We start from the raw sequence: 576,716 nt of genomic DNA on the forward strand, positions 1-576,716 counted from the left end.
CCCCCTACGTCCGGCCCGGAGGGGGGCGCCATGGATTCCCAGTCGAGGCCGAAGCGTACTCGACGCCGGCCCGGACATTTGCTGGACTACATTGTGGACAGTTAAGGTTGTGGGGACACTAAACCTTTTTGGGAGGGGGCTGTGTAATGACCTGGCTGGGGTTGTTAGCCAGGTGCATTCTGGGTATTGTGTTGTCTCTGTGTTTTCTATCGTTCTACTAGTTCATATGTGTTGATTTGCATGTTGTGTTAGTGTTATGTTAATGTAAGCCACATTGAAGTTGATGTGTGTTCTGTGGAGGGGGGTGAATAGGCATAGTTGGCTGACACCGCGACTCTATGTGGTGGGAGCGTGATAGGGGTTCGGTGTCAGCAGTGTTACGTGTGCGAAAGAATACGGCGAATAAATGACTGGTGTGAACCACTACTGCCTCCTGCTGGATCATTTGGGGATTATCAGTCTGCTGCTGAGACGCTCGGGGTCGTGCGGTGTATGAGGCACGAGCGCTCTCCACTCGCTGTGAAGTGTAGCGATAGCCGCTAGCGCCCCGCTAGCCGTTTTAGCTAGTGAGCAGTTTAGCCAGTTTAGCTCCACTAACCCACGGTCGTTACAATATCAAAGGTGAAGGCTGTCTAATGTTAACATGTTGTATTAACAGTAGAGTGTTAAGAGATGAGTATCACAATAAGCTATTATGGCATATTGTGAAATGACCTAGATGTTGTTTATGCTCGTGTTTGACAATTTCTCCCACTTCCCCACATGACACTTCTACAGTCCTCAAACACCCTCGCACTCAGTGCTTAACGGCTCGTTAACGCTGCTCATGCTTTTGCTCCGTCAGCTCCGAGTCTCTGCTCTTTCTCGTCTCCTGCCCTGGCAGCTACTAAAATAGGGAAGGCATGATTAGATGATGTTCGCCAGCTGTGACAAGAAGCCTCCCCCTGACACCACACTGTAAACCCGCTACTCCACCCCTCCTCTCCAGCCGAGTCACAAACCATACCACCACACCTATAAAGAAGTCAGTCCATCACTATATTTCTCAGTTTTCTAATTGTGTGGATGCCCTTTGAGTTCCTGTTTCTCTTTATTAAGTGTGCCTATGCCAAAAGGCACACTTATTACTATTTCTCGGATTTATTCTTCTTCTTATTATTATTATTTTCCTTTTTCCGCCTGAAATTTTACAGCGTAACTCGCCTCTCACCGCGATCTAATTCTGACTGCTCATCACCCTTTTTTCCAGGCGCCTGGCCCCTTTCCAGGTGGCGTGATTGGTAATGAAACGGATCTTCAGACCAAAGGTCGTGGGTTCAATCCCACCTTGTTCAACATTTTTTTTTCACTACAAATTTATACACTATCACAGACCTGTAATTTATATTGCTAATTTATTACAATTCTGCAAAGTTTTATTATTTTAGCAGCTTTTCTAATATGGACCTCAGATTCTTGTCAACAGTCCATGGCAGAAATACATACAAGTACACAGCCTGATGAAGCAGACAGAAGCCCTACCTCTGATTGGTTCAGCATTTACACCTCTTATCACTACAAATCTCAGCCTCTTCTGCTGTTTTCATTAGAATTTTAAGCTTTTCCAGAAATTCTGCTGATTGAACTCTTTTCAGCAAAATATTCAGGATTTTAACCTCTTTTCTGCCCAAATTTTGCTTATTCACCTCTTCTGCAAAATCTTCAGCCTTTTCACCTCTTATTAGCACAAATCTCAGCTGTTTTCAGAAAAAAACTCTTTTCATCAGAAATTCTGCTGATTGAACTCTTTTCAGCAGAATTCTGCTCATTCACCTCTTTTCTGCAAAGTTTTCAGCCTTTTCACCTCTTATCAGCACAATTCTCAGCCGCTTCTGCTCATCTCATCACAATTGTCAGTCTCTCCACCTCATCTTTGTGGGAATCAGTTTGGCTCAGTGAAATGAGTAACTGCCTTTAGAACAGAAGGGCCAGGTTTGAATCCTGCTCAAGGCAATTTTTTTTTCAAACTTTTTCAGCTTTTTTCAGCTGACATCTTCAGCGTTAAGGCATCCACACAGCATTTTCGCAGGAAATGCAAATTTTTCTAGTTGAAGTTATTAGATTGTGATATACATTAAATGCACTCTTTATAAACGCACATGAAAAATAAACTCTTGCCTATTTGTCCTCTTTGCCTCCTAAAAGTACATCTGTGTTTGTTCATTCCTTGATTTTGTTTTACAGAGAAAGAAATGTGAAAATCATTTTTGTTCCTTCTATTTTCAACTTGTCTTCCAGTTTCATTCATGTGGGTTTTTTTAATGTTTGTTCTCTTTGGGAAAGCAACAACAAGACTTACGACGATCAGTCAACACTAACACATAAAACTATTCATGAAATGAAGGCAAATGATTGAAGTGAAACGATTCATACATTTTATTTTCCAATGAACACAAGTTTTTCTCAAACTTCTGTCTGTTATCCAACTCAAACCTGACTCTAAATTCAGGGAGTCATGTTAAAGCAAGCTCAGTTAAAGTTATTCAGCTTTCTTAAGTACTGCTAAATGGTGATTTCCATCAGTAATGATTCTTAACAGCATGAATTTGAATAAGACGTTGAAGCAAAGTTAATTTATTAGAATATTTTATTGTTTATTTGCCCCTGAATGAAGAAGATGAGGCTACTCTTGTCCAGGCTTAACTTAAGAAGCAGCTGAGTAGTTCTTCCACAAAAACCCAATCTGCATTTTCTTCTGTTATAGGCACAGCTCCTGCAGGTCTTTGCTCTGTGCTGTGAGGTTGGTCACGTCACTAAACAGATCTTCATGCTGCACCTCCAGTTTCTTAAACCTTTTCTCCAGTTCTTCTAATGTTTCTCATCATTCTTGTCTTGCAGCTCTTTGCTTTCTTCATGCATGTCCTTGTTCCTTTGTTGTTCATTTTCATGGATGGCTTGTCATCATCAGCAATTCTTCAAGTAAAGACTGCTCGTTTTTCTGAGATCGCTCCTGTCGTTGCTTCTCCTGCATTTCAGTATTTGCGCACTGGACTTTGTTGTACAGTTCTTGTAAATGGGTGTTTTTGGTCACCATTTCTTGGACTTTCCACTGCATATCTCTGCAATTTTTCTCCAGTTGCTGTTCCTCTTCCTCCAGTTCAGTGTTTCATTGTAAAATAGTCATAATTCTGTATTTTTCTTTTCAAAGTCTGGGAGGATTTGTCTTGGATCTTGCATAGCAGCTCTTGGGGTAAAACCTCCAGCTTGCTTCTTGTTTAAAAGTTGTGTATTTCTTCCCAGAGCTTCATTAAACATCACTTGCAAGCCTTCATTTTTTTTTCTCATCACTGTAATTTCTTGCATTTTTATCATTTCTGCACTTTTCTCCTCTTGCATTTGTTTCATCCTGTTCTCCAGGTCTTGTTTTTCCTTGCAACAATTTTTAAATGCTCTTCTGAGGGCTTTAAATTCACTTAAGTGAGCAGTGCTGGGGTGATCCCTTTGGCTTGAGTGATGTTGTCTCTGAGACATCTTGGTACCTCGATACAGTGACACTGTACAAGATCCAGATGTTTCCAAAGTCTTTTGTGGTCGATGCCGAATGTTTGACAGCTACGAACAAAGCTGTGAACAAACCGACGTGTTGCCTTTAAGTTTCTCTTGCTCGCTTATGAGTTATGAAGCTGTGTGATGCGCACAACTTCATAACAAAGCTCCTTAAGTACTATTTGTTAAGGACTTTTATTTATTTATTTATCTATTTATTTTATTTTTATTTATGTAATCCTTAGTTTATTTCATCATTTTATAATCTGCTTTCATTCAAATCTCTATAAAATCCTAGCGCTTCATTAATGTATCAGTCACTTGAAGTATTATTTTTTTACTCTTTATTAATTAAGAGCAGTATCCGGATTACAACCAGTAATACTGGACTCTTCACCATTTAGTGTTAGAACTGAAGAAGCATCTCACATGAGAGGTGAAACATTTTCAAGAAACTTAGTCGCTTTTTCTTTCCAAGTTCCTTAGGTTACTGTGTCCCGCATGACTGAGAACCTACACAGACAGGTCCTGGTAAGGAATGCAGTGAAATAGCTGCAGGTGGGCTACCATGGACAGTCTGGGTCATATTCTACAGATTTAAAGGTATCTTATCTTATCTTATCTTGACAACATTTGTGTTCTGTCTAAAAAGCACACTGATAACATGTGCTGACACAAAGACCGTTAACTTTGCCAAGTAACCTCAGTGTTCTGCCTCGTTGCACAATATTAATTGCACGTCTGTTTAAATGAAAGCAAGGATGAATGAATAAAAGTGCCCCTTTGCCTTTATAAACAGATCGTTGCATTCCTTTCACATCATTGTGCCCCACAAAAGAGGATAACTTCACATAAAAGCCTGACTGAGGGGAAATCTTTGCATGAATCACAGATTTCTGGATTGCAATGTCAGCCACCTACCATCATGTTTTTCCTGAGATCATGTGATAAATAAGGGAGGACAAGGTTGGGGGGGGGGGTAAGCACTGAGAAAAGCACTTGGACCACACAAGGCTAGCTGGACACAAGTGTGTGAGTGAGTAAACGCTGCTGCCAGTGGCCTGAAATTAAGGTAAGAAGGTGTTGTTTTTATTCACCTGTCATTTATTTGAAAAGGGAAAGACTGGCACCGATTCCAGTGTTTTAGTGTTGGACTGTGTTGTGTTGTGTATAAGACTTGTAAAAGTTTACTCTGCTTGGAACTGGAGTTTGTTTCGAATGAGAGCAACGTACACTGCTAAAAATCTTGAATTTTGCAGAACCTTCAATAAATAAAAAGGGATAAAGAGGCTTTCTTATCGTGTTATGCACATTCTGGCAACTCCAGTTAAAAAATTTAAGGAGTGCACTAAAAACACAATGCAAACAAATAAAAACAGGATCTAGAGTAAAGCTACCACTGCAACATGTGCTTTCTTTTTTCACAGAACTGAAAACTTCTAGTTTAACACCACACACTGTCCACATTTTTAAAAAAAAAAATGGCTTGTTTTTCTCCCTGCAGAGAGCATGCCATGAATATTAAGTATCAGTTACTACTAGATACTAGACAACATAAGATACTTCACATGGCAGATGACAACAAAGAGGTTTAATTTCCCCCAAAAGATCCTCTTTGTGCATGTCATGGGGTGGAAAGGGACAAGTTATTTAAGTTTTGCATGTTTTGTTGTTTTACCTTTTTAATATTTTAATATGAAGTGTATTTACTTAGTTTTTATATTGCATGTATTGGTCATGTTTTGTGCAGTGGTTATGTTGTTGCATGTTTTCGTTATACTGTCAAATTGTCCTGGAAAGACTCCGCCCCTACCTGATAATAAACTGTTCACACCTGCGAGAGATCCCAGAGAGGCCAATAAGAGGGCCTGGCAGACCAAAGGAAGCGGTTCGACCGAGAGGCAAGAGAGGACTGAAGCATGAAGGCACCCATGAGTGTCACGGGAACCGACGAGAGCCTGGAGTGACACGGAGGCTTAAGAGATGGGGCCTGAGAGGCCTGACGTGAGGCTTTAAGATAATTTACAGAGTGACACATAAGAGGGTTGGAGCTTGGCGTTCGAGACAGGATGGACAGCACCAGCGCACAGAGGACCAGCGCACAGGGCACCAGCGGGGAGAGCGGAGACAGCACCAGCGGAAGGCACGGGACGGCTGTGTGGCTTTGCAGTTTTAAAGAAGCGGCGGGCGGAGTTGAGAGCTCTGCCCACCCGGGGTAAGTCTTCGACTTATCCCCTTTTATTGAATAAAAACTGCCGGAAGAATAGTGACTGCCGCTCCTCCCTTTCTCTAGCATATCAAGACGCTAATGCGGAAAGGAAGGAGAGGACTCCGCTGGGTTCCCCTTTTACTTCGCTGGATTTCTTAACTCCCTGGGACTTTTATGCTGTGGTGGATCCCACTGGACTTTTAATGTTGTGTTTTATTGATTTTTATTGTGTTATCCCTTGGCCAAGGTTGTTTTAATTTATCTTACATTTTTAACTATTTAAATATAATAAATTATATTTTTAATCTTACAGTTTAAATTGTGTGCTTTCCCTTGGCGGCTCCACTGCTCTGTCCGTTTGGAGGAAGGTTTCCTTCCTTTAAAAAACGACACTGTGGAAATAAAATCAGCCTTTCCGCTCCGTTACATGCACACCAAGCAAACCTTTGGAGAGAAGCTCTAGTCTCAAGGATTTATCTTTGACAGTGCTTTAACCACTAAAGTTGTTAATGTTCGTAATCTAGCTGGAACTTGGAACTTGCAACCATGCACTTCAAACGGATTAGCACATTTCGACAGATTGGTGCAGAGAGCAGGCTTTTGTTATTTGCCCTAATAAAACCAATTTTTGATATACATCACCTAATTCTGAGTATAATACTTTTTCAAAATCTATGTGGGTGTAGATATACACGGATAGCATTGTTTACTACAATTCATCAAATGGTTACTAATCAGTATCAAGTGATAAAAGTTAGTTTTCCAAAAAATAAAAAAGAAGAAACAAAGTTTCAAACAGTTTTATGTAGCACTTTGACCTTCAGATCAATCTATTGACCTTGAAGGAGAGGTCAGAGATCAAATGTGACATGATACTTTAAATCTTTATATGGTACTTTCCATATGCTGACGATACACAGTTCACTTGTAAGAATCAAAATTTTTAAGTTATAAGACCTGCTGTCAATTTTTAACCAGTAAATCGTTCAGTTGACCTTGAAGACCTTGGTGGATGTAAGCCAAATTTTAATGCGTCCCTAACATGACCCCACTCTGCACCCCTACAAAGTTTTATCAGAATTCATTTAAAACTTCTTGAGCTATTGTGCTTACAGACATATTGTTGACCTTTAATTCTGAAATGTTAATGTCTTTAACTTGTTTGCATTTCCTCTTCTTTCATGTGACAGGTGAAAGCCAAATCTCAGTAAAATCGCAACACTGGTGCAAGTGCTATGATGAACCTGACAGAAGTTCATGGCGGGAGCCTTTTTAATGAAGCAAATGCATCTGACAATGTCACCCTGGCCACCCTGAACATACAGGGACCAATAAACAAGACCGTCAATATACTGACTGTCCTCAACCTTTTTATCACCATGATATCCCTGGGCTGCACTATGGAGATTTTCAAAATTAAGGCCTATCTCTTCAAGCCAAAAGGAGTAGCTATTGCCCTGCTGTCCCAGTTCTGCATCATGCCCATTACCGCTTTCAGTCTTGCCAAAATCCTGCAGATGGAGCCCATAAAGGCAGTGACCGTGCTTATCTGTGGGTGCTGTCCCGGGGGAACCTTATCAAACATTTTTTCTCTTGTTGTGAAAGGCGACATGAACCTCAGGTAAGCTGATGCTCCTGTTTGCAGTAATTGCACTGCTTTTAAAGTAAATAATGCAGTGAGATACTTACAGTGCGATGATTTTCCTTCTTCACTTTATTGCCCTCCCAGCATTGTGATGACCACTTGCTCCAACATTGCAGCCCTGGGTCTGATGCCTTTGCTGCTGTATATCTTCTCTCAAGGCTTCACTGGATTGGAAAATGCCGTGCCGTACGCCGGCATCCTCACCGCTCTTGCTTTCACCCTGGTGCCTTGTGCTTTTGGCATCGCTATTAATCACTTCAAACCAAACACCGCAGTGACGGTCAAAAAAGTGAGACTCCCACACTCAGACACATGCCATCGCATGACTAGATTTAAGCAGGTTTCACAGCAGATGTTCAGATTTATAAGAGCAGCTGTTCTTATAAATTGCTAAAAAATCGTTTCTGGTTTCAGGACTTTGAAAATGACCCAGCCAAAAAAAAAAAAAAAAGTCAGTTTATTATTTTCACCTGTGGTTTTTACACTGTGGCATGAAATATCTTCAAGTTGTGTTTACCAGAACTGATTTATTGCACGCAGTTTGGGTAATTTGCGGCTTACGTTACCGGCAGAGTTTGTAAAACAAGAAGGCTTTAGTGTTTCACTCCTAATCAAAACCAGTTCTTGACTACTGTAATCTGTTTTCTCTTTTTCAACAGGTTGGTCTCAGTATTTTGATCATCTCCAGCATCATTATTTGCATCCTGTCCTTCTATATTGTCAGAAATGTAATATGGATGATCCTCATGCCCGATGCTCTTATTGCAGCTTCACTGATGCCCCTGATTGGCTTTACACTGGGATATGTCATGTCTGTCTTATGCAGACTCAGTCCACAGTAAGTGAATACACACTAAGTGTTCTCCTTGACTCTGAAACAAGCAGGTTGTGCCTAAACTTTATGCTTCATGTTAAATCTAAACAGAGGCTCTCTGCAGTATATTCTGTTTCTCATACTGCACTGCTCTTGAACAATAGTCAGTGTTCTTGCACTGTTTATGCAAGAGGAAATAAGGCAGTTGATGTGTAAACTCTTACTGGAACTACTGCTGCGATGCAGTTTCAAAGAGAAAGCAGAACGTTTTTTTTAAATATTGTCTTTCATGAATTGCTACTGTAAGCAGGTTTTATTTTTGCAATTTAAAATAATATTTTTGGTGGGGAAATGGCACCACAAGTGTACGCCTGCTACTAAACTGAAAGGTTCTCATGATGTTTCGTCCTGCTTGATAGCAGCCAGCAAAAGATGGATACACAGTGGCCATAAATGGATGGACATGGCCAGCACCAATGCTTAGGAAGGCTGTGGCATTTAAATGATGCTCAGTTGACACCATGAGGCCCAAAGAGTGCCAAGAAAATGTCACTCACACCATTACACCATCACGAGCAGTCTGAAACATTGATACAAGGCAGGATGGAATTGTGATACTGCCATCCCACTGCCACAGCAGAAGTCAAGACTTATCAGACCAGGTGTCGCTTTACCAATCTTATATTGTTCAGTTCATGCACCTGTGCAAAATGTAGTCTCAGTGTCCTGTTCGTAGCAGGCTGGAGAAGCATCCGTTGTAGTTTTTTGTTGCTGTAGCCCATCTGCTTCAAGCTTCAATGTGTTGTGGGGCCGGAGGGTCACTGTTGTCTTCCTATCGGCTTGGAGCATCAACGAAGGCATTTTACTGCCTGGATATTTTCTCTGTTAGACCATTCTCTGTAAACCCTGCAGATGGGTGTATTGAAACCAGTAGATCAGCAGTTTTAGAAATACTCAGACCAGCCTAACTGGCACCAGCAACCACACCACATTTAATGCTCAGCTTGATCTTCAGCAGGTTCTTATGACCATGTCGACATTCAATGTCATTTGCATTGAACATGCGTACCTAATAATATGGCCTCCATGTATTAATAAAAGTATGTTATGTTTCTATTCTACACACGCGCGCACACACACATTACAATACATTTCCCAGATACACTACCTAATTTAACCATCCCCTTCTGTGAAAATAGTGCTGCTATGTGTCTTGAGTTTGTTTTAGAACTTAGATTTTATGCTATTTATTTATCCATAACTATTGTTGCAATTCATTGCTGCCTTTTTACTGCTCTATTTAAACAGATTCTTTTTAAACCATGTTGCTTATTGCACTGTAGAGGCTGGTGAGAAACAGTATTTCGTTTCAGGCTGGGTAACACCATACGAAATGACAATAAACTTGTTGAGTCTTCTTGAGTCTATTCAAAAGAAAAATGTGTATAGATGCAAAAAATGACTGTTTAGGGAATATTTAATTATATTTTTAGAAATCTTTAACTAACCAACAGCACATAGATAAATTAACATTAGCTTCACCTCATCTAAACATATCAATAAAAAACTACTTCACACAACTGCAAAAAACAATCATAACCACATTTTTTACACTTTGCCAAAACTACTTGTGTTCTAATTACTAACCAATTTCTGCCCAGATTTGTGTTCACTCACATAAATAATTAACATATAAACAATTTACATATGAGATGTTCAGTAGAACATATATTTTACAGCAGAGGAGGATTCAGCTCTCAAATTTAAAATATGTAGTCTCAAAAGTTAATAAAGAAAACTGCTTCACCTATTTTTAGATGCAGCAGGACCATCTCCATGGAGACTGGATGTCAAAACATCCAGCTGTGCGTTACAATCCTAAAGGTGGCCTTTCCTTGGGGCCATGTTTCTCTTCCCTCTGTTATACATCACATTCCAGTGCGCTGAGGTCTTTCTCTTCGCTCTGGGCTTCAGATGTTATCAAAGAGTCAAGCCACCAGCTGACGGTAAGTGTGACAGCTGCCTGCATGTTTTTCTGCAGCAAAGCTCCAAGGGGTCAGAGCAGATGCACTCACTCCACACTGTGATGTTCTGATCTGTTGAAAATGAGGTCAAACTAAATATTGTGTTACCCCTTTAATACACAGATACAGAAAAAGAGGAAGACCAGGTTGTTGATCCTCAAGACAAAGAGGCGAAGCGACCATGAGAGCATCACTGATGATATTCCAGCGCTGGCGAAGGGTACAAGGAACAGATTCGTACATCAGAGAATAAAGCCACCCAATGCCCTTACTTTATAAATGTCATCTGCCCGTTCAAAGATCAGGGCTGCGACACTGAAGGACTCTGTGTGTGTGTGTGTGTGTGTGTGTGTGTGTGTGTGTGTGTGTGTGTGTGTGGTGGTGGTGGTGGGGGGTCTCTTCATTATTATATCTATCTATCTATCTCTATCTCTCAGATGCGACAATGAAAAAACTGTCCAACAGCCAACTGTAACACCTTAAATTATATTTAATTAAAATGACTGTGGGATATATACAGAGGAAACTTAAATCTTTTGGTTTTTACATATATTAAAATACCATTTTCACAAAAAAAATAAAATCCATTCATCAATCCCAAGGTAAACTCAATGGACCATCAAACAAAGTGAACACTTAACATTACACAATCTGTACACTTATTTTTTTGTGTTGATCTTCCCAACCACATTTACAGTGTCACATATAACGTGCCTGCAGTAGATTTCAAAGTGAAGCTGCAAAGTGAAAATACCTACTTTTTAAGGTTTCCATGAGCCACAGAGGAAAAAAAACAACAAAAAAGCAAAAGAAGCCATGGCTGATCAACAGCATTTTGGGCACAAATAAATTAAATACACCTTTTAACTTCCCATTTAGAACGAAAACAGGAATTCCCAAGCAGCCTGAATAAATTAATAACAAAATATTTACCTGTGTACAAGTAATGTGTCTGGCAAAGCCACATATAATGTCACTAAGCAGTGGAGGCATTTTACTGACATTCATTTTTAAAATTTCACAAATTATAGATACCTGTGCATAGAAGTGGAAAGCTAAGGCATTGGGGGGAGGGGTATGAGTATTAAGAGGAGAATATATTTGGAGGAATGAAGTACGTTGAATGTACACCCTGAATTCAGCAGTGTGAACTCTTGGGGAAGGAGGGGGGACAAAGAATTTTATAATATACAGTGAGACTCGAAAAATGTAAGTTATGATTAATCAGAAAATCTTTCAAGATGATGCTGTGAGCTTACATAACATGGACAGCAATTTATTTGACTAGCCTTTGTGTATCATTGCGACCATGTTTCATGACTGGTGTGACGAGTGGTTAAAGAAAAGAAAAGCAAATAAGACAAATTACTTTATAGCTCCTAAGATGAGTTTGCGGCTTTGCCCAGTCAACTGAAACACAATAGACAATTTACCCCAACAGAACTGAATATAAACTCCCTCAGAAGTGCCTGCTCCTTTCTGCTTTGTTCAACATTTTCAAACTGAGTTTTAGATATTAGACATACATACATAGTGTGTGAAATGTCATGAAACTGTAAGCATGTATGTACATGTGAATCCTTTCTGTCTTCTCCTTTGCAATGGCCAGATGAACTCTTCTGACTGACCCACAGCTTCCCTCGGGGCCTCTGTAGTTGAGTTTATCTATGTTGACAGCTGTGGTGAGAAACTCCTGCTCATCATTACAGGTTAGTCGCAAAGCTGGTTGTTTTGGGTAAGTCCAAAGGCTGCAGCATGTTTCAAGCCTCCTTCAGCAATGGAATATCTGTGAAGGAAAGACAAAAGTTTGATTATTACAAAATTTAAGAAGTGTTTTAAATAAATACAAAGACATCTAAATAAATTTAGCTTCACCATCAGAGTAATCCATCTCAGAGTCCAGAGACAGGCTATGGTGGTCGCTTCCTCTAGACGGCCTTCTTTGTGATGAAGAGGTGCCTGCTGCAGCACCTGCGTGCTCCAAAGCCCAGGTAGAGGAAGAAGGAGATGAAGAGGATGAAGACGGTGGGACGGGATGGACCACAGCCATCTCAGACTGCTGCTGCTGCTGCTTGAGGGAAGAAGGCCTAGAGGGGCCAGCCTCTGGCGCTGTAGCATGCTGACCCTCCGACAGCACTATCTGAACTCGAGATTCTGAACTGAGAGCAGAAGCTCCACTGCTGCTCACGGCTTCCTCATATGAAGGTAGAGTCACCTGTACTCCCTCCACCATGATTGACACAGGCTGTCCTGACACACCCTGATCGCGTCTAGGTGTAGAGGACAAGAACACAGTCACATTTTTATCTAGTTTCCATACTCTGCACCCTTTGTTCGTGGTCAAATTCAGGGGAATCTTTGGGCAGACTTACCGATGGAGAGACTTAAGTTTTGGCTGAAGAAGCACAAACAGCACAACCAGAAGCAGGATAAAAGCCACCGAACAAGCTGTGGATGCCACTATGGATAAAGTTGGCATCCCCAGTGGCAAAGTCGGACTGTGGTCTGTGGGACAGACAAGCAGTTATATGGTTATCTGTGCAGATTTTTTTAATTATTAGCTGAAATCCATTTTCTTATCGTCACCTTGCTTCATAATGCAGCTTAGCTTCATTTGGCTGTCCCACTCCCCATACTGACAGGTAAGATATTTATAGTCTCCCTTGAGAATGTATCCTTCATTGCAGAAATACTCAATCACAGTGCCATGAGAAAGTCTTTGGCATGGGAAGGGGTGGCAGGTGAAGCCTCCGTTCTCTGGCTGATATGGACGCTGGCATACTGTTAAGGGTAGAAATAATAAATGAGTGATAGGATGACAGAACAGCAAAATCAAACGGAATTCTGAAATAACTGTTATACTGAGATAAAATGGGCAAACCATCACTATAAACACTGAAAAGAGTTAAGACCTAGCAGGACAGAGAAACTTTATTCCCATTATTCATAAATGCCTTGTTGTTGAAGGTGGTGAACAAATGATCTTGACAACAATTCTTACCTTACACCTAGCATTAACATGTCACTGGTGTTGTATGTAACAAGAAAATTACCATCACTGTGTATGCAGCGAGGAGACTCAGAGGACCAGTGTCCCAGTGTGGTGCAGGTGACAGTTCTGGGTCCATCCAGGAGGTAACCGGGATTGCAGGTATACTGTAGTGCTGTGCCAACTGGGAAGAAGCTCCTACTGGTGTCTGTCAGATTGGCTGAGCCATGCTGCACCATCGAGGGTCTTCTACAACCTTAAAAAGGAGATAAGGAAAATATAGTTGATAGCTGTAAACAGCTCAACTCCAGCAATAACTACAGGCTTTGTTCATAAAACATTTTCTAAGCTATAAAAATAGATGAAAGAATAAAATAGTTATAACAGATAAGAAAAGCCTTTTGATACAGTATGAACTGATGTATCAGCGAATCCCATTTTACCTTGCTCAATGACGCAGCTGACTGGCATTACAGTGTCCCATTTCCCATACTGACAAGTGATGAATTTATAGTCTCCCTTCAGAATATAGCCATCATCACAGAAATACTGAATCACAGTGCCATGAGAAAATCTTTTGCATGGAGAGGGGTGGCACGTGTAGCTACCATTTTTTGGCTGATATGGAGGCTGGCATACTGTCCATGAAAAAGAAAGAAATACGATAAATGTATAGAAACAGTAAGATGTGTTATGTCTTATCTTATTTTATCTGGAATAATAAAAATAAAAAAAATCATTTTCTTTTAAGGATACAATGCACCTAAGAATTAGGCAAATTAAGAATTGCTAGGAGGTTTGTCTTTACCATCACTGCGTATGCAGCGAGGAGGTTCAGAGGACCAGTCTCCCAGTTTGGTGCAGGTGAGGCTGGTGGGTCCAGCTGGCAGGTAACCAGGATCACAGCCATAATGTAGTACTGTGCCCACAGGGAACAAGCTCCTGTTGCTGTCTGTCAGATTAGCTGAGCCATGCTGCACCATGGAAGGTCTTATACACCCTAAAGAAGGTGGTGGCGGCAGGGGTAATTTATGTTATTCATTACATTTTTATTATTAAATACAAACACAAAATGCTTTACAAGAAATTGTAACAGATAAAGAGAAAATAAATATATTTGAATAAACACAATTAATTTGAAATTATGTCTTTCGAAGACTTTTTTTAATTGCAGGGCAAAATGTGCATATGATAACCAGAACATCTCCACAAATCCAAATCTCCCTGGCATTAATTTGCTGCACGCTCATGTTTAGCCGATGTGTTAAACTTTGAAGAGATGGGATCAATCTAAGGACTGACCAACCTTGGCTTACACAGCTGATTTCCATGGGGCCGTCCCATTCTCCATCTTGACATGTCAGGTAGTTATAGTCTCCGCTGAGCATGAAGCCCTCATTACAGAAGAACTCAATCACAGTGCCATGGGCGAACAGTCGACAAGGGGATGGGTGGCAGGTGTAGCCCCCGTTATCCGGTTTAGAGAGGGGGAGGCATGCTAAAGAGAGGAGAAAAAAAAGAAGAACAAAACAACTTATCTTTAAAAGTACTTATGCAGAAAAGTACTTGTATAAAAAAATCTGGCTGAAAAAAATATTAGACAGCAAAGTGCAACATACATAAAACTTGAAAAGAACTGATGGTTTTTAAAAAAAGGGTTTAAATCATGAGATAAAGATGTTAGGTAAACTGCTCAAAACACATTAGCCACTCACTATTTTACAGATCATAAAGAAAGACAACAGTGGAGAGAATATCTTACCACCACTGCGTATACAGCGTGGAGGTTCAGAGGACCATCGTCCCACTGCGGTGCAGGTGAGGATGTTGGGTCCATCTGGGAGGTACCCGGGGTCACAGCTGTACTGCAATACTGTGCCCACAGGGAATGAGCCCCTGTTGGTTTCTGTGAGATTTACCCAGCTGTTCTGAACCATGTACGGCCTCACACATCCTGGGAAGAGAGGAAGAACTCAGAAGAATTTCTTTAAAACTGCTTTTTCAAGGCAACAAAGAGTTCAGATTGTTATTTCAGCTAATCTGAGGCGATCGTGACTCAAGTGTTGGCAGTTTGTCTTGTAATCGGAAGGTTGCCGGTTTGAGCCCCGGCTCGGACTGTCTCGGTCGTTGTGTCCTTGGGCAAGATACTTCACCTACCACCTACTGGTGGTGGTCAGAGGGGCTGATGGCGCGATATGGCAGCCTCGCTTCTGTCAGTCTGCCCCAGGGCAGCTGTGGCTACAACTGTAGCTACCTCCACCAGTGTGTGGATGTGAGAGTGAATGAATAGTGGCATTGTAAAGCGCTTTGAGGGTGTCGAAAAGTGCTATATAAATGCAATCCATTATTATTATTATTATTATTATAATCTCAAATCTAAAAGTAAACTACTGTATGAGGTAAGGCCGCTTCCAGACACACTTTTTCACACCTTTTTGCAATCTTACAAATCTAATTCAAGATGATCACATGAAAACTATTTTCTCTGGATTAACAAAAGAAACAGCTGGACATATTACAAAAGAGGGAGCCAAATGTTACAAAACAAACTGAATTATTCCTGCATGACTCACTGGTAATCCTGAACACTATTAAAAAGTACCTCATAATGATAAAGACTTTTTAACAAATATAAAGGACCTTATAAATGTAGAGCAGAAAGGCTTTTGTTCCAAGAGACTGACTAATCTTAGCTTTCCAGAAAATCAACATGTCATTACAATCACTCTACTATGGAAGATACCACAACAACAGAGGCAAATTAGGAAAGGTCAGTGGATCACCAAAATCTGTTTAAGCTTTTCAAGACATTCACAATTTAATTAACATATTTATTAATTAACAAGTATCAATATATGATATATGATAACATCAGTCTATACGATCCATTTTTATTTATAAACCTCACCATGAAACTGAAAGGTATAGAGACGTCATGGCTGCCTTTTAATTAGCCATGTACGGGCAGACGTTAGAGGTAATTAATTGATTGCATCCCTGGTGTTATCCAGGTGAAACTTGTGGTGATCCTCTTCAGTGTTGATACATATGAAACCAAATTATTATTTTATTTATTGCCATCATGGCTTGATAACACTTTCATCTGAGGTATAATTGATTTTCTCCTCTTTTTTTAAAAAGACAACAAAAAAAAACAACAACAAAAACACAGCTTTGTATCTTTTCCCTCCCGGTCTCAGACATGGCTGAACGGTAGCCATAGCCTCTTTGATTTAAGAAGCGTATACAGAGCCTTTTTAATGTTTCCAATGCAAATTCTTCAAATTGCCTAACAACTCAAGAGTTGAACTAGAAATTTAAGTATAATAATTATGTAGTTGAGCTATAAAGTTAATAGGTATGCTACACAGAGCTGCTTTATTAGGGCTACAACATAATACATCTGATGACATCTACTGTGTAGTAGATGGAGTAGGGCTACTGACTTCTAATATTCACCCATTCAATCTGTGTCTTGATAAACCTAATTTAATAAGTCTATTGTGAGAAAAAGATGTCAACATAGCAAATTCTGTCCCATACCTGACCCCTGCCCAGTGGACACTACAATCAGAAACAGCAGCAACAGGAAGGACCGTTTAGTGGCTGAGGTGTGGGCCCAAAAGGCTTTTGATATTGACTCTATCATTCCATTGCACATCTTCCCCTTCAGAGTCAATTCAACCTGGCAGAATCAGAAAATAACATTATTACAAAACTGTCGATACACAATGCTTTAAAGGTTATCCTCCACAGCCTCTATATACTGACACCTGCTTGGTGCAGGTACACTGCAGAGCTTGGGCAGCTGCCAGCGAAATGGGTGTGATTATGGGGAAGTGCTACAATGACAGCACTGTAAAGATATTGGTATTAGCATCTGGCAGAAGAGCATTAAACAGAGAGCAAAACCAAACACTCGCTTTCATGCGTTAAATATACACTATTTAAGAAGCAATTGCTTTATCTAAATACATACGACAGATAAAATATAACTACGGTGGTTCCGTCTCAGCGATTACACACCCATTTTCACTGTTTCGTTTTTAGCATTCGCAGCTCCCTTTAATAACGTTACAGGACACAAGGCCCGGACAAAAGATGTCATTTTTACACAAATAGTATAAAATGTTGATAAGTGGGTACCGCTTGTGCTATAGCCAATGAAAAAGTATTATCCGACAAAGTATATCATCTGATTTCATTGTTACTGTAGTTCAACATTTACCGTTTTAGCTTGCTAATGCTAAATAGACAGAAACTGCTCACTTTTAAACGTTACTCACCACTAAAACACGGCCTCGAAACCTCCAACGTCGCACCCTCACAGAGCAGACATGAATAAGCAATATTCCAGCTACGCCGAAAGAATTTAATTCTACAACAGAAACAACAAAATATATGATTTAACGCGCCGAGCGTTACCGCCCCAGCTAAGCGCCAGCTAGCTCCAAGCTTGACCCGCTACGCTAGCTAGCCGCATTGATTGAAGCGTCAGCTGAGCCGCCTAGATTTCGTTCAGTAGCCATAGTAACAAATGTCCATAGCTACCCCATCAGAGGTGATTGCGTCCTTAGTTACCAAACATTTAGCGGAAAAGTCTTTGACTGTAGTTAGTTATTTAATGGTTACAAATACATCCTTGTAACTTTAGCATTGAAGCGCTGCTAAAAACACACATTATGGAAATCACCAGAGGCACTTTAGATGACATTTCCCGACCTGCGTCGAGCGAGCAAAAAGCTAGCCGCGTGTCCAGCGTATCATTACCTCAAAGTGACAGAATTTGTCCTACAGCTCCATTTTCCCTTGTTGTTTTGCCCAGCGATGCTCCTGATGCTCAGGTAATTAACTAAACACGACATATTAGCATTGTATATGTCATTGGTGTGCATCTCGTAACTTTAGACTACAATTTCCTGTAGATTCCGAACAGCTCTGAAGAGTCTACAGGCCACTCATCAGTCACATGTCCTGGCAAAGGTAATAATTCCACACAGTGTGCTGTGTCGTTGACTTTTATTGACGGTCACTCACTTACAAAAATATTGGACTGCAGATCAGTCTCACGCTGATGCTTCCGAGGGACAGAATGAACATTTTAAACTGCAGAGAGCTATTGAAGAAATTAAAAGACTCGATGAGATACTGTCTGCAAAAATCTTCAAACTAAAAGAAGTCCGGCGACAAAGAAAGGAGTTTCAAGCAAAACTCTGGCAAGAGTTCAAGGTAGACACACCTTTGTATCCAATCTCCTTCCTTGATCAGTTTATTAGACTGTTTTAAAACTAAAATATTTTCATTCTTATCACCTCAAAGTCAGAAGTCGAAGTCAGCTTGATTTTTAAAAACCATATGTACAGCTCATACGCAGGAATTTGAAATTGCAATACTCCCACGGCCCTGAGTGTTAAATTAAAACAATCTAAAAGATAAAAAAAATCACCTATATGTGATGTTATACTGTGTGTTGATCTGCAGCAGAATAAACCTGGAGGTCACTCTGGATGTGCTCAGGAAGCTTTGAACACAAGGTTGTTTTTGGCTTTGGAAGTACCCGAAGGTAATATTCAGAACAGCAACAAGTGTGTGGGGAACATGCAGTTCATATCATCACTGAGTCACTGATGAAGACTTTCTTATCGCCCTCTAGGAACAGATGAGGACAACAACGTTATACCTGTGTTTGACACTCAGATTCCTGAACATGAGCAGAATGGAAACAACCAGCACTCGGAGCCAAGTGAGCTTGTGGAAAGACTGCAACAGAAAATACGTTCTTGTTTGTGCTTCCAAAATTGTGCACACGATGGCGCCACAGGGTCAGGGAACTTTAGCATTTGATTCTTGCATCACTTCAGCCTGCTGCAGGCATTAATGTGCTAAAGGAAATATTTCCAAGAAATGAATGTATAGCAACTGGCCCTGTGTGACTCATAAACGTTTTTCTCTTCAGGATCATGTGCCTTTTTTATGATATTGATTCCCTAAGAAATAAATCTCTTCCTAAAACAGCAGTCAATTCAATGCTAATTGCTCCATTCAAAGATTCTTAGGCAGATTAGCTGCTTGTTATCATAGAGGCCTAAGATGTAGTTAGTAGATTGTCCTCCTGCCTGCTATGCCACCTTGTAAGAATATTTTTAGTCTACTTCTTTACAAACTACTTATATTTGTATATTTTACTCTGATCACTCTGATTTGAGCAGCTGCAAACTCATCATGCCAATAGGATCACAGAACCACATTTGTAAAATAACATTATCAGATTTAACTGGTTATTAGAGTCTTGACTTACTATTTCAATATTTATCTTCATAAATGCATTGCATACTTTCCTTGACAGGTAACCAGAGGCCAGACAGCTTGATCAGATCATTTGAAGAAGATTATGAAGACACTAGGGAAGACCAATTTGAACGCAGCCACTCTGGAGATTCCAAAGGCATGAATAAACAGAAGGACTTTGTCAAGAAAAACATTGAGGTATGTCAAAGTTCAGACTGGGCCAAATGGAGTACTTGGATATATCGCATGACTTAAAGTGAGTCTCTCCACTGTTGGTTTTTCCACTGAGGAAAATATTTGGTCTCTTGTTAAAAAAAACAACAACCCCCCCCCCCCCCCCCCCCCCACCCCCAATAATTTATACATAATAGGACACCACTAAAAAGAAAAGAAATGCCGGGCAAATAATGATTTTTAGTTTCTATCACAAATGTTGTGTTATGCAATAGCTTGTAAATGGCGGAGGAGGTGAAGTGCTTTTGACCCAGGCAGAGAAAAGGCGTCTGGCTGAGCTCCTCCGAGAAATAGATGAAGAGGAAGACGACCCTGCCAGAGGCGCAGACAGCAAGGTAGGCTGACAAGAAGCCCTAACAGGCAACATATGCTGTAGAATGAGTCTCTCTTTTTCAAGTTTCTTTGTACTTACCCTTTGTGTCTCAGAGGCCTTGTGCAATAGCACAGTCGGAGGAGATGATCTCATCAGCTGCCTCCTCTACCAACACGTTGATCCTTTCTGCTTTCTACATATAATAAAACTTATAATTCTTATAATGACCTTTTAATACAATCCCTTCATTTTTTCAATAAATAGTTTCTTTTGTGATATTATACAGTCCTGTAAAAAGGAGCTTTCACAGGACTGTATGCAGCCCTGTACATACAGTACTATAATCCATGAGTTTGGAGAATCGTCTTTACCCATATGGAAAAGAAATAGTAAAAACTTATGATTTACTCATGAAAGTGGCCACTTTCTCATTACTTTTATATATTGTTTTAGTAAGTATCCAAAACATACAAGTTTCATTATATAATTTTCCAAGGGATCTTATATCTGTTTTCACTCTTGTATGCTTTTCATACAAGTTTCACACAAGACAGATACAAACTTTTATAAGATTTATATATATCTTTTCCATACGGGTAGCAGCAAGAATTTGAAGTATTTTTTTCTGTGTGACACTATCAGTCTGTCACATCATTGTGGAGGAATTTTGTTCCACTTTTCTTTAAACTGTTGCTTCAGTTCATTAAAGTTTCCATGCAGTTGTTTATTCTCAGCTCTTTTACAGCATTTTAGTTGGCTTGAGGTTCTGACTTTGACCGGGCCTTTGCAACACCTTGAATCTTTTTCTTTTTCAGCCATGCTGTTGTAGATTTGCTGCTGTGTTTGGGGTCATTGTCCTGTTGCATGATCCAGTTTGGGCCTAGTTTAATCTGTCGGACAGATGGCCTCATATTTGACTCTGTGGTTGACTCAATAACACCAAGGTGCCCATGTCCACAAAACAAGCCGAAATCAGCACTCCTCCACCACCATGCTTGACAGTGGGTATGAGGAGGTTTGCGCTGTTATGCTGTTTTTGGTTTGTGGCACCGTGCATTGAGGACAGACATTGCTCCAGAACTACTGGGGACTGTTCAGATGCAGTTTTGCAAACCTAAGCCGTGCTGTCGTGTTTTTTTTTTTAGCGAACAGAGGCTTTCCTCGCAACCCTGGCAAACAACTCATGCTTTTTCTCAGAGTACTGGCGCAACCTTTAATGTTTCACATGCTAACTGAGTCCTGTAGAGTCTGAGATGTAGCTTTGGGGGTGGGGTGGGTTTGCTGTAATGTCCACTATAAAGATTGTGGCACTATGATAACACACACATGAATACTACCGACCAGCAAACAGTAAAAACCTCATTTTTTATAGAGGTACTCAGATTTGGTGATGATCAGTTAAGTGAATTTGATTAGCAGCACCTGGCTGTTACTTAGCCCTTAATTCCTATGAAAGCAGTAGTGGTGTACTGAGTTTGAAACATTCTTTTTCACATAACTGTAGGTGGAAATATATTATCGTTGTTAAAATTGTTAAATAACTCAGCCACACTTTGCCTCTCAGAAGAGCATATGGGTCAGATATCCATGTTTTAAAGACTGCTTGGCAGCCGACGGGCAGAAGATTCTGACTTCTGAAAGCGCTTCACATTATGAGCCAGATGTCAAGTGCCACATGTGGTTCACACGGAATGCTCCATGTTATCCATTAGTTTTATAATTATGTTTTCAAAACTATTCCCTCTGCCGTGTTTCAGCACAATTCAGAAGCCAGGATCCCTACAGCTGCACACACTGTGCTGATAGAGCTTAAAGCTAAGAGAATGGACCTTTTGTTTTCCTTTGAGGATTTATCTGAGACCCTGCCACCTGGATTTCTCTGTGAACCCACCCACTCCATTCTAACTTCAAATGATTTTGTTTTCACTTTTAATTTGCCTTAATAACTCTTTTGGCAGCTGTGCGACCAGTTTGAAGTCCGATGAGATGAAACCCTCTGGAATGCAAGAAAAAACACCCTGCTTACCTTTAACATGCGGTTCCATTTAGTTCAACACTGACAGCTCTGCATCCATGGCACAGCTTGCCAAGGTTTTGTAATGTCTCGGTGCTCTATTCGTGATGCTTCTCTTGACTTTTAAAACAGTACTGAAATCATTTTGGTGGCAGATACCAAACTGGGGGAAGCACAGATGCTCTGAGTCTTTTCATTGGCCGCAAGAAGACTTCCTGTTATTGCAAGACATGCTATTATGAATAGCAATAACGTAGCAAGCATATTATTTATGTCACCATGACTCTGGCAGCGAAGTGTTCTTAGTTCTGAGGACTTCACCAAGTTCTTGGTAGAGTCCTTTGGGACACATCAACCAAAATCTGCTGCTTACTGTTTGCCTCACACATTGATTTGGATGTTACTGACTCCTGTTCTCACAAGCTCTACAGTTTTGTGTAACCCGATAAATCAGGAGCAGTCAGTAATCGCAGAACGCGTTTATCCCTTAGGAAAGGCCTTGTGCGAGATCCTTTCACTATATAAGATAAGATAGAACTTTATTAATCCCTCGGGTGGGTTCCTCTGGGAAATTCTATATCTGGCTATAGGAAGCACCAAAGCTCTGTCAACACGCAGATTAACTCGGTCTTTATTTATCCATTTTCAGGTCTCTGTTCACATTCCTACACAGAAACTGGTCCAAACTGGAAGCTTCAGAGAGTTCAGTTTGCCCACCTTTACTTGGCAGAGGAAAAAGACGAAAAGCTCTCCATTGTGCCTCTTTTAGGCTCCTTCCATCTTGTATCGCAAATTTGACAGAACACATTAAAATATCTGTCATGATGTGAGTTTTACTCTGGTATTTTTTATTTTGTTGGAAACATCAGTGCTGTTTGTACGAATTTTTCCTTGACTTTGATAAATACCTACAGTATCACAATACAGCTGAAATGGTAACTACTTTCACATGCGCATTTATGCACGTGGCGGGTCAATGAGGAAATCATTAACGAAGAATACATGGGGTAATAATGTCCCGTATTCTTGCACACATCCAACACAGGAAATTTTTGAGTTTTTGAGTGCTTTAATTGTTGAAACTGGTGAGCTTTGAGTTGCTTGGATGGATTTGGGCTTTTCCATACTGCTCCCTTTAAAGGCTTTGTAGATTCCCTCCTCCAGCATTATCTCTTTTTTTTGTGACCACAGATGAAGATTTATTTAATATCAATTAGAGGCTTCATGATCAGACAGAGCTGTGCCCACTGGTCTGGGTTCAGACCTTTAAATCTGACCTCTCTATCAAGTTATTAAGGTGAGTTATATATCTGTCAGTGTTATATCTGTATATCAGTGCTGCTCAGTTTAGGGTAAAAGTAAAATTCTGGTCCAAGAGCTTGTTTTTCTTCTTTATCTGTGAATTCCTCTCTTCCATGGTGAGCAGCAGCAGGATTAAATCACTCTATGCTTGATGTTTTTATGCGATGTCTGTCAAAACCTTGCATTCTGTCATGCAATGGAACAAAATGCATGCATGTGAACCAAAAGGACATACGGACCCTGTCTGAAGTCTGGCAGCGAGATATTCTGCCATATCCAAGGAAATAATTGCAGCGACTGAAACAATAGAATGGATCGACATATGAAGCACTAATTTGTGTCATAAAAAAATTACGGGTCTCAGCTTTTACATTTTTGCGTTGTGATGTGTTCCACCTACTTAATAGACCCCAATGTTTGCTGTTTTCTTTTGCCAGTTTTCCTCCGAACCTAGTGTTCAGAGGTTACAGCTGCGTTCTTTGGAGAGTTACGATCCTCTTTGGCATGATAGTCTTATTGCGAGATCTTATCTCACCGCCGCACTGTGATGAGCTCATCATCCACACATTGTTTCCCACGTGAGCCCCACTGGGATAGACAGTGAGGAAGATGCATTTGTCAGAGTTTGGCAATCGAGCCATCCAGACAAAAATACCAGGACCTAAAGTTGTATCGCTCTCATGTTTTTCCTTTTTTTTTGTACTTTAATATTACAAAGTTGCTAAATAACTAAGTTGGCAGATAATGTTCATCAGTCTTTCATTTAGGTTGCCACATAATAAAGCAGGCTAACACGCATTGGACCTTGTGTTTCTTTCAGGAGACCATGTGGGCCGTGTCTGTCCCCACAGTCCAGGGTTACACCCCGGAGCCCTCTGACCTGGAGCAGCTGATTGACATTGACTCCAAAATTGGCCTTCTCCTTCCTGTGGAAGAATTTCACTCTGTGCACAGCTCATACACCAACGTAACCATGTCACAGGTAAGCCAGTGTAGTAGAGTTGTAAGGGCAATTGGGTTTATACTCTATACTAGACCTCGGAGATCTCACCCCCGTTCACCAGTGGTGGGAAATATTATTGTGCAAGTGCAGAGGCTTTGTCTCATGTTTCCATCCAATTTTCCACATTTCCATGTAAGGAGCATATTACAATGCTTTTCATGCAGTATTAGCTGCTGGCAGATTTTAATGCAAAAAGTTTTCTTACAAACACTACCAGTCAAAAGTTTGGACACAGCTTCTCATTTAAAGGTTTTTCTTTATTTTTATGACTATTTACATTGTAGATTCTCAATGAAGGGATCAAAACTATGAATGCAAAAACTATGAACTATGAACTAACTCAAAGCATGTTTTATATTTTAGATTCTTCTTAATAGCCACCCTTTGCTTTGATTACTGCTTTGCACACTCTTGCTTCATATATTTGATGTCTTCAGTGAGTATCTACAATGTAGAGAGTAGTAAAAATAAAGAAAAACAATTAAATGAGAAGGTGTGTCCAGACTTTTGACTGGTAGTGTATGTTCTTCCCATGTGAGTAAGGGGGACTTGTATGTGCTAAATATGGTATTTATACAGTTAGAATCAAATGCTACCTGCTAACCTTTACCTCTTAAATGCTGTACATTTTCTAAGTTTTGACTCTGACCTGTACATCACTACAACATCAAATATTCCATTTTTACGGATATTTATAACTGTAAAAAGAATTTTCCAGGCCTCAGTCCTCTATCCTGGCCCAATCCTAGACGTGAGCTCAGTGAGTTATCTCAGGACTTTATATTACTGTGTTTTCAAAGCCAGATGGCATGTGTGTAACCTGTCGGTGGAAAATGATGTTTTTTTGAAGTCAATGTTGAGAACCCAGGGTGCCATTTTCTACTATCACTACTGGATCTAGTCTAGGAAAAACTGCAAACCTTGAATCTCGGTGCTGGAACAACATGCGAAGTACGTATGATATGATGTCCAGAATGTTTATGGCGTCGATCTAATTATTTCACTCTCACACTGTAAGTGTAGTCAATCATATGTGGAAATGGCAGTTTAACCAAGTGTAGCATTTAAAGTTGAGTTGGATGCAGTAATTATTCCACGTCGGTTCATCTATGCACAGCATCTGTCCGGATGATAAACGGATCTATAACCTGGCTGAGTAGAGTGCCAGATGCATACCATCAAAAAAGGTGAAGTCTTTGGCAAAGGTGACACACTGCCTCTTCAAACACCACTGTTTTAAATGGCTAAACTGATACTTAGGTTGAACCATATTATCATTACTCATTACTGTCACTACTCAGTAATCTGGTACTATAAGTAATACCATTCAAAATAAGACGATCCTCTCTTGAGCAAGATTCTCCCCACATGATGTGAACTGGACTTCTGGCCAGTAGTATGAAATCGTGATAATAGTAGACAGCTGGATGTGTCACTTTGTGCAGCCTACTTTCCCTCCCTTCCCACCCCTTTAATCATCTCGCCTGCTCAAAAGAGATCCTGGAAAAGTAACCCCCCCCCATCATCCATCCATCATCTGCTCTCCATTAGTGTTGAAATGGCTAATTCAGGCATTCCTTTTCAATTGATGTAAAATGTGAATTGAACAATGACACTCAGATTATGAAAAGCAAATAACCAGTTGAGCAAATGATAAACTTCAAAATGCAGCCCACAGGTGTGAAAAATCAAGTGTTTTCTAACCTCAGCTCGCTCCCGTCTTGCTGTTGTGGCGCAGATTAAAAAACAGCCATCCGCAACAATAAATCGCACCAGTGGCTGTAAATCCTTAAGGTGCTCATAAAAGGAAATACGCCTTTGTTTTCAACTTACCTTTCTTCTTAGGCAGCAGCTCCTGAGCTTCTAACCGAAACCATTCGTGTAGCGTGGACCTGCTTGTTTGCCGACTCATTCCAGAGCCGACTGTAATGCACACGACGTTGATATATTAGTTTCAACAACACCGAAAGTGTTTTTTCCCTATTCGTATTAAGTCATGACCTAGATTTCCATGTTTTCCACTGTCTCTTCTTTTCTGGCTGTGTCAGATTGTCACGTTTTACATAGAAGAGGGAGTCATTCTCTCTCGAGCGTGCACTCCCTAATAAAGAATCCGAAGTCTTAAATCTGCGTGTTCCGAACTCTGCGGTGTTCTTTCCCAGTGAGTTGCGATTGATAATCCCTCTTTCATTCCTAGCCACCTTAATAGTAAATTCTCCCTGGCGACACAGCCTCTCTGTTGAGGCTATGAGGGCTGATGGAGTCTGGGAGGCCCGACACCAGCTGGGATGCTGCCACAGAGGAGAGTTGCTCCCCATTAGAATGTAATTTCAGACCTGGTGGAGGTAGAGGAGTGCCAACGTTGCTTTCCTCTTTCATTAGGCATTTCCTTTTCATATTAACACATCCAGCAATCTTTACTGCATACCGTATAAAGCCTACTGCGAGAGTAAACTACCTCATATATCGCAAATTATCTACTTGTACAATATTTGCACACGAGATTTTAATATCAATGCTTTGAGATTTGATATCACCGAACCTTTTCTGTGTCAGTCATTAGACTGTAATGACTGAATGGTACGCTATTAAGATATCCAAGCACATCGGTCCATAAAGCATAGGAAGATTGTTTTTTCAATGCACTGCATTCATCATTGCATTGCTACATGGTGAGTCATGGTGAGGCTTTAGTGGAAAAAGCAGTGTTTTCTTTGCCTCTGGTCATTTATGATGATAGGAAAAAGTTCAGGTAGCTACAAACCACTGAAGACCTGGAGTGAAAGGAAATAAAACACAACTTTAATCACTGTTTCCCTTGGACACTGTCAGTTTTGGGCTTATGACAGCACCGATCCCTTTGCATTCTTCACTCTGCTCCCCTTTTCTCAGGCTTCAGATGAAATAGCCTCGCTGTCATTAAAAACATCTGTTGGGTTGCAGAATTAATGTACAATACACCCTCCTACTGTATCACTGTGTGGTAATGCCTGCACCACCCACAGCTCGAAGCCAGCAGAGACGATTCTGTCATGAGAAGTAGCTGCTATTGGGTGTTCGGTGACATGGGTGTGTATGAGTTCTTTACATCAGAATTACATATGTCATCCTTTCAAATCTGGCTTTTTTTTGAATGTCTGGTTGCAATAAAAATTAACATTTTATGCTGTCATGGTTTTCAGTCTTGGTTTTCAATCAGTGTCACAGTTTATGTGCTCTGAAAGCCCCAAAAGCTTCTTCTGTATTTGAAGTGCAAGTCCAGCTGTGTTTTTGTTGTGCACCGGTCAGCTATATTTTGATGTAAGAGCATGAGGTCACTTAGTCACACTGTGTGGTTGCTGATGAGTGCCCATAATTCTAACTGCAACAAATGTTAAGTGGGAGACCAGAGTGCTGGGCAGAAAACGCCCTTTTGACTAACAGTTTGCAAACGTATCTTATTCAGTTCATTCATATAATTAAAGCTGTGGTAAAGATTCGTTTATATATATATATAAATATATATACTGCTCAAAAATAGAGAAACACTTTTCAGAGTATAGACTCACGTTTGTTCAACTTCTGAGATATTGATGTGGTCAGTTAATAAACAAGGCATTGTTGTTAATTAGTTTAAGCTGCTTTTGTGTTAATGAAACGCCCCAAAACAGGGATTGTTTTACAGACCACTGAATTTTTTTACTTCCTCATCTTTTCTGATTGTTTTTTCACTAGTTGTGTTTTGGGCTAGGGTCAGTGTCACTACTGGTAGCATGAGGTGATGTCTGGATCCTACAGAGGTTACACAGGTAGCTTAGCTCCTGCAGAATGTCACATCAGTATGTGCCATTGGCAGAAGGTTTGCTGTGTCTTCCAGCACCGTCTCAAGAGCATGGACGAGATTAAAGACAGTCACTTTAGGAGAGCTGGACAGGGCTGTAGAAGGTCTTTAATCCATCAGGAGGACCGGTATCTGATCCTTTGTGCAAGGAGGAAAAGGATGAGTACTGCCAGTACTGAGTACTGCTTCTAATGGGGCCCGTGCTCGCTGATCAGTACTGTAAAGCCTGATTGGAATATGAAGTAGAATACCACGTTTGGGATTTTTATAGATGAGAGCAGGTTCACCCTGACCACATGTGACAGATGTGAAAGAGTCTGGAAAAGTCATGGAGAACATTACGCTGCCTGTAACATCGTTTAGTACGGCCGATTTGGTGGTGAGTTAGTGATCGTCTGGGATATCCATGCAGGGATGCACAGATCTCTACAGGCTAGGCAACGGCACCCGGAATTATTCTTTTTAATGTTTTTTTTTCAGCTCTTTGCTCACCCCACAGGGTGCTGAGGATGTGTGTGGATTTTTCCCCCTGTTTTAATGCCAGACTGCCATTAAAACAGGATGAAATCCTTTAACTGCCATCTCCAGCACTCCCACCTGTCTTTTTGTTAGTGTCTATAAATTATATACCATAGCAGGTCTCAGTGCCATGTTGGAAACCTTTCCTTTTGCTCCTGCTGCTATTCTTCTGTCACAAATGGCCTGGTAAATGGCCTGTATTTATATAGCGCTTTACTAGTCCCTAAGGACCCCAAAGCGCTTTACATATCCAGTCATCCACCCATTCACACACTGGTGATGGCAGCTACATTGTAGCCACAGCCACCCTGGGGCGCACTGACAGAGGCGAGGCTGCCGGACACTGGCGCCACCGGGCCCTCTGACCACCACCAGTAGGCAACGGGTGAAGTGTCTTGCCCAAGGACACAACGACCGAGACTGTCCAAGCAGGGTCTCAAACCGGCAACCTTCCGATTACAAGGCGAACTCCCAACTCTTGAGCCACAATCACCCCTGAGACTCCACCTGCACGCACTCTCTTCTTCACCTCTCTTTTGCACCCTCTGTTGCTTTGAATGGTTGATCCCAGATATTTAATCTCATCCACCTTCACTACCTTTACTGCTTGAATCTTCGCTGGTGCACCCCTCATTCACACGCATATCATTCCTCTTCTCTCCAGAGCATACCTTCACCTCCCCAGGCTCTCTTCCTACCTGCTCCCTACCCTAGCAATTTCATATGTAAATAATGAAAATGGGGAGCGTCTTTTCATAGCTAAATAGAGTGGAAATCAATAATAAAAATAAACATACTTTCACACTGCTTTTTAAATCCAAAAAAAGAAGACATATGCACATTTCCGCCTATCTGTCGACTCATAGTTTGAATCTTCACAGAGATTTAAGCATCATGTAGTACACTTTTAAAACAAAAACATAACTATTAGGTGAAAAATATTGTGTAAAATAATAATAAAAAATATGTTTCTTGTTAATAGTGATGACAGTTGGAAAACAAAAAGGACGATGTATCCTCAGAAGTCAGGAAGAAACGGTCCTCCCTGGAATACGATGTCATGTCCCCGCTGAAATATGGAAGATATGCTAACTCGCAACAGAAAACAATGTGACAGTGTTTCCTTTTTAATCATTAACAGCAGTTGAACTTTGGTATTCATCACACTGGTAACCTTTCTTTCCTTTTTTTTGAATAGGTTTATGAAACATCTAATACGAGTTTTGGCTGGACAGCTGGTCAGAGCTGAGGTGTCAGTGTTGTCGTGTGGCACGCCGGGTGTTTTTCACAAGGTTAACTTGGCTAAAAAGCACAGACTCCACACCCTTCCCCACCCTATAATTCCCGCGAGACCCAGTTTATTGTCTTCTTATAAACGCCTCTCCCGCTGGTGTTCTCCACACCAGCAGTTGTGTTAAGTGGTGTAGAGAGGTTTTTCCTTGTCATGGTTCAGATCTGACTGTTCCACTCATTATGGCCCTCGATGGTGGGTAACTTAGTCGCACAGACATCTGTTAACAATTAGCAAAGCTTTAAATATCTGCTGATCTCCTGTCTTTATGATCCAAATCACAACCTGCTATCCTTTGCATTTTAATACGCGGGGTAGAGCTAACCGTATTTTACGGAATAATTCCACATTTTGGAAAAAATATACTTAAATTGATATCATAAACTTCACAGGGTTGTATTGCCTTGTCAATTCTCACAGTCTTTCATTTTTATTATTGATATAAAAAAAGTCCACTCAATGTGTAATGTTAGCAGCTGAACTATAGGCCAGATATTGCCTGACAGTGCACAGCATTGATGGACAAGAAGTGCAAAAAGATGCTTGGATGCGTTTCTTCTCCAGATGCTTCTGATAAATATTGAAAGTGGCCCGCTTCTTAAGCTCTGTGTTCACATCGATCTCAACTGTGTCATTATTTGGAAGAGAGTTAAACTACCTTTTGTTAGCAAAGTGGGGCTGAGTGGAGACACTTTTATGAGCAGTGTCTCTTAATAGTAGAATCAGACTGTGAAGCATTTTCAATGGTTTAAAGGGATTGTGAATGCAAATGTTTCTTTAGTGACCTGAGGCAGTGAAATTTTCACACAGGTTATTGTTCTCTGATTATTCTCTGGATAATGCTGAGTTGTTGTGAACACACAGGTGGCGTGTGTGTGTGTTTTCTTTAAACCCGTTTCACATTTAACATCCTTTTTGGACTGCCAGGAGGTTATGATCTTTGCAGCAGTGATTGCTACGGACCATCCTCAATACTAAAAGAGAAAGCAACTATAAAATCCAGATGACCCACAAGTGAATCTTCTAATACTTTAGGAATGCTCACCAATCACCGAGTTATCTACAGGGATCCAAAGTACTGATGGGAAAACATGACCTCAGGAGGGGAAAAATGACAGCTTGGATACAAACAAATTTTGTATCTGGGACATTTTTAAGATTGTGATATACAAACCCTGACACTGTTTCTTAGGGTGCAGATTTGTGGCATAACTTTACAGAGGAGGGAGGAGTGGTTTCAAGAGGTAAAAATACGCCTCTGTGCGTGGCGAGTGGTGCAAAAACATGCACATTTGTTTGCATTACCTTGCTTCCCTGAGTGTCAGCTCCTAATGGGTATTATATACAGGCTGTGTATACCATACAGCTGTGTTGCAGAATCTCTGATTGAGAAATTGACACATGACTGCAGGTCATAGCTGGGTAAGAACGAGAAAGAAACAGGGAAAAGTGAAAACGCTCTTCTATAGCTACTGAACAGCTTGCTCCTGAGCTCTCACAGGGAGTGCTCGTGGCAAGGCATGCGGACAGGCCTTGGCAGGTAGCCTGGGTCCACGTGGCACAGCTTGAGCTCCTTCTATGCTTCAGATTTAAAAAAAAAAAAGATTCAGTGTGAGTGAAAACAGAGAAACGCAGAGGAAAGAGAAGTGTGCTGTCCTGAACAACACCAGACATCTTTGCGTGAGTCAGCACGGCTGGCCTTCTTTTATCATCACAGCACGGCCCCTGTGCAGTGCATAGCCACAGGGCATTAACAAGTCAAACACAAGGGGGAGAATATTTTCCAATCAACAGGAATCAGTTTCTACAGCGTTACCAGGAGTCAAACTGAGCGGTCAGTAATCAACCTTCCAACAGAATCCCAAGTCATAGTGGAAAATATATTGGAGTTTTGTATGGGGCTTCTGTCAAACTGTGTTTTATTATAATGAAAAGTGTTTCTTGGATTTGGATGCGAATAACATTCTTTCAGAGTACTGAAGTCAACCACTAAGCACAGTCTGAAAAAAGCCCCGCAGCATATTGTAGATTTGAAACAAATAACTCAAGTTTTAAGGCTGGAAAGGACACCGATTATTGCAGGGCTATTGCAATTAACTGCAATCGATTGTTTAATAAACCGGTAGTATAACAAAAGCAGGCTGTTTCCATTATATATGCAGCCTGTTTTCTTTAATGACCGAGTGACTTAATGTGACCAACAGGCACTTTTAATATAACAAAGACCCAGAGAATCAAGCCCAGTGAACCACTGCATGCTTGAACAAACTGCTGTTAGAAACGCTGGCCTGTGTTCACATCACATAATTGTTTTCCAAAGAAAAAACGTATTTTTCTTCTGTTTGCGTAACTCTTTGCAGTATATGTAGAAAAATATCCAGAAGTCGTCATTTTCCTGTGAACTTTGCTCGAGAGACCACACATCGTACCAATTAGTTTATTTGGCATGTGTGGTAGCTTTTATGATTTTACTTTTGACACTTCCTTGGATTTCCTGCCTCGGAGCATGTGTCACTGTTTAGCTTGTCTTGAAAGTGTGAACAAGGTCATCAAGCTGTCGCATTGGTTTTGGTCAGGCTCAAGACTCTCCTCCTTAATATCTATAACGTACTACGAAGGAAGCTGAAGTAACCGCTGGGCTGGTATGTGCTATTACTACGTAATAACATATGCTCGTCACTGTAGGCTGCAGCAGAGCACTGATGCGTGATGACGACCGAAATATTTGTTTTGTTTTCATGAGATGCATCTGAGAATGAGACCGGTCTGCCAATCTTACTGGCTCCCTTTGCTATTAAAGCTAATATGATTGACGTTATTTAATAAAATGCTGCTTTAATGGGAACATCAGTATGTAGCACATTCAGTATTTCTGAGTGTTGGGCATCCAAGATTTTTTTTGAATTAATTTGAAGCGAAGCTTTTGGCACAAAAAGCCCCCCGCTATTTTTCTTGTTTTGTCACTTTGGACAACAGCGGATCATCCATCAAACGCTGCAGCTGGTTCACACTCAAACACCGTGACAACGTCTGGATGGAATGTAATGCTTCTAATAGAGATCATAAAGCTGATCACGGGATATTAAAAATCAATTAGTGAACGTGACAAGCACGCCTGGTTTGAGTTATCTGAAAGTCATACAAGCAGCATAACCGTAATAACCGTGGTTACGCTTCTTATTTTATACTCTGGCAAGAAAAAAAGTATGTGAACTGTTAGGTAAAACAAGGGCAGCTTCTCAGTCGACACGATATCATGCATGAATGACTGTTTTTCTTTTCTTTTTAATAACATTTATTTTGAATTCAAGATGTTTCAGTTTGTGACACCAGAGCAAAGTTCGAAGCAGTCAATTCACATTTCAGCGATTGGCAGACCTACTTTTCTGTATAAAGCTAATTATGTTTGACATGTTTTTCATGCTCAAACGAGACATATCCAGGTTTTTGAGGCCTCCCAGCAATTCTGTGACCCAGATAGGTGATGTGATTATTGGAGATCTAGTACATCCTGTCAAGTAGTTACTCCAAAAAGGACAATTACCACATTTCTTTGTGTTGTTCAGATAAACACTACCTCACTCGCTCTTCCCTGTTCTTTTTGGAAGTCACTCTCAGTCACATACTGAGTTAAAGCTATCAAGCATTTAAGAAGAAGACGCACAAATGCGGCACAAAACAGTAGAGCAATAGCTGGAGTATGCTAAGGTCAATGCACAAATCCTTCATTCTCTTCCAAGAGGTGATTACTACCGTTTAACTGGCACAAGAGCAAATGGTAATTTACTGTTAATGCTTGCCAATGTCCTGCAAAATGAACTAAACTTGTTGTGCTCATTTATCATAAGTGCCTAATCTATTATATTTTTAGAAACATTGCTGGAAAAGTAAGGCAATTAATAGACTGTAATCCACTGACTCTTTGATGGAACACACATGAACCACATGTCAGCTTATTGCACACATTTTTCACATGTTCCTCATCAAAGCAACAATATACAGAGGTCAGTAAAGGTACTGTAAGGAATTTTTTGAGGTTGTTTAATAGAAAAAAGGTATCAAATACTCAGAAATATCCATTCATTAGTGTGTGATTACATTTTCCAACTAAGAGCGGACGAGATGGTCATTGCCTCTGCGCCTAATCGTGTTTTATGTATGTGGTTACATATATTGTACGCTTTGTAATCAAAATCACAAATGGCTCTTTTAAAATATATCTGTCCATTTAACATTTGTACACGTAAGATATTGTCATCTCTTTCTCATTATGTCTTTCTCCTCCACCAGTGCTCTACTCCCTCGTTTCCATCTCATCCTCGTCCTCTTCACATTCAGCGTCATCTTCTGAACTGAAATCAGGGCTGTGACACACAGAGTCGGGGATAAACATGCTTATTTATTCCTGATATTGTTGCAGTTAATTATTGTCAGCTGTTCGCCTCCAGACAGCTAAACAACAGCAGCTGGTTATAAGCTAATATCGTGCCAACTAATGTTAGGCTCAAGTATCCTAAAAATCCCACTTCGCACATCATATGAAAGTTTAAAGAAGTTACCTAACGCCAACTAACAGCAGGTAACAGTTGCAAAAAAGTTTAGGATATCTTCAACAACTCATCTCATTATTGCTGCCATTGGACAGAAGTGAGCTTGAATATTTACAGTCTCTTCCAGAGGAAATACAGGTGGACACCCAGCATATTGACAGCTGAGGTACACGGCTCAGTGATGGGTTGTACTCACTACAAATAAATGGTGGACAGAGTTGTTTGTCCTATAGTGGTCACTATAGTTAGGTTCATGCACTTAGGGGGAAACAGGATGGGAAAGAAAACAGAATTCAGTTGACTGCAATCTGCAACCTACTGACATCTAGTGGTGAGATTTTACACACTGGAACTTTAAAGTTTCCAGCAATATAAAAACTATTTTACTTGGCACTTCATTTTTTAGAATTACAACTGATGCTGTATGTCCAGATGGACCATGCGCGACCAACTCACGCTCATATTAATCAATATAATGAACCCTTACTGTAATTTCAGCATATGTATTATGAACAGAACATACAGTTAACACGAGGGGGAAATAAGCTACAGGTCCTAGAGCTGTTTTGATATCAAGGAACTGGAGTTTTTATTAACACTTAGTATTATTAATACTCACAGTGTGAAACAAACTACGTAAACATCCTAAATGATCTTCTATCATCTGTTTTCTGTTAGCTGTTACCATGAGAGAAGATCCTTGACCAATGGACAGATTAGAAGAGTTTAAAAGATAATCTTTTGTGTGGAGATGCCCATCCTATCTGTCAGAAGGTGAGAGGTAAAGTACACCCTAGACAGGTAACCAGCTCATCACAGGGACAACACAAGACAATGAGACACTCGTCATTCACGTCACATTCACACCTATAGCCATTTTAGATTACCAGCTGCCTTAAACATGTCTTTGGACTGCGGGAGAACAAGCAAGCTTCTCTCATAAAGGACACAGCAGATCAGGAGGTTCCACAAAACAGAACCTTCGTGCTGTGCCTTGAATACAAAGTAAGTATTTTATAGGGTGTTAATTTAGTCAGAGGGTGTTGGTTAAGTTTGAAAATCTGTAGCAAGTCACTTGAACTGGCCAGTAATGGCTTATTTTATTGTTAAACTTTCGCAGACAGTTTTGAAGTTTGCAGCCTGTATGGCAGCTGTGCCCTGCATGTTTGCAGTCCTATAGTAAAAAGTAGGACAGCTGTCGTTTCCAAATTAAATAAACTGTTTCTCCCAAAGATTTGGGCTTTTTTAGCAACATGCATTTAGTGGTGTGATGATGAGGGTAAAGCTAGACTTTAATTTTTATTTTTCCTGGTTGGAATGCTGTATCTCTCACTCTGGTGCGTGACAAGAGTCTGATCCCATCGTGGTCCTCGCTTTTGTAGTCTAGGATGACTGAGTCTGAACCGAAGGGCTCTAGTGACAACCACTTAAAAGAGACTTCAGATAGAAGCTGTCATTATTTCCTTATAAGGACACAGAGGGCACGGCTAGGTGAGGCCACACACACTTTGGAACATTCAGGAGATATTCGCTTTTGCCAAGTCTTGAGTATTAAAGTGCAGTCATATCACTAATTTCCAAAAAATCTGTGTAAATGCAATGCACAATATTAGCTGAATAGGCATGTCTGTTTGGCTTATTGACAAGGGAAGAGGCATTAATTCAGCTTTAGCGAGCACCCCCTCCTACCCCGGCTTAAACTAAGATTACATCCCACCATAAATGTGTCATAACAGATTTAGTAGCTCAGTGTTTAAGTTCATAATTTCTTCTGGGCCTCCCTGTCTTCACCAACCTACTATTTCGGTGTATGCGAGTCCCTATTGAGATGTCAACAATTTTATGAAATGTCCATCAATTTCAACGTTATTAGATCATACACACGCCCGCCTGCCATCCGGACTAACCGAGAGATTTTAACCACACGGCGCTGGACGAACACTGCAAAACAGTCGTGCGGTTGGCAACGTCCACACAGACCCAACAATTTTTGTTTTAAACCTAGCTGCATGCTTTTATGGAGAAGCTGTTTATTTTTAGAGGTTAAAACGCGACTCTAGCGGAGGTCACGTACCGGACAGTGTCTACAGCATTTTTCATGTTTGCATTATTACTTATGAAGGCGTAAGATAAGATAAGATAAGATAGAACTTTATTAATCCCTCGGGTGGGTTCCTCTGGGAAATTCGACTTCCAAAAAGCACAGCACCGACAGAAGTTACAGTTACAGAATTGTTATATATACACACACACACACACACACACACACACACACACACACACACACACACACACACACACACACACACACACACACACACATATATAAATACAGAGACAAATATAAATAAAATATACAAGTGAATGAATTGCACATTTCAAGTATTGAGTCTATTGCACTGTTGACTATTTACAAAAAGTATTGCACAAGGTATTGTACAGTGAGGTGAAGAGGCACTACAGCTTAGTTGTTCCCCCCTCCTTTGTCCTCCTGTTTCCCCTCCCTCTCCCCTCCAGAGAGAAGTTAAACAGTCTGATGGCGTGTGGGACAAAGGAGTTTTTAAGTCTGTTAGTTCTTGTCTTTGGGAGAAGCAACCTGTCACTGAACAGACTCTTCTGGTTGTTTATGGCCGTGTGCAGAGGATGCCCAACATTGTTCATAATGTCCATCAGTTTCTTTAATGTCCTTTTCTCTGCCACTGTCACCAGAGTGTCCAGCTTCATGCCGACCACAGAGCTAGCCCTCCTGATCAGTTTCTCCAGCGGGCAGGGTCTCTTTTCTTTTTCTTTTTTTAAGTGCCAACTGTTTTTCAAATACTGATGCTGATGTAGGATGACAGACTTATGATTTACAAAGAATCTGACATATATTCAGTGGCTTTAAAGAGGCTCTCTTTCGGTCTCTGTGCACGATACAAAGAGAATGGCGCACGCTTTGGTCGGGAAAGACAGACCTCCCACTTATCAGCTATCTGTTGATAATCCTCCAAGCGTGACTCCTATTTCCTCCTGACCCATTTTCAGGGTTTGTTTTGGATGAGCGTGGGGTTCATGTGTCAGTGCACGTGGATGCCACAAACGGGTGATTTATGTTTGACCCCTGTTTGGACTTTTTCAGGTCTTTGTAATGAGTTCCGGGTTTTACTCCTCGTCTGTAGGAGTATGGAAAGCTTTCACAGGAATTAATTGTGGTGAACTGCTATGTGCTTTTATCACCATTTAAATGCTTCCAAGTGACAGCCAGAAGCCACGAGCACAACTCTAGGAGAGCACCCACGGGAGATGAGGTGTTTCTTCCCCCCGTGAGAACCTCTCGTGTCTGTTGTGTATCAGGGCCTTGGCTCGGAGGTTAGTTGGAAGTGCGATGGGGTCCCGCAGCCAGGAGAGAAGGTCCTGCAGGATATAAAGGAGAGGAGAGGGCAGGAGAGGCGGCTCCAAGAGATCCAACGGCAGCTGGAGCTCCTGGGTCAAAGCCAAGAGATGACTGTGAGTTCAAAGCAGCTACACACTCACGAGAAAACACATGCTCATGCGCACCCAAATACTTGCATACACACAATATGACTGTGTTGTGTGCATTATAATGCTCCACAGCGTTCATCTGTAGACACGTGTGTAACAAATTATTACAAGCATACAGCTCATTCTCCGTCATTCTTAGAGTGAGAAGATGAAATCACATGCAACATTCGTGTCTCTGCAGACCCATAATTTTTCCTCTTTTTCCCTCATTTCACTTCTCTCTCTTTTCAGTTTACAGTCTCATGTCTGGTTTATACCGATGAGCTAAAGTTCGCCCTCTGCTTCTCTTGATGCATGGTTTTGATCAGAAGGCCAGGATGGTCATTTTCTCCACTGATAGCCTTTTTGTCCTCCTCCACGTTTAATTGCTTTCTCGCGATCTTTGCCAAGATTCAGTGTCTTCGCTCCACAGTGTTCCCTAGAAACCATTGAGCACCGTCTGATCTTAGGAGTCTGCAGAGTTACAACCAGAGGACTGTCACTAAAGGCACAATGCAAGAATGTTCCAAGAACAAAGGTGGACGGGCCTGATTTCTGCTCTCTCTGGCTCTTATGACTTTAAATTTTCTGTTAGATAAAAGGAAAACATCAGGGTTAATACATTTATTTGTTAGACTTTGTTGGTGTTAAAAGGGAAGCTCCTGCTGCTGTTTATGGAATTCTTTTCATCAGTTCTCACACTGATGAATCACAGCGTGATGTATATTCAGTATGCCTAATTCAAACATAAAAGATGGGCATTTCTCTGACAAATAGTGAGGTAATAAAACCACCGAGCGGCAGCCACACCCTTACATCACACGGCATCACGCCATGCAACTGAGGCCTATTCCTGGCCTAATTAAGGAGAGACAAGTGGAATTTTGTTGCTAATTAAGCCGAGCTCCATTCGAGGAAAACCGTTCTTTCATCGTGATTCCAAAACATCAAACCCACCAGTCCCTTAACTACTGGTGCTGCAACACACTCTTTGCGTTTGACCATGTGTCACTGCATTTTTATATAGTGTGACTAAATGAGTGAACCCAGCGAGTGACTTCAATGTAAATAGCAGCCTCACGGTGTATATATTTTTAGTGCCACGGGCCTTGTTTTGTGGCTAGAAAAAGATTTATTTGTACAGATTTTGTCTGGGAGGGCATACTTAACCAGTCTCACACAGCTGCAGTATACTCATAAAGTTGATTTGTATAACATACATAACTCAGAGACTCTCACAAGACTTTTGGGCCTCCACGTTGGGTGACAGCCGTCCCCAGAGGGATAATGTTATGCATATATCCCAAGATCCCATTCTTGTGAAGACAGAATGCCGTGAATGCCTTCGGGACAAATATTCACTTGAGCACTGTAATGATTTCAATAGATCTGTGTGTAAGCCATAGAACCAAAGGCTGTATTTCCAGTTACACCGACTGTCTGCTAGCTATGCAGTGTTTCTGTGTAGTTTTCTATTGGATTAAAAGTGTGATAAGAAGAAATTTATCCATCCATACATCCATCTGTTTTCTTCTGCTTATCCAATTCAGGGTTGTGGGTGAGACTGGAGTCTAAACCAGCAGCCATACATCCTGGACAGGTGGCCAATTTCTCACAGGGCCAGCACAGAAACAGACAACCATTTACATTTATAGCAAAGGAATCACCAGTTAACCTAAACCCTCTAACCTCAACTAACCTCTTCCTCTAACCTGGGGAGAGCCCACACAGACACGGGGAGAGCATGCAATCCAAACAGAAAGGCTTTGACCTTCTTGCTGTGAGGCAACCACTACGCTTCTTACCTTGTTGGTGCAAAAATATTATTTTATGCCTGTCGAACTGTGTTATCTTTGGCATTTTTCATAGACTCGACTAAGGAAAGGAGAACAAATAATATGCTTTTGCAACAGGTTGCTAGTAACAAAGTGCCTAAAGATACAAATGGGTTTCTCTGTTATGTGTAAACACAACAGTGGTTCATCCCTTGGGTCGAGTGCCTTTTTTATGCTTGAGTGATTCATATGTCAGTGTTAAGTGGCTTAAAAAACATGTATGTAAAAAAAGTAAAATGGTACAAGGACTGGACTGAAAATGAGAGAAGAAAAGAAAAACTTCAGAGAGTCTGGTGAACCACTGCTTAAGAGCACTTTTAAAAAAAATTCCTTGTCATGGTCCTGGGCCATGTGGGCCCAGTATTCTTAGTTTCTTGTATTTTTGTATTTCGTTCCTTATTTAGGTCATGTTTCCTGAGTTGTCCTGTTATGTTGTTCCTTATTTGACTTCCCCTTGTGACTTTTATCCCCTGTGTGCCCCTCTATGTATCTGTGAGCCCTCATCTCCCCTCCTTGTGTTTCATTCCATGTTTCCCCAGCCCACTATGCCCGTGCTCTCTCTCTCCTCCTGTTTGCACCTCTGTGTACTTCCTGTTTTACTTTGACAGTCTCCCGTCAGTGTTGTTTACTCCTGCCTTGTCTTGTTATGTTTATATGTGTCAGCTGTGTTCCCATGTGTGGCCACTTCCCCTGATCATCCCTCTTGTGTATTTAGTCTCTGTGTTTCATGTAGTCTGTGTCGCGTCGTCTGTGTTTCCGTATCTCCAGCCATAGCTTTTCCTTAGTTTATGTCCAGTTTAGGTTTCTGTTTGAACTATTACTCTTATGCTGCCCTCACTCTGTTTTGTTCCTTTCATCAGCCAGAATAAAAGGCTCGCTTTTGTTTAACTCCACTCCTGCATCCTCGCTTGTGTTCGCTCCTGGGTCCACCACACACATTTCCGCACGTTCTGCCTCCGCAGACCGTGACATTCCTGTTATTGAGTTTGACCAAATTCAAGTGTGTGATTAAAGGAGAAGTTAGGAAGGTGAAGTATTAGGTTTTTCGTAGCTATTTATTTAAACATGCTTGAAATACGGTAAAACAAAGATATCTTAAAATAGCAGATTTGACGAGGTTAACAAGCCTATTTTTCTGAAGAAACTGTGTGATGCTCGACAGTTGATCTGGTGCTCGTTTTCCTGCAGCCTGTTTTGGCTGCCTTCCTAAATCTACAGCAAAAGGAAGGACAATCTCAGCATTTACTGTAAAACAGGATAGTTCCAGCCCAACGGTCTTGTTTTAATCAGGCCAACACTATCAGTCATACTTCCTCACTTACAGCAGTTTGTTATTACCTCATTATTTCTAGCATTTATCGGAACAGCAGTCTAGGTTAAAAAAAAATGTATAAATTGACTTATCTGGATCTGAATCTCAAAATCAATTATCTGTCTCTATGCATGCTTCACCACTTTCCTCGCTTCACTGCATCCACAGCTGATGGCTGTTAGCTGCTAGCTTATCTCCCTCATCGGCTCTGCTTTGTCACCGTATGATCTTTGGAAAGGGCTCAATTTGAGAAAAGTCTCTTCCCCACTGGTCTCAGGTTTTTCAGTGTCACTATGATCTCTCCTATCTCCTGTACATGCTCTATAACTCAACTTCAAATATACAAATTCAAATTTAGGAGGTGACACCGCTTTTGGATATATTTGCGGAAACAGCTCCTAAGCTTCAAGCCTCGGGACAGACCATGGCAGACGCTGTTTGAAATATGGATGCAATATAGGTTTAATGACACGGGGCACGTCTGAGCCTGCCTAGCCTCCTAAATATTGAAGTTATGATTGGTGATTAAGTAATTTTGAACTTTTACAACATGTGTCATTTGGGAGGATATGTAATATGTTAGCAAGCTCAGAAACTGAAAGATACTTTTAGCAGCAGCTCTCATGTGCACAGAGATGTTTGTCCCACATTAAACATAGGAACATTGTCTAGCTAGCGTTAGCCGTCTCAGGCAGTCAGCACTCCTGACCGCTGCACTTTAACCTGTGATTCAAACTATGGAAGTATACAGTAAAGAAAAGCCAGAGTCTTTTTTTCCCAATTACACAGTGTCATTGTTAAGTATGCAATCCAAAGCTCTCAACTTTAAATCTGTCAGATTTGAACCTTTTGCTGCTGCAACCTCTTCTGCTTCTGTTCAGGCTCTGCAAAGGAGACTAGGATGAACAAAACAATTGACACATGGCTCTTAGAGTTAAAACCAAAGACTATTTTATGTTGATATAGCTGTTAGAGTTGAAGCAGAGGCTCTTTGGGTATTTAGGAGAGTTACTATGCATTTAAAAAAAATGTTAAAATATATATTATCTGCTATTTGACATGACATATAATGTTGGTGCTATGCTACTGTATAGCAGAATGGGAGTGCAATAATTAAGTTATTGCACTCCCATTCATTCTAAGTTCTTCTTTCTCCCGGAGGAGTAACGTCTGGGTCTGTGGACTATAGAGCTCAGGTATGCAACTGAAGTCGGTGACCCTGAAAGCTGAGTGCTCAAACCTGGTCTTGCATCCTGTGTGTACGAAGCGCAGGATGAGCTGTGGTAGAGGTGGTAGTCCTCTGCAGAATGTAGCTGGAGGGCTCCACATCTCTGTCTTTGCCAGATTTATCTCCCTGTGGAAAGCTGATCATGCTCTGAGAGTGGCGGAGAGTTCTGATCTTTCAGGTCAAGAAGTTCACTCGCCTTGCCATTGTTTGCTGGTGGAAGAACTGGATTCACTTTAAAATAAAAACTATTTAATGACCCCGGTGACAATAAAACAGAAACTGTCAAAGGCCTGTAACTTGACAAACTCAAGATTTTCCACTTCCACCTTGGATTTCACATGTTTATTACAGAGAATCATGGTTGGGATTGCCAGCTTAAGGCTTTGCAGCATACACAGCTCTTCTCTTCACTGTAGATTGCGTATGTGAGATGCTTGTATGTACGCGACCCAAAGCCACCCAGAAACAAAGTTTTTATCTATTCCTGCTTACTCATTCACTTCCCTTCAGAATCGCTCTGATAGTGAATTCTGCGTTCATGAGCTGTCATGTAAGCCCAGCATTGTTGTTCCTGTCTCACTGATAACCCAGTGGAACAAGGAGATGCTCCCTGGAAGCACCTTAATCAATTTTATCAAACATTTTCTTTGGAAAGCTTTCCTGTAATCCCAGCAGTTTTCTGTGCTGTTTACCAAAATTCATGTGTTCCCTGCTGCTAGGAAACCGAAACCTTCCACCAAGAAGAAATGAAGGACCTTTTTTTTTTTTTGCCTGTCCCATTTGGTTCATTAGCCGTCAGAATTGTTGTCTGAAGACCAACAAGGATACCCAATGGATTTATTTTGCCAAATGGATCATTGTGGCATTGCCGTATTGGTCCATTTGATCGACCTTTGTTTTTATTATTTATTTTATTTTATTTTCAGATGTTACAGACGGGACAGACATGAGTGAGGGATAGGAAAGGGAGAGAGAAAGATGAAGGAAAAGAAAAACAGAAGGGGAGAGGGACAGTGAGAAGGGGGGGAGAATCTCCTGGATCAGCTGTTGAGAGAAAAAGAAGAGAAACAAGCAAAAAAAACCAAAGCAACATATTAAACACAACACCATCACATTAATCGAGCTAAGTGTAAACAGCAGTAAATACTAAATATTCAATGTTGTTGTGCAGCACGCAGGACCGACAGCGCACAATGTGCTTTGAATTAGCAGCCAAGAAAGGTGTAATTTAAGTCTACGAACAGTGAACACCCGTGTGAAGGACCTTAAATGGCTGTGTAGCAGCACGAAAGCACATATCAGTCACCCACAGACACCCCTGGCCTCCTCAAGTACCGAGGTCATCGGAGGTCAACCACTTTTAAAGAGTTGTAGCATTTTGTCAAAGCAGTAGAAAGAACATTCTTTCTTCCTTCTTTCCTTTCCTCTCCTCTCTGTTGGAAAGTCTAACCTGTTCCCATCTCCAAGACGGCTGGTATCAGTTAGAGGCATTTCAGACCATTAAGACTCCAGCCAGTGGGGCACTTTTTATTGCCCCATTCATGTACACAGAAAAGAATGACAAGCCTCTAATTGACTTGTAATTTTTTTCTTCTGCCATTTGTCTCAAGTTGCAGGAATTACTCACTTACGTTCAGAGAAATGTACGTCTCCTTTCCTTAACAAACTTTTTCTGTGGCCGAGGTGTCAGTTGTTACATAAGAATATATATAAAGAATAGCTAAGCGGCTGTAGAATGGATAGACATTTATTTAAACTCTATATTTTTGTGCATACTCTATATTTATTTACGTTTTTTGTTTGTTTGTTTTTTTCGAACTTGCTCTTTTATTGTTTCATTTGCGCCATGTAGAAGCAGAGGTCAAGTCCACAGCTACATGAATGTTGAAGGGTCAAGATAATGAACCGCTCCAGGGGGGCACTGTGGGGCGTTTGTGTCTGTGGTGCATGTGTGCTCCTGTCTATTGGTAAATGATGACATGTCTGGATAATTGTGAGGGTAAAGATGAATAACACCACCCAACCTGCAATGACCTAAAGGGTATGATTACATTCTGGAGGACTTTGAACATGGACGGGATTGTGTGGTAATGTCTTGTCAGCCCACTGACAATGGGGTGGAGCGTTTCAGTGGGTGGTCAGGTCAGCATATGACCGGTGAATGGTACTAGCTAAAGGGGGTAGATGAGACACGGGAATTACTCTGTGCGGTGTGAGGAAGAGGTGAAAAGAATTGCATTGCTTAATATCTTCTTAGGTCACTGTTGTTGCTTTTGGTTTCTAAAATCTATTGTTTTGGACGTCAGTCAGGCATTATGACCACCTGTATAATGTTGTGCTTGTCCCCCTTTTGCTGCCAAAACAGCCCTGACCTGTCGAGGCATGGACTGCACTAGACCCCTGAAGGTGTGCTGTGGTATCTGGCACCAAGATGTTAGCACTTTAAGTCCTGTAAGTTGCAAGGTGGGGTCTCCATTGATTGCGCTTCTTATACCAGCCCATCACACGGATGCTCAATTGGATTGAGATTTGGGGAATTTGGAGGCCAAATCAACACCATAGACTCATTGTTGTGCACCCTGTGGCAGGGTGTATGATCCTGCTGAAAGAGGCCACAGCTATCAGGGTTTCCATGAAAGTGTGTACATGGTCTGCTTAGGTAGGTAGTCCGTGTTAAAGTAACATCTAGATGGACTTTGTCCAAAGCATTGGGGGTTTTGGCAGTCGTAATGTGTCTGGGACTCTTTCTATCAGAGCCTGTATTACATTTTTGGCAATGTGAGCACCTTATGCCTTCATCAGTGAGCCTTGGCCACCCATGACACTACGGTTCCTTCCTCGGACCACCCTACAAAGAGCTGCAGTTTTAGAGATGCCGTCTAACCATCACAATTTAGTCCATGTTAAAGTCATTCAAATCCTCACACTTGCCCATTTTTCTGCTTCTAGCACACTAACTTTGAGGACAACATGTTCACTTACTCCCTAAAATGTCAGTGTTGTATTGTTTTGCTGATCAAAAGTAGGAGGGGGAAAGATCAGTTAATACTAACTAAAGACTGTGATTGAGATTAGGGACAGAATATCTGGATCGCATCCTTACTTCAAGGCCAGGGACATTCATTTCACTTAGGGCTGACAGCTAAAAACACGAGCGCAGAGAGAATGATGACAGCGATTTCTGTTCAACTCAGAGATTTAACGTTGTCTCTTCTTGACACTTTCTTGGCACGGTGCTCGTGTCACGGAAGGTAATGAGTCGATAATATTGGAACAAATTGACTGTTGAGTTGCAGCTGTTTAAACAAAGTGCAGAGTCCTTACACCGTGAACTTGCGCTTGTCTATGAGCACACGTGCGTAGGTAAATTAGTTACGGTCGCCAGGAATTCAGACTTTGCATATAGCGCCAAATGACGCGTCATTCCCAGGAATAGATTTTGATGTTTATTTAACTTTCAAGCCCTTTTCCTCATAACCTAGTTTTCTTTCATCCTTGAACTCACTCGCTGTCCCAGGCTGCCTGTGAGGAGTCTGGCTTATGCGTAGAAAAACAAAACTAGCATCCAAGTGGAAGTGTTTTTCCCACACACCTTCCAACAAAGCAGAGCGGTGCAGTACATTATTATGAAGTGCCACTGTTGTGTGAGGTCATGTATTAATACAGCACTTTGTCTGGACTTGTCAGAAACTAAGCTTTAGACCCAGTAAAATTTGTTTGGAAGAAATGCAGGAATGATGTCAGCAGTTGGTCACTTTTTATAATATTCGGCAGACGTGACCTTGAAACAGTTACATATCTACACATCCGCACCGTAGGCCTGCATGTGGAACGAATCTGCAAATACACACATATTGTTGTGTCTGTTTAATTGATTTTGAAACTCTAAATTCACACAAGCATCACTGAAATCTTACATCAGTTGGTGGGTTTTGTTTTTTTTTTGCAGAATGAGTCTCCGGACCTGACGGACGAACAGTTACTTTGCCTGATGGATGGATGTGAGCTGGCAAAAAGTTGGAGCCAGGACCTTGAAATGAATGACTCAACATAAAGACCTGAAAAAATGATTTGACTGCTACCAGACGGGATCATTTCTGGGACTTATTAATGATTTTATGTGGTTAGACTTTGGCATTAGATCTCTGATGATAGAACAGTCTCTTCATTTATAGACTTACAAAATTAAAGCTACCTAGGGGAAGTCGTGTGCGCTTGTTTGTGATATTAAGACATCCCTGGCCTGTGAGGATGAGGACGCTGGGCTTCTGGGGTGTCTTGAAATGACACTTCTAAGGTTTGGGCTTGTTGCAGCAGAACACATGGATGCTTGATGGGATTAAGTGCAGGGAGTTTGAAGATCGGGTCAATGCCTTGGGCTCTTGGTCATATTCCTTGATGTGTTCTCGAGCATTGTTTTGCATTGTTGCAGGGTGCACTGTCCTGCTGGCGCAAGGTGGTGCCGACCATCAGTGCAAGTTTCCACGAAAAGTGGGATACCTTTCATGGAAAATCCAGAGATTTTAAATGTTGTCTTGTAATGAAGTCTTCAATGATATCCACATCTCCTGTCCATTGTTTTAATATTGCAGCTGATCAGTGTATAGCAGCATAAACTGATGGATATTTTATATTCAATGTGTTAAAAGTGGAAAAATTATAGTCATCAAATTTGGTTACTTTAGGATGGGAACTGTTTTGTTTTTTTTGTTTGGGTTTTTTTAATCCTAATTGGTCTGCATGTTTTGAACATGTAGCTCGATTATAACACTGCTTCTATTTGTGTTTATATGTCTGCATGAGGAAACAGAGCAGCAGGGCCATGCTTTCTATTAACCAAAGTATCATAGATCAGAACAGAAAATTGCTGTCATTAAATCTAATAACCGGGTGCTGTAGCCGCAGAATGTTCTAATGCACACATAAACATCAGCTTATAGCAGCGTGTCTGTGGGGGTGAACTCTGAGCGCTGCCGTGCATTAAAGCTTTTTCCGACAAAATATAGAACGTCTGTGTTAGTAATGTGTGGTCAGACATCCAGCGTTGCTGCTAATGAGAAGGGAGGATGTGTGCTCTACGGTGGTGATAGTCGGCTGTAGCTCAGCTCCAAGCATTCCGCTCATTCCTGGCTCTGTAGGTGATCTCCTCCAGAGCGGATGGGTTAGCGAGATCCTCTGAAATGGGACCCTGTGTGACCTCTTTCGAGCTCAGTTGTCATTTACATAAGTGGTTCACCCTGACAAAAGATTGGCAGCTTTAAGAATGACGAGTTTTGGTTTGTTTGAGAGACCTCTGGAAGCCCTTGACGTTGTTCCTTTTTTGCTCCGTGCATGCAAAATCTTAGGAGCTAATCCACACCCGGTTCAACCTCAGCCCAGAGGCCCTGCCTTTTTACTCCCCTTGCACTGGACACCTATAGGCCTGTTCATCTCACTCTTCACCTTACCCCCGCATTCTGACCTCGTCTAAACGGCAGGAATTATCTCACATTCCTCTACACTGGAATCAGCCAGGTGAACCTCCAAGGACACTTTCCAAACACGGTGAACTCTGCGTCACTGTTTTCTTTTCTAACTGATGGGACTAGATTAAAACTGTCTATTTTAAACTTTTATTTGTCATACATGTGCAACTCATGTCATTAATCACAGCATATGTAGCGTATTTGTCTCCTGTACACAAATAATGTGTGCGTAACTGAGACAGTATATTTTCAGAAGAGTAAGATAAACTGCTCATTTAGGGTAATGGAAAAACACTGAGCTCATTATGGCAAGAATGAGGTCAGTGCTAATGTAAAGAGACCTGCGGCACACTGAGAAAGTCTGGGTTTTCTGGCGGGACCCTCACTGGCGCACATTCCAGCTCTTTCTGACCCCAAGAAAGATTTAAATTAGCAGTCATATTTCAGTTTGCAGTTATATACTGCTGCGGTGTCTTACAGCACAGCAGCTAGCAAGCTATAGAGCTGGTCTGTGGATAGGAAGTCATCTTGACTTTTGACAGGTTATATTTAGATGTTTTTTATGAAAAGTATGGAATTTCATTGCAAGTTCTTAATGGCAAAAGTGGCACACAGCCATAACTTAGCTCCATATTCCTTAAAGTTAGCACCTTTATTACTCTGCAGGGCTAAATTCCTTATGTCTACCTGTCCAGTGGTAGTGAAGCAATGCGATGTGTGGCCATATCTGTGTCGATGTGCTGCTTAACAAGGTTATATTTCATGTTGAGTTTTGCTGCTGTTGACTCCCAAGGATACTCCCTTTCTCAGAGGATTCACAAGACCCAACTAATGGATTCCAGTTGTTTGACACAGCGTGACTTGGCTCTCTTTGCTTTTCTAAGAAGACCTTAGTTGAATTAGATATGAATGTCAAAAATCACAGCGACAGACGCTTGGGTTATCAAGTATTTAACTGTTTGTTTTCCCAAAAAGACACCAAGAACCTTTGGAACTTTTTTCTAGAGAGTTTAATGTTCACTTTACATAGTAAAATAACAAGTAGGAGTAAAAAACAGCACTTTGGGTAAAAACTATGGGACAAATGTTTATAGAAAAGCTTCACTAATATTAAAAAAAAGACATACAAAAACCAAAATGACAAAGACATCCTCGTGTCAGTGTGCAAATAAGTTTATACAGACAGAAACGCTTCCATATGAGGCTACGCTTCTAGATAAATTATTTAAATAGCATACATCTACACAAAATGAAATACCCTCAACATAAAACAAACAGAATAATTTATCAAGACGCCACAAATACATATCGCAAAACACAGTCAAGGCAACATTTCTTTAATCCTTTACGTTCCCGTTTGGGCTTCTTTTGCTACAAAAATATCTTATATACAGCATATAAATGATAGTAAAAGTCTTGCTTTAAAGAAAAAAAGAGAAAAAATAGAAGCCAACCAATTTATACTCTGTTGATAAGACAAGGGATTCTCGTGTATTGCTGGTCTCAGCACAAAAAGAACTAATGAGGTAATATTTGTACATAAAGGGTTTCCTTTTTGTTTTCCATTGTCAGAAATTGTACACACAAGCTCAGGCACACCAGCCACGCACACTGCAGAAGTGGAATATTTAGAGATGGTGTTGTTGATGTTTTTTGTTTTGTGGTTTTGGTCCGAGGTTAATAACTCTTAATCTTTAGAGGATCCCGATTTCACGGGTTGCTGCTGACATTTAAAGGTGGAAAAATGAGCAACAATTAAAGCTATAAACAGTTACACTTACAATAATCTTAGGAAACAGACTGGCCCCTCACATATTAGTTATCCACGTTATATTTGCTCATAATTACTGTTCCAAAGCAGCGTGCCTGCCTTGGGGCCCTGTGCTGTCCTTAATATTGTGCTCTCCTTGTTTCTTCTAGTGCTCTTTTCCTGAGAAAACGAATATTTCGGGCCAGCCCTGCGCCTCGGATACACGCACGTGCCTTTAAAAAGGGGGCTGTCACAGGGAATTAAAATCAAATTTCGACTCGGTTATCTCAATAATTGCGCTCATCAGGTGGAACAAATGCACAAACACACATAGCATTCACTCTCTTTGATAGTAACAGTCAGTCCATACTGTCCATTGTCCCTCAAGAGTTCCTTCAAAGGGTAATCTCACCCTCCAAACTTAACAAAGTTCTCCTACTGTTTTCTTCATACTGAAACAAGTATATCTGAGTCCACAGCAGATGCATATTAATACACAAAAATATCTTTTCTTAAAAAAACAAAAACGAACAGAAACACTCTTCCCTTTGGTCCCTCATCCACAGAGGAATACCGACAACAGTTCAGGTGTGCAAAGCAAGAAAATGTGGCCCTCTTTCAACGCAGATCAGAGCAAACAGAGTGAGAGAGCCAATCGTCTTCTGAGCAGAGCCGTGCTCAAAATTTGAGTTTGGTGCTGTGGTGCAGAATTTACTTTCATTTGGCTTAGACTCCTGAGGTCACCTCACGTTAGCTCGCTTGCTCTTCATACTTCCAACGCGTATTTCTCAAAGGAAGGGAGTTAAATAAGTCGATCCAGGTCTCGTTTCACACTGATACATTCTTCTAAAAGCCTCTGTGCTCCGATTATGTATCTGAAAGGAGTCGCAGATAGAAAGATGTTAGGAATAAAGTTTCAGGTAAGTGGTTTCAAATGCATCTAACCTTCAAATGTGTACTTACCTCTGCATTCGTATTTGAGGTCTGAGAAGTAAACCATCTCCTGAGAGAAGACATACAAGCCTAGCCGCCCACCGGCGTAGGTTTTGTCGTAGATGTTTCCGGAGTCAGCCATGATTCTCTTGCCTTCATACATGACCACTCTACAAAATAAAATACAGTCAGTGGAGCAGTGGAGAAGTTTTAAACTATGCAACTGAATGAAAGAGCTTTTTTTCTTCTTCTTCTGGGGTTTTGGTCTCACCTGATAAGTCCAGTCTTGGGTCTGTGGGTCAGATGCCATCTGTAGGCAGTGAAGTCTTTCCAGCCAATATTCTTGCGGTCGTGCCACAAAGTGCGCACCTAAAAGTTACAATTAGCAAAAGTTACAATGAGAAAAGTCTCAAACGTTTTCCTCAATTACGCCTCAAACTCTGAGTCAGTTCAGCTGTGCTCACCTGTCCTGGGGTGTCTCCGGTGTGCCACAGGGCGTTCCTCAGGTGCTCACCGGGCCCTGTGGTGGAGTTGACCACTTTGATTGACAAGCCGGAGTAGCCCTGAGCTCTTGTGGGTGTGTTGGACCAGTACGTCTGGGTGATCTGTTTCCACATCACTGTGTAGAAGCGCGAGCTGGATTGGTAGCCAAACACGAAACCAGCGTAGTCATCGTCTCTGTCCGTGTTGATGAAGAATGTTCCACTGAAGTCCACCGCGCTGAACTCATCATAACCTGAATTTTAAAAAAAGATGGATTAGTATCAATTTGCTACCAGTTTGTGTTCATTGCAGAAAAAACGTCTGTCCGTATATTACATACCGACAGCAATGCCAGGGTCGCAGTTGACAGTCTGGACCAGCTCCTTGCCCTGATGCCGGACAACCCAGTTGGGGTCGATCTGGGAGGTACCTTTGGGGTCCAGAGGAACCATCTGGAATCTGCGGAAGTCGGTTTCACTGATGGCAAAGTTTTCCGGGCATACATCATAGATGTCCAAAACATTATCTTGATCAAAATCATCTTTGCACACATCACCACGTCCATCACCTGAGAGGAAAGTAAATACATTGGAAATCAAAAAAAATGCTCTACAACAAAGATTTAGAAAATCAAGGCACCAGCGTTTTACAGGACTGTTAACCGAGAGATGGACTTACCATCAGAGTCCAGCTGATCAGGGTTAAAGGCCAGTCTGCAGTTGTCTTTGTCATCTGGAATGCCGTCATTGTCATCATCGTGGTCGCAGGCGTCACCCTTGCCATCCTTGTCGTGGTCTGCCTGGTTCGCATTCGGAATGTAGGGGCAGTTATCCAAGTTGTTCTGGTGACCGTCCTCGTCAATGTCCTGGTTGCTGTCGCACTTGTCTCCCACGCGATCCGAGTCAGAGTCGATCTGCAAAAGAGCAAAATTCCTTTTAATGAGACCCTCGCACTCGCTTCACATAATTCCCTCCTCTGTTTTTCATCGGCCTCAGTATGAGAGGTGCTGCCCTGGTTGCAATTTTAAAAAGGAGACCCTTGTTTTCAGGTATGCAAGCAATGTCCCTCCAGACAAAGGAAGAGAAAAGAGAAGAGGGGGCACTGTGCTCGTTCTCTTTAGAGCTGTCACATTCCTCTCTTGATTAAAGCAGATGTGATTTAACCTTGTAAGTCCCCACAGCAGTGAAGTAGAAGTGAAAGATGATGTTACCTGATCAGGATTGTGCTCCAGAGGGCAGTTATCGCAGTGATCTCCAACGCCGTCCCTGTCGGTATCTCTCTGGTCCACGTTGTAGACATATGGGCAGTTGTCATTCTCATTCAGGATGCCTGTTGAGCAATTTTGATTTAATTTTTAGCCTTCAGAAACTGAATGCTTTTTTTGTTTCAAGATTAAAGCAAGAATATGGAGAAATAACTTACCATCACCATCAATGTCAACAGCGCAGGCATCACCCTCTCCGTTGTTGTCAGTGTCTGTTTGGTCAGTGTTGGCTACATATACACAGTTGTCACAGTTATCACCAACTTCATCCCTGTCTGCATCATCCTGGGAGGGGTTGTACACTCTTGGGCAGTTGTCCTAAATTAATGGAGAGATCACAGCTTAATTACTAAAATGGGTCACGACTCAGAGAAGTCATATTTATAGGAATAAAACTTTGCTCTTCCAGACTTTTTTCTTGCTTAAGCTGGAATGTGATATTCCACTGGTGATTTTTTTTTTTACCACTGCATATTTCTTGCCCAACTTTCCGAATCCACACTAAGAATTACGGGCAACAAGCCACGTTGTCCTCAATTCTGTTTTTTTTTTGCAGAAATTATATTACGCTACTCCTCTGCTTACTTACTTTCTACTTTGATTCTATGGTGAAAGCACATAAACACTTTGCATTTCTACCGCCCAGAGGAAGGATGGCTACAGCTGATTACTATGTCTGGTCTCCGAGGAAAGCGTGGCTAAAAAAGAAACTGCCGTGATTACTCACCCTATCATCGGGGATCCCATCATTGTCATCATCGTGGTCACATTCATCACCCAGGCCGTCTTTGTCATGATCTTCTTGGCCGGAGTTGGGAAGGTTGGGGCAGTTATCCTGTAAAGAGATAAAAGGAGAGGTTCAGGAGGCAATCATCACAATAATAGAGCGCACATGGATAATAACGGCCTTTGTGTATTTTTGTCCATGTGGGGTCTGGCGTACCTTCTTGCAGTGATAAGTGGCATTTTCCACACACGGCAGGTCAGTGTTGGGCCATCCATCCAGGTCGCTGTCCTCTCCGCAAATGCGTCCATTCCCGGCATATCCTGGCTTGCACTCACAGCGGAACATAGACTCGGAGAAGACACCCAAGTAGATGCAGTTTGCATTTTTATGGCAGTTGTGGCTTCCGTCCTTGCAAGGGTTGCGAGGAACGCAAACCTAAGGAAAATTACAGATGATTAAAAAACATGCAAGCTGCTAGTGAACCAGGCAACAACAACAACAGAAACAAAACAGATTTAAGTAATAATCCAAACCTGTTTTTTAGCAGTTGCCTCTGCCACACCTCTTCCAAACGGCTGAGGACCAGAGAAACGCGGGGGACAGGGAAGACAGTTGTAACCCGGCTCCGTGTTTTCGCAACGGTGGACTCCGTTATGAATATGGCAAGCATCGGGGACCTCTTTGCATTCGTCGATGTCTTTGCAGGTGATGCCGTTCCCTGTGTAGCCGGATGGACACCTGCCACACTTGAATGAGCCGTCTCGGAAGCTGGTGCACTTTGTGCCTGGGAAGCAGGGGCTGGAGAGACAGCCATCTGCAAAGACAAAGATTTCCTAACTTAAGAATGAGGCTATAAATTGTGCTGCAAGTTTACGTTAGGCTAATAGGCTCAGATGCTCACCAATAGGACACTCCTGTTTGTTGCAAATTTGAGATTCAGAAGCATCGCCGATACAGTCCTTTCCGCCATATTTGGGGGCAGGGTCGGAACAGAGACGTTTACGGGTCTGAACGCCTCCTCCGCAGGTAACAGAGCAGATGTCCCAAGGTGACCAAGGTCCCCAGCCTCCATTGACTAAGGCGTACAAAAGAAATTAGTTTTTTTGTGCCCTGTATAATTATGCACTTTAGAATTCAATGGTGGCATTTGACTTACTAGGACAGGGCGACTTCCTGCAGACTTTGGTGTGACGTCCCTCTCCCTCGCAGTCCTTGCCGCCCATCTGGGGCGTGGGGGAGTTACAAAGGCGAATTTGAGTCATGACCCCCTCACCGCAGGTCACAGAGCAGGAAGACCAGGGTGACCAGTGGCTCCAGGCTCCATCCTGCTTGACTGTGAATGGACGTGTACGCCATTAATTCATCATGTTCTGGGAAAACGTACTGTAACAACGTCAGCGTTAAGAATGTTTGGCGACTTACAGCGTTTGTCACATTCTTGTGGGTAGCAGTCACGGGTCTGCACAGAGGTGCCCTCACACTTGCTGTTGATGCGGTCGCAGGAGCGGCCGCGCTGCTGGATGCCACGGCCGCAAGTCACAGAACACTGGGTCCACTCAGACCAGGCGGACCAGCCGTCTTCTGCGTAGTCGCTTGCTGTAAAGGGAGAGGAGGCATAAATGATTGGGCATGGGGGCTTGTTTCTTTGCTGGAAAGTCATCGAGGAAGAAAATCTGATTAAAGTCAGAAAAAATTAAAAACCTACGTGTTCCACAGCGAGGGCAGCACTCTCCGTCGGGCACGGTGGCATTAGCGCATGGGATCAGAGGGCAGGTGATTTTGCGACACACGGTCACAGATTTCTGGACAAAGGAAAACATTAATTAGTACAAGTATAATGAGTTAGCAGGAAGGGGAGAAAAAAACGAGGCTTTGCTGGTGCTATTCCAAGCCTAATTGATATATTTCACGACGGAGTGAACTTATCAGCGACATGACACTACTACTGTGTTGCTACAAGACATAATCCTCACTGAACACCCAACTCATTACACAACACGAGCACAAAAAGCCCCATGCTGCTCTCTTGATGCTTTCAGACAAAGTGTTGATAGCCTTCAGGCAGGAGCACGGTGATTATAAAGGCAGGTGATAATGTAAACCGGATTATGACTTTACTGCAGCGGGGACAGAGGAAGCTCGGCTATGGCTTTCCCCCGACCAATCCTGCATTCCAGCAGGTGTGATGATGCCTACCTGGCATGTGCACTCGGTGCAGCTATCGACGGTCCATTCATCTCTGTCCTGGTACTTGATGCCGTTGTGGATGCAAACTCCTTTGTGCAAATCCATATAAATTCTTCTGGATTCGCTTTCCTGGAGGGAAGGAGGTACAGAAAGGGGGTTAATTACTAAGGATGGAAAACTTTCACTTTGCCAAGGTTCCAGTACAAATGAATCACTGACCGATGCCGTGATTAAGACATCGCTTGAATTTAGCGAAGCAGTGCAAATGCCGCTGACAGCCAAACATATTTGTGTATTCACATGGGTCTCATTAAGGACTTGGCTGGGGACAAGCCATTACAGCGACAAGTGGTTACGCACTGGGAATGCATTAAGTGGAAGCAGAGGAGGAGAGGGAGCGGAGAGGGAAAAGAGGGAGTGAATTATGACAAAGAGAAGATCCTAATTGCCTTTTGCACTTACCAGTCTTTGGAGGTTATTTGACAGCTGTCTAACAACCTTATTGAGTCCATTGAGCTCGCTAAACATGTTGGCAATGTCTTCACAGGAGAAGCCGCAGACGGACTGCAGATCTGGATGTCGGAAGGAGGAGTTCATTGAATTATCTCCACTTTTAAATGTACAAGATTTGATTTATTACAGAAGACAGGTGTTACCTTTGGCTTTGTGACCAGTGTAATCGGTCCTAATGGCAGGGCTTGAGCCATTGACTGGGATATCCAAGGTCATGACATCAGTTATAGCAGCTTCAGGAGAGAAGAGGGGAGAAGTCTAAGTCTAATCGTATGCACACTATACTGATGTTTTATTTATGCAGTTTTAAGACTTACCTCCAGTTTGGCATCCTTTATTTCTCAGTATAGCATCCAGAGTTGTACCAAAGACAAAGCGCACATTCTGGAGTACTCCCTGAAATAAGAAATCATAAATATTTAAAGACACAATATAGTGCATTAAATGGTATTTTGGTTTATCATTACTGTTACTGGGTTCTTCCAAAATAAAGCACATCTTACGTAAAATTTGTCCTTTAGAGCTCCCTTCCCGATCCTGAGTCTGGCTGTGTCTGCCACCTCCTGGGAGAGCACTTTCTGGATTGGCACTTCCAACTCTGAGTGTTTGAACCCTTCACAGCCGACGAAAAGTTGCGCCTGGTCATCCTGAACGAACAGGGTGATGTTCTTCCATTGCCCGGTGGCCAAATCGACCTCATCGATAGATACGACCTGCTGCTGGTCAACGGTGGAGTACACCAAATCCAGCGTGTTCGCCTTCCCGTTGGAAATAATCTCGAAGATGGGCCCGGATCCGTCGGTTTTTTCAACAGTTAAAAGGCTGCCTCTGGTTTTTTTGAACTGCTTCAGGTTGACCAGGAGAAGGAAGCCTCGCTCTGTTTGGATGGAGTCGAGGAGGTCCCTGAAGGAGCTGTCGGGGACGGGGGGGATCAGGCTCGCGTTCAGGACCTTGTACGCTAGGCTGTTTGAGTCTTGGCCTTTGACCGTACTCACGCCATGGTGTCTCTTATTTACCCGGGCCAAATCAAATAAGTCATACACACTGTTATCATCCCGACTCTCTGCGGTCAAAGAAAAGAAAAGCAGCATTTACTTTTTTTTTCTCCTCGTTGTGTCTCATAACAGCTCACAGAAAACAAAGAAAACCACAAAAGAAACAGGCTATAACACGATAACGTTACGTGTAAAAACAACAACCAAAAAACACGTAAATGCATCAATTTTATCTTTAATGAATTAGCTGAAAACCACTTTCAATTTCCCTGCAGTTTTAATATGAAACAAAAGGTTTAAAAACTTAACAACAGGCAGTTTTTCCATTCTCACCTGCCAGCCGTGCGCCCTCACAACTCCAAAGCATCAAGAGCAAAGAGATGCCACACAGCATCATCTCGAAACCTCAAGTGAACCCTATCGCAACCAAAGAATAACAAACAGTTACTGAACACATCCGGACAAGATCCTGTGCATTAATAAAATATCAAATAATCGTCTAAAAATGATTTACAAACCTTAAAAAAGAAAAAATACCGCTGGAAGCTGGATAAAGAGGAAGAAAAAAAGTCCTTGCAATTCCTATTATTTATCCTGTTCTCCTCGTTCAGCTCTAACAGAAGCTCAGCAGAAAGTAAAATCTATTTGAGCTCCCGTTTATTTTGATGCTTCCACTTATTCTACTGACCTATCCAGTGGATATAAGCGCTATTTAACCAGTTTAAGCACATTCCTGAATCCACTCTGGACCAATCGGAAGAGAGAGGGACGGACTTATTTTGTTACCTCACAGCCAGTCAGAGGAATATCCGACACACACACACACACACACACGGAGGAGGGAAAAATGCATTCCTGAGCAGAATTTCCATCATCGGACAAGTATTTCATCCACGCGCTCAAGCCAAGACTTGGCCGCTTCCGGTCGAATAAAAGTAATTATCAAATAGTCTTAATTTCATTTAAATACCATTTCGGGCGGGAAAAGTATATATTAATTTGACTGAATATGATTCAAAGGGCAATAATCTTTCTAGACTGGTAATACAAAACCAGCTATGAATGGATTTAAAAGCCATATAAAACATTAAATTATATTTCATACCCTGCACTCACCTATTAATGCGAGCCTATACTTATTCCTCACGCGCAGGGCATCATTACTGGTAAAAAAAAAAAAAGTCTCCCTGCTTATTCTTTTGTTATTACTCTGGTGGCCACCAGGGGACTCATTGAGTAACGAACACGGTGTACTGGTCTGGGGGAGTGAGAGATACGTTGGAAGAATCTTGTCTAAATTTCTTTGTACCAGTGATGTGTGGAAAACAAAATATTTAAAGGGGTGTCCAGGAAAAAGCTTGGTTTTACTTTTGGAAAGAGTTTATTACTAAATATACAATAAATTTGTGATCTACGCACAAAAAGTGGAAAATGTAAATGCTGAGGATACCGAGGACAGAATATTTTCTCTAGGAGAAAATAGAAGCAAATATTTACTGTGGTTTAAAGGGATGTGCAACTATCTGTTAACGTTACATGAAGAAAATCCCTAAAACACATTTTATTTTGTTTTAAATGCTGTATTTTATGACATGTGTCATTAGTATTATGTTTGTTTGGACAGATTTTAATCTATAGAAGTGGCTGAACGCCTTTGTCCATTATTTAGGTGCATTTACCAGTGCATTCATATAAAATATGATGTATGCGTTTGTACACCATTTTGCATTTAATCTCTGGCTCTCTTCCACATCGTGTCTTCTGTCCTGCCTCCCTCTCCTCACCTCCAGCCGGTCACCATAGATGTCTGCCAGTCCCTGAGTCTGGTTCTGCAGCAGGTTTCTTCCTGTTTAAAGGGAGTTTTTCCTTCCTACTGTCACCAAGTGCTTGCTCATAGAGCGTGTGTGATTGTTAGGGTTTCTTTCTAATATTGTAGGGTCAACAATGTGATTAATACTAATAGAAAAAAATAAAGTGAAATCATGAAAATAGTGTTTGTTAAGACAACATCTCTGTCCACCATGTTAAAGGTTAAAGCTCTGTGCCTGTGGCCTCATGTTCTGTGTCTCCCTTGTCTTTCCCACGCCACCACCAAGTAAAGACAGTCCTCTTCACAGAGACTTGTTCAAAGTTTGCTGCATTTGGCGTTTTTCACTAAAAATGACTGTCTGCTAACTCTTGCAGACTCTTGCCGACAGGAAAGTTGAGGAGAGAGAGCGAGAGTATGGCAGAGATTAAAGGCTTCTGGAAAAACGAGGGAGCTGAGGCGTCTTGCATGCTGCGAAGACTTTGATTCTAAAATAGAGCAGATGACTAGAAATAGGTTATGGAGTTCTAATTGAGATGAGACGCATCTGGATACCTGTTCTGTGGCCAGTGTGTACATACTGTCATGGTCCCTGTGCCTCACCAGCTGATTCTGTATTAGGCAACATGTTTTCTCTCTCTCTCTCTCTCTCTCTCTCCTGCCGGGGCGATGCTCATTATGGGCTCCCGCCCCTGGCCCACGCACCTGCTGCCGATCGGGATAATCACAAGGCCGATTTAAGACAGCAGCACTGTGTCACTCGTCGCTGGATCGTTGAGTTATCAGCGTCAGTCGCTCAGTAGATTGCAAATAAGGATCTGTGAGTTCGTTCCGTCTGTTCGCCTCTAACTATAATCTCTGTGTACAGATCTATCCCGGACCTTTCCCTGCCTGCCTGTCATCCCGTGGACGAGTGAGTGGATGGTGTTTCCCCAGTGTGGGGAGTGAAGAGAGAGAGCCTTTGGAGGACGTCAGATTCCCGTCTTTTCCCTCACATACCCCGGAACCCTGGACCCCCCTCCCCTCCCTCCAGCACTTTGTAAATAGCATCACCTGGTGTCGTTGTGTAAATAAAATCTGTAAATCCTGTAAGGAGTCCCGGTCTGCGCCTGAGTCCGTTAACTGAAACCTGACACATACCGCAGGAATGCAACAGTTTTATAACCCCCTGGCATTTCTGTGACATACAGGATTTACAGCGTGTACTACTCACCTTAGTGAAACATAAGTCTGCAGGAGGTGATGAGGCAGCAGTGGATTTTAAAAGGTCAAACTGTTATTGAAGTGGAAAAAGGCTTCGGGGATGTGAAATGGGATTAAGGTGGGACAAGAGACTCTGGTTTCATGGAAAAGAATTTGGGAGATATTGTATGTAGGTGTGACTGGACACATTTCACTGTGAGCTCATAGCGCGGGGCAAGTACCGATGAATACCCAGTAAGCTGAGCCAAAACGGAAACGGTCCATAGATAGCAAGTGTTTACTCCGAGTGTATTCCCAAGCCAGTTTCTATAAACTGGGGGTGCTAAGAAGCAGTGTCCGTGGGTGGGTGTTCGTTTGTGTTTAATCTGCTCTTTTTCCACATGGATAAAACTACCTCATTTTGTTGAGTTTATCTCTGCCTTACTGGATAAATATATCTGTTTTTGTGCACCAAATCAAGCTGAGTTCCAAATAACTTCTGCATTTATTGTTTAAAACACTAGGAAGTTTTTATTTTATTTTACAGATATGAGTTTATATTTAACACTGAGAAAACCACCTAACACACTCCAGGTTTGTTTATAATAAAGTTAGCATGAGCAGCAGCAGTTACCCTGTCATGTGTGAATTTCATAGATATACCACGGAAGGACAAATCATTTCCCTTAGCACTAGTGCTCTGATCATGTCATGCTCAGATTGCCACAAATATAAGTGTCAAATGTTGATCATGGAGGCCGATGATCAGTTCAGATCAGATCAATTCATCATGATCAATGATCAAGCACTGTTTCCATAACGTGCATGAATCAAAGTTTCAAAAAGACATGAGGCAGAGAGACCCATGTAACAGAAAATTCTTACTCTGTAGTTACTGTAGGCCTTGCACTGGCAACAGTCAGTCCAACAGTCAAACAAATCAAAACTAATGACGCAGAAAAGCAGAATACAAAGGTAGGAAGAGCACTATGGCAACGCAGTCAATCTTGTGAAACTACAGCGAGAGCTGCGCTTTATATATACAAAGGAGAAGTGATGGTAAATGGCCTGTATTTATATAGCGCTTTACTAGTCCCTAAGGACCCTAAAGCGCTTTACATATCCAGTCATCCACCCATTCACACACACATTCATACACTGGTGATGGCAGCTACATTGTAGCCACAGTCACCCTGGGGCGCACTGACAGAGGCGAGGCTGCCGGACACTGGCGCCACCGGGCCCTCTGACCACCACCAGTAGGCAACGGGTGAAGTGTCTTGCCCAAGGACACAACGACCGAGACTGTCCAAGCCGGGGCTCGAACCGGCAACCTTCCGATTACAAGGCGACCTCCCAACTCTTGAGCCACGACCGCCCCAAGTGATGACACACGCGCTGCACAGTAACACACCTTGTGAAGAGTAACAAAATTAAAGAAAAAGTAACAGAAATTATAAAACAAAGATAAGATATGCTTTATTGCAAAAGGTGGTTTTAGTTGGAAAGCACAAGCAGAAAGTTAAATAACAGTATTCACATCCAAAATGATATAAAGGATCCAATAGTAGCTCAACTCAAAATGAGGTCAACTAAAAGATTAGCAAAAAACACTATAGTTACATGAACATAACTGGCCTTCCCTGGCAATTAACACAAAAGGGCATATCTAGACATAGGGCAGCCTGCCAGATACAAGATAGTAGTGTTACACAAACAATAATACATAAACCCTGATTCCCTACCAGGACTACAGTCAACAAATTCCAGATAGTCCCCATATCCCAGTGTGACGTCCCCTGCTTCCAGTCCATTGTCTTGTATAAAAGGCCTTCTCAGCTAGCTTACCTGGCTGAGCTTTGGAGCTTGGGGGAAAACTGCAAGTATTATTATAAAAATACAAAAACCACAGCACTGTTCTGGTTTACACATCCAAAAGGTATGCATGTTAAGTTAACGAGTGATTCTAAAACTAGATTGTGGCGGTGCAGTTGTGTCTGTCACCCAGCTGCAATAGGTTTGATTCATGGTTTAGAAAGTGAATGAATACTTGTTATTAACCTCTGTCTCTCTTCCACAGCATGTCTTTGTCCTGTCTTCCTTCTCTCACCCCAACCGGTCGCAGCAGATGGCCCCGCCCCTCCCTGAGCCTGGTTCTGCTGGAGGTTTCTTCCTGTTAAAAGGGAGTTTTTCCTTCCCACTGTCGCCAAAGTGCTTGTTCATAGGGGGTCATATGATTGTTGGGTTTTTCTCTATATGTATTATTGTAGGGTCTTACATTATAAAGCACCTTGAAGCAACTGTTGTTGTGATTTGGCGCTGTATAAATAAAACTGAATTGAATTGAATGGAATTGCTAAATGAACCTTTGGGTGTGTGATGGCTGCATGCAACCCCATAATTGAAATACTTGGGTAATATTCATTTTATCGTTTTCTCTCATTGTGCTCTAAGGCTTCTGTGATCACAAGTTAGCCAATTTAATATTTTGAGTTTACCTGTAATGCATGACTAAGCTATAGTCCAAATGCTGGCATAGACTCTTTTTTGCCTTGTTTGTTATTTTATAAGGGTATATGTTATGTTAATTAGATTTCTGTTCTTTTTGAGTTACCTGGCTGCCGCTCCAGTCCTTCCTAGTTTGGGTGAAAGAGCAGGCTGAGGGTGAAGCTGGTTTGAATGCAGAAGCCAATAAAATGGACTGAACCATCTGTTGTGATAATGTCGGGGCGAATGGGGTTCTTCTTGAATGATGGTTATTGGTTATCTCTGTACTTTTCACCTTTGGCATATAGTCAGTTTGTTGAGTTGAGTTTTGTTAAGTTAACCTCTTTTATGGGCTCACTTGGTTCTTAAAAAAGTTTGTTTTTGAATTTTTGTAATCATTTTGTGACTTTGGGGTATAATAAAAGATTAAATTTGTGCCTGTGTGTTCTTGGCTGCTAGGTCCATGATAGTGTGTTACAGAGGTGCCACTACAATAGAGACAGGCGCAAATCCCATTTTAGTTACTACAAAAAAATAACAAATAAGCGCTGAGACGTTCACTTCTAATTTGAATGCTTGTAAGCCTTGAATGTTAAATCTGAACTATTTTGTAGTTGGATACAAACTCTCCTCCATTGTTTATTAACTCCAAGCCGCTCTGGGGTTTTTCCATCCACTGTGTGTTTACAACCGCATTGGCAACAGCGTGCTTAACATCTGACAACGGGCAGCTTACGGGACCGATATTAAGCAATGTATGACGTAGCACATCGCTGGTATTGTATTGACAGGTTGAGGCTTTCACTAGAAACTCTGTATGACTAATTCATCAAGTGTCAAATACCAGCTTTAGCCTGGGCATAGTCTGTGTTCCCTGCAGCTATTTTTTTAAACACAGAATAAAATCTATTATTTAAATGAGAAAAAAAAGATGTTTATGAAAGACTCATTTATTAGCAGGATGATGTATCAGTCATCATCTTATCTGTCACAAGACATGCCCAGGGTGGTGCAAGCTTACGAAAATCGCTCAACACCCCCCGTCCAATCTGGATAAATAAAATATAAAGTGTTAGTAAGAAGGAAATGTGCCAACTAGTCAGAAAATGTAGTTCGTGATAAAAAGTGTAATTAATCTTCACAGTACTAACACTCATCCTGAACTCTTGCCTCGTCAGGTGTATATTGAATTTTGCGTGACACATGCTTTAACAAGGAATCTTATCTAACAGTGGTTAAAGGCTCTTCCAAGGAAATCTGGGAATCAATAGTATCTTTATGAAAAGAACAGAATGCATGTTGCCAAACTAAACTATTTGTTTTAATTCTTTCAGCTGTTTTGTCTTTGGAACAAGACAGGAGACGAAAATGACTTGGATGCGCTGGCTGTTGTAAATCATTGATCATAATCCATGCTTGGCCTTGGAGGGATGAAAGAAGGAAATGTGGATATTACCGGTGGCTTTCGAGCTTGGCAAAAATGATATTCTGTGAAACAGAAATTTATAAGAACCTGTTCTGTCTGTTGTGTAGAAAATATTACATGTTTAAGCATTTCTGCATCAATTGCAACACACCACTGATCACTAGTTTTGTTAATATGCTTAACACCAAAACTGCAAAGAACCTTTGGCAGATTTAGATGCCACTTTTTTGTGGCATTGAGCTACATTGTCCTTGGATGTATGCACGGAAGAAAGTAATTAATTGGTTTCAGTGACTCTGCATGATTCCGGCAAGTGATGTCAGAGTCTGATTATGTTGGACAGGCGCTCTGACAACCTCTTAATGTTTACAGATGGACATTGACTCAGTCACGCTGCTCATGGCACGCTAGTTGTCCAAGCGGCCCTTTCAGTGAGTGATGATGGTGAATGTTTGCTGCTGTGCCATGACTGTTCTGCTGCGGTGCTGAATGCAAACCTTTGACTGATGAGCTGACAGATCATCAGCCCCTTAGCTGCAAGAACTGTACCCAGGAATGTTAAAGATGTTTTGGAAGAAGAACAAGAGAGTGTTTGGTTTGTGAGAGACCCCGAGGCCCGTCAGTCTGGAGTTCCTGATGGCCACACAAATGGATAATGACTTTTTGGAAAGTGTATCGAAATGGTTTGACCAGAAGTTATACTTCCTAATAACAAGTCCAGCTTAAAGCAAAACAAAGAGAATGCTCTTTGCATGATTTTATCCAGCTAATTTTAGACCTTTAAGACATTTGGTTGTAAATAAGAGTGGAAAAATACAGCAACTGCATTCCCAAATATCATGTATAAAGGTGTTGGGAAAGTTGTGGAAGTGTTCTACAAAATGGGTTACAACACATCCTACAGTATCATACACAACACTTTGGTCACCATTGCCTCACTCCTTCCTGCTACCTTGCACCCCAGACGGTCCTGTTACACCAGTCAGTTGCAACATCTGGAAAAAAGTCAACTCGGAAGACCCAAACAGCAAGTCAGTCCAAATAGGCTTCCAAATTCTCAACTAAACAGCATTAAACTCCAAAATAGAGATTGAATGAATAGTTTCTCATGGCATTAAGTCAATACAATCTTGACAGACTAATTAAATCATGCTGTACAGATAAAGTAAATTATCACCCACCATATATTTTCACCAAGTTTAGCCAAAATACTCGCTGGCCTTTACACTGCACTTGCATGTGCAGCCAGATTGGCGGTGGTTAGTTTTTTGACTTTGAATGTTTTAAGTCTTAAAAAGGGAAAAAGGGTGTTTTTAAATGCAGTTCATTCCTTTTAACATTTATATCGTGGGATGTTGTGTCTGCTTATATCTGCCTTGTTGTTACTGTCCCAGACTGCGATGACCCTGAAAATTAAACGAACCATGGGCGGATGGGTTAACTGATAAGCACTCAACTTTGCTTTGACAATGAAGAATTTCCTTTCTGTCCACTTGATAAGCAGTAGCATTATTGACCCACCCAGACTGAAAATACATGCAGTATAATTGCTTGTCCTTTTGTATACTTGGATTGTGTCAGTGCAAGAAAGATTTAGAATTTTGCATTTTTAAATTTTTTTCCAGCACTTAACTCAAAAATTGTGGGCTGTAAAACCAAAATAATATGACGCCAATAAAGTAAATATGTTTGTAAAAGTAATGCATTATTGGGTAAAAAAGACCAGTTCTCATTTATAAGGGTTAAAATATCACTTCCAAATTCAATATACTAGCAGAAAGTTCAAGAAAACAAAGTTACACATGCATGCATCCCTGGATCACGTGTCTGTTTGTGGAATTGCTTTACACAGACCTGTTGCAGACCCATGTGGAGACTTAATCACGTGTGTGCTTTGAGATAAGAGGGTGTGGAAACCAAGTTGTATGCACACTTGGAAAGCATGGGTCATGTGTGGGATAAACATTCTTTATTATGTAGGTGAGACTATCAGAGAGGATTGAGCCAAGAGGGAGAAGCTAGGCATCAATCCCTTTACCCACCAGTGCACAGGGACATTCATTATCCTTTAGCAAGTCATGGCACCTGGCCGACCTACTTTGAAGACAACAACAAATCCACTACAGCACGGTGTTCTAGATGCTGTAACCTTCTTGATACTGATCAAAATAAATAAACTGAAAGTGTAATGCTGCTCCTCCCAAATTTCCAGGGTGCATTGTCCATGTATGTTAGCATGTTGCTAGCATGCTATGCTAGCAAGTACGCTGATTTAAATTAAATTTTTTTGTTGCTGTTTTTTAATGATGTAAAAGCCTGGGGTGTCAGGCAAAAGTCATCCTATTCCTTACATTCTTACACATGTTTTCGCTGAGAAGAACCAGGTGCAGTTTTCATATTTTCAAAACGCTTCATTGCACAGATTCTCCTTAAGCTATAGATCATCAGTTCGTGCTCCATTTGTTCAGGAATCTCTGGCTCAGACTCAACATGATAAGTTTATCTCTCACATGACTTAACATCTATATGCAAATCTTTGACACCTCATGTATGTTTGGGGGTTTTTGGGGATACGTTGGAAAAATATTACCCTTCCATATTTGCATGCTGTCCTTATGCAGAGATTTGCATGTGAAGACTGATGGCACGCACTCTTACAATTCTGCCCAGTTTACTTTGAGAGTTTTCTTTTTCTCCATTTGGTGCCACTTTTAGGGTCTGTAAATGTACCATGGAGTATTTACTGCTGATTCAAAACGGTTGGCTAAGTAAGGTAAGTGTCCACCGTGTTCTGGGGCGTATGCCATCTGAGGCCATTCCACCGCTCTTCTCCTGGAAACGGATGAACGGTTTCTGTCAGGTCCACAGTGAAGAAACTAATTAATAACAGCAGCTTCTGTTTATTATGTTCTTTGTGCTTGATAGAGACAAGGGCCCTTTTAAATTTATGACTGCTTGTGATGATTCTTCCAGTCAGCAGAAACTGCGTCTGCCAAACAGGCAAAGTACCACTGAGACACCTTTACACCCAAAAAAAACCATTTGCAAAAGTATTCAATATACTGTATACAGATCCGTGCTATCTTTTTTTTCCCCTTGATTTGGTTACCGTGCTTACCATCTCATTCCATTTACTTTCCAATCTTTCCATCATTCACCAACGTGGACAATCTGTCAGTTGTTCCTGTATTTTAGCTAAACTTGGCAAACTCACCAGTGTCTCTGACTTCACTGAAGCCACTGTCGGTGTCTGGGAATGCTGCCGAAGAATGTACCCAAATACAGCTATCGTCTTGGATTTTTTTATTTTTTTGTTTTCAACACTAACTGAATCTGTTACCACGAGGCCTGCGAGCGCCTCTTTACAGCTTGGAGAGCACTTAAAGGAAGAATAGCGGACTACTGTTTGGAGTCCCTGCATCTTGAAAAGCCATCAATGCAATTCCTCACTGGTGTTATTCCTTCAGCCACTTTTGCAAAGGGTCTCTGAGAACTGGAAGTTCCCACCAGTAGGCATCAAGTATGTGCAACAGTGACTTACAACAAGGGGTTCTGGTATTGTAAGCCCAATGTGATTTAACTTGTTTTACTGAACAACAGTGATGAAAAAGGAATCCTTTGCAAGCAAACGATTAAATATATGATTCAAACGGAGGCCCTCATACACCTCCATTACAATGAAACATATAGCATTATTATGAAGTCAATAACAGGTGATTTATTGTAATGCCAGGTTTAAGAGGTCACATACAATAACTTGTCTAAACTTGAGCTGTATTCAGCAGCAGCAGCCTGGGGTCTGAGCTTACTTTTGTGTTGCCCTGGTTGCTCTGGAGGGCGCTAAAACAAACCGTGACTGATTGTTTTCCCCACGGTTCAACATCAGTGAACCGCCACAACAGCGTCTGAAATACGGCCGTGCGATAAGTACAGAGCTGAACATGGCTGCTGGGTAATCAGTCCTGTTAAGATGAAAATAACACATAGAATGATGAGCCTCTTCATGTTTTCTGCCCTGGCTTCACTTTCAGACATGTGGAGAATATAATACATGTATTTTCCTTCTTTGAAGTCATTTCCATTCCCGACTCGCACTAGCAAAAAATTATTTCTAATGTTTGTTATTTTCCATTTTTTGGGATTAATGGAAGTTAGTGGGGATTTCACACCACTAACAGGAATAGCAGGTGCTACCTTTGACCAGGACTTTGTGTTACATATCCCAATTAAACTTCATGGTACATTGCTATTGTCTGACTAACACTGAGCCAATGTCCTTAAAAGCGCATTACTACTATGTTATTGTGCTTTATCGAGCCAAACCGATGACTTGTGTACTGGCTAAATTCTGGGTAACACGCATGTTGTGAAAAAAGATTAATTCCAAAAAGTTTTAGCAGGTCTCAGAGGGAGCGTGCATCACTTCCAGTCACTCGCAATGTGGGACACGCCAGAACACGCAGATGTTCACTCGAAGACCCGGGGCTTAAATTTATATGTCTCATGTACGTCACATCAGGCCGACTGGAACGCTGTCAGCACAGATTCATTGTTGCCAAAACTTTCTCCCATAATCACAACTACATTTATTTATTAAGAGTATTGGCTGATTAAAAAAACACAACAACAACATCAAGAGTAATTTTATGTGTGTACAGGTTTAAAGGTGAGCAATTCTTGCTCAATGTGTGTGCCACATGTGAGGTTTATTTCACAAAATATCGGTCAGTAAATATTTGTTTTTTAGATTCGATTTTATTTGCGTGGTGAGGGTTTTTATTTCATTTTTTTCAAACATCTATAAAAGAGAAGAAATTATTAGAACATGCTGATCGCCAAACAAAGATTCCAACATTTTCCACACGTTTTTAGGACTTCCCCACCTCCCCAACTCACAAAAAGAGGTGATTTCTCTGAAAAGGGCATAAAATATCGGGACGTCACCCTTGGAGAGTAACGGGAACCCCATCCCGCCCCCTTCCTTTTGTGCATTTTCTTTCCATGCCCCACATCGGTGGTTCCCTCCACTGGTGGAGTTGTAACTCTTGCTGTCATGTCTGAGCATTCACGGTAAAAGCTGAACTATGCTCAAGTTATGTCTCAGGGGACCAAATGGAGAGGCTGCATTTTTTGGCCGGCACTTCTGAAGAGAGGTGAGGGTGGATGTCAGGTTGGACAAAACGGTTTCCCCCAATGAAAAAAAGAGGAGGGTTATTCACCGAGTTAGGAGGAATGTAGTGTTGTTTCAGCTGCAAATAATTACTTTGCATACCACACCACGAGTAAAATACAGATCATTGAATGTTAGAGCTTCTTTACGGTGTGCAACCAAGTATTTCAAGCGTGAAATGGAAATACGCACATGTTCCTTATGACACTATCAGCAACAATATCATGTTGCACTTCTGCAGTTCATATAGGCAATCAGATAATGTCTGATCAGCTGCCAGAAACAAATGTCAGGGACTTTATTTCGCCTTGTGATTTGTTCTGCACACGAGGAACACTCGCAACCATGTCGCCACACAGCTGCAGGCAACATTTTCCACTTTGGGAGCGTTGGCAAGTTGGACAGTATAAACGGGAATCTGCTTGAAAGTCGGTGAACAGATCTAAAGAGTTGCATTTACGCTATTAGATCTTGAAGCAAGATGACAGTGGACATAGATGTGTAACACATTAGGAATCGGTGTGATCCTCTCTGGGGAGAGGTAACAGATAAAGCTACTAAACAAAAACACATGTTCAGATGCATTCCTGCATCTGCTCCATTGCTTCCAGCTGGTTCTAAAAAGAGGTTTCTTTCATTTATTTGTGTTTCTTAAGCTGCAGTATACACCAGCTTACATAAGGTATAAGGTTTTAATTTGCTAGATAAAAAAATCATGAATAATGTGTTTTTGTGTCAGCAAGTTTTACTCTGTTGCACAGGTTATTAGTGCAGCTTCACTGACCAAATCCAATTCTGAAAGCTAACTCGGGATTTCTTTCACTAACTATTCCAGATATATGAGAGGAAGAAAAACTTCCATCTAGAGCTTTAAGACATGCCGAGGGATGAGTAATGTTCCAAAGCAACAGAAAGGTCAAAATCTCTTTCAACAAACTTGAAATGCTCATGAAGACGAACTGGCAGTTCAATTAGAGAGAGTGCACCAAGAAGCACCCCTGCACTGAAGTCCTTTTGTTTTCCCTGACAACTTTCCTCAGACACTGCTGATTGGATGACAAGCGCGCCAGGAAATATCTAACCCCCTCCATTCCACCTCCTGTCATTTATTGAGGATGTTTCCTCTAACATTTTGGTTTAATTTTGATATTTACACTAAGATCTTTCCAATGTGCACACCAGCATCAAAATTGCGACTCCAGGATAAGAGATATGCAGTACCAAGCTCCGTGTGTCACAACAAGTCGATTAAACTGACAATCCAATCATGCAATGTGTGGTTGGAGATGGTGGGGCCTATGAGCGTTGGCCCTTTTAGGATATTTTGTCATCTGCTGAAAAGAGATTTAGCACAAGCCAACCGAGGCCGCTGATGGATGAGACTTTAAATATGAAACGACGTACAGCAGAGCAGTTTCTCCAAAGGAGCCAGACGCAAGCTTGCCGGTATTCATGTCTAGCTCCCCCCCCCCCATCTCTTCCCTACAGCATTTTGTGTGACACTCCATTGGAGGTCTTGCGAAGTTGTGCAAGAGCCTTTGGTAATGTGCTGTGTCAGGAAAAGTGGAGAAACAGAAGCTTAGAGTTTTGCTTCCCTCGGGTTGCACGTGCCAAATACTTGTGACTGACACTTTCCGGTGGTGCTCCCATTGGGAGACATAATACAGTGGTGTGCTGCCTGCTGGGCCAAACCAGTGTGCAGCAGCATCTACTGGAGCCTCCTGCAGTGATATATGTTTTCCAGACTTCACTAGGAGGCAGAAACAGGGCCAAGAAAAGCTGCTAGCACGCCTAAGATTCACTGTAGGAAAAAAAGCTGTTATTTGTGTTCAATGATTTTTTTTGAAATAACTATCTGTGTCATGGTCCGCGGCCCGGCGTCCGGGGTGCTGCTGGGATGTCCACGCCCACGAGCGTGGCTGCTAACCCCACACCTGCATCCCATCCCAGGCGATCACCAGGTGGACTATTTAATCCTGCCCTACCTGCTGCTCCACGCCAGTCCGTAGTCGCCTCTCAGCGGTAACGTACGCCTGCGGAAAAGAACTCGTATGACAAACTCTCCATCGGACCTAACACTGTTTTTCTTTCCCTGTGTACCCAGATCACAACTCGGCGTGTTTTTCGAGCCACCTGCCTGTCCACCTGTCCACCTGTCCGCCTGAGATTCGGTTCACATTCAGCTTCGCCGTCTCGACCCCTTTTGGAGCTCCACCCCCCTCTGGTTCTCTCGGCCCGGCTATCACCGTGAGACGCACACTCCACCTTCCCTCGTATGCTGCCTTTTTTCCGCACCCCAGTAATCTGTCTCTCTTTTTGTTTTACAGCCTCTCACAGCCCCGCTCTCGGCGTTCCCTGTGCGGTCCCTCGGTTTCATCTGGTTTCACCCGTTGTTTTTCTGGCTACCCTCACGGGACACCTTTAGTTTCAATAAAAAATTACTTTCTTTATTCGCTCATTCCCTAGTGTGTGTGTTCTGCTACTGGGTCCTGCCTGCGCTCGGAACTTCGGTTCATGACAGTACGGACTGGCCAGTATGGACCCAGCAGATCCACTCCGCTCCGCTATTAATAAACAGGGCGCTATCCTCGGTCGCCACGATCAGCAGCTCCAGTCTCTCCAAGACCGTTGTCAAGAGCTCAGTGACACTCAGAATAAATTACAAACTAGGCCGTCCGACCCCGTGCACCGCGGCGTGTCGCCTCCGCCGCTGGAACCCTTCCACGGGGAGCTAGACCTGTGTGGGGGGTTCCTTTTCCAGTGCTCCTTGTTTTTCAGTCGCACGCCTGATGCGTTCCCCACGGATACTGCTAAGATCTCCCACTTCGTGGGATTGTTACGGGGGCGTGCTCTAGCATGGGCTGAAGCCTACTTAAGTTCTCACCCCATTCGTGATTGCGAGTACGATGACTTCCTGGAGGAGTTCCAGGCTACGTTTTCCCCTCCGGTATCGGAGGACGATGCCGCGCAGAAGTTGCTGGGGCTCCGTCAAGGGCGGCGCAGTATTGCGGAGTACCTAGTTGAATTCCGTACTCGAGCGGTCGCCGTGGGTTGGCCCGATTCGGCTCTTCGTGGGGTTTTTTTACGGTCGTTAAATGACCAGATGAAGGACCAACTGGCTTTTCACGAGGAGACCAGATCCTTTGATGAATTGGCCTCCCTCTCCCGTAGGATTGACAGACGCTTGCGGGAGAGGGATGCCGAGCGGCGGTCTAAGCCTATGGGCTCCGTATTGCGCCCCGGGTTTCGCGTTTCTCCGCCCCCGCCCCCAGCTGCGTGTGCGCGCTCTCCGTCGCCGCCCCCGCCTGAACCCATGCAGATCGGACGCTCTCGGCTTTCTCCGGAGGAGAGGGAACGCCGATTTCGGGCTGGAGAATGTCTGTACTGTGGGAGGCCCGGTCACCGCATCGCTGTTTGCCCGGTCCGCCCAAACGACCCGGCCCACCGGTGAGTCCGGGGATACGGGTGGGCAGCACTCTAAGCACTACTAGACCCCGATTGTTACTGTCCGTTACTATCGTGACTTCTAATCAGACTTTTACATGCCCCGCGTTAGTGGACTCCGGGGCGGAACAGAACCTTATGGATGAGAAGCTGGCTAAGAGGCTAGCTGTGTCTCTTACTCCACTCGAACCGCCCATCCCTGCGTCTACATTAAACAACCAAGTGTTTGCATACATAACTCACCAAACCGCGCCTGTACGGTTAATCACATCAGGTAACCACCAAGAGCAGCTGTCCTTTTTCACTTTTCCTGCTCCTGACACCCCGCTTATCCTAGGCTACCCCTGGTTACAGAGACATAACCCACACATAGATTGGGCCGGAAAAAGTATCGCGAGCTGGAGTGTGTTTTGTCTGGCGAACTGCCTGAGGTCAGCCGTTCCCTCCGCCTCAACGGAACGGAGGCCCGCCCCGCCACCCGCGCCGGACCTCTCTTCCGTGCCCCCCGATTATCACGATCTCCAGCAGGTGTTCAGTAAAGATGAGGCGCTCTCACTCCCGCCTCACCGTCCATATGACTGTGCTATCGATCTGCTCCCGGGAGCTTCGCTGCCCTCTAGCAGATTATACAACCTGTCTCGCCCCGAAAGAGAAACCATGGAGAATTACATCCAGGAGTCGCTAACTGCAGGACGTATTAGGCCGTCATCCTCTCCCGTGGCTGCGGGTTTTTTCTTCGTGGGAAAGAAAGACGGGACGCTCCGCCCGTGCATCGATTACAGGGGGCTGAATGACGTCACCGTCAAAAACAAATATCCCCTCCCACTCATTAGTTCTATTTTTAGCTCACTCCAGGGAGCTACGGTCTTCACCAAACTAGATCTGCGGAACGCCTACCACCTGGTACGGATACGTGAAGGCGACGAGTGGAAGACCGCCTTCAATACCCCACTAGGGCATTTTGAATATCTAGTGATGCCGTTCGGGTTAACGAACGCCCCGGCGGTTTTTCAAGCCCTAGTCAACGACGTGTTACGGGATTTCCTGAACGTGTTTGTTTTTGTTTACCTGGATGATATTTTGATTTTCTCCAAGACGCTCGAGGACCATCGCATCCATGTGAGGAGCGTGCTACAACGGCTGCTCGAAAATAGACTGTACGTAAAAGCGGAAAAGTGTGAGTTCCACGCCTCATCCATCTCCTTCTTGGGCTACATCCTCGCTGGTGGGCAGGTGAAGACCGACCCGGTGAAGATCAAAGCCATATTGGAATGGCCGGTTCCGGAGACACGAAAGAAGCTTCAGAGCTTCTTGGGGTTTGCGAATTTTTATCGCCGTTTCGTTCGAAACTACAGCCAGGTGGCCGCGCCTCTCACCCAACTCACCTCACCCAAGGCGTCTTTCACATGGTCCCCTGAGGCCCACGCAGCCTTCGCTAAATTGAAGCGATTATTCACATCCACACCCATTCTAACCCATCCTGACTCTTCTAAACAGTTTGTTGTTGAGGTCGACGCATCTGACGCGGGAGTCGGGGCGGTTCTTTCCCAGCGGTCTGGGCCCCTGAACAAACTCCGGCCGTGCGCCTTTTTCTCACGCCGACTCACCCCCGCAGAAAGGAATTACGACATCGGCGACAGGGAACTCCTAGCGGTAAAACTCGCATTGGAGGAATGGCGTCACTGGCTGGAGGGGACCGAACAGCCCTTCGTTATATGGACGGATCATAAAAATCTACTGTACCTTAGAACCGCCAAGAGGTTAAATCCCCGTCAAGCTCGCTGGTCCCTATTCTTCGCCCGTTTCAACTTCTCACTCTCCTATCGTCCCGGGTCACGAAACATCAAACCCGATGCGCTCTCCCGTCTGTATTCCCCCGACAGCGAGGCGCCCCCCCCCGCCACCATCCTGCCTGCCTCCTGCGTGGTGGGTGCTCTCACCTGGGAGATTGAGGAGACCATTCGTCAAGCGCTCCCAGGGGACCCTGACCCAGGGACCGGACCGCCGGGACGGCGCTTCGTTCCCGCCGCCGCCCGGGGAGCGGTCATCCACTGGATCCACACAGCACGATTCGCGTGCCACCCGGGCGTGAGCAGAACGGCGCGCCTCCTCAGCAGACACTTCTGGTGGAAATCGCTACTACGGGACGTGAAGGACTACGTGTCTGCCTGTGCCGTCTGCGCTCGTAATAAACCATCCACGAAACATCCCATGGGCCAGCTCCACCCACTCACTACTCCCCACCGGCCCTGGTCTCACATCTCGCTCGACTTTGTTACCGGTCTCCCCACCTCTTCTGGAAAATGTGTCATCCTCACCGTTGTGGATCGGTTTTCTAAGGCCGCCCACTTCGTCCCGCTAGCCAAGCTGCCCTCGGCTGCTGAGACTGCCCAAGCGTTAGTCACGGAAGTCTTCAGGCTCCACGGAATTCCCCTGGACATTGTCTCCGATCGCGGTCCCCAGTTCACCTCACAAGTGTGGAGGACCTTCTGCTCCATTCTCGGCGCCAAGGTCAGTTTGAGTTCCGGTTTCCACCCGCAATCCAATGGGCAAACTGAACGCCTTAATCAGGAGCTGGAGACTATGCTGAGATGCGTAGCCAGTCAAAACCCCTCCTCCTGGGTTACTTACCTGCCCTGGGTGGAGTACGCCCACAATACTCACACCTCGTCCTCCACCGGCTTCTCTCCTTTCGAAGCGTCCCTCGGGTATCAGCCTCCGCTCTTCCCGGAAGAGGACCTGTCCCTCTCCGTCCCGTCGGCCCCTCATCACCTCCGGCGCTGCCAACGTGTGTGGCGCTGCGCTCGCCGCGCCCTCCTGCGCGCAAAGGAACGACAGGCGCACTACGCCGATCGTCGCCGCACCCCAGCCCCTGACTACCAGCCGGGACAGAAGGTTTGGTTGGCTGCTGGGAACATCCCGCTCCGGGGCACGTCCCGCAAACTGGCTCCCCGTTTCATCGGGCCGTACGAAGTGGACCGAGTCATCAACCCGGTGGCAGTCAGGCTCCGGCTTCCGGCCTCTCGGCGTGTGCATCCCACGTTCCATGTATCTCAACTTAAGCCGGTCCGCCTCAGCCCCCTGTGCCCTCCTTCCGAGCCCCCTCCTCCCGCCCGGCTCGTCGGCGGCCATCCGGCCTATGCGGTCCGGCGGATCCTGGATGCGCGCCGGCGCGGGCGCGGCTGGCAGTATCTTGTGGATTGGGAGGGATACGGCCCCGAGGACCGCCTCTGGGTCCCGCGCTCCTTCGTTCTGGACCCTCGTCTCATCTCTGCTTTCCGTGCTTCTCTCCGCAGGCGGGGTCCCGGCCGGCCGCCTGGGGGCGACCCTTGAGGGGGGGGTACTGTCATGGTCCGCGGCCCGGCGTCCGGGGTGCTGCTGGGATGTCCACGCCCACGAGCGTGGCTGCTAACCCCACACCTGCATCCCATCCCAGGCGATCACCAGGTGGACTATTTAATCCTGCCCTACCTGCTGCTCCACGCCAGTCCGTAGTCGCCTCTCAGCGGTAACGTACGCCTGCGGAAAAGAACTCGTATGACAAACTCTCCATCGGACCTAACACTGTTTTTCTTTCCCTGTGTACCCAGATCACAACTCGGCGTGTTTTTCGAGCCACCTGCCTGTCCACCTGTCCACCTGTCCGCCTGAGATTCGGTTCACATTCAGCTTCGCCGTCTCGACCCCTTTTGGAGCTCCACCCCCCTCTGGTTCTCTCGGCCCGGCTATCACCGTGAGACGCACACTCCACCTTCCCTCGTATGCTGCCTTTTTTCCGCACCCCAGTAATCTGTCTCTCTTTTTGTTTTACAGCCTCTCACAGCCCCGCTCTCGGCGTTCCCTGTGCGGTCCCTCGGTTTCATCTGGTTTCACCCGTTGTTTTTCTGGCTACCCTCACGGGACACCTTTAGTTTCAATAAAAAATTACTTTCTTTATTCGCTCATTCCCTAGTGTGTGTGTTCTGCTACTGGGTCCTGCCTGCGCTCGGAACTTCGGTTCATGACAATCTGTCGTATCCAGGTGTAAAAAGCATGAAAAATCTTGTCTTTTAAAGACTGTAATTATGTTTTAAAATGTTAAATCCCTCAGTGAGTGTCACACACACAACTGACACAAAACAGGACTGAGATTCTGTCCTGATGAAAATGATGTAAATGTAATAAGTGGAAACAGGCAAAATGATGCCGTGCAACTGCTGAAAATATTGACATGAAAGCATCACATAGTTGCACATACACATCCCATATTTGTCTGCTGCACATACTGTAAGGTAAAGACAATACACAACTGAGCAAGCAGCTGGCAACAGTGGGAAGGAAAAACTTACTTTTAACAGGAAGAGCCTTCTTCCAGATCCCCAGCAGAAGAAAGCTTACTGCTGAATAATCAAGGGGTCGTCTGGGTCACTTAATGCCCCCCCACCATATTTGACTACAGTGCTCAGGAAGGACCCTCTTTCTACTAATGGCTAGGGACCAGCCACATACGTAGTACACCAAAGGCGAGGAGAAGATAATAGTTATAGGCGTTCGCTTGTCATGGAGGGACATTTAAATTTGCACCTCAGAAACTCGTGGCTATGTTTTATCATCAGAAAAGGGGTTCCCTTTACCAAAGAAGCGAAAACATAAAGGAAAAAACTACATTTTAATAAATTTTCATCCTTTTCCTCCTTGCATAAAGCTTTAACTGAAGTCGGGGCTCTAATACAGTGGTACTGGTCTGTGAGTCGTTTGGTATAAGAGTTGAGGTTTGGGTGTGAAATTGATGGTTTTCAGGGGTTTTATCGTTATTTTTTAAATTGTTTTTATCATTAACTCGGTTTCCCTGGGTGTATTTATCCGCGACACCTTAAAGGCCGGGCTGTGAAAATATTGTCGGATATAAACCGGTCTGTGGCTCAAAAAAGGTTGGGGACCGCTGCTCTAATACACAAAAACATGCATAAACATCCTTGTTTATCCTGGATATTGTCTCAGTTACTAACTGTCAGCAATTATCTTTAATGTCTTTATTTTATCTATCCTAATTTTTGTGTTTTCTTCTCATATTATTTATTTATTTATGATATTTGTTTATTTCATTTAATTTATTGATATTCTTTTTCTGATTACTGATTTCTGGGCTGGACAGAGCATTTGTGCTTTTGTACGTTCCATAACGAGTTGTTGCTGTGTGACTTCTTGCATGATTAGACTTTGCTCGTCTGTTTGAGAATGGTTATTTTCTACTGGGCTTCTATGCAAATATTAATGCTTATATAACTTCTTTGTGGCTGCAAATTCCAACATGTAAAAAAGGTTTTACTATATATGAGAAGAATGTAAACCCAATTTCCAAAACTCTATCACACAGAATTATATAACAGCCCTCTATGCCAAAGCAAAGTGCCCAAACAAACAGACATTTAAAATCCCCTCATTCGTTTCTGCTCTCAGAATGGCACCAACAGTATAGAGGCTGAGAGTGCAATCAGTCATAGTGCCGAGCACAAAGACAAGCCGTGACAGCTGAGTGTTTTAAATGGAGGGCAGTTTTTATAGAGCTCCCTCAGCTGAAGGATTTATTTGAATCCCCTTTTCCTCCTGAGGGGCTCTCATGTTTCCCAGCCAGCGCCACAGCCTCAGTACAGGAGTCCTGCTACTGTACACCTTAGAAAAACAAAGCTCAGCGAGTGTAAGGTGTGACGTGGCATTTTGAGTGAAAAGACTATCAAATACACAGTATTGATAATCAGAAAGTCAGTGCATGTAGCTTTTCATTTTGATAAGTGGTTTTATTAACAGCAACATATCATAAGCATCAGTTATACAATTTCATATTGTGATAGTTATCAGAAATAAGCGTAGTATTTTTATTACATACTTGTCCACTGATTAATCACCACAGTTAGTGTCTGAGTAACACAGTACATATCCTCCCAGACTTGGATACCTTCTTGAGAAAATCCTCACTGAGTCAGTTCTGAGTAAAGTTTCAATTGTAAGAGAGAGTATGTGCACAGGAACACTCATCTTTCTCACTTCCTTGTTAATTGCTCATGCAATATGCATTTAGTCTCAGGTAGTGTCCGTCAAAGCAGTTGTTTGACAGATGTGTTGGGTTGTTGTGGTCTACCACAGAGGCTGGAAATGTTACTTTTCTAAAGAAGAGCATGGAGCTAGTGCACATCCTCTATTAATCAGAAGGTTGATGGTTTGATCCCTGGCTGCTCCAGCCTGCATGCTAAAGTCTCCTTGGTTGCTAATGAAGTCTAAATATGTATAATAGAGTAGAGCTCTATAAGAACCAGTCCATTTACTGAGAATCAAAAGATACGTCTTAAAAAATAGAATAACCCATAAGTTCTGTTTTACACAACACTGTGCGAGGCCTGCTCTCGACCCCAGTCCTTGACTCACTTTTGTCTTTGTTTTCCAGGATCATTAAGCCACGCGGGCTAATTTGGCTGCCTATTTTCCACTTTACAATACCAATGTGCGTATTCATTTCTCGATCTAATCTGTAGTTATATAAAAGTTCGAGCAAAGAGGATGAGTCAGTCACTCCTGACTGCTTGAGTTTAAATCTTATAGCACTTGAGAAATTTTGTCTTACTGTTAAGCAAGAGTTTGAGGCCAATGCCCGACAATAAAAGTAAAGGCTTTGCCATAATCTATGCCAGACTTGTCTTGGAGGAGATCCATGTCCACGTAATAAAGGATCATCTGCATAAATGGAAATGCAGAGCTTGGAAAGATTCTTTACTGCACAGCAATCAGCTGCTAAGACTACATTTCACAGAGGTTTGAATTTAAAGAAAACTGCTGGTTTGAAGAGTTTTGTCGGACAAACAGAGAGATGTGTGGAAGCTGGCAGGTAGAAAGGTTACCTGGAATCTGCAAGTGCTTACGCATTGTTCAACTTAGTAACAACTGAGCGTCGCGCAAAATTGTATAGCAACGGAAATGTCACTCGACTGTGGTCTGCTTTTGGTTCTTTTCTCCATTTTGGTCTTTCTGCAAAACACAGCTGTATGTATGTTCCCTGTTCTTGGAGAGCCAAAAGGAACGTTGCCTATTTTTCAGGACAGATGCCTGATACAGCTATCACACTGCAGATGCATAAATGACTTTCGCATCCCTTATCAGTACCTGGATCACTTTAACATCTCTTATTATGACTTTACAGACAATCACTGCTCTTTTTTCATCCACCCTGCAACACATCTAACAGATATGTGATGTTTGAATGAGCTCAAGTGAAAGGTATATAGGAGTTTGACATCACCTACTTTGGCAGGAAAACTTAGATAAAACAGGATCAATACAAGCACTTTGAGAATACTCTTTGAAACGGATGGCTTTGTAGGTTTGTGAAGGAAACGACTCGGAGCCAGTAGAAATGGAAAATATCACCTTAAAACTCATCGGGTCGACGTCTCACGATTAGACAGCTGCGTTGTTCACTTTCCATCATAATATTGTTTCAGAGATTGTGGTCCGGACTGAGTGATATTTTTATGCAACTGTAGAAATACAGGGATGGGATTTTATGTGGCTGTAGTTGTTTAGTTTTCCAAAGTGGAAATTACTGGAGTTTTGGACATTCCTGTTTAGATGATGGTTTGACAAGCTCCGGCTTCAGCGCCACTAGGATAGCAATCACAAAAAGTACAAACAGTCCAGGAAATTTTATAATGTGATGAGAGTGTTGTTTTCTGTTGCTGCCGGGAACACACAGAGCTGCCAAGGCCACAGCCAGGCTCCACCATCAGCCAGCAGGCCACATCCAGCAGACCCAGCCAGGCTCCACCATCAGCCAGCAGGCCACAGCCAGGCTCCACCATCAGCCAGCAGGCCACAGCCAGCAGACCCAGCCAGGCTCCACCATCAGCCAGCAGGCCACATCCAGCAGACCCAGCCAGGCTCCACCATCAGCCAGCAGGCCACATCCAGCAGACCCAGCTAGGCTCCACCATCAGCCAGCAGGCCACAGCCAGGCTCCACCATCAGCCAGTAGGCCACAGCCAGGCTCCACCATCAGCCAGCAGGCCACAGCCAGGCTCCACCATCAGCCAGCAGGCCACATCCAGCAGACCCAGCCAGGCTCCACCATCAGCCAGCAGGCCACAGCCAGGCTCCACCATCAGCCAGCAGGCCACAGCCAGGCTCCACCATCAGCCAGCAGGCCACAGCCAGGCTCCACCATCAGCCAGTAGGCCACAGCCAGGCTCCACCATCAGCCAGCAGGCCACATCCAGCAGACCCAGCCAGGCTCCACCATCAGCCAGCAGGCCACAGCCAGGCTCCACCATCAGCCAGCAGGCCACAGCCAGGCTCAGCAGGCCACAGCCAGGCTCCACCATCAGCCAGCAGGCCTAGCCAGGCGCCATCATCAGAAATTCCGCTTCTGGGTCCCTCGTGGTGGCCGCCTCGTGCTCTCGCTTCAGTATGCCACCCAAGAAAGGCCCAACACCAGAGGAGGTTGAGGACATTAAAACCTCCCTCGGAGCGCTGTGCGGAGACGTGGCCGCAGTCAGGGCACAGCAGGAGCTGCTTCTGGGGCTTCTGGAGGAGGTAAAACAGCTACGCCTCCAAAATGCCGAGAAGGACAGACGGATCATGGATCTCGAGCGGCGGGTGGATGAGCTGGAGCAGTACACCCGTACGAACGACGTGGTCATCAGCGGTATTAAAATCAAGCCGCGCTCGTACGCGCGCGCGGTGGCCGGGAACGTCGGGGAGCCCAGCGACGAGGAGACCCGCTCGGTAGAGCAACAGGTGGCGTCCTTCCTCCAAAGCAAGGGGATAGAGATGGATCTGGAGCACATAGAAGCATGTCACTCACTGCCCAGGAGGAGTGACAGACTGCCGGCCATCAGTATGAGATTTGTCAATCGGAAGAACAAGGTCGCACTGCTGAAACAAGGACGCAAACTGAAAGGCACGGACGTTTTCATTAATGAGCATCTGACACGAAAAAACGCAGACATCGCGAGGAAGGCAAGGCAACTGAAGAAGAACGGTAAAATACAACATACATGGGTAACAAACTGTAAGATTTTCATTAAGCTAAACGGGACACCAGAAGAGGCAAAAGTACTGATAGTGAGGAACATGGTGGATCTGGACAAGTATAACTGACACCAATGTATCAATTACACCAGGAAATGACATGGACACGTTGAAATTAGTTCTTCAACAGAAAGTAATTGATCTAGATTGTGAATATAAGGAGCATAATATAATAGATCCAGAAATAGATTCTGAAAGTAACTTTCTCTCTACTTTTGTTAAAAATTGTAATTATTTCACTCAGGAACAATATGAAAAAGAAATTAACCTAGACGGGAAGCTCTCATTAATTCACTTTAACAGCAGAAGTATGTACTCTAATTTTGATTTCATTAAGGACTATTTGCAACAATTTTCTCGCCCCTTTAGTGTTATAGCCATCACTGAAACTTGGTTCAATGTCGATAAAGGAATAGATTTTTGTTTGAATGGATATGATTTAAAATACATGAATAGATTAAATAAGGCGGGCGGCGGGGTTGCTATATATGTTCATAACTCTATAAAATATAATGTTGTAACAACTATGTCTATGGCTATTGATGGAATTTTGGAATGTTTGACTATTGAGATTATGAATGAAAAAAAGAGAAATGTTATAATAAGTTGCATATATCGGACACCCAGTTCAAGTATTGACACTTTTAATGAATGGATAGAAAAAACGTTGCTTCGGTGAACCAAAAATTACTATTTATCTGTGGTGATTTTAACATTGATTTGCTAAATCCAACAAGGTTAAAAGCCATTGATGACTTTACTGACACAATGTACAGCTTATCACTATATCCAACAATAACAAAGCCAAGCAGAATAACTTCACATAGCGCCACTATTATTGACAACATTTTTACTAATGTCATGGATTTCCAAATTAATAGTGGCCTGCTTGTCTGTGATATAACTGACCACTTACCAGTTTTTACTTTGTGTGACTGTGATTTAAAAAAAATAGATACCAAGATCATGATAGCAAAGCGAACAATAAATGAAGAAGCAATTCATGCCTTCAATTTCGATTTAGCACAACAAGATTGGAGTTCGGTGTATGAAGAGTCAGATGTGGACAAGGCTTATGATAATTTTCTAGATATTTTTACTATGTGGTACAATAAACATTGTCCTGTAAACGAACACATGACAAAGAAAAAAAAGATAAAAAGTCCTTGGCTCACAAAAGGAATTATTAATGCTTGCAAAAAGAAAAACAATCTGTATAAACAGTTTATCAAAGTAAAAACAAAAGAAGTGGAACAAAGATATAAAGCATATAGAAATAAATTGACTGATATTATAAGAACGAGCAAACAACTTTATTATAGAAGAAGATTATATGAAAATAAAAACAATATAAAAGGAACTTGGGATGTGTTAAACAACTTAATTAAACAAGGATCTTCTGGAACATCATATCCTGAATATTTTACTGATGCAAATGGTGAAAATCACAACATGAGTAATATTGTCGATGGGTTCAATAAATTCTTCATAAATGTTGGCCCTGAACTAGCAGCGGACATCCCGTGTCATAAAAATGAAAATATCAGTAATATAAAATCAAATCCCTTTTCACTGTTCCTCTCAGCTACAAATGAGCAAGAAGTAATAAATATCACATTAAAATGTAAAAGTAAGTCTTCAATGGATTATCAGGACATAAATATGTCTGTAGTTAAACAGGTTATTCTGAATATTGCTAGTCCCTTAACATATATCTGTAATTTATCATTTCAGTCCGGTTGTTTTCCAAAAAAAATGAAAATTGCGAAAGTAATACCACTATATAAAAGTAATGACAATCACAGTTTTACCAATTATAGGCCTATTTCTCTACTGCCTCAATTCTCAAAAATTCTAGAAAAACTTTTTAATTCAAGATTAGAAAAATTCCTTGAAAAACATCAAATAATAAATGTTGGTCAGTATGGTTTCAGAACGCAAAGAACCACTTCAATGGCGATAATTGAGGCAGTAGAAGAAATTACTGATACACTGGATAAAAATAAATATGCAGTTGGTATTTTTGTTGACCTCAAAAAGGCCTTCGACACAATCAATCACTCAATTTTACTGGATAAATTGGAAAGATATGGTATTCGAGGGAAAGCTGGTAACTGGTTAAAAAGTTACCTAACGGGTCGGGAACAATATGTTAGCATAGGGCATTACCATTCAGAGAAACTTGGTATTACATGTGGTGTTCCCCAAGGGTCAGTGTTGGGACCAAAACTTTTCAATGTATACATAAATGATATTTTTGATGTTTCTCAAGTACTTAAACTCATACTGTTCGCAGATGACACCAACATATTTTTCAGTAGCGATGATTATACTGATCTTGTAATGACTGTAAACAGGGAGCTAAAATTAATAAAAAAATGGATGGACATAAATAAATTATCATTAAATATAAATAAAACTAAAGCAATGTTTTTTGGTAATTTAAAATATAATATAGAATTACCAATTATCATTGAAGGTGTACCAATTGATAATGTGAGTGAAAACAAATTTTTGGGAGTCGTAATTGATAATAAAATTTCATGGAAACCCCACGTCAGACACATAAAAACCAAAATTTCCAGAAGCCTCGCAGTTTTGAACAAAGTGAAACAATTCCTTGATAAAGATGCACTTCGTACTCTGTACTGTACCCTGGTTCTTCCATATCTTACATATTGTGTGGAAGTGTGGGGAAACACATATAAAAATACAACTAATCCATTAGTCACAGTACAGAAACGAGCACTGCGTATTATTCACAAGGCTGGTTATCTAGATCATACTCACAAATTCTTTCTTCAGGCAAAGTTACTTAAATTCCAGGATCTGGTTAATTACAATACATCCATAATTTTGTATAAAGCTTTTACTAAACTTTTACCGGCAAATTTACAAACTAGATTTGAAATTCGAGAAAAGGTTTATAATGTGAGAGGCTTTGGAGAATTCAAATTACCCAGAACTCGAACAACCCGTAAAGGCTTTTGTGTGTCTGTATGTGGTGTGAGAATCTGGAACAGTCTGAGTTTACAATTGAAACAATGCAAAAATATTCATAGATTTAAATTTCTCTACAAACAGTTGGTCTGGTCACAGTATACTCAATGATGCTTTTAGTGTGCTCTGTAATGTCTGTCCTCTTACCATTGCTGGTATGGATTCCAAAATAAAAAATAAAAAATAAAGTGTGCGTATGTATGTACATATATGTACTTGTGTGTGTAGATATATATGTATGTATATGTATGTGTGTCTGTTACTTGTAGTTATTACTGCCTGTTACCTGTGGTAATGCAATTTATAATTTATATATTCTGTATTCAGTTATGAAGGCTCTAATTGTTGGTTGCGAGCTGCCGCTTAGATGCTTGTATCTGCCCGGGGCTGTTGATGGGTCTGTATGCAATGATGGGCGTAGCTGCGGGAAGTTTATTGTTTTTTTTTTGTTGATGAGTGAGTATAGGGGTGGGATTTAATAAGTTTTCTTCGTCCCACTCCTTTTTCAGGCAAGTTTTGTTTTTTGTTTTGTGTATTTTATGTTCAATATAGGTATTTGTTGTGCCTGAAAATGAATAAATAAATGAATGAATGAATGAATGAATGAATGTGCTGACAGAAAAAATGGGCAGACTGTAACATCAACATGAAAGTGCGTCTTTGCTGGAAGGATGTGATTGGGAATGTTTGGCAACCTTTTCTGCTTATTGTCAAAAACCTCCTTTAAGCAAGGAGATGTTCTCAAACCCAAAATCTTATTGTGGAACAAAAATAGTGCAAATAATAATGTTCTTCAACTTCCTGAAATCATCGTCTCTCAATCAGAGATGGGCAGTAACTGTAATCTGATTACTTTTTTCAAGTAATGAGTAAAGTAAGGGATTACGATTGCAAAAAAAGTAATTCGATTACTGTTACTTTCCCGTAAGCACGCTGGGTTACTGCACTACTAAACCGTGATTTTGTTTGTGAGTGTGTCTCATGACAATGACGTACAAGCGTGCAACGTCGCCAGTAGCAACAGACATGTGTAGCTCAACACTGGATAATATAGAGAGCGGGAGACAGAACGACCATGCAGTGTTAAAGCATGGAAGTACTGACATTACTTTGAGTTTGATTCTTTAAAAAGTGACAAAAAAAATTAGCGCTGTCCACTCTCTGTGGGAAGAAAACGTCTTTCTACAGCAAAAATGTATACCTCAAATCTGAGCAAGCACCTCGCACGCTGCCACGGGAATATAAAATTCACAGAGAAACCCCCGGATCCCCATGACCGCTGCGGCAAACCTCGACCCGCCCAACTCCTGCTATACAGGTTTTTGCTGTGTTTTACTTGAATTTATTTGAAAGAGTGAGTGTAAACACAAAAATTATGTTATTTTATATGTAGAAAATAGGTTTAAATGTTAAACAAATGTCTTCCAGTCAGAAACTGTTGCATACAATTTAATTTTTGCTTGATGCAATGTGTATAAAGTTAAAAGATTTAAAACTAATAAAACAAGTTTTTAAAAGAGACTTTTTCATTTGATTACATTGATTGATTCTATTGATTCTATATGATGAATTACACAGAAAAATTAGAATTGGGCTTAAAGGTCTGTTGCTTTATTACGTATTCAGATTGTGTATCATGTTTTTAAAAAGTAACAAAGTAATAAAGTAACTAATTACTTTTGAAAATAAGTAAACAGTAAAGTAATGGGATTGCTTTCTTGGAGAAGTAATCAGTAATCACTAATTACTATTTTCAAGTGACTGCTGTCAACTCAGTTCACCGTGCCAACCACAAAGTTAAAGCCACAAGTGGACGTGATCAAAAATGTTGCCACCTTCTCGAAGCCTGCGTCTCTAACTTCACCCTCTGCCCCAATTTTTTTGAGACATGTTGGCGCCAAAAAAATTAAAATTCACCACATGAAACATTTATTTTTTTTAAATGGTACATACTTATCAGTTACACACAGTAACTGATAAGTATCCTAGCATTTTTAGATCTGGTTTCTAGGTTTCTAATGATCACTAAACTCTGTCTTTGCTTCCATTTGACACTGTCATTTTTTAGCAGGTTTATAAATGATATTGCTTGGCAATAACAATAGGAAGTGACTAAGTTTGATCCACTCTTCCATTACCCACAACCAAAACATTTACTTTCATATACGGTTTCAGTTCATGTCCCCAATCTGCTATCCAGGCTCTTGATGTGTGTCATAAGTTGCCATAAGTCGTTGATTTTTTGAAAAACGTAACTCGCTTCTCTTCTTTTGCTTGTCTTTTTCCATTGTTCCATTGACGTGCAGTTCCTCGCAGTCCATGACAGCAAAAAAGAGTGCTATTTCAGTCATAACAAACAATTTTCAGTGACAAGAAGAACATAGAGTCCTGCAAGAGACTGGTTTGGCTGCGGTCTTAATATAACCGAATCATTCTTTGATTACATGAATGGACAAAAATCCACTGAAGAACTTTGGAAAGCTTTCTGTGATGTTTGAAATAAGAGAATGCAAAATATCTTGAAAAACTATGCAACGGAGCCTGTGTTGGTTTAAAGGCCATGGTGGTTGGTAAACTTTGATGAGAGAAATTTTTATTTGGGTGCTGCAGATAGACCCTATAAGGAGCGAGGAAACTGTTGCTGTGCATCTTTCTACATTTACAAGCCCTTTAATGGGCCAAAAACAAGCAGTTTCCAAGCTGGAAATTCCCTCCCTTATGGGAGGACTCTAGCTGGAATTCAAATTGCAAACTGCTGACACAGCAGCTGCTTTATAGTTCTTCTATTTGTCTCTCAGAATCCGTTTACATCTATTGCCTATCCTCATTTTTTAAAGTTCAGAACGAAAGTTTAAAATGCATTTAGAGCTGTGTGGTACCCAAGTTTAAATGATTTGATTAACTGGTTAATACTAAACTATATGTGCGACAGGTTAAGCTACTTGAGTGATAGTAACACTGGGTGATTCCTGACCATCTCCAGCAACCAGTGGAAGCTGGTTGTTTTTGGCCTTAAGGCTCAGTGAGGACAATGTCTTGTCCGTGAGAACTTGACCTGTGAACTGTCATTTTAAAATTACCTGTGCTGCTCCTGCAGGCACACGTATTTGCAGAGAAACAAGCATTGTGCTCTTCATCTGTGAAACAGTTTAACATTTTGGCAGCCTGGGAGCAGATAAAGACTTGCTGTAAATCAGGGCTCTGGATTCACTTCTGTTATTTAGTTTGACCACAAGATATGTGGTCACAATATGCACAACCATGCAACAATTAATCTTATCTTTAACAATCAAAAGCAACAAACTTGTAAAAAAAAATCAAGAAAAGCATCAACAAATGCTTCATGAAAGACAAATAAACAGCAAAAGTACAACTGGCTGAAGTCCCTCTGCAGCAGTCCAGGAAAAGGGTCTTTCCAGCCCGGCCCGCTGCCTGCAGGGCAGCTTGACACGGTTCTGAAGTTCAGATGAGAACCAGGGTCTCATCAGCAAGGCCACTCTATCAACTTGAGTTGATGGCAAAAGGCTATTTTGGGTTCATGAAGGGAGGAAATATTTGTTTGACAGCAAGTCGAGATCAGATAAGACAGACTCAAACATGCAATTCATGAATGCAGACAGCCAGCTAGGGAGGGAAGATGCAAAAATGTCACTTAGTTTTATCTTTTGGCGCGCACTGTGCACAGTAAATGGGCGACAAACCACAATTAATTGACAAAGGTGCAAAAAATTGCATGGTTTTTACCTTTATCCAAAGCACTGTGTAACAAATTCTTAGAGGACCTCTTTTAGCGTCCTGCCAGAAGCAAATGCAGACAGATCTGACACACTGTTACAACCACTGGGTGCAAGAGAGGATAGAAGTCACCATGCACTAAAATCATTTTAGGAACAGTGGATTTTCAGTGTTAGGATGACGTGCAGCTAATGTGGCTAATGTGGCCTTTCACTTTAACTGCATGTCCACAAATTCAGTAAACAGGGTCGGAGTATGGGTTACTGTTATTCGTGTCTTGACTCAACTTTGGCTTTTTTGTTAGCATTCTTTGATGTCAGACACGACAAAATAAGGATGGGACACTTCACCTCTTCCACCGTTTTAAATTAAGTGATTCGAATCTATACCACAATGTATTGTATTCTACTTTTGCCACATCTCCCACACCTCCACCAAGTTTCGTGGAATTTGGGTTTGTGTATTCTTTCCAACAGACTTACAAACGGAACTGTAAAAATAGCTGAAATAGCTGAAGCTTAAACCTTTGGTTAAGGAACAAATGATCACGATGCAAGTATTTCCTGAAATAGCAACGTGATGGCAGCCATTATTTCTTGTGTAATTTAACAACTTCTGCAGTCTGTTTTTTCTGGGCCTGGTTCTGGTTCAAATGTGTAAGATTTCATTAGAAGACAACAAGTAAATTCTCTGACTCACAGCGTGCAACCAGCTGACTAATCGAAACAGACTGGGCCTTTCTGTAGAAAGAGATCAAGCTGATCAAGTAGAAACTTGATTAGATGCAGGTTTTCTGATAAATCAAGGCAAAGAATATGCTCACCCCACACTTAAATAGCAAACGTGGACAGGGGACACAAAAATAAAATCTAAAATCATCTTCAGTACAACAACAGTTACCTCAAGGCACTTTATGTTTTATGGTAAGGACACTACAATATCAGAAAGAACCCACAACAATCATAAGACTCCCTCTGCGTAAGCACTTGGCGACAGTGGGAAAGAAAAACTCCCTTTTAACAGGAAGATCCTCCAGCAGACCCAGGATCTGCTATGACATACCCCAGGCAGTTTATACAGTAATTTCACCCAGATTGAAAAATGCATCTAAGAGGAGTTTTTATTATTCAGGTTCTTGGTTTTGATGAACAGTTGTTTTTGCCATCTGACTATATGCACTGATACCATGAACACAAAAAGTAACATGATAAATGAACATACATCGAATATAGTATAGTAATCCACTGTACGAAATAGTTATAGTGATAAGTAAGATGTTTACAGCAAATGAAATGCGTGATGTCATTTAAACAGATATCTGATTGCATATGTTCCCAATATAGTATTGTATGCAGTAATTACTGCTTATTCTACTTTCTTACATTAAAACAATGACGCAGCAGTGCATGCATTTAATGCCATTCACATTTATAGCAGCGGTGGACTGACTGGGAAATGACTGTTAGACTATAGGCTTTAAACAGCTGGATGTGTGTATATATAGAAAGCAGATGTGGCCTGGAATGTCCACCACATGGAAAAGCTGAATGTGTCTATACCTCTATAGTAATAGGGGGCCTAACAGCCAAAGGTTCAACAAACTGAGCTGAAAAAAGGCTTCTGGAAAGTTGTGGTATTAGTGCTTTGAACCTCCTGCATCCAGCTCTTTTCTGCTGTTCCGACCTTGTGTTTGAGCAAAAAAATAAATTGTGGGAGGCTATTTTTTTTCTGATCTTCGTGTTGCACACAAAAATCCCAACAGCAGAAATTGCTGTCACGTTTTTCTGCGTTGTTGTGTTGGGATTATTGCCCAAAAACACATTTCCATGTGGTGTCTGTCTGCACAGCAAATTATCTACAGCTAAAAGAATGTCAGGAGCCCTTTAAGCTATTTTCAGACCCCGTTTCCTTCTTAATTTTGATGATTTCTTTTACCGAAAGGCTTGGTTTATGACACAGTTTTCGCATGAGGAGGAAAATTCTTCTGTTGTTCAGTAGGAGAACATGGAGACGGCAAGGTTAATAAAAAGAACCATAACTAGAGGGATTCATCTATTCCCTTAAAATTATCGGAAACATGGCTGCACATTTTGTGAACTTTCCTGCAGACTTGATATAACATAAATACACGTGGAGGGTAACTCTTGGCTCTTGTTCTTCCAAGGATAAATGTTGAGCAGATTGTGCTCCAGTGAATTCAGCTTCAGTGTGATTCAGGCTTTTCAGCAGTGCAGCCAGGCTCCAGGTTCCCCCATCTAGCGGTGTGAGCAGTAAGCACCACTGCAGGTATTTTACACTATAAGCACTTTGCCAGGCTCTTTAAACGGCAATCTCGTGCAGCAGAGCAACAGAACATTTTACCTTGTGCTCAGTGGCTCAACAGAGAGATATTTATTGTGATTTGAACATGCAATCATGGAAAACTTGGGAGCATATCTCTGCTCAAACCTCTCTGTAGACATTAGACAGCCAATTTCCTTCTGCTAGATCACTTAGTGCTCTGATAGGGTCACTGCCTTTGTGTTGCTCTTGAGAAATGGCGAAAGATATATCCATACCACAAAGACTGGGTATCAGACCGTTAATGATTTTGACTTGCATTTGGACTCACAATAATGTTAATATTTCCAACACAACTTCCTCGGCAAGCTGGGAGATCTCAGTGAACGTGACCAGTACCTCACTCTCAAATAGCCCCGATGTACTATGATGATTAACATCTGAGACAATACCATCTTAGATGACATTACAAAGTGATCTTCAGGCTGCGCAGGGAAGAGTAAAGCTGTAATCGGACAGCCTGAGAGGGTTATGGAGTTAGATCATGTCTTTTTAAGCATCCAGCAACATAACTGTGGTGAGTCTGAAGGGCTCATTAATAAACATTTGGAGCTTTCTCAATGGATAAGTTGTTTCCAACACGTCATGTCTGAGGTTCACAGATTACTGCACAGTGGCTGCTTGTGAGTTTGCTTGAAGTCACCATTCAGCCTAATTCAAACCAATACTGGCTGGCTGATAGGCAGTGTTTCGCTTTGTGGTTCCTGTAAAAGCCCTTGATAAAAGACATAATAGGGTTCAAATAAAGGAAGACTTTATTTAGCACAACCCATATTTTATTCACAGAGGAAAGCAGAAAAATTCAAATATTTAAACTGAGAAAAATTTAATAAGAAGAAAAAAAACGTACTTAACAATAACACATATCCAAAAAAAAAAAAAACTGAGACAGGGCCATTGTATAGCTTCCCCTTAACAAAACCTTGTAAACATCTGGGAACTAAGGAGAACAGTTGTTGTCTGACATACCACTCTTGTTGCTTAGCAGTCCTGGTTCTTCTTTGTCATATTTTTCATTTCATGATGTATCAGATGGTGAAATTTTAGGTGATGAGGTATTCAAATTCATCACAGTTTCAGTTAAATTCATTCAAATTCTGAGGAGTATGTGCATTCCCAACAAATGGGATTCCATGGTACCAAACCAAAATTAGAAACTCCTGGGTTGACAAATCTAAATCACACCAATTTGTTAAAATAAATATGAGATTTGCAAATTATTGCATTTTGACAAACATGCAGTCAAGCTGTTTGTGACCTCACCAGTCTAGTTCAGTCATCTTCTCCTTCGCCTTCGTCAGCATTCCCGCTGCATGCTCTATCTTGCTGTGGATCTGTCATTCTCCTTTGCAGACGCCTTTGTGCAGCTGAAGTCCTCCCCATCACCGCCTCTGATCACTCCATCTTCATCTCCACCACCACCATCTCCGGTCCTGGCCTAATCCCTATCGAAACGGGCCATCAGAGTCTAACCGCCGAATACCTCTAAATTCTGTACATCAGTAAATCAGTTCATTCTTTCTATGGATCTCTCCCAAATGAAATAACAGATGGACTAAATGTAATGTGGAAGAGGTCTATCAGAATCATCCACAAATTCTCAGAAGGTGGCAAAAAAACAAAAGAAGGGTTCAAGAAATTAACTGACATTCTTATTGGTCAGAGTGACAGAGAAATAGCCTTTAAATCTGCTAATATCTAAATAGGCTTTTATGGAAGCCCGTTTCTGACACTAAAAAAAAAGTATCTATATTTTTCTCAAAATTTTGAGTTAGTTTCTCGAAATTTTGACTCATTAACTTGAAATTTTCACTTATTAGCTTGAAATATTGAGAAAAGTAACTCGAAATTTCAAGTTAGCTCTGCCAATCAGTAATCTACGTGAATGATGTCATTTTCTTGTTACCCGGAAGGATAAACCAGATCACAACAAATTGGTGACTTTGAGAGTACGTTTCCTGATAGTAACGCCATGTGATTCAGCTAATAAAACGAGGATTTCATCATTAGTGAAGCCACGCTGAAAATACTCAGCAAATATGCATTCATGACTGGCTGTAATACTGGTAGCTTAGCTGTAGCATCTGTAGCTGAGGGCTTCAGCTTCCGGGTAACAAGGAAATGACATCATTCGTGTAGATTACTGATTGGCAGCGCTAATCGAAATTACGAGTTACTTTTCTCGAAATTTTCAAGTTACTTTTCTAAACGTGTCAAAATTTCGAGAAAGATAATTCGAAATTTTGAGTCGTGGATACTTTTTTTTTTTTTTAATGGCGGAAATGGGCTTCCATAGGCTTTTATTAACTTCCTTAATCGGCTTATATTAACATGTGTCATAAGTTATGCACCAATGTGGCCAGAAAGAATTTGTAACATGCTTTGAAATAAATTAAATGATCTCAAGCATTTAAAAACAAAACGTATTTTGTCCTCACCTGATGTATTACTATCGGTCAATAAATTAAAAAAATCCCATTATTTAAGACAGTGCAGCCCCGAGGGTTATACTGAGGTTTGTGCTTGTGCATGAACAGGCCTGCGGTTTGGCTTTTTCCTCTCAGAGAATGACGGCATTCATTATATTACTAAGTGGAAGAGAGCACAGCCATAAACACATCAGAATTTGATAAAATGTTCCACTCATCAACATCCAGATTATTCGCTCTCTATTAAAGCCCCATTGTAAACAGATACAACAGGAGAAACACTGAAAAAGACACCCACAGAAACTAATCTATCCTCCTTAACAAGGAGATTTTCCATGGCTTCTCTCCATGAAATTGTATTCTGTTTTACCATGTACATTTTCTTGGAGTATGTCTGTGCTTCTCGTGAGAAGGCATACCGAATGGATTTTAGAATGCATGTAATTAAATGTCTGGAGCACCATGTTACATATGCAAAACAGGATTGTTTTATTGTAGATGTAACAATGGTTTATATAGGTGCATGCCAGGAAATATTCAATGGCATCCATCCCTTCCATCCCATCATTTCTTAACAGTTTATCCAACATCGGTTAACGGGGAGCTCAAAACTCTCCCATGCTAGGCTAAATGCAAGAGAGACGGACAACCACACACTAGCACTATACCAGAAAATACAAATATTTATTTTTAAATCTGAAAAGGTCATAAAATGATGGATATAATACTCAGTTGGGCTGTGGTGTTTATAATATTCAGTTGGTACTAACAAGCCCAAATTGTGCCAAGAAAATATCCCTCACAAAATTACACAACAGCCGCTGTCTGATAAAAGGAGGATGGTTTCATGCTGTCATGCTGTTTACACCAAATTCTGACCCTGTGATCTAAATGTTTCTGCAGAAATCAAGATTAATCAGACCAGGCGGTGTTTTTCCAGTCTTCTTTTGAACCATATGGTTCAAAACAGGACACCGGTTTGTCTCGCACCAACAACCGTCCCACATTCAAAGTCACTTAAAATGCCTTTCTTAACCATTCTGCAGCTCAGTTTGAACTTCAGCAGGTCATCTTGACCATGTTTACACGCCTGAATGCAAAGTTGCTTCCATGAGGTTCGCCAATGAAGTATTTGTCTTAGCAAGTGGCCAGCGAGTGTTTGTTACATTATTTAAGAAAATTTGAATGTTTTTATTCTTCTCTTGAGGCTCACATCAATCAAACACACGTCAAGCATCTTAAATACCATTTGAATTCATCATTAAACTGCAGCTGCAATCTAATATTTCAGTGTTTTGCCACAGAAGATGTTTTTCTGACCCTCAAAATGTCACAGTTTGAAATGACTTTGCAGACATGAGGTCAGTATGATGAAAAGCAGACCTGTAAGGTTACTAATATCCTTCTATTGCCTCGCGACACAAGCACAGCAGAGTCCGTCTGTGAAAAAGGAGAATATTTTATTCAAATATTCACATCAATCACAGGCGGAGCTAATAAAATGAACAGATCCGGTCTCCGTGCTGAAGGTAGTGTTGCAATAACGAACCCCATCCCCAGAGTTTGCTCTCATGTGACACTTCACATCAGTAAGGAAATAAACAAAAACCTTCTGTTCAATTCAGAATTTGTTGCCTGCCATGGTGCTTTTTTCTCTTTTTTTTAAAAAAAAAATACATGAATAAAAGTGTTGTATTACAGAAATAAAAACGTCTTGAGGCACATGTTACTCAATACTCCACATGAATTATTGTAGTTTTAAAGCCAAAACAAAGTCGGTAATACTTCTTGAAATAACAGTCCTTTCAGTAGCAGAAGACGTGATCCACCAAGGACCTAAAACTGAATTTTGATACTAATCACCTACATAATTTCTCTTCAATAGGCTTTCCAGATTGTTTAAAACCCCTCAATTTTATTAGGTCATTACCTCATTTACATAAAAAATAGTCTGAGGAATAAAAAACATCTTCAGTTGTAAAGGTGAATACTGCCACACAACATTCAAGTATATCATAAATAGTACATTAACAAGTAAAAGTAAGTAAGTAAAATTTATTTATATAGCACATTTCACAGATAAAAATCACAAAGTGCTTTACAGTAAGATCAGACATACAAGTTAAAATTAATTAAATTAGTTAAAAGCCCGTTTGTATAAAAATGTCTTCAGCTGCTTTTTAAAGGAGTCAGTAGAGTCTAGACAGCGTAAAGACAACGGCAGAGAGTTCCACAGCCTAGGTGCCAGTGCCTGAAAAGCCCGATCCCCACGTGTTTTAAATCTAGTACGTGGGACCACCAGTAGCCTCTGACCTGAAGACCTAAGTGCTCGGGATGAAGCATGAGGTTTCAACAGGTCAGAGATATACTGGGGAGCTTCACCATGCAGAGCTCTAAAAGTTACAACTAAAATTTTAAAATGAACCCTAAAATTTACAGGCAACCAATGAAGAGAAGCCAAAACTGGAGTAATGTGTGACCTCTTGTTTGTACCAGTTAAAAGTCTTGCCGCTGCATTCTGAACAGACTGAAGGCGATCCAGAGCTGATTTGTTAAGACACGTAAAAAGACCGTTACAATAATCCAAACGAGAAGAGATAAAAGCATGAATAATCATCTCAAGTTCTGCCTTTGACACCAGTAGCCTGAGTTTAGAAATGTTTCTTAGATGATAAAAACAGTTCCGGACAAGTTGTTTAGAGTGTTTCTCAAGAGACATCGAACTGTCAAATATAACACCTAAGTTTCTGAGACTCGACTGAAATGAAGGGTCTAAAAAACTGATATGCTGCCTAATTTCTGAGAGCATGTGATCAGGTGCAATAATCAAAGTTTCTGTTTTATCTGCATTTAACAAATGCTATGGACAGCAGGGATCGTCTTTTTATTTGAATGGTCCTGACTGAAATATATCAACAACTACTGAATGGACTGCAGTGAAATTTTATTCAAAATATCCATGAACATAATGCTGCAGCTTATGTACAATCATGTGAAAAAGATGGTTTTCACAGGACTCTATAAACTCTCATGACAAACTAACTACACCCTCATGACTTCTATAGTAATTAATTTGATAAAGCAAGAGTGAGCACCTCTATAAAAGAAGAATTTTTGTCAGTTACCAGATCTGGAGCATTCGGGTGTTTGTTAGCACGATGCCTAGGAGAAAAGCCATCTGCAGTGATCTCAGAGAAGTAATTAGTGTTGCCCATCAGTCTGAGGAAGGATTAAGAATGGTGTAGTCGTCAAAATCCCACCTCTGCCTGCAAGGATTCTCACTGAAGCTGAAGAATCCGCTCCCCTGACTAGAGTTGCGTCTTCACATGCAGTAAATCTACAACATAATGGCTAAAAATAATAAGGTGCTCTAGTGACCCCAAGTCCAGAAGGTCTAGAGTTAATCAAGGACCTTAAAAGAGCTGAGTATAAACAAATGCTTACAAAGCTCAATAAACTGAAGTGACATCGTAAAGAAGAGCAGGACAAAATTCTTCCAGAATAATGTGAGACACTGATAAAGTTGTACAGAAAATTGTTACTTCAACTTATTCCCACCAAAGGTGCGTCTACAAGCTGTTGAATCATCGGGTATACTGACGTGTGAAAATGTTCGTTTCACGTGATGGTAAACTTTCACAAATTCCAAATTGGGACAAAAAAGTATTGTTCCTGGTTTTCTGGTTAATTCTAGATTGGATCAACAGGACAGAAACTCTGCTGTTACATTTCTAGTGGACTGTTGATGCTCAAGCTTTCCCGTCAGAAGACTTTTTTGCTAGTGACTCTGAGTCATGTGAATGATGACCAAGAGGTAACAGCCAACTGCTCCTCTGTCTTAACTAGTTTACAAGCCCTAACAATGACCCAATTATGTAATAGGTATCAGAAAAATGACACCATTGTCAAACATCAATAATGTGTCCATTACATAGTGAAGAAAGGCAGGAAGTCATTTTGCTCCTCATCTTACATGGTTTAGTTTGATTTACCTTTATTTATATAATGCCAAAGTGCAACAACCACTGCCTCAATCTGCTTTATATTGTAAGGTAAAGATGCTCCAGTAATACAGAGAAAATCCCAGCAATCAAACGACCCACTATAAGAAAACTCCCATTTTTCTTCCCCACTGTCCATAGTGGCCTGGCCAACTGCAGGATTTTCAAGGGTGTGAAGATGGGTCTCCAATTCACCTAGCTATTTCACATTCATTCAGGTATCATTATTACTAAAGGAGGATGAGGAGTAGCTAAACATCTGACACACTGAGCAGGAAAGTACAGGAGAACAGGTGAAGAAGCCATGCTGCTAGTGACTTGCCTAAGAGCTGAGCTAAGCTAATAGCTACATTAAGCTAGTTAAGCTAGCTAGATGCAGGGAGGGAGTATTTTGAACGTAGTTAACAGGTGATTTAACAGAGGGTGTGCTTTTGGATAAAACATGAACATAAAACAATGAAATAAATTGTTTTCTACGTGTAGCCGGTTTGCAAACAGGCTACACATATTAAGCTAGACGAAACACCACTGTGCATTGTAACGTGAACAAAGAGTGACAGAATACCACAGAGCCAATGCCAAGTGAGTTTAAAGTTTATTACAACGAATGTTCACTTATTTGCTACTGCAGCTTTCTTTGTTTTATATAAATTTATGGGAGAAAATGAATACTTTGATATAAATTGTGTAAAATGGTCTGGAAGTTGGTTTTATTTGACCACAAATAATAGCATATTGGCGTTCCAATAGCACATCCTTTCTGACATTTATTAGCATGCCACACACCAGGAATTAAAAACCACACCATCTTTAAAGTCAAGGCGTATCACACCAGCAGGATTTACTTTCCCCCAAACTGCTCCCTTTATGGAGCTATAATTACACAATTCTCATTTCTATTAATCCACTGTAAAAAAAAAAAAAGAAAAAAAAAGCTTTGTAGTTTGAGCTTAAGTGTGACGACTGCATTGGAATTATTACTAATACTTCACCAGCTTTTGTAATCAAACCTTGTGACTTTCCTGTACTCGAGTATAAGCAATGCTTCACCCTTTTTTTTTTTTTTTTTACCATTTCAGAGGTGGCTGAATGGTATAATCATCTGGACAAATGGAATAATTATTTGGGTGACTGTCTGCTCCTGCAGCTTGTGCATATAAGCAGGTATGACTAAAATGGTATCTGTGGTAGGAATGCTGTGGCTAACCACAACTATGAGTGGAGAGAAACTTCACATAAACACTGTAGCCGTGGTTTAATCCAGTTTTATATTATTCAAACAAGACAGTTACAACAGTGCATGTATCATGTCAGGCCTATCACTGGATCTGAGTAAACTGTCTGTGCAAAGTTCACAGGCAGATGCACTGACTCACAAACAGTAATTTATCACTTCTTTCAGTCTATATAAATGTAATAGATCACTACATTTTTTTCAAAGTTATTCATCTTTAGCTAAACTCTATGCTGAGTACAATTTGTGACAACATCACAGCTACTGGGCAAATTATCTGCGTAGAACTGTGGGCTACCACCAGCCTTTAAGGACCCACCGGAGAATAATGCTGAATTACAGCATTTCTCGCTCATTTATCACAGCCCCGTTTTTCAAATTTGAGCTGCGGAGACCGTTCAGCTTGCAGCCAGGATTCTTCTCAAGAAGAACTGTGCTGCCAGCAAGAACAGCCACAGCTGGAGAGGAAAATAGAGCCTCTTTCTTCAACAGAAAGTGTGCAGCGCTGACTCGGTGTAACATATTTCTGCATTCGTTCCCAAACTTGGCACCTTGTTTCCTCTTCGGAATAAATGCCAAATGCCACGTCTCACCTTAAAAAAAAAAACCAAGAAAAAACTTTTGGTTTAGCTAAACAGGCGATTTGCTACAATTTGTCTAGTACAGAAAAATATAATTAGTCAAATTAAACACTCAAAACATACCTGTAAAAGTAGTTGCATTAAGCAGAGCTTTTATAATGCAAATTAAGCCTCTGCTCAGTCAGTACTGCAGTTTTGCTGGTGTTTCAGAGATATGCACGGATGTACACACTGCATTTTTCAAACATCTCGTGTTGATGTTGGTCACGGGCACATTTTAATCCTAGCCCAGATTTTTCCATAAACCAAACCAAGCAGGTTAGATCAGCTAATGTTTGTAGTTTGCAGTCAAATAAATCTGTTTATCTCGCAAAACCTTCTTCTTATCTATCCACACAGCTCCCAAACCTGCACAACCCCAGCAAAGAAACCGCACAATTTATATTTTTCAACATCTGTTTTTCTTCAAAAAACTACGTGGTGCAGTTTGGGTTTCCGAGCTCGACGTCAGCACCAGGTATTTTCTTTTCTTTTAAGCCCCACTTCCCAAAACTCAATTAAAACTTACTACTCATGTGCCCTGAGGCCTGCTACATTTTCATTTGTAGTTGGTTAAGAAGCTCTTTCCATAGCTAATCGCTAAATGATGCAATATGTTCATTAGTGTGTGTTTTCTGTTTTGACGTAGGGCAGCTTTTTTAGAGCTACAAACAGCTTCCAGGTGCACGTGGAAAGTGAGTGTGAGCGTGGCCTAAAATAGAAAAGTTGTGCACTGGTAAGAAGACCAGACACTCTGAGTTCATAAGGTCATGAAAAACCTGTTAGTTGTGGTTCGGCTAAAATCAAATTAACATTAGTTAATCTAGGCAATTCGGGTATATCACTCCCTTTACTCTCCACATGGAATAAAAGTCAAAGATCATGAGCTGCAGTCTTCATTTGTTATGTCTTGAGGAAGAGAAGACTTCAGTGCATATAAAATGTGGGCTGTGTAGCAACACATCGCAGTTTCAAACATTAGAGGCAGTGGTAGCAGCAACTTTTTTTTTTCTTACATAACTTGCTATCAATTTAACTCCTACTTTGTCAATTTTCACATGGATTTTTATTCTTTTCTGACCTATAGACAGATGTTTCAGAGAGTGTAAGGTCAAATATGTGCCTCACAGTGAAAACAAATGAAAATTTATTGGCCACAGTGTCTGCAAACCCTGCACTAAATTAGTCCAGACAAAGAGGTGAAAATTCTTGGTGAGTTCATCAGAGTATGCTTTTCCTTACATCAACTTTTCCTTACTTTTAAGACTTTACAGCCATGCAACATTAATAATCCTTAAAATGTTGATGCTGCGGAACACTGTGAACTTGTGGTGATCCCTCACACGGAGGTTTTAGTAAGTGGCTGGACTTGAGGAGACCCAGTTCCAGTAATCAATGAAACAATGACTGAAGGCCAGCTGCACTCTTCTTTTCATCAAACATTCGCGTTTCCTTTTTGGAAAACTGCACCGGAGTGACTTGTCCAATAAAAATATGAAACGTGTTGTTTTTCTTTGTTTTTTTCTTAATTGTTGTAGCTGAAACACACTGGCGAAACAATGCATCTTAACTGGAAACAAAAGCTTTTTAATATCCCAGTGATTCATATCATATTGACCGGCCAGCACTGGACAGAATCCCACACAAAAGGGAACCCAGCAGTGGGAACTTTTAAAGCTCTTTGAGTCAAATAAATGACCAGTTTAAGTGCACTTTGGGGTTCCTGTTGTGGTTTCTGGATTTGGCCTGTGATACCCCAAATCAAATAGCCCATTAAGAGAAACCATTTTCTTTCAATACTGACCCTAATAAAATGCAATAATTCCTAAAAAAAATCCCATAAAAACCCATAGTGTGCCTCGATACAGTTGTAGAACAAGAAGTGCTATGTTTGGTTTCTCCTGCGTAGCATCCGTGTTGTCTGTCAACGCAAACTCCCAAAGGCCACACAATTGCAAGGAATCTGTATTACTCTTTTTGGCTGTGTACTTTTATGGCCAACTTGGAGCAGATGTGTGATAAGAAATGTAGCAGTGTGAAAAAAATAGCACATTCTTGACTAAATAATAAAACTTGCAATAAAGGATCAGAAATGCAGTTTTGTAATTTGCTTTTTCAGAACAAGCGTCCGCTGGATTTTTTTACCATTAATCATCGAATGACAAATCAGTCAATGCAGACATGTTGTTCCCTATTAGTTTGTATCAGTCGGAGCAAAGAACAGTTAAGCACACGCACACAGAAAAAATTCCCATAATTCGAAGCGTGTGTTTTTTAAATTACATTATTCCTTTGAAAAACTCTAACTCATGCCCATTCCGCATCGTAAGATAATCACATACCAAATAACCCCTTAGTTCGTTACTGGCAGAGGGGAAAAGCTTGATTTGACTCGTTTTGACTCTCAATTATAGACGTTATGTCTTTGCGGGCTGATTATTGGTTTCCTCGTAGTCTGGCGTGTTGTTTTGCATGTTATTTTTGTTTGTCTGCTTTGTTTGGTCACGCAGCCTTTATAAAGCACTGTGGACAATAATAAAAGCCTGGTTTTTATTTGCTGGATTAGCAATAAGCAGATTGCTTGGGTTTGTATATCGATGGTACCAGACACGCTAGACATTCCAGCAACTGTTGACAAATCCTGCGTGACTCAACGTTTGAGCCTCTCGCATACATGCTTAACACCCCTGCCAACTCTGTTATGTAATTCAAGTTTGCTGTTCCTAAGACTTTTACAGTGGTTGCCCCTCACAGGACACACTTCATGGACAGCAGCAGCCTTATAAGGGCAGGGGTACTGTGTCACCGAAAAACGTCCCATAGCTTCCCAGGCACAACTGGTATGTACTATGAAAAATAATGACTCCCACTCTCCAGCTGTCTTCTGCCTGTGCCGTCTTGAGTGCTTTTTCTTTCTTTTGCATCTATTTTTTGCTCTCATCCGTGAGGATTAAGTAGTTTCCCTTCGTGAGACAGGAAAGTTGTGAGCCTGAAATTTGTTTATCTAAAGAGCTTCTTTCCAGTGCGGTCACAGATGACATCACGAGACTTTTTTTCTTTTTTTGCTTACGAAACGATTGATTGGTAGAGTCATATTAACCGTAGCTACTGGCAATGTGTTACTGGGAATTTCAAAGACATTTTAATGTATTGTCTAAGGATGATTAAGATAGTGCTTCAACAGATCTCGCCCTTGTAGTGGGAAGAGATCTGAAAAATGATGTGTCCGTAACACAGGAGGAGACACTCTTTTCCCGGATTCAAAGGGGGAAAGGCTCTGTATCAAATTTGTGGCGGGCCAGAGTTCATCCTTTTGATTGGGTTCAGCTGCTGTCAGCGGTGTTTACCCACCAGCAGACTTGATTCAAACTTTCCAAACAGAAACAGAGTTACACATGAGAAACCAGGGGAAAGATTGGCGTCAACTTTTTAAAATATATATCATCGTATCTTTGGCATCAATTCAATAGTGACAGGAAACAGGGGGCGAGACTAGAGCAATGACACACGACTCAGCTAATTTTAGCTATTCTTGTTCATGTGATTGTGCGTAAATGTGCAAACATTCATAGTGATCCAAAAACTGAACTTGTGCAATTTTAATGAGCTTGAAAGTTAATATTTGGTATTTGCACCTTTATTCTTCTCACATCCTGAACTCTCTTAGGAAGGCTTTCTTGTCATTTCTTAAAATTAGTCTTCAGGCTTCTTGAACATGTTTTTCTATCCAGGCATGCTTTTACTGCCTTGTCAGTCTGCTTCTGATCATTGCCATGCTAAAAAAACAAAAAATGAAACTACTATCAATCAGGCACCTTACAGATGGTGTTGGATGCATGGTGGATCAAAGTCTGATGTCTGTGTCATCTGTGTTCATAATTCCATCAATTTTGACAAGATCCCCAACACCACTGGCTCTCTGCACTGATAATATGACTCAACATTGTCAAATTTGGATTCATCGCTCTATTAGACTTGTTGCCACTGATTGTCAGTCCATTTCTTGTGCAAGTTCGGATAGAGTGGCTTGCAAAAGTATTGGGCCCCCTTGAACTTTTCCACATGATGGCTGAATGATGGCTTGAACAGTGCTCTGAGGGATGTTCAAGGCTTGGGAAATCTTTGCGTAGCCTAAGCCTGCTTTGAATTTCTCAGTAACTTTATCCCTGACCTGTCTGCTGTGTTCTTTGGACTTCATGGTGTTGTTGCTCCCAATATTCTCTTAGACAACCTCTGAGGCCGTCACAGAGCAGCTGTATTTGTACTGACATTACACACAGTAATCACTCTATTTAGTCATTAGCTCATCAGGCAACGTCTATGGGCAACTGACTGCACTCAGACCAAAGGGGGCTGAATAATTACGCACACCCCACTTTGCAGTTATTTATTTGTAACAAATTTTTAGAATCATGTATGATTTTCGTTCCACTTTTCACATGTGCACCACTTTGTATTGGTCTTGTGGCTGTAATGTGACAAAATGTGGAAAAGTTCAAGGGGGCCCAATACTTTTGCAAGCCACTGTACTAATGCCAACTTATACCTTTCCCTTCCTTGAGTTACGTGCCCTTTTCATGCTTGAATGATTCATAGGTCAGTGTTAAATGGCTTAGCAAACAAAAATAATATTCCCCTGAAAAAGGTCAGCTACAAGGCCTGGGCTGAAAATGAGTGAAAAAGCAGCCAGTGCCCAAAGAAAAACTTTGAGTAGCTGAAGACAACTTTTAGAAATTACAAGAAACTTGGAAGGAAAAGAAACGAGGAGTGGCTCAAAAACTTTTGCACAGGATAGTAAGTTTCTTAGTTGGTTAATAATAATATTAATAGTCCTGAAAACTATGAGAGCTTTTGTTTGAGCTGTTTGTATCATCATCATCATCATCATCTGTCAGAACACAGAATTCTTGCTATTGCCAGTCGTCAGACGCAACACAGGCTTGTCCTCATAATCTGTAGAGCGAAACGAGGACAGAGTGAGGGAGGAAAAAGAAACAGTCATTTGGGTCGCCAACATTTAGCCGCAAAGATAAACACATATACACAACAATCGTTTCTCTGTAGTTTCTGCTTTCAGTGATCTCATACTAATTGCTGAAATAACCAAGAGATGAACGCTTTTATTTGGACTTTTTCATCATATTTTGTTTTCAAACCAGATGATTACATTCCAACATGATTCAAGGGCAACGGTACAGGAACCTCGAATGACACAAACTGATATGGCGGACTTTAAATTGTTCAGTGAAGTGTTGCTTTGGCTGCCGCCCTGCTGAAGCTGGGTTTGTCTGTTCTTTGTCTGGGCGGGAGCTGCTGCTCTCTTCCATTTCCTTCTCTCTCCCTCGCTGAGGTAAAAATGAGTCACTGAGTCAGCAGCTGGTTTCTGTCATCCCTAATATCACTAGCATTCCACAGGAGACCAGCTGCCATCGTTACACTCTGACGACATCACTTCCCTTTGTCCTTTTATGGAAAAACTTGACTGTTGACAAAAGACCTACCAGGTTGATGATCAGATTTTTGTTCCTTGGTAAATCTGCGATTTATACGCTTGTTTAGGCAGAGCCTGTGTGTCTGATTGTAAAGAGTTTCTTTCCCTGTTAGAAGTCAGGTGAAAGTGTAGACCTCAAAGATCGTGCTAATTTTCTATGTGCGACCCCTAACATTTACAGGAGCCAATCAGGTGCAGGTGGATGATATAAGACTCGTGTTAAACAGCCTTAATAACTCTTTAAGGGCCTTCCATAAATTATGGCATCTATGCAGCGGCTCCACCTTCTGTTACAAGTCTCATATTATCCTTCAACTCTTGAGTATATGTGATCTATGACAGAAAAATGCCTGTAAGTATAGGAAACCAGTATTAATCTCATCTGAGGAACCATAGAAACGTGACATGACAATGCTAACATGCTAATTTTAACCGACATCCAGTGCTCACCATCGAAGTTAACATTTGTAAAATAGCATTAAGCACCCAGCAAACTTCACAGCAGTGATTTGAGTCTTGACTAAATGTCAGCAGCTGTGCAAATAGGTGCATGCTACATGTGCTGTACAAGAGTAGTTTTAATCCACTACTATGATAGTGAAGTGAGGGACTGATGCATGACTAAAGCGCTTTTCATTCGCAAAGCAGCTGTGCTGTGTCTTCAAGTGGAGGACGTGAACAACAAGAACCGCTTGTCAGCTTTGTTTTGGCGTATCATTCTAAGAGCTGGAACACGTGTACTTTTTATTATTCTACCACCCTGGACAAAGGTGAATCACAAAAACAAAAAGGAGGTGCCTGTTTTTGCCAGGGCTGTCAACTACGGATGAGTGGATTCCATTATCGAATGTTTAAACCAAGATGTTTAGTTTTCCCATTCCAGTGGCTGAAGGGACAGGCAGGTCTGTGTCTCGCTCCATCTCATCTTCCTTCCCATTTTCCTGTGAAGGGAGGTGCCGTGCTGAGTGCTGCTTATTTGAGGAGTCACTGTGGAATCTGCTGTCCCTTTTATTTTAACCGTGCAGGCATGGCAGCAAAGATGAGACAGACCACTCTGCTTGATGTTTATCCACAAGGCTTTGAGAAAAATATGGCCTGAATTCTTGGAGACAGGCACATATCCCCTTCATCCTCTCACCTGTTTTGTTTTCCAGGTGTGAGACTCACCCAAAGGCCTTTTCTGTACTTGTTGAGCAGTTCATCGCTCCACCCCGTCTGTTCCCAGTTTTTAAGTAAAGGCAGCCCCAGTGCGAAAAAGCAAATGTGTTTTGTCATGTGGCGAAAACAAGATTAAAATCTCTACATTGCTATGAATTGCTGCTTAAAAAAACTAGCTTTATTGATTTTGGCAAGAGGTTGTAGCTTTAGTGCACAATCCACCAACACTGTCCAGCTTAATATTCAGTTGTGTTGTCTGAAGGGAAGAAACTCACTGAACACTAAATTTCAGGATGACTGGACACTGTTTAGCTCAACAAATCATTCCTGTCCTCACTAAAAGTAGTGCCCAACAACAGCGTTTCTGGGTGAACCCATACTGAGTCTAATATTGTGAAACCAATAAAATTCCTTTTCTTATCACTCATGACCAGCTGTGGCAGATAGCTGCCCCTCCCTGAGCCTGGTTCTGCTGTCAGGGTCTTCCTGTTAAAAGGGAGGTTTTCCTTCCCACTGTCACCAGGTGCTCACAGGAGGGCCATCTAGTTGTTGGGGTCTCTGCTTTATCATTGTAGAGTCTTTACCTTACAACATAAAGCGCCTTGAGACAACTGTTTTTGTGATTTGGCACTATATTAAAAAACTGAATTCAAGTGAACTCGCTTTCACAAGCAGCCACAGGTAGGTTTTTGATGGCATTCGTGGACTGTGTTTTGCAATAAATGGCTATTTTATCGACATCCTGTCTTGACTTCTGCAGTATTAGTTGCAGAATTTCCATACCAAGCTGTTGCTCATTGAACGCTCTCCTGCTGCTAATGCGTCACGTTAAAACCATTCAATTGTGTGAAACACGTATTGTTAATCAGAAAGAATCAGGAAACTGTGTATTTGTCATTGAGACCTACCACAATTGTTCTTCTGAAATCTATCTGCAAAACAAAGACAGTTATCATTTTATGCATTTTTTTAGCTGACAGCTAACATCTGTATGAGTGGGTCTTTGACTCTGTAGGAATAAACACGTTACATAAACAGCCCAGCAGTTACTATTTTCTGTGTTCTTTGCCTGAACAGACAGTGAAGCAAATGATTATTGAGTGTCTTGTTCGGTAAAATATGGCGTGTTTGTTTGGCTTCACTGTAAACAGATACTTCAGTTGCTCTTTGCGCTGCACTTTACACAAACTAGCTGTTGCTGCGGTAACAACAAGCATCATCAAATCAACAAGAATTGAAATCTAAACAAAGTGTGACTACCATTTTACGAACTATGTTCATGCACTTTCTCAATAAAGTCATCTCCATCCATTAAGAACTTAGTAACAACCAGGAGCTCTCACCCATCTTTGTGCCAAAAGATAAGTGAGAGCAACAAGCCTGATTTATCCACTGTTAAACAAAACCAATTAGGACCTCTAAAGTTAGCACATTTGAGTTCAACTTTCCCTCTAGCCCCTTAAAAGCCATCGCCGCGTACCCCTCTGAAACAAGATTACTTTAGTTGACTAAAACTAAACTAAGAAATAAAACTGGATGTGAATAAATAAATTATTTAACTAAAATAAAAATAAAAACTTGGTCTTGGTAGCTGGGGATCGGTCCGCCAGGACCTACGCTCCTGGCTGCCGCCCGGCTCACAATTCACCGGTCGGGGTGGACTCAGAGTAGAGCCGCTGCTCCTCCACATCGAAAGGAGCCAGTTGAGGTGGTTCGGGTATCTGTCAAGGATGCCTCCTGGGCGAGGTGTTCCGGGCGTGTCCCACCGGGAGGAGACCCAGGACACGCTGGAGAGATTATATCTCTCGGCTGGCCTGGGAACACCTTGGCGTTCCCCCGGATAAGCTGGAGGAGGTGGCCGTGGAGAGGGAGGTCTGGGCTTCTCTGCTTGGGCTGCTGCCCCCGCGACCCGGCCTCGGATAAAGCGGAAGAAAATGGATGGATGGAAAAATAAAAACTTGGTTTAGTAGACTGGACTGGTGAAAATTTTAGTAGAACTACCCCGATGAGGCATTGATGGACATACTGATAAGACTGTGAGTCAACTGCTTCCTGTTTTTATTGTAACATCTACGCTGATTTTCCTAAATCCTGACTCTGAAATATGCAATCCACACAAAAAGAATTAAAAACAAATTACAAACAAAAAGTCAAAATGAACTAAAAATAAAAAAAACAATTAGAAAATACAAAACTTTATTAACTCCTTTCTGAAGACTTCCATGTGAGCATTTGTGATTTTAACATGAACTTGAAACTTGCACAGAGAGCTGATTCACGTCTGACGAGTCCGATTTTTCTTTCCTTTTAGAGGCACAAGATTCATAAAAAGACAGAGACTCTTATCTTTGTTTAATCCATTCAAAAAGTACACTTTCAGTTACCTGGCAACTGGTACTCAAAGTATAAATAATCACTTTCCCAAAATGTTTGATTTCCCTTAATTACACACAAAAAGAAATGTTGATTAGTTTCCATATGAAAACACAGGGAACACGTCATTCCTTGATTAGAACGTTTTCCGACTAATGCCAGAAATCCTTCACTGCTGTAAACTGATTTACGGTTTGGATCAGATAACGTCTCTGAAGAAACTATGATGAGGGTTACCAACAATTGCCATTTACTCCAGCCTGGGGTTAATGACGGTGTCTAGGCTGAGCCTTGCCATTCTCCGAGTGAATCCCGATTGTTCAGATGTAATTTTTCAGCCATGAACACAAGACCATTGCTTGACTGTGATTTTTGACTGGTCGATTGGGGTTGAGATCCTCATTAAGAACAGGTACTGATAAAGCAACACAGCAAAGCTTACGTGGTCCTTTGCAAATGTTTAAGGGGACTTTTCTGGTTCTTGTGGGCTATGCAGAGAGCGGACGCCCTTCCCTGTGTGTGAGCTGCTCTGTGGTGTTTGGCTCCCGAGCTTACATGACACCATGCGTCTGTACACTGGCCAGCCTAACTTTCCTTCTCGTTTGAATTTAGTGACTGCTTTTATTACAGTCTTACATTCTACTTTGCAAAGAAAGTGAGAAAGTGGAGAAATGATTTCAAAGCTCACGCGGAGAGGAACAGGAAAGCTGTTTTACAGACCCTCGGGGCAGAATGTGTCTCATTGGAAAACTCTCAGGGCAAACTCCTTTAGTTCTTAGAATCTGAGGTCATTTTGTTGCAACCTCATTTCCCTCTCGGTCTGGGCCGTCCAGGGGATCGCTTCGCACCCCATTATAAATATGATGCAGTGGCAGGTCCGGAGAGATCGGTAAATACAGGAACCGACAAAGGCTCGACAAGCCGTGGAGCCCATCTTGTCTGATCGCAATCAGCCAGTGCTCAATGTGAATTGAGACAAGCAGAAATATGACTTCATGTCAGCTCAAGAAGCATCAACATCTGCAGCTCTGCTTCTCTTTTCCCATCTTCCCACAAAATATCAGAAAGCCCTCGGCCGAAAGTGTATCACCCCGTCATCTGGTCCTCTTTAACGCCTGGCAGAAGAACCACCCACTTGGGCTCAGTCATTGTGTGATACTTTAGCTGGACATGGCAATTTCTGTTTTTCTTTTTCATTTCTGGACCAATTTGAAGGAATTTCACAGTCTTTTTTTTTTTCAAAGCTACTTTATGAAAGAGTCGATTCTTTACCTTCCAAAAACAACAACCTGCACGTGTTAATTCTCGCTAGAGCTGACAGTTTTGTGCCTGTATCAAAGTGATTTAAAACTTAAACTATCGATTAAGAGTATGTGGAATAACTGTGAGGAAAAAGTGCAACGTGTCATTTTAATGGAAAATTACAAATCGGTCCACGTCCATTGCCACCTGTTTGTCATTTCTGCATTCCTCAGAGTGTAAGTCAACAGACTGTTGCTATGTAGAAATGCTGTATACAATCCCACAGCTGACCCTTGGGGGAGAAGATCCAAATTGGCAGCAGGTCAAATGGCAAGCTCAAGACCGCTCAGGACAGTGGGAGGAAGAGGGGGACGTGAGGGGGCAGGGAAGAGAGGGCTTTGAGTCATGCAGCCCAAAGGAGTGAATCACACCTCTCTGCAGGACTGGCTGACAGACTGATTGACTGATCCGTGTTTGGATCCATCACAGGCGTGGAAATGGCTGCAATCTACGCCGCGACTGGGAAGACGCTCCACATGTGTATACTTGACAGGAGTGTGTGCATGATGGGCCACATGCACTTGCATCAAAAGTCACTTTTGAACATAGACGTGAAATTTAAAAGGGGCATTATGCAAATGAAATCTTTCCTATTCATAGAATCCTAATCGTAGTGTTTATCAACGTTTTTCACTGTCAAGATAATTATAAGATCTGTAGCTCTGGGTAAGACGGGACTTTTTGTAATCGCTACATTGGGATCTGAAGAATGTGTGTTTGTGGAGAGAAAACTTCCAAAAAACAAGCTCTGTCTAAGATGGTTTACATACCACAGATGAGACAGATTATGTGGACACACAGAGCAGAGACAGGAACTACGACATCCAAACACAAGAGGAATATTTCACCCTAATGCTAAAGCTGTACTTGACCTAATGCCAGTTTCAGACTGGGACTGACGAAGCTAAAATTAGACACGGAGGGGATATAAGACGACTGTGTTAGATGAAAAAAGATGAGCTTCTGCCCCTTATTTTTCCCATCACTTCCTGTGGGCTTGGGAAAGTCGCTCGGTCAGACGTACTGTTTGCTGTCTGATGTTGCTCTCAGATTACTGCTTGTCTGAACCATCATGTGCATCCCACGTGAGATTTCTGTTGCTTAAAGGCCAACTGAAGAGACAGCCTGTTTCTTTCTCCACAATAATCAGATGCCCAAAAGTGAATAGAGGCATAATATTAAATGTGTCATATGAAGTCATTCTTGTAAAAGCAGGGTTGTGCTTTTTGACCCTTGAGATAAAACAAAACAGATTTCCACAAGTTTCATCACAGTAACCTTTGTGACCTTCTTCAGAAAGCAAATGCTCTATAACCACAGTAGGAAGGACGGCCAGTATTCCCTCCAAAATATTTTATCTTATTCTCTCATGTGCTGAAATGTGGAGGATAGCCATAGTTATCCTGACTGGGAAGTCTTAAATCAATGGCAGAGGTTTGCTTTTTCATTCTGCACAATCATCCTTCTCTTTCTTCCCTTTATGCAATCATATCGTGGCCTTATAAGCCTCTTAGATGTCATTTTAAAAGTGTTGGTCTTAGTGAACAACAAACAAGACTCAAACTGAAAGGAGATTTATTATTTGAGTATAAGGTACAAGCTGTAAAGCTTTTTAGTGACTATAAGAACATTGTTTATGCAGTGTTTGGTTTGGTGTTTGGTTCAGCAAGTTTCACACAAGAATTCCAGTCAGTGTTGGAAAAAACCAGGTCAGGACATTGTTCAAAGCTCAGACTTTCTCACATAAAATTCTCAGTTTGATTCAGGAAAAGGTGCTACTGGAGAGCATACAGGTGAGGCAGAATATGTGATGTTCATTTGTTACCATAAATTCACCTGGACAATTACAGTAAAAGAAAATACACCCTCTGTCTGTTCTATTTTTTTTCCTTCAGTCTCACATGCATTAGAGAGTTATCAGGTCCAACTGAGATGGGCATTTGTCTTCTCATGCAAGAAGCAAATGTTGCATCATTTGTAACTTTTTCAGGAAAAAATCCGCAGTAAGATTTTGTGCATTGCATTTGGTAGCCAGGGAATCTCAGAGGTTAGTATCCTGTCTTTTTTCTAATATTTTCTGACTTTGACACATCATTTTCTAGAAACCTGATCATCATCATTTAAATGTAGAAGAATATTCCATTTCAAACATAGGCAAGGCAAGTTTATTTGTATAGCACAATTCAACAACAAGGTGATTCAAAGTGCTTTACAGAGACATTAGAAACAAAAACAAATAAAAAGCATGATTTAAAATTGATTAAAGCCAGCAAACAAACTAACTAACTAATTAACAAACAAACAAACAAAACAGTATATAAAATCAAAACAGATAAAATCAGTAGTTAAAATGTAAGTTTTGAAATTTAATCTTAAAAGTGTGGATTTGGTGCTTTATTCAAATGCAGCTGAGAACAGGTGAGTCTTCAACCTGGATTTAAATAAACTGAGTGTTTCAGCTGATCTGAGGCTTTCTGGGAGTTTGTTCCAGATATAAGGAGCATAAAAGCTGAATGCAGCTTCTCCGTGTCTGGTTCTGACTCTGGGAACTGATAAAAGACCGGATCCAGATGACCTGAGGGATCTGGAAGCTTCATACTGGGTCAGGAGGTCACTGATGTATTTTGGTCCTAAACCATTCAGAGCTTTATAGGCCAGCATCAGAACTTTAAAGTCTATCCTCTGACGGACAGGCAGCCAGTGTAAAGACCTCAGAGCTGGACTGATGTGGTCCACTGTTTTGGTCTTAGTGAGGACTCGAGCAGCAGAGTTCTGAATGAGCTGTACTTCAACATAGAGGATGAAGTATTCCGTAACATGTTGTGCTAGTTTTATACGGAATAGAAAAAGAAAACATCTACGGTGATGGACATGCTTGGTTGCATAACCGACCGAAGTGAACCCTTCCTAAGAACACAGAGTACAGAGACTCTTCAGAGCTTTTGATATCTGGATTGTCGTCTTTGCTTTGGCCTGGTCTAAGTTAGAGGGATCAAAATGTAGCAGCAGACCAAGTCTCTATCAGATAAAGAGGCCCAAAGACTTGAGAACATTTTACACACTATGCGGTCTCAGCACAGTTAAAGCCCAGGGAATGCTGGGTATGAACATAAGAAACACCCAGAGGGCAGGTCAAAGCCTATGAAGTACATTAAGTTTTTTAAGTTTTTCCAGTGATCCTTTCAAAATTATCCAGCAAGAATAGCAAGGAAGTGGCTTCTTACCAAAGATCAATTCAGCTGGAATAGTGTGAATTCTTTTTATTTTAGAATACAGACAGAACTGTAAGTCTTTTCCCTATGCTGCTTTCTTTGCATATCCACATCAAGCGCTGGTCAGCACGTGTTAGGCATGTGCAGAGAGAGCCTGGAGTTTTAGGGAAACATCAAATCAGCAAAAAGTGCTTTAAAAAAGGTGTGATTACATTAAGAATCCAATCTAAACTCACCACTACCTTACAAAACGACTAACTGGCCTTTAAGTGTGAGCTGTTCTGTGTCCGGATGCCGACGTCTAATTGGGATGACGTTAGTGCTAATGGTAGAACACGACTGAGGTGGCAGGAATAACACAGCAGGCTGCCACGGGGACTGCATATCCTATATTCTGTTGGTTTAGGTTTGGTGGGAGAACAAATATTGAATTCAGCTTTAAAAATGAACCCTGCACGCCTCTTTTCTCTGGAACTTGCATAAAGAGACGGCGACCGCAACATGCCTTCCTTTCTCTCAGCAGCTGCACAATTCTCATCTGCGGCACACCAGCTTCAATAGACATCTCGTTTGACTGCTGTCAGCATGATCATTAAGTCTCTCGATTTGGGTCTGTTTAAACAAGCTCCTCTGACGTTCAGTGGCCGCACGAAATCATTTCCCAGCCACGGGATGATTTCCTTCTCTCTACCCGTGGTCACGCATTGGTCCATTTAACGGGTGGTCAAACATACTTACTGTAAGGCAGAATAAACACTTCAAGTCATGTTTGTGTTATCTCCCTTGGCTTGAAAGAGTGCAAAAACTGTATCCACCTGTTTCTGTTATCACCCACGGGGAATGTAATGTGTTGTTAGTGTGTGGCTTAAATTTGGTTTTACGCAGTCACTCTGAAACCGACTCCTCACATATTTACTGGTTTAACAAGCCTAGAATAACAGAGTTGTGGTGCCGCACAGAAAACAAAAGAAAGAATGACATTTTTACCTGATCTTAGTGCTTAACTGAAACATTTTGAGGTCATCAAACCTTTTACTATTCATCATAAATAGGACATAAACCCCTTGTGTGATGTGACGACATTTCACTCAAGCACTCCAAGCAAGACTTGAAGAACTACTAGGCTTTAACTTCTTTCCAATACTTATAGAGATATTTTGAGGAGTAAAGGGAAACTTTGACCTAGATAGAAGGTTAGTTCAGTTTCACCAAAGTCAACAGGATTACGTTTCATCCATCGCAAAAAGTGCAAAGAATGATTCAGATGGCGTACATTGAGTTCCAAGGTATCCTCACAGGTCTAGACGGAGGACATACCTTTCTGTCTGAGTCCAGTTGTAGCATGTCATCAGACCAAGAGCATCAATGTCCTCTCATGGAAAAACCATCTGCTATGCTGGTCAAATTCTCTGAATGCTTTGTGTTCTGTGATTTGAGACATGTGTGTTTTAGTAGCGGTGTAGTAGCGGCTGGTAAGGAGGAGGGGTTTCTTTTTTTTCTCCAAAATACACCGGAGATCTACATTATGGATTTATTTGATTCTCTGATTCCTTAATAAATGCTAAAACCACCTTGCCTTCGGTGGAGAGGTCTAATATGCTTTAAAAAGCAATGCTGGACATTATTTCCTCATGATGATTACCTTTACAGTCTGAAATGTGGCTTGGAGGATATAGATGCCACATCTTATTCTCTTTTATCGTTTGCCCAATGGCAGGCATCACACCGTGCGTGCATGCACCCTTTTTGGCCAACGCATCGGCGAAAGCCAGAGGCCACACAGGGCACAACTTTGTGGCCATCTGAATCTTCTCCAAGTCAGGGGAGGTCTGCCTTGTTGACACATGAAGTCAATCTGAGAAAAGAGCCTGTTATGCCAGACTCACCGAAGGTGGGTAAGGAAAAATGCAAGCTTTGGCTGGTTTGTGAGACGCTGCTGTCTCTGCTGAGTGCTGAAAGATCCATCAGTGTTTGCTTCCCTACCAACGTTCTCAGTACCAACAAAGTTTACTGAGTAATAACCTGTACGAACTCCCAATGGGAAATAAGGTGTTGAAATATTGTCTTACGTCTAGAGTCAGGTTATGCCCTTGTCATAACACTCCTACAAAGCTAAATAATTTCCTTTGGGTACTGCTGGGATTGCTTACCACTGGGTGATTGTTGTGTCCAATAGCAGCAGCAGGCATGTGCTTAAAAAGCCCCAGAGGTCTTGCGGTTTCTACTCTTCTATTTGTTTCCTAATGTGAGGAATATGAAGTATGTCCTGTACATGTGCCTGGCAGCCTGTAAACACTCAAAAAGACCTAAGGCACTGTATGTGACATTTTTAGGGGGATAAGAGTTTAAAAGTGCAAACCCCATTACAACCATTAATCATGTCAGACATTCTCGATTCAAATAATACTTCAGTAAAAACTGAAGTATTCTTTCAACTTCTTTACTCAAGTGAAAGTGAAGAAGTACAGGCTCTAAAATGTACTCCAAGTATAAGTAAAAATTAGATTTGTGAAAAGCTAACTGAACTTCATGACCTATTAATATGATAATAAAATAATACAAGTGAATACAAACTCTGTTTCAACCTGAATTCTAATTCTAGTTAATTCACACAGTTTGAACACTGTTATGTAGAAGACAACCAGAAAGGAACAAAGGGAATTTAAAAAAATATAGTGTAGGTAAGTGACTTCTTCCACAGCTAAACAGAAAAATAAGTACAGTCAGGGGTTAAAGTTGGTTTTTATGGGTGAGGAAAGGTGTAGATTTCTATAGTGCGCTCCAATAGATTTGTGTACAGTTGACCTGTGCTGCTGCTGCTCTGAGATTTACTGCTCTGTGCAGATTTACATCAAGATATTAATTTCCTCTTATGTTGTTTTTATTGTTTTACATTACTGTTTTATTTACTGTTACATTGTTTTATATTTCCATCTCCTGTGTTGTAAAGCACTTTGTGATTTTTATCTGTGAAAAGCACTATATAAATAAATTTTACTTACTTACTATATAAGCAGAGCCATGAACTGATTTCCAAGCCTTAGACAGTATAAGGTTGGCTGTACTATACGGTACTATTACTAACTATGTCTATGGTTGAAGTTTACTATATCTCTGGACTGGATTACTTCATGGTGGCACGCTGGGTCGAAACCATGGTGCAATTTTGTTTTGATGTAGCTGTTGAGAACATGAGAAGAGTCCATATTTTAAATGTATTTGCTACCCAGCTGGTTTGCTTATTTAGGTATGGGTACATTGCAAAGACAAAGATCCTCTGTAAATTATTGCAGTACACAAATAATTTTAAAAATGTATTAGACTTTTTAGAATGTCTATTAGCATATTTACCCACATTTCTCATATAACTGCCTTAATAATTATCTGTTGGGAACAAAGCTTTTTTTTTTCTTTGTTGGGCGGTTAAATAGTTTGAAGGTGGTTGCTATTGGCCATTCCTGCTCTAGTTTTTGGCACATGCATTCTGGATATATTTTCAGTTGCCACGTTGCTTAGCTAATCACAATAAAGAAAACACAAGCACTTGTTAGCTGGTTGGTATCACTGCTTTAAAATGTTCCTTTAGCTAAAGCTAAAGGGGAAGCTAACTGTAGGCTACTGAAACTTACACATTTCCTGTATATAAGAACTCTGGTGCCCACCAAGGAAGTTTTAGCTTTCCCACAATATAAGCTGCATAAATAATATGAAAATACACAATCAGGTAATAAAGGTAACACTGACTATTTTTATCAGTGGTTAGCGCTGTTGCCTCATAGCAAGTAGGTTTGAACTTCCTGCTCAGCTGGGGCTTTAGGTTAATAGGTGATTCTATATTAGTCAAAGGTATGCATGTGGTTTCTGTTTGTCTGTGCTGGACCTTTGCTAGGTGTTCCCCATCTTTTGCCCTGTGATAGGCTCCAGCCTCCCCTGTGGCCCTGAGTTACATAAGCAGTTAAAAAAAAAAACTAATGTGTGCCTGACCTTGTTATATTAATGTCATTCAGACATCTTGTGGTGACAGAGTGCACGCAGTTGGGCTCCAAAAGAGGTTTATCAGTTTGGGGCTTTAAACTTTGCTTTCAGTGTTATTTCAACCCAGCCAACCTGCTCCTCGTGGCTTTAGGAATATTACTTTCATCAAACGCCCAGTCTGATCTATTTTGGTTTACATTTTTCTTTTGGAGAAAATGTGCTTTGTATTTTCCCTCTTTCACTTTGTGCAAGTAGAAAAACAGAACTGTTTAAGCATGGGTGCTATCTTGTTTAGTCCAGATTTACTGTGGCAATAGACATGGTTCACATCTCCTGTTTCGGTTGATGCTGTGTTGCCAAGCCCTGTAGGTTATTGTGGTGTTTATATTGAGAGTGGAATTATGGTAAGAATGTGCCACGATACCACCAAAGCAACAGCAGGCTGTTCTGGCTGTTGCTTTGGTGGTGGTCTGAGGCTGCTTAATACTGGCACTTTGGTTCTGGAAGAGCATTGAGCCTCTGGATTGATGAAATACCGCCAAGATCCAGCATCTGAAGCTTGAATTCATTACACATGTTCCCAGTCTCCCTGTGATCATTTGCCGGGCCTTGATCACCCGTGGGGAGAAATACCACACAGAAGCCCTCCTGTCTCCTGAGGAAGCTTGTTGTTGAGAGTGAGAGCTACTAGAGACTCTGAAAATAGATAAATATTATTGGTAAGCCACAGAATTTAGCTGAAGAAAATTTAGAGAGTCTTCTCAAGAGGCTTCACAGCTTTTTTGCTTTATAGAAAGAGACATTGGCTTCCCAATCTCACATGTGGTCCAAGGAGAGTTCATTACTTTCTGGGTTTACTCACCAATAAGCTTGGGGTTGGATAAATAGCTGTTGTGTATCATTAGAATTAGCCTGCTGTGATGGAGTTAAGCATGAAGACAGAGTGGCCCTGCCAGTGTCAGGTTAGTTATCTAACGAGACAGAAGATCCGGTTTTACTCCAGTCATCAACTTGCCATGAACTTCAGCTGAGTTAAAGGGCAAATTCCAGTCAAATGTAACACATACTGTAGCCCTTTGACCTCTTGCACTGGTGTTTACAACACACGTATCTATACGATCAGTGAGCAGCAAGGTATTTTAAACGGTTGTTATCAGTCTCCTTAAGTCTTGTTAAACTAAGCAAATGAATCTGATTTCCATCGTTCTGACAATTTCGCCTCTAAAAAAATATTTTGCAATGTGTAAGGCAAGAATGATATCTGTTAACAAACGTCTTTGACCACAACACTAGAAACCTGCTGTGCCTCTTGCTGTAATAAGCCATATTTCAAGCAAAAAACGTGCCGTCTGAAGTCACATATTATTTTCTTCTTGGTCTTTTTTTCCTGGATTGTGATCAAAGAAAAGGAAATCACATGAACTAATTGATGAGGAATGTGTTCGCCACAGGACTTGCTCATTATTTAGGGCAAGAATTTTCCATTCGTCCAGTTTTGCATCATATGTTGCACATAAACAACTGTCTGGAAAACAACAAAGTCTTGCTGGATCATATATATTTGGTTATTTCCATGTGATCTCGAGCTCCAAGCTGGTCTAGACAGCCTGTACTCACTCAGGGCCTCCTCCTCTTCCTGGTTTGGGGTGAGTATGGAATGAGAAGGTCAAAGGTTAGGAACTCCGTAGTGGAGGGCCTACTCCACAGATAAACTTTTACAGCCGTGAAGCTGTGTGTTAGTGGCAGTTAGCAGTGGGTAGACATGCCAAAAAGCATGTGAGCGTGAGGTGTGATCGTTGTTCCCCGTGTGTCTTTTTCCTATGCCAGACACACTGCACTGTGCAGTGTCGACATCAGTGACAAATTCTCGGTTGGCTAGACGCCTGACTTTTGTGTTTCCACAACAACTATCAGCTTCTCACTAATTTGCTTTGACAGATCTTGCGGCCCTGCTCACATTTTGTCTTTTCTTTGATAAGTTCTTCATTTGTCTAAAATAAAATCAGTGCATCCACACGTTGCATTGCATGTGCTTTGGATGAAAGCGTCTTACGAATACAATGACGTATCTTACGTCGTTTGTAGCGTTCATGGATCGCTGCGTTTCTGCATGTAGAGCACGTTGTGTCAACAGAATTGTACAGAGAAATAATAATTGCCTTCTGGCGCTAACAGACAGCTAGACGGCTCAACACACAGATCTATGCAGATGTGCAATGGCTGTCTGCCAGTAGTAATCAGAAGCAGCATGGTGTTATTAGGGACTAATACTGCCACAGTGGTAAGCGTCACGGCATGAGAAACATTCTGGAGAGTCTTGTCTCACTCTGTATTAGCCAAAGCCACAAGCATCCCTGAGTTGCATAATAGTGCTTTTGTGCAGGCGTGAGGTTCCATGTGTCTTTCTGTCTGACGGCCACACAGATGTGCTATCAAATAAGGTTCCAATAACCTGATAGGATTAGCCAAGGGAGAATCTGTCCTCTTGATAGCCTGATAGAGAAGAGACCTGATATGTCTAAGTGCATTTGCAGGTTTTTGAAATGAAAAATATTCTCTAAGGGGAATGCAGATTTTTGTCTGCCAGATTCATCCTGTCCGATTCAGGCAGAAATAAAGGGACCTACATCTACTTTCTAAAGGAAAGTTCAACTAACAACTGAAGCTTACTGCAGTGGATGAATTACAGTGAGAAAATCCAAATATAATCAAACATAAGACATTTTTTTATTCCAATGTTCATAGAAAATCAGAACACCTTTCAGTAAATTACAGTCACATTATATACAGCAAATTTACAGTAGAGTATCAGACTATCGTATTTTTCAGACCATAAGGCACACCGGATTTTGCGCATTAAGCAAAACAAACCAGTCAGATAAGTCAAACTTTACTGAACTCATTCTTCTTGCTTCCTCCACTTCTGTACCATTGATTCATTAATGTTGAATTCTCTTGCAGCGGCTCTATTCCCATGTTGTTGCAGTATATTAATGACTAACCTCATATTGTGGATGGATTATCTCAGTTGTTCTCCTGACTGAAGTTTGGTCCGTTTACAGCATCCTGCCATGCGATTGCATTTGTCTCTAACCATTAGGAACCCTCACATTAACTTTCGAGTGGAAAAAGGTTGGCGTTCATCCTCCAGCTTCACTGTGTTTGTTATGCTAACATAGCTGTGTCGCTAGCAATCACGTAGCACATCAATATATACCAGCTAGCCCAGCTTCAGTAACCCTACAAAAGTCACTGCTGTTTAGTTTCCTGTCTTCATTTATGCTGGAAGTGATAGCAGAGCTGTACCTTTTAATTTTCTCAGAAATCTCTCAGTCAGAACATGCAATATCATGTTTAGGTGGAAGCTAGCGAGCTAACTTCCTGCTAACTTCTAACTGTTAAATTTAATAGATTCTGTTTTCATGGATGCCTGGATGTTAAACTTAATTGATACACCTGGTAAAGCAGCAACGCTGATCATTTTATTAAAGATGAAAGAATTTAGACAGTTTTCAACTCTCAGTAATGCCATAGTGATCGTTTGACTTTGGGACCTGAAGAAGACGGAGTTTTGGACCCAGATTACTCCACAATGCTCCTGACTATGGTAGCCGTAATGCTCCGACAATCCATCAAGCGTTGCGGCTTCGTAGCTTACCAAAATCGTACTAAAACGTTTTTTGACAGATTTTTGAGCACCGTGTACCATATAAAATCGGTTCAAAGTCAGTAAGCACAACCAGAATTCATACATAAGGCGCACCGGATTATGAGGTGCACTGTCAATTTTTGAGAAATTTAAAGGATTTTAAGTGTGCCTTATAGTCCAAAAAATACGGTAGGTGTTTTTAAAATTGCACAAGGCTCAGTGAAATCAAATGAGCAGGAATAAGTTTTATGATCACTGCATAATTGGTTTGGAGGCAAAAAGTACTTGTTTTGGGCTCAAAGTGCATTTGCTTTAAGAAAGACAGTCTTCATACCCGGGCAGAGAAGCCATGTTTTTCTTTCACCACCCATATGCTGTCAATCACCTTCCCATTCTGGAACACACAGAAAAGTCTTTGTCATCATCCGAGCAATATTCCTTGGTCGTAAAATGAATCGCACTCACACATTCTTCCTCGTGTGCTCACCTGGTCATCAGACACCTGCTCCAAGTACAGGTGGGTTCCATTGACCACCTGCATACGGCTGTAGCCGTAGTCTCTGCTGCGGAAAGCACTCCACTCTTTGGGGTTTGGATTGAACTTGTCAGTCTTCTCTCTGCAGCCCTGCAGAAGATTAACCAGGAATTACACAGAGCCTTTAAGATAGGAGCCACATGCCTTCCTCAGACTCTGACATTTACAACTGCGGCTGTGCCTCGGTGTGAGTCTGTCTGCATTTTAATATCCCAATGACTAATCCCTCTGTGGTTGGATGACAAAGTGTACTCTGCACTGTTCACCACCACATCAGAAAAGAGTTAACCAGACCAACAGATGGTACTAAACTCATGTAGCAGACCAGCTGCTGCACAGACAGAGCTGTTTACCATACATAACGGCATTTCTGTTGATTTCACTGTCACTTTGCGCACTGACCTGCACACAAAAATGTTAACAGTGACACAGTGACGTGAAACTACTCACAGCAGAGCCTGTGATAATGTGGACTGGAGCTTTGGGGTTCACGTAAGGCTGTTCTCTGCTGCCATTGAATACCTTCAAGGAGCAAAGCACAATAAGTTTGGAACACTAGTTTACAACAGGGGAATGCAAGGATGAAGGATGGGGTGAAGTAAGAATGCACCAGCTGACCTTATCACCATACACAGGCCACAGCCTCTCATACGTGTGCTCATGTGCCCACAACTCCACATCCACTCCTGTGGGGGGAAAAAAAAAACCCTTTCATAGATGAGAAGCATACACAAACAGCTCAGTGGTGCAACTGAAAGTTCCTCAGAACCTGTGCCTATTTAATTTGCAGATTTCTCAACAAACAACAAAACCTTACGATCAGAGAAACAAAACCTGACAGCGATTTGAAAACAGGCTGTTAGCATTTCAGCCAGACAGAAGGCCTGGTGTTTGGTTTGCTCTGCTGTTAGGACATTAGTCTAAGTGTGCAAATTTGCAATATTAAACACCCATTAGCAGCACACAGACTAGGTAGCATACCATAACGGTAAAATAGATCCTCAAGACCTGGAGCCGGTGGTTTTGTGTCATTCCTTCCCAGACGGACCTGAGACATAGGTGAGAGAGGTATAATGACAATATGAATTGACATTAACATCCAAACCACTACCTGCTGGGTGAAACACTATCTGGCAGGCATCCATTACCTGTGCCTGCCTCACTCTCAACAATGCCAAGTGTTGAGAGAAGCAAGCCCCGGTGGAAACTATTTGCTCCAAATTACAGTGATTATGCCAGCACGCCGTGCTGCTTATGGGTTCTGTGGACTGGCCAGTCTGCAACATGCTTGTCATGTCTCCTAGCAGGGGCAATTTAAGTGTAAAGCAAGGCTGTGAAAATAAATCCTGCAAATAACATTATGTGATAAAATTAAAATGTTTAACAACACAAACATGCTGCTGTTTACATAACCGGGAACACAGCTCCCAATTAACAGCAGCTTCTTTAAAGCCAAGGCTCACGGTATTTTAAGGTAATGACAACATGACGTTTGCAGTAGTAAAATTACATCACACCTATAGAGTGAATTACCGATATGGTAATACAGAATAGTACTAGTAAAGAGTCTGGAATTTAGCTAAACAACACCACACTCATACCCCACAAGGCACTGGTATGGGTGGCACTATCACCCTTTACTAAGCTAGACATTCAGCCTGTCTGTACATGTTTTCGATCGTTTTTCTATAAAATTTTAGACATAGTCAAAGGTTTAAATAATGAGCCCAGCTTATGTGAACCAAAGCTCAGCCTTCAGATTAATCTGAATGTTTAATATTGTCATATGAGGAACACAAGTCGGGCTTGCCCAACTTCTGTTTTGTTCAATCTTGTATTTGCAAAGGACAACCAATCAGAAAAAATCTTCAAAGGGGGAGCGAAGGAGTTAAAACATCTTCTTTCACACACTGTATTATCTGTGGGGATTGTAAATCATCCAAAGCTACTCTAGTCCAACAATAAAAACATCAGCCTGGGAGTTACATTAACCCTCCTGCCATCCTTTAAAAAACTCACACCCATCACCCTAGGGACCATTCTCAGCCACGCCATAAAAAGACCATATATCCATATTTTATTCCACTTTAAATTAGCCAACCTTGTAAAACTACTTCTCCCTGAAATATTCATGTAAAGTTTTAATTATATTTTCGTTGTTTTAACCCTTCAAATCCCAGTGTTATTACATGAGCGCCCTGTGTTATAAGCCCCAAAAAACGAAACTAAATATTTCCACAAAAAACCAGTTGAAGTAATATGTGATTGTCATTATAAGTAGGCCTTTAGATGGACCAAAGATTGGCACCAACATACATTTTGACCTGCCATTATTTTTTTTGCATTTTTTTTGCAATTTAAAAATTAAAACTTCAAGACCCTGAGTCTTCATTGACATCCAAGAAAAGAAGAAAAAATAAAATCATATGATGATAATTTGGGGTTGAAAAATAGCGTTTATAATGGAAGTCAATGGGCAGAAAATGGTCCCCAGGGTGATGGGTGTGGGGATTTCTGCTGCTCAGCCATTTTAGGCTGATTTAAGGAATTCACACTGGAATATTAACATTGACAGGTAAAAACTATCCTGTGGCAAGTTTGGTTATATTCCACTGAACACAGTGGAAATGGCAGCCATTTAACACATAGCAGTGGCACAAAAAGGTCCCAAGAAGGCAGGAAGGTTAATAAGTGCCCTACACAATTAATTGTGAAAAATTATTATATAATATAAACCATTTCTCACTGTAGCAATGTAAGTAAATTAACAGACAACACTCTTACATACATAGGATTCAAACTTAGTACAGTCATCCTGGTCATCATCAGAGCAGTACATGGGCCGGTGCCCCATGGTTATGATCCAAGGACGCACTGCTCTGTTCTCGGGCTTGTTGGCCTCCTAGATGAAACAAAAGTGGAGCCACACATGTGCCACGTTAAAACAGGGAAACAAATTCAGCAACATGCTCTTACTTTCACTGAAATGAGAATTCTGAATATTATAATGATATAAAATGACCTTGGTCTTAAAATGAGAAAAAAAGAGGTCAAAGCAAGTGTGGGAACAAAAGAAAGGACTTAGCCACAGTGGACAGATGGAATTGTTGTGGTCATTAACCTCCAGGTCTTTCTCCAGCCAGTCGTACTGCTTGAAGAGGAGGTCCTGGCCAAAGTCAAGATAGAAGTAAACCTCGGTGGAAATGGAGATTATGTGCGCTGAGCCCAGGTTCCAGCTGCGGAGACATTGTTAAAATAATACACGGCACTGACCCAGGAGAGGAAGCGTGTTAAAAGTCATCTGATAAGCAAGAGCAGGTCTCACTTTAAACCGCAAAGTGTGAAAAATACTCCGAGATCCAGACGACGTTGCGTCACTCACATGTTGTTATAAAATAGACTAAACTGCTCTTTAAAAGGCCGCACTGTACTGTGAGTGCTTACATGTCCGTGCTGTAGGGTTAATGGAAGAGTGCCACTGTACATGTGTGCTTAATGTTATGAACAGTTTCCAGTTGCAGTCAGTTGCCTGGATGGAGTTTCTCTTTGCCTCCTAACTGTGCACATGAGTGGAAGGCTCTCAGCCAGCAGCCCTGCCCAGAGAGTGGGCAGCTGGCCTGTGGTGTAGCAATGTACTGTATTATCTTACTGTCTGACAGAAGGAGGCCTGTGGTGGGCGATGAGTCACACCTGTCAGATGTATAGCTCCTTTGTGTAGTCTCAGTGTGTGAGATAGGAGAAGTAAGCTATACTAAGAGAGCTCTATACTCCTCTGCTGACTCATTAATGCTTACTGAAATACAGCAGGACGTTTGACACACTTAACATGACACTTCACATGGGCCCGCTGTTAGAAAACAATGAATTACTCATCACGAGTGGTGTGTGCAGGGCTTGCAATGACATGCTTTCGTATTCGTTCACCTGCTTCGGTGCATTAATTGATTGCTGTTAAAGCAGCTCCCTTACCTGTACCACAGGCTCTCGGTCTGGCCTGGCATGCTGAAGCGATTCCTGTAGTTGGAGAAGTTGCTGTGAACAAACAATATAGCGAGAAACGCAATGAGATGGACTGATCGTGCACTCTACATTCCTTGAATAAATGAGAAGCAGCACTTAGCACCTCAAACTGCTGCTTTCTCACAGTTTGAGATGATTATACCAGCGCCTGGAAAAACTGCAATCCATTCAGAATAGATTTAAGATAATTCCAAGCTTTCTCTGAAATACAATAAACCAGCTGTTCGTGGAAAAAAAGCCCCTGCATTTGGTGCAGTTCTTTTGATTTATGTGCTTTTTCATTTGTCATCTAAACCTGGCAGAAGACTTGGCGTTATACCTCATCGGTTGAAAACAACCATCAACCTCTAAGACCTCCTGGAAGGTCATAGATATTTAAAGGAACTATAAACACTGCTACATGCAAGCTATCAGAGGATCCCTCTCTAAATTAAAGGCTGGGCAGAAACGCAAAGTAGCCTCTGTGACATCAACCTATAGCTTAGTGATGGAATAGTCTGAGGCTTAAAATCATGGTCAGCAAGTGGAGCCAGATAATCAAACTCTGGTCAACATGAGGGAGCTTGGGTGGAGCCGGACATGGGATAAGCGAGTAGGAGCCACCATGACCGAGAGTGCCACAGCTGTCAATCAAGAACATGTCTCTAAATATACCTCTCTTAAAACCATGACATCGTTTTAAAAGAAGACTGTAATTTTACATCCAGCAGTCATCAGAGGAATCCAGTTTTGAGGTAGTCCTGCAGTGGTTTCACCACCGAGTCATGGCGGTTTTTATTGATCTAGATATAGCCGGACACTTAAAGTGATCAGTCCATCGCTGCTCATTGCACTACATGAAACAGACACATACTAATTGGAAACTCGAGAGATGCTAAAACACTATCAAACCAGCATCTCCAAATTTTACAACGCAAAAGAGTAAAAATTAAAAAAAATATTTCATGGGAAGCTCTCCCAGACTCCAATCTGTCAGACTCTTTTCACAGTTTTTAATTTAGAAGGCAGGAGCCAGTCTTCTCAACAGGCCATTAACTAAGCAAGGTGATGGGAACAATTATTTTCTTATCTTACGTAGGGGAGGTGGGAAAAAGAGGCAATTTCCTCGGCAGCAGCCAGAGTAGGGTAGCAGATCCCTGAATTGACAAGTTTAATGTAGGGCTAGGGGTAATGTTGAGTTAGGGGTAACTTGAGAGCAGCAGGGTCAGAGGTTAAAGGCCAGGATTCAGGACCCAAAAGGAGGATCACAGAGCTCTTAACTAATGCTGAATAAGTCTTAAAGTAATGTCACCTGTAGTTTGGGTGGGCACCGAGGTCAGGTTTAAATGGTCAGCATGATAACCCAGCAAAGGTCAGTTTGTGAGCCGCTTGTTTCAACATCATTTCATGTGCACAATGGCAGGCTGATCCTACAGATGGCACCTTTAAAATGTTAAAAATAGCTATAGGTACGAACTTTATTTCAAAGTTATTATATGAAGGACATTTTTTCATCTTTTAGTATAGATAATACAAAAAAATCTTTACTTAAGTCATTCACCCTAACGTAAAAGCATAAGGATGAGCTCTTTATCCCAAACAAATCTGTTGTGATTGAAATTTCACAGCCAAATGTGATCACTGTGGTGAATAAGGAAGAGTCCTAATATAATATATATAATATATGGTGTGGTGCTATCTTTTATGGCGTGGTCTGCTGGGGCGGCAGCATCTCTGCTGGGGACAGGAAGAGACTGAACAGGGTGATCCGAAGGGCCAGCTCTGTTCTAGGATGCCCTCTGGACCCAGTGGAGGTGGTGAGTGACAGGAGAACGGCGGCTAAGCTGTCATCCCTGATGGACAACATCTCCCACCCCATGCAGCAGACTGTGACAGCACTGAGCAGCTCCTTCAGTGGGAGACTGCGGCACCCACGGTGTGGGACGGAGAGATTTCGCAGGTCTTTCCTCCCCACTGCTGTCAGACTCCATAATAAAGACTTTAACTGAACAAGCACACACATCCACACATGTGCAATAATACTAAGTGCAATAATCTTTTCTGTCATCGTTGTATTTTTACTCAGTTGTATATAGCATTCGTATTCTATTTTTATCTTATTGTATATTTTTATTCTATTTTATTCTACTGTATATAGTATTTTATTTTATTCTATTCTGTACAGCTGTGTACTGTATTTATTCTTATTGTATTCTAATTTTTGCCTCATAACTTTTGCACTGTCCACTTCCTGCTGTGACAAAACAAATTTCCCACGTGTGGGACTAATAAAGGTTATCTTATCTTATCTTATAAGTTCATACTCCCATCTTGTGGCTAAAAATGGTATCAGCAGGCATTTTAAGGATCTGGGAACACAGAAAAAGGTTTTTTGTTCCGTTTTGTTTAGTTTTGAATCACTGGATTTTTAGACATACAGGAAATGTATTCACTGGCTGAAACTAAATCAAAAACAAGCTATCAAGTCTGTAGTTCAGCAGTGGAAATGTAATTTAGCACAGACATGACAAGCGTTCATTTGTGTCATTGATCTGTATAGGAGTTCAGCAAAAAATGTGAGTCATTCTAAGTCAGATTGTCATCTTTCCAGCTAAATGTGTGGGTTTTTTAAATTAACACTGAGATAGAAATCTGGATGTCAAATTCAGAACAACCCGTCTGCTTCAACTGGCCCAGTAAGATTTTCCCTGCTCGTCAACTCTTTCCTTTCATCATCTGATGGGCTAAATCCAGGCAGTATGACAACTTAAAGGATCCAGTTGTAATATTCATGGAGCATATCATTGTTTCAGATGATGACCGTTGGTCTGCTGAACCACGTGCTCATCTTGGTGAACAAAGACAGCCTTGACTGGGGCCTTAGCATCTTCCGTGGACCGGCTGTTCTCATGCAGCTGGAATGCTGACTGAAAACCTTTGTGGTCGGCTCCGTTTTAATCGCCTTTAACTCATTAGGTTTTGAGGTTGGAAAGCGAGAGTAACAGAGAAGTACAGTGAGACGGAGCACAACAGAAAGTGAGGAAGAAAAGCAGGGCCCAGCTGCTGGGTATACTTGGATTCTGAACGACACCACAGAACGAAACACATATTTAGGTATAGAAGAAGAGGGGGCGGGGGGGAGAGCTGCATTTCTGGTTATGTAATGCACCGAGCTGGTTTTTGATATCAGGTTCTTATGTCGGGATGCAGCGCCAAGAAAAAGAGACTACTGTTAGCAGCTCCTTAATAAAGAGGCAGACAGTAGTCCTATTACACATGGCAAAGCCAAGAGAGTGAGAACGGTCCCCGTATAGAAGCGGCAAGTAAATATTATGGTGCAGGATCAGACACCACTGAAAGTTTCTAACTCCAGCAGATGTTGTTGGAATTCAGGGATCCATTCGCTGCTGATCCTCATGATAAAAACCATATGAATGTCTATAGAAGTCTGACTTTAACTATAACTAATAAATGTGTAATTTAATGTACTGAAACAGGTAAGTGACATATTGTAATAATGTGTTTTTTTATTTTATAAGGGAGAATTGTCGAGTTGTAATTATGAAGCTAATGGGGGGCAACCCACTGAATAATATCTATGCATACATGATTGCATGTAGAGTCGCACTGTAAGCTGGGGTTTTTTTTATCATCAATTAATCTGCAGATTATTTTATTACATATGGCTCTTTTGCTCTAAAACATTCACTGACTATTTACTGCACAGTTTCTTTAACCCAAGCTGACTCCTTCAGACTGCTTGGTATCTCCAAAACAGCACAAAAGCCTTTATTATATGTGATTTACTAAAGTGTTATAGATAAAATCAGGGAAAGCTGTAAAACCTGACATCTAAGAAGCTAGAAGAAGCAATGTTTCAGGGTTTTGTTTGAAAAATTATGAAATAGTTTACTTTAAGATTTTACCATTTAACTAAGGCTTTGTCTTGTGTTTTCATCCAGATAAGTTCCCACACTCAGATGCAAAGAGCACATTTGGTAACCGTGAGTGAAAATACTGACAGTTCCCACCACCGCAGGCCATCTCTGGAAACTCAAAAACAGATATTAAGCTGATGATTCCCAGTCAGACTAATGTTAGTTTTGGACAGTGTTGACTTGTTTAGAACTTGGTGGCTCCTAATGCTGCTCCAGACTTCGGAGACAAAAATAGCTCCCATCTGTTCAAACGGTACAGTAAAGACTTTTCAGGACTAACCGAGTGTGCTCTCTATTTTGCAGAAGAAAAAGTGCAGCTGATGGGGCTAGCCTTGAGATATAGCATGCACTGCTGTTTTTCTGTCCAAAACCCATTAATTACACTCCTGGCTCTGTGAGCAGAATGTGGTGCAAATATAAAGAAAAAGAAAAACAGAGCTGAAGGCAGACAGCAGACAAACAGATGCTGTGTGAGAAAGAACGTGTTTTTGTAATGAACGTGTGCCTGACTTCCACCTATGGATGCATCGTATGAATGAGAGAGACAGCAGAGAGATTCAGTTGAATTTCACCTACTATGTAGCTTCATGGTTGCCGGGACAGGTCATGTAGGGCACGTAGGCAGCTATGGACTCGATCTGCCTCATGAACTCGTCTCCAATCCTGGCATTATCCTGGAATCACACAGTGTCATTGAGCCATTAAACATGATGTCAAAGAACTTCCTGTTAAGACAGTGTTCATTTTTGCACATTCAGTCCATTTTCCAGAATGCTTCAGGAACGTAGCACAGGCTACCAAATAAACCTCAATGGAACTTGAAGAGTTCGTCTTAAATATCCCAATACTGTCTGCGGTGCTTTAAAAGCACACCGCGGTTCATTTCTCCTCTGATGGCTTTTACCTGCCACAGCCATTAACGACCTTTCAGGCTAAATTCTCTCTCTGTTTTTCTATTTATAATATCAGCGAAGCCGCAGGTGGTGCCTGCACATTCCAGCTGAGAACACAGCTCAGATGAATTATGGTTATTAATTTTTGCAGCAGCCTGATGATTGCATTTTACATTCTCTCCCTATTAAAAAACAGCATTAATAACGCGCAAAGTTATTTAAGGGAAAATGATATTAGCATCCGAGACAAGGTTATGTCCTCTAATATGAAAGGTGACAGCTGTGAGGATTTCATATGAGCCAATATGTTATTGGGACTTAAGATCTGTGGTTTTGAGTAGCACCACTTTTATTCATGAAATACTTGGGCGACACAATCCGTACTCTCATCTTTCACTGCGGGCTTAAGGCGTTTCACAGCAATGCTAATGTCCCAACCACAGCTGAAAGCTCTCACATGCCCTGAGGACAAACAGTGGTGTGCAGTAGAGAAAGGTAAAGTGGCTTATCTCTTCTGTCTTATTGGAATCAGGGATATATCAGAGTGATTTTAAGAGTATAAGAACTTTGCTGTCAGTGACCTTAATTGAAACTAGGTGCAGGTTTGATCACATTTCACAAGACTGGAAAGATAGAAGGGTAAATTACCTCATGCATGTCATAGGCAAAGTCTCCTGTAAAACAAGCACATAAAATCTATAGATTAGAATCTTTTACATGATTTCACTCTTTGCCAGCATAATGTAAAAACAAGATGTGCAGATTAAGTTTCCCCAAGCAGTACCATCTAATCAGCTTCACTAGATTTATATTGTCAGAATTTATTTCAAGAGAGCTGAACTCTTACGTAGTTTTGGCATTTTGCTGTTTCGTTTCTAGTGTTAGATATAAAGAAGCTAAACATAATGAAGCTAAAACCACAACGCAGCTAGAAACTGGGAGACAACTAGTCTGACTGTGCCTATCATCAAAACCCCAAAATGTATAAATGACAGTTTATAGTTTCACGGGGGATTACATCATCTTGCTTTTCCTTGCTTTCTGTTATTATGGGAAACTAAATTAAACAGTTTCTCTCTATTTTCTTATTCCCGGCACAGACACGATCGCTGCACCAGTCTTTACAAGAACTGCTTCGACAGTTTGGTGATTTAGATGTTGAACAACAGCAAACATGTCCAGCGATGACAGAATTATTGTAAAAGTATAAATAAACCATTTTAAGCCATCAGTCATCACACTTGAAAAATGTAAACTGGTATTTGAAGCAGAGATGTACATAAATCTGCTGATCTCTAACTTTGTGTAACTGCTTGTGATAAAGCGCCATTTGTCAACAGCTGCTCTCTTTCACTTTAAACTTCAGATGATCCTTAGAAATCCTGACTCTTTTTAACTCAAGAACAAGAAATGTCAACTTAAAGGCCAATATGTTTAAAACAGTAAAGTTTACACTTTACTGTTTTTTATTGGAGGAACTAGATTTCAAGGATTGGTTGATTATTATTTGATGATTTTCATGCATTTTCCTTTTTTCTTTCGTGATTTTTTTTCACAAAAATTGATACTTGTGTTTTTGTTTCTGAGCCATTAGCTTGCTCTGAATTAGGAGGATGGTTTTTTGATTGAACCAGTTTAATGTAACATTTTCTCAGGTTGGTGGTGCATGACATGAGCGTTCTTGTTCGTGAATTATTTAACAAAATATTGATATTTGATGTCACTGTACCAAATAGAATATCTAGCGAAATATTGCAAAATGTGAGGTAAAGGTTTTTTTCCCCACTTTTAATATTACCAATATTACACAAACACAAAATCTATGAATGACATTTGACTGGTACAAAATAACTAAATGCAGTGCTTCACCCATTATTCATACATTATGACTTCACAGCATTAAGATCACTCAGATGTCTATATTTAAGAACTAATATATTATTAACCCCCTCAGCAAGTTGTGTTGCAAATTGTACTGCTGTGCCTTCTTGAACCAGCGGGAGAGGTAGTTCACTTAGTGTTTACATTGAGGAGAAATAAAAAGGTAAGAAACATTATTTCCTATTATTAAAAATGGAGAGATTATAAAAGCTGGCGATCCAGTGAATCAAAACTAGGTTCACAACAAAAACCTACACTCTGCAGTTTAATCAGTGAAGTGATGAATAGCAGGCTAGTGACCAGAATCCATCCCATAATGCTCAAAGCAAATAAGTGCAAATGATGACTCTGTGTTATTATGGTAATTACAGTAATTACCACAATGATATATTGCCTCCTCATTAGATATCTCTGTCGGATGTCAGCTGGCTTAATTGATTTGATTTATGTTAATACAAGCTGTGGATGACTAATGCCTTAAGCTGCGGTTTATATAACTTAATGCCTCTTTTACAATGATGAATGATAAAATATCTAGAAGGGTAGAAGTTACCTATGTGTAAGATGACATCGTACGTTCCGAGCTGAGTTTCCTTTTGCAGTCGAGCCAGAGACTGGGGGTTCTCATTGCCGAGGTCACCATAAAAAGCAAACCTGGGACTGGACGTAGTGCTGTCATTAAGAGCAGTGAAGAAGAACACGTCGCTCCAGCCTTCTTCACTGCCACAGTGGTAGACTGGAAAAAAATGTAGGAAAAAAGTTTCACAGTTAAGTGATCCATGAGATGGTGTGAGAGCCAAAAGCTAAATGGAGAATAGATTCGTTTGTATAGAGTGCTCTTCTACTCTACATGAGTACTTAAAGTAAAGCTTTATATAACATCCCTCATTCAAGCATTTTTTCTACCTAAGTGCTTTCTATCTAACCTTCACACACCAAGGTGGGTTTCAGTATTTTAGGCATACTCACTGGAGCAGCTAGGGATCAAACCACCAACCATCTAATTAATAAAGGACCTACAGATACAGCCACCCTAATGTCAGCTATATAAAAACTCCACCCACCATACGAAGCTGCCGGTTTGAGGCCTCTGAGTGTGACCCTGTGAATGAACATCTTCCTCTTTTCCGTTCCCGAGTCAACAAACAGAGTCGCGTGTCCTATGGCGCTCATCTCAAAGAGCCGAGCCCCCAGAAGGCTATACTCCACCTTGCTCTCTGTCTCATTGAAGGTTGTCCAGGTCACTACCATAGTGCCTGGCATTCCTGAAGAAGAAAAGTCCATTTATTTGAAATGTGATGCAGATTTGTCTGACAGGAACATTGGATACACTTACTGGTGCATTTATTAAAGCCAAAAGATGCTGATGTGAAAAAGCTGACTTTACAAGAGTGGAACTTTTGATCTTGCTGCTGGCAAGATGAAGCATTATAAAGGCAGACTTGAGTTGGCCAGGTACTTGCATAAAGACATCAGTTCAATAATGAGTACCACATGTTTCACCTTCATAAGAAAAGAACAAAAGGGTCTTTATGCTGCATTAGATACAGGTTTGGAAGTTTAGGTAATTAAACGGTGTCCTCAACCTACATGACAAAAAATACAGTCAGGGAATATTTCTGTGAACCTGCCTGAAAAAAAGTCAGATGTAGTCAGTTAACAGAATATTGAGCAATTTGTACAAAACATCTGTAAATCTGCAAGTGACCTGGATACTTGTGTGTATTTCAAAGGGGAAAAATATGTCTGTGAAGGTTCTCAGTCATCCAGGTCATCGTAGTCAAAGGAGCTTGCAAAGAAAAGCGTCTGGACTTCTTTAAGTTGCTTGAAGACGTTTCATCCGAGAAGCTTCTTCTAAGGTCAAATGGTGGAGAGTCCCAGATTTAAACCTAGTGGGAGTTTCCCCCCAAAGAGGGACAAAAGGACCCCCTGATGATCCTCTAATCGCCTGAGCCAAGGTGTGAAACTGGGTGTGGGTCCCCACCATTTGACCTTAGAACTGAAGAAGCTTCTCGGATGAGAGGTGAAACGTCTTCAAGCAACTTAAAGAAGTCCAGACGCTTTTCTTTGCAAGCTCCTTTGACCAAGGGGAAAAACTGTATCCCACATGTGTCAGGTGGAAAAGGTCAAACACTTACCTCCATAGGAGAGGTGCACCTGTTCTGGCTGGGTCCAAATAGGAGGAACACTGAGCACCAGCAGGGGTGCAGCAAATAGCAAAGCACAGGCAGCGTGAACAGGCGACATTTTAATGCTGGACCTCAGGGAACAAACGTCTGATTAAAGAAGCCACACACACACACACACACACACACACACACACACACTTGAATCACATGATCTCCGACTTCTCATAACAAAAATCACATGACTCTAAAGGCACTAGTATAAAAACATTTGGAAATATTGACGATATTTAAAGCCTTCCAGTAAATGACATGACCTCAGGGGAGGTTTACACATGCTGAGTAGTTAGGATAAACAAAGTCACATACTGTGTTTTGGTCTCTGTTGAGTATGTCCAAATCAGTTAACCTCCATTCAGCCCATGAAACTGCAGAACCAAAACAGCAGAGTCAGCAACAAGTTTAGAAATAGATGATGTGACAATAAAAGCATGTGATGTTGCTTTTCATTGTGCAGTACTGCAGTGAAAGACAGAAGAGGTAAGCTCACATGCTATGGCTTGCCTCAGATCAATTAAATGCAAAGGCAAGCAGCTGCTATGCTGGACTTACCAGAACAAAGACACTATCAGTGTCACAGCCCATGAAGACAAAATCGTGCTTTTTAATTGAGTCAAAATCTACTATACCAGCTGATCTGATCTATCAGTTACATTAATTGTCAGTTAGGCTGATCATTGACGATTCTCTTAGCTGTGTGTTTTGGTTGTGAAACGTGCACCAACACTGTGTCAATAGCCGATAGAGGGTGCACAGTCCAACAGCTGAATGATGAATAGGCTGCTTTATTCTCCAATGATGGGCGGTACCGCCGGCTAGTTGCGTAAAAAGAATCAAAGTGTTTAACTGTCATATCTCTGTTTGGAGAAGCAAAGTGAGTACATCATATTTACTGTGAACGCTTACAGGTTTGTTTATTTATTTCACTTTAAATGCTGTGACGCATTTATTTTCACATGTATTTCCTCGACCGCTGGTTGGAACACAATTAAAAAGCTTCTTTCTTTTTGTCTGGTTAGCTGTTAGCTACCTGACTGTTAGCTACCTGGCTTAATTACTTGTTAGCGATAATTCAAAGCTAATACTTTGCATTAAGTGCAATAGGAAACAAAGAAATTCATGCCTCTGTACAACACTTACAGTTAAGCTAAAGGCAGTGAATGATCGTCTCCAAAAGCGCAAACGACTTCTGTTCTGAATAAATTACATATATTCAGAAAAATAAAAAGTTACAGCTAAGCTAAACTCAACCAGCTGTTTTGGCTGGAGAGCGCTTCCTGACCACGTCATGTGCAGAACGATAACAATGGCCGAGTGGATTGTGGGAGATGTTGTTTTTCAGCGTGTCGCGTTATAAACAGAATATTAGATGAAGAATTAATGATTGATTTACTGGGAAAAATGTATTATTACTATCTTACTTTGTTTGCAGTGGTAAACGGTGTATTTGGACATGTGTAGCCCGTATGTTGTGGGGACAAGATAATGTTTACACTGTCCACAATGTGTAGCCATTTATGGCCAGAAACACAAGATTCATACACTGTTAACCTCTAAAATCCTGTGATATGCATTTTTTAATCGCCTTAAAAGTTTTTATCTTGTCTTACAAAAATGGTAAAAGTTAGGAAATGAGCAAAAATTATATAAATAATACATTAAGTTGATCTTAGATGATTTTCAGGCAAAGGCTCTAAGGTTCAGTGAGGTATGTATGTATTTTGTCGTGTTTATAAATTTGTTAACTCATTCATATATCCTTTCTTTTTAGATATAATGGACCCCAACACTGAAGATGCAGAGAGCCAAAATGTTGAGGATCGCTTGCATCATGATGCAGCACAGTACAAAGTGAGCTATCCTAAAGGGAGAAACACAAAACAGGTGAGCTGGGTTGGTCATTATGTTGCACAAATCTATTTCTGGTTCCTGGTGCTTTTTATGCCTCTAGCTGTGTTTGTGCATCGCCATGTTTTGTCTTTTTAAATTCAGGCGGATGATGCTGCAAATGAAGAGTGCAACAAAAAGAGGTATTTCCTGCCTGTTTTGCATTTTTTTACAGCCATTTGTTTTTGATTAAAAGCTATATTTGGAATTTTACCCCATCCAGATACCCGGTTAGCCGCTCTGGGAACAACCCAGGCAGAGTGAAGCGGGTAGTGTCATGTAAAAGGAAGACTCATCATCTGACTGTGGCTCGAAGAAAGCAGCTTGGGTCTGGGAGAACTTGTGATGCTCCAAACAAGGAAAATGAAACAAAAGTCTTGCAGGGCACACAGCAGGATATTTTCAGTATGGACCCCTGGGATTTCCCATTTCATGTCAATAATATCAATAACAACCAAGGAACTGATAGAACTGGTTGTGAAGAGGCTGACTACTGTGTACTGACTGAGGTCAGTAAGACGTTTGCATTGTTTTATGAATTACTTTTCTTGCAAACACGCAGCTGAAACTACTTAAAGCTGACTATGTTTTCCAGCTCACGAGGGATCACAACACGCTGACTGACGTGCTTTTTGGAAGAAATCTAAGACTCAAAGTGGCTTTAACGTTGTGGCAGAGAAATGTTGGAGAGCTGCTGACATACTTTCTGAGGTGTGCGCCGTGCGGCTGCTTTCAAACATGCGCCAATGCTTGTTTGCTAGTATTTCCAAAGTTTGATTACATCATATTTTTTGTACAGTATCCAAGATACTGGTGTGTTTGTTGACTTTCTCCCGCTCATAAGCAAATGGTGAGCACTGAGTTTTGCAAATATCCTAGTAACACTGAGATTATAGTGTTACTACAATAATTTTTATATTTTCCCTGCAGCATTGATGAGGATTCTTCAAAGATAACCATCGGCTGTTGTGTCGACCTCTTTCCTTTAGTTGGCAAAGTCCTCAGCAGTCCATATGAAGCGTGAGTAATCCTGCTGAATAAAACACTTTACACATGTACAATAACATTGTGTTTAGCAGCAGGATAATTATTTTTTGTATTTTCTTTTATAGGCATCTTACTGTTGGCCTAAAGTGGGTAAATTCAGTTTTAAAAAACTGGTGGGAGGATCTAAAAGATAGTGGCTTCAGTGGCTCAACAAACTCTCTGCTGGATGAGTAAGTTTAATATATTTATTTTTAATTAAAAAAAAAAAGCACAATCTTTTGACATTAATTTGCCAGAGTTGTATGATTTATTCCTTTGTTGCAGAAACTTTCAAGTTTTTAATCAGCAGTTATGGGAATTGTGGCAGCAGGAACCCTTTTTGAAGTCTGTTCCAGGACCTGCAGGAGACATGGCAAAGGTAAACATGCAGAATTTAACACTGTTAGTTATATGTGTATATATGTGTGTGTTTATGTTTTTGCATTTTATGTACATCTTTTTGCCCCTTAGGTCATCGATTCCTTCCTGTCTAAACTCACATGTCAGCAGTGAAGATCCTGAACGCATCGTTCTCCGTTAACAGTTCAATTCAATTTTATTCGCCTCAGGGCGCATGAACAGTCTCCTTAGTTTTGAAAGTGTTATTCATAGTAGCTGCTGACGTTTGCACTGACTGGCTCTTAGTGTGGGCTGGATGTATTTGCAGAGCAGCTTAAGCAACTAAAGAATTGAGCAATGTCTACAACAGCAATGGTGTGACAAGGCCGATAATTTCTCTCTTAAGTAGCAAAGTAGTATTTTGTAAATAATTATCCACTTATTTTCACAACGCAGATATTGTGATGACTGTAAGATTTTTGTCCTTTTAACTGCTTCATTAATGATTAACACTTTTTTGTCATTTGTGATTGATATTATAATGATATGTTACAAAAACACTAAAAAGGGATGCCACTAATATTTCTGTTTTATGGCTGCAAAAACAACAATTGCATCTTCCGTAAAACTGTATATGACTGTCTTTACCTTAAGTTGAACTAGGGGAGACCGGGGATAGTTGTAACATTTTTGACATTTCTGTCTGTAAATTGGAGCTCTTTTAAGGTAGTGGATTCAAAATGTAATGCAAAGTATTTACATGTCTCGGCTATTAAATAGTGCAGCTATTTTCTCTGCAGCACAATTACCCATTGCATGGTATGGTCTCAAACACAAAGAGTGAAATGTTACAATTAACCCCATAGTCTGGGTTAGTTGTAACATATCCTGGGGTGAAATGTAACACAATGAAATAAGGGTACTAACAAAACATTAACATGTAATCTTTGTTTATTCAACACATGAATGCACTTAGAGCCATTTATGTAGTTATGTGTGTGTGTGACAGAATGCAGAAATCTAACTTTTGAACATATTCCAACCCCCCAAAAAAGACAAATTATGGAATTTTCTGCAACTGAATATTTCATTAATTTTGGTTGGTCTTCCTTGAGTTTGGCCTCATTGGTCCAGTGGGCATTATAACCCACAACTCTTGCACCAATTTTGAACATAACAATGAAGCTGAAAAAATGTAGTTGTTCACCAGCATCGCAATTCCATTACTTTTTATCCTGGCTTACCTTGGTGTGGTTTGCAGAGTGCTTCAGAAAGATGAGGAAATCTGTTTCTTGCACCCATCCTGATTTATTTCCACTACCAGTACTTCCTACTGGTCCATCTCTGACACAGTGTGAGAATGTGTATGTGTGGGAACACAAACAATGGAGGAATTGTGTTGCCAATGGCATTAACCGCATATACAAATGCGACCAGTGAACCTCTCTCTGCTGATGTCGTTGCCCCAACTTGTTTAATATAAGTTAAAGTAATAGTGTGGTAACATCTGCATTATTGTTACAACTAACCCAGACTGTTGCTGTTACAACTGACCCAGACTCCTATAGCCATGAACTAGCTAACATTACAGCCAACGGCTAAAACATTAGCACTAAAGACTTACACAGAATATATCCCCATAGACATACAAATAACATAATTTAAGTTTGATGAGTTTAACTGCAAAGCAGATAATGCTATTAGAAATTGAAATAAAGTAGAAAAACTTGCTTTTTGGCATACAAATTACTTTTTTTCGTGTTAAATTGTTTGTGTTTGACAAAATGTGCTGATTTTTCACATGTGATAGCACAACTGAGTTGGGCATGCACAGGATTAATCACATCATTTGAAACTTAGCCCTGATTGGAGAAATTGGAAGTGTTACAACTGACCCACGTTACAACTATCCCCGGTCTCCCCTACTCTTGAACTAAACTGTCAGATTACAAGCAACACTCTTTGAAAAAGGTCAACTAACACTAAAGAACCAGATGTTTCTGGCTCTTTAGTGTTTATGCTTCTGAAATGGGTAAAATTTGAAGGCAAAAACAATCAGCAGAATTCACATGGGGAGGAAAGACTGATGGATGTTACATGACATAAAGAAATAAAAGAGATCAGAATTTAAAAAGAGGTCATTTAATCAATTCTATGTGTAAAATGCAATGAACATGCTTCAGTTCTGTGCAGCGTGCTAACTCAAAAATGAAACCGTACTCTGTGTACTACTCTAATACTTCTGGATATATACAAGTCCTATGGGGCAGTTTTTTTTTCTCATACATATCCCAGTGTCCAACAAATAACAAGGGTCTAAACTACTAATGATACAGGAGGTTACAGAATCACCAATGTTAAGTACTGTAGCAGAACACAACGCTTGTTAGATATAAATCAAGATAATAGGCTTGTGTTGAAGCAGAGGGCAAACACCAGTTGAGATCAGGGGCTTTCACACTCCAATTAACTCACAAAAACACTCAATAGGAGGAGGAGTGAAATGAGCAAAGGCTGAACCTTTAGAGTTCAGTCTCAGCTGGACTTTAAACCTCATTCACAGTTGAAGTGATTTAAGTAAGGCAGAGATATGTGTTTAAATGTGGGTTTTATCTCACTTTGCACAGATAAGTCGAGGACTGGTGTCTATCATTTTAAGGTGAACCTGAGGATAAAGTCCAACTCTAGCTAGGCACGGGCACTGCAATTCAGTCTCTCAATCCGAACTCAGCTGTCGGCCATTGTGTTTGTGTTTCTGCTGCTTGTCATTCGATCAGAGGAGACAAATACAGAGTGGGAGACGGTTCTGGTACAGACAACACATTTCTACACTGTGTTTCAGGACACAGGTGGCTCTACTTAATGTAAGCGCTTTGATTTTATATTTCTTCAGCACAGTTTTGTATTAGGAGGTGGCCGGGGAGAGGGAGGTCTGGGGTTGTCTGCTTAGGCTGCTGCCCCTGAGACCCGGCCTGGATACGCGGAGGAAAATAGATGGATGGATAGAGTTTTGTATTTGTTACATCAGCTCATATCACTAAAAAAATGCTGTTGGTTTGATCACAGAAAAAGTAAAGGATGAAGTATTTGAGATGCCTGTCGCCAGCAGTGGTTTTGCTGCTGCTTAGTGTGACTGGACTTGACATGGAGCATCTCCAAGCTGAAAACCTAAATCTCCTTTCACCAGATGAGCATAAATTGGTCCTGAACCGTGGAATGAGAGGTATTTATTTATGCAGGCTTTCACTTCCTGTTTGACTTTTCTTTCCTGTCTGTTTCAGTTGTGGATTTGGACAAAAGCTGAACATGATTTGGGAGAATTTTCAAAACACTAGTCTGGAAAATCATTTGATTTTTTCTAAACGCTGAATACATTCATATCTGTGATTATCTGTGAAGATTACTCTTGTGGATGTGAGTTTAATTCCAACCTCTAGATCCAAATCGCTTATTGACTCACTGATGATAAGCATTAGGTCCTCTGAGGTTATTTGTGCATTGTTAAAAGGCAATCTATTAGAAAACTTTTAGAAAAGCAATGTTTTATTGTGCTTACCTGGGAAACATTGAGAAATTATTTTGTACAGAAACATATTTTTTGAATGTGATCAGACAGACAGTCCTTTCACATTCAGAAATGTTGGACAGAATTGTTACCCTGTCCATGTAAAGCAGATCAGCAGACTTTATTCCAAGATTGTGATTTGTAAGTAAAGGCCTCTCTCACATTGGTTAATATCAATGTTCTTAAGAAAATTATCAGGAGAACAGTGAACAAGAGCAGTGTGCATTGCAAGTGCTGCAAGCAGAAAGCCACGGCTCTCTCAAAGCAACATTTCTGCCTGTCTACAGCTTTCTGTTCACGTAAGGTTGTTGGTAATATTAGAAAGATTATCTTTGAAGAAAAGAAACATGACATCATAAAAATGTTTTCCAAGGCACAATTGAAGGAGTAGGATGGTTTGGACATGTTGTAGTCCATCTGGGCCATGTGTAAATTTATTTAAAGCTATTTATTGCTGCACAACAGCTGCACAATAAACCAGATTCCAAAAGTAGAAGATCTGATATTTTGTCCCTCAAATAAATAAAATGATCATTTTCATAAAGTACTGGATTTTTTATAGACTTTTAGCACTTGTGTTTAAATCTAATCATGCCTTGGGTGGAAAGTAATACAAGGTAAGCAAATTTTCAGACATCACTACAATTCCTGACCTGCATTGTTTGTACCAGACCGCAACTATTCACTGAACACCTGAGGGGTCCTTAAATTAGACATAACCAAATTGTGCATGGATTGGGTTTAAAGAAGTTGTTTGGCAATTTGAAAAACAGTTGGGGGGCGGTTCTGTTTCTCTAAGCTAGACGCTAATGTTAGCAAGCTAGTTAGCTTGGTGTAAAAACTGGGAAAAGCAAACAAAGCTTCTGCGTCTCCTTTTGAAGACTTCAAAACGAATGTGCAGCTGAAAAGCTCACCTACTAGCAGCTTGTAATTTGTTTAAGTTATTTAAATTTCACATTTCAATCACGATAATATTACAGAATTTAGAAAGCTACTCCACTGAGTCGAGGATCAGTACATAAACTTTGTGAAATAACTGTCATTTTCACACGTTAAACCTTTTTGTACTAAATGAAGACAAAACAAATATGTGGTAATTATCAAAAAAGCTGGTAATGGAGTAATAGACTCGATGTGTGATGTATATGATAAACCTGCCTAATTCTTAGCCATAAAGTAATTCTGATTGCCCTGATTGATATGACTGATGTTTAATTGCTCAACAGTGCTGCCCAGAGACTGCTATGAAATGCTGATGGCCTCTTCAGGCCGGGCCAGAGACGGAGTGTACCTGATCCAACCAGGGGACTCCCCCATTGTGGCCTACTGTGCCATGCAGGAGGGAGGCTGGACCGTGGTGCAGCACATTACTGTGAATAGCAGTGTGAATTTTGATTGCACTTGGGCTGAATATAAGAAAGGCTTTGGTTTTATCACTGGAGATCATTGGCTTGGGAATGACTACCTTCATCAGCTTACCCGTGGGCCTGCACGCTATAAACTAGGAATAAAACTTGTGGACCAAGATGCTGTCACAAAGATGGGAGAGTATGATCCATTCCTGGTGGAGGATGAAGCATCAGCTTATAGACTGAGACTGGGGTTGTTTGAGGGAACGACCGTAGACGCTCTGACGCTGGATACAGAGAACTATCTCCATGACAACCAGAAATTCACCACTAAAGACAGAGACAATGATAACTACTTCCAGAACTGTGCCAAACTGGAGTTTCAAGGGGTGCCGGGAGGAGGCTGGTGGTACGACGCCTGCGCCGGCGCCAATCTGAATCGCAGAAATGTCATCTACTGGCAAAAAGACTGCAACAAGGAGCGGCTGTGCAAGTATGCATGGATGATGGTGAGACCTTCTGACACAGTGAAACTGATTCAGAGTGGAGACTGCAAGAAGGATGAGCTATAAGGACGTCATTCCCAGGATTTGTGCCAGATTTGAGTTTTTGTCATTAAACACAACAATGGGTGATATCAGGGATTTTCTTGTAGTGACTACTGGACCTTCTATTGGCCACATTTTATTCAAAAATGCATGGACATGATCACAAAATACTGAAAAGAAACAAAAACGCATCACAAACTTGAAATACAGTAAAAAGTCGCAGTACAGATTTAGCTCTAGCTTTGTTTCCATCACACACCAAGTCAGTATACTTGAAGCAAAGCATGTTTTTTAGTTTTGTTTTTTTCTTTCTGAAAATTGCAAGTGCAGACTCCTGGTTTATCACAGTTACCAAGAAGTGTTTCATGGCATTATAGCTTATGACAGATAATAAAAAAAAAATAGCCTGTGCAAGGCATCTTCCATTCAGTGGGTACACAAAGGAGCAGCGCACCAACATATTTTCCACAGTACATTACAAGTTTGCCAGAAATACAGTGATATTGATTTAGCCACAGTAAAACATACTGTAGTTCAATGCTTAATGAAAACGAAAATATCCTGAGAATAAAATGTAATAAAGAGAATTCATAAACAGTGTGAGCTGTTAAATCCTCCACAAAACTTCCAATGTAAACACTGACATTATTAACAAGTTAGTTATTCCCAATCGGTAAACTCAAGTGATCCATTAATGCCTTTTACGCATGATTCCTATAACCGTATTTTGCACTGGGATTTCGCACGACATGAAAATCATAGCAAGTGATGACAAAACAATGAAGCTGACTCTCTACACATTTATTCATTGGACAAATTACAGTGGCACACATCAAAAGGCTTTCATGAACATCAAGTAAGTGTCTTGACTTAACGAGCAAGAGTCCGACATCACGATGAAGCATATTAGCCCTTTTAAATAAAAACAACGACAGCCATTTGGAAATACACCTCATCAGTACAAGCACAATACTTTAAGAATTAAAGAGCTCTGTGTGTCTTGTGACATTTTGGGTATGAGTGCATCAGCTTGACTTTTTAGACTGGAGCAACTTCACGATGGTCTCCATATATCAAAGTGTGCTGCTGTGTAAATCAATGGCGTAAATGTGCTTCAACTTGGAGAAAAATACTGGTTTGTTTTGTATATTTTTGACCCTACATACAGTAATATTCTTCCAGCAGCAATTACCATACACTATAGCAAACCTACTGATTAATGAGCAGCACTATAAGATGTACTAGGCTCTGGATATCTTTTGATATCACCTAATACGTATGCACAAGTTCATAAAGCCAAAGTTATTGGTGCAAACATGTGATTTACAGCCACTGTCTCACAACTTCTTCATGTCATTTTAGAGCTGACCACAGGGTTTTGTCCATACCAGTATAGTTTCTCTTCAATCCTTTTCTTTTTCCACTGGCAGAGTAAGAGCATGCGGAAGGTCTTTTGGAAGGTCTTGTTGCAAAGGGCGTAGCACATGGGATTGACGGTGCTGTTGACGTAGCACAGCCAGTAGCCCAGGTGCCAGAGGGAGACGGGGATGCATTGAGAGCAGAAGGTAGAAATCAGCACCATGATGTTATAAGGAGTCCATGTTAAGATGAAGGCCAGCAGGATGGCGCTGAGAGTTTGAGCTGCCTTTCTTTCCTTGATCAGCACCATCCTTTTTCTCTTGGTGATCTGGCTCTTCAGCGTTGTGTCTATGGGCTTGGACATGGTGGAGGTGGACGGAACGCTCATGGACTCGGCCGAGGAGAATGTTGGCGACGTGATTTTCGTGTCTCCGTTTCTGCTTTGGTGCTCCGTGTGACTTTCCTTGGTCACTGGTTTAAACTTGTAGGACACACACTTGCTGCTCTTCTGGGAGTTGCTTTTGGGTGGCGTCTGAAAGAAACTCTCTTCATCGTAGCTGCTGAGCTGCTCGCTCTCGCTGCATACTCCACTCTTGGTGGCTTTGCAAGCCTGGTTCCCAAAAGAGGTCTGGAAGCCTCCTGGAGACACTGGCCTGTCCTCGTCCTCAGAGGAGGCGTAGCTGTTAAAGGTGGTCAGCTGACCAGCTTTGGACCACTCATCGCTGGTGGTGGCCGCTGATTTGACCGCGTTGCTCCTGGTGGAGGAGGACCACGAGGCCTGGTTCCTGTCTTGTGATGCTGAACTTAGTTTACAGCTAAAACAAGATCTGATGATGGTTTTCTGAGGCTGAGCCACCCCAGACTCTGTAGAACAGTTAATCCCTTGAAGCTCTGCAAGATCTTTGGTCCTCTTTTCTGTCTCCTTGTAGATTCTGCAGTAGAGGATTGTCATGACAGATACAGGGACGTAAAAGGCTGCAATAGCTGTCCCAAAAGTAATTACAGGCTCAGAGAAAAACTGGATTTGGCATTGCCTCTCGGGTACAGTCCTCTTTCCAACAAAGTACTGCCAGCAGAGAATAGGCGGGGCCCACAGAACAAGTGACACTAGCCACGCTAAACCTATCATGATCCCAGCTCGTTTAGGAGTCCGTTTGGCCCTGTAAGTTAGAGGCCTGGTGATGGAGAAATATCTGTCAAAACTGATCACCAGCAGGTTCATGACTGAGGCATTGCTAGCTACGTAGTCCAATGCCAACCACAAGTCACAGGCGAGGTTTCCCAAGGCCCAGTAACCCATCAGTATGTAAGAGGTGTATAGATTCATGGAGAAAACACCTATGATGAGATCTGCAGCTGCCAGACTCAGCAGGTAGTAATTGTTCACTGTCTTCAGCTGGCTGTTGACTTTAAAGGAGACCATTACTAGAACATTCCCCACAATGGTAATGAGGCTGACTATAGCCGAGACAGTTGCAATGGTGATCACCTCCCAGAGACTGTGGGTGACCAGGTGGATATCCATCGTGCTGGTATTTACTGTGGAGTTCATGTTTTCTCCTTCCATGGCCTTCTCCTGGTTATTGGCATCCAAGTATCGCAGGAGTCTTTAATACCAGGTTTGTCATTTCCACTAAGCCCTCCTGAAAAAAAGAAGAAAAGAAGCATTACTCTGTATGTCTGCCACTAGATGGCAGCAGTTCAGTGTACATGAACTAGTCAAACCTGGACTTAAATTCATGTTGGGGTGTTAATACTGAGGCTGATATGTTTGTGTCTGTGACAAAATGCAAAAAAGGACAAATGATTTTATCTTGTGTTAAAACTGAAATTCTGAAACAGACAAGTGATGATGGGGATTGTAGTTTTGTTATTCATTCAGCCATTGCAATTTTAGAGAGTGAATATTTTAGTAATCATCCTTCTCTGACAGATATTCACTGCATTTTGAGATTCTTGTTGAGAAACGAATTGTTCGCTCACATACAAATATGTTCTATTTGTAATAACAAGTTTCTTTTACATGTGTAAATAAAACAGTATTTTAAATATCCCTACTCGAAGCGCCTAATATATTTGCTTAAGTAAATAAGTACATTTATTTATAAAGCAATATCAATTTATATCCAACAGAATGGAGCAGACCTATCAAGTGATGATCTATTATTTTTGTGTACTTACTATGTTACACGTTTGCTGCTTGTGATTGGCCCGAGCCTACAAACAATTGTCAGATGCTTGGAAAGGTTGTTGGCGCTACTAGTCACATGCATTGTGTGTAGTCGACATGATTGTCAATTTAACATGTTTTTGGAGGGAGCGTTAATCTGCTGGAAGATGTTTAATTTATACATATATTATATATCATTTCACAGATCCAGTATAGGTAGTAATTGCCTGCATACACTTGAGACTTGCTGTCAGCTTATTTGCATGTATCAGTCTGTTGTCATTTTTAGGATGGACCGCATTTAATTAGCAAGTAGGCAAACCTGATGTTTGATCATTAGCTTGGTTTCTCCTGCTAATGCATTTTCTTGGATGTAGGGGGGAAAGTAGCATATGAATGCAGGGACAGTAAGTGACCACTACAGCTATTAATTCACAACTGATCACAGTGAAAAATCGCACATGCACATGGAAGCTCACAACATACAGGGTTCCTCCCTCTCAGGTTAGACCAGGTGAAAATGTTCTTCTGTGCTGGAAACTACAGTTAATAGCGAGTGTGAGGCTATCCACCCAAAGCCCGTAGGAAATGGCTATGGCTTGATGCCTCGTCTATCATGGAGTACAAACACATCTGTGCGGTCTTGCACTGACTTTGATCAGTTTGAAATCTACTGAAGCAAGATTAAATCCTGTGAAACTGAATATATTTGCATATACAACTGATACAGATTCATACCCATTCATGTAGACTATTTGTTTATATATAAATGCTACTTGGCTGTGAGGCACTAGTTTTTCTCTTGTTTCTACGAGTTAATAGGCTGTCGTTCCCTCTATCTTTCTAGAGCGGTCAGTCTTCCCTCAGGAAATGCTGCAGCCAACTGGGCACCACGGCACTGGTATTTTCATCCCTGCCACTTGGTCTGCTTAAAATTAGGAAATCGCCATGTTACAGCCCAGCATCTGTGTCCTGTGTACGACCTTCCAAACTCTAAAACTTTATGTTCAAATTCACACTTATTCTGTTCGACTGAAAATAATACAGCTACGGCATATGGTGAATCTACCATCGGGGAGGTGCAGATGCTCTGAGACTCTCAGTGCAGAGCAACAATGAACTCAGTGCAGATAACCTCCATGTGGGTAGCAGCAAATGCAGCCTCAGGCTGTCAGCCAGAGTACTGGCACACATGTAGGTACAGACAGCTTTACATATTACCCTCTCAGCCAGCCTGTTCCAAAACACAGGCACAGCTAGGACAGCAGTCAGTGTTGTGGAACTGGGTTTCAGACACGTATACAAGCATTTATGTTTTAGCTGACTAAGCCTGGACTAAAAGACTACTTTCATTTACTAAGTAAATAACCAAATGTAGATATCTAACAGTATCCCAAATGGTAACCTTAGTTTAGGCACAAAAAATTGTTTAAATCTTTGAATCTAAAGTCGTTAAACTCCAGTTTACTTAAAATGACTTTGTCAGAGTTATTTTGAGATTATTTTGTGATCCTGAAAATGCTGCTGGAGTCTGAGCTCGGGTAAAAGGAAACTTTCTCTTAACGTCACGCTCAGGTGGATAACTCCTCCAGAAAGAGATGTATCGCTGTCCGCAATGTAATTCTCTGGATATAATCACAACCTCACTTGAGAAATAACGTTCTTATTCACAGGCATTTCTTGGACAGTGCCAGGTAAGCAGGAGTGCCAGTGGTAGCCTGAGGCCCGCACAAATAACATTGCAGTGACGGTGCGACAGTTGGAGTCCTCCGGCAGGACTTCAAATGTCCCTCATCTTGTTATAGAATAGCATTTCATATCACATTACTCGAATCCCTGCATCATTACCCTGCTTTGAATAAACTATTTACAAATTTCAAATATGGGCGGCATGCTGTGGTTGGCGCTGTCGCCTCAGAGCAAGAGGGTTCAAACCCACCGGCCAGCTGGGGCCCTTGTGTGTGGAGACTACATGCTCTCCCTGAGCTTGAGTGGGTTCTCTTCTAGTACTCTGGTTTCCTCCCGAAGTCCAAAGACATTACCCACTCCCATAACAAGCCTCAAGCTGAGAGAGTTTTTGCCATCACCATCTTAGTGTTTTTAATCTTGATGTGATGAGTGACCAGTGACTCCTGTGAAACTGAGGATTAACGACTTCAGTCACAAATCTTAATAATTCACATTTCTGACTCTTGTAATCAAAATCAACCTAAAGTTCTAGTGATTTCAACCTATGACTAGTAATTTAATCCATAAAGTCAACATGAAATTATTTATTGAGATTATAGAGCAAGGTGCCTCTTGGACTTCAATATAACCAGAAGTCTTTGGAAACCAGAGTGTTCCCCTGTGGGCCATTTAAAATAATGTAGGTTAATGGAATTTCTTTGTTGGCTTCCTTTTTTAGACCTTTTATAGCATCAATCAACTATCAGTAGCCAATATACTAAGACTGGAGACACTAACATGCTAAAATAAGACACTGAATTGACGATGGACTTTGCAGCTAGTGTGATCCCATCAAAAGATGGATCAATTTGTCAATGTTCATTACACAAACTAATGTCAGCCTCAGTTAACATCTTCCAGATAACATCATGTTAGTGTCAATGTAGCACGACAAAAGTAACATGTTGAATAGCATCACTGTCATTTGGAGTCCATATTCACTCCCTGTTGGTTTCTTTTTATGGTCTGCTAAACACAAAGTAATTCTGCTGCTCAAACTTCCAACACGTTCACAAGCTAGGTATTAACTAAGCCCCGTTCATAGACTGTAAAAACAGCACATATGTTGCCACCTTGATGCCATGCGTCATTTTGTAAAGTCCTGTTAAGTCTTTAAGTGCTTCCAATGTTGGCATCTTGGAGTTTTGAAGCCAGGTGTCAAACAGTCAGAGCTTTCCAATCACAAGGTAGGCCTGACCTAAAGTATACACTGTTTCATCATCTATTTTACTGTAAATGGAAGTGCTTTGGGAAAATCAATATTACAACTTGTCACGACACAAAAAGCTGGCAACTGAGACCACGAACTAATCAGACTTCTATATTCAGTCATGGTATCGGGCACCGACCCTTAATTCTAAGGGTTCACATATCAGGATATGATAAAAAATTATCTGGTTCTGAGCTGGTCTTAAAATTAGGCAAATATAACCTCAGATAAACAACAACATATGACATATTATACCATGTAATTATTTATTCAACAAAGACTAAAACGAAAAATGAAAAACGAACTATATCCCATGATTAAATAGCTTGTTGAATCACTTTTAGCCACAATAACTTGGAGTTTCTGTGTTCTGTGTGACTGTAACAGTCTCTCACATCATTGTGGAGGAATTTTGGCCATCTGTTCTATACAGCGATGCTTCATTTCATTGAGGCATTTGTTTATGCACAGTTCTCTGAAGGTCCTTGCTTAACTCTAGACTGTCTGGACTTTAACCATTGCAATATCTTGATTCTTTTGTTTTTCAGCCATTCTACTGGAGATTTGCTGGTTGTAGGTGGTCTCTCCTGACTCATTTTTGGCACGCTTTGGATGGCCTCTCACTTGTCTCTAAAATACTTTGGTATACACAGGTGTTCATAGTTAACTGCAAGGTACCCAGGTCCAGTCCCTGCAAAACAACACCAAATCATCACCCCTCAAACCCTCCGCCACTCGGACACTATGAGCTGATATGCTGTGTTTCATGTTCACCAAATGTGGCACTTTGCATTATGGCCAAACATCTCCACTGTTGGGGTCTTTGAGCCACATCACTTTGGGGTGGCAGTTATTCAGGAGGCAGAGCAGGTCCCCCAGGAATCAGACGTTTGGTCGTTCACTCCCTGACTGCTCAGTCCAGTCTGTAGGCAAAATATCCTTGAGCAAAATATTAACCCTAAGTTAGATGCATCCATAAGAGCGTGAATGTTAGAAAACACTTAAGCATAGAAAAAGGTGCCAGAAGTCTTAGTTTGTTCAGAAACAACTTTGCAAGTCATGCTAACTCATGCTGCCATGTTCTTTTTAGAGAAAAGAGGCTTTCTTTTGGCAAACCTTGTAAACAAGCCGTACTTCTTCAGACTTTTTCTAGTTGTACTGTCAGGAACTTTAACATTTAACATGCTAACTGAAGCCTGTAGGGTGTGAGATGTAGCCTTTGGGAGGTTTTTTGCAATTTCTCTGAGCATTGCACAGTCTGACCTTGGCGTGTGCTGTGACGTCCACTCGTGGAAAGTTGGCAACTGTCTTGATTGTTTTTCACTTGTGAATAATCTTTCTCTCTGTCGAATGACAGACTTCCAGTTGGTTCTAAATGACCTTATACTCATATCCAGACTGATGTTGTTGCTGACGTCTTTCCTTCTTGCAAATTCTGTTAACACATCTGACCAGCAAAAATCTCTTCTTTTATAGAGGTGCTCACAATTTCTGATGATCAGTTAATCAAGTGTATTTAATAAGCAGTACCTGGCTGCTACTTACCCTCTTAACTCCTATGGAAACAGTAAGGCTGTACTGAGTTTTTCATAAGGTCTCTGTGCATTTTAGCTAAATTTCCTCTAAAAAGGTTAATCTAAGGTTGTATTTACCCAATTTTCATCCGCCAAGGGCCAGATGATTTTTATTATGTCCTGATCCGTGAAACCTTATGAGAGAAAGAGGGCGCACTTTTACCATGACTAACTGGAAGTCGTTTTGGGTACTTTTAGCTTCTTGCAGAAGAATGCGGGTTTAAGACGCTTCTCTCATGGCTTACTTTTTAATCCTGCAAACAATATCCAATCTATGGTCACATCTTCTATTTTGTTTCCCATTTCTTCCTGAAACAGCCGTGTGTTTTTGCCACAAATGATGGTAAGTGAGAGTATAAATGTTAAATTTACTAGTGGACACCCTAACGGTTGGTTGAAGCTATAAAGCTGAGCAGCGCTGCCCATAGCTAATAAATCTTTATTAATCACTATGAGAGGCACACACTCTTTCCACATAGTCATCTGATACATTTTTTATTACAATGGTCATAGGCTATTTAATGTGGCCTGGAAAATATTACCCTCTCTAAACATAACAGCTTTGGCAGTCTTGCGTGAACATGTTTGCTGGCGTAGCACAGATGAGCCCAGATAAGTCAGGTACACTCTCAAAACGCACAGGCGTGGACTATTTCTTAGCTGTCTTTGGTTTTTCTGTTAGTTTTTCCAATTTTGTGATGCAAGCAATCTGATTACCCTTTTTCAGAAAAGAATGAATTAATGATGATAGGTGCACAGAGATATTTCTGACTCACTGATGACTGATGTGTTCTAGGCTTACAGGCACACACACAAACTGCTTGACCTCAAGTGGTAGAACAAGTCAAGCCCGCTAATAGCTTCTAAATCGAAGCAGGAAGCATTTTAATGGTACACTCAGAACTCAGACTGTGGAGTAAACATGGCCTCTGCCTCACTATAAATAGTGAATATCGTCTGTTGTGTCCTGTTTTTGGAGCTTTTTATGGATGAAGCTTGTTATCAAATGTGACGTACACTGGGGAGTAGGCAAGTTTTGTGACCCCGTGACACAGGGGAGGTTTGAAAAATGTTTGATTTGAACTTACAAAAAGCTTTTAAATTATGGTTTTAAACAAGAGGAGAAAAGAGTGCATCAGCTCCAAACAGTGGTGCAAAGAAATCGTGTTGCTCTTGCCAAGGAAACTGAGTCTCCCTTATTAATTATACATACTAAGGCTATCAGACCATTCTCTCAAATATTGTGTTGGTATGCATAAGTAATGGTCATTGATCCAGTGATTAACAGTGTGAGTCCGCACAGGTAGCACAAATCTGGTCGAAGGCTGGCTTCCTGCAGGTCCTCTGGCACCTCGCCATCAGGGCTCCTGTGCAGCAGCCTCATACACTGCCCCCACCGAGCCTCCTAGTCACAGGTAACCTTTCTTTACATTGTCCTTTGGTGGAAACACAAATGCACAGCACAGCGAAAAGCACAAACTCAAATAGACTCAATACTTGAAATGTGCAATTCACTTGTATTTTTATTTTTTTATTCCTATTTATTCTATTTATCCCCTTTGTATATTTTATTTATATTTGTCTCTGTAACTGTAACTTCGGTCGGTGCTGTGCTTTTTGGAAGTCGAATTTCCCAGAGGAACCCACCCGAGGGATTAATAAAGTTCTATCTTATCTTATCTTATCTTATCTTAAATAGCGCGTGTGTGGCATTAGTAAAAGGGAAAGGACATGAGAGTGATCATCAGAAGGAAGAGAAAGCAACACAGAGACAAGTCAAGGGAAAGCAAACAGAGGCAACCATACTGTAGGGCATGCATCTGCATGATGGGCGATGTGCAAATCAGCCCAGAGCTGATGGTTTGCAGTCAGCTCACTGGACTATTGCTAAGAGCTCTCGATTCTGGAAGAGGAGGGTGGCTCTACGATATTGCTTGAATCACGTTTGTGCCACTGACGGGGAAAGAACAAATAAAAATATTCACATTAAGAAATGCTGCCAAGCACAGATATTTAAGCATTAGCGGTAAAAGGATGATTGTGTAGGATAAAATCAGCTAAAGGAAAAGATCAAAATACGAGTTTTGCTGCTTAACAGTTTTGTTTTTCAAACCAGCACAAGTTAAATTACAGCTTTCCTCCCGTGAGAAATGGGGGTGGCTGTAGCTCAGGTGGCAGAGCAGGTCAGCCACTAATCAGAAGGTCGGTGGTTCGATCCCAGGCTGCCTCCTGGCTGCATGCCAAATATCCTTGGGCAAGATACTAACCCCATGTTTTCCTACTGGTGGTGGTCAGAGGGCCCGGTGGCGCCAGTGTCCGGCAGCCTCGCCTCTGTCAGTGCGCCCCAGGGTGGCTGTGGCTACAATGTAGCTGCCATCACCAGTGTGTGAATGGGTGGATGACTGAATGTAGTGTAAAGCGCTTTGGGGTCCTTAGGGACTGAGTAAAGCGCTATACAAATGCAGGCCATTAACCATGCAGGCCAAATGAGGACCACGATCGTTAGGCGAATATTGTGATGTGCATAGATTTGGCAGCTACTGGAGGGAATAAAACAATAACAGTGAGTACTGTTTTATGAGTGACTACAACATTTCATTAAGACCCCATCATTTGGATAATGATCTGGCTCATTTGAATTCTTGTGTGAAGAATTTGCTAAATATCGTTTGTGCCTCTGGGTTTTCTGATGTTTGTTCCCAACTCGCCCCATTTCCTCTGCGCTGATATTACTTTTGTCTGCACAACAAAAGATATTGGAAGAACCAAGCAGCTGAGGGAGGAACACATGTGAGACTGCACACCATTACATGGATGATGGCAGGTTTCTTTATGGTACATCTGAGCATGAAAACTCCCAAGTTGAAAACGTGAAATGTTTCACCATAAAATCCTAAATTTACTAATATAATAGTGGATGTTTCTTGTGGTAAAACAGACTACTCGTCCATAACATTGCCATTACTGTTCCATGGTAACTGCTTCCAGGATTTTTCTCAAGAGCACGAGCACCTCTCAACGTTTGTTGTAACACCTCACAAGGTCTGTGGGGACAGGAAGGACTCGTTAAAATCACGCTTCACTGCTTAATCCTTCTCTGTTTTGTCATTTCCAGTTAATCAGAGAGGGGAAGGGAAGAAAAGAGCTTTAGCTTTTGAAGGAAAAGATCGATTGGCTTTGTGGAAGTGAATCAAAATGCCTTTTTTTCTTTCTTTGCTTGTTTAATTCAACTAAATAAGATGAATTAAACATTTTAGAAGTGTGCAGAAGAAAATCAAATATATGCGCTATTATCAGATGTTTTAAGACGAGGCTAAAGACGGTGATTGGAGGGCTGGAGAGGAGATGGTGTGGGGTAGAAATATGATTGTGCAATAAAACAGCACAACTACAGACAGATTAAGCGTCTACATAAAAATGTGTGTAGGTTATCAAAGCATTCAGGAATCTAAAATTAAAACTCCAAAGCAATTAAGGAGAAAATAATTAAGATATGTGAAGAGTCAAGGCTTTATTGACTTAGCAATAATTAGGAGCAGCAACTTTTTTAAAACAACTGACATATGGCTAATAGATGCACATATAATGTAGTGTATGGTGCTTTTCTGGACAGCATGTCTGCCTGAAGAATAAATGTACACATCTTTTTGGGAGCTCTGCTGCATTCATTAAGGTAAAAGGCTACATTAAAAAAACATGCCGAGACCTCTCAGACATGCACTTGTGCACACATGATGCTATTTCCTCTTGAATCCAGGTCATGCCTTTGTGCATTAATCAGAAAGGGCATGATTCTCAGGAGACTGTGAAACAAACCACTGATGTAAAGGGGGGGAAAAAGAGGAATACTCACAGTTGACTTTCATCAGATCTCACAGTCTTCTGTTTAAGGGAAGACCGTGTCTCCTGGTGAGAGCAAAGTTCATTTTTAATCCCTTTGTTTTGCTTGGGAAGCCTTTCTCCTCAAGTATGGTGCTGAGGAACAGGCTCACAACACAGTTGGAGAGAGGATTGTGGTGGATGAGAAATCCTGCTGACTTGACCCTTGCGTGCCGGAGGGGTCTTGGGGAAAAGTGTGAACGCAGAGGCTCAGGAGAAAGCTGACGGAGAGTGGGAGGAGGAGGGTGGGTACCGGAAGATTTCGGTCATCCCTGCTCAAGAGGCGCAGCGTACGGCATCACATTATTCTCAGCTGTCCAAAGCGGTCTGGTCTGTCCAGATGAGACAAGTATCCTTAAAGTTGCAAGGGATCCTTCCTCTGGCATTAATAAATTAAATAAGAATCTAAGCCAGAGCCAAAGAATAAAAGCAGGAGAGAAGTTTCCCTGCTTGTCTGAGCTGAGTGGAAACGGTGCTGCCTCTCAGTCAAGTTGAAGCAGAATGTCACTGAGAGCCAGTCTGATGCCTGAGCCAAGTCACTGCCATTGCCACACTGCTGCTGCTGCTGCTGCTGCTGTTGGAACTACACAGACACAGATGTAGCTGACGCTAGCAAACTGGGAGGAGAAATTCCCATAGGGCTGGATGGTTCATCACGTTTCGGGACAGTGAGCATGCAGCTTAGCCCACAAAGTGTGAGAAGAAGAAAAGAAAAGGGGGGGAGGAGGTTGCCGGGTGGATTGAAGGGGTCCGTTTTGGAAGGTGTGGGTGTGGGAGGGAGAGCACGAGAGGGAGTGCGTGTGTGGAGGTGGCGGCGAGGGTGGTGTTTAGTCAGACCAATTGAACCAAACGTTGTTACTGTGTGGCTACATGTGTCACACGAACCATTAATTACCTCCAATGGCATGTCCTTTGTCTGTGTTTTACAGAAGTGCAATAAGAGACAGTGACCCTGGTTATCGCTGCTCCCGGCTCTCTCACTGTTTGAACAGCACTGAGGCTGAAGCAGTGTGGCTATCAGCAAACTCATCTGCAGAACATAAAACACCACTGCTGCCTTTGTGCTCACTTGGGAGAGTACTGCCATGGCTGGGCCAGATAAGCAGACTACTAAAGTGACCGATGTTTTTTTTTTGTTTTTTTTACCAGCACCCTTGTGTGTAAGATTGTGTCTATGCGTGTGTGGCTATTAGGGAATTATTTGCTTGGGATTAGCAAACTGGTGGATGGGTGTACAGTCGAGATGCTTTAATCCGGATAAAGGGTGCCTATCAGTCCCATGAGCTCCAATCAGATCACCAGAGAGATACACCAATAAAATCAAGTTGCTGCCAATGTGTTACTTTGAACAGTAGAAAATAGCACATTTTTTCCTTATCTAGTTCATCTGTAATTTGCATATTGATTAGCTTGCAGGAGAAAATTGACTCACCTTGCGAGTCAGCACCCTGCTTGGAAACATGCAGATGAGGACAAAATTACTATTAGAAATGTAAAGTTTCTGTCAAAAATTTCCTTTACTTTTTTAAATATATATATATATATATATATATATATATATATATATATATATATATATACATATATATATATACATATATACATATATATATATATATGTATATATATATATATACAATATATTATTGGATTATTTATACATAGATGAGTTTTATTGGTGATATTTTGTAGTTTGCTGTTGCCTTTTACCACCCGCTTTTAGATTAATAATAATCTATATATATATACGGTGGTCCCCGTGGTAATCGGAGCACTAGGTGCGGTGACTCCCAAGCTAGGCGAGTGGCTCCAGCAGATCCCGGGAACAACATCGGAGATCTCTGTCCAGAAGAGCGCAGTCCTGGGAACAGCTAAGATACTGCGCAGGACCCTCAAGCTCCCAGGCCTCTGGTAGAGGACCCGAGCTTGAAGGATAAACCGCCCGCAGGGGCGTGCTGGGTGTTTAGTTTATATATATATAAGACGGTGAGAAGGGGGGGGAAGAGAGAGAAAAAAAAAAAAAAAGAACTCCTGGGTCACCTGTATGGAGGGAAAAAAAAAACAAACAAAAAAAACAAACAGAGGAGACAGCAAACAACAAAGAGCAACATAATAATAGAGAAAACAAAGCACCATCACAATAAACTAGCTAGTCATAGATATCAATATTTACTAAATAATAAACGATATTGTGCAGCACGCAAGATAGACAGCGCACAGTGTGCTTTGAGGCAGCAGCCAAGAAAGCTTTAGTCCGCGTCTGTGAATACCCATGTGTGCATACCTGTGTGGATCAGCATGCTTGCATTCCAAAGGTTTCTCTATGTAAGGATCTGCTAGGGAGTGTGGGGGGGCCACAGCCCCGTCCTCCAGGGTGTGAAGCGGGTATGGAGGAGATCAAAACTCCAGACATCCAGAGGCCCCCAGAACACAAGAGACCATGGAAGACCAACAGAGGGGCAGCCGCGCCACTGTCCCAGTAAGAGCTGAGGAGAGTCCCAGATGAGGGCTCGCCCAGCAGCCGCGGAGCAGAAGTCAGGGGGAGTTGCAGTGACGCGCCCGTGAGCTCCGCCGGCCCCCAGCTGTGCCTGAGTGACCGAGCCCCAGGCCGAGAGGCCGGGGGCACCCCACCTCCAAAGGGGCCCGAGCGAGCCCCAGGCCCCAGGCCCCGACAAGCGGCCGCCAAGGAGTGAGCCGGTGTGTACCCGGACGCCCACCCCCAGACACAAAGAACCACCAACACACCGACACCTGAGGGAGTCCGCCACCGGCAGGGGAAGTGGTGGTGGGTGGAGATAGGCCTCCAAACCTTGGAGGGCCTGAGATGTCCCCAGAGAGGTGGCGTCTGATACCCAACCTGACATATAGACACAGACATACAGGCACAGACAGACACAAACATCCATTCCCACCCTCATGCTCTCATATGCACTTACTCCACACTCAACCAACGTGGAGACAGACATAAAGAGACGCTGTACACACGATCACACTCCCCAAGCGTACTCTACAAACCGGGTCTAGGTACCCTTGCCCCTGGAGGGGGGAATTGCACCCAGACCCAGGTGGTGTTACCCTTTTCCCTGCGGTGGGGAGAGGCAGACCACCCCGACTCCGCAGCAGCAGGGAGGCCCCACACCCCAGACCGCAGTCGGACGGCCAACTCCTCCTACTAGCCCTCCCGCTCCAGCAGGCCGCAGAGAATGGGGGTGGGAGAAGACTCCAAACCTCCCTCCACCCGCTCATTGTAGTGTTGATGCATATGTGTTCTAAGGTGCAATTAAAACCCAGGAGGGCTTGGAGCTACCTGCCAAGGAGCAGCAGGTAAGCGCATAGTCCCTCCTGCTAGCCCTCAATGTCTACGTGTATTTAAAATTGAGAGGTGGGCAACGACGTCAGGGGTGAGGTGTACACCCTGATGGTGATTTGGACTCCGTGATTGTGCCCACCCCCAAGATCCTATATGTATGTGTAATGAGAGTGTGAATAATGTGAATGTCTAAGTTGTGGGATAAAATTGAGGCAGAGGCAGCCAGAAGGGGACAGGGGGGGGGGGGGGGGTAGCCTCCTCTGCACCCTGGTGACATACCCCTACTCCAAGGCCCTGTATGTGTGGGTGGTTGTGGAGGAGCGGGAAGAGGGAGGCAGCTGGAGATGGGGAGGGAAGGAAGGGAGGGGCAGGTAACCCCTCCCTGGGGCCAGCTCCCCCGCTGACCCCAGTAGGCACTCCCACCCTCCGCGACCCGCCAGGGAAGGGGGGCCCAGGCCCATCAGACCGGGGCCCAGTGCAGTAGCGCCCCCCGGCTCCACAGAGCCCTGGACAGTCCACCCAACCCCACCACAGAGAAAACTGCACCCACCCCACCATCCACACATCTTCCAGACTACATAAGACGGTAAACGCCCAGGCTGAGATCTTCCTCCACCTCTCCTGTATCTCCCCCTCCTGCAGAGAGTTCCTGAAGAGAAGAAAGCTCCTGCAAGATGTGACCATCCCCCCCACCAGTTGAAGAGCCCCCCAGGCGGCTCGACGCACCGGCGGCACCCTGCTCCAGGGCCGGGCCCCCATGCACCCACCCGCCCACAACCCCGGCAACACACCAACCAGGACCCAAGCCCCCGAGGCCCGGCCAGGGCCCCAGCCCAGAGACGGAGCGCCCCCAGAACCTCACGCCCATTCCGGACCCACCCAGGGGCAGCCAGGCTACCAGGTCAGTAACCCACGTCCGTCAGCACAGACCCTCCCCTAGCCCCGCTGCACGCAGCCGCGAGGAAACAGTCACCGGAGAGCCAACAGAGCCCCCAACCGGACGTGACCGCTACCCCGGGTTGAGCCCCCCAAGGAAGATGCCCCCGGGGAACCCCCCGACGCCCTAAGCCTGTCCCTACCCCCTCACCAATCACAACAGTGAAGGCGGGACCAAACTATGACCCCCCACCCCCACTAGGTGATGGAGCTGATCAAAGGAGCCCAGAGCAATTGATCTGATGTGGTGGCAGAGGCTGTATCAAGACTAATGTAATCTAATAGATAATTTCTATATTGGTTAGAATTAAGATAATTTTTATTTTTCCAGTTCATGAGGACTGTTTTCTTGGCTATGCATAGGGCAGTGAAAACCATATGGGCGATATTCTTTTCTGAAGTAACATTATCTAAGCTGCCCAACAAACACACTAAGGGGGAAGTTGGGATGTTACATTTCAGACACTTCGATAAGTCTTCACATATCTCGCGCCAAAACTTCTGAACTGGTGGACAGAACCAAAGAGCGTGGATATAATTGTCCGGTGAATTGGTTTGGCAGTGTGAGCAGTTGTTGGTAGACGTAAAGCCCATCTTGAACATCTGATGACCTGTATAGTGCACTCTATGTAATATTTTGTATTGAATTAATTGCAGACTGGGATTTTTAATTAATTTAAAAGTTTTTAAGCAAATCTGAGACCAGAAGTTTTGGTCTAGGTTGACTGATAAATCTGCTTCCCACTTCTGCAGAAGCATTTTAAAGACAAGTTGAACAAAGAGTGACTGAAAGCACATCCTTTGGTCATGAGATGAAACTAGAGCTGTTTCCCCACAGTGAGACATGGCGGTGGGTGTATCATGCTGTGGGATGCTTCAGTGAGTTTGGTACAGGGAATCTCGTAAAGCTGGAAGGGAAAAGAATTAGTGAAGATGTTAAAAGAAGAACTTCAAGCAGTCAGCAGCAAAACTGGGCGTTGTTCATCGTTTTGTCTTTCAACACAACTATGACCTAAAACATACGTCGCTGAGGATGAAGAATAAGCTTCAGGAAACCAAAGTGAACACTGGTCTTATTGACGGTAGCGAAGCAAATCTGTGGGGTGACCGAGGAGGAACAGCCTGAGATTGTTCAGGAGACATTTATGGAAACTACAATAAATGACTGCAAGCTGTTGTCCAGCTAAAAGGAGAAAAAACTGACTTTTTGCATTTTGACCCTGTGAAATTTTTGTTTCTGTTTGCAGACTACTGTAACATAATGTCAGTATTCAAAATAAAAACTGTGTTAAAAAATTCCTTGCTTTGTTTAACAGGACTTGGGAAATGCTTTTTTTTTAAATGAAATTTTCACGGCTAATAATCCATGGCTGCTGGAAGACTACATGTTTGGAGCGAGAGTCGCAAGTTCCATTTCCACCCTGTATCCAGTAAGGGTCCTGGCTAGACCCCCACCATGCTAAAACCAGGCCCTGGAATGGCGTGGATACGTCTGCAGCCTGTCCACAGTTTGGACACAAGCATTTCATTACATGTTGTACTCTGCATGACTGTGTGTGTGGCAAATAAAGATTGTACTTGTTGTTGAATTCTGTCATAATCTGTACATGTAGCTGATTCATACATGATCGATTAAAAAAGAAAGAAAGGAAAATGATTTCACTTTCACGCGCTTTTTTTTTCTCCTTCTTCTTCTTTTTTTTCTTCTTTAACATTTCAAGCTTCTTAAATCTTATTAACTGTAACAAAATAGTTGGCACAGCAGGCACCTAACAGAAAGCTCGGGAACAAGCAGTCTGAATACATCGGCTCATGCTAATTTATTTACAAACTGGAATAATACAAGTAATACAAACTGAGTGAATCTTTGATTTTCACCATGTCTGTATATCAGCTAATAGAAAGTCCCTCACAGGAAACAAAATCCATAATCAGGAATATGGAAGTAATAAATAAAGCAAAGGCGAAAACTGAAAATTAATTACCCAGCTATGAAATGATTAGACTTCTGCGTTGCAGAGAATAGGGCCGCTCTTCCCCCTGTGGAGCAATACAGGCTGGCGAGTGGATAATATACAGATGACACTCACTCCTGCACTTCATATTGACATTTATTATAATGCAGCTCTCACACTGAGATGATTTTACTCCCGGATCAGAGCTAGATGCGAGTGGCGTGACTGATGTGCTTTGTGAAAATCCCACCACGTCCCTTCTAAAAAAGCACGGCATACACCCACCCCACCCACCGCTACACCTTCCGCCCTGCTTGACAGTCTAATCTAATGTGATTTCCAGGCAGCAGGCCAAAGGACAGACGCCTTGCTCATCATTACCACAGAATCGCTGACCTGCACAAAGTTTACAGTGCAGCCATCATTTTTACGTGACAAATCCACACACTGACATGCACACAGAAAAGTGCAAATTTGCATACATGTGCATCATTGCCTTACCGGTGGTTAGAAATGTCTAACTTTTGAATTATATCCACTTTAAAATGTGACCTTTTGCCTTTAAAGCTAAAATATGATGACTTTCCAGCGCACCTCAGCGAGCTGCAGTGGATATCTTTTTGATTTGGACTCGCCTCAACCCTCTCAGCAAAATCACATTCCTCCCTATTGATATCTCATGAAAGCAGATGTCAGGAAAGCAGGGAAACCTCGCTAGCATCCAGGCATCATCCTCACCGTTCGTCTGCATCCTAAAGGCACGACCGTTTTTCCACAGGTCATGGTCTGGTCCCTGCCTGCCTGCGAGAGAGACAAGATGGGGGAGGACATCAACGCAGCGAGAGATGGATTGCATCTGTCCACAGTCCACGGGGGCTTGCTTATCTCCTGACCCAATTGTGCACCCATATGCTGGCAAAAAAGATCAGCCTCTACTTTGTGCAGCTCTAATATCTCTTCCGTCTCTCTGTCTATCCTCAAGCTTATTATTGAAGTGTTTTAGGAGTTAAGGACTGATCCATTACTGCCCTCATCCCCTCTTTTTTTATTATTATTATTTTTTAGCCAAATCACATTAGCTTCTATCAATATAAACAATAAAGACGCAGCGATTAATAGCTCACTTTGGAGACCTCTTTAATCTAGCTGATCTCTGACATGCGTGGCCCTCCACTCTGGCTGAAAGAATCGACTCCTCTGATGTCCCGGCTTAGATGTGCAACAAATGTTTATCTGCTTGTCAGGCCTTTCTTTTCTCCCTACATCCCCAAGCAACAACTCCTTTTTGACAAAATGATTTGCCAATAACTTGCACTGTTTGAGCGGATTTACAGGTCGCCCTGCTGCGGCACTCTCCTTTATCCCCTAGTAAAAAAGCGAAAAGAGAAGAAAAAGGCTGTCCTTTTTGGTGCTCTTAAGATGATAAGATACACAGAGCTTTTAATTTTCCAAGCGAATGACTGCACACATACAACGTTTAAAGACATATTAGAAATTTTCCACCATTTCATCAGAGCTCTGGATCATTTCATGTTAAAACTAGGCTCTAAATTAAGTGTCTGTCAAGGGCTTGGCTTTCCTCAATCAGCCGGAGCTGGGTGGCACATGAGCTCTCCCTCATTCCACTGCAACTTTAATGTTGCCTTGACAGAGGAGATTAGGTGGTAGGCAGCTCTGATTGAGCTCTTCTTGCAGACCTGTGGTTTCTACTCCTTTAAGGACATCCAACACCGACTCTTCAGACACTCCTGCGTCAACAACAATGACCTTGTCTGGATGAGACCGGGTCCAACCTGTGCAGGTGTGAGTGTTTGTCATGCAAAGAGAAAGCCAACCGGATAAAGGTTTATCCCGCAGCCCCACAAAGTACAGGATAATTATATTATAATTATATTAATTAAGAAGCCAAATATATACCGCGCACTTTCACTTCGAAGCAGCATTAATTGAGGCTCACTGGAATGCTCATAACACACAGATAGCATTTGCATTTTTATGTTTACGTTACATGTAAACAACTTATTTTTTTGTTTATTTATTTTGCAAAAGCATGCATGACTAATAGCAGTAGTTAATGGCTTTTTACTGTCAAGCGACAGTGCACTACCATTAGAATATAGCATTTCAAATGTGAGGCTGTCTGTAACACCATACAAGTGAGCAGTCAAACAGAGCTGTCCTGTCAAACTTTCTCCACTAAAATTACAGTTACTCACATTTTTTTCATAGCACCAAAGCACAACTTTAGACTCAGATGTTACGACATTGTTATCACTGAACACTAGCACAATATGTGTAAGTTTAGCGTGCTTCTTAAACCTTTTCTCACACATCTCCTGCACACGTGAACGCTTGTAGAAATTATCCTAAGAGTCAGAATGTGCAAATTTCCAAGGCGTCTTCCTTGCGCCCATGTGTTGGTGTGCAGGTAAGTGCACGTACTACACGATGTGAATCTCCTGTTTCACCACAACCCAAAAGTATTCTGTTGGACTGAGATCTGGTGACTCATTGATGTGTTCAAGAAAGCAGTTTGAAATGATCTGAGCTTTGTGACATGATGGGTACACTGCGGTCATGCGGACATGGTCAGCCACAATGCTCAGTGTTTAAATGATACGCAGCTGGTACAAAAGGGGCAAAAACTGTACAGAGAAAATATCCTCAGCACCACCAGCCTGATATGTTGATACGAGGAGGGACGGATACAAGTTTTCATGTTGTTTACACCAAATTCTGACCCTACCGTCCGAATGCTGCGGAAGAAATTGAAACTCATCGCCTTTCTTCACCACTGTGATGCTCGTTTTACTTGTGCAGTATCTGAATCCCGTCTTCATGCCTTTATGCACTGAGATGCTGCCATGTGAATGGCTGAACACATGCATGCTTTGTGGTGCGTGTATATAGATAGTGGCTTTATTGAATTCTTTCCTACATCTGTCTGTCGCTATATGCAACTAAAGCATGAAGGTGGAGCTTACCATAAAGAGTCAAACTTTGTACCTGCGACACAAATCGATATCTTGTTTATTTGAGCCATAGAAAAATAATAATAATAATATATTATATAGTTATAAACATTACACTTTGTGTTGTCATATGATGATGGATTATTTCTTGATAAGGCACAATGACGTCCTGTAGCTTTGTTGCCTTACTAATTATTAATTAGTGATGTGAGTTTTCTGTGACAGTGAAGCATTTTTCATGTTGGCTGTAAAATGTATTTCTTATTGCACAGTACTGTCTATCACCAGAATAAATATGCTAAACTTTGCACTTGGCATTTGTTTCGAAATAGCTGAAATGAACTTCAAAGCGTAAACAGTACGTGGATGACTGCACAGAATTTATTCGTATGGCGTAAAATATCTGGATTTGAACTAAAGTTAGGAGCGAATGTGCCTGACAAACACACAGCCCTACAGAATGAAAAGGAGAATAACAAGTAAGCACAGCTGGATTCAACTTTTTCCCCCTTTTTCACACCGCTGGCTCACTGACTCGACATTGTCCTTGTTTGTGCAGGTGTGTGAATTATGTATGTGCTCATGTGCATACTGAAGCAGATGCTGCTGGGCACATACTGTGTACAAGATGTCCAGACTCGCTATCAGTCACGGTCCGTTTAAATTATGGGCCAAAAATGGGTGTCAAGGCTTCAAATATGCTAGGTCGATGTCACAGAGACTCGTCTGAGAAGAAAAAGTTAAACACCTTTTCAACACAGTTAGCCTCGGTTTAACCCCAAAGTAAAAAACAAGAGAACGTGAAAAAAAAGAATGAAAAACGATAAATATCAGATGTGTTTTGCTCTGCCTCTGCTTGCCTCCCTTGGCGCTGCCCTGCTCTCATGTGGGGTTGGCCTTGCAGGGCTGTCTGTGTCTTTTTAATTACTGTAATTCAGGGCCGCCCGCTGAATGCCTCCATCTGCCTCTATCCGAGGTAAGAGATGTAAAAATCCCGAAAAAGGGAAAGCACATCATAACAGCAGCAAAATAGAACCATCACGCCAGTAACTATCCTCTATGGATGAGGAGATGTCCAGAACAAAGCACTACTGCAATAAATCTTCTTTCTTAAGCTGATACTTGGAGTCTTTTTATTCTTCAGGGAGTCTTTATACTCACAGTTCATCAGTACTATCACCCCTGGTGAGATGAGTTCTTGCATTCAGCCACAGAGCGTCCTTCTAATGTGCTTTCCATGCAACGTTAACCATAACAGAAGCCCTGAATTCTTATGCAGTGTCCTGAGGTATAGTATAGTTCAGGGAAACACGCCTTGTTGGACGATTACACTATGTGTGAATGTGGAAACTCAGAAGCCAGAGGTTCTGATGAGAAATGAAGGCTTTCTACTGCAAGGGAAAGTTTGCATGCGAGCATTCACTCTGCTTGGTCACTGATGGAAAAAGAATTACACAGAGGTTAAAAAAAGAGTAGATATTTACTGTAACATAAGAAATCTATATCTGTTCAATAATGGTCACTATCTTCTTGAACTGATCTTACATTTTCTCACATTCGTAGAAACTAGTCTGTGTGGCTGTCTCGCACCTTCTAAATTTTATCTCTTATCTAATTTCAAGTATCTCTTCGTTTTGTGGTTTATGTGACTTGGCCATCGCAACAACTCAATTTCCCTTGGGTTTAATAAAATCCTCTGTCTGTATCTACTAAAGAAGTCATTTGACATTTCAGAAAAATATTCTTATTTGCTTTCTTGACAGGAGGGACTTAAAATGTGTTGTAGCTATAGCCATCAGTTCATTTAGCTTAACTTAACATAAAGCTCTGAAAGTAGGAGGGAACCTGTTAAAACTCAGTCGAGCAAGTCGTCTGTCACTCTCATACCAGTCTGTGATTGAATGGGGTCAATTTGGCAATTACATGTAATCTGTTTCTGATAATAAGGAATAACTATGATAAGCTGTTGAAAATCACATATCTGTTTCTGTCTACACAGATAGAAATTCACACAGAAAATCTATTTAAGAAAAACGCTGCAAAAGCACACAAAACACAATGGAAATAGGAAAAACGACAATGGATATAGGAATTAACACAAGGGAAGTGTTTCTGGGGAGACAATAACCCGACGGACCAGTTACAGAAACCAAAATATGCTAAGAATTGCGCTGGGAGACACTTAAAAGAAGTGGAGGATCTATTGGTTTTGTGAGGAAAGAAAAGATGAGAGGGAAACGTGTTAGCCTAACTATGAGCCTCGTGATAAAACACACCTACCATGTTTTGGCTTCCTGCAACTGATCCGTCGGATTATTGTCTCCCCAGAAACACTTCCCTTGTGTTTTTTCCTATTTCCGTTGTCGTGTTTCCTATTTCCATTGTATTTTGTGTGCTTTTGCAGCGTTTTTCTTATTGCTGGTGTTTTCTTAAGTTGCAGTCCATTTGGCCTCTCAGGGCCACCGTACATTTAACTATTTGCACTAAGTCTTCCTGTTCTGTAAGAATATAATATAGGAGTCACTGAGAAAGAGTCAGTCTGATAAATTAGACAGCAATTATTTGCAGACCTCCAAAATCTCAGAGAATGAACGCAGTCAGCCTGTCAGACTGCAACTGTTTGTAGACAAGTTTGCTTTCTGTCTTGAATGTACAACAGTCATAAGCTCTGCACAGCAAAATCTCCAGTGTTAAATTAACACTTTTGACAGTGTTATATGTTTAAAAGTAACCTAGTCAGTTTTGCAGATTAACAAAGACTAACACTGAGCAGTGCTGATTTTCTAACACTGGAATATTTCTAACATTTTGAGTTATTTTCCAGTGTTAGAAAATCAGCACTGCTCAGTGTTAGTCTTTGTTAATCTGCAAAACTGACTAGGTTACTTTTAAACATATAACACTGTCAAAAGTGTTAATTTAACACTCAACAGTGTTGTATTTAACACTCAGAGGTGTGGACCCATATAGACACTCTCCAGTGTTAATTTAACACTGGAGATTTTGCTGTGTGGGGAACTATTTAGTCCACAACTTGAAAAAAAAAACCAATCCAATACAATCACCATAACTCACCAAGTTTTTTGTTGTTGTTGTAGATGTAAGGACTGAGGTTGCTGCACTAATTTAACCTCCTAGGACCTGCGTCCACATATGTGGACATCACATTTTGGGTTATTTAGACTAAAATACTCAATTTTGCTCTACAAGGGCCTGATATCCACTTACGAGGACATTATACTACCACTGTTCTTTCAAAATTTTAAACGAATATCCTCATATGTGGCTCTCATTTTTCTTAGAAACAAAAATAAGGCTAAAAAAAACCTGGTAATTCTTTTTTGTTACATTCATCAGGTCCCAATGTGACCAAATATCAAAGAGAAATTAAAAATGCACGCCGTGGAAGAGTTCAGGTCTTAGGAAGTCATGTGACTGAGCCATAAGCTTGATCTGATTGAGGAGGTAGCTCTGTTGAGTTAAGTTTGTTCAGTGCTGGATGATTGTTTGGTTGAGCCGATTAACATTATCTGAGGGTGGTGTTGCATGAGATGAGCTCTCTTGTTCAGAGTACTTTCATTTATTTAATACAATACTGATATTTGGTATCCATGGCGATACAATATCGCAACACAAAATATTGTGATATAAAATAATCCTGTATCGATATTTTCCTCGTATTGTTGAGATAATTGATGCTATACAAATATACACACAGTACTTGCCAGCAGGATCCTTCACACCATGAGGGGCTATACTGGTGTCCTGCCGCCTTTCTTATGACCGTCTTTAATTATTTATGACAAGGACAAATGAAGAGGAAGTGAAGCATGATGTGAAATTTGTTCTCTCTGTTTTTTACAGGGTTTTATGTAAACTATAGACCTCTGTTACTTCTTTTTTTTTTAACCACAGCAGATATAGAGGATATTCAAGGATGCTGGTGTTCACATTTTGGACAGAGAAGCCAGATGATTTGGAAGAGGAGTAAAAGAAGCATCTATGTCCACTGTGAACGACCATCTTTGAACTCTCTGCCATCTATAATCCAGTTTTGAGATCCCTTCCCAGACGCCTTAACACCCACTCACATCCTGGGCCATCTGACCTCAGGAAATCACATGATAGGGTGTGGCTAGGTTTACGATGGGTTCAATTGACTGATTGTGACCCCCACCCGTTTTCACATCTTGGCTTCTGTGATTAGTTATAGGATCAATAGAGGGACTCTCCACCACTTGCTCTTAGAACTGAAGAAGCTTCTCGGCTGAGAGGTGAAACGTCTTCAAGGAAACTTAAAGAAGGCCAGACGCTTTTCTTTCTAAGCTCCCTAGACTATGATGACCTGGATGACTGAGAACCTTCACAGATAGCAGATATAAACCCTTTTTCTTAGACGTAGTCTGTATGTAAAAGATGGAAATTATTTGCAGGTCTGAAAAGTGAAGCCACCGCAATGGTGCCTCAAAACTGCACTCTCTCTAGTGGCCAACAACGGGTCCCACCTCATGGTGAAACAACAAAGTCTGAATGTATGGAAATCTATGGTGATAACCCTATGTTTCACTTGATCTATGACCTCAGTCATCACTTTCCATGCATTCAGTCTGCCGATGCAAAGATGCAGGAACATCTCTGCTCACATCCAGATTGCATCTTCTAACCTAATTGCAAACACAAGATTCGAGATTCAAGCTTGTTCAAACCAATTTTGCGCCACTGCAATATCAGCGTGCTTGCTACAAAGCCAAGCTGCGTTCAAAACAAACAAAAATGGCCTGCCAGCATCTTTTGATTAAAATATATAAATTATTGCTTCAAAGATGGAACATATCCAAGCTCTGAAGGAAGAGGGCACACATCACATCAAAGTCCATCCACTTTCGCTACTTGTTACTAAATCAAAGACCTCTGTTCAACAAAGAGAAGGCTTTCCACGCAACAATCTTTGCTCTCTCATAGATAAAACATGTGCATGTGTCCTAAAAGACACTATTAGCTCATGCTACCAAAAACAGCACGGCCCACTTTAGAATGTGGGTTTGAATAAATGACACAGAGTCTTCTGCCTACAGCACTGAGAGCGCCAGCTGACCTGCAAGCGTAGTTCATGCACTTAAAATGACTCTTGTTCCACAGTAAAATCTGCTTATATAACCTACTGATACATTAGCACTGGGGTTGACTTTGGTTATGCTTGTGTGTGACTTTTCTGAATGCTGGTGTTGCTGTTAACCTGTGATTATTCTTGTCTTGACACCTCTGTTCTGACATAAAAGAGAAATGCTCAGAGGGCTGTCTCTTACCTGTTCACCAGTGCTGACAGACTGCTGTGCCAGCTGCATTAACAATGATGAGTCAGATGAAGGGCAGGCAGGAAGTGCATGACAAACAGATGTCTCGCTAACGCCTGAGTTAGAATGCCCGATAAAGTTTCAAGTTAAAAGACAGCTGGGAAGATTTTCTTTCTTCCTCATGATGACATCCGTAACTAGAAGACTAGATGCATGCAGGTGATGGCGTCTTGCATTTCTTTGCTGGTATCCTCATTTGAACGCGAGACTGCTCTTTTTATATATTTTACTTTTCATGACTTTCATAGTTTATGACACATCTTTGAGCTGTCCCCCTCATCTGAGCCCACCCCCCACCTACTGGCAAATCACTGGGACTGTTCTATTCACATAACAAATCATCGCTGACACGTGTGTCCACACCACTCGCTGTCACACACAAACTGGAAAACCTAAACATGTTATATTCAGAATGAATTTCTACAGTTTGTTTAAATGTGGAACAATTCAGAATTCTTTCATATTACTGGCAGCTGGTTAATGTGACTTAGCATGACATCAGCAAGCAAAGGCAGATCTATATACTGTATTCAATGGTAATATCTACCCTGTTGCTATTATCATTATTATTATTAATCTCTGTCTCTCTCTCACACACACATCATTTATTTGTCCTGTCTTTTTTCCCTTATACCCACCTAGTCCAGGCAGATGCCCCGCCCCTCCTGGAGCCTGGTTTTGCTGGAGGTTTCTTCCTGTTAAAAAGGGGGGTTTTCGTTCCCACTGTTGCCAAAGTACTTGCTCATAGGGGGTCATATGATTGTTGGGATTTTCCCTGTTTTCTTTGTAAAGAGTCTTTACTTTACAATATAAGGCACCTTGATGCAACTGCTGTGTGATTTGGCACTATATAAATACAACTGAATTGAAGTTAATATACTGTATCTGGTCTGTTTAATGCCCAAAGAACACGTGAATTATAAAAACAATGAGGTGGGTGATGGAATAATCATATTAGGGTAAAAAAAAAAAAGTGACTTCACTGAATTTTTTCATGTTCTGCAAACCGATTGCAAGTAGTTGCTGTGACTGAAATATATATATCTTGATATCTTGATACTGGGTTGCGACATTTGAGGTTTAAAGAGAATTAAAAAATGAAAGTGCTCACTGCTTGTGTTAGCCATCTTAAGACTCCAAAGCTGTCCCTTTCATTCCTTTTTGTTTTTTTGTTTTGTTTTGTTTTTTGGGGGAGGGGGTGTCTATTATGGTTTCATATTGATCAAGAACGCTGCAATCAGCATCCACTAAATGGTTGGAATATCATCCCATGGGGAAATTGTCCACATCAAAGTAATCGTGCTTGTTGATAAAAAGAAAAGAAAAGAACTCATTTTCTTGATTTAATGGTTTTGGGAAGTGTTTAAACCTGATTGGTAATCAAAGAATAAGCTGATACTGAGCTGCACTGGGTGAGCTGATGTGCCTCTTCATTCATCATTTTTCATTTTTAATCTGTGATAATGAACAGTGTCTATCTGCGGCCGTGTGGAACTAACGATCAATGATTTTGACAGACAATATGATCTTCCTCAAATTATTTCTCCTCTCTTTATAAATGATATGTACACTTCAATCAGGCTCGATGGTGTACATCACACAGCGATTTCAGGCGCACCTTATTCTTCCTAATCAAACCATAAGTGTTGCACCTCAGAGAAAACATCCATGCAAGAGAGCAAGAAGTGAAGTGCATTAGCTGAAGCTATTTAAAAAGGAGGATCAGGAGATGGATTCTCTAAAAAGTTTTGTTTCAAATTACTGCAGTGGATTTGAGCCAGGATTGCTTTTTGCTGCGAGTACAGCATCCAGGAAGTTTCGGCTGGTTCGATACTCCCTGCCAGATCATTTTAATAAGAGGCCATTTCACAATAAAACATTTTTCATTGGACACTCCTCCTCAGTGTATGAGGGCTCACTGTGTTGTTGGCATACACAGTTACAAATTGTAGCAACTTTAAGTATTGTTTTAATTCATATTTTGTACTGAATCCAAAGCTTTTCTTCTAATTCAGCTCCAGCGAGCTGCAGCTGAGTTTAATCTCAAATCTTATTTTGCATGACACAGAAATCCTTATATTTGAGCCTTTTTAACAGTTGTGCTAAAAGAAGAAGAGCAGCACACCTTTATCTTTATCAGAGGAAGCATATTGTTGACATTTACTACAATAAATGTGTTTTGTAAAGCAAATTTGTGCTTATAAAGACTGAATTCTCTGTACTATGTCAAAAAGATTCTGTTTGAGAGTGAGCGGTAATATTTTCTATATTCAGCATATATCTGATGGCATATCAGCCGCAATTCTGTTAACACATTCAGCAGGACATTTTCTAAATAATGGGAGCATAATGCACAAAATGCTATAACATATGCACATGTTAAAAAAAGAACACATGGGTATCTATGCTGATGGACTGGGTGAAGTGTTTGATGGAAATGGAAATCGCCAACCTGCAGAGGACTGAATTCAAAGACACCCTGAAATTCATAATGAAAAAAAAAAAAAATTATGGCTGGTCCATTTGGCCAAAATTTTATTGCAGCAACTCATAATAGTATTCAGTAGTTTGTATGTCTACCACGTGCCTGTATGCATGCCTGATAAAGTTGAGGTGTACTCCAAATGAGGATTCTAGTGCGGGCATGTCAGTGGTATCAATTCCCTGCAATATTTCATGAAAGGTGTACCTTTGACGACTGTGTTGAACCAGTCTTATTATTTGATGGTTTATTTCCATCAATCCATCCATTTTCTTCTGTTTACCTGGGGCAAAAAAACAAAACAAAAACCCAAGCTCCCACTCCCCAGCCAGCACCTCCTGTTCCTGAACACTAAACCATTCCTAGGCTAGCTGACAAATATCTCTCCAGTATGTTCAGGGTCTACCTTGGGGCCTCTTCTGGAACACCTCACTCGGGAGGCATCCCTGTCGTATGGCTGAACCACCTGAACTGGGTCCTTTTGATGTTGAGGAGTAGCAGCTCTAGTCTGAGCCCCTCCCAAATGACTATCCTCACCCTCTCAGTAAGGGAAATACCAGCCAGTCTTCAGAGAAAGACTATTTTGTGCCTCCAATCTTTTTCTTGCAGTAACTACTCAATGCATGTGACCATAGGTGAGCACAGGGATATAGATGGACCGGTAAATCAACAGCTTCACTTGTAAGTTCAGCTCTCTGTTCACCATGCCAGATCGGTACAGCCCCAATGTATCTCTCCCCTCACATTTGAACAAGATATTTAAATTCTTCCACTTGGGACAGCATCTTGTCTCTGACCAGAAGTGGGTACTCCACTTCCAGATGAGAAACATGGCCTCAGACTTGGCGGTGCTAATTCTTATTTCCACAACTTTGCACTTGCCTGCGAACGAAGTAGTGCTCAGTAGAAACCAGCACATGATGAAGCCAATGGAAGCACATCGTATGCAAAAAGCAGAGATGAGATTATGAGGGCAGCAAATCCTTTCATCATTTAGCTCCTCCTAGAAATTCTGTCTATTAAATAATGAGTAGAATCAGTAATGAAGTGTGTGGAATTGATAAGGGGTTTTCTTCTTTTTTTTTTGTTGAAGCCTAAATTGTGCTCCAATCTGGAATGAACCATGGTTTTCCCAAACCATGCTTCAAGCTGACATTAGTACTATACACCCAGGTTAAATGAACTATTCTATATATTTAAATAGATGATTTTTTTGTGCATTTTTTTGCATTTCTAGGTCCACAAAAGCAGTTTGAAATAGCTCAGTGCTTCAACTGAAAAATAAAAATGCTCAAACAACTCAACTCAATTCAATGTCATGTTATGAGTTAACACAGCAGTTGGTGGAATACTTGGACCCACTTCCACAGAATACCCAAATCACATGCCATAAGGAGGCTTTTCACTATACTGCGGCCCCAGGGCTGTCATCATGCTCACTACACTTGGTCTCTTTGGCTCTTGGGCAAAGAAGTAGAGATAAAGCCATAGTTTAGATTTGCAAAATATTTGACATTTCTCCAAACATGGAAGTTACTTTCCCCAAAATATCATAGATCATACACTGATACGACCAAATGAAAAAATGTTCAGAAACAGCATTTTAAATTAATACATGGTGACTCATTTGCATGACAACAAAAGAATACGTTTTGTGTTCTGCATGGTGACTCACTCGCTTTTTCCGCCTCCTCTTCTTCTTTCTGTCATTTTCGTTCTTTATCTTTTTGCCCCTCTCTGTATCTCTGTCCACATTCCTTGGAAAGCATTTCATGCCTGAGCAAAGTGTGTCTGCTTATTCTCATCCATACCTCGTTGCCCTCCTCATGGCCCGAGGAGCTCTAAAGACTTACCTCAGTTCGCCCCGATGCACCTGTGGACCCATGTTTTGGGGCTTCTGTGTTTAAAGAGCCCAAGTGTATGACACAAAGCAGCAGTGAAAGTACTCTAAATTTTCCTACTGTACATGGTACTCACTTTGTTAAATGTGTGCACGGGGAGAGAAAAACATAGACACTATCAGACCGGTAAAACTCAGCCCTGACTCCTCTCTCTCAGTCTTGTCTGTATGCATAATGTCTGACACCTGACATTTGCTGGCAACTGTCAGAGCGCATCTCATCTGCCACCTGTCACAGTCACACAGCATCAGTCAACATGGGAGACCATAAAGCTCAATGGCAAAATGCCAGAGGATGAAATGGAATAAGAGAAATTATTTAATGGCTCAATCACAAAGTATCACAGTCTCTGTTTCAAGTTTTAAATGACAAATGCAGCAGAATTTCAGCCTGTGGTGTTGGGTTGTACTGGCAGATTTTCATTCACCAGCTGGAAAACATCTGACTGGAACTGGCTTCATTTTTCAGCATGATAATCATCCCAAACATGGTGATAATGCGGAAAAAGCATTCCTGGCTTAGACACAGACACACACTCCACAGTGTGAGAATCAGTTGAGTATTTTAGAAAAGAGCTATTTTATTAACAGTATTTGATCAAACTAAAGACGTTATGAGATTTCTTGCATTTAGAAACTATAATTCTATTACACGTTTGATCAAGAACATGATTTATGTTCTTATGAGTGTATCTAAGAATGAGAAAAGTGTGATAAATGATCATCCACAGACACCGTACCTGGCTTTGTAATATTGTTTCTCCCAAAATAATATCGGTCCAGTTAACAGCAGTGGGATTAGAGAAATAGAAACAAATTAAGAAAAAAGTTACTATTATTTTGTTTTATTTTATTGGTTTTTTTATATCATACTTTGTCGGTAGTTCTATGACGACCTTATGGCAACAGATTATTTGCAAGTGTTGTTCTTTTTGTGGAGAAAATGATTTGACCGTGATTGTTGTGTGGAAGACATGAATTGCTGTAACAGTAAGGAACAGATTAGTTTGGGGTTTTTATTCCCTCTACTTAATGAGCAAACTAGACTATGATGCCGTAGAAGACATATTGGCATGCTTTGACACATCAAACATGAGTAAAAGATTTCAACTCGAGCAGTGGATCTAGAAAGCAGATCTAGAAAATTTTACACGGGGGGCAAAGAGGTCCAGGCAGGGTGGCACATATATTTTTATTAAAGTATGTGAAATTTCCTGGAGTCAACAAACTATCCACAAAAAGCAATTTATTGTGTTATTATCTCTTCCAAGAAAACAAGGACAGAAAAAGAGCTACTGTAACTGTAGCTTACTGTACATGACTAATTTCAGCCATGACTTTTAGGAGAGTGATGGACATAAAAGCTGGGAGGCAGCTATGGGGGGCAAGGCTCTACAGCAGGGGAGCAGTTGCCCCCTTTGCCCCCCTGTAGATCTGCCCCTGAACTCAAGGTATTTGTAATAATGTCTAAAAAGTATAGGAGCTCACCAAAGTAAATAAAATTCATCTTTAGGGGAGCATGCGTCTATAATAAATTGCATTCCTTCTCTTAGCTGTAGGGAGAACTTTGTGTCCAAAAATGTGGTCTGTCGTCTCGGCTTTTATGGAGGCACGCTGCTAGCTTGGTTAAAAATAAAGTGAAGCATTTGCTTTACATGCATGACCTACGTCCGCATCCACCATGGGAATTCTCTGATCCTTGTTCTGCCACCTCCGCTACACAGACTTTATGAGCCCATTTGTGTTCTTGTATTTTTCCTTTTAATTAAAAAAAAAGAAAAGAGAAAGAAAGATTAATTATTTGCAAAAGCAAAACACACAATTGCCTTTAGGTGCCAGACTACAGCAAAAGTGAGTGAGTACAGAAGCGCAGAGGTCTTTTGTGCGACTTTAATATTGCAGCGTTACTGCTGTGGTCAAAAGCATGTGTGCAGAGACATACTAAAGGCAGCATGGAGGCTTTTGATGTGAGGTTCTTTTGTGTGCAAGCTTCATGGCTTTTAATGAGGCAACCTGCCTCATTATCAAAGCTCTGCAAGGCCCCCGACACAGCCACATGGAGGGTCTGCCTCCACTCACTGTTCTGAAGCCGCAAATTACAGCAGCTTAGCCCCTCGCTGGGAACAGAGGCCAAGCTCGTCGCCCTTTCTAATGGCGCCCAAGGGACACAGAATTGTACGTAGACATATGTTTGGTCAAAACTAGTTTAATAGGCAACTCCTCTGTCAGTCCCATTAGAGTGAAACTTTGAGATGTGAGGCGTGAATTTGGGGATGTGGTTCCCACTGACTCGGTGAAAATATATAGCAAGTTTTGACACTAAAGTCAGCAGTGTCTGCTTTCAGCACAGTTTCTGTTGTGACTTTCCTCTCATTTTGCTTGGGATTAATTTGCCAGCACAGTTAGCTGGAAATAAAGTTTTGTCCATTCGTGCCAAGACTGTGGCCCGAATTTGAATTTCACCTGGGGATGGCTTAAAAACAGCCAACCCAGCAGGGATGGAAACATCATCAGATATCATCAAATTAATATGCCTCACAGTCTATTAAGTTCCGCTAACAATATTTCATTAGCTATGCTACGTCTTTCTTCAGCTAGTTTAACTGACCTTTTTAGATTAGGGTGAACTTTAATATGTAAATATCAATTTGTTCTCTGAAGTAAATTATTTTTCCCGTGCTCTTTATAGTGACACCGTAATCAACTCTGCATTTAAAAGCTCAAGTCCTAAAGCAAAAGCTGCTATCAAAGAACAATGCCCTTTTCCCAGGCCTGAGCCTCATTCTTCTGTTTTTTATTTCACTTCATAGCCGTTTACTTTTTTCCCTCTGTTTAACTGAAAGAAAGCAAAAGACTGTTAATGAGGGTAAAAAATGGACTGTCCATAGTAGAAAAGGTGCGTGATATTATGAATATAAATGGGGCTGTACTATTCATTTAAATTGTGCCATTTTTATCACAGTAGGGATGTGACACTAATAACTACTGAACACCAGTCTCCTCTGCTCACAACGTAGGCATTTGAAAAACTTCCAATAACAACCAGCTTCCAATAACTTGGATGCTGTTCAAAAAAAGAAGCGGTCCCGGGAGTCTGTTCCTAGGTTGGCTGGGTTCAAATGAAGGGAACAGTTCTTGACCTCGGCCGGCCTCCCTCGCGAGTCTAAAGACAAAAGAGCTCTGTCTGGTTTTGCCGTGCAGTTGTACTTCAGACTGGAGCATGACCAAAATAGGATTTTTAAGGCTGGCACAATACAGATATTTGATTATTTAAAAATCTGATATATCAACCAATATTTTTCTTTTTCTTTTGGAAACATTTAATATGTTAAGTCATTTCTAAGTTCTTACTAAGATTATATAACAGCACAGTTCAGAAATAAACTTGTTTTATAACAAAGTACAAGGCATTCACGCTCTGTCCAACTCTTCTTGGATCAGCGGCTGTTGTGATTGTAGCAATCCAAATATGTGTGATGCCAGCAGGAAAGTTGCAAAAGACCATTTGACTGACAAACTATGCAACAATCTTAATATAGTTGAAGGGTTTTTATTCCATGTCTTCTTTACTTTTTAAATGGCCACTCATTGGCTCTTACAAATAGCTAATATCTGCTGATATATTGGTGACCTATATATCAGCCGGGTTCTATTTCAGGCTATACTAGCAGTTTTGCTACGGTTTATCTCTTTACCTGCACACTGTCTTTTTAACTGCTAAGCTTTTTTCAAGTTTTTGAAGTGACTTGAGACTTCAGGTCAAAGCTTGCTGTGATCTAACCTTCTATCCGTCCATCCCAACACATTCTCACTCCCAAAGCGTAACATTTTATGCTAGGTGACAAATCGTCGGTATATTATGCTTTCGGCCACCCAACATCTCCCTATATTACAAGTTCGGAAAAATGAGGAAACACAAGAACCATTTGGAATTGATCTACACATGTACGTTTATTTGACTTAAATTGCTTTGGAAAACACCATCTAACACAATTAAGGTGGTGGTTAAGGTTAGGGTTAGGGGTATTACGCGTCGGGAGTGACAATGGGCTGTCCATCCATAAACAAATTTTCTTCTGCCTATCCAAGTAAGGATCTTGGAAGGCAGGAGCCTGTCCCAAATATTTAGATGTATTTTAGTGAAACAAGCAAAAGAAAAGCATAAGTTGCCAGATTGTTAATTTTTTTTTATTCACAGTAAGCCATTATGATTTATGTTGTTAATATATTCAGTGAAAACAGTAGTTATAGAAGTAACCACTGCGCTACCATGTTGCCCCACACAAGCCATTGTTCCAGACACTTTTTGGTCTCTTCACTACACATTGTGATTTATTCAATTCGATTCCAAGAGATATAAGTTAATAGTGCAGCTTTTCACAAAATCCTCAGATGACTTGAAGTTGTGAAAAGGTGAACTGGTTCCAGGTACACCTGATGGGACTTGTCCTTATCCCTGTAAAACTAGTGTGCTCCTCAGTGTTAGTGCATGTTCATGCTTTTCTATTTTCCACCAGAGGCACCATTTTATCTGTCTTTGAATTCTAAAAACTGTTAATAAGTGTTAAGTGAAATATCTCCAAGTGTTTGTGTGCTTAAGTTCATGCCTAGACTTGCTGAACGTCCTTTTATACTTAGCAGTGGTCACCCTGCTTGATCGTGATCAAAATGACATTACATTAATGTAGTGTTTGTTTCCCAAAGCATTAGGATGGGCGTCAAATGCGTCCATGCTAATGCACCCATTGGGAGAGATGTCTGTCAGGAATCCTCAGCGGGCTAATACCTGGAAGCCATTTTCTCAGCACCACCCCAACTCTCTGCTAAGGTGTTTATTTTGGGCGTACAGCCAGTGCCCTTTATGTGGCCCCCCATCATTTATGCAGGCAATTTACTACCCCGGCATGCACCAACAAATAACTGCTCACACATACACAGCCTATCACGTGGCTTTCTCATTAAATCACACAATTCCCCATTTGCTTGAACCATGCGCCGTTTTACCTCAAGCTAGTCTTTCCATATAATGTCAGTCAGAAGTGGACAATTTCAGTAACGTGAGTCAGAAGCAGTGTTGCATTACTTCGTTGTGAATATGTGTGTTGGAATGCTTTCAAATATGAAACGGGGTTCCTTGTTGTAGATCATCCCATTTCAGCATCCTTAAATAATTAATACACATAATGTAAAGTTTATCCTTGATGAAGAGAGAAGAGAAGAGGGGGAGATGAGAGAGCTACTCTTAATGGAAAATAAACACAGATGGCTTCCTCAACTGCTGAGAACTCCCAATGCATTGGCTGTCAGAGGTATGGCCTCATACAGCTGGGCCATTGAGAAGATATTAGAAGTGACATCTCGTCAAAGTTTGAGGATGAACGGAGGCTAATTCATGAAGTGCACTTTGATGGTCTGAAGTACCTAACTTGTCTTTTTAAGATGTCTCAAACATGAATCTTTCATTTCTATCCTAAATAATGTGCCTTGGTTTATTAATGAGATTCACTTTCCTGTGGTGCTGTGTGCTAATTGGCTGAAGTTGCACGGAGCCCCTGAGTTGAATGATCAGAAAATAAAGACTAGACAGCTCCTCTGGATAACTTACACAGGTTGTGCTACTACAGGTCTTGAATAGCATTAGTGCAGAAAGTGCTGTCAGACATCTTTACAAGTAGCACGTGCAAAATTTTCTACTAGCATCTTTATACACTGCCAATACAACAGTGTCAGTGACACAGACTGCATGGTAGTGTAATGTGCCTTTAGTATGATCTAGCTTTCCATGTCTGCTTTTGTATCATGTTATTATTATTCAGTTTGGAAATTCTTCTTCACTCACCCATTTTCACGCTCTCTACACCACTCTGCATTTAATCACAGCGCTTGTGCTAACGAGCTAACCGCGCTAACGCATAGACGCCGTGCAGCTCCACGCACAGGGCGATCCGTGATAACTCGCTAAAGGAGATTTGCCGCGTTAATGCGGTTATAGCGTAAACGTCATTTTAACGTGATTAACACTGACAGCACTAGTTTTTATTAATCTCAGGTTTTCTTCAATGGTTTTTCTTTCATCTTGTCTCCCTCTACTCACTCCAACTGCTCGCGACAGATGGCTGCCCCTCCCTGAGCCTGGTTTTTCCGGGAGTGTTCTTCCTGTTCCTGGGGAGTTTTTCCTTCCCTCTGTCGCCAAGTGCTTGCTCATAGGGGCTTGTCTGATTGTTGGGATTTTCTCTCTGTTATTGCATGGTTTTACCATACAATACATAAAGCCTTGAGATGACTGTTGTTGCAATTTGGTGCTATATAAATGAATTCAATTCAATATAACTGAATATGAATTTACACATTTGTGAGCAATAGGTGTTTGTTTATGTTGAAATTATAAAGAAAATTTAGAAAATTTATGTGCAAAGGGTGTTTAAAGTGCGATTGTCTATGTGACAGAATATTTTATAGTCATAAGAAGGTACGAAAATGCATATCTTCAGGTACTTTCGTAGATGAAAACGTCTTAGGTGATCGTGGCTCAAGAGTTGGGAGTTCGCCTTGTAATCGGAAGGTTGCCGGTTCGAGCCCCGGCTTGGACAGTCTCGGTCGTTGTGTCCTTGGGCAAGACACTTCACCCGTTGCCTACTGGTGGTGGTCAGAGGGCCCGGTGGCGCCAGTGTCCGGCAGCCTCGCCTCTGTCAGTGCGCCCCAGGGTGGCTGTGGCTACAATGTAGCTGCCATCACCAGTGGGTGGATGACTGGATGTGTAAAGCGCTTTGGGGTCCTTAGGGACTAGTAAAGCGCTATATAAATACAGGCCATTTACCATTTACCATTTATCCCTTTAAGCAATTTACTATGCATAATCCAGCCAAAGAGATAGTGGTAATAGACCTGTTGGATGCTTGCCTTAAATAATATTAATAGGATGATTAGGCTTGGTCTGGGCTTGCTGAATGTATGAGATAACTTATTTGTGCAGGTAAGGGAGATCTGAGGAGAATGAATTGTTTTATACCGGAAGCCTTTTTCTTGATTAAAGTGTGGTGCAACTGCATCTCAATCGATCCAAACTGACTAATGCCCTGTAGCCCCATGCTTAAGAGTTGGGCTCTAAATAAATCTGTTTGTTTTTGTTTAATATCATTAAATTAAAATATTAATGTGTCCAATCAGATCTTAAAGAAAGGATTCAGCATTCACAGCTCCCCTGCCTGAGCCACAGTTTAGAGCCAGTCATTTTTATCCTTTAAGTAGTTTGAAATACTTGTTCAATTTTAATAATGTCTGTTTGTGATTGCAAAGCACCTTCGCTTCGCTTGCTTGTGCACTACTTAAGTAGTTGGTGCTTATTTGAACTACTGTCCTTATGTGGAAACTTGACCCCCAGTTTGATTTTGTAGTTTGAAATGATAGTTTTGTCATCCTTACAAATGATTGCCTTTACTATCTGAAGTAATGCAGTAAGAAAGTGTTTATTTCACACACTGCATGCACAGGCTGAGGAGAGCAGAACAAAATCAGAAGCATCAGAGCTCAAACAGCAGCTGTCACAATCACTGCTGGCCAGTTATCAGCCGCAGAGATGTAGTGGCAATCACAGTCCAATCTCTAACAGTGATTACAGCCTCAAGGTGGCTTTTGTATTCCAACCCTAATGTTTCATCTGCAGTCAAAAATAACAGAGTAAACAGAATTAAAGATTTGCAAGATAGAATAATACAACATGATTGTATCTTTAATCAATAACTTATTGTTTCATGTATCGTAGTTCAAGATAATTCTGTCAACATAAAACCCATTTCAGATAACAGCAAACTTTAATACTGGCTTTGGACACTTTTATGAACACAATAACCCAAAGCTGTCTAAGCAAACAGCCAAGTCCTGAGGCACAACATTTCATAAAGCTGTGTGGAAAAACAATAGTAAATTGCTTTTATAAGCTTGAGCCACTCTGAAATTACCCGTGGAACACACTTAAGGCTTCAACAATGGATCAAATGTCACTATCTGTACCTGCTTTCCCTTCTCAGTGCTGTCTAGAGCAAAATTTGCACACCTTTTTAACCCGGGGGCAGCCAAAAGCTTTAAGATCTGCCTGTGCCATATGCTCTACCCCCATATGCGTTGCAGCAGCCACCACTCATCAGCTGCAGCCCAGGTGGTTAACAGCTGCAAGTCCTACACAGGTTTAGCAAACAAAAGGCTGGATGGATGGATGCTTGGAATATGTGATAGTGTTTAACCCATAAAGACAAAGAAAGCTAATGGGTAGATAAAATAATAGGGCAGCTTGGTGGCAGTAAATTGTTACAATTAAAAATCTATAGTACTGCACAAAAGTCTCAAGCCACCCATAATTCTTTCATTTTATATGCATTATACTTTCTTGGATTTAAAAATAAAAATGATCTTGAGCAACAGTTCTCCATTCAGGCATTTCTTTCATTGAATCTATGAAATATAGTACAGGTAACACTGTTTGACAGGCAAATAATTGTAGTTTTGCACTTTCTATTTCCAAAAACTCATATCTTGAGATGGTGTGCAGTGTAACCTTACAAATATAAGGAAACTGGACATGTGGAGGATAAAAGTGGCAGGCCTAAAAACCATCCACAGAATATGAACATTGAATATCATGTCCTTGAGAAAAAGGGGGAAAAAAATTCCAGCAAAGAGCTGACAAAGGAGCTAAAAGACGCCTCTGGCCTTTCCGTTGATCCATCTACTGTTCACTGAAGGCTCATCAGAAATGGTCTCAGTGGAAGGATGGCTGTTAAGAAGCCATTCTAAAGGAAGGGAGACGTTACTGAAGCAGTGTGAGGTCTTGACAGAGAGCAAAAGGCAGCCAACATCCAAAGAAGAGCTTTGAAAGCCCGGAGAACTATTCCTAAAGACTATGTTGAAAAATAAAAGCGGTGATACCAAATACTGACTTTTAAGCTGATTATAACTGTAAAAATTCTGGATTTGCCTTATAAAAAGTGATTAAAAACTAAAGGCAAATACAGAAACTAAGCTGGGCAGGAGCACAAGGACAGACAGAGACTAGATGCCCATAAAAGTGTAACCCTTAAAAAAAAGGTACTCTTTTTCATTTTAGATAGCCAACCAGGAAAATGCAACCACAATGGAAAGTCCATTGCACATACTAGAATTCAGTCATTTGTCCTTGGGAGCATGCCAGTGTGAATATCTGAAATATTCATATTGACTTGGAAGAACTTGCTTGCATCAGCCATATATAAAATCTTCCTGTCATGTGACATCTTTCAATACTCAACACTGACCTACTTCTACCACCCATGGTCAAAGCCACAGATGTCTGTCATTTTTCCTTTTTTTCCAAGGCAGGCGGAGTTATTCACACCATCGTTTGCGTTTATTCTTATTTCCGATTATTTGTTTCTGACACCTCCTTCCCACTGCCACAGCTCATAATAAACAGCATGCTTCTTCTAGTTCGCAACATGCAGTCTGTGCCTGCCAAGTCGCATCAAGCCTTTATGACCCTCTAAATATCTCATCTGACAATAGCCAGATATGAAGATGCAAACATGCTAATGTGCAGATATTTTAGCATTTAGCTCAAAGCCCTGCTTTGCATTAGTAACACAACCATCTCTGGCATGGTGGCATTGGTGTCCTAGATTTATTTTATTCGTCAGGAAGTGTAGAGATATGTCTACAACTGCCAACTTTCTCTGCTCGCCATATGACCTGTGCCACCATTATAAAAGGAACCAGTCAAAGGGAATATCTTTTATCCACTGCTATGCACAATGCTACATCTGATGACAGAAGGGCCACAGGGACATCCCTTATTCAATGCGTTCCACTCTGACGTTCCAAATGTCACATGCTGATTTTGGCTCACATCCCGGGAAAAGGAAATGGGCCATGAAGTGGAAATCCAAAACTGCTTACAAGAACGGAGGGACTTCATGAAAAGCTTTTCAGAGACTTACCTCTGCGAGCTTCTTCCACTTGCATTAGTCAGCATCAGTGTCAACCCCATTCATACGCTGCGGTGATAATAACATGTATTATTCATGTTTAGGAGGATCAGCTCAAGATTAAATTATACAATCACTGTTTTGAGCATCATCATCATCATCATCATCGTCGTCGTCGTCGTCATCAATAGTCTGTTTTTACTTATGCTAAGTGATGCTGCTTTTTTTTTTTTTGTGAAGTTTTTCATTGGAATTCACTAACTGTGAAGCAGACGGTGAATCATAACGAGCTTCTTCTTTGTAAAGAGGTTGCATCCTGGTTTGAAAAACTATATTCAGGAAGCTTTTGAATGACAACCTGGTAATTAGAAGCAAATGGCTAATTACTCCACACGTTTATACTCGCTGACTGCTACTTCCAGCACGATTACCTTGATTAGATCCATCCCTTTGTTTCTGCGCCAGGCAGAAGATAAGGTAGCATGTCGTTATCCGTGCTATCGTTTAATCACTTTCTCTGCCACGTGTGTTCTTTCTTTCTCGCATTCTGTCTCATCATCTCAGCGATGCTCTCACCTTTTACTCTTTGTGATCCTATCTTGCAATTTTGATCTTATCTAAGAGTTTGCAGCCATCAAAAAGACAAAAAAAAGTTTTTCTTTGTGACACATTAAAAACATGTTTTGGCACATAAGCTTATCCTCTTTCTCACTAACAGATAATTTAGAAGGTCTTTCTGTTTCTGTTTGGCACACCAGTACGACAGAAAGCTGAAGGACTGTTTGTTTCCTTAACCTCTTTCATTGCGAGTTGTTCTGTAATAAACTCCACTAACAAATCCCCCAAGGATCCGCAGGACCTTTGTAGGTTTCTTCAGTAAGCTGATTTTGTGTTTTGAAGGCTTAACTTAACTAGAAACTATTAAACGATGGGATTTCAACTCCAAAATCTAATAAATGTCAAATGTCCACACTTGCCATTGTGCTCAAAACCATTTTGTCTGCGTGTGTGTGTGTGTGTGTGTGTGTGTGTGTAAATGCAGGACCAGGTTTTGCTGTGATTTGAACACGCACACACTAACTCTCAAAAAGGAAATAATTGTAGCTATATTAGCGCTGTCTGTTCACGCTGTTGGTCTATGTTGGCGTGCCTCATGCCACAATATTTGTTGTATAAATAGAGTTGTTGGAGAAATTGATTGTCATTAATGAGAATGATTTGTGTGCAAAGAATACATGATCAAAAACAAATGGCTATAAACTGTTAACACATGACCTACTGAACCTGCCAGACCGTTTCATGTTGTAACCTTTTAAACCCATAGAGTCCTGCAAGATCGAGGAACTGAAACCACGACTGCACCTGCCAGTTCCTGTCATCTCACCAGAAAGACATGTTCTGCAAGACTAAATATGCTGATAGTTAGAGGAAGTCACATGATTATTGCTTCTGTGTGTCCTAATACAGTTGTCATTGTGCACCATAAATCTTCTAGCCGATTAGAAGCTTTATTTTAAGCTTTGCTAATTTTCACTGAAAGTATAGTCAGCTACAAGTTCCTATTTTTATAGTTCAGCAAGATGCTCACACTCGTTAAAGGGTCATGCCATAAATGGTGACAGGAAGTGACACACACACATATGCCTGCCTTTATTGACCAAGCATCATTTAAGCCGCCTGGACTTATTTGGTAATTTTGGCTGTAAAAGTGAATTCTTTTGCCCCTTTTTTCAGAATAACCTCAGGTTTCAATATCTGGCAGTCATTTTACATGATTGTATTGTTGTGACAATGAAACAACAGTTAAAAGTGGAAAAAAATAAAAATCGGACTCTGTTGTTTCAGATTTATAGCTAATTGAAACTGATATTCAACAGGAACAAAATGTAACACAACATCAACTTTAAATATGAGCTATACTAAATATGTACAATAAAGTTTTTGAGCCTAGGTCACTCAGTTTTTTTTAAATATCCAGGCCTTTTGGGGGTGTTGCCACTTCTCCACACTCATCACTCTGCTCCGTGAGTCATCAATTCTTACTTGTGATCAGTGTTGGTCAAGTTACTTGAAAAAAGTAATCAGTAACTAATTACTGATTACTTCCCCCAAAAAGTAATCCAGTTACTTTACTGATTACTTATTTTCAAAAGTAATTAATTACTTAGTTACTTAGTTACTTTTTAAAAACACGATTTACACCCTGAATAGGTGATAAAGCGATAGATCTTTCAACCCAATTCTACTTTTTCTGCATAATCCATCATACAAAATGTAATCAAATGGAAAAGTCTCTTTTTAAAACTTGTTTTATTAGTTTTAATCTTTTAACTTTATGCATCAAGCAAAAATTTAATTATCTGCATCATTCTCTGACTTGAATAAATTAGTTTAACATTTAAACCTATTTTCTGCACATTCCAGCACATAAAATAAAATATTTTTTGTGTTTACACTCAGTCTTTCAAATAGATGCAAGTAAAACACAGCAGAAAATAAATAAAGTCAAAGACTCAGCGGTCCTGTTGCTCTATTTTCACCTGTAAAGCAGGAGTGGGGCAGGCGGAGGGTTACCCTGGTGCAGGTGTGCCGCGGTCAGTGGAAGAATCCGCGAGTTTCTCTGTGAGTTTCCCATCACGTCGTAGCTACTCGGTGCTTGCTCGGACGTTTAGGGTTTTTTTTTTTCGCTGTAAAAAGAAGTTTTCTTCCCACGCACAGCGGACACTAATGTTTTTGTCACTTTTTATGGAATCAAACTCAAAGTAAGGTCAGTACTTCCACGCTTTAAACGCTGCACGCTCATACTCTCTCTGCACTCGATATGTGATCCATTGTTGATCTGCACACAGCTGTTGTCGCAAACGTTGCGTCACTGTCATGAGACATTCTGGCAAAAAATCACGGTTTTAGTAACGCAGTAATGTAGCGTTCTTACGGGAAAGTAACAGTAATCTAATTACCTTTTTTGCAATAGTAATCCCTTACTTTACTCGTTACTTGAAAAAAGTAATCAGATTACAGTAACGCGTTACTGCCCATCTCTGCTTGTGATTGGACCGTCGCAGCTCGTGCTTCCTAATGATGCACATAAAGTTTTTCTCGTCGTTCAGTCACAGTTTGAAATGTCTCTCTTTCCCAAATGGTCGAGGAGTTACGCTAGTGCGAAGCGCACTTAAGCGGAGTTGGCTTTTCTTTTTCCAGAGCAGTAGCTTGCAAACCATTTGTGCTACCGTAATACACCAAATATCCCTGTAAAGCGCAGCTTCGCTTCTTTCAGTAACCGTGTGAATTTTTTCTCTAGCTCAAATGGTCGATGAGTTATGGTAGTGCGAAGCGCACATGCTAAAACTTAGGCGGAGTTGAGTTTTCCTTCTGTGTTCAGGTAGCAGTAGCTTGTGAACGCTTTGTGCTACCGTAATACCCCAAATATCCCTGTAAAGCGCAGCTTCTCTTCTTTTCAAAACCGTTTGCATTTTCGCTCTAGCGTAAACGTTGACGGAGTTACAGTTGTTTAAAGAGCGCTTGTAAAATGGGCCCGCTGGTGGGGTAAAGGGCTAAGACTGTCATGTGTATTTGTAATTGCATATTCATGTATGAACTGCCTGTGCTCAAAAAAAGAAGCGGTCCCGGGAGTCTGTTCCTAGGTTGGCTGGGTTCAAATGAAGGGAACAGTTCTTGACCTCGGCCGGCCTCCCTCGCGAGTCTAAAGACAAAAGAGCTCTGTCTGGTTTTGCCGTGCAGTTGTTGGTCGTGTGTTCCAGCAGGGTTTTGTACTTTACTAAACCCAACAAGAGCAAACAGGAATGAGTAAAATAATAGGCTCTAGATGAGATAGTGGGTGGATTTGTTTTCAGACTTAAGCTTTTTTTTTTGCTTTTGCCAATCTGCTTATCTGCTTATACATATATGAGGCTCAGCAAGAAGGAAATAACAACACTGTAGATTATGTGTTATATGCAAACACAGACTTTCCACTTGAGGAGCAAATTCCAAGACCTTTACTCATTTTATAAAGGCATAATCTCTTTGGATTCTCATTCGTCCTATCCAGGGATGTTTAGCCTGGTGTCAGCGCTGGATTCGTACTTGACTTGTCCCCTGCCATATCAGCGCAATAGAACACCCGCGGAGTACGAAGCAGCCTGTTCAGCTCACTTCAACCCCTCGCTCAGCACTCGCTCACTGGATGTCTGCATTGCTGGCCCTGCAGCCTTCACTTGCTCAACAGCCATGGGCTAAAATGTCTTTGTCTGACCTTGAACATGTAACAGATCCCTGGACAAGAGCCTAGAACCTAGTTCTCTTAAAAAAACCCTCCATAAAACAGCAAGCAAGAAAAATCAAGGATGAGAGTCCACAAAAACCAGAGGTGAAACTATAAATGCATTTTTTAATCTATCAAGATTTCAATATAGCAAGAAAGTTTGTCGTTTCAATTTCATGTTGAACACTTTTTGGGCCGTACTCACAGATAAAACATGTGTTAGCTCTTTTATTGGGGCTGTCTAATTTGTCTTCAGAGTACATTACATAAGATTTGAAAGGGGAAGATCTTTTCTGTTTGGAACAATGTTGAGTGAAGGGTTTCCCACCCAAACTTTATAAAGGAAGACACTCTGAAACAGCACCTCAGTCCAACAACACACAGAAAAACAACACATGAAACATTAATAGGTGTGGTTTGGACACACAAAGAGTTTCTAAGATAGAATATCCCAGATCCATCAATCCTGTGGTTTATGTACCTTACAAAGGGGCTGTGATAGAAATTGCGGTCTTCACATAATAAAGGCTACATCCAATCTGGCCCCCCAGTAAGGCTCAGTGATACCAGTAGATAAAACTATTTACCCCATTCGACTGACTTCTTATTAAAACTTACTGCAGGCTGCAATCAAATTCAGTTCGGATGACTCAGCTGACAGATGTCATGATTTACAGTCTGTGAGAATAAAGCACACGGCTTCATTCTCTTGCTTTTACACCTCCTGGTGCCTTTTGAAATTTGCTGTTAGTTTGCTCTTTGCCTTTATTCTTAGTCACCATCCCTTTCATTCAGCTGCTCTCTGTCACACACAAAGTCACACACGGAATCGACTGCTGTAGAGTTTGCTTCAGGGAGGAACACATCTGCCCACAGTATGGATGCCAGTGCTGCAGTGTTTGGACAGAGCACAGAGGGTTTTACAGTTAGCATCGCTTCTGTTCAGAGGCAGCTGAGTTCTCAGATGAGGAGAAGCGTTTACTTTACCTGAGGAAAAATGAACATTTATTATGAATATATTAAATGTTATATATTACTACTACTTATTCATATTATAATTGATTAACTAGAAAAGAAACGAGACCAGCATTTATATAACTGATTACTCAAAGTGCTTTAACTGGTAGAGATGTTTAAGTATGAGATTTTTCACTGCAAAATAATCATAGCCAAAATAATTCACAATATTATTATTATTATATATACATAAAAAAATCACAGTTAAGGACACATTTTTGTGATTTTTTTCCTCTACGCCGTAGTGGATTTGAAACGAACAATGAAGATGTGACTGAAGCGCAGACTTTCAGCAATGAATGTTTAGGAATTACAGCCATTTTCATGCACAGTGTCCCATTTTCAAAGCCTTACATGTAATTTGAAAATTAATCCGTCAGCACTTTCTTGGCCAGGTCAGCGCAGTTCCCTCATTATTCCCTGACAAATTAAGCTGATAAAAAATGTGTTGAAATTGCATTTGGTTAGCTGTTCGGCGGAGCTCTTAATTTGAAGCCCGAAGAGATTTTGATGTAACTGAAGAAGGTTGTCATTAGGCGACTGCAAAATCTTCAGGAGTGGTCGAAACATCGGGCCCTTTCATAAAAAGAATTAATGCAATGATGGCCTGAAAGACCACTAAAGACACTGAAACTAAAGGGTATGATGACAAAATGATTTTGTCAAGTCAATACACTTTCAAGGAAATAAGTCTATCTTTATCAAAGTCTACAATCAAAAGACGTCTTTACAAAAGTAGTTGGTAAACTACTGGGAATAGTTTGAGGTTCTTATCCACAACTGGGGCCACGTTAATGGTCTTCCCCACCACTCTTTTGGAGTTAAAAAGCTAATGTCAGGATTTGCTGATGTGTGCAAAATTATACTATTATACAGTTATTACACAGCTGTACAGATCAATAATTCGTTGGCCGAAGACACAATTTTTGTAGGTTTTGTTTTGGGGTTTTTTTTGTGGATTTAAACTCAAACAGTCAGTATTTGATTGAAGTGCAGTTTTCAGTTTTAGTTCACAAAGTAACTATTTAGGAATTACAGCGAACCAGTTGACAGTTTTCAGAGATTTAAAATCAAGTGAACATTTTAATCACAATTTAATGGCCAAAGTCAAAGTGCTGAATTTGTATTTTATAGCTTTTATATAAGTCAGCTCAATTAAATTCAGTTTTATTTATATGAGGCCAAATCACAGCAGCAGTCGCCTTAATGCACTTTGTATTCTAAAGTAACGATCCAACAGTGACACAGAGGAAATCCCAACAATCAAATGATGCCTTTTCAATAAGCACTTGGCGACAGTGGGAAAGAAAAAACATGATTTTAACAGGAAGAAACCTCCAGTAGAACCGGGATCAGGGAGGGGCAGCCAACTGCTGTGACTGGTTGGGGGTGAAGGGAGGAAGACAGGACAAAATAACACTCTTGAGGAGGTAGGTGTATCATTATCAGAGTCAATAATCAAGAGACACCTTCGTGAAAGTAGTTTAAAGCAATGTGAAAATCACTGGTTATACTCAAGAACAAGAAGGCCAGATTAACCTTCATCAGAAAACATCTAAAAAGCCTGGACAGCCCTTAAAATAATTGTTGACACCAAGTTTTACTTGTACCAGAATAATGGCAGCATCAGCAAAAACGTGTTGATTGTTCAGATGCTTGTGGACTTAACGGTATATCTGTTAATTTTTTAAAAGTTTGTCTATTGTGAGTTTTGTCAAACGAATTATACTCAAAATATGAGTGTAACAAGATGGACACAGAGTCTGTAAACACAACTACACGGCAATAATACGTACACTAAATGCAACAAGAGCTGAATCTTGGTATTATCGAGTTCACTGTGACAAACCTAGCCAACCTGCTTTAACTATTAGAGTGTATGCTGTTGTGTAATGTTGAATAAAAGGTTCAAACACTGACAACAGACCATATGTAGCATCTTGTCACCAGTTGGAGGTTTGTCTGCAGGTGGCAGCTGCAAGTGACAGCGCACACTGTGACTCAAGCTGCTCTCTTTTTTCTCCCGAGCGATCTGTCACTCCACTGCAGCCGCGCTCCACGCTGGGACCCGGCATGATCGACCGGATACAACTTTCAGCTACATTACATCAGCAATAGGTCACTTGTGGTAAGAACAGGGGTTGGGCATTACAGAAGGCACACCAAATGGCATACCAAATTCAACACAGACAGGGAGCAGATACTTCCCCAAGTTGAAAACAATAGTACATCCCAAACAATAAGGGAAAAAACCCAGAAGCTTTGTATTTTATTGATGTTTGTGAGTCAGGTCTTCCCCTAAGGAACAAGTGAAATCAGGTGTAAAATGTGTCATTCTACCTTTAGGCTCCGGTCATGTTGTACTCTATGTTAGAAAACAAGCCCCTTGGGTATGTGTCTGAAAAGCCCAGAGTAATTCTGCCCGATAAAATGAACTTTCTGTACCTTTTTTCCTTCCTTACAAACATGTACCATAATGGAGTTACTGTGTAAAAGGCACTTTAACACATTAGTGCTTCTTTAGGGAGTTAGCTGTCTTTCCTGTTTAAAACTTAACCCTGCTCTACATTTCCATAAATAAACATTTTTCACTTTACCACTAAGCTGGTAAAAAAAAAAAAAGGAAAGGAAAAGGGTCTCTCAACAAGAGTCAGGAGAAAAGAACAATAGCAATCATATCAGCTGGCCTAATGTTAGCAAAGGTTCAAGCTAGCAAAGCTTCTGTGCTAGCAAAAAAGATGATAAACACTTACCCCGGCTTTGTTCATAAAAAAGGTATCATTACTTTCAGACAAAGTATGTAATGTATGTGTGTGATGTTGTAAAGTCTTGGTTGTGCACTGAGTATATAAAAGCCCAACTAGGGACAAGAGTTGCGAACTAGCTAAAGCTATAAATTTGCTTTGAAGCCCATCAGCTTCATGCTAAACTGCATCAAATTAAATAAATAAATAATAATTAATTAAAAAGGTTTGGCAGATTAAAAAAAACCCTGAGCAAGGCTATGTACCCATATGGAAAAGATAAATATATATAAATATAAATCTTGTGTGAAACTTGTATGAAAAGCATACAAGAGTAAAAACAGATATAAGATCCCTTGAAAAATTATATAAATAAAACTTGTATGTTTCGGATACTTCCTAAAACAATATATGAAAGTAATGAGAAAATGGCCACTTTCATGAGTAAATCATATAAGCCTTATATGATTCACTATATGAAGTGGGCCACATCTTTTGCAAGTCTTCTATAAGTTTGTTCTATTTCTTTTCCATATGGGTAATATCTCCTTCTTTAACAGTAGCTTTAGCTTTAGCAAATGTAGCTCAACCAGGTAGCTTGATCTAGTGTTGCCAACTCCTCAGTAACAAAAATCGCTATTGGCTGTTGGCTAGAAGTCGCTCAATGACTTCATTGGTCATGCTTATGTAATTGTAACCGATGCTGTACGACAGAGAAATAACATCATGGAAGAGACATAAAGTCAGTAAAAAACACCCTAAATGCATTTATATATATTTAGAATATATTTAGAACTACAAATTAAATTTCTTTCAGTAGTTATTGTTTTTTTAATGTCACAATTCCATCCCTCCTCCTTTATCTGGCTTTGGACTGGAAAAAGTGACCCAAAATAGGCAGTGTTTAACTTGTTGTTTTGATTCTACGCACTTTACACTACTCATGAATCATGCTAACGCTAAGGTTTAAATATGAACAGACTTCCTTATTGCCGCTTTGACCCTGAACCTTCTTTTGCAGCACACTAGTTCCTTTCCTTTCTACTAGCTCAAGGTTAGTTAAGCTCAGTTAAAATTTCTTGACGTAGACTATTTGTCATATCAGTTTTACTTGACCTAAACCAAATTATAAGTTTTACAAATTTATGAGTTTTTAAAAAGTGGTAGCCAGAAACAATCTATATGCATGAAACCCATTATAACTTGGTTGTTTGTTGGTAACACGACTTTGTTATATGTGTGTTTCTGTGTGTGTCATCACGAATGGCTTAATTGTTGCTAATTCATGTTGGCTCTGCTTCACATGGAAGTCATCACTGATATTGCACATTACAGTTTCCTTCTGCTGCCTTTATAGCCGCATAATATGCTAAATAATGTGGGAGCCCATTTGCTTTTTAGAGCACAGGACATTACATACGAAGCTTTAAACTGAGTTAGCTCAGAGACTGCGTTTGCTTTAATCCACTCAAAACACTGCATGTTAAATATTTACTGCACTATGACAAGAGCAGCTTTATAAAACAATTGGAGGTAATGATAGCTTTTTATTGTTGCTTTGCAATAGTCTTCAGTAGAAAGACCGATAGTGATGGGTCACGTTTTAATTTCAAAAATACAATACACACACAACATGCTGGGACCATACAAAATAGTCAGAATGCCAGAGCTGTAAGCTGAGGTGGTAGAGTTGCTCTCAGCGGCAGGCTTCAGCACTGTGTGGTGCCCAAGGTGTGGTGACGTGATGTGAGCTGACAGCTGGCACCATGGGTAATAGGTCTAAAACTCCCATCATGTAGTCTGCTGAGGCCCCGTCCTGCCATTCTAACCCACCAGAAGTACGCACCTACTTGGCCATTACTTGTTTATTACTAAATCATAATTAAAAGCTACAGGAAGGTCAGAGTTATGATATAGCTTTGAGGTTTGGGGTGTGTGAAATTTACGTGTCTGAAATGACTCAGAGATCTTAGACTTGGAGATATATTTTTATTTAATTGCTTTAAGAAATAAATTCAAAGATCTGAAAAATAAACAACCACAATGTAAACACAAACGTTTCTTGCATCAATTTCTTTATTTTTTTTCCATCAAAAGAAATGCACAGATCAGCAAAGCTATTACATACAAATGGCCATACAATAGCAATTCATTTTTTTTCTGTTCTTGTTTGAAAGTCTTCAGGAAATTCTGTTGTGTCATGTATACACTGTATCTTGAACATTTGCAGTTACGCTGCATTCAGCAACAAAAGAAATCGTCCCAATGCTCTTCTTCCACGTTCAAATGAAAGTGTTCAGCCACAAACTACATATCTGGACAGCTACTTGTTACTGCTCCAGGAAAACTACTGTACTTACATACAATAAAGAAAAGAAACAAAAGTTTTGCATAGCTTCATTGTAATGTAGATACAGTACTGTAAGGCACTTCATGAAGAACTTTAGGCATTTTTAAAAATAAATCCTACACAATAAACCTTTTGTCACGTCATCCTACAGATTCCATCTCGATAGATAAATGTTACAACATCTGACGAAAAAAAATCTTTTCTTAAATCACATTTTTGCGCACTATGTATATCTACTATACTCCACTGCTTTTCTTTTGGCATTAAGTCTCAAGTTCAACATTCATATATTGTGCATAATATGACTCACACATTGTCCCCATAACCCCACACAACCCAATATTTCTCAAAAAGACCAAAAGAAAACAAAAATTGTGCAATGATTTGGGGTTATGTGGAGTAAAAGGCAACACGCTGTCAAAAACGAGTCCCCCAAACCAAAAGAAAACCTAAATGTCTGGGCAAGTTGTAGGTCATTTCCTCATAGACGGGTGCTGTACTGACAGTTACAGGGTACATCATTTTCATTTGCCTCTCCTCACACCAGTCCAAACCAGTGTGGGAGTGTGTGTCGTATTCCAGCAGTTGTAGGTGGGACTACATGCTCCAGCAGGCCACGTAGATAGAGGTAAGGAGGATGCATCTGCTCTATCCAAGCTGATCTTCGTACTGTTTGCGGAAGCAATCTCCAGCTGGGAAAAAGTCCCAGCAGCGCTCCTGATACATCTTCCACACGTAGGACTCCTGGACACAAGCCAACATCAGAGTTTAGCTCGAAATCTTTAACTTGCCTAAAGTAAGGCTGAATGTTTTGAACTTAAATATCCAAAATTTAAACATTACATAATTACAGGTGTGTTAATGAGCTGAAATGGGTTCACTTGGTATTAACATGCAGTTAATACCAAGTGAACGTATCAACAGAAAGATCATTAAAACAGTTTTGGTATTTAGTGAGTATACTAGCTGTGTCCCAAAACCTAGGCCACCTCATTTTAAGGCTGATTACGTCACAGCCAGGAGACGAAGGCCGTCCCAATTTGAAGGCTGCTCCAAACGCGGTCGACAAATGCGTCCTTCATTTCCCCGAATTTGAAGGATTGTACCCTACCCCAGAATTCATAGCGCGGCCCAGCCGATTCCAGTTTCCAACAATGGCGGCAGCTACTTAGTTTTAATATTACTCTGATTACTCTTTCTGTAATCACAAAATAAACTTTTAACATATTCTCAGGCAAGAATGTAGCTGTGTAAATTTCATATATCTGCTCGATTTATCAAGACATCACATATTTGCAAAAGTGCTCCAATGTTTTCGGAGACGTCTGTTACCCTCCAGATCAATAGCTAGCCGGGGGTTCAAGGCTCACTGGAGCCGGCGAGAACAGCGGACTCCCGGCACATCGCTTTCAGATCCCCCGCGGCCTTTTACTACTCAGGTTAAACATGTAACTAAGTCACTCAGATAAATTAAAAATGTTATTGTTTGGCTTTTTTCAGTGTTTTATTTGTTCCTGAGTAAATCGGTTCAGCTGAGATTACAGCTAAATAAACGTCAAACAGAAAACTAATTAACAGAAGTGTGAGATGGTCGAGAATTTACTCCAATGTCAAGTTATATGTTAGCGAGTGAGGAGCAGACGGCTGAGTTTATTAAACTCGGTGTTCGGAGGATGCTGCCTATGAATTGGGACATAGCTACTGTCTTATCTAAGAGAGGCAAAACAGTTAGCTAGTAGATGAGCACCTACTTGAAATGTTATTGAGCAGTATTAATCTTACCACTTTATCCACACAAATATGACCTAAAATTAAAATTGAATCTCTATGTGTTTAGTACAATGACCTTAATTAATATTATGTAAACCACAGAGTATCAAACAACACTTTAATTCCACCACAATATGGGTAGATATGAAAAAACGAATAAACCAAAATAGGTGTTGACAGTAAGAGGAGAAATATTGAATGGGTTAAGCTAATCAGGGTAAAATAGTCTTCTACCTGTCCAGTGTGCTCTGTCTCATCCTTGTTGATGAGGTACATCAGGAAAAACCTTTATAAGAAAAACGAGAACAAAGAAAAAAATATTAAAGGGGAATCGCAGTCTTGTATCTAAGCCCATCACCACAGCTGAAGCACAGAGCAGGGACATGAGAAGCTTTTCTGTGACACATTTGATTTTTGCAACACTAATCACATAAATGTCAAACTCTCCGTCACTGGGTGTCACAGTTCCCGATGCTAGTGTCTAAGTAAAGTTACACCACCTCGTCTCTATCGCAGAATCACCTGTTGTTCCCCAAATCAAGCGTAAATGGCAATGAGCCGCTGTATCTCTATGGGCATCGCAGCATGCCAAATCATAATGAATACTGAATGAGAGCATGCTATCACAAACCTATTTTCCAATAAAGTTCATGGCATTAAATAGTAATGAAGCAACATAATGAGGTCGCTCTGATATCCTCCGGCTAGCTGACTGTGAGAGCAAATGGACTGAGACTTTCTATTGTTACTGGTATTATTCAGAAACACCGGCTAAGCGGTGCGTGTGAGGGAAACACAGGCAGGATACCTGAAGGGATCTAGTGTTCTGGATCAATGCTGCTACTAGTGACTTTGGTGTTTATGCTGCAGTAACGTGCTAAAGCCATCAATCATGTGGTTAAATTACAGAAAAGCATTGACACGAATGGTAAAAGATTACTGCAATGATTACAAAACAAAAAAACATTAAAAACACTGCTGATCAAAAGGATACTCACAGATAGTTGGCCAAATTGTGCTCTTGTAAGGTGTGGGTCTCAAAGCCGTGGGGGGTTGTGTCGAAGTAATCGTTCCCGATCCCACAGATGAAACATTTGGTCTGAGGACAGAAAATGAAAATTAGAAGGCACGCTTCCTTCTTCTTTTTCTGTGCTTCATTGATGAACTACAGTAAACAAGAGTTTGCCTAAAGCAACACCAGATTGGACATATTTTACAATATTAAGGTCAAGTTACTCATCACGCTCAGTCCCACTCAGCCTATGAACAACAGAAGCTCTGCAGGGACCTTTTAGTCTGAGAAAATAACACAGTTATTTATTATTGACAGTTTCATTAAGGGTTATCTGCCCTTTCTTAGGCGACAAGGTTATGCATCAACAAGTATGCTTCCAAAATTCGGCTTAATATTTATATTCCCACATGCACGTTGATCTTCACTTGCCTGTCACAGTGACTGTTTAAATACTCAAGAGAGATGGGGAGCTCACAAAAATGTGTCACATCTCTGAAACTCAACACGTGATCAAATAGGGGGGTTAGGGGGTACAATTTCCATAAAGTAACCCAGACAAAGTAAAATATTAATGAAAAAAAAGAGACAAGTACACGAGACGAGACACAAGAGTCCACTAATAAGGCCGTAATCTCCAGAAGATCTACATTAAATCTATTCGTACATGAAAGGTGGACGTGAGCGCGATTATGCCGTCTAATGGTTAGGGAGGTGCTGTTATGAAGGGTCGAGCTGAGTGTTCAACTGTCTCGCTATTTCGAAGCAACTTTCCAGATATGAGGTTGGCCCATCATAAACTATACCCGGTTTCAGATGGTAAAGAGTGTAATCATTTGCAAAAATGAACATCATGTTGTTTTCAGCAGTCTGTGAAACAAACAGTTGCTCACCAAGAGAGTATTAACTGAGGTCATAGAACAAGAGAGCCGAGCGCTGTTACTGTGGAGTCTCATCCAGTCTTCTTTTTTAACAGTTGCCCCCTGATGGCCCTTAAGCCTGTAGCGAGACATGCATAAATATTTCTTCGAGTGATGGATATTACCTGTCGCTACATCGAATGAAGATAAACTTTATTGCTGCCCTTTTGTGATAAATATGAGTTCTCATGTTATTTGTCCTGGACTGTACAGAGCCACAAAACTGTGGAATGATGTGACACGTTTGTTTCGAGCTTGCATGCCCCTCAGGAAGCATCGATAGAACTTCAGGCACTATGCTTCCTGCTTCACCGCTTCTGCTGCTGTTGATTGGCTGCACCAGCTGCTCTGTAACAGTAGCCTTGGCCCCGACGTTACTAGGCAACAGACAGTTCACCTCCTAAAGAAGTTTCTGAAGAACCATGTGACTGAAGATGTAAAGGGATGCTGGGGAACAGAGGACCTGGAGGACAACAATGTGATGCACGGGTTTCCCTCCACTTTTCTATCCCCTGACCCTCAGACTCCAGATCCATAAAAAAGAGACCTTCAAAGAGGAGGTTCAGAAGGAGGAGGCAGGAGACGGAGAACCAGGAAAATGTAGAATTTGCACTCCAAACACAGCAGGAAGGCAACAATCAGCCAACAGAAGAGCAGCAGAAACAGAGACGAGAGCTGACAGTGGGATGAGCAGGAGATCTGGAAGGACATCACGCTGACCCACCATCAGAGGATTCTGGATGTTCCGTCTCTTGAAGAGGTTTTAGACCATCGTTACGTGAATCCACAGAACATCATCCACAACATGACCAAAGTCAACAAACACGGAGTGGCCACACTGGACGACTTCTACAATGGCTTCACTTCACAGACCTATAAGCTAAGTCCATCTTTTATATGATTTACACTCCTGCCACTTCCTTCAGTGCTGCAAGTTATGATGATCTGTCCTCTCACCTCCATGTCCTCTTTGACCTGCTCCTGTTGGTCTCTTAACTCTCCAAAGGCATCAATGATCAAACCTGCAACCATAAAGGAACTGCTGTGAGCATGACATACATACCCTAAGCATAAAGACTGTAATATTTAAATGGATATATGTTGTGGGTTCGTCTAATTACTGATAAATAAGGTTGAAATTGGGATTTTTTAATGTACCCTGGATGATGGCCAAGAGGATGACAATAACAAAGAAGAAGAACGTGATGTCGAACAGGATGCGGTAGAGCTCATAGGGGTCACCAGCTGGGTCCTCGATCTCATCCCCTATCCCGCCTCCTGCTCTTACCCCAACATACATGTGGAATAGGTAGCACTGCGGGAACACAGGTGGAGGTCTAATTGAAATCTGAGGCTGAGCATTAAGTCGTGGCTTATTTTAAGCAGCGAGCCCAAATCTGTTCCTTAAAAAAGAAAGCGTAACTCCAGTTTACCGTCATCATGTCGTCGCACTTCATGTCCGGCTCATCCTCATCCTCACTCTTGTTGTAAAACTTCCTGAAGAAGTTGAAGGCCACCACAGTGTAGAGATAGACCACAACAGCTAGCAGGCCCACTGTCAGCACCAGCTACAGAGACACATGAAATCTGCATTCACAGACTCGCTCTTTTTTTGCTATTTATGTATTTCTTTTAGACACACAATGGACGCAGCAGGGGCAGAGCTGCTGGCTTCCATTTGTTTTCTATAAAAAAATTGCAACAAAATTAGATCAGCAAGAGAGGAGTGAGTAGAGAGAAGGGGAAAAGTTCAAACGCGTGGAAACGAAGAGAAAGTTTAGTGCAATAAGAAAACTCACATGAGTTATTTATTTATAGTAAATACAAAAAAAGAGTCTATTATTTCACATATAATAAAAAATGGATTCAGCTACAGCTCAGCCGGTTGTAAACCTGAAAGGCAACAACGCCGTAAAGCGCATTTAGATTGACAGCGTGATTGATCAGCCCACAGACGGCTGAGTCTGGGAGATGTCGCTGATTCCTTGTGGCCTTGCCATTTTGGTGCATTTCCCCCCTTGGAGACTGAGGTGACATTAAATTCTGATTTGTCCCTCTGGTCAGTTAACATGGGAATTATTGGAAGAACTGGCAATCCAAAGTGGGATTTAAATTAAGCCATGTGAGCCATTTGAACTCAAATGTCAAAGGATGCTGAGAACATTCCAATTATCTCACACGACACATACAGGATCTGCTAGATGACACATTTGTGATTCATGTCACCTGCATATTAGCTGCCAACAAGCGAGATCATTTTTCTCAGAACCTGATGAACCAAATTAGACCTAAATGGTCAATTAGATCAGTTAAATGACAAGAGAAACTGCCTAATAAAAAGATCATATTTGTTAATATGTTGGCTTTAACCTATTATAAAACCAAGCCTGGGTCTTTTAAAGTAGCTTTTTGTGGGTGGCTGTAGCTCAGGTGGCAGAGCAGGTCAGCCACTAATCAGAAGGTCGGTGGTTCAATCCCAGGCTGCACCCTGGCTGCATGCCAAATATCCTTGGGCAAGATACTGACCCCGTGTTTGCCTACTGGTGGTGGTCAGAGGGCCCGGTGGCGCCAGTGTCCGGCAGCCTCGCCTCTGTCAGTGCGCCCCAGGGCAGCTGTGGCTACAATGTAGCTGCCATCACCAGTGTGTGAATGTGTGTGTGAATGGGTGGATGACTGAATGTAGTGTAAAGCGCTTTGGGGTCCTATGGACTAGAAAAGCGCTATATAAATACAGGCCATTTACCATTTTTTAAGGACATAAATACATAATATTTAAATAACTGTGTTAACATTTAAAGCAACATTAAAATGATTTCAAGTGAAATCTGTTTTGGGCGTGCAGAAAGCAGAATTTAGCACATTTTGAATGGCATACTTCAAATGCCATCACTGCAAACTGTGATCAAAAAATGTGTTTCACCACCAGCTCTGCAGTGACCCCTGCTGTTCAATAGAAGAGCTGTATGTGTTTCCTCCTCACCTGCTTGCCATTGTGCGTGACAGATGAAAGGATGGTGCGGAGAGTCTTGAAGCCCATGGCAATGTCCAGCAGATGGGCGGCAAAGAAGAAGTTGTTGTAGTGACCCAGGATGGACATGGTGGTGTACCAAACTAGATACAAGAATGACTGGTGGAGAAACAAAATGGATCAGAAGCCGTTCGCCCTGCTATAAAATCCTCCATCAACCTCCTCAGCTGTCAAATAATGTAAACCACCATCAATAAAACTACAAAACAAAGCAATTAATCATCCAAACTTATTTTTAAACTTACATTATCTGTAAACACAACCCCCATTTTCCAGACATGGTACTTTGTATCGATTGAGCTCAACCTGGCAACAGAGAAAAGTTGATATGAAGGGCTCGTATTTTCTGTTTGACCTCTATTTTTACTCCAAGCAGCCCTGGGCTGTCTGCTTTTTATCAGCCCAATCTCTCACCATGACACCAGTGAAGCCTCCTTGGCAACAGTTTCCTCTGTAGGGTTGAAATCCAGGGCACTCTTGTCCAACCCCAGCAGCTCTGCTATCCTCTCTGCTCCGTAAAGGTCTCCATACTTTTTTATCACCTACAAACAGAAGCCGCGCGGAAATATATAAGAGACACGGCAGCTGACATTTAGTAAGTGTAACCAGATTCCATTTATAGCTTGTGTGCACAGCAGATTAAACTTAAATTACATGAGCTACTTACTTTGCGCTTGACAAATTTATCCCAGTAGTTGTTGGGAAAGGAGCTGATAAAAAAACAAAAACAGAATTAAACGTCTGTTTGCACAAGATTATGATTCGTCGTTTGATAAAAGGCAGACTCACGGAGTGTTGATGACCAGTCTGTCCCACTGTCCTTTAATGTCGTCATCAGACGGCTGCTCGGTGATGTAGAGGCCTGCAAACTCCAACTTCCTTGCTATCTCCTTCTCCCGCTTGAACACTACCAAAGGCACCTTGAACACACGAGAAATCGGGCTGCATCACTGAGACAGTGTGTGTGTGTGTGTGTGTGTGTGTGTGCACGTGAGTGCATGGGTTAACAATGAACAAGTGTACTGAAATATAAAATGTACATATACCCAAACAAGATATTTGAAGTTACTTGATTTTTTAATGCTCCACATGTGTGCAGTTTTATTTTTGCACCTACAATGCTTAACAAATTCATTAGACCACCTTAAAAAACTGTGCATACCTTCAGGTAGTAGTATCCCACTACACACAGGAAAGATATGATGGTGTGTAGTATTGCCAGACAGCGAAGTGTTGGTGCCATGTAACCTGTGCTCTCCTGCAAGACGAAATACTCAAGCGCTCCCTCGTCTTCCTCCTCCCCAGCTCTGCCTCGACCCTTCCAGGGGTCTTCATCATCCGAGTAATCACCGGTCACCTAAAAGGTGACGACACCAAATTTGACACCCAGCTTACAAAACAGCGGGACCCTAAGGTGAGTATATAAAGTGGTAGTTTAGCTCCAAACTTACTTTGTAGAAGAGAAGAATAAAGTTGATAGCAAAGGCAACAAAAAGTGCCAAGAAGCGGAGATTGTAGAAATTTCTTGCCAGGTAGTTCTGTGAAAAGGTAATCGTGATCATCATCTTTGTTTTTATGTCTAACAAGTTTGTATTTGTGCTTAATGTAACAGTTGTGATCTTAAAACTGCAGTGAGGAAAACATCTGACCAGCATCTTAGTCTGGTAGACTTCCAAGCCGGCGAAGAAGCTCGCCATGAAAGCCTCCGGTGCCTCTTTCTTCAAGCCGAGCCTTTTCTTCGGGGCTTTCTTCTCCTCCACTGACAGCTCTGGAGGAGCTTCGTCTCTAGTCTTGTCGTGGTCCTTCTTCTCACCATCTTCTGAACTGCAAGCATAAATTATACATTAGTGTTGTGTTCATAGACACAGATGTATACTTAATATGGAGAAACAAAATGTGGATACTAAGCAAAGGGACAAGCACAGGAGTAAGCATGGATACGATAACTGCTATTTATGTGAAACTAATCTAACACAATCCTCAAATAAACATATGCAAGTGGTAATGTAGGTAACAATGAACAAGTTACACTCACTCTCCCTTCTCTGTATCAGATCTGTAGTCTCCGTTCACAGCCCTCGTCTTTGCAGCCATCTGGAATCAGCAGATTACTTTAACATTCAGGTTCTACTAATAAGGGTGTGTTCTTCTTCTATTTTCTGAACAAAATCACTAACCTGTGCCTTCTTCTGCTTGACTGCACTGGCTATTGACGGGGCATCTCCCACCACCACCTCAGACACATCCCCCAAACCTGGCTCGGCCCCGTGCTTGCCCTCCTTCTTCGGCTGTATGTTGAGTAGCTCAGCCATCAGATCTGCCTCTGCTGCTTCCCCTTGAGCCATCTGACCCAACTCAGCCAACGCTGACGCTTCGCTTGCCTCCATCTTTTCTGTTTCTAACACGTCTCCATGGATCCCGAACTGAGTGGGGTCAGGCATGTTTCCCAAAATATCTGTAACCTTCATGTTCTTAGCCCCTTCAACGAGGCCACCCCCAAACATCGTGGTCCACAAGATGTGGAAGAATCCCCAAATTAGGCTGTAAACAAAGTGAAAGAGGCCTGTGATGATCATCCAAAAGAAGGAGAAGAAGCCCCGCACCATCTCCTTCACACTCATCTTCCTGAATTTCCTGAATTGCCGCCGCATGCTTTTAAGAGTAAGCAGCTGGCGGAAGTGACACAAGCTCTTTTTCATGGAGATGCATGCGATTGTAAATGCCGAGGAAGACTCCATCATCGCGCTCTCCTCGTCTTCCTCTTCCTGGTTCTCCATCATGGTCTGGATGTCATCCTCTTCTTCCTCCGGGCGCTCAACGGGGTCTGGCTCTGAAATCTGAGAGGCCAGCTGCATCTCGAAGATCGTGTCCTCGCAGAAGTTTACAAACAACTCCATCTTCTCGCTCTCTCCGCCCTCGTTGACCACGTCAAAGATGAACTGCCGCTTCGACTCTTTCACCTGAGGCTTCTCCCATTGCGTGCGACTCGACTGGCTGATCTCGAAGTACACTCTCTCGATGCGCTTGGCTCCGCCCATGATCTCAATGCGGCCCAAGTAAGGCTCGAAGTAGCTGAGGACGCTTTCGGCCAGGTCCAGGAAAGTTGAGAGGCGGGCATCGTGAGGCATGTGCTCTGAAAGATTGGTTAGCAACACGGCGACGTTAAAGCCGATGTCTTTTGCCGGTTCGTGAAACCTCTCAACAAACTGCTCGTAGTTGAACATGTCGTTCTCGTCAGCCTCGGCGCAGGAGAGAAGAAACTCAATCTCAGACTGAGAATACTGCTTCTGGTTCTCCATGGACTTCTGGAAATCCTTCTTTGAGATGACGCCTTTGCTCTCGGGGTCGTACTCCTTGAAACTGTCCGAAGTAGTCAAGTCCTTCAACTTGAGGAACATGTCGAAAAATTTCAGGATCATCTCCACGTTACTGGAAGATTCCACCAAGGTGTCCACCATCTGTTTGCCGATAGTTCCATTCACAACATTACCTGTGAGACAATAAAGCGGTAAATTTTATCAGTAAACTCATTAAAAAAAACACTTCCCCATGCAGATCAGACTAATCTGCTCTGCTACACATTTGATTATATCAGGCAAATAAATCCGATTTATGAAAGTACCAGCATACAAAGCTTATATAATGTTATTAAAAACAAAAAACCACCTTCAAGTAGCGAGAGCATCATGACGACCATGTCCTTCTGCAGGTCCAGCAGCTCCTTTAGTAATTCAATCTGACTGGAGTCCTGTTAGAAAAAAGACAGAAAGTCATAGTACAATATGTCACACAGACCACTGATAGTCTAACTGTAAGGGTACAGCCAGGCTCTTTAATATCCCTGTGATGCAGAGAGAGTTGGAGAGATCAAGGCTTTAATATTGTAGGGACCTCAAATGGCCCCTGCTGTGGCTCAGAAGGTCCTTCTAGGTAACATCGATCCATCACAACCAGGGTTTATGTTATTTTGCTGTCTAGGAACAGATGGCGAGGTCAGGCTGACTCGTTTAATGTCTCTATGGGCTTTGTATTCAATGTGCCATAAATCTGAAGCGTACTTTGATGCACCTGTGCTCTTCTTCATCCTGGCTGCTGCTGTCAGACCCAGCCCCTTTGTGACGACCACGAGATAAGATTAGGTGGGTGGATTTCATCCCACTCCTGGCTTATTGGACATATCAATGATGGAGTCATATATCATGTAGCTGAGGTGAACAACATGTGTAATTGTACTGGAGTTGCTTCTGATTATCAATGAGCCTGGAGAGACCTCTAGTGGCAACGAATAAAACACCAGGGGCTGTTCACATTTTCACATCTGTACAAGCCGTTATTTCAAATCTTTACTTAAGTAACAACTATTAACTATAGCTAAGCAGGCATGTATTAAAACAAGCAGCCCATTTTCTTTTAAAAAACTGTCACTTGACTTAATGTAGTTGTACAAGCAGGTGGTTGACCTTATACATATGCTAGTTTATTTACACTGCCATCCCTTTGGTTCCTATTATTTTTAGATCTACATTTCTGTGCAAAAGTCTTGAGGTACGCTTCCTTTCATGATTTTTTTAGGGAAATGGGAAACAGGTACAGTAGTTTCCTGAAACATGACTGAAAAACATTAAGCATTAACATAAAAAAACCCCACTGAACATGGTTAGGTATAAGAACGCGACAGCAAATGAGTAAAAAAGAGAAATTTTCAAAGACTACTCTAAGGAACAGCGGCTCAGTGGAAGCCAAATAGAAAGAAACAATACTTTGGCGTAGTACATACAAATACAGGCCATACCATAGTACTCTATATGCTGCTAAAATGGAGAAAAACAATCCTCTCAGTTAAAGATAAAAAGGCCATTACACCATATATTTTGTTAAGTGGAGTCAATTTAAGGCAAATCATTTATAATAGGATTAAATCTTAATCAGCAAAGTACCAGCTTTCCAATGTGAAGCAGAAATCCTTCACAGTGAAAGTAAAGATGAGCAAAACACAAGTAAACAGTTTAGTCAACACAGAATGAAACAACTCAAGCAAGTGTTTAAGTTAGTTTAAGTTAAGGCACATCTGCGTCACTGCAGACAAACACATACCTGAGATAACTTCATCTGCATATTGGCAAAAACATGCAAGAAGCCCACCACAGCGTCCCACAGCCTGCTGTGAGCCAGACTCTGCTGATTCCCTATACACGGACCCTGGAGCACATAAAACAGAGACGAAAAGAGACGCTCAGACGATGACAAGCAGCCTTTCTCGTCACTAAAGCGCCGAAAGACCGTTAAGATATTGTAATGAACATTTTAAGCAGCTTTTACTGTGGAGAGTTGTGATTATGTACCTGTATATACTCTGTTAAAGAGTTGAACACCTGTTTGGCCACTGCTAGTGCTCTGGAGAAGTTCCTCTGACCGGCCTCATCAATGACATCCTTGCCAGAGTAGTACCAGTAGAAATCACTAATAGATTCCTAAAAGAGAAAGCACTAAAATTAATAGCATATCTACTTTATTGAAATTTAAAGCTCTGGATGTAACAATGTGATACCTGCAGTCTTAGTAGGTAGTCCACAGTACTAATGATTATGTTGACTGTAGTTGTGTTCCCTGTCTGCGTCCTTAGGAAGTTTTGAAAATCTAAAACAGAAGATAAAAAAGATTAAACACCAATTTCCTGCAGATAGATACTATAGGAATTTATTTTCTAGTCATTTCTATGCAGCTTGAGGCAGCATGGCTTTAATATTGGCTTATGGGAAAGCATCCACCTACCATTGTTATGTCCCTCGCAGAGAAGCTGCAGAAACCTAAAAAGATCCTTAGTGAATTCATCATTCTGCAGTACCTTGGAACCTGAGGACGGGAAATAAGATTAGCTGTCCTCCTCAGTGACAGGAAGGTCAAGCACCCATCATTTTAATGTCTGCACAGGCATCAGAGCTTGTTGCACATCCTCATAAAGCTGCTGTTTAGTTGTCAGACGGCATCAAATTATGTGCACTATATTGACGGTTCGGAACACACACGCATACGAGGTATAGTGCATCATCTCACAAGTCAAAATAAGGCTTATAATAGGAACCAAACTGAGCCTTGTTGTTTAATACCAGCAAATCTTTGTTGTTTAGTACAAACAAAGCTTTGGGAGATTTATTGCTTAATACACGCTGGTTAGTATGATCAAAAAAGGAAAAAAAAGGAGGGGTGGGGTCCAAAAATAACAAGCATTAATTTTGCTTAAAAGAAGAAGTGGAAAGATCTGAGTCAGTTTGGGGCAGCTGACTGTAAACAATCTATCCAGATGTCAAAGGATGCATGCATGCGTTCCTCCAAGTCCAGATTAAAGAAGGTGGTTATTTTGCATTCAGAATGAGGGAAGGGGGGGAAGTGGGGGAGGGCTGGTAGAGGATGAGTAGAGGGATGAGGGAGTTGAACTGGAGGCAATCAACATGTCAGCATTTCATAGAATGAGTAGAATCTAAACCGTGTATTTACCCCGCTCACTCACGTTGACTGCGACCGATGACATAAAAACATGATCAGAAGAAAACAAACAAACAAACAAAACAGAAGCAGACATAAGCAAAGGAGAAGACATTTAGAGTCAATCAGAAGAAGTAGGAACAGGAGAGTGATAGGGCTGTAGATATATCTTTACATACTCACACTGACATGCAGTACCAAGTCTTAAAAAGAGTACAGTCTGCTTATTGGGCCGGTGTTTAGGACCAAACTAGCAGTTACCATCACTTATGCCTGAGCTTATGAGGTGAAAATGAGCTGGGATATGTATGGTTAAAGCATATTTATATACTGTATGCAACCCATCGGTTTAAATAAAGACCTCTGATTATAAAAAGTGAGCTTTTATGCAAACTGAGTGTTCTTAAGTTGCAGACGAGGCTCAGACAGGACTTAGACATACAGTAGCACATGTTTGCCTGCATGATGATGTGACAACGTAACACAAAGGACCCACGTGATATGGAGATGTACAACAACAAACTAAAGAGCAGATTTTTTTTCCAAGCTAACCTTGTGGCTGTCATTTTAAGAAAAACAGCAAAATGAGACTAAGTAGGACACTACACGTTACAATACCGGTTGTTTGCTAAGAGACATCGTCCACGATGGAGTGAGGAAGAAGATAAAGGTCAATCTGCTGCACAAATAAAGCTGCAAATTTGTACATTTCTGCACATTGCCAATTTGCAAATATGCCGTCTGTTGCTTTTCCTATTAAGGTGATTAAAAGTCTCCAAGAAAGGGGACGAGAAGGAATCGGAACACTAAAACTGTGTTTTAGTCACTTACTTGATCCCTCTTCAGTTACCATACCCAGACCTTCAGCTTTGTTTTGCCTTTCAAAAGCATTCAAGTCCAGGACGCTGCCAAAAGAGAAAAACGATTTAAGTAACCTGAATTTCTGGAAAATGAACCGATCGGCATAACTTTATGACCACTTGTATAATACTGTTTGACGGCCCCGACCCATTGAGGCATGGACTCCTCTGGACCCCTGAAGTTGTGTTGTGGCATCGAACAACAAGATGTTAGCAACAGATCCTTTAAGTCCTGTAAAGTGCAAGGTGGGACCTCTATGGATTGGACTTGATTGTCCATAACATCCCACAGATGCTGCATAGCAGTGAGGAGATCAGAGGTGAAGTCCACACTTCAAACTCGTTGTTGTTCTCCTCAAACTATTCCTGAACCAATTTTCCATTATTATCCTGTGAAAGAGGCCACAGCCTTCAAGGAATATCATTTCAATGAGTGTATATGGTCTGAAACAATGCTTAGGTAGGTGGTGCATGTCAAAGTAACATCCACATGGATGGCAGGGCCTAAGGTTTCCCAGCAGAAATGATCCCAAAGGCTTAGCATCTTCACATAGTGCATCCTGATGTCAGGTGTTCCCCAGTTAATCACACGCATGCATCCGGCCCATCCACGTGTCCTGGTCATAGGAGCAAGCCACCTTCTTCCATTGCTTCATGGTCCATTTCTGACACTCACGTGTCCATTGTTGGCACTTTTCGCAGTTTGCATCCTGACTGGTCTGTAGCTATGCCAAAGCACAGGTAACAAACTGATGCTCTGTGTATTCTGACACCTTTATTTCAGAATCATCATGAACTTTTCTGGCAATTTGCTCTACAGTAGCTCATCCTGACCACACAAGCCAGCCATAGTCTCCCACATGCATCAGTGACCCTGTTGCTAGTTCACCACTTTTCCCTCCTTGTATCACTTTTGATAGATACTGACCACTGCAGACTGGGAACACGCACAAGAGCTGCAGTTTTGGAGATTCTCATTTGTCAAAGCATCACAGTTTGGCCTTTATCAAACTTGCACAAATCCTTACACTCGCCCATTTTTCCTGCTAACACATCCTCTCAGGACAAAATCTTCTCTAATATATCTCCCCCATTAACAGGTACCATGATAAAGAGAATCAGTGTTATTCACGTCACCTGTCAGTGGTCATAATGTTATAGCTGATTGATAACAATTTACCGCTGTGGGAAAGTAAAGCAGAACGGTCAAAATGGATGTTAAAAAAATGGCTAGTTCTGAGTCAGGAAAACTAGATAACTGTTTGAACTGCAACTGCAATAAAAAGCAAGTTTACTGTGTATTAATCCCTCATCGCTCCAGTACCTGCATGACATCATGAGTCCGGACAAGCTTTTAAAGAAGCCAACATCTCTTTTTTCCTTGAGATAATCCAGCATTTTCTGCATGAAAGGAAAAGTACAGTCAGGCTAAAAGATGAAGCTGTTAACTGCAGAGACTAGACGTGAAGAGCACCGTGTTACCTGTTGAACCAGGATGTTCCCTCCATTGAGAATGGAGATGCCCAGCTTGAGCGTGACAGTTACCGTAGCACCCAGTCGACCTGATGATCATAGATGACCGTTGATCTAAATACATAGACTGCAGGAAGGCAGACAGGTCAGGCATTTGATTTCTTACCTTTGCTGGCGCTGATCATTTGAAGCACCATCTCCGCAGCCCCTCTGTCATGAAGTCTGGCCTGCTGATACAGCATCTTTTGCTTCTCCATTTCCTTTTCCTGTAGGACATTATGACATGCACCACTTCTGAATATGATTGAAAACAGAAAAAAAGTTTAATCTTGAACAACATTCCCTCAAATATTTAGAGCACCTCAAATGTTTTCTCTTTTCCTTCCTCTTCTTCGCCTTCAGCACAACTCTGGGAAGAAAAAAACGACTATCAGAGCTGCATGTTTCTGCTAAGAAGCTGACAAGAGCAATTTAATGAGATTCAATGAGATACCTTTGCCATCATATCTGCATAGGCAATATACAAGGGATCCTCTTCCAGAGAACTAACAAAGAAGAGAGATAAATATCTCTTTATTGAACCTTGTATATTTCACATCTCTACTGTAAATCTGTACATAATAAGTGGCAGTGATCGCATTTATAGCCACTGCAGCAAATAAACCAGAGAAACACTGAAAAGCTGCTTCGGTTTTCTTCATAGTGTAAAATATGACGATGGTTTAGCTTATTGCTCTCTGTAGCAGCTGAGAAGCATGCCAAAACAATTATGTAGCACAGATGGAGCAACCTGTGTTAGTGCCAGGTGGCCAGGTGTGTGAGAGTATATTTACCTGCATTCAGTCAGAGCGTTATGGCTGAAATGCAGAATGAGCTGGTGAAGAGGGTCTGGCTGCTTTCTCACCTCCTCCTCCTCCTCTTCCTCCACTTTAGGCTGTATTTTCTGGACACAGCCACATGAGTCAGGCTAACGTTTAACCCAACAAATGTGTATCACAACACTATTTTACAAGTTCATGTCAAAGGGGACCTATTATGCTCATTCCCAGAGTCACATGATTAGCACAACATCCTATTATCTCTGGATCTTGGTGGATCCCTTCAGGTCATCGTCTTGCTGCCCCTGACAAACTAAAGGTTTGAACAGCAGGTGGGTGAGAGAAGAATTTGAAGCCTAAGCGTTTGGCTCACATGGATTACCTGCACATCTCCAGAGCTGATTATTTGAAACTTTGGCTACGTTTAATATGAGAAATCTCTATCTCATACATACATATGGTGGAAAAACATAATAGGTCCAACTGTTAACTCCTATGGGAGAAAAAGACATGCACAAAACATGCATGCAAATGCAACAAACACACACACGCTGGTACAAGCGCACACAAATACACACACACACACGATTGATGGTGTTAAGCAGCGTTAAAGGTGAGTGGAGTTAAGCATGACTCTCCACAAGCCCAGTTTACCCTCATATATAACCATTTTATAATTATTTTACTTACTGGAACAATTGGTTTTTTAAATGTTTTTATAAATACGTGCGTCTGATTGGCTGAATCTTGACATTCTTCATCTATTGCACTGTAACTTCATCAGTAATATAAAGATACAGTAAGACATTGATACGAATATGCTAAGAAGAAAGTTTATAGTTTAAATCTTTATAAATTCAAAAAGTTTCTTTTTTAATAAACAAACACAGCCTAGTTTGTTCCAATATGCCGCATGTAATATATCGCATGTCTAACAGTAAGCTGCTGTCCTGATTGTGGAGCTTAATGGAAATGAAAGTCCAGGAAAGAATCTGAACTTTCATCAACTTTAAATGGAAGTCAAAGCATCCTGACAGGATGCTTTCTTGCCTCTGCTTGGATGGGCCACAGTGATCAAACTACTTTGCTGGCTCTGACATCAGCAGTGATGTCATGCTTACCACAAATGGGCCTAGCTGTAAGCCACTTTGCGGATGACTGAAGAGAGTGGTGTGAGCTACGCGCCGCTTCCCGCAGCACATGGGTGCCGACATAAGGGCACCGAAGGGACAGCACAAGTACTTACTGCAAGGTCCTGCACTAGTTTCTCTTCAAAAGAGTACTCTTCTGTTTCTATCCATATTCTCTGATAGGCCAGGAGGAAGAGGTTAATAGAGCGATGCCTAGGGAGGGGTAAGAATAGAGAAGCCTGGGTTAAAGATGAGCAGAGCAAAGGACGGAAGAAGTTGGAGAGAAGGATGGTAGAAGTCCCTTCAGGAGAGGTTAATATCAGTTAGTTTAGAGCACTGATCTAACAGGCCACCTGTGAGGAAATCTTGACTTTTTTTGTTGTTTTTTGTTTCCTTTTGTTTATTTCTGGCCTAAATCTGGAGATAATGTATTCCCACATTACATTTTTTTTCTTCTCACACAGGCAGAGTAATGAAAAAATTTGAGGCCAGCTCAAGTTTGATTCGCCTCGAGTCAGACGCCATCACACAGCTACAAGTGTCGGATGTTAGTTTGTAGCTTCCACTCCGAATGACTTGAAGCCAACTGCTTCTGTCTGTGAACACAGCAGCGTCTGGAGAGCCTTACCTAAGAGGTGTCGAAAGAGTAGCATCATTGTTCTCATCTGAGTCAGCCAAGAAATAAAAATGGCAAAAATTCAAACTACTTGAACCAATTCTTTACAATGTGGCTCGTTAAATTGTTGCACATACATGGACCAGTGGAAAAAGGAAAGCTAAAATGTGGCAGAAATCATGCCTCTGGGGGGAGGGGAGAGCGAGGGTTAGCAGGCCACATAGTAACAGCATTAGATCAGCGCTACGTTACCGTCAGCATTGAGAGCAGACTGTCACGGTCTGCGTTCTCGTGCATAATCTCCAGCCAAATGTGCCGGTAGGAATTCAGGAAGTAATTGTTATTTTTGTGCCTAAGGGGACGACGTACAATAGAATGTGACACTGAGGAGAGAATAGAGACTGAACAGAGACACAATAGAGAAAAATGACATCTGAATGTGTCAAACTTTGGAAGAGCTGCCATCACACACTTCCCCCTAACCCAAATCTATTAATCTGAAGAAAAACAATCATTGCTCCCGTACTGCAAATACTAACTAGTAATTATTTGCTATGCTGCAGCATATTTCACTGTCAATAACTCTGAATAAATGAGTCATGCTGTCAGGCAGGCGGGTGGCATCGTCTGAGAACATATTGAGGACGGCCACCCTGAGGTTGGGCCTCGTAATTGTTTTCCTCCTTACTGTAGCACCCTGCCCGACTTCCTGTGATTGAGTTACAGAGCAGCAGGGCGTGAAATTGCTTGTGTCCCTTTTTTTTAAAATGTTTTTATTTACTCTTTGATAACAGCTATAGGCGAGACATTTGTCCTACAAACCGAGGGGAGGCTACGCATTAACGCAGGGTCAGAGAGAGCGAGTCAGACAGAAGAAGGAGAAAGTGTGATGGCAGAGTGCGTGGATGCCCTTTCTGCAGCATTTTCCTATCTGTTACCGGTACCACGGAAAGGTCTGTGCTACCCTCTGCTGGAGCGTCACCTTGGTTTCATCATTACAAAGCTGCTTCAAATGTTCGGAGACCTGGAGACAACGATGGGAGGTTTAAACAATGTCGGTTTAACTGTTACGCCGCAGTCATACCTCGGCAGATTGTAAAGCGGAGCCATTCGGAAGCAGGCGACAACGGCGCGCTTCCTCTGCTTGGACAGCAACTTCTGCCATACACATTTTTTGGATCTCAGTGGTTGTTCCACCTAATGAGGGGAGAGAAACTGAGGGGTAAGATTTTTCTATAACGCACTCAAATGGCATTCTCTACCGAGAGAGCCAGAGGAAAACACACACACACACACACACACACACACACACACACACACACACACACACACACACACACACACACACACACACCAGCTTAGAACTTTTGATCAGACACATAATTGGTTTCTCAGTGTATTCTGCTGACTCATCCTAAACCTGGCTGTTTGTAATGGAAAGGACACGGCACAGCAGAGTGGGAGTCAGAAATGGTAAACTGGCCAGGTGCAATTTTACTCTCCAGGATTTGTCACCCATGTAAGATTTTTTTGGGGACAACAGAGGGAGAACAATCTCGGCACAAAGAACAAAAGCCATATCTAAAGTGTATTCCTGTTCCAAGCAGCGTATTTGAAATAATTGCAAATTTTGGAAGCAGACAGTCGTGCACCTTTAATCCCGCAACTTTACCACCAGGCTACATACGACTAATACTTATAATACTTCTAATAAAATTACACACCTCATATTGTTTCTGTAGAAATGTTAGAGCCTGACCTGCTCCAAGTTAAAGACGGCAGCAGAGATCCTCTGGATACGATCCACCACCTTCTCAGGGTCTGAAAGCCCCTCAGTTCTCATCACTATGTCCTTGTACAGGTTGAGCTGCCACCTCACGGCAGGGTCATCAGACTACGAGTATGTTTAAGAAGAGCAAGTCAGACGCAGAGGAATATACTAAAGCTAGCATCTACTCACAGATATGAACCTCGTTTCGACTTGCTCACCTTTTCACGAAGGTGCAGGTTCTGCCGAATGTGGTCTTTAACTTCATCATCTGTATCTTTCTGTTATTCAACGAGGGAAAGAAAACCTTGGACAATGCCTCATATCAAAGCTCTTCAAATCGTTTCACAGTAATTGTTGCTTCTGCCGAGGAGGTTGTGTTTTTGCATGCATGTGTTTCACTCGACAGCTCAAAAAAGTTAGCAGGGGTCATGTTAACAATAAGAATCTACTGTGAAAGTGTGTAAATCACTTATTCGTGTCCAATTATATACAGTATGTGACAGACGGTTTCTCACCATGAGGTAGCGTGTCTTAGCCAGAGAGATGAGCTCCTGATCTCCCGGGGTGCACATGTTAAGACCGATAGGCAGCATCTTCTTCAGGGCGGCTACAATCAGTGAGGTTTGGATGGAGTAGAACTCACCTCGCCGCTTCTTGTGCTTCCTCTCCTGATCTTGTCCCCCAGACTGTGAATTCACAGTGTTAATCTTAGACCACACACACTAGAAAATAAAAGCCAACAGCTCTCCGCATTTAATATGTTTAGTCTTTAAAAGGTGGAGCACACTATTTTCTTTTTGCTGAGACTAATGCTACACCCAAAACAATTCCCCTCTACATTTACACTGATACCTTAACAGTATTTTGTGCCACAGTGGGAGCATTCACACTGTGCTTGAGCAAAAGCCAGAGGCGACTGAAGCGTTTACTTTTTCAGCCTTGGCAAAAATCTGTGACTGGACTAAATCATGGGTGCTACTGAAGCATTAAGAATGGAGTCTCATACCTCAGTTGAAAAGCAGGCTGAGCCAAACTGGAGATGCTGGCTCTGAGAGAACGCTAATCTCCATACTAACATAGATATATAGTCTGACACGCACAGTGTTATCACACATCGACAAAAATATAAATAGTATGGGCTAAACACACCGGAGGATCACAATCCATCAACAGCAAACACACCACAAGACTTTCTACACACGGGCTGGGCTTCATTACTCTAGATGAGACACGTTTCACCCACACGGCAATGAGGAATGACCAAAGTGTCCACGTCAAACGAGGTGATGAATGGAGGCCACAAATAATTGGGTGACATAATGTATAACTGCACTGCAGACTATATAGCACAGGGGCTCAAGCTATTGGCTTTTCTGCTTGGCGACTAGAGCATGTAAGCCAATAAGCTGGCAGGTAAACAGCTCATGCACTGCATCACTCTACCTTTTCCTTAAAGGACTGTTTGAGACAGAGAGAGAGACAGAGAGGGAAAGACAGATAGAAGAAAAAGGACGAGAGGGCAATTAATGGAAGCGCACGGTCGTCGCGTGGACGTGCACTGCAATGAAAACCATTTGTTTGCCTTTAAACATCTAAAGCAGGCAGACAAGAAATAAAACGCGCTAACCCCTGTAATGCTTACAGGGCCTGAAAATATGAAGAAATATTTGTTTAGTGAGGGATGAATGTTAGTTTCCTCAAGTTATTGCAACAAGCAAGTACATTCATGCACATGTGCCTAACACACACACACACACACACACACACACACACACACACACACACAAGTCCATTTTAACATTCAGTTCTATTCAACTTCAATCAGTTTTTGTTATATGGCACCAAATCACAACAACAGTCCCCCCAACAATCAGATCCTTGGCACTTGGCGAGGGTGGGGAGGAAAAACTCCCTTTTAACAGGAAGAAACCTACTTACGTCTGCTCTTTTTTACCTGCGTCTCTGAAACACAGACATAATATTTTTTCCTCCGCGCCGTGATTGGTGAACGCACCGATGAGTAGTAACAGAGCGTTAATCGACTGAACTGTCAATTCAAGAACAAGTGGATAGTTTATTGAAACCTACCTTGGACATCTTGGTTTTATTATCTCCAGTCAAGAATGAAAGGTTGTTGATTTCATTCTGGACCACAAAGTTTTGTTCTTCTCTTTTGAAATTCTGAGTGAAAAAAAAAGATTATAAATATGTATTATTGGTCCTAGAGATTCTCTGACCTTTCTTAATATAATTCAATTCAATTTTATTTCTATAGCACTAAACCACAACAACAATCTCCTCAAGGTGCTTTAAACTGTAAGGTAAAGACCCTAAATAATAGTGATAAAAACCCAACAGCTTGCTGCTTCTGATGTTTTATTTTGAAAATTCTTTTCTTAAATATTTGTACCTGCTTGGTATTTTTTCTAATTTGTATTTCAGGTGAACTGGTGTTCATAATTTCTCTGAGGGGTCCTCCCCATAGGGTTTAATAAAGTTCTATTCTATTCAATGAGACGACCTACTATGAGCAAGCACTTTGGCAACAGTAGGAAGGAAAAACTCCCTTTTAACAGGAAGAAACCTCGAACAGAACCAGCTCAGAGAGGGGCGGGGCCATCTGCCATGAACGGTTGGGGGTGAGGGGTGGGAGACGGGACAAAAGACACGATATAACATGTAATAAATCAGAACATTTACATGTGACTTGCACCAAAGGATAAATATCTCTGCGACCATCCTGAAGAGGTCGTTGGAGTCTGAATCTGGTTCTTTCAGCCACCTTGACCTGCAGTGGCACAGACAGATGATTACACTTTAAACCAACTTTAAAATGCATCTTTAAAATAACCCCACGAGTTACTGCTCAGCAAGCTGACCTGTTGTTGTCCACATAACGAATGAGCATAGGGTAAAACGCGTACAGGTCCCTGCAGAGTACGGCAAACTCGTCCAGGATGAGCAGCTCGGCCTCCTGAGTGTCTCCTTTACAGTCGGCCTTGAGGAGCTCTTCCTCAGCCACCACTTTCACTGTCTTCTTCTTTAGTTTCTCCAGCGTGGGCAGGAAGTGGCTCTTCAGCAGGTCTGCACGGGCCTTGCTGATGATGGGCTGTACGTACACTGAACGGTGAAAGGCAGAAAAAAATTTATATTTGATTTTTTAATGTAAGCTTTGTAGATATAATGTTTACCACGATTAAATTCAAATTTAGCATGCAAACATCTGCATAGCTAAAAATTATGGTAAATATATTTCCCCGTTTTCTTAATCATTCCTCATGACTCAGTCATTTAGTGTTTAGTGGCAGCATTCACAGATCCACACCTGCAATTCTCTTCATCCACGAGGCCTCATCGATGCCCAGGTTGTTGTTGAGGATCTTGAGGATGTTGCCGAGAATCAGACTGAGGTGCTCTGAGGTGACTGTGGTACAGCAGATGCTTCCTCCGCTGGCCGGCTGGTTTTCAGGACCCCTTTCCCACCAGTAGGACAGATAGTTACACAGCATGGGCAGCACCACCTCAATCACATGGGGCATCTCTGTGTACCGCGCTCCAGACTCTGCCATGTCATTGATGTCCTTCATGAGGCGGTCCAGCCGTGGCATGCCAGGACACATTTCTTCCACTGAGTCTTGTATTCCTAGAGCTAAAACACAACAGGGGCTGATATTTGAAGATTTAATTCACACCAGCACATTTAGGATTTCTTCTTTCGAACATCAGTAATGAACACCCCACAACATCATCACTATCCATCTGCTGGGCATCATTCATATCAATAAGATGCTTGTTAGACAATAAGAGAAGATGACATAAAAAGAGACAAAAAAGGGGTATTTGCAATTTTATAAAATCTTGTGTCGCATGATTGTGATAATTAAGGCGATTCATAAATCCTAATGTTTGAGAGCAAAAAGAGGTCATGATGATAAATGCTTGAATTTAGAATCTCTTTTATTTTGAAATAATTACATATGACTCACTGGCTCGTTCTCTGGCGCTCTTCGTATTAAAAACTGAGCAGGGGTTGTACGGGTTGAGCTGCGGCTCTAGGAAGGCAACAGGCAAGGCGCCGGCCAGAGTTGCCAGACACTGACCGAGAGCTGGCAGCTGTCTGAGGGACGCAAAGAGAGTTTAATTAAAGGTCAGCATGTTTCTTTATTGGAGCTTTTATCAGTGAATACAACATTTAACCTTAGGATACCTTTCTACGTAGATGTTTTTCCCAGTGCCCAGAGCATAGAGGCTGGTCAGGATTCGATAGCAGGACACTTGGACGTCATCCACTAGGAAAATAGAACGATTAGAATTCAGCTGGAGGAAGTAAATTTGACATCTGTAAATGAATTTGGATTATCTCACGTCTACGTTTTGCGTGTTCCTGTTCAGTTTCGTGTTCATTTCCCATGTCATCGTTTTCATAGTTAGCTTAACTTTTCCCAGTTTAGGTTTTAGTTTAGTCCCGCCCTTGTTTTGCTTTGCTGTGTGTTTTCTATTTTTGGTTTTCAGCCTAATAAACAACTCGCTTTTCAGTACTCTTCATTTCCTGTTCTCCCAAGTCTGCTTTTGGGTCCACACTGCAAACACACCGGCTGCCCAGCCGTGACAACACCAAGACATGCCAAGTTTTCAGCAATTAGATCTTTGGTGCAAAAAATATAATTTTATGTCTACAAAACTGTGTCTGTTTCTGCATTTTTTGTAGAGTCAGCTAAAAGAAATGCGAAGAAAATGTGTGTGGTAACAAAGTGCCTAAAGATTTGAAATTGGTAAACATTCCTGCAAATGGCCAAGTATAAAGACTGGAGTGATAATAGTGGAAAAACAGCATCCAAAGGAAAACTTTGAATAATCTTCAGAAATACTGAAACTATCAAGACAACAAAGAATTCTAAGAATGTCCGACTCCTTAAAAGCAAAATATATAGAAATGTGAGGTGACTTTTGCATAGTACTATATGTTACAAATACTCGCTCCAAGGTTATACACAGCCCGGTTCACATGACTGAGCATGTCTCTGGAGCAGAATGAGTGAAATGTGACCTGAGGTACTAACCAGAGTCAGAGCAAAAAGTACTTCATTACATAAAATTTAAAGTGAAGCTAAACTGATATGATATTCTAATGGACTGTGAAAAACCTCTACAAAGATAAAATCATGAATTACAATAAACTTAACACTGACATTTGACTATTTTTTCCTTCCTTTGCAACCTCTCAAACAACACGTTTGATCATTCCTTTGCTGTCAGGACTCACGGAGCAGGTCGACTCCAAAGTGGTGTTGAGTAATGTGTTCAAACAGAGCAGTTAGGATGGGAAGCAGAGCTACGGTGGTGTAGTTGATATTCTGCGACACTCCTTTCATCTGCGAGCGGGAGTGGGTGAACTTCCCCAGCTTCAGGTTCTCGAACGTTTTCTCCAGATCCTCTGCGCCGTTCTCGAAGAACGTCCTCAGCCCCACCCTCACCTGCTCGGAGCCCGACTTCATCACTGTCCTGTTAGGGTGAACGAGAGCGTGATGAACAACTGAAACCGAATGAGGAGAAACACAAGGGGGGACAGATTGGCATGCAAAGGACGACGTTGTTTACCCACGGTGGAGCGCGCTCACAAACGCAATTATTCCACTCTCAGAGCACGTGAAGGCTTTAGTCATGAAATATGAGGTGTGAGTATCGACCCGACTGCCCTCGCACTCAAACATGAATGATTTATTTAATAAACTAAGGAGAATATTTAAGTCCAAGGTGAGCATGCCTGTTATAGACCTAAGAAAAACGGCACAGCACTCGGTGCATTAAGATGATTAGTGTGTCTGTTTTGAGCATTTCACAGTTCGTAACATTGGCAAATGAATTGCCTATTGTTAAGCTTTAACGTATCCCAGAAGGAAGGAGAAATGAAAGACAGAGTCTGTGGGCATCTTCTGCACAAACAGGGCGCAATAACATGTTGCAAATTTAGCCTCATTATGTGTACGCTGCATTAGGAAACAGTGCACTGCCTCTAAAGAACACTGTGAGCCTTGGGCAACATGTGCTGCATGAAATTTGTGTCGCTTATTTAAATGGCAAAGGAGGCTCTTTGTTAATGCCAGTGCCTCCCATAAGACTCCCGAATTAAAACTGTTTAAAAGACAAATATACGCCTCTCGAGGGCTCAGCAGAGGTTAGATTTGCTTTTCAGTGCCTCTCAAACCAATTATTGTTTAAGCACAACTGAGATAACATTTAAAATCTTCTGTTTTTCAGAGTTTAACAGGCAAATATTTACAAAAAATATCATGATGAAACCTTCCTGTGTCGATTATTCAGAGCGAGAGATTTATGTATTTATTTTTGTGTTTGCAAATTGGCTTTTTTTGTATCCAAATGTGCTCTAATCTGAATGCATTCCAGGATGTGAATATTCAGTGAAGCTGGGTTCAAAAACGTTTTGGGGATGTTGTTTTTACATTTGGGAATCTACTTTTCCAGAAATAAAATGTTCTAGCCAGGAGCCAGGAAAAAAGAGAAAATATCTTTGTCTTTGGGAATAAAATGCTCTACATATCAGGCTTTTAATTAAAGCACAAATAAGGTTTGGAGTATGAGGAAGAAAACATATCAAATCATAACTTTTCAGACATTACTATTGGAAACATGTGCTTAACATGGTCATTATTGTTGTTTTATGTGTCTTATAGTCAAAATGAAATGATGTATTTTGGTATTTCCCACTAGTCTTAAAAGTGCAAGTTATGGTACAAAAAGTGACTAACAAATGAAAAAACATAAACTTGGAAATGGCTAAATTGATCTCCTTTAATTTTTAAAGTTAGCACCAAAATTTGCACCAACCTGGTATCGAGTGTGTGTGCCAGGATATGCAGACAGCTGACCATGGTGGTGGAGTCACTCCCTACGAAACACCAAGAACACATAAGCCATCATCATGATGTGGATACACGCTCGTTTCTTTCTTGTCTTAGAATGATTCATTCGTCTGTATTGAGCCTCTCAGATTAACACAACATTCAAGAAGCCCCCTTAGCTGGATGTGCAGTCAAAACAATTTCCATTTGATTCATGTGACAGCAATACAGACTCAAAGCTACTGAATATTGTCTGATTTTGCTTCTTTTAGCTTGTTAAAATGTATCCAGATTCACTTATAGGATAGTAACAAGTATAGCACAGGAGACATTTATCTGATCACTGCACTAGAAGTAGCAAGACACTGGCTGTTGTCCCCAGAGGACAATTTGTCAGATGACAGCTCAGTTTCCAGACTATATCCATTTATAAAATGAATATAATGTTTAACATAAAGAATTTTTAAGAGGATGAAAATATAAATATAACTAAACATCAAAGACTTAGAATATGCATAATTACTTATAGAGTTCCAACATAGTGAAATAAAGACTCGCTTTACTCCCACTCTAGAGCCAGCAGCCAATTAGATTTTCTTGCATTTCAAATCCATGTGCCATGTCTGATGCATGGCGCCAGGCAGAGAGTCTGGCACCAGCAGCTGCTGAAACAGCTCCTCTTCTTGCATATGTTATGGAATTATAGTAACTTTGGGTCAGCACATAAACTAAGTTAGCGACATAGCTACAAAAAAAAGATGCTAGGCAAAGTCAGGCTGGCTGCTTCTAATATTTATATTGAGCTAAAGTGGTGTCATATTTCATGTTTATAAGTAAAGCATTCAGGTTCTCATGCTACAGTAGCTTTGGGCAAGAACTCTTCCCTTAAGGCCTGACTCTTTCTCTCACATCTGTGTTTACATTTTTAAGCTGAAAATGTTCAAGGTGATGTTAACAAAGCTCATAAGGCAGCACATACACACATACACACACACACACCTGACCAGATACTAGTAGTCGGCTTACCAAAGAGTGAAATCCTATGTCTGACAAGAGCTGCCAGTTTACAAAAGAGGCTGGAGGCATGAGGAATTAAAGAAATAGCAATGAAATCAGAAAATCAGGGTTAGTAAATGAACAGAGGAGTAGTAATTCAAGTTAAGAGTTCAATTTAATTTCAAGCAGAATATGGCAACAAGAAATAATCATGCAACATGCTGCACTGTTGAATGTACATCAACTAAATGGGTACCTGGTGACCATTTCTTTCTCCTTGTTGGAGGCATAGCCACTGCTGCTTAGATTCTTATTAGGGGAGGACAGGAAGTAGAGAGAGTGGTTCTTAAAGTACTGGTCAATGAGAGGGAGGAGCACCTGAAGGGCAACAAAGACGATGAGAAGCCAGGTCAGGTTAATCGCATCATGTTTGAACGAGCTCTCCACATGCAGTATTTGTGCTGCTTTCTTACTTTGGCAAAAAACTTGATTTCTTGCTCATGAGGTGACCTGTCTGTCTTGCCGCTGACAGCCATGGCTTCTGGATTGAGAATATTTATTTAAAAAGAAGCTTATTTGATGTAATTGAAGTCTGCTTTAGTCATATCTTGTGTATTATTATTAGTATTATTTTTGTCATACCTAAGTGGGTAATGAATTCCTGGGCTGAGTCAACATATTTGAGCAGCTTCTTGAGGAATTTGTAGGCAAACCTTTTCTCCATGGAGGAGGAATCCTGCTCCAAGTCCTTCAGACCTCTGCAACATAAGAAGATGTCTATAAATGAAATGTTGGTAAAACCTTGGTGATGGATTCCACGGCTAGTTATAAATTCATTCAAACTTTCTGCAAAACCTTAACTCAACATCAGAGAGAGCTTCTGTTTGTATTGACCTTGTGATGCTATATCCATTGATTAGCAGGAAGCGAAAAAGGTCCTGAGCCTTCTCTCGATCGCGGGCCTTCTCCTTGGCCGTCAGCGTGTCGTAGGGCACCAACAGAGGATGTGTTCCCCCTCCTGAAACCACAAGCAGCTTATTATTCAGACACGATTAGCCACGTCTCTCTCCGCTGAGCGTCTCCGTGAAGGCAGATGGCGAACCGGAGAGCACCACTCGGCTGAATCGAGTTAGTCAAGACCAGCGAGGCAGACACGTGCATATGCTCCCAAACACATTTAAACGCAACAACCAGCACTTTACTTCCACCCACCCAACACACACACATACTCTTCCTGTCTGCTTTTCATGCGTCTCTAAGCAGTACGCATTTCTGTTCGGCTTCATTAGCAAATCACCTCGACTTCCAAGGTCACTTTTCTTCTTCTTGGCCCAGATGTTATGGTAATTTTCAGCCACCACCTCCACCATCCCCTTGAAAACAAGACAAAATTGAAGTGAGACGCACATCCCGCCCACATTACTCATTTGCATGCAGGAAGGATTGCTTTTGATCTCGCATTCAGATTGAGGCGTCCTTTGATACATGAAAAAGGGAAGAAGTGCAACAAATCAAACGCGGGGTCACTCACTTGCAGCTCTCTGGATAGAACCACGTTGCTTGTGTCTATTGGGCTCGGATTGAAGCCGTTAGCCTGAAAACACATGTAAGTTTGTGGTGAGAGTCTGAGCTTGATTGTGCTGTTATCTGTAAATCGAACGTTGGATAACAGAAGACTTAATAGCCTGTGTTTAAGGATTATTTTGTGTATTTGGGCTTATTGAAGGAGGTGATTAGTAACATTAGTACTGTGCTGTTGGTGGTCCTGTACGAAAACTAGAAAATGTAAAGTAAATACAGCTAACATTGCTAAGTTTATTTACAAGTAATGATTCGATAAAAAAAAAAAAAAAGATCACGCTTCTGAAATGTAAATAAATTCTTGTTTAGAATTCATACAAGGTAACAGTATAATTAACTGATTTTAACCTATAAAGCTAAAAAACAGCACAGTAACACTACCAGGTAGAAGTTCAGCATTCAAAGTTCTGTTAGGATCGCAGGGATTCTGCATTTGTGCCTTTAACCTGCTTAAATGTGCATGTGGCATATATTCATGCGTTAACGATGAATTCATTCACGTTCATCTATGAAATTCTGGACTAAGAGGCCCAAAGCATGCCACGAAAATATCTCCTACAGCAACAGCACCGACCTGAACCGTCCATATAAGATCATGCTGTAGAATCCATGCTTTAAATTATTTATACCATCATCTGAATGAGCAGAAATTGAGACTCATATAATCAGACAACATCTTTCCAATCTTCTGTTCTTCACATTTAGTTAGCTTGGGTGAACTGTAGCCTCTCTTTCCTGTTAGCTGACAGGAGTGGTACCTGGTGCGGTCTTCTGCTGCTGTAACCCATCTTTTTTATGGTTCATCAAGTTCGGACATGCTCTTCTGCATATGTTGCTGTCGTTGTAACGAGTGGTTATTTGAGTCACTGCTGCCTGCCAACTAAAAGCAGTCTGCCAGATTTCTCTAGCATCACAGAGGCCCAGATAACTGCTGCTCACCGGATACTCTGCCTTTTTAGGACCATTCTTTGTAAACCATAGAGATGGTTCCTATCCCAGTAGATGCCAGTAAAATCCCAGTAGATCAGCAAGTCACTTAAATCCACTTTGAACTTCAGCAGGTCGTCATGACAATGTGTACAAGCCTAAATTCATTCAGCTAAAAAGTAGCTGTTGAGTGTTTTGACTGTAAGGAATCACATACATCTATACTACTTCTCTGACAATCATAGTCAAGTCAAGCAAGATTTCCTCAGCAGGAAAGCAAATTAGCAACTACAGCTGTGCTGGAGACGAGCAATTTTTCACCGTACAATCTTTGGAAACACTTTCCATCCCTGCATCGTACCTGTGAGGCCTGAGATATCTTTCTCATTTTCTCAGTCTCCCTCTGTTGAGACATGCTCTCTCCATCTTTGGTCCTATCGATACTCCACCCCATTGCCAGCATACTCTTCAGGGACTCTCTAATAGGCCATCTGTAAATATCCTTCTCCTGAAGCACAGAGACAGAAATGGAGAACAAATAAAAAAACCTCATGAGCCTTAAAAGCCCTAATCTCTTTAAAGTTAATATTATTTACAAATATCACATTCTTCATACTGTACCTTCTCTGTCAGGCCTTTGTAGGTCCTCAGCTGAGGATGAGTCTTCGCCTTCTCATCAACACAGTCTCCATATTTCCACCCCAGCAGCACCTGAGGCGCAAGCAGAGAGTGACAGCAAACCTGATTGCCTTCAGAGTCTCCCGAGGACAAGATTTACTATTTGACAGACTGAGTACGAGATTAAGTACACATCATATTTTGCCGTGTCATGGTTGTTGCTGCTCTCAGCTTTTGTTAAAAACTTTAACGAATGAGACAATGCAGGCTAAGCAGCTGGCACAAGAGAGCGCATTAGCTCTCTACTATGGCTCTACCAAAGTTATTGTCAGCATGCCAGAGCAATCCCTCCACTCTAACAAAGAAGGAGGCATCGCCAAGGGGGAAGCATTACTGTGACACAGGAGAAAGAAAAGAAAATATCATGATAACCATCCATCCACTTTTTTCCCACTTATCAGCTTAAGACAGCTGGGCTAGGCTCCACCTACCGCTTCCAGGGACCCTGATTGGATATGCTGATATCATGATGTACAGCACTGACTTAATTTTGTTACTTTTATTCACTTTCATGTAGCTGAAATCCACCTCCACTGATTATCATCCTCCGCAGTGCCCTGCTCTGTTCTCATAACACCAGTGGCCTGCTCTAAAACAGCATCATTTAATAGCCATTTGACTCGGCGAAGGCTCTTACCTTCTCTGCAGACCATTTCTCATGGGTATGCTCGGCGTACTTGTTGGCAAAATGCTCAAGTTTCTCTGGAAGAGCGATGCTAGAATAAAAAGCTGACAGTTAGTCGCAAGTATGTGCAAAATGCATGTTAATGAAATTACGCAGAGTGTGTGGCTGCATTTTTTTGTGTGCATTGGTTTCTAATTGGTGTCTGGCTTCAGAATGGCTTACTTAGCCGTATTGATTGGTTTGGGGTCAAAGTTGCCCTGAGCATCCACAGAAACAGGCTTTTCCACAGTGGTACTAATGGAGGCATCCACATAGTCTGGCGGCAAAGCTCCAGCTATGGCACTGAGACAAGGCATGGCCATCTTGAACAGCTCGGGGTCGTACTTCTGCATGAGGAAAGAAGGAAAGCAACAGGAATAAATGTGAAATTGCATCTCCTCCTATAGAGCTCTGCAAATAAAAATGTTACTTAACAAATGCAAGTAATGTCTTCCACTGCTAATTTAAGCTGAACTTGAATAAAGTCGTATAGCCACTCCAGTCTTAAAGAAAGAGCAAGAGGCAAGCGGAAGAAACGTTAATGAAGAATTATTCTTAAAAGCTGAGGGACCGGCGTGCTCGGGGCTTTGGATCAATGACGGCTGTCCAGATATTGATGTTTTCAGACCGGCGCTTTGCAAAGCCTCCTTTCGTGAGTGGGCATTTAGAGAGATGTGCTGAGTCCAGCCATCTGCATTGCTAATAGACCTAAACCTATTTATACCCAAGTAGTGCCTCGAATACATACATGTTAATCAAGACTGCATGAATTATGGGATTTTTATTGAACGGTTTATCGTGTTTTTAGAGCATTTGGACTTTCCCTCACCCTCTGAGACAAAGAGTCAAACACTCCCCAGAAGATCTTCTTGGTAAGCAGTAGTTCATCTTCAGAGGCTGTTCCAAAGCTGCCCCAGCCTGAAGGGAGGCAGTAGTACTTCCAGTTTTGCTCGTAGTGGTTGGTTAGCAGCTAGAGGGCACAGGAAAGACACACATGCTTAGCGAGTTCAAAGACAGGTAATAAGCATGCACACTGCCACACATGGCACCGCACAGGGGAATCACTTCTTCCAAAATCAGCACAACTTAAAGTAAGAAACACTTTTGTGGGCCAGCCGCAATCTATTACATCTCCAGGGTTTCTTTGCTGTGGCCTGAGAGACAGAGTCGAGACGTAGAGCCAACAAGCCCGTAATGACAGTCCACTACTTCACCCCCTTGTTTTGTTTTTTCCCCTCCTATAGCTCCCCACTTTGATTAACACTTCTTACAGGTGCGTTACAGCTGTGGCACCTTGGGAGGGTTTATGTGAGCGTGAAAGAGAGTGAGAGGGGCGAATGCAAGCACCATTACATTGATTAGAGTTAGTGGAAATGAGCTGTTGGTAGCTCCCCACCAAGCTGAAAATCTAATGAACGTATGAGAGCAAAGCGGGACCATGCAGCGACCACATGGACCACACAAAAAGAGCATGTAGAAACGAAAGGGAGAACTTAAAATAAAGGAGAAGACGGCGATTAAGAAGTAATTAATAATTAGGACGACGGGAAGCAGCGAAAACAAAAACACGAGGGCAAGGCGACAGAGGATCTGAAATAAAGGATGACGGAGGAATTTAAATGAATGAAAGAGCGAAGAAACTGTTGCCCACCCTTAGAGGCATCTTGCAGTAATCAGTCAACAAGGGCACATCAAAGACGAGGCGGCGCAGGAGCTGCTGCAGCATGGAGGGACGAAGGTGCCTGCGGGACAGGGCGGGAGAGAGATAAGAGCTCTGCTGCACTCGGGCTGCCTTTAAACATCTTCAGACTTTGACCAATTTTGCGCGTCACACTGACTCAAAAAGATGGTTAAGATAAGTTGTTAGTCTTTACTACTTCTGGAAAAGTGGTTTTTTTAACTCTTTCGCTTCTTACTTGCAAACAGACAGCAAACACTCCTCTATCGCATCTCTCTGCGCCTTGGTCAGCGATCGGCCTTTGGACAGGCGGTAGATGGTGTGCAGGGTGGAGTCTATGAGGGTGACGTAGTGCTCGGTGCCAGCGAAGAGAGGGGCGCAGCGGGTGAGGAGGGGCAGCATGGCTGAACCGATGTAGCGGTTCATAGCCAGGGCTGTCTCGGTGGTACACAGACCCTCCTGTAGGGGGAAAAGGTCACACAACATGGCAAAACTCAGATATACAGTGATTAAAACTTTAAGGAGGCAATTTGAAAGAAGCAACATATGGATGTGTTCCAGCTATTTGTTGTAATCTATAAGCGTACTGTTGATTAATAAGAATAAAGAGCAATGACATTAATCAAACAAATTTAAAGCAGAGCTTTGGCTTAATGAGCTGCTTCTTATTGCTATAAAACAGAGCCTGATATTATCGATCCAGAAACTCCTTGAAGTTCGTGTTACGGTGGCTGGCTACTCATTACTTTTCTCCTACGCTGCTATCAGCTGCGCCTACCGTGTCCAGAGAAGTAGCAGCCCTCAGGTCAGGGAGGAAGCCAACTTCAAGCAGGTGAAGCAGAAAGCTCTGGGCTTCCACGCCATACACTCTGTCTAAAAACAGCACCATGGGGGCCTTGTGGTCCGGACAGAAGCTCGCCGACATGTCCGGCTCTGTCACTGACCCATCTAGGAGTTTGAAGCAGACATAACAAAGAGGAGTTTTGTGATCCACGCAAGCATGAAGCAGTGAAATACCCAGGGAACAGCATGCACTTCATAATGGAAAGTCTTTTCTAATTAGGAGAGCCATGCGTATTCATTAGGCCGCACGCACGCAGCAGTTTTTCTGGACCCTTGACTCGTTGTCTTGGTTCTTGGCCTGCTGACAAAGCTTGTGTGGCAATGCTCACAGCAGCAAATTTAAGAGGCGAGTCTTGCCATGCTTAAGCAGATCAATCAATAGAGCAAGACAGCCCGCTATAGAAATGATCTGGCTCACTCAGAGCCACGGCAGCATGCGGTAAAGCATCGCGCTGATTAAAAAGGCATGAGCAGTGAAATCGATAACTTTCCGCCTTGCACTGAACGTGCATAGTTTGGGAATCGCTGTGTGTGACATGCTGTAACATGCACATGCTCACACGTCACGTTGTTAGCCAGTACCTTTGTTAGTAATGGGCATTTTGAGCGGTATGCTAATGATTCCCACGAGGTCCTCAGTAGGCACCAGAGAGCGCAGGATAGCACGAATGCGCAGAGCTTCGCCTTTCCCTTTGTTGATGAGCTTTAGGCGGGAAAAGCAAGTGAATCAGAGGAAAATACAACAAAGCAATTCCATGAAAAACAACCTGTGACACTTTCTAAGAAACTTACATGCATCTCAGGGGCACAACGTCCTAACAGGTCGATGAGAGCAGAGTAGAACGACATGATGGCATTGCCCATGTGGACCACCTCCTCTTCATCGTCACCATCACCAGACCTAACAGTGGGAAAAGAGCAGAATCATTTTTAAGGGCATTGAAGCAAAGACACAAATCAACAGGGGCTGGTTAAAGCAGTTAATCTGAAGGCTAAGGCCTTGGCATTGATTTTACAAGATTTGCTTGATTTTTATGGCTTACACATCAGAGCTAACTCCCTGGACGGAGCCTGGGAGGTCCAAAGCGGGCGTCTCAGAGATCTTAATAGCTTCCTTCATGGCAGCCAGGAGACCGTTCCCTCCCTCTCCTCTCAGAGCAGGTCCGAAACACTCCGGACGACGGATCAGCAGCTTCACCACAACGCTCGAGTTCTCCTCCACACTCTCGCCTGCAACACGAACATATATGGATACGTGCAAGAATAGAGATGCTCGCCATTCAGCATGAGTAGACAACATCTGAGTAGACTTCGCCTTAAGCAAGTGACGGCAGTTCTTTTGAATCTCTGCTACGTTTCTCTGTGCGTTTAAAGAGAGGAGCGGCACAAGAATAAACAGACAGAACAAGTGAGAGATGAAATCAGGGAGAAACCAATAAATGCAGACATACCGTTCACAAAGACAGCAAACCGCAAGAAGGACAGATAGCGCTCTCCCTCAATGGGGTTCCAGCCAATGTCTGGATAACCTTTAGCCAGAAGCATTGGACAACTCTGAAGACCACAGCCAGCCAAGTAGGTGACCACCTAAAGATACATTACACACATCATGTAGCTCAAATAATCTGTGCATTCCCTCCCTGGTGGTCTTACCGTAGGTATCTCTTTCTTAATATGCATGTATAGGTCCTCAAGTCCAAACTGTCTTTCTCTCTGAATCAAGCAGGAAGACTACACAGTGACTTAAACTCACCTTGTCCAGGTCAGGTTCTTCAAGTGCCAGAGCCAGCCCGTTATTGTCCATCACTGAGGAAGCAGCCACATCTAGTGGAGTGGAGCCCCTCATAGCTGGCGAAGCTGCAACACAATCCACCCACACAGGCTCAGATAGTTAGTGTCATTTTTGTTGTGTCTTACTGTTCAGACAGCTACCCTGTGCCCACGTGTGCTTTTCAAAATAATGTGTAAACAGCAGGGGGTGCTATTTCCACTTTTTAAAATGTAACAGGAAGCTAACCTGCCTTAGTTTTAGGGTTCTTACCAGTTTGCACTGAACAATTCAGTCATACTAGGACATAACATAGCACTGTACATTATTTATATCACAGCTTGTTTGATTTCACAAGAGTTGTTTCCTTTTTAGCTTTTTTTCCTCGTAGTACTAAATAACCTGCTGTAACCTATGAGCAATAAGTGAAGTCGTCCATGCGAACAAACACACACATAAGTTCAATGAGTTGTCAGTTCATACAGCTCAGCTTTCACATATCCTCTGGCTGAAATGAAAGAGGTCTTTGGCTCCTTTCAGAGAATTCGACAGCCACGTAGCTACTTTAAGCTGTTCCCTTATTCACAAAGGGGTCGCCACAGTGGTCAGGTCAGCTTGTTTCTGATTGGCAGATTGTTTTCTTATATTCTTCCTGATGCAACTAGGAAGGGATGTGTCTCCTCCTGGTATTTGCCAAAAAGCGATTGCGGGAATTTAAACTGGCATAAGTCACTTGATAAAGAATATAAATAATTGATATTAAGTTATTTTGAGCCAGAAAGAATATTCCTGTCAGAAGCTGCAAACGGTTTTTGGCTGAGTGACTGTTATCTATACAGTTATCATTTTTCTATCAGAAAAATGTAACAAATATGACATCCCAGTTTTATAAGTATACTTTAAGTGACCAAAAAGGACAACATTGATTATAATGTGGGAACCATAATGTAGAGTCATAAAGTCATACATCACGTAATGCTCACATATTAGATTAGATTAGATTTTATATATGACCCCTTCATTAATCCGGTTCACTAGTGTATTTACCAATATAAATAAAGTTAATCAATATTTAAAAAGCACAGAAATGTCAGAAATGACTTTTTGCCACAACACTGGGACCAAACCGGAGGATTTTTCACTTGTTACACGAATGTGTAAACCACTACACTCCTGTTCTAAACATGGCTGTACCCACCTAGGCCCACGCTGCTGTTCTCCAGTAGGTAACTGAGGTGGTCAAACATGGCCTTCTGATTCTGACGGCTGATCCGGCAGAAGTAGCACAGGAAGCGACAACAGCTGGCCACCATCTTGGGAAAGGCAATTTCCTGAAGGGTAGGATAAAACAGAGCCTAAGAGGCTCAAATGTCTTCACTTGGATATTAATAAGAGTAAACTGCATCTTTTAAAGTTTTGAAATGACTGCAGGCAGCAGCCATGCTTTTATGAGTGGACATGACTACTTTTATCCCTGGATACAGAAGTGTCCCTCGAAAAGCAGCTGATCATAAGTGGTTTTGGAGAAACTGTCGCTTCACTCTGGGGAACTGAGTTTACAGTAATGACTTCCTTCATGCGTGTTACTCTAAACTCCCCCCGCATGTCTCGGCTTCTAATTGATGCGTAAAAGGCCTGACATCGTCACACGCTGCCAGCAAGCCAGCCCGATTCAGTCTGCCCTTTCTGCCCTTCTGCGTAGTCAGGACCACGTCCTCATTAATGCAAACCTGCTCTGCGACCATGCTTTACACACAAAGGAAAGCATGCAAGACTGGATTAAAACACAGTTTCTGCTGAGATGGTGCTACAGACTCCATGTGGGTAAAGCAGAAGATGTTAAACCTGGGACTTGTCTCCTCCGAGGACATTGACCATGACCTCCATGACAGTCTCGTGCATGCCCAGTATTCTCATCAGGTTCGGGTGCTGGTAGAAGACCTTGTTGTTCATAATGTCACTAAAAAGCACATGAAAAGAAGCAAACGTTGAATATTTAGGTGTTTGCTGAAAGAAAAAAAAAACAGTTTTTCTATCTAAATCAGTTCCATACGAGTCGAATGACCTACCCCAGTCCATCAATCATGAGCTTTTCCTCCTCCTTTCCCATTCGAACTGACAGCAGAGACCTGATCTGGCCCAGGGAGGCCAAGAGGTTGATGGTGTCCTGGACCGAGGCAGCGCTGATGGTGTACGTCTTCCTCATGGCTCGGAGGAGCTCTCCAACGCTGTCGTACTGCCTCCTCAGCAGGCTGAACATTTTGCGAACAAGTTCAGGGTCCTGGATGTGACACTCCTGGGACCAGCTGACCATGGTCTGAGAGATAAGCTCTTTCAGATTGGCTGGAAATAAACACGAGCAAAGACGACTCAGTTTCCTTTTATTAAACAAGCTGATTGCCTCGTATTAAACAGCAAAGCAGAGAAAGGCTCGCCGTGGCAGAAGCGCTCGCTGTATCGTTTCGACATCCTTATTGTACATCACGGGCCTTGAAAGGAACATTGACTTTGACCCTCTTCCCATTAGCTGGGGTCACAACAAGAGGCACTTAACATACAGTAGGCACACATTAATGCACAAATTCCCTCCATTAACCTGCCTACTTGACAGCGTGCTTTCTTTTTCACAACTGACGCTTGAATATTGAACAAAAGAACTTGCTCCATGTGGCAAATAAGACCTTAAGAACAGAAAGAAGAAAGAAAAAAGACGGCAACATCGAAGTCTTCACGTGGCTTTAAAAAACAACAACAAAAAACTGGATGCTTGTGTCACATGAGCTAATCTTTGAAAAATATTAGTTTATGCCAAAGCCACACTTTCAGTGGGGCAGAAAGATCCACTGTTATGTAAAGAATAAAGAAGGAAACAGGATATGGTTTTAATAGTTCTTTGCGGTTAAAAGGAAACATTTGTTTGGACAGCTCATATGTGGGTTACTCTTAAGGCTTCATTAAAACTGGATCAATAGAGTGTGTGGGTTTGTTTTTTTATGGTTATGAACACACAAAGGATGGAAAAAAACATCAATTAAACAGTCCGGTACCATAAACGATGGAGTCATTAACACACAGTTGATTTCCTTAACAGTACTGCAATTAGGTGATTGCGTTTTTAAGACCACGTGTCTGTTTGGTTGATTGGTTCTCTTGGTTTTCAAAAGACTGTTTGACAGCAGACTGTCAGTCAGTGCACGGGTGTGCGTCTGTGGTTTTTTGTGAGATGGGCGGGAAGCCAGCAGGATGGCACCAGTAACAGATCCTGCTGCCGAGAGCTGCGTGGGTGTCAGAGAAAGGGCAGATGCAAAAGCTCGAGATTAAGAAGCGACATTTTTTTTCCTCTCTCAGCAAGCACCTGACTCGCACTCTGTCACACTATCAAACACAGTCACTGCTTGCTTTGCTGTTAAATATACTGCTCTCCCACTTTCTCCCTTACTACGCCCCAGTAAAGAAAGCTGGACTATCCAGAGTCACAGTGACGGAAACACACAGATCTCCTCATATCTGACCATTAAATGCTCCTACTGGATAAACTAAACCAAACAGCTTCTGTGCTCCTTTTACTTCATTCTTATGAAATAATGGTTGAGACAGTGGAGCCATCTGTATCTTCAGGGACTCCAGGAGAGAAAGAGAGATGACGTGATGAAGAGCAGTTACAGCCTGAATCGCAGCACCAAAATTTAATAGGTGTCTTCTTCACTTGGTGTCCTACTACTTCCTTGGAGCCTAAACCCACTTAAAAGGAAACACACCAACAAATGACAAACCGTAGACACTAAAGCACACTAAACCTTTTTTGCGCCACGGACCGGTTTATGTCCGACAATATTTTCACGGAGCGGCCTTTAAGGTGTCGCGGATAAATACAACAAAATAAAACTAGTACTGGTACCAAAAAAAAAAAGATTTATTCATAACACACGGGTAAAGACCCCGGGAAACCGAGTTAACGTTAAAAAACGATAAATTTCACACCCGAGCCTCAACTCTCGCAGCCCGGTACCAAATGACTCATGGACCAGTAACGGTCCAGGGGTTGGAGACTGCTGCACTAAAGCATATATCTAGTTTTAAACGTTATCTACAATCCCAGACACATAATATACACAACAACATTAAAACCACTTACAGGTGAGGTGAATAAAAAGTATTGTTTCTTTGCAGTGCAACACTCTGCTGGGATTCATGTGAATGTTACTTTGAAAAGTATCAGTCAACTACAGATTGTTTTAAACACATCACACAAGCATCCATGGTCATTTAAATCCCCAGTGGATATCACAAAATAGCCCAAGAGGTTCTGTGGAAATGCAGCTGATCATCTGGAAGGTTATTGTGGCTTATCAGTGTATGATAAAAGGACAGAACAAAGCACGAGCCAGCTCAGTTTTGTATTAACTGCACAAAGAGGGACGATAACAGGGATGAGGACAACGGTCAGTTGGTCCACAACTTTGGTCCACACTAAAATCATTCAGCAACGACACCAGTGGATCGAATCTTTTTTTGTTGTGCCATTTGAATATCCTAACATCTAGGAAAACCGTGCTTGGTATACCATTTAAGAGATCTATCATATTTGTATATGTGATTTGTCTGTGGCACTTTCATGATGTTTCAAGATATTTTGAACACAGGATGATTATTTGGGCAGGTTACAGTATGGTCACCATTAGAGAGGTGAAGTAGGGATGCTTTAGGGCTGGCCTAAGTGTGCAATTTGTCTTTAAGCACAAAATATCCAACTCTAAACAGAACTTTGCCCAGTTAAATAAGAACTTGTGGTCACTCACATTCAGTGGTGGTCCCTGATCCCTGAGAGAGGCAATTAGACACATCTCGCAGTTGCACTCTTGCGGCACACCCGTTATTTGGACCTGCTACTGAAACGTTTGTGTTGCTATGTTTGTGCTCGATCTCATGCAGTCTGCACGTGTCTGTGAGTTTAATCAGGTTAAGCATTGAGTTTTATCGCTGACGATTTTGGATTTTTTTCCCCCTTCGTTTCCCCGCTCTCATCTCCCGGAGCGGCTGACACAGGATCCTCTTCACTCTGAAGCCTCTCTGCTCCACCAGGCTGCATATTTCCATAATGAAATTGAAGGGAAATTGAAATGGAAATGACTGCTACCCAGTGAATCAGTCCACGTGGCAGCGGCAGACTGAGGGCGCTAGAAGTGCAATACAGAAACATCTCCTGTTAATTCTGCCCTCTCTTTTGTGCCAGGAACACAAAGAGAGACACAGAGGTTGTACAGAAAGACATGAACAAGGCCATGAATGAGCAAAATGTAGCAGGGACTAAATGTACAAGGCGTGAGCTCAGCACTTGTGCTTTTATGGGAAAACAACAACAACAAACCAAACCAGTTCCATGTCTTGCTCAAGGACACCTTTTTTTCTTGTTGTTGGACAGCTTGACTATGAAGTAACACATCCTAAGAGTAAACTGCTTCCACTTGTGATTCGGTATGCTTCTGCAGTCATATTCCTCAAATTTGTTGTTCCCCTGCTCACTAATTAACTTTTAATCCGCATCATCGTTAGCTCTTAACCACGTTCAGGTGTAACGATACAGTAGGCACAGCTCCATCATTCATGCAGTGCAATGAAAGCGGTGATTTCCTCACAGGGTGCAGCTTGCTCCATCCTCGTGGGCTCCTCTGCTTTGTGCGCCTGGCCTTTGATCCTGTTCACCAGCATAAGGAGGCGACCTTTAATCGATGTATCCTGCTCGTCTTCATCTTCCTCCATAGGGATTCCTGCATTACACAGAGAGAAAAAACAACCACAATGTGCATGATGCGCAGGACAACTCTCCCTCTTCTTATTTCTTAGCAATTTAAAGTTTCTTTGTTTTTTTTGCGCAGGTGAGGCCGCCATTAGATCGGCAGCACCACGGAAGGGAGGGCGATTCAATTATTTATCAAAACATCAAGATGTCAGAGAAATTGCGGAAGCAGCGAACGTTCAAATCTTCTGCCTTGGCAGAAAGCGCTGCAGAGAGAGAGGAAGAAACATCTCATGAAGTACAGGCACAATTTTGCTGATGGCGACGCAACGGCAGCTAACAGTGCCAAGAAATATGTGCACGTAAAGCATTTTTCATAAGGATGTTTGTTTTGTTTATTATTCTTACATTATCAGCCATAATGCCGGCTTGTGCTGCCTCGGTAAAATAACTGTAATGAATTCTAAAAGCAATCAGGGAAATGTAACATTGCTGCATCATGTTGCAAAATGATGATATATGTGTTGTAATAAACATAAACAGTTTAGCATTGCGGTTCATAATGTTTTTTGCAAGAGCTGCATCTCACCACAGTGGAGCTGCAGCTGATTATGAAAATCATAGAGTTCCTCCTGGATGTCTGCAGGGCACGGGCAGTCCTCTCCCATACTGAAGTTCAGCAGCATGTTGATCTAAAATGTGGGAAAATGTTCAAATTAGATGCATAGAGATACAAAAAAATGCATAGTTAGTTATTTTTATTTAATTTAATAACTGTACAGTACTCTGTTTATAGTAACCATTGTCCTTAATGTAAATAAGTAAGAAAAATTGTGTATGTTTCTGTTCCGTGTCCTGTTTGTTGTATATGTGTCTTTCTGGCTGCTGTTACAACCAAATTTCCCCTTGTGGGACAATTAAAGGATTATTCTATTCTATTCTATTCTATATACAAATTACTGTAGTACATTGTGCAGGGCTGGAGACTATCCCAGCTTTGTTATAATGTTGTTATTGCAGGAATCACAGAGAAAAAACGCAGCTCGAGTGGCTAATTCTCTCTCTGCGCTAACAGGCCGAAGGACACCATGACAAGCCATTAAACGAGCTGTGCTGCACTGAATTCTGTCTGCAGCCGTGACCTTAAAGAAATGCTCTATGTATGTGCACTCTTGTGCAGATGAGTGTGCCCTCCCGGGGAAGCAATGCCATCAAACCAAGACCAAGAGGAATGAATTTGCCTTGAAGCTTTGCTCGCACACTCTCACATATAGACAAAGAAGAGAGCTTTATGAAACATTAGGAGCCAGAAGCAGCTCTGGTTCTCTCTGGGCTAAAAGAGGCAGAAAGAACTGAACCAAAATCTACATTAATCTCAAATTAGTCACGTATTCAGACAACAACGGTACTGACCAATCAGTTGAAGCCATGAGCCTGCAGGTTTTCCGTATACTGAGTTATTACAGAGTCACATATTCTTTTTTTATTCTTTCTCTAAATGATGCACAATTACTGCCATTTACCCTCTGCAGCTATTTTGCACACTTGCGTCACACGAGCGTCACTACGATCACTCGGGAGATATGCGCACTGTCAGAAATCCATTAGCAGAGATACACAACTGCCGGGGTAAAGCTGTCACGAGGGAGCCCCGGCACAGATGAAAAGTGGTGCTGTGGTGGAGAAGCGCAATACATCACCTCTTTTTTAATGCTTTAACGTAAAAATGGAATAATCTGGTGAGTGTCGGGTTTTAAAATTTGGTAAACAGTCTCAATTGAACAAAAACAATCCGACACAAATGAAGGTAAAATGTGAAAAATTAAACACACCCTTATTGTTTCCTTTGGGATTAGGAGGGTTAGTGGCAGCTAGGTGCTGTTAATCAAACACACTCAACTCATTGATCATCAGTAGGCAGATGTTTACTAGTCTGGAGATTTCAGGTGTGTGTTAACACAATGCCTTAGACCACCAATGGTCTTAGAGAAGCAATAGCCAATAGCCACGAGGCTATTTCCAAACAGTTTGAAGTCAATCACTCTGCAGTGATTAAGATTATTCAGTAGTAGCAAACATTCAAGACATCCAAGAAAATTGAGCCCAATTTCAGATGTGCAATGCTCACAGAAGGCCTTGTGGTAAATGTTCAATTTCATGACACTATAAATACAAAAAGACTGAACAAGTAAGGGTTGTTTGGAAGAGCTGCAAGAAGAAAGCCATTTCTCTCTACAAAGAACAAATCAGGAGAATACTTTTGTGATTTCTATGCACTGTGTATCATTGAGATGTTTGGCCATATTGCACAGTGCCAAATGAAACACAGCATATCAGCACATAACAGCTCTTACCACTTGTCAAGCATGGCGGTGGAGGGAGATGATTTGGCTTTTGTTTTGCAGCTACAGAAATTGTGTAGCTGGAAAAAGTCTATGAACTCTGTACTGAAGTATTTGAAAGTCAAATGTGAGGCCGTCTCTCCAACAGCTAAAGCTTGTACAAATTTTTTGTCATACAGCAGGATAACAATCCCAAACACAGCAGTAAATCTACAGCAGAATGGCTGTAAAAGATAATCATCTAAACTGGAACAGGCCAGTCAGTGATCGAAATGCTGCATTTTACTTCCTACTTTGGGATCCGCTGGCTTAGACCCGGTGTGCTTCTTCTCACCTGTTCTTGAGGCGGTGATCTGAACTCTTTGGTCTTCTTCGCTGTAACAGCAGCAGACATATTGAGGGCCAGCATCAGCTCATTGTAGCGGAACTTCTGGTTGTACTGCAGCTTGGACACGAAGCTGTCAGAAAAGGACACAATGGCCTCGATACGGTGCTTCAGTTCGCAGTCACAGAAATAGTGAAGCAGCTCGCACATCTGGAGAGGAGGCACACAAACAGGTACTCTTCCATCACTGTTGTGACAAAGCAGGTGTTAGTTATCAAGAATGACAGAAACATATCGAAATGCCTTATGGCTTCACATTATCCCACTTGTTAAAGAGAGATATTTACTCGTGAGATCATTTGTTCGATACGAGACGGAGCTATTTCGTGTTTGGCTGATCTCTGAACGGGCCTATTACATTAGAGCAGTTACGGAGCATTTGAGAGGACAGCTGTGTGGTTAGTTCGTAGCTGTGGATTGTCACTTTAAGATTACAATGTGCATCGATTTCACATGTTTTGGTTATTTTTATTTGTCTGTTGTGTATACAATTGTGTGTGTTTTCACGATCACCTGTCGTTTAACCGGCTCTGGCAGCCTCTTCTCCAGCAGTCCTTCCATTGGCTGTTGAGCCTCTTTGATTGCCTCTTCTTCTCCAGCTTCCACCGCCTTTTCCTCTGCCCCTGTTAGTCCCTCTTTGTCTGTGGCCCCCGTGGCTCCCTCCTCTCTTGCCTCTTTGAAGACGTTCGGGTCAATGAGCAGTAAAATCTTACGAACGTCCTCGCTTCCTAACACACCCATCGTCAGCAAGGTGCTAATGAGCTTCAGGATTGGAACAAACTGGTGCTCCACGCATCCTCCGACAGGATCTCGGATGTGGTGCCCTCCGCTTTGAACAGCCTCTGTCAACATCGAAATCGCTTTCTCCTTCAGTGCATCCAGTGGGATTTGGGGACTGTACAGATGCTCCCGTTTGGTGCTGATGAAGCACGGTGGGGTAAAGTTTAGGCGTGGTTTCAGGGAGGTGCTAAGCCCCACCCCAGGCGGGAGGTGCTTTTTAGAAGCATCAGAAAAGAGACGAATGGAGCGTGTCTCGGCCGTGACAGGAATGACGAACTCATCTTTCATCATGAGTCGTGCCTCTTTGGCTGTCTCCAGGTGGGTGCTAATCAGAACATTGTAGAAGCCCTCGCGTAACGTGCCAGACAGGTACTGATTGTCGATGGTGTACAAGAGCTGTGATTGGTCCAGGTGGCTGCAAAGGGCGTGGGCCACACGAGTGTTTCCCAGAGCGCAGAGGGCACAGTACAGTTTCAAGGTGTGATAGTGGAACTTCTTCATGTCCTCCTGCTCCGAGAGCTCCATGACGTCAACGCACCTTTCATTAAAAAGAGCAAGAGTTAGCAGAATTCATGATGGTTCATAACACGAAGTTTGTGATCTAGTCTACTTGGTGGTCAGGGAGAAACTTTAAAAACTCATATTTTTCTATCTTGGGGATTTTTTTCAAGCCAGTAAGTTGCTTTTTACATGTGACAGCATCCAATGTGAAATTCTCAAGCAGCATCCTCTAGAGCTAAAAAGTGAAGCCAGTTCAGTGCAGTTGGACTTGAAATGGTCATTAAAGATGTCTCCATAATGCTGGGCTCACACTGTGCGATTTTTGGCCCATTTTGAGTCGTGCAACCGTTTTGGCGATCGGCCCGATTTTGGCCTTCATCGTGCGTCGTGCATCGTGTAGTATACGTGGGGTAACGAGACGCGATTGACACCTCACGACCAGCTCCCGATCATCAATCGCTTGGTCACGAGGATTTCAAACCTGTTTGAAATCCTCGCGACCGTCGTGAGGGTGTCACCGCAGTTTGTCACACTGCGCACACGCAAACACAAATGTCGGTGAAAAAGACGGAGCAGCGCGGCTGTGCAGCGTGTGATCTGGACACAAGCGATGGAGGCACAACTTGGAGAACTTTGGAAAGCTCATCTGAGCCTTTTCGATGTGGCCTCACAAAATGATCACGACCACAACAACCGTGAAAATAGTTGGATCGACACTGCTGCTCAATCACAGCAGCCTGATCATGTTTTTCATTAGCAATTTAGCAAAGCTGATGGTGGTGGTGTGTGTCTGTGTGAGTGAAAGACGGAGAGGGAGAGCGAGCGACAGAATTTCTGTTATAACCTTCATTTTTATGGACGCACAGTGTGAGCACTCAGGTCGCATCAGAGCATCGGGCCGTATAGTGTGAGACCCTGCATCGTGACCTATGAACTTCTAACCCCTGCGAGTCAATCGTGCAGTTTGAGCAGGAGCTGAATAACGTGACTGAAAAAATCGCAGTGTCTGCCCAGCATTGGTGAGTGACTCTCAATAAAACCCAGTCTTAAAGTGTCCAACGTTACCATGGAAGGTTTACAACCTGGTATAAAAAAATACTACTCCTCACCTCCAATCAATGTGAAAATCCAAGGTGACTTACATCTTTAGTTATCGCATCACAAGATTTTCAGAAAACTTGACCTTCAAGGTTACTGAGATTCAAATTTGCCTGACATTTCTAACAGATATGGTATTATTGTTATGGTATCAATTTGAAAACCCTACATCGCCTCATTCTCTAGTTATTGTGTTCACAAACTTAGCTGCCTACTTGCCCGGCTGGGTGAGGCTTTCACAGCTGAGGGTTAGAATGATTTTTCCCTCTACAGCTAATTTACCCCCCTTCACACTAACTGTGAGGAGCATGGCTGCTTTCACTCCCAGGTGGCTGCCCGCTAGCCGCTAGGCTTCATGCTAGCTAATCTGAGTCACTCAACCATTTTTGTGTTGTTGGTGCCTTTTCTGTCTGACAGAAAATATGGATAACTGTGTGGTGAAATTACAGTAATTTATTAGTTATGTTATTGGTGGTTTGTTGCTTACCATTAACTAAGAATCATGTGTTTATGCGATGTAGGTTACTAACCAAGTTTGCTAGTCATAGCTAATGGCACTGCACTCTAAACTCACGTCTTGCTCTTAAATTTTAAAGGTTCAGTGGCCAGAATCTTAACAGTTATACGTCAGAATGGAAGGTGATAATAACTTGAAACTCCCCGTCCTTTAATCCTTCTGGTTGCTTAATACACTTGTCACAAACAGTTAAAAAATCAGCACGATGATTTAGCGAAGCCCACGGTGACAACTTCAAACCTGTTTTGTCTGTCTAACAGCTTATAGCCGAGGACATTTTAATACACAGCGACAAAACTGAGGAAAGCAGAAAATTCTGAGTGACTGTTGAGATTTAAAAAAAATTACTGTGTTACCAAAAAATAAAATATGACTAAATCACTTTATTGCAATGTGTGCTGATGGTTACAGGAAGCTTGTCTTTTTTAAGAGTTAAATGAGAATATGAATACCACTGTCATTACTTTAAGCTAAAAATAAAGCTAGATGAAACAGGAAATTAGCTTTAAGAAAATAGAAATGGGGCAAAACAGTTAGCCTTGTTCTGATCACAAAACAAAAAGAACTTAGCAGATCAGTATTTAGTACATCTTTTGTTTAAGAATAAAGAACACAAGTTGTGTTACAACAGGCAGTTGCATGCTGTCTCTGGTCCTCGGTAAAAAAGGTTTGAAACTTCCTGTATAGATTAAACATTTAAGATACTGTGTGCATTGACTAGTGTGCTTTAAAAAGTAACAAATCCAACTTATAAGCGAACTAAGCCTTGTTTCACACCTGTTCTCTTCAGGTATGTGCACTGCCAACATCTGCAGGGGCTCCACGCACTGAACCACCCATCCATGCCTCTCATTAACCCTGGCCGTTTCCACTTTGAGGAAACTGTTGGGCATGCGGCTCCACAGCACGGCGTTTATGGTCTGGACATCCAGTCGGGGCGGACACTGTGGAACCGGGTTCTTATGCTCACTCTTGAAGATGGCTGATGACAGAGGCATGGCGTTCTGGAGAGCACACAGAGACAGCTGATGGGAATCCTGTCTGAGCACAGCATTTATTTCTATGGTATTGCAGACACAAAAGTAAGCCTGTTGTAATGGAAAAGTAAAATTAGGAGCCACGCACCTTTATTTTAGCCAGTTCAAACTGAAAGAGGCTGGGGCTGGTGGGTCGCACAAACACAGCGGGGAAAAGCTTGGTGTTTGGTTCCACCTGGAACAGAGAAAAGTGAAAAGAAAGCAAACAAAAGGTCCAAACAGGAAGTAAATATCAAAAGCTTGAGAAGGAGCTTGAAAGCGTGACTTAAGGAAAGCAGCTTAATGATGCATCATGAAAACTCTGCTACTTAGTGCAGTTTAGTTTGCCTGTGTGTGTGTGTGTGTGTGTGTGTGTGTGTGTGTGTGTGTGTGTGTGTGTGTGTGTGTGTGTGTGTGTGTGAGTGAGTACACATGAACATTTAAGAGTGTCGGCGATGAGTCAGCACTGTGTGAAGTCTCAAAGAATTTCAGTGAGGAAGAACGTAAGAAGATTATACCCTCTGAAAGATTATTTTGGGATTTACTTTTGAGAGGACATCTGAACAACAAGTCAACAATTCAACAAGATGCACAGTCACTTCTCTGTTCAGTAAATATGTCTTAAATTAAGTCTTAAATTAAGTTACTCTCAAGGTCATCAGATTAAACAGGAGACGCAGGGATATATGCATGGCCAATATTAGGCTAGTGAAGAATAAGGATATTAATGCATGCATGCATCTACTTCGCAAAAGACTTGATATCCTTTATAAATCATTTTACAAGCTGTTACCAAAAAAGATCCACAACTAAAGCCATAAAACTCTACAAAATGTCTGTGAAGGTTCTCAATCATCCAGGTCATCGTAGTTTAAGGAGCTTGGAAAGAAAAGCGTCTGGACTTCTTTAAGTTGCTTGAAGACGTTTCACCTCTCAGAAGCTTCTTCAGTTCGCTCAAGTCGCTTAGACCTCTACATCGGAGAGACCAAACAGCCACTTCATAAACATATGGCACAACATACAAGAGCCAGCTATCCATCTGCATCTAAAGGGCAAAGGTCACTCTTTCGAGGACAGAGTGAAAGAAGCCATCTATGTCCACTGTGAACGAACATCTTTGAACAGATGCAGTGGCTTACGACACCAACTGTGTGGGGCTAGGTTTCACAGCGGGTTCACCCAAAACCTTGGCTGATTGTGACCCACACCGATTTTCACACCTTGGCTCATATGATTAGGTAGAGGATCATCAGGGGGTCCATGTCTCTCTTGGGGGTCACTCCCATAGGGCTTAAATCTGGGACTCTCCACTATTTGACCCTAGAACTGAAGAAGCTTCTCAGATGAGAAGTAAAACGTCTTCAAGCAACTTAAAGAAGTCCAGACGCTTTTCTTTCCAAGCTCCTTAGTGTACAAACTGACCTGATTTATTAAATTTAACTGCTCCCCATGCCCCTCATGGTTCTCTCCTTGAGCATCCAGCTCTGACCACTTGCACATTTGTGATTTTGCTATCATCATCAAATATAAACTTTTGTCGCCATGACACTGTCAAGGACCATCAGTGATGATGAGAACTACGATAAACAGAGACCAAACAGCAGCATTCGTGGAAGCATTTCCAGGGCACAATGGTGATGTGCAGGTATTCAGGTGATTCAAAGGGTGATTCAAAAGTGGGAGTGATGGGAATTGTTTATGGCTGCACTTGCAGACCCTGAAATTGATGTCCAAATTCACAGTTTTGTTTCCAATGAGCCAGATGTTCTTTTAAAGTTTTCAATTGGTTTTGCGTCACAGTTCTCTGGGTTTTTTTAAAGTTAACACTTCACTCCAACCTATGAATCATTCAAGCAATAACAAACACATAACTCAAGGGACGAACAAGTGTTGTGTCTTCACGTAACAGACAAAAAGAGCGAATATTAAATTGTATCTTTGACATTTTTACTAGCAGCCTTTTGCAAAAACATGTAATTTTTTCCTTGAATCTTCAAAAAATATATATATACAAAATGTACAAAAAAACAACACAGTCTGACAGGCACAAGATTGCCTTTTTCATTCTTAAGGAAGGAAAACGAGAAGAAAAGCTGAGGTATGCCACATTACATATGAACTAGAATGTAAATCAGTGAGAACAGGTCTTATGGAAAGAACGTTTTTCTCCAAATCTTCGTCAATGTGTAGTGAGGAGGTAAGGAAAGAGGTACAACAGTGAGTGTCTACAGCCATCTGTAAAACACAGAAGAAGCTCTGTCTGATTTGGAGCTGCATGTCAGTCAGTGGTGTTGTGGATTTTGTCAAAACTGATGGAACTGTGAGAAGTGCTGTCAGATTTTGATCCAGCATGAAATAGCATCTGGAAAGGATCTGATTGGCAACGGTTTAATTTTTCAGCATCGCAATGATGCCAAACACACTGCCAAAGCAGTAAAAGCATACCTGGATAGAAAAACACACAATGGAATGCCGTCGGTCACTGACTGGCCTCCCCGAACCTTAACAACTTTGAAACAGAGTGGGATCATACTGGGAGTAAAAAGAAGCTACGGTAGAGCAGGTCAGGTCGGTCGATCCATGACTCCTGCTAAATGCACTAAGTTGCCCCCGATGCACGTGAATAGGCATAGAAAGCGTAGATAAAAGCTCTACACCTGGACATGTCGCCAGTCTGTCGCCGGGCTAACACATAGACAACCATTCACACTCGCATTCACTCCCACATCTATACCTATGGACAATTTAGAGTTTCCAATCAACCTAACCCCACTAACTGTAGTACAGTGGCACAGTGGTTAGCACTGTTGCCTCACTTCAAAAAGGTCCTGAGTTCAAGTCCACCATCAGGCCAGGGTTCGTATGTTCTCCCCGTGTTTGCGTGGGTTCCCTCCGGGTACTCCGGCTTCCTCCCACAGTCCAAAGACAATATAACTTTCCATTTACAATTTACCAAAGGGGAGCCAACATCTGAAAATCGTTGAATGTCCTAAAGAAGCCTGCAGGACTATTCCTGAAGACTATTTAGAAATGTGTTGGAAAACAAAGGCAGTTGTGTCAAATATTGACTTTCAAGCTCATTAGAATTGTACAAACTCTGTTTTTGCCCCATATTTTGTGTTTCCATTCAATCTTTCACCTTATTTCTATTTTCCTAGCAAAATATAAAAAACTGATGAAGAGGTTCAAGACTTTTGCACAGTTTTGTAAATTTACTTTTTTATTAGTTCGGTAGCATAGTTATTTTGGGTTGCACCCATCACACTAGATACTTTTAATTATAGAGAAACATAGCAATAGTTATATTCTTGCTTGCACAGCTGTGTGTATTGTACCTGGTAGGAGGTAGAGATATCTTTGCCATTGACGGTGAATGTCAATAGGCCAGTGGCCAAATCTATTAGACAGCCGATCTCCAGATCCACATTGCTGCGACCGGAGGTGTGGGAAGTGCTGGTGACATCACCACCCCACACCATGTAGCAGTTACTCCTCTTCACGCTGTCAGTAATAAGCATATATAAAAATCTTTACAAGGTTAGTAATTAAAAATAATCGTCAGCATTTATTACATATGAACACAGAGGGCGTCACCTCTCGTGGACTCGCCCACGTTCATCGCCCAGGGTTACAGTCACTGTACGATTCTTGCTGAGGTTGAAGTTGTTGCTATAGTAATGGTAGTCAGGAGTAACCCATCCAACCCACACACAGGCAGGGTCCTGACCTGCGAAGACCCTCACTGAATGGTAGTACTGTAACAAAACAGAGAAGAGAGACTTAGCCAAAAATGAAAACGCATTTAGTTTTTGCAGCTGCAAACAGACGTTTCTTCTGTACCGTAGTGATGCTGCTGTAGTCCACTCGTCTACTTTCATCGCTGTGCCTCACAGATCTCAGTGGATATCTATCAGAAACCATATTCAAAAAGTCATTAGCGAGCAGATAACATGTCGGATTCAAGGTTTTCTCGCAAAAGAGCTTAAAGTCACAGTTTTGGGAAGTTCAGCACCTGTGTTTGACTTTAAGGGTTTCTTCCTCATGAACACCGTTCATGTCCACCACAGGGCTGATCTTGAAGACGGAGTGGAACTCCACAGGCATGCTCAGACGACAAAACACCATGTCTGCGTTACTGTTCTGTGTCCCAAACGTCTTGTGGGTGACTTTGAGACAAGGAGGGCTGTCGATGGTGCCGTCGATCCTGGTTACCTGCAAACAAACGATGACAATCTTCGCGTTCATCGTCTAGGCCAATTCAATCGTTTTTAACAATTTCACAGTTTCTTCTTTCTTACCGCAATGTGGTTGTGGTCCTTCGGCACGTTGACAAAAGTAGGCAGACGCTTGCTGAACCACATTGTGACCTCTCGATTCATGTTGACGGCAAATGGCTCGAATCCCTCCTGCAAGCCGCACATGGTGTAGTACTTAAAGGTGCTAGCATCCTTCCCGAGGTTCATACGACCCACCTGCGACAGACCGAGGCTACACACTGGAATAAACCCTGCAGGACAGACAAAGGACATAAAGACAAAGGGGGGGGAGCAAAGGAGGAGGAGAGAAAGAAGTCTTTAAGAATACACGGCAGGAGGGATGGAACATCAATGCAGCTTTTGCAAAAGGCAATTTACAAGTGGCACTTCAAATACGGCTGATTTCCACACAGGGAGCCGCTCAATTTTAACTTATATCACCACCATGATTGTTCTGGGATAAAGCCTTCTGCTCTACATGTGAAGGCTTTAAAAGATGAGGGCAGGATGGCAAGGACGTGTGCTCAACAGCTCCTCACAGCCACATTCATACACGCTCTTTCTCACCATCCTCAGTTTCAAAGTCCGTGAAGCAGAGTTCAGAGCCCTTGGTGGTGATCAGGATCTCCCCGTTCAGAGTGAAGATCATGGACTTGTCCTCCATGTTGATCATGCAGCCCACCACGTCCCCAGCATGCCAACAGCGCCCAAACAGCCGGCTGCCCATGTTCAGGCAGTGGCCCTGTGCACAGTACAGACACAAGGAATACCATATGGTATACACACAATGTGAGCAACTACTTTAAATGAGCTTAACACCAAATAATTAAATAGGTTTTTAAATACGAAAGAATAAAGGGCGAAAGCCATTTTTCGAGTAGTCTACGTGAACTTCACCAATACGCTGTTGGGATTAACTGAGATTTGGTTGACAGCTTACCCTGTATCCATCAAAGACAAACGCAAGCTCATCTGTGCCAAGCTCCACATCTGGCTTACACCCAGGTCTGGCCCAGCCCACTCTCATGTCTCCACCGGTAACGGCCTCAAATTCGAAGTACCACTTCCCGGTCTTCACTGCGTACGTTCTCTCTACCCTAAAGAAGCGGATCTTATCAATGCTGAGGCGCTCCGAGACTTGTCCTGCTGGGTGAAAGGAGAATAATAAGAAGCAATGGAAATATTAATTGCAAAAACCCAGTGGCTGTAGGTAAAGGCAGCAATTTCATGTGGCTATTCTCTTTCACTCTAAACTGAAAGGAGATGGAAGGCAAAGTCCCATATCAGGACATATTTTTTTATCCTTATTCTTTGTAAGGAGCATTTTATTATGCACTGTATAATTTGAACTTCTGGGCATTTTGATTAGCACACTTTCATGGGTGAAACTCACCGCCTTCCTGGTCCGAGGGCTCGATGTTGTACCCGTAGCCAATCAGAGTGCGGATAGCTTCCCGCAGGCTGTCCCTGTTCGACTTCTTGGTGCGTTCATCCAGCAGAGCATAAGGAACCAGGCGAGGGTTACGCTTACTTTTAAGATCCTGCACGGAGGAGAAGCAGCAAGAGAAATGTTAAAGTTTAAAGCCTTTTTTAAAAACATTCATTTGTCCCACCAGTTGAAAGGCAAATGAAGGGATTTCATTCAGCTGTAAAGCAGATTTGTGAATTTAAATTAGAGTTTTTTTCTTTTATTTATTTCAGGTTTGTTTGATGAGCCTGTAGCTGAAGCTCTGCAGCTGGTTATGTGTCCAATATTACTACTTTATTAGTTAACAAATCCACAAGTGAACTATAGACTGGTCTGAAACTGAGAAGATAACAGACAAAGCTGAAATAGAACAAAATCAGCCTTTCGGTTTACACAATTCCCTGACAAGTAAAAGATCCCCAGTTTGATCCCGGGAGGAGACACAAATCCCAGTGGGCTTTTGTCAGGAAAAGGGTCCGGCATAAAAAAGCTTTGCCAACTCAAACATGCGGAGCTACCCACTGTGGCAACCCCTTGTGAATAAGGGAGCAGGCAAAAGTAGCGTATTCTTCCACAATTAAGAAAACAGATTTTTCTTTCTTTGCAGCATTTGTATTTGATCTGAGCATTTTTTCCCAGCACATTGTATCCGGTTGTTCAGTGATGACGTGACGAATCCTACTTCCGGGTCTAAAGTAGTTAGTAGTAGTTAGTAGTAGTAGCGTTTAATATGGCTTTTGTGTTGTTAACATGTTTAATGTTATGTATTTTCTTCTTTTTGATCTCAAAAAGCTCCTAAAACAGTCAGTGATCCCTGCTGACCTCCCTCGGCTTTTATTACCGCTAATCATTTATTTAAGCTCAGTTTTTAAAACCTTAGGATGTAACTACAGCCCAGCCCATGCAGCAGTATATGAATGACTAACCTCGTATTGTGGATGGATTATCTCAGTTGTTCTCCTGGCTGAAGTTTGGTCCTTTTACAGCATCCTGCCATGCGATTACATTTGTTCCTGACCACCGAGAACACTCACGTTAACTTTTATCCAGTGGAAAAAAAGTTAGCTTGTTTATATTATGCTAACATAGCTGTGTCGCTAGCGGTCACGTAGCACATCATTATATACCAGCTAGCCCAACTTCAGTAACCCTACAAACGTCCCTGCTGTTTAGTTTTCTGTCTTCATTTATGCTGGAAGTGATAACAGAGCTGTACGTTTGAATTTGTTTCCAAAACCCCGCAGTCAGGACATGCTATATTGTATTTAGATAGAAGCTAGCAAGCTAACTTCCTGCTAACTTCTAACTCCGTTAAATGTCATAAATTCCGTTTTCATGGATGCCTGGATGTTAAACTCAATTGTTACACCTGGTAGAGCAGAACGCTGATCATTTTATTAAAGATGAAAGACTTTAGAAAGTTTTTCAACTCTCAGTAATGCCACAGTGATCGTTTGATATATGGACCTGCAGCGGAGTTTAGGCCCAGACACGGCTAGTGACATCAGACTGAACAACCGGACAGACGTGCACCAGATGTCCAGGAACATTATGTACTTTCTGGCTGAGTAATTTGTACAGACCTCTGGACAATGTAAAGCTGCTGCTCTTAGATTATAGGGATGCACTCATAAGCACTTTAGAGCAACAATGTCTGCTTTTGAATGTACCTGTTCTCTGAGAAGCTATTTTTTTAAATCTCTTCAATCAAATTTGAACATTAAAGCATGTGTTTTCCTAGATGTGTTCACAGTGATCTAAGGTTGTTATTCGTCTTTCACTTCTAACCAAACCTCAGCGCTGTTCACATGTCTGGCGAAGGTGTCGATTCTTTGGTGGATTTGAGCATACCTGCTGAATCCCGTATGTCCATCCCTGTTTGATCCGGTCCTTGGCCCACACATTGTGAGCGTTCTCTGCCAGTTTGTCCACCAGCAGCTCCTGCCCTGGAGTCAGTTTGATATCGGACAGGTCCAGAGGGGACGGCTTATAACCATTGGACATCATGTAGCTACAGGAAAAAACAATGAAAAAGGAATTTTTCCCCCAGTTATGGATACAGTTAAACCACAGGGACCAGTTTAGTTACATTTACAGCCTGATGGGAATCTCTATGGCAGTAAACACAATAAATATCCTTTATTTCTTATACTGCTGGACATTTTTGGATGATCTGTGATTGGGTTACCAAATATTTTGATTCATTTCATTTCTCTTACTGTCTTACTATAGAGCGGCCTAGTCATTACTGTCCAATTGTGTGATGTACAATCGATATCATGAGTAGTGCGTGTGCTCGCATCGCTGCTATAATCATACCCACTTACTTCTTAGGGAGCTTTATCTTTTTGAGAGAGTCCTCAGCATTTGGATTCATGTGAACTATACGACAGCCTAAGGCCAGCAGAGTCCTGCAGGGGAAAAAAATAACCACAGTGACCAACAAACTGATTTGACAGTATATGCAAAGAACCAGAGAGGCTGCTGAATGTGTCCAAACAGAGCACGATGGGTTAAATTACGTGTGTCCTAATCTGTTACACAAGAAAGACCGAGCAATACCCACGGCAACGAAACGGGCGCCAAGTGAATCACACCTCGTGATCGGACGGAGCGACAGTAAAAGTGAGTTTGATGTCTTTCAGGAACTCGTCCCTGTCACCCAGATGTGTCTCCCAAAGCAGCAGATCAAGATTAATGACGGCATGCATTTATGTTTTTGATTCGAAGAGCATTTATGTAAATCACCTGCGATGGGCCTTTCCACCTTAACCCTACCCCTCCATTTTGCACATTTCTGTGTAAGTATTGAAAGCCTGGTCTCTCTAAAGAAGAGAGGACTACTGGTAGTCTAGAGCAATAGATACTCCATTTATTCATCAAATGGGGCATGACAATCTCAACACAGGAAGGTCATCCTACACGTGGAGCCAGCGTTGCGGAAACCTCTGTCAAGGATGGGAATGCCCACAGCCTTGTAGCTGGTGTGTGTTTTTCCAATAGAGAAAGAAAAGCTAAGAAGTCCTAACAGTGCTAACAACTAAACTACAGCACGTCATCGCTTCAGCTTTACTATGAGATCAGTGAACTGTTAGCTAAACTTGTGATATTCCTCATAGTTTAAATCCAACGAAAAAAGAAAATGCATTATCTGAGAATAATATGTCAGATATGGTTTTTTAGGCTATTTTTATAACAGAGGTGTTGTCCATGAAGACAAAAACAATCCATCATGTTCGCCGTACTTCAGAGTCTCCGTTGACATCTGCAGATTGTAGTTTTTTTCCGTTTCCGGCAGCTTGGAGAAATCCACCAGGCACGGATGCTGCCGCTTATTATCATCCCTTATCTGTGAGGAAAACAGAGAAAAAACACACATATCAAACACCTCCTGACGTTCTCATCATTGCTGTTCAGCAGCTCTGCATTCATATGTACATCAAGTCCTACTAGATCTATGCATATGAGATACACAGCCTCATAACTCATTGTCACTGTGAACTAACAAGGGGGGCGGGCATGTGGTTTAAGTCCTGGGTGCTACTAGTTGCAGTGATTAGACTACTCTAGTGAACATGTTATGAGAGAGGGACAAGAGAGCATGTTTTCTTGGCAGAGCCAGAGAGCTGTATGGCAGGAATACCGAGTGAGAGGCGTAATGCGTCTCTCTCGAGGCTGCGCTTTAAGCCAAATAATCCTTTTGGCAATGCTGCTCAGAGGAGGTGGCATGGCAATGGTGGATGTTTACCAAGAAAACATGCAGGGCTGTGTACAGATATGCAGCTGTTTCCGTGGGTCCAATGAATAGCAGCCAGCTCTTTTGTGAATAGTACAAGAACTATGGGAAATCTCCTCTTTCATATTTACATGCAACCAGTGCTAAATAGCAAAAACAGGTTTATTTTATCTGCTATGTGACCTCTACCACATGTATAACTGACTCCAACTCACTTGGCTATCGCTCCACATGTAAAAAAAAACCAAAAAAAACAACCTTGACAATAAAACTAGTTTATTATTGTTGTTTACCAAATCTCAGACTTGTCTTTGTCCTAAATCAAAGATTTTTCGAGGAGGAGGACAGAGTGAAAGCTTACAAGCTAGCGCAGAATTCTCATGTTGTATTATAGACATAAGAGCTGCGTCTTGTTGCTGGTTTCTTGTTTTTCCTTCCTTTAAGAGCAAAACAGGTCACTTTGGCGTTATCCTGTGGTAACTATACAACAAACCAGAAAGCCATCAGCTAGAATTTGGAGTTAAACAGATGAAACCATAACCGACTTAAATTTGGACGTGCCTTCTTTTTGACCACTTGTGCAACCGTGACTTACAATAGACCCGAGCAGAGAGTAAACAATACGAACACAGCAGGAGAACTTGAAGTGGGATGGAGCTGAATTTAAATCAGGTACAGTTTTTGTCTTCTGTTGCAGGAGCCTGCTGATTGCACTGCGTACACTGTAATTATAAGCATGCGTTTCCAGCTGACTGTATTGGGAAATACACTAATTTGTTCTTTTAGGGAGTTTAGATGAGAATTTGATATCACTACAGGTGAAGCCAGGAGACTTCAGCTTAAAAAACCTCAAGCATAAGCTCTCCGATGATAAAAGAGCTCAAAAGCTAAGTCAGATATACTTTTGAACTTGCCCCACAGATCCAGACTAGGTGTTTCCCACTGCTTCTGGTCTTTATGCTTGATCAGGCTTGATGCCAGTTAATAATAGAAAACATCGGCTGTTAATCTGGCAATTTTTTGGACATAGCCAGCAGAGGCAAGAATAACACAGACTAACACAGCCTCATCTCAATTTCACATTAATCTTCCAATCTAAGTATAGCATACAATCACATTCTCAGATTCCTATCAGTAGCAGGAGAAAAGATACAACATCTGCTCCGAATATATAGACAGGCCTTTTGATTGGTTTCTGGCTCATAGCGGGTTATGTCATGTGTTTTGATTGACCCTCTGAACATTTAAAGAATTAGAAACTCCATCAGTTTTTCTTTGAAAAGGAGAAAAACAAAAAACAAAATGCAAATTTTAGTCTGGGTTTATTGAGGTGATGAAATTGCCAAGACATCCTGTTCTGCCCTTTGGGTGAAACAACAATTTGTAATTCATGACTGACACTAGAACACAGACACAATGACTCTGCTACCTACAAACAAACTGGATGTGAATGAAGGATGTAAATGAGTGGCGTGGAAAAGCGCTGAATGTGAACAATGACAGTGTTCTTTTTCCACTTACCCTCTTTTTGGTGTAAACCGCAAATTATAAAAGAGAAAGCAAGATGACACACAAGCCTCTGTGATGGTAAGTTGTCACACTCATCGAGAAAAAATTGTAATTGTCGTGTTTATTTCTCCACAAACATGGAAAACGGCATGGAGTATGCTTTTTATCTTTTGATCCGAGCGATGAACTTGTAGGAGAACAACATAAGCAACTAAATAACAATCTCATTAACAATCTAACCCTTACCTTGCCATAAGACCAGCCAAGCTCAATCTTATTCATGCCCCAGAGCTCATGGATATTTTCAGCCAGCTTGTCCCGAACCTTCTCCAAATGAGGCGGCATGACAATCTGAAGGAACAGGTAAGCAAATGAGCATTTTCCAAAAAGTTGTGCAAACTATAGAATGCAAAAAACTCAGTAGTTGAAACAAAGTAATGCAATTCTTTTGGAAAAATTAAACAAATACACAAGATGCATCAAATTCAAGATGAGCATTTTTTCAGTTGATTTGCATTCTTTTACATGTCACACTGCATCACAGCCTTTGTGAAAAAGGGGGCGTTTTTCTCATGATCACCATCCTGCACGCCTCCTGTGAGCTTACCTGGCTGGTTTCCACAGGTGTGGGGATGAAGGAGGCCTGCGACATGAACTGGGTGGTGCCCAGCAGATCTCGAACTCCGTCCACATCTCTCTTATACTCTTTCACCGGCTCCACCTTCATCTTCTCTTTTGGCAGCAGAGCCTCATAACACGGTGCGTAGCTTGATGGAGGCAGGAACTTGAAGTCACCGTGCCGTCCGCCCAACAGGAAACGAACCCTAACCAGAGAAAAGTTGCTCACGTGACTTGGCTTATTGCAATGTTTTACGTGCACACTAAAAGAAAATTAAATGCTGTTAATAAAAGAAGCGACTAGTGAAAAGAAAACTAATCCTCTACTTTTATTCTTAACTCTCTTAAACAGATTCTACTCCAATGGGGACACGTTTAGTTCTGTGAATGAAAAAAACATTGCAAAACCGTCTCTCGAGGCTCCTCAAAATAGCAGTTCAAGTAGTAGCAGTGACGCAACCAAGCTCATTCTCACTGCGGCCCTCAATTATTAAGCACTGAGGATGTGTGGCTGTCATGTTCTGGCACGTTTAAGTCCGTGGAGACGTTCACCCTGTTCACTGGGCCAATTCCAAGCTTCCACACGCTCACGCTCTGCTGTGACTGGTCAACACAGTGTTAGCTGTACAATCACCCGACCAATGAAAGAGTCAGATCAGACCTTGACAACACTTCAACTACTAAAAAGGACAAATCTGTTCCAAACAGCCTGTTTTATGAAATTGTAGACAATTTGGATTCTTTCACTCGGTCTGTAATAATGAAGCAGCTCAAGGGTCTTTGCATGTTGAACCTCTTTGTTATTATAAGCTGTGAGGTTGGCATCAGGACTCGTCCCCTGTCTGGTTTGTTCTTGTCACACCTTTACCAGGTGTGCTGGGCTGATGTAGAACTTGCGATCCTAAGTCTCTCCACTCTTTTCAGTCACCAATCTCATGCACTATTGAATCACGTGTCTCTCTGGAATGTCTGGAACTCCAGAGTTGTGAAAACCTTTCAGACACATGTGCCCGCTTCAGCTTGGAACCTCAGAAACACATTTTTTGCCTTCCAAATCACTCCGGGTACTTTACTGTTCACTTATATTGCCATATTTGGAATACTAAGATAAGATAAGATAAGATAACCTTTATTATACTGTGTGGAAATCTGGGGAAATACATACAAAACTTCACTTCAACCACTATGTAAAATTCAGAAAAAAGCAATCAGGATGATTACTAAAGCAGGATTTAGAGAGCACACTAACATTATGTTCTTGAAATTAAAAATTCTGAAGTTTATGGATCTTATAAAATATAAAACTGCAAAAATTATGTACAAAGCCAGATACAATATGTTACCAGGAAATGTACAGAGGATGTCTTTTGACAAAGAAGGGGACTATGAATTGAGGGGGAAATTAAATCTGAAGACTCTTAAAGCACGGACAAAGGTTAAAACCTTTTGTGTCACTATTTATGGGGTAAAACTGTGGAATAGTTTTACTGTGGACCTACAGCAATGCTCAAGAATTAGTCAGTTCATAAAGATGTTTCGAAAACTGCTTTAGGAAGAATATGAAACTGATAAAGTTGATCACCCATTGTGTGTATATATATACTAAATTGTATCTAAATTATATCTATCACTGTAGCTATGTTTATACATGTTCTCCTTGTTTATTGTGTGGGGTAAGTGATGATGGGAATTAGGTGAATAGTGGCATTCAATAAAATGTTGAGCATGGGGTAGGGATTAATAAGTATGTTATACTTCTTCCTACTCCATTTCAGACCTAATAATTGTCATTTCATGTCATTTAGACTTTGTTTTATTTTATTTTTTTTTGTTTTATCTGAGCACATACGTGTGTGTGTGTATTTACATATATATTCGTATTTGTAAATGCAAGTATGTGTAGTTGTGTATATATTGGGTTTTTTTTCTGTATATGTCTGAAATAAATACAAACCTGTAAAGGAGAAGACTCACCTGCTCACCTGCCTGCCCACTCTCCACCGATCCACCCTACTGTGGAAACTAGCCTCCTCCCCCAAAGCACCTCCCACTCAAATAAGACCATTTCCAGGTTCCACAATCCAGTCCACAAATCACGACCTCCGGTTGAACCATTGCTAACTCTGTTCCTCATCCTCCCCAGACCTCACATGCGCACGCTCAGTCCCACAACTTCCACCACATTAGATATGCTTATTCGCCAACTTGAAAATAAACACTTGATACACACAAACTCCCATCTGAGCGCATTTTCTGAGTCCATGCCAATCCTTAGTATGGCTCAGTGTTTCTGAGTGTAGAATGCATTGACCGAAGATGAAACGCTTGTAAAATAAGAAACATATTTCATGATCTAAAAGGTTATTTAGGCTTCCAATCAACAGCAAAGACTAACAAAAAAAACATGAAACTGACCAGTGACCTCTTGAAGGGGCCAATGAATCATTAGTTGTCTAATCACTTATCTTTGTTCTTTGGTCAACTCTGTTTTAAACATGTTACATAAATACATTTAACCTTTAACCTTTAAACTAACAGAAACAACCAATCCTCTACTTGCTCCAATTTTGCACCAGGTGCAAAGTAACAGCAAGCTGTCACAAAAAAACACTAAAATCCCTTAAAAAGGAACTGTTTAATATTTCAAGCAATTCTCATGCAGCATGTTGGCACATGAGCGTGTGTGTGAGTGGTAATAAACTCCTTATCTAACTTCTGTTAACCAGCGTAACAACTGGGTCAGTAACACACATTGTTCAATTAATCTTTTCTGCACGTCAGATAATACAGACAGTGTGAGAACAATGACGCTATTAAAAGTGACATCATTTGTGGAAAAAAATGCATGAAAATGATTTGAGAGACGGGGAAATCAAGCGGAGCGTTACGCCTTTTTCTTTCCTTTTCTTAGCCACACAGATGAACCACTTTTTTTTTTAAATGAATGATGATTGAACTCTGACGTTTTTTTAAAATAAATTCATTTTCTAATATTTAACATGACCAAACATTGTGGCAGGTGTCTCAGAGGGAACGTGGCAAAAGGCTACTGTGCTCTTCAAAGTCGGAGTCGATCATGGAATTGTGGGAAAACTGCTGGAGCTTGAAATTCCATTTTCAAGTCACATCAATCACACTATCAGTGGTCACCATGGAAACAGAATTTTTTTCCTGTTTTTTAAGCCGCGTCTAATCTAAAAGCCTCGAAGACAAAATGAAAGTCAGAATATAAAGATAGAATTTTTAGAATATATAAATATGAGTTTTTTCTGCCTGTTAACGTCTAATAAAGCATATGAACAGAAAAAATACACACTCACTTGACACCTGCAGAGAAACTGACAACAGGGAAGAAGAGTCCGTCTGTGTTGAAATTTTCAAACATGCCCTGGACGGGCTGTCCGTTGATCCTGAAGGATATGCTGGGGGCTCCAAGGTCCAGGCAGCAGCTCACCACGTCCTCTGAGGTCAGAATGTGCTGGTTCATAGACGCAACCGCCCGCGGGATACGACCTGATCGGGGCACACGCACAAACTGCTATGTGAAATACGACCTAGTGAGTTGTGCTGGCACAAATCACACCTCTACCTCCCTCTCTCACACACACATACTGTTGGATACACACATTTGCGCACAATGACACAGACTCTGGGCAAGGAGATCGTCCCTGCAGGGCACTGGTTCTGTCTAGACACAACTTGGCTGTAACCCAGGGTTACCGCTCATCTTCTAATGCTTTAGTTACTCCAGACACTGGCTTGTCCCACCCACCTGACCAGAGGTGGAGTCCATCAAAGCCGTACGAGTAGAGATCATCACCAACTCCATTACCTCCCCAGCCCTCTCCTCCTCCCGGGTAGGGTGCATAGCCTTTTGTGTTCGCCCAGCCGATTCTGAGGTGGGAGGGCTCGCTGGTCACAAAGTGGTCCACCTGGTCGATCATGAGTTCATAGTACCACTTCTTGTACTGAGCCGAGCCTTCACTCACGCCCAGGAAGATGTTCGGTCTCATGCTGGCAAAGAAGTACAATGTGACATCACCACCAGAGTTACATTTTTAATTACAATATTGTACTTTTCACTTAAAAAAAGCAAATTGCAACATTCCATACAAAGTTATTTAACTACTAAGATAAAAAACAAACAAACAAGAGATTAAAAAGCATATAATGATTTCACAAAAGATCCTCACCAGATTAATAAATTGAAAGTAAGCTTTAGACTCTAGAGAAATAACTGTGGGCTGAGTTATCAGAGAAGCAAGGAGGAGAAAGATAGCAAGATAAATAAATGGCTCTCTAACCTCTGGACATCATTGACCAGCTGGGTTTGCAACAGCAGATCTCTCTTGGGCAGCAAGTGATCGCAGATGAGGTTCTGATTGGTTCGCACAGCTACGCCATTACACACACACAGTGAACAGAGCACATCTAGTATCTAAAAAAGAAGGTGAAGGAGGTAGGGATAATAAGCAACACCATCTAATGGAAGACCATAACAGCACTTAACACTCACTAATGATAACACGTTTACTTCATTTTCCCTATTATACCCCAGATGTGCATCTGCACCTGAAAATGACTAATTATACTTCACTGTCCAGGATGCTGCCGGAGGGAAAGTCCCTTTATATGCAACCACTGCATAATTACTCTGCGATTGTTACTGGGTACAAAAACATGTTAAAGAATACCCTTTTGATGTTAGCTTAACAAAGCTGTAGAACTAAATGGGCCAGGGTGACAGCATAGAACACCTACGCTTTAGCATTGACCTTTTTCTCCTGCTTCCACTGCAAAACGGTACAGTCGGGCTGATTTACGACCCAGGCCGGCTCCTGATCTTATTTCACTGTTAAACAGACTGTTTCGTGTTAGGGGCACGCGGCTACGAAAAGCTCCAGGAGCCTTCTCAACAAGAAGAACCCCACTCATCTGTACAGTATGTACAGCTAATAGCCAGCAGATGGTCAGCTTAGCATGGAGACTGTGGCAAAGAGTGTTGCTCTTTCCAAGTTAGGTACACAAGCACCAGTGAAGTTCACATGTCGTGTGCTTCAACTGTTGAAAAAAACATTAAACACCAAGTTAATTTGCAGTTTTTATTTGAATGCTTTGTTCTAGTGCACTTCTTAGCAGGAGTAATTTGTTGTGCAGCCAGTCATAAGTCATAAGACAACTTCAATTGGTTGCATGTTATTGTGACATATTCATCGTACAGACACATAAACAAACAAAGAAAACATCACATTATTCCTTTATGCTTTTATTGGGGTTTTACATTTTTTTTCTGGTATTACTTTGTAAATCAATCTAATTTCAATGTATTTTATTTGAAAGTTTAGTATAATTATACTTGCCAACAACTACTTACAAAAGGAAGTACACAAAAAAATGGGGTAACGAGTCAGGTTTCTACAGGGAACAAAGCAATAATTATACTGTAAGTAATTTTAATCAGTCTAAACCGTGGGTGGGCAACTCCAGGCCTCAAGTGCCGGTGTCCTGCAGGTTTTAGATCTCACCCTTGGGTCAACACACCTGAATGAAAGGATTAGTTCATTACCAGGCCTCTGAGAACTTCAAGACATGTTGAGGAGGCAATTTAGCCATTTGAATCAGCTGTGTTGGATCAAGGACACATCTAAAACATGCAGGACACCGACACTCGAGGCCAGGAGTTGCCCTACCCCTGCTCTAAACCATATTTTATAATAAAGAAAACAAGACACAAATTCCATTGTAAGTAATTTTAAGTAATTTCTTGGTAATTTTGTGGAAAAACAACCAATATTTCCCCATCTTACATAAAAAGCGTGCTGTACATTTTGGTGGGTATGGAGTGGTTTAACCTCGCCTAATGTCCCAAGTGTACTACAGGAAAGTAAACAGTCCCTTTATGAGTAAACAGTGATTGTGAAAGGAAAACAAAATTAGTTAGACTTGGCTCCATCATCACGAAGGTCACATAGACCTGCAAATTTTAAAGGTATTTTTTCTTGTAGTTTCAAATAAAATACACATAAAAATTCAATTTCATTGCAGTCACGGGCCGTATTATAAAGTGTTACGCTTTTTCTTAACATAAATTGCTGTTCTTTGTATTGCATAGTTATTTTTCAACATGTGCATAACCCAGATGTGTATTTCACCGTGTAGCAACAACACTTACTGCTTACCTTGTGGTTGCGTCCATGCTTGTACAGCAGCGATATGATGGATTTAATGTGTCCTTTCTGGATGATATTGAGCGCCTCGGGGCTCTCGATTAAAATGCAGTGCAGAACTTCCAGAATCCCTGCACAGCCGCAAAATTCATCAATTACTTAACACTCGCAAAAGACACACCAAAGGACACTCGTCAAAGACGCATTCTGTCCGCACAGAGCAACAGAAAACCCTGCTGGTGCACTCCTTACTGCACATTTAAAAAGTAAAAGTCGCTATTCCCATGATTTCAGCCAACAGTGTCACCTTTCAAAAAAAGACTCCTGTACCTGTTAAAGAATTTTAATAGTTCTGCGATGTTGCACAAAAGCTCTCTCACACTGCTGTTTCACTGCAGGCTCATGTGTATGTGTCAGAATGCTAATGAGTGTACCTGAAGAGGACTCCAGTCTCTCCAGCTTGCTCACCAGCCAGTCCAGGTTGTTGGAGAACTGTGTGCAGTTGTTGCGGTTTCCTCGGATTAACGCAGCTGCAGGACACGAGGAAAGTGTGCACGAGTCAGCGCATTGCTTAATGTGACGACTTACACAACAGAAAAACAATGTCACGCAAAGGTGAACACTTTGAATTCATGCCCAAAGCCGGTTAAGGAAGACATTGTGCTTTGACACTCTTAAACATATTAGTTTTAGAAGATGCCTTAGAGAGAAGGTGGGACCAGACATAAACATATGAGGACAAACACACCCACATGTACGTCCTAGCATGAAAAAAACAGGGTCATCCGATGCAGGGAGACAAAGAAGAAAGGAGGGAGGCATCCCAAATCCACTTAGCCCCGCTGCTCTCAACCAGGTATGTGAAGAAGGGGGAAGGGGAACAGAGAAAGAGAGATGTGACTAGAACACTAATATGAGTCAGCAGGTGAAGTCAGTGTAAATAAGAGCGTGAAGGACATCCTTGGAGGGCAGAGAGGGCTTCAGTGTGGCGAGATGAAAGATAAACTCTACATACGGGCTATCTCAGCTTAAGAATGAAACTCATTTCAAACATGACAGGAAGAAAATCGTGCCTGCTCACAATTTTCTGCTCGTAAATGGATCTTTTTATGTGAAAGCTGCTGAAATAACAGTCGAGACAAACATTGTACTCATCAGATGGAAGATGGCAGGATATACAGACAGAGAGGAGGGAAGCAAAAAAAAAGCTTTTTCCTGCCAGGTCATTTTACTGAGATACGTCCTATATATGACGGAGCATATGGATGCAGTGCAAGAGGTTATAGTGAATTTGAAAAGGAGCGGTGATGACACTGGGCAGTAGGAACACAGAGAGCAAAACAAAACAGAGAACTGAGAGGACAGAGATGAAAATTGACATTAGGCAGCTAGAAAGAAATGAGGTCAGTGGGAAATACCCAAACACTGTGTGTGTGTGTGTGTGTGTGTGTGTGTGTGTGTGTGTGTGTGTGTGTGTGTGTGTGTGTGTGTGTGTGTGTGTGTGTGTGTCTGAGATGACTGATGTTGTTGGGTTGATGCCCTGGCATTGGGCCGCATGCCACCGAGCCATTTCTGCAACAATGTGTTTGTCTGTTTTGTTTTTGGAGTATTAGAAAAGTGTATTTATGGTTCATGTGTCTTCAATTCAGTTTTATTTATACAGCATCAATTCACAGCAACAGTCACAGAAAGGTGCTTTATACTGTGATGCAAAGAGCCTAAAATTATGTGGAGAAAACCGCTGTGATCAACCATCTGGAGACAGTGGGACGGAAGAACGCACTTTTAAAGAGGAAGAAACCTCTGGCAGAATCTCAGAGGTTTCTGCCGCATCCTGTGTGTCAGTGTGCAAATGTGAATCTGAACTTTCAATTTTAAGATTAATTGCAGTTGGCAGTGAGTCTGTGTGTGTATTTGTGTGTGTGCTGTTAAGACCAGCATCTCACCCAGCAGCTCATACAGCAGGTTGAGAATGTCTTTCCAGGCCGCTCCAGCCTCCGAGCCCGCGCACTCCCCAAAATGTGCGGCGCTGTTATAGACGTTCAGTCGGTCAATACAGTTGGACACCAGAGTCAGCATGCCCTAAAAAAGAGGCAGTGACACATGTCACATGACCCACCACATGTCACTGGTATAAGAGCTTCCTCTGATGAAATCTGCCCCCAGTTTTCAGTTAGTGTAATGCAGCTTCATGATGGTCTTGTACTGGTTTATTCTACAGACTTGAAATACCTGAGATCTGATATGCTAAATGGAAAGTGTTCCAGTTATTGTGACAAGCTGACCTTCGAGATTAGAATTAAGATAGAAATGTGCTCCTTTAGTCCCCCATAGAAAGGTACATAAGATTAAAAAATCCTTAAAAGATATGTAACTTGCAAAAATCAATACTCTATGTGTCGATAATCTTCAGATATATTGCAATCAAGTCTCTTATTTTATGGTCTCTCGAAGACATTTTGACACAGTTATGCTGTTGTATCCTGTAAGATTTAACCTGCTTTTCAGTGGGTGACATCATAGGGTCCCTCAGCGAGGCAGTTGACATTTTATAATTGATGAAAGCAATTTAGAGCCTAGAAGCTTAGCAGAAAGCTCAGTGCGCTCATGCCAGCCTCAGGAAAACTGCTGACACCGTCATATAAAGTGCGTCCAAATACAGGATGCCATTGAAACAAACCACAAAGAATCAATTGGTTTCGCTTTTTCAACTACTGCTAGCTTAATCACACGTGCACTCATTCACTAAAAGTGTCCCAATTGCAACCACGTTGAGATTCTTTTGCTCTGCCTGACTGCCTCGCGAGCTCTTTTTTACTAAACCTTCCTTGATGGATGAACTCACTTCCTGCTTGAAGAGGTTCTGTCTGTTTTTGAGCGAGCGCAGCTTGATCTGCCTTTCTTCGTGCTCCAGCTCGGCATCGGGGAGCTGGAAATAAGTGATGAGGTCATTAAGGGTTTGGAGCACCTCCTCCACGGGCAGAGCGACCAGTGCCCTGTTCTTAACACCCAGACAATCCAGGTCTCTGGGGGAAGTAGACAGAAAGAAAAAAACTCAATCACACATTTAACACTACTTGCCGTTTCTCAAATTCTCTCATTCATTCGAGGAAACAAACCATTGCTAAAGATACGACGACTGGGAAGCTGAACAGACTTGAGGAGAGGCAGTGATGACTAACACGATCTTTAACCCAACGGTTCATTCATGCTGAAATGCTGATTTCCGCTGGCCTGCTAAAAATAGCTCTAGTCCTATGCATGGGAGCGGTGTGTGTGTGGTGGTGGTGATGGTGGGGGCTGACAGATTCCTGCCCCTAAGTCTGACCCAGGAGACAGCAAGCCCTCTGATAACAAATACAGGCAATGGAAGCATCCACGTATGTGCTTCATAGCTCACCACACATAGCAGTGATGCCACTGCATTTCTATTTGGAAACATGTGGCTGGTCCACTGAGTGAACTGCATGGGGCACTGGCACCCCACTCAGACAAAACCCACAGGCCCCTCTTGTTACATCACGAGTTATATCACACCTATGAGTCTGTGGGCTTCGAAAATAGCCTTCAGATATAATTTGCCGATGTTGGAATGTCTTTATCATCAGGCGTAATTACGCTAAACCATCATCAACGTGGGTGCTTATGAAACTTGTCCCAGTGACAGGACATTTTGCAGATTACCCTAATAAAGTGGCCAAAGACAAATGTGGGCTGCAATTTGGTTTAATTGGCTAATTTGTGCAATCACATCCCTGTGCTGAAGTGAGCAACGGCACCGTTTTGTCACCGTGTAGCGTACCTGATGAATCGCTTAAAGAGAAGCGTGGTGTTGCGGATGATGCGCGCGGCGCGGGACTCCTCGTGCTGACAGCGCTGGAGGGTCAATCCGTCATCCATGTGACCTTCAGAATGCAGGCATGCCTTGAGAGGACGCCACAGGGCGAGAAAAGGGCGAGAAACATTGCCATGAGACGATATAAAGAAATGAGTAAAGAAATGAAGGAGGAGAACGCACTGAGCCACAGTGTCTGGAACACAGGTGCTGACACTACAGGCCACCTGGCTGTGTTTACATGCCGCACGCACGCACACCCCCTCTGCAACAGTAGCCAGGAGACGAGGTCTATATTTAGCAGAGGCAGAGATATGAGATGCAAACTAACAGAGGATCATCTTAACTCAATCAAGTCATTACTCTCGAAATAATTATCCACTCAAAGGAGTGTGATTTATTTATTAATGCTCCTTGTTTTCTCCATGTGCCTTGCATCTAAAGACAGAGCAGTGTGCGCTCGCGTATGTTGCCACTCACTCTTCTCTTGAGGGGACCCAGACGAGCAGATTTGACATCGGGCGCCTGGTACGAGAGCCAGAGACCCGCGGCCACGTGCATGATGAAGCAGATCGAGTCCCCGTATTTAATCTCAGCCACTCCCATTCCCTCGATGTCGCGCTTGGGGCTCTGCTCCAGCTTCTCCTGCACAGAAAGGAAGGAAAAGAGACCCAGATTTGCTCTTAATCAAACCACGACCAAATATTAGCTGCATCTACAACTTAAAGCTCTCCGCCCATCACAAGCAAGAAAGCTGTATTTGTTTTGCTTTTAGGATTAGATGTAAATAATGTAAATCAAGTCAGCTGCTTAACATATTCTGCAAGACATGCTTCAGATCCACATTGGAAGGGGGTCAGTAATTGGTTCAGCATCACTATTCATTTCAAGAAACTATATTGAACAGAGTAGTTAAACGGTCGCTTCAGTTAGAGTCGGCAAGTTCAGCTAAATTAACCTCAATGGTGTCGTTTTCGCTCGTCCAATGATTCTTGCAATTTTCATTGTCCTTGAAAAAGCTGTGATTTTCCAGCCCAAGGATATTTGGCAGTTCATTCGTAAAAGGTTAATAGGTGATCCTTCATAAAGCCTTCTTGCTGGTGTTTAAATGGGAAAGGGTGTGGCTGATCCTGTATGATGCAGTTCATTTCTGTGTGCATGTGTCCTTACCTTAGAGGCTCTGAAGCAGAAGGCCGTTGCAACGGTGTCAGACCTCTCCCGATCCTGAAGCACCAGCCCCCTGTCCTCCGTTAGAGCCAGGTAGTGACCGGTGGTCAGGTGCCGTAGCCGGAAGGGCTGACCCCAGCGGATGTGGCTCCCGCTCCAGCTGTCAACGCCACAACCGCACATTAATATTAAGCATACACAAAAATGTTCAGTTCACAAACCCAGGGAGATTTGCTAATTAGCTGATCTAAAAAAAACTGCTGCCAGCTGTTAATTATCTAGTAGATATGAATTGAATCAGTTGGAAACGGATGAAAACATTTTTGTAATTATGCACCTTTTTTTTCCTTTTTAGGAAACAAACAGCATCAAAAACATGGCAGAAATCAAAGGGGAACGGCAGCAAAGACAGAGGGAAAGAGAAAGAGGGGATAAGGCAGAGGCCAAAGTGCAGCAGTGAGGAAAGGAGAACAGATAAAATGGAAACAATGAACAAAAGACAGAAAAGAAAGGTGGAAAGGACAGCGATGAACTAAACAAAAACAAAGGAGAGAGTTACAGGAAGAAAGGCAACAGATAAAAGATCACATGAAACACAAAACCACCTGATTCGGAGTGGCTCCAGCCTCCACAAGGACCTCGCCTTGGCACCAGCTTTACCCGTCTCATAGTTGACTATCCTGAGGATGAGAGAGAAGCATCAGTGTGTGTGTGTGTGCAGATGCTTTAACTGTCTAGCTGCCACGGACACTCTCAAGGTCATTCATCCCGGCCCTCTCTCCTCTCATTTGTCACACTGATATTCACAGACAAGATGTTTGACTTTGGCACATAAGCACGCTGTTTTTACTCTGCCGACTGCGGCGTCACATCCTTCAAACACAGACGAGTCCCGATAAATCGCAGCTACGCCGTCTCTCAGTGATATGGGTGACTAGGTCCCAAGATAAAAGAAATCGCTCATCGACCCCTTGGTGACAGTTTGGAGTGCGTTTGATCTGCCCCAGAAAAATGTGAGACCTCTAAAAAGCACGCTCCATCTGTGAAATATCAAGGAGTAAAAGCCAAAGCTAGAAATTAGAATTAAATCTAATCCTGCTCCGGTCTAAAAACAGAAACTGTGTGCACATCGTGTGTATCACAGAGGAAGACGCACACATCTTTTGGCACCTGGCTGAATGTGTACGGGCCCGTGTAGTGCCCGCTGTTTTGACCCACTTCAGGCCCAGTGTGCCATTATTCAGCGCTCTGCCTTATGTGAGTTGGCACCAAGCAGCTATGCTGTAGGTAAAAATAACACCGCAGCCATTTTGGCTCCCGTGGGGAGGGGGGCGGGGTCACACTGGTCACAGAGCGTGGTGGAAACAGAGGGCTGGCAGCTCCATTAGCTTCTCATGTGCTGTGTAACTACTTTAGCTTTGCCCCTGCGATGCTGTGTTAGGCACCTCTGCTGCTCTTCACTCTGGTCTGATCCCGGGATTGTAACAACCTCGTCATGTCCGTGGAACAGCCGCATCACGTGACCACCTAACAGGTAGCCTATTGGAGAAGGACAAAGAAAAGATTTGGCATCTCAGAGATGAAATCAGGAAAAATAGACAATCCATATCACAGAGGTTTAAGTGTTTAACTGCCATATTTAAGTGTTTTACCCATTTTTAAATACAGTTAGAAACATTAAACTCGTTGCAAATTTAGCCACTGTCACCTGGATTTGACTGAATATGCAGAAAATTCAAATTATATGGGCTGCAAAATTCATCACAACACTGTCTTCAAGTATATTTGTCTCTCTTTTTTACCTGAAGGTATATCAAATGATTATGTAAAGTCTCTACCTTCTTCTATGTTGCTACCAGAGCAGATGGGATGGACGTTCCACAGAGTCTGCATGAAGGAAGCGTCCACCTGGATGTTGCCACTTGAGATGGATAAATGCTGCAGGAAAGAGCACATCCAGCTTTCACTTTTGTGTACAACTACAGAAATATGCAAGTGACAGCACTGTGATCTTATGAGCAATCAGCAATGTATCTACATCTTTACGAGCCACATGTTTGATTTGGCAAAACCTTCACATCAGATGCCCTACCTGACGTGACCTCCCCCATTTATGTGAGCTTGGGATCGACACTAGGAGTGCACTTGCTTGTGACCTGGGTTTGTAATGCATGATTGTATTGATTCAACTTGAAAAGGATGATGAGTTGTCAGTTGGAGCTTGAAAGTCTATTACCACTGATGCAGAAGAAGACTCCAATTTATCGATGAGCGCTCAGGGATACACAAACAGATTATAATGTAGAGAATATGTGTGTGTGTGTGGTTTCCACAGTGTTTGTGCATCCAAAAAACAAATTTTGTGGCAGCTGTGTCCTGATCATCCTCCTTCCCCAGAGTCTCCTGCAGCCCTCTCGGTGCTTGTGTGTCTTCACATACCACAGTGTGTGTGACAGCTGGGACAGACTACCAGATTGGCATTGCTGACTGTAAGGCGATAGTGGTCATCTGTCCGTGCGCCCAACTGCCGTGGGGCTGTAAGCACCGCCTGGCTGCTGTCACAAACTTCACGGATCATGGAGAACATGTTTCCCAGGGTTAGCGTCCGAGTCCGTGTGCTCAGTGGGCAAAGTTAGTCTAAAAGTGAAAGTTACCCGCTGCTGAAAAAGTTAGAATCATAGCTGCAGAGGAGAGGAATGTTTGGGCGTGACCAGAATGATTACGTAGGAGCTTGATTTGAAAAGGCACTGGAAGCAAAGAAATCATAATCCCCCCCAGAGATCAGACGTGATGCAGTGCAGATCAAATTTTGCTTAATGTAATTGTATGCATTTTTGCAGTCATCCGGAGGGGGAAAAAAGTTGTTGCTTTTAATGTTAAGCCTCCAGCTGGAGAGAGGTCACGGAGAGAGCCGCAGCATGTGGTAACAGGATTGCTATAATCTGAAATTTTGCCACATCAGGGGAGTAGAATTGATGCGCTCCTACCAAGACCTCTGTGTTATGATCACTCAAATGCACGCACACACACACATACACACCGGCAAACACTAGACTTACAAGGTATCGCTCTGAGGACACGCTGACGAGGATGAGGTCATCGCCGATGCGTACTTTCTCTCCCTCTGATCTCTGCTTGGAGGCTGGATGGATTGTCCACCAGCAAGCCTCACCTGCAACAGTAAGCGCACGCATACACAAACACGTTTCTTCTATATTTTTAATCAAACACCACTGCCCAAATACCCCCTGTAATTACTAATATTGTCGCAGTGGGCTGAAGATGAGGGCACATGGGTCACCGCAGCAAGATTTTCAAGTGAAATTGAGGCGACTGCTCATCGAGCGTATCACATGATGCAATTAACAAGTGCAAACAGAAGTGGGTCCAGGTATCAGCCTGCCACACATGAGGGTGTTAAATATTCTGCACAGATGAAATCATAGCTGACAACAAGAAGCACAAAGTAAGTGTACACTGCTTCACTGTGGGAGGGGGGGTATCAACTGAGATTCTGAAAAGACAAACAGTGAAATTCACTCGCAAACAAACGAAGAGCGGGAAGAAAGATAAAGAGGGGACGTTCAGACAGCGAAGAGGAGGTTAGATAGATTTAAAGAAGCAGACGGAGGCGGAACAAAGACGGAGAGAGACAGGCGTAGCGACAATGACAAAGGGAACGGAGGAAGATAAAAGGGAACTGCACCGGAGCTTTTATTTACCTGTTGAATCCTCCTGCAGGCCGACATCAAAGGAAAGCTTATCTGTCTGTGACCTTGATGTCTTCAAACAGGCCAGGTACTGTGGTCAACACACACATCAAACCACAAAAGACAGAGCTGTCACACGCTTCCTGTATTTGACAAGGGTCATTTTTGATATACCGTATAAATCAACCGTTATAATCTGTCGTGATTTGTTTAGCGGGGATTGTTTGAGATCTCTCACCATAGAGCTGAAGGAATGCCGCAGGAGGATGGCGTGTCCGTACAGCAGAGTCTTGTGTCCTCCACTCTGCGCTGCCTATAGAGACGATTCACAAACACATGTACACAAGCGCATAGTTACATGTCAGCTCAGTGTTCTGTCAGAACAACCCCAGTGGTCTCCCTCCAACCGCTTCAATCGAACCTCTGACACTGAATGTTGACCTCATCGACGACTAGGGTGACCTCAAGCTGGGGGCACGCATCTCCTGGGGAGGGTTTGCACCCAGTCTCTCCAATGAACACATGCAATCTGCTCCTGTATCCGTGAGTGAGCAGGATACGGGCTCATCTTTCCAGCACTCCAGCTACAGGAATGTGGGAGGATGCACACTGTAAACTACTGTCAGTCTCTGGATGCAATGTCAGTATTAGCAGACAATGACTCCATCGCCTTGGGGATTGGGTTAAGATGCAGGAGGGGGAACAATTAATATATCTATTGGGAGAAATGCAAAAGGGGGTGTTTTTTTTTTCTCTTTGGCAATCAACTCCCATGTTACTCACCTTCCTTATGAGCCTCTAGGAAGCATTAAGGTAAGAAAGAGTGTTATTATTCAGAAAAGAGCTACTGTTCTCCTGAGCCTGTCTGCTTTAGGTGGTACAAATTTAGGGCCACACACAGCTGTTACTTATTTAAAGGAATGAAGAAAAAGAAGCTGACAATCTTTTTTTGTGTGTGTTTTACAGTGAAGCCACTGGAAAACAAATATTTTCTACAAGCCAAGCAGGATACTAACTATACAGTATGTTTCCAGCAAAGCTGAGTTTATTCTATGCAATTTTACAAAATTGTAGTTACGTAATATCCAAGCGCTATGTGAATCATGGCTCGTTTTATAAAATCATAGTGTGGTCCTACATCTTCTTTTGCCGCGTTTCTATTTCTCTCTCTATCCCCCTCAGTTGGCTACTGGGACAATAGCGGGCCTGTGATTTGATGCAGTTGTGTTCTGCAGACTGCAGTACTGGCTTTCAGGCTTCTTCTGTGCTGCTGGTAACTGCTCTAAGCTGGCTGAGGGGCTGAGTCTAATGCAGTGAGGCATGCAGCACTGCAATCACCACAGCGGATAAACCCCAAACTCACTTTCCTGTCCCAATGACGGGCTGTGCATGATCAGCAAGAAAAGTTATTTTCTAAATGTAGAGACACATTGCAGCAAAAATGTAATATAACTTAAGCATGTGAAAAGAGCAAAGCTGTTATAACCCCTGGATGAATGAACCATATGGGAGAAAACTTTTGAATGATGCTGTCTCCAACTATAGATCACAAACCGCCGTACCCAGTGCCAGAAATAATTATTATTTGATCCAATGCTGAAACTGCAATTTTGTTCATTTACGTAGAAATGAAAAGTCTCAGATTTTCATGATAGAGAGCAACTACAGAAAAAATACAATATTCAAAAGTTATAAATCAGTTTCCACGTCATTTAATATTTGATCTCTTACAATCCAGCCTGCCTCCAACAGACTAGGTGTATGTCCATGTGGCACACAGATTACAATCAATTAATCAATCAATTACAGATATTCTGTTACCTTCACACCAAGCTTGGGCAGCTGTTGGTTTGGTTATTCAGAAATAGAAGAAATATAAAATAACTATCAATCGCCCTGAGTCTGGAACTCCATGCAAGATCTTGCCTCATGGGATGAGGATAATCATGAAAAAGGCAGTGTATTAGCCCTATGAGCTTGTTAGTGATCTGAAGGCAACTGGGACCATTGGTAACACACTATAATGGATTGAAATCTGGCAGCACCTGCAACACCCCCCGCTCAAGAAGGCACACGTACAGGCTTGTCTTAAGCTATGAATTAGGAATCATTTAAGAATCTAAATGATTCAGAAAAGATTGGGAGAAAGTAATGAAGTCAGATGAAACCAAAACGATGCTCTTTGGCACTTTTTCTGCTAAGTTACAGGATGACTTCACTACACTGACAGCCAGTGGATGGGAAGATGTAGCATAATATATCAGATGAGAACCTCCTTCCTTCAGTTAACATAGGTCTTTCAGCATGACAGTGACACATCACCAAGGTAACAAAGGAGTAGCTAAAGAAGAAGACCATTATGGTTATGGAGTAGCCTAGCCAGTCTCCAGACCTCAGTCCTACAGAAAATCTGTGGAGGAAGCTGAAGCATTAAGACAAATTACTTATTCCACTGAATGACATGCAAATCATTCTTTAATTCATAACTTTATTAAATTCATTCATTCATTCACTTCCGCTTCTCCTTTTCAGGGTTGCGGGGGGCGCTGGAGCCTATCCCAGCTGTCATAGGGCGAGAGGCGGGGTCCACCCTGGACAGGTCGCCAGTCTGTCGCAGGGCCAACACACAGAGACAGACAATTTGGATTATCCACTTAACCTACAAGTTTATTAAATGTGTTTTTTTTCTGGAACTCTGGTTGATATACTGTTTCTCAACATTTAAATGAAACTACTAGGAAAATTGAGAGAAATTATGGATTTCTTTGGAAGCGAGCAAACTTACAAATTCAGCTGGGGATCAAATAATTATTTCCCCACTGCATGGTGTGTGAGCCTGCAGCAGGTATTCCCCAGTGACCAGTCTTACCACTCGCCCATTCTGACCAGCAACCCTCCAATATGGGCTGGGATACTTTATATTAGTAAAGACAAATTTGCACTTAGTAATTATTAGTGGATACTGATCTGAATGCGGCCTGGCATTTACACTAGTTGCTGTGTGTTGTCTTTGCAGGTACCTTGTTGTGCCCTTTGTGTCTCTGTGCCTTCTGGCTAAAACCGCTTGAACTGCCTGAACTCAACAACCATTTGCTCCAGCCACTGTCTATTGATGAGCCCATCTGTTCAAAGACATATTGATTTCAGAGCCTCAGCCGAGACATATTCACCCTCCATTTCCCCTTTAATGGCGCTTCCTCCAGTGACATTTCAGTGCAGGCAAGAATGATGAATAGGTAGACAATATCGAAAACAGATAAACGTGAGAGGAGAGAACGCACTCGAGTGACACGTTCAAATTGCCAATCCAAGAAGTCTAAAAAGTCTCTGGAGTATTTGCTACACGGGTACGTAAAGTGAGACGGGTTACAATATAAATGTTTGCGATAAGTAAATCCAATAGGTGTATGTACACGAGAATTCATCTCAAAAATAAGGTCAATTTGATCTTTGAATTTAGTGTTTATAGTTTTTTTTTATTGATTAAAGGAGGAAAAGAGGTCAAAATACTTCTCTACTCTCAGCCAGCTGGAGGCATCGTTAGAGTCTCAGTCTGACTGACAGTCTGCTCAGACTCGAGCAGGCAACGTTTATTTATTTATTCCTTTTTTAACTGATTGTAAAGTAGGAACCAAAATCAGCAGCTTAACTGACCTAAGTAACATTTCCTGTCATTCCTGTTTTATCAGGTTTGAACATTTGTTTTAGATGCTTATGCATCGTAATGTAACATCATATCAGCAGCATATCACCGTGGGCAGCACGGTGGCACGGTGGTTAGCACTGTTGCCTCACAGCAAGAAGGTCCTGAGTTCAGTTTCTATGTGGAGTTTGCACGTTCTCCCGTGTTTGTGTGGGTACTCCGGCTTCCTCCCACAGTCCAAAGACATGCACTTAGTGGGGGTGGGTTAATTGGCCATAGGTCTCTGTCTCTGTCTATGTGTATGTGTTAGCCCTGCGACAGACCGGCGACCTGGCCAGGGTGTTACCCCGTCTCTCGTCCTAAGACAGCTAGGATAGGCTCCAGCCCCACCGAAACCCCGAAAAACGATAAGCGAATGGATGAGTGACATCTCGAGCTCTAGTTCACACCTTGTCTATTATTTGTAGTAGAAGTAGTGTTTCTGTTTGTGCTCCTGCTTTGGTTCTTTTGTGTTTCTTTGTCGTGGCATCCTGGCTATCTTCACTTGTACGTTAGTTGAATTTCACCTGTTTCAGTTTCCTAATCAGCCCTTAGTGTATAAATAGTCCTGTGTTGCTCTTTGTGGTATTGTATGTTGTCCTTTTCATTTTCTGTGTTTTCCCATGTTGCTATTTCCTGTGTCTTTTTGGAGTTCACTTCCTGTTTTCCTCTGTTTGGTCTGAATTTGTGTGAACTGAACTGAAGTATTTCAATGTTACAGCTGAGCAGATAAAAAGCAGGTGCAAAGTGATGCCTGCAGAGCCCCTTTCTCATTGAGTGCAGAGGAGGAGCAGAGGCCAGTAGTACGAAGCAGGATTTGGGTTTTCAGTATTACAAAGGCAGTTCACTTCTTAGCAGACTGCATCACCATGGCAACTTATACTGCAGATCTAACCTGATACTGAGTAGGATATCCTTGAGATTAGCGATCAGCATGTGTGAAATCACCACCTACTGACCAATCAGTTCTCCGGAAAATGGTGTCACTACTATTCCAGCATTACCTGCGAGATATTCCTGGAAGGGTGAAGATGGTAAGAGCATCTCAATTCGTTTAATCGAGTCTGAAGTCATTGTCTCTCCCCGATGAGCATCAGTAAGACATTTAGATTCGTCTTCCGTGTTGTAGTTGAGCTTATACCAAATGTTTCCAAAGCACTTCACTCAACAATCTTCCTCACACACACACACACACACACACACACACACACACACACACACACACACACACACACACACACACACACACACACACACACACACACACTTTGTCTGCAGTAGCTGTGTTGCTTGCTGCCTGCTCTGCCAGTAGATCTCTCCATGTGTGTGATTGGCAAGATGCTGCCAACGCAGCCCCATTCATGCGAACGCACTCACAGCTCCACTGGGAAACCCTGGGTTGACTTATTGACTTGATTACCACCTTCCTGTGTCTGCTTAGCCTGACTGCCAGTGTCGGTGCAAGTGAAGCCAGATAACAGAAAAATATTCAGAGTATGTTGAACTTGATTCACAGCACAGAGCCCAGGACAAGATGTGCGTTTATGTTTGCCAGCTAGATACAAATGAGACTTGAGCAGCTAAATTTGGTTGTTTAAAATCTATGGCTCAAACTGTCATCTGGCTGATAGTGAGTCAGTGTGGCTGACAAAACGAATTTGATTGGCTATGTGGAAACAAGTTTGCCTTCTACAGAGATGAGGGACGAACAGAAGGCCAAACAAATTAGCGATAAGGAGACGATGTTTTGATGCCAGACTGAAATGTAAATCGGTGCATAATTCCTTTCCCAAAAGGAGAAGAGAGAGAGGCAAGCTAACTCCAGTGTTATTTTAAGCCTTTTAAAGGTGCTGATGCAAGAAGGATGGTCAACCATGTTCATTTGAGCTTTGATCTAGCGTTTAATATTTTGGAGCTCCCTTTTTCTCCGCCGCAGCTCGCAATTTCCTGCTAACACCGCCCACAGCAGCAGTGGAACCAATGGTCTTGACTTGTGTCATTCTGCTGCACAGACAAGATCCACTCCTGACATCTCCATTTATCTCTGAAGTAAAGCCATTAAATATGTGCCTTAACAACTAAAGATTTATCCTTAACCACATGGTATTAAAGGATGAACAGACCAAATCATGCAGAGAGCTTATGAGACTAAATCAATCGTGATCGCTTTCAGTCTCCTTCCAGAAATGTTCGTATCAGATCAGCTGTTTGCATCATGCTATAGCGTCTCTCACAGCATACAGCTGCTATGATTAGAAGAAGATGCTGTGACAAATGAGAGCTTATTCTATGCGGAGGGTAGCACAAAACAAATGATGCTGCACTGAGCATTCATCTGAATCCCCCGAAGACAAGACAAATGTTAATCTGACGCTAATCCAACATTGGAGACGCTCTAGTTCTCCAGCAAAAATCAAGTTATATAACAAGTAATTCTTTATGGAAAACCTTATTGGGAAGTCTGTATGAAACCCAATCAGGTACTTTGTACCGATTGGGTTTCAATCAGACGGAAATACTAGATTGAAGAAACCAGTTGTACCATCGTTTCAAAGAAAATGATTTAGGTGTGTAATAAACTATGACTTCTAAAGACAAATTTCACAGGTGACGTGTCGTAAAAGTCAAACCAGAGATCAATGAGGGTAGAAAAGAAGAGCAAAGGATGCACTGCAGTGTGCAAAGGGATGAGAGGGGAATGGCATGAGCAGTGAACATACCCACTGATCCAGGCTGCGTGTCTATCACGTGAAAGATGGATTACACACAGAAAATAGAAGATAAAGATGGTAGAATTATATATCATAGAAATGTAAAAGAGCAGGAAACACACTTGCAGCACAGGAAAGGTTGACGAATGAGTGCAGATTACTGCAAAATTTGAAACGTGTTCAGTTCTCCCTACTACACGATCCTCTTTACTTTCACTATGTGGGTACAGGACTGCGCAAAAGTCTTTAGCAGCCCTTCATTTCTTTATGTTTCGCTAGGTAAACAGGAACTAGGTGCTCTGATTTATTGAAACGTGCAAATATTCAAGGAAATACAGAATATATAAGAGCAGATAAATAGAATTTGTACAACTCTATTTTTAAACTTGAAAGTCAATATTTAATATGACCACCTTTTTTCTTCTCTCTGTCATTTCTTTAAGTAGTCTTCGGGAATTGTTCATGCTTCTTGAATGAAATTCAAAGCTCTTTTTTGGATGTTGGCTGCCTTTTGTTTTGTTTTCTGTCAACATGATCCCACACTGCCTCAGTAATGTTGAGGTCCCAGCTCTGGGGAAGCCAGTCCATGACTGAGAGTGTTACACTGTCTGTTTTTCTATCCAGTTATCCTTTTCCTGCTTTGGCAGTCTGCTTGGGATCGCTGTCATGCTGGAGAATGAAGCCACTGCCAATCAGATGTTTTCAACATGGTACTGCACAGTGGATCAAATCTGATACTCCTTTGCTGCATTCATAATTCTATCAATTTTGACCACACCACCAGCTGAAATGCAGCCTCGTATCATGCCAGAGCCTCCGCCATGTTGGTCGTATACACTCTGTGTTGCTTGCCTCTACTAACCTCCTCTTCTGTACGTAATGAAGAAAATTTGAATCAAAAGTTTAAAATATAGATTCATCACTGATTCGCTATTCATCGCTGTTCTATCCAATATAACTTAAGCCTTTTCCCCCAATCCGCCCTTTTCGTAATGGCTACTTGACAGCTGGGATTTGGCAAACAGGGATTTCGCTTGGAAGCAAAATCTACAGAAACTAGGAGCAGCTCGAGACTTTTGTACAACGCTGTAAATACAATCCAAATCTACTGTCGACTGATTTTGCATGCAGGCTTTTAATTGCTATTGTACAAAAGAAAATCACGCTGTTTTCTTAAGTGTTAATCAAATGGGCAAAGGTAAACATAACGCATGAAACCTGCAGTAATTTCCCAACATTCAATGGATACATCCACATCAGCATCATGGGTGCCCAGACCTCTTTGCAGCCAGGGTCCCCAGGCTACTGAAACGGGCCTATTTTGCCCATTAAGCTCCTAACAGTTAAGAAAATTCAACTTAGCTGACTGCATTTATTACAGCCGCCTCCTCTGGATATCAGAGCACAGTGAGACATACATTAAATGACTCGGGGATGGTTTATGAAGAATCAAAGAGCTTTTGTGTCTATCTTCACTCACCCCTTCGCTGTTCTGTCCGCTCTTAGCCAGCATCTCCTGCAGGGCTCGCACTGACAGGGACTGTTCCAGCACAAAGGTGCAGATGCAAAGGTCTGGGGGAACATACTGTAACCAAATAAAAGCATCTCTGGTTAAAAACAGTCACAGATGAAATATCTCATTTTTCTAGGCAACATTTTATGAACATTTTTAGCATTTTTTTTCTTTTGAAAAAATAGACATTATATTTATATTTTATTAGTAAATAAAAATGCAAAATAACGGGTTCTGTACAGGATATATCATCTTTACTGGTAGGTAGTATTTTAGAAAGGCTCAATGATGGGGAAAAAATCAATAATTCAAATTTGTGGATATGTTCTCGCATGCATTTTTTTAAAAATATCAAACTATTAATTCATGTTTAGTAAATGACAGCAAAGAAAAAAGATCAAACTAAGCACTCTTCAGTACAGCGTGTTCTCCACCGTGCTCCAAAAGATCCCATCTACAGTGACTCAGCCTTCACCAAAGTGCTAATAATGAAAAGATCACCACTGCAGTTATTCTGCTGTCCATCAAAACTGATTCTGATTTAGTGCTTCAGGAATTTGCTCCATAAGCAAAACATCTTCATACAGCCTGGAAAAAAAGGAAAACAGCTCCCTGAATCTACAGGGATACTCTGATTAGATGCCCACTCATAAAATCTCTGCTGACTGCTGCATTTTTACCCCCACTTGAACCGAGTTCGTCTTAATCGAGTGGGCGATATTCATTAAAAGGTACTTTAAATTCAGATTAAGCGCTTTCGGGTCAGTCTGCGCTCAGATAAGCCAGGTCTTGGAAAGAGCACCATTAAAAAAATAGGGAAGATGCCAAATCGCTGAACCAGGGCAGTACTGGAAAAGACAGACGATTCAGAGAAAGGACACGGAAAGCGCCGATGGAGATATTGCAGGGCATAAACACGAGATAAATGACACCAACCCAAAACACCCTCTCTGGCCTCCTTCCCGAGTATCTCAACTGGTCCCAAAGTGGTTCGTTCACACAGGTAAATCTAACCTCATTGAAAAGTACTCAGAAGGCAAATTGAATCTTAACAATGGCCACTACTGTGTTGAATAGAAAGGCTCCAGGCAAGTCAGGGGGAAAAACAGCCGTGACTTTTTATAGAAACACGAGCCAGCGTGTTGGAATTCAAAAATAGTTTTTACGGATACACTTCCACTGACACGCTTGCTGAATTTAGACATCACTGATTTGCTACTTGTCGAGAGATGGTGAGAATTTAGTTTAATTCGAAGAGTCTTAAAAACTCACTTGCTTTCCAGAAGGAAAAAGAACCACACACACAAATGCACTGAAAGAACCAGATTGAGAAAGTGCATAGCTCGATACTTGATGACATGCTCATTAAAGGTAAAGGGATATAGTTTATATCTCTATCTTAACTAAAGGCGCAGATTACTTCTTGCGTGTGAAAGGTTTGTGGTGATGAGCCCACAGTGAACTGGCAGTTTCCATCAGCCTTTACAGTAGTTTATATGAACTTTATAGACAATTTTACAATGACTGATATGCAACAAAATCTCTTGTGAAATCCCAAGTCATGGGTTCTGGGTCTGTCGGAGCTTCTTTCAGCACACAACACTCGCAAAACAGCGTTTTAATCATAAGATTTTGACTTCCTGTTTAAATACAAGCTTAGACAAATGTCTCTTGGCTAGTTTCACATGATCGATAGATCTCAATAGTACTGACTAATAAATTATGTGAAAATGCAAATAAAAAATACACTTATATCTTCATTCTTTCATTTCACTTTTCTAAGGAAAATGATGCACTGCACCCTAACCTTGCACATCGCAGATGAAATTATTTGAAAAACATATCAACAGTAGCCAAACCCCATCATCTATTATCGTCATATATAAATATCAAGAACTTCAAAACGAACAGAAAGAATTACAAAGCGTTGGATGGTTAATGTTGACAGATCTGAGTCCACCTTTCAACATAAAAAACAAAAAAGAGTTTTCAAATGTTCAGGAAGTTTATTCCATTCCCTCGCAGCTTTAAAAGAAAAGTCTCTGATTCTGTGTGCAGTGTAAAGGTATGACACGAAGTCTGGGCTGGTGAAACGTCTTTCCTATCTGTTGAGAAGCCGTCCAGCCCTCCTCAAACCTCTCTAGGTCACAACACATGGACCTTTGCCCTCGCCTGGACTAAAACAGGAGGTGGGGAGGGACAGCCTCGAGACACAGGGGAAATAAAAATCAAAGTGACCTGGAGGGGATGGTGACTATAAAGCCCCGTCAAGGAGATAGTTTTGAGGCAGCTTGGCTGACCAATTGTGTGATGAGAGAGCAAGTGTTTTGCGATCGTGGGCGAGGATCGATCGCGTCTTTATTTCTGTCTCCAGACAGAAAGGTCAAGCAGGGTTAAAGCTGACTGTCCTGAGGATGTGGCTTCATCCGCTTCCATTGTTCTTTAGTTTAATTGGGGGCGGCGCTAAAGCTTTTGGCTGGTAATGAAAAGGAATTTAGAAAAATGAGCTGGTTCCAAACAACAAAGACAAGCATCAAAGCTATAATGGTATGCGGGCACAACTCCATAATATTGAATCTCTGACAAGTGAAAGCTGCTGGTCGTATATCACACCAACGGCTTCTCACGAGCTGATTGATGTTGCCACTTACAACGTGCACGCTTTAAATCAGCCTCGTTGCATCATTTTGGTTCTGTCCCTCATTACTAGACTAGTTCACCGAGGAAACGAAGCTTCCTATTCAGTCATCCACCTCTAAATGGACATCTTGGGCTTTTTTCACAGCTATGTTGCTGATCCCAAAGGTGGGGTGATGCCTTTTCATAAAAAAACTACAGGGAATGAAGACAAAGTGCCTGATACGGAGAACATCCATCACACCTGTCAGGTATAATTACCATCCAAAATAGAGTAAAGGCCTAACCTTCCCCTTGAAACACAGATATACTCTTTGTGTGAGCTATGATAGTAAATGTCAGTATTTTGCCAAGTAAAAAACAACTCTTTTCCCTCTTTCTCTGAAAAGTATTTCTGCGTTTCTTACATGGTCACCCACGCTGCCCATGCACATAGTGTCTTGAGTGAAATTAGTCAATATTAATGGATTATTATTAAGAGACAATCAATCCAGATGAAGCCTAAGGCCCGTCAACTGTAGCTACAGGGAAACATCAATGCCAGATTAGCAGCAAAGCATCGGCAGCCATGAAAAGGCGAGAAAGAATACAGATCCCTCCAGCCGATCAATCTTTATAAATAATCGCTTAACAGGGGGATCACTTAAAAGAAAAAAAAAAGAAGAGAATGTGTGCCATATGGATTAATTACACAAAAAGGCATTATGATGGCACCCCCACTGACAGCAAAGCAAAAGAAATTGCATTTAACTCATTAAAACTTTACACTCATTCAAACAAACTGCAAACAGGCTGCTCTGCTACAGTAAAGCAGCGGGCAATTACAGCTAACAACAGTGCAGCTTATGAAACAATCCATCAATCACGTCCAGGGGCGTAATTTCAGGGAATTATCATCTGAGGGGGGGACCTGCGGAGATGCGACGCCGTCCCTGATCCCTTGAAAGAAAAGCTCATCATGGAGACTGCGGTGGATGTGAGCTGCTGTGATGGTTGGCTTCTCTGATGGTTTGCTCAACCCAAACACGAACGGACTAAGCGGATGTTTGGTTTCCATGGAGGTTTTTTTATAGATGAACGCTTCCTTTCATCCGGTACACGCTTCTGAAAACTGCTTCATGTCACATTGGTCCATTTTTTTATTTGCATCTTAACACACACAAGTGTGTGAACATAAAGATATAGAAACATCTCACACTGATGACATGCATTGTTGTGCTGCCAGTTCAAATCTGAGAGAATAAAACGGTGCAACAGTAGAGCCAGTGTTGCCTACCTTTGCCTCAGATGTGGGCTCCAGGTAACACAGTCGATTGCCGAGCCCCTCGGCAGCCAAGCAGAACTTGCGATTCTCCTTCTGGATGCAAGCCACACACTGGAGCACCACTTCATCATCCTGTCAAAACAAAACAGACTTCAGTTTGTGTCTGCGCATGCAAGCTTAGACGCTGTCAGTGTGTGTGCATGTGTGTGTCATCCTGGGAGAAACCCAGTTCATCCACACACATGCCCATCCTTGTGCATTGATTGGAGGAAACTCTCAAACCACCATGGCCTGAGAAGTGCTCCTTCTTCTCCCCTGAACCTCGACACCAACCACAGTTTAGTTCATACAGCTGTTCATCAGAATAAGAGAAGCAAACTAGAAGTGCAAGCAAAAGCGAGCCTAGCCTATCGGGGCGATCGTGGCTCAAGAGTTGGGAGTTTGCCTTGTAATCGGAAGGTTGCCGGTTCGAGCCCCGGCTTGGACAGTCTCGGTCGTTGTGTCCTTGGGCAAGACACTTCACCCGTTGCCTACTGGTGGTGGTCAGAGGGCCCGGTGGCGCCAGTGTCTGGCAGCCTTGCCTCTGTCAGTGCGCCCCAGGGTGGCTGTGGCTACAATGTAGCTGCCATCACCAGTGTGTGGATGTGTGGATGACTGGATATGTAAAGCGCTTTGGGGTCCTTAGGGACTAGTAAAGCGCTATATAAATACAGGCCATTTAACCTTGAAGCTTTGAAGCTTTGCTTAAGTTACAGTGATGATCATCTTTTGACAATTAACCAATATTCAAAGGTCTATAATGACTTTTTCAGATTTTCAGCTGTAGTTCAGACAGTAGAGCAGGTTATTTACTAATCAGAAGGTTGGTGGTTCGATCCCTGGCTGCTTCAGTGTACGTGCCAAAGTATCCTTGGGTAAGATACTCAACCCCAGGTTGTGCTCAATGGAGTGTGAATGTTAGATGGAAAGCACTTAGATGTAGAAAAAAGTGCTTGTATGGGTGAATGAGCCATTAATGAGCGCTTGAGTAGACAAACGTTATGTAAGGACCAGTCCATTTATCGTTGGTTTATTGTTGTTTGAATGGCCACACGGTGGTTACTGTCACAGAACTAATGCCGTGCTCTTTCTTTGCATAACTTGTGCACTGCCATAGCAATGATTGTTCTGTTATTATGGCGTCTGTAATTTTTAACATCACATTGGGTTCAAATCTGCCAGCTGCCTAACGCGGGGATTTACAAAAATGTTCATTATTTTTTGTTTTCCTCATATAAAAATGGATGGAATAAAATGTCCTTGCATCTAGAATGAATGTCAGGTGAATTATTAAAATTTCTGTTAAAAGATAAGTAAACTATGTTGCATTCAAACATAAAATTGGACGTTCTTAGACCTTTTTTCCAAATTATCCATGGCTGATCCCTTTGAGTCAACCCAATCTTCTTTAGGCTATTTACGCTGTTTATATGGTGCAAATGAGGTTAAGGCTATTTGCTGGAGCATTTCACCCTATAAACAGAAATAATGGCTGAAACAAGTGAATGCATTTGACTGTGTGCAGATACTGTATGTTTAAAGACCAAGGAGATCATTGTAGATTTCCGGAAGAGGGGTCATAACAACCATCTGCCTCTCTTCATTGGCAGTGAGGCGGTGGAGAGGGTGAGCAGTTTTAAATTCTTGGGGGTAACTGTGACCGAGGACCTGTCCTGGGGCAACCATATCACCTCAGTTGTACGGAAGGCCCAACAGCGCCTCTACTACCTGAGGAGACTGCGGAGCGCACACATTCCCAGATCTCTGATGTTGAACTTCTACAACTGTGCCATCAGCAGCGTTCTGACGTATGGATTTCTAGTGTGGTTCCCCAGCTGCACCAAGGCCGACCAGCAAGCACTCCAGCGGGTGGTGAAAGAAGCTGGCAGAATTATTGGAACAAGTCTGCCAGAGATCAGTAATATAACTCGCTGTCTGAGGAGGGTGCACAGTATCCTGCGGGACCAACATCACCCTGCGCGCCACCTTTTCCATCTGCTGCCCTCAGGGAGAAGGTACAGGTCTATACAGGCCAGAACATCCAGACTGGCCAACAGCCTGTATCCACAGGCTGTGAGGCTCCTGAACTCTCTGCCCCCCTCTCACGGACAATAACCATATCCAACTTCTTAATAGCAATGAACTGGTCTGCATTGGTGCATCATATCTTTATTCTCTTCCCCCTCCTGCCCCCCCCCCCCCCCCCCTCTTTCTTAAATAGATAACTATCATATCTGATATCATATCTCACAGTACAATAATATTGAATGGGTTGCATTGTTGTATTTTGTCATGTTTCTCAGGTCTTTGTCTGAATTTCTACGAACATTATTGCTAAGGATTGTCTTATTGCATTGGAGTCACACTGGGTTAAATATGTACACTTGGGTTTTAAGGGGTATTTATTATTTTCTTCTTTTTTTGGGTTGTATGGAAGCCCCAAACACAATTTCATTGTTCTTGACAATGACAATAAATAAATAAATACTAAATACTAAACAGTGTGTGTGTGTGTGTGTGTGTGTGTGTGTGTGTGTGTGTGTGTGTGTGTGTGTGTGCAAAATGAAAGTTTTGTGGATATAAATTAGATAAAATTAAAAGACTACAATGCTATTGTAAGGTGCTGCAGATACATAAAGGCCACAAATGGCTCATTTTAGATCGTCCGTAGGTGGTTGCTAGGCAACATATTGTAATCAATCGTCCATAATGAAAGTTTTATGGTTAAAAATTAGAATAAATTGCTGTAATTGTGAAAGGAAAATTATACAATGCTTTTATAAGGTGTCATTTTAGCTAATTGGTTGGTGGTTGCTAGGCATCATGATGACGTCATAATATCTGGCATAGATGAAAACCTTCAGGGAACTAAGATGTAGCTGCATGACTGTGCAGGAGAAATTCGCAGGAAAACAAGAGATTTTACATATTTATAGTAGGATGAAAATAAAGCCATAATAAATAAGACTCATTTCATGATTTAAATTAATCGCATAACACACAAAAGCTGGCTCATTGTTTTTGTGTGTTATGCGAGTAAAGGCAAATGCAGTTGATGACGACAGACGTCACCAAAAACATAAATTCTTTTGGGAGCACAAGAGCCGAAAAACAAACATCCAATGCCACTGCTGTGTAAATGGGCTTATGGTGTTTATAGTGTTGGCCCTGTAAACGCTGAATTGGGCATAGTTACTCTTTACGACAGCAGAGCAAGCAGAAATTTGCTGATATTGGCTGCTATGGGATGGGGGGGGGTTGGAAGCTGCTGCACAATTGCCAGCTGCATTATTTAATGTGAGAGGGATTGTGCTGAGAGCAGAGTGCAGCAGTAGTAGTAGTAACAGTAAAGCACTCCATTACAGTGCAGCACAATGCACAGCAGCGAGAGATAAAGAGGACTAGCATCTGCACGTCACCGGGTGCAAGTCCGTGTTTGTGTGCGTAGAAAGCACTGCATGAAATCAATATGAGAAGCCTCGAGGCCCCTTTGCAACGCACGCGTTACACATTCATTTTCGAGTTGCTCGTGTGTGCTTCTGTCGGTGTAGATATTTTCCTTTTAGTGAAAAAAAGAAAAAGCAATGTGTGCGTGCATTTGTGTTTGTGGGTGTGTGGGTGTCCTTAATGATATTACCACTATTATGTGTCATCTGATGGCTACCAACAGCAGCAAAGCTTATGTGGTTTGCGGATGTCTTCCTCCCCTTACAAACAGCCTTGTAGCTTCGCATTAAATTAGGTTAAGGTTAAATGTGGGTATGAAATTTAACAGTTGGGAATGACAATTAACATTATTAACAACATTATTAATGGCACTATCATTATCAATGGAAGCAGTATACTGGAATTTAACTGGAAGTGTGAAAACGTGCTTTAGCACTACTAGCACAATGCTAGCATGCAGCATTAATTACGATGCGATACCAGTAAAAATGAAACCTTCAATATTGACTTTTTATTTATTTGGACGAGCATCGTACGGAGCTAGGAAGAGACAAGTTCGGACATTTCTGGCTTAATGAAATGGACTAAAACACCAGTCAGGCATAACATTACATGTACTGACAGGCAAAGTGATTAGCTCTTCATCATGGCACCTGTTAGTGAGCGAGAGATATTAGGGAGCAAGTGAACCTTTTGTCCTTGAAGTTGATGTGTTAGAAGCAGGGAAAATGGGCAAGTGTATGGATTTGAGTGAGTTTGACTGGGACCAAATTGTGATGCCTTGACGACTGGGTCAGAGCACCTGCAAAACTGCAGCTCTGGTGGGGTGTCCCCGGTTTGCAGTGGTCAGTATCTAACATAAGTTGTTCAAGGAAGGAATAGTGATTAAGCATTGATAGGGTGGACTGGTCTGAAGAATCACATGCCTGGCTGGGTGCATCGCTCGTCTGGCACCAGGATGCATTGTAGGAAGAAGGCAAGCCAGAAGAGGGAATGTGATGTTTTGGGCAAACCTTGGATCCTGTCATCTATGTGGATCTTACTCTGCAGGTGGCCATAATGTTATGCCTGATTAGTTTATATATATGTATGACTTTTTTTAGTCTTGCTGACCACTCAGTGTGTAAGATACTAGAGGGGTGCAGCACAACAAATCTATTTAACCACCTTGAGCACAGAAATCCAGAAGTTTGTGCAACAGCTTATGTGATCTATAAAAAACCCCACAGCAAATAAACTAAGCGGTTGCACTTGAGCTTGACATCTGTGGAGAACTACTTTAGAAAGAGCTTCTGACACTTTTTTCCTCCTCACAAATTTTATAGAGCTTTCATCCGTGTGTCATACTCTAGCTTTTCAAAACAGATGGGGCTTTCTCATTGAGTTCACAGGAAACTGATGAAGCTGCTGATGAAGGCCGGTAGTTCAAACCGCTTGAGTATAGTTATGTCACTGCATGCTGTCAGTACACAAACAGTGTACTGTTTGCACAGTGGGGAGATTATATATTTAAACTAAGGCTGACTGTAGGAACTAATAAATCTTGGCGGGGTTGTTCGATACTGGGGAGAATTATAATCCAGGTTACGTTGGTCAATGATCAATGCCACGACGAACATGGGATTGTTATGGGAAACACTTTGCATAATGCTAACCATCTCAGATCGATATTACGTATGGATTTCTAGTGTGGTTCCCCAGCTGCACCAAGGCCGATCAGCAAGCACTCCAGCGGGTGGTGAAAGAAGCTGGCAGAATTATTGGAACAAGTCTGCCAGAGATCAGTAATATCTTCCCCACTCGCTGTCTGAGGAGGGTGCACAGTATCCTGCGGGACCAACATCACCCTGCGCGCCACCTTTTCCATCTGCTGCCCTCAGGGAGAAGGTACAGGTCTATACAGGCCAGAACATCCAGACTGGCCAACAGCCTGTATCCACAGGCTGTGAGGCTCCTGAACTCTCTGCCCCCCTCTCACGGACAATAACCATATCCAACTTCTTAATAGCAATGAACTGGTCTGCATTGGTGCATCATATCTTTATTCTCTTCCCCCTCCTGCCCCCCCCCCCCCTCTTTCTTAAATAGATAACTATCATATCTGATATCATATCTCACAGTACAATAATATTGAATGGGTGCATTGTTGTATTTTGTCATGTTTCTCAGGTCTTTGTCTGAATTTCTACGAACATTATTGCTAAGGATTGTCTTATTGCATTGGAGTCACACTGGGTTAAATATGTACACTTGGGTTTTAAGGGGTATTTATTATTTTCTTCTTTTTTTTGGGGTTGTATGGAAGCCCCAAACACAATTTCATTGTTCTTGACAATGACAATAAATAAATAAATACAAATACAAATAAAATGTATTCGACTCAGATACAGACTGAAATGAATAGCCCTTATGGCAAAGCGGCTCTGAGCTGGGTTAGAACATGCAATCAGTCTCCTTGTTAAGGGACCAAGAGCAGAGCTGATTTGAGCCACATAAGGATAGTATCGATCCAGGCATTCAATCAGAGAAGGCAACTCTCACGTCTCTGCTTCAGTCTAGCCCACAGCTGGCCCTTTTCCCTTGTCTCACCCCTGCACTGAAGTAATGTGGGGTATCTCCCCCCTTCTCTCTTTCTCTCTCTCACCCTGTGTCACAAACCCCTTGTTTTTTTATTCTTCTCCTCTTGCCCCTGACTTCTACACAGGATTCATAAAGAGAAGCACTAAGTGATGTCAGTCAGGTTGTAAGAATGGAAGGTACTCTTTTTACTCTTAAACTCTTAAAATATTTGAACCTGGTTGTCTATATGCAAAAGTCTCTCTATTACTACAGGAAAGGTTTAAAAGGATGACATGAGAGTTCATTTTACAGCTATATTGTTAGACATTCAACACTGGCACAATGAAATTGGTTTAAATATATAATAGATGATGTTGTACTTAGAGTTGAAGGATACTGGCATACAGCCCTCGAGACAAACACAAAGATATCTACGTATCTTTCTCAAAGCTTCCCAAACATTGTGATATAAATTTTCCTTTGAAGCAGACTACTAAAACCAAGAAAAGAAATAATTTCCCCACCCCAGCGAGCTAAGCAGTCATCATGGCATCATTTATCAGAAGAGGTAATGATTTAAGCAAAGTGACTTTGACACCAATATTTTTCCACCCTGAAACCAATGCACCCAGCAAGAAGGCAGGACTTCAGCTACTTATTGACTGTGTTAAAGAAAACATAAATTATTAAACTGTTTTAAAACAAATATGAGGAGAGCGAGCTGAGCCTTCAAGGGCACCTTGGGATTGAATTTGACTCAATCCTAATACTCCCTCGCTCACGCTGCCTCCTTCGTATTCCTCCGTGCTGTGCAAACACATGCGTTTGTCATCTCCACTGTGTATATCTGTGCGTGCGCTACAACAATAGCACAAAGATCTACCTTGTTCTGGAGAAATCGTGTGAGTAATGCTATAGCATATCAATGAGCAGACTCTGACAGCGGCTTTTTTCCCCTCCCTCTTTTGAGCCAATCACACCCGTCTTATACTCAGGATAATCATAATATTGGTGTTTGCATGGAGACAGGCAGGCATAGTCATGTTACTGTGAGCCAATCACGGGTTTGAACACTATATGAAATCAGGCTCCAGTGTTAGTGACATGCACCACACTTATTCTCTAACAACAGGGCTCCTATGATGGCTAGGAGTGATTACTGAGCTCAAAAGGAAGGTAATGCATCCTTATGGCTTGTAGGGAAAAAATTTGTTCTGGCATCATAAATGTGCAGTTATGTGAAGAGCATCTCTTGTTCTCTCGTCCGGTTATCTGCCTTCAAACAACAAATCTGAGAAGTCCAGGGTTTATTCGGGGTGTAACTTTATGTTATTTGGAAGGCTCTCTCCTAGCACTAGCATCCCCAGGCTTCTACCTTTCTACCTATAAAACCCGGAGAGCAGTCAAATGGTGGAAGTGGAAGCTAAATTGGCTAGTCATTCATATGTATATTAGGTCGTTACCTAGGAATTCTGGAGGGAGGGGAGTGGGGGTGAGTGATTGAGGGGGTGGGGGAGTGGAGTGTTTCAGTTTGCCATCTTAGGGAGAAATCAACACATGTCCTTTGTATGTCCTTTGTTGCTGACATTTATTGATGAAAACAGTACAAAAAACCAACCATTTGTACACATATTTACAAATAATGATAAAAAGTGAGTGAGTACATTTCAACATTTTCAGCAATCACTCACAATCCTGGCACTGCCACGGTATCTGTCGTCTGCATTTACCACATGTGTATCTGTAGCAGTGAACACATCGCACAGTGGCCTGATTTTTTTTGCATCTGTGTTTGACCTGACACGTGGCCCTTTTTCCAGGGCTCGGTGTGGAGTGGCATACCTGAGTGGTGAATTCATTGCGATCTGTCTGTCTAGTGGATTGAGGAATTTCCCTGCGAATCTTGTTGACTGTGCCGAGGATGGTGGTTTTCCGTCCAAGAAGTTTTTGCGCAAGTGAAAGCGATGTGAAGAAATTGTCCGTGGTAACATTTCTGCCCTTGTCTAGGAATGGTTCCATCAGCCTCATTACTACATTTTCAGAAAGTCTCTCCCCACTGGGACGACTGGGGTCCTTGCCAAGATATGGGAAGACATTGCAAATGTACTTGGATTTTAGGTCGCAGGCCACCCAAAACTTGATCCCAAACTTGTCAGGTTTACTTGCAATATACTGCAGGAAACAGCACCGAGTCTTTGATGGGAAAAGCTGTTCATCAACGGTGATATGTAGACCAGGGTTGTAGCACGTGATGCAGTTGGTGACCAATGATCCCCACACACTGGAAATTGCAGCAAACTTGTCAGTCTTTGCTCGATCACAGCGGGTGGACTTGTCATCAAAGCGTAGGTGTTGCATGATGTCTTGGAAGCGGTTTCGTGCCATAATTCCAATTATCTGTGGGTTTCCCAGGTTTGCTGACCAGCAGTCATTTAGAGATGGAACCCTGGTAACCCCCCGCAAGATGACAATTGCAATAAATGCCATTAGTTCAGGGAGGTCCATGAACCAATGAACATGCTCCATGCACCACTCAGCAGGCCATTTGTAAATATGTGTACAAATGGTTGGTTTTTTGTACTGTTTTCATCAATAAATGTCAGCAACAAAGGACATACACCCATGTGTGTTGATTTCTCCCTAAGATGGCAAACTGAAACACTCCAAGTTGGTGACTTTTGGAGATTTGTTTCCCTGGATGATTGAGAATGCATCAAGATGAAACACAAAAGGAAGCTCACCGCTTTTAGCAGCTCCCCCACCCCCTCAATCACTCACCCCCACTCCCCTCCCTCCAGAATTCCTAGGTAACGACCTAATATACATATGAATGACTCCAGCATTTGACTGACTGCTCTCCGGCTTTTAAAGGTAGAAACGCAAAATGATGACTCCGCGGGGGTCTAAGGTAGAAAACCAAAATGACTGCTCTCCGGGGGTCTAAGTACTGGAATAAGTAGCAATCTGAATCTAAAGACTCTCAAGAGGAGCGTGTAAGCCTTTGGTTTGAAGAAATGCCTTAGGTACTTCAGCAGGTATTGCAGTACAGTGCATGCCTCAGCTCACCGAAAAGCCTCTCACTGCCTTATCATACACCACACGCGGCTGCAGTGCTTTGGCAATGCACTCACTCATACATCCTGAAGGGGCTACATGAGCAACTATAAAGCTCGAGTCGCAATAACAAACTGGAGCAAGCGAGCAAAAAGCTCCCGGTGCTGTTTAGCGGGCGGCACTGTGAGCCTGGGTGCAATGGCAACTGAATTGCTCCAGTATTTCATGCTTTGCTCCCATGAGCCTCGTATTACTACTGCTTGCATTATGCTTATGACATCATGATTCCTCCACTTATTGAATGTGTACTGAATGCATTCTACCTCAATTCCAAAACCTACATGCTTCTGCGAAAGTAAGACGCACGGGTACAACACAAAACCTGCACGAAAAGCAGCATCATCACTACTGTGTCTCCTGTTTAAAACCACAAGTTTTATTTCTATGATTCCTATGATGCGAGACCAGGCCACATGGATTCTAATTAACTGCATTATTTTCAGAGTTGTAAGCTAAATAAGCTAAAATGTGAAGCTAAATGCAAAAATTACCAACATAGTCAAAAAATGCACTAATGCAGGAGCATGTAAATATTCATATGGCTTCACAAAAGCAAAATCAATTACTCCTCCTATAAAGAAGAAATTGCCTTTGCTAAGTATATCCCATCAAAGTAAAGACTTGTGGTGATAAAAATAAATAAATAAATCCAGACTCCACTCCTGCAGCTGCAGCAGATCTTCACTTTCTATCTCATTCTTTGAGGTTAGATTTGTTCTGTCTTCTTCAGCTTGATGTGCCAAAAAATCTAGTGAATCAACAGCACATGGATCTGAGGGTGGCACCAAGTGGCCCCCTGGGAGGAAGCTTGAAGAGTGGAGCACTACAGGTGAGAGGAGAGAGGCAGATCCTGGCTCCTGGAGCATTCATCTCCAAACGCACCACCACACCGAACAGCAGTCTGCGCTTGCCTCCACTTAGCTTTTTGTCCCCCTATTATCATTCTATATTACACTGTGTAGTAATTCTCCATCATTACCAGAGGCCTGCTGCCACTCAACATTGCACTGAAGCTGGCTCATACGCTGAGACTTTGTTCTGGACAGATTGATACAGCTGGTCAGGCAATGCAGAACTAAATGCAGCTGGGCAGCGGTTGTACCCCCTACAAGGACACTCTCCTGCCTTGGATTCTTGTATTACACCCAGAAACACACTGTGCAGGTAGAAAAAGTCCCGGTGTATCCCAGCCTATTTGTAGGCAGTAAAAAGAGAGGGAATGACTGCAGTATATATGTGAGAGAGGCAATATATACCAGTGAATAATCAGAAAATAAAGCTTTGAAGCTGGTACTGATTGTGTCATTTATGTAAAACTCATCATCAGTAATCATATCTGAACTATCTACATGAGCAGCTGCATCCAATCAGAATCCAAACATGTAGTTCTTACACACATTATTATAAATTGGATATATATGCATCACAAAAAAATAAAATAACTGTAGTTATGCTACAGCTTACAATAATACAATGCGAACGCACTGAGCGTATCTGCCTGACTATAACTGCAAGACTTGTAAAATCCTTTCCTGTAATGGACCCCCAGTATCAGAGGAAGCACTGTGGGCCAAAAATGTTTGTTCCAGAACAGAATGGTGGAGATTAAAGCTCTCTGCTGTCGGGGTGATTCACAGACTTGCAGCTTAGTGCTCTCGCACTGTGGTGTGACACCAGTCGAAATGGAAAGCGAAAGAGAGAAACACTTTGGACAAGAGGAGTGAAGCTTTGTTCTCATGACTCAGTGTTACTCTGTAAATGGGAGTGTTAATGCTCATCTTGAAGCAAACTGCTGAACATGCTGCCCCGAGTGCACAGACCGAATGAGAGAGTGAGAGATAGACAGAAGGCAAACAGAGCTACAGAGAGTATCAAGTCCTCTCGTCCACACATCATTAAAATCCCAGAAATCAGGGTGACGCCATAAATTAATCTTGACATCCGTTAAAATTTTAGCCTCCTTTTAAGGCTGTGCTGAGGATAAAAGCCTTACAGCATGTTCTTGAACTGTGTCACTGACCAGATCCTGGAACAATCGGCGTGCAGCTGCATCCTGGACTCATTCTGCAACATGAGATCAGTTAAGCTCTCAGTGACACAGGCCTAGACACCAGTCAGCGACCCACTGGCAACCTTCAGTTACTAAGGAAAATGTATATTTTCACAACTGGCTGGTGAGTGGTTGCTAGCCTGAGTGAAATCAGTTGCAAAGAACCTCCTTGTGACTGCGTTGTTTAGTAGCAGATTGACGTGATTTCCCTTAATTTACATGAACTCAGACAACTGCCATTAGCTTTCTGAGCTGCAGTTAACCCAGAAATCAATTCAGAAATAGAGAAAATTCACTCTCAATGTGAAATTTGTGCCTTACCACTGCAACCAGCATATTTGGGTGACCAGTTTCACATTAGTGACTGCCAGCAGCCTCCAGCAACAACTCGCCAACCAGATGCAAAATAAATATTTTTCCCTACCAACTGTTGGATACCAGGTGGGCACCCGCCAGTCTCTAAGCCTCCATGAATGGGGCTTTGGCAATCGATTTCATATTGACTACCAACAACCTACAGCAACCCCTTGCAACCAGCCAGGGAGCGCACATTTTTCCAGTGTGACTGGTTGTTGCCAGATAGTCCCCGACAAGTCTCAGAGTCAAGCCATTTGTATACATAGCCTCTCATTAAGTGATAGAGCCTCACATCAGTGAATCCAACAAGTTCATCTGACATTCCAGGAGTAAAAAGTTGAGAAAATACCATCAAAGGGAAGATAATCTAATATCCGGTGGTTCAATGGGCCCATCGATTTTCATGTGTCATCTGCCACATATGGCCACCTCGGATTCAGTCTTGGACTCTCTAATTACCCAATCAACATACACTCGCACTATACAGCTGTGAACAGTAGCCACCATATGGACCAAGGCAATTCATCTTGAAGATTAGACAGGTGTGGCTATCACTGTGAAGCAAACAGCACGAGGTAAAAAATGGCATCTCCTGCTTGTAGCACAGTGTTAGCTCTATGCAAGTGTGTATATCATGGTATAGGTACTGTGTAGAAAACTCAGTTGAAAATGCAGAACGCTACAGTTCACCTGAGGATAAAGTTTATATAAGAGATAAGCCCTGTAGGCAGAACCAACCTTACTCAGGTCTGGAGATATTAAGACTGTCTACATGCCTCTGTAGCAAAGGAGTGAAGCAGGGAGGCTATAAAATGTTTGACTGCACCTTGCAGCACTACTTTGCCTCTCTGGCGGTGGCTTAATCTGAAAAGCTAAGCAAGCACTTTCGCTCCTTCCTTTCTTGCCTTCCTTTAGGTCTATGCAGGCTATTTTATGAAAAAAATACCTTGCAATGTTTCTACATGCTTGGCATTGAAGCATTACAGTGACTACGGAAAAAGATTGGGGTGTTATTGCATTTTTCCCCTGGCTACATGATGACACTGGGGAGCCTCGGGGGCAAGATGTGACAGCACTGTAGCTCGGGCTTGCACCAGAAATCAAAAGGAACAAACTCTTTTCCACTCCTCTCTGCAAAGCAGCGTCACTTAACAAGGGGATTGAGACTCTTTGTGGCAGAGCACACGGTAAAGGAAAATAGGCTGCTTCTACCCTTCCACAAGCAATGTGTTTTATTTTTAGGGTAAGAACCTTCTTGGAGGTCCGAAGGGAGAGCAGCACTAACAGGTGCATCTATAACCTTTCTATGTGCAGCAAGTCAAGCATGATTTTTGACTCACTTTTTCAACTTGTGACACTAAAGAAAGTCCCAAGTGGTGTGGTATGGATGGAAATTATGCTTTGCTTTCAGGTCAAGAACGGGAGGTGCTGGATATGTGACCTACAATATAAAAGAGAGCAGTGATTGCAGTTAATTTTGCAATTTCATAACCTGGTTCAGCTCTACATAAACACAAATTATGTTTTAACATGTTTCAATTTATTTTAGTTTTTTAGTTATTTATTTTATCTTATCTCATTTTAATTTTCTTTACTTATGCTATTAGCATGTACAGCACTTTGTGAACTCTGGTTTTATGTTAAAGTGCTTTATAAATAAAGGTGGTATGATATGGTATGGTAAATAATTCAACATTTGAGGACCTGCCAATATTCTGACAGCAGCAGACTAGCTCAGAGTTGTTGTGGACACAAATGGACAAAAACATAAAAAGCAAAGTTGAACTGTAAGTGCTAATCAAGAGACCTCTAAGAAAATTCAATTTAAATTTTTGCTCCAACAATCAAGTCCTGCTGAAAATCTGTGTTTGTGATTTGCTTTGATTTCATTTGTGTACTCTCAGAACAGTTGCTGAATGGTTGCTGGCTGTTGCCCTATATGACTTGTCTCCAAACACTCACTCTCCAAGCTGTAGTGAAACTTGAAAAATGCAACACAAATGCAAAAGGACAACGTTGGCCTTCAAAGTCAAAGTTGTGCAACCATTAAATTTTAAACCGCACACCTTTTCTCTGTGAATCTCTCCGTTTCAGGTTGTTGTACTTTTTAGGGTTTAACTACCACTCGGTGAGTGTTTGCAAGCATGTTGGTGTCCTTAATGACTCCTGACCTATTGAAGTCCACATTGGACTTACATTGGAAATTAGCGTTAGCAATATACACACACATGTTAGCCTGCATTAATGCGTTTGTAACTCTCAGGATTTTGTCTGTATTTGCGCCTTAGAAATACAGTCACTTAGACATGACAATAAATACTGGTGACTGTAGCTCAGGAGGTAGAGCAGCTCATCTACTGATTGGAAGGTTGGTGGTTTGATCCTTGCCCCCCTCTAGTCTACATGCCAAATAACCTTGGGTAAGATATTAACCCATAAAGTTGCACACTTATGCATCCAATAGCGTGTGAATGTTAGTTAGAAAGCACTTAAAATCACAGAAGAAAGTGCTGGTGCTTTCAGTACTCTGGGAGAGTCTATGGTAAATATTGTGCTACAACATCCGCTAGCTAGTTTAGCTTAGCATAAACTGGAAAAAGAGATTAGCCATAACTAGTCTAAAGCCATATACTATTTACCGTACAATAGACAGTCAAAAACACTTCCGGTTATATAGAAGTCTATGTAAGTGTCCCTCAGCTCTCTTGCTCTCTGACTTCAGTAAAGACTTTCCTGATGACTTTATCGGCCCAAATGAAAAGCACTGCTTGTAGCGTTCTAGCTTCAAACCACATAATTCGTCAGAAAGGAGGATAAACAGGTGTATTCTCATATGCTAACACCTTTGTTGACAATCACAAACTGTCAATCAACTGAATGCCGCGTCAAACTACTTCACAGTCTGATCCACCCCTTTACATTTTCAAAACAACAAGGTGGCAGTGAGAAAAATATACAACTTAAGGTTTCATAATGGGAATTTCCTAATCACTGATGTCATGGTGACTATGTCCAGCTTTATGTGCAAAGAAACCTCTACTTGTGTTGCTATTTCAAGGCCAGTAGCAGTTACTTCCAATGACTGGCTTCCTATGCAAGCCAACCATTGCCTCACAAATAGTTTGAGTTTTTCTATAATCAGACAAATAAGATATGACCTGTATATTTCTTTACTTCAGATGTGCAGGACAACTGTGTGCCTGACATTTAAACAAGGCAAATTTTCTATTTCTCATATTGTTAATGAATTCAAACAAATGCAGTCAAATTTCAAACTTTGAGAAACAGACTTCTGACCTGTTCTGCATAATCCTGGAGAGACTGACAGTATTCCACTTGTCTCCTACACTGTATATGCTCTAACAGTGGTCACAGTGTCAGCTTCTCCAGGATAAAAATATCCATTGTCCTTTAAGGCCTGACCTGATGAAAATTCTTCAGAGCGCTCATCTCCATGCATGTGAGCATAGCCATAATGTGCCCCTGGCACAGGAGAGGGTTAAGATTAAACTACAGCTGAGGCATCACTGTGTCAAACTCGATTTGTTCAGGGACTTGTGATGCTGACCGGGTGAAGGGTTTGGGTGTCAAAGCTAAAGCACCGCTGTGATTCAAAGTAGAGGAGCGTACAAGAGTAGAGAAAAGCATCCTGAGGTAAAGAGACTTGAATTAGTAGCAGTTACCAAATGTGGAGTCAGGACACCTCAGTGCATGTCTTGAAAATGCAGGTGTTGGTGCAGAAAACAGCATCTAATTCCAACGTTCTGTGGCAGCCTCTTGTAGGGTAACTTTTACTGCATAAAAAGAATCAGCCCATAGCACTCTGACTTGTCATACATTTAAGGAAGAGCTTCTTAAGAGCGTATTAAGGGAAAGTTGTAGTGTCAGCTCCTCAGTTATACCGCCACAGTAACGCTTCTTTGAGCTGGGAGTGAGTGTTACTGAGGGCTGAGCAATGCTGCAGATATTTAGCAGGGCAGAAGGATACAAAAGCTCCAGCATTTCTCACCTGCAGGCTTAGACACAGACCTAGCTATAAAGGTTGCCTCTTTACTGAAGCACTGCAGAGTCCCAGCAGAAAGTAGAGCACACAAAAAAGCTACAGTATAATGCAGAGAATGCACTTGAAAACTAAAAATATAACACAGCACTGGTAAGTTGGATATGTGTCAGCAAGCATGTGTGTTGCTGTGATTGTCTTTGCTGGAGCCCATGAATCTCCTGCCTCGCTTGCTGCCGGGGCAGAATAGTACTTTATGTTTTTATAACACACATTGTTGACTCTGCAGCAAAAAGACCCAATAAAAAGAGTGATGCCTCCTTGTCTGTGTTGGCGTGGTGCGACGCGGGGGTTGTTAAAGAGGTATGAATCTTTTATGAGTAACGCTGTCAATATCAGTTGAAAGGGCCGAGACTTTGGCACCCGCCTCGAGGTGGGATTTTCTCAGCATAGCAATTGTTGCTGCGCCTGGATGCACCTATGCCATCCCGCAAATTACCCAATTACACTCCCTCGGTCGACTCAATCAAGATTCTTCACTGACATGCTCAGGTGACACGGCTGGAAGTGTATTACCCAAAAGCATAAAGACCTGGCGTTACAGTTCAGATAACCGTCAAGGTTCACTTTAAAATAAATCTGGAAAAAGGATCTTAACTTCTGCAAAGTGAGCCTCAACAGCAGCAGATTGCAGCAGTAAACACTCTTCTAAATGGCTTATTAAAGGCCTAACAGTGGTAACAGGCCTATCAGCTGCACAGGTAGGAATATCTTAAAAACATCTTAGCAGACTGTGTCACCTGACAAATGTACCATTTCATTTTTTTACTGAATTCACAGACACAGCAGTAAAGGCCATCAGTACATCTGTTTTTATTTTATTTTTTTTCCATCTGATGCACCTGATGTATAAATCTTCAGTGAATACTGCACTGTGTTCATGGCTACAGATTCAGACGAACATCTGTCTTGTTTGGCAAACACTTTAAATGAGCCAAATGTTTTCTCACTGGGTGGATTTGGTGCTATTCCTGCAGGTAATTAAAAATGGGAAGATGATATTTTTTCAATACATTTTGAGGCAGCAAACTCTTTGCAGAGTGATAGAACTCATGCAGCACACATGTTACTGCAAAACAACTAAAATCATGAAGTGAATGAGAAACTAAAGGACCACTACAAGCAGTGCTTTTTAAACTTGTATTTCCTTTCTTGCCGAGATTTAAATGAGAAAGTAGCTTCCGGTATTATGCCTTTTAAATATTTAGCTAAACACTAGATTTAGCTTAACAGGAAGAAGGAAACAGCCTTGATTAACCTATAGCTATAATTAGCTATAATTTAAGCATGTGAATGACTCTATATAATTGTGTATAAAAAATGGTCATTACCACTGTTTTTCAGACTGCTGTTCTGAAGCCTAGAGTTCAGGATTTTAGTCACTGTAGTGTTTTTGAAATTGGGTACGACCATATTTGGATGAGGCAGTAAACAGTAAACTTCTCTAAGGTATCGCGCTAGCTACCTAACTTGGCTAGTAAGGTTCATGCTAGATTAAATGTCACATGGGATGCTACTTTGGCTAGTGAGCGATTAGCTTAAAACGGCATGTACCTCACACAAAAACTGAACTGCCACCTTAGCTGTGTCCCAACTGGACACAGTTAATGACTGTAGAAAACATGGACGACGCGACAGCTTCCCAAAACTGAAGCCAAAACGTCTCTATCGCCCCCTGGTGTCTGGCTGCAGTATAGGTCATAAACCCCACCTCCTGCATGTTAGCGGATGGGACTGGGGTCAGATTAAAATTAAAAATTCTCCTCAGATAATTTTTTTCCAAAGATGCTTTCGTTCATTATCAGTAGTTACGCTGATTTATGTTCAAGGGGTCTTCTTTCTCATAGGTTTGATTCTAATTACTACCATAATGCTTTTAAAGTGGGGTGCAACGTTTTTTAGAGTCATTGGTCTTAACTCAGACTGTATTAACCGAATTTAAGTGGCCAACTTACACAGTTACAGCCATGTGAAAAAGAAAGCTTTCACGGGGTTCTCTGAAAAGCTAAGTGCACTGTTGATGCTTCCATGAGAATAAGGAGAGTAAGCAGCAGCCAGGTGCTGCTAATCAAATGACCTTAATTAACTGATCATAAACAAGTGTAAGCACCTCTATAAAAGCAGAAGTTTCAGCAGTTTCTGGAGTTGGTTGTTGGTTTTGAGCATTAAAGGTGTGTTAACAGAATGCCACTATTTTCCCAGGAGTAGACATCCTAGTAAATTCACCCCAAGGTCAAACCGTGCAAAGCTTTTTTTGTAAAAACAGCCCAATTGCTAGATCTCAGGCTCTTACAGGCCTCAGAATATTAAATGCTAAAGTTCCTGACTGTACAAGTAGAAAAAGACTGAACATGTATGGCTTGTTTGTAAGTGTTACCAGAAGAAAGCCTCTTCTTTCTAAAAAGAACATGACAGCACAGGCTAGGTTTGCCAAAAAATGCACCGGAACAAATCACAAGACTTCCAGAACAATATGTTTTGGACAGACAAGACCAAAATAGAGATGTTTGGCCATAGCACCACATTTAATGAAAACCAAACACAGCATATCAACTATCAGCACAGTGATGGAGGGCTAAAGCTTGGCCCAAAAGGGGCTGTGCAAGTGGACAATGATCCCAAGAACACCAGCAAATCTGAATCAAACAGAGTGACTGCAGTGAGTGGGCCAAATCCAACACGGTGACATGAGAGACTGAAAATGTCCTTATAACAGAAAATTATTATTTCAAGTTACTGCTGAATCAAAGGGTGCACTTAGTTTTTCACATGACTCTATACAAAGTCATCCACTGGATAGTTTTTATGACATTAGCTGTAAGAGAGCAAAACAAATTTTTGATATTAGGGTGTAAATATCTCTATTTGTGCTGCTAATTTGGGCATTTTCACGTTACTTATGGAGATTGACCTGTTTTTGGTGCAAGGCTCAGGTAACTCTTAAATGAACTGCAGTTTCTGCTACACACTAACAAAATTGTGACCTCCAAAGTCACCAGTGGGGCTTTATAGATTTCAGTTTTTATGCTAACCTGAAGAGAAATCTTCTATATTCTGCTCTGAGACAAAACAGTTCAGAAAAAAGTACTTAAGAGGAAAAGCCAAGAACTGCCTCACAAGCAGAAATCTGTATCACAGATTTTCTACAATCAATGACTAATAGATAGCTACAGCTTTTTAGAGTAAAGCATATCCCGCAACACAGAATATGCTCGAGTGTGCGAGCCAACATTAACTGCCAAGAAGCAGCAGCAAAGAGAAGCCCAGAGAGAGATGGGAGACGGCCCTGGTAATGATGGAGGAGGCAACAGCAACCAACAGGCTAACAGTGGCTGGAGGAGGTGGAACCTATGAGGCTTCTGCTTCCTTTGACTTATGGTGTTTAAGGCTTTTGCTGCTTAACTCCAGTCAATTGTTGGGCCGTGACTCAAATACATCTATGCTGCTTGTAAAGATAAGAAAGAAAATCATTTTGTTTCTGGATAAAGTGAACTGTGTCGGGAAAACGCAGTTCAGGGGAATAAAGTGTACGTTAGTGTGGATTTAAATGGAAATTTGTTTGTTTTACACAAATGTGGCTTAAACAAGCATGTGAAAAGAAAGTGATAAAAACCCTGCAGTGAATTTTGTTACGTATGCTAGTTCCAATAAGAAAATCGAGAGATAAAACAGATCACTTTTCACATCCTTTCATAATTTAATTATAAAAAAAAACTTAAGCATATTGAATTTCATGCTTTTTCCCTCTGATGTTTTCCAGCAGTCACAATACAGATTCTACACTGCCTTATTAAATATTCAATATCCGAAACGCCAGATCAATCAGGCCTGCTTACCGCACGCCACTGACATTGCTGAGGAAATTTCTTCATTTGGTGGCACAATCAATAGCTCATTACTGCAGCTTTACACTGTGTTGTCTCTGGGCAGGCCCTCTGGCTTCATTCCAGGCCTATCTGATCTGTCCATCTTCATCACAGAGAAACAGCCTCCTGCTGAACAACAATTACACTCTTAACCTCACACCAACTTATCGCTCTGTAAGTTGAGTTTTTTATGAGATGGAGTGTGATGAGGCTTTATGATCGTGTGCGTATTTGAGCAGTGATATGTATATAATGCATCACATCCTTTTGATTTCACGCGCGCCAAGCGAGCAGGCCAGAAATAAGAATTAAGTATGCAAACGTGGAAAGGCAAGCTTTCACACAAAACATCAGTTCTCTGCTTCGAACACACAAAAACACAAACACCGGTAAGACAACACGATGGGGAGCAACAAACAAAGACATTTTTTCGAAATCGCTTCCTTACAAAGCTTTTTCCCTGCGCTCAAAATCTGCACCATTATACTCGAAATGCCTTTCGCTCACTAACAAAAGTGAGCTATTACTTTTTTAATTCAACCGTGAAATGACAGAAGCACTCATCATAATAGCGTTAAAGCTCGCCTCCTTGGTGTCACACAGAACGCGGTGATGTGCTGAACCGAACTTCCCGTCCGTGGAATAATTTCATGGTCATCTCTAATAATTATACAAAGACCAAGTGAGTGACAGTGCAAGCCTGCCATACTTGTGGCACTCAAACCCTGCACAAACAAGTACCCCAGTATGGATATATGAATGATGAATGGTTGGCAGGGACCCACTCTCAGCTCTGAAAGTTTCTGACTGCAGAACAAGGGCACCTTTGGTTGCCTCTGGATCAGCGTGAGGCTCCTTCACCCTCGCACTCTTGCTACTATCTCAAATTGCAGATGACATCCTCCAGGAAAGACACGTGATAATAACGTGCACAGCTGCAGTTATTCACAACTATGCGATTAGAGGGAAATGAAAGTTCATCTGCGGGGAAAGGAGCTGAAGAAAAACATGGAGGAGAAAAGAGCAACAGCAGCGAAGGAGCAGAAAGGAGACGCACAGGACGAGCGACCTCTGGCACCGAGGCCGCCGGCGCGCGGCACACTCAAAATTAGTGTTTTACTGAGATTACAGACTCCTTTCTTTTTTCTCTCTCTGGTGCTGCTTGTTTAGGCTCATTGCTTTGCTTCTTCTGTGCTGCTGCGCTGGCAGTCATCGCCTGGATGCAAAGTGAGGCCAGTGCCTTCACATAAACAAGCCGAGCGCTGCCACAGCGCATTAGTCACAGCTCAGGTCTGGCCTTTTCAAAGTCGCTACTCCTACTCAAACTGCTAATAGAGCCCCAGAATTTGATATTAGCCTAGCAGGGATACATCCATCAGCGAAGCTGTGCGAGTGCCCTCATGTGCGGCTAACAGGGTGGTTTTTGAGAATTAAAGCGAGAAGAGCGGCGAGCATCAGGACCGAAAGTTTCTTAAGGCCCCCCCTGCTTTATTCCCCCTCTTCTTTCTGCACTAATGACACAAGCAGGCAAGCAATTCATTAAAAAAACTACCCTTATATAATGAGCAGCCTGAGCAATGTGACCATAAGCTGATATTTTTTCACTATAGGGCCTATTACAAAGCCACTGCTGATGGAGCCGGTGCATTTGAGGACATTTGCAAACAGGGCGAACACAATGCCTGTGGAATATGCAGACTTATTAAAGTCTCTGCACAGCCCCTCGCACCCTTGGACATTAAACAGCAGTTTGTGGGGGAAGCTTCTGTCAGAGTCTCCTGGCTCACAATCAGCACCGTTCCTCTTCCTGTAACATCAAATTACCCGTGGCTGAGATATCCCTGCTCTTTCCCTCTCTTCCTTTTATTTCCTCCCACTGTGTTGGGTTTATAGGCAGCAGTCCGGCAGGGGTAATTTCTGCTACCACTCCAGGGAAATTACTTTGTGTTGTTAGAAAAGGCAGTTTGCGAACTGCTTTATCAAGCTCCCCGTCTCAAGTAACAGTCAACATTTCAACGCAAGGAAGAAATACAGCCTCAGCATATCTGTGCTTATAAGTGCGCTAAGTGGCATCAGTGCAAAGGCAAGAGTAGTCACCGTGGGTGTGTGTGTGATGTTTTGGATAGGCATATGTGCATCCAACTGTGCATTTGTTTCTGCAGGACTGCTTTCATTGCCCGTACATCCTCGCACACATATCTGTTCTGCTCCTCTACGCCGAGCGGTTCAGCTGTGCCTTACTTGGACTGATGAATAATTTCTGCACTGTGCTCTGCTGTGGCACGTCTGGTGCAGCCTGACTGCACCACACAGCTACAGCTCCGCATTTGCATTCAAAACGCACACACTCACACTTTTACACTGATGAGCACCAAGCATGCGCCCGCCGTCCCGACACCGTCCATTCTGCCAGACGCTTCCCTGTGTGGAGGATGCAACAAGCCGCTAAAAAAACAAACAAAAACAAAAAAAAAGCAACAGCAGTTTTCTATTACTCAGTGTCATCTTGCTTCTGCTTCCAGAGTTTACGAAAATTGCTCAGTGACGCGCCAACAAACTGGACAAAGAGCCAAGCAAGGAAAAATCCGCCAATTCCAAAACTCTCACCTGAGGTTGACTTTAAAAATCTTAACTCTGGATTTGTGGCATTTAAATTCAAGGCCGGAAAAGAGAAGAAACGGTGCTGAAATGTCAGCTCTATTTTGAAGTGGCAGACATGCTGATGTGGTGACCTCTATGTGCTGTGGCTAAAAGGTTGGGGGGCTGCAGGGCAAATGAGCAGGGGGTATAAGCTTACTTCTGAGTGAAAAGGAAGGGGCAGTCTTGGATTGTGGTTTCCAGTCTTGCTCATGCCTCTAAAGTCACATTTTAAAGCTGGACGTCTCTAATTATCCGACGCTGCTGTAAAATATCTAATCACTAATTAAAATGTCATTTAAAACACCTCTGTTCAAGTCTTTAAAAAAGGCTGTAATCTGCATAACACAACAACAACGTCGCTACTGTGTGTGCCTCCAAGTACAGCAGGTTGTGCATCTGTAAGCAGCTTAATAAAGGGAAACCACAAGCAGCAGCGCCAGTGGTGTGTGCAACCGAACACCTCCTACTGTCTCTGGGTCTATCTGGAAGACCTCCAGGTGCTGCGCTCCTTCATCTATCCGAGACTAGCGTGGAATTTTTCAGGTATGATATGCCTCTCGGTGCGTTTTTTTGTGGATGAGCGGGTTGTGTCAACATCTATCATTGTCAGCAGTAGAAAGCGTTCCTCTCAGTCCAAACACAGCTAGATATTTACGAGCTTAAACACCCATCCTCAGCTAGAGAAATCCATTTCCACTAAGTGGCAAATATTTCCACTGTAGTGCGGAGCTAGAGCCAAGGAGAGAAAATAGTCTTCAGCCCGTTTAATCCTAATCATACACTATTTAATGAGCATACAATACTGTCTGTTTATGTTAGCTTTGTCTCTGACGAGTAAGACAGCGTTGGTAATCTGGGCTGGCTGCAGTGAGACTGTGATTATTGCAAAGATGCTCCTTCTTAGTTCATTTGCATAGACCTTTGCTGCTGCACAGGAACCCTGGGGCGACTGTCTGGACAGGCAGTGTAGGCTGCCAGGCTACCACGTTAGTGCATTATACAGCACACTGGTTCAGAGGTCCATTTTTTTCTCTTCAAAAACAAGTCAATTGACGCTGACAGAACAATGAAGCCTCTTGATTCAGTGAGCCATTTTAAGTTGGATCGCAGAGCTCGAACTGCCAAACTGTTACCACATAATGATAACAGGTAAGTTTGTCAGCAGAAGAGGGGGAAAATACCGCTGTGAACTTCTTAGCGGCAGAGATTGTACGAAACACAATAGCTGTCAGTGAACGATGCGCAAAACAATAGGGCACTGTCAACGCCTGTGAGATGTGCAAAGGGAGAGGGTTATCGAAAGCTACATGACAGAATAACATCTGTCAGTAAATCAAAGTGGCAGCCAATCGACAGGAATAATCTCTCACACACTCACACAGAGAGCTACACATATTCCCACAGCCATCAGAGCAGCGCTTACAAGTAATGTACTTACAGTTCTGAGGAACTGGATCTCATCCTCTCCTTCTCCACCTTCAGCCATGGCTGCAAAGGAGCCTGTTCAGACTCCGCTGGCTGCCTTCTCCTGTCGAAATTAGCATATAGCTAATCCACGGCCATACAGCGGGAGACTACCGCAGCATGTGTCACTCAAAAACCCCTGCGCTCACGCCCCTGTGCTCGCCGCCCGGAGGAGGAGTGTGTGTCAGCATCGGAGGGCTGGAGCAACTGGGGACGGGTGCGTGGCGGGGAAACGGGGAGAAGACGAGTCCTGTAGCGAAAGATGCTGGAGAGGGGGGGGGGGGTATGTGTCTTCGACGTCACCGTCAGACCTTATTAGCACAAGCGGGAATATTCAAAAAATCGACACGCGCTTTCCGTCTAAAGCTAATTTCTTTCCCGACACGCATGCTAAAGCGTGGGGTATAGCGCGCCCTCCCACCACGGCGCACGCAAGAAATTCACGCTAGCTGCCATTTCCAGATCAGCACCATGGTCAGCACCCCACTACCCGCACAGGCTTTCAGTGTGGAGGGTCCTGCACTCACCCTGCAGAGGACGGGATTTTATTTATTTATTTATTTGTTTTCCTTTTTTTCTATTTTTTTATGTTGCCGATCATTTCTAAATGTTTGAGGAAGTGTGGATATGACTATTGTATAGAAAATATGTCACTGCTACCGCTGAAGTGCAAACGTCTTCCAAATCAGCCTGAATCTAGAACAACGTTCCCTCATTTGCTATGATGTCTTAACAGAGCTCTTTTTTTATTATTACAAAAAAAAAAGGGGGGGGGGGGTTCTTGCACAACTACTACCTCACTTGTAAATTATTTATCAGATATTTGATTAACTCAATTACATATTAATGAATGCAAAGTAAGACTTTTCACTTATAATGTGTGACAGCGGTCGTTCTGGTGACCCAAAGGTTGGTCATAAGCATAATGAAGCTCGCTCATCTCATCTACAGCGAATAAACACGCAGGCGCCCCAACACGATGAGATGCTGCCCTCTAGCGTCAGTGCGCCAAACTGCTAAGACCAGCTCTACATGGCGTCCTTCCACCATTCATTGCACCATATATACTTAGTTACTTTATTCTTCATCTTATTCTTCCTGTGATGTTTTAAAAAGTACATCCGAAGGATTAAGTAATATTTCAAAGTTATGCAGAAGTATTTGTATTAGCATTAATATAATCAATCATGATCATATTAGCGCCCATTTAAGTTTTTAATGATAAACCTTAAAATCGTTGGATACAAACCGTTGTAGAAACAGCCATTCTGCAGTTCTCCAGTTTCCCAACAATGCAAATCTAACTCGCAACAAATGCAAATGTCCAAACGCGCCTGTTTCTCCGAAACCTCACTCACCGCGACAACCCATTTAGACGACACAGGAAATGTGAGAGAGCACATTACTTTATCCAGAAGGATGGCAGCTTTCAAAACGGTAGTTATTGGACATAAGTCCGACTCTAAACATGTTCGACCGAGGCTATGACACTTGTTCTAATTATGTGTTTATTATCAGAATCTTGGCTTGTTTTGGTGTTTGAATAGAAATTTTACGAAATGGCTTTCCCCGTGCATGCATGGACTTCCGTGGCCATTTATTTGCGTAGGTCCCAGACTATTTACGCTGAAAACACTTGTCTTGCTCTATCCCAGTTGTAATAGGTTAAAGAAGGCACCCTGGACATGCCGCTTAGAATTTAATTTAATATAAATTTTGAATATTCTATCTAATTTTATACACACACTTTTGTCATATATATAAAATTTCATTAATTTTTTTCACAGTTGGCCACCCGGTGTCACTGTTTTGTAAATATTAGTTAAGTCATTCAAAGGCCAATTGCGACGCTTTCGCTTATTTTTCTTCAAAGTTATCCGAGAAAACAGTAGCATTTGTTGCCATAGCTGAAGCACAGCCACACTTTATTTATTCCCTGTCCGAAGTACACACCGAACCCATCACATGGCCTACCTGCAAGCCGCAGCTGCACTGACTCAAAATGTGGGCTGTGGATAAACACTAAGGCACCAATCACAGAGCAGAGAGCCAGCGGCGGCTCTCCCTATTGGACTAAACGGAAGTCCATCAGGACTGTCGAGCCCGGAGAAGCAGCGGTGAGCACTCGGCACTGGCTGGCTGCACCGCAGAAGATGTGAAGAAATATTTGCCATGCCACTAAAACGGGTAAGTAAGTATTTATCTTTTAGCATCTGCTTCAACCCTCAGCAGGTGCTGTTGGTTGTAGCGCACTTTCAGCTTCTGGTTAACGATAATTAAACGTCACCGAAGCTCTTATGAAGAAGATTCGCTTTAAAAAAAAATGTAATTCAAGATAATTAAAATTCTAATTTAACTAAATGTTCGCTGGTTTTCACTTGTAAGTGGGCAGCTGTAACCCGAAAGCCTTCAGGGCAGTGTAGTTACGCTGCCATCTTAACACTCGTGTTTTCCTGCAAGGTGACAGTAACCCATCGGATTATAATATCATATAAACTGCTGAGACATGAGGCGACATGCGGGGGCGAGCCTGTTTTGCTTGTAAACATCTTTGCTGGCCGCCTGCTCGGGGCTCGGCGTGTGTCGTCACCTTGTGTGACACTAGCAAGGCTTTTTCTTTTTCTTTTTTTTTTAAATGCGGCAGCTTGTGAAATGTTGATGAACTGCGGTTTAAAAATGTTTCATCCACTTACACAACAATGGACAGGAGGATGGAGGTGGAGCTGGGGTTAGGAGCTTTCTTCTTAAATGCATGATTGCTGGATTGTGTCCAGCTTTTAATGTGACATTGAAATATGGAAGCTTCCTGTTTGTGAAAGGACTGTTGTGATGTAGCCTACCCTAGCAGTGCCCCGTCTCAGATTAAAGGCTTTCATTTAGTTAAAGCTTTATCCTAAAGAAGAAATTAAAGTGTGGTATGTGGAGGTAATGTGTGTCTTTAGCAGGACAGGTATGTTACTTGAACATAAAGTGTCCATCCAAAAGCAGATTTATCACTCTGTGCTACTTTCTTTCTGACAGAATCTGGACAGACCAAGTGATGAATAGCCAGAGATCCTCCTCTGCAGTCCGAGCTGAGTCCGTCCGCATACTCACAGTGCTTGAGTGATTAATATGGCACCCATCATGCAGGGCACCCACACTATATTGCTTCTGTATGCACCCATCCATGAGCTAAGCAACATCAGCCGTTATTTCCCCAAGAGGCGGGCCCCAAGTTTCGAGTACAAGAGCCGCGCCCCTCGTTCAGACAAGGCTGGTAATGACTGTGACCGAGGAAAGGAGGATCTTGCAGTGTCCAAACAAAGAGGCCAGTCTTCTGACTTTCCAGGCGAACTGCTCACCTCCCAGCAGGCAACAAAGAAAGCAGTTGCAGAGCTCTGCTGGCTGGTGGCGGAGCACCACCAGTTGCTGGCGCAGTTGTTATCACTGTGTAAGGATTGCAGGAACAAAGTCAGGATGGGTAACCAGGAGGGGAAACTCCAGGAGTACATGGAGGGTCAAGACGTTCATCTTGGCAGTCAGGTTCTCAGCGGCAGCATCTACTCCCTTAATCAGTCTCCAGAGCAGACGCGAGGTGTGCCTAAAAGTAAAAAGATGAAGAAGTTAGGGGGGAAGAAGCTTGACAGCGCAGAGAATTTCCTGCACAGTAAGATGAAGAAGAAAACTCCAGGTGGAGAGCCGTGTCTTGAGCTTCCAGCTGAGAAAAGTTTGTCTATATGTGCCGATTTGGAAGTGGAGCAGATGCCAGGTACCAAGGCCTCTGGCCATGTGTCTGAGAGCCCAATCGTTGGCTCTTGTGTCTGTCCGATCAGTAACCCCATCCTGCCAGTGGAGGAACCCTTCCAGATCACCCGTGAGGGCTGGGACTTCATGGAGGACAATCGCACATTTGACCCCGACATGGATTTTTGTTTCTCAGAGTGTGACGGAGAACTGGGTTACCAGTCATCTTCTTGCAGCCTAATGGAGGGTCTGACCCGGCGAGAAAGTGGGAGTAACCTTAGGCCGCTTAAAAGATTTGATTCTCCGGTTGACATGGTAGTTGAGGATGCATCAGCAATCAAGTCAGCTCAACAGCTTTATAGTGAAATCAACCAGAGGAATGTTGGAGTCAGGGTTGTTGCCAGAGTGCAGGATGTAGAAGGGAGGGTGCAACATGTTAGTCACACAAGTCCAGACGGGGCTGTGCCACACCCTGAATCTAGCAAAGGCCAACAAGGCTATAAAGAGTGGAGAGGGCCAAACAGGGTCAGGGGGGAAAAGTCATGTAACAAACTCTCTGAGGGGCTGCGACTGCCCCTGTACAATACCACTGAGCCCTTGCCCAAATCCCACAAAAATAGCCCCTCTTCCCCTTCCCTCGCTGGGGTGTTCAGCACCTCCTTCCCAGCCTCCAACAGCCTCCAGAGCATGTCCCCAGTCCTGTCCCCTCTGTCTTCCAAACAGGAAAGCCCGCAACTCAATCACCGCATTGTACTCCTTTCAGATAAGGACACTGACCCTGATCAAGACAGCTCCAGTAACGCAGATGAACCCAAAATCTTCTCTGAGATCATAGACAAAAATGGCAATAAACGGGCCGTCACTCGGCTGGATCTGAACCTCAGCAGGCCGCCGAGCAACTGCAAGTGGAACTCCTCCAGCAATTCCACAACAACAGGTGAGCTGTCAGAAATCAAGCATTTAACGCAGCGATTCATGCTCAGACACCCTGCCTTGATGCAAATGCTTTTACTCGCTCAGTAGTTTAAAACCATTTTTTGTTAGAAGATGCCCTTCGACTGGCGCTGCAGACGCTAATTTCAAAGAGCAGAACAAAAAGACACCTTGAAAGGCATTCTTTGTGCATCTGTAGCGGCACATGCAGTGCCTGAGATGTAGGCTGAGTCAATCTGCAGCATTGTAACTGACAAACATCTTCCACACAGAGAGATGTATTTGCCATTCAGGCTGTTATCTAATAAACAGGCCAGGCTCTCTTAGTCCTCTTAGTTTGTGACTGCTGGGTTCTGCTTCGGGATTTGATGTGTGGCCACAAATTAAAACCTCCCCAACAGAGTTGTACAAGGGGCAAGCTGGGCTCGAGAATAGTTTCACTAATGATCTATTTTAACTCTCTCAGCACTGTGGGGAAGATTAGTAAGAGTGTCCTGGATCAAAGGCATAAAGTTGACACAGAGTTCAACCTGAGCAGAGTTCTCATGAGTGTAGTAGTAACTCGAGCATTGCCAATTTGGATCAGGGACTCAGTAGGCAGGAAGGGCTACAGAAAACAGAATGGATTCGGATTTCCTTATTTGTACATCTCATTTCCTCTTGTAATAATCTGTCTTCTTGTATGAGATTCTGACAATGACGGAAATAATGGGATTGAAAACCCACGGCGTTCCCTGTGTAATCTTTGCAAAGCCGTACGTGGTATAAGCTGAGTTCAGTGATGTCAGTGTGACTGACGATTTCTCTCTCTTCCTCCAGCCTGTGTTTAGCTCTGTGGTCATGCTATTCTGTCACCGTTTACCCTCAGTGTGGGTTTCAGCTTTACCTGCTCCAGACTGCACGACCCAAGTTTATGCTGCTTTCAGTGATTCCATCTTATTAAATTTAGTATCTCTGTAACATGGTTAAAGAGCCCATTGAAAATCCTCACTCTAATCTCCAAAAGCAAACAGATGGCCTTCCATTGATTATTTAATGCACTCGTGGACTGCAGGCAATATTTAGCTATTTTTATGTCGGTCTATGCAGCTACTTTGCCCACACTTCAGCGACAGTGCTGAATTTTTTTTTTTAAGGAACTTGGGGTCTTTGAGTTACATCACATACAGGCCAACAATGCTCAGCTCGGTGGCTGATGGGAGAAAAGAGATGAGCTGGAGCCAAACTAAGGGGCAGATAGAGAAATAAATAGTCCAGAATAGCTCATGTGGAAGTGATTAGGATCAACACCCAGTGAAAGGAAGTTGTTTTATGTGCTTCCCTACGTAGCCACAATATAAAATGTATGAAATTTGACTGCCGTTATTTTTCTTTTTTTCCTCATCGGTTTTTATATTTCAAGCAGGTTTCCAAAGTAATATTGAAACCAAGACCTTGCATCATACTGTCCACGTGCTCCACAAGTCCCAAAGCGAAGGCTTTAATTTTAAATGAATTCCCTCTGCTGTTTACTCGATTGCCCTTTTGATAACTGAATACACTTTAGATGTTAACGCAGATAAATGAACATCACAGGGAACAGCCAAAAGGCGCTAAGTGGGTCAGTGTGGAGCCTGGACCTTCATGGTTTGCAAATGTCGAACTAATTATGATCTGGGCTCTTTAATCTGGCCCCTCTTATTGATGCTTTTGTTCTTATTAATGAGTGTGATCATGCGGGTGGTAATTTTAAAGTGACACATTCTATTGTTTACTTCATGTGCCAATGCTCATGCCCTGCAGTTTGGCTAATGTAATGCCTAATGCATTTACTAAGGTGCAAATTTGCTTTTCTCTGTGTTATCTTGGTGTTGACTTTCACCTCTTAATATTTTAAAAAGTACAATCAGCCCTGATTCAGAAGAAAGTAGACTTTAGCTAGCTTAGCTGTCTGTGATTGGTTGCTGAGGTGGTTTGTAGAGCTTCTGCACTGCATCTGGGCAGAAATGATGAGCTGAGCTTGGACAATGATTTAAGTCTGCATAGAGCTGAGTATAACTACACTTCCAGTCACATCTCAGATATTTTTGTGATCCAGTTCTTGTTATGGCAGTATTGCTAATACATGATTATGCAGCTTTCAGCCTGTTTGGGGATTAATCTTTCTCTATACCCCACTCCCATCTTCAGTTCCCTTCCTCAATTCCTGTGACATATGGCAGCCAATACCATAATCTGATTACCCAATATGTTTTACCAAGGTCATATGAAACTGAGCGCGTATCACTGCTCCTAGCTGTCATTCAACTGGGCATGCATGACCATGCAGCATTGTTACACCCAATGAGGACAAGGGCCAGCTGTTTTCAGATAATGAAGTCTTCCTTGCATAGTTACTTTAAGCTGCATACCACATACAGGGAATCTGGGCACAAAGGTCTGTCTTATAAATTATAACTTGTCTGCTTTAACAAGCCCACGCTAACAAGCGTTAGCCATGTTCCATCTTAATGCTTCTTGTTGCTTCTTACCATGTGAAGCTCTAACTGGCTTCCTCCTCAGTGTTTCTGCTATTTTAAAACCAACACTCGCTGGTGGGAGTTGACCAAATTCCCCATCTCCCAATTAGTGGCTTGCCAGGCACAATGAAAAGCACCCAGCTTCAGCAGAGCAATTACTGCATTTCAGTTGTGCAGTGCATGTCTCTGAGCATTGTGTCATGCTACATTTCTGCTTCAGCTCTAAGCCAGGACACTGCAGTAGTCCTCCCAGAGTTTTCTGCTTGTGGCCGTCTTTATGGTCTCTAATGCTGCCAAACCAATCAATCGGACATCCTGATGGCCATGTCCCGCCAATAGCCTGTGTAGAGGGGAGAAAAATGGCCGCGATGGGCAGAAAAGAGACCGGGTGATTTAAGAATCGTGAATTTTTCATGATTTATATAAAAGCCAATGATTCTCCTTCTTGGCTAAAAGTGATTGATGGGGGTGGAGGCTGCCAGATGTACTCACCATGCCATATGGCCCAGTTCTTTTTACTATGAATGATAAGGTTAGACTTTAGTGGATAAAATAGGGCACACTGACCAAATCTGTTTTGAGCCTTAAATCAGAATGTGAATTTAAGCTGTTGTGGGCAGATGGAGTATCTGGCTGATCTAATGTCATTCGTTTAAGGCTTTTTAAAATGTGGTTTTAGGGCTTTTTTTGTCTGTTCTGGAGTGCTCAATACAGCTTTCACAGTGCTATCTCTGACCACCGGATGAACAGTTGGCGGAGTGACTGGCAGATAAATCCATCAACCCTGACAACAGCATCCACCTGTCAGGTTCGGACATAAGATTGTCTCTGAGCCACACCGAGCACACACTTATTGTTAAAATCAGAATGCTTACATAACCACATCATCTTCAAATTGCTGCTCTCAGCAGGTTGGTCGTCCGCACCTTTTTGCTTTTTCTTCAGAAACCTCTGATGGTGTCCAAAAGGTGGTGTCAATTCAAGTCTTTGCATTCAGACTTTGTGCTGTGTGTATATTTGGTGCACTTATGTTGTCTTAGGCTTGGGATTATCCAGTTTAGTGCATTATTTATGTCACATTTCATGTGAGCCAGCAGACACAACACACACACATCTGCAGCCTGTGTTCACTCAGTTATGGACACTGATTCAGTCTTGGCTTTTAGAGCAGCAGGGAAGGAGATTAAATGTAATAAGTGGGCAGCTTTCCTCAGGGATGGTAAACTGTGTGCATGCATGCTAGTAGTATATCAACTCCCCAATTATTAAATGCCTTATTACCTAATGCATCTAAGAGTCCTGCATCAGTATTTGTGTTGTTTATTTCTTTGCAGTGTCTGTGCATTTATTCATATTGCATTTATAGCATACATCAGTGGCATTGGAGCTGCACTGTAGTGTGTCGGCTGGCAGGGAGACAGATGTGTTCTTTCCTCTTCCTGTACAGATGGTAGCAGTGTCGGCCACCTTTACAAATATTGCAATCAAACACTTGTTGGTTGTCAACCAGGTGAAGTGTAACAGTAAACATGAAAGTGTTCAATGTTGTTTTATGGTAAAAAGTATTTTTGGAGACGTGGAGGAATGTAGCAAAAAAAAAAGTGATGATGTTTGTGTGTGTTGCAGGTGGATAGTGTTCTGTCCGTTAAACCCTCGTCTATGAAGCAGTAATTATGGGGAGAGCTGGTTTTCATCAGTAGTCTCTTTCCTTGGCTCAGACTGGACTTAAGTCTGCATTTGGAACCATACCAGCCCACAGTCAGCAGTTCCTACTGCGGGACCATGCAGTGCAGCATTATCATAATGAAAAGTTATTAATCTAATCCTACTACCACACACACACACACTGCTCTCAGTCCAGTTGGTGGACTGCAGGCATCGCTGCTGTCTCATAATGAATGATTGTGTGTCAGCTCTTTCATATTTCAACGAGGCCTCCCATTTAGTTTTTATGTGTGCGCTCGAATAACTAAATTTAAAAACTTCGGGGATCTTTTCCAGGGGACTTCCAAGTTCTTGGAAATGAGTGCTGCATGTTCTCTTCAAGGTTACTTATCACATACACAAGATAGGGGATGTATTGCTTCCTGCTGGATAGGAATTCACATATATTTCTCACTGTCGATCTCATAATTCTGCCCATGCAGGTCAAGGTGTTGTCTTACAGCTGAAGGAAATTGAGGTCGCCAAGATCTATACCCTCCTCCTCTCTGTGTTCTCTCCTTCTCTCTTTTATTCTTGTCCTGCCTTTTGTGTGTGTGTGTGTGTGTGTGTGTGTGTGTGTGTGTGTGTGTGTGTGTTATTTTCCTCTTTTAGCTTGCTTGATCAACTCCCTTGAGGTAGTGAATTCATGCATCAAGGCATGATATATCATGTTTCTGTGCACTTGGTAAGAACGTGACACTGGGGTTTTTTTGTTCTGTGTTGGCACTCTCTGCATGGTTCCTGTAGTCAGTACCGAGTTCTGCAGGCTGCTGCTGATTCTGTGTGTGCAGTGCGCCTCTGAGAAGCAAATATTGTCAGCTGGTTTGAAATGCACACAACACTGCACAGAGATGCTGAGTTCCTGCCTGCATTTTAAAATATACGTTGTCTCTTTGTAGATCTGTTTCTCCATGATCTCATTGCACTGCACAGCCAGCAGAGGGCAGTCTTCCCCAGGTCTTTTATTCTCGCTCCATCAGGTCTTTAGGATGACTGAACACTGGTTTTACACTAATCACACCTACCCACAACTGACTTCACTGCTGCAGTACAGTAGGAATGCTGACTGATCTAATGTTGTCTGCTGCAGGGAATATGCTGTGAATGCACATTAATATTAGTATAGGCTACTCGATTTCTCTAGCCTTTCTCATAATTGGATCAATGTAGTTTTCTGGTGGTGTTGTTGGTGGAGACTGGGCCAAGAGTTGATTTAAAATAGCTGTGTACCCTCCAGTCTGCACATTAGAGGGTCTCACTTGTTGTTTCTTTGATGCTAAGAGATTTCGATGTCTGCTTCCTACCTCTCATCACTGCTGTTTCCCTGAAGGTTACACAGGAAAACAGTCAGAGCTGCTTATTTACCCATCACACATGCGACTGCGCCTGTTTTTCCAATTAATTTGCGGCACGATGTCTTACACAGCTGCGACCATTAACGAAGCCCTGTGGCTGCATGCTTCTTTGTGTCTTCGTAGAAGAGTCCCTCTTGCGTCAGGACGATATTTGGACGCTGGATGGCGATGACCCTCAGGAGACCCTTTCACATGTTCCACGGCCTGATCACCTGGATTTCCTACGCATCACACCTCCCGAGGATGACATTATTGGGGATACTCCATATTATCCCAAGCTGGAATGCACGGTGAGATTTCTTTTTTTTTTTTATTATTTTATAAGCATTTGCACATAGATGCCAATTTATGAGTGATAGTCAAATATGTATATGTTATCAAATATGTGCCAGTATTGGTGTAATATTTCAGTACAGATGATATCGATATTGTTATCTAACATCCGGATCATGAATCCTTACAAATGGGTCATGGATCCAAATTTGTATTGGTACATTTCTTTATTCGTTTCTTACAGAAGCTAACAAAGAAAAAGGTGCTTGAAGTCATTTAGAAATGGTTACATTGCACAGTTTGTCCCGCAGAGCTGCTCCATCATCTAAAATACACCCAGCATTATGTTTGCAGCACATCCATGCAGAGTGTAGCAGTGCTTTCACAAACCAGTTTTGCAAACGCATTGCTGTAAAGTTAAACAAATTCCTTTTTTTTGTAAAATGCAGCCAAATATCCGTATGAGGTGATGTTGGGCTTTTTGGCTGCTGTTAGTGTATTGTGGCATTTATCAGTGTCAGCGGCTGAAAAGTTGAAAATTGTTAATTTATGTTTTATTATGAAAAAAACATCTCTGATGAGCCTATCGTTTCCAGCCTTCAGTAGAGCTCTGATATACTTGGCAACTCAGAAAAATCCAGTTTCACACTTGACTGTTTCCACATCCAGAACAATGTTCTCCAGCAGTTACCCCCCCACCCCACCCACCGGGGACTCATGGGGATTTGTGTCTACTCTGGCATCTAACCACCTGATCATGAATCCTTAGAAATAGGTCATGAATCCTAATCTGTAGACTACAGTTCTAAACCAAAGCTGAGTGGGAAGCCTTCCACTTGAAACTCTCACATTAAGAGAAATGAAAGTGACTTTCAATTTCAGCCTTGGTATGCTCTTATATGTTCATGTTTTTTTTTTTTTTTTTTAAGGTAATTGGTGACATTTTCCCATTAAAGAGAAATGGCAACACAAATTATTTTCCTGAGTATGTGAAATATGTAATCCTGTTGAACAGTGTGCGTCAGAACATTATATGTAAAACCTCTGGAGTACTTGAAGTGCTCCAGAGCAGAGACATTCCTGTGGGAGATTATCTGGGTGCGGTTTTAGGTGGGTAGTGTATCAGCTCAAGACATGCATTGTTTACTAATACACCATAACAGATCTGCCTGTGGGCATAATCAGATGGCATACCAGCATAAGGGCACGTTGCATATAATTAGGTCCTGTGTGTTGTTTTGAGCATTATGTGTGGCGTGGCTTCATTGTCATTCGGTTTGGTTTATGGTATTAGAAAAACGCACCTCAGCTGTGCATAATGGCTTTTAGTGTGTGTACAGGTGAAAACACAAAGGCAGGGAGGCAGGGACACCACCCAGTTATGTGAATGGGGAAAAGTATTTTTATCTGTAGCGTTTACATGATATTCGGCCTGTAATCGCATATCGGTTCACGTCACAGTGTCTGTCAGTGGGGCTCTTTCTAGCACAGCCAACCCGAGCAGCCTACTGTGGGGTGAAATGCCACTACTCTTACATAAAATAATGCCACAACCACAGAAGCGGTCACTGTTTGTAGTTTTCATAGCGCAGTGCTCGACACTTTACAATGTTACTGTATGTGTACAAACAGTTTTTTGCACATATAGATAAACAAGAGAGAGAAAGTCCAGCAGTCTGAAGGAATGCAGGAAGGGGGACCTGTGGTTGCTAAGGAAACAGCAATTTGAACTTTCTACCCCACCACCTGCTGACCTTGATCCAAACCCTATAGAGCGTTTCTAACCAGTTTTAGGCTGACCAACATAGACGGTTCAAAGCCCAGAAAGTTGTTCATTTGTCCTGTTTTCAACTATTTCTACCTTATCACATATTATTAATAGAATGCTAGCATTACCTTGCAGCTAGCACTTTACAGTTTTTAAAAACCTCTTTAGAAACTGTTAACAAAGCTAATATTCCAGTTTGGGTCTAAATTGTCAGTGCTCAGTACACACAGTGTGTCATGCTCGCACTTAAGGTAGGTGAATAAAATCGCATTGCTTTCTTGCCAAATTCGGTCCCATTTATAAGCTGCTAATCATGTTAGCATATTAGCATATTAGAGCTGGCAGTGGTCATGCTGACTAATCTCATCTTTAGCACTTTGCTGCTGTAGTTCACTGCTTAATAGTGTAATCCTAGCTGGACCTCTGCTTCTCTGTACCTGACCACACAGTGACTGTTTTCTGCCTTATCTCACTACCCATAAGGAAGTGAGCATGGGTAATCAGACACCTGTAGAGCAAGGCACTCCTCCCAGTAAGGGAGGGGCCTGAAGGAAGGCATTCCCAGACTGGGTAGAGCAGTGAAGTCTGACAGCGTTTTCTCACACGGCAGCACACACAAGGTTTTGTTTTGTTTGTGAACCAAGACAGATCGACGCAAAAGAAGAGAGTCTCAGCTTGGAAACATTGTTCAAGTCACAGGTTTGGGATTGTACACCAGCACAGCAGAGACTTGTGTCCTGCAGTTTTATGGGAAAATACCTCCCGACTCGCTGAACACTAGGAAATGCTATTGTGAAAGGCAGGTGAACGGTTTTCTCCTGCTGTCCCAGGGAGATTACAGCAGGACATGCTTCCAGCCACTGAACAGATTGACTTCACTTGCAGCGTCATGGGAATCTCGCTCGCAAGGGGGAGACTTGGCTGTACCTCTGAAAACAAAGGCAGTAGACGTCTTTATGTGAAAATAGTAAAGTCCACCACATGGAACCTGTGAGTGTGTCACTAAACAGGATTACAGGATAGTTTTTGTTATTGGCACCCTCCAGGAGAAGGTAAGAGGAGCTGTGGAGTTTTGTCCACACAAAGCCCTTTTGTTCCCAGCCAACGCCAGAGGTGGAATAGGAGCAGCTTGGCTAACTAGAGGTGGGGTGACAAACTTTTTGTGTGACATTTTAAACGGACAGTTTGCTGGAGCGTCTACTTGTGCTGGTTTGCATCTGCTCTTAGTTGGAGTAACAAAAATGGACAGTGCAAGTAGTGACTTATTTGAACAGGGCAAACAGCCCAGTCTCCGAGGTGTCTTGAGCAATTTCTTCACGCGGGATCGCTCTCCCTCTTCGGATGTAGAGTGTGCTGTGCTGGTCTCATTTAAAGAGCTTCCAGATGGGGAGACGTATGACGCTGAGGACAGTCAATCTGTTAACGCTGAGAACAAACTCCAAAGGAGGAAGGATTCGGCTCAGGGTGATGTGACTGCTACCGGTCGTACAGTGCAAAAGGTCGAATCATCAATCAGCGACTCTGGCGAGCAGGTTAAAGCAGCAGCTGAAGCCCCGCTTGACCCAGATCTGGTCCAGGTCACTAGGGTGGAAACGCATAGTGACAATGAAAATGAGGACGACGAAGCGGCTCATGAGGCCAAGAAGTCTACTCTATCGGAGGAGGACGGTAAAAAAGTAGACCAAGAGGACGGAGATGCCAATGAAGCAGCGCTACAAGTGCCCATGTTTAGAACACACAAACATACAGAGAGATCCCGCGTAGAGGCTATGTTATATTCCAGCAGGTTTGCTGGCAGAAGTATCTCTAAGACAGTTCAGCTTTCTTCACTTTCCAAACAGAGAACAGGCTACACTCCCAAGGAAAGTGCTCCCACAGTGTCTGAGAGTGCAGAACCATTGGTTGCTGGAGATGTGGGAACAGGTGAGAGTGAGGAGTATGATGGAATAGATTGCTCTGAACCAGTTCCCTCAATAATCTCTGGAAATCAGTCTTTGGAATCTGCAGACAGTGATGCTAATGTGGCTTCTCCTACAAAACAGACGGACGGTACACAAGAGGAAGAACCAGCTGAGCAAACGGTTGAACTTCGTTCCAGCCAGATATCCTCCTCTGTTCCCTCCAGCCCTGAGACTCATAAAGCCTCGGTCCCAACATCCTCTCCAGAGGAACAGTCAGACACTGGCTTTAAAAAACCCTTGTCGCCATCTTCTCCATCTAAAAAGACTAAAAGTGACAGCCAGGCAGTTTCTGGTCCAGATGCTAAGCTAACAAAAACTCCTAAGACAAGCACATCATCGGCTTCGTCCACCTCATCTCCATCCAGAGGTGCAGAAATCTCTTCACCACTGTCCTTTCAAATGCCTGCTCTATTCAGTGGTTTGCGGGTGCTGAAGAAAGGAGGGGCAGGGGAAGATAGGGAGGTTGTGTCAGAGATCAAGCAGAGGGAGAAGGATTCTGAGCTGGCTCTGCTTAACCTCAAGAAGTCTGTGAACAAAGCCAAGCTCTTCCCTGAACAGAAGACAGGCTCTCCTATGAAAAAGTACACTGAACCTAAATCTATTACAGAAACTAAAAGCACCATAGTGGGACAACTCAGTCATCTGCTTAAGCTGGACAATGATGACCCAAAAAACTCAGTCAATGGGCAGGAGGGAGATTCTTTAGGAAGCAAAAAAGAGTCTGCAGAAGGAGAAGTTGTTTCAGGAGCGAAAACTCCAGAAACTCCAGCTTCCACTCTTGAGAGAAAGACGACCTCAGACGTGGCCTACGAAACCTTCAAAAACCTCCTCGGGCCCAGGACCACCAAAAAGGAGAAGACAGAAGCTGTAGATCTGGAGGCGGTGAAAAAGAAAATAAAAAACGATAAGGAAAACCTGAGGTCGATATTTGAGAGAACCACCAAATCTCCTGGCAAGGAGGTCAAAAGTCCCAAAGAAGCTATTGTATGTAGTTACACAATTATTATATTTTAAGTCACATGTACTGTTGAATTTAAGTCTTAAGACTTTATTTCATGTCTTTATAATAAATACATAGCTTAAAGATTTTTGTTTCTTTGTTTTCTTCTCATAGACAGAAGTCACGTCTCCTACAGACAGTGAGGACCGGACTCCAGGGCGTCTTCAGGCTGTGTGGCCACCACCCAAACCCAAGGATGAAGAAGAGAAGGTGGGGCTCAAGTACACCGAAGCAGGTAAGAACCACAAGCTTGTAGGCTTAGGCTACGTCCACACTAATGTGTTTTCATTTGAAAGCGCATCCGTTTTGGCCTCCCGTCCACACTGAGGCGGCGTTTTCGCTGATGGAAAACGCAGCGTTTTGAAAACGCTTTCGAAAACGCGTACATTTGAAAACGGTGCTTTCACGTTGCAGTGTGGACAGCAAAAACGGAGACTTCCTAAAACGACGACGCATTTCAGTCATAAGATGCAGTCATGTGACCAATTAAACCTAGATAGCGGAGGGCGTTATACAGCACTTGTTTTGTTTGCTCTCAATTTTGACAGTCTGCACGCGCTCCAGAGAGCTTTTCTTCAAATTCTTTAATTCTCGCTCGCTTTTGCACCTTTGTACTTCTGTGTTTCTCGCAGCAACAACTCCACCTCATTGTTAGTCCATTTAAAAAAACTCGCTGCTTTTCCTCAACATTTTGCTGCGATATTTCAAAGAGACAGAAAGTAAATAAGCGGCAGACAGAAATGAGGCAGGTTGAATCTTCTTGCGTTTCATGCATGCACAGGACTGGAACGTGAGAGTTTTTGGCCGTTACAATGTGGACGCGCAACTCTGTGAAAATGACTGAAAAGGATGGTGTGGACGCGGAGCGTTTTTGTCTGAAAACGCTGTTTTCAAATCTATGTAGTGTGGACGTCGCCTCAGGCGGTGCTCCCTGTATTTACACTTAAAACCAGGAATGCTGACTAAGAGTCACACCAGCTAAGCCTACACCAACAGGCCTCGCGCTGATTAGCCTTGTAAATGATGTCAATGTTCAACTTTAAAACCCAGAAACAAAGACAGCACCCCTATCATCTAACCCTCGAATGCTCACGCTTTACGTGTCTGAGATAAAAGCTTCAGTGTCGGTGTGTAAGACCTTTCATCTAAGAGCACTATGAGGCTGTGTCTGCACCTTAATGATGCCATTTTTTTGTTGTTATTGCACCACAGGGCACCATGTGTGGCTCAAAGTGGAGAAGGGGGAAAATGAGGATTGTCCTGGCAACTTGCCATGTTTAGCCTGATGTGTTCTTTAAAAGGTGCAATGACACACACAAGTTAAAGGTGATTAAATCACAGCAGCAGTGCAACAGATGTTGGGTGTTCTCTGTGGTGTAGCTTCATCCCAGAGAAAGACGAGCTAAAATGGATTATTCCAGTGCAGTGATCTGGGTCCCGTGTTCCAGCTTTGCTCTTGTCAAATACAGTAGTGTGTGTGGAATTTAAGAAGCAGAGCAAAGTCCAGGCTATAAGCCATATAGACTGTATAAACCGTGCATGCAATCATATCTTTAAAGTATTTGTTAATTTACAGATTACAGACTCTGGAAATGAAGTCTTTATGTCGCTGATGAGAGCCACAAATCAATCTTCTTCTTTTTTTTGGCATGTAGTGTTTAGGGTTAGCGTTTGTTGTTTGTTAGTCACTACAACTAACTTCACAAATTGGACAGAAATTAGTTTAAACTAAGACTTGACTCGTCAGCAGAAGCGTTCAACAGAACAGTTATAGCTGTAGTTAATAAACAAGTGTGTGTGCGCGTGACAGTGAGATCAAGTAGCGTTGAAAGTTAACATTAATATTGTATTTGGATTCTGTTATAATCTGAAAATAAACATGTGGCCATAAATATGTCAGTGAGAAGAGATCAGTTGAAAGAATTGATTTATTGACGGACATAGTTGGAGTGATATATTCTTTGGCGATTAGACTCTGGAGATCCCAGATCAGGGATGTCAGCCCACTTTAATCTTAAGTGGACCAGAGCAGTGAAACACCCTTTTTCTGTCACTGTACAGAAGTTCAGCTACACCTTTAATCCCACAGATGTGTTGATATAAAAAAAGAAGCACAGTTTCAACTATTTTCTTTTCTGTCTTTTTAATTATTTATATGTTAGTTAATTATGTTGGTGTGGTATAAATGGCCATGAGGGTAGAAAAAGCTGTAAAAATTCAGAAAATATGGGTAAAAGTGCAAAGTTTTGTACTCCTTTATGTTTTTCAAAGCAGTCCACAAGGCCGGATTAGACTGTTTGTCAGGACAAACTGGCCCTTAGGTTTTAAAGCCCTGCTAGGATGCAGGTGATGGCAGAGAAGAAGCAGGTGGAGACCCAGGATTCAAAACTGGGCAGCATTAGATGGGAAAATATAGATGGGAAGGAGGCGAATTGCACAAATGAATGTCTGAAAAGGCAGCGTCACAGATGAGTTCTTAGATTTCAGGCACGTGGAACAGAGACTGATTAGCTCATTGAAGGCAGGAAAATTGATCCAGCCAGAGAGATGACAGAACCCAGTGTAACAGTGTGGGAAAGTGGAAGTGATGTAAAGAATAAACTAGCGGCACAAGTGCCCCAGAATGCAGGCGGTTGGATGAGTGAATACCAGTCTGCCTTAATGAGCTTGCACATTATTATAACATTATGAATCTCAAGCAAGTTTTGTTTGTTTTTCATTCTGTCAGTGAAACCAGACCAGCATCTTTTATCTAAATGTTTTCTATTAGCCGGCAGCATGGTATGAAACTGGTTGGTTGAGTTGTTTAGTGAAAGCGATCCGCCCTTCTCTAGTATTTTTATCATGTTTAAAGGCTGCTGTACACGTTGTTGAGCTGGCTCTGTTTCACAGATGAAGTTGATGTTGAAATATTCATATGTTGAATCAATTCATAATTCAACACCCTTTTATAAAAATAATTGGAAAACAGTGAGCAGTGATTACTGAGTCTTGTAAAAGTAAAGTACTAAAGACATCACCAATTTGGTGATGTTGACACACAGCTTAATTTCTGGACATCTATGGATTGATTTCTTTGCCTGTGTGCATTGGACGGGTTGTTACCGACGTCTATGGAAAATTTCATGTCAAGAGCACTTTTAGTGGTCTAATTGGTGACGCGTTCATTACTTATTTTCCCCACAGTATATGTAGAATATGCTTCATTAATGTGCCTTTGTTCTGCATTCTTCCAGAGCACCAGGCTGCCCTCTTGCAGCTGAAGAGGGAGTGCAAGGAAGAGCTGGAAAAGATGCATGTAAGTTTTCTCATGACTGCAGTAAACCAGACACAGGGAAAAATGAGCAAAAAAGGTCAAGGGACAAAAAAGAACTAAACTAATACTGATGCAGGCAACAGAGACAGTGTGGTCTTACATCTGAGTCATGACAGGCGTGTTATAGCACACAGTTAGGGAATTAAACTTCAGTGTGGTTCGAGCTTTAGCTGTACATTTGTGCAAGATATATAAATGAATCACAAGTTCAGCTGTAGGAATTTGGGTTCTCATAGCAGATGACGGTTATGACCACAAGATGGCACTAAGTAAGCATGAAATACTCAGCTGGAGGAGCTTCAGTATGCAAACTAAAAGGCTGGAACCTTTGAGCTAACATCAAGCCTGTCAAACTTCGATGGACAAACGTATGTTCATATGATATATGAAATGTAATTGGAGTTTTACAATCCTGACATTATGCAGAGAACAGAGATCTCAGATGGTGGGAAAAATGAAGCAATTATAAATGAACAAACCAATTTAAAAGCGCTTGCTATAATATAAGTCTTGAGGCAAACTTGGGTTACTTAATGTGTGCTATTACAACTTCCAGCTGTTCAGTCCTTTCACACACACAAGCACACACAGATGGCTCCCATCAAATGTCCCTTAAAATTTTTAGTTTATCATTTTTCAAAAACGGTGATTTGGAAGAATTTGAAATATGTTTTATCTGCCTATTTAAACAAATTTGCTCTTAGAAAAATGAAAGAGACAGACTAAAGTTCTGGCTGTGTTATAGAATTTGTGCCACTGATGATAATTTGCTCTCTGGGCCACTCCCACGAAAAAGTCTGACCTCCTGAATTTCTGGTGAAAGACATTAATTTTGTTGTAATCTTTCAAATCCACTGCTGACACAGAGAAACATGTACCGTAGTCGAACCACAACAAAGGCTGGGCTAATTCTATTTCTAAACTGACATGAGTTAATAAGGAACATGTGTAAGATTTATTGCAAAACAGTTTATCTTTAAAATCAGTGCTTTGCTTTGTTTGGTTCTCCTTGTTTGAAATGTCAAATAAAAATTGGACTTTGGGGATTTTACTGTAAGAATTGGAAACTAACCTGAGGGAAACATTTAATTGGAACAAAGATGAAGCGATATAATACCCTCTTTAAATAAAGAAGCGTGTACTTGGAAGAATAAGTAGGCACTCTAGTCCAAATTCATCTCAGGGAAAACGCCGTCTACCGCCTGATACGGTTCTGTTGGATGGTGGGAAATGACTAAAGTTGCTGATACTCTGGATTTGTTCTCATGGCAATTTTCTTCTTACAGTCAGAGTTTGAGTTTAAGATGTTCCAGCTGCGTGGTGAGCACGCGGTCTCCATATCACACCTGGAGGGAGTCATTGCCAGTTTGGAAGGAGACAAGCCGTACAACGCAGGACGGGAACGCCGTGAGGTCCGCGATGTTGCTGTGTTCACCGGAGATGACCCCATAACCAAGACCTGCCGCACTGTGGGTATCCAGACGGACCGGGAGACGTTCATTAAGAGCCCCGAGGGCGATGGAGGCGGGCTCGCTCAAAGCCCCAGTCAGAACCTACCGAAAAAACTCAACTTGGACTCGATCGGACTGAATCTAAAGGCTGAAATGGACCAAGGGCCTTCTGCACCGCCGCCGCCACCACCTCCTCCTCCTCCTCCTCCTCCTCTACCAGGTTTCTCAGGGCCACCAGTACCCCCTCCTCCTCCTCCTTTGCCGGGCAACACTGGAGCCCCGCCGCCACCCCCTCCACCACCTCCTCCTCCCCCTGGGGGTGGCCCACCGCCCCCACCTCCTCCACCACCTCCCCCTCCCGGCTTACCTGGCAGTGGCCCACCTCCTCCTCCCCCTCCTCCAGGAATGGGCCCCCCGCCTCCTCCACCTATGGGGGGATTCGGTCTCGGCCAGAAAGCAGACATGGCCCCACGGAAACCTGCCGTCGAGCCTGCGTGTCCCATGAAGCCTCTGTACTGGACCCGGATCCAGATACAGGACAACAAGTACGTATAAGACAGGATCCACTCCACTGGGGCTCCACTGGACTTCAGTTTACAGCTTAGGTTTTTTTATAGATCTGCAAACTCTAACAAGTGAAAGTGAAGCAAAAAAAATGCCAAACTAGGTTTGATGTCATTGAAAATCTGTGGTGCACTTACAGGGTTTGTCCACCACACCACACTACAGAATTTACTGCCTCTTAAAATGTCCCACACTGTGTGTCATGGTCCCCAAAAAATCTATAACCATAGATTTAGCCATTATATTGTAAATTGTGGGGGGTGTTTTGTTTTTTTATGTTAAACTTTAAGCTAATACTTCAAAATCAAACTTCAGTATGATGATTTTAAAGATGCTTTTGCTGTTTCCTTTGTTACTGATGTAAACATGCTACTGTTAAGGACTGCATGGGTTAGATACACAAATATCCTGCAGTCAAAGGAGTAGCCCTGTCATCCCAGTGCAAATGAAGCTGTAGGCATTATTGGCTCTGGGCTAATGGGCTCTCAGTCTAAGGCTTGAATGCTCCTATTCAAAGAGATTTCAGCGATATGGTTGCTGCACCGCACTCCCTCATCTAAAGGCCCTATTGAGATGCTCTGTAATAGTAAGTGGATTATCCAGACCATTTACTGTGGCTGTGGTTGTTGCCTTTGAGTGCCAGCCTTTCAGCTTTATGGCCTTGTATTTCCATGGCTGGATTAGTGGGGAGAAGCTGAGCTGCGGTTCGTGTTCTCTCGCCGGTTGTGGCCAGCGCTCGAGGACTAAGTGTCTGCACTGCAGTAGTTTCGTGTCAGCTATAAATTTAACTGTTAAGGGGCATTAAATGGGTCAGATGTTTAACTGTAGCTGGATCAGCTGTGTGATCTGTGTTAATGGTGTGAAGGTCTGAGTTATGAGGTTTGGGGGGGCTGTAGGGGGGGATGCAGTGTGAGGTTTGAAATGGTGCCCAGTGTCTGAATGTAACCTGAGATGTGGAGTACAGTGGGCAGCGTGTACGACGGGGGGGATTTAAAGAATTCACTTATAGCCGTAGTCCAATTAGAAAGTTGTCTTGTGGGTTTTTTTCTTTTTGCTAGGAGGGGGAGTCGGGTCTGAGTTTCTTTAGTAAGCTACGTTCCTGCATCAGAGCCATCAGATGTTTGTTGGACTCGAGGTGGGAGAGAACAAAATCCAAGGATTTGTTAGTTTGTTTTTAAGGCGGTATCATTATAAAGCCTCTTGGCTGCCCTAGATAAATATGCTCACCTCTGCAAATGCATGCTTTGGAGACGCAGCTGAACTTGCCTGACCCTAATCTAGTCACTGTTGAAAGGCAGTTGATTGCTCTGGTATTTAAGCCACGATAAGCCTCCAAGCACTTGCACCCAGTGCGGTTACATCCAGGCTCTCTCAGGTGGCCTGCCGGCTGTAATATCGTTCAATGGTGACCTGCAAGAAGAACTGTGACGTGTGAGGAGATAATAGAATACATTTCGGGTGGGAGGAGCCTGCTGATTGTGGCGTTAATGTCATTTTGACGACCAGACGTGATGGGGGTGGGGGGGAAGCAGAGTGAGGCAGGTTGAGTTGAATTAAACAGTAGATGTGTTTTTAACAGCAAACTGCTGAACGCCCTCTTGACTCTTAGACACCTCTCGTTCTCACTGCACCTCCGTTTGTTTCTTTTTCCACGTTACTCGGCAACTTCTGCAACACAGCATTTTGTCCTTTGCCTGGAAATGGTGGTTTATTACAGAGACAGGCTTGTCTTTAAACTTTTATTTCTATCACCCGGGTTATAAACGGCGCTCTTAAAAGTCAAGATTGCGACCGTGGCTGCCAGGTTTTTGTCCAAACAGCAAAATGGACAACATCAAATGAGCTTCCAAACATGGAGAACACTCAATTTTGTTTGATTCAAGTAGCCTCCATGTTGCTAGCCGTTCTATGAGAAGCCTTGACTGTGATCGAATGTTTTACACGCTATAACCTCAGTTTTTCATGGTCTGTTTATATTTTAAAAATTTATGATCCGTTTTTTGTTTTGTTTTTTTTGTAGCAACAACACTTTATGGTGTTCTCTGGAGGAGCCAAACATCGTCAACGCCAAAGAGTTTGAGGACCTTTTTTCCAAGGCCACGCTGCAACCGAAGAAGAAGCCGCTGTCGGACACGTATGAGAAGAAAGCCAAAACTAAGAAGGTAGCATCATTGGGCTCCACTCGCTCCCCGGCTTGGGTTGTATTGACTTTGGGCGCTGTGTTGAAAGCTTAATTCATCACTGTATTCTTTTGCATGTGGTTATCTTGCACGTTTTGCCAGCTGAGGGCAGGCTTTTTCTTTCATTTCTTTCATCTAGCTTTGTTTAATAGAGGCTTTCTGTCTGCCGTCATCTTCACTCGTAAATCCGTAAATCGTAAAGAAATAACAAAAGGTGAAACAAAAGGAGGGAAAAAAAATTGATTGCGAGCCTCATCAAGCCCTCCTCCAGATTGTCTGTAGTTGCCAGGTCCTACACTGGCTATCAAGTTCACTCCCTTATGTGTGTGTTGGTGTGTGCTTTTCTCCCCCCCCTATGATCGAGTTCTGCAGTGTGGTGTAACCAGGGCTTCAGGATTATGCTTTTTCCCTTTTGTGCAAGGTAAATTTTTCAAATCAAGAACAAAAAATCAACACAGATGTGCTTTCTGCCCAATTGATCCACTATTCCCTCTACCCCACCAAAGACTCCTCGATGCCGTCGTGTTAAATCCTGCAACTCTGCACCTCTCTCTCTCTCGCAGCCAGCGCTGCGTCAGCGTCCCGGCTGCCTCGCGGTCCCTGCCAAGGCGTCCGAGCAGTTAAAAATCAGCCGCTGCCCCAGACTTTAACCTCTAAATCCATACGCGTCCCCTTTTCTGATCAATTTGTTAAGGCTCCACTCGGCTCCAGAGGGCCAGAACGTGTATATGTGTGTGTCCATCCCAAGATCTCCCGATTCAGTCGGGTCACTCAGACTGTCCAACATTTGATCCAACACAGACAGCCACATCCAGACACAGATCTCGCCAACTGTGTCCTGTCTGGGCTTACATCATTCTAAAGGAGGTTTGGCCCCCATTAATAACAACATGTTGAAGCAAATTCATAACAATCAAAAAAATCCCATGTCCAACATAACACTTGTCCCCTCCCCCCGGTATTTGAAAGAAGGACGTTTGTGCTACACCGGCTGGGTTTGTTATCTGTGTTTAGACTTTTTGTTCTCAGTACTGTGGTTTTATTTAATTTAATTTTATTTCTGGGGTTAAAGGGGGAATTGTTTCCGGCTGCCTTGACGTTCAGCTCACTGGAAAGGTCATCGGAATAATAGAAACTTGTTTACTTAATAATTTTCTATCCCTGAAAGTTTATACTCTGAGTGACTGGAGGGGAAATAATTTGCGAGGGAGATCATCTAAATAATAACCAGCAGATGATGGTTTCCAAGAAGTTCAGCTGGTTAAAGTACAGGAAAGAAAGGAAAGCGGGCCACATCTTTTTGGGAAGCTGGGGAGTAAGGGGAAACAGTATAACAGAAGATTAGCTGCTTCTGAGCGGAAGGAGGAAAGAAAATGGATAAGGATATCTTAGATGGTGCAAAAGAGAACGCTATAGGCCCCCCAGCAACTGCAGAGTATAAAAGTACACGTTGTTTACTTGTTGTCTGACAGAGTCCTGCAGTACTGAAACAGAGGCAGGCTCACGACCTCCAGGATATTTGGATGACATTGTATTTTCATTGGCATTTTTTAAATATTCCCTAAAATACAAGCGAAAAGTGTCTGAAGATTCAATTTAAAGTTCTTTCTTTGCCAAATTGTCTGTTATGTGCAGACACTGTTTTTTTTTTTTATGCTTGAAGGATTCATAAGTCAGTGTTGAGTGGCTTCACAGCCACAGCTAAGAAACGTTTTGAAAGGCCGCGAAGAAGCCAGGACGAAATATTCTGCAGGGCTTCTTTCAAAAATACAACAGTGTTTGGCTCCTTAGACGTAAAATATAAAGAGTTTTTCACTGTACTGTATTTCCCATAACTGACCTGTTCTTTCTTCATCTACTTGTTTCAAATTGTAATAGTTGTTTCTTAATAAAATAAGTAAAATAAACAGACTTCTGTAGAAGAGATCAAGAAACTTCATGCGCAGTGGGACATGCTTCCCTTTTTTGATTGTCTGTCTTCCTGTAAGCTTCTGGCAGCGCTGCACCTTCACCTCCCTCTAAGTTGTAGGAGGTTTGTTAATAAATCTGTCTTGTTCTGTAGTTTTCGCAAAAATCATTCTCCCCATGTGGTTCTTTAAACGCACTCGGAAGCTTTATAAATGTCTGCCCAGAACAGAGATTTAAGCACGACTGTTGAAAAGACTCTTTTATTCTGGAGGTTCTGATTGGACAGGGATGTAGGTGATAGCTTCTCAGTTTGGCGTGACGTCTTCCTCTGCGCAATACCGGCTGACACACATGTGGGCTACCTGCCTCCCATCTGTCAGCACACTCATTTTCAGTCAACGTTGCCAGCGAATCTGGTTACGTATCTGTATTAAGGAGTCTTTGTTTGTCTCCATTTGTGTGTTTCTGCGTATGTTTTTATTTGCGCGTCTGCGTGTGCCCGCTTGCTTGAACACACCTGTGTGGTGACGGCACGTCCCCCGCAAGTCATTATGCACTTGCTCAGAAAGTGTTGCCAGAACATGCTAACACCACAGCCCCGGGGGCTGTGGACGGCGAGAGGAGATGAGTGGGTGGGAAAGGAATGTGTGTGTACATTATGCATATGAGCCACTTCCCCGTTTTCCAGCAACTGCACACGCCAAGAGTTGAAACTCGGGGGATGCAGGCGATGCCTACATGAGTGAGTTAATCTTTATCATGTGTGCCATAGAAAAATCAAAGCTCTTGTTTACTCTGGAGCTCGTCTCTCTGCGCCGATTAGCATATCAAAGCTGAGGGGAGCTCTCTCACCGGGGAAGACGGGACCGGGGGTATAATTGCACGCATGTGGCTTCACCCCGATGGCTGGTGGAGGCGATAAAGTATGGGCACCTATGTGAGCGGGGGAGCAGGCGATGGGCACGTCGGTGCATTTTTGAGGATCGAGGAGGGGAGGGAGGGATGATGATGATGATGATGAGGGAATATTCCGGTTAAATATGCCGGCGTGTGCGTGTACAAATATGCACATTAGTAAACACAAAAACTGAGGTCTCTTTTATGCACATAAATCAGAGCTCTATCAAGTTTATACATGGCAAGTTAACAAACAGCAGCTTTACGGGTTTATGGGAATAACTCATGAGCAATCGTACTACGTTTATTAAAGACATATTTGAAGTGGTGGCTATGACGTGGGAGAGTGGGCGTAAGATTAACACTTCTAGGCGAGACTGGGGTTGCTGAGTGTATCGCAACTGGTTATTGATGGGAAGTCTCGAACCAGTTGTTATTGTAACATTTGCCTGGGTGATTTCAGACAGATAGTCAGAGAGACATCACTGCGGAGCAGGCCGCTCGCTCAGGCGTGGCTGTGTAAACTATCCGTTCGGCTCGGATTCTGCATCACCCAGGCCGCATCGCCTAACACCGGCCACCTGCTTCAGCTCAAGGCTCTGACATCTCAGTGTCTCCTTCCATGATTTTGTTTATTTTCTTAGACTGCTCGCTTTCCCCCCCCCCCTTTCTTCCTCTTTCTCTTGACTCGTCTCCGTTACTCGAGCGTCCTCAGCCGTGTCGGGTCAGTTCTCTTGTTCTCCACCGGAGGGAGCCATTAGCTATTGGTGTCTACCTGTCTCAGCATCAGCATCTCCCGGCTCTCTCCACCTACCCCGAGCTGTTTGCGTGTCTCGAGGCAAGCATCCAACATCACTTGTCTTTTCTCATTAACTTAACTGTTTAGGCTAATTGGCGACTTCTGCAAAGGTTCCTCGCCGCTTTTAGTGCGGCCCATCCAGAGTGGTTAATTAGAGGTGTTGGGAAAGCCTGGTACTCAGCCGTCTCATAGTCCCCAGTGTAGGAGATCCCTAGTGATCCAGGTAATAGAGCTGGAAGCAGCATGGCACCCACTAACGCCCTGTAATGCAATACCAACTTCTAAGGCTTCTGCTCTCCAGCTCCCACTGGACAGCCCAGTAGCCGACAACACCATAATACCTAATGAAGAAGCCTGACACATTAACTTTTAGAGCGGGGCTTTACCTTGCCAAAACGTTCTCTGGTTTTACGGCTAATTCAGTCATAAGTAATTGTGACCATGTGTAGGCACAAATAAAAATCCTGTGAATTTATAGTTACTGCTTCTCTTTGCCGTGCTCTTCAAGACTGTCCTTTTATGGTGCCACTTTTTGCCTTTGTACTTTCACTGCGACTTGATATTTTTTGATTATATCTCGCACGTGTTTTCTGGTAAACTTTGGAGGAGGTGCTTTTCCTAACGTTCACTTTCTCATTAATGTAACTTGATAAAGAGGGTCCCGGCTATGTGTGTGCGCGCGCCACATTTCCCGGTAGTTTGCGTCACGATGATGGGTTATCACAATTAGTGCTGATTAGTTCGGTCATTTGGGTCAATCCCGGGTGATTCGCCGACTGCTGGGACTAACTGGGGCTTTGGGCGCTCTGTCTCGCTGGTCGTCCGTCACCTGCCACGGAGGGGAACTGGTGAATTTAACCCACCCTCTCGCTGCTCGAATGAACTTTTTATTCACCGTCTGTTCCTCAGGTTATTTGATGTCACATTTTGAATAATGAGGGATGATTTGCGTAAAGAGTAAATGTCATGTTAAGCTAAAAAACTGCATTTTTCTATAACCCATATTTCATATTTGAATCCCCCCACCCCACCCCCAACTCTCTCGATACTTTATAATGTAAATTATTTTGTGGTTTGTTTGGTTTTTTTCTTTCTCTCCAGATTATCAAGCTGCTGGACGGGAAGCGTTCCCAGGCAGTTGGCATCCTGATATCAAGCCTGCATCTGGAGATGAAGGACATTCAGCAAGGTGAAAAAATCTTTTCCAGCGTCATCTAGAAGCTTGCAAACACTACATTATTTTCCTGCCTTTCACAGAACAAACTCGTATTCCGATTCAGCTGCGATAAACTAAATTTACTCTCCTCTTCACCATTAAAGTGAGCAGGACTCCTGAGGAGATGCAGATGGAGTTATTTTTAGAGATGAGATAGTGAACTCTGCAGCAGAGGAGAATTTCCAGTGTCTTGACAGCTACTAATTTGTAACTCCAGACACTTTTTTTCTGGATTAATTTGTTTCAAGTGGAAAGTGGATGATTTTTCCAGTTACCACTGTGGGAAAGAAAAATCCTCAATTTGTCAAAATGTGAGACGGCCACGTCGCGATGAAAGCAGCCTTTCGCTTTTTCTGACAGGCCTCCTGTGCTGGTTAAAGTCAAATTGCCATCTCCTTCATTTTAAGAGCTGAATAGATTGATTGCATTCTTGACGGTTCTGTGGAAAATGCACGCATACATGTGCATGTCTAAAGTCCCTGCATGGGTGAGTAAACGCATAGTATGTGTGTTGGGGACATCATAGGTGGGCCAGGAATTAGTCCGGCCCTGGGACTGTGGCGGAGAATGGCTGCCGCCTGCTTGTCTGAGCATGCGGCCAGCAGATCTGTTTATTGTAGCCAGTGACGGTTTCCACAAGCCTAATGGGACTGACACCCCACTAATGATCTAAGCATGTACAAAACCACGTTCCACAGTTAGCAGACACTGCGCTACCACATAAAACCAACTCAAAACACAAGCCAGAAAAGCGGATACACCAGGACAACCATCCTGTTTCGATTTCTTTTTTTCTCCCCCCTTTCAGTTCAGTTTCTCTTCTGTTCCAGTGTCAGTTTGGTAAAAAAAAAAGGCCGGCTCACACCCAGCGTGAGGCTGCTTCCTTGTGCTTTAATGGGAGGTGTATGCGAAATGGACAATTTGAATTTGACAATGAAGGACAGCACCTTAATAAGCACTTCTGAGGGCGCTAGTCCCTTGCTTCGCCTGCTTGCCTCCCCTTTGTTGCCAAATTAAAAGGACATGGTACATGTAATGTAATTACAGCTACTAGGGAGGGAGAGAGTGGGAAGCAGGGAACTAGAGAAGGCAGTACTCGGGTTAAGAGCAAGGGGGGGTCAAATGCACCCGTGGAAGTGACTGGGCGACCTCAAGGGCCACCATGGTTCAAGGGCAAAGGGAGGCTCTCCCCCCCCACACACACCACACACACACACCACACACACACACACCACACACACACACACCACACACACACACACCACACACACACCACACACACACACACACCACACACACACCACACACACACACACACACACGAGTGAAAAGTGGAAGGAGAGGGTGTGAAGCCGTTGGCAGGCACGCTTTGATCTGTGGGTGTGGAGAGATATCCGGCTCCCCTCGGATCAGAGTGCTCCTGTGCACACTGAAGCAGGCCCCCTTTGGTGGGTGATTGACGGCTGCGTGGCTGAGGGACTGAATAATCCACTCTAATAAGATGTAGGAAATGGACCTCCAGCGTTTTCTCTGATCCAGACGTCGGGACCACATTGACAGCTTCTCTGCAACAGAACAGCTGGGAACCAGAACGCAAATTGTTACCTTGTTAGGTGGAAGTAGTCGCTGGCCAAAATTGTTAACATTACCTGTGCAAGTTTAATACACGAGACATTCAACTGATAAAAAAAGAAAGAAATCTGTTCTAAAGACATTTTTGCAGACCTTTTTTTGTTTGGTTTTTAATGTGTTTTGATAATCAGAAGTGCCTTTTTAGTTCCATTGGTTTCAGTATAATTAAGACAAGGACAAAGCACCAGATTCTCCTGCACTGAGCAGCTCACACCAAAACAATCAGGATGAATAAGCAGCCGTGTAGTCCAGCAGAAACACATGTAAACTAGATTTTATGATGTTCAGCTTTCTTCTTTTGGGTCAAATAAGTGTCATAAGTTTTGTAAATTTCAGCAGGTTTAGCTGATGTGGTATGTTGTGTAGTTTATGATGGCAAATGTTTGCAAACTTTAGCTTAAATTTGCAGCATAAATTGCTGATATTAGTTTTCGACTGATTGACGCGTCTCCTCTGTGGCCACGGCAACTGAGTAGCGCATTTCAGAGGAGCAGGTCGTGCACAGACCTTCTCGGCTGACAGCGACCAGACAACCATGAGCTGATCCAAAAGCAGTGTTGACCGTACCCACTTCTACGTGCATCACTAAGCTATAAACCTACGACACGGTCTCTTTCTGTGATCGTTTCATTTTGCCTTCTGTTTACACACTCGAACGTACAAAAACCTTTTAAACGATTGCCTGTTGCATTCACTTCCTATCTGCTCCGGTATCCTTTGTTTTTCCTTAGTGCACCATCTACTGCCCACCTCAAACTCATTAGTTGGCTGTTGGTGGTTCTAGCTGTGAGCTCTGAGGTTAAGCAGTTTCAGGCTTTCCTTTCTTTGCCGTGCTGACGGGCTTCGTCCCCCAGTTCGCTTGTCCACGACAAGAGGGGGGAAAGGAGCTTCGGCGTACACTCAGCATCTGCGGTCTCAGACTCAAGTGTGCTCAGCCTGGCCACACTCCCAGCTTTACTACCTCAAGCTAATATTGTAAATTAGGTGTATAATTCAGTTAAATGGCAACTGAGTTATGCACTTCACTTGTTTTGTTTGTTTTTTTAATGTCATTCTTTGTTTTACTGGTTTGGGAAATCTTTTTCTGTCAAATATGAATATAGGCTCTATAAAGCTGCCACAAATGTAATGTTCCATTATTCAGCCTGTAAGTAAATTAAAGGGCTGTTGTGGGTCTGTTCTTTATAACACCGACTGCTTCTGTTATCTTTTCCAGCTGTTCTTAATGTGGACAATTCTGTGGTGGATTTGGAGACAATTGAGGCTTTATATGAAAACGTAAGTAGCGTGTGTGTGACATTTAAATGTCTAAACAAAAGTTTCTAAAGTTTTCACAAGTTTAAAATAAAACTAGATAACATCTACATCAGGGGAAATTATCATTCGACTCCCTGCTGAATTTGTACGTTTTCTCTAATTTTTTTTTTCTGTTAGCTTCATTTTAATGGCGAGATACAGAATATCAATATTTCCCCCACTATATATGGTGTTACCGAAGCAAATAAGGTTTCTATACAGATGCATCTTAAAATCTTCTCTAACAAAAAGTTGAATCACGTATATTTCATCACAGTATTGAGCCACATCTTTGTAATGACCTTTGCATTGTCTCTCCATAGAGGGCCACCAGTGACGAGATGGAAAAGATAACGAGACATTATGAGACATCCAAAGAAGACGAAGTGAAACTGCTGGACAAACCTGAACAGTAAGATTTTGTTTTGAATCAGGTCTCACCAATTTGATTATGTGTGAAAGGATACAGAGATATAGAGCTATGGATATCTATCTCAGGGCTTCGTCATTAGTTTCTGCACAAAGTGTGCATTTTTACATAGCCTTTGCGTACGTGCAAAAATGTGCATTAATGGACACTGCTTCAGTAGTTTTTGTCAGGGTTAAGCAGTCCAGCCAGTTAACGAGGCCTGGATCCAGCGGTGCCATTCAGCCTGGCCTTCCTATTTCCATGTTTGACCAGAGCTGTCACTATAGCCTCCTGAGTCATCCCTACTCAGTGTCTACCTCCATCAGCAGGGTCTAATCACACAGGATGTTACCACTCCGCTCCGCTCCCCTCCGACACGGCACTGTTTACATAAGTCGTCCCGCATCAGGCCAGAGCTACCTTTGATCAGTCTCCGTGCGCCGCTCGCCGCTTTCCTCCACCCGACCCCGCGGACCTTTCAAACCCAGCCGAGCAGCGCGGCTCATGACTAGCAGCTGCCTGCCTGCGAACAGCAACGTTGACTCAGTCAGCCTGCGTGGGGAAGCTGGGCCTGCCAAGGACCCAAAATAGTTCTTCCTGTTAGACGTTTTGTTTAATTCTGTCATAACACATCACATCCCATACTCTTCCACCTCCTTCTCATCCTCTCTCTGCCCCTCCTCCCCTTTTGTTTTTCAGGTTTCTCTATGAACTCTCTCAAATTCCGGACTTTGCGAGCCGAGCCCGATGCATCATCTTCCAGTCGGTATTCCTCGACACCGTCTCTTCTATACGTCGCAAGGTGGAGATCATCTCCAACGTCAGCAAAGTAAGAACGTCACGACAACAAACTGCTTAAAAAGTGTCCGCCTACAAGAACTAACCCCAAACAAACTGTGTGTTTGTCAATGTCAGGAGTTGCTTGATTGCAACAGTTTGCGGGATATAATAGGTCTCGTTCTGGCCTTTGGGAACTATATGAATGGAGGGAACAGGACGAGAGGGCAGGCTGATGGCTTTGGGCTGGAGATCCTCCCCAAGCTAAAGGACGTCAAGAGCCGGGTAAAACCGTTAAAGGCTCTAAAGTCTTATAAAAGTAGAGTAATATCCTAGTGAGCTGATTCATGCCCTTTACCTTAATTGTCTGTTTTGCTGTTTTCTTTCTTCAGGACAATCGCATGAACTTGGTGGATTACGTGGTTTTATACTACTTGCGTAATTTTGATGAGGTAAATTAATCATTTTAAAAAAAATAAAGTTTAACAGCTTTTAAATGTCTCCTAAGTAACACGTTGCTTCATTATTGCAGCATGCTGGTACGGAAAAGAGTGTGTTCCCTCTGCCAGAGCCACAGAACGTCTTCCAGGCTTCTCAGGTTAAGTTTGATGACCTCGCCAAAGACCTCCGAAAACTCAAGAAAGATCTGACCGGTACGACGTGCCCCACTCGTATAAGCGGGTTCATTTCTACCACATTGAATTTATTGCTTAGGTTATCTTTGTTCCCCAGTAAATCAGTCAGCGTAATTGTATACATTACCATCTTTCACCAGAGCAGTTTAAATGTAAATGCACATCCCGTGGACTCTCCCCTCCCTCTGCAGGGAGGTTTCTGGGTTTATTCAGGACCTCGAATGGCCCGAGGGAGCCTTTCCCAATTCCCAGATATTGTATCTTAACAACCGTGTCATCATAACACGACAGGCTTTCCTGTTACAGGACTAGTGGCAAGACATTTGGCATCTTTATATCTTTGTCTGTGCAGCATTTAAAGCTAGAGTAAAACCCAAAAAACAAATTCCAGGTCACTGAGGATACATCAGAGGGACAATAGGGGGATTAAAAATTAAATACACTTTTGATGTTCTGTGCTGGTAGTGTCCTGGGCGCCGAGCCACTCAGTAACCCAGCCAAGCAGCCAGTTAGTCTTGGCCAGGGCCACACGGAGGTTAAAGGCGATGCCCCCCGGTGCCCCTTGTGTCTGTCGTTATTTAAATCAACCAATAATACGGCATATGAAAGCAATTAGATATGCTCCACAGCTCTCCCCTGCGTCTTTCAGATTGCTGTTAAAGCCCTCTCCTCTCTGACCCGAGGGAAAAATACAAAGAGTCTACTAAAGTACCCAGACCCACCTCAAGCTGTCACTCATTTATTAGGAAAAATGGAAGACCTGAAGACAATAAATGCAACACGAGGGCCTTCGTATTTGATCTCTGCTGCAACGCAGTCTGGCACAGTAGTCCTTAGGGGTATTTGCATCACAGGGCAAGCCCTGGATTCTGGATGTTTGCTGAGCTCCACCTATGACTCCCACCATTTTTATCCTCTCCAGCCGCCAGGAATAAATATTTATGCCAGGCTATTATAAACCAGCCAAAAGAAAGCAACTGGTCTTAATTATAAAGCTAACACAGATCACTTCCATCCACATCGAGAGCACTGCCTGACACTGAGAAGCTAACATCGGATCACGCTTTGGTTTACTCGCACTGTTTGACTTTGGCGAGCAGAGCAGCCCACCCCTCAGGTGGTGACTGCAGTGGTCGCCGGTGTCTTGCCCTGCAGCCTTGGGTCAGAGGCAAGGAGTTGTGATGCTGAGAGTGAGAACTTCATCCCTGCTGAGCTTAGTCCACCTCCGTGGGCCATGGGCACATTTAGGATACTGTATGTTTCTGAGCTTTGAGCTGAGTTGCTCCGGAGAGGGCTTGCCGTCCACTTGGCTGCCCTCTTCTTCACTGGCTTGTGCAGAAACGTGATCCTCTTTTGATGGGGTTTCCTGTTTGGGAAGAGGGTGATGACCTTTTCTGTGCTGCTCTCAGAGGGAGAGGGATGAGTGAGAGGCCATAAGGACTTAAACCTACTGTAGGACTCGGAGCTCCCAGTGAGACAAACCATGCTGTGGTTAATTTGTGCATCAGTCTTTAGAACTCGGCACTAAAGATTAAGTTTATCATTAAAATTTGGCACAACTCAAAGTTCTTAAGTCTTCCCAGAATTCCTTTTCCCTTCTCGACCAGCGGCTACCTACTAAAAGATCTCTTTAACGGCCACATAATTGAACCAGACAGATGGGAAGGGATGCAACCAAATGAAATGGGATCAAATAAAAAGAAACAGTCAGAGCTCATTTGCTGCTCAGGGGAGTTTAGTGTTTCACAGAAGTCCCGGCCTAGGTTAGGCATTCATCACTGTGGCAAATCAGACAGTGTCCCGATTTTAAATGGCCTTTTAATGTCAGGTTCAGGCTGGGCCTTTAGCCTGAGGCCTGTTTTACGATGGAGCCTCAGCTTGGAACAGAATGAGTGAATTCTGTTGACCAAACAAGGCAAAAATTACTCTAAAATCGGATCCTTTTTTATGTTGGTTGATTTGTTGCAAGTAATCGTGCGATTTTCTAGCTTTTTGAATACGAATAAATTTGTCAGCACATTGCAGAATGGCTGCATAGACCCGGATAACCCCAGGTCCATATGTCACATACCCAAAGAGCTAAAAAATGGATGGATGCATTTGAAATGTAAAGTTTGTCTATATCTGTAAAGATATAGACAAAAGCACCTTTTCCTTTTAATGCATCTTGAAGCCATATTTCAGTGCTGCTGCTGATATTCAAAGTCCTGCCTGAAGCTTCTACCTGTCAGTGCTGTATTTCCAGCAAAAAAGGGAGAAGAGTTGTAGTTAGGTGGATATGAGTTGATTTATGAGGGATGGAAAGGAGAGAGAACGCCTTACCCTACGGCAGTCTCCTGGCTGGCCTTGCTGAGAGGTGATAGCATTTTTCATCCCATAGAAAGGAGAGCTGGATACTGACAGACCACTGGAACTAAAGATAATTGGAGATCAGTGAGAGAATTCACTTTCCAGGTATAAATAACTAGAATGTGCCACGGCTGGAGCACTGGACTGGTTTAACCTCCTGGGGGGAAAAAAAGAGTGCAGCAAAGTTTATGAAGTTCACTGTTACATTCTGAATATAACTTACATTAAAATATTTAAAAAAATTAATTATCAAATGAGTTAAAATGTTCTGAGGAGGATTTTTATCTTTTCTCTCGTTTACTGTGCGTCTCCTCGTCTCATTTGTTTGCTTCTTCGGTGGATTTTGCTTCCTCATGAACCAGAGCTTCACAAATGGGAGGTAGTGGAGTGTAATGGGCACATTTGTGAGACCGAGCCATCCATCAAACAGCCATGGTTGAGATCTTGTGGTGTTCCGCAGAGTCTCCGTCCACTCGTAGGCTTTGTCTTTAAGTCGACTTTCCGTAGTCGTGAATTGTCCTGGCTGGCTGCGATTTCCTGGTAGCTTCAGCGGGGGCTCTTGCTTACAACAGTAAAAATCATAAGTACATGTTAACATCAAAAGCTCCCATTTTCCAAACCACACAGGGTTGGAAAATGGAGCAAAAGTCTGTCATCTGTTTGTTTTTCTTCCCACTTAACCCCATCACCACCACCCAAATTTTTTTTTTTTTCAATATTTCTGTTTTTTAAACGCACAATTGTTGGCCCATTACCTCATATTATGCAAGTCTCACATTTGCATATAATGGATTCAACAGTGTCTCCTTAGAAATGCATGTTTTTGTAAGTGTTGCTCGAGTTAACTCTGTTCATCCTCCTCGTTGCTGTACCTATGACTCTTTGGCTTTGTTCATGCATGTTCTTAAAATATTGCTGCTTTTTTTTTTTTTTACTACTTTTTGCTGCTTAAACATTGTCCACCAAAGTCTTAGAAGCAAATCACAATAAAAAAATAAAAAAAATACAGCAATGCATAAAACCAGTGCTCTCTGATCAGTGATGTGGGAACTGGGATTTAAAGGGCAGAGCTGTTGTTGTCTGGACAGAGAGCCCAACAAAGCAAAGAGTAAAAATCCTGTTTTTATGTTCTACTACATCCTCCCAATGTTGGCTCTGTAAATTGTGTATGGTGCGCATGTATATATGCAGTACCTCTGATGGTAATTCACATTATTATTATTATTTAAATTTAATTAGTTTATTCAGCGTCCTTTTAAATGAGAAGTCTTATTTAAGAAGATATTATTAGGTACACCTATAAGAAACCATTTAAAGTACATTAAATAGGTGCTGTAAATTTCAGTGCGTACTTTAAAATAAATTTCTTTCATTATACTTTTTTACTAAAGATTAAAAAATGCATTTGTAATGCAAGAAGACTATTAATTTACATTAATTTACAGAGCTGATTAAGTCGTCTATTACTCCATTATCTTAAAAAAAAAAACTTGCATGCAAACATTAAGATTAGTTTTTTTACTTAAGCTTAATTTTTGTACGTATTTGCGATTAGCTCACTTACACTCACGTTACCATTAACAGAAGTTTGGCTTTATTTTTCTGGCCTGATGGCGTCAGTCATTTGCTTGCAGGAGAGTCCTCCTCCTGAATGCACTTTTTTCCAAAAAATGTATTATCACTCCAAGACAATGTCTCAAACCCGAGCCCTGGGCTTTTATTCTTTACAGCTGTTGTGTTTTTGTGGGCTTCCTCCTTGCGGCCTTTGCTGTCTGGACCACATTTGGAAGCGAGCCGCCTCTAAATTGTAGACTTGCTGTTTTGAACACTTTTTTTTAATGGGTCTTTTTGAGTCGGGGGATTTTTGTTAAGGAAACGTGGTTTGTCCAAACAGGATATTTTGGTTGTCATGTTTGTGTGCTTGCTGAGTTCTGTCTTTTTATTTGAATAACTGCTGGCTCCCACTTTTAAATAGAGCCCTGGATTCCAGAACGAGCGGCTGTTGACGTAGTTGCGTCTCAGTTTTAATGCTGGGATGTCGTGCTTCCTGTCTCGTTTAATAAGACACCCAGTAAATAAAACCAAGCAATAGAGCGGGTTTACCGGACTACAGGTGCGGCAGCTCCGCATGCAAACGCACGAGAGCCAAACTGAGATGTTAAAGCGGCGACACAGTGAAGTTAGACTGCGGCCAGACCTGTTAATGCTCTTGTTCTGTTGCAGAACTATTTAGCTATGCTGTCATAAGCAAGTTTAGGTATTTATTGCTGCCATTAATGACTTACAGGTTGAAGGATTGTGCAAAGTTCTTTTTGCCAGGCGTCTGTGTGTGTGTGTAGTTACAGTTGAGAGGAAATGGGGAAAGGTTCGGCTGGAACACGCTCACTCACGGCTGTTTCCTCTGAACTTGTGTGAGTTGGATCATTTGGCACGGCAGAGGGGGGGGGCATCCACAAACAGCAAACACATCTGCTCCGCTCACACATGTGGCCAGCGCTGAAGGTAGAATACAAATGAAATGGTCACCATTGTGTAAACTAGTTTTAAATAAACCTCGACAATATGCAAACTGGCATGTGCCTGATGCGTAAATCGAGGCGTGGGGTGGGAAATCTGAGGATGGGTGAGAAAACTGGTTTAAATGTGGAACTACAGGACAAAATAAAAGCGCAGCTTTGTGCTTACTGTAAGCACTCGTTTAAGGCCAAATATTACAGGCAAAAACATCTATGCATTACACTCTGAATATTTGTATTTTATAAAGATGAAAAAACGGTGCATTCGTATATCTGTACCTCTCACTTTAGGCCCTTCTTTCATCTCTTTTTTCTTTCTTTGTTCTTTCCTTCTTCTAGCGTGTGAGAAGGATGTGCAGAAAGTCTGCGCTAACTCATCAGAAGAACACCTGCAGCCTTTCAAGGACAAGATGGAGGGATTCGTCTGTGCTGGTGGGTGAAGTTAACATGTTCCTGTTTATCTAAAACAAGGAAAGAAATGTTCCTTATTTTTCTTCTCTTTGTAGTTTTACTCTTAAGTGCCATGATCATGTAAATACGTGTGGATTTGATGTTTTTTCTGAGGAATGTCTCATTTCACATGGCTGCTTTTACCTATAAGAATCCTCCAAAAATAATGTCCACAGTCTTCATTATCAACACTAAATATTTGCCAAAACATAACACAAAGATTACTATTTAAATTAGTACAATTACTATTGTGATGTGCGTGTAAACCTTGGCTTTCCTTTCCAAATGTTCAGCAGTAACCATTTCCTGCTGCTGTTAAATTAAGATGAGGGATACGTTGTTTAATCTTTCCCGCTCCCTTTAAATGACACTCCAATAGCCATAATGGATGTTTGCCCTCACTCGTGCTCATGAGTGGGCCTGGCTCATGTGAAGGTGTTTTAAAAAATAAAACAATCATTTGGAGAGATGATTTACAACCAGTGAGATGGCTGCAAAACCGAGCTCCGGGAGACAGAAAGGCCCCGTTTTCACCCTGACACACAGCATGAGTCCTTTTTAAAACGGGGAGCTGTAATTATGTTTTGTTTTTTGGGGTTTTTTGCTACGTCAGACAGTCAGCTCGTTGGTAGAGAACCCGTCTCCTGGTGAACGTGGGTGTTTTTGTTCTTGCTGAGAAGGGGCGTCTCGGTGCCCTGTAAGACAGCATGAGGACAGGAGTCTACAGGCCTGTAGAAGAGATCACGTTGCGTTTAACATGGGTCCTATGTACTCGTGGGTTCCATAAAGCTGGCAGGACATCCTTAGCTGTGGCCTAATAAAGCCGACTCGCCTCGGTGGATCACTCTTAGGGACCAGGAGCAGATCTGCACTGACAAACTCGGACCATCTTGTCTCCTTTCTGACCCACGCATTAGCAAAGTCCTCTAGTGTTCGCTTGTCAAACTCTTTTTACACAATGGGCCACATATAGCTCACTTAAGTGGGCCGAAGCAGTAAAACTCCACTTTTTGACGGTGTAAAGAGTTTAACTGCACATTTTAATGCTTCAGATTTCTTAATATAAGAATAAGCTGTGCAATTTCATCTCCGTCTATGTGATAAACCAAATTCTGCTGTAAATAAAATAAATCTCTCAGCACGACTCTTCAAGCTTAGAAATGACAAAATTAATGTGTAAAACTGCAGAAATAGTTCTGGTATATTATTGCACAAACTATGCTGGAATTGTATTAATTTCCAGAAAATTTATTATGGTATTCACTGTGGATCCACTTAAAAAAACATAAGTTTCTACAGTAGATGGTGAAAAAACTGAAACTTTTTTGTCATTAAGTGGTTCATTAATCATTACTTAATTACTTTGGCATAGTATAAATGTCTGTGTGGGAGGTCTTTATCAGTAGAAAAAGATGTAAAACTAAAAAGTCCAAAATGTATACCCCCCTCCACATTTTCCGAGGCTATCCAGTGGATTGGAGTGGACCTAATGTTTGATATCCCTGCTTTAGGGTGATGAGAATTCCTGGAAATGACCCAAAAGGAAGAGTGTAGGGAAATCCACCACATCTGATTTAAACCACTTTCGCTAACTGAAGTGAGGCAACAGTGGTAGCTTTAATATTGTGATCACATCCTTAGGCCTGGTGGTGCCTGCATAAATGGATACTGTGGTTCTAGAAACTGAGCAGTGAGCCAGCTGAGCCCTCTTGTCTCAAAGGCTTTCTACCTGAACGGCAGTATGTAACCATAATTACGAGACTTCCATTAAAAATAAACAATTCTCCATTGCTCTTATCCTGTAACCTTTATCCTCTGGAATTTGCTTGTTCTTTTATTTTAATTTCTCCGTCATATGTCCAACCTTAAATTTTATATTTATTTCATCCTGTATACTGATTTTCTGGAATATGCCTCTGTTTGTTTCCTTTGTTTAATCTTAAAATAAAAATCCAGGTTACGCTTTTTCTTTTTAAACACATCTAATCAACCACTTTTTTTTCTTTGCCGTTTTATTGGACGCTCTGAAACCTCTGGGGATACTGACACTGGCATATTTTTCATGTTGAATATACACCGTGACTAATTGAAAACAAATTCCTGCGCCTTTTTTCATTTTTTTATCTCGGCTTGCGTAAATCTCGTTTCACCGTCTCTCCTCGGAAAATGCGTGCGTATCATCACCTCCTCGCGCTTCCTTTGTTGTTAGTGAGTCAGTAACCAAAACTCCTCTCGCTCAGACTGCCTGTGAATTACGTAGATGAAGTGAAATTTGCGCTTAACAACTGTCCAAGGAGCCACTTCTAATCTAAAGTCTTTGAGATGTGTCTCTGTTCTGTTAGTGGAGTTGTTCAGGGGTGAAAAGGGGTGTTTGGTTTGTTTTTATATCTCCAGCATCCCCTCTCAGACTGCTCTACATCTCTTTGTCATCTGGCTGCGAGGTAAAGCGGCAGTTTGGAAAAGTGTGTCAGAGTTTTAAAGCCTCGCTTTATTGTCCTTCTCAGCATGCGCGTCTCATAACTTTCTAGTTAGCGACTAGTGGTTTCATGTTTGCACGGGGGAGCGGAGGAAGAGAAACTTCACACATCCTCTCCCTCTCTGAGCCAATCTCTCTCTCGCTCTCCCTGAACCCTCCCTCCCGACTCCTATGCCACCTCTGCAAAGTCGCACCAGAGGGGTACCTCAGGCGCCAGCCTGACCCCCACTGAGACTAACGCCATTGGTCACGGCCCCACTCCTCTCCCCCCCCCCCACCACCACCTCCCTTTATCCCAGACATTGCCACCCCCCCTTCATTAGGTTTACCTTAACCCTCTTGCCCACATACATGTTTAAAAAAAAAAAAAGAGAGAGAGATGAAAAGTAAACCGGGTGGTTGATCGAAGGCTTTAGTTCACCTTCTCCCAGAAGACCCCCAAACCTGCCTTTGAACAATTTTTTGGAGACTTCCCCCTCTTAAATCTTCAAGTAGGAAAGGTCCCCCATCATTGTAAAAAGGATGAATCTGGAAAAATGCTATAAATCTGAGATCACAGGCACTCTCTGGCCCTAGATAAATTCTTGCACCTCGGCCTGGCCCGCCGCACACATCTGCCTTGCATTTAGACACTTTTACATGGCAGGAGTCCACAGGAGCCTCCAGTTCCCAAGCCTCTCCGCTCAGCCCTCCACCCCGGCTTCAGCACTGCATCGACAACACACACACAGACACGCACACCTCAGCAAACGGACCACCATCCTGAGGCTGAGGTGAGGATTCGCTCTCGTGGGGACTCGCGTGCACAAACACACAGAAGTAATGTCAGACTTTACAAAGTGCTTAACAGTTGCTTGGATAACATGCTCACCGTCAGTGACATCTCAACCCCCACAGCCCTTCTTCTTCTCCCCTCAGCTTTGAGGATGATTAATGAACACAGCGCCCCCCTCTGGAGTCTGCTTTTAATGAAACATTTGGTTAGCAGTGTCTACACAAGCCTCATATTTTGCCCCATGACCTGTCTGAATGTTTTCTTTCTGTGTTTTTTGCAGCTCAAAAGGAGCATTCTGCTGAAGAGGACCAACTTAATGCAGCACAGAAGAGGTGGGAAATGCACTGTAACAGCTACAAGCTAATAAATGTTGGAGGAAAAGTTACACTGGAACAAACAAAAATCATATTTTCCCATCAACACAGGGAAGTTTGCCAAGTGTTAGTGATTGCAGGCGCCACACAGCTGTGAGTAATGTAGCAAGCCTCAATATGAGGAGATAAAGTTTGTGGTATCTGATAACTAATGCTTTCTATGCATATAGCTGTATGCACATATTAAGGATTCTGCAAAGATGCACCAGTCTCGGCATGTAAGCACTTTGATGAGTGAGGCGGCCAGTCGTTGGACAGGTATAAGATGATGCATATTTCACATTTATTGTTGAAGATTGGGCACACATTCATACGTGCACAAGGAGAGATTATTTGAGTTATTTATCTTTAAGACAGTTAAGCAACATGTCTTGGGCTTATCACCCACGTACTTTCACTGGATCCTCTGTGCTTCCTCCCTTGCAGTTCCAATCATTCTTATCTGCCATGTTTTGTGCAGAAGACTCCTGAGAGTTTTCTGAGAGGCATCTGATTTATAGGCGCGAGACCCACCGGCAGCTGCTGAGCTCACCGTCCGAGAGAAATCATATCTGGAACGTATCATATTGGAAAAAGATGGTGGAGCAGACAAACAAAGCAAATAGATTATTTTTTACCGTGTTTGGATAGCGAGCGGGATTGTTTGCTTTATATCGTAACTCGCCCGCTTCCAAAATAAATCAAGAAAAGTGCATAAAGGAGAAAGCGAAAGGCTCCGGACGCGAGTAAATGTAAACTATAAACAATTAGAAAGTTGATTGCTTTGGACAACACTATAACTCAGCAAATGGCCCCGAGCTGTTCTGTTTCATGTTGCTGCTTTGAGCCAAGATAATCACCGAGAGAATGGCTACACCTCTCCTCCTCCCCGGCCCCACCCTCGCCATATAGCGATGTTTCTGTTGAACCAGGCGTGCGTGCCTTTGTCTGCACCCCCCTTGTGAATGAGTGACACCACTGTAATGAAGGTGTTGAACTTGGAGGGGAATATTGATCAAAAGGGCCCCGCAGCTGACAGCACCTTTAGCTTTAATGAAGTTTTCCTTTAATTTCATCTAAAGAGGGGGCTGGCTGACTGGTGCTAGGTAGAGCGAGAGGGAGGCAGGGGTCTTTCTCGGGTTCCCACAGAGCCACCTCGTAAAAGTGACACGCCGTTGATGAATATGGGCGTCAGAGGGCTCTCTGGGCCCTGGGTGGGCTCTCACATCTGTGCTGGATGAGGGATCCTCACACAAAGGCATAACAGCAGCAGTGTTGAGATTATGGCTTGTGTTAATAAAAGAAATAGACAACACATCCTTAGTGCTACCTAATACCTCAGTCTAGACCTCATGAGGATTCAGAGTTTAAACGCCTCTGAGTTGAAGCTCGCACGCACGCACACACAGCAGGCATCGACTGGGAAATGTGAATTAGGATTTTGACAAGAATTGGGGCTAGATGTCAAACCTGAGCATGATTTCACAGATGTTACTGTTAACGGTCACCGAGCCTCCATGTCGGCCTCGTATGTTTCCGGCTTGTCCTTTGCCCTCTCCCGTCCTCGAGAGCGCAACCTTTCGGAAGCGTCATGAGTACAAGTACATTTCTTCAAATTTGGCACACGGACCCACTTGGCCTCAAATGTGAACCGAGTGCATTTTGTTAATCAAAGTCACTGTGACCTCAGAAAAAAACACATTTTTGGCTGTAATGCAAGAACTCTTGCAGCAATTATGAAACAATTTCAAGCAAATGTCCAGTTGGATGAAGTGATGATGCCATGACATTTTAGTCAAGTGGCCAATACTGACCGCTATAACTCAGCAGAGGGCTGGATTGTGTCCATATTTCATATTTGGCCTGATACGTAATTGGTGGAAGTTTTTCACCCAGTTCACGGCTCAGGTGGCTGACAGATCTTCTATGTTTCGTGGCTTAAGATGTGTAGAATCTTCTGTCATGGCTACAACGTTGAGCTTTTATTAACCAGGCTTGTGAACACATGTTATTTGTTTCTCTCAGTGACCTAATGTGTCGATACAGTAGACATACAGCAGAACAAGAACAAACAACCCTCATCGGAGAGCAGTCAGATCAATTACTTTGTACATTTTGTTAGATCGCACATCACAATCTGTCCCCTCTCCTTAGACCGTCTCCTGAGATGAGTCACAGCTCACATTCATTGGTGATGATGGTTCATCTGTTATTTGGACTTTATTGCTTCTTGTCGCTTTTTGTTAAAGGGGGAAAAAGAGATATCTTTCAATATAATATAACCATGTTTGATGCACATAATCATTGTCATACTTGCATATACATACATTTTATTAACAGCGATGCAGCTGCATAACAGCTGTCATCAGTTATGAGGTTTTAGTTTGAGTTTCTTTTTTTAATGTAACCTTTATTTAAACAAGATGGTTTTGAGAATTCGCACATATAAAATTATAAACCAAATGTATCATCGACACACATGCAGTTCTGTGCAGAAACTTTGGCCACCCTTCATTTCTTTTTGCTTTCAAGGAAGCAGACTTGGAATTCCATCTTTAGGCACTTTGTAAACAGCAGCCTGTTGCAAAAACACATCATTTGCTTTTATTTCTTTAATTTGTCAAAAAGATAAAACAGTTTGACAGACATAAAATAGTATTTGTGCACCACCAACATGGTCATTAGCAAAGAGCTGTTAGCTTAACTCATTCACTGCCAGGGTTTTTGAGCATTTTTACTCATTTTTGAAGAGCCACAGAAAACTGTGTGTTATGATCATATAAACGCTGAACCTACCAAAATGAAGAACAGACTCTCTTCTTCCATCCAAAAAAAAAAGCTTGTTTCTACCATTTTCCATTCTTTAGTAATCAGCTGTAGAAGAGAGGTGGGTTCCACCAAAAATGCCTGTTTTGACCACAAAAAGGGAGAAAACGAGCTTTTTGTGAAAAATACATTTCAAGCAGTCTGATGTTCACTGACAAGCTGCCCGAGGTTGTATTCTAGCCCCTCCCATTGAAAAACGTAATTGACATCTATAGACGTCAATGGCAGTGAATGAGTTAAGTGTGTCGTTAAAAAAATTTTGAGGAAACTCTCGGCATTACAAGCATGCCTACATAGAAGAAACAAAGGAACTCTATCAGTAATGGTTTGACCCAGACCGCCACATTATTGAGACAGCGTGGGATCATTTTGATAGAGAATGAAAGAAAAGGTAGACGATATCCAAAGAAGCACTTTGAATGTCCTTCAAGAAGCCTGAAGACTGCTTAAAGAAATGACAAGGAAGCTTCCTGACAGAGGCTGTGGGTTGAATAAACACTGACTTTCAAGCTCATTGGAATTGTACAGCAACTGTTTTTGCCCTATATACTGCATTTGCTCCCTAGTATGCCTTTTATACATTTAAAAAAAGTCAACAGACTTAATGAAGACCCAATAAAACCACTTAGAGTAAACAATCATGTATGCTAGACAGCCTAGACGCCTGAAATGTGATTGGAGCACAGCAAAAAGTTGCAACATTTGAGCAGCTTAACAGTTAAAATAGCACACACAAAAAGATGCAATGGCTTGTGAGTTTTTAATGAAGTAACTTAAAACGAATTTAGCAAAAATGTTTGTTTTTTTTTTCCTCTCATCTGTCCATAGTGAGCGCTGAAGCCTTTTCCTCAACATGCACTCCTAATTTGTCTGCTTCGTGTTTGGGCTCCACTGAGGTTTTCTGGTTCTGTCCTCAGTTCCGTCTCATTAAGCCGCCTCCTTCTTCCCCATCATGCTCAATTTCATTTGGCCCAAGTGCCAACTCTATAGTCATTGTGCAGTTATGGTTTTGCTGCTGTTAGTTGGTATATTACTCTACTCCGTCATTACATATGAAAAGATGGCCTCCGCTTTGTGCCTCTGCTGAATCAGCCAACAACACGGGGGTTTATGCCTGTAATCTTTTTGCTGCCAAAACATAGGAATGCAGAGTTGCCTGTCTAAATACTTTGCTGATTCTCACGTCTGTTCATGGTTTTGTAATGGGTCTTTTTTTATAGCTGTCAGTGAGGAATGCTGAGCTGTGGGCGCTGCAGTAAAACCCTCTCACGGCAATGGCATCATAGCGTGGATTACTGACATGTCGTCATATGTGCAAAAGTGAAATCAGCCTGCGATGGCAAAATGAACAAAGGTCCGCTTGATTTTGTTTGTTTTCTAGGTATGTGCGAGAGTGTTTGCATCTGTTTTGAGTGAGGCTTTGTGTATCGGCTTGTTTCTGCTTGCTCATGAGGCTAAAAAGAAAAGCTTGTTGCTCTGATTAAGTGCACGCTTTTGACATGATGACCCAGGGTCAAGAGACGAGCCGGTGGAGAAGAGACCCAGTTCGTCATGCCAGAGCAGACAACAAAGCTGCCTGTGACAGCACGTCTGTTTTGGTCAATCTAAACATCTTGGAACATTTTCTTCTTCTAGCTGCTTCTTTAGATTACAGGATGATCTACAGCGCTCTCCTGTTTTTGTGCATCCCAGCAAAAATGACGCATCACTTGGAAATGGGAAGCAGACTCATGCAAAAGCTTTTCTTTCTTTTTTTCCAAACTTGTAGCTGGCCGTCTGGTCACCATATTGTGCACCATTTGACTCCAAGTGAACTTGTCTCAGATTAGTGTCGCACAAAAGCCACCTAGCATCTGGAGGTCAGAGCGTATTTGGGCGTCAGTGGGACAGGAGAGCATCCCTTGAATCATGGCTCCCTTTTATCAACCCCCCTTTTTTGGACAGGCACAGGCCAGAAAATGTCTTTCATGTTTGGGTTAGAGAAGGGGGAATCTGAAGCAGCAGGCTGCTTTTCTTGCCTCGTGTGTGCCGCTGAGAGCCTTGCGAAGACTTCAGATTTGGTTACAATTGAATTAAGCTGAGGAGCTGGCCTTAAACAGTGTTGTAGCTCAGTGAGTAGAAACACCCTCAAAAATCCAGACTACATTTATTCCTCTGATTTGTCTTTGTGTTTTTATGCGTGCATTCCCGTCTTTGATTTGTCTGCCAGTGAACATGTTTTTGTGGTTGTGAGTTCCATAGTAGCGTGTGTGTGTGTGTGTGTCGTGTGTGTATACTTGTTTAAATGTGTTTCTAGGACCACTATACTTGTAGGGACCAACAGTCACTTGTCGGGACAAAATGCTGAGCTCACAAATTTGAAGGCATGTTTGAGGCTCAAAATATGGTTTTACAGCTGAAGTTACATTTAAGTTATGGTTAGAGTTAGGCATTCATTTCTGGTGGTTAAGGTAGGAGGCTGGGAAAAGCATATGTGAATTTAAAGTCCTCACTAATATGTGAAAACGTACGTGTTTGTGAGAGAGACAGAAGGTGTGTTTGGAGGAATAGGAGCCTGTTCTTGGCTGTCTTCATCTCTTCTGGCAGTCTTCCCATGCAGGCTGTGGAGGTCAATGTGATAATGGAGCCGCCGCTACTGGCTCTCCCCTGTGGCCCAGCAGGGTGGACGCTCTCCTTCCAGCTCTGTTTCTCACCTCTCCTGCTGACTCTAAATCCATCATTTTCTCTCTACATTTTACTATTTTAAACTCTTTTCCTCTCTCGCTCTCTCTGGTTTCACGGGTTTACATACTGTAACTGCCTTGTACTTTCTAATGTTGTTTAAAATCCAGATTAGTTCACAAAAACATACTTTCAGTCAAAATCTGAGATTATTTATGTGTGATAAGACAACACTGTTTGAGCCTTTGCTGTGTTTCCACCCCTCCCTACAGTTTCCAGGACGTGGTGAACTACTTTGGTGTTAAGCCAAAGTCCGGGGAGAAAGAAGTAGCTCCGAGTTACATCTTTATGCTTTGGTACGAATTCTGCAACGATTTCAAGAACACTTGGATACGACAAAGCAAGAACATCTCCAAGGAGAGGTGAGCTGGTACCACTACTGGGTTAAGTCTCAGAAGAAATCAGGAGAAAGGAGTCAGGAAGGGCGTTATTAGGGTTACTGAATAATCCAACAATCTTTAAAAAAAAAACAAAAACACACATGACTGAATTTTCCCTGTTTTCTGTGAGTATGCTAGAAATAATCATTCTAAAAAAAACTAATGTCAGGAAGGGAATGTAAAACTTTGCAAGACTCAAAACATAATCATTTCAGATTAGACTTCTTTGTTTCTGTCACCTTTGGATTGGTGCTTAACACCTCTGGACATCATGTCAAATTAGCACTAATTGTACAAGGGTGATGTGCAGATGCCGGGTTGTAATTAAAGCAAGGAGGGAGGCCATCAAAGAGGAGGTGAATGGGGGAGTAGCTGAGGCCTTGGTCCTGCAACAGGGGCCTGAATTTATGTTTCCTCTGACCTGAGGCGTAATTGGTAGTGGGCTGGGGGGTTCCAGAAAAAGGACCGGCAAGCGGACAGTGGCCTGTGGTGGTTTAAAGGCTGCGTGTTATTAGAGAACTGATAAACACCGTAGCGATGCTAAGCTCGAAGGAGGCGGTGAGCTCTCGCTGTCCAGAGAGACTGTGTGGTCATTTTTATGCCACATTAAGTATCACATGGTTTCCCTGTTTACTAGGTAATCGTGCCGCTTGTTGCTCGCAGCTGATTGTGCTTATGTACATTTAACTTTATTTTAAATACTGTTTGTGATCCCATTAAAAAGCCAAGTGTTTTGTTTTTTTAAGGTTGCCTCATTATCTCATCAAGCTGCTGTCATTCTCTGCTCATTCCCACTTAAAGGGCTTTCACTGACCGCAAACTCCAGAGTGGATCAGAGAGAGTGTGTGTTTGTGTGGCTGGGGGGGCACTGCATGGCTCTGTGGTGCCCCAGGAAGATATTTAAATGTCTTGCTCTTATAAACAAATTCACAAGAGTGCAAGGATGAGAGGCTTTGTATTTGATCTGGTTACACTTGGTTCCCAATTGATTTGCAGAAGTTTCATTGTGTACTTCTTTTAACTGTCTGATAATGTTGAGCCTTGCTGGTCTCTTTCTTCTTTCCATAGGTTGAAGGAAGCCCAAGAAAACATCAAGAAGATCACAGCAGAGAAGAGAGTCGAAACCAAGAAGATCAATGCCAACAGTCTGGTGAGAGCTGATCTGTATTCAGAGACCAAATGGAATTTCCCAAAAGCCGCTCTTTCTTGTGTCGCAGCTGAAATCGATGCGCTGAATCTTTTTGTGGTTCTTGCCAACAGAAGGAGAGGCTGCGACAGAAGGAAGCCAGCGTGTCCTCCAGCTGAGCAGAATGATAAGTGGCAGAGCAGAAGAAGCACGGACCGGCGGTGGTGCGCCAGGAAGGGTGCAGGGGCCCATCCATCCTGCAGTTACCACCTGCCTCAGCAGCACTGGACCCTACCCTCTGTTCACCGTACGGACCCACAATAAAACATGGTCAGACTTTTACTACTCCCACTACCGTATCTGTGCCCCACTAACAGCACTGGACATCCCCTCCCCTTCCCCTGTTCTCCACCGCCTTCGCTTCGAGGCTTTTTCGGCACAACCCCAGTTAGCGAAGACGATTGGCCGCCGCAGCCGCAGCGAGGGGAGTCATAAAGGCCAAAGGGTTGACCTCATTCATGCAGCATGGCGTGACCCCTGAGTGCCCAGCTTGTGAAAGGTCTCCAGGGTTCAGCGGGATGCACAGCAGAGCCAGCTGACACATCCACAAACGTCCTTCTGGACCTCTTCCGAAGCACGAGAAACAGTTTCTTTTCCAAACTGTATCAGATGGCGTATGTGTTAAAACGATGCCCCAGCGCGGGCTGTGTTTCTTAGACGTTGTTGTCGACCTACAAACAGATATGGCTTTACTGCAAGTGTCTGCTGGGAAAGAAAAAAAAATCACTGTTGACAAAACAGATCTCTCACTTGGAGCAGGGAGAAAGAACTTTCCTGTGTCTTTCGCTGTAGCGGGTAGCTTTTCATTCACCACGGCTCATTAAAACTCTTGTAAATATGTCATGTAGTAGAACTGGCAGGGACTGTACAGCTTTGGGAAATATGATAGATTATCTATGCTGGGCTTTAAGTGCGGACGAAGACACGTCGTCTAGAAGTTGAGTGCGTGTTTAAAAGGGGCGGGGGGGCCTATGTGTAAGAATGTGAGGTTTTGCTGTACTGCACCAGACTGACCTCTCCTGGGTGACGGCCAGAGGAGAGCAGAAGCTGGCAACAAATGTGGCCCGGAGCCTCGGCTCACACAAAATTGGACTAAGAAAAAATAATAGTAATAGTTTTGAATGACACAACAGGTTTTGGGCTCACCTGCAGTTTTAAAGAGAACTTATTAATCCTTCAGTGAATGCTGTACATGACGTTGTCCCAACACAGTTTTAAGCTGCTTGCTTTAGCTGTATGTTGCTGCACGTCGTTTTACCCCCCATGCTGACCGCATGCGTTGTTTTTGCAGCTGTCTTTCACTGTTTTGCACCTCCTTTTTCCTATGCAAGAGTAACGTTTCCCGTTAGAAAATGTATAAATTATATTTCTTCATGATGAAATCTTATTTTATTTTTGAACAAATAGAAAAAGTGTAATAAAATCATGCTTTATTTTCACTAATGTAAGATGTAGCTATGCTCCTGTATCACTAAAGAAAATTGTATTTATGTAACAAAATAATTATTTTATGCCCCCCCCCCCCCCCTCCCAAAAAGAAAAAAAAAACAGCTTTGTTTTGTATATTTTGATTGGTAACTGAATTGACTAAGAAGTTGCTTGATAGGTCAGTTGATTCATGGGTATTTTGTTTTTTTTTTAATGTATGTTGTAAAGATTTCCAGCGTGCTCATGGAAGTCGAGTGCTTTGCACAGAATAAAGACAGAAAGTTTAATGTTTATATTTTGGAGTAATGATGACTGTATTTTGGGTACTGTGAACATTTAAGATGATCACCTGGAGCCATGCGAGATGTTATACCTCAGATTTCATCGTCACACTATCCATAAACTGCCCCTTCGATCGATTACTTGTTTTTACCCTCCAAAGTCTTTCACTTGTGCCATTTATTTTGTATACAAATCTATATAAGTCGAAACTTTAAAACTGCTATATTTTACTCCAGAGGAGTTGGAAAAACAAAACCAGAAACATAAAAAATAAAGAAAATGAGCAGATGCTGACCAAGGAATTGCTGTAGCCTCTACTGTATGTATGTTGGTTCATGTGACCTTCAGTAGCTCTCATGTGAATGCTTTGTAATTTTATGGAATTGTTTTAAATTTCAAGAAATAAACTGTGGGATGCTGAATAAGTGGGGCTTATTTTGGACGAAGACGTGGACTTTGAAAGATATGTTAATGCGGCTTCTTTCAGTTTTCTGCTGTCAACGCCTCGATTTAGGCCCGCGCTGTGAAAATATGATATTTATGTAAGGAACCTGAGTCATTCGATGATTCATAATTCAGCCAGACTGTTCAATAAACTGAGTCAGAGGTTGTGCCAGTTCCTGGAAATCTCCTGAAATAAAATAATTGGGAGGAAATTCTCATAACATCGGTTTAATGGATGTAAAATTGGATGAGGTTGGTATTTTAATAATTTGAATGAGATTTAAAACTGTTATTACATATTCATTAAAAAAAAACTTTGTTGATCAAATAAGAATCAGAAAATTTCCAAATGATTTTTTTTTTTTCCTTTTTTAGTGAAATGTTGGGACCTCCCTCAACTGTAACTGACATCTATGTGAACCAAAGTAATGCAAACTGTGACTGAATACATCAGTCGTATTTATTGTAGACTGGCTAAAGAACAAAGCCTCTAGTTCTAAAATTTTCCCCCCATCACCCACTTATTTATAAATATGTTCATAGAACATCTTTTCATTTACACTTGAGAATTCCCTTAAGAACCTGACAGATTTGCGAGCCTTGTAACCAGATGCGGTGAAATTGAATCCCATCATTTCAGCAGATCGCTGGAATAGCTGACTTGCAGCTTTTTTCCCAAAACGGACTTTAAAATATATTCCAGGGTCTGAATGCGAGTAACTCGGTAAGATCCTGGCTCGGTGCAGGAGGGGAGCAGGAAACGGTGAATGGAGGGATTCAGCTTTTTTGTTTTTGTTTTTTTTTTAAACACAGCAGATAATTTTCGCAGTATTCCAGCATCCATTTATTTAGTTTTCGTGGATAATTTAATCAAATGAATAAACAAATGGGTTACATCAAAAATGGCTTAACATTTTACAACTATTTCACCTCGGTAATGTATAAGCCACCACTGTACACTTCCATTTAAACTAACTTCAGAAGCCATAGTTTCTATATTTGACTAAGCTCACAACTTCAAAAAAAATAAAAAATAAAATAGAAAGAAAACTTCACTAATGGACTTCGAAATTCACAGAAATCAATTAGGTTAACCTTGAACGATTCTTGAAATATCGAAATAAAATCATTTTTCTCCTTTTACAAATAAAGTCGTTCGCCTATCAAATTCCACACAGTGGAAACATCCAGTTTAGCAAACATATATGCGTAAAATGCAGGATGGACGGAGACGTTTAACAGTCACAAGGACTGTTTTGGAGCAGTTAAATAAAACCGGTGTTCTGCAGTCCTGTGGGGGCAAGGAAGCCGTGCGTAAAGCATGCCCATTCCAAGTAAGAGTTTCCGTGCAGTGATCTTTTTTTTAGTCTGGTGATGTGTAACAAGTTGCTTTTGACGTTTTTTTTATTATTTTGTTTTAAGTTGCATGTCCATATTGGCTCACGTGCTGTACAGGAGAGACGTAAGTATCAGCGTGTGCGGTGCTTATCTCCAGATGGAGACGAGCACAATTTCTTGGCTGTGAGACAGCTATCAAGTCCACTAAGAAGAAGAAGAAGAAAAAGAAGACATGAAACACACACACATAATCGCTGTGTTTTAGTCCAGGTCTATGGATATGCAGCGACACTGTTTGACGCGCTGGATGCGCTTCTTCTTGGTGGGCGGCTGCTGGTCCGGACAGTTCAATGTGAAAGTCATGGTGGTAAAACGCTTCGGTTTACAAAACGAACAGGACTGGAAGGCGCCCTCCTCCCTCCGGATGTGCCTGGGGATGTAGAAGGAGTTGCACTGTCCGTAACAGAAGCGGTTGATGATGGTGCGGCTGACGCAGCCCTCCTCGTGGATGGTCTGTTTGAGAGGTTGTGTTTTGCACCAGTCCCGTTTCAAATACTGGCGCTCCGTCACATGTAGAGCTTCCTGGCTGGACTCCAGCACTTCGTCGGCGGGTGAGGATGAGCCCGGCCTCTGGCGAGAGCCCGAGCCCGCCTGCGGAGTCTGCGGTTGCTGCTCCGATTCGTTTGGGTTGCTTTTGTCAGGATGAGGAATGGCGCCTTGTGAACCTCTGTTTCTTTTTGAATCCACCGGAGAGGAGAGCAGCCCAATGATGAAAACCATACTGTAGAAGATATGCGTGGAGTTGGCCATCCTTGTAGAGAAAAAGAAAATGGTTCGTCACTCACACAGTTTTCGGCTCTGCATGGGTTACGCACAGCTGTCATAGTTTTTACGCTGCGTAAAAACGCACCGAGGGAACTTTTTCCCCATCATTTCTTCTTTGTTGAAACAACATGAAAAGGAGGCTGACGTTTAAAAGCAGTCATTCATTTGAGTCACCTCAGTCCAAATAAATGACAGAATAATATAATTATGTTCCCATAATTATCCATTCTCCAAAATATTCCTGCCGAATTTATCTAAAAACAGTAATAAACCATGTCACATGTCCTGTAAACCGTTAGTGGCTCCACACTTGCGCAGCAAGAGATAGAAAAGCATGCAGTTTTACCATTTCTATAAGTTATATATCATGATGTTTAAAAAACAAATAGAAATACCTGCTATGCAACACTGCTGCTACAAGTGCGATGATCTGGTCCTCGAGCTTCACTGCGGCACCTTTCGAGATGATAGGTACCTACTGGTGTCGACTGTGCACTGGTGGGACTGTGGATGGGTGGGAGACTAAGCGCTCCATAGACAGGGGCCAGGGGGTTTAATACAAATTGCTACAGCGCCGGACTGTCTCCCTTTTAAATGTCTGCCAGCTGAGATGTGCACAGCAGTTATTGGCTAAGCACGATGTAGAGAAAATCAAGACTATCCGCCCCCTCAACAGTTTCCCTTAGCCCACAGACAACCGAGAAACAGTGAAAGAAGGCAGGCAGGGAGGGAGAGGGAGCTGAGTGCGTACTGGGAGAAAAAGTAAAAGTGCGATTTTTGTTTGTTTGTTTTTGTTTACATGTTTCAAGAAGACACGACCATAATACGGTGCATTATATGTAAATGTGCAACTATAAATGAAAAGCGGAGCTCGAGCTGCTAAAGCAAACAAATGCAGTTACAGACAAACTTTAAAAGATGAGCCAAAATGCAGCACCTCTGACACCAGTTAGTCGAACTCCATTTCCATCCATTCAGCAGGGTGATAGACGTCCAGCCTGAAACAAGGGTAGCTCTTCATGTATCACAGACCTGAGAAAAACAAAAATCATTAAAGGCATTTTTTTTTAAATTGCATTGCTTCGTACAAACGCAGAAAAAGCGCAGTGGTGTAGCCTAAGCCAGAGTATATGTTTAATCATTTCACTAATACCTGTTCATTTATGACCCAAACGAGTCACGTGATCTCGGCTTAGTCCATATTTTATCAGCTCAATTGTTTTGTGTTTTTTTTAAATCAGTCATCTTCAAGAGGAAGTTTGGGATTAGTCTCATAGATGATGTTGTATCCTTCATGTTTGGCATTATTGAAGGCATAAGCGTTTGCCTTTTCAATTTATTTTTTTTAAAAAAAGTAAATGGTTTTAGAAATTGCTGACGTGACTCTAAAATGACCCAGTTGACGGATTTTTATTTATTGTCAAAAACCTGGCATCCCTAAAGTTTTCTTAACCATTCCAGCCCTGTGAAAGGGAACTTTAAGGAAGCTGAGAAGTAGCCGCACCACCTTCCCCCAGCATAAACCCATCCGCTTATTACATTGCCCAATCTGACGTATTTAGGGGTCATGACAACGTCATGAGTCAACAACCCCCCAAAAGACCATGCGCTCCGGTCAGTGCAACATGAGATTAAAGCGTGGCATTCTGCCCCAGGTCCAGTCATACCTCACACACATGAAGGATGGCAAGCTTCCAAATGGGCTGAGGAATAAATCTCCAGGAATGATTTTAACCCTCACCCGATCGGGAAAGGCTTCCGAATCTGCAGGGGGGATACAATGTCAATTTGCTTTCTTCATGCCGGGTTAGTCAAGTACATAATGTTACATTTTTAATAGTATCTGGGGCTTTAGTTCTCAGTTTGAGTCAGATTGCTGACTCAAAAAATAAAATGTTGGACAAAAAAATAAAATAAAAATAGTAACCGGTTTTTTAAATCTTTATATAAACTCAACTACGTTTAAATAAATGTTGTAAATAACGTCATATATTTCTCAAGTAATATATTTTAAATCTGGACAGACCTTCAACAAGTTAGTGTAAACACTCTAAACTTCCAGCTGACACATTCTGGAGGCCTGCGCTAACATCCCAGTGCAGCCGTATCTCACTTTGCAGCTGTCTGCAGTAGCTGTAGCACGCCCCCTGGTGGTTGCACGGAGTCCAAAAATTATTCAACCACAAAACAAATCATGTTGTTTGACTTTATTCGTCTGATGCAGTTAGCACAAAAAAAGAAAAGAAAAATAGCTGAAGACTTGAAAAACAATGGCCTGCAATAGACGTGATTTCATGAACACTGTTTGCTTTTTTCCTCCCCACAAAATCCAACAAAGGTGCATGTTTTCTTCCCCTGTTCAAGACATGACAATAATAATATGGAATAAAAACCCTTTCACTTCAGTCAAGTCCCCCCCCCCCCCCCCCCCCAAACATCTACCTAACATTAAAAGGGCATAAATATAATGACTCAATCAAAACATCCCAGTCACACCAATCACATTTTACACAATTTAGCCTGCACACTACTAACTAAACGTAATCTTACAGGCTGATATGTGTCGACATCTTAACTTCTAAATTGGTTTTACTGAAGTAAAACAAATGTAAGGCATACAAACATCTCCCAATAAGGCCCTAAAATAACACAAACAGCATCTAGACAGCTGACAATAATTTAAGACCCTGAAAACATGAATAGGTTAGGACGTTTAACATCACTCTCAGCAGACACCTGCATAGTTAAAGGAGAGAAGAGGCCAAATGGATATTCACTATAAATCGACAGGCTTCGTAGCAGACAGCAGCCTTCCTTGGTTGAGAGGGTTTCTGGGTGAACCTCTGTAATAGTTCATGTCCTTCCCAGCTAGCTGCTGCAGAGGCTTCTGAGCTCCTGATGGCTCATTGGTTGAGCAGTCCACTTGGGTCTTTGATTGGACCTTGTTGGTCATGTCGCCCAGCGCACAGGACTTAGTGCGTGACTTTTTTGGAGGCACTGGAGGGGGCTTCTGTAAAGGGCACGTGTGGCTGGATGGCACCTCGTGTTCTCCGTGGTGAGGTTGAAGTTTTGGGTGAGGGGAAAGGCCACTCTCTAGACTCACAGCCTTTGCTACTTGTCCACGCTGGTTGGTGATGGAACCTGCAGTTCTAACAGGTTTCCTGCTCTCTCCCATGAGAGAGTTAATCCTGCGAACAGTCTGACGCACAGGGGTGCGGTGGAATTTAAGCGGCGACTTGATCTGATTGCTCTTTGAGCCTGTGGGAGAATAAATGGTGAGCTTGTTGAAGTGCTGAATGTGGTCTGCCACACGACGCCTTTCAGCCTCCTGACTGTGTGATGAAAACGTTGGTTGTTTTTGGACTTTGGTACCAATCTCTGGAGAAAGTTCCCTCTTGTCATGTAACACACTGACTACAGCGTCAGTTTTAGGTGGTGTAACAAACTCATTTCGGAGTTCAAGACCTGGTTTGTATGGAGTTGACTGCCGTCCAGAAGAGACACCTAGTCTGAAGTGAGCAGGACTTTGGATATCCAGAGCATCAATCAACTTGCTGCAGTTCATCTCCTCCATCTCCCTTTCTCCTGCTCCTACTGTGAAGCTGTTATTCCCACCAGCAGGAGCAGCACAGAGAGAACCTTTCTCATCCTGGATGACTGGGCTGTGGGATTCAGCAGCCTCAAGAACTACACTATCAATATGCAAAGGAGACAAAGCAGCAATTTCAATCTGGCCAAAAGTAATGTTCTGTTCATTAGCCAGAAGGCTCTGCTGCATACAGAAGCTGGGGGCTTCACTTGGCACAGACAGAGATTTGGCTGTTGAAGTCTCTGGAGGAGGGTCTGTGATCATGTTGGATGGTTTTGAAATACTTGCTCCTGAGGCTTTGCGGGACTCCTGTATGACAGCCTGGAGATCACTTCCAGACTCTGAGAAGGCCTTCTTGATTTTCAGCAGGGTGGGACCGGTTTGTCTCTGGGCTTCAGGGATTGAGCTCTCGCTCTCGAGGCTCTCTGCACTGGAAGCACAACACAACTTCATGGGAAGGCTGCTTACTGCTGGGGGCTTGGACACGACGATGGCGGGCTCAGACATGTAGCTGCTTTTAAGGCACAGGTTCATTGGCGTATCCGTGAAAGACCCGCCGCTCAAGGCCTGGGCTCTTACGGGCGTCTCCGCACACCACAAGCTTCGGTGGGCATTTAAGTCACATCTGGGCGTCAGCAAGTTGTCTTCAGACTTACTAATGAACTTGGAGCCTGGAAAGGTACATTTTTGATATGCATTACATGACAAGAAGATTTAATATTTTATTTTAAGCATAAAGTTCAGCTGTCTGGTACTTACTCTTGGATTCAGTTTTTCCAGGCTGAACTGATGGAATGAACTCTGTCTCTTTGGTGAAACGGAAACTGGTGGTGCTCTCCTGTTTGGCAAGTCGCAAACCAATGGACTCAGAAGCCTTTATGAGCAGCATGAAATGAGAAATGAAAGAGGGTGAAATGTCAGAGTAGTATTTTGTTAAAAAGGATCCCACAGAAAAAACCCAAAAAGTAACATTAAGATGTTAATATCATGACTTTTGCGGTTAGTTCTTCAGAGGATGATAAAAATCACTCAGAAGAAACAATCCATTTGATTTTTTTTTTAAAGTTTTTATTAAATCAAGAATACACAAATGACTATAAAGCATTAGTATAGAGCCTTAAACAGCCTACACAATGTACTCAAACACTGGTTACTATCTATCTATATCTAGATAGAGATATAGATAGATATACACACACACACACACATTTATTAACATTCGTCCACCTGAGTGCTTAGTGTAGTAAAATCACTGAAATCTAAGCATAACAAACACCATTCTATTGTTTGGTACCATGCAAATATCACAATTTGGTCAGTAATATTACATCATATTACAATTACGATTACCTGTAAAGTCCTGCATGGATTACTTGTTTTAGAGTTAGTCACTTTAAGTAAACTTAGTACATTAAAAACAACAATAAAAAAGTGCTACTGTGCACAAATACATGCCACATTACTCCTCATGTGCAAATGTATTAATTGCAGATTATGCATGAATGCACTTGACTAATCTTTCAGTGTTTATGGGAAAACCAGAGAAGTGGTTGATTTCCATCAGGCCAACACACTTACAGCGTCTTTGCTGCTCTTCCCCCCGAGGCTAAAACGCAAGCGCAGGGACTTGTGTGGAGCTTCTTTTTTGCTTGTTTTAGGAGAAAAGCAACCAGCCTTTCCAGACTCAACTCTGAAAAGGATAAATAAATAAAACTATTATTAGCAAGATAAGCTGGGGATAGTTTAGATTAAAGGCTAAGGCTTTACAAGTATATCTTCCTTTGGATGAGGGGTGGGAAATTCATTTTCCCAAATGGCAACATTTGAAATTGGGACTGTTGTGGAGGGCTACACCGATAATCAAAGAGAAAATGAATACATAGTTCAGCTTATTGGTGCTGCCCTTCACAACAGTCCCAGTTTCTCATGTTGCCACTTAGAAAATGAATTGCCCGCCTCTACTTTACATGATTTTAAATAGAAAAAGCAACAAAAGTGAGAAATGAATGATCACATCTGTACCTGTTGATAAGGTGTCTGCTGCTGAGTCGTCGGCTCTTCTTCCTTGCAGATGTGGTCGGTTGCCTTCTAGACCTCCCTGCTGACGACAGGACATTTTGGGAAGAATCCAGCATCCCCAAAGTACTGCAGGCTACAATATTTAAGGAGGAAAATTAAAGCTGTATTAAGATCAAGAGATACCATAGCAGTTTATGCCCAGTAATTAAACATTCTTTACTACCTGATCCAGGTGTGGAGGGCCCGTTGAACAAAATATCAGGAAGCAATTCTATCCCAAGGTTCTTTTTGACAGATCTACGTTTCTTGTTTGAAAAGCCAAAAGAGCTGCCAGACTCCAGAGGAAGTTTTCGCTTGGAGGCTGGTGTTGAAATCACAGGAGTTGCAGAAGAAAAGACTGGCAAAAATCACAGAAGAATTAATGTCTTCACACATGCAGGATTTGATCATTTCCATTTGAAAACATGCCAAACGGACTCAGAAATATTGGCAGAAGCTTGTAAATAAAATCAAAAAAAAAAAAAAAGGCAGAAGAGTGAAAAGCCAATCAAGCAAGCCTGTGCATTATTCATTCATTATCACGGTAGATGCAAACTGCTTTAATCCAAGTGCAAAAGAAGATTTAAGCACGAAATCAAATATGTTCCCAGATTGATTTATTTTATTAAGGAAATTTTAGCTTGTCGTTTCTTTTGTATAGCAGATGGATTACTACAGTTTTATCATGCTACATGGCAGGCAACACGGTACATACCAAGACTGTCTGTGTGGGGGACATTTGTGGGTGTTCTATTAGTTTTTATCTTATTCAGTGCACCATTGACCACATCTGAAATATGAGCCAAATACACATTTACTGACTACAGCAGTTTAAAAATAACATTATTGAATAACATGCACTGCAATGCAGTGCTTACTTTCACTTGCATTTGTCTGATGTCTTGAGTGACATATTCTAGTTGAACTGAAACTACAAATATTCACATATTGTACCAATAAGCAAAGAATTACTGTAAATCTGATATAGCCTTACCACCCAAGCTGCGCCTGCTTTTCCTCTTCATTCCCGAGTTCAGCTCCGGCTCTTCTAGTTCATCATGAGCAGGAGACAGAACCCCTGCCTCACAGCCCATCATGGCAGGAACTTTGTCTTGAAGAAACTTTGGTAACACACCTTCAATGCACAGACAGTCAAATATTTAGAGGTAAAACAGAAGAGTGAAACCTGACATATAGAAGAAATGCTTTTAAGATCAGCGCCTCAGGTCATACCAAAGCTGTGAGCATTCTCTATGAAACACTGGACTACAGCGGCCTGCAGTTTGAGGCGTTTCTCAGTGTTGGCGTTCATCTTCTCTGTGCCATCACCAGAGTGGAGGAGGTTGGGTGCCAAGATTACAGACAAGTTACTGCTATCCATCTTATTCTCTGCACTCCTGTGATAAAGCAGTAAAAGTAAAATATCAATTCTTTAAATATAAAAGTATTATGTAATAAATAGCATAAAGAGAATTTGAAAAAAGGTGGTTTTATGTTAACTTACCGTTTAGATACATTGTAAAGAAAGTCAAAAAAATAACGCAGCACACATAAGTTCCTGTCTGGCAAAACACAAGACAGCAACATGGTGGCAGAGGTCCTCTCCTCCTCATTTGGGAGCTGCTGAGCCTTGAAGAAGGCTTCCTGCAGCTCTGTGGGAAGCACGGGCTCCGGTAACTCACGGAAAAACTGCTTCACCAGACCCGCCACATCGCAGGGAAGAGCAGTAGATAGGCACTCTTCACCCGCATCCAATTTTGCCTGGACAGACAAAACACAGCTCTGTTGTGTTAGACAGTCCCCAGTGTCAAGGTCACTCGGTGAAAGCGAGGTCAGCTTCAGCCATCACTCACCCTGAGTGCTTTCAGACGAACAACAGAGCCTGATTTTCTGAACAGGCCCTCTGTGTCAATCTGTGCTAGCAGCCTCATGCACGCGTCAACCAGAAAACTAAGGGCAGTTAAACAAAAACAAAAAAATCATTAGTATCAAATGCACAAGATGGGACATGAAACAACTTGCCAGCTGCAAGTTTGAATAGCCTAAAATATGCATTATTACCTACCTTGGAACACTCCCACATTCCATATTGTAATATGGCAAATTCTCCAGGGACATACCAAAAACCTTTGTCTGGGGAAAAAATAAACAATAAAACATTATGTTTGCTCAGTTTTACAACTTTTAACAACAAGGCTTGAAAGTTGGGGAGGAACAGAAACGGAGCTATACTGCTGTAATAAAACTAACAATCTATAGGCTGCATCAAGCCACTCACATATTCATCCATTGCAACACTGTGGTTATACAGTTAGTGTGGTCTTCCTTACAGACCAAAACCACTGCCAAAATTGCCATTACTTTTGACCAGTTGACTGACTGGATGCCAAGCATTCCTAAGTTTAAGAGCAACACAGAGGCACTTTGTTGGTTTAAAACTGTCCAGCCTTTTTCAGCAGAGCAGAACTTTAGTACTTGCCTTCTTCCTTCTGACCTAAAGGTTGGACTGTTTCTATTAATTCTCTATCCACAAGAGGGACTATTCGTGCAAATGCAGAAGTTCAGCCTTCATTTGAAAAGTCAAAGTGTGTTGCAACTAACCTTGTGACTCCTGTAACCCATTTATAAGTAGAAGGGAGGGCTTCAGTAGTTATTTCCACTCATTTCCACATTAACTGACATTCACTTTAGCAACTTACATCTAATCATCTGTGCCGTCACAATGTCAAAGTGTGTATTAAAGAAATATTTTAAAACCCACACAAATATGAAGCTATATAAGAAAACACTGGCCTTTAGACTAACAAAATCTATGCTGTGAACAATGACGGCAAGACCCAAACAAAACACCTTCAGTGCTTGGGTGACAACAGTCTGCGAACAAATGGGACTCGTCAGCTTTCAATAATATGCTAATCTGATTCAAGAGTCTAACCAACACAATGCCCAAGGTTAATAGTGTGAACTTGCTGATTTGTCGTCTAACTACACCAACACAACGATTATGATGAAGTCCTACATTTCAGAATCGCTGCAAATAATTCAAGTGAGTGGTGTTGAAGATTAGTAAAAACGTTTCATTTAAACTTACCGAGTTGCTGGCTGCTGACTTGCAGCTGGCCGCTTTGTTTTTGTTCCAGTTCTTTGTTTTAATCCCGTACGCTGAGCGGAGGTGCTGCACGGCCACTAGACGCATCACATTTTTCTCCATGACTCTCATTTTTGCAAACGTACCTCGAAATTTTGCACTGATCACTTATCTCTGCCACAGCAAACTCGCACTCACAGCTCTAACAGTTCAGGCCTGACCGCAGCCTCTTTGACTTTGTTAATTTCCCAAGACCTCCGGACGATAACTCATGCTCAGCGTGAATATTAAGCGTCCATAAAGCTCTGTAGCAACACAACCGTTGATCAGCTGTATGGAGAATAACCTTACTTAGTCCTAATGAATAGACAACTCGACTAAAGTTACATTATGGAGCACTTATCTAAAGGTTAACTTCATGCATACGTTGCGATGCAGTTAGCTAGCTAACATTAGCCAGCTAGGTTAACACATTGACTTTCCCCTACTCTGAAATAACCGACACAGCATCTAAGTTGCACGCGGTCTAAAACGGCCTACCTCCTGTAAAACAACAAACTCTATAAATGAAATAAGTTTAACTCGTTAGCTAGCTAACTGCATTGTAATAAGGTTCGCTCCTCACATCGGTTGCCCACTGTTTCCGCAATGCATTCAAACAGCAGCGCTCCCTGCTCTCTCCGCTGTGATTGGCTGAAATCCTTTTGAATAACGTGCTTGCTTTTTTGTTTGTTTTAACACCCAGAGCAGCCTCGCTGGGCGGTGCAGTTTCTGTTAAGGCAGAGCAAAACTCAAGCAGACGCTGCGATCAACCGGTAGGCCATGTAGTTTAAATGAGTCAACCATTTGAAAAGGAAATTTCCGCTTTTTCGTGCCTGTACACAGACAGTCCCTCTTTTATGCTGTGTCTAACATGTCTAGTAATAAGTAAAGTTAAATATAACCTGACTTTTAAATAACCAACATGTTTACTGACACCACCTGAGTCTTTAAGGACTTTAAGGACTGGGAATTGTAAAAGTTTTTATACCAGAGAAATGACCTAGTTAATTTTCTCAGTTAGACTATTTCTTAAATGATCCATATTTGTTTCACACAACAATATCATAGGAGGTTCTCTCACAAAGGTTTGTCTTTATTACAATAGAACATACACTTATATACATGAGACAGCAACGTGAAAATGCATGGATGAAAGGAGGTGTGCTCAGAAGCATTTCCTGTGAACAATGGAAGGGCCGGCCTCATCGTACTCCTGCTTGCTGATCCACATCTGTTGGAAGGTGGAGAGGGAAGCCAAGATGGAACCACCAATCCAGACGGAGTACTTCCTCTCAGGTGGAGCAATGATCTAAGGAAATGTTAAACACCATTTAATCAGAATACTTTAATCCCTAAGGAAATTATCTGGGTTACAGTTGCTCAAGGTCAATAACAGTAACAGACTGAACTAATTAAATAATTCAATATATTACAAAGTTTACGAAATAAATGTTCATGATGTGTTAATTGACTTCATCCATGAGTGTATTTACTTAAAACGTCTGCAATTCTCTCACCTTGATCTTCATGGTGCTTGGTGCCAGGGCTGTGATTTCCTTCTGCATACGGTCAGCAATACCAGGGTACATGGTGGTGCCACCAGAGAGCACATTGTTGGCATACAGGTCCTTACGGATGTCAATGTCACATTTCATTATGCTGTTATAGGCAGTCTCATGGATACCAGCAGACTCCATACCTGGTGGAAAACAAGTAAAAAGATTAAAAAGGCGTTTTGTAACATAGACAGAAACAGTGTAACTCAAGCATCGAGACTGAACTCACCAATGAAAGAAGGCTGGAAGAGGGTCTCTGGGCAACGAAAACGCTCATTACCAATGGTGATGACCTGACCATCGGGCAGCTCGTAGCTTTTTTCCAGGGAGGAAGAGGAGGCAGCAGTGGCCATCTCATTTTCAAAGTCAAGAGCCACGTAACATAACTTCTCCTTGATGTCACGCACAATCTCACGCTCAGCTAAGGACCAGAACGTTTAGCTATTTAGGAAAATCCAATTCATACATTTTTAATACGCAAAATAATTAATCAAGATGGCATAGTCCTACCAGTTGTGACAAAGGAGTAGCCACGCTCAGTCAGGATCTTCATCAGGTAGTCAGTAAGATCACGACCGGCCAAATCCAGACGCATGATGGCATGTGGGAGAGCATAACCCTCATAGATGGGAACATTGTGTGTTACACCATCGCCAGAGTCCAGCACAATACCTTTAACGAGCAAATAAGAGCAGCAGTTCAGCTATGTCACACATCACTCACTATACAATGTTGCTGACATCACTGAGAACACATGCTGCTGTAGGGGGATTAGCACCTCCACTTGACAAGGAGACAGATGACAGACACAATAATAGTGTAAACACACACATCATACACATCTCTTGCTTAAGTACTGGATCTGTATTTTACATTCTGGAATAACTGATCTCAGACTCAAATAAACACCTGGAAAAATGATTGAAGTTTACTGACCAGTGGTACGGCCAGAGGCATACAGAGACAGCACAGCCTGGATGGCCACATACATGGCAGGAACGTTGAAGGTCTCGAACATAATCTACAAGAGAAAGCAAGCAGAATCAGAGGGAGAAGAAACACACAACTTACGTATAAATGGGGTCTAAAACAATTGATTAGTTGCTTTAAATACCTGAGTCATCTTCTCCCTGTTGGCTTTGGGGTTCAGGGGAGCTTCAGTCAGCAGGGTGGGGTGTTCCTCAGGAGCTACACGCAGCTCATTGTAGAAGGTGTGGTGCCAGATCTGACCGAGGAAAGAGAAGAAATCTGAAATAACTGAATAAGCAACAACCTGATCTTACTAACGAGGCACCAAATGCTCTTATAATGGCTGTAAAGATAAAGTGGGGTGTAGGTGAAATTGCACAAACCTTCTCCATATCATCCCAGTTGGTGATGATGCCATGCTCAATGGGGTACTTCAGTGTCAGGATACCCCTCTTGCTCTGGGCCTCATCGCCTACATAGCTGTCTTTCTGACCCATACCCACCATCACACCCTGAAAAAAGACACATGAGCTGGAGTATAAAACACATGAAAACAGTTACCCTAAACATCTTTTTAACATTGCACTAAGATAGTTTTTTGCTTGGAGCATACCTGGTGGCGGGGCCTTCCAACGATGGAAGGGAAGACAGCACGGGGAGCGTCATCTCCAGCAAATCCAGCCTTGACCAAGCCAGAGCCATTGTCGCACACAAGGGCGGTAGTCTCATCGTCGTCACACATGATGAGGCTTTACTGGGGTGATCTAAAATTTGATGAGAAGGTTTAGGCTGGTTGTTAGGACCATCTGCCTAAATTCTCCGTCATGTAAACTAAGGATGTGTTATTGTTGAACAATCACTGACTTTATTGTTGGAGCAGCTGATTAAATGAGACCCTTTAGAGATAGAGTCAGTCACTCGTGTGGTTAATAGATACGTATTAGCTGTGATTTAACAGTCCTTTGAAGAGCAGCCAGCACTATCTGATAGCTGCTCTTATGGTATTATCACTTGTGAATACTAACTCAATTCAGTGGGTGCTACAGAGCTAATTCGATGTGGATGGATGCTATTTTTGTCCGACCCTTGTCAGAAACCCCTGATACCATATCTCCACAGCCACGATTGTTCCTGGGGTATCTAAGAGCTGCTGAGGTAGCACCAAAAAGGGCCACAACCGGGAGACCTGTGAGCTATTTTAAGCTCAGCACCCCCACAGCCGTTAACAGGGTTAAACAAGTGACACATTGATCTCTTGCTATTTCAGGTCAGAGAGAAGTGCCTGGCCAGCACCCATCTGTCTGTACGCTGTGACACTCGGGTTTTACTACTTGCTTCTGTGACCCAGCTGCCTCTAAACCTAAGCCACTGAGTCACTGGTAAATTTAACCAACATCCTCTCAGAGTTGCACTTTCCAAGTACTACTCTAGTGTGACTTTGTAGTGTATCGGTATACTTTGTGAGACTTTGCACACTACAAAGTGTACCGATCACAGGAAAACACATCACCCCACTGTCAGTCGTTTGTGGCATCACATGCAATCAAACCATTTTAAGCAAAAAACAGGTAGAAATAACACCAGCTTTCACTGTGCTCCACAAATCCAGTCAGTGATTCTAACTTCTGAGGACGCTGAAATAACCTAATCTATTCTCTCATAAAAGTAAAAAAAATAAAATCCTTCATTTCAAATAACAGGTAGTAACTTTCCTGAAGGTAAAAAGAAGGCAGTTGCACAAGCAGATACCTCTTCAGTGATTCAAAGAGACACACTTTGAAATGTACTCACCTAAGCAAGCTGGAACACAGATGCTTCCACTGGGATGCAGGGTCACAGTCAGAGGATCCCCTTAAATATGCCCCACAATGGGTCGAAGGACAAGGGGCGGGGCTGAGAGTTCACGCGAGTCCAAATAAGAGCTGCCAGCAAAAATCCTCATGCCCTTGGAAATGTGTGTTTCACATACATGGAAGAGACTTCTCTACAGTGCACTCCTACTCGCTCACAGTTTAAACATGACATGTTAGTTGAGTTATTCTTGCTTTTCGGATGCACCCACAGATGACTATTGATATGAACTACTGAAAGTTTTTTTCAAAAACTGGTGTAGATGGTTGTTATATGTAGGTCTTTAAAAAAGCTTTTTAAGATAATTAAGCATTTTTCTATATTGTTACTAAAACTACATCGGATGTCTTTCTTTATATAACTATACTGTAGAACAAGATTAATAAAGGAAAGGAAGAAAGGAACATAAGGCATCATCTGCATTTTAGTTACAGTGCAATCTCTTAATAGCTCTCAAATAATGTCAAAGTCTTGATAAAGTGTCTGTATAATATTTGAAATGATGTGTCTCCCAATGCGGAACAAATGCAACTCATCCCTCGCAGGTTTTGCTGATCCATCCAGTCAAGACAGCGTGACTGGTGTCTCGCTAAGGAGATGAAAACAACCACTCTGCTGGTATGTGCACTGAGCCTCCTCAGTGTGTGCAACAGCTGATGGTATTGCCAGAAGGGCTCTATCTGATCTGGCTCTCTGTGTCAGCGCTCCATCATGATTGGCTCAGCTGTCTCCTTATAGGGTGATGGTGAGGAACAGAGTCATTAATGAGCAGCCACTGAGGTTTCACAGCTTGCAATGAGGAATTCCATATAAGCGCCACTCACTGCTTAAGGTGCATTTTCCTTTATGTCCACTGAACCTCGTGATGTAATATTTTCACATCTGTGAATGAATGATACAAACATTTGGCATAATCGTTGGTGTAGCACAAGAATGTTCCCTTTGGGATTTTTCTGTATCTCAGGAAATGTCACTCATTTATTTGTAATGATTACAACAATAATTAAGTAAATATGAGGAAGAATAACTCTGATCTAAAAGAGAAATATGTGCAGTATATGATAGGCAAAGGAATGTGAGAGCATTCTTCTGCTCCACACTGCCCCAGCAGACACAAGTGCCTCCTATTTATAGCTGTACTCCACAGATAGGAGCTGGATGCAGACGAAGCATCACATAGTTATCTGCATGACAAAGAGGACTTTTAATAGAAGACTGGATTTATATTGTTTAGATACAAGAAAGTAAGGGGTGTGATTCACAGTAAAAATATAACAAAGGGAGACAGTTACAGAGCAAAATTAGGAAACAGAATTCAGTCTTGAACTGTGAGGATTATAAAAAACTAAATAAAGAATACCTCAGGTGTATTTATGGGTGGAGAGGGACATTATGGGATAACTATCACTCCATCCATTCATCAGTCTCACGCCCAGTTTAGGATCACAAGTTAAACTAATGTACATGTGTCTGTGCTTTGGGAAGAAGCCAAGGTTCCCCGCTCAGCAAAAAACTACAAATCCCTTTTCAGAAAACGTGGAGCGCTGTGTAAAATAAAAAAACAAACAACTGAGTGAGGTGCACATTAATGAAATCCTTAATTCGGACTGTGGAAATATATCCTGTGCTGAACCTGGGATTTTTATTTATTTACAACCCAAAACCCCCAAACTTGGAAAACTGTGTGAAATTCAAATAAAAACAGTATGCAATGATTAGCAAACTTTGGAAACCAATGTTTTATTCACAATAAATCCTTGAAAACATATAATTTGTTTAACCTGAGACATTTGACCATTTAATTAAAAACATGCATATACGGGTTTTAGATCAACATATACCTCCATGCAGATGACGCCTTTATAAGGAAAGAGGTGCTCACACTCAGGCGAGTGCATTTGATTAGCAGCACATAGCTACAGTTTACCCTCTGCATTTGTTATGACTCGTGGGCTGTACTCAGTTTTCCACACTTCTTATGCATTCCGGCATGAACCGTTCATTTCACTGCATTCCCCTCATTTTAAGACCTACTGATGACTGATACGTCCTCATTAAACCTTAGCATTGAAATATGGTGTATTTCCTTTTTTTGAAGACTGTAACTTAAACTGATAAATCACATATTAAACTACATATTTAAAAAAAATGTTTATTAAAACTAACCAACATTTTCCACCAATTCAATTCAAATTCTTTATCGTCCCACAAGGGGAAATTCCACTCTCAACAGGCTTCACACCGAGACCGTGATGATTACTGCTCTCTGGAGGCCCTCTTCGACACGGCTACGTGATGACGTTTCACATGCGACGCGCAACTTACAACAGGCATGCGCCAGATACAACGTTGTTGTGGTCGTCCGTCGACTGCGTGGTAAGTTGGCGTTCACTATGTGACGGTACTTCATGTCAGGCAAGCTGAGTATCTGCGGAGTTTCGAGCTTACAGAGTCGGGGGAGCTGAGTGCGGTGAGTCCGGGGCTGGAGCTGCGCGCTGAGCGGATCCGCTTCCTCCTTCTGTTTGACGGCTGTGGGCGTGCGGACGGGGAGACTGCCATGTAGCTGAGGCAGAAGAATGAGCAGTCAGCGCACTTCAGCGGACGGGACAGACGACTGCGCGGTTCAGCAGGAAAACGAACTAGAAGCCCTCGCGTCTATTTTTGAAGATGATTTCAAGGATCTGCGGAGCAACGACCCCTGGAAGGTAGATCCACCTTCTATCTGTGTGCAATCTTCATGTTAGCGGAATGCAGAGGACTGCCAAGTGTTTGCATATACGAGTGTTAACTGGAGTAAACTGCAGTGCAAATCAACGAGGCTCCTTTTGATTTGGTTTTCAGGTCAAAAGGCCACCAGAGGTGTACCTCTGTCTGCGGCCCAATGGGCTAAACAACGGACAGGAGTGTTACGTGACCGTGGACCTGCATGTCAAATGTCCTCCCACGTATCCGGACGTGTGAGTACTGGCTCCCTTTCTTTGCCAATTCTCCATCATTGTCGCTGCACTGCAAGGTGTCCATTCACATACTGACCATCTACTACAGGGCAGCTCAAACATAAGGTGCACGGGCCAGAGTTGGGCCTGGCAAAGACTCCAGTCTGGCCCACTGGGCAGCTTTGGAAAATGTGAAGGAATGCACAGATTTTGGAATATTATTTGATAAAGTTTGCAGAAGAAAGAATGAAGCTGGCAAAGCTTTGAAGACAGCTCGCTTTTATTTTAACGGTCTCTGTGCAACTCCCACTGAGTAACACGTGTTTACAAGGCAACGCTATTGTTGCCACCATGCTCACCCTTATTTATATACTTGAACTTACACTTGCCCTCTTTATTGGATTATTTATTGTACACTTTCCCACTTCGAGTATTATTTTTTTTCACAATTTAAAATCTCAGACAATACTTGAACATGAATATCCCCAAAACTATGAAAGATAAAAGTCTTTCTTTCCATAAAAGGGACTCAGGATCTGTAATTTGGGACGTATGGATCAAAAATGGCTAGAATAGTGACTAAATAGATAAAATATCGAAATTAAATACCATTCAAGCAGTCCTGTAAAGTCACATATTTTAGCACACACTAATAAAAATAATTATCACATTGCAAAAGACTAGTGACAATCTTTGAAAGTCCAAATAATGCTAAATAAAACACGTGCAGTACTTTTTAACATTATTGCACATTATCCTGGGAGAGCCTTATGGGTCAGGTTGCATTTAAAATGCATTAAGAGGCATTAAAAAGCACAAGTATCTGTTTAAAAGAAATCGTACACGAATATAAATATAGCGGAACAGCTGAGAGTTATGAAAAACATAACAGTAGTTCATCTCATGAGTAAGATAAGATAAGATAACCTTTATTAGTCCCACACGTGGGAAATTTGTTTTGTCACAGCAGGAAGTGGACAGTGCAAAAGTTATGAGGCAAAAATTAGAATACAATAAGAATAAATACAGTACACAGCTGTACAGAATAGAATAAAATAAAATACTATATACAGTAGAATAAAATAAAATAAATATACAATAAGATAAAAATAGAATACAAATACAAATACTATATACAACTGAGTAAAAATACAACGAGTAGGTCACCTTAATGCCATGACTACCACAGGCAAGCAGGGATGTATTTTTAATTATTATGTCTGACTAACTTGACATTATTGGGCACTAACAGGCCTCCAGAACTGGAGCTGAAGAATGCCAAAGGCCTTTCAAACGACAACCTCAAAAGTCTCCAAGCTGAACTCAACAAGCTGGCGGCGGAACGATGCGGAGAGGTGAGCATACACTCGCAGACGCACGTGCAGTCCCATGTGTGTTGAGATTTTCATTAACTTATTTACCTGTGAACTTAGGTGATGATTTACCAGCTAGCGGATCACATTCAGGGTTTCCTGAGCGAACACAACAAGCCTCCGTCGCGCTCCTTCCACGAGGAGATGCTGAAGAACCAGCGGAGGCAGCAGGAGAAACTAGCGCTGGAGGAGCAGCAGAGACTGGACCAACGACGCAAGCAGGAGGAGGAGATGGTTAGGACAGGAGGAAGAAACGCTGATTAGGTTGCAGTGTAATGCCCAAGTGATTTGTGTGGTCCGGTCACAAACAGGATCATTTCATGTTATTCATTCACAGCCTGACCGTCTGTGATTTCTAGAAACAGTTCAGGCTGATGATTCACTCTTTTACTAGGAAAACTGGCAAATTCCAGCTTTCTACTGTTGTTAGTTGGTTATGAATAAATATTTTTGTGATGATGATAGGGGTACTATTCATGCTGTGTCCTTCAATTTTTTTAGGCCAGATATCGGCTATTATGACTTTAGGACTATAATAGGAATATAGCATTTATCAGCTGATGTGGAAAACATCATTTTTAGGTTCCTGTCATGGGAGTTTTACCACAAAAAATGCAAAGTATCTTAAATTAAATTCTTAATTGGAGCAAAATCTTTAAGACTGACAGTTTAAGTAAGCTGCAAAAGGTGTATTGTGATGGAATTTTCTTATTCCTTTAGGAAAAAGAAATCATGGCTGAAATCCAAAGGAGAGAAGAGGAAAAGCGAGAGGAAAAGAGAAGAAAGGAAATGGCTAAACAGGTGTTCTCGCTGTTTGATTTCTATTTGATTTGATTCACTTGATTTCGTTAATCATCAGTAAAATCACAGGGATGTTATAGATCGCAGTCAGAGCAACCCGCATAATTAAGCCATCAGTATTGTAAGTGACTCTTTAAATGGCTTTCTATTTGCAGGAGCGACTCGGGAGCATGGAGCATTCGATGTCTGTGATGGGGAAGAGTCCACCCAGCCCAGGAGGCGCAGCTCCCGAAGTGTTTGAAGCCAAGAAAGCAGCTGGCAATCGCCGTCGGACTACCTCAAATTCCCGCCACAGGTACACGTCCTACATACAGAAAAAGCTTCTCATGTTTAACAAAGTGCAGTAATAATGCTTCGATATGTCTCCTTCACCAGACGGGACACGGTTAATGAGGACAACAGTCGCCCGCAGGAGGTTCTTCACTTCAGCAGCAATGTTTTTGGAGAGCTTGCTGTGCACCAAGGGAAAAGCTTAGGTGAGGGCCATCAGACTGGCGCTGCCAGCCACGTGGCGAAAAACGTAATATGTCTCTTTAAATGTATTTCTTTTTTGGTGCGTTTCCGACAGGTGTAAGTGAACGGTTCGGTCGTAACATTTATTGCGGGTTTGAGGTGAACTCTGGCGAGTTTGCTGTGATCTATGAGTGGTCGTTGCAGTGGAACAAAAAGATGAGCAAGTTCTTCACCACCCAGGAGAGAGGAAGGATTGAAAACTGTAAAAAACAGGCAAGTAGAGAGGAAGGGGGGCTTTTTATTAAGAATTTGCTGATTAAATCTTGCATTTTAACTTATAAAGCCTTTACGAACATGCATGCTTAAAGCTTGGCACATTTCAACTTGCGTTGTGCAGATCCATGCAGCAGAAAATGAGTTTAACTCCCTGCTGCGGCTGGAGCACCCAAACTTGGTGCAATACTTGGGGCTGAGCGTGGTCGAGAAGGAGGAATGCATCGTGGTTTACATGCTGGTGGAGCACGTGGCCGGGAACAGCTTGAACCAAAGCCTGACCGCCCACGGCCCGGTCCCTCTGGATAAGCTCTGCCACTACACAGCCCAGCTGCTGACCGCTCTCGACTATCTGCACTCCAACTCCGTGGTCCACAAACAGCTGGGGCCCTCCAGTGTGCTGGTGGACTCCGAGGGGAACATTCGAGTGACCGATTACAGTTTATCAAAGAGGTTTGCTGACATCTGCAAAGAAGACATTTTCGAACAAGCTCGCGTGCGTTTCTCCGAGGAAACGGCGATGCCAACGAGAACGGGCAAGAAAGGCGACGTGTGGAACCTGGGACTGATGCTGCTGGCTCTGAGTCAAGGCAAGGAAGTGAAGGAGTATCCGGTGACAGTGCCGAGTAGCCTGCCTGCTGATTTTCAGGATTTCCTTCAGAAGTATGTATCGATGAATAATTCCTCATAATGTTGTATATTTTTGCAGTTTTACTGTTAATCTCACTACATAACAAACAATTTCTATTTATATTGTTGTCACCAACTTATAATGCAAATGAACAACCTGTCTTAGCTGACAGGTGTGACACCCAGTGTGGTCTTCTGCTGCTGTGACCCCTTTCAGAGCTGCTCTTCTGCATAAGTTGGTTGTAATCTGTGGTTATTTGAATCACTTTTGCCTTCCTGTCAGCTCGAAACAGTCTGATCATTCTGCAGTGACGTCATCGAGGCATTTTCACACAGAGAACAGCTGCTCTTTGGAAATTTTCTGCCTTTTGGACCATTTTCTGTAAAACCTAGAGTTCCCAGTAGAACAGCAGATTCTGAAATATTCAGAATAATCAGCACTTCTGGCACAAGAAGCCAATTCAGAGTCACTTAAATCACAAATCTGCTGTTCAGTTTAAACTTAAGCGTGTTATTTTGACCACATTTGCATGCTGAAATGCATTATGTTACTGTCATAGGGTTGTATATTTGAGCTAACATGCAGTTAACATGCGGTATACCTAAAAGGTAATCGGTGAGTGTGTGTTGATTTGAAAGTATTAACTTAATAAAAGCGTATAAATCAGTCTCTTATAATATCCCAGAATACAATGTGACTACACTAAAATGTCTTGTTTTGCTGCGACAAGCCTCCAATTTGTTAGAATATAAAACGAGTAGAAAAGTTGAACAGTTCTTGGATTTAATATCTCGGGGCAATCAGATGTTTGGCACGAAAGATTGCTTAATTAAATTTTTCGATCATAAAAATGGTTACCAGATGCTTTGACTGACTAATCAATCAACTGTTTAAATCATGGGAGCTCAAATCTTGTGTTGCTAAAAAACAAAATGAACAAAAAACAGCGACTGCCTGCAAGGAGAGGCGGAGGACGGGCTCTTCCACGCAGTTTGCTGTGGTCTGATTTTCAGTAATGATAAACAGATGTGATTTGTTGTAAATGGGCTCAAACATGCAGAGACCCTGATTTGTTCCTTTGGGTCTTGGTGTTTTGCTGTCTGCTTGCATTGCAGCCTGTAGAGTAAGATGCATTGCTGTGCAAAAGTCTTGAGCTCACCTGTCATTGCTTTATATTTTGCAAGGAAACGTACATGGAAATGCAGTTTCCAATTCTAATGAGCTGGAAAATCAATATTTGGTGTGACCACGTTTATTCTTCAACACAGTCTGAACTCTCTTAGGCAGCTTTCTTGTTGTTTCTAGCCTTCAGGAATAGTTCTCCAGGCTTCAAGGACGTTCAGCGCTCTTCTTTGAATATTATCTGCTTTTCCCCCCATTCTCTGTCAACATGATCCCACACTGCTGCAATAATGTTGGGGTTTTTAGGCATGCCAAGTCTTTTTCTTTTCCCCTCCACTTGTTTCCTAACATTAGTTTTTTAAGGACCGATGCTGAGATACAAAGTTGTTGTTTTTTTTTAACTAATTGATCTTTGAGAATCAACTTGTTGATGCAAAAATACAGTTTTATATTTATTTTATATTTTATGCCTGGAAAAAGTTTCCTTTTTTTTCTTTGCCAGAGAAATGGGAAGATTTGGAAGTAACAAAGTGGCTAAAGATACAGTTTTCTTATGGTGTTAACACTGGGCCGTCGCTCGACTTAGATGCCTTATGCTTGAGTGATTCATAGGTCAGTGTTGAGCAACTTAACAAAAAAATGCTTTAGGAAAAGGGAGGCACATGGACTGGACTTCTAAAACTTTTAAAGATCATCAGAAAATCAAGAGAACTATTTCTCAAGACCATTTAAAAAAGAAAAAAAAGTCTGGCTCCTTGGAATAAATTCTGAAGAAATGAGGGGTGGCCCACTTTTACACAGTGCAGTATATTTGTGTTCCTGGTCTTTTGCATGTGCCAGATATTGCTTAATAGTGGGTTTTATGTGTCTTTGCGTTGTAGGTGTTTATGTCTGAATGATACTGAGCGCTGGACAGCTCAGCAGCTCTTGGACCATTCTTTCCTCAAGCCTTCCTCGCCTAAGCACCTTTCACAGTACCAGGACAACAGCCCAGAAGGTGACAGTGACACAAATGGAAACACAGATGACAAAAAATGCAGTGAAATCGTTATTTAAATTGGTTACAGTATAAAAGTTGGGGTCGAAAATGTTCGAATAATAAAGATAAATAAAAATGAACAACGTTTAATTTTAACTCTTTTTTTCCTTTTTTGGATTATTTTTTTATACTGAGGGAGTGCTTGCATTTAAGGAGCCGTTAACAGTTTTATATTTCTCTTCTTAAAATTGCTCAAGATGTTGATTTGTTTGCCTCTCAGATCTAGCTGTGGACTTTGCGTCATCAGTCATCCCCCGGAGTCACATCCTCAATGCTCCTTTCAGTTCGGTCTTGCAGCACAGGCAGATTTCTCGGTTTGTCTCCGAGTTTGAGGAGCTGCAGCTTCTGGGAAAAGGAGCTTTCGGTGCTGTAATTAAAGTGGGTTGAAATAGTTTACTTACCCTGTGTGAACTTTCTCGCTCGTTTTATCTGGCAGTAAAGTTTTTGTCTTTTGTGTTTTGCCCGCATCCAGGTTCAGAACAAACTAGACGGTTGTTACTACGCGGTGAAACGCATCCAGGTGAACCCAGCCAGTAAGCAGTTCCGACGGATCAAAGGCGAGGTGACGCTGCTGTCGCGGCTGAACCACGAGAATATCGTCCGTTATTACAATGCGTGGATCGAGAGGCACGAATTGCCTGCCACAGGTGTGCTGAGCAACACCGACAGCTCCGAGCCGCTAAGCTCAGCCGACAAGGCGCCACAGCGCAAAAATGCACCGGAGCGCCTCAACGAGCTCGGCCTGCCTGACGACGTGGAGGACATCGCTCCGCCTCCCGCCCTGTCCAGCTCAGTCGAGTGGTCCACCTCCATTGAGAGGTCCTCCAGCGCAAGGTGCAGCGGACGCCAGTCCAGTGATGATGAGGATGATGATGAGGATGATGACGACGATGATGAAGAAGATGTCTTTGGTGCCTCTTTTTTGTACGTTTTTTATTTTTCCTCCAAAGGACGACTTACTCCTCCAACTGCTCATGCATCACATTCTTTTTCTTTTTTTCCCACTCAGGCCATCAAACAATGACTCAAGGAGTGACATCATTTTTGATAATGGAGATGAAAGCATGGACGAGATGTCAAAGGTTCCAATATTTTCACTTCATTTATTAGTTTTGTTATGTCTGTTAGCGTTTGGCGTGGTGCACCAACCAGCTGGTGTTTCCTCCCACAGGTAGAGCCAAGCAAAAGGCCAGCGTCCGACACAACGGAGAGCACAGAGTCAGATCGACACCTCATTACGGCACATTACCTGTACATACAAGTAAGCTTCCCCCACGTGCTTCACTTTTACCAACAAAGACCTGTTTTACGTCTAATCCGAGGTTTCCGTTCCTGACAGATGGAATACTGTGAAAAGAGCACTTTACGAGACACAATAGATCAAGGCCTGCATCAGGATCAGAATCGGTTATGGAGGCTTTTCAGGGAGATACTGGACGGCCTTGCTTACATCCACGAGCAGGTATGGAGCGGCTGCACTGATTGGACGGAGTATAACTGTGACTAAAGCTAAGATTTGAATATCTTATGTTCCCCCTTCGTTCTAGGGCATGATTCACAGGGACCTGAAGCCTGTCAACATCTTCCTCGACTCACTGGACCACGTGAAAATTGGCGACTTCGGCCTGGCTACAGATCATCCCGCTAACGTGGTACGCATTATTACAGTGTGGCGTGCAGCTTTCAGTTTCGCTCTGCTGACAGGCGGCACTGATTTTTGCCTCATTGTTTTGATTAACGTGTAAAACTCCTCGTGAAGCTCTTATAACTTGTTAAAGCAACTGTTTATCTCTCAAAGGCTGCTGGGAAATTTGAGGTGGAGGAGAGCGGCTCTGCGGTGATGGCCAAACCGGACCCAACAGGTGCAAGAGAGTTTGAAAACACTCATAACACCTTTGATAGCCGTGCAATAATATTCCTGTTGAACTGGCGCTCTATATTGATTTTGCATCACTGTCTCCAGGTAACATGACAGGGATGGTCGGTACTGCCCTGTATGTCAGTCCGGAGGTTCAGGGAAATACAAAAGCCACATACAACCAAGTAGGAATTTAAAGATTCACTTATTTGTCTGGATGCATGAGAATTAGAAGTTGCTAAAACTTGATATTTGAGAACGTCTCGAGTTTTAAAGAACTTTTTATTCATGTTCTTGTCTGCAGAAGGTTGACCTGTTTAGCTTGGGCATAATCCTCTTTGAGATGTCCTACCGGCCGATGACCACGGGGGCCGAGCGCATCGCTGTCCTGAGTCAGCTGCGTGGGGTGTGTTTGTGACAGAGACTGAGAACAAGCTGGGTGGGGGGGTTTTGCACCTGGTGCCTTACTTACATGATTTTCTTTTTTCCCTTCATATTTACAGGAACCCATCATCTTCCCAGAGGACTTTACTTTACGTGAGCAAGGAACACAGGTGAGGATGACTGTTGCACAGCGCTTTCTTCTCCTTGTATAAATCTCAGTCTAACAGCGGTCTGTTTCTCTCTCTGCCTTTTTCTTTATGTCTACCAGAAGAGGGTGATCGAGTGGCTGCTGAAGCACGACCCGGCTCTTCGGCCGACTGCCCTGGAGCTGCTAAAGAGCGAACTTCTGCCTCCTCCCCAGATGGAGGAGTCGGAGTTGCACGAAGTGCTGCAGCATACCATGGCCAATATCAACGGCAAATCCTACCGCACCATGGTGGCCCAGCTGTTCGCCCAGAACACCTCACCAGTCATGGATTACGCTTATGATATAGACCTCTACAAGGTGAGGAGCTGATTGAGCTGACCAAGCGTTTGCCAGTGGATTTTATTTTACTGTAGCCGTTCTTCATCTTTGCTGGATGTCAGATTAAAACTATGCTGGAAGATTTTTTTAATATACTGTTTTTAACAGCTGTGATTCATGTGAGATTTTCAAATAATGTGCTCAGATGGTGTAACAGATAATTCCTATTCAAAGCCCAGCTGAGTTGAAAGTTGATATTTGGCAAATCGGAGGTCACTCACCTGCTGTTCAAGTGCTCTATTGGTAAAGAGTGCCCAATCAGAAAGATGGATTAAAGGGAGTGGGAAGGTAAAGTAAACTTTTTTTTTTTTAGTAGAGTAAGCAGTATTAGCAGAGGGGTTGTTAATCACTTTCAGCTGCTTCAGTGTTTATTAACAGCAGGTGCACTACAGGGACCGCAGTGAGACAAACCCCAAAACAGGAATGGTTTTACAGGCAGAGGCCACTGACTTTTTTTTGACTAGTTTTGCATTTAGCTAGGGCAAGGTCAGCAAACCTGTGGTTAGCCCATATACTGTGTCCCCTGCAATAACTTATCCTCTCCCAGTCATCTGCCCTTCTGTCCACCAGAAGGTAGGAGGTGCTAAAGTGACTCTTTTCATGTTGAAGGTTGCCGATGCCTAGGGTAGGATCAGTGTCACTAGTAGCATGAGGTGATGTCTGGACCCTACAGAGGTTGTACAGGTGCTCCAACTCGTCCAGAACGGCACATCAATATGTGGCGTTGCCAGGTTTGGTGTGTCTCTCAGCACAGTCTCAAGAGCATGGAGGAGGTTCCAGGAGACGGACAGTTACTCTAGGAGAGCAGGACAGGGCCGTAGAAGGTCCTTAACTCATCACCATAAAAATGTTATCTGGATGAAGTCGATGGACCATTGTCAGATCCTGCGCTGGTGCAGTGGCTCCTGGGTTCTTCCTAGTACACAACAATACCCAGCATCATATGTCGAGAGGATGCAGGCATTTCCCAGCGGATGAAGGAATTGATAACATGCTCATATAATCTAAATGCAATAACGCATCCCTGGGACGTTGGTTTCAGTCCAACCAGCGCCACCAAGTTGGACCTCAGGCCTAGAGCTCAGTTATGCCCATATGTCATCTCATTAGGAGCACGCCCCAGTGTTGTCAGGCATAAGCACACATGGTCCATGCATGCTAAGTGCCATTTTGAATTGCTGCAGTTAAATTTCAGCAAAAATGGGCTAGCCTGCTGCATCACTTTTCACTTTGATTTTAGGCGTGTCGTTGAATTCAGCCCACTGCAAGTTGATCATATTTATTTCTTACCCGGTCCGTATCAGTGTACACAGCTAGCATGTTTTTCCCATTGAGATTTGTTGTGTTTTTAAAGTGTTCCTTTAATTTTTGGATTCGTGTTTATAAGATATATATACATACAAGTCCAAGAGTATGGATTAAATAACATGATTGCAAACCTGTGCTTTTTCAGGTCACAATTCATACTATCTGTTGTAAGGAATGCTTAACCCTCCTGTTATGTTGGTTTCCAGGAACACCAATTATGCTCCTGGGTTAATTTGACCCGGGCAAATTTACTCATCCAAAAGTGTCAGAAACACTGGCATTGATTATTTTACAATTTTCTTTTATAATTGTGATTTTTTTTCATTTTCTGTAGTGATGCAGATGACATGTGACATCTCTTCTGTTCTGGGTCAATCGGACATAACAGGAGGGTTACATGGAAGAAAATCCACTTCTTCCCTTCTCTACCTCTAGATGGCACTGTAGGCGAAGGAATAGCTGCACTCTTTCTTTCTAAGCTGGCTCTCTCATCTGGTCTATCACAGATGAGCACAAGGCCTGTTAGTGCTTAGTCGATGTCTCCTGATCCCTGACAGAGGCTGTTTGTTTGCTCTCCCTTCAGGGCAGCTTCAGCTTCAACAATGCCAAATTGCAGCAGCATGTGTACGAAAGCATCACCAGGATCTTCAAGAAGCACGGTGAGTGCACGTGTCTGTCGAGTGCGTGCATGTGAACGCGACCTTTGTTGACACTACGTGGACTCCTTTTTAAAGACCCCAACATCTGCAGCAGTGAGAGGCAGCTAAACAATAAGCGTACTGTTGGGCAGCACAGATTCTGTGCATGTGCGAGTGTTGTTTTTGGGCACGTTGCTGATGATGTCCAGCTGTACTTGTTTGTTTATGCGCAGGTAGTCTGTTCACATGCATCAGTTATCACAGGGTCATTGTGGTTTATGAAGATGGAGCAGCAATGTGTTTGATTTCAGGTGCCGTGCGTGTCCAGACCCCGCTGTTCCTCCCCAGGAACAGGAAGTTGTACGATGGCATTGAGCTGGCCTGCTTCATGGACCATAGTGGAATGCTGGTTACGCTGCCCTATGACCTTCGCGTGAGTTTAACACACACACGGAGTCTGGTTTACGTGTCCACACATGCACACAGAGCGCCAATCATAAAACTATTTACATAGGAACATGCAAACACACACACAGTGTGAGGCTGCAATCAGATCCCGCTGCCTCAGGAACCCCGAGGACCAAATGCTTGTTTCCACACATTGATTGATTACAGCCTGGTATGCACAGACTTCACTGTCTTTATACAAGTGCACCCAATGTCTCAACTCTTGTTTTTTTTCCTTCTTCCGCTTTAGATCGCGTTTGCAAGATTCGTCGCTCGCAACAATGTAACACATCTGAAACGGTAAAGTTTATATTGAGAAGTCATTTTGACCATTTGTGTGCACACAAGTAATTATAATGATGCTCGTTTATGAGGTAAATCTTTTCATTTAAAATGTTCTTAAAAATATTTAATAGAAAATGTGAAAGAAAAAACAAACGTAATTTGTGTTTTAATGTGTTTAAAGAAAGTTATATGCTTTTGTGTCTGCAATCAATACTTTATCAAGTCCCCCCCCCCTTCTTTAAACATACCGGACTGTGCAAAAGTCTTGCGCCGCCCCTTACTCTTTATGTTTTGCTTGGAAAATGAGAAATGGGTGCAGCGGTTTATTGAAACATGGCAACATGTTTATGAAAAGACTCAATTTGTTCACTTCCAATGAGCTAGAAAGTTATTGTTGAACACAGCCTGAACTCTCGTAGGTAAGCTTTCTTATTCTTTCTTTACATAGTCGTCAGGAATAGTTCTCCATTCATTTCTAAGGACATTCAAACCTCTTCTTGTTGGTTTTACAGATGGCTGTAGACACTCACATTTGTCTTAACCTCCTCTGTACATATTGGCTTTGATTTGAACTAAAAGTTTCTCATTTTGTATCCATAACTCTATAAAACCTGCCAAAGATTTTCAGTTCTGTTCGTGTCATTTGGTTTACCTCAGGCATCTCTCCATGTTTCCCTTCTTTAGGAATGAGCATTTCTACCAAGTCCTGTGTCTAGTCTTTATTACATGATTCTAAGATACAGTTCATCTGCTGTAGATTTTTCTTTTTTTGGCTTTTTGTTCCTCATCGTTTTAAGGACACACTGTACATCATGCAGACATGGCGAGTTTTGGTATCAGGTGATTTTCAAAGAGCTATTATTGGTGCAAAAAATGTTTTATGCCCGTCAAACTGTTATCTTTAGTATTTTTGATAGATTCAGCTAAAGAAATGGGAAGAAATTGTATCTTAGGGTTAAACAAAATATTCCTCTGAAAACAGTCAGGTACAAGAACGCACAGTGTTCCTTTTTATTTGTCGAGTTATGTTATTTTTCATTACCTCGGTAAACCTTTAACCTCTCCACTTTATAGCTGAAAGTGCTGTGCTCACGGGTCGTGCTAACACCTGAAGCGTGTACCAAGTAGGTTTTTGTGTATCTGTTGAAAAAGCCTGTTTTCATGCTGGACGTGTGTTTCTCTTCGTCTCTCTTAAGGTACAGCATTGAACGAGTGTTCCGGCCCAAGAAGCTGGACCGCGCACACCCGAGGGAGCTCCTCGAGTGCGCCTTTGACATCATCACTCCTGTTAGCAACAGCCTGCTCCCTGAGGCCGAGATCATTTACACCATCTCTGAAATAATCCAGGAGTTCCCCGTGCTGCAGGTTACACACAAGCTGCTCGTGTTGTTGTTATATTTTTATGTTTTTAATCAGACTGTTGGGTCAGATCCACGATTCTTAATTATTTTTCTGACAGATGCCGTTAGTTAGCAACACCTAACCAGTTGGGGATTTTTTTTGGTCCCCCCTTACTTCCCACTCACATTCCTAACGTTCCAAAGTATGTGTAAGCCTGACAGATTTACACTCTATTTATTGTTTATCTAGTAAATCTGTTATGCACCGCTCTGTCAACTTCCTTCCCTCCCTTCCAGTACAGTCCATTTCCTGTCCCGATTCATTCCATTGCCCCGTCAGTGGCGCTACTCTTCGCATGCTTCATGAAGCCAGTCCAACTTTGTGTCTGGCCTCGTAGGTCTTGTTTCTGATCCTCTCCATCGCTCGGCTCTTTGTGTAAAAGCTTTTAGGAATCTGTGAGTCAGAAAGAATGAAAGGGCAGCCGGACGAGCGGGTCATTATTCATCGCAGTGCTCATTGTGAAGCAGTGCTTTTAAATTTTGACTGTAATTGTGTCTGAGAATGTTGAAGGTGTGTTTGTGACTGCAGGAAAGGAACTACACCATCTACCTAAACCACACCAGCTTGTTTAAGGCCGTCCTGCTGCACAGCGGCGTCCCGGAGGACAAACTGAGCCAGGCCTCTAACATACTGTGTGACCTTATGGTCAGTCCGGGTTACACATTGCACGTCTGTTATTGATATGCTTCTTTGAGCAGATGCAGTCGTGACATTTTTATCACCTTTTTTCTTTTGTTTTCCTTTTTGTCTGCATCTGCTCCAGAGTGAGAAACTCAGCAAACGTGAAGCGGAGGCAAAGTTCTGCAACTTTTCATTGTCAGCCAACTGTGTGAGTGTCCACCTGGTGTATGAACCTTCTGTAAAATATATTCAGCACACTTGTAGCACATGTGAGAAGTTTGCATTCAAGGCTTTGTGCCAGACTGGCTCTCTAAGGTATGGTTGCAGCCTTTCAGCAGCTGTATTTGAACTCACACGGTGATCCTGTCCTGAACCTGAGCTTGTAGTTTTGCTGTCTACAAAACTGCTACTGAAAACTGAAAAGAGAGCTTTCTGGCAGAAAGTCATGGAGGGAAGCTCATGCTCAGTCGCACTGACATCTCTCCTCACCTCTCGCTTTCAGTTGCAGACTCTGTACAAGTACATAGAACAGAAGGGGAATCTGCAGGACCTGGTGCCGCTGCTGTCATCACTTACCAAGCAAAAAACTGCCGTTACCCAGCTGGCCAAGCAGGGTCTCAAGGACCTGGAGGAGCTGACTGTGCTTCTGCCCAAACTTGGAGTTAAACTGATGGTGATACAGATTCTGGAGGATAAGGAAACACCTGCTGTCTCTGCTTTACTTTGTTTAGCTTTTTTTTTTAAATAAAGCTGTATCTCCTTTATAGGTGGTGATCAACTTAGGCTCAGTGTACAAAGTGCAACACCACTCAGGAGTCATCTTCCAGTTTGTGGCTTTCATCAGGAAGCGCAGACGAACCGTACCAGATATTCTGGCAGCCGGAGGACGCTACGACCACTTGGTAGGCTTTACAGTCATTCCACAAAGTAAAGCCAGGCCACCACTAATACTAATCACCTGTAGCTGTTTATTTGAAAAACATGGGCCTATATCATGCAGTTTGCTCCCTGCCTTTCTAGATCCTGGAGTTTCGTGGACCGGTTTCCACAGGACCCGTCCCCAGCGCAGTGGGGGCCAGTGTCGCCGTGGACAAAGTCTGCGCTGCTATAGTCAGCATGGAGGAGCCAGTGAGAGACACAGACACACGCTTGAATCTGACGTTGCTAATTATTATAATGAAGGAGCAGCAGATGGTTTCATATTTAATGATGGCTTCATAGAGCAGTCGGGCTGCCACACAGCTACTTTTAGAAACCTGTTAATAACTATGATCACCGCTGCTCCCGACTCCACGGAGTTATTTTTGGAGGTGCATCATTTTCTATATTTTAGATGGAGATTGTGAAATGATGTGCCCCGAAAGCTTCGTGCACATATAAATACCTGGAATGACTCCTTTGCTGAACACATAATGCTTTAACTGCAGCTCCCTGCTTCTATAATATTAGACTAAATGCATTTGCACGTAGTTGCTTTGCGCGACCATATTTGTTTGTGTTCGTATCAGCCAACAGTGAGCTCCTATGATGTGCTGGTGGTCCCTGTGGGCCATTCTTCGATGTCCAAAGCCATCAGGGTTGTTCAGAAATTGTGGAGCACCGGCATCGCTGCAGACATCAACTACGATGTTTCACAGGTTAGTCGTCTTTAACTGGTTCCACTCATAAAACCAGAACAAACCAGTTTTGATTTAAAGGTGAACCCTGAGACCCCCTCATGGAGTGTAGTAATCTCATCCCTCCTATAGAGGGCAACACTTGACTTCTATTTTAAAGGAAAAACCCTCACTTGTTGCCAGCAGCCTTAGTGTGACAGCAAGTAGTAAAAATGGTAAATGCGCCACAGAATGAGCTCTGTGGCTGCTTTTCAAAGAGCATTACTGGCCATACTGGGGCAATATAATGGGGCAATTTCTACAAACAAAGACAACATATGTTAAACACACTTCTTATAAAGTCTTTTGATGAGATCTTGTTAGCAGTTTGAGAGCTGTGATTGGATGATAGCCGAGCTGACATCAAGCCGTCCAAAACTTCGCGATGCCACGGCTCCGTCACATTCTTCACGATAATGTGACCAACTGATCTCAGTCCCCTTTGTGCACGTTTGCATGAACGGCCTCTCCGGCATAGCTGTGTGCCCACATTTTAATGCCCCTCCTGTTTTTTCCTGCTCTGCTCTTTATAACCTATTGTTGTCTTAACTTTCCACTGCTGTGGTGAGTGAGTGTTTGCTTTATAGCGGCTTTCATTGTCTTATGTACCGGCACAGGACACGAGCGATTGGCCCCTCTGTTTTCTTACAAGCAATTAGGAAAAGTTGAGTTTGGATGAAAGCCAAATTATCAAGTGTGTTTTTGTAGATTATGTAAAAGTTTGAGCAAAAGTTTCGAGCCACGTCGATCTGTGTTACCCGTTTCTGTGTTCGCAGTGATCTATGAATCGTTCAAGCAGAAAAAGACGCCTAACTAAAGGGATGAACCGGTGTTGTCTACACACATAACATGTAATTTAGCAAAGAACCAATTTGAAATTGTATCTTTAGACGAAACACATCATTTCTTTGTTTTCTGTAGCTAAATCTATGAAAAACCGGCATTAAATAGTCATTTTTTACCAAAAAGGTGAATCATTCAGAGCTGTTAGCTGAAAACATGACATGTGCGAGTGTGTCTTTAACACAGATTTGAGGAAACTCACCAAGTGGGGGACAATAGTTTTTAGGGCCCCCGCATCTCTCTGCAGCAGATGAACAGTATCTCAAAGCCATGTGCTTGTATGGAGGAGATCAGGAGAGCGGTACAACAGCAAGCACAGCAGAGGCTCTGTCATGGCTCGCGGCTGAATTTTGGGGATTTTGCAGTACTGTCACATTTTGATCCACTATTGCAGTTCCATCTGGAAAGCATCTAATTGGTAACAGCTTCAGTTTTTCAATAATGACAGTTATCCCAAACCCACTGCAGTAAAAGCATACATGGAGAGAAAAACACACCAAGGAACACGGAGTCATGGATTGGCTTCCCCAGAACCCGGACCTCAACATTACTGAAGCAGTGTGTGATCATCTTAAAAGAGAATGAAATAAAAGGCAGCCGACTTTCAAAGAAGAGCTTTGAATGTCCTTCAAGAAGCCTGGAGAAGTATTTTTGAAGACTACTTAAAGAAATGATGAGAAACTTTTCTAAGAGAGTTCAGGCTGTGTCGATGAATAAAGGTGCTCACACCAAATATTATAACTTTCTAGCTCATCAGAATTGTACAAACTCTGTTTTTACCTTTTTATATGTCGTATTTCCATGTATGCTTTAATTAATCACTGCACCAGTATAAAGAGTTAGACGTGGCTTAGACTTGAGCACAGCACGCAGGTTTTTACCAGAGGAGACCTCGTCCAAACCCGCTCGGCTGTCGTTGCCGCTCACTAGGCTTTTGTTAGCACTGTTCCCATGCCGGCCTCTTAACAGCCCTTAATTCATCCTCTGGAGACGGTTCCACTCTTTTAGTTTTTATTAGACAAATATGGCAAACCCCTTCCGCAGGCAGGCAGCCAAGTAGTGGAGCTGCCCGTCTGGCTCCAGCCAATAACTTACCTTTGACATGATTTGATCTGTCGGTGTGAAAGTTGTAAGAAAAATGGAAGTGTAAACGCTCGTGTGATGACAAGGAAAAGTGACGCGCATAAACATACACTTGCTGTTCTGGGGCTTTGTTCCGCACCGCCAACAGTTCGTTTAGCCAAAACTAAAGTTAATCAGAATGAATTAGGCCGACACGAATCGCAAACATACATGTTCACTGTTACGGTTGAACGGATTACCTGGATGTACATCAAAGCTCATGATCACTCTTCTAGTTCTAAGTGAAACTCAAATGAACCAGTGCCACAATAGGAGAATTTTAAAGCCTCAGCTTGGTGTTCAGCGGTAACTCAAGCATGCTTTTCTCCCTTTGTTTCAGAAACTAGATCAGTCAGGGTTGAAATTGGCAACCGTGACGCTGTAATTATGTCATTACTGTATGTTTCCAAGCCTAATTTGTGATTCTTAAGTAATTAATGAAAGAAAAGCTTGTTCTCAGAGAATTTGGCCTCAAACAAGCCAACATCTTCAGCATGCTACTTCATTGGTCAACATATGTGTTTGATTATGTTTGACCATTATCATCATAAAGGTTTAATGGAGTTTAGCTTAGCTATGCATTTAAATTTCAGCTTGTGTGTTGAGAATGATGATTATTGCCTCTCTGTGTGTTTGTAGTCTCAGGACACACTGCTGGAACACTGCAAGCTAGGCGGCATCACATGCATGGCCCTCGTCTCTGACAAAGAGGGATCCTATGTGAAGGTAAGCACCATCTGTGCACCATCCAAGCACATCCACTTCCCAGCAACACACTCAGGATTTGAGTGAAATGAAATGCTGTAGAAACCTGCCGGTAGCATTGCAGATTGTCGCTTTTTCTGTCCTCCAGGTAAAATGCTTTGAGAAAGACAGACAGTTGGAGAAACGGATTCTTGAGTCTGACTTGGTGGATCACGTCATTCAGAAATGTCGGTACAAATTCCTCGATGAGAGAAACATCAGGTAAAAAAAAAGGTTTTGGTTTAACGAGTCGCTCAGATGTGTGTGAAGGATGCAGAAGGGGTTAAAAAATGTCTTCCTTGTTCCTCAGCAGAGAAATCTCTGAAAGCACGACTCTACAGAACCCCAAAGGATCACTGCTCACCAGCACAGGTACCACGCTCAGCTTATTCTGATGATCCTCTCATAGGCTGTAACATCACACGGCATGAAAGCATCACACTCGTGTATCACACACTGATTTGACTCTAACAAACGTGTAATTTAGACATAATTTCAAAGTATTTCTTATGATGTTGGATTTCCTTTTTGCTATTTCCCTGATTTACACAAAGTTATTAAGATTCACACCCTTCTGGCACAAACACGCTCTAATTAAACTGAACAGCAGTTGAAACCAGAGCTTTTTTTGTATGTGTGCGATTAAACACTCGATTTTGGACATTTAAAAACATTTACAGTCGGATAAAACGATTCATTTGTCCCGTTTACTGTCCTCTGATTCCAGGGTCTTCAGAGCAGCATGGAAGCAGCACCTCCATAAACATGAATGTGAGCCTCATCAGCCCGGAGAAAGTTTCTGCCAGCGCCAGACGACGCTACGAGACTCAGGTTTGCGATCTTTGTAACCGCGTCTCCGGCTTTTCTCCAGAGCTGCGTTTCTCAGTATTAGTAACTTCAAACCTCTAAAATGGGTTTCCAGGAAATTTGCTGCTGTTTCTGTTTCCTATTTTTCTTGTATCCATCTGCCTTAAACGTTCCTGTGGTTATCCTGAAGAATATGCTGTTTGTAACGTGACACCAAGACAAGTTTTCGCTTGTGAAGATGATTTATATTTGTAACCATGTCATTTTTAAACGGGTCTCTCTCCGTCTCCTCTCATTTCAGATCCAAACCAGATTACAGAACCTGGGTAGCAATTTGCAGAACAAGAGCAATGACATTGAGGTTCTTGCTGTAAGTCATTTGTGTGTTTATGTCCCTCCATCCCCTATTTCTAACCTACTTGCCCCCCCGTCCCACCTTATCTGTTGAATTCATGTGTGAAATCGTAGGGGAAGGAAATAGTTTTGATAGCTAAAACAACAAACATCTAAGGATCTGCCCTTTTATAGCTGCTTTTTAGATCCCCTGCTGGAAGTAAGATCACTGCGAATAAATTCCAGTTGCCTATCGAACAACAAACGCTAAACAGAAAGCAGCTAACGTGGCATTTCTAGGGGACATAAATGGTCGCTGGTGTTTGTTTCCAGTTGCGCTGTCCATTTGTGGCCACGTTCTCAAAGTGCACTCACCCCTCTTGTCTTATTTACCATCTCGCTGCATGGTCCAAATGTATTTATCATCCTTGTTGGAATCTGGACTCTATAAACACTGCAGTGTCACTGAAACGTAACAACAATCATCTCGATGCCAGTAAGCAGTTACACAGGCCTGTGAGTCTCGGGTGTTGCGTGTCAGCAGCCTGCTTTTCTGTCACTCAGACTGATATGCAAAGCTGATGCTACAGATGAACCTGGAGAGTGATTAGCCTCCTGCTGTAAACTAGAAACTGTGGTGCTTTCATTTCTGCTGATATCACTGTGAAAATGTAATTTTATGATGTTAGTGCTGACTGGACTGCTGATGTTGGGGGAAACGGAATTACATAACGTTCTGGACGAAATGTGCAACAGTTCTGTGTTTTGCTACAAAATTGCTTAAAAATGTGTAAAAAGCTGTGGTGTAGAATTTTTCGACTGTGAGGCAAGGCTTTATTGTGTAACCGTACTTGTTTTTGTATCCCGCAGGTGGACCTTCAGAAGGAAACGCTGATCAACTTCCTGTCTCTGGAGGTTGGTTCCCTACTATAGCTTCATCAAGAGCACGGCCGAGTTAATAAAAGGCAACATCGCACTGAAAGGGTGGGGGGAGTGGAAAGAACGGCCAATAAAGGTCAAGTTCCTAGACAGGAAGACAGGATCCCGTTGCCTTCCTTACAGTCTGATGAGGAACGCTACAGTTTTCCAAAGCAGGGGAGACCTGTGAGACTCGAACGTGGCAGGCCTTTTACGAGGCTCACACATGTGACAGACGTACCAAAACGCACTCTGAGGAGGTGTTAATATTCACATTCCAAACTTCTTACCAAGACCTTGCTATAAAATCCCAGCTTCCCTTTAAGGAAAGTGAAAAAAAGACTAATTATATTGTGAAGAAAGCTGGAAAATGCTAAAGCCTCCACTCCATAAATGAACGGGCCACCTATGTAGTTGTCCTTTTGCAGCACACATGTGTCACTGACAGCGCATTGAGTTTATAAAACTTATAAAACAATGCATAGTATGTAACAGCCACGCTGGCAGAAAGGGCCTGTTTTAAACAGGTGAAATTGCCTCAAGGCACACAAGAAACTTGACAAGCAGGTATGTTCTTCAACACTGAAGATGGGGAAAGAGGAAAAATAAAGCCTTTGATTCCTCTGATATGCTGTCTGTTTTTTGACTCGGAAGTCTGTTAACAGACATGAGGCCTGTGAGCCATTTGGCTGGTCTTTGTTTAAAGCTTCGGATATTAAATCTCATCTGTTGATGGTTTTGTTTGCTTGAATGAAACATTTTTTTTCCTTTCCGTCCAGTTTGATAGCGAAGAGCAGTTCAACAACAGCGTGAAGACGTTGCTGTCTCGTCTGCCCAAGCAGCGCTACCTGAAGGCCATCTGTGATGAGATCCACCACTTCAAGATTACAAAAAGGTGCAGTGGTGTTAAATTGTGCATCATATTGGTTGAGTGTGTTAGCATTCACAGCTTGCTAAACTCTTGCTCAGACATTTGGGCTCACTTTGAAATGTGCTTGTTGTCTAAAGAAAAGCACATTTGATCAATATAATGTAACATTGAATTGATCAGAAACACGACAAAATCCTTTATTTGTGATTCTTAAGTCTAGACTGTATATAAAAGATGGAAGCAGCCCTCCTGTGTTTGTTCATTGTAGGGAAATGATCCTTCAGTTCCTCCTGTGTGGCCTGAGTTAACACACTTTCCTCATGAGGTTACGTTCTCATGTTTTAGGTTTTATCGAATGCTGTATTTAGTTTTATTGCTACCATATGAGCACGCAGTGTTCCCTGGTTTGCCAGATCCAGCCCATTACTTGTTACGTCTGGTTTTAAAACGCCGAGATGTGACTCAGCTCAAGACTTGACAGTCGGAGTGAAGTCTCTTTGGCCATGTCCATCCTTCATATACAGTCTATGTAGACATACAGAGGCCAGTTCACAGATCACTTTTTTCCATGCCATATCGTGTTAACAAATCCCAGTTTATATCACATGTGATATAAACTGGGATTTAAAACCTTTTGACATTAAGCTGCATCCACTCTGGTGGCAGTACTGGATGCCCATACATTGTAGCCTCAAAGGTTGGCAGTCATCGACATCGCTTCTCTGGTTTTGTTGATATAATTCATGAATAATAGACATTTGTTTCACTTCCTTAAGTCGGCACTGTATTTGCGCCTCTTCTAGTCCGCCATGGTGCGAGTGACTTAAATTTTTATCATCGCACGGTTAGCATGAGCGTGCTTTCCCTTCTTTTGTCTGTTGAAAATTTATAGTACAATGCACCATCCTGCGTATGTGCCCCAGGCAGCGAACTTCAAAGAAGTATAACCTGAATAAGTTTTCTGCCGTCAGGTCTCCATGTGTCCGTGCCCTCACAGGAGCATAATCCAGGCTTTACTCAGTAGCTCTCTGAGTTTTTTAAAGTCTCTCCTAACTAAAACCTCTTGCTAGTTATTTTTAGTCCAGCCATTTTTCTTAACTGAAACCTGATGCAGACAGTGAAACACGTTTTCGGGAAGCTGCTTTGCAATAGTTCAACCAAGCCCACACACTCCAGGTGTATCAGTGCCTGCCAGTACAACAAAAGGAGTCTTCAGACAGATAACTACCGCCTAGAAGAACGTTAAATCCTCAGCTGATCCCATTTCCTGACATAGAATTTGGAGAAGGATTTGCTATATTTGGTCTTACGTCTGGCTCTTGGCACCCCAATAGACTGACAAGGGGCGAGTCAGCTCCATCCATTTCTCTAGTGTAGATGGAAAAGTTTAAATTCCCATACTCCCAAACGTAATGTCCCGCCCAAGTTCCAGGGTAAATCCTGTGTTTGAGCTTCTAGTGTTGTGAGTGCCCAAAGCCTGTGATGGGATCCAGCAGATTTTCTCTTTCATGAATGAGATGGCAGCAAGAAAAATCAAAACCTCTCATTCTGGCTTCCTCTTCGTCTCTCCAGAACAGTTGGTTTTAATTTCCTGTCTGTGCTGTGTGAGTCGCCATTAAGGGGGGGAAAAGGCTTTCCTGATAAATGAGCGTCGCAGAGGCAGCAATGGATGGAGTCGGCATGTGTTTTTATTCTTTTGTCTAGTGGTTTTCATTGAATGTGGGGCACATGCAACCAAGTCAAGATGAGTAGGATGAAGGGCTCATGCAGCAGCTACGTAGCTGTAGCAGGACCTGAAGTTACACCTTATTATTAGTTATTCCTTCTTTATTCAACTGAATCCAGAGAAATCTTGAGGTTAGACGCTCACTTACTTTTTTTAATCAGCACTTTAAGCAACATGAGACATTCATCTACTTACAGTTTACTAGTTTAGTCTCGTTGTGTTTGTATATATTTGTGAGTTAGATGGAGATCAAACAAAGCTTTTTCCCACCACTGTGTATTTTTACCCTGTTCCCCATCTGAGGCTTTTAAAATGCCAACATCGGCTAATTATTGTTAAACACAAAGCGCAGCTGAGTCTGCTTCAGGTATATTTCAATAAACCAAATAGATGCACTGAACTTCATCATTATGGGTCTGTCTTTAGTCCTTGTGATAGCTTGTGTCAAGTTCGACTCAGGTTTTTGAGGCCATTCCCTCATCTCAAAGCTGAGTCGATCTTTTGGTAGTGTTATCCCAAGAGCGAGCTGAATGGCAGCTTCATTTCTTTTAAAGCCACAGTCACTCTAAATACTTCTGGAGGATCTGGAGTTGACCAGATCTAGAAGAAGACTTTATCAGGCTTCTCTTACATATGTTATAGCCCCAAACCATTTATTAACTTGAAAACTATAAGTAATACTTTCAATTAAATTCTAGATTTTACTGGAAGCCAGTCGGGGAACTGAGAATTAGTGATGTAGCCCTCTCACCTTAACACTGCGTGTCTTCGTTTCCTAATAGGACAGTCTCAGTCTTGTTCCTGGTCTGATAAGCCTTGTATCAATGAAAGATTTGACATAGAGGAAGCATGCACATCAGTGGATGTCAACCCGAGGGCCACATCCGGCCTGCCAGAGGTTTCCATTTGGCCTCCAGAATATTACTGAATTCAGGAATAGCCTGGGAGTGTTGAGCTTTCAGAGCAAATGAATTGTTGCAAATGAGCCACTTAATACATACCTGTCTACTGTTCATTAAAGCTGCGGTTTTCTGCCTCAACTCTCCGCTTAAGGCTCTTCGAGACTGGAACTTTTTCATGTTTGAAATATATTCAGAAACATTTCTCCTGCCATGGACTCCATACACTTCAACACTACTGCATGGATAGCTTGACAGCCTTACAAATATGAAGCCTAAAACATCACAGTCGCCCTCTAGTGGCTTTACAGTACAGGTAATTTGAGTCTGTATGGAGTGCACTGATGAATTCAAAGGAGTGGGATAAATTTGGACGTTTCTAGAAAACATCCTGGGTGAATCACGTTGTCTGGATTTGGAGACATTCCAGTTCAAATTTCTTCCAAACCCAAAACAGCCGTGGTCAAGAGTGACGATGTCCATGCTACCTGTAGGCCTTAAGGGAATTACTTAAAATTACATACTAACATGTACGTTAAAGGATGTGCTGATTAGAATTTAATGGTCAAAGGTCAAGTTTCCAGTGACCTTATGTCCTTATGGGCATTGCTTTAAATTTGGTACAAACATTCACAGTGACTAACAGGTGACCTGATTCGATGGTCGAGGACTGTTTTTGACCATAACTGTCGAATTCAGATGCCAATTCTGACATTTCACAAAATGTTTATGGGATTTCATCCAGAAAAGGTCAAAGGCCGTTATTGAACACCATAACCTGGGACCAGAAGGGATGGAAGCCTGGGAGCATATTTCATGTTTGGTTGGTTGGATACTTAGCTGAAGCATACTTCTGTTAATGTTTTTTGAAATCTGCGAACAAATCTTCTGTTACAGGGTGGCTATGGTGATCTTGTACAGCTATAAATACGACTACTACAAGATTCTTCTGTGAAAGCCAAGGGATTGCCTGGGAGATATTCCACTTTGCTTCCGGCAGCAGACTCCCAGAGACAGTTTTTATCCTTGGACCAACAAAATCTGCTTAGAACATTGAGGCTTTCCATTTGGAAGGTGTGAGTCCCAAAGATACAAATGAACTTCTTTACTGTGGTGAATGGTAAACCAGCTATCTGATCCAATCTCTCCCAACGTTCCCAAAACCCTTCAGTGTTTCGTGGTCCTCAACAAAGGTTGACAAGAGGTTCACTGGACTTTATTGCCTTAATAGAACTGTAGAATTTAAGAGGAAGGGCTGTTTACTGAATGTGTCATGAGTACAGATACATTTCTTCTTAGGTACAGGATGCAAAGTGTGAATAAATATTTTTCCCCACATGCTGTGACCTGTGTGTGTTTATTTCAACCCGATGGGAATCTAACGCCAAAGGATGCTGATGAATAATTATTTGAAATGTATAATACTGTGCAAAACTCTTGAGCCACATCCCAGTTATGTGGCTTCATTTAAAAATGGAGGGAAATATGCAAGGCAATGCAGTATCCAAGGCAAAAACACAATAAGGTTGAAAGACGATATTTGACGTGACGCCTTTTTTTCTTCAGCACAGCCTGAACTCTTACACAGCTTTCTTGTAATTGTAAGTAGTCTACAGGAATAGTTCTCCAGGCTTCTTGAAGGACATTCAAAGCGCTTCTTTAAATGTTGACTACCTTCTCTTTTTATCAAGATGATCCCACACTGCTTCAATAACGTTGAGGTCCAGGCTCTGGGGAGGCCTACCCACGTATGGTTTTCCTGCACTGGCACTTTTTAGGATTTTGATTTTTTTGCCAAAAGAATACATTGCCAATCAAACCCTTTCCACATAGCACAAGGCTTTTGCACAGGACTGCATTTCTAACCCTCACTAAAATGCCTAAGAGATTAGATATTTTTGTAATGCTCAAAACATTAAGTGAAGTAACACAACTTGTTAGATGCATTGTTTGACATATTTTTGGCATGGGACTCTGACTTTTCCTCCAAGTAATCTTTCTGGAGAAGCTTCAGCACCTTGCAGTTTATCAGCAAGCTCTATCAGACGAGTCAAAACAACAGCACAGTCCCAGAGTTTCTGGTCTGGCCTGCATGTCTTCTGGTGTTTTATTATCCCGGGTCTTTTTGCTTTGTGCTTGTGACCCGTACCAAAGACTCAATTTAAAGTCCAGGAGCGGATGTAAACGTGCCTGCAAGAGAAGCAGAAACCACTTAACGGATGACATCACTGCACCTTGGAGAATTGTTCCTCCAGCGCAGTTGAATTTTTTCTCAGTGCCACTTTGGTTCACACATTTATTTTTCAAAATAAGTGTAAATGTTACAGTTCATCACCTAAGAAACATATTTACAGGATTTTGAACACAAATAAATAAGCTTGTACAGAATATAGTAGAAAGAAACGGTAAATGGTCTACAATGTACAGCAGCTTTGGCTACTAAAAATTCATTTTCCAAAAAAATCTCAAACTAGAGTTAAGTATTAATAAATAAAGCTATGTGAAAAAATAAATAAGGTACTCTTCTCTACTTTTTTTAAGCTACTTTGTTTTGTTTTTTTACACGTAGAAGAACAAAGAATTGCGTAAGCTTTTACAGTCACCGCTTCATTTTAAAGCACAAACTCTTGATTAAAACAGATACACAGATCTACTCAGTTGCTAAAACACATTATGAATTGGTCTCCGACCAATTTTGGCATCAAATATATCTTTGTATCGAGATATTGGCAATGGACTCTGATCCGAAACACGTTGCTTTGAAACCCCAACATATTTCATAACGCTTCTCAGATACTGTCCGACCACATACCGATCAGACTGATATGGAGAATCTAGCTGCAACAGCATGTTCGCTTGAGTGGTTTAACATCTCTGTGTCCTTAATACGCCTATCAAATCCCTGATTAGGGCCTTTATCCCACCAAGAATCCCGCAGTGGGCTTTCTAAAACACTGGCTCTAAAGAAAGTGCTACGTTTCTAATATGCTCTGATGTTGCAACATGTACCACTGTGTACAGATGCTAGCAAGCTACTCTTACAAATCACGTAATTTTCTCTTATTTGAAGAGCTAATGAGAACGGCACAACACGATCTCAGTAACAATGAGGGATTTTTCTTTTTTTCCTGATACGGGCTTATGGTTGTTAACCAACTGCAAGACATCAACAGAGAAATTAGTTAAGGCTATAAAATTAAGGCTTTTAAAAGAATTACTACTAACAATCACTTGCAAGTAAGAACAGTAGCTCCCTACACACACACACACACAAACACACACAGCTGTGAATGAAGATGTGAAGTGAGGCATGGTATCAAAGACATTCCTTACAGGCCCAGATGAAGTCTGGCACCCTTTTGTCTCACCTGCTATCAATAAAATAACATTCTAGCTGGATGAAGATCACTCTGAGATTTGGGAGTTGGAGTGGCAGATTCCCGTGGAAAGAGCCAAAATCAGATGAGGCTGGGTCCGAAGATTATGACTCTTGGCTAATATAACGAAGACAAGTCTAGACACATTTCACACAATTCCCAAACCGGGTGTTTTTTTTGCATAAAAGCAGTTTGTTATCAGACTTGACTGGAATGAAAGAAATAATGCTGGGATATGTGTCCTTCCTGTCATTGATTTTGGCAGGTGGGTGTTTAGACTACTATTTTTAAAATGTTCCACTCTGGCCCCACATAGACACCCACTCTAAAAGCAAAGAGTGGGCAAGGAAAACACAATATCTAGTAAAAAGGCTTTAGAAGTTAAAAAAAAACATGGAAATCACACATTGAAAAGCAGGGGTTTGGATCTGGAGGTCAATATGAAGCCTACGGACTTGTTTCGATTTGGATGCAGAAACCAATTTCGATCCAGCTGGATTAAAAGTTCCTTTGGCCTCCCTGCTAATGACAATGATTACAACCACAATGAAGCACTGCTTAAGAGGGCAGCACCTATGCTCCCTTTAAACTACTGCCCAAACCCCTGTCCTAAAGCTTTTTATGCTCCTCTTATTGCCCCAAAGTTCCAGTTCCAAAGGAGGCAATAATAAGCAGGTATATTACAGTGTTCACAGTCAAAGTCTGGTTTTCACAGAGAAATCTGTCTGGTTGCCGCATTCTTCCGTGCTTTTATATGTCCACCCGTCCATCTACCTCACAGAAAGTCCCTTCGCCCGAGCGTTCAAATACAGAAGAATGAGGGCATAAAATGTAAGAGTCAGTGGTAACTTGCTTAGTCTTGAAGAGCATCCTTGTTTTTACTGTCACACAGAGAATGGTGGGAAGAAGGCAGCGCCCAAGGTGTGTGTGCTGTTACATTAACCACCTTGGATGCAACAGAAACGAGAGGGATGTGCCAGACAGCTCTGATCTGCAGAGTCTGAGGGGTGTTTTTTTGTTCGTTTTTTAGCATGGCGTCCAGTCATTGCCCATGCTCAGTTTGGCCCTGGGGATGGTCAACTTTTCCGTACAGGGGGAGCTCATTTCTGGAGAGAAGTGAATGATGCCGCAGTCGTTCTTCACGTTGTGAAATTTGTTGTCTTTCGAAGGCTCCATGTAGACCACTGAATTCTTGTTGACGTGCTTCTTCAGGATCACTGTCTGTGGTGCAAAAGGACCAAAATCATTGGTTGGTAGATTACTGCTGTAGTTCAGATCATAGCTAATAAGCAGTGACAGGTTGCCATGTTGCACCTGTTTGCACTAAAAATAATACACTGCTAAAAAGAAAAAAATGAAAGGAACACTCAGTTCCACTTCTGTGACATTGATCTGGTCAGTTATGTAGCAGAGGGGGTTGTTAATTGCTTCCAGCTGCTTTGGTGTTAATGAAATTCACAACAGGTGCACTGTAGTGTCCCCAAACAGGCTGGATGCCACCGACATTTTCCCTCCTCAACTTTTCCTACGGTTTTCTTTTTTCGCCTGTTTTGCACTTTGGCTGAGTCAGTGTCTCTGCTGGCAGGAGATACCTGAACCCTACAGAGGTTGCACAGGTACTCCAACTCCTGCAGGATGGGACAGCAGTACTTGCCATTGCCAGAAGGTTTGCTGTGTCTCCCAGTACAGTCTCATGAACATGGAAGAGCTTCAGAGACAGACAGTTACTCTAGGAGAGCTGGATAAGGCCATAGAAGGCCTTCAACCCACTAGCACGACCGGTATCTGCTCCTTTGTGCAAGGAGGAACGGGACGAGCACTGCCAGAGCTACAAAATGACCTCCAGCAGACCACTGGTGTGAAGGTCTCTGGCTAAACAATCAGAAACAGACTTCATGAGAGTGGCTTGCAGGTCTGACATCCTCTAGTAGGATCACTGCCCAACAGCGTCGGCCCTGACTGGCACTTGCCATAGAATACCAGAATTGGCAAGTCCCACAACTGGTGGAGTTGCTGCAGTGAGATTTCATCAAAGTGGACTAGCCTGGTGAATCATTTCTTCTGGGTGTCTTTGAATTCATCTCAGTGTAGATTGTTAATTTTCATTTCCACCAAACAATGTGGCATCCTTTTGTTCCCAACACGTTAGCCAGTCCATATTAGTGCAAATATCAACATGATTTTTTTTTACCATTGAGTTCTGATGTTTTCATTTCTTGCAGTGTAGAATCAGCTACCACAGTCACATTTCATGGTAGAGACTTTATGAACGACCTGATCGTGTTTCATTTGAAAGAATCCTAAAGTCGTGTCGACCTCAGCAAGAGACTTCTCACCTTCTTTGGCGCACTGTAGCAAGACATCTGCACCCACTTCTTCTTCTTATTGATGAGTAGCGCCACGATGAGAAAGATCACGATGGCTAAGAGGAGACCTGCCAGGATCCAGGCGGCTGATTGGTAGATGAGAGCCATCTCTGTTTGGCTGGGGTAATTCTCACCCGAACGTGGCTCATCTGTGGAACAAAGACAACATTTATTTTGAATATTTATCCCAATGACAGCGTGCTCGTTATGGAGCCAGCACTATGTACCAACTCTAAATTGAAAACAGGTCTTTTTTTTTCTGTTGTTGTTGACTTCATTGTATCGCCCCTCAAACGCTAACGCTGAAGAATTAACTCCTGTTCCATGGAGATCATGTTTTGCTTATGCCCATTCATCATTACTGTTTACTTCAACATGAGTTAGTATATATTTCATTCATTTATCAAGTTGTTCCTAACACACTCTATTAGTATAAACACTCACTGGGATTGGCAGCAGAGTATAGCAAATATGCCAAATTACTCATGTATGGTTACTACTGTAGTGCACTAAAGGAACTGGGGAGTGGACGTCAGTGGAGACGGCTGTGGGGGGGAGAAGTCTGTAAAAGCAGGTACCTGTAACAGCAATGATGGGCGGCACAGTGACAGTGGTGAGCCACACCGCACTCTCCGCTGTCGTGGTAACTCTCGCCTTGGGGCGGCTTGTCGACACTATCACCGGCACTGATGTCGTCATTTCTTTTCAGACAGGAACAAGAAATGAGATCCATTACAAATATGAATGGTGTAACGCAATAAAAAAGGCATAAATATGTCTAACCATGAGTAAGTGTATAGACTCCCTTGTGTTTCAGCTGTGTTTATACGCTGTGTCTGCTTTAAAAAAAAGACAGAGCATTTTTCCTCTGGGCATATCACGAAAACAAAGGCCCTGGTAAAATATGGAGGTGAACAATGGAAGCCTATGCTGAGGGTTTCCTCTATAGGAAAAGCTGACATGGAACTTTGCCTTCCTGTGCCACTGCAGAGGAAACGTGAATGTGCAGATGCTCGAGGAATGTTTATGCTCGGAGCAGGCAGAGTATGTGTGTGTGCGCATGTGTCACATGGAATATTTTGCAAGTGACGGTGTTTGCCTATGTAGCGCCAGAGTGGCTACGACTAATGAACAAACACACAAACGGTCCAGACGCTGGCATTCCCTCAGCTCCTCCCTCCTTTTTGACGTGCAGGGTTATGAATTACTCTTTTCCCCCATCAACAAGCTTTTCACTTTGACTAGAAGTGTTATGTAAACTTTAATTTTAGAATAGAATATAAGCTCATGTTTTAGGTAGTATAATAAAAAACAATCAAAGCTGGGTCTAAAGACAAATTTGGCACCAACGTTTTAAAACTCTAACCGCTCTAACCACTCACCGAGACAGTGTGGGCAGCACTGGCCCTTGCGTAAAACAGGCACCCTGCATTTGGCAGCTGGACAGTGCTGAGAGAAACACTGAATAGTGCCGTTGTTGCAGGTGCAGCTGGTGCAGACGTTGGCCTTCCAGGAGTCTCCAGCTAGCAGCACGTCTCCATCGCTGGTTATGCAGTACTCCTGCTGGCTGTTGTTCACTGGCAGGAGGGGCGTCTCTTCTGCACACAGGGGAATAAGTTAATGAAAAAGCAGAAGGTTACACTGCATTACAGCTCTTTCCTCTCTTAACTGGACTTGGTAATGTCGGGTTACAGCGTGCTTCTACACGTTTCTAATATGCTCTGCTCCTAAATGACGACTGTATTTAACCCTGCTATTGAACAGATCAGTCAACAAGTTGTTAGGTCTTCAGAGTTGTGTTCAGATGTAGAACGTGTGCATATGAATATCTATAACAGATGTTCAACCTAAACCCTGCTGAAAAAGAGATCTATGGCTTTTTCATGATCCTGAGTTAGCTTGTCCACACAGCGCTACTCTAATGTACACATACATCACAGGGCTTGTTGTGAGATTTGTATTATTCCCACATTCCTGGTGACCAGACCCATACATATATCAAAGCCTGGCCTTGACAATCTGCTTTTGTTGCAGGCAGATGCAGTGATAAGGCAGACCGGCATTCTCAAGGAGCAGCTCTCAGGCTGCAGTCATGCATTGCTGATTTGTGAGCCTCATGCTGGGGAGTGCTCGGGACACATTGTTTATGAGTTTGTGAGGGAATTGTTTGGGTGCACTTGTAAATAAAATATGCGTGCGGTTATGCATTTTGTAGACGTTCTCGTGACCGGAGAGCTAGCATAGATTTGGCGAGATCAGTTGCATTCTTGCCCGTCCAATAATAGAGTTAGAAGCGCCTCCAGTGTGGGCCGAAGGGTAAAAAGCAGAACACATGTGCTGCCGCTGGCCTCGAGGATCTCTGCGTAAACCCTACCGGTCTTGGCTGGTTTCTTTATGAGCCTGTGTGCCTGACATAAAACTGCCCAACAGAGTGCAACGTGCAAGACCTTCCAAAACCACATGCTGGTAGAACACTGAAAACAGCTTCACAGCTCCCTGCCTACCATCCAAACCTGTGATGACACATTTGAAAATATTCTAAAATATTTTAATTATATAGAACTTATTTAATTTGAATTACCTGCGCATACATGGCAGCAGGTGTCCTTGTTCCTGATCGGCGCTTGGCAAAGAGCTGGGGGACACAGTTCGGTGTCACACAGGACGCGTCCCTTCCTGCAGGTGCAGCGCGTGCATTCGTCCAGGTTCCAGGTCTCCCCCTCCACATAAAACTCTCCCCCAGGTGCTCTGCACACCACCATGTCCATCCCCTCAGGCTGACCACTGCCAGAGTCGTCTACAGCAGGAGAAGACGAAACATTCATTCATTCGGCCTTTAACAACAGCTGCTACATGACACAGTGAAACAATTATCTTATCTATATATATATATATAACACCCAGCACGCCCCTGCGGGCGGTTTATCCTTCAAGCTCGGGTCCTCTACCAGAGGCCTGGGAGCTTGAGGGTCCTGCGCAGTATCTTAGCTGTTCCCAGGACTGCGCTCTTCTGGACAGAGATCTCCGATGTTGTTCCCGGGATCTGCTGGAGCCACTCGCCTAGCTTGGGAGTCACCGCACCTAGTGCTCCGATTACCACGGGGACCACCGTTACCTTCACCCTCCACATCCTCTCGAGCTCTTCTCTGAGCCCTTGGTATTTCTCCAGCTTCTCGTGTTCCTTCTTCCTGATATTGCTGTCATTTGAACCGCTACATCGATCACTACGGCCGTCTTCTTCTGTTTGTCTACCACCACTATGTCCGGTTGGTTAGCCACCACCATTTTGTCCGTCTGTATCTGGAAGTCCCACAGGATCTTAGCTCGGTCATTCTCCACCACCCTTGGGGGCATCTCCCATTTTGACCTCGGGACTTCCAGGTTATACTCGGCACAGATGTTCCTGTACACTATGCCGGCCACTTGGTTATGGCGTTCCATGTATGCCTTGCCTGCTAGCATCTTGCACCCTGCTGTTATGTGCTGGATTGTCTCTGGGGCATCTTTACACAGCCTGCACCTGGGGTCTTGCCTGGTGTGATAGACCCCAGCCTCTATGGATCTTGTGCTCAGAGCTTGTTCTTGTGCTGCCATGATTAGTGCTTCTGTGCTGTCTTTCAGTCCAGCTTTGTCCAGCCACTGGTAGGATTTCTGGATATCAGCCACCTCCTCTATCTGCCGGTGGTACATACCGTGCAGGGGCCTGTCCTTCCATGATGGTTCCTCGTCTCCCTCCTCTTTCTTGGGTTTCTGCTGCCTGAGGTATTCACTGAGCACTCGGTCAGTTGGGGCCATCTTCCCAATGTATTCTTGGATGTTCCTTGTCTCATCCTGGACTGTGGTGCTGACACTCACCAGTCCCCGGCCCCCTTCCTTCCGCTTAGCGTACAGCCTCAGGGTGCTGGACTTGGGGTGAAACCCTCCATGCATGGTCAGGAGCTTTCTTGTCTTTATGTCAGTGGCTTCTATCTCCTCCTTTGGCCAGCCTATTACCCCAGCAGGGTACCTGATCACGGGCAGGGCGTACGTGTTGATGGCCCGGATCTTGTTCTTACCATTCAGCTGACTCCTCAGGACTTGCCTGACCCTCTGCAGGTACTTGGTGGTTGCAGCTTTTCTAGCGGCCTCTTCATGGTTCCCATATATATATATATATATATATATGAACAGAAGTTGCAAAAACAAAGATGCTATGGAGACCGTTGTCTATTAACCACTGTCAACTAACTGATCTAATGAAAACATCTTCCTGTCCAACAGAGCAGCAGACATCTGCAAGATATTAGACTTTTTGTCCCCCTGACTTTAAAGTGTGCATAGCTTCTGAAAGTTGTAGACATTCCCCTTTAAATATTTGAAGAGCAAACTGAATCACTCCTCCATAAATATCCCTACACTTGGAGATTCGAGGCCAAAAAAAGAAAAAAACGCATCCTTTCCATTTTTAGAGAAACAGAGACGGTGTTTGCATGTTTAAGGGGCCAGAAAGTGCGAGATTTAAGAGCTAGATTCTGAGTCAAAGCTCTCTGCCTGCTGTGTGTGACTATATAACGTCACTGGAACTATTTCTGATCTCTAAAGTGTTTCATTTAAACCAATCTTTAGTCTTATTTTCTTAGTTTTGTACATTAATTTTAGTGATCACAACAACACCAGGAGTAAATGCTGAGATCTAGCAAGACAGCAAAAGACTTGAACGTGGCTGCACCCATAATGATGGTAATAAACTGTTATTGGACTGGAAAACTAGATGCGGGCAACTACAGCATGATTGAGAGACTTGAAAGTCTTTGTGTAAATAGGGATAATTGTTTTATATGAATAGCTTTGGGAATAACTGCACTATTCTCCCTTGTTTGGCTTTGCAAATATGTGCAACTAATAAGGAGGGTGGGTGGAAGGGATGTTTTAAATCTGTCTGCTTGTTTTTTCTTGACTCACCAGACTTCCTCTGAGCAATGTCACTGATGTCATAGATTATTACTGATGAGCCCAAACTATGAAAATAAGAAAACACTTGCTATAAACAGCACAGAAACATACCCTCACAGGTAGGGCAACACTGGTCAGGCTTGACAACAGGATGAAGACAGCTGGGCACTGAGCAGGATATGAGCACGCACATCTCCCGTCCGGAATGGCAGTAGCAGTCGCGACAGCCATCATGCCAGCCCTCACCTTCTTCATATTTCTGTCCATTGGATGTGAGGCAATAGCTGGACACTGGGGCCGGGGCAGTGGTGCTCGGGACGTGACCACTTTCTGGAGACACAAGGTGCAGGCATTACTGGGATGCCTAAGAGCTATAGGAAATTTCCAAATCTCTTTTCTTTTTTACTGACTTCCCAAAAAAGTGTTTTTACCACTAAATATTTTATTAGTCTACAAAGAGAGTCTTTCAGGACTTTCAAATCAGGCAAACAGTGGATTATTTGCAGTAGGAACATCTCTGTGTGTGTGTTACTGTGTTTGTGCAGTAGGTGCACAGATTACCTCGTAAACCAAAGAAAAGGTTAAGTATATTTGAGGATGAGATATTTATACTAGTTCTAAAATGGCAAAGTAAACACAGCTGCAGGCATAAAAGTGGCTTCTGCATACTAACTTTTAAAGCAGGAATTTGAGGGAATCTAATTAGAGTTGCATACACATCCCCAGGATAAAGCTAACATCAACAAGAAGCACGCATAAAAGCATCAGTCTCACGGCAGTAAAGCAAAAGGTCACAGGAAATCAAAGCTCAGGTTAAAATCAGAAACTAAGCTCTCCTGTGTCCTCCCCCTTACACTTCAGGCCATGTGGGGAAACTGCAGTTAAACGTGAGGATGTAGCTCTATGTAACAATTTAGAGATGGGTGAAACATATACAAGCAAGCACACAAGCAAAAGTCTCAATAATCTTTGAACTTATGATATGAAGGTTGATCGGTTGAACATTAAAGGTCAAGAGGTTGCATAAAATAGGCAGGGCTTATCCTCTGACTCATAAAAAAGAAGAAGGTGATCATGATCAGTGAATTTAGAGATTAAAATGAACAATTCTGTTTTTTACATCGACTGGCTGTTGAGAGTACCCTGAATGTCCTTTCTACAACTTGTTTTAAACTACTGCAATATTACAGTGGCCTGTTGTATTAAAATTAGAAACTATGTTGGCTTCAACCTGAAAGGCAACTGTTTTATTCATCTTGTACTACTTGACTCACCCTTCTTCTTTCTCTATACTTCTTTATATTTTGCTACGGAAATGCTAATTAGGTCCAGCCATTGATTGAAACGTGCAAACATAGATAGAAATACAGGATATGAAGCAAAAACTGAGTTTGTGCAATTCTAATGAGATGGAAAGTCAATGTTTTTACTAACCACTAAAGTCTCGTAGTCCAGCTTTTAGGTCCTATCTTTAAGTAGCTATCATGAATAGTTCTCCGGGCTTTTTGAAGGACATTCATAGCTATTCTTTTGATGTATTTTGTCTTCATCTCTGTTGTGAGGATCCCAGAGCTTCATTAATGTCGAGGTCCACTGGCTGTTTCACAGATGCTGTAGACACTCGCTGTTCCTACCTCTATCCTGATCTCCTCCTATCTCCTGACGATGATTTAAACAAAAAATTGTACATTTTTGATTTATCGCTCTATGCAACCTGCTGCCACAGATTTTCAGTCCAGTTCTTGTGTAATCTGGCTCACCTCAGCCTTTTCTCTCTACTTCCCTTCCTCAATAATGGCTTCTTGGCAGACGCCCTTCCACTGAGACCCTTTCTGAGGCTTTAGAGAGCTGTGGATCAATCTGTCATAGTCCTCTGTCTTTGACCCAGGCTTTTGAGTCTTTTGTTCATTTCTTGCAGGTTAATGAAATGTTAACGTTCAGTTTGGAGAACCGTTTGTTATGTTTCTAGTTCTTTGTTATTGTTTGTTTTGTGCTCTTTCGTGTCCAGTCTGTCTTCCCTGTCTTGTCTCCTTGCTGTGTCTTCCCCTGCGCATCGGAGACAATATTTTCACGGACCGTCTTTAAGGTGTCGCGGATAAATACAACAAAATTAATGATACGACCGAGACAAAATCTGGTATTAACAAACGTGAATTCACTGTGTAACTGTGAAACTTTATTAGCAGCGTCCTCGTGAAATGCAGCAACAACACTGAGAGTAACATCCTCCTCTCTGCCCCTCAATGCTCTCTGGTCGCTATGGTAACGTGTAAATATTTCTTTCAAACACACAACTAAACACGGGAAAAGACCCAGGGAAACCGAGTTAACGGTAAAAACCCGAAAACCATAAATTTCACACTTGAGCGCCGAATGACTCACGGACCGGTAGGCCGGGGGGTTGGGGACCGCTAGTCTACCATGTCTGCTTATGAATGTCAAATCCGGTGTAACTCTTTCTTTCTCGCCCTCTCTCTATCTGTTCCCCGCTCGCACTCTCTTGTTCTGTGTTTCTGTATGTAGTCAGTCTGAGTCTCATTGTGTTCCCCATGTTTTCCTGCGGCTGGTATCTGTCTGTTTCCTGTTTTATTGTGATAGTCTCTTGTCCCATGCGTGTTACGTTTAGTTTTCCTTCCCCTCTCTCGTTATGTCTAGTTTGCTCCAACTGTGTTCCCAAGTGTCTCCACTTCTAATCACCCTCATGTGTATATACTGTCTCGGTCTTCCCCTGTCTCTTGTCAGATCATCAAGTCATCTTCCCTCTGTGTCTTCTAGCATCTCTAGCTTAATTCTTCCAGTTTGAAAAAGCAGAAAGTGCCAAAAGAAAAACTCTGACCAAAGACCACTTTAATTACAATGAAGGCTTGCTCCTTAGAAGCAAAATATAAAGAAATAAAGAGTGGTTCAAGACTTTTTCACAGTACAATTATTAGTAATATCTCACAGTTTTGTGTCACCACTTGTATCCATCTTGAATCTATCATCATATCATTAATTTCAAATGTTTATTCAGTAATAAATATTGGCTCATAAAGCTCTTCGATTGTTTAAAGGTCATTACAAAATCACAGACAGTTGATCCTGTTCACCTGGACGTAGTGTTTGCTTACCTTACCTGGATGATTAAGCTTCATCAGGTCATTTCAAAAATTTTTTACATGAATTTCCAGTTAGTGCTTTTTAGTGTCTCATCTCATTTCTGGCTAAATGTTTAGACAAATAAAGTTACAAACTTCTGCATGAAACGACAGACTCTTTTGTGTCTTTTGCTTAAGTAACACAGCCAGCGAAGCATCCCTTTAATCACGACGCACACCTGATTAATAAGAGAGCTCGGTTACCTTTACACATGCAGATGGAGCAGCCCTTCCTGTTCTGTCGGTAGCCATTGACGCAGTGCTTGTCACAGGTGAAGGGAGGACACTTGACGCAGCGACACATCTCGCAGCCATGCTTGTTCCTGCTGCAGGGGAACAAACATACGCGTGATGAAGTGCACACGAAAAAGCCTTAATTACTGCAAGAGTGTGTGAGGAAGTAAACAAAGTGTCAGGACTAAACAATGCCACTCCTGTGTAGCTCAAACGTGGTTTCAAATTGCTTCACATAGAGGAAAACATGGTGTTGTGATAGAGCGAAACGCAGATGTTTCAGTCATGAATAATCAACATCTGGACTTGCTTTTCCCCTCTCTATATTAGCTGGCTTTGAAGAAGAGCAAATAAAGGGCCAACATGTGAGATCCCAGTGGTTTGCACATCATACCAGCCCGAAGCCTCTGGAAAAAAAAGAGCACAATTCACTTTCCTGCCTTTCTTATTGCTCTGAAAGCCTCGTATAAGACATATAAGAAGAGTGGCTAGATTAGCATTACTGTGAATAATAAAATCTTATCAATCTCATCGAAAAAGATGGAAAAAAATAAGAACTGGGTCCTTGTCACTGTAAACTTCTGGTTGATTTACAAATTACTGCTCCCACCAGGACATTATGGTCCAATAATTAGAGGAAGGGACAGGGACTTCTTCACAAACATACATTTTGTTGATCTGATCTGCTTCCAGTGTCTGGAAATAGACCACTTGGATCCAATTATTCCACCTAATAAAACACGAATGAGCTGCACGCTGATAAACTGGCAAAAACCCAAGTGAAAGTACAACCTGTGTGTCTGCACTTGTCTCCTTCTAGACACTAGTCCTGTTTAACCTTGTCTCATCCATCTTCGCCCAGCCACTTCCTCTCTGTCTTACCCTCCAGGTGCGTGATGATTCCTACCTCACACGGTGGCCTCATTATACCCGGATAATTACTCTATTAATCTTCGTCTGCCAGGGTGAAAAATTAAAGAAGCCTTCGACCCTGTGATGCAGAGCCGTGTCCCATAAAGAGGACACAGGATTTCAGGCTCAGCAAACAGGGGACCCCATCTATGCTGAAACAGCAATAACAGCTATTGAAACAACACTGTGAAGGGTTGGCTACAGCCTCACTGTACAAACACAGAGGCAGAGAGCGCTGCACTCTTAGAGTAAGGCTTTGTTTAAAGATAGTATGCTGAATGCCAAGCAGCACTTTGGGCTCCAGGGGGGATCATTTCCAGCAGGCCGCAACCTTAATGGCCAGAAGAATGCCATTCATAACCTGTGTGGTCCCAGTTGTGAGTTTGAGCTATGAAAGGTGGAAAAAAAAACCAATCCTGACGGCACAAACAAAAACTTCAGATATGAGAAGTATCCGCAGAGTCCTTCATTTAGGAATGTTTAACACACGGTTTACATTCCTCTCGCTTCACAGGCCAGCGCCATTTGTTTTTGAACACGTACTGTACATTACAATGCTCACAGGATGTCATCAATACACCCAGTATAAACACAGAGATCCTTTGTGCTTTTTCATCTCTCTGCGGTGGCTGCATTCAGGGTTGTGTGTGAGAAGAAAGATTTGCATTGTAAGACTGGCAAGCTCTCAGAGGATTTCAGACTTCTAAGGCTAGACCAAAACAGCTGCTTATGAAGGATAAAGCCAGGACCTCCTGCTCTTCTCCTCCCTGCAGGATCCAACTCATCCTCCTCTCCTGTTGTGCCCCTCTTGAGCTGTGGCTCCAGAAAGAACGGTGGCGATATCAGAAGGATCCCAACTGTATATATTTCCTAAAGTCTGCTTTTGTCCTGATGTGTTTTTGATCGTTGTTTTGAGACAGGATGATGATTAATGAAATGAGAATGGTGCCTGGGGACCAAGCGTCCCAGTACAGAGCACTTCCAGATGTTTGATTGGGTTAAATGGGATTAGGAGGAGAGGAGTTGTAGAGGGCCGAGCGGCTAGTGCGGACCCCACAGCAAATGACTCACACACAAATATACACACAAGCTAACACAGAGACCCGGGATTGGCCACCAAAGTAGGCACTTTGATGACTACTGTTGCAATTGCCTGGTATACTTTCTTTGGAAGGGCATCACTTAATATTATTAAGTACTGAAAATCTTATTTAACCATACAAATATGCAGTGGAGGGATGGCTGGGAGAAAATGATTTGTAGTTTTTATGAAAACTAAAACTCTTTAAAAGCCATTTTTCCTGGAGTAAACGCAGCTACGGACTGTGAAGTGATCATTAAGACGCTGAGGTAATTTTAAAATATTTGAAAGATTCAAAGCCATTGAAACTTTAAGCGCAGCACTGACAGACACATGTGTTTAAATCAGACTCAAAAACACGAATGAAAAAATTAACATACAGCTGGACTCAGCGGATCAGTGGGTGTACTCACACATATCCGTAGGGGCAGGTCTTAGTGCAGCTCAAAGGTCGGCACTTTGGCACGGGCACGCTGCACTCGCACACCTCGCATCCAAAATCATCCCTCTCGTAGCCCATTGGGCATTGCAGGGAACAGTATGTTCCCAGGTCAGGGCAGGAGTCATCTGAAAGAGTTGAGAAGGAGGTCATCTGATCACGACCACAGCAATCCATTAAAGGCAAAAGGCACGAGTTGCCATGGAGCCGCTCGCAGCAACATTCCTGCTCACAAAGTAAAACACCAATAAGCTGTGATGAACATCAACATGTCTACGCTGCTGTCAAAACCAAGTGGCTGCAACGGGTAAACACAGCACTGTCCACAGCTTTAATGTGGGACTGCAAGACGCGGCACGTGAGAAGAAATGTATCATCTCGTCACGCGTTTAAAAGTCATTCCCAGTAACTTTAACCCTCTACGGTGAGCTAAAAAAAAATCAAGACTTACTGTTGAGACATTGGCAAAGAAGACATCCATTTTTGTCTTGTTGGAAACCATAGGGGCAGTCATTCACTGACAGGGAGCAGTTGTCCAGGGGAGGACATAGCAAAGGGCTTACAGTTTCATAAGAAGGCTCTGTTAAAAAAAAGTGAGATAATAGAGAGTGAGAACTTTTAAGGTACTGTTATGAATGTATTCCTGTTTTTTTATGTTTGTGTGCTTGAATCCCTTTAGTTGTTCTACTCCATGTGAGCTTTTTGTGCCAAGTCTAATAGCTACCTATTTACGCTGCCCTACTTATAAACAGTAATTACGGATAAATGCAGAGCAATTACACCGGGGTGGGTTGCACCTTAAGGGGGATTGTACCTCTCTGTCTTATTGTGCTGAACTGTCTCCTATTAATAAGCTGAATGGGTCTAAAAAGCATCCTTTGCCCCTTGATTTTGAGCCAACTCCACTGTGGTGCCACAATAAATGAGGATGGAACAAGACGAGCACGGACCCGTAACACCACTGTTCCCATTGCACGCTTTTTGCCACGTTCGGTGGGAGGAACAGCACCCAATGAGCTGTAACTAAGTATGCTTAAAGAAAAAAAAAAGGCTCTACCTCAATTATACAGCCTCCTGTGTTAAAAGGATGCTGTAATGTCATACACACAAACACACACACAGACAGGTGGGTCTCATTTTGGTGGGCAAAGGTAATAAAAAGAACAGAAAGAACCCCATGGCTAGAAAAATGCTCTGTGCTGCTGAACTTTTTTTTTTTTTTAAATCCTGCCCTTTCTGGCACCTTTTGCAATTAAAATTTGTTCTATTTCTGTTTGTTTCAGTTATTATTACAGTTATATGTGGTTTATTATGAGGATGTCAAATTCAGGACAAGAGGGTGGTGGGAAACAAAATAAAAGGACAGACTACAAATTTAAAATGCACATTGTTGCTCCTGTAAGAAAAAAACAAACATACAGCCCCAGGAACACATAAATTAGACAATGCACAGATACATAAATCAACAAATGTTTTTGTAGTGTGAGTGTGAGAGAGAGCGAGAGAGCGTGTGTCACAAATGTTCTTGATAATGAGGGTGGGAAGCCACAATAACGCCCCCCAGGAGCCAGAGGCAGACAGAGATTGAACCAGGACAACTGTGGCCTCCCCCTTTAATGAGCCCATGTTGAGTGGGCTCTGTAGAAAAGCTGCAGGGACGCAGGAGTGCCCTGCATTTGGTATGTGTGCTAATGCGTAACTCATTTGAAGGACAACACAACTCTGCATACTGTACCTTCACAGAAGGGACAGCACTCTCCGGGGATCTTCACCGGGTTGTGGCAACTCTGTTTGCAGGCCATGGCTGTGCAGTGCGGCTCGCCATCCACACACTGGCAGAAGGTGCAGTCATCCTCTTTCCACTGCTCCTCGTGGGCTCGCAGCTTATTATTCACCCAGCAGCTGGCCTCGGTGCTAGCCATTGACACATCTGAGAGGAAAGAAAGAGATGTTTACAGTGTGGGTTTAGGTACGAAGGAAAGAAAGGCTGACATCATTTTTAGCTCAGGTTCTCAGATCCTGTACTGGGTTTGTATTAACAACAAGTGAGAGCCTAACTGTGGTAAATTGGATACTTAATGAAGGAGTTAAACAAGAGATATGAAGAAAACACTGATGAATGTCAATGACTCGTTTACATTTATAAATGGAGAAAGGCTCCTGGCGTTGTGACAAGCGTTGCGTAGGGGTTTAGGTTCACATCAGAAAGACAGTCCACAGTGTCCAGATTGTGCATTATAATGGGGTAAAAGCATTCCTTCGTTCAATAGCTGAGAAATCATTTCATCATGTAAATTTCACTCCAAAGCAAAGAAAGCACTTTTGGAAATTTGGGATCCATTCCCATTAGCCTTAAAACGGGGTGAAAGTATGAAAACGTTAATGTTGTTGTCCCAGTTGAGTTTGAGAGGTTGAGTGTTTGAGGTCGGATGTAATGACCCTGAACAGGACTTTTTCTTTCCTTTTCCACTGACATAGTCCCTGTGCTCGCGCCACAGCCAATTTTATAATTTTGTCACGGTTCCCTTTAAATATCAACAGATTTGAGAACCAAACATTATGTAGCATAGCTTTCCATTTCAAATGGGTCCTTTTATCCTTTGTTTATAAAGAAACATTGATTGAGAATCATCACACACAGAAAATCTTACCTTTTCACCTAGATTAAGTGTTGCATCCAGTGCAGTAAGAAAGTACAGATTTCCATAAACAAAAGATGAAAGCATTCCATGCCATCTAAATGCTTGCACATTCCAGCTGTACCTCTAACACTGACCTAACATGATTTCTCCTCTGCACTCGTTCTCTTCGTCTTCCCCCCCACTCCTCCTTTTATGCATCTGATCGACTGTAGCCACGCAGTCAGAGGCCAAAGGCTACCGTCTCCATCCACAGGCTTCTGGCAGACTAATGTGGTTGCCATATGAGGCCATTTTTCTTTTAAACATTAACCACGATCCAGATCTCACAGAGCTGCGGCGCACACAGTGAAAAAAGGTTTTTGTGTTTTTAAATCTCCCCAGCGGAAAAGACTGGGGGATGACTCTTTGTTGCACCGCTTTTCGTCAGGTATGTTAACGACTCTGAAAGCTGGTTATGTGAGAAAGACATTAAAGTAGGTCTTAATATCGCCTTCACTGCTGCTGAATCATCTTTTCTTCCCATCATTTGGGCATATAGGCGTTTTAGTCGATGCCACCATTCAATTCAGTTCCATTTTATTTATACAACGCCAAATCATCACAACAGTTGCCTCAAGGTGCTTTATATTGTAAGGTAGATCCTACAATAATACATACAGAGAAAAACCCAACAATCATATGACCCCCTATGAGCAAGCACTTTGGCAACAGTGGGAAGGAAAAACTCCCTTTTAACAGGAAGAAACCTCTGGCACAACCATGTCTACGGCTACCAGTTTTAACAGTGTAATAATCAGCGAAAGGTGACACAGTTTAACTGAATAATAAAGCAAATGTGTGTACCTATGCAGACGGGGCAACATTCTCCCTCAGGAATGTAGAAGTTTTCACAGTTAAGCTCAGCACACTCTGCCTTGGAGCAGAAGGAGATTCCTCCCCGGCACTGACACAGCCAGCACGGGTCCATGCGGTACACCTCTCCCTCAGAGTACTCTTTCCCACTGTGGACACACTTGGGAGTGACTAAGGGAAAGAAAAATCAGACACAGGCTGTCAACCTTAAGCTGGACTCCATCTGAGTAAGACAATACACTCTAATAAACGAGTGCACTACGCTGTGTCAGCTGTCCTACATTTGGCTAAGATTAACACCAGAATAATTTCATCAGATCCACCAGAGAACAATGCCTTTAAAAAAAATAGACACGTCAAGCTTGATTAGTGAGAGGTTATCACAAGTTTATACAATTAATTACAAATTCGTAAACATTTGTTCATTGTCTACTACTGATAGTAATATTTATCTGAACCAAATGGTGCTGCGGTAGACTGATGGGTGAGATAAGCCCCATGGGGCAAAAATGGTATTTATCAGACAATGAAACTGGAGGAGGAATTTCACAGGGACCTATCCAGTCTTGAGATGGCTCTGGACTCTTGCCATGCACACTAAAAGAAGGCAGTGGTGGGTCTGACGTTTTGGCAGAAGCTGGGCGCAGCGTGCTGGTGGCAGGTGGAGTGAATCAATGATTTGGCCTGCCATTCCCACAAAGCATCCAAGCATTTAGACTCTGTTGGCTGGATTTAGCCAAACCTTGAAAAGAATTAGCTTAGTTGCAGCAACATTGGAAAACTGCACTCTGATCCTGTGCACAGTCAACTAGCTCTGAATACTGTTCACATGCTAACTGGTCAGTGGTCTTCAGTGTTTTTTCCCCTGAAAGAGCAACGTTCTCATTACCAACATGTCTAATCTTCAAATGTGTTGAACTGAAGTAATTTTAAATTGAATCCAGACTCCTTTCATCCCACAATTATCAATGACCCATATATGTCAGCTATTTAGCATATATTTTTAGCCTACTACTCTAGTATTTAACAGCTAATTATATCATGACCCTTACTGACCAGTTTAACTGCTCATCTGTTATGTTTAGGTTAAGGTGAATTTGTGCTGTTTATAATTTTACCTAGCTATTTTGACTCATAATATTATATATATTAGCTTAAAATTTAGCCACTAGCCTGGCTAGTGGCTAGCTATTAACCATAGGTTTAGCTAACTTTTTTAAACATTTCCCCCATTAATTATCCATTTTTGTTTAAAATTTTGTATCACTTTTGGGTGTTTCCAACTGCTTAGCTATTATTTTAGTAATTTTAACTTTTCTACCCAAACAGAGTTCGACATAAACCTGAGCTACTGCGGAAGTACACCCAGAACATGGCTGGGAATCTCTGCAATTTTTGCTATGAAATAACATGTAACAAGAAATGCTGAAAAATAACCACAATTCTGAAGAAATAGCAAATATAGATAATAATACTCAATTTAAGAATTTTTGAGGTATGACATCTCAATGGTAATATTACACATTTATATGTATCACAGTCGCTTGGGTCACTCAACATTCAAAGATCTCATCTAGCCACAAGCTTTTAATCTAACACAAGCCAACATGAGGGAAGTGAAACAATGTGGTTATGTAAGAAAGTCTGTATAGAGGAGTAGGTGGATTAGTTATGTGAATAAATGTATTGGACAAATGCAAGCAGATGTGGGGGCAGTGGTTTCTATAAATGAGAGCAGAGGTTACGGCAGCATCTGTACGCCATACCTTTGAGTCAAAGTGTCTGTGCCAATGACCCCATGCCTCCTGACAACCAGCACTGCACTCTAATACAAATCAGGTGTGCCAGCTGAGTTGAAAGTGGAGCAGGGATTTGGTGAACTTTTATTCTCTTCCTTGCCATTTTTCAGCCCCCCTTCCCCTATCGCTCAGTATTCCCGCTGTCCTCCTTTGCGTGCAGCAGAACTAAGTGAAGAAAATGCACTAAGGGCTTTTAGCTGCCCAAAATCAAAAGGCAGGCAACGAGTTTTTAACGCTCACAGAAGCAATAGGAAGTCACATGAGGAGATGCTCACATGTGATTTCCGCAATGTTTGTTAATGGTAATCCCTAAAACAACTTGGGGCACAGAGAGTCTAAATTCCAGTCATGCTTGGTGATGTTCAGTCTTTTCGCACTTTTCTTTGAAAACTCAAATTGCAAAGCAGAAATATGAGTATATCTCATGTCACCAACACAAACAGTTGTCAAGCTGTGAGGACACGGATGCTTTTGGCTGTGTGTTTACAACAAAGTCAAGCTAAGTTTCCAAAGAACGATTAGTGCGGTGATCTCAGCCTTATTGCTCAACATCTCCAGAAATCTCAACAGCACTAAACCTACTCTGGATCCACCGCTGGGGACATATGCAAAATATGTGCCAGGCAAAGTGTTGATAAACAGCAGACCACAGCCAAACAGGATCAAACAGGGTCCTCTATAATATCAGATGACATCAGGTCAGGATGTTACTGCCAGGTTTGCTGTTTTGTAGCCAATGAAGAAGCAGAGTCCGTTGCTGACGAGGCCAAAACACACAGGTGGAGCTTATTGTCACTGCACACACTAACCCTGACTAAACATCAGTCCTCAGCCAAGTGGGCAATGGAAACAAGATAATCAGTCCAAGCCTCACACAGAGACACTGCAAGGGCATGCTGAAATGTGTTCCATTAGACGATAGGCTTTGTACTTGACATTACCTAAGACTTTTTTAAGATTCTGCATTTGTAGTGAGTGCTACGGAGGCCTATGCAGGACTGTGGAACTGACGAGGGCTCTGGTGCGTGTCCTTGTCCCTGCCGGTGGAGCTTTCTGACACGGCATGCAGTCATGCAAGCCTAACGGACAGTAGGAGCAGCACAAAAGGCATCAAGCCCCTGACCCAAAGAACAGCAGACACTTGTTATCAAAACACTGATCCCATGGCCCCCAAGGCTGCCATTCAGCCCCCGCTGGCCTGCCGGACTCGATTACCCTCCCCACTGGCAGACTGGAGCACATAAAAAGCATTCCCATCAATGAACTTATGAACCTTTTCCCTTTGGACGTGTGACCAGACAGGAACCCTTTGACACTGCACTTCTGTTGAGCAAATTCATAGCCTAAGCACTTTTCTGGTCACCGGGCTTGTTAAGACCATTAATTCTGGGACACAGCACTCATTTATACATGTGCAGGGGCCAGAATGTGAATTTGTTCTGTTGGTAAAACAGTGAATATTTGTTGGGCGTGCAGAGTAAACAGACCAATACCGCAGGTCCCCTCCCTGCCTTCCTAGCGCTCCTGGCTGCCTCTGCCTCACGACAGAGACGTGTTATACTCTCACGCGCATTCAGCATCTGCTCGCCTGCTACCACGTCACTCTCTCTTTTTAATACCCAAGTGAGGAAATGGACGAAGAAGCCGTTATATCTAATAACCCTTTAGGAATTAAACTAAACGTTTTTGTATGTACACCCCTAAAAATGTCTTGGAAAACCAGTTGGAAGCATTGCTCCAGCCTGATAAACAGCCCGACAGCAGTTATCCAATTAAGAGTTTTCATTTTCCCTTAAAAAATTAGCTCACAGAGGAGGAGGAAATGACTGCGTCTACAAAAAAACCCAACAAAAAAACAAAAAGAAAGCAAAATATTGAACAAAATAATTTGCACATCAACTGTGAAATTGCTATTGTTGGAGCAAGAGCAGTGTGTAGCTTGCTCATCAGTGAAATTACCTTTCTGACACTCGTAGACATCACAGCAGTCTCCTGGCTGACCGCTGGCTTGACCAAGTGAAACGGGGTGCTGTTCGCTCGGGCACTGGGGCTTGTGGCAGGCACTGAAGTCGCAAGTGCACTGGGGTGGTACGGAGGGGCAGCATTCAGCAGGAGGCTTGTAGCTCTTGGTGAGGACTGAACCCTCGGGGCAGGAAGGCACCTGCAGATTGGGGCACGTCACCCCAGCACACCTCAGCTCTTCTGTAAAAAACAAAAACACACACACAAACATGGACTCGCATTCATGTTTAGACACTGGTGACTCTATTGCATATGAGTTAACACAGTGAAATGGACACAGGTTTAACATTGTTAGCACCTTCAACCATTTGACTCTGTCAGCACTTTTTTGCTAGGCTAAGGTGGAAGGTTTAGCTGCAATTATGTGTGATTGCTACCAACATGAGCCACTATGCTAGTGTGGCAGACTAATGGCTGAGCTCACATAGCCATCCAACATAAACTGTGCAGTCAGAGCCCCACTTTAGTCCACGACAGCTCTATAGCATCCTGTCAGAGAAGCAAAGGCCCCTCTCTACACATGACAAGGCTCTCCCCAAAACATGCCACCTTGGGGTACATTTGACGCCACTTTAGGCAAATCCACAAGGCCCACAGTGTAGGCTTGTAATGTACCCACAGTATGCACATACAGTAGTTGTTGGCTGTCCTCTGTGATCATGGGGTGCACTGCCCACATGTCCCCCTTGCTACGTTGCTGCCACCAATTGGTCTTAGTTGTGGACTAAAACGTCCATTAATAACAAGGAGTAGCCAAAGCAGTTACTGTCACATATTTGACTTTTGCTGATTTTCACACTAGATTTTTACTCCATTCCTGACATAACCTACTCAAGTTTGAGCTGGGAATCTTCTTTCCAGGGAAATTTATAACTACTACACCACAAAGCAATGGGTAAAAGGCAAAACTGCTGTGGCCCCCACATGGGTATGCTACGGGCAGCCCACAGTGGGCTACCAACAGAATTTCCTCACCTACAGTGACCTACCTGCAAAACTGCTATGGGCACCACATTGGTTTGTATGCTTCCACAGCATGTCTTTTATCCTGTCTGCCTTCTCTCACCCCAACCAATCACAGCAGATGGCCCCGCCCCTCCCTGAGCCTGGTTCTGCTGGAGGTTTCTTCCTCTTAAAAGGGAGTTTTTCCTTCCCACTGTCGCCAATCCACTGTTGTTGGATCTTTCTCTGTATGTATTATTGTAGGGTCTACCTTACAATATAAAGCACCTTGAGGGGACTGTTTTTGTGATTTGGCGCTGTATAAATAAAATTGAATTGAAATTGAATTGTACAGGCAGCTGACAGTGGGCTACTCACATGTACTAGTCTACACGAGCCCACCCACTTGGGGCCCATATGGACCATGTGTGGGTTTGTCCTGTTCACACAGTCCCACAACTACCTCCGGAGGGCCCACATGGATATGTTTGGTGGGTCTGCACATCTTGCCTATGGGCTTCAGATTCCACCTTGCCTGGTTTAAATGGCTTACAATCCAAACAGAACCTTGCATTCTAAAACCAGTTATTAATAGCAGCCAATCTTTACCAGAGATTTTTTTTTCCAGTTTTGAATCTCTCCTTCATTTAGAATACCAGGATGCAGTTTTTAACTCATCAGCCAGAGTCAGTGTAATAGATTTGATACCCCTTGTTAGAGGGGAAAGAGGTGCAGGGTTACTGGTAAACTGGGGGAGGAGTGTATTCTGGAACCTGTTCAGGAAAAGAAAAGTGCCCCTCTTAACAGATACTGCATTTTAGGAGAACAGTATCTACCTTTCAAGACGTGGATGACTGAGGCCAAATGGATATGTTTATTTTGGTCCTCAGTGTCCCTGTAATGTTTACACATAGGGTGGAAGAGATATTTTGTGAAAAGCAGACTCATGTTGGGTCCCAGAAGTTATTTTCCCAGATCTCCTGGGGAAAAGTGTGTAAACGCAGTATTAACAAGTGCAGGAGAAAACGTGTAAATAAATAAGTGCCTTATAAGAACGTTAAAATGAAGGACTATGATTTATTTATGAGAAATGCTTTGCAATCTTTGCATACATCTGGTTTTTGAGGAGAGGGAATGATACTGGCTGAGGTTGCATAACAATGCTTGGGGTTTGGTAATGTTTCCAGAGAGACAGTTCTGTTGATGGTCTTCCCAGACGGGTGCTGACTCCAAAGCGCAACACGAGTCTCTGAGAGGATGTGCTTCATCACTGACATTTGAAAACTCCCTCTGAGTTTTGCCACCAGATGGGGAAACTGATTGGTTACTTTCCAGTCTGCTCATGCTCTAATAGTGGTTTGACTTTGCCGGTCCTCAAATCAAGAAAACAAGCGTGCATGATGCTCTGACGGCAGTGCCGTTAAGTAACTGTTTGATGTCTGCCTGACCAAGAATAAACATGGAGGAGAGGCCCTCTAAGACTGTGAGAGCTCTATTTTGGTGTGTGGGGGTAACATAACTGACACATGAAATTGAGGATAAGGGGAACATTGAATTTTTCTGGCTCCGGATAAATAGAGCAGGAGTGTTAGGTATCTGTACTGTAGTGTTTACTCAAGCAACCTGGGAACAGTGAGGAGTGCCACAAAGCTCTCATTGATAAACTTTGTAGCTGAATAGTGTCATAGAAAATGAGGGAAAACCCCTGAATTAAGGGAGGCTACAACCCATTTAACGGTTTTTGGCTTAATTCCTATACTGGAGTTAAATAAACTTCAGTTGGAAGTGCTGATTGGCAAATGTTTTACTTACAATAAAGTCTAACGCAGGCTGCTCAGTTAAAGACCAGTTTTGCATATGAAAGCCTCAAGCTTTTTAAAGCTGTAAAAAAAAATGCACTGGGACAATTTTGCACATAGTTCTGCACTGAAAAACACTTTCTATGCATTGTATGTGCCCCAGAGAAGGGTGATTACTCTTTCGGTCGTGATAATGGCTGGGGTTAGAGTGCGCTGGGAAAAGCAGCTGGCAGACATACCATTGTAATTTAAATGAATGGAATTGTATCCATCAGTGGAAATGGTCCAACTCTTGCAGGTCCAATTAATACAATTTTTAGCTGGCACAATTATAAACACAATAGACAGACAGGGCGGATGGAAAAAGTCAGCAGTAAATGGATTTTATCCAGCGTTGTTTGTGTTCTATCTCTTTGCATAAATGGCTGTAATTAGCGAGTCAGCGACCGCAAAACCAGTATTTGTATCATAATGGTGGCCATACTCCAGCTTGCACATACACAAAAGCACTGATTTGGTAGGCTTGATAAATTCTCTCTGCAGATTAGGTAACATATGCTCTTTTACAACTGTAAGATAACAAAGATTGGACAATGTCTGACCCATATGAACAGCCTGCAACAATATGCGATTTTTCTCACTCTCTCATGCACACACACACACCTTCATGCAGGCTCACACCACACCTGATGTTGATCTAGAAAAGAAAATGCGGAAATTACCTCATTACTACTGAAGGGTGCCTTTTGTAAACAATGCATTCTGGTGCAGCTCATTGAAGAAAGAAAAATCTTTCATTCTAAATGTTGTTTTTTTTCTCTTCCTTTCAAGTGCGGGGTACAAGGAGCGCAGTCTTTACCCAAACCCGAGTGGCTCGAGCAGGCAGAGGAGGCTGTGTTGACAGCCTGAGTTTACTCATGGAAAAAAGCACACAATGTGAGTTCTGTTCGCTGACTGACTTTGGAAACAAGTCAGCTGAGAACAAAGCTGTCTCAGTCCAGCTGCCCTCCGTGGGTTTCTGGTCTGTCCTCAGGTTTTATAAAGTTGCTCCGCAAAGGGACACATCAGGGCCGTCTCTCACGTAAAGTTGTGGGGGCCTGGCCCGGTGCCCACCAGCAGTTACTGAGAAAGTCGGCATTGTTCGCTGTGTGTGTCAGTGCATGTGTAAGGATCGAGGAGCAGCTCTAGGAGGATGTCCAAGCCAAAAGACATAGACGGGGTCAGGAAATTGACACCATGATCAGAGGCTTGAGGTGGCTGGGTATAGGCACGCAGCCGCCATGTGCTGCCTGCTTGCTTTGTTCTCTCAATCATTGGCTAAATATTTGCAGATGAAAAACCTCAAATGAGTGTGCTTGGGTGAGGTAAAGAGAATGTCCACCTGTGTCCAACGTTTGCACATCTGTATTTTCATATACTGCATGTTTGTACGTACAAAGCCTATGCTGGGTACTGAACATAAAGCAGTGGAAAGGATCATGTTATCATGTTATGTGTTCTAGCCGTCAGTCTTAGTCTTGTTGAAAAGAAGTCTGTGGGAGATCTGGGTTGTACACATTTGTTAAATAAACTGTGACAGAGACATGAGGGTTACTTATGGACTATTGCCTTAGAGATCTTCTCTTTCAGGGGAAAAAAGCAAAATAGTGTTGATGAAAGAAACGGGCCTGGGAACATCAGGATTTGACTGAGGCTTGGGTCGGGGCGTGTTTGATTTGTTAATAGTTATGGTTGAGTCAATAAGCTGAGGTTTTAGGCCTTGATTTAATTAATGGGTTGAGGTTTAGAGCTGGACATGCAGAAAGGCTCTTTGTGTGCGTGCATGTATTTTGGCTTTGGCTTTCATGCTGGCTTAATGTGCCTGGTTTGGTTAGTGGCTGACCAAGAATAGTGAGTGGGTTGACAGCAATCCCAACATGCCTTTAAGGGAAGTTCTTTGTCTCTCCAGCTACACAGGAGTTTTATTTCCTCTCTGAAATCAGTCTCCGCACACAGAAATAAGCACTCGCTGGGAAACTAGCAGCTTGCAGGGTACAACCGGGCCACAGCTTTCGCAGACGGTGCACAAATACTCAGCACTGAGACATCTCGTGGCCCCTGCCAGCCGATGGCGGTCTGGCTCAGCCAGTAATAGCCCTGCCACAAAGAAGCTGCAGCCAAGCAGAACCACCATTCTTTCTACAAGTGTAGAGAGAGGCAGGATGGAGGTGGCACAGGTGGACAAGCAGATTTGCGAGAGTGAGGCCAGTTTGTGCCATGGCATTAGATTGGATGCTGCCAATTTGGTTAACCGCTTGTGAACTACTACACACATTCTCGTTTTTCCTCACAATCCCACAAACGCCTGTGTGAGAAAACTAATGCCCAGTGTAGCTGGATCGGACATCATTTAGCAGCCAGCTCCCTACTACAAAGTCCATGTGTGATTCACAAGTGGTCATCCTATGTCACGCCATCTCTGCACCATTCCCAGGCAGTATTCTCAACTTAGCCAAACTATTTTCAGTAGAAAGAATGCAGCTGATATAAACTATCTCCAGTGAGCGCTGCTTGTCAGAAAGGACAAGGTCGCTGTCCCTGCACAGTTCTCCAAAAATTGTTGGGAATTCGTCGGTGAAAGCAGCTCTAGATGGCTTGACTGCTACAGCACAGACTGGTTTTGGCTTTTGACTTACAGAATGCAGAGATTGCTGGTGCTAGTTTCTATCAGTAAACAAGTGCAGAGGAATCTTGCTTCTTCTTCTAAAAAAACCACTCAGGAACCTTATCGTGAAAGAACTATGTAAACCATCCTAAAGTTTAAATTTGCTAAACATCACATGACCAAGATCCTTGGGGCAGGGACACAAATATCTCAGAAAAGCAGTTGGACTAAGTTGTGACTTCCTATTCTGCGTCTGCATTTCCTCTCTATCACACGTCGCATCGTCTTTCCTCCCACGTGGGGAAATAAGTCTGACACACCGCGTTGCTTCTAATTGATCATATTCAGCCAAATTACATCAGTGTTTTGTAGTCCAGCAGGAGAGCAAATCTACAAGAGGTGCGATTAGGAAATGGAACATCAACAGCCGTGAAACAAGAAAGATGTTGAATTTCAACAGATCATGATGAGTCACAGACGAGACCACAGTATGAGTCAGAGAGCAGCAGAAAGCAAAAGAAGGACGGGACAAACTATTACCATGTGTGAGTGTACAGGTCCTGAGACGAGAACATAAATTCTGAGGAAAGGCAAAGAGTGTTTCTTTAAGTGCTGAGACATGAGGTCTGCTTTAAAGATGGAATGTGTGAGAATATTCTTTTAAAAACAGTTAACATTAAAAAAACCCTGACATTTATGTATCCTTTTAACCTCACACAATAACACTTTGCAGCTCAGGATAGGACAGAGAGGTACTCTAGCATCAAGTCTGTCCTCCGTTCAATGTGACTAGAAGCGAAGGCAGAGCTGCCCAGAGATCTTATTATTCTTCCGTACGATCTGTGATTCTTTCTTGTCATTTGTGTTGAAGGATTAAAAACAAGAAGTGAAACTCTGGGCATTTGACCACTGAAGAGCAAGATTAACATGCAAGTCAAGCAGCTGCGGTTTGTTTTCAACCAAACACCGCTTTGCACATTTGCTTTGACGTCCTCTCCTCTGACTCCTGGCATCAAGTCGCACCCAGAACTGGAGGTCCGGGGATCGAGATCATGCAGTTTCTCCAGCAGATCATCCCGAAGGCAGACATGAGCACCTGTCGCTCCACATGTGGCGGAAATGAAAGAAAGTCGGACGCAGAAACAAAAGTGCAACTACTTTGGGATTCGGAATGGCCATTGCGTTGCTACTGCATAGCAACAGTGACCCCTAGAGGTGGATATTCTATGTTTAGCACCATCATAAGTATTATTGTTGGCGCTGTGGCGACTGGAGCGATCAGTGGTGCTCTTGTACCCTGAGATTAAGTTTACAGAATACAGTTTTTGTCACACTCCAGAGGGGCATGCTTACACAGATCTTAATAGCTGCTTGTGTCTAAAGCAACGAGGGGTTGATAGACACAGTCTCCATGGAGCCCAACGGGACAAAGCAAACAGGATCTTAACCACAGAGTCCCGGTCTGGTCGTAGAGGAAGCTCCTGCTGATGACAGACAAAGGAAAATCTCTGCCGCGACATCTAGACAAACAAGATAATTATCACACACAGACACATGCGCAAACACAGATGCAAGCACGCAGGCTTACTTGCTCCCATTCGAAGGCTCACTGTGCGCTTGAAGGACACGTCGACGTGTGTGCATCGCTCTACATGCACATGTATTCTTTAAGTCATAGTAGAAGCACGTATTCTGCTCGCTTACTTAATGAGGGGCCATTAGACGGGTGGGTGTGTGTTGCGGTGCTGAAGTCATAAGCTGCTGAAAAATGTTGTTTACAGTTTTCACTAGTGCGAGTTTAAACCGTCATCCGCTGGGCTCATACTTTGATGAGCGAGTTGCAAACATAGGAGCGCAGCAGCCAGTCTTTCATTGAAACACTAGACTTGATGATACGTCTAAACAATCTGATATTTGGTGAACACACTTCCTGTGGAATCTGCTGCATAAATAGCTCAAGACAAACATCCACGCAGCTGTACTGTAGATGCTCGGCAGTAACCTTAATGTTATCCGGAGACTAAATAAACTTAAATATGTCTGCATGGCGTGTTGCCAACCATGGTACTGTCTATCCTAAGAGCCATTCCTCACCAAAAATATCAGCAAGTTGCAAAGAGATTGAGTGAGAACCAGAGCAGAGCAACATAAAAAAAAGCACAGTCACTCGTAACACAGTCACAGGCCATAACTGTTAGAGCAAGTTGTCTACTTATTGCAGTGGTGGGGAACTCCAGGCCTTAAGGGCCGGTGTCCTGCAGGTTTTAGGTATCACCCTGGGTCAAATGATTAGTTCATTACCAGGCCTCTGGAGAACTTACAGACATGTTGAGGAGGTAATTTAGCCATTTAAATCGGCTGTGTTGGATCAAGAAAACATCTAAAACCTGCAGGACTCCGGCCTTTGAGGCCTGGAGGTCCCCCACCCCTGACTTACTGGGAGGTTGGTGATTCAACCCTGAAATATTCTTGGGGAATATACTGACCCTTAAGTTGCCCCCTGATCAATCCATGTGAATTTGATTGTGTACATGTTCAGTTAAAAGTGCTTCAGCATAGAAAATAAAGCACTTGTATGAATGGGCGAGTAAGGATTGCGGTAACAAAGTGCTTTGAGTAGAAAAGTACCAGTCCATTAACCATCAAGACTATTTTTCTTCAGGTGTCATTCATGTTTTCTTGCTTTCTGTCTTTGAAAAGCAGATTACGGAGGACACGTTCTACCCAACACAAACAGTTCTCATCCTGTTTTGCAAATGTCACTCAGGAGGCAGCCGACACTTAGCGCCTGCCTATCTGCCGCACACCTTACAATCCAAACGAGAAAACTGCACTCACTCTGCCAAGAACGTTTTCCACTTAGTAAAGTGTCAATCACAGAGAGAGGCACGTTTTTGTATATTCTTAGGATCCCCTTTCTTCACCTCAGAGCACTGGGGAACCAATCATACTCAGTTCACTTACACTTTATGCACTCTGCCTTGCACCTGAGGATCTCCTGCACACCACATTTCTATTAACAGTCCCTGTATTTCCTTCTCTCAGATTTGCACCTTCTTTGTTTCACTCTCCACATCATTTTCCACGGCATCTGAGGCTAATCTGATACATTCCCTCATCCCTCCTCTACTTTTCCTGCTCTCATAATCAGTGGAGTTTTGCTGTGCCTATTGAAACTGCACAAGAAGACTGTGAAATGAAAGCTGACACCAAATATGTAACTAATATGCAAATACTGTAACAGAAAGTGCATTTAATCTTTGGAAGACAGAATTTTGAATGTTTACAGTTCATTATTTTAGCCATAATAACGAGCCGGAACATGAAGAATGATGCGGTTGTGTTTCACCCAGAATAAGCCTATAGTTTATAAATATGTTCATTAAAAATAGATAATTATTAAATACTGCAATCCAAATGTAACTCGACTGTTTTAGACGCTATTTAAAAACCCCAAGTAACCCGAGCTGAGCAGTGCTACTGTGTGATTGTGGGTTCTGTTTGCAGGTCATCTGAAGGTTACCTGCAGCTTCCTGGCACTGGCTGCGGTTGACGTAGGCGAAGTGGTGGTGGCAGCTCTGAGACTCACACACGCAGCCCTCGGCGGTCAGGTTACAGCCAGAGAACATACAGGCTGGGTTGGATGGTCCCACATACTTCTCTCTGTGCTTTTCCCGGTGCTCGTGCCTCCGACCATCTGAAATCCGGCCGTGAACACGCATAAACCGCATTCATCAATGAGTCACAGACAATGGCACCACTCAAGGGTGAGTGGGGAACCGCAACACAAAGCCTTAGCATGTGTGTCATCACTATGACATCCAAGTAGCATTAGCCACCTCAGAGCCACATCTGTTATGGATTAACTCCTCTCAATAGATAGCATTATCCCCTCTGAAGGGTTTCTGTGCTCGTGCGTGTGCAACACACATCTGCCTTTTAACATGGAAAGGGATGAAGAGAGAGGGCTTACCTGACTTACTGGCCTTCATGCAGGTTTCTTGGTCTGGGTAGGTAAAAGAGCCCAAGCAGGAGTGACGGGCATCACAGACACATTGACCTCCTGCTCTGTCGCAGCCTGTCATCAGTGGGCAGCGCTCATCCTCAAGACCTGCATCTGGATTGTCAGGCAGTACTGTGGGAAATAACAGTGACAGTAAAAAAATATAAGTAAGACAAAGGGAAAAAACTTGAATTAGCTGCCTCGGCTGCTTTCTTACTCCTGGAAATACCTTGCATGGTTTAGGAAGCTGCTTAACCAGAGTGTACAAGTGTGACTACCCACTATGCATGAATCTGCTAGACCATTACCTCGGCTATTTTCACATTGGCTCAAATCAACACAACGGCCCCTCACACAGAATTAATACAGGTCTCATATCCGATCTTAAATTTGTATTCTCCCAAGATGAAGTCTGTAGTTCATGTGGTAATCAGCTTATGACTCCATTTAGTCCCATTTATAGGTCAAACTTTATCAGGCCAAAATGTGCCAGAAACCAAGCCATATTTCCCAGAACTGCTTAAGGGTTAGCCAGCTTGCAGCATCTGTTGCGACACATTATGTGGGCACCACAGATACTGAACTGACCAGTGTGTTTGCTGGGCTGCCATCCCTCCTCCCTCCTCATTGTGCCACGCTGCTTCAGCTACTGAGCCCATTTGTTTGCTTTTGTTCCACAGCATGGGGCCCTCCCAGGGTTTCCATCTCTGCTGGCTGCTGCAACGCCTTTCTGAACTAAGGCCACCATACCCACGCATTGTTACTTCTACTAGGGAGCTTTACCCCCCACTCCTGACATGGCACCTCGAGACTTGGCCTCAATTTGGATCAAACATTATAAAAGCGACTTATAACTGAGAGTGAGTGCCAATCTACACATTACACATAGCGTTCCTTTCAGAAAACCCACATCTACATCTCAAAATACCTTCCCCTCATAGTAGTTTAAAAGCAGTAGGAATTGGTTGCTCAGAAAACAGGAAGAGATAAACTCCAACACAGAGCGGCCCCTTCCCAAGATTGCACTGAAAGACCTCAAATTAGCAGTGTGGATGTGTGACTGGAGCTTATCAAAATACTCTGGCTTTCTTCTCCAAACAGCTACATACCAGAACAATGCGCCAGAGGAAAAGGTGTTAAAGGTTCAACTATCCAACATAAACATAAGCACGTCATAGTTTACCTGACTACTGCAGTGATCCTACCTGGAATCAAGCCTGTAAATGAGAGTCGTGGTAACGCTCAGTTTGGGGTAGGAGAAACAATAACAGGATGACTCAAAGTGACTAGAAAGAAACCGAACTCCGCGACTGTGCTTTTAGATGCCGCAGATGATAATAGCACACATGTGCTGATCCATATTAATGTGAAACAGATATTCCACAATGGGAAAAAGAAAAATCTCTTACTGTGATAAAACAATTTACCGCTGAAGTGAATCAATGTGGCTGCAGAAGAAACCATCCTAGTAAATGCTTTCCCCGTGTTAGAGCGGGCTATGCCGATCACTGCTTGGCAATGGCTGATGCTCTCGAGCGCTAGGGTAAACCTCGGCCAGTGGAAGCAGTGAAGGCACCTTCAACCTGAGCCAGCCAGCACTGTTAATAGCTCTCTCACATGCCCACTGAACTGGCAGAGCACAAATGGCCTTTTCAATACAGCAAACGTTCTCTGACTTCCTTTCACCCTAAAACGATCCTGAGTCGAAGAATTTTTTCCATCCTGAGGCTTTCCTGTACCTGCAAGTGTATTTTCATTTAAGATGGTAGTAGCTCCTGTCTGCATGCAATGGTAGATCTGAAATGTGGAAAAGGAGCTACTCAAAACAATTAATGCAAGGCTGCCTCAGTTTCCTTTAGCCTAACACTAATGTGTTCTGGTCATCTGTTATCTGGCCTGGCGTGACTCTAACCAAAGCCTATGGCTTCATCCCAGGGGGATTCCTGACTTGGTCACTGAGACTGCTTGGCTTGGCGTCCAGAGCCAGGATAGAAAAGCTGACATCTAGAGGCCCTGTGGCTGATAGCGAGCTATAAAGGAAGTCTTTGAAACGTTAGATAATACCAGAGAAAGGGAGAAGTAGAAGGTATGTGAAGCGGTGCAGTGGACATAGCGTCCTTGTAAGACCGGCATTCCGTTACATGGTATGTTAAGTGTCTCTGAAGGATGAGGAAGCTCGGTGTGGAAGAACAGACACGGGAATAAAATGAGAACATTGACAGAATTCATTTAGGTAGGAATGGCTGATTTCACCTGGCTGACCACCGAAGCAGATAGGACAAGGCGAATGGCCAAGAGGATTGTTGTTTTGTTTTGTCAGAAATGGAACCTGTATATCCACAAAGCGTTCAACCTTTTATGTGCTAACTGCCAGGTTCAATGCTTAAATACCAAAATCTGTCATGAGAATAATTTATTGTAATAACTACTATTGTTTTTGGCAAGCTTCACACTTTTCTGGGTTCATGCAATTACTTTTGGTTATTGTACCTTAAAAAACTGTTAAATTTGTTGGCAACAAAGAATGATATGAAACACGTCCCCTGCTTTGAAGAAAATTAAATTTGTAATACCAGCAAATTCCACTTCTTTTTGGATCTCAGTGTCTCTGTAACAATACCACTTCTGGAAAGCAGTAGTGCAGCGCCTGTGTCAGCTTTCGTTTAGGAACCGGACACCAAATATAACACATTAACAACTGATTGATAACCATGGTAACCATCTGTCACAACATGCAACATGTCACCTGTGTTATAATGCTGCTGAGTCTCCACACCAACAGATTTTGACCACCCAGAAAATCCAGACTATCAGTAGACAAGCAGGGGATCAGAAAAGCGGAAACATTTTACCCCCAACTCCTGATTGCAGGTCTAATCACTTTAAGAGTGCTGCAGGTTGAAGGAAATCTGGGATCAGCCTCCAGCAGCCTGCCTACTGTGGCCCCTGAAAACACACTGGGAGGTGTTGCTTTAGCCCAGCCAAGATCCTTTGGGATATTTAGGCTGTGTACATGTGTCTGTATTTGGAGTCAGCAGCATGCTCTGAGGTCCCTGGAGCTGAGGCATGACTCAAATGAAGGAGCCACTAGGTCTCCAGCTCATTCCAAAGCTTAAGAGGAAATGCCCTCCAGACACCAGTCTAACCTGTACATGAGGCCCAATGGTAAGGCGGGAGACCCCTCTAAAACTCTTGTGGAGCTCTGACTTGGACCACCCCACAGAGGGATGATGGAAGAGCAGGGTCAGGACATCCAGACCCCCACTGAGAGCTGCTTGCTCTCTCCTACAATCCTTTCAGTCCTTTTCAATCATCCTAGACACAGTGCAGGTAAAAGGGGGTCCCATCCACTGGTTATTTGTTTCTCAGGATAAAGCCACTGCTACCAACTCAGTTCTTACTGGGGAACTTGATACCCTATACATATGTTTGAAGTTCAGACTGTTGCTCAAACTGTGCGCAAAACGAGCACATGCACTGTTACCCAGGTCCAGCTCTGCCTGGAAAGAATAGTACGGTGCTGCACTGTGAAATTCACAGAATTGCAAATGAAAATCTTCTGGGGACTTTTGCAATCACGCTGTCAATCTATTAAACCTCTGAGGAACACAATGAAGCCAGTGGTGTAAACAGAAGAGACAGGAAAATGGCAGCTTATTTATTGCATTCAAATGTACTCCAGGTTTTAAAACACAATCAATTTCTTGTCAAGACATTAGTAAACCTCAATTTTGCCCTCACACACATGGACATAGTCACATCTCTTATTGTATATTAAATCACTTCTAAATGCACCTTTCATCAATCTAAAGCGAGCAGGACCTTCTTCTATTGTAGTGCCAAATCACTGTTGGTTCTTAGATGAGAGTGAAATGAAGCTCTGGGGGGGAAGAAAAAGCAGCTGAACAGGACTACTCTACATGTAATCAACAGCGACTCTGACCTGGGGGGTTTCTCCAGGTGTTGGTGGGAGAATGTTGCCTTCAAGCTCTCTGTCTGAAAGCTTTATTCTTATTACATGACGTTTTTTGTTAGGGTTTGGTTAAATTTAGGCAACAAAAAAAAAAAAAAAAAAAAATCAGGTTCGGGAAAAGATCATAGTTTGTTTTAAACGCCTAAACAAAACATTCAGTGACGTTAACCACGAATGTCTGGCAACAGCCACCATGTGCGCTCCAGGCAGCCAGAAGTAAGTAAACAGTGACACTGTCACTGCAGTCGGGCCCTCAATGACGTTTTTTTAAGTGATGGCTTCAAGTGCCTAAAAAAAGGGAAAGGTTGCACACTCACTAATAGATTTTCTCTCTTTTCCTATTAAGTTACTTCTTGAATAAAATGCCATTTGTTTAAACTGACTTCACACGACCGAGTCCCACTTACCTTTACATACTCCAGTTTCGGGGATAGTGGCGGCTCCCGTTTTGTTTACAGAGGCGCAGGTCAGTCCCAGGGCGCAGTAGCCGTGCGCCCAGTCCTGGCTGCCGCAGGGCTCCCACTCCAGCCGGGTGCATTGATCACAGCATCCGCACGGATCCTTGGCCACTGTCCGACCACCTTCGCAGACAAGCGGGGGTTTAAAGGGACAAGTCCGGAGGTTACACGCCGTGCATTCGTGAGCCGAGAGCGCACGCACGAGAAAGAGGACATTCAGTAACACCACGGAGCATTTGTAGAACATGTTTTAAGAGAAACCCCCCCGTTTATAAGTTTTCCAGAGAAACTGTCCGCTTCTGTCAGGCGATCAGCCACATGAACTCGTATCTCCAAAGTTGTCAAGCCCTCTTTAAAAGTTTTGTGACGAGCTCTCCCTCGGGCGTGCGATTTATTACCCAGCAGCTCTCTTCAAAAGCACACACACACACACACACACACACACACACACCACGAGACAGAAGTGTGCGGACGCGTCTTAAGGGGCACCAGTATCCAGAGACAATGATTCAATCTAAGCAAGCAGTTGCGCGTCCCAAGCGTCTCATCTGGTTAAACACACGCAGAAATCCAAGAACCGAGGTAGTGGAGGTCCACTGAGGTTTCCTGCTGCTGTCAGCCACACAGAAAAAAGGGCAGTCTGAGTCCTAAATTGACATACAAGCATATAGAAATTAGCGGTGTACCCCTCCCCCTGACTGACACAGGCAGCGACCAGTCACAAGGAACGAAAGGAGGGAGGATTTGAACTGATTTACGCTTGCTCGACAACCCGACTCTGTGTGTTGCGCAATGACACAAGTTTGAATGTCTTCAGTGCGAGTTTCTTTTTCTACTTCACTGTGGTCGCATCTAAAGAATTCATGTACCATTTTCTACTTATAAAAAAGCGGTTCTTAAAACACTTTAGCTGAGCAACAGTCGTCTGTGTTCAAAGTGAGATCAGCATGAAGGAGTCAGTCTCCCTGCTGTAGTTAATTCTGTAATGCGCTATGAGTCTAGTCATTAATAACTAATAATCAGTATCTAAATGTTTATGAATTTCTAATTATTATAAAGCGCAGCATTATCGGTTCTGTTTAATGATACATCCGAAGTCTGTTAGAGCCTCAAACAAACCAGGCGTTCTCATATGGAAGCAGCGTTATAATAAATGGTCCTGTCATATAAAATAACGGTAGCGGCTTTTTTGCATTTGGATCTTACATCATAATATAAGAATTAAGATATTAAGTTATATGGGTAAAAAAAGCGAGTGAGCATTTTCATAATATGAGGCAGTCTTATTAAATTTATATTTGAAACATAGCTGGGGGCGATGGCCGGCTCTTATCTCATAATAAGCTGTCTTCATCTTTTCATTTTCATTCCCATGCTTTGCTTTGTGTGTTTGTGTGAAGCTTACCTGTGTCTGTAGGTGTCTGATTGTGTATGCAGATGGCTTTGGGAAGGTAAAAAAGTAATTTGATGTCTGCTGAAGCAGTGTTTCTGCGCTCATGGCCAGATGGATGTGTGTTTGTGTGTGGGCAGTGAGCACAGCTGGAAGGATGATTGTGAGAGAAAACCAAATCTGTTGCCCTCCTATTATCTGCTGCAGGCACAAAGTAGTCATTTTTTCCAAAAGGTGAAACACACTGGGGTCATCAGATCATGTAACAACTTGTGAATATTACTGCCTCAGCGGCAAGTGGATTTTGTTGCTCTCATTGGAAATATTTACCTCTAAAAACATCAATCAGGTGTGTTCCGGTATGATTTCCCTCCATAACGTCAACACACAACAGCGCCTCCTTCATTTGCAACATCTGCCTGGAGCCACCCACTCCAACACAAACACAACATCCAGGAAACCAGCCCTGCGGCACGCATAATCAGCTCTTGCAACACAACTCAGCTCTTGTCCTCTGCCTCTCCCTCCACCCTCCCTCACCCACACTTAGAGCTCTCTTCAAATGAGACCCACTGACCGCTGGCCGGACACCCATGCTGTCTGATGACACAGACCATCACACTGAGCTTCAGTTTCCATGCACTTACACAGATTTTGGCCCAGTTGCACTGACCTATTTGCCTGGGTGACAGCCTTTAAGATCTCACAGGACCCTCATTCTCTTATAATGGACAAGTAAGGGGTTTTCATATGGTCACAGCTTTGCCTCCAGGTTCTTTTACTTCCTGTATTACATTTCCACATACTCTTAGCAATCAAAGAAGGGTAAAAATCAACAGTACAATGACTGCACCAAACTAGAATACTCCCCATTTAAACTCACTGTGAGCATGTGCCCTGGTTTAAATGCTGCATAAATGTGTTGAATTGAAAATGTTCCCATGATTAAGTCTGGACTCGAGCACCATGTTCAGATTATCCATCTCTTTGGCTATTGTATCCACTGAGCCACGATTTGGTGTAAATACAGATTCTGTTGAGCAGCGTGTTCTCTAAAACCAGAGCTCATTCTGTAGTTCCAGGACTCTCAGTGTTGGTAGCTTTGTATGTGAGTCTCTGCATGGAGCAAATGGGAGGAAAAGGTGGGGCAGTGAAGGGCGGCTGCAGGGGCTGAATAACTGTAGCGTGTGTGTACTAATAATGCTCTGAGTCACGGATCTCCAAGAAAACACAACAGAGGTTCAAAAAGATTCCCTCGCTCATTCGAAGACAAGGCTGCGATGCACCTTTTCTGGAGACTTAATCATCCTTGGGGAGGGCTTAACAGATTTAGATGACTACCAGCCTCCACTGCCCCTGTCTCTTCTTGCTTGCTCAGACGACTGAATTACATACTGCTGCTGTGGAGGCGTCAGGCTGGTGGTGAGGAGGTGTTTCAGGAGATGGGTGTGAATGATGCTTTGGAAGTGAACTGCTGGCAGCAGTAAAAGGCTGGTGGTGACACCGGGCTAAACGTAGCGCATGACATGGAGTGTTGAATGCACGTCGAGTGGACAGCATGCGGCACACCTGATTACAAGTCCCCAGGAAGCGCTGGGAGATTTTTACCCAAGTGTCACTGTTCATTGCTGAGTATCACTCTCATTTGACTTATCTCTGAGCTCAGAGTGATAGACTGGACCATGCATCCTTTGGGTGGGGGTGGAGTGGGGCATGTGGAGCATAATAGCAATGTGTACTCACCGCTTAAACAGTTTTGAAGCAATTCATTGCGCCATATTTCTGCGACTAATAACAGAAAAATGGAGCATTTAGTCTGGAGGCTAAGCAGCATATATTCCAATGAATGGCCTGTTTTCAACTCAGGACAGATGAGGTCATCTGCTTCTTTAAACAAGCAGGAAGAAAAACCTTGCAATACATGAGAAAGAGGCGTTAACAAACAAAAACCTTTTAGAAAATGAACCGAAGCAAGGTTAACATATCCAAAACAAAAGTGAAAAAAAGGGAAAAAGAAAGAAACAACATATTGAGGTAATATTCAGCAATTATGATTGCATCTCTTTTCCATTACTGCCATCCAGAAGGACTCACAAGTGCTTTTGTTTCTTGTTTTGGGCTCCTAATTTGCTTGGACCAGACAGGCAGAGTTTGGAAACAGCCAGTCCCACAAAAAAAGAGAAGCTCTTTTTCTTGTGGTAGATCAAGTTCAGGAAAACACTGAACAGTTTAACATCATTTAACATATTCTCTCATCCATAGTATCTATGTGCTCTATTTTCCTCTCTTGCTTTCTCTTACTCTTTCACCTCTCTGCTCCCTCTGTCCGTTTTCCCTCCCTGTGAGGTCTGGTCCAGTTGCTGTTTTTCTTGTGGGGACTACAATAATGTGTTTTGACACTGTCGGGTCTCCTGCAGTCCTCTTGTCTCTGTCTTGCAAAAAAACCCCTAGAGTCATCACACCACCAGCAGAGTGGCAACATAGTGATACACAAAACTGCAAGTCCCCTCCTCCTCCTCTTTCTTCTTCTTCTGGCTCTAAAAAGTCCTGCTTGAACTTTTTAAAGGTTCAGTGGGTTCAAATAGCCTCGAGGATAGTTGAGGCTTCAGGTATGCCACTTTGGTTTGTAGTCTGTGAAATGGCTGTTTTCTGTTAAGAGGAAATAAATTTTAGCCGATGCTTGATCATCTAATGACTGGTACATCATAAATACTGACATGTAAATCACTGTTGTGTAAACTAACAAAAGCTTCTTCTCACTTATTTTTGCATATTTTCATGAGGAGATACAAATGAAAGACATGAAACCTTTACCCGACTTAAATCATTGGGATAAATCAACCTTTTTCAGCCCTTCTACTGGGATGGGTCTACGGATAGTAGACTTCCTCTGACCTTTTCTCTCCCGGCAAAGAAAACGCTACATCTTATGCTTTACAATAGACAGCTTACTATTACCAATACTAATTCTTTTTTTTCTCAGATAATATACATTAATAACTTGTGATCCTCTTTTCCATATAGTTAAAGTTTTTATAAAGCCTTGCTACAACCAGTACTTTTATTCATGACAGTGACGGCATTCCCACCAGCCTTATCATGCTTATATTCTAAACAAGTATGTTTAATGGTAAAGCTAAACACTAGTCTGTTAGCACACTGATCCTTAACTCAAAGCATCTCTAAGCTAAAGTTTAGTTTCACAGAAATGCACATATCAGCTGTGGACTAAATAACAAAGAATAATTGCTAACAGATTATCTCTAAACCCAACAACATACACACAGTCTGAAAAGCCCCTTTCTGTTACCAGCTAGATCAACACTTTCTGCAAGAGCTGCAATGACACATAAGGTTTTTGGGTTCGATTGGCATCAGGAGTCATTATGACTCAGCCCCAGACCCTTCCTACATTCATGGCTCAAATCCTTTGGCTCCAGACTGTGCCCAGCTCTGGGCCTCTCACTTTCCCTTCAACCCTTTTACCAGGAGATCCTGTGACCTTGCAGAGCAGACGGCCACTTGCTTGTTTGACAATTACAAGTGGCATACTTGCTCACCCCTGTTGTGCTCCAGTGGAACGTTAAGTGGACCTCTCAGAAGTTTTAATCTTCAAATCTATGCGATGATGGTGAATTCCTCAGTGGATTGAAGCCTGAAAGAACCCTTGTGTCCAGAACCCATGACACCTGCCCAGTGTAATCTTCCCTTTTACACATGAGATCATTGAGACAATTGAACTAGCATGCCTCGAGAGGTCTATGGTTACAGCAAATGAGTAGAAGGCAAAGCAAAGTCATATACTACTTTGATGCTGCATGATTGTATTCTTGTACACGTGCATGTAAAAATGCTTCTTACAGACCATTTAAGTTGTCTTGCTGTGTTTTGTTGCATTATTGCACCTCCACCTGCAGAAGCACAGCAAAAAATGTACACAGACACCAATATATTATTAGATGATAAAGTTGTTGCAAGAAAAATGTTGGCAAAAAGTTTCTTATTCAAATATTCAGCAGATGTGAAGCAAAAAAAAAAGGAGAGGGCATTTTGAAATCGACAGATATTGGCATCTTTGTGTTTCATCCATACAGTTTACTGGTACAGCTGGCTAACCAACTGTGCTAACCAAGTGTGCTAACCAAGTGTGCTAACCAAGTGTGCTAGTGTTAGCTGATAACTGAGCACTTCATCCTGTCATTGAAAGATGGTTGGAACTCTAAACCCGAACATCAGTGAGCAGTAGTACCTTATCCACCTGACAAACCTTAACAATTCATAGGGGACTGCCTGTAAAACCTATTAATACATTTTAAAGCCTACGACTGATTTCACCTAGCGGCACCTAGCTTGACAAATGTGACCTCGACACAGAGCACAGTTTGGGTGAGGACCTTTTTGAGGACATTGTGCGCAATAATGATTAAAATCTTTCAAATAATCGAGGGGGAGTTGCAATTCTAGTAAAATGTGTACAGATAGAAAACAAAATGCGTTCAGAAACCAAAGGGTGATGTCCTGGTAGCTACATCTATCTTTATATACATGCAGAATCAATGGTTTCTGGTCACATGATGCTAGACGTTTCTCACATGGCATCAGTCACTCATTTCTTAATAGTGCCCACCATATTGAAAATGATACATCCATTGTTTATGAGGGGAAAATATGCATTCCCTGATTGGTTGGCAAGACACATTATTTTGCTAGTGACCAGTGGTTGCCAGGAGTTTGCTGACTGGGCTCTAACTTTGTGCAACTGATGCTCCAGAAACCGATTTCTCAACAACTGCAACCAACCTCCAGCAACCACTTGCCAGGAGTGCAGGGAGCACACATTTTGACCTCAGAACCAGTTGTTGCCTGTTGGTTGCTGACCAATTTCTAGGCCTGTGTGACTGGGGTCGTACTCACTTGAACCCACACTATCACCATGATTATCCCACATTCAAAACACTTGGCCATATAATGTCATACTTGTGTTAGTGGTCACATTTTAATGGCTGTGTGTCCTGAAAGCCTCAATATTCTTTCTCCCCCCCATATTTAACTTGGGTACTACCCAAACCCTAAAAATCTGATGTATCATATCTGCCAAGCACTCTAAGTCACCTTAGAGTGCTTGGCTTGTTAGAATATTACATTGTAATTTGCAGGTTTTCAGTACATATCAGCGACTACACATTTGTCTGCTGTTTCTATACATATAATGGGCAATCTTAACTCTGTGAACGGGAATGAGAATATATTAACATTGTTTTTAGATTCCTAAAACTTCAAACCTCATGTAGTGTTTTACCTAGCTGGTGATGATAACTATAAATATGAAACACAAAATAAATAAATGAAAGGAAATGAGTATTCTACAGCAATTAAATCTTAACACACTATCCACAATAAATCTACAGTTTCATCAAGTAAAACAGAGTCATATGCTTGATTAAAAGCATTCTAACATAAAAAATATACACCTGCTACTATACATGGCGCAGTTCCTGTGCGATCTGTGGGGGAGGATCCTCAGCTAAAGGTGCCAGCTTCACAGGCAGACCTCCAGCTGGCAGAGGAATGTCACAACCTGTGTTTCAGCTGTAAATGATCATAATTACAGTGCCAATAACTCAAACACTGGGGCAAAACAACCGCCTTGCTGGGGGGAGGGGGATGATCACTGCTTAATGTCGTGTCTGGGACACAGATTTTCCTCCCGTCTTTGTCAGGGGAAGGACGGGCAGCAGGAGCAGGAATGTGAGAAATGTGTGAGTTCTCTGACCTTTATGAAGGTGAGGCAACAAACTGACATCATTACCACAGCCAACATGTGCAAACCTGAAGCAACACGGGCCAAAGAACAGTATAGACACAGGTCAGATGAAGGGGAGAGTGAAAGGTATGTGCTGTATAAATACTTATGTTAATTCATAAACTTTTTTGTATACTTGACAAATATAACATGAGTGAGCAGTATAAATTGTTTTAACTGTAACATCCTGGGACTGGGGACATTGAAATTCCATTTGGATATGTTCACTCACTTTAAATCAACAAACTAAACTGCTCTCATGTGCTTTTTTTAGTATGATGCTACAGCATTCAGATGGTTTGAATTAACATGACACAGGAAGGGGAAACAACTACCTTGGCTCTGTCCACAGGCAGTAAAATCCACCCACGCACACCTGGAAAACTCACTAGCTGACTACCTGCAGTTCATCATCATGAACCAGGCTAATATGAAGCAGGATGGAACATTAGGTATGGGGTAAAACCGAAGCTTACTCCTTTCTGGATTGAGTTTATTGCATGCTAATTAATGACCTTTAGAGGTACCGGTTAGCAGATTGTCAGGAGCTAATTGGTTTTCCATGTTTCCAGGCTAAAGAAAGGCAAAAGCCTTTTACTCTGAAGAGGCAGGGACATATCAGTCTGTGCATCTATATAATAACTCCCATAAAGAACACAAATAAGTGTACTGACTCCTTTGTCAGTACAAATGTTGCTAACTTTCAGACTTGTGGCTCATCATTTCAAAGCTCTCGCCATTGTTTTTCCTTGTTAAGTTTAGTTTTAGTTCAATTCAGTTGTATTTATACAGCACCAAATCACAACAACAGTGCAAAATAAGGTAAAAACCCTACAATAGTAGACAGAAAACCTAAACTTTCTCATGACCCCCTTATGACCAAGCACTTGGTGACAGTGTGGAGGAAAAACTCCCTTTTAACAGGAAGAAACCTCCAGCAGAATCAGGCTCTGGGTGGGGCAGCCACAGTGTGCACAGTATAGAAGTGATTATTGGAATTAAACATTTTTGTCTGTCATTCTGTCAGTGCGCCCCAGGGCAGCTGTGGCTACATGTAGCTGCCATCACCAGTGTGTGAATGTGTGTGTGAATGGCTGGATGACTGGATGTGTAAAGCGCTTTGGGGTCCTTAGGGACTAGTAAAGCGCTATATAAATACAGGTCATTTACCATTTATTTACCATTTTTGAGAGAAAGGACTGAAAAATAGTACTTGAATGCAAAAATATAAGTTTCTTAAAGCAGTGCTGCCACCATGTGGTTGAATAGCGGCAGTACAATGTGGAGAGCGCTCTGAGCTCACACAGTTTTATCACACAAACCATCAACCTGTAAGACAATCACTCTGGCTGCCAGTCAGCTCATGTGAAAAGAAACATCTAAAGGCAGGAAGCCTCTATCCCTCCTGGGCAGAGGCTTTCACTGGCTTAGTCACGCTCTCTTCCTGTTTTTCTCCCACCGCTAACAACCAACAAACAATACTAGGAAGGGGTTCTGCTCTTTGTCTAGACGATGGTCTGTCAGCTGCGTATAAACCGATTCAGTGTGCAGCCCGAAAGGATCTATGACAAGTGACCTGTCTGAGTGAGGTCAATTAGACTACTAGAGCACTGCTTGGCTTAGGTGAATTCGGGTGCATTTCACCCTTTGCATGTTGCGCTTGTGCAAAATGATCCTACCTGTTGAGGATATGTGAATGTGAGCATTTATAAATGTAAAAGGCAAACAACCTTTGGCTGCAGCTCAGGAGTGTTTTATTCTGCAAAAACTGTGTATTTTAAGTCTTGCTTAAAATACATCAGTGAAAGTTTAAAGTTAAAATCATTACGTAATGACATACTTTGATCGATAGAGGGCAGAGTGACACAACTATCCAACTTTAAGGGGTTTTTAAGGTCACAATGAACTATAAGAAGCAAGCAGAGCATTTCATGGCACTACTTGATAACTACCATTATCAGTAAGAGCATTAGAAAGAAAACAGAAGTCATTTTTAATTTTGCATCTTACCCACTGAGATACATTAAACATTGGCTAAGAGAAAGAGAGTGAATGGCTTACAACAGCTGCCCCCCATCACCTCCACCAGCCACGAATCGAACTGTGTGACTATGCTTTGGGCAGTTTAGTGATGTCTCAGCACAAACACCAAGAAGTACTGATCTTACTCATGTCATGTTCTAACTGCGTGTGTCAACACTGGAGAGCTTGTAAAGTGTTACTCATGCAAAACAGTGACTAAGTTGATAAAGCTTTTGACTTGACAGATGCTAGCAGTACCTCGCTGTCTTTGAAGCCTCGTTATTCCTTTGAGTAATTTGTAAGATGACATTTGACATGCTTCATGGTTCACCATGCAAGCTGTAAATGAGCGTGTGTGTTTGTGCATATGTGTGTGTGTGAATGACGGGAAGAGAGAGAGAGAGACAGTGTCAAAGTAGGTATAGGGGCAGACTTTCTGGAGCCAGCTCCCACATGCCCTCTGACTACCTATCAGTGGTCAGACCAACCTCATCTCTCCAAGCAGGCGATGATGATAAGAGTGGCAGAGAGAGACAGAGCAACAAAAAAAGGAAGAAGGAAAAAATGAGATGAGGATAAAGGGTGAGGACAAAAAAAAAAGATAAGAAATGAACCAGGTGAGAGGGTGGTAACGATGTGAGTCAGTAGACAGCGGTGACAGAAGGAGACAAAGGAGAGAGAGATCAGCTAAAGAGGCAGCAATGGCAGAGAAAGAGAGCCACAGAGAGTGAGAGGGAGAGAGCAGAAAGTATTGCCCTGAGGCATAATTTCTCTGTCTGCACTCAGTGTAGGGAGGCCAACAACAGTGTCATACACAGCTGAAGACATTCACTGGCAGCCAAAACGCACATCTGGGTTTCTCATAATGAAATGCAGTAGGCTGCAAAGTTTTCCTGTGCAAAACAGTAGAGAGAGCAGTCAGCGAATGTCAGTGCTAAGTGTGTGTGGGTCTTTTTTTAAAAACTTGGCACTAGAGCTTTAACTCCACGCACATGCGTATGCATACAAACTGTATGCACAGACGGCATTTATTGGCATTTTTCTGGCATTTGAAGGAACTGCAACCTTATTGAGTGAAAGAACAGTTTCCAATCCTGTGACAGATTGTGCCAGGGCCTGCCCCAGGTTAGGAACAAATCGTTTCATGGACTTATTATGTGTCAACTGCTTCCAAAATACACCACATGCGCTGAAGCACACACACACACACACACACACACACACACACACACACACACACACACACACACACACACACACACACACTGTTCAAATCCTCTGCATGTGCAACATATACTCCATCTCTCCCCCCCCTCCCTCCTCCCCTGCCACTCTTCTTTTCAACATCCTTGCACAATACATAAGAGTTGGGATTAGGTTACACATTCAGGTTGGACCTCTCGATTGCTCCCTGGGGATGTTGGGAAGAGGTAGAAGGGAGAAAAAGCAAAGCCAAAAAAAAAAAAAAGTGGAGCTGATGGAAAGAAGGTCCACAATAACAATCTGTTTCCTTGCGTGTTGGGGCCTGCAGGCTAACTTAGTGCACCTGTTGTGGAAGCTTACACTAGCTGGAGAGCTATATGTAATGTGTGTGTAGGGTAAAAGAGGACTGGGTAGTGATCCAGTGAGGCACCTGTACTATGGCTGAAAGCCAGCTGGGAAGAGGCCACAGCTATCCGTGCGCTATCCATTCGCACTCTCTGCGCACTTGACGACCCCTGTATCCTCATGTTAACCCCATGTAGAGTCACATATATGTGTATATGTGAATTGTGCACCTTCTCCACCACCTGCTCAGTTTCACTAGGTAATTGGGTAAGTGTGTAATATGGTTGGTCATGGCTATCTGCGACCGGGTAAATGTGACCCAGGCAGCGGCACAGTTTGGGAAATAACCGAGGATCTGTTTATGATTTCAGGGGAGCGGTGCGGGGGGAGGGACGCAGCAGAGTTGCGGTAGCAATCGCATTTAGTTTGGTTCAAGCAGCGCGACTGTAATATGAATCACTCACATCCACCATTTTATTGGTTTCTGTGTAATCACGCTTTGTTGGAGTTTTTCTTTTTTACATTTAACAACCTCAGCAGCACTTTGTGTGCTACGGGTTGTTGTCATTGTTTATGAAGAACCAAAAATGAGAACATGTGACTTGGTAGGATATAGGGTTTATTGACTGACAGCACTTACTCCTACTCATCTCCCTTCACAACCAGTCCCAATTGTCTGACACCGTCGTAAAACCCCGCTGGCCGGGAATATGATTCTTTTAAGTTTCCGCTGAGAACAGCCTGTCTTGCCAGTATCCCTCAAGGGGACTGCTGCTTTTACTACACTACACCACATCAGATTAGTGTTTCACTCTACCCATCACTTCAGACAAGAAGATGAGCAATCTCCTTTCGGTTGCATCACACATTGTGGTTTTGATGACATGTTTTCAACACATTCTTCCTAGTTTTCTCTGGAGGAACTCTGCATCCATCTCATCCATCATACAACTTGGAGGGATTACATGAGACAGCCATGTATCTTGTCATTTCTCTATGGCTCTCCTCTGTTTGGCGAATTAGAGAAACTGCATGACAACATCATCGAGAGCAGTCAGCGTAGCGTAGAGCTTATTATCCCTCATTGCCTTCGCCAGGAACAGGAAATGAACTAAACAGGGCTGGGGGGGGGGTGGGGGGTGGGGTGGGGGGGGGGGGTGGGGGGTTCACACTAGAGTGATTAAGCGACTTTTTATACCAACTAACCAAAACACAATTATCCAATTCCCTAAACTACATATTACATTTATATAATAGGTTGCAGTTGGCTTTAAGACGCAGAGCGAGGTAGGTTTCTCGGGTCCATTTGATGGAGCGTGTGTTTGGACTTTTTCGCTTACTCATTATCAAAGTCTGCTTTTAAAAATAGCAGGTTTGCTGTTAATTTAGGGAATACGCAACCATGTTAACTGGGCTGTCAGACATAAGCCAGAGATGACTGACAGCTACTGAGGATAAGCCGATTCAGCAGAAGGTGCCTGGAGAGCCTGCCACAACTCTAACTTATAAACATGTCTCCATGCTGTTTCCTCAGTCTGACAGGGCTGTCACGGGGCATTACACTACACCCTGGCTTTGTTTTTTTCTCCTGCTCGGTTTCTTCCATTCTTTGCTTCACCCATTTGCACCAAATCAACTCTTTTTTTGCTTTCAGGTTCCAGCATCTAGCATGTTACCTTTTAGTCCATCCATTTACTTATACCTCTCAGTCCCTTTCAACTCTTCCTCAGCCCAGCTCCCTCCTCCTTCTTCTGTTGTTGTCAGACAAGGCGGACTCTGTCTGACTGCACTTGTGTGAATATGTGCGTGTCTATGTGTGCGTTTGCAACTGTTGATATCTGTGTGCGTGACAGCGCTCTGTACGTGTGTGAGTGTGTGTGAGTGAGTGGGAGAGAGCCTTGGGGGCAGCCCTCCTTTGTCCTCCCAACCATCTCCCAGAGATGGATGTGTCTTCAGGGAATTGGCCCCCGAAGAAAAGCGCCTCCAACTCGCTCATATTAAATTCTGCTGAGCAAATACAACCTACCAGCATGCCCCCCCCACACACACTCTTTTTTCTCTCTCTTTTGAAAGAAGCTCATTTAGTTTGTGCGCTCTTGAGTGGGAGACAGAGAAGAAGGAGAGCACCAGTGTGAAAAAAAAAGTTAGCCCTGCTTCTCTCACAGATTCACTTTATGAAACAGCTCATGGAAGCCAATATATGTCATGGCATGGCTCGGATATCTTTAGAAACCATTTTTAGGCTCCTTTTGTTGACACATTCGGATGGCACGCTATTCTCGTTGAGCTTTTTCTGCCACTGGCCTCTGCATGCTCTTTTTCCTTCTTGTCCTGTTTGAAGCCACTGTCTGGCATAGGGTCGTTAAAATGTGCGCTTGCCCTAACTTACTCGTCCTTGGAGGACAATAACAGCCCAAAGGACAAGGTTCCTTCTTTTATTCTCTTTCCTAATGCATCCACTTGCCTCTCCCTAATTTCCCCCTCCCCACTCCTCCCCCAGGCTTAAGGCTCAGCACCTGTGTGCCCCTCCCCCTCCACACTAAACTTTTTTTTCACCCCACCCCCGGCTCCCCTCCCTTTGGCAGAATGCCTGATGCACTGACACAATCACAGCTCTTTGCGTGAGAGGGAGTGCCTTTCTCTCCGCGCCTCAGTGATTTGTGTGCGAAGAGATACACATGCATGTGTTCTCCGTGCAGTAAAGTCAGATTAAAAAAAAAGAAAAAGAAACAACCAGAGTTTTTGCAGAATAACAGCCAGGTTTGTGAACTCAGCTCTACTTCCAATCGCCTCTTACCCTTCCTCGACTACTCATCCGCTCCCCGCTCCTCGTCTTCCCTTGCTACTGCCCTCGCTTCAACTCCAGACTGACTTTGCAATTCATTTTGATGCGACTTTACTAGTGAAGGGAGATTTTAAAAGCCTCGCACCTGCTCTCTAGTAAATGCCGCTATAAACATAGCTGGGGATGTAAAACTTTTATTTCCACATCCCCATGCCCACAGATTGCGAAGCCTCCATCCTCCCCCATGCATCTCTGCTCCTTTAAGTCTTTGTCACTGCTCTGCCCAATTGAAACCTTGAGCCAACGCACAGGCTTGCAAACCCCCCCCCCCCCCCAAAAAAAAAACACTCTGCCTTCTCTTCGAGGCACCAATAGCTACATGGCACTGCCCCAAACATATGGTTTTAATACCCCTTCCTCACTCACTCTTGTTTTTGATCCACTTGTTTTGCATTTCTGTTTCAGTGCACATGTGTACGTTCACACGCAGTAACTCCACACCACGCCATTTCTTAACGGAAACATAACTTCTAGGCAATCGTGTCACAGAAATGTGATGTATTTGCACTCCGCATGCATTCCCCTCCTCGCAGCATGTGGCACTGATTGCACTATTTTTTATCCCAATATCAACGAAGCAGTCCTTCAAGGTCAGGCAGTAATGTATCACTCGCTGCCTCGGGCTCATCTACTGTTTCCACTGCACGTCCTCCCTCTGGCAGTAGGAAATTTGCATGGTTTTCATTATCAAAAAAATGTTGCCAAAGACCAATCATTCTTATAGTAGTGACCAGAGTGCTGCATTTAAGTTTGCATACATAAAATCAGAAACATATATTGATAGGAAGATGCTTTAGGTACAGTTTCCACTCTTTAATCTTGCACCAGCGTGATCTTTGATAACTGAAACATAGATAACATAAACAAAGCGAGACTTTGATGAACTTGATTTCTTAAATGTAACGGTGTTGCATCAGACAGAACGCGCTGATGAGAGCTGATGGGGGGGGGAGTGTTTTTTTAGTTGGTGTGTTTGTGTGATCAGTGCTTCAGAAGCTGTGTAATCTTCAAACAACCAACCGTGACCACAAGTTGCGGCTAATCCCCATCATGTGACCATGGAGCAGTTTGAGTGAAACACGAATGGATGAAGACCGGTAATTAAAGAAGCGGATCCCCTCCACCAAAAGAAGCCAGGATGAGATGGCGGTCCTTGAGTCATGCTGGCTGCTTTTATCTAACTCTCTAATTAGGCAGAAGAAGAGCAAATGAAGAAAGAAAAAAAAAAGAGCCAAAATAAAATGCTTTGTTTTCCAAAAAACAAAAAACTCAGACATGGATATCCATCTTCATCTGGCTGCAATAAACGTACAGCGTAGTAGATTGTGTCTGACATGAACAACAATTACACAGTGTGTTTAGTTCTCTAGCTGAGGAAAGTTTTCACACAAAGACTCAGCGGGCTCTGCCAAATGCTCTCAGCTGGCTAGTTTCCAATGAGAAACTCTGTATGCCAGATACAGTCATACAGCACAGCACATAGCATCCAGTGCACTCTCATAATGCATCACCTGGATGCTGGGCAGTGGCCAGCAAAAGCTCCCCTCTGTGACAGAGGATTAAGAGTTTAAACCACCTCCTTATTGTCAAAAGTCCTAATGAGACTGTGATTACTGGCTGGCACTAAAGGCCCTCAACTCTCTGTATGTGTGTAAGTGTACTGCGATTCCCATGTGAATATATCTCAACACCTTTATGTCCAAATTAGTGGTTGTGTAAGTGCATGTGTGTGACTGTTTCTGTTTTTTTTAATGCATCTGCAACCTTCCTAAGAAAGGTCAAACAATAAAAATGGCACCAGAAAAAAAAAAGACAATAAAAAGCCTATGAGAAAGGAAAGTTTTTAAAGCAGTGGAAGAAGGCAAGTCAAGAGATTTATCTGCAGTGTTCGAGTACTAACTTTGTTCTAGCTGTGTAATCTTCTTGGACCTTATGTCTACAAAAGCAGTAAATCATTTAAATTTATTACTGAAGACCTGTTGGAAATTAGTTTGCCATTTCTTCCAATGCATGAATAAAAACCCAAATGCTTTCTGTAGAAATCCATGTATTGTGGAATATTAAAATATCTCGCAAAACCTGGAACCAGTATGATCCAGTCACTAAAAACAAACATGATGAACAAGTCAGGTGTGGTAGTTCTATCTTTAGGTCTTGGTCAAACTGCACTAGAAGCCCACTGGTGACCCTTGGTGACCTCCACTTGTGTGTATTCCCAACCAGTTTACAAGTGACAGCATGAGTTTGCTGGCTACCAACAGGTAAAATCGGGTGCAAAGAGGATGCTGAACCTTGGGATTGCTTTGGTTGTTAGCATCCTGCAACCAACACATTTAAAAAAGGCTTAATTTTAACTTTGAAGGTAAACTGTTTCTGTTTGTGCATATTTCACACACACATTTCATTATAACTTGGAAAGTAATTTGCAAGTGTTTGCAGACAAGTTTGCATCTTCCATGCAAACCACAAATGAGTGTCTCAATCTGCTAGTGACCAAAGCAATTGCAGGGTTTCTGGAGCACAACCTTATACATCTTTGTGACCGATTTCACCTACCGACTGACAGCAAAATCTTGCTGACTGGTCATAGAATACACTATGACCAGTCGGCAAGTGATTACTAGGGGTTCACTGACCAGTCTCTGGCTTGCATGAATGGGTCTTTAGCAATCAACTCCACAGGAACTGGCAGCAACCACTTGCAGCTGATTGGGGGATACACATTTTTCCCTCAGCTGGTTGTCAGCAGGTCTCTAAGGCCTATGTGCCTGAAGCCTTACTCTTAGGACACTGTGGTCTACATGAGCAAACAAGTTGTTAATGTGAGAAGAATGAATATTTAGTTTAGTGTTACACTGCTGATTTGCTTGATGGGTTGCCAGTGTGGTCACATTATAAATGGCAGCTGCCATTAGAGCTTCTAGCTCTCTCTAGCTCTCCTGATGCTGAGGTGTCTACTCACCTGATTTGCATAGCTGTTGCAGGTAAGAGTCTCGTTTATGCATCCGCTGGTTACAGTGGTTACATTGTTGCTGCTCATGGTCTTGTAGAAGTTCACTGTGGATTTTTATACTCTTGGAAGCCACAGATTCACATATTGTTGGCATACTGGTTCTTTTGCGCTGTTGGTTAATTTTATTGTTCATCTCCCATCATTTGGTTTGTGTCCTTGAAAACAATCCTTTACCATTTTCCTAACGGTCTGGGCACCAGCTAGCTTTATAGTCAGCTTTTTGCTTCAGTCACAGCGGGCTTCCATTTAATTGGTGACCCTAAATGTTTTCTTAGACTTGGTGTAATTTGTCGGGTCTTTGAGTCCTCTTTTAGAATTACATATGGGCCATATGTATGCATATTGTACATGAAAGTTTGCTTCAATTTCAACATATTAAACTGTTGTTGACTTTAGAGTAAATGGTGTATGGTTAATCATCTCGCACTACTAATATTTGGTTTGTTTTGCTCTAAACTGAAGCCAATTTAGTTCAAATTTAGTTCCTGTACTTTGTTTTTGAGTGGTTGTTTTGACTTATGCAACTGCCTTTTAATTTGTCCTACACCACTGGAAGGAGGCTCCTTTTTACAGCTGCAGATCACCAGTGTGTTTCAGCAGTAGGGTTAACAACAGAAAAAGTGTATTTGATGAGTTTCCTTTTGTTCGGGACATATTAATAACTTGTGTCTTATCTCATTCAGAAGCCGAGACGCTAAAGTGGTTGGGTACCTTTGGTGGTGGGTTCCCGTTCCTGATTTCTGGGGTTTTAGGTGCATATTTGTCACACTTACATGCTTCAGATCATTAAATAACTTTAAAGTTTGACAAAGATAACCTGAGTAAGAGTAACTTGAGACAAGCCTTTTTGGTCAGCAGTGGTTTTCTCCTTGTAACTTAACCATGGATGCCATCTATGCCCCATCTCTTTCTTATTTTTGAATCATGAACACTGAACTTAACTGAGGCAAGTGAGGCCTTCAGTTTTTGTTAGATGTTGTTCTGGTGTTTTTTGGGACCTCCTGGGTGGGTTGTTGATACGCTCTTGGAGTTATGAAGGAGTAAGTGTTCGCCACTGTTCCAAGTTCTCTCCATTTGTGGTTAATAGGTCTCAGCGGGGTTCACTAGAGTCCCAGAGTCTTAAAATTGACGTTGTAACCCTTTGCAGACTGACTAAATGTCAATGATTTTGTTTCTCAGCTGTTTTTTTTAAGATCGTGGTCTGATGTGTTGAGATCATTCAGCCTACTTCACTTTGTCAGACAGGCTTTTTAAGTGATATCTTGATTCAACACGTCTGGCAGTAAATAAATATCAAAATCATTGAAAAACTGCATTTTATATTTACTTTGTTTGTCATTGACTAAGATTAAAACATGTTTGATGATCTGAAACCTTGATCTGTAACAAAAATATAAAAAAACTAAGAAATCAAGATGGAAAAAATACTTCTCACAGCACGGCACTTCTGTGTGCTGTGGTTATTTATTCACTCTTGTCTGAGCTGCACCTAAATGTGAATGTGTGTAGGAGGTGAAATGCAAGTGTGAATCGGGTGGTTCTTTGGACTGCTCTTCTCTTGGCAACCCCTACGCTCACTGGTAGGCCACAGCTCTGAGCTGATGTTTAAAAGCATATGTGTGAATGGACTAACAGCTCTTTTATTTGGTGTTTTTAATCATTTTCAATAAAACAACTCCTTAATGATCTGAACCGCATCTCTGTGAAGCAGTAAGACTTGAATGCCTTCTTGGTGATTGGTACAGTTTTGAAGTAAATATTCCCTGAGTACAATTCCCAGTTTTCCGTTGTTGGGTTTTCCTTTTTAACATTAAAGCTTTCAAGTTCTTGGTCACCACCACCACCATTGTGTGTTATGCAGTGTTGCAAAGGTTATTTAAAAAAAGTATTCGACTACAGTTTGCAGAATACAGGGCCCAAAATGTGGCTTGTAACATATTCTGTTAAGTTACTCAATGTGAGTAACGTATTCTGAATACTTTGGATTACTGAATATATTGTCATGCTTTTTGCAACTTCATGAATGTACTATTGCTACGTCATTTATTACAATTACTGAAGGCCACTTGCCACCGAGCTAACATTGTTAGCTAGCGTTAGCTGAGGTTAGTTCATAGTTCATTATTTGCAGCTAGCAGGTTGTTAATGCTATCCATCAAGTCTAAGGCTACGTTCACACTGCAGGTCTTAATGCTCAATTCTGATTTTTTGATCAAATCCGATTTTTTTTGTCTGCTTGTTCACACTACAAATAAAATGTGACAGCAAACGCGCTCTAGCGTGAACCCTCAAAGTGGCCGCATGCACAAAAGAAGACGTCACACACAGCGCGCTCTGTTTAGACCCAGAACAACAGTATTGTTTGACTGATGGTCCTTAATATAAAGACTTGTTTCAAACTTTACGTTTTCCAATTTTGCTTTAAGTTATTTAGTTATTTACATATGGCCTAATAATGATCCTTATTGCTGTTTTAGAGGAGCGGCGCTTCAAAGGATAGTTGCCGATTTCTGTCAGAATCTGCAGATTATACAGTACAAATAAAATGTTAAAGTTTCTCCAACGTTGTCTTCCCAACATCCACACTGGATGGCCAGGAAGCGTTCGCGATGTCTTCTCAGGCGCTTCTCCGGCGCTGATAAAGTGACCCAGGTCGCTTCATATGTATCGGATTTGTGCTGTTCTCACTGTCATACCATGATCGGATATGAGTCGCATAGGGACAGAAAAGTTGGACTTGATGCGCTTTTGCCTGCAGTGTCAACGTAGCCTAACAGTCTGCAATCTATTTACCAACCTCAGCTAACACTAGCTAACAATGTTAGCTCGGTGGCAAGTAGCCTTCAGTAATAGTAATAAATCACTAAATACTGAAAATACTTAAGTGGCACATAACCTAGGTAGCTACCCAAACTAAAACAAGGTAGTAGCAGTAGGCTAATGTTAGTTTTAAAAAAAGAACTCACTTCCAGATGTTTGTTTAGGTTGGAGGTGGAGTCTTTTGACGCTGAGAGCAGCTTGTTTGCTGGTAAACAGAGTTTGCATTGGACGGTCAGATTTCTCCCATCCCTTTCTTCTTTGAATGTGAAGTAGTATTGGAATTTCCAAGTAAGAAATGCACTCCTGCTCGTGCACTGCTGGCTCTGTTGTGATGGCTTCAGGTCCTTTGTGTAACTGACGCCACTAACATTAACATGACGCTTACATTAGAGCCTCTAATTTCGTGTTTTGTTTGGGTTTCCAGCAATGTGTGGAATTACCAAAATTAGAGAGGGGATAGCTTAACATATGAAACTGGAAAAGACCGCTGTGTAATCTGTTTATTTCAACAAAGTAACTGTATTCTAATTATCCCCTTTTTAAATGGTAACTGTAACAGAATACAGTTACTCATATTTTGTATTTTAAATACATAACGCCGGTACATGTATTCAGTTATTCTCCAACACTGGTGTTAAGTTGACTTTGTCCCCTTCTTGCGCCACACTAAGTTGGTGTGCTCATGAATATATGTCAATAACTCATGATACTTTCCTCAATTCTTGAGATAGAGTTGATTTACAGATTCCTGTTAAATTTGGGTTAGGATTAGGCAGGCAGTATTGGAGCCAAGGCATTCAGGGGGGGTGGGAAAGCGAAAGCCGTATGGACGTTGCATATTTTTGGACTGTGGGAGGAAGCCAGAGTACCCACGCTGCCACAAGCAGACCATGCAGACTCCACTAGACGTGCCCCAGCTGCCCGTCAGGCTCGGACCTTTCTTGCACAGAGGTGACAGTGCTAGCCACTGTACCGCCCTAGTTCTCCACAATAATTGCTAATTACACCTTTAAATGATCAGATACTTGCTGCACATTCAATTTCTCTGTGTGCAGAAAACTTCACGAAAGTTGTAATCTCTGTCACGTTAACAGGATGAACCTACTCCATGAGGCCTGATTTAAATCTTGCACACTGTCATTATTTATGCCAGTTTCTAATGTGTGTGTGTGTGTGTGCAGAGGTTTGACCACTCGTGCCAACTGTGAACAGTACTTGCTCATTAGCACTATTTTCATGTGACTAAGCTGTACCGCAAGGACCACCCCCCTCCCCCCACCCAACACCCCCCCCCCCCCCCCCCCGTCCCACTCCACACACATACACCACACACACTTTCAGACAGTTGCATACAAAATCCCACGTGCACACACAGACACACACATACACGCACACAAACACCACATGACCAGATGAAGAGGAACCATTGTTCAGCATCACAGGACCTCTTGACACAGACACACACAATTCTCCTTCTGCACAGCCTTTCGTGGAACCACCAGAGTCAGCCTTGTTTTAATATTCTGTGGGTTACATGCTTCCACTGACACACACAAACACACAAACCCTCTGTGAACGTGTCTTCAACTATGAGCTTCTGTGTGCATGTATGTTTCTGGCACAACAGCAGTCAGCGTTTTGTGACACGAATTCATCCAGACTTGTGAAACGCAGAGAGAAACCCCTCTGCTTGCTTGTTGGCTCGTGAGCTTCGGCGTGATAGAGCTGTCAGTTTGCAGCAGGCAGAGACACTGGCAGGCCATCAACCCGTTGAGCCTAAAGCGGGTGAGGTCAAACAGCTGACCTCCAAGTCTTGACGTCTGGAGGGGACATGGATTGCAAGAGTCAAGAGTTCACAGGGGTGGAGGCATTTGACCAGATTTTAAACTCTGTTCTCGTTTCTGCATAGACCAGTCACAAGACAAACATAGTCAACTATGATTTATGAGCTAAGGGCCTTTTTTAATTTGAATTTTTTACTACAGATAATGTGACAGTTTTGGTTAGCTTTTGATCTGACTTCCACCTTTTTTATTTTCTGCATGTGAACTGAAACTACCTCAAGGATGACTAATTCGTTTACTCTTATATTTATGACAATGATTATTGTCATTTCATGCTATTGGTAGGTTATGTATTTATTGTTGACTCTCACCCCTGCAGTGCCTGCTACTATACTGAATCACTTAAATGGCTGACAGTCTGAAAGGCTTTTTAAATGAATCCATTTTGCATTATTTTATGGATAAGTAAAGTTTAATAATCATTACTAAATGAAATCAAATAGATTTTTTTAGCTTCTTTTCAGCTTCTTGTAGTGTGTTTGATACATTATGCTGACACTAAACATTTTGTTAAGAAGATTTTTGATTCTGGTCATTCAGAACCGAATAACAATATTCGACTCAAGGCCATATCTCCAGTGCACAGTAGCAGCTCTGTGCAGCCAGTTGTGCATCTCAACGCAAACTCTAGAAATCAGTTTGGTCACGATAACTGCACAACTGCTCTTACTGAAACCCCGCCAGCTGCTGTATTTGTCGTACAGAGTGAACGCAAACATGCACAGCTGTGAGAGTTGTGTGTAAAACCACAGATACTCGAGGGAAATGCACCTGTGACTGAGTAAGATTATCAACCCCCCTGTGCAAGTGTCTAAGCCTGACCCGAGAACCACATCCCCTCACCATACACATTCGTACACCCAAAACCAACACATCACCCTGTCTCCCCCATTCCCCACTGTTAAGTACTTAGCAGACAAGGCAGAAACAAAAAAGCTCTAACTTTAACTAAACGTTCTAGCTTAACAAATATGCAGAAGACAATTGTACCACTTATTACAGTTGACAATCTTTGGGGACAGCACTGCTGTTCCTGTTTTCACTGAAGTGCACAGCCGAGTGTCACAATATCGCCTCATTCCATGTGAAAACAAACAAGTGCCACACTGTCACTTCCCCTCTTGAACCATGAACCCCTGCTGGCATCCTGTGTCAGAGTGATAAGCAATCCCCTGATACCTCTCAGGCCCTCTCTGAACAAAAGAACCACAGGAAGAGGTCAGGCATAATTTCTTGGCAGGCTTATGCCTGCCAAGAAATTATGGCGTTCCATATGTTTCAGGTTGAGCCTAAGTCAAAACAAATCCCCTGACCGCACAGTGCTATCATATACAATTAGAAGAAATACAACTCATTTATGGATGGACTGGTGTTTTTTCCGCTTAGGTAATAATGATATACATGCACTTTGTCAAATATTGTAAGCTTGATCATCAGTCATCAGTACTCTCAAAGACCTGCTATTTACTTTGTTTGTTGTGAAATCTCACACAAGCTAAATTTGCAAGGCACAGGATTCTTGTGAGATTACAAGGGAATCCACTTTTATCTTCAGTCCACCTTCAAGCAGTCTGCAGTTGGTTTACACTTAATCTAGCTCCTCAATAAACTCCTGGCCTAAATGGCTGAAGCTATGGGTGTCTCACACATGCTTCGTCTTGTCTGACAAGTTAGCGTAGTATAGCATAAAAAATATTTTAATATTGCATTGTTAATCACTGATCACATTATGTTGGGCTGCTATAAACAGTAGCTGCCATCCCTGACTCGCTCACCTGTTGCTGTACACACATGCAACTCACCTTTACACACTCACTCACTCAAACCAGGGGTGCATAAATAATCACGGCACAGGGAAGGTCCCACTACCAAGGCACACAGTCACCTCCACTTTAGGCTTTCAGCTTTAGAATACAAAGGAACACAAGTTATTAATGTATGCAAAACAAATATCAAATACACCCTCTGTGGTTAACCATGCTGCAGAAACACAGTGGGGTTCTGCAGCTTCCAGTGGTGTAACGCAAAAACGAAAATTTACAGATGAAACAATCATTCAGAAACCAAATGTACAAACACAAAACAAATTAAATCTCCAGCTTAGAGCAGATAACTAAAAGCTCTGTGAGGTTGTCAGACACACAAACTGCTCTAATAAAATAATTTAATACATCAAATGAACATTAACAGGAAACTTAAAAAGCCAGAGCAATGCACAAAGATCAAACGTTCTGGGTCACTGCAAAAATCCAAGACGGCTGTGCCGACTCTCAAACTAATATTACTGCCCAGCCGGCTGAAATGAAACCAAAGAATGAACCAAAGAGGGCAGCAGGTAAAGCAAAGCAAAAACAACAAAGCAGAGAAAACAAAGTAAAATGTAAATGTAGCCCGTAAAAACACTATAAAGGTATCAGCTGCTCACCCAGGCCCGGGATTTCTGATGAAACGCCGTCATGTGATTCTCTATAGGAGGCTTCTGCAGCTAATCGATGGAAGACTTCAGAGGAAATGATCTACAGGTGATCTCTGTAACAGCTAGGGAAGTCAGGTGACCAAAGGCCCGGATTCGTGCGGCAACAGGTGAAGGAGTGAGGCTCAGATGGCAGCTACTATTTCTAGTAGCCCAATATAATCAGATGGGCCACTAACTGGTGATCAACAGTGCAATATTAAAATATTCCTTCTGTTACAGTTGCTAGCTACACTAACTCCTTCTAAGGCTCCTCAGCCTTTGCTCTTCTGCACTTCGCCTGTCCTGTGGTTCATTGATGTGGTTTTCCAAAGAGTTTCCAAGGATGACTTAGGTTCTGAGTAACAAACCACCCAGATTTTCAGGTTGTACAAGCTGTATCTTTATCCAACTGTAATGCATCTTATGACAAGTAATTCATCATTTTAATTAGTCTAACCCCCTCTCACCGCCACCCCAAAACATGCTAGGTAAGCTCGTGGGCGTCAAAGTCACAAATCAAAGGGGCTGAGACACCACTGTCGCTGTCTCTAAAATTTCAGAGTGCAGTGTTGTGGGTCAAGCTTACAGTCATCAAAAGCCCCATGCTGGTGTGACAGCATGGCTTATGCTCTCGAGGTGGTTTTTTTGGGCTTGCAGGTACTGTTTGTTTTCATATGTGCATGGGTTTTGAGACTTCTTAGCAGCTGAGGTCAAAGGCAGCTGTCTCACCTCTAAGGCCACTATTAGTTGATGGATTCTGCTTTATGGTTAGGGTTTGTTTAGGCTCCTCTTTGGAAAGTCAGAGGGGATGGGTTTAATGCCTTCCAGGGTCAACCAGAGCCTGGCTCACATTCACTTAACTCTTGTGAGGCCAGCTCAGGGTCCAGTGGGAAAAGAAAAACTTGGGTCTCAGAATAAAGCATTGTTAGCTGTGGTGGTGACATTGTGGTCATGTCATGAAAAGTTCCCTTTTCTTCAAAAGAATCAGATCATATGCTTTGGTCACATTTATTTATTTTACTTGACTGCAAAAAGAAATAAACCAAACCAAACCAAACTGAAAGAAAAGATGGTTAAACAGTGCTTGTTGCTATATAAATGAAAGTTCACTGTTGCTTTTATCACGTTGGCTTGTCTTGCAATGAATGTAGCAGTCTTTATTTGCAGAGAAAGAGCAGTGGGATGTGGTGGTAATACCAAGTGATCAGGTTGGTGCTACAGTAAAAAAAAAAAACAGTCTTTAGCCAAACGACAGCCTGTTAAACATTAATCTGACCTGGTGCTAGGAAAAACACCCCCAGCTGCGTCTGCCGTCTATAAGTATTCCTTTCTCATTCAGGACTGATACTGTATCATAAATCACCAAGAGCTGATTAATAAAAGTCAGAGCAAATGAAGGGCAACGCAAAACAGCTGTTTGTGCCTGCCTGAATCCATCCTTGATGGCTTATGAATCTCAAGGAGCCAGTTTCTGTTTTTGGTTTGGGTATAAAATCTGAAATGAAGCCCTGTCCAGAGTCCCAGTGCCAACAGAAATAAGACAGATGTTGGATACTGAGTATCCTGGCAGATCAGCTGAGTGATGGTCCAAACATAGGCTCTGTGGAAAAAAACAACTGTACATGTTGAAAGGGTGGAAGGGAAAAGGAGAGCTGTATTTTTAACTTAACGGCTGTCTCACAATTACCAGGGTCAGCTCATTACAGTGAAGGCAGAACATTTAGAGCCGCATATACAATCTTAAGTTTGACAATAAATCTGCAGGATTCAGCTGATTTTCAGTGGCTCTTAAAAAATCTAGCACCATGTGTCAATATCAATGTTTGAGTTTGACCTGAGAAACACCAGCTGATGAAGATCCATTTCTCCTGTGACTAATATAAAGATATAAAAGCAACGTCATCATTTACTTGAGCTGTGTTTCTGATTGGTTTTCAGGTTTAAGTCAAATACTTTTCTTCTATTTTTATTCTCCCTTAAAAAGTCTGGGGCTGTTTTCCACCTTCATGGCAGTTGATTGGAGGTGAACTTTGGCCTGTGTGACAAATAATATGGTTCGCTGAGCTCAGCTGAACTGAGAAACTGTCCTAGATGATGAATTTTGTGCTGCACTGCATTGAAATGTGCTTAAAAGAAGGAGAGGATTCACTTCATATAATACTGTTACTGTGTACTTGTCGCGTCAGAGCTGCTCTGGCACGTTATTCTCTCCCCAAAAACACTACTGTTGTGTTTTATGAGGGTTTTCTCTGAGATTTTGTGGCTTTTTTCTGTTTCCGTTGTATTTTTTGTCCTTTCTGTTTGTTGGCATCTTCTTAAGATGCAGTATGTTTGACCTCTCAGGGCCAGCTTGCTTTTGGCTTTTGTGGTCCAAAAACCAGTGGGTGATGTTACATTGCCTAAGGAGCCATCTATGGGTAATGAGCACTGATAGACTGAACAGTTATAAAATATAGAGATGGCTGGTAAACATGAAGCCAACGCGAAAGTGCTTTAAATTAGGCGACCGTGGCTCAGGGGGTTGGGAATCGCATCTGTAACCAGAAGGTCGCCGGTTTGATCCCCGGGCTCTCTGTCCTGGTCGTTGTGTCCTTGGGCAAGACACTTCACCTATCGCCTACTGGTGTTGGCCAGAGGGGCCGATGGCGCGATATGGCAGCCTGGCTTCTGTCAGTCTGCCCCAGGGCAGCTGTGGCTACAACCGTAGCTGCCTCCACCAGTGTGTGAATGTGAAGCGCTTTGGGTGCCTTGAAAAGCGCTATATAAATCCAATCCATTATTATTATTTATTAAATTTACATTCTGTGAAGGCCACCAGGTGGCGATAGCTGTGGTTACAAAAAAGACTTCCAGTCGTAACCTCTGTAAATACTTTCCTGCTAAGCTCAGTCACTCGTTTTAGGTCATATTGAATAACAAGGTATCGACTAAGGTATTATCAAGGAGTTGTTAGCCAATGGGTGAGTGATTTAACAGTCAGACCCGCCTCTTCTCATCACATTCGGCTATTTTTGCAATCACGGTTTCAAAACTTGACTTCACAAGCCAGCTACGTCCATTTTTTTCTTCCAACTGTCCCTGCTCTTGAGTTTAGAGGAAGTACAGTCAGCAAATCACTTTCTCTTATAAATAGTCTTACCAATATTGAATCAAGATTCAAAGCTGCACAACTACTGCTAAATAAACTTTCATAGGATTTTTTTTATCAGCAAAAACATTATAATTCAATAGAGATGAAATAATTTTTCAAATTATCATCACTTACGGTCTGATGATTGTGGCGGGTTCCACATGTCTTCTGTTTTTCTGTTTACTGTGGCAGTTCCCTCTTTTTATCACAAATACGTGTTTTCTATGAAGCAATATAACATCACTTCTGACTTGTGAAAATGTTGGTATCTTTTAAAGTCTGGATGAATCACAGACAAAAGAGACGAGAAGAGATGAAAGGCTAAATTGCATTGGAGATCTCTCTTTAGAACATCAAACAGAGTGTTTTTTTCCCGCCAGTCAGCAGGGCTCCGGGGGGACGTAGTTGTAATTTCCTGGCAAAGAGGGGCTGGACATGTGGGCACTACTCGGCCGACATCAAAGACACCAGAGCTCAAGAACACTGACTATACAGATGCACTCTTTCTGTCTCTTTTTGTGACATCTTTCTACTCGTATCTGTCTCATTTTTCCCTCTTTCTTATATCGTTGTTACCCCCCTCCTTTTCTTTTTCAATTTGCTGACATTTCCAGTTAAATTGCAAGATCTGGCACTTTTGTGCCAGCACTGACAGCAGCCTCTATAAGCAAATGAAGGTGCGGAATGGAAAATAAGACAGAAAGTGAGATAAACTGAAATGAGTTTCAGTGTAGTGAAACTATTGGTACGGGTTTCTTTTTTTAAGTCAAGGTTTCTTTTGCCATTTCACTTTCTTTTTGCTGAAGCTGTGTCTTTTGTAGGTTTATTTTCCTGTCATTGTAAACCATATAGAGGCTCTTACTAAGTCAAGTGATGACATTTTGTTTTGAATATAGGCTTTAAGACAACTTTGACCTCACTGTGAGTCACTCAGTCAGTCGAGATAGCAAAATGTGTTGCTATAACAACAAGTCGTATCTATGCTGGACTTGTCAACATACTGTATTTGGTTAAGGGTCATGGGCAATCGCTTTTGAGTGGATGGTTAATCACTGTCATCGTGAAACAAATTAGCTCTGACTATATATGTGTTGACTAATACTTTTGTTTATTGCTATAAATAATGATGACATGTGACCTATACAGACTTAATGGTTTTTAGCGTGGTTCCTTGTTATATATTCATTATCTTATATATTTATTATCATCTTAGTCAAACAATTTTCTAGCATTAAAGCAGCTACTGCAGGTGGAGTTTTACCTGATGTTATGTGGCTTTATAAGCTGGTCTATTCAAGAGGCTAACTTTAATAATAGGGAGTACTTGCTGTTTTGAAAGCGTCAGCCACAGTCATCCGGTATGTATTTCCATGACCTTTTCTGTGCAGGCAATGGGAGTCAGTCTCGTAGACAGTGTAAAACATGGAAGTAGCTTGTGGGCTGGGAAAATGAAACCAATGCAAAAGTGTCATAAACCTATCTGAAGGCCACTGGATGGCAGTAGCTATGGTTGCAAAAAGACTTCTAGTCCTATATAAGTCTATGGCAGCACTGCTTTCTGTTTTGACCTCTGTAAACACTTTTCTGCTCAGTTTATGCGATCAGTCACTCCCTTTGGGTCACACTGAATAAAACACGAAGCCTATTTTGTAAAACTTGGTCATGTTATGTGTCAGAAAGGAAGATATCTGTTCACATGTGGTTTAATGTTAGATCCTTCCTTTGTCAGCAAATGCGCTTTCTGCAGCCAGGATAGCAAGGCTAAAAAAAAAGAATTAATCTAAAAGGCTTCAAATTGGGACTTCCCCCAACTGAAGGTGAAAACATTGAGGTTAACTTTAAAGTTGCTAAGAAAACGTTCAGTGAAACTGTGGTTGGGCCTAAATGAAGCAGCCAAGTTGGCCCCATCAGTGGAGGGCCCGCTGCCCTCCACAACCAAAGAAGCGAGTTATTATTTCTGCTTTGCCTGCATTTTTATGATTTTTTTCAACAAAGGGAAGACAAATTTGTTTGTTCTTATTCTAAGCGGATACATCCCCAAAGTGTGCCTTTCCTGAGAAAAGCTCTCTGAGCTCTGCTTGCATTAATTAATCTCTCAGCACTCATCTGGGAGTGGGACTAAAACAATTGCAACAAACAGAGGGAGAGTAGAGTTACTGGCAAGAAGTGGTGAAAGGAGGAAAAGGGGGAAATCTTCAGGGAGACAGAGAATTATAGAGGAAGAAGACAACAACGCGTGTGTGTGCGAATGCATTAAACACAGCATTAGCAAGCAAAATATGAAAAAGCTTTTTTTTAGTTAAGCTGTGCTGTGGTGGTTACTTTTCATTTCACTTTAGATCCTTTCTGTGTGTATGCATGTACATATTCCTGTATGATTATAAATTATTTATGAATGACTAAAGAAAGAAAAAAGCCTGACCATCAGACACCTTGTTAATCAAGCTAGCTAGCCAGTGCTAGTATTAGCTGATACATCACTTTTCTTTTCTAAATACAACCACATCTGACTTTTTAAAAAAGCTATATAAATGGTACTGATGACCAAAATGCCAAATCTATAACACAGGGGTGGGGAACTCCAGGCCTCAAGTGCTGGTGTCCTGCAGGTTTTAGATCTCACCCTGGGTCAACACACCTGAATCAAATGATTAGTTCATTACCAGGCCTCTGGAGAACTTCAAGACATGTTGGGGAGCAAATTTAGCCATTTAAATCAGCTGTGTTGGATCAAGGACACATCTAAAACCTGCAGACCTCCGGCCTTTGAGGCTTGGAGTTCCCCCACCACTGCTATATAATATGAAATTCAAAAAACTAAATGAGTGACATCACAGTAGACACAGTCATCTTTCACAATTTTGAGTCTAATGTGACGTTTTCCTTCCAATCAATTGTCATGCACTATATGCAAGTTTCATTTCCTACTGTGGTTTAGACATAGAAATAACCCCCCCCCCCCCCCCCCCCCATCACACCTACACTTATGGCAGCAAGGAAAAAGCAGAGAAGAAGAAATTGCAAAGTTTACAGTATATATGGTTTGATTCTTGTTTAACATAACATAATTTGTCTTATATTGCATGCTAATCACTGGTGTACAGTGAGAGATAAGAATACTGCTGGAGTCATTATGTATCATTATGTGTCATACTGTTGGTGCAAAGTACTAGTGAACATGATATATCAAGTAGGTGGAGTCATTAAATATTTGCTGATGTGTTATTTGCTGTGATTATCAGTGATCTATAATAAATCATGCGATATGCACTGAAATCCATGTGGCTCCTGCTCCTGTGGTAACTACAACAGCATTATCTGAAGTGAAACACAAACATTTCATACGTGGCTTACTAATAGTGACAGCATTTATCATCACCAAGTGATAGCTAGAATGGCCGAATGACTCAAGAGGAACTAAACATGCCATTTGCTCAACTGTCACAAGTGCTGTGCCAGAAATTAACCACTATGTCTTCGCTGTAGAAAACTGTTAAAACAAACTAACATTTGAACACAGAATTGGCAGAACATCTGCACAAAATCAAATTTCTTTTCCACTGAAGCTGCAGATTTCCAACATTACAGGCCCCTAACTGAGGATAAATATAAACAGTTTACAATGTGATGCACTTACACACGTCTAGTCTTGGAAGCTTTGGCCTAAGGCTTCTTTAGGAACATATATCAGAGCTAAGCTCGTTTAATGTTTGCAGGCATATTACAGGATAATTACAGCATACAGTTTTGTCTGCAGGCGGAGGACGTCAAAGGCCACTGAAACTGTTAATCTTGCAACAGCCTGCTCGAAGATAAGTGGACAAAAATCTGCCCCGTGTATCTTCCTGTGTTTTTCTGTGTGTGTGTTATGATGTGTAAAGCAACAAGTTGGCCACTGCATTTGTACACACAAACATGGCCTCAGGCACTATGAACCAAGCAAGGCTGTAATTTAGGGGAGCAGTCTGGGAGGGAGGCGGCCTCTTGGCCTGACTTGCCTCAGGTAACAGCTAAGCCCATAGATCTGAGTCAAGCAGCTCTGACTGGAGAGGACGGCTAATTTGCTCTGAGCCAGGAAGGCTCGTTTGCACTGGGGAGGGGGGAGGCTTGAGCTGTGGAAGCAGCTGGGCTTGTCAACAGATTAATGCATCAACCTGAGTGACAGGTTAGGACCCACCTCGTGTCTGCTCACTCCACCACTCTCTGAACACTGTGTTTGGAGAAAGTGCTGCATCTTTAACTCTTCTTTAGCTTCCCCTATCCTTCGAGGCATCCCTTCAACCACCTCCGTCTCCAAGAAACTGCTATGAGGCCAGGTGGCAGTATTGCTGTAACCTTGTTTAAGGGGTTCAGAGTAGAATTTTCCATTGGCACACTTCTGATGCTGATCGCCTATCAGCGTCACATGAGTCAGTCGCCCCGCTAATGCTGCCCAGATGAGGCGAAGAGAGGGTGAACAGAGGAGAAGGGGCGTCTAAAAAAGATGTGAGTAGAGAAACATGAGCAGCGCAAAGGAAACTGCATCGCTCCAGGTGCGAGAAGAGGGGAAAAAAACGCACTCACACCCGCCCCCACCCCTTTCCCTCGTTCTCTTCATCCTCTCTTTCCCCCCAGGCTGCGATGAAGCAGGTGACCTGCAGAATCACAGCTTGGAGAAGTGCTTGTTTAAAGAAACTAGGTTCCAGTCATAGTGGTCAGACCAGGTCACTGCTGCCAACGGATGTCTTTGATGTGTCCATCTTCAAGGAGATTTAAAAAGCAGAGTGTGTTGGCTCAGGGTACAGAGTGTGTGTGTGTGTGTGTGTGTGTGTGGTAGAGAAAGCTAGAACATGGGTCAAATGCTCGCTTTGAAGAAGTGTTTGCATTCTGTCCAAGGACGACATAAAAGCAAAAGAGACAAATTAGATTGAGTGAGCATGGACTGCAGTTTAGTTAGGTGTGTTTGTAGTATTCTTAGTCATTTTTGCTTTCAGGCTTTGCCATGGCAATTTTGTACTTCAACTGACCATAGGGAAACAAAGAGCATTTCAGCGTGGGGGCTGTACTATTATTTATTTATTTTTTACAGAACAGTCTTTCATCAGTTTTGCCGTGCTTGAAGAATCGCTGCAGCATAGAGATAGCACATCTGTATGTGATTGTTGCAAAGTTATTCATCATTGTATGGCTGCTCTAACACAATGTGTCTAATGGCACTTGGACACAAATACGAGTAAGCCAAGTCAGTGCCAGCAGCCTTATGAAACAATATCTCTCAGCATTTATGCAGTGTGCCAACCCCACTGCCTTTTTTGCACACTCGTGCGAGCACACACACACACACACACACTCACATTGAAACTTAATGTTTCCAGCGGCTGCTGTGTGGATGCTGTGCTTTGTTCTGAGTGCTCTGACAGTGAGTGGAGGTCTCAGAAGGCGCATGCCGAAGTTGAAAGCTCAACACGCTCTCTGAAGTGGCTGCCTTTTATGTTGCACATTGTGCTGGAGCTGGAGGAGGCAGTCCAAAAGACAGCTTATTTCAAATGCAGCGGGTGCTAGTCACACACCAATCTGTGAGGAGACGTGTGTGTGTTTGTACCTTCGTTATAGGTGGCTACCTTTGAAAAGTGAAGGATTTCCGAGTATCTTTCTCGCTAACTAAAATAATGGTTCTCAGAAGCAGGTTGTAGGCAGTGCAGCGCAATACAGTTACAGCTTATTAAAATCTGGATCAATGCCTCAGGCTGCTTCCCTCCCTGCTGAGGTCAGGGTACATGTCAGGACATGATTCTAGCTATATTACTGCTCACTGTACTGAAAGATTGAATTACTCCAGTGTGTGTGCATACTCCATCTGTGTCTGCTGAGTCATTTTGTGGTTACCACCTCTGTCATTTAATAGCCCCCTTTGTAATGGCTCTCAATATTAGATGCTTATTATGTTAATTGTGCTCAAATGGTGACAAGCTGTTTTAAGCCAAGCTTTTAGGGACAATAAAACATCACAGCAGCAATATAAATACCAGGACAAAAATATGAGAAAGTAGTCCAGAGCTTAAATATGGCAGTTATATATAACTGCTAAATAATACTCTAAAGTCAATCCAAATGCAAAGGCTGTCTGTGTTCACAAGTGTTGGGCTAAACAGTGTCTCTACCCATTTGTATTTTCACAGCTTGAAGATATTTAACTGGCCCTTTGTTCAAAAATGGCTTATTGCCCAACTATGGACATTTTAGGCCAGTATCTCTAACTTTTGACACAAGCAGCAACCCTTTCCCGGTGACTTGCCCTTACCTCAGTTCACTTCTTCTGTCATCGTCTCTTTGTTCATCTGACGCTCCAGCAGCACTCCCAAAGCATGTTTTTGGAGTCGGGGGGAATTCACTTTTAAAAGAGTTGTGATGGGGAAAACACGCCAAGAAAAGACAGGAAGCGTAAGTTTTACAAGCTAGCTCATTAGGATATAAAACAATCGTCCAGCCTCCTTAGAGATTAGTCTGGATGACAGAGTCATCTCCTGTGACTATTCAGATAGCTTTAGGGACTGGAGAGAAGCCAGGAGGAAGAAAGGCAGACTAGACATGAAAGAGTTATGTATTGTATATGAGGAAGCAGTAGCCTGAAGGCTAGGAAAACAAGGCTGTGACCACAAGTTCAAGTGTCACTTCTCTTGCTCTGTAACTACAGCAAAGCACATCAGCCCCAAAGTTAGTGGTCAATAAAACAGTGGCTGCATTGATTGGGTTATCTCACTATTGTGACTTGCAATAACTGTTTTGCCACTTGGGGGCAGCAGAAACAAAATGCAACCACAAAAATGACATATTATCTCTTTCTGCTAGTAGCAAGTTCCCTGTTTCAGGCATGCTAACACAGAAGCATATATAAAAAAAAAAAACCCAAAAAAACAAACCCAAAATGGTACGTATAAGCTCAATATCTTGTTCAATACATTGTGCAGCTCTTGAGTAGATAACGGGGCTGAGGGGGTAGAGTAGCTTGTCTGCAGGTTGCACGGTTAGCAGTCTGAGCTCCATTTGTTGTCTGTTGGGATTTTGATATTTTCAGAATGATAGCTTCTGACTTTTTTTGGTTTTAAGCTGGAGGTGTTTAAAAAGTTGCCACAGGGGTAACTGGCTTGTGGCGGCCAAAAGTTCATAGCAACGTCGCTTTTTGATCCTTCCATGTCGGCTCTTCCTGTCAAGCGTTGGATTGTTCACCCACTAATAGGGAACGTGAGCTGGGTTTAGACCGTTGTGAGACGGGTTAGTTTTACCCTACTGATGATGTGCTGTTGCAATAGAAACTCTGCTCAGTACAAGAGGAACAGCAGGTTCAGCCATTTGATGTATGTGCTCGGCTGAGGAGCCGATGATGTGAAACTGCCACCCCCGCGATTATGACTGGTGTGTCAGAATCTTGCCTAGACACACTGTCGATCTTTGGTTGGCTTGGGTGGTCCAGTAAAGAAGACAGATCTGCTCTTTTTCCAAATCTAAACGTTGCTTTATTGAGCAGCTTGTGATAATGACTTGATGGCTTGTCAGAAGGACGGTGCTTGAACCCCCTTGTTCATAAGAAGAACATCTGTTCGGAGTTCTCCAGTGAAGTGAAGGACAGCAGCTAACGATCATGTCATGTGGTTTCATCATTTCTCAGTGCATGAGAGCACAACTTGCAGAAACGTAGACAGCCCGTGGATGAAGGAATTCAAGTATATCAAACATGTATAAATATCGTCAAACAGAGTTTTGATACCACGAAATTCCTCCCTCAAATCTCTGCCACTGCTGCTGCCTTACTCTCCTCATTTACGATACATGTGCCCTAATCTTAAGTGCTCTAATCAAAACCTAATGTGAATCGCATGATAAGATGGTCAGCAGAGTTGTGTGGTTTTCACAGACAGTGGCGCCAGTGTGGGATAATGGCTTCTTATGTGATTCACATAGATCTGTGTACTACTACCATTACACTTAAGCGGTGACTCCTTAAATCATCCCGTGTGACTAATTGGATTTGAAAGGTTGTAAAGTGCGTCAAAGTTAATTTGACCGATGTGTTTCATTCTACGTACCAAAGCTTGAAACTCTAATGCCACCAAAGCGATGAAGACCCTGCTGTTTTGCCTGGGTAATCGAAGAGGACGTTTGCCGGTGACAGAACTGATTTATCATGTGCAATTTGACTTTATATTATTCTTTCTTTCTTATTAGCCTGAACCAAACAAATTCAAATTAAGATGGCAAAACCCCCTGATGATTCACTCTTTGATGTGGCGTTGTTATCTAAAATACAGCTGGGATTTAGAATACAGCCATAGAGTCTCTGCAGTGTTTTATAAGCAGGATAATGTAAAGGGGCCTAGTCTAGATAAGAAGTTCTTTTTAGATGTTGTTGCCTCAGGAGCTGAGACCTCAGGGCAAGCCAGGAGATATTAGATGATCTGGGTCTGGAGCCTGGAGTCTTCAAGCCAGCTGTTCACACAAAACCTCCTCGCACAGCGGAGTCGGCTGGTGAGGGCACACAGGGGCAATAAAGTTAGGTCAGGTGCAGGCAGCGTGCGAGCACTATGACTTCAGTCTGTGTGCGAGTGTGTGTGCGTGCACGCGGGAGTGTATAGAACGTTTTGCATGGGATGTTTACATTGAGTTAACAAAGCCGACTCCCTTCATTGTGCGCCGTCTCATCCTGCCCTGCTCCCGTGCAGACTGTTTCTTGTGCCTTTTACTGCAAAATCCGATGCACTGATATCTGTAACTACAGCAAAGCACATCAGCCCCAAAGTTAGTGGTCAATAAAACAGTGGCTGCATTGATTGGCCACCAGTGCGTCTTTTCCAGCTGGAGGCTGAACACAGACGCCATACGACGCGTGCAAGGCCGCAAATCGCAACTGCTTTCATTTCAGTCACAGCGTGCCATCAACCTGCCTCATGGAGCCTGTCGTTTAGGCCAGAAAATTAACCGAAATTCAGAGAAGGCTTTGTCAAACTGAAATTAATTGGTAAAGCTTCACTGCGATTAAACGTTTATTGAGTGAGACTGTGAGAATTTGGGCCAAGACAGGAAAGCAGGAAAAAAAACAAAAAAAAACCAAGAAGTTGTTGACTAACTCTGGCTTTGAAGTATAAAAAGCCAATAAATCTGATGAATGCACTGAGTGTGAGTAAGTGTGTCTAAGATGGGAGAGAAGAAAGACAGTGGTGATAAGAGGACAAGTTATGAGTAGGTTTCATAATGCTGTCTGTTCCTCCTCCACAGAGAGCTCATTCAGACAAGAAGAGGGCATGGCAGGATATCCTGACCAGGCACGGCATCCAGCAATACGCTGCCACAAACTGTGCAGAATATCCTAATCACAACTTACAGCGGTTAAAACTGTTAGCCGCGCAGGGTTGATGACATCGATCAGAAAACAGTCTCAAAGTTGTGAGAAAATGAGAGCAAAATCCAAAAAGCTCACTTAAAAAACTCCAAACAACCAGCAGCTCAACTGGTGCACGGCCCCTTTAAGAAATAAAGTGGATGAGCCCCCCTGAGGGCAGAGACTGGAGCTTTGTTTAAAAACTGCACGCTCCAATCTGCTGCAAGATGCTGACATCAGCAGAAGCTGAGTTTGGGGGGTCAGGTGGGGTCGAGGCTGCCACTCACCCGCTGTGAAATCAAAACAGCCTGGGCAGACCCTGCAGGCTCCAGAGGAGGAAGAAGAGAAGAAGGGAAGGAGAAAAAATCAACCAGATGAACACTTTCTAAACAGATTTTACACACAGGATTTTTCCTGCCTGGAAAATGATGAAAAGAAAGGAGGTTAAACAAAAATGGATGTTGTCTAAGCTCCTGCAGCAAATGACTTACACATTAAACTTACCAATACCCAGTCTCATTGATTGTGATGTTTAAATTAAAGGTATCCGAACAACATTTCAGTCAAACTTTGGGCGATTATTTAACTAAAACGCGCAAATGATTAAATCCGTGCAATTATTTCAAAAGGCACAGAGTGACACAGTACAGATTTCATTGAGAGACACAGTGAAATTCAAATACTACACTTCCCTCCCGAGCCCTGAGTCAGTCAGTCAGCAGGATGTATCCCTGCTGTGGTGACAAATCCTTTCAGCAATCGTGACCCTGAGTGGAACACTGTGACCTGACACTCATGAAATAACCAGAAACAGACCGCAGGTGTTGTTCAGGAAAGGTCTGTATCGCTCCAAATCTGAGCAAGCTCCAAAAATGCCTTTACAACCTCCTGGTTTTCAGCCAGGCTGCTATGCTACAAAACATTTTGCAGCACACTTTCCTGTTTTAAAATTTTCACTGTAGGACCTCTTAAACTTGCAAATAAAGATGATTGCTTCTGGATCGTAAGTCTGTGGTGTTTCTGTGAAGTAAGGGGGGTAAGGCAGGCTGAATCAGGATAAGCACTGCTGATTAGAAACCACCAGCCATTTCCCCTCACATTATAGATTCACAGAGCAAAGTGTCACAACAAACAAGTTATCTTCGTAATTGAGACTTGGAAGCCGACCTCAGGTCAGCGCCTCAGTGGTGTCAAAAAAAAGAGAGACGCAACCACAAAACTTCAATCCATGACAGAGGGGGAAACGTCTCTCTTGAAGATCCACAAGAAAGATGTCTGCTGCGAGTTTAACTAGGTCGCACTTTGCCTTTGCGTGCAGCTTGCACACACACACACACATATTCAGGAACGCTGTCACAACTTTTTTGGCCACAGAGGTTTTTTTTTTTGTTGCAGCACCACCTTGTTCAACCGCTATCTGTCTGGCTGCTGAACTTTTAACAACCTTTCCTTTTTTCTTTCAACAAGACCCATATGAAAAAGATATATATAAATCTTATAAAGTTTGTATCTGTCTTGTGTGAAACTTGTATGAAAAGCATACAAGAGTGAAAACAGATATAAGACCCCTTGAAGAATTATATAATGAAACTTGTATGTTTTGGATACTTACTAAAACAACATATGAAAGTAATGAGAAAGTGGCCACTTTCATGAGTAATCACACTTTTCCATATGGGGAGCAGCATGAGAATTTCTTTAGTCTTTCTGTTCTTGAACCATTAGAGGTTGTATTTTACACTCACCTGTACACAATGGAGGGCGATTAAGTGACACAAAGTGAAAGAAAATCCACTTGTGGCTGCTCTGCAATCGCTATAATTCACAGGGAAGAAAGGCTTACTGCATTAAGAAACGCAAGCCCAAGACTCAAAACTAATGTTCGCTGCGTGTTTATTTAAAAATTTGCCCCTCTCTTTGGCCTACTGTAAACTTCCAAGTGCCACTTTGAACTAATTGCCTTTAACAGTACTGATAATGGTGGTGAGTTTGCAACAATCAGTCAAAGCTTGGTAGTGTCAGGGCAGAAAACTGGACCCCATCCAGGCTATATTGGGCTCGTTCACACGGCTGCTTTTCCTACACCCACCCCTTTCAGACACTTAGGAGCAAGCAGTGTTGACTTTGCTGATTTCTGGGTAATCATGTTGTGTTTAAAATCCCAAACAGCTGTCTTTTTGCCACTTTTCTAGGGAGAATAACAACGTGCCACTGGTGAAATTTATCATGCCAAACTGCTTTGAATACAATTCTTCCTGAACAGTAGCCAAATGACACATAAGTACTGCTACGGGGTGGCTGTTGTGTGGTCACAGGTGTGCACTAATGGGGTGTTTTGCAGCAGGTTTGATTGTGACTCAGACAATCAGGAGTAAAGACAAGAGCTAGCCGTTTGATAATAAATGTAAATAACAGCCACTAGGTGAGGTTTTGTGTGGCGGGTAGCTGTCTGGTGGAACAGAAAGACAAGAAAAGGTGGGGGTGAGGGGAGGGGGTGTAATCTGTGGGATAGGAATAAATTGGACAGCCAGGCATACAAGCAGGCATACAAACAAGGGCCAGTACATATAAACACACAAGATCACATACACAAAACCACGCTGTGATTCATGCAAACAGAGTCAGTCTCCAGCAGGGATCTGTCCTCAACAGAAGGCCTCAGGGGAAACCAGACAGAATATTTAAGACAGGCCTTCCTAATCCCTTTAGTTAGATGGAAATCACACACACATGCATGCAGACATATGCGCGTGCGCGCACCCACACACACGCGCATGCACTATATTTAGGCAAAGAAAACAGGATATCACCAAATTTGTTTGCTTGCTTACATCTGTGTTTGTTTTTCTGCGTGTGCATTGTTATCCTTATTTTTCAGTTCCACTTCAGAATTTCCAAAACACTTTTGCATTTCAGAATGCGGGAGCAGGTTGGGGGTCCAACATCTTGCAATGTCACTGCAGCCATTTGTCAAATTATAGCTTTTTTATAGCCTGTTTGATGTGTTGACCTTATCATCCTTTTTTTTATAGTATTAGCAGACAGATAAGCACAGTGCTGTCTGGTGTGTGCAGTGTTGTGTGATGGCTTGTGAGGATCAAAACTGAGCTAACTATTACGAGAAGAACCTATGTCCTTGATAAAGGGTGTTTGTTTTCCGTTGATATGGTTGTGTGTGTGTGATGGAGGATGTTGGCAGTGGCAGTGAAAAATACCTCCTGTTGCTGCTTTTATTGTTTGACAGTTTGCGTATGTGTGCTTCAGAGAGTGACAGAACAAAAGGTCACGAGCTGACTTTGTGGTTGCACATGAGTCCCTACAATGTTTCAATCCCACAAGTGAGGCATCGCCAAAAACGCTGATAGCCACCTACACAACACACAAGAGGTAAACACTTTTACTCCCCCTCGGTGCTCTCTCTTTGTCTCTCTCTCTGTCTCGCTCATTCTCCCTTGCCTCGCCTGATGAGAGAGTTGTTATCATTGGCGAAGGGCCTGCTCCTAACTCCCAGTAGAAGCCAGATGATTGTTTTTGCTGCCTGGGGTCCAGACCCTGCCTCTTCAGATCCTGTTACTAGGACTCTGGACCTTTCCACAGGGTTTCTGCCCGTAACTGAACACAGAACAAGGAATCAGAAAGAAACTGCATCCCTGACCAAGTAGTCCAACCACTGCAAAAATAAATGTGCTGCAAGTCAAAGCTAACTATTTTAAATTTATCATATATTGCATCAGTAGTTTATTGTTGTGCATTTTTAAGATAAGGAAGAGTTCTTCTGGTGCAGTTGGTTGAAGTGAAGCTTATTTTGAATCAGCTGTAAACTAATGATTGTTTGATTATAGAATAATCTGGTGATTATTTTCTCCAGTTATCAGTTGTTTATAGTACTCGTGAAGTGTTTAGATGCTTCCCATTGCTCACATTGGACATATTTTTACACTAAAAGTTTACCTCTTCATTTGCTTTTAGCTGCTGGGATTAAACAAAGACAGTATATATTTAAATGATGCAGCCGCTCTGATGTGACCTGAGTATTCTGTACACCCACCTTGCTGCTTTGTTTTCACACTGCACGTAACCAGCGAAGGCTGAGAAACTGTGTAACTGCATGCTTGCATTCATGGTAGTGACTTATGAGGGGGTCCTCCCCTTAAGCAAACTCTGCTGTATTGCCATTTTAACATTAATGGGGACCATAATGTATAAACTGAACCTTGTGATCTCTAAAATAAGAAGGGTCTTCATTTTTTCGACCTCAAAGATATGGACGAAATTGCTGGGCCACACCTCTTAAACTTAATCGGACATCAGGTGTTTTCAGTCCCATTGCCACAGTTGCATAAAATGAAGTACCATAAAATGCAGTCTCTCTCTTTGTGTAAGAATGGGTCATTCTAAAGGGCTAACTCATTTCGAGCGTGGGACTGTAATTGGATGCCACCAATGGGACAAGGCTGTGAAATTGCTTCCCTCCTACTTATTCCATGATCAACTGTAAGTCTAAATCTTTAGAACCACAGCAGCACCAAACATCAAGTAGGCAACCATGTAAAGTTACAACCACGTAAAGTATAAGCAAAACACTCAGTTACTGCAGAGTTCGTGACCTCCTCTGGCATTGACATCAGCACAACAAGTGTGCGCTGGGAGTTTCATAGGGTTAGGGGTTAATGAATCAGTCTCCACTGAAGTCATCATTATTTGACCTTAAGGGGAATGTGTTTTGGATAGCAAGACTGAAATAAGCATAAATTCGCAGTACACCTTTGAGTCACATTTTTGAAGCAGTACATTCACTCATAGTGGAGCTTGGTTTTTTTGGGTTACATTATGACTGTGCAAGTTTTACTTCTAAGAACTTCTCCCACCTCTGGAGAATAGAGCCACAAAATTGTGCACGGTAACACTGCGGTGCTAATTCAGTAAGCGTTATCATCTGTTTGCTTTAATCTTTTCATTTATGAAATCAAGCTTGCAGCAAATTGCAGTTTACTACAAGCACATGCACAGATATACACACACACCTGTCACACGCCACATGTGTGTGTATTTTTAGCGGCCGGACTGTGCAGCTGTTTGCCATTACTCATATCAGCGTGCACTCCTTCACTCCCTCTCTGACCCAATGTTATTCTTTGTAAGCCGCTGGTGTTACAGTCACTGTATCACTGGGTTGGCCTAACCCTGGCATAGCTGTTTTTCCTACTGCAGTGGCTGGGGCAGCTAATTTGAAATAGTTGTCTAGCTTAATCATTTTCCACTAGCGTTGTTCTTGAGATTATTTCAGCTTTAACTGCGCAGGCTGAAAAGTTACAGAGGGCCTGTTGGCGACTTCTTCGTTGCTTTCTGCTTTGGTGTTTACAGACATTGTCAGAATGAAACTAGTAAGTCAAGAAAACTCGTGTTGTGTATGTCTGACTGCACGTGTGTTTTCTGAGTAGGTGGGTGGACTTTATGGTTTGGCAGAAAAAGATTAACTAGCAGAAGAAAACACACAACCATGCATATGTTCCGGTGCAGAGGTAGACTTGTGAACAAATGCATAGAATCTACAGTCTTCTTTCCCCAGCGCCGAGATTCAAGACAGAGAGGTGAGGGTGAAAACGAATGCTGTGTGTAGCTGTGAAAACATGCTTGGCAAGTGACAGAGTCTCCTAATTGACCCAAACATCGCATCAGAGATCAAGTCAAGGTCATTTCATCCCAAAAGGCAGAAAAAGAGCTTTATTACCCTTAATTAAGATGGCATTAATGACTTCCCCCTGGGCCTGGACATAAACATCCAGTTAGTGTTTTACAGAGTGCAATTATCCCGGTGGCGTGATTACCTCAGACCGGAGCCTCCACTGCTTCCTCTAGCAGTAATAGCTGGCCAGGAAGACATCAGCTTGTTTAGTTTAACTCTGCAAATCAGGCTGAGACACACCAGAGGATAAAAATGAGAAAAAAAGAGAAGAAAAAAAGTGCAGGCGGAGAAAGAAAGGGGAAGGGGTGACTGTAATCCCACTAAGCGAGTGCTCTGATTAAATATAGAGGAGAAAGCTGTAGGCAAAAGGTCAGCGTTCATGGTAAAGCAGTTATTGTGCCACAAACCCTGCCGATCTGAGTATTGACCTGTTAACCAGGAGTGAATCGAATCTACACTCAAATGATCGGGGTTTGGTATAGTATGGACAAACAGCATGCTGTGGGCATTGAGGAGACCCAAATTCAAATAAACAGCATTGTGTAATCTGTATCATGTTTGTCAGCGATAATCAAAATTACAAAAAGACCTAAGCAGAACTAGCTGGTTGTTTTTCATCTTTTGCTAATTGACTCAAATTGATCTTGGACTCAATCCCTACGTGTACATTCTTCTCTCTCCTGAAGACCATGTAACGTTATCTAACAAAGCTGCAGTACTAATGAATGACTTGTGCACTTTCTAAACTGAGCGTTGGCTTGAACTACAAAGGCTGTCATAACACTCTTGCGCATCATCCTGTCAATACAATCGACCTAGGGGTCTTGCAGACAGTTAGCAAGGTTGCACTGGAAAGTCTTGTTTGGTTGGCAGGGCCAAACTGGCTCCAATTCCACTTCTGATTTCTTGAATTACACGAATAAAAAGAAATGCAACCTATTTATAAGCACACAAAATCTCTGTTGGCGTCTCAAATTACAGACAAATTAGCAATCTGCACCACTGTGGGTGTAAACAATCCTCGCAAATGACTGTTTTGGAAGGAGCTATTGGTTTTTAGAAAAACTGGTTTTGAAACGCGACGTACGGTACAGGAGGTACATGTTGGCTTCTTACTTCGATAAGTGAGCCATCACAGCTTAAGCATGTAATTGAACTCTGGCTGACACATCCTAACAAGGCCTCTGGGTGTTTTGGGATAGCGGTTGAGTTATGGACCTTCTAGTATAAGGATGTTTCTAGCGCCACAGCTGATAACGAAGCTGACTGCGGGGAGTCAGATAGACATTGGTCGTGGCTGACTGAAAGTGACCGGGGGAAGGGCATCTATCTAAGCTGTCCAGATGAAGTGCCACTTTGAGGGGGATTTCCAAGCATGGTTTACCCAGAGGTCAAGTCATTAACCCTTTATTGATAATTGGTACAAGTTTGGCCCTCAGGCATTGACACTGTGCCAAACAGTAATGTACTTTTGATAAACAGACTTACTGCTGTGGATAAAGTGGATAAAGTCATCCGTGTGTCACATGTAAATATCCATGAGTGCTTATGAACCATACTCCAAAAGTTTAGCAGCATAGCAAATTAAATATTTTAATCTTCAGTTATACAAAAACGACGTGTTAAACCTTTTTTAAAACCATAGGCTATGCTAATACTAATGTGGATTCTCTGTGGTGATTATTGCATTAATTCAGACACAAACCTCCTTGTCCCATGCAGCAACATGAGCATGACTTGGCTCTGTAGACAGTGGGGAATTGGTGCGAGCCATTGTAACATGCCTAAACCTCATGGGCGTGATTGAAAGCATGAGGTTTCGGGGTGTGAGAACCACGTGAGGAAAGCTGTTGAGAGGACAAAAACAGAAAGAGAGAGTCAGAGAAAAAGGGAGACGAGGTCTCTTGTCTCTTACTCTCAGAGCCTCAGCTGCCGCAAGCTTTCATTGTTCGGACACTGCAGCATGACTCTGAATTGATAGAGCCGCTGGTAAACACTGCTGCGCGACGGTCTATGCCACAAACATTGCAGTCCTCTGCTTAGGCTGCCAACGCAAATAAGCAAGCAAAACGAGTCTGCTGAGAAAGAAAAACAGGGAAGAAACGCTGGAAGATGTGACGAGACAGTTAAGTTTTTCCAGCTGACCTGGGTTACTTTAAAAAAATGAACTAAATCTTAATTTCACATGTATTGTTCTAAGGAGCTCTTGTTTAAACATGAACCTGCGTTTAATGCTTGAGATAATAACTTAACAAAATCTTGCCTTTCAAACTCCTTTATTAGATCAAACCCCACAAAGCCAGAAGCCCTGAGCTCGCTCAGTGCTTCCAGTGTTTCCCGTTAACTTAATTTACCTTCTCATTAATAGCTACTTTTTTTCTCCCCCTTGCTCATATTTTCTCCTAAAAAGCTGCACCAGTTGCCCTCATTTCCAAACAACTCCACTGACATGAGAAACCAATCCATGTGTCGAGCTGTGGGAGCAGAGTTTATTACAAAGCAGATGACCCGAGGGGGTCACTGAGGGTGAAGGAGGGGTTTTAGGCTATGAGGGTATTTCAGTCTTGTTCCCTATTTGTGATTTCTAATGTTCTAATCTAAGGGGTTTGTGAGAGCAGGGGATTGCCAACTTCCCTTCCCCCATTGTCCAAATGCACCCCTGGGGAAAACTCCAAGCTACGCTAGGCTGGAACTGGTAAGATGCTGTCCAGACTCTCGCTCTCTTAAACTCATAAAAAAAAAGAAAGCCATCATGCGAAGCAATGGCTTGCAACGAAACATCACTGGAACAACACATACATACAGGTTTCTGTGTGATTTAGCTAGGAAATTCACTGCCAAGTTTAATTGCTGTGAGCCCGAAGACAAGAAAGAGAGATAAAGAGACACAGACAGATTTAAAGAGACAGAGTGAGACTGATTGCCCGCTCACTCTCTCTCTGTATTTGTGATAAGTTCAAGAGTTCAAGATTGTATCTGGATAGTTTGTCTTGTGCTGTTAACCACTCGACGCCACTCTGCCAACCAGCGCTGGTTTGGGGTGACTGACCATGATATGTACATCATAAAACCTCGGCAGTATGGGATGGTTCAGCCTGAGTTCATGGCGGGAGTCTGAGAGGAATAGCGAGCGAGCAGAAAGTAGGGCCAGCTGCAGTGCACCGAACTCAACTGCTGCACATTGATCTGATTTCTTTAATTGAAATAATTAGCGAATAGTATACACTGTAGAATAGAATTCAACTTTATTGTCATTGCACATGCACAGGTACAGGGCAACGAAATGCAGTTTGCATTGATCCAGAGGTGCTTTAGTGATATAGATATATTACAATATATCCATCCATCCATCCATTCGCTACCGCTTATCCTTTTCAGGGTCGCGGGGGTCGCTGGAGCCTATCCCAGCTGTCATAGGGCGAGAGGCGGGGTACACCCTGGACAGGTCGCCAGTCTGTCGCAGGGCTAACACACAGGGACAGACAACCATTCACACTCACATTCACTCGCACATTCACACCTAGTGGCAATTTGAATTATCCAATTAACCTATCCCCACAAGCTGCATGTCTTTGGATGGTGGGAGGAAGCCGGAGTACCCGGAGGGAACCCACGCAAACACGGGGAGAACATGCAAACTCCACACAGAAAGACCCCAGCCTGATGGTGGAATTGAACTCAGGACCTTCTTGCTGTGCGGCAACAGTGCTAACCACCGTGCCACCGTGCTGCCCTATTACAATATATATTAGTAATAATATAGATATGTGAGTATATTACAGAAATGGGTCTATTATGGTATGTTATAATGTACACGGTATGAAGTATGTTGTGAATATTCTATAACTATAAGTATGTACAGGCTGTAGTGAGTACAAGCTATGTACAGGCTATGAACAGGATATAAATATGAAAAACTATACAGAATATGAAATAAATAACTTTACAGAATCTGGGATATACAGCTATACAGAAATGGGAACTATGCAAGTTGTAAACAGTTGTAGGGTTAAAAATTATCGTATGTACAGAATGATTATTTACACAGAGCTATACAGTAGTGCAGTTAAGATCAGTGAGATATGTGGATAGTTTCTACAGAGGCTATATAAAGTGCTAGTGGTTGTGAGTGGTGGTTCAGTCCATGTTATTATTGTGTGTTTGAGGGTACAGTTGTCCATTGTGGGTGTGTGTATGTTCAGTCCATGTGTTAACGTGGGTCAGATGTCAGAAGGCAGAGTTCAGGAGTCTGACAGCTGTGGGGAAGAAGCTGTTCCGGTACCTGTCCGGAGGCTCCTGTGGCGCCTCCGGACAGGAGGGTGAAGAGTCCATGTGATGGGTGACTGGGGTCTCTGATGATTTTCCCAGCCCTTTTCAGACACCGCTTCCTGTAGATGTCTTTTATGGCAGGAAGTGGTGCTCCGGCGATGCGCTGGGCAGTTTTCACGACCCTCTGCAACGCCTTCCGGTCCGAGGCAGAGCAGTTCCCGTACCAGACTGTTATACAGTTGGTCAGGATGCTCTCGATGGTGCAGCGATAGAAGTTCACCAGGATGTCTGAGGACAGGTGGTTCTTCCTCAGAGTCCTCAAGAAGAAGAGGCGCTGGTGAGCCTTCTTGACCAGCTTGGAGCAGTTGGTCGTCCAGGTGAGATCCTCGGAGATGTGGACTCCCAGGAACTTGAAGCTGCTCACACGCTCCACAGCCGTCCCCTTAATGTGGATGGGTGGATGTGGGTCAGCATTCCTCCTGTAGTCCACGATGAGCTCCTTGGTCTTCTCAGTGTTAAGCAGCAGGTTGTTTCTGTCGCACCACTCAGCCAGACGATCCACCTCCTCCCTGTAGGCGGCCTCATCGTTGTCACTGATGAGGCCAATCACCGTGGTGTCATCTGCAAACTTAATGATGGTGTTGGAACCATCAGCAGGTCTGCAGTCGTGGGTGAAGAGGGAGTAGAGGAAAGGGCTCATCACACAGCCTTGTGGTACACCGGTGTTCATTGTGATGGTAGATGAGCAGCGGTTATCCAGCTGGACATGTTGGGGGCGGTTGGTCAGGAAGTCCAGTAACCATTTGCAGATGAGGGAACTGATGCCCAGGTCTGTCAGTTTCCTGATGAGTTGTGAGGGAAGGATTGTATTGAATGCTGAACTGAAGTCTATAAACAGCATTCTGGCGTAGGTGTTGTTGTTGTCCAGGTGTGAGAGGACAGAGTGCAGTGCGATGGAGACTGCATCCTCTGTGCTCCTGTTCTGGCGGTATGCGAATTGGTGGGGGTCCAGGGTGGGGGGAGACAGGATTTGAAGTGTGCTAGGACCAGCTGCTCTAAGCACTTAGTGATGATGGGGGTGAGTGCTACTGGGCGGTAGTCATTGAGGCAAGATGGGTTGGAGTTTTTGGGTATCGGGACGGTGGAGGTGGATTTGAAGCAGGCCGGTACCACAGCGTGGGCCAAGGACAGGTTGAATATGTCTGTGAGCACTCCTGCAAGCTCCCCAGAACACGCTCTGAGAACACGCCCGGGGATGCCATCAGGGCCTGCAGCCTTGTGGACATTGATCCTGCTCAGCACCGCTCCTACATCGGTGGGGGAGAGAGTCAGAGGTTGGTGGTCTGGCGTCACGTCTGGCGTCACGTCTGCTTTGGTTGTGGTTGTGGGGTTCCCTCGCTCAAAACGAGCATAAAAGTTGTTGAGCTCGTTGAGGAAGGAGACATCAGAGGATGCGGGGGAGGGTTTGGTGGTCCTGTAGTCTGTAATGGTCTGGAGTCCTTGCCACATGCGTCGGGGGTTGGAGTTGGAGAAGTGTTCTTCTACCTTCTTTTTGTAATGGTGTTTGGCTTTTTTGATGCCCTTCTTTAGATTAGCCCTGGCTGTGCTGTAGGCGTGTGCATCTCCTGACCTAAAGGCAGTGTTGCGGGCCTTCAGGAGGAGACGAACATCCCGGGTCATCCAAGGCTTCTGGTTGGGGTACATGGTGATCCGTTTCTGGGTGGTGACACTGTCTGTGGTTTTGGAGATGTAATCCAGTACAGATGAGGCGTACTGGTCCAGGTCTGTGTGGGTGAACATATTCCAGTCTGTGTTTTTAAATCTGTCCTGGAGCACTGCGTCTGTCCCCTCTGGCCACACTTTAATTGTCCTCACAGCAGGTTTCACAAGTTGGATGAGTGGTGAATACCGTGGTGTGAGGAACAGGGAGAGATGGTCCGATTGTCCAATGTGGGGGAGGGGTGTGGCTTTGTAGGCTCCAGCCAGGTTGGAATACACATGGTCTAAAGTCTTGTCTCCTCTGGTGTGGCAGGAGACATGTTGGTGGAATCTGGGGAGGACTGTCTTTAAGTTGGTGTGGTACTACTTCACGGTAACTAGATCACGAGACAAGAAGACTCCACGGTTTTTATTGGCCACTAATGAATCAGCAGATTTACTGGTGCACCTTATATAACACAAACAAGGGGCTATCTGCACCTCCCCACCTAAACATCCTAAAGCAAAGAAAACAAAGATTCCCATTGGACCAATATTGAAAAAAATAGCTCCCATGTGACAATGGCTAAGTCCCAGTTTTTTTTTCCATCCTGTTTGCTTTCCCTATCATTGTAATTACTTCACCACCACTACCCCACCACCACCAAACTACCAAGCGGTAAAGAAACCAAACAAACCCCAGGACCGTAACGCAGGCCATAAAGATAGATACACGAGAAAATGTGTGTGTATGTGTGTGTGTGTAGGAGGGGGATACACTGGTAGATTGGAAAGTGCATGTGTGTAGACAGGGTGTATAAAAATGCATTCATGTGTCTGAAGGGAACATTGCATCTACCCCCTTCCTCCAGCTCTGACCTTGCATGGCCCCCTGCCAGCAACAGTCACAGTCTAATTACTGAAATCTGTGTGCCAGCTAAAGGCATTGTCGAAGTCAGCTTTGTCTGGGAGCCCAGCCACCATTCATCCCTGGGTGCCCTCTATTTACTGAGGTGCAATGGACTCTGCAAGAAATCTGTTTTTGAGGCGAGTGAGAAAGGTTTATGAAATGATAACTTGTGACAATTTTGCATAGCCAGCTCAAATGAAAAGGATTAATGGCTCTGTGTTACTGTACTGCTGTAGTTACAAAGTTGCTAAACGTTGTTAAAAGTAAAAGTCAGCTTAGCATTAATGTGACAGTATCATGCTTTAATAAATGTTTAGTTTTGTAGCTTCTCTAGTCCAACTGAGAGCCCCTGAGGCTGACAGTTAAAGCCTAAGAGGAAGTGTAAAATATAAAATTTTCTCTTCGATAGCAACTTTAGAGGACATTTTTTAATAACTCGGATTTAAAATGTATTAGGACTTTCTCCGTTAGAGCATGACTGCTAACTGACAAATGAATGCACACTTACAAATACAGTGGGGGAAATAGTTGTTGCTGAATTTGCAAGTTTGCTCACAAAGAAATGAACAGTCTCTAATATTTATAGCATTTTCAGTTCAATGAAGAAAGATAGAATATTACGCAAAAACAAAGCTTTACATAAATGTTTTAAATTGACTTGCATGTCACTGAGTCACATAAGTATTTGATCCCCAAGCAAAACATGGCTTAGTCCGGTGGAGTAAGTCAGTAAAATGTTTCTTGTGGTTGGTCATCATGTTTGCACATGTGTCAGGAGGGATTTTGGTCCGCTCCTCTTCACAGAAACACAGAAAATCCTCTAGGTTTCTTGGCTGTCGCTTAGCAACTCAAAATTCAAAACACACACACACAGACTTTCTGAAGGATTGAGGTCTGGAGACTGGCCAGGTCACTCTATGACCTTAACATGCTTCTTCTTTAGACACTCCTTTGTTGCATTGGTGGCATGTTTTGTCATTGTCATGCTGGAAGACTGGAAGGCCCATCTTCAGTGTTCTGGTTGAGGGAGGGAGGTTCTCATTTATACACATAATAAATTGAGATCGGTATTTTAATTGATTGATTTATAACATTCATAGTGTTTGCATAAAGAGTTGACATTGTGCACTACAGCAACTCAGATGTCTATAGGAGTACGTTAGCAACTTTATACGTGAAGCCTCACTGGTAGCATTTTGGCCTCATCCATGTGCAGAACTTTATACAATTTGTTTTTCCTGGATTTTTGGTTGATAATCTGTCTCTCTACGTTAAAATGAAACGATCATAAACAAATTAGAGACTGTTCATTTGTTTGCAAGTGAGCAAACCTACACATTCAGCTGTAGCTGACCTGTCTGCCAGTGTTCATTTGCTCCATTTCTAATCAAGAACTGGGCCTTTTAACTGTGTTTGTGGTGTTGGTGCCTTTTGGAGCATTTTTCATACAATGATCTGACAAATCATGTGACTAAACATGTGGTTAATTACAGACCACCCAAAAAGTCTTTGCTCAATTGTCACTGAAGCTAATTTTAATCATTTGTTTGTGTTTACTTGTTAGCATTACTTTCCAAGTGTTGGATGTGTTTGACACACACTTATGATCTATGGATGTACCTAGGGTTGCCAACCGTCCCTTAAAATACGGAATCGTCCCGTATTTAGAAACAAAAGTACACGTCCCGTATTGAGCTAATAAGGGACGCACTTTGTCCCGTAATACAGTGAGAATCAAAAGTAGTCTATAACTTTTAATGGAATTAACACTTTGTTTGAAAACATAATTCCCAGCCCCTCTCCTGCTTTGTGACCAATGAGCTGACAGCACACTTATGACAATTCGAGTATGACAATTCAGATTACCGCTCATCTCATTGGTCGAGGAAAGGTCGCTTACGGAGAAAATACCGGAAGACAACAGATGACCACAACAAGAAGCATGGCCAACAGGGAAACAAACGCCGACACTGCGGTGCAAGTCTCGGACGACAGTACACCTAAAGCTGGGCAAACACTGTGCGATTTTTTCAGTCACGTTATTCAGCTCCTGCTCAAACTGCACGATTGACTCGCAGGGGTTAGAAGTTGGTAGGTCACGATGCAGGTCTCACACTATACCGCCCGATGCTCTGATGCGACCTGAGTGCTCACACTGTGCCTCCATAACATGAAGGTTATAACAGAAAATCTGTCGCTCGCTCTCTCTGTCTTTCACTCACACAGACACACCACCACCATCAACTTTGCTAAATTGCTAATGAAAAACATTGATCAGGCAGCTGTGATTGAGCAGCATGTAAATCCAACTATTTTCACGGTTGTTGTGGTCGTGATAATTTTGTGATGCCACATCGAAAAGGCTCGGATGAGCTTTCCAAAGTTCTACAAGTTGTGCCTCCATCGCTTGTGTCCAGATCACACGCTGCACAGCTGTGCTGCTCCATCTTTTTCACCAACGTTTACGTGTTTGCGCGTGAGCAGTGTGAGCGCCTGTGGTGACACCCTCACGAGCGATTGATGATCGGGAGCTGGTCGTGAGGTGTTAATCACTTCTCTTTACCCCACGTATACTACACGATGCACGATGAAGACCAAAATCGGTCCGATCACTCAAAAATCGGCTCAAAATGGGCCAAAAACCGCACAGTGTGAGCCCAGCATTAGAGCAGCAATGTTTGTTCCCCTCAGAGAAAGGGAAGAATGGGAAAAGGAAAACACCTGGCTGGAAAAAGTTAATATGGGCATGTGCAGTGAATATCAGCGCTATGTGGCCAGAAGTGTGATAATATAATTTATTTTGTGTAATAAACAACTGCAAGGATGGATGATTACAACAAATAGATGACTAATACATAAAAGTAATACATAGATGAATAATGATGATGAGTTAAGATACGTAATCATGGGAACAAGCGGGTTTACAAACAGGAGCAGCTGATTAGCATCAGAAAAGCTGAAATAATACCTCAGCTGAAGCCAATTGTACTAAATGCACTAAATGTGCACTGTTACAAGAATATTTTTCTTTCTATTGTTTTCTATTATTTTAAGTTAAGTAGGACAGAGTTCTTTTAAAGAAAGATTTACTTATATTCTCAAAAGTTAAGCATGACAGGCTTCTGTTTAAGAAGGAGACCTGTGTTACTGTGTTAATGTTGTCATTGTGAGCTAAAAATAAATAGCTAAATGATCATTTGTTTCACATGTGTTCATATCACAAAGAATACACATCTACTTAAATCAAATTCAAGTCAAATGGTTAAAAAAATAATTTCACACACAAAAAAAGAGCTAGAAAATTCACCACACTGGGAAGGGTGAAGACAACTGGGTCGCCCGGCCCTGGCCACGAGGTGTCCCTTATTTATTTTTCAGGGAGTTGGCAACCCTAGATGTACCTTCCAGCTAAGATTGCTAGCAATAGCTGACAGTCCACCTTTCTCATCCAAATATGGATTGGCCTAGCCCAAAATGCTAACAGTGATGCTTCAAATATAAAGTTACTAACATTATGGTTGCTAATCTATGCTCATATATACATCAGAGTCGCCATAGTCCAATCTTTGGAGTTCACTGTCACCTCTCTCTGCAAATACTATGAATGTTATAAATATTCACCATTAGTGCAACTATTTTTCACCTTTATCAGTACGAGGGTAGGAGGTGAAATCATTTTTCCCTGCCCCAAATCCCTCTGCTGGTAACCAGATTAGAGCAATGTTCCCATATTAAAGCCCAGCAGGGAGTTACAACTTAGATTCCTCTCCTGCTTCTCTATCGTGTCCATGACTGGATTTATTAAGCCCTAATGCTGTTAATCTGCTTGATTTTCACTGTAAGCCTATTAGGGGACATCCTGAAGATAAGATACTTGCAGAAAACGTTGTGGTTTTGAGTATAAGCCAACTTCTGTGGGTTTATTGTACTGACTGTGATCTTGTCAAACGCTGATAAATGTCATAGGTCAGGCTTTGCCAAAAACAATGGCGTTAAGGTCTTTGTTGTCATTCACACAGGAGTTATTTACATCTGTGCTATCTTCTTTGACCTGCTTGCTGTTTCCTCTAGGACGTTTCAAAAACAGTATCGAGACAGTCTCACTGCCAAAATAACCCAGGTTTACATAAACATTTGCCAACAGCAAGAGCAGACTTGCGATTTTCGTACATCGCCCCCATCCTCAAACTTCGAATGTGATAAGCTGGCAGCTACATGCATGCTAAACTCAAGCAATAAGCAGCGTTATAGTGCTCGGCAAGTTGTAATAACACAGTGTGCTGGTGGCTTTCAGAGAGGTCAGGCTACAGTTGAGGGCCCCTGCCTGCTTTTGCCTGGTGCGGTGAATTTCTGCGACCGCACTTCGTCTGCTGCGACCACAAGGCTCACCACCGTCTCTCTCCAGTGGCGCAGCCGTTTGTTAGGCAGAGCCCATCCTCAGCAAACCTCACCACACCACAACACAGCACGCAGTCACTGTGCAGAGTGGCACATAGTGCACGCCGCGAAAGTACACCGCGGTGGCGCTTTCACAAGCTTGCAGCAGTTTCACATCAACCTGCAGTTGCTGTATTGTTAGTGCATGTGTAGTGTCAGGCATGTGGATTAACTTCAGACCACACACTAGTTTCTCTGAACATGAAGGTCATTTCTGGGAAGTTATCTGTAATAGAAGTCGACATAAACATCACGGGGTCACCTCAGCCACATCATGTGCAGTCGGTACGCGACGACTCGCTGCTCTGCGTGAAGCCCAAAGTGAAAGATCAGGGAAGGGAAGGTCACCGCTTGTGGCCTTAATACTGTTTGTTGGTGAACTACTGCGGGGCCCATCAGACGTGACGCAGGCGTGGCAATCTATTTTTATTGTCAGGGATGTACTTTAAATCAGTCTAACTGTTGGGTTGGACAAAGACAAATGTTGCACACAACTGCAAATTATGCTGTTAGTTTGTTTTCCAGCCCACCCCTCATGTCTGTCTGCATTTGAAATTCATTCAGCTGTCTTGGAAGAGAATTATTTATGAGCAAATCTGTTCATTTGGAATGGCTTGTTTTGTTTTTTTCTTCTTTGCTACACTCCCCTGATGCGCCTCTTTTGGGACTGCCTGTCAGACTCTCATCTCATCTAAAGGAGCCAAAACAGCAGAAATAAAAGTTAGCTGTTTTTCAAGACGGGAATATAAAACAGCTTCATTACAGATATTATAATAATCCCTTTACAAAACATCCCACTGTCCCATTTCCCCAAACTTATTAGCGAGCTTCCACGCGTCTGTTGTTTTGTTTATCTTAAACACGGTTTTCATGTCGTCCCGTGGTACGGTGGAGGTGACCACCAGGTTAATGATGAACGGCCAGAAATAAGATGACTGGAATGTTTAGTCCCAGGTGGTTCTCAATTCCAGATGTCTCAGGCTCTCTTTGAGAAGGACGGGTTCAGGAGTTTATCCCCAGTCCTCTGGGCAATCGCATTAGCCAATCGCCATGCAGGGATATCAGCAGTCAGCTAGCTGGTGGCACGGCCATGGCAGCGACAGCTCTGTGTGAAGACACAAAGTGAGCTCATTTATCAGTGTCTGGACTGTCTTAATGATAGAGAGGAAACAAAGAAACAAAAAGACACCAAAAAGGTAATATCATAGCAATAATGAAAAAAGACTTGCTATGCTCACTAGTATTGGCTATTTAAATAAATTATAAGTCACTATATTGAATCTCTTTAAGGTTTCCCAGTGTCTCAAAACATTTGTGATGAGTAATATAAAAAAAGAGCTAGAGATAGAATGACTGCTAGATTTCTTTCTTCTGAACTTTTGACTGATAGATTAGGGTTGGACTGTGAAAGGAAAGGAGCCGGTTGCTGACTTTGTTTATTGCCGTCCAAACTCGGCCCTGTGGCTCATGCCACATGAGCTGGAAGGCTGCCAAACCTGGAGTAAATCAGCACTGTCAGTCAGCAACAACAGCCAGCAAGAGAGGGAGGGGGCCGAGATAGGACGGAGGGAGGGAGGATGTGGGGTTGTTAAGTTTTGTGTGTGTGTGTGCTTGTGGTTCTGATAGACATAGAGATAGTGCATAACATTTGCACGAGAAAAGGAGGGAAAGAGTAGCGGGGTGGGAGGAGGGTGGTGGGGGTGCAAATGAAGAAGTAAGAGAGAGAGAGAGAGAGAAGAGGGAGGGAGGACCCGGCGCTCTGTTGTGAAACTCGAGCTCGGAAAAACTGCTCAGAGTTTAAAACTCTACCCAATGTTTTTCCAGTTGTTACTGTTTGGAGGAGGTCCATTGCGTGAGCCGACGCACGCACTCACCGAAGCCTGCAAAACACACACTTGCGCTCGTACACACAATTGTCCCGGAGCCCCACCCCTGGTGCTCTGGTTGTTTTTCTTCCCCGGCCTCATCCTTCTCTCCACACTCCTGTTATCAAGGTAAGGCGTGCTAACAAGACAAGCTGGCTGCCTGACGTCTCTGGTTTCCCGCCAACCTGCTGGGTAAAGGAAAAAAAACACACAACACGCACCCACTGAACTGGCCCGGTTCTGTAGCTCCGAGGCTTTATCCTGCCCCTTGCACTTGCTGCCTGCACTGCATGTGGAAACGAGGCTTGAGGCGAGCTCTACTCTCATTACAGTCGCACCTTAGGGTTTGCCGCTGCACAGGCCGCAAAAAACCACAGTTACTGCTACAGGAAGCTTTTTTCCTGCCATTTAGTTCCCAACAATGACCCTGCCTAGTTATGTGCTGTGTTTTGAGTGACATCCCACCCCCCGACCTCAATCTTAATTAGGCTGGGCTTGTGTCTTTCTAAGTTGCATGCCAGTATGCTGCATGGGTTGATGCTTTTTTACACATGGAGAGAAAAAGACAGCTGCCTACTGCGCGCAGGCTTTACGGGGTGTATCTTTTAATTGGGTCCAAATGACGGTGGATGAAGTATAAAGATTTTTGAAAAAGTGATAAAGTTGGAAGTGCAGAGGAGGAGGGGTGGGGAGGTGGGGGGACAATAGCCAGCAGGGGATGGAGAGGACAAGTTCAGCAGGTTCATAAGCTGTGCTCTGAGGATTTTAATCCCTCCCCTTGACCACAGGATACTGCTAGTGTTTGTGAGTCAGAGATTTCTGTGCGTGTGCGTGTGTGCGTCACAGCTGTGAGGCCGGGAGTGACTGCAGCTCAACAAAGCACTGCGCTCTGCTGGGTTGCTCTTGGTAAACAAAGGGAACTCGTAGCCTTGTATAGCGATTGCCCAACCTCTCCTTCAACAGAGAAAGAAAGAAAAGAGCCAGCGGAGCACGGCGGATTAAGGAGGAAGCTGGAAACGGCACAACAGCCAGGAGTTTTAAAAAGTGAGAAAATGAGCTAAATGCCATGGCAAAAAAGCGGGACTGCTTATTTAATTTTCAGCTACCAAGTGTCAATAGATCAATTTTTTACTCGCTCTCCTCTGAGTTTTCATAGGGTGGCCCAGCCGAGAAGGGAGCGAGGAGCAGGGGGAGTGTGGGGGGGGGGGGGGGGGGGGGGGATAGATTTTTTTTCTTTTTCTTTCTTTTTTTCAGAAGAGGTCAGCTGTGTTCAGTCACAGCTGACAGAGGGGGGTTGGGGATGGCCGGGAATGGTTGCTGAGTTGCTGCGCCCACAGCATGCCCAGCTGAACCCTGATCCCCCGCCCAACCCCCCCTCTCAGCACAGTGACATGCAACACTGTTGGCTTGCCTGCTTATTCCCATGACAACTGCCTGCCTGAGCACCAGATGTGTGTAAAGAGGGGAGGGGTGGAGGGAGGGTGGTGGAGAAGAGTGGAAAGAGTTTAAATAAAAGTAAAACTGAGACAGTGGCACAGATCTGCTTCTTCTGAGAGGAGTTGGTGTCTTTTTCTATAATCTTTACATGTGTATTTTTAAGCATTCACATCTTTATACTGTTTGCTAACTACACGTATTTAGTCAGCTGATCATCCAAAATGTTGTTTTTCATTTGACACCAAGCAAATTTATGCAGCAGAAAGGAAAGAAAAGCACACTCGCTTATCACTTAGTAATCACTTAGTATCACTTACTAATCTGAAGTGGAGATGTGTGCCTGTAGTGTTTTGGTTTTGGTCACTACTGAAAGAAGCTGAAAGAAGAGGCGTAGGTGTAGTTTTTCTGTTATTGCTGGCTCTCTGTGACGTACTAGATAACGTCTCTGTTGTTCTTATGATACAGAGAAACTTTCCCAGTAAAGTTTTACTGGAAAGAAGACACCTGTCATCAATAAGGCTCGAGTGTTTACAGTCAGAACTAAATGCTAATGCTAATGGTGTGCTAACATTCTCCCAGCAATTAGGATGCTAACAGGCTAACAACGCCATGCAGGAGATATGGCAAAAATTTCATGCTGCTGTTGTTTTTTGTCCAAATGACTTTTTTTTTTTTTTTTTAGATAAAAGTAACTGACAAATGATACTGTTACCCATCACTTCCAACTGGACACAAAAACTGGGCGAAGAAACATAACCAAGCTTGCTAGCTAATCGCAACCTCATTAATGTAATTTGAATTTAGCCATTGTTTTCATTTTCTCTGCTCACTCATACAGCACATTCAATTACAACTCAATGTAAAAGAAGCCCACATGTGACCATTAAGTTATTACCCATGTAGTGATGAGATATTTATAGCAGGCTTCAGGCTGAGGGTTGAATCTGTGGCTCATAATACAGAGCAGGTGCCATTAGTGCTAATCTGCTGTTCTCCCTTATGCAGGTATTTTACTGTCCTTGTTACAGGCCACTGAAGTGAAACACAACAGATGTGTTTGAATTCACTGCACGCTGTGGCTTTAGCTCAAATAAAAAATTACTCTTAGGTCTGTCGAGTCAGAGAGCCGGGCAAGCAGGAGTTAACAGCGGAGGCTGGAGTGTTTTGATTGGCTTTGTAGACATAAACAAGAGCCGTACTTGTGTGTGACCACTGGGCCTGACCCTAGAGATAGACGCTTCACTAATGGGCGTCTCTTTCAGCCGGCGGTCCAGCTAGAGGAACAGAGGAGCCATTGTTTGGGCCAGGGAAAGCCAATGCTCTCCCCATTTAAGTGTTGATCCTAGAGGAGCTGAGGTAAACAGCTAGAGAGAGAGAGACTGGGGATATACTTGGAAAACTGCTTCCAATTTACTAAAATATCCATGAAAAAAAAAAGCAACCAACCTCTGCAACCTCCTCTGCAGAGATGGCATTAAGGCCTGCAGTCATATGACTGTTATTCTTTGGCAGCTGCATGTACATTGCACTGTTAATTAATTCTTATTTAGGCATGGAGTTCCTCCACTTAAAGCACATAAGACACAGGATTAAGAGGGGAGTGCTGAACAGTTGTGTATGCTCAACCAACTGTGACTGGAATAGGCGCTGTTGTTCTGTTTTAAACCACATCCTCTGACACACTCATTGCATGCATGTTTTTTTGCGTCAGGGGGGCCACAGACAAGGGAGTTGCTGTGCTACAAGCAGCTAAACAGGTGAGTCAGGTGTCGGGAAACTGTGAAACTGTACCTGGCATGCCTGACAATAGAAGTGCCACGCGTGAAGCCCTGGAGGAGCAGACTGTGCGCCGTCTGCTCTCCTGAAAGAAAGAGCTGGAGAAAAAAACCTTGCACCTTTTGTTTCGGTGTGACTCACTTCACACGTACTTAAACCTTTATCTTGGACAAAATATAGATCTTTAATATAAATGAATGCTCCGTTTCTAAACACTGTGCACACAGACTAGGAATGCACAATTAACTTTGATATTTACATGTGTCAGGAGTAATCAGTCTCTTCCATGACTTCGGGGCATCCATGCTGCGGTGTAATAAATCTGCAGGAGCTGCAGGATTGGCTTTAACCTTTTAGGATATGACTGTAACTCTTTTTCATTTTCTGTCTTCAGTTGTCATGCAGTGCTTGCTTTTCTGCATATGTGCATGTGTGTGAATCAGACAGCCTCTATTAAGAGTGTTTTGGAAGACCCACTGCTCCCACCAAATTAATGACCTAACAGCAGGAGGGATATGATGGGCACAGGCTGCCAAACGCCTGGGCGGATTAAAATACTGGCTGGCCTGAGACACTTCACCAATCTATCAGTGGTTTCTATTTCACAACGCAGAACTACTTAAAGCTCAAGCTTAAGAAAAGAGTGGGAGTGGGTTAAAATAGCAGTTCTCCATTTTTTTGTGTGTCACAGGTCAGATTCTGGCTGCTGTGAAGAGAAAATATTAACAACAGATTTATATGTGAGAGACTTTTTTTTTTTTTTTTTTTTTAAATCAATGTCAGCTTATTTCACAAGAATGTAGTTTCTGTTAAGTCTTACTAAGCCTTTTACTTTCACCTTCAGAGATAAGATTTCTCCTACCATGCTCCCACAGTTTTTACATGCTATGGGCAATTGTACGTGCTAGTGATGGGATTTCCGGCTCTTTTTAGAGAGCCGGCTCTTTCGGCTCCGAACCGGCTCTTCAGGTTGTTTTGTTGCTTTAATTAGTTTATTATTAACAATAATATAAAATTACGCACAAAAGGAATTACTAATGTAAAAAAAAGTGGTTTTATTTATATATGTTTATATATAAATATTTACGGTGGCCCCTAGAGACAAAGCACGTACAAACTACAAAACACAGCTACCTAGATCACTTAAAGTACACAATTGAAAGCATGTGTGTATTGTTTGTGTATTTATACACAAGCACTCATATATATTCAAATAATTTTAAAAAAATGTTCATTTACCTGTTATTACCACACACCAAATCCAGTCGTTGGTACTTGCTGGCTTGTGTAGCCACGAGGTAACAAAAGCTCAACACTGCGCCCAGCATCCTGGAGCACGTCTGCTGTCTTTTTATGTGTTTTGGAGTTTGTACGTGCTTTGTCTCTAGGGGCCACCGTAAATATACTTTTATTTATTCACTCCACATAAAATGTAATAAACAAATCATATAATACAAAAACGAACTATTCCCAGTTCAACTTATAACTATTCAAATTTTCAGCTTTTTCCTTTTAAACAAATTAAAAATGAAACAACACAAAACACTCCAAACCACAACACAATTAAATATAAATTATAATATGAAAACAAAAAGAAGATGCACATTATCTGTCATATGGACCTGCATGAATAAACTTTCTGAGTCCTTTATCATCTGCAACTGAAAATAGTTGTGGATGATTACTATACCTTTCTAATGTGACGTTGTTGTCCCTGGCTCTCTCTCTCTCTCCCTCCCGCTCTGTTCCTGAGCTACTGAGAGTGTAACTACCGCCCCCCCTCTGCCCAGCGCAAGCACAAGGCTCGCGTGCGGAGTGACGCGGTAAAAAAGTGAGAGAGAGAGGGTGAGAGAAAGAAATATAGCCCCCCCCTGCTTGCAATAAGGAGCCGGCTCGCGTCGTTCACGTCAAAGAGCCATTTCGTTCCCGACCGACACATCACTAGTACGTGCCCTGAGAGGTCAAATGCACTGCAAGAAAACTGCAACATGCAACATTCACTTTTTTCTATGCTTTTAAGTGCTTTCTAACTAACAGTCACCCACCACTGGATGCACTGGAGAGCAACTTGAGGTTTGCATCTTGCCCACAGATATGTGGGGGGAGCCCGGGATTGAACCACCAACCTCACGATCAGCAGATAACCTGCTCTAAATCCTGAGCTACAGACACCCAAAAGAAAGCAGAAATATATAGAAAATATAAATAGAATGTTAAAAGACAATCACGCATAGAACAAAACAAGTGTCTTTGAGGAGACAATAATGTGACGGAACAGCTGCGGAAAATATGCGAAGGATCGCGCAGAGACACGGAGGGTGTTAGGAGTAAGAAAAACATGCAAAACAATGTATGTTATAATCGCATGATTCGTATAAAACTAATGTACCTGCTATTAGCTGTTTACTGTTAGCTTGTCACTTCTGCAGCTGCACTTTATTGTCTCCCCCAAAACACTTTTGTTTTCTCGATTCCCTTTGTGTTTTGTACTTTTTTTGGTTTGCTTTCTGTTCTTACGCTGCAGAACGTTTGACCTCACAGGCCACCGTACATTCGCCTTTAAAACAAGCGGATGTTAAGCCTCCGACGCTGCGGGTGACCTGCAAACATAAACGTGACTCGAGTAGACACCTTCAATAAAATTTTATTGAAAAAAGTACCAATAAGCAACAAGAAATCCAGAAGAAAAAAAAGGATTTGTAGAGCAAAGCTCCGCATGTACAGCATATTGCACTACATAACAAATTGTCTTTACTTCCATTATTATATCAACAACCAAAAAAAGAAAAAAAATGTATATAAACATAAAAATGAGTGCACAGTAGAGTCTCGAAAACACACAATCAATGTTACAAAAATGCTACATGTTCGCTGGGTCTCATTTCTTGGTATACAGAGAGTGTGTGATAATCAAGACTTCATTGAAACTGAGCAGTTAAAGGCATATTCCAGGGTTTTTTCTTTCTTTCTTTTTTTGTCTTGTTTTTTAAATCTTTTTTAGAAATACATTTACACTTTATCAGTTCTGTAAAAAGAAAGGACAGTTTCATGGTTACGAGCTCATGAGCAAAATCAACCGCAACCATGAATTCATTTGGTTTTGTGTATACAGGACAGTAAGATGTGCAAGGAATGTCGCAAGCTCATTTGTCTTTAAAAAAAACAAACAAAAAACCCAAAATGCTCTTGATCTCATTGACTTCAAAAAGGATCACACTGGTATTAAAAGTCATTTTACAAGCGTGAAGTGTCCTTATAAAAGCAGACCCCTTTTCTTAAGAAAATACAATTTAAAAAAAAGAACGTTAAGAAAAACCACGAAGAAGAAATGTTATTACTTATAAAAATTCAAAACTTTCCTCAAAGGAAAAAAAAACTTCAAATTTATATAAAGTGGACTACAAAATTCAAGACACTGACGGTTTCAATAAAATACGCATGTCTCTTTCTCACTGTCTCTCTTGGGATTTTCTGCGCTCACGTATGTCGTTTGAGGCTCGGGAACCTCATTCTAACAAAACTATACAGGGCACCACGGTGGCTTGTTTCCCTTTCCAATAAATCAAACCGGGCCATCGCACCCGAGCCTACTTGCTCGCTGCACTGAACACGCCTGACACGTGGCGAGATCAACTGAGGAGAACAAATCAGAGTAAATACTATACATCAACACTCAACAGATAAGAAACCTAAGGGATTTACATATACAAAGTACTTTCCAGTGCATACTGATTACAACACAATGATTAAGATTAAAGAATTGAACACATACGAGTAAACTGACGCCCTGTGACTTGAGGAAGAAGGCAACCTTTTTGTGTCTAATGTCATGTCTGCCGTTACTTGTTATGAGGGAGAGGTCGTGTGGGAAGGCGTCATTTTTGGAAGGTGGAATTTTGAGTATCAAACACTCATCTGCAGTCTGTAGTTTTCTTCTTTGTGAAGAGCAGCAGCTGTACTTATGTTTGCTCGGTTTAGATGATTGGCTTAGCAGTGACACCTGCCGCCACTTAAAAAGTAATCGTAACTACACGTTTACAGTAGTTGTTCTAAAGGTGAAGACGGCGTAACGATCGCCAACCTGCTCTCCACAGAGCCAAACAGCCGAAGCGTATACAAGTCCGGAGACCAAAATAGAAAAAAGGAAAACAATGAAGTAATTGCACACACAGGTGTATACAGTAGAAATGGGCAAATACACTGAAATAAATAAAAGAAGAAGAAAGAAAAATAAATTACAAAGAAAGTGAACCGATGAACAACAACCATGTAATGAAGGAGCAGCACAAAGAGGAAGTCAAGAGCTGATGGTGAGACGGGGAGCTACACGGACTGGCTCAGCGTTCACGATCCGCAGGAAACTACAACCACAACCACATTCAGTGCACCTCGCACCACCTATGACTACTACGCTCAGTAGCTCCGTCCCCACCACAGCCAGCAAGTCAGCCTCAAACTCCTCAGTTGAACGGTACCTTTAAGAAGCGTGTGCTGAGAAAGTTGGCCGAGATCTAGGTTAAAATGGAGATGGGAGAAGCGACAACACCTCGAGGGGGTTTCGTCACGTATTAATCGGCGAGAACAGCTCTTCTTCTAACCATGTAACAGATTCTCAAGGTTACCAGTAGCCCACAAAAGTCTGTCCCTGAGACATCTTGAGAAAAAAACAAAAAAAAGCCCAACAACAAAAAAGAGAAAGAACCTAATCGTCATGCAGTGATAAACTTGACACATTGTAAGGAGCATGTAATTACAGACCCCTGATATGTACTGCTCCTTGGGTCCAAAAGTTGGCCTGGGTTCAGCAATGAAAGAAGAGTAAAACAAAACAACAAACAGCATCTTTGACAGTGTCTTTAAACATATTCATATTTCAACAATAATTACAGTCTTTTTCACTTTTTCTTTTCTGTTTTTTGTCCATTTCAGAGACTGCCCGTCTGCTGAGTCAGTGGTGATTATATGTGCTCAAACATCCCAAATCTGGATCTCAGCACCAACGACAATATTTATACCCCATAAAAGGTGGCCTGAGAGATTTTGTTTTACGCACTGGGTTCGGCATATTGTTTCGATGTTCTGAAGATACAGCGGGGCCGTGAAAAAAACAAAACAAAAAATCAAAACCTTTTTAACCGAGCCAACGTGTCTCTCTCCAACTCTTCAGTGTGGTCTGAAAAACTGCGTGAGCGATCTTTCGAGAAGTGTCATCCAGATTGTGTTCAGTCAGGCCTCAACACTGAGGCACGTCTCAAGACAATGCGAATGGATAAATGTGAAATGCGGTGGTAAGGAAACAGGTGGTAAATGAAAAAAACAAATAAACAAACCAAAAAAAATCAACCTTCATACGAGACAGAGGTTAGCTTGTCAACATTCGGATCTTTTGAAGGGTGGTATAGTGCAAAAACAGTGGATCCACAGCTCCACTTCAAGGGCATGGAGGTCTGAAAACAATCAAATGAAAAAAAAACATTGGAAAAACCCCCCAAAAGGGAATATCAGAGTAATATACTGGGAACAAGGGTCAAGTGAAATGAATAAAACAGCTGGTTTAGGTGTTACGATATCTGCAACAACGTGATTGACTTGTGTTCTAATATAGTGCAAGACCTCTAATAGTTGTTTACATGCGTGCAAGAGTCGGCACGTTGACGTGCGCTACATGTCAGATGTCATTTGCCCCCCGATATGTTGCAGGAAAAAGGCTAAAATGACAAGTAAACCCAGTAAAAACCCAGGTTAAGTGAAAGGATTTTAACAATAACAACACAAGATGTCCAAGTGCACATGCCTTGTTTTCCTTTTTGATGTCTGGCAAGTTTGCATGCAGTCACCTGGCTTGTTTGACCAGACGGTGACGTTAAGAAGCGCAGACTCCACCCAGAGAGTCAGCAGACCCAAACATCTGACATGTATCGCGTGACTCTCTTTGCATATTAAGATGACATATCACCGTGCGCTCACTTTCACACGCGCGGTGTTCCCAGTATTTCTGAACAATACCAAGAGGTCGTGTTCAAAGAAAACCAAGGAGGGACAAAAGACAAACTGAAAGTAAAAAAAAAAATGAAGAAAACATAAATGTTCCACTGAGGTGAGGTGCAAAATGCTTTTGTTCTGAGAAGTCGCCTCTTTGGAAGTTAGTAAAAATCGACTTGACTGGTCACCTGGGAAACTTCCTCTGCGTTTTCTTTCACTTCCTAACCATCTTCTCTTGCCTGTCAAAACTGCTCAATACTCATTCTGGCAGAAGACACTGAATAAGGCATTCCCAGGTTCTGTGAGAGGTCATTAAAGTGAACAAGAACAATGTACTGTACAAAACCACTACACCACAGGTATGCCAAAAAAAAAGAAAGAACATTGCCCATTAGTGGAATCTCAGAGCAACATGGCATCTTCTTTGAAGGCAAAAAAAACAACAAAAAACCCCCAAAACACAACCTGGTATAAAAGTTGGTTGTCTCCGTCCCGCGGTGACCTCAATTGTTTTCTCCCCAAACAGACCCGTGTTAGATTAGACAGTGCCAGTAGGAGTCCAGTTCCTCACAGAGATGAATGAAAAACGGGGGACAAGGTCGCCTCACCTCCGTCCTCCACCCCCTCCTCCGGCTATGAACCCCCTATCAAACAGAAGGCTGAGAATGGCCGCGGCCAGGCGCCACCACATCGGCCCCTGGTTCCTTTGGTTTCGGTGATACTGAAACAAAAACAAGACAAAACGCACAACAGTTAGAAACTCAAAACACAGCACCAGACGCAGCCATTATTTGGGGTTCGCGTCGTGTTTATGTTGTCGGCGACCGACGCCGATTCACAGCGAGCATAAAACGTAACGAGACGCCGATATTTTCAGGGCACTCCGCTCCGCTTCCCAGCGATGCTTAGCAGAGAGGATTCCCTTTGTGTGCAGGATCCTTTACGCGAGCCGGGCTTTCCCTACAGACATTCCTAGCCATAAACACATTTATCGCACGGTCACACTTTTTTTTATTCTAATCTTCCTGGCACAGACTAGCAGCCAGCAGCTCAGGAGGAGACTCTCTCAGGTTTGCGAGCCAATTGGATTGTGTGCGATTAGGAGGATAATGCTATCTCTGCCATTGAGAAGCTGAGATAAGATAATTGCACCAAATGGGATTAGAGGGCTCTTGATGAGAGGCAGGGAGTCTGTGGAAAAACACACGTGTCTGCACGAGAGGGCTACAGTAGATCTCATGCCCCGGACGGAAGGCAGACTCCGCTACACCTGATAGTTCCGAGGCTATTTTCAGACCAAGAGGGCCGTAAACTGAAAACAACTGGGGGGCGGGGTTAAGATTACTTTTTCAAAACAATGCATGAAAGTGTACTACGTTGTCTTGATAACATTGTATTACTGTTTAGAAAAGCCAAAATATCCTAAGGCAGCGATTAGATACGCCATATTTGCACGACTAGTGTCCAAACCTTGACCTAGTTAACAGTCAAGAACTGCCACTGTGATAAGCCTCTGGGTTTCCATACCGTTATCACACTGTGGTGAACTTTGCAGGGTGTTGCATAAGCTTCAGCAGTTTCCAGCCAGCATGTTTGTATTCTACTTGCTTTCACCTGAAAAAAGAGGTAAAAACGCTACGGTAAACACAACCAGGAAGCTGTTTGTTTCATTATGACATGTCTAAATTTTGCCCTGGAGATATTTTGATAAGTATATAATAATAGTGTAATGTCTACTTCGAATAAACAAAGGGGGTATTTATTAGAAAGCACAAAATGTTGCATCGCTGGAAGCCGCCATGCTTGAAGTCTTGTAGTTTATTAAGTTACACAAGGCCGGCTCTGCCATGAAAGGAAGGGGGGCGGGGGGGGGGGGATGCAGGTATGCAATTATATCAATACTGTATGTCAATATTTAACGACAGAGGATTTTTCTGTCAGAGCGTAAATCTCAAAATGAGTCAAGTTCCATGAGAAGCGAATTCGTCTTTACAGTCCAAACCAGAATGCCCCCTGTGACCTTTCACCCTCCATTCCATCAAGCTAGACACAAAGAAAGTGAGAGAATAAAAAACAGCAAGAGTGACAAAAGGAGGTGTGCAGGCCTGCTGCAAGTTAGTCATGAGTCACGACACCAACTGTCAAAATGAGGCTCTAAATTTAGCCAGCGATAGAGAAGCAGAGTGGAGCCAGATTCCCTATGTCGTCACGCTGACACCAGCCTGATGTGCTTTATCAGTGCAAGCTGTCTGTCAAGCCAGCTGCTCGCAAGCTCTGCCTTATCGCTTGAGCAAACAGGCCAGCCTCTGCAGCGAGAATCCCCGCGTTGTTCATATCGGCGAGCGGAGAAGGGCCGAGTATCATGCAAACATAGCGGTTGCATGAGTTAATAGGCAACAGCACAAACAGACGTTCCCGTCAACACAAATAATCAGAGAACAATGAAAGAAAAGTAAATACCATTTGTCATTGCTCCCAGCACCACTTTCCTCCCTCCCCTTCCACAAGTGCTGAAAGGAGAGAGTGCCGTGCCCTCACTGGAACAGTGACGAGATAAAGCGACAACCGCTGCGTGTAAGCGTGCAGGCGCGCACACGGAGGAGATATTCAACCCTGCTTTCAACACCTCCTATCGAAAGCACCAGGAGTCGTCTCCCTTAAAAAAACATGGGGATGAAACCCAACTCTGCTCCTTGCCCTGCGCAGGCTGAAGCAGTCTTCCTGCCATTGTGAATGCCATTATTGCTGTGTCTCAAATGGCAGGCCCGGCTAATGTCAGCCATCCCTCTGGGGACCTTAGAGTCCCCTCCAGCACTTTCTGACTGAGGAGCAATTTATCTGTCAGCATCCGCCAGCACTCCCTCCGCCACCTAATCCCTCCTTTCGCCAGGGGCCACGGGCTCCCATGGAGAGAGCACCGGCAGCCACGTTGCACCAAAATCCATCAAAAACGATGGCAGTCGAAGGCATTTAGATTGCTCTGGGACAAGTGTCTGCGCTGAATAACTCGCCTACTGACAGGAGCAACAGGAACGAGACCTGGCAAACAGTACCGCTATTATCCAGCGAGTTTTTCTTTTTTTTTTTGTGCTAACTGCCAGACCGTGCGATACTGAGAAGTGAGAGACGGCAAAAGAGCAGAAAGCAGAAAAACAAGTATGGGTGTATTCATGCATGAGCATGTACACATGCACGCACAATACAATAACTTGCACAACCAGAACCAGAAATAGTAATTACAGAGGCTTCAGTGGAATCACGCATCCAAAACCACACTTAAGTGTTTGAGTTGTAAAAACATGTAAAAACATCCCTCAATAACAGCAAACCACGAAGACACTTAGCACAGTAGCAGAAGCACAGCCATGCTCGGAGAACAAAAGAAAATAAAAACTTTTTTTTTTTTGGCCTTTATCAAATATTCACTATCTAGGCATATGTGTCTTCAAGATATGACTTTACAGGATGGTTTTCACTCTGACTGTCCTCTCTGCTGTTTACTCAACCAGCAAAGTGAGCACAAACCACTTCCTCATCTCTTGACCCAGGCCTGCCTCCGATGTGCGTCAGTAGATCCTGGTCGCACACATAGCAACCCTCCTGTCTGACCGTCTGTGTGTGTCTGCCCGTGTCACAATACATGAGTCATGCTGCGGCGGTATAAATAACATCTGCTTGATAAAGTGCATGAGAAAAATCAGAAGCTGTCTCATAGGTTAGAGTCTAAATTTAAAAAGAAAAAAAGATTATATATATATACACACACATGTATACTAGGGCTGCCACAAACGATTATTTTGATAGTCGACTAGTCACCGATTATTTATGCGATTAGTCGACTAATCAGATCATCATCCATTGGACGTAAAACTACAGCTTATTGCACCAGCAGCATCTGCTCTTATATAACTATCATTAGCTTACAGCTTTAAGCTTTTAAGGTGCTAACTAAAAATAAAGACAAGATGATAGTTTATTCAATTTTAATGAAATCTGCAGATTGTTTTGGTGAAGTTTAATAAACTCCTTGCTATCTAAAATATAACAGGACACCGGAGTATATTCTGGAGCATCTCACACTTCTGATAATCAGCTGTCTGCTTGACGTTTATTCAGCTGTGTAAAAACTTTAATCTCAGCCAAACCGATTTACTCAGGAACAAATAAAATACTGAAAAAAGTCAAACAATAACATTTTTAATTTATCTAAGTGACTCATATATCATGTTTAACCTGAGTAGCGAAAGACGGCGGTGGGTTTGAAAACAATTTGCCGGGAGTCCGGTGTTCTCACGGTGCTAGTGACCTAGCTCCGGCTAGCTATCGAGCTAGTGGGTAACAGACGTCTCCGAAAACGTCGGAGCGCTTTTGAAAATATGTGGTGTCCTGATAAACTGAGCAGATATTTGAGGTTTACACAGCTACATTCTCGCCTGAAAATATGTTAAACGTTTATTTTGTGACCCAGAAAGAATAATAAGAGTAATATTAAAACTAACTAGCTGCCGCCATTGTTGGAAACTGAGCTGGGCTGTGCTATGAATTCTGGGACACAGCTTCTTCTTCTTCGGGGTTTAACGGCAGCTGGCATCCTTGTACATGCAGTGCTGCCATCTTCTGTTTCAGTCCGTTATTACACTCTTAAATCCTGCTTCTTATTCTTGCGTCTTTTGGGATCTTACAAAGCTTCAAACGACGCGTCGACTATTAAATCAGTCGTCGACGATTTTGATAGTCGACGTAATCGTGACTAGTCGACTAATCGTGGCAGCCCTAATGTATACATATTTTTATGTGCACGGGTCATCCCATTTCCCCACAGGGAGTTTTTAAGACAGCTTAGGACAGTTGTTATTTGATCATGTGAAATTCAATTTCCATTCTCCATCCCCCCCCCCGTATACATCCTTAAACCATCATTATTATGGATCTCACCTCCGCAGTCTGCCTATGACTGAGAAAACGTATTTTTTGGGTGTGTGTGTGCGTGTGTCTCCTGTGGCTGCGCCTCGCAAAGGGAAGGGGCTGCCTTGAGACTCCATGGAACCACAGCTGTTCCCCTCTGGGCTCACGTGGGGAGCTTCGGGTTACAACATGTTTACCTACTTTTACCACTTCTGCTTTTTTTCCTGGATGTATCAGCATGCGTGCATGTGTGCGTGTATAAATGTGTGAAATAAATATGTGTGTAAAGACTGTTAACCACCTGTGCAACAAAAGTACTTGCACTTTGCAGGAAATCTCCCTGGAGGGGGGGGGGGGGGGGGGGGGGGGGTCTGTGCATATTTTGTGCATATTTAAAGACAAAGAAATAAAAGCATGTCACAGGTTTTACAGCACACCCAAACAGCAGTGATATGCCGATACAGTGGACACTGTCGCTGTGACCACCGTGTGTTGTTTGAGTGCAGGCATCCTCCACACCAACAGCCTTCAGAGCACATTAAGGAAACAGGGGAAAAGAGAGAGAAATAAACAGGAAGAGGAGGCAGGGGAAGGGGGTGGGGTGGGAGTGTGTGGGGGGGGTGAAGGGCTGTCCTCGTTCTGAAATGTCTTTGGCTTGAGGGAAAAGAGGGGCAGAGGGGGTGGGGGTTAGGTACTGGGGTAAAGTTCTGCATGTGTATAGCCTCTCCAAAACAAATATAAAGCGAGCACCGTAATAGAGAAGAAACTTTTGACCCACAATTAATCTCTGTCAGATCAAAATGAGATCCAAATATTGATTTAAAAAGAGCAAAAAAAAGGTTTGTGGATGATGTGGCTAATGTGTGGACTTAACTTTTCCCTGCTCCGACTTTATAAACACTTAACCTGTGGTGCTTATTCGCACACAGACACAAGTTTCGTCTCTAGTTTGATGGCAGCAAATTTAACTTTACGCTTTATGGAGTCTTTTGTTTCTTATATTGTTGACAGAACATTGGCGTATCTTCCTGGCTTTACTGCTCTCATCTCACTGGCTCAGATAGGACACATAGAGACTATTTGACAAAAGCAACAAAAAAAAAAAACAATATAGGTGTATTTGCCTGTTATCAGGCACAGGGAGCAATCTGCAATTTAGTCAAATTTGAAAACTGTCAAAAGAATCGGGTTGCCCTCCACACTTAATGTGAGGCACTAAAAGCATGCTTGTTTCACTACCATTCGGCACCACCGTTTGTCTCCCAGTATTGCACAATCAGCCGAACGCATCCATCCTCCTCACCAGTTGCAGGCGTTCCCAGTGAAACTGGTCTCCTATGAGCTGGAGTTTCTGTCCAATGCAGGCCTCCACGCTGCGAGCCGCGGGTCGCTGGCGGGGCAGGCGCTCCATGCTGTTTTGCTGCTCCGTGCTTCCTTGTCGACTCGCTCTGTGATCCCCGACGAGCTCGAAGCGTGCCGGGAAGTGCAATCGAAAACCTGCGTTACCTGTCGAGTGTCAGGACTCATGCTTATTATTTTGTAAACAACACGTGCTCAGCAAAATAATCTCAATACAGCAATGACGCCGAGCGTGCCAGTCTTTTACACACAGGTAAGGAGATCCATCAGTCTCCTGAAGTACTGCCGAACGCGCCTTTCAGCAAACAGGTTGCTCAGCTATATATCCACAGTTTACCCAGCTGTGATTATTCCTTTGTCTTTTTTAATGACCTTTAATAGTTTCACAAAATAAACCCACATGACTAGTAGTTATAGAGCTCCTCTGGAATGGTTACTTGTTTATGGCACCAGAGTTATTGCTGTCACTGATAATCAGCTCTCTGAAGAGTTGCTGCACAGGTGAGCACTTCTGTCACATCCTTTCAGTCACAATGCCAGTCTGGCGCCTTTTGAATAGCAAAGCAGCTGGGTACACTGCATACAGACCATAAAAGTGAATGTGATGACGACTATGAGGCGCCAGAGGTGAGATCAGCGCAGTAACGCTGTTAACCATCCCTCACGGTGAGTCTCGCATTGTGCTCTCGTGCGTCGGTTTTATAACACCGGTTATCACGCACAAGGCAGTGTTCCCTTTTCCTCCCCTCTTTTGAAATATGGTATGTTGTCAGCCTCACCGTAGAAGAGTGGTCTGGGCTCCTCTGCGACTCCACAGGGCAGCATGCCGTTGTTTGGTACCAGGGCAGGACCGGGTGTCTGTGTGCCTCGATGTTCACACTTTATCTCCCTGAATGTGGTGCGCCAACAGTTGGCTTTTGGCTCAAACACATCGTCCTCCTCATCGTCCATACGGGGTGCGCTTTGAAACGAGCAGCCTTAAAAGTAACGTGACAGGAAAAGAACAAAGGAAAGGTTAAAGCCGAACACGTGTAGTTCATCTTCCAGCGGGGCACGGCGTCCCAAGTTCCCTTCGCTAATGAATCCAACCTTGGAGAAATCCACACTAAGAGCTGATGAGATGATCTCAGACACATTCATTAGTCGTTCCTTCCTCCAAAGCATTCATTATCATTATAGACAACCTGTCTGGCCTATAATGAGTGCCCTCAAATCAATAAAACCACAGTGGATAAGTTGGGGAAGAGAAAATGAGCAAACGGTCTGCCTTAATTTGTGGCAAAGATCTCAGTGCTTATTTAGACAAATAGCTCTGCTCAACTCAGTGATGAAACCACATAATTCACTGTGGTTAGGCAAGTCAGTTGAGCCACAGATACATTTAAAGGACTTTGCTGCCTAGATTAAATAAGAGGTAGATTATCTTTTGTCTGTGCTAAGCACATGGATGGGGGTTTCAATAACAGTCCCATAATTACTAACTTTGCTAATAGTTGGTATTTTAACAGTACTGCTGCACCGTATGTATATAAATATGAAAGTTATATAGATATTAGAGCAGATATTTGATGCCAATAATAAAATGCCTCATTATGATTCATCATACTCAATTTACCGCAGTGTGGCAAGAATCTCAAGGAGCACTTGGCAAACTCTCCAGAGTCAATACTAGACTGCACTCAACTCTACAGTGGGTCAAACAGTCATCAAAATACGGGTGAAATTCAAGTTGGCCTCACTGGCAAAACTCAAAGTCACCACTGCAGTTGTATTACGGGGTTAGACTAGTACCACACTTCCAAATTAGGATCCACAGCAAAAGGGTAATGACAGTCTTTGAGGATAATCCTACGCCACACTCCCTTCCCTGGTCTGTCAGCCTGCCAAGCTCCCGGAGAAAGGAGTTTTCATTTCTTCACCCAGCATAAGCAGATTGGCCTGGCTCTAGCATGCCCAGACCTCACGATATACTGTGTGCGTTCACAATAAACCCTGTGTGTAAAACCACTTAATGCTTTGTTTTGACAAACACACCGAAAGAACATGTGTGCGTGTGTGTGTGTGAGAGAAAACCTTAGGTTCAACTTCCAGATACACAGGCTTGCTGTCTGTGCTGCTCTACTGACCAGGCAGTGAGCTGCATGTTTGTGTCAGACAGTAGCTCCCCCTGCTGCAGACAAATTAACAAAGGGGAAGGAGGGAAAGATGCGGTGGTGGCGAGGGAGCTCTGTTATTGACACAGTTTCAATCCAACGGCTTTAAGAGCCTTCCACCACGCAGTATCGGCTTTATGTAACATTACTCACACCGAGAAATGAAGCCTTCTCACGCTCAAGCTCGGCCACACTTTTATAACATATAGAAATAAAGCAGAGCGCGTTTTAAACCGACATTTGACCGAAAAGACATGCAAAAATACAGCTTGAGTGGCGTGAAATAAAGACAAGCGTGGGCATATGTGTAATACGCTGATTCATTTCATTATAGGAAGAAAACAGTCGTTACTGCGTTTTAACAGAGCACCCGGGGACGCACTCGGCGCCCCGCGGTCTGAAGTCCATTCACCAAGCCGGGCTGAGCAAACCGGGAAAGCCGGTGTAATTCAAATCTGCGCTGGGTGAATGACAGGCAGCACATTTAACCGCGTTTATGAGCAGACAAGCCCGGTGGTTATGTGCAGTAACATAGGGCGAATGAATGCAGACGCGAATGGAAGGCAGCGGCACGTTGCGCTGTCGGTTCTTATTTTTAAGGACGCGCTTGTTACCTGATGTAATCAGCTCGCTCCGGTGGACAGAGTGTGCCCTGGACGAGGACATTTAACAGCGTTTAAAAGTGTCTCCCGTGAACTTACCACACAGATCGGCTTCGCTGTAACGACTGTCCTATAACCGGAAAACAAAAAGAAAACAAAAGAAAAAAGCCTAAGAGTTCAGAATCCCGCTGAGTCAAACGACTTTAGTCCTTATCGCCTCCACGACTACTTCCATTCTGCGAGGAAAAGCGCTAGCAGCCTATGTCTTTGCAGGCATGTCAGCTGACTCCGCCAACGGGGCGTGGCGCGAAAAATTAGTAAACAAACCCTCTTTAAAGAGGCTTGCTTTCCCTCCGGCACACTTGCACTGCTTCCAAGCGAAGAAAGCATATCCCTTTAAGAGCCGGCTACATATGGGTGCTGCAACCAATAGCCGACTTTGTTGTTACCCGGCCTTCTCGGTCGTGTAATCAGACACGTGGAAGGGGAAATTCCCCAGAGCACGAGACCGCTTTCTCGCTACTACTGTTGATCATCTGGCTGCTCTGGTCAGATAGCGCTGTCATCTTGTGGTGTTTTTCAGCCGTTCTTTGCCCTGACAGCTGTATATTAATATATTTACCTGACATTTGCTGAAATAATTCAGCCCACAATTAAAGTTGATTACAGCTCGAAGCATATATCACAGTATGCTGCATCCTGTGTTTTTCTCTATGGTAAGTACTGTGCAAACGTCTTTCATTTGTTTATATTTTGCAAGGAAAATGAGAAATAGGTAGAGTGATCTACTGCAACGCAAACACATGTGTGGAAGCACAGCTTATTATGATTATAGAACAGAGGTTCTGTAATCCTAATAAGCTTGACTGTAACCATCTTTATTCTTGACCGCAGCCTGAACTCTCTTTATGTAAAGTAGTCTACAGGAATAGTTCTCCAGGCTTGTTGAAGAACATTCAGAGCTCTTCTTTGGATGCTGTCTGCCTGTTGTTCTGTTCTCTGTCAAGATGATGCCACACTGGTTCACTGATGTTGAGGTCCAGGCTCAGCAAAGCCATGACTGATGTGTTTTTCTACCCAAGGTATACATTTACTGCACAATCCTGTTTCAGATTGTGTTTGGAAACTGAAAAATTAAGCCAGGTTTGAAATCTGATGGCAGCGATATTCAAAATCATTGACTGAAGTGGGGCTTTAAAACATGATAGAGCCTCCACTGTATTTTACAGACAGCTGTAGATATTCACCGTTGTACCTCCTGACCTCGTCTGTACATTATTGATAGGGATTTAAATTTGGATTTTCACCTCACAAAACCTGTTATCGCTGATTTTCAGTCTCGTTCTTGTGTAATTTGGGACACCTCAGCCTTTTTCTCCCCATTTCCCTTCCCTAAGAATGGCTTCTTTACAGACACCACTCCACTGAAGCCATTTCCGATGATGCTTTAGCAAACAGTAGATGCATTTAAGGTCCAGATGCATCTCTCTGATCCTGTGTCAGGTCTTTGCTAGATTTTTCCCCCTTTTTCTTAAGTACTTGACTTTCAGACACTGTCCACAAATTACTGGGTCCCTGACTCAGGACCATGACAGTACCCCCTCTTAAGGGCTGGCTCCAGACAGTCCCAAAAACAGCAGACCACCAGGCCCGAGCAGGTGGAGGGGGGTCCAGGATGGAGGGCTTGGAGCAAAAGCAGAATTACAAGAATTATTGGCTCATTGGAAGCAAAATATAAAGAAATGAGGTTTGGTTTAAAACTTTTGCACAGTACTGTAGGTGTATTCACATTCACAGACTCAGTTTCTTACTGGGACAATAATATACTGAACAGCATCAAGTCACTATAGTATGATATCTATGTTTCAGTAGTTACTTGAAAAGGCAGGTCACATCCTGTACCTTAGAGAGCAGTACACTTTAGTGGAGAAACCAGACTTTTGCTAAAAGTGAAATATATACCAAGGTAGACTAGTTAAATATTTTGTCAGACACTGATTATATTCATTTCTGCTGGTCACTCTGACCTGTCATAGACTCTGCAGTAAAGAAGTCATTTTTAGAATGATTTCAATATGTAATGGATGTGAAACTGTATAACAGTGTAAGAGACAAGTCAACATCTATGAAAGGCTTTATGAGAGATCTGTGTACCACACTCGCAGCTGAAGACATCTAAACCGTGTCATTTGTGCTTTTGTTGATGCTGCTGATAAGTGTATTCTTTAAAACTGTGGTCTATGTACCTCTATGTTAATGTGACACTATATTGTGGGTCTATAAATCCACAAAAGGTGGGCTTCATGTCAACATTTTGCCCAAGTGTAATTTATTATGTTTTCCACTTCTGATCGCCACAGTGTTTGAACAAAAGTACAGGTTACATTTACAGACTATAATTTCAGAAGTTTTTATGCCTGTGTTTGTTCAGTGTCGGTAGAAATGACCTAGATTCAGCTGGAAGAGGACTGCATCTTGATCAGTTTAATTAGGCACCTGCAGAGAATACTCACGCTTTTGTTTTTTATCACAAAAACAACAATCAGAGGCTTTTCACAGATGCTTTAACTGGGACAGTATGATAGCTCTTGAAACTGTCACATTATCAGAGGTTTTAAATCAGGTCATCTCAGAAAAAGCACAAATTACAGAGTAATTGGCAATCCAAATACATCATAAAAATGTTTAACTTACGATGCTGAAGCTATCGGAATGGATGCGAGGGAATGTTCAAAGAAGTGGAGTTAACAAATATGTTTGTCCCTGAATAAAACTGAAAGCAACAAAGAGCAATGACCCCGGTTTCTATTGGACAGCATTGCATATAAACCCCTGGGGCACAATTACACAGTAATTAACACATAATACACCATGCACACAAATCCTGACAATGATGTGAGGCAATGTATAGGCTCTATAAAGACTCCCCCAAGAAGTCTAAATCAGGCCTTAAAGTTGATCCTGGAACCGACCTGTTGGTGGCGTCCTAACATTCAAATTCAGTGAACAACCCATAATTTCACAATTGTTTTTAAAGGCAGACTGCATGGCTAGGTGCTTGATATTACACATCCGTGGCAGATGGGACTGAAAACACTTGAATTTGTTATATACTATTATCCGTATACAGTATCCAGGTCTATGCTAAATTGTCTCCAGTAGGCATATTGTTATCAAGTGCAGGGCAGATACTGGTAATTTGCCCCCTCTTGTCAGCAGAGCTGTCTCCAATCACTGATCAATGAACCCTGGGACAGCTGGAGCTGGGGCCGACCCTCTGCATTCTCTCACACGTAACACACCCCACCCCAACTCCTCTTTCTCCCTCTCACTGTCATTCAGCTGTGATCATGTCCCACCACTGAGCTGTGTGAGAAGCCACGGGTCTCTGCCTCCTCTGTTATGCGTTAATTGGATAGACTGCTAGGTTGGCCTTTGTCCCACCTGCAGTTTCTTCGAAGGGGTGGGTATGCATGAAAAGGGGATATGTTTCCTCATGCACAGTGATATTGGAAACTCGATCACCTCTTGCATGAGCGGCAACAAAAGGCTCAAAGATGAGCATTATTTGCTGCTTCCTTTTGTACTCTTGCCAAACAAAGACGACCCCACCACCACCACACACACACTTAAAACACCTGTAATTACTATAGAATCCCGTTAAGTACAGGTCATTGTTGTACACGCTGTATGAAAGCTAGCGCTACAATACATTCTCATGTCAGCTGGGAAAAGAAACAGATAGGCATGTATATTAGATAACCTTGCATTTAAATGGTTTAGTATTTGAAAGAATCTGGCGTTAATTATTAATGAAAAACCTAAGTACATATTGATGACATTAAAATATCATTGGAAAACAAAGCCAAGTTATTCATTAATAAACATTAGTGTGCAGTGTAGAAGTGCAGCAATCATTGAAGCTATAGGCCAACTCTCAGTGGGACACAGACGCGGGCATCTAAAGCACAAATAGTGACTCGCAGTGATGTATTCACTGCTACTCTCGCCATCATCTAGAAACATGCATTTTAAATTGGAGACCTTGTTGACTTAACTGAGTCGCATCTATCAGTATGTGGATTAAGGCTCTGTAGCGATGTGCTCACCTACAGCTCTTGGCCCTTATTGTCTCTTTGGTGTGATAGTCATTGACTCCTGTTTGGTTGGTGGAAGCAAGTGTTCAGAAATAAGTTCCCACAAACGCCCGAGATGCCTGGGAGAGAGAAGGCGGGCATCGGTTCATGTTACATCAGAAAACTGTTTCTGAAGAGCGATGCGTGCACGCCCACACACACTTACAGTAGTACTCCTTCTCGCACGAGCATGCACGTGGCTGCACAATCACATGCCCTACTTCCTCTGTAACCTCAAAAGCCCATTCTCCCTCTTGATATCTCATTCTCTATATGAATGTGCACACGCAATTCATCACAAACACACACACTCACACACACAGAGCATCTCGCAAAACATGCTCCGCATGTGAATCCTGCCTGGAAACTAAGAAGGATGGATTTCATTTGTTTCAACTGGACATGTGCCATGGCAACCACATCCTGACTACAAGCCAGTTAGATGAGACTTGCACAGGACCATGACCCAATGGCAGAGGTGACCTGAAAACAAAAGAGGGATTGCCTCCTTGACACCCAGCAATCTCATCCTGTAGTCCTTCATGTTTGTTTAATATGACTTGTATTCTTCAGATTTTCCTCTGAAGATTTTATCTGGACAACACGATCAAGATCATAGAATTAGCATCTGGAGCTGGAATATTAGGCGCACACATATACACACATCATTCATGACTTGGATTTACACTGTTTTACATTTATTTCCTTGATATTTACTCAAACCTCAATATGAATTTCCTCAAAACAGGCCAACAAGTAGTTTTTGTGCTGCTGGCTATTTTAAAATGTAATTTCCAAATAGTAATAATAATAATAGTAAAATAATAATAATAATGGATTGGATTTATATAGCGCTTTTCAAGGCACCCAAAGCGCTTTACAATGCCACTATTCATTCACTCTCACATTCACACACTGGTGGAGGCAGCTACGGTTGTAGCCACAGCTGCCCTGGGGCAGACTGACAGAAGCCAGGCTGCCATTTCGCGCCATCGGCCCCTCTGGCCAACACCAGTAGGCAAATAGGGTAAAGTGTCTTGCCCAAGGACACAACGACCAGGACAGAGAGCCAGGGGATCGAGCCGGCGACCTTCCGGTTACAGATACGATTCCCAACCCCCTGAGCCACGGTCGCCCCGATTATACCGTGTATATGTATGTTCAGTAGTGGTGCAACGGATCACGGTTGATCCAAAATCCAGACCGATCCCACTCCACGGTTCGGTACGCACGTGATCCGAAGATGCGAAAAAGAATTAAAAGTATGTGCATGGTGTGCGTGGTCAGTTATGGCCAGCGCTAGCGGTCCAAGTGGAGGAGCAGAGGAGTTTAAGCAGCCCTTTGCTGCCTAATCCGACCGGGCTAAAGCTATTACAAAAGCTATTGGGGTGTTTAGCTGCAGACGGGAGGCCGTATTCCATTGTGCAAAACAAGGGGTTTAAACTGTGATGAACGTGCTTGAGCCACGCTATGATATCCCGTTGCGTGTCCACTTCAGTGTGACAAGATCGCTCCAAGCATGTATGAGCAGGAGAAGTTTAAAGTTATGGCTGAACTGTCCCAGGCATCTTCTGTTGCTCTAACTACAAATGGGTGGATCTCCAGGGCAACGGAAAGCCACGTGACCGTGACCGCTCGTTATATCACAGCGGAGTGGTAGATACAAAGCCCTGCACTGCCCTGTAGATTACATTAGATTAGATGAAACTTTATTCATCCCTCGGGTGGGTTCCTCCGGGAAATTCAGTTTCCAGTAGCACAGCACCGACAGAAGTTGCAGAATGTGAGCAGAAATATACCACATATACACATATATAACTACAGAGAATACAAAAGGGATAAATAGAATAAATAGGAATAAGAATACAAGGGAACGGCACATTTCAAGTATTGTGAGTCTATTACACTGTTGGATATTAACAAAAACTATTGCACAGTGAAAAGGCGCTACAGCTTACTTGTTCCCCCCTCCTTTGTCCCCGTTTCCCCTCCCTCTCCCCTCCAGCGAGGAGTTAAACAGTTTGTTGGCGTGTGGGACTTTTTAAGTCTGCTGGTCCTTGACTTTAGGAGAAGCAACCTCTCACTGAACAGACTCCTCTGGTTGTTTATGGCCGTGTGCAGGGGATGCAGAGGATGCCCAGCATGGTTCATAATGTCCATATTGCACCTTAATTTGTTTTTATATAAGTGAGTGAAATGAGTCTTCAGTTGAATGTTTTTTAATAGGCAAAAAATACTTAACTCTTGAGCATCCCTTAAAATTTATACCCATCCTTTGCCCTTCGTACCCAAAATGGTCCCTTTTTTTCGCTAGGGTCACTCGAGGGTTAATGTTATAATATATATTTTAATATAGTCTTCATTTTACATGTTCATATTGTTCAAAATATGACATCTAACATGTAATATAAAAATTACATGTAGCAAATCAAATCACTAAATTCCATATATCTAACATATATCTGATTAACAGAAGTGCAGAAAATATTTGTACATATACTTACTAAAATCAAAATCTGTGAAACCTTTTATGTAATTACAATAGAGAAAACGTAATTATGATAATTATTGTTTATAAATACATGAACTATGTCACTTTAACACAAGAAACTACCTAAATGAACATCCATCCAAAGTAGTAGTAGTATAAGGATAAGCTAAAACATGTCACCTCTTTGGCTGCATGCACAAAATGGGAATAGTTTTTGATTTTGAGAAACATTCCCTTAAATCTCCAAGTCAACTAGTTGTCTCTTGTGGCCATAAACATCTGAGCTTATAAGTTGTCTGTTATTGCTACTGGCTTATAAGTTTTGGTTAAGAATCTTATTCTCGACCAATATTCAGGAATAATTACATTTTAATTAGACATGTATTACACATTAGGTAATTTCTCAGTTATAACACTGGCCTTGGAAGCGGTAAAACATATAAATAATGTTAAATATATAAAACTGACCTAAGACAAACCTTAAAACGTCTTTGCTTAAGAATACTTTGGATTTTGAAAACTCGTAAAAAAGACACATGACCATGCTGCGACTTAGTAAACAAACTTAGCATAAATAATCCTTGGACACACACACACACACACACACACACACACACACACACACACACACACACACACACACACACACATGCATTTATATTTATATGAATGTGTAAATTTCCTATGAGAATAACCATTTATATTGCATATTGCCATTAACATTTAAAGCTTGACATAGTCTCTGCACTGCAAATCTCCCTGATCTTCTCCAGACTCACACTCCCTCCTTCTCCCTGTGGTCTTCATCAGCATGTCTGCTTACTGTACCTCCCATTAATCTGAGAACTATGGGTGCAAGGGTTTTCTCTTAACTGTATCCAAACTTTGGAACACCGTACCCCCTCACATCCAAGAGCTGGACTCTTAAGCTTAGTCACTTTGACAGCGTTAGCTGTATACTATTTGTTTCATTTGATCGATTTTTAAAATACCATTTTAAACTGAGCTGAGCTTTGCTTTTTTATGGTGTAATTCACTCTTACTGCTTTAATTGTTTATCTAAGTATCGTCAAAGGCAAAATTAAATACAATGAATTGTGATTGTTTTTGCAGGTATTTTAACATAATCAAAGTATATAGGATATACAATTTACTGCCTATGTCCTTACATGTGTTTACCCATGTATGAGCTGTGTTTTTCTGTTCTGGTAGGCAGCGCCACTGTTAGAAACCAAAGTCTATTTTCTGTCAGTCTACAACCCCTCACAGGTCCTCTCAGGTGAAGACACATTGAATAATGTAGCAGGTGTGGAGAGGAGGAGTGGGGTAGTTTTGTGCTTGAACCCGGCCGCTTTCAAAAATTGTGAAGGTGAAGCTAGTTATGAAGCAATGACATCCGATCTGACCGCCGTAACTGAGAGCGCTGACACAAATGGCCACCTATTGTAAGGGCCGTCTGGTAATCATACATCCCCGTCTGGCTTGCACACTGACGGCCAAACCTCACACTCTCGTGGGTGACCCAGATACAAAAGGCCTTTGTTTTCGTGGGTGCACACATAAACTTACAGACACTAAAGAGAAATCTAGAAATCCCATAGTTCTCCTCGTGGCATTGGTTTGGTTTAAAGGATTCTTTAAAAGAGCATCAGAGTGTGCAACGTCCCACTTTGTGAGTCTAGACTCAGGATGATGACACAATCACTTTGCCTCTGAAAGAAGTTTCCGTTTAAAACATTTTTATTAATACAATGAATTTCTATTTGTTGTCAACAAATGATATAATTATAATACCAACCAACAGACCTATTGCAACTACGTGGCTGTACAGTCCAAAGCGTATAGACGTTTATTTCATTTGTCTCTGTGGGAGAAGAAGGAATCTGACGCGTAATGGCACAGGGAACATTTTCACATACTCTGACCCTTTGTTGAACCGACTACTGTCTGAACTTCACTGGGCGATGTGATGTACTTTATATCACAGCTGAGACATACTGAAGTCCAGCAGTTAACTGGCTGCAGGTGATGCTTTTATGTCAAGCGAGAAGATTTAATTGAAATGCAGGAGCTGGTCCCTCACGTTTCTCTTAATATTTTGCCTGCTGGCTACTCATAGGCAGGATCCTCCTGAAAAGTCTGAGCTTCAGTTAATGAGACTGACTGGTGTGCCGAGTTGTTCTGCTAGCCCTTCGGAGAATCTGAGAGAGTGCACGGCGAGGGCCCCAGCCCGTAACGCTCATGCACAAACATGCACACAGACAGATAAGAGCGGATAGCTGTGTGGGAGAGCTGACCAGCTATCTAAACTTCACAAAGACCATGCTGTTTAATCTGCTCCACACATTAAAGCCACGGCACCTCAAAGCCAGACGAGTCCTTACAGCCGTGGACATGCCTCTGCCTCCCTCGGAAGAGAAGACAGCGCGGCGGTGTCCACTGCGATGTGGCCCAGAAGCTTACCGTGAAGACAGGGAGTCTGTTCGCTATGAATGAGTCAATCTCACACCAGGGATATGACAATCCAAAGAGCACTCAAAACCAAACACAGCCCTTCAAGCGTGCACAAAGGGCTTTTCTCCATCATTAAAGACATCACACTGGTCCTTCAAATCTTTGAAATGCTGATATTGTTTTCCACAGGATTTTCGTCACGCTTTCAACACAAAGTCCCCAGAGGTGATAATAAAGGAGATCAAATAAAAGTCACAAATGGCATACTATTTAATCGCTGTTGTTCATTAAACAATTGAAATAAAGCTGATCAGAATCTGTTTTTACAGCAACACGGAATAACCGCGGCTGTTTTAGGATTTATTTATTTGCCACTCAATTAACTATGGATGGGCTCAAAGGCAGCCTACTGCTTGAGGAGGTCCAGCTTAGAGCCCCGCAAACAGCGTGTGCAAAAACAACATTAATGGCATCTATCATCAGCTACTAATTATGCTGCCCATGGGCCTGACTGGATCCGGTTTCAGCTTTGGGCTCCAGCCACCAAACACTTAGCATTCATATTTAATCACAACTCATTATCCACTAACAATGTAGGAAGGAGACAGAGACCGCACCTGATATGGCAGACAGACACGGCCAACACACGCACCAAACAAAAATCTTACACATACACGTATTGACACCTGCAAAGACAAATAGAAGCAGCACATTAGCCGTCACCCCCCTCTTTCCCCAGTCAATGGAAAAGAGCTCTCTGTGCTTGAAGTGAGTCAACCTCTTTGATGAGAGGTAGCGCCCCAATTCGGTGCTTTCTCAGCAAGATGGTCCTTTCATGTGCGAGCCTTTTCAGCCTTTTTCTGGTTCAAAGAGCAGCAAAAGCAAACGGAGGCTAATCCTTTATCCTCACAACAACCGCTGGTTTGTTGCCGGGTTATCAGCTTAGAGTCATCATGATGTCACACTCCTCAGGTGTAAGTAGTCTGATGTGGGACATCAAATATGACTGCTGGAGCCACCTGCCCTCGTTATTGTCATCGGGGTGAAACAGAGTAGAGTGAGTCATGAGATTCACTCGTTTCATGATGGGGTCAAGTTTTCTTTGTGATTTTGCTCCGTGTGTTCGTTTGGTTCAATCGGCTGCATTCGGCGAGGCTATCGGCGCAAGCCTCGCAGCCCAGCGAGTTACTGTATCTGATGTGCATCAGCAAGTCCTTTCAAGTGCAGGTCTGCGCAATTTGTATTTAACACTGGTTCGAATAATTATCCAGCACTTGTTTGTCAAGGTCTAGGACTGTAGCCAGCTGAAACAGGAGATGCTCCTGAAAGATGCAGGAGCTTTTAAACAAAAAACACTGAAATATCATCTTTCTTTAAGCTGTGAATCAACACACACACTGCTATGTATTTTCTCACTTTGCGATTCTTTGAATCTGGGGCAGAAAATTGTAGCTATTATGCAATTTTTAAGAAATCAGCAGTTCACTAAGTGTAAATAAATCACTGCGAGTTCACAGTTACAGTTCAAAGTCATTTGTAGAAATGTAATTACCAATACAAACAAACATTTGTTTTGGATTCATTTAAATTCTAATTATTTTTGCATTTTTCTCTCGTCACACTGGCTAATACGCACCCGCACCGAATCTGGAGAGTTCAGCTTCAGTTATGTAGAATTCTGAGAGTTCGCTCTACTTGGTTCAGAGCCCAGCCATGGTTTTAGAAGTGTAAACAAAACATTTAAGAGTCATTTGACCCCTTGTGGAGACAAGTAATCAGCGTGTGACCTCAGACATTTCTCATCACAGACAGGAGGCCAAGAGAAAGTCATCAGCAAGCACGTACGCTCATGTGCCCAGAGTATTTTCAAATACATATATATGTATGTATGTACTGGTGCACAGACACATGTATGCATAATTGTACTACAATGGCAACAAATGCAGTGACCTTATAGCAAATCCAATGAACCTTCATCAGATTTGAGCCATACTCTTTTAAACTTTTTTATTAGACAACACATAAAAAATCAAACACAACCTTGTGATGAAAAGCAAGTAACACAATATGCTTAAGGTGTCACAAGCTATAAGCCTGAATTATTCATTCGAGCAAAGCAGCCTGATAGAAAAATCAATCATTCAATCCTGATCCGATACAGGTCTGCTGAAATATTAGCTGTGGGGAAACATCATGTATCAGTCCATGAATGCTCCTTAATGTATATTCCATTAAAAATTTACGCTCTAGTCTGAGAGTACGTGCGCGGACGTGTTCGCGTGCGTGCACTTGGGGTTTTTTGTTGCGCAGAGGACAGCATTGGTCTGCATGTGTGCGCGTGCTCGAGGAAGGTGGGGTCACCACGTTCACAGTCTGAGTCTTGAGAGCCGACGGGCTGTCGTCGGGGCAGGAGGAGGGGGTCACATGGGTGCAGTGACCTCCAGGCAGCGTTACGCGAACCCCCTCACGGACCTCGATGAAGTCAGATTGCCTAATCCGCGGAAAACAAAAGTGCAGTCAGTCAGAGCGGACAAGTCATCGACAACAGCAGAACCGCCGGTGTGGGAGAATTTCACCAGTCTGGGCCTCATGCAGCCCTTCAATTATGAGATATTGATGATGGAAAGGAGCCGGGCTTTTACACTACTAATGCTAATGGTCTCTAAGTGTTCACTAGTGAAAATGGACTATGTGTTTTCTGTTGAGTTAAATACGATAGGCTCGTGACGACTGCTGTCTGTGTTTTGCTGTGAGTGCTTTTGACAATTGGCCTGCCAGTGTCAAATAACAATCAATGCTTGGCTGTTAAAGCAGCTGCATCTGCACGCGGGACTCCGATGTATGAAACATCTTTAAATAGGAGAGCTTCTGATAGAATAAACAAAGGATTTCTGTGTTTGCCAATATGGATGGATTATACAAATCTCCTGAAATTGTAAATCCGTCTCATGTGTAAAGCGATGGCGCTTATCTTTCTCACAATGCTACTGAGTATTTTGCCCCACTGCTCGCACGCGATTCCTATACTTTGTCTTCTGGGTGTTGTTTGGGTGAATCCCAAGTGAGAGCTATTCACGTTTTTCCCTTATACTGTGTTTGTCTGATGCACCACAGCCTACTGAAGTCTACAGTATTTACACACTGTTGTTTGTCACTCAGCTGACGATAAGCATCTCCAGCAAACTACAATGAGCATTATGAATGAGATCGTCCGTTGTAATCATCAGCCAGAGCACGAGACTTAACAGATAGTGGGGGGTTGGGGAGCCAGTCCGCCCAGCAATACCAGTTTCTTTTGGTGGAAACCCTTCCTCCTTCTTTGGCAACTTGCCCCCCTAATGAACCCAATCCTCTTTAGATGATGTCATTTCAACAGTTTTGTTGTTCTTTGTGAATATGTAACCCAGATAAGCAGCAGGCACGCGTGCAGGATGAACCAAAGAAGAAGCAAGAGGACCCAAAGAGATGGAAAAGTGAGAGAGACCCGTGCTTTACCAAATTCCAGGAGTATGAGGCGACCCAGCGTTGACTGCCCCACGAGGAATCCCTTTGATAGCACTCCTATCTGCCTGGCAATCAATACGTTACACAGTGCTGATAAAAGAATATGGCTTACATCAAAGCGCACGCCTGCCACGATGTGGAGGATAAGTAATAAAATGTCAATTATTAATGGAGGGGAAGGGTCCCCTTTCAAGTGGAAGAGAATTTAGATAGTGGAAATCAAACAGAATCCATTGTCTATAAATAACATCCTCAAGGCATTTAAATCCTTTCAAAATAACTTTCAAGTCACTTAACAGACACAAAGATTTCATCGCATGCAGTTGGTGCGGTTTAAACGTGAAATCCTGATTGCTTCCAAACAATATTCGCACAGCAACAAAAGAAGTAACCCTTCTGCAACCTCTGGACAACATTATTCCTCAGCTGCCAGCAGTTTGAACTTATAACCTTCACCTTCCTGTAACCCCGGCATCTGTCCAGCCTAACTGTGGGTGCGTAGATCCTCTCCACACTTCACCGTGGCTCTCGATCAATATTTTTCCCTGTAGAGTGGCTTTGTTCTTTCATGTTTTGATTGTGATAGCCAACAAAGTTTTTTTAGGGGGGTTTGGCTTTATCCCACCTGACTTTGAAATTCACATTGTTTGATGCGGCTTGTCAGGTGATATGATTTATTGATCAGCATGTCTCTGATAAGAAAAAGAGATGTTGGCACTGCATTTAAGAGCCCTGCGGCTTTATTACACAATGCAAAACAGAGCAGTGTAACCCTCAACGTAGCTGCAATTTTAAATATTCATAGGAAAAGAATCAACATATGGATCAACATACATATTTTATGTTAGCATTCCCATATGGAAAAGAAATCTACTATATAGCATGCATTAAGTACAAACTTTTTGTCTTTCATTTTGCCCCGAGGCAGCTGCTTGCTGTCTCCTCCCTGCTGTAGTGAGGGGAAAAAGAATCAAGTATAATTCACTAATGAACCTGTCTGGATTGTTCTTCCCCGTGAAGTTCACATGAAAGCAGTTTTATTGATTTCTCAGCCCAGACCTAATAAACTGTGAAGTTTTCACTCTGCTCACACCTCAAACTTTACCTCCCACCTCTGTTATTGCACAGGTTGTGTGAGCAAGGTTGTGACTAATGCACAACAACATATCTGAGGAAGTGTTAGATGCTAAAGCTAACTTAAATCCTTACAGCAGTTATCAGGTGGCTTTCCGCGCATGCTAGAGCTTCTCACTGCAGCTGTCACTGAATCCCCAATCTTCTCCTTTTCAGAGGCTAATGTGCTGACTCTGGGATTCTCCGGCTCTCAGCGGGGAGCTTCTGGCCACCTGCAGTTGAGGGAATGTCCAGGGTTGAACATGTGGTCCTTAACAAAGGGACCTCTTTTAGGTCCATCTGGGAACTCTCATTTTCTTCCTTGCAAAAGGACAGTAGCCAGGGGAACCTGGTTTACAGCAATCTTGAGAGGATGAGTGGTGAGAGTATGTGAGTCCTTTCCATCATCGTCTCTGTTACATTCAAACAAAAAACGATCTTTTTTAACAGCCTTTGCAGCAGCCACACATCCAGAAAACATGCCCGCAAACAAAGAAAAGCATAAAAATGTGATGTCTCATAAATGACTTTGGATGTTTTGATGACCATAACTTACACAAAGAGTCTTCAAACAGTGCACAGTCTTAGGTGTGTTATCAGCTGTGTGAGACTTACTGCTTTGTGTTAACATGTAGTCCTCTCTAATCTTCACAATTATGCCGTGCAGTCTGAAGTGCTTCAATGTTTTTATTTAGATTATTTATAGATGTGTGTAACCAGGTAAGCCCTCGATTTAAGTCTTCATGCAAAGCAAACTGCTTGCAGTCTAAGAAATGCATTGATTTTCTGCTTTAACATTTAACAAGACACCATATTTTATTCCCCCAAAATGTGAAGCTATTTGTTTAAAAGCTATTTGTTTAACCGTCCTTCTTGATCGCAACCAGCCCTCCTTTCTGTCCCACTGGCTCTGTGCCAGGCAGGGAATCCTGGCAAACACAGGGCAGACAGACAAATCAAGCTGCCGGCGGCGTTTCAGACAGAGCAGACAGTCACCAACCCAGTACCTGAGCACAAAGACAATGATGTCATGTTGTCTCCTTCCTTTGCAGTCAGAATTACTACTATTAACAGAACAACATGGAAAAGCATCGCTTATTTTAAAGATGGAAACAAACCACAAAGTACTCAGAATAGAGGGTTTGTAAAGAATCTGCGTACCACAAAGGACCTATTCTTTATTTCAATTGAACTGCCTAGAAATATCGGCCGCACATTACTCTGCCCTTGGGTAATGAAACTATTAATTCATGATGAAAGTGGATCCATGGGCGTTTCTCAAAATGAGATCATTCCTTTCTTTATATATCCTTCAGACAATTCTGTCAATGAGACAGAATAAAGGTGGTTAAGTGCACTTTTGATATGTCTTTTTCTTTTAAATATATTAACATGCTGTGCAGGGTGATATTTAAAGGAACAAGTAAACAGTTGACCCTTTCAAAAATGTAAATAAATAGTCATTTACCTCACCCAATATCTTACCCCTTTCTCACCTCCCTGCCAATTGCACTAGACCACCCAATGATCTGTCATCACCAGGTCATCAACTGAACCACTGCATTCCTTTCTTTTCATTCCCTGCTTTTTTCACACTCTTGCAAGACTCATCTCCTCGTTTACATCTCTATTGTGACACAAGAATTTGTCATTTTGGTGCCCCTGGCACCCTCCCGGGCCCTTCACACCTCAGTGCGGCCTCCTCGCTCCACACCTGAAAGCAGATTAGCTGGACATCACCTCCCCACCTCCACCCTAGTTTAGTCTGCGGTTCTTTTCACTCCTCACTGGTCCTTCTTACCCCCCTCTGATTAGACTGCTTCAGTTTCAAGCATGAGGTCCAGGATAAGGTTACTGTACTGGGGTCGCTGATACACCAGAAGAGGTAAGTTATTGGGTCATGGGAACGAGAGAGACACTGGCCGCAGACATTGATGTCATGGCGAATTGCCTAAGTAATAGACTGCAGACCGGTGATGTCATAGTACGGTTAGAAATCTGGAGGATGGGCGAAGGAGGATGAATGAATCGGATCAAAAGTGCAAGCACAGTATGATATCTGATGCGCTTCATGAAAAGAATGTCATTCACAATTGGTCTGCAGCCATCACTGTGTTTATCTCTTCTATTTAAAAAAACAACATTTTGGTTCCTGTTGTCATAGTTGGCACGGCAACCAAAAGCAGTGAAGCTCTTAAATCGGAAAAGTCCCGACACAGACCCGAGGTAATCATGAATTAGCAAACATGTCTGTAAACCACAAAGATGTTTCCCATCTGATATTTGCAGTATTCATCCAACCGTGTTTTTGTTTATTTTGTTGGCTGTTGGAGGTCCAGGGAGGCCGAGCACCGCCACTGGTGACCTTGTAAAAGAGAAGTGATGAAAAATTAATGGGAGAAATTCAGCCGCCTGCTTTTCTTGCTCTATTTAGTATGTCTGCAATTCATTATATTTACTCGATATTTTGCTTTCACATTCTTTTACATGATACTTATTGTGCAAAAAGGAAACAAAAGTGGAGCTTCAGCTGCAGCCAGCCAAACTGCATTAAAACTGAATTACGTCTGCACTGTGAAATATTTTAATTGCAAGCTGATAAGGTTTTAGACTGAGGCTGTAGAGCGATCAGAGTGCTCAGCGCTCCGCCACATCGGTTAAAGCTGTGAGTGGTGGCAGACAGCCAGTAAGATGAATCAAGACTCAGTGATGCTGCACTCTACATTTAAAGACACCACAAAGGGATTATCTTTGATTTGTGGTCACTGCTGCTTATGTCTGTGAATGTTCCTTTTGCAATTTATCAAAAGAGAAAGTGCACTGTTTGAACCCTTTGTACCTTCCACCCACCCAAAGCTGCTCACTTACTGAGCAGAAATAACTGACTGATAATGTGAACGGTACCTATGGTTGTTCGTGTTTGTTTATACGTGCATGGATGCATGGCTCAGACATGCAAAAACAACACAAACAGGTGCCTAAAGCATGCACACACAACATCTGAACTTCTGCATTCCAACACAAGGCCAAGTCCTTTCCCTCACACCCTCTATCTATAACTCTTAAGACTCTCAAACACTTTGATCCCCTCATGCCACCAAGCCAATAGTGAAACATTAGTGGGAGTAGCTCTTCTGTCAGATAGTTATGGATTGTGCTGTATAGAGGATGAGGTCACCAGGCAAATGCATAGCTGCTCTGGCTCACTGTCACTTTTCTAATTGGAATGACAAGCGGGGTCATATTTCTCCAAAGTTAAGATCTTAATCTCCTCAAACGGGATTGATGCCGACAATGTTTTATACCCAGAGGGCATAAATATTGACACGTATCTTGATGTATATGGGATGATGTGTAACATGAGGCTATCGCTGTGTCGCACATGACAGGTGATCTGCTGACTTTGGTACTGACGAGCTCATAGACGCAGTGCAGCACAAAGGGTAACAGCTGCGTGCACGGATGTGGATATCTTATACGCTGTATCCTACAGAGCATCAGCATCGCTGCCAGTTGTCTGCTTTATGATTTTCATAGTTAGCAAACCAACCAGTATGATGAAATCTCTGCAGCTGTTGTGTGCAGCAAGTCAGGCAACCAAATCCACCAGGGAAGCTTTCCAAAATGGATGCCGGCCACACGGCTCCACTACAGTGGAGCGGAGTGTAAGCGGAGGGAACAGTGCAGCTATGCCATGACGGCAAAGGCTCCATTAAGGGCCATCAAATATTCATCTGCCATACGGCACTGAGCCCTTATTTCTACCCTGCAGTGTGAAAATCCACCAGGAAAACCTGTCCTGAAAACAACAACAATGCTGTGAAGAGAACGTAAAGGAAAGCCCCTAATTATCTTGGACTTCTCACCAGGCAACACCTATTTATTTATTGATGAACAGTGGCAGAAACAAAGGCAATACTGTAACATACTAACTACCACCGTCATTAAGTGAATGGCTGCCTAATCTTCACAATAAGCTTCAATCATAAAATTGTTCCTGTTCAAAGGGACGTTTGTTTTCTCACCTGGTCCACATTGTGCAGCAATGTCAACTAATGTCCATAAAGCACTCAATGAGCATAACAATGACATCACCAGACTGACCACATGGTCCAATAACTTGAGTTGACTCCAAGCTGTCAATAAAAACTCCATCAATGAATCCAACCAGGCCTATTCAGAGCTGTGACCGGGTTTAAAATGTGTTTAGTGCTGCTGGTGGGGCGCTAATTTGCTTAGGATCCTCGCAGGCTGGCTGTAATTACATTATCAGACCGTTAACGACCACAGAGGAGCTCGAGACGTTTCTCTAAAGGCTCTGTCATCCATCAGTGTGCGGTGAGTTGCAGTGGAGTTTATCTAGAGTGCTGTTTGGCTAGGTCTTTCATGTTTTTGAATGGGATTTCCCTTATTATTTAGACGCTGGCTGTGATACACAAGATGCACAGCCTACCTGAATATTGTTCTTGACCTTGTCAATCTCTTTATGACCACAGTGTAAGGGTCTTCGAAAAGCCTCTTCTTTCAGGACAACAAACCAAGTCACAAAACTCAAATCGTCTCAAACTGGTTTCTTAAACATGAAAATGAGTTAATTTTACTCAAACAGCCTCCAGTAACGAGTTCTCAATCCAACAGCGTACCTTATGGATGTACAGCTGCCAAATCTGCAACAGCTATGTGATAAGGACCAGGATCTCAGAGGAACATTTCCAGCACCTTGTTGAATCTCTGCCATAAAGGATTAAGACAGTTTTTTAGGTATGAGAGGGTCCAACACAGTACTTGTTACTGTAGGTGAACCCAATAAATATATTGTATTGTAATTATCGGGTTTACATTGCCCCAAGCATAAATGTAACATACAAGTAAAAATAAATGAAGAAACAAAAATAAAGCTCTGTAGCATTAGACTATAACCCCCCCCCCCCCCCCCCCCCAAACAAAAAACATTTCATATTCTTAGAAAATGAAAAACTATCACAAAAACTAACCCTTCTGAAATAAAGGCCAAACATTATCAAAACAAAATAGGATTATTTATGCTATGATAATTTGGTTGCATTAGGCAGGTTGCATTTGGTGATGGGCTCTAGACTGTAGGAAGTCATCGGCAGCAAAGGATTTTCATCTGAGTTAATAAAAACAATCATTATATTTAAAATTAGGTGAGTTTATTAGGTGATTCATTCAAATGCAACATAGAAACAAATTTTTAATGATTGCATCTTTGTCTAAAAACTTGTGGACCTAATTGTATAACATGCTTTCTCTCAAATGTTCACCAGAGGGCAGCATCAGCGCACGTTATAGTTCTTAAATTCACATTCAGTCCTGGTTGTTAATGTAAAGTGGCCTTGAAGGAGAAAATGCAGACAAAAATGTCCATAAAACAAAAAATGCAACACAGTTTTGTTAAAAATTCCCAGTGATACCATGTAGATGTACATCCAATATGATACATCCAATCTGAACATGTCTTGATGCATGCTCAGTAATTCAGGTAAGGAAATGCCAAAAAGTTGATTCTGTTCATCTGGATGTTTTCAGCGTTTTCAATGGGAGAAACATTTCATCACTAATCCAAGTGACTTGTTCAGTTTCAGCTCACTGCAGGTTTCCCGGACTTTGTAAACAGTACATTTGCATAATGACTGAAGCTAATATCACTGACGAATAGGCTGTAAGGTCAGTTTCCTGATCATTAATATGCAAACTGTCATGACCTTTGATCAACAAACACTGATCAAAGCATTGATCAGTGATAATTAATCAATGACTGTGAGTAACATTCACAGAGTTGGGGAATGGCAGCAGTCACAGATGGTGAAAGATGTACCTTTAGGCCCCCTACTCGATTCAGAGATGGTCGTTCCCTTTTCTCATAAATGGCCTCTCTGACTTCCTGCTCAAACCAGCGTTCCTCCCTGTCCAGGGTGTGTACATCTTCATCACTGAACGAGTGTCCACTGGTCTGTAGGTGTAAATAGACTGCGGAGTCCTGGCCTGACGAGTTAGCTCTTCTGTGTTGCGCCATCTGCTTAGCCGGTTGTTTGATTTCTCCGATGTATTGGTGGCAATCCTCCTGGCACAGTGCTACACTACATTACTGTGTTTGTGTTGGGGAACCCTTGGGGTGGACCAGTTTTTAGGCGCAATGTGCTCTGAGGTTTGAAAGCTAAAGAGGTGCTGTGTTTCGAGAAAATGCATCTCAGCTGTTCTAATCCGGACACATAAAGGATCACTAATGGATTTCGCTTAGGCAGCAGTTGTACTTCTCTCCTGGATCGCGTGTAGCTTTCTTTAGGCGTCCTCCCAGCTTTGACAAATGTGCAGCTGGGATGACCACATTTACTCAGGGCCTTCTTGGCATGATGTTCTTCTTCTTCCCTAGCTGCTCTGTCTGTGGGGATGGTGTTCGCTCTGTGTTGTAGCGTCCTGATGACACCTAGTATGTGCTCCAGTGGAGGATGAGAGTCAAACCTTAAATACTGATCCGTATGCGTTGGTTTACGGTACACATGAACTTTTAAATGCCCCTTAAACCTTTCCCCACTGAAAACGCTATGTCCAGATGAACAGAATCAACTATTCAGATTTGTGCAAATCCTTCAATCTAAGAAGGCTAACGTGTCATTTTTCATATCCTCCCTAGTGAACTTGATGTGTGGTCCACCGCGTTAATCCATCCATTGGTGTTCCCCCGGATAAGCTGGAGGAGGTGGCTGGGGGGAGGGAGGTCTGGGCTTCTCTGTTTAGTCTGCTGCCCCTGCGACCCGGCAGTCCACCGAGTTAATGTGATCAGTGAATTTTGGTGCATCTGAGATTTCATTTTCACCCAGTTTTTATCCACATATCTGGTGTTCCAGCACAGGATAATAGAGCCCTCTTTTCCCCTTCTTCCATGTACAAGTTGCCACATTGGGTGAAACTGGGGAACCCATGGCACACCCATGTTCCTGCCTGTAATACTGACCCTTGTGTGTGAAATATGCGAAATGAAGACACAGTTCCAGAGCAAACATACTGCTGATACTGGTCCTGTTGTTGCTTGGATTAGTGAAAAACCTTTCCCCCACTGAAAACGTGACGTCCAGATGAACAGAATCAACTTTTTGGCACTGTGAATATGGTTAATATTGTTTGAGAGAATATCATATCAAGACGTTTGAATCTTGACAGCAGCTTTCCATGTAGCACCCACCAGACGGACTGACTTGGTGGAACTTGTTTACTGACATTTAAATAAAAACAATCAAATGTCAATACACAAGTTGCTACCACAGAGGATTGTTAAATCTATTCAATTATTTGGGGAATCTGTATTGTAATTATAATACTTTTGGATTAGAAAAGTCAGTAGGTAACCTTCTTGATAAACAAGTTTCCAAGCGAGAGAGTCCTACATGAAATATGATAATATATGCCTTCAACGGCATATTTAGCCAGCGGATCTGTTTGGATGATGACTGTAAAGATTTCCACTGTGCTAAAAAAAAACACACACAAGCAAAACATTTTCACATCTGTTTATTTGCCTTCTCCGAGTGGTACAGCTCAGGCTCCTACTGGATGACAGACGGGCAGATTAACTAACATATTTATAGTAGTTTGTTTATTAGAATAACTTATTTTATATATTTATACTGTTAGAGAGATTTTTTGCACATTTGCAGTACAATACAGTATTCAGAAAATACTGTATAAAAACAGTACTTACTAATACCTTTATAGCCATTCATTGGAATTCATGAAAATCTTTTAGATGAGGTTTTCGAAATGTCATGATGTTTTGCACGTCAACACAAATGTATTGCTGTTTGTTAGGTCAGTTACATATTAAGCCTTTCAGTTCGTATCAGAACAGAAATGCAAACCTAACTGGGTAACCTTTGTAATTTGCTTTCATTGCTTGGCGGGCTGCGAAAGTAATTTGTTTATTTCCCTCATGCAACCTTCAGGACACAAGCGTGGCTTTGTGATAGGGAATAAATAGTCAGGATTTGCATTCTGCATTATGCAAGCCAAAAGGTTGCTTTGAGCTTTTTAGTTATGCCTTAAGGTGTCAAAATTAAAAAAGATTACACAGTTATTGTTATCTATGTTCAGTGCGACTGTAAAGGAAAATGACTGGAACGTTATTAGGTATTTCATGTAGCCAAACCTTTTTTTTAGCATTTTGCCTCTGTTGGATACCGATAGTGAAGATAGACAGGAAGAAACACAGCAGGGGGCTACTGCCGCTGCTTTCTGCCCACACGGCACGTGGCCTGTCGCCTGGTCGCCTCTAAGCTAAATCGGTGCCCACTTACAGCCCCATCTTTGACACAAACTGCATTTGTGGTCAGAATGGGCATGGATGTCATGGTAATTGTGGGATATTAATGGTTTCTTTGAACTGTTCTTTTTCTAAAGTGGAATGATGGTACAGCATACATGACTTTCTTTAATTTTCTTTTTTTGCCTGTCCCATTTGGTTCATTAGCCATCAGAATTGTTGTCTGAAAACCAACAAGGATACCCAATGGATTTACTTTGCCAAATGGATCATTGTGGCATTGCCGTACTGGTCCATTTGATTGACCTTTGTTGTTATTATTTATTTTATTTTATTTTATATCTTATTTTATTGAGAAAGGGCACTTAAAAAGAGAAAGAAGAGAAAAATATCTCCTGGATCACCTGTTGAGAGAAAAAGAAGAGAAACAAGCAAAAAAACCATACTAAACACAAAACCATCGCATTAATCTAGCTAAGTGTAAACAGCAGTAAATACTAAATATTCAATGTTGTTGTGCAGCACGCAGGACCGACAGCGCACAATGTGCTTTGAAGTAGCAGCCAAGAAAGGTGCAGTTTTTAAATTTATCTGGGCTAGTGTAGATGTAGCCTTGTGGAGGAGTAAAGGTGAGGCTTTTGAACTTAAGAACACTGTAGAAAATACAAAAAATATTCAAACTTGAGCACCCAATTCTTGTTTCGTAGTCATTAAAGATGTATGTATTGACGAAATTATTATAAACCACAAATTACCATGTCAAGCCCATGAGGAGCGGATATAAAGTAAAGGTTTTAATATGCATCCCTGAGGCACTATCACAATTACAACCATCTATTTCTCATTCAACCTCAATTCAATGCATATAGTCACACACACACACACACACACACACACACACACACACACACACACACACACACACACACACACACACACACTTTATTCCTTTTTTAAAATATATGAATACACGAGTTACTGGGGACAAAATACAGGATAACATTACAGGAGCATCTGTGTACACGCCTACAGTGTACATTTTGTTCCAGCCCATGACAATAGGTGCCATTCTGCCAGCTGTGGAAACATAAACTTTGAGACGTGGGCCCAGTTTATTTGCAAGTCAAAGCAGGGAAGCAGATATGAAAGGTATATTTGTCAGTAACATGTGATGTCTGTAAGCTGGACGTGAGTTGCTGTGAAATTCGACAATGCAGAACGTATTCTCATTTGGGAAATAGAAGCCGAAAGGTACTTAAACTCTCAGGCTGTGATAAGCTAAGATTCATTTGAAGATTCCCATTTCTCTTTAGGAAAATGTTACCAATGGATGTAAATCATCGCCGGACGCTTGCTGCGAAGCTTCTGTTTTATGGGATATTCCTCAGCAACCACATAAGTGAGGGTGGTAAGTTCAACAAAATGTAGCTTAAAAGATTTCTCAATATCAACTCATAATCAGATTTTTCATGTTGTCAGTTTTCACAGGTCCAAATGGAGATTGCACACCCAAGAATACCCTCTTTATCAGTAATGAAACACTAACTCAACAATATTTTCCATCACGTAAGTTCAAAAATAATGAAGGAAAAAATAATAGTCTTTGAAAGGTTCAAAGAAAACAATAGTACCCTGTGTTTTTAGAAATGATTATTAAATAAATAAGAATACATATAATAAATAATTGTTATATTTTAGAAACTATCTACCGAGAGGTCAACAGACCTAAACTCTGTTTCAACATCCAGCCAAACAATAGCCTTGCAGGTACAGTTATCTAATTTTTGTTTTTTATATTTCGGACTGTTGGTGAAAAAAGTCGTCTTGGGTATTTGCTAAAAGTGTTTGATTGTTTCTGTATTTGTCTTAGATTGTTGTAGCAAAAACAATTTCACCTGTAGCCTTAAAGTAAAAGGAGACGGACCAGGCAAATACATCCTAAATGCAACTGAAGAGATTTTATCTAAGCAAGATATTGTGATGATGAAGAAGCCACAGTATGATTATTCGTGTATGCCATCACAGGTCTACAACAAAAGCAGCCCTGGTAAGCCTCTAAGACATGAGACTTTGCACACAATGGTCATAATTTTCAGTTTATTTGAAAAGGTTTCCAACCAGTGATCTGACGCACTTCTTACTTTGTTGCAGGTTTTCTTTATAACATCAACCGCTGCTTGAATGAAAGTAAATTCACAAACCTTTTCCTCTTAATTTCTACATGAAACAACGTGACAGCAGTGACAGTGCACAAGTTCTAATTTCATACTTTTATGTGTTGAAGGTTCCAAAAGCATTAGAGTGAATGCTGACAATTGTTTAGATAGTGAAACCAATACCAGAGTGGCTTGCAAAGGTATTATGTTGTTTATTTAACAGGATCATTAAAAAAACAACATTTTAGTAAGTACTGTGATAATAAGAGAGCTCGGGGTTGAAAATTTAATTCCTGCTTTTTTCCATGAATGTTTGTATGTGCCTGTGCTATGCAGATGTAACAGAAACACACTACGTTATCTTTGACAATAAAACATGTGTGTTATGTAAGAAACCAGTCTTGAAAAGTCTAGACAAAGAGATTAATTATACCCTGGAGAAAATTCCTACCAGCCCAGACAAAGCAAAGTAAATATCTCAGTTTTCTACAGAACAATAACAGCAAATAAAAATAAATACACGCTTTTGAAATCTGCTCTAAAACATTAACGGTGTGTCTTACAGAGATGCCATGAATGTTCTATCATGCTTGTTTAAAGAGCTGGGTAACGCCAGCACAGCAGCAGTGAAAATGGGCAACATTACAGGACTGATTGCCAAACTGCCCCAGGAAAACCAAACCAACATGAACTTTGTCTTCACAAAAAACTCTGGAGTAAATGTAAGGTGTTTGTGCAACACAATTTTATGACCTTCAATTAATAATATTATTTTGTTCTTCTTTTGTTATTTTTTTTGTTTTACTAATACTTTTAAAAGTCTGTTGAAGAAGAAAACAGCAATTCTTTGACGGGCCCATTTCGTTTAATGAAAATTCCTAAAGAGGCCAGTAAAATGGCGGTGGAGAGAAATGGATCATTTCTTGGGATTCTGCTCTTTCCAGAAATGCATGCGGTAATAGTACAGCTGAACTAATTACTCATGATCTTTATAAAATGTATAAACATATTGACCAAACCTGATCTATTAACAATCTTTTAATCTTAACAGGATGACAGCAGTAAATACTATTTAAACAGTGAGATAGTGGGAATAGAAATGGGGGCAAAAATACAAAACCTTTCACAACCCATCGAGATTCAGTACAGTAATGTGGACAAGGTAAGTGTGATGTCATAACAGAAATAATGATCAATTTAAGTTCAGAGGAAAACTTATTCTGATTTTCATTTTCTATTTTGATAAAGAAAGGAGCGAATGCTTCTTGCATGTCTTGGGATGGAAACAGCACAGATGCAAACGGTAAAAAACCCCAAATAGATCTCTCTATATATATATCTAATTTTAATATGAAAACCACAGGAATTAAAGACCTTTAAAGTGTTCACTCACATTTTGCACACACGCTGATTACTGTGATAAAGTCTGTCTTTAACAGTTACTTCTTTGTATTACTGCTGTCCAACAGGGAAATCACTCTGGATCACAGATGGCTGTCAAACAGTGGAGACCAATAACAGCATCACCTGCCAGTGCACACATCTAACCTTTTTTGCCATACTCATGGTAAGACAGCTGTATAGGAAATAAGAAATTATTTTTTTTACAGCACATACTGACACATAACTATTTGAACCTAGTCACCTACACCTGCAAACATTAGCACTTCTGATGTTAATACTCTGACCTACATCACTTCAATCGGTTGTGGACTGTCGCTGTTTTTCTTGATCGTCGGTCTCTTCATGCACGTTCTCGTCAGGTAAGAGATCCGAGGCAGTTTGGATTTTTACCTCAGTAAAGTCCTTTTTCTTACGCACACTAATTTGCTCCACAGAAAGAGGAAAGCAAGCGAAGCAACAAAGATTCTGATGAACCTCTTTGTCGCCATGTTGATCCTGAACTTGTCCTTCTTGACCAATGAGAGCATTTCAAATCTGGGTATCAAAGGTGCATGTGTGGCAATAGCAGCAGTTCTGCACTACGGGATGTTGGCCACTTTTACCTGGTTCTTCATGCAGGCTTTACACTTGTACCTCAGTCTACGTCGAATCTGCACTGAAGTGAAACATTACATGCTGAAGATTTGCATCACAGGATGGGGTAAGAGACCTGAGCCAAAAATGATACTTATGCTCTCATATTATGAATAATAATCACAGGAGAATTTATATTCCTAATCTTCTCTTTAGTCATACCGGCTGTGGTGGTGATCGCTCTTCTTGCCTCCCAGAAATATAATTCTATTAATATTAATACAAATGAGGGGAAAGCAGCAACAATGTAAGTCTGTAAATCTGATAATAGATTTCTTGGATAAAACACAAACATCTTCATCAGAGGATCACGTTGTACTCCCTTTTTCAGGTGCTGGATCTCTGATGCTGGTATCCACCAGGGGGTCAACATTGGTTATTATGCTGTAGTGTTCATCTTCACTCTGAGTGTATTCATTCTAACTGTAAGGCAAATCGTTCTAATGCCAAAAGCAGGAAAGGCCCAAGACAATAGTTCCATTAAGAGCAACACTTCCACCATTCTGAGCCTGTTCCTCCTTCTTGGCATCACCTGGGCTTTTGCTTTCTTCAGCTACGGACCTTTGCTCATCGCTTCCTACTACATCTTTACCATCCTCAACTCCTTTCAAGGTAAATCTAAAACTGTCACAGTGAGCTGACTTCATTCTTTATTGGATTAAAAGTCCTTAACCTTCTTCTTTATTTGTATAGGTTTCTTCCTGTTCATCTACTATTATAAATCCAGCAAGATTATTGGAGACGGCAAAATCCACACACAAAGTAGCAGCACAGCTACATCAAACACAGCTGTAACGTCTCCTTATGCATAAGGCTTGCTGTTTTACCATATTTTGACACAAGAGGGCAGCATTTTATTTCATATAGTTCCAGCAGGTTGCTCTGTGTAGAAACAACTTGGTCATTCTTCCCATGTGCTCTCCGCTGAATGGCTTTTCTGACATGAAAGCACTAACCCAGATTACCTTCTTTGACGCAAATACTCATGTGGACTAGAGCTCGAGTCAGTACTCTGGAAGTCATTTCAGAGCACGACTCTATGTTTGTTCCCATGCTTTTATATTTTAACAGACAAACTTGTCTTACTCACGCCAAATAATTCATAGAAGGCTGTGATTCAGTCAGAATACGCAACCACAATTGTAAACATGTCAGGATGTTAAGGTGTAAAATGTTAAAGTGGGAAAGTGAAACATGTCAAAGACATAAGGACATTTTCAATTTGATGGCAGTAACACCTCTCAAAAAGTTGGGACAGGGACATGTTGACAACCCGCTTTCAAGTCAAAAAGTCGTCATAAATAAGTCTCCAATAACACCAGAAAAAGTCGCCAGATTTGTCGCTAGTTGCTTTTTAGAAAAAGAGTCGCTAAGGGGGTCTGAAAACTCGCTAAATATAGCGACAAAGTCACTAAGTTGGCAACACTGGTGCTACTGCTGTTGCGAGTGTAACTACCGCCCCCGCCCCCTCAGCTCAGGGAGGGGCGCAAACACAAGGCTTTGTTTGCCGTCTCTGCTCAGCGCAAACACAAGGGTGACTTGCAGCATAAAGTGAAAGAGAGGGCAAGAGAAAGAAAAAAAACCCCACGGCTCCCAATAAGGAGCCAGCTCGCATTGTTCACTTCAAAGATACGGCTCTAAGAGCCATTTCGTTCGCGGCCGACCCATCACTACAAGTGATATTCCTAAAACTTTTCCACTCAGGGGCCGAGTCATTCTCTGAGATCTGCTGCTGCATCTTCTCAGAGCGCTGATGTTTAGCAATGTCCACTTCTTTATTGAACCTGTACTTGGCCTCTCTGTAGCAGTCCCTGTCTCCGCTTCTGAACGCCTTTCTCTTTTCCAGCCACAGCTTTTTGGGTTTAGGAGTAAAACAGGGTTTGTCATTGTTATAACTCACCCTGGTGCGTGATGGCACAATGCTGTCCTTGCAGAAGTGGATATAGGAGGTGACAGTGTCCATAAACTCATCCAAGCTGTTAGAAGCAGCCTTCATTGTGTCCCAGTCTGTAGACTCCAAACACGTGCGAAGCTCCTCCACAGCCTCATTGCTCCACAGTTTTTTAGTCCTCATGACAGGTTTGGAGAGCTTCAGCCTCTGTCTGTACGTAGGGATCAGATGGATCATGACGTGGTCAGAAAGTTCGAGTGCAGTGCAGGGTAACACTGGTCCAGTGTCCTCTCCTCTCTGGTCGGGCATTTAATATACGGTTTATATTTGGGAAGTTCCTGGCTTAGATTGGCTTTGTTAAAGTCCCCAAGAGCCATAATGACAGTGTCCGGGTATGCCTGATCCATGTGCAGTACCTGCTCCTCGAGGGCACACTGAGCTGCATGCAAATCTGCATCTGGCAGAATGTAAACAGTGGCCATAAAGAATGAAGCAAACTCCTGCAGAGATTAAAGCATAGAAGATAGTGCTTGTGTGAATGGTGCATGTTGCATTGAGTGCTTTGAGTACCCCGGGAGAGTAGAAAAATGCTATTTAATAATCTTAGCATTCTCTTGTTGAAATATCCAAGCAATTCCTCGAAAAAGATGTCTGCATGGGAGAACATGTTGATATAAAACCTTTACATACAGTACCTCTCAGGATTGATGGTGCCTTTTCAGATGTAAAAGCTAGGCATTAAATTTATGGTGAGGATCATTATTCTTTATTCACTATTCTGAAATTGTCCCACAATTTGAAGACAACAGCATCCACGGTGGGGAAAGCTCAACTGGCAAACAAGACATGAGCTCAACACTACCTATAGTGATAAGATCCCTGAAGTTATTCGGATGTTGAAACTATTCTTTAAAATGTACCACATTTTATGAGCATATGGATAGGATTATCTCCCTTTTTCTTTCTCTGCACTACATATTTTATTTTGTATATATGTTACTTATTTATTGTGTTTTGCCTGCCTTATTTTAGTATCACAGTGGGACAATTTTGTTGTACCCATATATACAAAGTACAACTGTGCAATGACAATAAAGAGTTAAATATGTTCAGTGTATTTTGACAAACTCCTTTGCTTGTGGTAGATTTTTTTGTCAAGTTAATCATTAGTATTTATTTATAAAATAGCTTTTTTGAAATAAAAATTATAGCAATTCTTTAAAATTTACCATATTTAGGTAAATTAAGGTCTGATTTGTTCAATGACTTTTTACTATGTTAATATATTTTTCATTCAGAAATCTTCTGATTGGCTTTTTTAGTTCTCATTTTTGTGGTTTTATTGTAGTAGTAAATGGAAATGTTGTAATAACTTTTTTTCTATTTGATCAGGACACAATATTTCATACATATAAGTAAAGTATTGTGGGAAAAAATGATGTGTATACACAATAAAGTCTTAAAATAAAAGATTATGCTTTTCTTTAAATTTTGGTTATTAATGATTTCTTCAAACTACTCTTTTTACAGTGTGTAATGATTGTACCGCACATATCTAGAGTGATTTTATAAAATAACTGAAAGTTGCAGCAGTGCACATGGACAAGCCAAATGCATTCTGGAGAAGGGTTTTATGGTCAGACTAGACAAATACTGAGCTATTTGGTCACAATGAAGAGAAGCACATTTAGAGGAGTATAGGGGAGTACCAGCTGTCAAACACGATGATGCATCCTGTAGGATGAGCATCATTCTCTGGCACAGTGCTGTTTGTTATGATGATTTCTGATATGAGGTTCAGTTCTACGGTGATGATCGCAGGGTGTGCACAGGTCAAGTGCCACTATGACCCTCCAGACAATAACGAGGACAGGGGATGACCGTTCAGCTCTTTAATGGCAGATTTAGCGTGGGTGTGGGTATGTGTGTGGTTCTACAAACAAAATGGAAAATAGAACACAAATTACAATCAAATTATAGACAACAATAATCACCATATAACATATTACAGCCACATACTTGTCTTATAGGCCCTAATACTAAGCTGGCGGCTTTTACTTATAGTCTGAACCATATTTGGCAACAAAGAAAATAAGTCAAGTCAAGTCAAGTCAAGTTTATTTATAGAGCACATTTAAAAACAACCAAGGCTGACCAAAGTGCTGTACAGTAAATACAGATAAAAATACAATAGAACACAATTTCGTAAAACACCTCGTTGATCAAATAAAAAATAAATAAACAAATAAATTAAACCTTTCTAAAAGCCAATGAAAAGAGGTGAGTTTTAAGAGCAGTTTTAAAAGTTTCTAGGCTTTTGGAGAATCTGACGTGAGGAGGTAAACTGTTCCACAGTCTGGGTGCAGCCACAGCAAACGCCCTCTCTCCCTTTGTCTTTAATTTATACCTGGGAACATCTAAAAGCATCAGATCGGCTGACCTCAAAGATCTCCTGGGGCGATAAGTACTAAGGAGTTCTGACAGGTAAGAAGGTGCAGTGCCATTTAAAACCTTAAAAGCCAGCAGTAAGATTTTAAAATCAATCCTAAAAGCAACTGGGAGCCAGTGGAGAGAGCAGAGAACCGGAGTGATGTGGTCTCTTTTTTTTTGAACCGGTCAACAGGCGAGCGGCAGCGTTCTGCACCAGTTGAAGGCGATGTAGACAGGAACGATCTAGGCCAGCATAGAGGGAATTACAGTAGTCCAGCCGTGAAGTAATAAAAGCATGGACCACTCTTTCTAGATCGTTCCTGCAAAGGTAAGACTTGACTTTGGCTAAAATCCGTAAATGATAAAAAGATCCCTTAACTACAGAGCTGATTTGTTTATCAAGTTTAAAAGCATTGTCAAAAATAACTCCAAGACTCTTAATGGAAGAAGTGCAATCGGAGGTTAGGGGTCCCAAAAAGTCAAGAGAGAAGTTGGGATCTTTAGGAAGCCCAAACACAATGACTTCAGTTTTGCTTTCATTAAGGTGTAAGAAGTTAAGAGTCATCCAAGTCTTAATGTCAGACAAGCAGGAGAGTAGCGGCTGCAAAGAAACATTGCAGTTCAACCTCAGAGGGAGGTAGATCTGAATATCATCGGCAAAGATGTGGAAGGACACATTATGTTTACGGAGCACATCGCCCAGAGGGAGCAAGTACAGAATAAACAACAGGGGGCCTAGTATGGACCCCTGAGGTACGCCACAGGTTAAAGGAGCTCTGGGAGATGACAGTTCACCAAGGTGAACAGAAAAACTCCTATTATTCAAATAGGACTGGAAAAACTTTAAGACAGTGCCCTTTAAACTGACACAATGTTGAAGGCGGGCTAGCAGTATGTTGTGATCTACAGTGTCGAAGGCTGCTGTCAGGTCCAAGGTTACTAAGACAGCAGCACAACCAGAGTCAACAGTTAAAAGCAAATCATTAAAAACTCTCAGTAGGGCGGTTTCTGTGCTATGCCGAGCTCTAAAACCAGACTGGAACTTCTCATAGAGATTGTTGTTGTCAAGAAATAGCTGGAGCTGCGTGAGGGCGGCTCGTTCCAGTACTTTGGACAGAAAAGGGAGGTTGGAAATGGGCCTATAGTTAGAGAGTAGGGATGGATCTAGATTAGGCTTTTTAAGGAGAGGTTGAACAACAGCGTGCTTGAAGGGTGTTGGAAAGCAACCAGAACTGAGGCAGGCATTGATCAGGACCAGAAGGAAAGGTCCGACTGAGTCCAGAACCTGCTTCAGAAGCCGAGAGGGGATAGCATCGGTGGAACAGTTGGTAGTCTTAACCTTGCAGACTATTTCATGCAGCTGAGAGAGAGAGATTGGTTCGAACTGATTAAAGGCAGAATGGCACAAAGAAAAAACACAGGGATTGGAAGGTGGAGATGGAATGACAGACTGCAGGGAGGAAATCTTGTTTACAAAGAACTTTAGAAAGTCATTACAGAGGGTGGCAGAAGGTGTGAGGCTGGTGGATATGCAAGGATTAACAATGGAATTTAAAACACGAAACAGAGTCTGAGGTTTATGGACACTACTGCTAACCAGGTTTGATATGTAGGAGGACTTGGCCTCTTTACCGGCTTTCTGATAGGTTAAAAGAGAGTCTCTGAGGATATTAAAAGAAATGTGCAGCTTGTCCTTTTTCCATTTTCTCTCAGCACACCTAAATAATAAACATCTTCCCATCACTTAACTCTTGTGCCCCACTCACTTATGATGCCAACTAAAGAAGGCAAATACACATAACAAATCACCAACTCAAACTGAACTCAGTTTGGCCTAGGCGAACTTAGCTTAGCTTAGCCCGCTTAGCTTAGCGATAATTTAGCTTATAGAAAATGTACAAACAGAGGACGTCCAGAGCAAGAAAACATACAGGCTATCCTTCTTACACAAGAAATATCCTGTAACTCACCAGTCTTATGGACGCACACTCTCACTGAACCCACATAAACTGCTCCCGAGCATAACTTGTGATTCACACTGCCTTCATGAACACCATTTTCCATCCCAGTCAAACATTACTCACAAAACGGCCGCGCCCTCTAGTGGCGAGGCAGAAAGCTGCATCACAGTCCTGCCTTCAGAACACTGTTAGACTGCGCAAAGTGGATAGAATAATGAAGGAGGACTACCTCTAAAGTCTTCAACTTCACCTCAACTCAGCAGCATAAAACTTAAACACAACTGGGTGTTCAAACCGGACAATGATCTCAAACACATCAAATCTGGTTTTGGAATAAATAAAGCAGGCTAACATTGAGCTTCTGGAACAGCCTTTCTAAAGCCCTGACCTCAACACTATTCGACATATAGTTGGTGGTGGGAAAAAGTTATTTTTAATGTTTGTCACACTTAAATGTTTCAGATCATCAGACAAATTCAAATATTAGACAAAGACAACACAAGTAAACACAAAATGCAGTTTCTAAATGAAGGTGTTTATTATTAAGGGGGAAAAAATCCAAACCTACATGGCCCTGCGTGAAAAAGTGATTGCCCCTAAACCTAATAAATGGTTGGGCCTCTCTTAGCAGCAACAACTGCAATCAAGCAGTTGCTGTAACTCAGTCATAATCAGTGTTGGTCAAGTTACTTGAAAAAAGTAATCAGTAACTAATTACTGATTACTTCCCCCCAAAAGTAATCCCGTTACTTTACTGATTACTTATTTTCAAAAGTAATTAATTACTTAGTTACTTTTTAAAAACACAATTTACAACCTGAATAGGTGATAAAGTGATAGATCTTTCAGCCCAGTTCTACTTTTTCTGCATAATACATCATACAAAATGTAATCAGATGGAAAAGTCTCTTTTTAAAACTTGTTTTATTAGTTTTAAGCTTTTAACTTTATGCATCAAGCAAAAAATTTATTATATGCAACATTCTCTGACTGGAAGAATTAATTTACTTTTAAACCTATTTTCTGCACATTCCAGCACATAAAATAAAATAGGTTTTTGTGTTTACGCTCACTCTTTCAAATAGATGCATGTAGGGATGGGTATTGATAAGATTTTCACGATTCCGATTCCATTTTCGATTCTGTTTAACGATTCAATTCTTTATCGATTCTCTTATCGATTCTTTTTAAAAAGGAGAACACTAACTTTGTTTGTTAGAACTTTGTTTTATATCTTCTCTTTGAACAAGATAGAAATTTAGGAGTAACATGGCCTTACAAACCCAACAGTGAGATCTTAAGAGATCCAGCCTACGGCTCTTCAATGGGGTGTCACAGGGACCCCAGGAAAAAAAATTGTAAATGTATAATAATTAAATAAATATTCTTCTGTAGCAATAACAAAGTATAACATAAACTACTATAGGCAGCACGGTGGCACGGTGGTTAGCACTGTTGCCGCACAGCAAGAAGGTCCTGAGTTCAATTCCACCACCAGGCCGGGGCCTTTCTGTGTGGAGTTTGCATGTTCTCCCCGTGTTTGCGTGGGTTCCCTCCGGGTACTCCGGCTTCCTCCCACCGTCCAAAGACATGCAGCTTGTGGGGATAGGTTAATTGGATAATTCAAATTGCCACTAGGTGTGAATGTGCAAGTGAATGTGAGTGTGAATGGTTGTCTGTCCCTGTGTGTTGGCCCTGCGACAGACTGGCGACCTGTCCAGGGTGTACCCCGCCTCTCGCCCTATGACAGCTGGGATAGGCTCCAGCGCCCCCCGCGACCCTGAAAAGGATAAGCGGAAGCGAATGGATGGATGGAACATAAACTATTCTGTAGCAATTACACAAGAATATCCAGTAATGTCCCTGCCTACAATTAAACACATTCACTTACCGAAAATTGGGGGCATCTGCTGTGGTAAATGGGTGCAAGCCTTTGACCACAAACTGAGTCACTGCTCGGTGACATTTATGGGCAGAAATCTGTGCCATCTGAAACTGAATTTGAATAAGTTAAATTTGAATTTGAATTGCTAGGCTTGAATCTGAATTGTAACTTGAATAAATGCTTTTAAAAACTGAATTTGAATTAGTCTAATTTGAAATTCAATTTATTGGTTTGAAAATGATCATAACTAAATTGAAATTGAATTTTATATTTTGAAAATGAATTGATTTGCTTTGAAACTGCATTTTATCCTTTAAAAATTTAGCTCTCGAATAATTTCAGTTTCACTTCTCACCATTCAGTTTCAGTTCTACAATTCAATTTCAGTTCCAAAATTCAGTTTTTTGGAACTTACATCCAGTTCCGGTTCAAGTGCAGATTAATAGAACTACGTTTTACTAGCGGACCGAAAGTGTTACTGACGGGAAGTAACTTTTATGCTTATTGTAGCTGTTAGCTAAAACGCTAATTTAGCGTAGTTTGCCCTGAATTCAGCTTTGACAACAAATATGATCGACTGTTTCTAGTAGAATTCCAAAGTTGTCATCTTGGACCCTCTCAGAGTACCCCCTCTGTATGCTTGCAGAGACCCCTACAGTAGGGAAACATGCAAAACTGTCCAAACCTTTGTATTTTAGCTTTATTTATATCTTACACAGCATCCCAACTCTTTAGCTAACTGAATAACTTTAGCTAAAGTGAATAGTTAGTCTAATTCATTAGTGCAGCATTACTGGATCACCTCTGTTTGAAGTGATATAATGTGATATACAACTATCACTGAAACAGCAAACTTTGTAAATAAGCAAACAACACTTCTCATTCTCTAAACGTTTGGCCACAGCTGTAGATTACACTATCAGTGCTTGTTCACTCTTGACAATAATTACATTTCTAAATTCTCTTTGTGCATTTACAGGTAAACAATATCTAATATTTTATCTAAATGACTACTTTGTCTTTGAAAAGGGTGAAGAGCCTGAGGCCGGTGACAGTCCAGTTCTACTCTAAGTACATCCTTACTGTAGCTCACAGGACAAGGCCACATTCCTGTCCTGCCAGAAGAGAAGAGAAACTTCAGAGTCTTCATGCAGTTCAACCACACCTGTCATATTCCATATGACAGGGGTCTCAAACTCCAGTCCTCAAGGGCCAGTGTCATGAAACTTTTCCATGTGTCCCTGGTGCAACACACCTGAATACAATTAGTAGGTCATTAGCAAGAGTATAGAACTTGACTGCGTGCTGAAGTGGCGACCCCTGACAAGGATGCCCCCTGGGCGCCTCCTGGGTGAGGTGTTCCAGGCATGTCCCACCGGGAGGAGGCCCCGGGGCAGACCCAGGACACGCTGGAGAGATTATATCTCTCGGCTGGCCTGGGAACGCCTTGGTATTCCCCCGGATAAGCTGGAGGAGGTGGCTGGGGAGAGGGAGGTCTGGGCCTCTTTGCTTAGGCTGCTGCCCCCGCGACCTGGCCTCGGATAAAACGGATGAAGATGGATGGATGGATGGGTTTGTATAACTTTTCTCCCTTAATCAATGAAATCATCATTTTAAAAATGCATTTTGTATTTATTTACCTTTGTCTAATATTAAAATCTGTTTCATTATCTGAAACATGTAAGTGTGACAAATATGTGAAAAACTAAGAAATCAGGAAAGTGCAAACACTTTTTCACACCATTGTACGCTTAAAAGCCAGGCCCATGCCAGGGAACCAACAGATTTAAACTAACTCTGCCAACACTGCCAAGAAGAATGTTGGTTAATGGGTACCAAAAGCATGCCACTGAGGTGCAACTTGCCACGTCACATTAAACCAAATATTACTGGGCGTACGTACATATATTAGAATGTATGTATACTTTTGACATTTTGTGGATTAGAAAAAAATCCAAAATAAAATCATAATTTGTGCACTCAAATCTTATATTTTAAAGTAAGATGTCTGTTGCATAAACATTCAAGCCCATGATGAACGTATGTAAACATCTGACTACAACTGTAAATAATCCTATACACTGCACATCTTTAGAAACCTGCGGATACCTAGAAGGTTTTAGCACAATCAGAGTGATGACTTCCTGTTTTCCATCCAACCTGAAATGAGCACAGATACATTTTAAAAACTGCACATTCTTTAGATTTCATATCAGTACAAGGGATAAAGTATTACTGGAGCATTTATGTTCAGACCTACAGTCCAGCCCATGGGGGGGGGAGTAGCATTCTGGCAGTGTTTTTTCTGAGGAAACATATAATTTAAAAAGGGGGACCAGTTTATTTGCAAGTCAAAGTAAAGAGGAAGATATCAAAGGTATATTTGTCAGCAAAAATAATGACTGTAAGTTCAAGTTGCTGTGAAACTCAACAACGCAGAACATATTCTCATTTGGGAAATAGAAGCTGGAACTTATTAAGTTTTAGGTTGTGATAAGTAAGCTTGCTCCATTTTCATTTGCAGGCTCCCTTTTCTCCTTAGGATAATGTTACCATTGGCTGTAAACCATTGCCTGATGTTTGCCGTGGAGCTAATGCTTCTGTTGTACAGCACAGGTAAGTAACAAAATCTAGCTTAAAAGAAACCAGTATTTCTCAAAATATTTTTCTCATATTTTTACGTTGAAATTTTTTAGGCACAAATGGAGACAGTAAACCCAATAATACCCTCTTTATCAGTCCCAAAACACTAGCTGATTCATATTTTCCATCAAGTAAGTTAAAAACAATACAGGAAAAAAATCATCATTAGGTTAAAGGACAAACTTAGTAATCTGGGGTTTTATATTTTAATTTAGAAACTATCTACCAAGAGGACAATGGAACTAAACTCTGTTTCAACATCCAACCAAATAATACACGTGCAGGTACAGTTATCTAATTTTTAGCTTTTCTTTTTTTTTTGCTTTCAAGCTGTTGGGGAAAAACATTTGTCTTGGTTATTTGCTAAATGTGTTTGTGCTTTAAATTTTTCTTAGAGTGTTGTAACGACACGGATTTCAACTGCAATATTGAAGTAAAAATAGATAGTCAAGGTAAATACAGGCTAAATTTAACTGAAGAGATTTTATCCAAGCAAGATATTGTGGTGATGAAGGATCCAGAGCATAATTATTCATGTATGCCATCCCAGCTCTACAACAAAAGCAGCCCTGGTAAGCCTCTAAGAAGTGAGTTAGTGCACAGTGGTCAAATTTTCAGTTTATTTGATCAGTTTGAAAAGGTTTCCAACCAATGATCTGATGCACTTTCCATCTTGTTGCAGGTTTTTTTTGTAACATCAACCGCTGCTTGAGTGAAAGTAAATTCACAAACCTTTTCCACTTAATTTCTACATGAAACAATGTGACAGCAGTGACAGTGCACAAGTTCTAATTTCATACTTTTATGTGTTCAAGGTATGAAGAATATGAGTATGAATATGAAACTGAGCAAAGGGAGCTTTCGTGAAAACCTCACAGGTATAATAATTTGTTTATCAAATCAGTTAAAAACAAATATTTAATGTTAGCAAGTGTAACAACAGCCCGCTTGTGTTTGTGTGTGTGTGTTTGCATACTTTGTGTACATTTACATAAAACAGAATATGTCGTGAGTGATAATGACACATGGACTGTGTCATGCAACCCATCCACAACAACCACCAGCATCATTTCTTCCAGCAAATCTTCCACAACAACCACCAGCATCATTTCTTCCAGCGAATCTTCCACAACAACCACCAGCATCATTTCTTCCAGCGAATCTTCCACAACAACCACCAGCATCATTTCTTCCAGCGAATCTTCCACAACAACCACCAGCATCATTTCTTCCAGCGAATCTTCCACAACAACCACCAGCAATGACAATGACACTATTGACATTTCCATCAACCATACCATTCCTAACCCAGTGTAGATATCTCAGTTTTCATAGAAATATTTTTGCAATATTGTGCACTTTTGAAATCTACTTTAAGAAACTAACTGTGTCTCCGTGTTACAGAGACGTCATGAAAAATCTATCCTTTGTCCTTGAAATGATGGGTAATTTTGGCACAGCAACAATCAAGATGGGCAACATCACAGGAGTGATTGCCAAACTCTCCCAGAAAAATCAAACCAACATGAACTTTGCCTTCACAGAAAACGCTGGCGTGAAGGTAAGGTGTTTGATAAAAGAGCGTGACACAATTTTAAGACTGTGGATTACTAACTCTCTAATGTCTGAGGCATGGAATAATTGCCAGAAAAATCATATTTCTGAGTTCAGTGAAAATTACTCTGGTTATTGAACATTCTGATGAAATACAAAAGATACTTTAATGCTCATTTGCATATATTAGTTTTAATTTGTATAATACATATGCATGACATCATTATTTTATAATTGTTTTTGCTGATAAACATTTCTCATTTTGAAAGATTGTTAAAGGAGGAAACAGCAATTTTACAGGCCCATTTCGTTTAATGAAAATTCCTAAAGAGGCCAGTAAAATGGCGGTGGAGGGAAATGGATCATTTCTTGGAATTCTGTTGTTTCCACAACAGCATGTGGTAATAGTACAGCTCAACTAAAAACTTACTTTTCATATGTATAAACATATTGACCAAACCTGATCTATTAACAATCTTTTAATCTTAACAGGATGACAGCAGTAAATACTATTTAAACAGTGAGATAGTGGGAATAGAAATGGGGGCAAAAATACAAAACCTTTCACAACCCATCGAGATTCAGTACAGTAATGTGGACAAGGTAAGTGTGATGTCATAACAGAAATAATGATCAATTTAAGTTCAGAGGAAAACTTATTCTGATTTTCATTTTCTATTTTGATAAAGAAAGGAGCGAATGCTTCTTGCATGTCTTGGGATGGAAACAGCACAGATGCAAACGGTAAAAAACCCCAAATAGATCTCTCTATATATATATCTAATTTTAATATGAAAACCACAGGAATTAAAGACCTTTAAAGTGTTCACTCACATTTTGCACACACGCTGATTACTGTGATAAAGTCTGTCTTTAACAGTTACTTCTTTGTATTACTGCTGTCCAACAGGGAAATCACTCTGGATCACAGATGGCTGTCAAACAGTGGAGACCAATAACAGCATCACCTGCCAGTGCACACATCTAACCTTTTTTGCCATACTCATGGTAAGACAGCTGTATAGGAAATAAGAAATTATTTTTTTTACAGCACATACTGACACATAACTATTTGAACCTAGTCACCTACACCTGCAAACATTAGCACTTCTGATGTTAATACTCTGACCTACATCACTTCAATCGGTTGTGGACTGTCGCTGTTTTTCTTGATCGTCGGTCTCTTCATGCACGTTCTCGTCAGGTAAGAGATCCGAGGCAGTTTGGATTTTTACCTCAGTAAAGTCCTTTTTCTTACGCACACTAATTTGCTCCACAGAAAGAGGAAAGCAAGCGAAGCAACAAAGATTCTGATGAACCTCTTTGTCGCCATGTTGATCCTGAACTTGTCCTTCTTGACCAATGAGAGCATTTCAAATCTGGGTATCAAAGGTGCATGTGTGGCAATAGCAGCAGTTCTGCACTACGGGATGTTGGCCACTTTTACCTGGTTCTTCATGCAGGCTTTACACTTGTACCTCAGTCTACGTCGAATCTGCACTGAAGTGAAACATTACATGCTGAAGATTTGCATCACAGGATGGGGTAAGAGACCTGAGCCAAAAATGATACTTATGCTCTCATATTATGAATAATAATCACAGGAGAATTTATATTCCTAATCTTCTCTTTAGTCATACCGGCTGTGGTGGTGATCGCTCTTCTTGCCTCCCAGAAATATAATTCTATTAATATTAATACAAATGAGGGGAAAGCAGCAACAATGTAAGTCTGTAAATCTGATAATAGATTTCTTGGATAAAACACAAACATCTTCATCAGAGGATCACGTTGTACTCCCTTTTTCAGGTGCTGGATCTCTGATGCTGGTATCCACCAGGGGGTCAACATTGGTTATTATGCTGTAGTGTTCGTCTTCACTCTGAGTGTATTCATTCTAACTGTAAGGCAAATCGTTCTAATGCCAAAAGCAGGAAAGGCCCAAGACAATAGTTCCATTAAGAGCAACACTTCCACCATTCTGAGCCTGTTCCTCCTTCTTGGCATCACCTGGGCTTTTGCTTTCTTCAGCTACGGACCTTTGCTCATCGCTTCCTACTACATCTTTACCATCCTCAACTCCTTTCAAGGTAAATCTAAAACTGTCACAGTGAGCTGACTTCATTCTTTATTGGATTAAAAGTCCTTAACCTTCTTCTTTATTTGTATAGGTTTCTTCCTGTTCATCTACTATTATAAATCCAGCAAGATTATTGGAGACGGCAAAATCCACACACAAAGTAGCAGCACAGCTACATCAAACACAGCTGTAACGTCTCCTTATGCATAAGGCTTGCTGTTTTACCATATTTTGACACACGAGGGCAGCATTTTATTTCATATAGTTCCAGCAGGTTGCTCTGTGTAGAAACAACTTGGTCATTCTTCCCATGTGCTCTCCGCTGAATGGCTTTTCTGACATGAAAGCACTAACCCAGATTACCTTCTTTGACGCAAATACTCATGTGGACTAGAGCTCGAGTCAGTACTCTGGAAGTCATTTCAGAGCACGACTCTATGTTTGTTCCCATGCTTTTATATTTTAACAGACAAACTTGTCTTACTCACGCCAAATAATTCATAGAAGGCTGTGATTCAGTCAGAATACGCAACCACAATTGTAAACATGTCAGGATGTTAAGGTGTAAAATGTTAAAGTGGGAAAGTGAAACATGTCAAAGACATAAGGACATTTTCAATTTGATGGCAGTAACACCTCTCAAAAAGTTGGGACAGGGACATGTTGACAACTGTGTAGCACCTGTCTTCCTTTAAACAGAAATCCATAAACATCTGCTGGGATGAGCTGCTGGACGTTTGGTAGAAGAACATTCCATCTTGTTGGATATAGGATCCTAGCTGGGTTGTCTTCCGAGTTATTATCATGATGCATCAAACGTTTTTATTTGGTGATATGGTTGGCCATTTCAGCACCTGACTCTTCCACTATTAAGCCAAGCTGCTGTAATGAATGCACTGTGCAGTTCAGCATTCTCTTGTTGAAAAATCCAAGCAACTCCTTGAACAAGACTTTATCTGCATGGGAAAATATGTTGACCCAAAACCTGCATATACCTCTGAGCAATGATGGTGCCTTTCCAGATGCCCAGGCTTCCAATTCCACAGCCCAATACCATCAGAGATGTATAGTCATTGAATTTTGGTAAGCTGGATTTTCCTTCTCTTCCATCCTCATCCATTTTTTCCAGGCAGAATCTTAAAATTTTGAATTGTCTGACCAAATAACAGTTTCCCCTTTGGCTGTGTTCATTTTAAATGGGCTTTGGTCCATAGAAGACAGCAACTTTTCTAGATAATTCTCACATATGGCTTCTTCTTTGCATGATAAAGCATTAACCTCCATTTTTGGATGGCACTGTGAACTGTGTGAACACAATGACAGATTGGTGAACCTCTGCCTATCTTTAATATCCAGTCCCGTTATTGAACTGTTGCTAGTTAACCTAACTATTTAAAAAATGTTCCCCCAGCTGTTTCTTTTCAGTACTACTTACTTCTCTAGCCTTTTCTCGCCTCCAACTTCTTTTGAGCAATGTTGCTGCCATCAAATTCAAAACGAGTGTTATTTTTCATGAAACAGTAGAAAGTCTGAATTTAAACATTTAAAAATATGTATATATTATCCATTGAAATTTGCTTCATGCTTCTCCCATAGCAAAAACAATCCTGACACTGTAACTGTCACATTAAATGGTTCTATGACAAATCTGTCATTTGTTTAGTTTGTTGCTAAAAAGCAGATTTTTCACGTTTACCAGTAAACTTAAAAATGTTTTCTGTGGTCTATTGTAAATAAAATATGGGTTTTGTAAATCATTGACTAAGGTTGTATTACAGACCTCATGAATCAGTCATAGAGTGGAATGCAGAGTTTAAACGTTTAAGAAATTAAACATTTATTTTTTTTGACTGATGTGCTTCTCAATGTGATTAAAAATAGCAGAATCAAGGTGAAAGGAAGGCTTGTCTCACATATCCTACACAGTGTCGGGGCTGAACTCGCCAGTTAGTGTGTTGCGTGCCTTCAGATAATTACTCTGAGTCCAGAGAGACCAGTATCCACTGTGCGGGAAGCTTAACTGGCAAACAAGAAATGAGCTCATGACTACCTATAGTGATAAGCTCCCTGAGGGTATTTGAATGTTGAAACTATTCTCTAAAGTTTACTGTATTTCACTAGCATATATATAAGTGCAGTGTATCTTGGCAAACTGTTTTGTTTGTTTAGTGGTTTTTGGGAATTGTGGATTTCGTTAGTACTTATTTTTATTATACTACCTTAAAAAATATCATATTATTTTTTCATTTAGAGGGAACCTGATTTGCTTTTCTCAGTTTTATTAAAGTAGCCTTAAAGTCAAATCTTTGCATGTACTCTATATCATATGAAGTTTGTCAAGCTTTTATTTGACAAAATAAATGATTTGACTAAAATGTCGTAATAACTTTTTTTTGTATTTTATCAGGACAAAATATGATTTTCATACATAGAAGCAAATTGTCTTGTGAAAGAAACTGTTGTATGTACACAACATAGTCTTGAAATAAAAGTCTGAGCTGTTTAAATGAATAATAAAGTTTTTCCTTATTCAGAACTTGAGCCTCGATGAGTGACATTGAGAAAGGAAGGACTGTTTATTTATCTACGACTGATTAATCTCCTAAATGACCACAGCGTGCCAGACAAAAACTGGGGTAATTACTGCCATGCATGTCTGATTTGTGTTGCTCCAAAAGAAGGGCTTTTACGCAAAGCACAGCAGGCTTCTGTGGTATACCTGTGTGTGTCCTTATGTTAGAACATGCAAAATTAAAAAGCAGAGGCTAAGATGCAGGATCACAACTCATAGCTCTGTGGTAAGCAGTTGTGAACATTAATCTCAATAGCAAAAGATTTGATAGGCCAGAATGTGAGGGTGAAAAAAACAACTGCTTTTGATTCATTAACTTACTAAATCAAAAGTATGTAAAAGTCCCCGCACAGATTTGGAGCAGAGTTTTACTGCTTTCCTAAAAACATAAATCAAGGCATCTCTGAGAAATGTTCTGGGAAGATTGTTGTTTTGTGCGTCAGTCTAGATGATTTCATAATGAAAATGACAGGGAATGTTACATTTTCACGCTATTCAACAAAACCCTTACCAGAGTGAAAAACCAAATAAAATTTTAACACGTGTTAATGTGTTTCACTTAGTAGATGGGAACTAAGAAAGTGCTTTTTAATTGCTCTCAGTGTCATACCACATGTACAGTAGTGGCTCAGAGAAAGACATTAGCATCAACATGCACGTTAAAGTTGGAAAACATTTTGGTTCTATATCGAAATATAGGCAGAAAAAAGTGCATAAAATACAAAATCTGCTCCAGAAAGGTCGTCCTAACCTCAGTTTCTGTGGAATAAGAATAGTTAAAGTTTCCAATCACCAGACTGACTGGATGCATTATTACCACAATCTGTGTGCAGGAGCTTTTATGCATTTTATTATAGGGAGTCTAGACTGAATCCTGGCCTGTAAAAGCAAAATTTTCAATCTCAAATGACCTATAAAACCCGAGGTCTTGTTCCCGGAGACTTGCGTGTAAAGAGGGAAAAATTATTATCTTTTATTTGCCCGGTTACTGGTTAACACTGGCTTTTATCAAATTTGAGATGACACAACATCAATTCTATTTGCTAGCAAATGTGTGACAAAGCAAAGTTGACTCTTAGAAACGTACGGTCGACTTCATTTTCTGCTCCCCTGCTATGGGGCGCCGTTTGTAAAGTGAAACGTGCTGAAATTAACGGCAACATTTTTCCACATTTAGCTCAAAACAAGTCATTTTTTACAACATTTAGTAAAATATTTGTAACTTTTGATATTTAAAACAGAATTTTAAATGTTAAATCTAAATATTATATTTAAATCTAAATCTAAATGTTAAATCTAAATGTTAAATCTAAATATTATATTTAAATCTAAATGTTAAGTCTAAATGTTAAATCTAAATGTTTAGGCTAACATGCAAATTTATTGCACGGATCAGCGGAAATACCAAAATAAAAGCTTTCCGAAAACCTCCGGTGCAAAAGTGTGCCGGTAGTGGTCAGACACGTTCTCACTCCCTAAGCGTAATAATTTTCACTAGGTGACAAATTGTCAACATTTTATGCTTTTGGGTACCCAACACGTTCCTAAATGACGGCACCACCACTTCCCCTGCCAGTGGCGGACTCCCTCAGACATCGGTGCGTTGGTGGTTCTTTGTGTCCGGGGGTGGGCGTCCAGGTACACACCGGCTCACTCCTTGGCGGCCGCTTATCGGGGCCTGGAGCCTGGGGCTCGCTCGGGCCACTTCGGAGGTGGGGTCGGTCACTCAGGCACGGCTGGCTGCCGGCGGAGCTCACGGGCGCGTCACTGCAACCCCCCCTGGCTTCTGCTCCGCGGCTGCTGAGTGAGCCTTCATCTGGGACTCTCCTTAGCTCTTTCTGGGACAGTGGCGCGGCTGCCCCTCTGTTGGTCTTCCTTGGTCTCTTGTGTTCTGGGGGCCTCTGGATGTCTGGAGTTTTGATGTCCTCCATACCTTCATGCCCTGGAGGACGGGGCTGTGGCCCCCCCACACCCTCTAGCAGATCATTACATGAAGGAACCTTTTAAAAACAAGCGCGTCCATGCTCACAGGTGTACACACGGGTGATCACACCCACAAACTACACCCTTTTTGGCTCCTACCTCAAAGCACACTGTGTTCTGTTGATCTTATGTGCTGCACAATAATGTTTAACATTTAGTATTTACTGTCATATTCCCATATATCATTGTGATGTTGTTTATTCTATTACTCTTGTTCTCTTCTGCTTGTTTTCTTTTTTCTTTCTCAGCAGGTGATCCAGGTGATCGATAGATGTTTTTTTTTCTCTGCCCGTTCTGTTGGTTTTTGTCTTTTGCCCTTCTCCCCCGTCCCTCTTCTCAGCTGTTTCTCTTTCCCTCTTTCTTTCTCCCCTTCTTTCCTCCAGTCAAGTCTGTCCCGTATTCAGTAAGTGAAAATAAAATAAACAATAAAAGGTGAATCAAATGGACCATTACGGCAAGGCTGGGATGGTCAATTTGGTAAAGTAAATCCGTTGGGCATCTTTCTTCGCCTTTAGACAACAATTCTGATGCAAAAGAGCCAAACGGGACAGGCACAAAATAAATAAATAAATAAATAAATAAATGACGGCATCGGGAAAAGGAGAGCACATGAGAACCGTTTGGACTCAATCTACACATGTTCGTTCATTTTCTACTTTGGAAAACACTGTTTTACGTCATTTAACTGCTAGTAAAGGTTAAGAATAAGGTTATAGTTAGGGATAAGGTTAGGTTTAGGGCTGGAACGTCTATCCGATTGTTCTGTCTGACGTCACTAGCCGTGTCTGGGCCTAAACGCCGCTGCAGGTCCATATATCAAACGATCACTGTGGCATTACTGAGAGTTGAAAAACTGTCTAAAGTCTTTCATCTTTAATAAAATGATCAGCGTTCTGCTCTACCAGGTGTAACAATTGAGTTTAACATCCAGGCATCCATGAAAACGGAATTTATGACATTTAACGGAGTTAGAAGTTAGCAGGGAGTTAGCTCGCTAGCTTCTATCTAAATACAATATAGCATGTCCTGACTGCGGGGTTTTGGAAACAAATTAAAACGTACAGCTCTGTTATCACTTCCAGCATAAATGAAGACAGAAAACTAAACAGCAGTGACGTTTGTAGGGTTACTGAAGTTGGGCTAGCTGGTATATAATGATGTGCTACGTGACCGCTAGCGACACAGCTATGTTAGCATAATATAAACAAGCTAACTTTTTTTCCACTCGATAAAAGTTAATGTGAGTGTTCTCGGTGGTCAGGAACAAATGTAATCGCATGGCAGGATGCTGTAAACGGACCAAACTTCAGCCAGGAGAACAACTGAGATAATCTATCCACAATACGAGGTTAGTCATTCATATACTGCTGCATGGGCTGGGCTGTAGTTACATCCTAAGGTTTTAAAAACTGAGCTTAAATAAATGATTAGCGGTAATAAAAGCCGAGGGAGGTCAACAGTGATCACTGACTGTTTTAGGAGATTTAGCTGAAAACATCGGAAGATCCGTTTTGTCGGCCATCCAAAGGTTCAGCAGTAGTGCACTCTTAGCAGCTGCAGTCTCCACTTCACAATCGCTGCAGCACGCTCGTAGGCAAGAAGTGAAGCAGCACATGGCGGGGAGAAGTGAGGAGAACAGACACAATTTTGCACCGGAGGTTTTCGGGAAGCTTTTATTTTGGTTTAATATTTAACATTTAACATTTAGATTTAATATTTAACATTTAGATTTAATATTTAACATTTGATGAAAAGTTACAAATATTTTACTAAATGTTGTAAAAAATTACTCGAAAAAACATGTTTTTGTAAGGTTTTGAGCTAAATGTGGAAAAATGTTGCCGTTAATTTCAGCATGTTTCACTTTACAAACGGCGCCCCATACCCTGCTATGTTGTTTTCAATGGGTCTGGGTAGCGCGCTAGCTAGGACCCTTTCTCCTTTCCTTGCTTTTTAAAAGAATCCTGAAAATGATTTATTTCCTGGTAACTTTGCTCATGAAATTGATGTGGACCCAGGGCCTTTGTAGTGTCTGGTTTCTACGCAGGCTGCAGTAAAATCAGGCTGAGGTCCAGGAGCAGGGCAGCGCTTGCGTGACTGCAGAGTGGGGGAGGACTAGCCATAAGTCTTAGTGGAGGGGCACCTGTGAGCACCCCCACTTCTGTGTGACTCTAAGCACTTATGCCCATAGTTAAGTGTACAGATTTATTATGGGTGTGTCAGAGAATTTGTGTTACTTTTTGCAGGGAGCACAAAATGAGGCCTCTTCCTACAGGAAAACAGGGAGAGAGCAGGGGGAATATTAAAGGTGCTTTCAGGTTACTGACCATGACTTGGAAAACTTTCCAAATAGAACACTGCCTTCCATAATTCAGGTGGGGTGGCCAGATGGCTTCAGACGCACGCACACACAGAGGATTTGACTGAGATGAACTGCCTTTCCCGAGTCCTGGAAATCAGTTTAAGTGCTGTCTTTGCTGTTCATCAGCGTCTTTCATCAGCTGCGGGGAGAATGGAGAAAGTGGAGGGGTCATGAAAGAGGAGAAGAAAAAAGGGAGGGGGTGTCTAAGGGGCGCAACCTTTTGAAACATTCAGATTGAATGCTTGACCTCTAAATTTGAAGGTTCTCCTCCCTATATTTTCCTGTCCACTCTTCTCACGTTATGTGCAACACCAGGAAGGTTCATTGCCTTTAATGTCACGTAACGTGGTTCCCCCTATCCCCCCACGACCTTAGCAACTCCTCATCAGTCTCTTCAATCACTCACAGCTTAGTGATGCACAAGGCCTGAAAAGTTGGAGAACTGAAAAACCCTCGAATGTTCTGATCTGTCTATCAAATGTCACTCTTCATCAAAATTACTCAATCATTCAGTTGACACTTGAAGTCTGAGGTTTTTTTGTGCACATTTTGCATGAAAAAGTGCAAAAGGAATTTTGTGATATGTTTTTGTGAGCTATGAAAGCAGACAAATAATAACTGAAAACAGGTGGAAATGTATTGTTTCTTACTACCGTACATAGAATGTTTGAGTGAAACTCCAAGCAAAGGAAGTTAAAGTGGCAGCTGTAAAAGTTGTGTTTCAGTTCTTGTAGAAACTTTAAAGCAGGTTAAATAACGGGGAACAGCATAGAAAATGCGATTAATCAATAATAATTCCATAATAATTCTTGCATTAGATTTCCACTTTTTGACCTTACCATCCTTCATTAAAAGCAGCTTCCCTCATCTCACTCTGAAGAATTCCCTCATTAAACCAGGGTTTTAACAGACCTCATAAGCACCAGTTGGGTACCACATTTTACCAACATAAAAAACTATGGTTAAGACTCTAAAGTCTTCTGGGTTCGCTCATGCCTGGTTTGCTTGCTATTGACTTGGCTGCTGCTTGGGCCTTTAAAATTCACACTTGTTGAAGTTGTGGTATTTTGCTTCACACAAATCCTTTACTACAGGGACTAACTTCCTGGTTTAATGCTGCACACTTAAAAACCTTTATGAAAGGCAGACTTTAGTTGCTAAACAGGTTCTACGTTTTTAAGGACACTATTGCAGACTATTGCAGCTGCAGATAAGAAATTACTTTTTAGCTGAGTTCCCCAGTATGCTTGTATTACAAATAGAAAAGAATTTGCATAGGATTCTCACCAAACAAGTATTTCCCTGCATCACTAAGCTTTATAGCATATTATGTACACACTTACTGTACCCACAAACAAACAAAAAAACCCTGCTGCCAGATGAACACAGAAAAATGACCCCATGATAATGCTGTGAATGCAAATAAGTAATGTTTTGCAAAGTTGGGGGTAAAAATGTTTTGGTTTCAGCTTATTTGCACAAGTTCATGCAAACTTAGTTATAAACATCTATGCAGATGACACCACTTCTTTTTACAAAAAACAACTTCCTTCAACTTGGGAGGGACAAGATTTTATTTATTTTTTCATAAAGAAGAAGAAAGGCTTGAGCTCAATGGGGCTAGTGGAGTAAAACCTTACCACACAGTGTTAAGTACTGAGCAGCCTTTCTTCTTATTCACCAAAAAGACATACAGGGAGTGCAGAATTATTAGGCAAGTTGTATTTTTGAGGAATAATGTTATTATTGAACAACAACCATGTTCTCAATGAACCCAAAAAACTCATTAATATCAAAGCTGAATGTTTTTGGAAGTAGTTTTTAGTTTGTTTGTAGTTTTAGCTATTTTAGGGGGATATCTGTGTGTGCAGGTGACTATTACTGTGCATAATTATTAGGCAACTTAACAAAAAACAAATATATACCCATTTCAATTATTTATTTTTACCAGTGAAACCAATATAACATCTCCACATTCACAAATATTGTTATATCTTCACTCCGGGTTACTAGTATAACAATGATACTCGGACCACGACGTAACTTGCGGTATTTATTATAACGGAGCAACTTAACATGGAGCTAGCCCGAGCAACAGCCGAAAAGCATCATTTCCCATAATGCATCGGGGCATGCCCACTACGGATCCTGTTATAACCCAAAATACACAACATCTCCTCCCCTCTTACAAAGGATGTACTATGAAATAAACAGGTGATCTACTCACAAACTTCAGTCTTCACTGGCACATGACAGTAATAGCCTCACAAACATTTCACCTCTTATTAACTGTAAGGTTACAACACCAACTCTTTTAATTGCTATCTTGGGGAGTGAGGGTGGACTACCTCAACCTCCCCCATGACCCATGGGGATTATTCTGCCCCGTTCATTTGGGTCAGGTGCCATCTAATAACTCAGACGAACAGGAGGCCGCCGCTCTCTATTGGGGTATCGGCGGTCTGTGGTAACGTCAGTCTGTGTGCTCTCTTGTGGAGCCTTTGTTCCTGACACCGAAGATGTCTCAGTCTCTCTTACAGTCTCCTTTACAGGTGGAACCACTGTTCCTGATGTGGTGGAGTTCTCTACTTGTGTGTGTGAAGGGGCTGACGAGTCGATGAGTGCATTTTCAAGATCTCCGCAAGACCCTTCTGCAGACACTGGTGCGGACCGGAGTAGCTGATCCACGTGTCTTCTCCAGACTCCATCGGCCACCTGAACTGTATATGAAACTGGACCAGTTTGAGCAATGACAGTTGCAGGAACCCACTTGTGTACTCCTCGGTAGTTCCTGGCCTGCACTGACTCGCCTGTGCTGAAGACTCTGCCCTTGACCTTTTGACCCCTGTACATGATTTGTTTCTCTTGTTGTTTTTGTACAGTGTCCTTCACAGTTGAGGGTTTCAAAAGATCAAAGGTAGTGCGCAGATCTCTTTTGAACATTGCGTTGGCAGGAGATGTCCTTGTGGTCGCATGTGGACTATTCCGGTAGTTAAGCAGAAACTTGTGCAGTCTCTGATGCAGTGTTCCTTGGCCTTGTGATGTTTTCAGTGCATGTTTCATTGTCTGAACAAACCTTTCTGCAAGACCATTCGTTGCAGGATGGTATGGAGCTGACGTAATGTGCTGCACTCCATTAGCCTGTAGGAAAGCCTCCATTTCCTGTGAAACCAGTTGAGGTCCATTGTCAGAGACTATCTGAGTAGGAGATCCAAACCTACTGCACATTTCTCCTAGAGCTTCTATGGTCTTTTCAGTGGTGGCTGATTTCATGATGGTCACTTCAGGCCATTTACTGTGTGCATCAACAGCTACAAGAAACATTTTGTCCTCGTATGGACTTGCAAAGTCAATGTGTACCCGATGCCATGGCTCCTGTGGGAACTCCCAGGGATGAAGAGGAGCAAGTGGTGGGTTGTTCCGGACCATCTGACACGAAGAGCAGTTCTTAGCAATCTCCTCGATCTGTTTGTCCATATTTGGCCACCAAAAATAGCTTCTCGCTATTTCCTTCATTCTCACTATTCCACTATGTCCTGCATGCAGTTGCTTCAACAGTTTTGGTCGCAGTGACATGGGAATGATGACTCTCCTCCCCCACAGCAAACATCCCGCCTGAACAGAAAGCTCCGCCCGCTTTCCCAGGAAAGCCTTCAGGTCTACACCCTTACTTGCAGGCAGACCCTTAATGATCCAGTCCAGCACTGCTGCCAACACAGGGTCATTTCTGGACGCCTTTTTCACCTGCACAGCCGAAACAGGTGCTGTCTCTACCTCCCTGAAGTAGAGGATCTCAACTGTGTCAGAGACGGGTTTTTTAACAGGAAGGGGTAACCTGGACAACCCATCTGCATTGCAATGAGACTCCGATTTGCGATACTTGATGTCATAAGAATGTCCTGACAATATCAACGCCCACCTCTGGAGACGTGAAGCAGCAAGAGATGGAATCCCTGTATAGGGTCCCAGGAGAGAGACAGCTTTTTCCATCAGGCCATCAGACTGCTGAACACGTCATAGACACCTCAGCTTCACTACTGGAACTTCAACATTATGCACTCCACACTGTATATAAATGCCACTTGTTTTGCACATATTCAACTCTGTATATTTTATATATTTTATTATTATTATTATTATTATTATTATTTTATTTTATTTTTTTACTATTTAATTTGTAAAAATGTGTATACACACACACACACACACACACACACACACACACGTAGGAAAATATTTAGTATACACATCCAGAAATGCATACACTATTATATATTGTACATATATTTATTAGTTTCAGGTTGGCCATTTTTGTATTTTGCTCGTTTGTGTTGTTGTGTTTGCACATCTCTGTTGCTTGTGGGGCTCGCACACAAGAATTTCACTCGCATGTGCTGTGCCAGTGTGCCTGCACATGTGATGTGACAATAAAAAGTGATTTGATTTGATTTGAGGATGGTTGTGAGAGGCCTATGGTCAGTAAACAGTGTAAACTTCCTACCGTACAGGTACTGGTGGAATTTCCGAACACCGAATACAATGCTCAGCGCCTCTCGTTCCAGCTGAGCATAGTTGGACTCTGCTGTGTTTAATGTCCTTGATGCGAATGCAATTGGCCTTTCTTCGCCATTTGGGAGAATGTGGGAAATCACTGCCCCCACCCCATAGGGAGAAGCATCACAAGCAAGCTGAATTGGGAACTTGGGATTGAAGTGGGTTAGCACCTCAGATGCAGTCAGTGAATCCTTTGCCTTTTGAAAGGCGTCTTGGCAGCTTGCTGTCCACTCCCATGCTTCTTCCTTGCGTAGCAGGTTGTGCAGTGGTTTCAGGAGTGATGCCAAGTTGGGTATGAACCGTCCGTAGTAGTTCAACAGCCCTAAGAAAGACTTTAACTGACTGACATTTCGTGGTGGGGGTGCATCCACGATTGCTGTGATCTTCGAAGGTGCAGTGTGAAGTCCATTTGCATCAATCACGTGCCCTAGATATTCCACAGATGACTGGAAAAAGTCACATTTCTCCTTACGGACTCTCAATCCGTATTCCTTCAGCCTCTGAAGGGTCGCATCCAAGTTGCGCAGATGCTCTTCATCATCTGCTCCTGTACACAGGATATCATCCAGATAGCATTGCACACCAGGTAATCCGCTCAGGATTTGATCAATCGCTCGTTGAAACAATGCTGGAGCTGATGTGATGCCAAAAGGCAACCTGCAAAATCTGAAAAGTCCCTTATGTGTGTTAATAGTCAACATGTCACGTGACTGCTCTTCAACGTGCATTTGCAGGTGAGCTTGGTTGAGATCTATTTTGCTGAACTTTTGTCCTCCACTCAGACCAGCAAATAAGTCATCAATCAGTGGAAGGGGATACTGCTCTGCTGTTAATACAGGATTCACGGATACCTTGAAGTCTCCGCAGATCCGGATTCCGCCGTCCTTTTTGGGAACTGGAACGATGGGCGTGGCCCACTCGCTGGTCGTAACCGGCTCCAGAACACCATTCTTGACCAATGCGTCTAAATTAGACTCCACCTTGGGCCGAATGGCGTACGGCACAGGTCTAGCCTTCATAAAGACTGGCTTGGAGTCAGGCTTGAGATGCAGCTTCACTGTAATTTTTTTCATGCTGCCCAGTTCCTCACGAAAAACCTCCTGGTGTTTTCCCAGTATGGCCTGTAGCTGAGAGGAACCATGCGACAGCTTTCTCACCTCTTGCCAGTTGAGTCTGATTGTTTTGAGCCACACACGTCCCATTATAGCAGGGCAGTTCTTCTGCGTAACATACACAGGCAGCTTAGCAGTTTGGCCATTGTATTGAACAGTCACCTCTGCCATTCCTTTCATAGGCACTCGATGTCCAGTATATCCTTTAAATACTGTGTCGGAGGGTTTGAGTGGAAGGTGCTTCAGACATGTCCTATAGACATTATATGACACTAGTGATGCTTTTGACCCAGTGTCAATCTGCATTTTTACAACATGTCCCTCCAGTTTGGGCGTGACCCAAAAGCCGTCTGAGGTTTCGTCCACCTTCAGTATTCGCACAGTATTTATTGCAGACAACACTTCTTCATCTGAGGAGTCATTTGCTCTATCCTCATGAAGCTTAACTGTGTGAACATGTCTTTCTTTTTTGAATCTTGCAGTGCCTCTTTTATTCCCAGGCTTTGAGCCCTTATCCTTGCACCTTTTGTTCCTGCATGCCCGTGCTACATGACCTTTTTTTCCACAGTTGTTGCAATCCATTTCTTTGCACCAGCAATCACTAGCAAGGTGTCCTAACTTGCCACAGCGGAAGCATGGTCCCTGTGCATTTGCTTTACCATTGTCTAGTTTGTGTATTCTGTCTGTAGCATGTAGCGCATGGGCTTCTTTTGATGCCATTTCCATGGTCACACTGATATTAATTGCCTTCTCAAGAGTCAAATCACTTTCCGTGAGCAATTTCTTCTGTGCAGCTTCATTTCTTAAACCACACACGAGTCTGTCTCTTAATGTGTCATTTAAAACATCTTTAAACTCACAGTGTTCAGCTAATTTGCGTAACGATGCAACGAACATTGTGACAGACTCACCCTCTTCTTGGTTTCGCTTGTGAAACTTGAACCGTTCAGCGATCACGAGGGGCTTGGGCGAGAAGTGTTTGGTCAGTGTGTCCACGATCTCTGTGAAACTTTTACTGCCTGGCTTTGCTGGCTGTAGCAGGCTCCTTAGCAGGGTAAAAGTCTTTGGGCCTATCACACTCAAAAAATGGGCACCAGTTTAGCATCCTGTATGTCGTTAGCCGCAACGAAATATCCAAAACGCTCCGTATATGAGCTCCATTGCTCCGTGCTTTCGTCGAAGGGACCGATAGGGCCAGTAACTCCAGCCATTACTCGGCTCCTGGTTGAATGGCACTCTTCCCCTCACAACTGTTCCTTTTCGTAACGTCTCTTTTATCCGTTTATGTTTTGGTTAACGTCACTTACGGAGTCTGCCTTCGTCGTCCTGTCCGCTGTACATTCCTCCCCGTTTCGCTGAGAAAAAAAAAACGGCATCCACCTTCGCACACCGGTAGCGTCGTCCTACCTCCGGCGCTGTGTAACACCAGGTTAGCGCGAGGCATCAGCAGGAAAAAAAAATGTAAAACTCCAAAGCGGACTGCAGCGTCGGTCCAGACGTCCTCGTCGCCACTTTTGTTATATCTTCACTCCGGGTTACTAGTATAACAATGATACTCGGACCACAACGTAACTTGCGGTATTTATTATAACGGAGCAACTTAACATGGAGCTAGCCCGAGCAACAGCCGAAAAGCATCATTTCCCATAATGCATCGGGGCATGCCCACTACGGATCCTGTTATAACCCAAAATACACAACAAATATACATTTCTGACATTCAAAAACAAAACAAAAACAAATCAGCGACCAATATAGCCACCTTTCTTTGCAAGGACACTCAAAAGCCTGCCATCCATGGATTCTGTCAGTGTTTTGATCTGTTCACCATCAACATTGCGTGCAGCAGCAACCACAGCCTCCCAGACACTGTTCAGAGAGGTGTACTGTTTTCCCTCCTTGTAAATCTCACATTTGATGATGGACCACAGGTTCTCAATGGGGTTCAGATCAGGTGAACAAGGAGGCCATGTCATTAGTTTTTCTTCTTTTATACCCTTTCTTGCAGCCACGCTGTGGAGTACTTGGACGCGTGTGATGGAGCATTGTCCTGCATGAAAATCATGTTTTTCTTGAAGGATGCAGACTTCTTCCTGTACCACTGCTTGAAGAAGGTGCCTTCCAGAAACTGGCAGTAGGACTGGGAGTTGAGCTTGACTCCATCCTCAACCCGAAAAGGCCTCACAAACTCATCTTTGATGATACCAGCCCAAACCAGTACTCCACCTCCACCTTGCTGGCGTCTGAGTGGGACTGGAGCTCTCTGCCCTTTACCAATCCAGCCACGGGCCCATCCATCTGGCCCATCAAGACTCACTCTCATTTCATCAGTCCATAAAACCTTAGAAAAACCAGTCTTGAGATATTTCTTGGCCCAGTCTTGACGTTTCAGCTTGTGTGTCTTGTTCAGTGGTGGTCGTCTTTCAGCCTTTCTTACCTTGGCCATGTCTCTGAGTATTGCACACCTTGTGCTTTTGGGCACTCCAGTGATGTTGCAGCTCTGAAATATGGCCAAACTGGTGGCAAGTGGCATCTTGGCAGCTGCACGCTTGACTTTTCTCAGTTCATGGGCAGTTATTTTGCGCCTTGGTTTTTCCACACGCTTCTTGCGACCCTGTTGACTATTTTGAATGAAACGCTTGATTGTTCGATGATCACGCTTCAGAAGCTTTGCAATGTTGAGACTGCTGCATCCCTCTGCAAGATATCTCACTATTTTTGACTTTTCTGAGCCTGTCAAGTCCTTCTTTTGACCCATTTTGCCAAAGGAAAGGACGCTGCCTAATAATTATGCACACCTGATATAGGGTGTTGATGTCATTAGACCACACCCCTTCTCATTACAGAGATGCACATCACCTAATATGCTTAATTGGTAGTAGGCTTTCGAGCCTATACAGCTTGGAGTAAGACAACATGCATGAAGAGGATGATGTGGACAAAATACTCATTTGCCTAATAATTCTGCACTCCCTGTACAATGCAATGCACCAAGTGTGGACACATCCTCCAAGTGGACTCAACGCAACTGTTCCAGGCTGTGTTGACCTGACATGTAGTACACATTAGGGTTGGGCGAATAGACAACAGGCTCAGCCTATGAGTAAGTTTGTTAATAATGATGCAGCGAATAGAAGCAGTCTTAGCAGTTTTAACAACACCCTCTTTCATCTGTGAACAAATGCACCTCCTCAGTGTGTGCCCAAATGCAGCGATTCATTTACTCAAACTCATGACAGAAAGAAAGAAAGAAAGCCAGTAGCTTATGTTCAGGAAAAGACATTTGGATGCTCATGCAAGTTAGTCATGTTTGAGTCTTTTGCTCGCACTTCTACATCTGCACAAGCGGCACACTGCTTTGGTTACATCCTTAGGTTTACCTTTTTCATCCGGTTTAAAGCCAAAGAAATCCCAAATTGGCGACTTTATATTTTTTTGGCAACTAGTTCATCCATGTTCGGACTTCTGTGTTGTAAACGCGCAAATCAATCCGTGCATGATTACATTGCTCCGCCCATCAAAAAGTCTGCACATGTGCAAATATATCGCCATCATCGGTTATTGTACTGATGATTGTTGGTTGGAAAATGTTTACAAATCGCCCAACCTTAGTACACATCAGGTTAAGTGGAAAGTTACGGCATAGAGTTAAAGATTACATCATAACTTAAGACAGCTTTCCCAAAGAACTCTAAATCATGCTTAAAGCTGGAAATTCTACCTTCTTTCAAAGTTCACAGATTTGCATGTACTTCCTATGTACTGCCCTCTAGTATTACACAGCATGCAGTAAATACTTTTGCTATCAATATGTACATATGTATCTTGGTAAATGTGGATCTGATTTTAGCTTAGCCACATTCTTGCTTTAGCATTATAAATTCTACTTCCTGTGTCTAATTCCGTAGGGAGCTCCTAATCATCTTACCCACAAGACATCCAAGAGTAAGTATATATTCTTCTGTGTAAATAAATGAGCTAAGATCACATGAGGAGACAAATTCGGAAAGCATCCACTTTTGTGCCAGTCCTAATCAAATGTTGTTTGTATCTGTGTGTTTGCATTTGGGTTAGTGGCAGTTTAATGTGAAGGACCACCAGAAAAGTTTGTTTCCTGGAACAGCAGTGGAAGCTTTTTTTTCTTCATTTTCTCCATGGCGCATTCTTAATGTGTCTTGTTTGTCATTTATGAGTCTCAGAACATAAGGATGTGGGTCTTCAAAGTAATTTGTGTATTGCCCCAGTATGTGGTCCAGCTCTTGCACAAAATGGTATTGGACAAACCACAAAATGTAGGCTTGATGAACGTTCATTTGGAGCAAATAAATTTTCTTCCCACACCACTTTGATTTTGTCTATTAAATATATTTGATGCAGTAATTACTAATAACATGTTTAAAAATCTTCAAATGAAAATTTCACAACTCTCTGCAAGTTATAGGGAGCTGTGATGTCTCCTTCCTATTGTATTGTGTTTACAGCCAAAGCATAACTTCCAGCGTGCAGACCTAGACGGCTTCAAGTGATTCCATCCCAGCAGAGGTATTGAGTGACGGGGCGGCAGAGGTTAATCTGGAACATACTTGTGACTCTGTGGGGTTGTACTATCCTGCTTTTCTGACATTGTATTCTGATTTACGGTCCGTCATCTTGCTGCTGTTCACTCTATCACTTCACTGAATTACAGGATTAGGAGGAAGTGATGTCAGCTGCATAGGGGTACATGTGCTTTAACCTGTAACCTCTGTCAAATTATAATAGACAAATGGTACAATCAACACAACCAGTGGAAATGCATTCAGGCAGCGAGGATCTTATCTTTATCTATAGATAGTGCAAAATTCAAAGGTCACAAAGGTACACACTAGTCATTCTTTGGCTACTGTAGCTTAACTGCTTAAATTCGGAGGTGTGGAAGCTTGCATTTGGAGGCTGGGTGGGTTTTGGTAGCGTAACAAGTGGTTGAAGTCAAATTTTTGATGTACTTTTACTTTGCTTTGTTGGGGTTTCCTCTGTATTCTTATAGGGGTTTTTACCCTACAAGTGTTTTGACACAACTGTTGTTGTAATTTGGCACTATATGACTAAAGATAAAATTAACCTAATTTAATTAATCCACAATAAGATAGATTAGTAGAAGCCAAAAAACTGTTTGGTTCAGTGTCATTTTTCTCTCACTTCCAAATAGATCGGACACCAACTATTTCAAATTATTCAGCTTTGTTTGATTAATTTCACTACCCTCGTGTTGAAAGTGGAAGAAGGAAACAACAAAAAGACTGCATGATACAAGACTTTCTAAAACAAAAGTTTTGTATCTGGCTGATGTTCAAAGTAAATCTGCTGTTCTGCTCATAGCAGCATACCCAAAATGACCCACTTTTGCAGGTGTTTGCAGTGTGATGAAGTGACCTCAAAGTTAAAGTTGTTTTTAGTGTTCACACAAGTTTTACTCCCAGCTGTATGATCACACGGTGCTTTGGAAACCCTTTGAAAGGGTTTCATTGCATCCTTCTGTCTCTCTGGCTCAATATGTAAATCTGTACACCCAGTTAGAAAACTACAGGGGAAGTTTGGCAGGAGAGAGTATATGCAGAAACATGCATGTTAGCGTGAGCATTTCGATACATTACATCAGTGGGAACAAGTGAACTTTGCATACACTGCCCTGATCCTCATGCTCCTTTTTTCTCCAGCACCCTCTGTGGACTGCAACTGGGACGGTAAACTCTGGGTGACCTGTCTTTGCATGTGATTCTTCAAAAGCAGTTACAGTGGGGCAAATTTCTCTTTGACCAGGCACGCAGGTCACACATTAAAATATACCAACTGCACATTGCTATGCACAAACAAAGCGCTGAGTTCTTCCTGCTGCTCATCCTGACACCCCACCTGCATTATCTGCACACACATACACACACCACCTCCACCAAACACCTCTACCATTGCTCCGCTCTAAAGATAGCCCCTCCCGGAGCATAGTCAAAATTTGCCTTTCACACGGGCAGCTGGCCAAAGCAAATAAACCAGCCACATGCCAGCTAACGAGGGCATGAACAGGGTCAGGGGGGGCCTTGCTGGGAGGTTTCAGGAGTGACAGAGGGAGGGACATGGTCACGCAAAGAAAACAAACTCAGCAAGAGCCAGCCAGCCTTCTCACGCAGGGGCCCAGACATGTGTCTTGTCATGCAACAGCCACCCCATCAACCCAAATTAGGGCTGACGGAAGTAATAAAGCGAAGGAGCAGAGAAGGAGAATGAGAGGAGCGAAGCAATCCCCTCCTTGTCCTCAGAGTGTATAAAAGTGAGAGGGAGGATATATTGCTCACCTTTTAGAAAAGTCTTACAAAACAACTCTGGTAGCCTCACTACACCCCACAGTGGAAAGGCTGTCTGCAGTCAGCCACACACACATGTCCTCAGTTAACCTTCCATGAAAGACATATTGAGAAATATGGCAGCATCTCTTCCCATTGATTTTACCAAAAGTTACTGCGGAAAGGAAGAATTTTAGCAGCTCTGATTCTAATATTCAGGTTTGCCCAAACACAAAAAAATACTAAAAGCTGTCTTTCTATGTTGTCAGATAAAGGTTCAAGTTTAAAACGCTGTTAAATACAGCCTGCCCTACACAGAATTGCAGGTAGTCAAAGACCGTGATACTCATATTTGGCAGGAACAAGAAATCCACAATTTCCATGTATTTATATTAAATGATCGAGCTAATGGCTTTGGTAATAAAATAATCACATCCGTGTCCCAGATTATAGATAATGTTTCTAATCTTGTTCTGCACTAAGGGAAAAAAAGAAAGGAGCAGCCTCTGTCTTAGAGGTTCGATGGTCAGAGGAAGAATATGTCAGCTATTGGTGGTCTGTGCCAGATGTGAGGTATAGGGTGCCTCTTGGCCTCCGAGTAAGCATATGGAATATATCGTCCATAAGGGACTACTTTGACACTGTTCTCTCTTGAGCTCATTAGTTTGTGAGGCAACCTTAGCTTTTTTCCCCCCTGCAGAAACTGCGTGATTGAGAAACGTGCCACTGTTTGTGTCTAAGTCAGCCACCATGGGAAGCCTGGTAGAGCTCGTGTCTCAAATTACACCATTCATAAAGTCATGTGAGGAGTGCTACTTAAAGAAAGAAAACGTATCTTGCGTGTAGCCAAGAGCTAAAGGAACTGCATTGCTCAAGAATAATGTGACATGTGATATCCTCACATCTGACTCAAGCATTGTTTCTCACTGAGCTCTACATAATAATGAATTGACAAAGCATGTCGAATGGGAGGAAAAGACATATCATCCAACATAAAACACGAGGTCAGTGTCGCTGTGCATGGCTGCAAAAGCTTCTCACAACAACAGTTTTAAAAGGCTAAAAAACACTCTAAGCTTGACTACTCCAATAAAAAAAGAGTAAAATGATAAATTGGCTTTTATTTTTTTTTACCTGTAGACCAAATATGAGAATAAACCAACAGTGCTTCTATTCATCTGGTGCAAAAATCAGCATTACTCTATCAAACCCAACGATGGACACCATTTAAACACTCTCTCTGAACGATATCACTGCTAATGGTCATTACCCTGCTGACAGCTATGTGTTTACATTCCCCCACAAATGACTGCAGCACTGAAAAGATCATGCCCTATATAGACAAAATCCATTTGATCTTGTCTCAATCCTAAATACCACCAAGATAAAAGCAGTGCATATATATATATATATATATATATATATATATATATATATATATATATATATATATATATATATATGCGCAGAACGGAATTATAAAATTCAAAATGTGCTTGATCATGACAGCAGATCTTGCTACACAAACACATAGGTGAATCTGGTAAATGTTCCTTATGCAAACAGATTGCAAAAACAGTGAACATGCATGTCTGTGCAGCTTGTTTCAGTCAAACAGCTGAGCAGGTCAGCAGTTCCAGCGTGCTGCAGTCTTGACAGAGAGGACGATTGCAGCTGGGACTGCCGAACGTGCCAGAATGAGCTAAATCCGAGAAGCTGTGAGGTGATTTACATGAAACTATGCTACAGGATCCACCTGTTAGCAGCACTGCATTTAGTAAGTAAATGGAGCTGCTGGCTCACTCTTCGAGTATCTCAAATTTGCATGAATTCCAAAATATTATCAGACTAAGAGGTATAAAAATGTCTGTGCTGGGTCATTGAGACTGAAGCTGCGATGTCAGCTTTAATTCTGGGTTATTTTTCTCAAGTAGAGAAAAGGCAGAGAAGTCAAGAGAGAGAAGTAACAACATTAACGACATCACACAGAAAAGTCAGAACACATTAAATATCTGGGATTAATTTGCTACGTGTAAATTAGAGGATGTTGTCAGAACAGAGGGTTTAAACTGCTGATAAATGTCATTCATTCATCTGGTAACCGCACTATTATTTTCTCTGAAGCATAAAGACATTCTCTGACACAGACTAGAGCTAAGCCCCTAGAAATGAAACGCAGCCATGAGCCATCTGTCACCCAATATGACGACTCTCCTTTCTGAGGGACACCACAGGGTAAGAGTTTTATCATCTCCAATTATCACAGTTTTGCTTTTGATCAGTTTGCACTAAGAGCTGTAATCACTCTGTCTGTGCTCATCAACACTATTATAAACAATTCAGCCACACAAGTTCCCTATTTTCCCTATTCTTTTCAGTAAGTGGGCAAAAAAAATCCCAAACTATTGTCCCTGACCTCTTATCATTGAGTTGCTAATAATTTAAAGATACGCATTAAAAGTCAAAACGACTTTCCTTACTAAACCCATCCCAACCAGTATTCAAAAATATGAAAAAATACCCAAAAAAGAAGCTTTTTAAGGCTTCATACAAAACGTTAATACACCATGCACCCCAACAGTGAAGAGAGAGAGGTTTTCACAGGTAAGTGACCAAAGTGGAACATAATTAAAATTAAGTCAAGTAAAGTCATAGTAAAGTTTCTCCATGGTAATTGCGTCACAGTTTACAGCTCCAGAAACACAAAGCAATGGCATGCAAGTGGGCATGTGGTACATAAAGCACAAAAGCCCATCCACACAAACCTATTTTGTTCTACCAGAGCTGCGTTTGTTCCCACTTCAGCACAATAAAAAGACTTGATTTGCTTCTAATATATATCTGATTTCATTGCAAAGATTAGTTTCATAGTTACATTCTCACTCTCCTAATTCTAAACAATTGGAGTATAAGCAAAATTTGACAGAGAGTAAGTTGCATGTGCACCAGCGTCACTACAGCCGGGCTCTTCTGGGTCTAAAACAGTTGATGAATAATAACCTCAGAGGAATCTGTCCCACTGCTGCAGTAATACCGACCGGCTCATCAGCAGAACTGGAGCACTGAAGGGGGTAACCTGACCGCTTGCTGACCCGGCTCCATTTTCAGGATACTAAAATGAACCGAGCTACTCAGGCGGAACATATGAGGTGCAAAAAAGAGGGAATCACGGAACATTATCCGCCCAATTACACTCAAAAAACAGATTCAGGTCCTCCTTTCAAAGAACACATGCAAATTATGTTAGTTGTTCACAAATGCAATTAAAAAATACCAAATTAATTTGATTTTCTTTGTGTAAACCTAAAATTATTCAAAACCAGCAGAGGCTGATTCTGAACACAAAATGAATGAGTTTGTTGGGGCACTGGGGGTAGGAGGAGTACATTTTTGCACTTAAGTATTTGTAAACTCAAAGAAATCAATTCAAGCCCCTATTTAAGCTTAAACATTATTTTTAATCTCATTCAACGCAAATGTAGCACTCCAGCGTTACTGCAATTATTATTCGTGTGGTGAACCTAAATTATTTTCTCTCAAAGCAGTCTTTGTCACAAGAATACAAAGTTACTGAGTTACACAACGGTCCGCCTTCTTTGAAAATTTTGCGCTCTTTCAGGATCACCTAAATGAATCCAGCTGCTCTTGGCCTCTCTGTACTTTTTGGATAAAACTACACCTTCAGGTAAGGTAACATATTATTTTTCCATATATCCAATTGTGTATTTCTTTATCAGCTAAATCTATAATGCTATTTATCATAGAAGCTTGTAACAGTTGTTTTTTGAACTTTTGGTGGTGCTACCATTCTCTTCTCTGCTTGAATACTATTTTTTTTTTTTGACAATATAGCCAGGTCTTTTCAAAAGTGTCTTGTTTTAGAGGAGAAATTGTGTAGCTGCCAACTTTTAAGTCGGAGCGTGTGCTAGCTTATTAGCAGCTAGCCATTGTGCTCAATGAAAGATGATGTCCTATAGCTAACTTCTTTCTTACTGTTTTCTTTTTATAATCTAAAAATATGGTATTCTGTGTTTATTATTATATGCCATTTTCTAGTAGAAAGTATCGTTTTGAGGTGTCTTTAAAAGCACTACATAGTTTACTGAGGGTGCTACCAAAAGCGAACCATGTGGCCGGAAGAGTAACTGCAGGCAGCACAATGCGCACTCCCATGACGTTCAAACCTATTTATTATTATAAAAGATTTCGGCTACGTCCACACTTACACAGGTATTTTTGAAAACGGAGATTTTCCGTTTTCGTTTTAAAAAATAATCCCGTCCACAGGTAAACGCAAAAATGAAGGAAAACGCTGCTAGGAACATGCCAAAGCAACAGGTGGCGATATATTCCTAAACTCAGCTACAAACAGTTTAGGTCTTGACAAACTTCACTGATGGTTCAAATGTTTAGCAACTTTCAGTGTGTTGATTCAGCAGTCTGTATTTAAACTTCTAGTTTATTATATTTGTGTATGTTTTATTTCCAGGTGAATGCAGAGTTCTTGCAGATCACTACAAAACCCCTGCAGGCGAAGTTCTTGGCTCAGCTGGACAATTTAACAGACAAGCTGATGCAAAATTTTCAGGGGAGCAAAGGAGCAAAGGGCCAAAAGATCAAGGATATCATGGCGATCAGTAGTTTGGTCGGTACTAATGATAAACCCATCAATTAAATGCAATCAATCAATTCCATTTTTTTCACCCTTTTTTTTTCCACCCTTGCATTAGTATGATGACATCGACATAAAGAGGGAGCATACTCTTAAAAGCCTGGTGATCTACTTTAATGAAGATCCAGACCTACTGTTCAAGGAGTATCTGGTACGCTTATCACACTTTCTTTTCTAGATTCAATTTGAGTTAGGTTCATCGCACACAAAATCCTCATATATTCAAAAGAGACAATATAATTGTGAAATAGTATTATTCTTAATAGTCATTGTTGAAACTTGCACTGGAGAGCACTTTTTAAGGGGATAGTTTCAGCAAAAATTCAATTGTTCATTCTTTTGGTGCTGCCATGTAGGTATCTACTGCCTCTATAAACACAGTAAATGTGGACAAAACATTCATCCATTTTCTGTCAGTGTTTCAATTCAGTTTATTTATATAGCGGTATATCACAACAACAGTCATCTCAAGGCACTTCAGAAAGTAAACACTCCAGTGGAGTTCAGTTTATTATGCCAATTAGTAAAAAGTCTTCATTATAAGGAACACAGCAGATTGCATCAAGACACTAACTAGTGTCACTGCCATTACAGCAATCTCCTGGTTTCAGGAATAATGTGCATAAAACAAGCAGTTTCAAAAGGTTCCCAATTGTGATGGAATAAGGGAAATTGACCCAGCCCACACACACACACACACACACACACACTGATAGACACTGGAGGAGCTCCTGCTCTATATCAAGCCCCTCCCAAAGGGAGGTACATAATACCTGAACCCAAACTATTGATAGGAAACAGATTGACGGGTTTTATTTATGTTTGGAGTGTTTATAGAGGCGGTAGAGACCCATGTTTCAGCACAAAAGGATACAAAAGCTGAGTTTTGCATAATATGTCCCCTTCCAAGTGACAGAGCCCTTAAACCTGAAACAACCTGTTTTTCAGACCTCCTCCACTGAGGATGAACGGTTGAGGTCCACTGCAGCAACTGTCACTGTATTTACACCATCAGAAGAGAAGGGATTCAGGAGCCAGAGGATGTTGGAGTTGTCACTGAAGGTACTACAGTTATGAACAACCTCGGTAGTGTCATCATGGCATTCATCGTCCTCTTTGGACTGATTTATGCACTTGATCTGAGCTATCCAAATGACCACAAGTACGCTTTTGAGTTCTGTCAGAAGATTTTGATGAATCTGGATGGACAAAGGCTCAGTACAAAGATGCAGCAAATGAAAATGAAGATGTTTGCTTAGGCAAACAAGACCCAGCACAAAAGTTGATTTTGGCCTTTTTATATCTTTTGTTCAAACTGTGACCTTTTTTTCTTTCTTTTTTTTGGCCAAATGGAAGTTGTCTATTTTTGTCTGCTGTTATGTTGTGAGTGATGTGACCTTTAATCTGTACTACTATAGATGGATGAAAGGACTGGGGATTTAGCTCAGAAAAAGTTTCATGGTTGTAACCACCATTTTCTTTTTGATTGCTTTTGGGATTTGCAAAGGTAATAGAAAAATGTTGACAAGTTTTGTGTCTTCCAGTGTTTTAAAGTTGGTCTTCCCGTTCTTATAAGCTTGTAAATGTTTACATGTAATTGGTTTTGGAGAAGTAAAGTTGAAAGATTTTATTTTTATTAAAATACCTCCCCCTTGGTAACAGAAAAATGTTCGTCATGAAAACACACACACACACACACACACACACACACACACACATACACACACATATATATATATATATATATATATATATATATATATATATATATATATATATATATATATATATATGTGTGTGTGTGTGTGTGTGTGTGTATTTATGTATTGTTGGGTTGTTTCAAATCTTCAGTGACTGCCATACTATGGTGTGAATTGCAATGTTTAGTAGGTTATCATTGTGAATTTGCAAGTGTCACTATAAATATATACAATGATTCTGAAGTGAAATCTGATTTTACAGATTCCAGTTTGTTTTCAGTATTGCCTAGTAGTACAGAGGTGTGTGCTATTCAGATTTGACATTCATTACAAATGTACGTCAGCACTTTTTTGTGAGCACTTTGATTTTTGTTAAGGTTGATTTGACCATGTGACATGTATGTTTATTTACAAAATATTCTGTTTCTGCTTTTAATTCAAGTGAATAAACCCGAGTTGTAAAAACAAATTCATTTTGTCATTATTTTAATAATTAAATTAGTTTTCTGGTAATGAAAATTATGATTTAGTTGAACTCAAAATAATGATTTCAGTGCAATGAAAATCTAGCTCAAGTGAATGACATTGTATTGAGTTGGACCAACCAAAACCTTTCACATCATTTTAATGTACTTTTTTTCATTTTAGCAGTATTTACGAAATTGTGTTCTACTGACTCAATTTAATTGAATTGTCATGATGTATGTAGATTAGGTTGGACCAAAATAGATGTATTACGTGGAAAACCTGCCATCAGTCCAATTGAGTTCATCCAATGACTTATTTTTTTGAGTGTACACAATGAGAAGAGCAACTCACTGGTAAGATCCATACTGCACATAATGTTCAGTGAGCCTGTGGATGAGCCATTGGCTGCCTCAGCCGCAATCTGACCAGTTCAACCTCCCCACCTGCAGTGATCCCAGCCTGGGACAGGCTGTCTCAAAGAGAGCCAGAGACAAAGCAGCTCATAAATATGTGAGCCAGTAAAAAGAATAGAGAAAAAACCCAGGAACATTCTGTTTCATATCCTAAGAGAAAAAAGTTACTTTTTTTATTAAACTGCAAAACAGAGCAGAGATTATTTCAAAAGACAAAATGCTGTCATGGTGAAATGTTTTGGCATCTAACGGTGAAAGAAGAGAACATGCCAATAATTTTCATAAGAACCTCTCTAGACAAACAACAATAAGTACTTTGTACAGAGAATATACAGTATAACATAGATACAATATACACTGGGTTTTGTTAGTAAAATGCTGTAATAATCCAGTTGGTAAAAGTTGCATGATCATTACTGAAGTTCAAACAATTCTGAATGAGGAATGTCAGCTAGAACAATGTGAAAGGAGAGTGAAGCTAACCAAAACTCTGGAAAATCAATTGGAGTTCTTTGTCTTTAGGAGACTGTAAAAGATCTGGAAAAATAAACCCAGTAGCTTCCAAATATGTTGGCTTGGATTTTCAACCTGGGAAAACATAATCACACCTACACGAGCTGAAGCTTGAGGTCTCAGTCTGTCTCCTGCTACTTTTAACCCATCAGCCAATTTGTCCAAACCTCTGGTAAGTTCTATATACGTCCGAGGAATGCCAAAATCTGTCCGTCTTTGTTAAGAACATCTTCTTTTGTTTTCCGCCTAATTACGAAATAAAAAAGGAAAACATACTTCTGATTCTTTTTTTAAAAATAAATATTTACTCTGCCAAATTAACTTCAGCAGGATTCTCCTCACATCCCTGAGCCATCTTTAGAAAACAATCAGCAGGTGTTGTCTTGTAGTTTTCAAGCGTTTCAAGGAATTTCTCCATGTGCAAGTAATTTATTTTTCAAGGTGGATTTCTGCTCAGACTGTCTTTGGAAGGACCCCAAAGATGATATTTTAAAGCCTTCCATGTGCTGCAGAGTCAGTAAAAAGAACAAAAATGTGAAAAAAATAAAATAAAATTCTGGCAAGTAATGATTGTCATTCAATGAGCAGTATTTCACTGAAGCTGTGGTAAAGGCAGTTCTGTTATGTGTTATACTAATGCTTTGGGTATTATCCCAGCACTTAAAACATGATAAATAATCTTAAGTGGATTATTTAAAAATATATAAAATATAAAGGGGAGAAGGGGAGGGGGTGTTTCACTGGTACAGTCCCAGTGAATAAAATGTCAGATTTTTGTATTAATAGTAATGCCGCCCATCTTTTATTCATGTTGAGATTAATTTTAATGTTTCCTGGATGACAGATAAAACCCGGTTATCTTATCTTATGATTAAAGTCATTTTTTAAAATACATGGAAATCCTTCATTTTAGATTTAAATTTAAATCCTGTGATAAATACCATAACTATAAAGTCAGCACATAGCCTAAGGCAGCGTCCTAAACACCCTTGCCGTGAGTCGTTTGGTACCGGGCCGAGACAGTTGAGGCTCGGGTGTGAAAATTATTTTTCGGGGTTTTTTATCGTTTTTATCATTAACTCGGTTCCCGTTGGTCTTTTCCTGTGTGTTATCAATAAGTCTTCTTTTTTGGTACTGGTTTTGTTTTGTTATATTAATCCGCGACACCGTAAAAGGCCGGTCCGTGAAAATATTGTCGGACACAAAACCGGTCCGTGGCGCAAAAAAGGTTGGGGACCGCTGGCCTAAGGGATGGGATCTTAGTATAAAATTAAATTGCAGTTGAGCAAGATTTTGCAAAAGTTTTCTTGAGCTTAACAATTATGTCTCCCTTAATTTTCACTGTACAAAGCTAAACTGATGACTGAGACAAAGGTGCAAAAGACAGTACCACAGCTTCCGACTGGCAATTATTTTAAGCTGTATAGGCCAAATTGGACTAATATCCCTACCTTGCCACATTCCAATTTTCTTGTTCCATTTAATCTTTCTGTAGTCTATACTATTCGAAAAAAATTATTTCTGGACAGTGGCATGCCCCTTTCTTTAAGACTTGCATAACAAACTGTCTGCTGGCTATCTACGCCGAGTCGGGGTCATCTGGAAGCCATTTCTACCGGTGCTTTCTCCCTCGTCTCATTTTAATCTCCCAGCGCAGCCTCGCATCACCCTCCCCTCCTCTCCCCGCTCCCCGGGGAAGCCGTAGTTCAGTGAACTAGCTCCGCGCATGCCAGGTCGGCATGGCACGCAAGCTCATCCCCGCTCCGCTCTCCTAGCACGCAAAAACTCAACAGGATTAGAAACAAAAATCCTTATACTGTACATAATACATGGCTCCTGTCGGTGGGTGCCACATTAGGAGAAAATCTATCACGCAGCCTGCTCACAGTTAAGAGAGGAGATTTATAGAACAAAAAAATTAGAAGTAAGGTGAATTACAACATGCCCGTTATCCTAATAAGTTATTTTATTAATAATAGATCAACTCTGGGACTTTTGGCAACACGCTAGAAAACTTTCTTGAACTTTCCTTTGACGCATTATTTTCCTTTTTCTTGTATTATATTTAGGGGGGGGGGGGGGGGGGGTGGAGTCGAAAATGCTTATTGGTGTAGTTTATAGCTGAATTCTTCATTAGAATTAAATACACTGGCATACTTGGATGTGACTTTCAGGCTCACGTGCACACTTATGCACGTGTATAGATGGTATTACATTAAAAAAAAAAGCATCAGCAAAGGGAACTAATACAGATACTAGAACTACAGATAGTTATGAATTAATAGATTAAGTGTTTGCATAAAATTCAGTTTTTGACCAAAATTCTTTTATTCAGGCAGCTCATCAAAATGTTTTAATGTAAATGCAAATGACTTTAAAGAAAAGTGTGAAGACGTCTGAGGTATACTCACCAAATACGAAGATCCTACGCAGATCAGTCAAAGGAAAGCACTCATCAAACCTTTGACCTTTTAATGGTACTTATATTTACACAGATTTCTCTTAAAATAATGGTTAACTAAATTTTCAATTAAACACATGCATATGTTACATATTTGTATTTGTGAAACTGACTTACAGCATAGTTACTATCACATTTTTGTAAGAAGTGAGTGACTTTCTCTTGTGAGAGAAGTAACGTTTCCAGCACATAGCCACAGCCCCTGTGAACTGCCTGCCATTTGAACAGGTCAAAATTTTAGTATAACAGCTTTCCAAATGTTTTTGTTATGTGTCTTTTACAAGCCCACAAAATAAAAGGAAGGTTAAATCCATGCACCAAACCACGATGACTTTCTTAATCACTGCAGCTCAGTGTGTACATGGCATATTATAGTAGCTACATCAATGTGTTAGTATGCACTTTTACAGTGGCTATGGCTTTGTGCTGGTAATGTAACTGGTCACACACTTCTAACAGAGCAGCCAAACCAACAGTAAAGATTTGCAACAAAAAAACATGTGAACTAAATCTTACTACTCCACTTACTACAGACAGTGATACAACTTTGTTACCTTGCTAATGTACACAGAAAAATAAAACATTAAATCAAACTTAGCTCACACTATACTTCATTACTGCTGATTTTGTTGTCTTATCATTTGCAGACAGTTAATGTTAGCTAACTGAAGCCTTACATTTGCCTTACATAACCAGCTGGACAACCATCCTATATAAAAATACAAACAAAAAACATCTACACATGTAAAGTGTAGAACTCCAGACCACAGAAATTTTCCAGAGGGAAAAAATAGCATCCCTCCAGCATCCCTTCCCAGGGGGCGGGGCTTCTGGTGACAACACCTTTGTTTCATTCATTGTTTCAGAAATGTGAAAAGTAAAAAAGACAATTATTTTTTACATAAGAAACATAAATTAGTAATGTACAATATATATGAAGTGAAAGTGCAAATCAGTGTGGTGGGTGGGATAGATTAGGGAGCAAGTGAACATTTTGTTC

At 42.2% G+C, this 576,716-nt stretch overlaps 17 protein-coding genes, 1 long non-coding RNA gene and 1 pseudogene across 38 annotated transcripts; 9 read left to right on the forward strand and 10 right to left on the reverse strand.

Annotated features, from left to right (window-relative positions):
- The first annotated feature begins 4,605 nt into the window (after nt 1-4,605).
- On the forward strand, nt 4,606-10,581 carry LOC146686672 (hepatic sodium/bile acid cotransporter-like; annotated as a pseudogene). Its single transcript, XR_014916820.1, has 6 exons — nt 4,606-5,740; nt 6,925-7,355; nt 7,464-7,668; nt 8,039-8,217; nt 10,011-10,199; nt 10,341-10,581. The product of XR_014916820.1 is annotated as a hepatic sodium/bile acid cotransporter-like (transcript).
- Nucleotides 10,582-10,687: 106 nt separating this feature from the next.
- Nucleotides 10,688-18,034, reverse strand: LOC146686673 (sushi domain-containing protein 4-like). Of its 3 annotated transcripts, none has more exons than XM_085442055.1 (11): nt 17,977-18,034; nt 16,750-16,891; nt 14,969-15,160; nt 14,513-14,704; nt 14,015-14,206; nt 13,650-13,844; nt 13,271-13,462; nt 12,804-12,998; nt 12,590-12,722; nt 12,093-12,487; nt 10,688-12,003 (listed from the first exon to the last, which is right to left on the reverse strand). In XM_085442055.1, exons 2-11 carry the CDS (start codon nt 16,865-16,867, stop codon nt 11,978-11,980), a joined length of 1,830 nt encoding a protein of 609 aa, XP_085298181.1. In that variant the 5' UTR covers nt 16,868-16,891; nt 17,977-18,034; the 3' UTR covers nt 10,688-11,977. The 3 variants fall into 3 exon arrangements, with proteins under 3 accessions (XP_085298181.1, XP_085298180.1, XP_085298182.1); XM_085442054.1 differs by lacking the exon at nt 17,977-18,034 and adding an exon at nt 17,493-17,701; XM_085442056.1 differs by lacking the exons at nt 16,750-16,891; nt 17,977-18,034 and adding an exon at nt 17,493-17,662.
- Nucleotides 17,740-59,668, forward strand: fsip1 (fibrous sheath interacting protein 1). Of its 7 annotated transcripts, none has more exons than XM_085442058.1 (10): nt 17,740-18,050; nt 18,132-18,189; nt 18,266-18,435; nt 18,691-18,769; nt 18,860-18,949; nt 19,553-19,692; nt 19,944-20,063; nt 24,178-24,339; nt 37,874-38,026; nt 59,409-59,668. In XM_085442058.1, the coding sequence occupies exons 1-10, from the start codon at nt 17,889-17,891 to the stop codon at nt 59,664-59,666; spliced, it is 1,392 nt and encodes a 463-aa protein (XP_085298184.1). In that variant the 5' UTR covers nt 17,740-17,888; the 3' UTR covers nt 59,667-59,668. The 7 variants fall into 7 exon arrangements, 6 of the variants coding, with proteins under 6 accessions (XP_085298184.1, XP_085298183.1, XP_085298188.1 ...); XM_085442057.1 differs by having other exon boundaries at nt 17,742-18,050; nt 18,688-18,769; XM_085442062.1 differs by lacking the exon at nt 59,409-59,668 and adding an exon at nt 46,366-48,040 and having other exon boundaries at nt 17,747-18,050.
- On the reverse strand, nt 49,037-57,411 carry thbs1a (thrombospondin 1a). Its single transcript, XM_085442053.1, has 22 exons — nt 57,252-57,411; nt 57,067-57,150; nt 56,242-56,801; nt 56,056-56,134; nt 55,882-55,971; nt 55,688-55,797; nt 55,235-55,354; nt 54,744-54,840; nt 54,461-54,634; nt 54,195-54,371; nt 53,940-54,113; nt 53,572-53,852; nt 53,255-53,473; nt 53,039-53,146; nt 52,470-52,629; nt 52,258-52,376; nt 51,726-51,960; nt 51,388-51,615; nt 51,029-51,300; nt 50,836-50,933; nt 50,595-50,734; nt 49,037-50,506 (listed from the first exon to the last, which is right to left on the reverse strand). The coding sequence occupies exons 2-22, from the start codon at nt 57,128-57,130 to the stop codon at nt 50,499-50,501; spliced, it is 3,513 nt and encodes a 1,170-aa protein (XP_085298179.1). The 5' UTR covers nt 57,131-57,150; nt 57,252-57,411; the 3' UTR covers nt 49,037-50,498.
- Nucleotides 59,669-118,879: 59,211 nt separating the features above from the next.
- On the reverse strand, nt 118,880-134,542 carry acp7 (acid phosphatase 7, tartrate resistant (putative)). Of its 3 annotated transcripts, none has more exons than XM_085440750.1 (15): nt 134,398-134,542; nt 133,567-133,625; nt 133,210-133,347; nt 132,136-132,336; nt 131,625-131,807; nt 129,839-129,864; nt 128,874-128,971; nt 124,330-124,392; nt 123,482-123,596; nt 123,149-123,262; nt 121,342-121,408; nt 120,979-121,046; nt 120,811-120,882; nt 120,313-120,450; nt 118,880-120,219 (listed from the first exon to the last, which is right to left on the reverse strand). In XM_085440750.1, exons 3-15 carry the CDS (start codon nt 133,316-133,318, stop codon nt 120,154-120,156), a joined length of 1,320 nt encoding a protein of 439 aa, XP_085296876.1. In that variant the 5' UTR covers nt 133,319-133,347; nt 133,567-133,625; nt 134,398-134,542; the 3' UTR covers nt 118,880-120,153. The 3 variants fall into 3 exon arrangements, with proteins under 3 accessions (XP_085296876.1, XP_085296877.1, XP_085296878.1); XM_085440751.1 differs by lacking the exon at nt 134,398-134,542 and adding an exon at nt 133,810-133,962; XM_085440752.1 differs by lacking the exon at nt 133,567-133,625.
- On the forward strand, nt 134,011-139,373 carry LOC146686677 (KATNB1-like protein 1). 2 transcript variants are annotated; one of them, XM_085440753.1, is made up of 10 exons: nt 134,031-134,131; nt 135,029-135,141; nt 135,250-135,287; nt 135,368-135,653; nt 135,740-135,855; nt 135,944-135,994; nt 136,075-136,164; nt 136,257-136,361; nt 136,456-136,549; nt 136,642-139,373. In XM_085440753.1, exons 2-10 carry the CDS (start codon nt 135,034-135,036, stop codon nt 136,681-136,683), a joined length of 930 nt encoding a protein of 309 aa, XP_085296879.1. In that variant the 5' UTR covers nt 134,031-134,131; nt 135,029-135,033; the 3' UTR covers nt 136,684-139,373. The 2 variants fall into 2 exon arrangements, with proteins under 2 accessions (XP_085296880.1, XP_085296879.1); XM_085440754.1 differs by lacking the exon at nt 135,944-135,994 and having other exon boundaries at nt 134,011-134,131.
- Nucleotides 139,310-145,387, forward strand: LOC146686678 (fibrinogen-like protein 1-like protein). The gene is made up of 3 exons (XM_085440755.1): nt 139,310-139,373; nt 139,576-139,732; nt 141,301-145,387. The coding sequence occupies exons 2-3, from the start codon at nt 139,588-139,590 to the stop codon at nt 141,993-141,995; spliced, it is 840 nt and encodes a 279-aa protein (XP_085296881.1). The 5' UTR covers nt 139,310-139,373; nt 139,576-139,587; the 3' UTR covers nt 141,996-145,387.
- Nucleotides 142,757-144,913, reverse strand: chrm5a (cholinergic receptor, muscarinic 5a). The gene has a single exon (XM_085440749.1). It carries the CDS (start codon nt 144,895-144,897, stop codon nt 143,320-143,322), a length of 1,578 nt encoding a protein of 525 aa, XP_085296875.1. The 5' UTR covers nt 144,898-144,913; the 3' UTR covers nt 142,757-143,319.
- Nucleotides 145,388-192,835: 47,448 nt separating the features above from the next.
- LOC146686680 (ryanodine receptor 3) lies at nt 192,836-303,497 on the reverse strand. Its single transcript, XM_085441255.1, has 105 exons — nt 303,224-303,497; nt 279,666-279,785; nt 275,720-275,824; nt 268,630-268,644; nt 268,085-268,159; nt 267,859-267,937; nt 267,196-267,308; nt 265,975-266,074; nt 265,582-265,675; nt 264,742-264,816; nt 264,140-264,296; nt 263,450-263,614; nt 262,937-263,058; nt 261,980-262,160; nt 261,081-261,216; nt 259,569-259,664; nt 259,147-259,265; nt 257,272-257,405; nt 256,740-256,981; nt 256,288-256,480; nt 252,957-253,173; nt 252,596-252,700; nt 250,350-250,453; nt 249,432-249,515; nt 248,956-249,115; nt 247,030-247,177; nt 246,577-246,779; nt 246,204-246,378; nt 245,679-245,887; nt 245,393-245,592; nt 245,221-245,287; nt 244,975-245,135; nt 244,716-244,881; nt 241,490-241,576; nt 241,142-241,368; nt 237,982-238,786; nt 237,418-237,618; nt 235,331-235,433; nt 234,641-234,772; nt 231,074-231,347; nt 230,850-230,964; nt 230,203-230,335; nt 228,990-229,093; nt 228,688-228,823; nt 228,280-228,466; nt 228,029-228,137; nt 227,819-227,939; nt 227,172-227,341; nt 226,632-226,852; nt 226,367-226,457; nt 225,545-225,685; nt 224,899-225,062; nt 224,689-224,767; nt 223,995-224,084; nt 223,735-223,881; nt 222,397-222,459; nt 222,163-222,238; nt 221,760-221,883; nt 221,508-221,623; nt 221,339-221,406; nt 221,122-221,243; nt 220,896-220,945; nt 219,856-219,916; nt 218,273-218,511; nt 217,217-217,298; nt 216,996-217,126; nt 216,335-216,658; nt 215,889-216,129; nt 215,710-215,797; nt 215,098-215,190; nt 214,453-214,467; nt 213,525-213,695; nt 213,228-213,287; nt 212,998-213,132; nt 212,323-212,435; nt 211,491-211,590; nt 209,508-209,617; nt 209,168-209,219; nt 209,036-209,083; nt 208,841-208,940; nt 208,684-208,763; nt 208,526-208,602; nt 207,173-207,246; nt 206,354-206,371; nt 205,631-205,711; nt 205,407-205,495; nt 205,201-205,329; nt 204,953-205,057; nt 203,525-203,606; nt 202,036-203,348; nt 201,894-201,952; nt 201,508-201,682; nt 201,310-201,396; nt 201,021-201,215; nt 200,648-200,778; nt 200,526-200,568; nt 200,273-200,400; nt 200,104-200,164; nt 199,811-199,957; nt 198,264-198,398; nt 197,989-198,145; nt 197,788-197,852; nt 195,897-195,997; nt 195,133-195,184; nt 192,836-193,872 (listed from the first exon to the last, which is right to left on the reverse strand). The coding sequence occupies exons 1-105, from the start codon at nt 303,269-303,271 to the stop codon at nt 193,777-193,779; spliced, it is 14,667 nt and encodes a 4,888-aa protein (XP_085297381.1). The 5' UTR covers nt 303,272-303,497; the 3' UTR covers nt 192,836-193,776.
- Nucleotides 303,498-305,360: 1,863 nt separating this feature from the next.
- LOC146686681 (formin) lies at nt 305,361-353,300 on the forward strand. 2 transcript variants are annotated; one of them, XM_085440554.1, is made up of 19 exons: nt 305,361-305,436; nt 306,271-307,912; nt 313,589-313,755; nt 318,582-318,702; nt 321,704-321,765; nt 323,070-323,779; nt 325,819-325,960; nt 330,684-330,771; nt 333,647-333,708; nt 334,050-334,138; nt 334,835-334,964; nt 335,051-335,197; nt 335,305-335,364; nt 335,445-335,565; nt 340,752-340,844; nt 344,394-344,445; nt 350,226-350,375; nt 351,462-351,543; nt 351,654-353,300. In XM_085440554.1, the coding sequence occupies exons 2-19, from the start codon at nt 306,364-306,366 to the stop codon at nt 351,696-351,698; spliced, it is 3,870 nt and encodes a 1,289-aa protein (XP_085296680.1). In that variant the 5' UTR covers nt 305,361-305,436; nt 306,271-306,363; the 3' UTR covers nt 351,699-353,300. The 2 variants fall into 2 exon arrangements, with proteins under 2 accessions (XP_085296680.1, XP_085296681.1); XM_085440555.1 differs by lacking the exons at nt 305,361-305,436; nt 306,271-307,912; nt 313,589-313,755 and adding an exon at nt 316,051-318,451.
- Nucleotides 353,301-354,564: 1,264 nt separating this feature from the next.
- On the reverse strand, nt 354,565-357,654 carry grem1b (gremlin 1b). Of its 2 annotated transcripts, XM_085441227.1 has the most exons (3): nt 357,564-357,654; nt 356,834-356,928; nt 354,565-355,882 (listed from the first exon to the last, which is right to left on the reverse strand). In XM_085441227.1, the coding sequence occupies exon 3, from the start codon at nt 355,879-355,881 to the stop codon at nt 355,333-355,335; it is 549 nt and encodes a 182-aa protein (XP_085297353.1). In that variant the 5' UTR covers nt 355,882; nt 356,834-356,928; nt 357,564-357,654; the 3' UTR covers nt 354,565-355,332. The 2 variants fall into 2 exon arrangements, with proteins under 2 accessions (XP_085297353.1, XP_085297354.1); XM_085441228.1 differs by lacking the exons at nt 356,834-356,928; nt 357,564-357,654 and adding an exon at nt 356,292-356,818.
- Nucleotides 357,655-358,317: 663 nt separating this feature from the next.
- On the reverse strand, nt 358,318-365,313 carry arhgap11a (Rho GTPase activating protein 11A). 3 transcript variants are annotated; one of them, XM_085440557.1, is made up of 12 exons: nt 364,635-365,313; nt 363,609-363,676; nt 363,397-363,493; nt 363,048-363,304; nt 362,777-362,940; nt 362,538-362,678; nt 362,259-362,333; nt 361,728-361,901; nt 361,508-361,583; nt 361,064-361,175; nt 360,245-360,359; nt 358,318-360,156 (listed from the first exon to the last, which is right to left on the reverse strand). In XM_085440557.1, the coding sequence occupies exons 1-12, from the start codon at nt 364,761-364,763 to the stop codon at nt 358,673-358,675; spliced, it is 2,892 nt and encodes a 963-aa protein (XP_085296683.1). In that variant the 5' UTR covers nt 364,764-365,313; the 3' UTR covers nt 358,318-358,672. The 3 variants fall into 3 exon arrangements, with proteins under 3 accessions (XP_085296683.1, XP_085296682.1, XP_085296684.1); XM_085440556.1 differs by having other exon boundaries at nt 361,508-361,637; XM_085440558.1 differs by lacking the exon at nt 362,259-362,333 and having other exon boundaries at nt 361,508-361,637.
- Nucleotides 365,314-365,741: 428 nt separating this feature from the next.
- Nucleotides 365,742-369,074, reverse strand: actc1b (actin alpha cardiac muscle 1b). The gene is made up of 9 exons (XM_085441138.1): nt 368,990-369,074; nt 367,812-367,962; nt 367,582-367,710; nt 367,344-367,454; nt 367,166-367,250; nt 366,740-366,901; nt 366,459-366,650; nt 366,191-366,372; nt 365,742-365,982 (listed from the first exon to the last, which is right to left on the reverse strand). The coding sequence occupies exons 2-9, from the start codon at nt 367,938-367,940 to the stop codon at nt 365,839-365,841; spliced, it is 1,134 nt and encodes a 377-aa protein (XP_085297264.1). The 5' UTR covers nt 367,941-367,962; nt 368,990-369,074; the 3' UTR covers nt 365,742-365,838.
- A 2,301-nt stretch (nt 369,075-371,375) lies between these two features.
- On the forward strand, nt 371,376-396,401 carry eif2ak4 (eukaryotic translation initiation factor 2 alpha kinase 4). 2 transcript variants are annotated; one of them, XM_085441136.1, is made up of 39 exons: nt 371,376-371,754; nt 371,891-372,006; nt 373,238-373,340; nt 373,419-373,592; nt 374,079-374,159; nt 374,315-374,454; nt 374,535-374,635; nt 374,728-374,885; nt 375,010-375,548; nt 377,520-377,635; nt 377,898-378,055; nt 378,150-378,601; nt 378,687-378,759; nt 378,849-378,938; nt 379,017-379,139; nt 379,225-379,329; nt 379,476-379,539; nt 379,641-379,720; nt 379,840-379,941; nt 380,039-380,089; nt 380,188-380,424; nt 382,337-382,412; nt 382,703-382,824; nt 383,089-383,138; nt 384,320-384,488; nt 385,053-385,169; nt 385,288-385,353; nt 385,648-385,818; nt 385,913-386,047; nt 386,166-386,273; nt 386,654-386,782; nt 389,405-389,491; nt 389,619-389,731; nt 389,820-389,881; nt 390,237-390,340; nt 390,618-390,686; nt 391,520-391,564; nt 392,347-392,462; nt 395,961-396,401. In XM_085441136.1, exons 1-39 carry the CDS (start codon nt 371,626-371,628, stop codon nt 396,016-396,018), a joined length of 4,989 nt encoding a protein of 1,662 aa, XP_085297262.1. In that variant the 5' UTR covers nt 371,376-371,625; the 3' UTR covers nt 396,019-396,401. The 2 variants fall into 2 exon arrangements, with proteins under 2 accessions (XP_085297262.1, XP_085297263.1); XM_085441137.1 differs by having other exon boundaries at nt 389,823-389,881.
- Nucleotides 396,402-397,345: 944 nt separating this feature from the next.
- On the reverse strand, nt 397,346-433,326 carry LOC146686686 (cysteine-rich motor neuron 1 protein). Its single transcript, XM_085441412.1, has 15 exons — nt 432,625-433,326; nt 428,215-428,376; nt 427,765-427,938; nt 418,794-419,036; nt 415,027-415,206; nt 413,277-413,471; nt 411,993-412,121; nt 411,516-411,669; nt 409,080-409,201; nt 405,850-406,068; nt 403,388-403,603; nt 402,189-402,404; nt 401,385-401,507; nt 400,777-400,955; nt 397,346-399,661 (listed from the first exon to the last, which is right to left on the reverse strand). The coding sequence occupies exons 1-15, from the start codon at nt 432,920-432,922 to the stop codon at nt 399,467-399,469; spliced, it is 2,805 nt and encodes a 934-aa protein (XP_085297538.1). The 5' UTR covers nt 432,923-433,326; the 3' UTR covers nt 397,346-399,466.
- A 60,277-nt stretch (nt 433,327-493,603) lies between these two features.
- bmf1 (BCL2 modifying factor 1) lies at nt 493,604-506,228 on the reverse strand. 2 transcript variants are annotated; one of them, XM_085441707.1, is made up of 5 exons: nt 506,076-506,228; nt 504,001-504,198; nt 503,166-503,368; nt 498,485-498,571; nt 493,604-497,678 (listed from the first exon to the last, which is right to left on the reverse strand). In XM_085441707.1, the coding sequence occupies exons 2-5, from the start codon at nt 504,170-504,172 to the stop codon at nt 497,562-497,564; spliced, it is 579 nt and encodes a 192-aa protein (XP_085297833.1). In that variant the 5' UTR covers nt 504,173-504,198; nt 506,076-506,228; the 3' UTR covers nt 493,604-497,561. The 2 variants fall into 2 exon arrangements, with proteins under 2 accessions (XP_085297833.1, XP_085297832.1); XM_085441706.1 differs by lacking the exon at nt 498,485-498,571 and having other exon boundaries at nt 506,076-506,227.
- A 22,843-nt stretch (nt 506,229-529,071) lies between these two features.
- Nucleotides 529,072-535,525, forward strand: LOC146686688 (adhesion G protein-coupled receptor G5-like). Of its 3 annotated transcripts, none has more exons than XM_085441710.1 (17): nt 529,072-529,360; nt 529,441-529,518; nt 529,651-529,719; nt 529,823-529,999; nt 530,104-530,139; nt 530,237-530,308; nt 530,445-530,577; nt 530,674-530,830; nt 530,929-531,063; nt 531,160-531,270; nt 531,357-531,411; nt 531,578-531,675; nt 531,750-531,871; nt 531,947-532,212; nt 532,302-532,392; nt 532,477-532,757; nt 532,839-535,525. In XM_085441710.1, exons 1-17 carry the CDS (start codon nt 529,270-529,272, stop codon nt 532,955-532,957), a joined length of 2,091 nt encoding a protein of 696 aa, XP_085297836.1. In that variant the 5' UTR covers nt 529,072-529,269; the 3' UTR covers nt 532,958-535,525. The 3 variants fall into 3 exon arrangements, with proteins under 3 accessions (XP_085297836.1, XP_085297837.1, XP_085297834.1); XM_085441711.1 differs by having other exon boundaries at nt 529,072-529,351; nt 529,432-529,518; XM_085441708.1 differs by having other exon boundaries at nt 529,073-529,360; nt 529,432-529,518.
- Nucleotides 535,526-542,764: 7,239 nt separating this feature from the next.
- On the forward strand, nt 542,765-549,130 carry LOC146686689 (adhesion G protein-coupled receptor G5-like). Its single transcript, XM_085440985.1, has 17 exons — nt 542,765-542,928; nt 543,009-543,086; nt 543,171-543,239; nt 543,351-543,527; nt 543,638-543,673; nt 543,771-543,833; nt 543,956-544,268; nt 544,360-544,516; nt 544,779-544,910; nt 545,002-545,112; nt 545,199-545,253; nt 545,420-545,517; nt 545,592-545,713; nt 545,789-546,054; nt 546,144-546,234; nt 546,319-546,599; nt 546,681-549,130. Exons 1-17 carry the CDS (start codon nt 542,859-542,861, stop codon nt 546,797-546,799), a joined length of 2,238 nt encoding a protein of 745 aa, XP_085297111.1. The 5' UTR covers nt 542,765-542,858; the 3' UTR covers nt 546,800-549,130.
- Nucleotides 549,131-569,069: 19,939 nt separating this feature from the next.
- Nucleotides 569,070-571,805, forward strand: LOC146686690 (uncharacterized). Its single transcript, XR_014916707.1, has 4 exons — nt 569,070-569,174; nt 569,979-570,134; nt 570,220-570,312; nt 571,110-571,805. It is a non-coding gene; the product is annotated as an uncharacterized LOC146686690 (long non-coding RNA).
- Nucleotides 571,806-576,716: the final 4,911 nt, after the last annotated feature.

The sequence above is a fragment of the Copadichromis virginalis genome, linkage group LG19, assembly GCF_057382275.1.
Source record: "Copadichromis virginalis isolate Kocher_CV1m ecotype Utaka linkage group LG19, C_Virginalis_male_GT1.1, whole genome shotgun sequence".
In the NCBI taxonomy this organism is placed as follows: domain Eukaryota; kingdom Metazoa; phylum Chordata; class Actinopteri; order Cichliformes; family Cichlidae; genus Copadichromis; species Copadichromis virginalis.

Coding starts and splice junctions, on each gene's coding strand:
- LOC146686681 (XM_085440554.1), top strand. CDS start 306,364: ATGGCACCCATCATGCAGGGCACCCACACTATATTGCTTCTGTATGCA. Junction 333,709..334,049: donor TTGAGGCTTTATATGAAAAC/GTAAGTAGCGTG, acceptor GTCTCTCCATAG/AGGGCCACCAGTGACGAGAT. Junction 335,365..335,444: donor ACTTGCGTAATTTTGATGAG/GTAAATTAATCA, acceptor TCATTATTGCAG/CATGCTGGTACGGAAAAGAG.
- LOC146686689 (XM_085440985.1), top strand. CDS start 542,859: ATGTTACCATTGGCTGTAAACCATTGCCTGATGTTTGCCGTGGAGCTA. Junction 544,517..544,778: donor CAGAAAACGCTGGCGTGAAG/GTAAGGTGTTTG, acceptor TCATTTTGAAAG/ATTGTTAAAGGAGGAAACAG. Junction 545,113..545,198: donor AGTACAGTAATGTGGACAAG/GTAAGTGTGATG, acceptor ATTTTGATAAAG/AAAGGAGCGAATGCTTCTTG.
- chrm5a (XM_085440749.1), bottom strand. CDS start 144,897: ATGGAAGGAGAAAACATGAACTCCACAGTAAATACCAGCACGATGGAT.
- LOC146686688 (XM_085441708.1), top strand. CDS start 529,270: ATGTTACCAATGGATGTAAATCATCGCCGGACGCTTGCTGCGAAGCTT. Junction 531,676..531,749: donor CCTTTTTTGCCATACTCATG/GTAAGACAGCTG, acceptor ATTTGAACCTAG/TCACCTACACCTGCAAACAT. Junction 531,872..531,946: donor TTCATGCACGTTCTCGTCAG/GTAAGAGATCCG, acceptor TTTGCTCCACAG/AAAGAGGAAAGCAAGCGAAG.
- LOC146686677 (XM_085440753.1), top strand. CDS start 135,034: ATGGACCCCAACACTGAAGATGCAGAGAGCCAAAATGTTGAGGATCGC. Junction 135,288..135,367: donor GAAGAGTGCAACAAAAAGAG/GTATTTCCTGCC, acceptor TACCCCATCCAG/ATACCCGGTTAGCCGCTCTG. Junction 135,995..136,074: donor CTCCCGCTCATAAGCAAATG/GTGAGCACTGAG, acceptor TTTTCCCTGCAG/CATTGATGAGGATTCTTCAA.
- LOC146686673 (XM_085442055.1), bottom strand. CDS start 16,867: ATGTGCAATGGAATGATAGAGTCAATATCAAAAGCCTTTTGGGCCCAC. Junction 12,999..13,270: donor TCGCTGCATACACAGTGATG/GTAATTTTCTTG, acceptor TACCCTTAACAG/TATGCCAGCGTCCATATCAG. Junction 12,723..12,803: donor AAGCTGCATTATGAAGCAAG/GTGACGATAAGA, acceptor TCTGTCCCACAG/ACCACAGTCCGACTTTGCCA.
- acp7 (XM_085440752.1), bottom strand. CDS start 133,318: ATGTCGCCTGTTCACGCTGCCTGTGCTTTGCTATTTGCTGCACCCCTG. Junction 132,337..133,209: donor GGTGCACCTCTCCTATGGAG/GTAAGTGTTTGA, acceptor TTTCTTCTTCAG/GAATGCCAGGCACTATGGTA. Junction 128,972..129,838: donor TTGCCTATGACATGCATGAG/GTAATTTACCCT, acceptor GTGTGATTCCAG/GATAATGCCAGGATTGGAGA.
- LOC146686678 (XM_085440755.1), top strand. CDS start 139,588: ATGAAGTATTTGAGATGCCTGTCGCCAGCAGTGGTTTTGCTGCTGCTT. Junction 139,733..141,300: donor CCTGAACCGTGGAATGAGAG/GTATTTATTTAT, acceptor ATTGCTCAACAG/TGCTGCCCAGAGACTGCTAT.
- arhgap11a (XM_085440556.1), bottom strand. CDS start 364,763: ATGAGAGTCATGGAGAAAAATGTGATGCGTCTAGTGGCCGTGCAGCAC. Junction 361,638..361,727: donor GCCCTCCACACCTGGATCAG/GTAGTAAAGAAT, acceptor TAAATATTGTAG/CCTGCAGTACTTTGGGGATG. Junction 360,360..361,063: donor GGAAGAGCAGCAAAGACGCT/GTAAGTGTGTTG, acceptor CTGCTCATAAAG/GCTTCTGAGTCCATTGGTTT.
- thbs1a (XM_085442053.1), bottom strand. CDS start 57,130: ATGATGCTGTGTGGCATCTCTTTGCTCTTGATGCTTTGGAGTTGTGAG. Junction 56,802..57,066: donor TGAGGGCGCACGGCTGGCAG/GTGAGAATGGAA, acceptor CTTTGACCGCAG/AGAGTCGGGATGATAACAGT. Junction 55,972..56,055: donor TAAAGGATGCCAAACTGGAG/GTAAGTCTTAAA, acceptor TCTCTCCTGAAG/CTGCTATAACTGATGTCATG.
- LOC146686686 (XM_085441412.1), bottom strand. CDS start 432,922: ATGTTCTACAAATGCTCCGTGGTGTTACTGAATGTCCTCTTTCTCGTG. Junction 403,604..405,849: donor GTGTTGCCCTACCTGTGAGG/GTATGTTTCTGT, acceptor CTCCTGCTGTAG/ACGACTCTGGCAGTGGTCAG. Junction 400,956..401,384: donor GCCCATCATTGCTGTTACAG/GTACCTGCTTTT, acceptor TTTGTTCCACAG/ATGAGCCACGTTCGGGTGAG.
- fsip1 (XM_085442057.1), top strand. CDS start 17,889: ATGGAAATCACCAGAGGCACTTTAGATGACATTTCCCGACCTGCGTCG. Junction 18,950..19,552: donor CAACCAGCACTCGGAGCCAA/GTGAGCTTGTGG, acceptor TTTCCTTGACAG/GTAACCAGAGGCCAGACAGC. Junction 38,027..59,408: donor GTCAAAGCCAAGAGATGACT/GTGAGTTCAAAG, acceptor CTCTGTGTACAG/ATCTATCCCGGACCTTTCCC.
- bmf1 (XM_085441707.1), bottom strand. CDS start 504,172: ATGGACGATGAGGAGGACGATGTGTTTGAGCCAAAAGCCAACTGTTGG. Junction 503,369..504,000: donor GCCCAGACCACTCTTCTACG/GTGAGGCTGACA, acceptor GACACTCGACAG/GTAACGCAGGTTTTCGATTG. Junction 498,572..503,165: donor ACTGGGAACGCCTGCAACTG/GTGAGGAGGATG, acceptor CTCTTTTTTCAG/GTGAAAGCAAGTAGAATACA.
- LOC146686680 (XM_085441255.1), bottom strand. CDS start 303,271: ATGGCTGAAGGTGGAGAAGGAGAGGATGAGATCCAGTTCCTCAGAACT. Junction 267,938..268,084: donor GGCATTCCTTCAGCTCTATG/GTGAGAGATCTC, acceptor TGTTGACCACAG/TACCTGGCCTGTTTGAAGAC. Junction 205,330..205,406: donor ACTACCTACTAAGACTGCAG/GTATCACATTGT, acceptor TTTCTCTTTTAG/GAATCTATTAGTGATTTCTA.
- eif2ak4 (XM_085441136.1), top strand. CDS start 371,626: ATGAGCAGTCAGCGCACTTCAGCGGACGGGACAGACGACTGCGCGGTT. Junction 379,330..379,475: donor CAGATCATCCCGCTAACGTG/GTACGCATTATT, acceptor TATCTCTCAAAG/GCTGCTGGGAAATTTGAGGT. Junction 386,048..386,165: donor GAGGACGCTACGACCACTTG/GTAGGCTTTACA, acceptor CTGCCTTTCTAG/ATCCTGGAGTTTCGTGGACC.
- grem1b (XM_085441227.1), bottom strand. CDS start 355,881: ATGGCCAACTCCACGCATATCTTCTACAGTATGGTTTTCATCATTGGG.
- actc1b (XM_085441138.1), bottom strand. CDS start 367,940: ATGTGTGACGACGATGAGACTACCGCCCTTGTGTGCGACAATGGCTCT. Junction 367,711..367,811: donor TTGGAAGGCCCCGCCACCAG/GTATGCTCCAAG, acceptor GTCTTTTTTCAG/GGTGTGATGGTGGGTATGGG. Junction 365,983..366,190: donor CAAGCACCATGAAGATCAAG/GTGAGAGAATTG, acceptor ACATTTCCTTAG/ATCATTGCTCCACCTGAGAG.